General features: G+C 43.2%; 11 protein-coding genes and 3 long non-coding RNA genes across 25 annotated transcripts; 9 read left to right on the top strand and 5 right to left on the bottom strand.

Moving 5' to 3' along the window:
• Nucleotides 1-24,866: 24,866 nt before the first annotated feature.
• On the bottom strand, nucleotides 24,867-35,219 carry TMEM100 (transmembrane protein 100). Of its 2 annotated transcripts, XM_039390234.1 has the most exons (4): nucleotides 35,025-35,219; nucleotides 32,123-32,309; nucleotides 28,503-29,008; nucleotides 24,867-25,979 (listed from the first exon to the last, which is right to left on the bottom strand). In XM_039390234.1, exon 3 carries the CDS (start codon nucleotides 28,944-28,946, stop codon nucleotides 28,542-28,544), a length of 405 nt encoding a protein of 134 aa, XP_039246168.1. In that variant the 5' UTR covers nucleotides 28,947-29,008; nucleotides 32,123-32,309; nucleotides 35,025-35,219; the 3' UTR covers nucleotides 24,867-25,979; nucleotides 28,503-28,541. The 2 variants fall into 2 exon arrangements, with proteins under 2 accessions (XP_039246168.1, XP_027605697.1); XM_027749896.2 differs by lacking the exon at nucleotides 24,867-25,979 and having other exon boundaries at nucleotides 27,753-29,008.
• An 8,203-nt stretch (nucleotides 35,220-43,422) lies between these two features.
• LOC114003169 (phosphatidylcholine transfer protein) lies at nucleotides 43,423-52,653 on the top strand. Its single transcript, XM_027749855.2, has 6 exons — nucleotides 43,423-43,589; nucleotides 45,507-45,624; nucleotides 48,821-48,900; nucleotides 49,235-49,406; nucleotides 50,054-50,121; nucleotides 50,616-52,653. Exons 1-6 carry the CDS (start codon nucleotides 43,425-43,427, stop codon nucleotides 50,679-50,681), a joined length of 669 nt encoding a protein of 222 aa, XP_027605656.2. The 5' UTR covers nucleotides 43,423-43,424; the 3' UTR covers nucleotides 50,682-52,653.
• A 4,089-nt stretch (nucleotides 52,654-56,742) lies between these two features.
• On the bottom strand, nucleotides 56,743-75,969 carry LOC114003043. The gene is made up of 3 exons (XR_003546091.2): nucleotides 75,787-75,969; nucleotides 72,919-73,001; nucleotides 56,743-56,959 (listed from the first exon to the last, which is right to left on the bottom strand). It is a non-coding gene; the product is annotated as an uncharacterized LOC114003043 (long non-coding RNA).
• ANKFN1 (ankyrin repeat and fibronectin type III domain containing 1) lies at nucleotides 75,836-207,921 on the top strand. Of its 4 annotated transcripts, XM_039390182.1 has the most exons (22): nucleotides 75,836-75,860; nucleotides 81,224-81,281; nucleotides 82,178-82,413; nucleotides 136,629-136,726; nucleotides 136,877-137,012; nucleotides 140,186-140,387; nucleotides 147,358-147,568; nucleotides 151,989-152,183; nucleotides 154,042-154,155; nucleotides 167,747-167,844; nucleotides 169,345-169,435; nucleotides 172,479-172,586; nucleotides 179,042-179,141; nucleotides 180,266-180,398; nucleotides 181,013-181,129; nucleotides 184,767-184,982; nucleotides 187,103-187,269; nucleotides 188,700-188,850; nucleotides 190,647-190,815; nucleotides 194,179-194,345; nucleotides 197,516-197,735; nucleotides 199,883-207,921. In XM_039390182.1, exons 6-22 carry the CDS (start codon nucleotides 140,202-140,204, stop codon nucleotides 200,677-200,679), a joined length of 3,240 nt encoding a protein of 1,079 aa, XP_039246116.1. In that variant the 5' UTR covers nucleotides 75,836-75,860; nucleotides 81,224-81,281; nucleotides 82,178-82,413; nucleotides 136,629-136,726; nucleotides 136,877-137,012; nucleotides 140,186-140,201; the 3' UTR covers nucleotides 200,680-207,921. The 4 variants fall into 4 exon arrangements, with proteins under 4 accessions (XP_039246116.1, XP_039246117.1, XP_027605345.1 ...); XM_039390183.1 differs by lacking the exon at nucleotides 136,629-136,726; XM_027749544.2 differs by lacking the exon at nucleotides 136,629-136,726 and having other exon boundaries at nucleotides 82,178-82,417.
• A 2,865-nt stretch (nucleotides 207,922-210,786) lies between these two features.
• On the top strand, nucleotides 210,787-295,473 carry LOC114003042. 2 transcript variants are annotated; one of them, XR_005566838.1, is made up of 3 exons: nucleotides 210,787-210,928; nucleotides 293,016-293,108; nucleotides 295,189-295,473. It is a non-coding gene; the product is annotated as an uncharacterized LOC114003042 (long non-coding RNA). The 2 variants fall into 2 exon arrangements; XR_005566839.1 differs by lacking the exon at nucleotides 210,787-210,928 and adding an exon at nucleotides 276,248-276,349.
• On the top strand, nucleotides 226,843-228,629 carry NOG (noggin). Its single transcript, XM_027749560.2, has one exon. The coding sequence runs from the start codon at nucleotides 227,339-227,341 to the stop codon at nucleotides 228,008-228,010; it is 672 nt and encodes a 223-aa protein (XP_027605361.1). The 5' UTR covers nucleotides 226,843-227,338; the 3' UTR covers nucleotides 228,011-228,629.
• Nucleotides 295,474-296,889: 1,416 nt separating the features above from the next.
• CUNH17orf67 (chromosome unknown C17orf67 homolog) lies at nucleotides 296,890-302,950 on the bottom strand. Its single transcript, XM_027749563.2, has 5 exons — nucleotides 302,356-302,950; nucleotides 301,704-301,954; nucleotides 300,926-301,026; nucleotides 297,759-297,898; nucleotides 296,890-297,110 (listed from the first exon to the last, which is right to left on the bottom strand). The coding sequence occupies exons 2-4, from the start codon at nucleotides 301,756-301,758 to the stop codon at nucleotides 297,782-297,784; spliced, it is 273 nt and encodes a 90-aa protein (XP_027605364.1). The 5' UTR covers nucleotides 301,759-301,954; nucleotides 302,356-302,950; the 3' UTR covers nucleotides 296,890-297,110; nucleotides 297,759-297,781.
• Nucleotides 302,951-303,631: 681 nt separating this feature from the next.
• Nucleotides 303,632-318,590, top strand: DGKE (diacylglycerol kinase epsilon). Its single transcript, XM_027749555.2, has 11 exons — nucleotides 303,632-304,298; nucleotides 305,951-306,110; nucleotides 306,628-306,747; nucleotides 307,669-307,812; nucleotides 309,536-309,693; nucleotides 309,979-310,030; nucleotides 310,178-310,291; nucleotides 310,782-310,853; nucleotides 311,382-311,509; nucleotides 312,520-312,631; nucleotides 312,947-318,590. Exons 1-11 carry the CDS (start codon nucleotides 303,868-303,870, stop codon nucleotides 313,100-313,102), a joined length of 1,647 nt encoding a protein of 548 aa, XP_027605356.1. The 5' UTR covers nucleotides 303,632-303,867; the 3' UTR covers nucleotides 313,103-318,590.
• Nucleotides 318,591-321,219: 2,629 nt separating this feature from the next.
• Nucleotides 321,220-327,688, top strand: LOC114003038 (meteorin-like protein). 2 transcript variants are annotated; one of them, XM_039390316.1, is made up of 4 exons: nucleotides 321,220-321,315; nucleotides 322,965-323,374; nucleotides 323,734-323,793; nucleotides 326,239-327,688. In XM_039390316.1, the coding sequence occupies exons 2-4, from the start codon at nucleotides 323,041-323,043 to the stop codon at nucleotides 326,553-326,555; spliced, it is 711 nt and encodes a 236-aa protein (XP_039246250.1). In that variant the 5' UTR covers nucleotides 321,220-321,315; nucleotides 322,965-323,040; the 3' UTR covers nucleotides 326,556-327,688. The 2 variants fall into 2 exon arrangements, with proteins under 2 accessions (XP_039246250.1, XP_039246251.1); XM_039390317.1 differs by lacking the exon at nucleotides 321,220-321,315 and adding an exon at nucleotides 321,409-322,105.
• A 1,179-nt stretch (nucleotides 327,689-328,867) lies between these two features.
• TRIM25 (tripartite motif containing 25) lies at nucleotides 328,868-338,554 on the bottom strand. Its single transcript, XM_027749549.2, has 9 exons — nucleotides 337,765-338,554; nucleotides 336,562-336,657; nucleotides 335,926-336,159; nucleotides 335,305-335,464; nucleotides 334,617-334,694; nucleotides 334,162-334,242; nucleotides 333,452-333,478; nucleotides 333,015-333,113; nucleotides 328,868-332,313 (listed from the first exon to the last, which is right to left on the bottom strand). Exons 1-9 carry the CDS (start codon nucleotides 338,389-338,391, stop codon nucleotides 331,793-331,795), a joined length of 1,923 nt encoding a protein of 640 aa, XP_027605350.2. The 5' UTR covers nucleotides 338,392-338,554; the 3' UTR covers nucleotides 328,868-331,792.
• Nucleotides 338,555-341,136: 2,582 nt separating this feature from the next.
• On the bottom strand, nucleotides 341,137-347,628 carry COIL (coilin). Its single transcript, XM_027749554.2, has 7 exons — nucleotides 347,340-347,628; nucleotides 344,966-346,142; nucleotides 344,553-344,639; nucleotides 344,154-344,201; nucleotides 343,476-343,551; nucleotides 342,687-342,775; nucleotides 341,137-342,189 (listed from the first exon to the last, which is right to left on the bottom strand). Exons 1-7 carry the CDS (start codon nucleotides 347,591-347,593, stop codon nucleotides 342,100-342,102), a joined length of 1,821 nt encoding a protein of 606 aa, XP_027605355.1. The 5' UTR covers nucleotides 347,594-347,628; the 3' UTR covers nucleotides 341,137-342,099.
• Nucleotides 347,629-347,694: 66 nt separating this feature from the next.
• On the top strand, nucleotides 347,695-357,931 carry SCPEP1 (serine carboxypeptidase 1). Its single transcript, XM_027749556.2, has 13 exons — nucleotides 347,695-347,764; nucleotides 348,731-348,876; nucleotides 349,754-349,843; nucleotides 350,764-350,919; nucleotides 351,288-351,362; nucleotides 351,569-351,641; nucleotides 351,976-352,013; nucleotides 352,190-352,318; nucleotides 353,794-353,878; nucleotides 354,663-354,776; nucleotides 355,421-355,558; nucleotides 356,878-357,041; nucleotides 357,164-357,931. Exons 1-13 carry the CDS (start codon nucleotides 347,695-347,697, stop codon nucleotides 357,227-357,229), a joined length of 1,344 nt encoding a protein of 447 aa, XP_027605357.1. The 3' UTR covers nucleotides 357,230-357,931.
• A 4,217-nt stretch (nucleotides 357,932-362,148) lies between these two features.
• LOC120325051 lies at nucleotides 362,149-365,311 on the top strand. Of its 2 annotated transcripts, none has more exons than XR_005566856.1 (2): nucleotides 362,149-362,420; nucleotides 364,561-365,311. It is a non-coding gene; the product is annotated as an uncharacterized LOC120325051 (long non-coding RNA). The 2 variants fall into 2 exon arrangements; XR_005566855.1 differs by having other exon boundaries at nucleotides 364,084-365,311.
• A 1,070-nt stretch (nucleotides 365,312-366,381) lies between these two features.
• On the top strand, nucleotides 366,382-483,033 carry RAB11FIP4 (RAB11 family interacting protein 4). Of its 5 annotated transcripts, XM_027749550.2 has the most exons (15): nucleotides 366,541-366,684; nucleotides 403,547-403,634; nucleotides 412,839-412,927; nucleotides 462,898-463,115; nucleotides 466,212-466,403; nucleotides 467,872-468,006; nucleotides 469,475-469,510; nucleotides 470,411-470,510; nucleotides 470,924-471,027; nucleotides 471,577-471,717; nucleotides 472,248-472,329; nucleotides 472,585-472,722; nucleotides 473,208-473,366; nucleotides 473,711-473,854; nucleotides 475,093-483,033. In XM_027749550.2, exons 1-15 carry the CDS (start codon nucleotides 366,541-366,543, stop codon nucleotides 475,207-475,209), a joined length of 1,887 nt encoding a protein of 628 aa, XP_027605351.1. In that variant the 3' UTR covers nucleotides 475,210-483,033. The 5 variants fall into 5 exon arrangements, with proteins under 5 accessions (XP_027605352.1, XP_027605351.1, XP_027605354.1 ...); XM_027749551.2 differs by lacking the exon at nucleotides 466,212-466,403 and having other exon boundaries at nucleotides 366,382-366,684; nucleotides 475,093-475,355; XM_027749553.2 differs by lacking the exons at nucleotides 366,541-366,684; nucleotides 403,547-403,634; nucleotides 412,839-412,927 and adding an exon at nucleotides 419,995-420,059 and having other exon boundaries at nucleotides 475,093-475,355.
• The last annotated feature ends 678 nt before the right edge of the window (nucleotides 483,034-483,711 follow it).

Genomic DNA, 483,711 nt, shown 5'->3' with positions numbered 1-483,711 from the left:
AAAAAAAAAAAAAAAAAAAGAAAGAAACAAGAAAAAAAAAAGGAGCAAGGGAGGGGAAACCTGGCTACAAAAATTCATTAAAATCCATCTCAGGGGCTCCTACAAATATTTATAAGCACAGATCACCTCCTGACAATGGACAGTAACAACATTTTGAGAGCACAAATGGAAGATGTGAGTGCTGCCATCTGTTCCACCCTCAGTGAACTGAGAACCATAAACATCTCCAAGGTTGGGAAATTCATCATTACAAGAAATTATACAAAGAGGCAGGAGTTGAAGTAAAAGGAGGTTATATCGTGGGAAGCAATCTGATTGTAAAGGTACACCAACATATCTTCTAACGTATCAGCTCTCCTACTAGCTTGCAATGGCTTGTACATCCAGTCCTGCTTAAATTCATTTAAACCTGCCTGTTTATAATTGCTTGTTTACTTGTGATATTATCAGTATAGATAGTTGGGTAACCTTATTATAGTTATGCTGCTACAGCACATTCAGAGAAACTATGAATTTTAATAGAAATTTCAAAGATGTTGTTAGGATAAGGAAGAAGAAAACCTCAGTTGTTTAGGATGGAGCAGAGAGGTTTTTGGGGTGAAAATCAAGGGGTTTACCTTAAGAGGCAGACCTTTTAGTTTCAATATCCTCTGTTCTACACCATTTATCCACCCTATCTTAAAGCAGATACCTCCTAAAACTGAGATGAGAAGTGATAATTTAAGACTAAGGGAAACTCCTCCCAATTATAAGAATAAGAATTGCCATCCAGGGAAAGGGAAAAAGCAGCTGTGAGCAGGTTGAAAGGGTGATCCACAGGCACACAGTTGTGCCTTTAGGATGCAACAAAGGATTCAAAGGAGCCAAACATCTTGAGGAAAGAAAACAAAAGAATTGGCCTCACACAAACTTTAATTTTGTCCAGAAATTCCACTCTGGATCAAAGAGCTCCAGTGAAAGTTTAGTTGGAAACAGCATTTTCCTGCACAGAAGTTCAGCTTCAGCAAATGGAAAACTTTTGCCCTCTGCATGAAAGGTCACTTTTGTCAAATTCCTGATGTGTTCTAGACTAAGTGAAGTCCAAAGGCATCTTTAGGAGGAAAATCATGTCAGGACTGTTACCTGGCCTGACAGGGCAAGGCACAGAGGGGACATTGGGACACCCCTTTAGCAATAAGCCTGCCAAAAGCCTGGAAGCAAACTGGGGGGTGCAAAGAACCAGGAAAGGAGGTGGCTGGTTCACAGGGAGGTGTGGACCCATCCTGAACAGGAGGATGCCACGTTCAAGATGAACCAGAGACACCCAGTCAAGAGCTTCTGAGTTTGGTCCTGTTCCTGGGGGAAAAGGAGATCCTGGATGATGCTGAGAGAAGCTCCTGCAAACACCAAGGATGTAGAGGAGCAGACAGGGTACAGTGTGTCCCCTGGTGAGTCATTGCAATGCAGAGGCCACAGACACACCTTTGAGTTGTGTCCCATCACATGACAAAATTTCACATTTCAGGAAAGGCAGAGGCATAGCAGCTCTGAGTATAAACCACACTTGCTGCCCTCTGATGAGGATTTCATAATTTGGTTTGTAGAGATGAGACACAATAGATTTACTACCTTCTCCCTGCAGTTTATTATCTATGGACATGATTTTCTTTGCAAATTCCAGTTTCCAGTGCCTTGCTGGCTTTAGCACTGGGAAAGCAAAATGCAGAATGATGCCAGTCATTCTGTTAGCTGTGCTGCACATCACTCCCTCACTGCTGCTCTCTGTTCTCTTGAATAGACTCAAAAAATCTTTGGAAATCCAAAGTCTTTTGTTCAAAGCTGGAATTACTATCACTTGTGTTTTCAAGAAACTGCACAGGAGGTCCTTCTTTACAAAAATTAACTGAAGTGGGGTGACAAAAAATCTGCCTTTATCCTTTGAAATAAGAGCACAGGTCAGGAAGGGATCCTCAGAACTGCAGACAGGTAATTGTTCATATACACCTACTAAACTTCATCCTGGGTGGGGGGAACCAACCAATTGTTTGTCTCCCACACTCCTTGAAGTGAAAGAAATACTTTCTGATGGTTAGAGACCTTCTTCCAAATTCCACCAAGTGTATTTATGGCCAGCCCACATTCATTTGTTCTTGTGCCATCATTGACTTTTTAAATAGCTCTTCTTCCTCCCTGGTCCTGCACATATTACCCTCATGATATAGTTCAGTGAGAATGGCTTGTGTTCAGAAGCTTTTACACCTTTGCTGTTGTTTTCTTTCTTACTCTCAGAGATTGTAAGTGCCTGTCCCAGGGCTCACTGCACCTGGTGGCTTACCCCAAGCTGACAGCTTGGCAAGAACTGGCTACTCAGGATCAACTGACCACAAAGAGAGTTATTAAACAGCTTCTTTTAGTGTCCTGTTCAATCACCATTAAATTCTCTGAAAATGGACGCAGGAAGAAGAATCTGACTTTTAATCATTAAGTTAGTGACAGCCTGGCTGTTGGAAGTCAGGGCAGTGAGACACCAGCACTTCCTTAACAACTGTGCCATCCTAGAAACAGTCCCTGGACATGTGTGTATGAATGCACAGCTTCAGCCAAACATCCTTAAAATCAGTCTTATACCTTCCTGCCAGTGACCACGACTGGAGACAGGAGCTGATGGATCAGCATCACAGCCCACAACACCCTTCCTGAGGTGCTGCAGGTCCTCAGCTCGGACACACACGTGTGATGGCAGACAGTGATGGGTCATCCTTGCAAAAATTAGGATACAAACAGAGAGAAAGGCCATAAAAAGTGGCACCACACAGACCTGGATATTGGTTCTGTGCACCTCGGGATCTGAGGGTGTTCACTCCTGACTGTTTTTGCTCAAGCTGAGGTTGGAAAGGAATTAGCTTGGCACGTTCACACTTGGTGTCTTTCTTTTGCAGTGATCCCATTGTTCTGAAACATAATGGGGCAGAGTTTTCTATAGTCCCACTGGGACTGTATCAAAATTGAAATCAGCAATGAAAAGCGTGCTGTGTAATTTTGCTGCCTGCTCTTAACACCACGATTTCAGCCAAGAAACACTAAGTTATTCACATTTACTCCCAGTGAACTGGAAGGTCTTTTATTCAGGGTCTACATTAAATTTCAGCTGCCCAAAATGGTCTCATTCTTATTCAGGTCAGTAGTTTTGACTTCTTAGGCTTTTACAGTTCCCAGGGCAGCTCAGGCTTGCAGCAGCTCTGAGGAGCTCTGTTCTCTCTGGTGTTGTTACTTGACAACATGTTGATTTAAGGCACTGTTTTTCTTCAGTCCTTCAATCAATATCCAGTAAAGGAAAATGGAAAACAGGCTAGTCAAAGACATTGTATTCTCCCCAAATTCTGAATTCTTTTTTGACATCCTCACCTTTAACATTAGATCTGCACTTGAAGCTAGAGCTGATTAAAAAGTAGTTTGTATTTTTGGCCTTGCACCAAGACTTCTGTTGAAGTGAAGACTGCAGGAAGTCAGGCTGACAAATAGCCACTCTTCAGTACCACATGCTGTCAAGTATAAACCCTCACAGTGTCCTCACAGTGTCTAATTTTGCAGATTACATTTCTTTAGAAAAGCCACTGAGGAATTTTTTTTTCCTGCCATTTACATTGGTTACATCCCTGTGCTGAACTCAGACTGAATTGTTGCTGAGGGAAAGAGGAGCATCAGGAGCCTGGAGAGGATGCTGTGGAAGAGATGGAATTCAGGGCTCTTACCCTGATGAGAAAGGGCTGACAAACCTGCAGGTGCTGTGGATCTACAGGGACTTAAAAAAATTTTTTTAAAAAAATAATAAAAAGTAGGTCCATGAGAATCATGGTAAAAACCAAAAAATTATCAGACTGCTTGCCCCTGAGATGATGATGCTCCTTCTCACTCAGTGATAAAGGGTAAGGTTCAGGGATATCTGATAGCCCCAGTTTCCTCTTCCTTCAATCAGGTAGGGACTGAAAGCACTGAGAAAAAAGAAACTAAGTTTAATTGTAACCATTCAGTAAAAGCTGCCTGATTCCCACCAGCAGTGACAGCCCCTGTGAGCCCTGAGCCATGTGAGCTGCATGGGAGAGTGCTGTGGTTTGCACCAAGCTCTCTGAAAAGGAGTTCTGTTTGTTTTTCATTTTCCCTTTCCACAGAAGTTGTGCCAGCACAAAGCTGGGGAAATCGAGTATTTTCTTTGGAAATGCCTCAGAGATAAACACACTCTCAGAAAGGTCTGCAGATACAGCACCATCCACACACATCTCAGCAGCAGGGGAGGTCTGAGCGAGCTGAATGTCCCTAAGCACCACCCTGCTCCTGCTCCATCCTGGAGCAAAGCCTCAGCACCCCGAGCACAGCTGAAACAGTCTTTATCTGAGAAGGCATCCCAACCCTCAGGGGTGCTGACTCCCTCACTCCTGGCACAAAAATCTCAGGGGGGACCAATGGACTCCTGTGAGTCTGTACTAGAAGATTCCCTGCTCCTGGACCTGCCTCTTCATGGTAAAAGCCATTTCAGTGTCCTTTCTCCATCCCCCAGGCTCTGCTGTGAGCTGTGCTGCTGCAACCAGCACAATTCTCTGCTGGGTCAAGCCCCAGGGTACACTGGGCTTTGCCTCCTTCTAAAAGGCCAGCCAAGGTGGCACTTCAAACCAAACCCAATGACGTGTGACACACCTGCATACATGGCAAAGGGTGGAACACCAACCGACCTGAGCTCACTGCCCTCCACAGGTTTGAGTGTTGGAAACCCTAAAGAGACACACTGAGGAATTTTGGGACCTGTGGACGTGTCAACACCTGTCTGTAAACGCAGCTAATCCAAAATTAGCCAGGAGAAGTGGAAGAATCATTTGTCAGCTCGTGGTCTCCTCAGCCATCTTGAAAAAAATGTCACAGATACATTGACACTTCTGCTGTCGATTTAAATAGCAGCCACCGGCCAGGATCGGCTGCTGGGCGAGGGGGCAACGTGGAGCTCCTGTCTCAGACTCCTCCTGTATCAGATGACTCACCAACATGCCTGAGAAACTCCCTTATACCACAGACTCCAGTAGCAACCCCACAACAAACACTGTCCAGGGCTTGCAGTCACCCTCCGGGGTTTAGGACGTAATCCTGCCAGCGCTCAGGGAGTGGAAGGGAGATGGCACCTCTTCACTGCTCCCTCCTCCCACTGCCTCGTGGCCACATTGCTGCACTGGGGTGCAGGTGACACAGAAACACCCACTTGGCCATAATAACCTTTGCCCTCTGATAGGTTGTTCAGTCTCTTGGTCCTGGTTTTTCACTTGTGACAGCAAAACCTTCTCCCCAACCTTTTCAGCTGACCTCCAAACTCCTCGAACAAGAGGGTGTTCACAGTCACATTTAGCAGGGTGTTGCTCACTGTGGTGGCTGGGCCATTGTGCTGCCCTGTCTCTGGATTGTTGCTGTTTCTGTGGGGCTCCACTGATGCACAAAGGCCTCCTCAAAACACTGGATTTGTAAAGCAGAAAAAGTCACACCCCAAAGCAGCCACTGCAGCCGCCCAGTACCTCCTGTCTGCACAACAGGCTAAGGAGGGGTTTCTATCCCAACCCACGCTCTGGCAGCGTGACCTGCCAAGCCTGCCTTTTCAGCATGGAAATACAGAGCTCCTAGGAGTGATTTGGAAAGTCATTTCCCCTCCACCTCTCCTATCACGCTGAGGGCAGGAGCCTTGATTGCAATGCTCCCACCCTTACCCCAGGAGAGCTGTAGCTCTACCTCCAAAATGCAAGTTAAGCCTCACAACTCCGCTGCTCCCCAGCTCTGGGGAGGACACTCCTAAACAAACACTTCTCATGCGGACCAAGAGAAACTACAGAGCTTCCTATTAGCTCATTGTGATCCACACTGTGACCCTCTGCAGCTGCACCAGACACACCTTCCTCCTTTTCCAAAAGCAACACTTGTGCCCAACTCTGCACAGCTTTACTCACAGGAGTCATTTCTCGGTGTAAGTTCACACTGTTTCACCAGGATTAGTGGAGCTGCACGTGGTGAAGGGCAGTGCTTTAATACGGGTTCCCAGGAGCAGGCACTTAATGGTTTAAGCCACTCCAGCAAGATCTTAGCACACCATTTTCTCTACATCTGTCAAGAGAACTTGACCAATATCCAGAGATTTCTCAGCAACACTGGGAAAAAAAGCCCTGAGCTACAGATGATGTATAATTTACAGTATGAGAGTGAAACTATTACATAAAGGATTTCAGAGCCAATACAAGCCAACACGCTACAAGGTTCTCATATATCCTCCAAGTGAGATTCTGCTCTGGCCATGCCAGTTCCAGTTTTGGGTTTCTTTCCTTTTAAGATAATCGTTTCAGCAAAGGATTATCTACATCTTAATGAGAAACAAATAGTTGTAGCAGAAAGCCAATTGCTGAAATAAACATCTACAAGTCCTAGAATATAACCACCAGTCTAAGTACCAGGATCCTTCTTAAGAAGACAAAAATGGGTAATTTTTCATGGATAACATCAATTTTATATTTAACTTTAATATTGAACTTTTCCTGCTGTAACGTCACTTTAGCCACCTTTCCTCCACTGATTTTTAGTTTCTAAACACACAGTAACCCAAGCTATGAGAGTTAGAAATTTACTTTGTGGAAATTTTAATGCTTTGAAGATAATGCGTGTTTATAGCCGAAATCATGTCTTTATTTAGAACCCATCTCTTCAAGCACATAATTATGTAAGTAGTTCTTGGCCAGGCAGGAGAAATTGTCTTCAGGATTTGTAAGCTCTGAGCCAAGACTCCCGGTCTGTCGGGGCTCTGTGAGCCTGCACAGGCAACAAGGCAAAAAACACACACAAGACCCAGCTTGGACTGGGGATGTGTGTGCCTGTAGTTATTTCTCATTCAGGGTTCTTTTCACACAGTTAAGGAGTCTCTGGTGGACAGTTGGCCACAGCAATTAACGTCACTGTATCACCTAATGAGCAGGAACTTGTGTCCTCGCTGTCCCAGGTCAGATGTGGGTGCTGCCAGCCCAGTACCTGTCCCCAACAGCCACTGGTACCCGTGGCTTTGGGAGAGCACATCAGCAGCCCAGGAACCAGCCCTGCAGCTCATGATATATAATTCATTGTTCTCACGAGCCCAAGAGAGACCGTGGTCTGTGTATACATCCAGATGGAACCACAACCCTTCCCTGCCGCTATCTACTGCACAGTGTTTATCAGGGCTTACAGACCACTTCCTTTCTAAAACCCTTATTGAAATTTGCACAATAAACAATTTACCCAATTGGTTTTAGGAAGCCCTCAGCCCTTTTCCTTTCAAGGCAAAAGAAAACAGATTTATTTATTATATAGAAGCAGGCTGGGCTCTGGAGGGGCCGGGGGAGGCAAGAGAGAGGGTTTGAGGCTCTGGATGTGAGCATGGACACCAAGAGGGGACATACCTGCCTGAGGAGGCTGTCAGATCTGAAGAGACAAAGGTATAGCATCTACCCTCCAATCTAGACACCAAAAGTCATCCAGGTCACAGGAGCAGCACGGGTTTCCTGCAGGTACCAGTGTTAGGAGTCACACACAGCCTTGGCTGTTCCCCTCGTGCAGCGCTGTCTGCCCACCAGTAAAGTCTCTGAGCTCCTGGAGATCCCTGGGCTCAGGTTTGCAGTAGCCAAAAACAGCTCTGCCCTCTGTGGAAGACATCCTCAGGGACACAGGAGCTGCCAACAAACAGTTCTGTACCAGATATGGGTGGCACAGCAGGGAACACCGACATTTTCCTCTTATTGGGTCTGACTTACAATTATATTCTACATTCTATACTCCTATGTGCATGCTGCATCCCACAGGAATTGGACTGCCCCATGCATTAAGGAATTGAAGACCAGGTGCTACAAGCCAAGCATGCAGTTCTGTGTTCAGGGCACCACATGGGGGGCTGAGAGAGGAAGGAAGCAGAAGAACCTTTCTGAACAGAGCAGGCACATCTGTAACACCATTCCTACAGAAAGAGGGGATAAGAGAAGCAAGACAGCACTTGGTCCTTAGGAGAAGGTGCTCATTCAAACAAAGTTTTCCAAAAACCACATGGTTATAAGGAGGACTGAGGAATTCTGCTTCCAGCTGAGAGCTGCCAAAACCAAATCCCTGCCCAGGTGAGCTGTTATGGGGCAGTGATGCAAGTGCAGTACCAGGGGAAGTTTTGAGCCTACAGCAATTCCCAGGTACACAGGACTCCCAAAGGGGAGCAACAGCTGCTCTTATTCTTTTGATAAACAAAGGATTTCTACCAGCCTGAAGCCTGAACAGTTTCCTCTCCCTTTTTTAACATGAAAAACCCTCTGAGAACCCTGTGCTGGGTTTTTGGTGAGATTTTTAATTTTTTGGTTCTGAAGCTGCTTGTATTACAGGGCACAGAGGGAAAAAGACAGTTAGCACCCAGGAGCAGAAGAAATATAGAATGATAGAAATAATGTACTTTGTTTTTCTCTTTGAACTGTCATCTGCAAAGAGGCAGAAGAGCCAGAATCCCCTTCCCACCCTGGGAAGGGCAGGAAGGCAGGAGAGCTCCCACTCTGCCTGGAGATTTTGACCCTTTGCCCACCCAAGCAGTGGGGACACATTTGCTGGGGAAGTGCTGACCTTTCTGCAGGGCAGGAATTCATGGCAATGCTTTGAATATGAGAAGTGCAGCAGCACTTGGTAGGAGATGCCACATTAATGATACACCTAACACTGACAGAGAGACTTTCCTGTTAAAGAGCTCCATGCTTTTTTAAGGAACTTCACACCACTTGCAGACCTGGCATGAAATGCAGCCCCACCTGGAGGGGAAGGAGTTAACCAGCCAGCACCAGACAGACCGCAGGCAGAGGAGAGAAGTCAGGGATGGATACAGTGGCACCAGGCATCTATCAAATGCAAAATCATTAGTGCTTTCATAATGTGCTTTCAAAAAAAAAAAAAAAAAGGGGGTAGAACAGATTTTTGCTGCAGTCCTGGGGTAGGAAGCATCACAGCTGGAGCTGGGATAGTTCAGCCTTGCAAAATTCTGTTTGTATTCTCTCAAGGCAATGAATACTTGTTGGGCAAGCCAAGTGCAATTAATTCATGGTAAAAGCTGGCAAGTACAACTCCAAGACCAGATTTCCACCCTTCCCCTCCATCCTGACACGCACATTCAGCCTCCAAAAAATATATTCTCATCAGGAAAGAAAGTGAGGAGGAGTGCTGTGTTCTGGGCTCCAGCTCTGCCTCCAACACTGAGCTCCAATATTCAGCATTCCCAGGGCCAGTCATTTATTCTCTCTGCTTTGGCTGTGATAGCTTCCTTTGGGGAGGGGGCAGAAATTAAACTCACAATTAATCACAATTTTAAAGCACTTCACTACTTTTTAGAAGAGAGATGTTACAGACGAGGAAGTGCTAGAAGTGAGAGCAGTAAAATGCTGTGATTAAGCACCTGAAGGTCATGGATGGCCTCTACATGAAGGAGGAAAATCTTCCTTCCCTGCTACCCCCATCCCTTCTTGATAGCACAGATTAAAAACAAAGGCAGCTGTTCAGTCGGGAGTGACTTCAGTTTAAATCTTTCTGTTTCTTGCTCAATAACCCTTTCATTATAAGCTTCCTGCTGGGAAAGTTTGTGAGCCAAGCCCTGCTACTGAATGCACAGCACTCAGGGCTGCTGAACACCAGTGCCCAGAGAGTCCATGTCCACACCTTCCTGAATCACTGCAATGCCTAGATCTGATGAGGCAAATCAGAGGGTGTTGGTCCACAATTAAAAAAAAAAAAATAAATATTAAGATACAAACTGTTCTCTGAGAAATTAATCCCGTGCTGGAAAGTTTTCTAGCAGCTCGAAGAAGAGGCAAGAAGACAGAAGGAAGCAGCTCAGGGATTTGTGTGCAGCAGGCTGTTCCCTGCCCTGCACAGATTACATTCATAACATAACCTCTCTAATTGAAACAGTTTGATCACTTATAAGCTAGCTCCAAAGTCCTTTGAGCTCTGTAGGAAATTCCCAGGATCCTGGATGGGCTTTTGCTCAAGTTCTCTATTGTTTGCATGAGGGGAAAAAATCTGAATATTGATACAAGACCTGCAACTTGGAGGCCTTGCTAACAAACACTGAATCTGGACAAGGGAGGACAGAGAGATATAAAGTAGGACCAGAAAACTGGCACGGTCCACTGAAAGAGTGTTTACAACTGCTATCTATGGCTCTGGTCTAAGCCTGCAGCACTTCAGTTGCTTATATTTGGTATGTAAATTGTAAATCAAAGAGCACCCCACATTATCTCCAAAATGCCTTCTGAGGCACCGTCCTCAGAAGTGACGTTATCAAAGTCACTCAAGCAGTGGCTGTAAATTTAGTGGACAGTGTTATTTTCTGTGTTACCTACCTACCCATATAACTCCAGGAAAAGGTGTTATCCTGGTACACAGAGCCCAGACTTACCAGTGTGGGCTGTGTTCTGATGGACACTGCATGCAGGGAAAGCTGCAGAATCCAAATATCCACCCAGGCTGGGAGCATCCCGCTTTCCACCTTTCAAATACCTCTAGCTCAGATTTTACTTCTGCTGAACCATGATTTAAAGTCAATCACCTCCTGTGAGCTTCAGGTCCATCCATGCCAGCTTTGTTTATCCAGACCTGTCAGCAGTTTAAGAAACCAGACTTAATTGGGCTGACTCCATTCCCACGAGAACACTATGGTCATTCTTTTCAAACACTTCCCAACCCAACATGTTACTGAAACCAGAGAGCCCACACCAGTCCTCCTCCCCCAGCCACTGGGGTGTACATTACATTCAAGCAGGTTCACCACCTTCACCAAGGCTGTCACCTTCTCTCACTGGGTTATTCATTTTTGGTGTATTTATTTGCCCAGTGCTGGAATATCCCATGTCTGCTGACACCGGGGATTGCACGGCAGCCGGGGCTCCTCTCCCACACACAGAGTGTGTTTGGGCTCTTTTGGGGTTTCTCAGACCTCACAGGCAGCTGGGCTCGGTTCTCTCAGCCACTGATCAATCTTTCAGAGCAGCAGCTGACAAATTTGTTTTAACCCAAGTTTCTAAACAAAAAAATCCTATTGCTCTTTTACTGCAAGAGTTAAGGGGGGAAACTTGTTTTTCCTACGGTGAAACCCGACTAGCAGGCCTGCTTCAAATGGTAGAAAACATAAATGTTATGATTAGAGAATTTAGCGTGGAAGAGGACAGTGCTTTCTACCTCAGACTGAGATTCCACTGTGCAGCTACAAAAACATGCTGGGGAAGGTAAAGTCAATGCCAAGCCCTAATGACTTGCAGTCAGTGCTGAAGTACACACAGATACAGCAGTGATCTCTGGGGAGGGCATCACACCCCTCTGAGCCTGAGCAAAACACCATTCCCAGGGTTTCCTCCAGTAATTTCTTTAATTTGCTTAAACTAGAACATAAAACTTCTCTAGATTTGATTTCTCTTAAAAGTTTAGAGCAACAGGCCACTTGCTTAATCTCACGCATGAGAGGCAGAGCATTCATTAAACGAGCTCGTAATGTGCTAATTCGGGGGAATATCTTTCCTAAAGGCTAGCATTACAAAATAGTGTCACTAAACACTACCAGGAAAACAATCCAGTCGTCTCTAAAGTTCAGCAGTGTTCATGACGACATTCCTGTCCTGAGACTGCCACCAAGATGTTCTCATACAGCCCAGTCATATGGAAATCATAGCTCTCACAGAGCAGCTGTGTTTTTTGGAAGTGACTTCATATTTTTGGATGTTGTCTACCACATGGAATCTAACATCTTCAACAGCAAATTAAGCTCTTCCTTTCATCCTGTGCCCTGTTTCCTCCATGTAATAAAGGTGGTAAATGATTTTTAACTCTACAGTGACTGCCACCATTCCTTAAAACTCAGGGACTCTGTGGATATCTTCACAAGTTTCTGGTATTTCTAATACAAATTGAGCTGAGATTTTACACAAAACTGGAAGGATTCTTATTCCTTTTACCTCATATCTGGGCTGACTTGGATATACTGACTCACTCCCAAATAGTCACTCTTGCAAGTGAGTTCCTTTCCCAAAATTACATGTTTCATAATGACATTTCTACTATATGTATGTCCAGCAAGCCACAGGAATTGTTGGCTACCATCTTGAGGAGAGGTCCAGACTGTGTGGGACATGCCAAAACACACCTCTGGACCCTTCCCTGGGGCTGTGTGAACCAGCAGCTCAGAAGGCTCAGGGGTTGGCGATGGCCAACACCTCCACAGCCTCTGTTGTTAAAGGGATGTTGACAAGTCTTGTAAGAGGGTAATGAGAGAGGACATGGCAAGACAAAGGGCTGGGGTTCACCTTGTTCACAGGGGAAAGCTGGAGAGAACTTTGCTTTTGACCAGCCCCTCACCTTCCCCAGCCACCCCCCACACGTCCACGCAGAGGAAGCAACACTGCTCCCCACACACTGAGGCAGATGGGCATAGGTACAACAGCAGCCTGTGGAGTCTCAGCACAGTTCCAGAAATACCAGTAAAGGTGAAAACTAACACTGCAGTCACTCCTCCCGCCCTCCTCTATGTGATAACCAATTCCACTCTCAGCCTTCCTTCAGCAAACAGTGCTCAAGCCTCACTGCAAACAGCAACGGAGAGCTGTCCTTTTGTCTGCTTGGGAACATACTTGGCAAATAAAAAACAAACATTTCCATCTGCAAGAATAACCATCTGCACATGCTGCTGTAGTGTATTTGCCACTCTGTCTCACCAGTCAGCTGCTCACCCCTGGAGAGCAGCTGGATCTCCACAGGCACCAAACACACGGCTAAAGAAGCCCAGGGAATGCTGCTCCCTGAGCCTGCACTCAGGATCTGCCCCAGATTTTTTGATTTGAGAAGTTGCGACAGTGACTCCCAAATCCATTGACTCTTATCTGTTCAGGTCCTGTAGGTTCAGGTGACCATATTTACTCCCTGGAGTGCCAGGAATTGATAAAAGAACAGTTGATTTCAGCATTTTGGAGTAAACTCCAGACATACACCAGGATGTTCAGCTGTTCCAGGCCCAGATCCCTCAGGCGATCTGCAAATTGCAGATTTCACAGAAGTGCTTGAGGATCCAGATGCTCAAAACAGCACCAGGATCCTAAGTGGCTTAAAAAAAAAAAAAATAAATCTTTCTTTGCATTTGTAAATCCTTAAAGACCTTTTATTTTCAGGGACCTTTGAAAGTGGGAGGTATGTTGGTGTAAGCAATTAAGGCACTAAAGGCCTTAGCTTCAAGTGGACAGACCTAAAACATCAACATTCTCCCTCAAGAGCTCCCTCAAATGCTCCAAGAGCATTTGCCTTCCAGTTTCCTTACACTGAGATCAATGTAAACTCAGATTTATTAACCAAGTTCTGTATATAATGGTGGAAAGATCCATATGTGATTATCTATATACATTTAAATAAAAAAAAACAACAACAACACACTCAAACCATTTTTTCTCTTCAGCTTAAAATTAATGGCAACAACACAGTAAATGTCTTATTAAAAGATAATAACTCAACAAGGTACATAAAAGTACCTAATAGAGCCCAGGTGATGGGTCTCAGCCAGTGACTGGGAAGAGCTACACAAAATGGTTCATTTTCTTGGGTAAGACCTGCCTGGAGTTGAGAATTTGCATACATATATAAATATATATGCAAGCTGCTGCTAGCCAGGAGGGAAGCAAACAAGGAAGTAGTCAGGAATTGGGAATAGCAGGGTGTCTTTTAGTTATTTAAGGTATTAGCTGAGCCAATGGGCATGTTTTTCCTGTTTTAAATAGACACAATAAGATAAAGGTCAGCAGGGGAATTGGTTACATTTCTCTTTCCCACGTATAGGTATTGCTGTGGAGGATGTAATCCTGTCAGAACACTTTAAAGATACAGAATAATTTGGAGATTTTAGAAGGATCACACTGGCTTCATCAGCCCAGAGCACAGTGCATTACAGGTACCAATTCCCTGGGAAAGCCAGAAGAATTTGGGCTTTCTGGTACTCAAACAGCAAAACTAAATCCTGTTATGAAAATAAGGGACCCCATAGGAAACATTATGTAGCATCAAAGCTAACTACCCTGTATGCTTTTTATATAAGAAAACATCACACTGTAGGGAAAGCACATTTTCTAATCAGCTTTTCTGTGCTTCAGTAGATAATTGAACTAGAAATCAAGCTCCAAGCACACCAAGAGGCTCAATAAATACCACCAAAATCGATAATTGCTTAGGCCAGGCAAGAAGATATTCAGTGGCTCTGTTCCAGCTCTATTAACATGCAAACTTGATACAGACACCAGGCCACCCACAGAACACACCTTCGTTTTAGTGACTTTCCTTCTTAATTTGTAATGAAACCCATATTTTGTTCAGTACACTAAACAATTATAGAAGTAGTTCTTTCAGAGAAAAAGAAATAAAAGATACCACAATCTTACAAACCTGCATATCCCACTGGGATCAGTAGGAGCTTTCAACTTGCTGGGAGCTCAGGCTGGCTTGCAATTACATTTATAATGCATTGTGGTTCATTAGAAACCAATTAAGAACAGTGGCAGCTGTAGATAATTCAGTTAATCAGTTGCCAGCTCTGAAGTGCAATGAAAGTAATGCTTCTTATTAGAAATTACTTATAAAGATTACATAATTTCTTAAAGGAAGAATATTAGAGGTTGGGGGGTTTATATGTGTATTTACAAACATGTATATAAAAGCCCAAGAGAATTTGTTTCATGGACAATTGTAGAAGGACCTTTACAAGGGGCACAGTGCATGCTCTGAGTGCTGCTTCTGTAGTCCTAAACATGAAATCCAAGACTGACCTTGCAAAATACCCAGCAGTCTGGCTGAGGTCTCAAATATACTGTGTCTTGTATTCAGGTTCTGTTTTACAGTTTCCTCATTGCCTCCAGGATCAATACTCCAGAGAACGTGCTGTTAACTCAGCAAAAGTCAGAACCCTGCTGTCAAGAGCTCAGGGAAAAGCTATTACAGAAGCCAAAGCATAAGGTATGATGTTATTGGAATGTTCCTGAATAAGGAACTCAAAGCAATCAATTTGTTCTACTTATGTTTCGGAAAGAGAGTAACGAAATATTACTCTTAGGGTCCAAAATGAACAAGAGATCCACTCTGTGCCTTTATTGTAAAAAAAGCCCCACATCTTGCAAAATCTGTTTTAATGGCTTAATCCTGGTCCAGGGATTTCAAAATGTATATGGCTACCCTCCAAACTTTCCTTGAAATAAGGCTGTGTTTTGGTTCAACTTAGAAAAAAATATTTTCATTGTATGCAAATTCCTTCCCTGGCCTACGGCAAAAATACGTCAGAGTGAAACCTCCAGTGTACCAACCACGATGTGTGACTTGACACATCACTGCACCTTTCTGCTTGACCCCTTTCAGCTGTCACTGAAGGGCAGAAGTACAAGAAGGCACCCAGGGTTTGGCTCAGGAGTCACAGGCATTAGCTCAGACTTGGTTCAGCAGAGCATTAGAACCCCAGTTTAAACCTTAAGCATCTCTGTATTCTTTGATTCACAACAACAGCAGAGAGTCGTCCCAAAGTGCAGCCCTCGCTGTGACTTTCATCTGAACAAATGTAGCCAGTGGTTTCCAAATAAAATACGTAGGCCAGGGAATAAGGGGATTTGATCCTGAGTTTAACTGCTGTTCTTTGGATGCGTTCAGACACTGGTTTTTGGAAAGGCTGCTTTCACAGCTCGTTGTGATACTACCAAGAACCTCTGGCATGGGAACAAACAAAAGGAGTGCTGAAGAGAAGGGAACTGGCTCTGTGATATGGCAATTTAAAGAATAATGGACCTCTAGTGACAAAGTCTCCATGCTGTGCTGTTCTGTTAGCAATTACTGCAGAGGAAGTTTGTTTAGGATTTAGGCCCAAGGGTCCCCAAGCGAGGCTTGTAAACAGTGTGGAAGTTGATTTTCCTGTTGGTGATAGAAAGATTGACAGCTAAGAGCAACCTTTTGTGTGGCAATGACAACTGTGATTACTGTGCAGTTTCACTGCAACGTGATTAGATTGTAATCAGACTGTGGCTCTGCTGGATTTTTGGATTGCTTAATTGATGGCCCCAAACCAAATGACTTTCACTATGAGAAAACCCCTTGAAACTTGAATTCCCTGACGCTGAATAGGTTTAAAGTATTCTAGTGCTGTTTCATGCTTGTGGCAAATGAACCTTCTTTCCTTATATACTTTGGATAAAACCCACAGAAAGCATGGAAAGATCCACTGACAGATTCTGGACCTCGGTCCAGGTGACATCTGTGACTAAAAAGTTCCTCAAATTTGGTTGAGAGAATTGGTTTTCTAATTTCATTTAGAGATAGTATAAATTTCTTTCCTCGGTTCCATAAAATTCTCATGAAAACAAAACTCCTCTTAGAATGAAAAAGTTGTCGCCAACAGATAGACAACTGTGGGTAAAATCTTTTGGGTTTACAGAAATCTGAAAGTTGGGTTATTATCCCATTTTGGGGATTCAGAATAAAGGAAGTGCTCTAGATTCTTTATATTGTATGACTTTTATAGCTGCATTGCTCAGGGCACATTTCTAAATTTGCAGAATTACTGTTTACTTTAGTGAAAAGATTAAGGCATAACAGGATGATTGTTTTTATGCACAAGGATAATACATTTCTTAATTGAGCAGATGCTAAAGGCAAACAAACAACAAAACAAATAATGTCTGGAAAAAAAAAACAACTTTGAGAAAACCAGATCACAATTATTTTCATCAATTAGGAACGAGTGTCTGATGGAAAGTGTAACTAATGAGCCCATCTTGGAAATTTTTAAATATATCCAGAAACTTGAGCAACAAGCCTGTGTTTGGCAAACACTGTCAAAATGTTCCAACATCGTATGATAAGACTGTGCTATATAAACACAGCACATGCATGAGAAAGTTGCCTCTTTATGCTTCATAGATCAAACAAGATGATGGAAACATGCCAGTATTCAAGAGATGCTGTTAAAACATAAAGACTTCTCTTTCCATTCTCCACAAACTTAAAAGATGGGAGCTGAATTCTCTTCTCGGGCCCACTACCAAGGTCTCCATTCAAAAAACAACACTGCTTTTCATTCTTTCCCCTTTCTGGCATCTAGGTTTGCTCTCTGCTCACAGGGGAGGAGGCCACTTCGTGCATGTACATGTTCATCTACAAATAGGCTTCAAAATCCTCTAAACTGAGCTGTTTTAGCTCACGTCCCTCCTCCATCGGGAGCCTGGAGCGTCTCTCTGCAGCTCAAGGCCATTCATTAGCAGCTGCCCCTCTCTAATCAGTCATTCCATCATCACTTTAGGACACTTGTAATGCTTGACGGGACTTTAATATAAAACTTCCCAAGGCAGTTGTCAGATGGCCCCGAGTTCTGACCATGATATAACTCACATGTCCAGGAATGTAATTTCATGCTGAACTGCAGGATTTTAGTTCTGACTTCACGGTGCTTAATCTCTTCCATGTCAAAAATTGCTTCAATAACATCTTTTCTGTTCAGCTGAACTGCTGCACAAACCCAAAGGGAAAACTTTGTTTCAAGGTGGATTTTAACTCTGCTGGAAAAAAAGAATCTGATTAGACTGTTTAATATAATTTACACTGTTGATCCTTCTGTGTGTGACATGCAGGGGATGCAGAACAGCTCTGCCCACCTCGCCCCTACCAAGGAGCAGCACACAGCCTCTCTGCTGGAAATGAGGGTTGCTTCTCTTCTTCCCATACCCAGGAGCTTTTAGGCCCCCTCAAAAACTTGCTGGTCTGCTGGAGCTGCCCAGGTGTTGGACCACTGGAGAGAGCTGCCCAGTGCTGTGCTGTGCCCTGCACACCCACACGGCACTGACAGCCCTGCTCTGGGGAACCTGCAGTCTCACCAGCAAGGCAGATCAAAAAGCACCATCTGGGGTATGTTCCACACACCCCACAAAGACTGGAAGATCTAGAAACTAAGTACTAATCCCCGAGCACTGTCATACCAATAGGTCAACCCTCCCACTATCACTTTGGAGCTGGAAAGAAAGTGAAGAGTGACTTTTCAGGGTGTCCTTCACATGGCTCCTGCTCAGACTTGTCCCGGTGATTAAATGATCCCTCTGCTCAGCCCATCCCAAAGAAGCTAAAAAGAGTGGCTGAATGAGATGGAAATAGCAGTTGTCCCCCACAGATGGAGTGTTACCATCAGGGCTAACAGTGCTGGAGTCTGAACAGCAGCCCTCTAACACTGGTCAAAACTGGCCGTTTATTGCAACAATCATTTCGCTGTGACTGCAGCTTCTGTCTCAAACATTTCTCTGCTTCTCTTTCTCCAAATTGCTCCTCAGTCTGCTGCCCTGTGTCCAGACTGCAGCTTTCTGCAAAAAACTCCCCAAAACCTGATGTTCATTCAGGGTACAATGCTGGGGAGAGACCAGGGGAGATTTTTCTTCTTTCAAGGCCAGATCTGTGCAGATGAGAACTCTCAAAGTGCTCTGCAGAGCTGATGCCAGTCACATTTTCAGAGTTCCAGCATTTAACAAAGACTTCACTCTGGGGACAAGAGCATTGTCCAGCAAAGGAGGTGACAGAGACACCAAATCTATCTGCCAGATGTCGGTGTCGTAACTCGTACTGAGCCTCCTTTCTCTTTGTACACTTGGCCCCGCCGCCTGCAACGTGCATTTCCCAGCTGGAAAGACCTCGCACACTTCTATTACTGGGAAAAAAGAAAATTGCCCAAAGGGAGAAAGTACAAAAGGTTTGCCTCTGCTACAGGAAACTGGAACTGCCAACAGTCTTGCTGAACTGAGTACGTCGGCAGAATTAGGGTTTAGCAAGGTATCAGCAGCGGGACAGACACAGGGAGAAAGAATTTCCCAAGTCAGGTTATTTTCTCTCAAAACAACATAAAATGGAGAAATAAAAATTCAGGGATCAGAGCTCTTCACAGTCTGGAATTTCATTCCATGAAAACCTCCAGGGTCGTTCTCATTTTGTTGCCTTCCCAAATAAGGATGAAAATCTCAGCCTCAGGAGTTTATCTATGCATGGATTTAGGTACAGAGCTTTCCCACATGTACATATTCCATTTCAGCAAGATGAAAATCTGTCGTGCTATCTTTCCCTTTCTGATTTTTTAAAAACAATGCAGCTGAAAATTAAATGTGGTAATCCAATGATTACGATTTCCTGTAAAAATGAATAAGCAATAAAATTGTTACATTTCTATGAAATGTTTTGACTTAATCAGATCATCATTTTTCGGTGGAAGACTATTCTCTTGGGAGTTTCTGACCAGCTGTAGCTCTCATATTGGGAAATCTGTCACCCTAGGAAATGAAAGACTATCAGAACCACGGGAGCGTGACAAAGTGCTTGTTGTGACGTTGGGAGATGCCTGAGTCACGGAGCACTGTGGTGCTGAAATCTTACTTTCTCGTTCTTCTCAATTTTAAATCCTTCATACCTCTGAACACAGACTATTAGAGACTAAGAATACATAAGCAGCACACCAAGCGTGCAAACAATTAGAAAACAGATAAAACTCCAGTAGATGGCGCTCAAAAATATCCCAAATTTGTGTCCAGAACCTCAGTGCTGTGCAAAGGGCCTGGTGCAGGCAGCTCTGTGCAGCCCTGAGCTTCTCAGGACTCAGGACAAGGTGCTGGGCTGGGCTGGCAATGTCACCGTGATTCTGGGAGACTGAGGATGCTCAGAACTGCAGGACCTGCATGCAAAGCGGGGTTCAGCAGTGACAGGCAGCTGCTGCTCACCCATGCAAAAGGAAGTGGGGTTGTGTGTGTGTCCCAGTTCCCCCAGTTTCCCTCAGCACCCTGCTCTGTCACGCACTGCCATCAGTTGTCCTTACTGGCCGTGGCCTGGCTCGCTGTGAGACTAAACAGAAAATACACCTAAACCAAGTGGATTAAGAGATCTGGGTCCTATAAAAACACAGTGGAGTTTTGGAGAAGTGCTGAGACCCAGGGCAGTTGTAGAACATGACCTGCCAGGCAGGGGAATGTCTGCCTGCCCATTCCTGTGCAGTCCTGTTGTTCAGTAATGGCCACTTCAGGTGGCAGCTTTAAATTTTGTAGTTCTGACTGGAACAAGCTTGTTGTATTCCAAAGGCAATTGAACAGTAATTCTTGCACAGAAGCACAAATGGTTTCACCACCACCAGGGGAATGTTTTTTATTGACCATTTAGGCCAAAAATCCAAGTGAGAGTTGATACTGTCTGATTGAGTCCCCGGTTGGTGGTCCTGGGAAATGATCTAATGGCCAGTTCCCCCGAAGTCCCACAAAGTCACTGCCAGAAGTGCATCAGAAACACCACGCTGTGATTCATCCCCTGCTCCAGGGTGTCCAGCAACACTCTGTGTGGAGCCCAGACCTGGCTGTCATTGCTTTATGCAAAGGAAAACAAAGCCCTTCACCCAGCCAGGGATCAGACACGTCACAGCAGCAGTGGTAAAAGCCTCCCCGAGCTGGTTGCCAACGTGCTTCAGTCCTGCCTGCAGTACTTACCTCTGCTGTAGCATCAGTGTGAGCCAAGCACATGTGGGCACATGGATTCTGCCTTGGGCTTTTTTGTCCCACCCTGAGCTCCAGGCTCCATGCTTTCACTTCTGGTTGCTTTACAGACCAACTGTGCTTTTCCATGTCTGGAATTAAGTTCTTCCAATCCTGCCTGGCACAATCAAGCGGCCCAGGCTACAGTGAGGAAGAGGTGGCTGCTCAGATAAGCCACCTTAGACCTCCTGATGTCAGCACACAGTGGGGCAGAACCTCAGCAAGTCAGTGACTGTGAATACTGTGCCCAGCACTGATGGTTTACATCTTTCACAACACTTGGTGCTGGTGGCAATTGAGGCTGTGACATCTGTCATGTCCCAGCTGCTGTGGTGAGGAGCTGAAATGCTCTGCCAAGGGAAGAACAGCTCGTTCTCTGGCTTGTTGGGGTTTTTATTGTGAAAGACAAATGAAGGTGTTGGTCCTATTACACTTAGTCACTCATCTTGCAAGAGTTAAAACATGAGCAATAACTTGACCATCTCTATGATCTTTTGCAGGAGTTACATTATTGACTTCAGCAGTTTTGCCTTTGGGCAAAAAGGAAAAGGGGTGACAGGAAGCTTTGCTTCAAGCCTGTATTTCATTAAACTTCTGCTGTACCGCTTTGCTCCAGATCAGGCAACAGTTTTGCTCCAGATCCAGTCATTTGACTTTCTTGAGGAAAAAATTTATAGGGAAATGGTTAAGAGATCAGGATGTTTCTTTACAAATTTATTTTACAAGCCAGAGTGAAGGCTGAAAAGCCCTTTGCTTGTGTGATAGCAGAGGTCATTCTTTGAAGCACCATCAGTTGGTAGGCAAAGATGAAATGATCTTTGTCTCTATCTAGCTAAAAGCAAATCAGAAGTGGCAACACAGATGGTCATACATAACATACCCCATGGAGTCCAGAAATAAGCCTGTTCACAGACTGTGTATCTGACCCCAGCTTTCTTAGCCGAGGAGCTCTTGAGTTACATGATGTGAAGTACAGCGGGATTTCAGCTCTTCCATTACATGTAAGATGAGGGGAAAATGGTCATGGTTTGATTTAGAGGAGAAGACATCTCATCACAGGAAGCCAGAGCTTCTTGTGATCAGACATTTCTTAAACCACCAGGCAGTGGGGAGCTGGTGAGCCCTGGCTTGCAAATAAACTTCCATTTCAGCTGCAGTCCCAACGTGCCTGGCCCTTCCAGCAATTATCCTGGCTCTCAGCCATCAGTCCTGGGAAGGAGCTTCCTTTGGGGGAGTGCGTTTTTATGTTGCAAGCACTAGAAATAATTAGAAAATTAGGGGCTATTTACCCCTACGTGTAGTCAAAGAATGTGTGTGTGTGTGTATATGATCTTTTATCTTTTTATATTTATTTTTACCAATACAGAAATTTTTAAGATATAATAAAATGGACTAGTGACTTTGGGTTTAAAAATGGTATGTCCTTGAGGAGAACACAGCTATCTCCTTTACCTTTGAGATGACGAACAAGAGGACTTATATTCCAGATTAATACTCTGAGTACCTCAGAGAATGCTGGCCATACGAGAACCTAAGCAGATTTGTCACATGTGGTCTGGCAGAGGGAAAAATGGGAATAAGAAGTCTTTCTGTCCTCTCTGCATTCTGCCCAATGCCTGTGCAGTATTTGGGAATGCCAACTAACCAGATGGACAAGGGGTGGCTGGGGTGGTCTCAGAGAACACACATTTCAGTGTGCACTGTGTCAGACACTGAGCCTAAGCCTGATTTAAGGGTGATTTGGGCTCCCCTGACTCACCACCTAACATCCCAAGAGTTTGTCCTGCAAAACACCGAACTGAGGTACCGTTCTCAGGCACAAGAGGAGAAAGCCATCTGCAAACCACTTCAGGCTCATAACTCATTTTCCCCCACCAGTGCATTTCCCTCCCGAAGCAGTAAAAGTTGTTCAATGAACCTTTTGTGTTCTTTTGGGGGGGTCTCAGCAAATTCACATACCTGCCTGCTTTGCACTTTTTCACTGTGTGAGGCAGCCCTCGTGCTCTCTGCAGCACAGCGAGCGTGCAGGGCGAGAACAAAGAGCAGCAGGCGGCGAGAATGTGACACCGTCCCTTCCCATGCGGCTCCGGCCGCAGCTCCGCCGGCTGGATGTTATTTTAGTGGCTGTGCATCCCACCCATGCGCTGCCGAGGGCCCGGGAGCCGCTCTGCTGTGACGCCTGGTGAGCTCGGAGCTTATTCATGTTCAGGAATGGGAGGGTCAGGGCCATCGACACACACCAGCATCCTGCTGCCTATTATTTCCTGCCAGCGCTGGCGTCGCACCAAGCCCTAACATGACAGGTGGATGGAGTTCACAAGGAAATAATGTCATGGGCCAGTTTTCCAGGAAAGCTGTTAACTCTATTCACAAACTCGGGCCTTCAGATTGAAAGGGAACGGGGCTGAGAAGGGCTGCCCTGCAGTTATTTACCCTTTTTCATAGATAATTCACTGACATCTCTCGCTGCAGTTCAGAAATCTTTACCTCTACACAGCACCTACCTCTTGAAGAGCAGACTGTGGCTGAATGCCTTATAACTCACAAAACCAGGGGGGCACTGCATTTGCAAATCCCAAATGGCCATTTGATTTCAGTCAGGCTGCAAAAGATGGTAAGAGATTCTGCCTTTTGCTGAGCTAAATGGTTCCTGGGAAACAGAAAATAAACCCGAGGTGAGATCTAAGACTGATGTTAACCTGGGGACTTCAGGCATATTATAAGAATGAGAGTAAGGATATAGCCAAGGATGTTGCAGAAACAAGACTTACATATTTTTTAAAGTCTCTGTCTTTCAACAAGGCACTTATGTAAAGCTTTACTATCCCTCCACGTCTTTATGCATAGTCCAACATCTGCAGTTGTGTGATCTTCACTTGCTTCCCTCCCTTTTGTCCCTGTTTTTAAAGTTTAATACTCTTTTTCTCTTAGTCTAGAAAGCACGGAAGAAGAGTTAAGGAAAAAAGCAATCAAACAAAAAAAAAAGCATTTTTCAAAAATGCCATGTTTGCCACAAATGCAAATTTTAAGACACACAGAATCAGGACAATAGGACTCCAACTGGCTGCTCAGAAGAGGAAGGATTAGGTCCTGTGTCATGTTAATAGTGACATCAACAACCTGAATAAAAGCCAAAAATTCAAGTCGATTCTGCAGTTTAAGACCATTGTTCTCCCATATGGTTTAGCCTGTAAGATTTAGTCTACACACAGATTTCTGCCAGGATTTATATTTTTTTGCATCATACAGTGCAATTCTTGATATGTAATGTAATTTTATATATAGAAGCCCTTAGTAATTGGCAAATATTTATAGTGATATAGCTAAAATGTCCTACAAGCTAAAGGCATCAGAGGTACTGGAAATATAAATGCACAATGACAGCTGCTAATACTTAGAGGTGCTGGAAATATATATGCAAAATGATGGCTCCCAATATTGTTCCGCTCTTCTTATTTTGGAGCCCATTTTAAAAACATTTAAAACATTTAAAAACATTTTAAAAATTAGGTGGAACCTGCTAATAACATACAACAACTTCCATCTCAGATATTAAAGGAGTGGTGGCCCTGGATTTGACTCTGGATAAGCAAAGCTGAGACAAGAATAGGGGATATTCCAGAGGGCTTGTTCCTGGCCTGACCCTTCCGGATCCTGATGAGACTCTCAGGCCTGTCTTGGTTCCACACTCCGAGCCTGGTTCCTGTTCTGAAGAGCTGCAGTAATACTGTACATTCGGTGTTTGGTAACAGGAGCTCTCCCAAGTGTCCCAGGCAGAGAAACTTAATTCTTGACACAAGTCCATGAAACTAACCTTTATCTCTCTCTCTCTCTCTTCTTTTTTTTTTTCTAAACCTGGCAAATTATGGTGTTAGAGCCACAGTCACGTACAAAACACGACACGTGAAGTGACTGGGGAATCGTAAATTGGGCGTTTGGACTTGAGCAAAATCCTTAAGCATTGTCATACCAAACCGATTATTATTTTAAAATACTGTCCCAGGCTATAACTGTCTTTGTGTACAATAGCAATACAGGGTGTAGTTACAGACACAATTTCCTGTGCTTGGGTTTTGAAATTATTATTTAAGATCGCGGCAACGTTTGCCCGGCGCACCAGCGCAATTCCTCCATTAGATAATTTTCTATCCTTGTGAGGGCAATTTTGCTTGCACAGTCCTGCCAGGGCTTTCAGGAAGGGAGAGACAAGCAACTGCGACAATAAAATTTGCATCAGCTCCCACCCAACCTCTCCCAGAAATATCATTTGTCGCATTCAAAGCCTTTTCACACCAGAAGGGAAGGTGTTTCTAAACTGGAAAGTCACTGTGATCTCCCCAGGGCTGCATCCTTCTGCCTCCCAGATTCCCATGGGAAACACCAAACAGCAGTTGTGGAGTTCCAATGGTTTTGTATCAAAGACTTGGTGGACTTGGCACACAGGCATGAAAACCCAAATCAATCCAGATTAGGTCATTAGGGTTGACAATTTGAAGCAGAAATTTTGCTGGTTGTATCCAGTTTGAGGGGGCTGACCCTTGTAAAAGCACTGTAAATGTGCTCCTGTCAAAAAAACTTCTCAGATCTAACAATATCACCAGACTCTAGGAAAAAGGAGGTGCTGAGCCTGCACACTGTACTCACACAGCACCTCCCAGAACGGCTGGGCTTTAAAGGCCAAAAAGGATGTGTTGTTCCTGTGTTGGAACCAGGACAAGGGGTGCTGGGAGAGAGGATAATAATGAAAGTGTCTGAAATATGTAGATTTGCAAGACTTTGTGAGACTTGTGTTGAACTCATCCTTGGCCATTCAGAAAAGATGCTACTACTGCTTCAGGTTGTTCCAAAATCGATGCACACAAATCGTGGTGGAGAAGTCTGTGACAGTTTCTAAGACCATGTGACCATTCAGGTGATGAAACATCTGAAAACATCTTCAACAGCATAAGGTCTCTGACTAAACTATTCACAACCTCTTGCTCCTGCAGGACACCAGAAACAAGTGCTGGGATTCTCCCCAATAAAGTTACTGTTTTGCTTCTCTGAATAAAGGCCAAACAAGATTGAATTCCTGCACAGACTTTCACTCAGTGCTTGATATGAAGATGCCTGTGCATGTACCTTCTCTCTCTGGGATACAGCCAATGCTACTGAGCTCAGCAGTGTGTGCTCTGGCAGCCCCATATCACCTGGAGGCCTCCCAACCTGTCAGTTAAGAGGGTATTACGGGACACCACGTTGTACCTGAAGCTTTGCTGTGCCAGGGGATCATGTCTAGGGTCATGCAATGCTGCCTGTCACTGCTCACATGCTGCTTAGTGCCTGGGTGCCCCACAATTAGCACGGCAGAGGGTGGAGCAGGAACTCTGCTGTGTCCTTGTATGTGCGCTGCAAATATAAAAGAGAGCAGAGATAAGGGAAAGGAAAACTTCTGTAGTAGTAGCAGAGTGACTCTTACTCACTCTTATTTACCCTTCCTGAAAAAACTGCTCCCCAAACCCCATTGTCTCTGTTCCACTGAGTCTGGTTTTATCTTTTGACTTGGAGCTGAGCCTCACCTTTTACCTCTACCTTCCTGCCACAGCAAGCTCAGCTGTATCACAGCAGTGGAGAAGGGAGGTGGGAAAGGCTTGAGAGAGCAATGGGCTGCTCCTGCTCTGGGCTCAGCCTGGGAATTGTGGGCCTGAGCTGCCACACATGTAGTGGAAATCATTGCATCTCTATAGCCCTTGCAATTCTCTCCTCGGCAGCCCCCCAAAATTCCACTGAGGAAAAAAAAGAAACGAGGAAGGGGAAGAAGGAGTCAGAAAAACTATTGTGTTCCCAGGGAGGGGAAAAAAAATAAACAGCCCTATTTAACTTATCCAGCTTTGCTAATGTCAATCACTTTTCTCATTTTAAACAGGAAAGACACCACTTTAGTCCACCTGTTCCATTATTTATCATGCTATGCATTTCCCATGAATTGTCACTCATGCAAAACCTGTACATCGTAAGGGGACACCCTAATATTTTTAATGACCTTAAGCAAAGTGATTGACACTAGACACCGGTGTCAGATGTTCTGGTGACGCAACATGTTCTCCTAGCAGCAGGAAAGCTTCCTGCCGTGATTAAGTTTGGGGCTATGGAAGTGCTAAAATGTGTTGTCAGCTTTCCTCTGATGCAAGTGATTTTATTATAGCGTCTGGTAACCACGGAGTGTGGCAACGCAAATACTGACCCCAAACATCCCCTCCCCGCACATATAGGCCTGCTCTATTTAAAAACACGGAGTGCACTCTGCAAATCCGGGGATAAGTTATGGATGTAACAAGCTTAAAGCGCGGAGGGCAGAGGAAATGGCGGCACCTGAGCCGGGATGCCCGGGTGGTTTCGGCAGGAGGAGCGCGCGGGTCCGGGACGACCTGCAGGAGGAACCCCCTGCGGCACCTGTTTGGCAGGTGTGCTCTGCAGGGGCATCACCACAGCCCTCGTGGCTGCCAGAGCCTCTGGAGGGCAAAGAGGAGGCACGTTAGCACAGGCCTCGCTCACTGTGGCAGTGGAAAGCAAAAATCACATCCAGCCTTTCGGAGTCTGGAGACAGTAAGGGGGAAGAGGACTTCGTGCAGCTCCTCTGGCTTCTGACACCCTCACACAGGCCAGGGTGGAAATCTGTGACTCAGCTCACTTGTCCTTTAAGATATAGACAAAGAAATCATGTTCTGGTTTGCTTCAATTTGGGACCAGCCCCTCAACAATTCATTAACTGAGAAAAGCTGGAAGAGCTCTAGAAACAAGAACTACAGAATCAGCATCTCAGACACACACGAGGGACACCTGGCACCTGCTTTTCATAAAGATTCATAATCCCAAAGCTCAGTCAGCAAACACCACACACGTGGCTTTGCTTCCAAGAGTAATTATTAATAGTTGTGTTTCAAACTGACTGTGCCAATGTCTGCAGAACTGACTGCTATGATTTTTCAACAACCGAGCTGGTATGCAGAGGGATGGGCTATCAAACCAAAGTCCACAGGCTACAGAGATTTTTGGAAGAGATCAGCAGTGCATGTGTTCACAGTTATTGTCACAGGGGTTGTTCTACAAAAATAGAATCATAGAGCAGTCAGAGTTGAAGATACAGGCTATCTTGATAGCAATAAAGATTTTCTAAAGGTCTAGCAGCACTGAATATTATTTTAATGAAATTTACTTTTTAATTTTATAGCAAAATAATCAAAAGTGCTAAACCTGACCACTTTAATTTACAAAAAAAGTCTCATGTTTTAAGCTATAATCATACCTCGTTATTCAGGTTAGACAATATAATTACACATTTCTACTTATTTCTATTCAATAGGAAAACAAAATTAATATTAGTTGGTTTAAAAAAGGGGGAAAGTACCACAGATATTGTAAAGGGAAAGTTACATAACATATAAGAATCAGCTTATTGAGCAAACTGCAGTGTGTTCTTATTGCCTTCTTTTTTTGGTTTTGTTTGTTTGTTTGTTTTCTGAGCTACAGTTTAAGTCCCAGGTACTCTGACCATAAGCTTGTAGTCACTTCAAATGCTGTGACTTCTCCCTTGGTCAAATGTCACAGTGTGTGTTTAAGAAGATCTCTGGCATGTCAAGTCAGTTCAAATTATTTTCTCAGTTCCCACAGGTTCCCTTTCCAACACGATCAGCATGTTGGAGAACGCAGTTAGGATGGTTGCAGTTATGATGACCAAGTTTTCTGTGAAGGAAAAGTGGTTTTTCCTCCGTCTTGGAAAGAATCGCTACCAAGTCTGCAGTAAGAAAATATCAAGAGCACTTGCAGAGTTAAGGGTATTTCTTAATCCATTCCATTTCCATTCCCACTCATTTCCACAGTTAAATTAAAACCTGCAATCTCTCCCACTGATAAATAGCCAAGCTGACTTACAAAGGCTCTGCCTTCTGTCCAGCCTTCCCCTGGTTGTCTTTAACCAAACAAGGTTCGCTGATTTGCCACGAGCGCCGTCTGGCTCTCCCGCCTCTTGGCTTTCTTGTTTTGCTGCCTGATTTTCCAGCACACTGCACTGGAAGCCAGCAAAAGGAGTCCTGATGACAGGAGGACCAACCCAAACACGGAGATGATGGATCCATGGGAGTTGAAGCTGTATGCCACGGCGGTGACCACGATGCCGGCTATGAGGATGACCACTCCGAAGGGCACCGTGCAGCGGTAGCAGGAGAGCTCTGCTCCCCCCGTGGCTGCCGTCAGCTGGCACTCACTGACCAGGGGGATGGTGGTGACCACACAGTCATTGTTGTTGCTCTTCTCCGTGGTTACAGAATCAGGATGCTTTGGGGAGCCCAGGATCTCTTTAATAGGTTCGTTTGTCATCTTGGTTGCCTTGAGTCGGGCAGTTCCTAGGCTAGAGCAGGCTCTGCTGAGCTCGGGCGGCGCTGCGGAGAGAAGAGCACGAGTTCAACCAATAATCACCAATTACTGCTCTGTGACACGTGGGTGATCCCAAGAAGAACTGTGATCCCACCTGGGATCACAAACAACCAGACACTCAGAACCCACAAGGATTTATGCACAAGATCAGCAGTGACACTTCTGGTCGCGGAGGATTAGAATCAAATAGCCATCCATACGTGCCTAAGTTCTAGAAAGAACAGAGTCACAGACCGAGACAGACACCAATCTTGAAGTGTCATGAGCCAAATCCTATTTTAGGTTACATCCTGAAGTCAGCATTTCTGGATGTAATTTAGATTTCAATGGCGTCACATCTTCTCACACAGAGGTGAAGTTCACAGTCTGTTTTGATTTTTGCTCACATGCTTTTTCACACTGTTTCTTTAGATATACACCTAAACACACATTACATAGATTTGCTCCAGTGCACATCACAGTACTGTGGGCAAGCATGGGCCCAGCAAAAACCAGGATGAACAGTGAGCCTTTTCTCAACACAAGTGCTACTTAGGGAAACAATTCAAATGGCCATGACAAAGTGTGGATGTGGGGGGAGTGGGGATGCAGAAAGTTCCGTGCACTGAGCTCAGTTCAAAGCTGGTGAACCTCCCACTACAGCAACTTCAGTGCCAGCCTGACAGCTTGCCATTTACACTGGCTTCATGCAAAAGCAATGAAACCATGAAACCACATCCCTGTAACCGTGTGGGAGGGAGTTTTATATTCATATTCACTCCTCTCAGTTACAACATGTTGTTTTCCTCCTGTCTCCATAGTGTAAACACACTCTCAGTCCTACACACGGCAAGCACAGTTTGACTGCATCTGCATTATGAGGCAAATACCTTCTGGCTCCATGGAGCCAGTGTGTAACTGGAGTCCACCTGATCAGGGGAGGATGAGCCCACAGCTCTGCACTGCTGCAGGCTGCCTTCACAGCCCTTGGCCCTCTCACTGGGGCTCTCGTGGTGTGGGGCCACCCTGGGGGCTGTCAGTGACCTCTGACAATGCCAAGGCTGCCACGGCTGTGCTGCTTTAGAGCAGGCTGTGTGCTCGGTGCACCCCAACATGTGCAACAGAGGCTGGAACACTGAGGAACCACTAATTCTCCTGCTGCAAATAGCTCCCTCCACCACTCTGGTGTGGGCTGTGTAGCTTTTGCTTTCATGACCAGCATGATATGCAGCTCAGAGAACAAGGAAGAGCGTTGGCAATGCCGTAATGCTTTTATCACTTTTATCACCTTCACATCTGTGACTAGGAAGTTAATTGCCAGATACTTGTATTCTCCTTTTCCTTTCCCACCACTCCACCCTTGTTGCTAAGATATATTCGTTCATTGTGGAGAGCCCTTGGTTTTATATCTCAGCACCTCCTATAACTGACCATGGGTTTTGAGAGAAAGAGGATTTCACTGCTTTTAAGCACAGGCACAAACAGGCTTTATGCTGTTTCTACTCAGAAAGTTTGTATCTGAGTGTCAAGCCCTCATGAGAGAAGGACAGTTCAGATCTGGTTTCCAAAGCTGTTCTAGTGTTCTATGGAGGAGTGCTCAGCACACAGCCACACAACCCTGAGCACACACTGACAGCACCAGGGGCCACGGGCACACGCCGGAACACTCGGAACACCAGGAAAGGCTTTTTCAAGTGAGGGTGGTGACTGAGCAGGTGGCCCAGAGAGGTTTTGGAGCCTCCATCCTTGGAAGTATTCCAAAGCCACCTGGACAGTCCTGGGCATCCTTCCTAAGGTGACCCTACTCGAGCAGGACGGGGGTGGACCAGACAGCCTCCAGAGTCCCCTTCCAACCACAACCATTCCATGATTCCGTGAGTTTCTGTCAGAGTACTTGCTGCCTCCAGGGGCAGGAAGGAGACTTGTTCAGTGCTTATCAGAAAAGCAAATATATCTGTGCTGACACCTTAGATATCCTAAATTCTCCCAGGTTCTGTTGCTTTGTTCTTTGAATCACAACATGATTAAGTACCTTTTGTATCAGAGAGGAAGAGCCCAGGAAAGCCATGGGTTTGCTCTAGAGTGCCATTGATCTGTTCCCACAGGGATCTGAGCCCAAGTTCTGCATTTTCAATAATGACTTACGTGGCAGTGGGACTTACACTGGTGCCATCAGGTTGCTGCATTATTTATCTATAAAAAGTTACAGGAGTTCAGCACAATATAAGAATGTGGCCCCCAAATGCCACCTTTTTCTTTGATCTTACCCTTAGCCATAGTCAATTAGTTTAACACGTTATTATTAAAGTTGAGGTAGGAAAAAAATTAACAATTTTCCATATAAAAGATCTACTGGTACCAATACACTGTAATAACTTCAAAAGTTCAGATACTCTAAGAGTCATAGAAATAGGGAAAATTCTTAATAACTTGAAAAGGCTTTGGATTAGGCTCATAATAAACACTATTATTTTAAAAAACTGCAACATTCATTCAAAGTATATTTACTCCTGTCTCTAAACTCATTGTCCCTCTGCTTCAGATACATCCCCAGTGAGCATTTAAATCTCTTAGATGTCTTGTACAGACACTTATGAAGAAAGAAGATATGTTTATACAGTTAAAACTAACAGGAATTAGAAAAAAAATCCTCTAAACTACCAAAATTAAGTCAATGGCAAAATACCTGTTGACTTCTGAGGAGCACAGTTCTTGCATGAAATAGGATGCAAGCAGACGGGCATTCACACAAAACAAACAAACGAGCCTCTATTGAAAGCCTATTAAGTTAAATAAACAACAGAACCTATTCAAAGTGTGAGTAAAGGTATTCAGCCCTAGAAAAAAGGGCACTGGATCCTCATTGCCAGCAAAGTCAGTTCTGACTTACGCCAACAGGTGATTTGGTTCAAGTTTCAGGGTAAGAAATTTAGGCAAAGATAGCCGGCAGCACCAGCATCCTCTCACTAATCATACCACAAGTACTGCCTTAAGGAGCTACTTGGGGCTGAAGGAAGAATGTGCTTCTGTGGCAATCCGTGGCCAACACTGGGTAATGGGGAGAGGAAATTTTTAGCCACTAATAATTCTAAGTTGAGATTTACTGAAAAGACGTGAAATCCATCAGCATGCACACCTACCAGCTCCATGAGAAATCCATGGGAACAAATCCTTGTCTCAAAAGCAGAGGGACACTGCTGAAGATGTCTCTTTGTGTCAGTTGAAGGCAGAGTCAGGCAGCAGAAAGAACTGCTTCAGGCTTTGAAGTGTCAGATGTTGCTGAATGATGAATTGGAGATGACAATATTCTAGCATGGAAGTTTCCTCCTACAAGAAAAGTTGTTGGATATTTGTCAGCTTCTTAAGAACAAGACTCCTGCTTGGAAAAGCTCCCACTGTATGCTGACTCCTGCTCCCAACCTAACGGCAGCAGGAGATGTTCTCCCTCTGGCTCTTCTCTTTTCTTGGCAGCAGCCACCCATGTCTGGCCCTGAGTAACATTTTCCTTTGATGATGTGACGTCTCGATAATGAGTATCATAGCCCAGGCAAGTCCCCCAGAAAGAGCTGGGCAGGAAAAGGTAATGCACATGAACTTCTGCAGATAAAAATCTCATTTAACCTCATTTCTGTTGCTCACTTCCCCTCTGTGAATAACAACTCAGAATACCTGGGGGTTGGTGTCTTCCATGTGTCCAGTTTCTTTGAGCAAATCACTCCATCTCCTGACTCCATGAATTGACCATGACAACACACTTCCCACTAAAAAGAACCCTTTTAAAACTACCCTACTATAACAAAACCTAAGTAATATGATCCCAAAAACTCTTCTCAGAAAAAAAAAGGCAGACTAACAGAGTCCAAGAACCCACTGTAATAAACATAACTCTGTAATATTTATCATTGTTCATTTCTGTTATTATTGGATTTTTTTAAAACAAGATTCATAACTCAAAGAGGGACAAGGTGGAATCTGCAGCAGGGCAGTGTGAGGACTGCAGAGAGCAGAGCGATGGAAATTGTTATCAACTGCAGAAACAGCTGTGAAACCAGCAGGCAGCTGGGCAAAACTGACCAAGCAGCAGAGATTTATGTTGCTAATCTTATTTGACATTCCCTTTCTATATGTGCATGATTATGGAAGATCATTTCCACCCTCAAACAGGAGTTCTAAGTGACAACGAGAGCAAATTCAAGAGAATAAGTCTGTATAATGATAAACTTCAAGGGCTATTCTCTTTTTAAGTTATTTAGACCATACTAACATTTCACTAACACAAACATTTACAGGCACAAACTGCTGCTGTTCTCAGGGGATCCTTGGAATAAACCTGTGACATAGCTAAAGTATATTTAGCTGATTATTGAACTTAGCTAATAATAAGGAAGTCTCCTTGCTTGTCTCCTTGACTATATTCCCGTACACACCACCCAGCAATTAGTTTAACTTTCTGAAAAGTTTGGAGGGCAATGCAGGAAAAAAACCCCACTTTAAATAAAAAATCTAAATTACATTAAAACAAACACACACCTCGGAAATGTACTTGCAGCCAACTTCCACTCGGATCACAGAAAGGTTACAATTGTTTGAAAACCTCTTCCTAGAGCAATTGTGCCCCCTAAGCCACTCTGCCAGCATCTTGCTTTGAAAAGATTAATTGCTCTGTCAGTTCTTTATTTGCATTTATTCTTGACTACAACACAGTTTAGGTAATTTTCTTAAATTAATGTCTTTATCAAAAATCCTGACTGACAGAGCAACTTTTCAGAGATGAGATTTCTTCTATTTCACTTCCCTCCCTCACCACAAAGCTGAGAATCAGAAACACATGAAACCTACACACGAAGCTTCCAATATTTTAACTCAGAATCATTTCAATGTGGTGCTCTCTCAGGAGCTTCCCACATAAGGAATATCTTTGTGCAAGGGCAAAGAGATGACATTGTTCAGCCACTACAACCCTTTCCTCCTTTTTTGCATTTTACTCAGAACCAGCGGGTCACTTTTGAGTTTTCTGCCTCCAGGCTCTGGACCTGATTCTCTCTATTTTGCACAATACTTCAGACACCCTTTTTGCTTATGTAAAATTCCAATAAATTTTTATAATGCTTACACTTCACACTTGGTTATGCATTAAAGTGACTATGGAAAACAGTGTCAGGAGTCCTCCTGTACCGAGAGAAGAGCCAGAGTTCATTTGAAATTCAACAGACTACAGTAACCCTGAACACAATCCCTAAGCTCTTCCCCAGGTGAACATTCCTGGAAACACACAACTAGAATTTGTATTTACCAGACTCGAGGATCAGGCTCTAAGCTACAGGGGCAGGAGGAGAACACACCATCTCCACGCCAGCTGCCTGAGCCGCAGGATGCAGTAAAATTGCCTCACCAAGTTTTTTACGTAAAATAATGACCAGATTTAAGCTCACACCTTTTTCGTCTTTCCGACACAGGTGAAGGGTAGGATGGAAGCCAACCAAACCCCTCCACAAACGGACTTTGTCATCTGCAAACCGCAAAACTTTCAAACGCTCCCATAACACACAACACGCGCACACACCTGGGGTAAAACCCTGCGTGTCACGCCTGTCCCCGAGCACCTCTGCGAGAGTGCAGGGACGGGAACAGGAGGGGAGAGCCTTGTGCACCCTGTCTGCCCGTAACCCCTCCGGGCACGGAGCGGCACCGGGAACCCCCGACCTGCCACTGGGGCAGCGGCTCCGGCTGCGGGGACCCCGAACTGCGAACAACCGGGAGAGCCCTTTGCCACGGCCGGAGCGGGTCCCGCAGTGTCCGAGCAGCCCCAGCTGCCCCGGAGAACCGGGAGCCGGGATCCGGAGCCCCGCGGGCACCGGGAGCCGGCGGGGGCGCGGCCGCCGGGCGAGCGGGTCCAGCGGCTGAGAGCCGAGCCGAGCCGTGCCAAGCCAAGCTGAGCCGTGCCACTCCATGCCATAGTACAGGAGAGCGTGCCACAGTGTGCCGAGCATGCCATGCCTTGCCAAGCCGAGCCTTGCCGAGCCTTGCCGAGCCGTACCTTACCTCCTGGCCGCCGGGCGGGACTGCGGCGGCCGCCAGCCCGCAGGCAGCGTAAGAGGGGATGCAGCTCGCTCGCTGCACAAGGGACTGTAAACAAAGTTCTCGGTGAGAGCGAAACAATTAAGGGACCGGAGCAAACTCAGCCGCGGGCGGGGCGGCAGCGGGACGTTCTCCCGGGTGCGGGGGGGCCGGGAAGGCTGGGGAAGGCTGTCCGGGGCTGGGCAGGGCACGGAGCCGGCCCTCCTCCCTCCTCCGTGCTCGGCTCACACGCCCGGCTCAGGGATGCGCACGGCGGGGACGCGCCTGGCTCCCGCTCGGCACCGCGGGGACGCTCCGCATCGCGACAGGTCACACACGCGGGGCGTGGGACAGCGTTCCCCAGAGCTCCCCAGCCTTCCCCTGCCCTCCCTGTCCTCCCGCACACCCACCACCACGCGGGCTGTGCGGCCACATCCCCGCTGGAGCCGTGCGGGTGAGGGTCACTGCCCGTCCTGAGCCGCGCCGGGTCACTTGAAAGCACAGGCCATAGCGAATTCCAGATGAACTCCCAGTTCGACTGCTCAGGAATTACATGAGGAGGAGCATAGTTTTGGGTTACATTCTTAAGGGATAAAGTTTTGTGTATCATTTAGAAATATTTTAACTGGCTTTTCTAAGCTTTAATCGCTCGTTTCTGCGGCACATCAAATACTGCAGGGGTTTGGAGTTGGATGGATGTGGGTGGGTGTTATTTTTTTTTACCATGATTCCTGTTATTTCAGATAAAAAGCAGACAAATTATGCTTTTAAGTCTTGTAAAGGACGTGTTTGAATTTTGCGGTTAAGCTTACCCGAAGTTTATATTTAAAAGGCACTATTTTATCAATGATTGATAAAAGAGCAGTGCAGCAGATGTATTTAATCAGCCACTCTGTCTCTGAAAGCATGCATGTACTTTTGACTCCCTTTCCAGGGTGAAATCCTGGCCTCACAGAAATTAATAGTGAAACTTCCACCAACTTCACGTGGGCCAGGATTTCACCCTGTGTGTTGTTAAGAACTGCCCAGTGATGGAGATCCTGCCAAGGGTTCATCTGCTCCAGACAAATCAACCAGGAGGTTCTGGAAAAGCTCCACAGCTTTATACGAGAAACTGGCATTTTTTTTCCCCATTTGTTGATGCTCCCTTCAAATACATCAGCATTTGAGCAGAAGTGACAAGCAAACTGGATCTGAGGGGAACTTCATTAGGCCATTAAGTCCAGTCCTTCCTAATGCAGGCAGCAGTGTCAGTAACAGCTTTATTAAACTTGCTGAGTTCCACCTCAAACCAACTGGGTTTCCTGCTCCTCCTGTTGGAATGCTATGAGACTTATTCTGTTGGTATCTAGGACCCTCTGTCTTGTTTCTAGCTGCATGGATTCACAGACAATTATACATGGACAAGTAAGCCTTTGGCTGAAGTAGATGTTCTTTCTTTTGGCAATTAAGTCTCTACTGTCCTAAGAGGGATAAATGAGACTATCTCAGGCTTATTTTCAATAATTTTTTCAGATGTGGCCTTACCAATATTCTGCATGGAAATGCAAGTATTTTCCTGTCCTGCCAGAAATACTAACATTTCATAATTTTCCTCTGATTGTTCAGGATGTCTGGATTTTTCTCCAGTATCAGTTTCATTTTTCACTTTATATCAGAAATTCTTGCTGTTAGCACATGTGTGCATGACCTAAATTTCACCCCATTCCTATTACATCAATTCCTCTCTAGTCCTTCCAGTGCAGTGTTTGGTTCTCCCGTGCTTACACCATCCACAGTTCCACTAGTACATTCTCACTTTTCTATGCCAACTTTATTACTGACAGTATTACATAAAACACTGAAAGTATTACATAAAATAACTCCCAATGCTGATTTTTTGGGGGAACTAATCTGAAGTACACATAAACAAGCACTGAATGCTAAACTGGGCTTAGAATTCACATTTCTGCACAAATAGATGTCCTAACAATAGGCTAGAAAGTCAGACTCTGTCCTAGACTATTGTAACTCCTTACTGTGAAGCATAAAAGCTGCCATGAAAAGTGATGGGAATGAGGCCTCCTCAGTGCTGGGAGATCAGCAGGCTCTCCCCTAGAAGGGTGGGTTTGTAGCACTCAGGCACTGAAGGGTCACACACAACTTAGGCACCACCACTCTGGCCTTTTTTGAAAGGGATGAGTGACTTCCTCTGCCTTTTAAGGTCCTGCTGTGTTCTGAGCACAGCTCTCCAAGGATGTAAGGAAAGAAGGACCAGACATACCCCAAGCAGCACGTTTGGCACCTGTAGAAATTCAGTGCAAACAGCTGAGGAAACTTCAGGGCTGAGCAACAGCTGCAGTGAGGGGTTACAGGTTCACAGTTTTGGACCGCCCTGCTTCCATGATACATAGTTCCCCTTTAGGACCTGCCCTAAATGACAAAATCTCCTCCCTGGGGCCGTAGCACAGCTGCTTAGAGGGAGGTGCAGCCCCAAAGCTGGGATGATAAGCAAGAAGCCTGTGTGATTCTGGAACCCACACAGCCCACTGAGAGAGCAGAGTTCTGCTCCTAAATTGAGCAATGCTGTTGCTCTGCCGACTCAAACACACTTGCAATACTTCATGGCTTCCTTTGAGTTTCTAACAGTCTCCTGGGCCTTGACAGCACAGCAAACAGTGACTCATTAATCTGGCAAAGTACAACCATTGTGGGCTCCCTATTCAATTAGTTTTTCTTGCCTTTTCCCTAACCCTCCACTGAATTTTCCTTTATTTCATTCCTAAGCCCACACACGGACACAACATGCAGTTTACTGCATTTACTGAAACTTTCAGAAAGCGCTCTTTCAACATGTTTAATATGTTGTAAATTATCCTTACCATGTCGTGCAGCGTATGTGTTTTGTGATGAGGAATGGAGTCCAAAAGGAGCCCAAAGCCAGTTAAACCAGAGAACCAGATCATTCCACATGAAAGGCTGTAGCTCCCCTCTCATTAACACAGTTCAACAGCACAAGGGAGTTCAGCCTGGTTGGTTGATGGCTATGCAAACCACCCACTCCGGGGGTAATCAGGCTCATGAAATGGATGTGCTTACAACGACTGTGAGAAACCTTTCTGGTGACCAAGAATATGGAAGGAATTTTCTTTGAACTCCATTAGATCCTACCAGTACTTTGGTCAACATCAGTTATCCTGCCGTGCATGTGAACTTTGTTATTGCCCTGCTCGACTTTCACTTCATCTCCCCGCGGTGCTGAAGAAGACAGGACATCTGGAACTGAAAACAATTATTCTTATCTCCTACTGCTTTCATAATTACATGATGTTCCTATTTGAAGAGCTACGTTCCTTATGTGGACAATGTGCTTTTAATTAGCAGAGGGATACACCACACCACCAGAAGCCAAATCCTCAGTCTTGCAGAAGTTGGTTACAGAACCTCTGAATCTTTAGCCACCGTGGCAGCTTTTTGGCCAAGCCAGGGGGAAGCCTGGGAGCAAACTCCAGGCCCTGTAATTTCACCACAACCAGGATTTGTGTTAGAGGCTATTGCAGCAGGATCCAGCAGATTCAGCTGAGATTTAAGTCAAGAGTGGGAATGATCTCCTCCCCCAGCTCTACAGAGAAGGCTTTTCTTGTTTTGCCACCTGCACTGCGTACCCCAAAGAACTTACAAGGCACAAAGACATGAAGGGAAATGCAGACAAAGAGCTGAAAAAGTGACTTGTCCAAGCTAGAGGATGGTGTCAAGAGACATTTTGTATTTTGCTTCCCTGCTCTGCCAGTAGGTAGGGCATGAAGAGCACACACTGTTCCCTCTGAACATGGTCAGTCTAATGAACATGGAGCATTTCAGCCACTTGTTATGGACTCTCCAGCAGTAGAAAGAAAATTATGAGCTTTAAGCTAACCTACAGGCCATTGGCTGAATTACTGCCTGACTGATGAACCTTTCTCTGTCCTAGTCCAGTACAATTTATGCACAAGATCTATCTAAAATACTGCATATAGGTAAAATACACAGATTTCCTCCTGCATAGTAGATGACTTCTGGGAAATTAACAGTAAGTCAAGTGTCTGACCTAAAGGGTAGTTAAGAAAGAACAAAAAAAAAAGAATTAGTGCAGTAAGACCAGTTCTCACAGTTCTCACAAAAGAGAGCTATTCCTATATATCATCTGCTTTAGCATCACATGCTAAAGGAAATGTTTAGAAGTATTTCTACATCCATGTAAACAAGTTAGGAAAGCAGAGGGTGTGGTGGTGGTGACAACCATTTTCCAAATCAAGTCAAGATTTAAATAGCCTTGCTTATCTTTTGAATGAGTCATTTTAGGTCGTGCAGGTAATGGTGAAATCCCACCTTTCCTACAGCAAAGTTTTAAAACTACCCCTATTTCCTCAAGGCCAGGTAAATAGGTTACACCTCACCACTTCCAGGTTATTTGCACTGGGAGTGCATTACTTTCCAGAAAAACTGTGGCTAAAAGGTCTAAATCAAAATGGAAGAGAGGGGTCCTGACACGAGGAGTCCAGATGATAAACTATCTACCAAAGATAAAAAATATTTAGCATTGACAGGCAGAAAACCAGCAGAACTCCAGTTATTTTCTGAATCCTATTTGGGTGGAATTCTGTTGAAATGAGATACTCAATACAGATACAGTCGTAGTTTGGGGTTCAATTCAACTCTGTGAAGAAGACCATTATAAACCAGTGTTTAATGGCCACTTAAGACACCTTTTGACAGCTCAAGCAGTGCACAATTCTTTGCAAAAGAGGTGATTGTCACTCTGGATGCCCCTTCCTGCCTAAATACTTAGGAATAAAAATATATATAAAATATATAAAGAATTTTGGTGTGGCAGACAGGCTGGGTTTTCTGCACATTCCAAAAATGTTGAAAAAACAGATTTCCCTTTGACTCATAGAAGAGAGGAGAATATAGACTGGCTTCCACATGCATGGCTGTGATGGGAGATGCTGTTGTTACTTCTCAGCTTTCTGGATTTAGAATTTTCTTCTTGAAAATTGCAGAAGTCATGAAACAATTTGTAAGAAAGGCTTTTACATAATGCAGTTGATAAAACAACAGTAGCAGAAGCTTATAATTGCTCTGGCTGTGTATAGTAGAAATATGAACGTGCACACTGTATATAAATGGTGTGTCAGGACTGTTCAGCACTTTTGCAAAGTTTTTGGAAGGCACTGAGTAAAATGGAATGACAACAATATATAAAAGTCTGCACAGCAGCAGAATCCATCAAAATCCCACATCTTTAGTTCATCTTCAAGAATTTCTCAAAGTGCACCAGTGCCACACAGAGACAGATGCAGGAAAAGACAATATAGCACTATTCCATATACCAAACCCATAGGCAAAGCACACACTGAAAATCATCTGGGGCCTGAAACATCAGTGGAGTGTTCATTGCTGTTTTCACTTCTGGCCATGTAGGATTTGCTGATGGGGGAGTTGTCCAGTTTGCTGGTTTGGTTCCCCACCACAGAATTCAATGGATTACTCAGCATTGATTTCAGTAGCAGGAAGGTTAGGTGTTAGGGTAGAATTAATACAGATTGTTTCCATTCTAAAAAACAGGTGGGTGATTTAGGTGCATTAATCCCACTGATAGGCCAGATCAGCAAGTTTCCTTGAGGTATCATTTCCCACTGAGAGCAGCAGCAGCTAAAGAGACTCATAAAATCACAGAATGGTTTGAGCTAGAAGGGACCTTAAAACTCATCTCATTCCAATGCCCTGACATGGGCAGGGACACTTTCTACTAGATCAGGTTGCTCAGAGCCCCATCCAACCTGGCTTTGAACACTTCCAGGGATAAAATCAAAAGCTTCCCATACCAGGAGTTCAACCTGGACCACCTGGATGAAAACCAGGTATCTGAACTCCTAAACCATATGAGAGACTATCCTAAAGCCTGAGAAATACTAAATATGGGGGTCAAATTGTGGGCACTTTTGAAACTCCCACTTCTGGCCCCAGAATAGTAACCCTCTGTTTTCATTCAGTTAGTATTTAAGTCCCTGATTCACGTGTGGGACTGGGTTGTGCTGTATCTTAGGCTGCCTTTGGTAGCTGTGCTGGAGCTTGGGTTTGTGTTCCCAGACCCAGCTGCCCCAAAACAGTTGCTATCCCAATTGTGTTGGGGCAGAGCTCTAGGAAGTCAGTCTCTGAGCTCACCCCAGCCTACAAGCCACACTACCCAGTAATGCAGATACCAAAGGTCTTGGGTTCAAACTTTAGCTTCTGTCCCTGAGTTAAGGGCAACACATGAACATACGAGTGATAAATAACAACACTTACATAAAGGTACGTGAAAATAGAAAAGAAACTCTCTTTTCAGAACTGTTTGTGCTTTCTTAGTAGTCACCACTCCTTATTTACCAAGAAAAAAGGTCACAGAGTAATGCTTTTTTTTGAAAGTTTTGGTCCCTGGAGTAGCCTTGTGAGATAAATCTTTTTTTCCATGAAAGTGCTGGGGGAGGAGGGAGTGGCCAGGCAGCTGTGCCAACTGACTGATGCCATGTTGACAACCACATAATGCAAAACATTGACCCTAAAACAGTCGGCAGTGTTGAGCTGTGATCACTTCAGTCCTTTTGCACAAACAAGGCTCCTTAAGGGATCCTGCAATCTCACAGGCACGTTTCCTTGCTGCATGTTAAATATCAGCTCGACTCACAACTCCTCCTGTTTCACACCGGGTCAAAGTCACCTGTGAGCAAACAAGAGCCCCAAGCTCTTCCAGTTTCACTGAGTCCTTTTGCAGAGCAGGAACGGGATTTAAAAGTGAGACAGCAATCTGATAAAATCTTTGCAAAAATCAAGAAATATTTCTGCAAGATAAACTAAACCAGTCTCACCTACAGGCCATTGTCTCATATTGCATTTTGAAGACCAGCTTCTCAGCTGGGTGGGCAAAGCTCCTTTGAAGGCAACTTAGCCAAGAATTTACTCATAAGGCTTCAGCCATAAGAAATGTATTGCCATGACATTTGGAGGACCAGCTGGGCTGACTGAGAGCAATTGTAATTTACAAAGAGCACAAATAAGCCAAAATATTTATATGTATTATATAAATATTAGTAATAAAAGGTCATAACACATGTAAGCATACTACAAAACATAAAAGAACTGAAATGTTTGCCTAGCAGTTTCACTGGGGAGCTGAGAGCAGATGAGATATGAGCAGATATTTATCACCATTAGTGATATTAATTTATAAAGGTGCTACAGGTCAAGTTCTGGCATCAAATTTACATTCTGGGGGGAAGTTTGATAGATACCATCTTGCATTCTGCCAAAACTCTCTGAAAGTTTTCTGGACTGTGCAGGGATGATGGTCAGCCTGTATGTCCAAAGCAGTCAGCCAGAAATCCCCATGCACTGCTTGCAAACCAATTGACTGGAACTGGAAAGGACAGCTGACATAAGTGAACCCTTTGTCAGAGCTCGGCCCCTTGGCAGGGAAGCTAGAAAACACTACATTATTCCAGCCTTGCACAGAGGTTACCACCAAGTACACTGGGCTAGTGCTGCCAGTCAGTAGGTTTGATGACGTCCCACGCCTCAGAGCTGCCTTCTGTTTTATTCCAAAGACACAGTGTTCAACAGGAAAATCTCACGGGAATTAGAAGAATAAAGCTGTAATGAAAACAGATTTACAGCTCCCAGGAGAAAACCGGCTTTAGCCAGTTACATTTTGAGGGCCTGATGCTTTGTCTGTGTGTGGCAGCCTCACACTGTTATAGGTGGTGTCATACAGCAGGAGCCCAAGCAAGATGTGAAGTGTGTCCCTGTCAGTGGATTCCTCCTGCCAGGGAGCTCAGCCCAGTGGGAGTTTTCTGTCCCCTTCCATCCTGTCCACCCAGTGCATCCCAGATTGCCACAGGGCAGAGCCTGCTGCCCCCTCCTCTTTGCCAGGGTGACTGGGCCTCCTTGGAGTGTGCCAGGGTCACCCCTACCAACCAGCTGTACAGCACTTATGGGTTCTTTATATGTTCTCATTCCTACACTCCATAAGGAGAACTGCTTTTTAGATAGTGAAAACGTATAAAAATACAAAAAAAATTACAAAAATACAAAAAATACACAAAAATACACGTGCCCACAGTGTTCAATCTCTATCCTTAGGGAACACCCGAAAGGAAAGGCCCTGACCATCACCCTCACGGAACCTGTTCCCGTTCCCTCACCAGGCTGTTGAGACGCACGTTTAAAGCCACCACCGAGGGACTGAGACCCCACGAGGACCGGGAGCGCACGGAGCACCCCTGAGGGGCAGCGGTGCTGCAAACCCGCATCCCCCGGCCCCGCGGGCTCTCCGGGGCGGGCGCGGGGCGGGGCGCTCCGGCCGTGGGCTGTGCCCGCCCGCCGGGGATGGAGGGGCCGCCGGGGATGGAGGCGGAGGGGCCGCGGCCCTTCTCGGAGGAGCAGTTCCGTGCCGCCTGCCGGGAGCTGGACCAGCCGGCGCCGGGCGCGGAGGGGCCGTGGCAGCTCCTGGTGGAGACCATGGGCGTGAGGATCTACCGCCTGTACCACGAGGTGCGCGGGCGGGCTCCCGGCCGGGGCGGGGGATGCCCGCGATGGGGGCCCCGGCGCGTCCCCGGTTCCCCGCACAGGCCAGGCTGGCGCTGCCGGCCCGGGCTCGGGTTACGCCGGGCTCCCAGAAAGCAGCTTTATGGGTAATGCCATTAACTGCTGATGGGGAAAGCTGCTCGGCCGCGGTGACCCCTCCGCCCGCGCAGACTGCCGGGGAACCCGAGGCTTTGCAGGGGTGTGAACAGCCGGTGGCTGGAGGAATTCCCGGGGGAAGGTGCTCTGGGCGGTGGGAGCAGCCGTGGGCCTGTCGGGGGGTTTGCTGTGCTCTGCCGAGCCCTCTCGGAGGGGTGTGTGTGGTGAGGGGAGCTCTGTCCCCGCTCGCCTGCTCCGAGCATCTCCCGTGCCAGAGCATCCTCCTGGTCTCCAGGCTTCCGCCTCCCTTCCTGCCTCTCTCCAAAACTCCCTTCACACTGATTTCCCACCATTCTCCCTCTAAAATCGGGAAGTAGTTCAGAAAGGGTTGAAATGAAATTCCACCCCTTTTTGGGGGACTGACTTCTTTAAAGAAGTTCAATAGTTTAGGCTTCTGGGACTGGCTTGTAAGTGGTTGACAGTGAATGTTTGTATTCTGATGCAGATTTATGATTTATCAATGACTTTAAAATCCATATATAAATGGATTAAATAAATTTATAATAATGGATTATATATTATGTATATTATTATATATATTATATATTTTATGTATTATTATATATTCTATTTCTATAATATATAATATATAAGTATATAATATATAATATATACTATATTTATATATAATATTATATTTATAGAATACAGATTATATTTATAGAATATATATTTATAATATATGTATTTTAAATCCATATATAAATACTCTATTTCTTGAGCTCAGTGATCACAGTTTCCTCTCAGCTCCTTTCAAACCTGGATTTCATGCTGTTCTTTGCGTGACAACTTTGTATTTGTATTCTGAAAAATCATTTCAGACATGGTCACGTGTAGCAAAAACAGCAAACATGCAGGTCTGTGTGAAAGGCAAAACGGGGCAGGGAAAGGCTCTTTAAAAACACATCATAGACCTTGGAATTTTTTTGGTGATAAATAGTCCCTGTTTACAGTGTGGATGTGGTAACTGGCAGTAGCAAGACAAGCTTATCACTGAGTGCACACAGCACAGGCAAGGCTGGGGTGCCTGCCAGGTATCCATGCAGGAATTAAATGTGCTCATGGAATTCAGGGTGCTGGGAGTGTTGCTTCTGGAGTGGATGAAGTAGAGGCTTTAGGACTGGAGCTCATCACGGAGCTGTAAATGCATCTTGTGGTGGATGAAGGCAAAGTAACTTTGGGAAGCTGGAGGCTGGATTTAGCCACACAAAAGGGACCAGGCTTGTGCTGGGGTACGTTGTGTTTCTGCAGTGGCTTTGCTGCTGTTGTGTAAATGGCAGCTGGCAAGATGGAAAGTAGCTCAGGCTTCTTCTTGTGCTTTTGTGTAGAAAGACTTGAGCTAAAAAGACTATTTGAAGCTCAGAAACATTTAGAGGTGTCTTTCTTTTTTTTTTTGCCTTTTTTTTAGTTGTTTTTTGAAAAGGGATGTATGTGTATAGAAACATGCTCCCTTTGGAAGTACTGATGAAGTAAAAGGGTACTAGTGTAAGGGAAGGAACAGCCATTGTGCAGGGCAGGTCAGGCTGGCTGGGTTTAAACTTTCATGTATAGATCAAAAAGTCGAGAGGTTAAAGACTGAATCTTGCATTGTTTTTTGAAGATTTGCTTTCACAGCTCTTGAGCATATTTGTAGTTTGTGCCCCACCTAACTTCCTTCAGCTGTTCTCCCTGATGCAGAGTACTTCCCTTTCCTGTGTGACTTTTCCTCTCCCCATTCTGTTTCCACAGCAATCAGGACTTTATGAGTATAAAATCTTCGGTGGTCTTGCTGATTGTCCCCCAAAACTGTGTGCAGATGTCTACATGGACTTAGATTTCAGAAAAGAGTGGGATCAGTATGTTAAAGGTAAGCTCATCTAGGCAGTGTAAAAGCAAGCTTTAGTCCACATGGATTCTTCCCGCTAAAGCTTTCCTCAAAGGTATTTTGAAGTCACTGTATCCAAAGACTTTGGGCCAGACTTAAATATCTCTTTGGGATAAGGTTGCCCTCTGCAAATATACAAGTAAACACTGATATGGAACAGCTAATGTCTCAACAGCATAGGTCTTTCCTCTGGAATGAATTCTTTCCATGTTGGTTAAAGCATATAATTGACATCACTGGTTATGCCGGAGCACCTTGTAGCTTCTAGTTGTTGCAATTCCTGGGTTAAATTTTAGCAGGTGTTCCAGGGAGAAATGGAGATGGTACCTTTTGAGCATTGGAGCGGAGCAGTGAGCACAGAATACCAGGAGGTGGAGAAGGGACCTCTGGGATCATCTGGTCCAACCTTCCTTGGCAAAAGACAAGATGGCCCAGCACCCTGCTCAGCTGAGTCTTAAAAACGTCCAGTTTTGGGGAATCCACCACTTCCCTGGGGTGATTATTTCAATGGCTGATTGTTCTCACTGTGAAAAATTTTCCTCTGGTTTGCATCAGTTTGATGTGTGATGGAATGACTTTCCTGAAAGCACTGGTTGTTCTTGGCACCTTTTACCATCAGGAGTGGGTGTATGAGAGAATAGGTGGTGGCTTTGGCTTTTACAGAGAAAGGAATAACTAATTTAGTTGTGTTTATTTAATGTTGTCTTTGAAAAAGGGCATTGAACCTGGATATCCATATGATGTTAAAACATCTTAAGTCAGCAGTTACAAGGTAAGGATTCAGCTGATGCAAGCATCCAGTAATCCATTTATTTTAAAGATGGGGAGCCTTTCCCTTTTAAGCCTGTTCTTGGAGTCACTTCAAGCCAATAAAACTAAAACATGGTCACAGTGTTTTGCTGAACAAAGAGCGTGCTAAAAACCAAAGGATTGTTAAATGTTTTGCTTGTTAGGTTTAGGACAGTTCCATGGTGAACCCTTAATTGGTAGTGCCTGTGGCTGTATTGATACAGAGAACCACGTTTGACTTGTGCCAGTACTTGGTCAAGTTTAAAGTGTGGTGTCTTCATCAGTAAGTCTTATTTGTCAAAATGATCAGTAGCTTTCTTGTAGCAAACACCTCTTTTGAAGCAAAAAGAGCCAGACTGGGACTCAACATTGTTGTAATGGATGTAAAATATTATGTTGAGTTACTTTAGTAGTCCTTAAGTGCATTTAGGAGAACTGAATCTTTCTTAACCAAACACTTTTTTTTTTTTTTTTAATGCCTTCTTAGAGATAAGAAAGGAAGCTGTTGGGGGAAGCTACACCCTTACACTAAAAACTAAATAGTGTTGCAGAGCTGACATTTATATCCTTGCTGACCATGGTTTGTTCATCTGTGAATTTGTACTTGTGCTGGTGCCTTTAAGTCCAGCGTTTCAAGAGTTAACATCTGTGAAGGGCATAAACATAACAGCAGAACTTTCCTTCCAGCTTCAAAATTGCCACAAGCCCAACTATTCTTTAGCTGTACATATTATGAAATAGTGCCAGCCAACATTTTTAATGTAGCCCATTTAAGCATGTTTTTTCTCCTTTCACATTCAGGGAGAAACCCCAGAAAACTTCCACTGAGAGCCTTCGTGCTCTTTGTGTTACTGTTTGTGTTTCTTGGTGCTCTTACAGCTGTGCAATAGTGGCAGTCCAAAGGAGAGCTCTCTGCTGAACTGCTGGCTGGCGTTGAAATAAAAACCTGACCAGAGTAGAAGAAGCTGCCTCTCTACTGAAAAGGCAACTGCTCCCACGTGGTCCAGAATATCTACAAGATGTGGCCATCCTGAGGTCTGGCTTGTGCTGCAGCTGCCAGTTCAGCAGGGAAGCCATGACTGAACTGCAGAGTTGTGATTGAGGAACCAAATGCTTCTGTGGCATGATACAAAATGGGGGGGGGGGGTGCTGAGCAATACTGAAACTTGCTACTCCTGATTGCAGCACTGTCCTGATTGAGATCATACTTCTCAATAACTGATCAGTAATAACTGGCTGTTGAAGCAGCAAGTGCTGCTGTGCCTGTTAGAATAGAATGGATTTGTGATCTTTTGTAGCGATGCTACAAATCTGGTTATTGATTAAAATGTGCTGTGTTCTGCTTTTATCAGAAGCTGTGCACTAGTACTGACAGACTAAAGTGAGGGCAGGTGGGACTTGGCTTACCTACTCTATGCTTTTCCTGTAATTGTGAAGATACAAAGGTAGATGAGTTAGGTAATAATAGTTGTATCAGGGTCTTTGAAAGTGTTTTAATGCCTTTGAAAAAGGAAAGTTCTGTGGTTAGAAATGAAAGCAAAGTGAATAATCCAATGCTCCAGTGACCTCTGGTGGAAAGCATAATGCTGTGGGTTGTGACAACACCGGGTGCTTCCAGTACTGCTCCAGCCTGGAGGAGAAGGTGTTTTCATGGGTGACAGCTGATTTCAGGACATACTAACAGAAGCTTGGTTTGGAACATGTTATATAGGGAAAGAATTTCCCATCTGTGGCACTGTTCTTGCCTTGGCAATGAGACTATCAGTCTGTTCTGGCCTCGTTTTCAAAGCACTGAAAGGATGTGGCTGGCTGTGGGCGTTTTAGCTCAGGAGGGTATAGAGCCCCTCAGGAGGATATAGAGCCCCTCAGTTGCCTGTATATACTGCTGTGAGATTCCTGATAGCTTTTGGAAACTTCATTAATCCCTCATGTAAGACCTCTTCAGATGTTAGAAAGCTGCACTGATCCTAGTTCCATGTTAACTCAGAATAATTTACAAGGATAATGACATGTGAATTGTGCAGAACTTGCAAGGAAAAAGCTTTGAGATGGCAAAGCTTTGAATGAGCAAACTGTCTGAAAAGGAATTTCACTCTGCCTCTTCCAGAATTGTTCTACTTTTGTCCTTTTGGTTTTGTTTTTTTTTTCCACCAGGGAACCCAGTAGCCACAGGAAAACACACCTCCTATTTATGCATATTTGGTTCCTGAACAACCCTGCTACAGAACTTTTTAATGTCTTCTACTGCTACTTTAAATGCATATCAGTTTTGACTTCAGGGTTGTGTGTAAAATATGCTCATGTCAGAAATCTGAGCAGTTCTTGATGTCATCTATAGTCCTGCAGTAGAAATTAAAAATATCTCACAGTCTTCCTCTTTCAACTGTAGAACTGTGTGAGAAAACATACGATGGTGAAAAAGTAATCTACTGGGAAGTGAAGTACCCTTTCCCTCTCTCAAACAGAGATGTATCCTTTCAAGCTTTTGTTCCTCTGGCAGTTTTTGTCTCCTGGTCATCCAGGAATCCCAGCAATGAACTGACTCCACTGCTCTGCTGCACTTGATCTAAGATCCTGCAGTCCTCACGTTACATGAATATGTACAGCATGAAGGAGAGCGTGGGTGCCTCTTCCCACACACAGCTGGAACTCACATAGCTGAGTTATTACCCTGCAGGATTGAATCCTGTAGAAACATGGGAAGTAACTTGAGGGAGCTGCTGTTTGTAAGGGAATTCACTTGTCAATTTTTCACCCATCAAACTGGCAGTGTTTTGACGTTCCTCCTCAACTCTGAGCACAGTATGTCTATGTTCGGGAACGTCGGGAGATGGATGTGGATGGGAGGAAGATCTGGGTTGTGTTGGCTCAAAGTGTGTCTGTTCCTCAGTGCCCTGAAAAGCCCGGTATTATCAGAGTTAAAAGCTATAAACAAAGTGTGGCAATTGAAAGTGATGGCAAGGCTGGATCTAAAGGTAAGAGGCCAAGAAAATGTGTCACAAGTCATGTAGGCAGAGAATGTGTGGATTAGCAAAATGCATAAAGAGGGGGACTATAAAGAATGCACTGAGCCTTGGGACCACTTTAAAATGAATGAAACTTGAGAATGTCCAGTGCAGTGTGCTACTGTGAAGAATCTTTCATTTAACAGTTGGGCTGGGTAGTTAAGAATAGTTTACTGACCATTCTGCCCCCCATCCCACCCCACCTTCAGCGTGCACTTCTTTTCCTGCCAACCAGTTCAGTAGGAGAAAGTCTGCTGCAATCTGCTTAACTCAGCAATGATTTGAGGATCATGTTTGACAGATGTAGAGATGAAAGGATTTGCCTAGAGTTTGTCTCCTGTCTGAGATTAGTCCTTTAAAGACAACGGTATTTTATAAGACAGGGTGACTAAAATGGTTTGCAGTAATCTAAATTAATGTTATGGCTCTGTCAGCTTCACTGGCAATGCCTACAGTTACTTCACATTCCTCTTCAGGACAAGTTGATTTTTTTGTGAAGAATTAAGAGCAGAACTGTTGTACTTGGTGCCTCAGTCCTTGCACACTGACAGCTTCTGTTGTGGGGTGTTAGAGCTGATACTCAGAGAACTTTCTGGTAACTCCTCTCTCCTCTCCAGTCTATATGTACTACTTTGATAATCCTGGTGGCATGATTCCATCGTGGCTGGTCAACTGGGCTGCCAAGGTAAGGGAAAGTTAACACACAATGATAGATCCATTTCAAACAAGGGATTCACTGCATCCATACCCACCTTCTGCATGCTGGGTAGAGTTATTTTTTCTGAAATGGATGTATCCACCTTTCTGGCTCTTGCACAGTCCTGGTTTTAGAGTCTCATGACAGTAGTACTAATTTATTCTTTTTTTAATTCCTGTCAAATTCCTCTGGTTCATCAACCTGGCAGGTGAATTTCTGCAACCAGCCCCAAAAATCCATGTTCCAGAGCATACATGAATAGCCTAAAGACAAGCAAACTTCAATAATGCAGTCTGTTCCCAAGGTATTAAAGGAATGGTTTGCTGCTTTGTACTAGATCTTAGAATTGTATCTTAGACAATTGTATCTTAGAACTGTATCTGTTTGGAGGCCTTGATCTATACAATGGGAATTCTCATCTTGCTTATAGTTGTTATTGAGTGCATTATGCAAGAATGACTTTTCCACTTTTCTCTTTACAGAGTGGTGTGCCTGCTTTCTTGAAGGATATACAAAAAGCTTGCCTTAATTATTCTAAGAGAACATAGCTCAAAATTGATCTTACTTCTTTAATTCCAAGAGCTCTGCACTTACAGGAGTGGCTGTTATATATTACACTGGATAAAATCTACCTCTAATATTGGAAAGAATTTTATTTTAGCTGAGTTATGCCTTGAGCTTTATTAGAGTCCTTTTCCATCTCCAACTGAAGAGCTGGGCACTGTCAAGGTAACACCAACATCAGCTGCAGCTTTTGAAAGTACTCAAGGATAAGCTTTGCTTATCCTGACTGTCCTGTCAACTGGAGCTCTGTGATGAATATGTTATGTCCTTGCACAAGAGACAAAGATTTAGCTAGGAAAAATGTCTGAACTTGGACTGCAAATTGCATGTTTGTTGCCTTGCAGGGTGGCTTCCTGCTGAAACTCAGTGATGGAACTTGCACTGCGTAGGAGAAACACTTTTGCTACCCAAGTTTGTCATTCTTAAACTGCCTGCCTGCTGTAAACCTAAAAAATGCTGAGGGCATGTGGGTAAATCACAAGAAGTCTGCAGTAGGAACTGGAAGTCTGTGTCACTAAGCTTCCTTGTGATGGTTTTAAGTCCACATGTAAAAAGGACTGGAGCCTAAAGCCTTGCATTCCCAGTTCTGTACCTCTATATGAAACCTAAAACCCACCAAGAAGAAAAAGAAAGAGTTGGCTTCTTCCATGTCTGATTTAAGGGGAACAAGTTTTATCTTCAGAGTCAGTAGCCTTTTCTGTAAAGCAGCTTGGATACCAGCTTGAAATTGGAAGTAATTTTGAACTGGATGCCTGCCACTGAATGTGAATGAATTTGATGTGAAGCTTGGGCTTGCTTGCATTTTTAAATTTCCTGCTGATCTAAAGACTGAAACTGTAATTTTGGATGGTAATCCACTAAAAGCTGAACTGAGCAAAAAATCAAATTTCCAGCACCTTTGTGGGGGGTGGGGCAGGGAGTGCATAAAAGATGAGAGGACCTCAATCTCAGGGATTTAAAATATTCTGCATTGTTCCTAAATCTGATCCTATTTCTGAATAAATCTTGTAATGGGGTAGCTTTGTCTTGTTAAAAAACAAATGATTGAAATGATTGCCTTTTTACTTTGTGTGAATATTTGCTTCCAATAAATCGTTATTTTATCCATGTTCTTGTTCTGTCTCTCATGCTTATGAGTGGCCTTGCTGGGCAGGTCACAAATGACAGGCTGATATCATGGGCTGCTTCTTTTTTTTAAAGGGTTTTGAAAGAATAAGTTGGATTAGAACCAAGCAGGATCTGATGTGTTCTGAAGAGCTTTCTGCCAGCAGTTTAGGCATTTTTCAAGTGTCTTTGACTTGGACACCATTACTGTATTGAGCATTACAGTGTCACACAACAGGATACAACAAAATTTTAAAAGGGGACTGACTAGCTGAGGATGAATCTTCCTGGAACAATGATGCAAACTAATTAATTTCCAGTTCTTTCTGAACAAAACTGACCTCTGTGCCACAGCAGGACAAAACCTGTGGGCTTTCATTGTGAAAAAGGTATGCAGTGACACCAGTTTAAGTCTGGATTACTGCTCCTATCTTGTATTACTAGGGAAGAACAGGAACTTCCAGCTTTGTGTGATGTGGTTTCTTGTCTAAATGGGAGATTGTGACAATCTTTGGATGTAGAGACATTCTTAAAGCATTTGAGAGCTTTTTTAATGACTGATTAAATATTGATCTCTTATAAATTATACATGCATCATGTGAACCTTTCTGGATGGCTTGAACAGGAATTTTCCTGCTGTGAAAGTTTAAAGTCATCATGCATTTCAAGTTCTGGTGCACAGGGTTAAGAAACATGAAACCCCCTTCCCATGCTGTTTGTTATGTAGCACCTGGAAGTCAGCTTTGTTTCACCAACTTGCCTAAAAATGGAGTGCAAAGTTTGTCCTTTTAGAAGGGTCTGTTGTAAACAAAGTGTTGTTGGGTTGTTTGAATAAAGAGAATGAGGTATTTCTGTGGGATGATGATTGAGCCTCTCATCTTCTATATCCTACCCCAATTCACAGATTGGTAGGGATCACACTACAGGCTAATGGGGACTAATGAAGTTTTCTCAGTAGCCCAAAAGAACTAGAAAAATGCTGTAGTTTCTGGCAATAAACAGGCATCTGCTCCAAAGTACAATATCAGAGTTTCCCTAAACCATAATGATATATTCTCATATAGAACTTCTGGTTTTAAATTACCAGCCCGTACAGAAACATGTTTTTGCATGTTGTTCTTCTCAAAAAGAAGTGGTGTTTTTTTGGGTGCCCCATCCCCTATTTCTATAGGGAATGATGTTGTAACAAAGTGAATATAAAACATTCTTCCATGTTGTGTTCTAGTCATTCCAATCCATTCTTTCCCTACGATCTCTCTGTAAAACTAATGTATTTGAGTTGGAAGGTAAGGAAAGGAAAGATTCTCAGTAACCCAAAGTCAACACAGTGAATGATGTCGGGTTCCCAGTCACTGGTGCTGCCCCTCAGAAGATGGTGTGTAAGGGGAAACACGAGTCTTCTTTGCTCAGGAAACATCTGGTTGATGCTTCATTTCTCAAGCAGGTCATTGGCTGTTTTTATAATTTAATGGAACAAAAAATGTGGGAAGACAGGAACATAGACTTCTGATATTAGTGCATAGTAGTAGATGATGTATCTTCCCACCAACACTTTTGTTTCCCAATATGTTAGTTTTCTGTCTATAAAGAACATTTTCAAAAGGGATCTAATGATACTTAAATTTCACTTAGCTGAGAGTAATTCCTTCCTGAGCATAAATAGGAGGATAGTTCATAACCAAATTTACTGTCTCACTGTAGTCCTCTGATCAGAGGAAACTACTCGACTTTCACACAGAAAACTTTGTTTTCACTCATCTCAGTTAAAAGACACTGAAAACTTCCATACAAAAATAGAAAGGAAGGCTTACAGCAGGAGGAGAGTTACTGTAAATCCAGATGGACTGTAAGGAAGATAACTGCTTTTTGAGGAGCAATAAAAAATAACAAATCTTTATAGCAAGATTAGTTTTGCTGATTTTTTTTCCTACCGCTCTGGCTTATAACTGCAGACTTAGGAGGAATCCTGATCAGCAAGATAAATAAAGTTGGTGTTTAAGCATCCTACTAATTATTCTCTGCACCTGCCAGTGAGCATATTAATTGGGATTACATATATGCGCATATAAAGAGAATGTCATCTTTCTCTGTAGTTCAGTATTCCCTGTATGTTGAGAACTTGACCATAAACAATTATTCTCATCTGGAATCTGAATTATAAATGTATCCTGGAATCCTGCTGTGAGACAGGAACATTTTACATGGGAACAACTCTCCACTGGAAACCTTCATTTCCAGAGTAAGAACTGCATCCTGTGAGTGTTTCAGTGGAATCTGTCATAATAACCAATTATGTTGAAAGGCCTTGAATACACGTAATAATTTGAGCCTTGTGAAAAATTTCCTGCCTCCCTGCTGTGCAACATGTTAAACTGAAAGCTGTTCCTGCAGTGTAAACACAAGTACCTGTAATACTCAGATTTAAGTGAGTTTGCCTTTATCTGTCCTCACTAGATTTCATGCATATTTTTGTATTTTTCTAAGGCCTATTTCATCACTGGAGGCACAAGAGGTTCTCTGGTGGACCTTGTGACCCTGGAAGAGTCAGTTTTTGCCCCAAGCTTAATTGTTTTATTATTCTTAATCTATGGAAGAAACGCCTGAGAATTAATCATTTTAATAGATTGTGTTGTTCCTAGAATGACAAGTTTGGGGGTTTGGCAGTTCTGCAATATGGAAGGCCAAGGGTTACTTATGTGCTGCACATACTTTGAATAGATGCCTGCTGGGAAGTCACAAGGCTCATTGCATTTCTGCCTGAGCATGTCTGGAAAGGTTTTAAGTCTTTCCCTGTTTCACTTTGAGCTGTGGGGGGTTTGGCTTTTAATATTCCTAATGCATATACATCTTCCAAAGCAGGATAGAAATTGGGTGTAATTGGCTGGAAATAGATATTTCATATTCAACTGCAACTTGGAGTTATAGTTTAAGAGTAGCTTTTAAATATTTTTATTGAGACCAGGCTACTGCTGTGCATTTTAAAGTTAATGTGTTTTCTCAGCATGGAAGTCATATAATTGATTTGTACATTTGAGTGGATCCTGCAAAAAGCCAAAATTGCCTGGCCAGGCCATTTACCCTGTGAAAGGCTCATGATGCTGTTCAACTATTCAAATTAAACCAAGCAGTAGGAACATTCTTCCAGCAGGAAATTACTGTGACACTGGAAGGGCCTTTTGTCTCAGAGTGTGAGGTGGGTATGTGAAAGAGTACATTGCCTTCCACTCATTTTTTTCTTTTAACATGGGAATAAACTGACCCTTGATAACACTTGAGGTGTGGTTCTAGGAACCATGAAATTCAAAGCTTTATCATTGAATAATGAGCCTGATTAATTCACTACAATGGCAAGCAGACACATCAGTAATTTAGAAAAATCACTTTAAAATCCATTTGGAACAACTTAGAGATTAAGAACAAACAAGTAATCTGAGGATCCTTTAAGGTCTTTCAGCAAAGACAGGCCTAGAAATACCTGGCAGATCATCAAATGCAATTATAGGCATCACATTATAGAAATCATTCCCTTGCATAAAGTGTGTTTCACAATTATGTGTTTAACCCATCTTCTCTTTCAGACTAGTAACTCTGTATGCTCGATATCTTTGCTAGAAAGTTTGTTGTGAAAATATGACCTGAGTAGAGAACTAATATTTTGTTCTTCACCTTTTTTTTATAGTCAGTAGATTTCAGAATATTTTATGCCAATATAAGGGAAGTTTTTTCCAAAGTGATCATTATCAGTAATGAACTAAGTTGCTTTGAGAGACTGTGAAATCTCCAGTTTTGGGGATACTCAAGGCTAAGGGGGACACAAGGCCCTGGGCCATTTATCTGACCTTGAAATTAAAGCCAACTTCAAATTTGGTGCTGAGCCGGGCTGTGAGTTGTACCAGGTCATGAGATGATCCCATATGTCCCTTCCAAGCTGAATTATTATAAGAATTTGAATATTAATAAATCCAGGAGATTATAGTGTGAATCCTTCTGAGAAGGCAGCATTATTTTCTTTCCAAATGCTGTTATTTAACAGATGGACTTGAACTGAGATACAATGAGATGCACAAGTGTATGAAAAACCTATAATCAAGATCTGTATTAGAAACAGGTACATACACATTTCTGGCAAGATGCTTCTTGTGGGCTGCATTATTGCTTTAGTTTATTATTTTAACTAAAATTATTGGTAGGGAATTGGGGAGAAATCCGGGAAATTCAAATTAAATGAAAGCAGACTTTCTGAATTTTTGCTAGTGAAGGTTAGTATCACAATGATTACATTATTGAGTGAAAACATGATGACTGTGTTTGGAAAAGGCCAGCAGTAGCAGGCAAGCTGAGGCTGTGCTGCACACTCACAGAAATGTTGCTGGTGCCAGTTGTTACTGTTCACTTCCTGTTGCATCCAACAGCTGCAGATCAGATCTGAAAGGTTAAAAGCTGGGAAAGGGTCAACCAGGCCAGGCTGAGATGTAATAAAAAGAGAAGATGAAATGCAGGTTTAGGATATCTAAGCATTCCATGGTGATCCTCTGGCTTTACCTGAACTGTCACAGCACAGTATTTTTCAGGCCAGCATGCTGAGCCAAGGGGCACTCACTAAATATTAGCCTTATGCATGGTGGGATTCTCTTTTTGTCAGATGGGAATATATGTTCAGTCACATTTAATTAAAATTAAATTATTATTAAAGGATGTTTAGTAGAGTCTTCTTCACCAGATCTGGTGCTTGTTACCAGCCTAATTCAATATTTAGGGACAGAAGAAGAACCTTTGTGTTGATTCTATAGAGGCCTTTCCTCTCCCAGGTCCAATGATGGATATTTCCAATCAACATTTACTGCTGAATACAATGTCCTTTACTGTCACATGCCTTTCCCTTTCCCTTCCCCCTTCAATACTGTGTCAACATTTGGGATGAGCCCAAATCCTAATGTGTGATCTGACCTTCTGACACCGTAGCCCCGTGAGCTACCAACCTGGCCATGCTTCCTGCTCCAGAGTGGGAGCACAAACATCTCTCCCAAGGATCTCCTTCTGCCCATCAATTCTTTTCATGCCTGTTGCTGCTCGTGCATTTTACCGTGGTGTAAAAGTCTTGCACGTATTCTTGGTCACATCCCCAGAACATGGACGTGGATCTCTTGATACGTATTTTCTGTGGGAATAAGAATTATGTCTTTTGGAATTTGTAACTGTTGAAATAAGATAAATGAGGGGGAAGAATAAAAAACTGGACTGCAAAGACAGTACAAAATATGAAATCATGTTGGTCAGCTTTAAGCAGCATTCTGAAAACAGAATATGATTTTGGTTTAAAATGATGTAATAAAGTATATTCACTATATTTTATAATAAAATCTTTGCTTAAATTTCCATTTAAACAACAGGGCAGAGGTTTTTTCAGGTACATTTGTCTTTCTTTTCATTAAGCAGGGACATATTTTGAAATATGCAAATTGCATATTTTGGTTTGCTGGGCCAACTAATCAATGTTTGACAGAGTCCCAGTAAATGGGACTGTCTCTGACTTGTAGAACTGCAAACCTGTGTTGGTTTAGCACTGTTGCACTGATGGAAACACCAAGTTCTTAGAGAATTCTAGATAAGAAAGCATCAACTTTTGCATGTTTTCTCCTGATATTTTGAAAGGTAAAAAAAACCCAAAAACTGCACTGCTCCAACCTTGCCTTGCACAGAGGCTCCAACTCCAACACTGTTTTCTTTGTGAGTAATTGTAAGTTCATTGCCCTACAGCGGCAAACAAGGAGGGAAACAAAAAAGATTCCTTTTTTTCACCCCTCAGAATGGCAGTTTCAGTAACACCCCATCAGTGGTTTCCACAGCAGAGATCAAAAGAGTGAAAGCCCAGTGACAGTGAGGTCTATTTTTGGTAGTGAAGCATCCACAGAGCTCCTCTGGTTCACTGGGGACATGAGAGGAAACTGCAAATACTGTAGAAGGCTGTTCTGCTGTCATGTGCTTTTCGGTGGGTTAAAAGGACAAATACTGAGCCTTTCACTTTGGATTCCTCCCTGTCAGTTGCTGTTTATCAAGTAAAGTTGTGGTTTTGTCTACATCACCTACATTGTCCCTCAAACAATTTTTTTTCAAGTACTGGTGAAATGTCATGGAGTAAAGTACATAAATAAGCAGAAAATTAGTTTGGATTTTTCACTTGGTTTTCAAACATACATTAAAAATAGTTAATGGATTTGTTTCAAATGCAAACACAAAACATTTAAGCTTTTCCCACCTCATTTTCTTCCCACTTTTCAATTATTAATTATTACAAATATGATGGGCTAGAGAAAGATGCAAAGAAAGGTACAGCAATGAGGAAAATAAATCCTCAGTTTTGGGGGGGAAATGGGGACAATGTTCCAACTGTCGTTGAAAAATAAGGAAAATAGTATTTTTACTTTTGTGAAACGATTTAACATTTTTTCAACAGCATTTTCCACTGCTGGAAAGGAGTTAATACTGTGGACAAAACAGAGACAAAGCATTAAATCTGCAGAAGCAAATAACTCCTTCCTCCACTCACAGCTGGGTGGCACGCTTGATGTTCATCCCCTCTCACGCTATTTAAGAATTTTAACACTGAATTTGCTCCATAGCACTGCTTCCCTATAAGCAGAGCCTTTAGGAGAATCCTGCCTCTTTTCCTCATGGGTCTGGGTTGGTTCTGCCTGTGCTGAAGATTTGCTGCCCAGGACAGCACAGTCCAGGTGCAAAAATGTTCATCTCTTCAAAGCCTGGCAATGGACTAAATCCCCCCTGGAGGCAGCAATCTCAAAGGACCACAGCCCAATCACCAAGATTGCTTCAAGTACTACTTTATCTCATTTGGAACCAAATTTGGGGAATCTTAGAATAGAAATAAATATATTTAGTATTACCCTAACTTTGGCTTCAGCAGAGTTACCTCGAGAGCAAACCACACACCCACAGGAAAGGCGATCGTTGCTTAATGGGCTTGAGGCAGCAGATCCTGATAATTTGAGGATGCTGACAAACAAAACCTCTGTGTTCTGATCCAGGGGATGATGTTGCTAAATTGGCAGCCTCGTTGTCTTACAGCGTGACCTTGTGTCCCCAGCCTGGTGAGTCAGCTGGCAGCAGGATCACCGCCTGGAATGTGGCAGAGGGGAAGAAAAGCACAAATACCTACGCACACAGAGGCATGGTACAGTTACATGGGAAGCAACTGAGGGCAAAGCAGCACCTGGAAAAGGGCAGTAAATAGGGCTTAGGAGTGAGGAAAGACTACAGGAAACTGGATACCCAAACACAGGAGAGCCAGGAAGGAGCATCAAAGCCTTTGGAAAGGGCCACAGGTACCATGGAACAAACAAGGGCACCAGTGGGCACACACCGCTCATGGTCTGTGCAGGGATTTGGGAAACAGGACCAACAGAGACACAGCATCTTTTTTTTTTTTTTAATCTGAGAAGTCACATCAGCATTTGGTTTCCTTTTTCCTGATACTTTCCTGATGTTTCATGCCAGGTTGGAAAAACATCAGAAAAAAAATTGAAAAAACACAATTACTTGGCTTAAGAAAACATAATTATTTTGCTAATTCTTGCCATTCGGAGACTAAAGTACATCTCTAATATTTCTGTGTAGGAAAAAAATGTAGGATGTGGCCATTACTGAAGAAAATACTGAGGCAAATTCTGAGTTGGGAGTATCAGTTCCTAGGAAGGACCCTCAGGTCTATGTGAGAATCACACACAGAGGTCAGTTCTGGAGCAGATATTATACAGGAATCTTACCCTGCAGTTTCACTGTCTCAGTGAATCAGAAACCTCAACACAAATCCTTCAAAATAGCATTAATTCCCTCCTTACTCGAACAGACACGTGCACACACAAAACATGTCCCTCGGGCAGCTTTGAAAGTCTGTTGGCTGGCTTTGTAACCTTGAATACTGCAGAACTGCTTCAAACCCAAGTGCATACTGAGAGCTGGAAACTGGAAGTTTTAAGTCCTCCCCAAATAATGAAACTCAGCAAAATGAGGAGCTGCCAACCTTGTTCTTAGATATATTAATTCCAGTCTGCAACTGCCACTTGGAAACCCAGGGTGAAGTCCTGCACTCATCACTGATTTAAAACAGCCTGTGAAGAGTTCCCGGCTTTGGTTGGTGACACCCAGTGGTGACGATTGTATAAAACAGGCTCCCTGGAAAATGGAAATTCCGGGCTGTGCCATCACCGAGCAGGCTGGGGCCATTCTTCTCCGAATTTAGCAACAGCGTTTGCTTCTTGCTTATAAAATTGCGAGCAAGGCTTGTGTGAGGCTGTGAGACCTCCCACAAATTGTGCACAGTGACAAGTATCCTTCTTGAAAAGTTCTGCAGATATTTTGTTCCTTCTTCAAGAAATTTCCCTGGGTGACAAATAAACTGTTAAATGCCTGACTTTTCCCTGCAGTGCTGCAACAGGTGACATCCTAAAATATTTTTTCTCCCTCCTGAACACTCTGCTTTGCAATCTCCTAACGTGCAGCTGAACATCAGGCAGTTTCAGAGGGGCCCATTCTAAAACAAATTAAGAAAGTGCAAAATCCCCAGCACTGCATCTGCAGTGGCTGCCCTCTGCTTTCATTTACAAAGGCAGATTATAATGTACATTCAACTTGCATATAATTCATTGTGATCTAAGGTTTTTAAATTAAAAATATTTTATTACCATTAAGGCCCAAACCAAATCTGTTTAGGTCATGGACATTTTAATGACAGAAATCTTTCAAAGGGTCTGGACTGCTAGAGACAAATCTTTAAAAGAATAGCAATAGATGGATTAAAAGCCTGGAAATTTTGCTAATCCCATTTAGGGTTAGAAATCCAGCCTTTAGATTCAGCAGGGCTGAATGGGATTATTCACTCAATTCTATTAATAGTTTACTATGTCCATGCCAGGGTCACTTAATATTCGCTTCTTTTTACACCATCTTTCATATGGGTCTAATTCCTGTGCAGAAGATTGATGGTTTCAAGGAACAAACACTGAAATGCCCCATTGGAAAACATTACTGATGTGCATCAAATCAGGAAGAGACATTTGTTCCTGTTTGAGGATATTATTCATAATAATCAATTCATGGAATCAAGGAATGTCCCTGACATTACTCACATTAATCTAATATTCAATGCAGTTGCATGATGGTAGATTTGCCTAAATGTGATATACATAAAGCTGTTTGATTTTACTGGTGTCTGAACTCACAATATCCACAGTTTTCTTGGCAGATCCATAAAATTAGCTGTCCCTTGCAGGGGAGTGTGCTGTGTGCAGCATGAGAAATGGGGCTTGTGGGCAGCTTAGATCAACTTCAGACTGTGGACCAAAACAAACTCAGGGAAGAAATGTGGTTCTATTTTGCACTCAGTTTACATTTCCCAGCCCAGCTGAGCAATGGCAGTGAGGGGATGATTTCCCTGGAAGTGCAATATGGTACTGCCATCTAGTGCCGTCCAGCAGGCTCAGCCTCGGCCACACAACTCAAATATAATGTTTTCATACTACACATGGAAGCATTAGACAAAAAGATCACATTTCCTATCCGTTGATCTGTGAAGTTTAGGATTCTGTTGAGTGACATGAAGACTTTGGGTCAGGCTCTGTGATCTGCCCACTATATATATAGAGTAAAATAAGATTGCAACAGTGAGAAAGCTCCATAGTCAAACAAAAGGCATGATGGAAATTGTGTTAGAAAAGTGAAGACTATTATCTTCAGAGACATCAGACGAGTGGAGTTGCTCAATGAGCCAATAATCCCCAGCCAGGATTGGGTTGTCTCTCCTTCTATTAAATAAAACACCCAGAACTCTCAGGTGGCCTACAGATGGTTTCCCATCAAGGTTTTCCTGAGATCATATGGGAAAAATTTGTCAACATTCAAGAATAAGGCAATTTCTTGGTCAATATTTAGCCCCTTGACTCATAATGAAAAGAATGATAATTAAAGTTTTGGTTTATGAGACCAACTTCTGGATGCTGATAAAACACTGGGAGGGAAATGATGCTGAACCACAAAAAAAGGCTGCCAAAGGAAAAACATATTTTAACTGTAAGGACTCTGAGCACTGTTAGGTAGGATGTGACTAAAATAACTTTGGCTGTCAGCAGAGAGGATCTCATGTTTATTGACAACTGTAATTGTTAGTGGTGCAGTAGGAGGAAAGTTGAAATTCAAAAAAATATTCATCCCAGAATAGTTCAAAACTTGATCCAAAACCTACCAGAGTCCATTAAACTCTTGCTTTGAATTTTGGGCCAGTACTTCAAAATGTGCTAAGAGAACTTCAAGCATGGCTTGTAACCAGAATGAACAGTGCAGTTAAAATATTTGCAGGGCAAGGCTCATGAAAAAGTCTTTTCTGCATTTCTCTCATTTTAAACTCATTATTATTTCTCAGAATAGAGGTGCTGCTCAGGAACTGGAAAGGTCAGGATAATCATTCACTCGCTTCGGACAGTATTGGGAAAAGTCCCTCTTCTTTTTTATAGTATATTCCACAGCAAGATGGAACATAATGAATGTAATATATAAGAATATACATAATAAATAATATATGGAATATATATGAATGCATGCAGTAAATATGAGCTTCATTCAGTATCCACTGAAATCTTCAAAAGTCCTCTTCTTACTTAAGTAACCAACTGATTAAGCCCTAAGAGTAAAATTAGAAGTCTAAATTGAAATTTAAATTTTTTAAAGGATTCAAAGATTGTTCTTTTTCAAACATGGCTCAAGGTAAAAATGAAACACATAACTTTCTCTCTCAGGGCTTTTTTTTTGATCAAACCTGTAAGGTTTTTTTTATGCTTTCCTTTTTACTGAAGCAAGTGAATAGCATCTTCATGGTTTGTCCCACCGAGATTAAGTAGTTTGACAAATTCTATATCATATCAAAATGTGATATTGTAACATTGTTTTTTTGTATTGACAAAGGATGAAATGTCACACCACCTGATGCAGCCATTCATGTTTTCATAAGAAGTTTGTGGCAGCCTCTTAGTATAAAAAACTTTACATAAATTAGGTAGCCACCTCCATTTCCCCATTTGGTCAAAGTACACTATAAGAAGTTATTCTTTTTGTCATTCTTTTCCAGTTAATTGAATCACATAGCTTGCAACTAGAGTAAGAATAATACTTCAGAGTAATTTCTAGGAGAGCACAGAGAAAAGCAACCCATTGTTATAGTTCAAAATGAATCTTTTTCTATTTCTATGCATTTCTTTCTTGCAACGTGCAAGAACCCTACAATAACATCTAGCAAAATACACTTCAGTCCAACTTCACCCTATAGCAAATGGAATGCTAAAAATGGTAAAATCCAAGTCAAATTTGTAACATTTGTTTCTTGAATTTAATAAAAATACCAACCAGGAGTGCTGGTGAGATCTGCAACAGCCCTCTGGTGTTATAAGAAGCAGATTACAGATCAGATCTTCATTTCCTTTTGCCCTGCATTGGACCAACGTTTTATGACCTTTATAAAACAAAGAAACCAGTGGAATGTTGTCATTTTGCACTGTTTTGTATAAGAACAACCCAGAATCAATCCTGTCTTGGATTTACCATTGAACCCGCAAGTCATCCTCAGTGCTGCAGTGATTGCAGGAGCTGATCGTGGCCTCTGTGTTCTCATAAGATGCAGCAGTGATGTTTCTATAAATGACCTCCTCGAGCAAAGGCCTGCAAGGTTGAGCTCTTCCTCCCCTTTCTGGTCCCTTTCCCATCTCCATGTTTATTCAAGTCATCATTCAGGATCTTCTGATACCACACTCTCTACTTCCTAGTACCAGTGTCAGTTCACATCTTCCAGCATCTGCCCGGGATGGATGACCAATAATGTAGGCTTGGAATGAGCTTTTTATTACTGGAATTCCTTGTGCAGTGCAAACCCATGCAGGCAGTAACTCAAACCAGGCACACAAGTCTCCTGGCTGGGCAAAGAATTCATCTCCCCTCAGGCTACTAAAGAGTGAAAAAAAGCACCTAAAAACCTGGCCTTAGGTGGTTGTTTTCTTTGCAATGTACATAAGGCCAGAGCAACAGCAAATGTAGCTATTTCCCACTGAAGAAAAACTATTTGCTTTTTCTAAGTAGCTTCAAAACAAGCTTGGTATGCTTTAGTACAAGAATATTGCTTTCAAGTCAGACATTTTCCTATTGTTGCAACCACAGCAATGGAATAAGAAACTGAGTAACAGAAGTAGCAATCCTGGAAGCTGTTAGTGATGGATCTGGAGCTGGGTTTGTTCTGTGACCTAATGATAGGTATGAGAGACAGGAAGAGAGGCTGCTGAAGCGGGTAGGAAACAGCCCTGTTCACAAATCAGACTTAGTTAAAATCAGCTTCTAGAAGAGATTTAGCCAGACCGTTTCCCAAGATTAAAGGAAAGGCAAGGAAATAGAAAACAAATATTCAATTCCTGAATAAACAGCACTACTGTACTAAATCCATGCAACTCATTCCTACATCCTCTTGGCAAAGACCAACACGTTTCTTCTACAATACAACTGATGTCACATAAACTAAGCAACACAATGGTAACTAAAGAAGCTCATCCAAAAGAACATCAGCAGAATTGAAGACAATTAAGCAAAGACTTAACTACAAAAATGAAATCGCTGGTCTGGAGTGCAAAAACCAGCCAGAAAGATCATAACTGTTGATTCTAAGCTCAGCAAGTCTTACCAACCAAATATGCAGATATGTCCCTGTCTGAGCCTGGAAAAAATGGAGCACATTCTGATGGTAGGATGACTTTTCTTCAGATTATATCAAAAAGAGAGATGGGAATGATTTGTAGCATGGGAAAGTTTGCTCTTGTCACAAGGGAAAGAGCTACTAAAAAGGCAGCCTTGGATTGTCTCAGGGGCAAAGGTTTTCCTGATTGAGATTATTTATAGAGAATTAGCTTTTACGGTGGGCGTTTTATGATTTTCTTTTTCTCTTGAAGATTCCACCCGTTCCCTGTTATTCACTGCTCCACATGAATGAAGCATAGCAAGGTGTCCTTTGTAGAAAAATTCCAGCAGCATCTCACTAAACTCACCATCACTGTAAGTAACTTCAACAATCAGAAAATTACTAATATTTGCCAAGAATGTTTTGTGCTTTCCCTGCTAATCAGCTCGATGTACTGGAATAAATGGGGTACTTTAAAGTGAATCATCCACATCACAGAGTGGATGTATTTGTTATCTACGGTGTAATTAATTTCTCTCCAACCAGATCAGAGCACTCGTGAGCTGTCTGCATATTTAAGATATTTCCTGGGTTGTATCTGCCAGGAAGGATGTTTTTCATGGGAAACTGATTGCTGCTTCTGTTTTATTGTACTTGCAGAACTGGCTTTTTCACAGTGGCTGATTGCCATTACTGTATTTTACCAGGATTAGTGTACCACGCAGTCTTATACACTGTTAGCAGTTCTAATATACTCAGCATGATTATAATACAAGTTTGCATTCTCTGGAGTTTTTTATTCCTCTAGATTTCTCATTAGTGACTCTAAGGAAAATAACACCTTCCTTGTTTGATTAAAATATCCCATGTTCATGCTTTCAGTGATAGAAAAGGCTCTTTTAAATCAACCTTTAAAACCATATCAATCTAAGAATGTCTTTATTTATGAAATCCTAAGCCATTTCAAGATGATGATTAAATGATTTAAAATTCAGATTAAAAAAAAAAAAATCAATCACATACCATTAAAACTTCAGGACACATGCTTAGAGGACTATACTGATAGATCATATCCTTGCCCATCTTCCAAACTGCTCTTCAGATCATGCTGACTCTCCTCTGGATCTCTGATATTCTCCTCCCCAGAGAGAGGTGTTCATCTCCCTGTTGGAGGTGAACTGCTATATCATATCCCACACGTGCTTGTTATCTCCAGCCTCACAGTGTCCCATGTCCACTTTATGAATACAGAGGCTTCTAAAGGTTGTCAGGAGCCAGAAGAGCTGTGGGCAAAGTGTTTTCTGGGCTCAGATCATATGGATGCAGCTTCTGTTACAGTGGGAGTGTGGGAGGATTCGCTTTCGAGTTGTTTCTCAGCCAACTCTGCAAAGTGAGGATGAAATGATGACACTTCCAGTGGCCACAGAAAAGCTGCTCAGTTGTCTTAGAATCTGTGCTGGGTATAAAGTAGAGTTTTGTTTGGGGTTTTTATGCCTATGAATGTTGTTTCTACACGAACCCTCTCACCTTTATGGCTGACTTGGTCTTTATGCTGTTTCTTTTCTCTGGGCACAGAGCACTGCACAAAAACAGGCACAGGAAAAAAAAGAGAATTCTCCCTCTTTCCATCCCTTCACATTTTTAATAATTCCTATTGACCTTTGGCCACTCTGCAGGAACAGATGCAGAGAGTTATGAAACTGTGGACTGTTCAGCACTGAGATTCTAAAATATAATCCTGATGGTACTGAAACAGCTAAATCCCCCCAAAACAATAAAAACAAACAAACCAACTCCCAACATTATAGTCTCTGAGTCCATCCTATGGCTGGTGTAAATCATCACTCCTCCTCTGACTCCCGTGTAATTCTGACCATATCAGCCACCTGAGACTGGTCCTCCTCATGCTGGAATGTGGAGAGTATCCTGCTTAAAAAACAGCTCTAAAAACCAGCAATTCTCATTTTGACCGCCCTGCTCTGTTTTTAAGAGGACAGTGAGGAAGGAATGGACTGTTTCCTTTCTTTTAAATAGGGTTTTTTCTTTCAATTCTCTCTTCCTGTGCAAGAAAAAAAAGGAATTGTAAAGGCAGTTTTAATTTCCATCCTTCTTTTTTTTTTTAATTGAAAGATAATGTTCTTTTTCAATGAAAATAGAAAAAGGTTATTGAAGATGGCCTTCTCTCCAGAGAAAATATATAATTAGAAAGCAATTTCTTCAATGAGGAGTGATTCAATAAATGACATTCATCCATTTGAAGACACAGGATCTTTTAGCATAATTAAAATGGGCTCATTTTACAGCTGAGTACCAGTGTCTCTGCCCTCCCACCTTCAGGTGTTGGCTTTCAACATGCTGAAAACACTGAGGCCAAGTTTGAGACATTGCATGTATCAGTCTTTCCCATTTGAACCATTTGTAGTTTTCTATCTTTGGAAAGAAAGTGCTTTAGATAAGCAAAATTTATTTATGAATCAAATGGACAAATCCTTGCTTAAGAGATTAACATTCTTCCTAGTTCACATTCCCTGCAGATTTGAAATATTGAATAATTTCTGGCTTCAAATTCTAAATACTGAAGTATATAGTTCCTTGTAGAAAACTGCTTGTATATTTTCTTCCAGAGATAACTGGATGCATGAGTTTGGTCTTTATATATTGCATGTGAAGTGTCCCTTTGATGTGTGACATACAAGGGCACTACAGCTAAGGACACCAGAGTTTTGGTTCCTTTCTTCTGATATGAGTTCAGACAAATACTTCCAGATCTTGATTCCTCATCTGTGAAATGGAAAAAAAAAAAAATCTCTGGTTCCCTCAGATGGGAATCGCTGTATGAGCCAGAAATCCTGTCCCCTATTTCAGTAATATGAAGCACTAAATAAGTAACTTGTGCTGCAAGAAGATGGGTTTGTCTGTGTCTTAAGTAGCCTGGAAGCTACTCAGCTCTACTTCATTAATAACAGCAATGATTGACTGTGTTAGAAATTTGAAATGCATTCAGATCTGCTCTCTGCCCCAGGAAGCTTCAAGATTAGGTCTGGCACAAACAAAAGGTCGCTGCCACAATGCACTGAGAGATGCAGGAGCCCTGGCTGGTGGGCATTTATCAGTGTTCACCAGTGAAAGGCTCTTTTTGTCTGCAGCACATTTGAGCAAGTAGGAAAAACTAATAGCTTTGACTTCAGGAGGCCAGACAGTCTGCAGACAAGCACTGTGCAGATCTCCAGACCGCCCTGCGAAGGCTCCTCAGTTCTTGCCCTCAACACTCCTATTATTCCCTTGCAATTGCTGCCAGTTGGCTTGGTAACCAGGGAGTATTTGAACAGCTGAATTCTTCCCTCAGTTACACTTGGCACCGCCATGGACTTCAGGGGAGCTCCAGGGTGGAGCTGAGGGCAGGACTTGGCTCTGGGCACCCACTACAAACCAGGTCAGGGCCACCAAAGGCAATTCTGCCCTTAATGCTTTAGTCCACACCCTCAGCTAAAGGAACCAAAAGCCTTTAACTGTGTCACCAAGAAGGTCCTGCTCCTCCATTTGGGCTCAGGATCGTGTGCATGGAGCTCTGTCCACGTGCCAGGGAGTGTGAAAGCAGCACATTTGTCATCCCTGAAGTGTGGCCTGGGTGCCACTCACGCCGACCCACCGACCACACTGAGCTCAGCCAGATCCCCGAGCTGGGCTTGAAACGCTGCTTTGTTTTAACCACATATTTTTATTTCATGAAACAGAGCTAAGTATCCTGAAACTAAAGGAGTATTTTTTCATGCTGCTATAATTTGTGAAATAATGAGACATTTTGGTCTGTTAACTCCTCTTAAGTCTCACCACAATGTTATGCTTTGACTTCATTTGTGGTTGCAAAATATTTACTTTTCTCTTTAGCAGATTATATGAAGCTGTGTATTTTGTCTTGGGAGATATATACATATATTTATATATATTTAATCTTAGTAGAAGCTGTTAGTAAAGCTACTTTTGTGCTCTGATCTGTTTTTGGATCCTCTTTAAAAATATTTACCAGGATATTGTGGATTTATTTGCTGATGCCATCTTTTCTCAAAAAAAAAAAAAAAAAAAAAAAAAAAGAAAAAGTTAAGACATACTAATAGTGTGGGGTTTTTTCACTATACAGGTCATACACACACAAAAAAAGTCCTCACTTGTATGGGGAATATATTCCCCAAACAATTATTTAGTAATATTAAACTTTCTCCCATTAGTGATTATTAATGGAAGGTGGTATTTCTAAAATGGCCAGAGGGAGTTAGAATCTTAAGCCTTCTAAAAAGTCAGAGTGAGTTTTTACTAGGACAAACTACAGCATAAAGGAGGCTGTACTGTCTACTTAGGATTTAAACAGCAGGACACCCGAGCTTACTTCCCTTCCTTTTCCATCACCAATCAATCATCAAAACCAGATCATCACTCATTTCCCAGCTGAGCTGCTATCCAAGGAAAATTCGGGCAGCGAAGATCCAATCCCAAAGCGAACAGCTGCAGTGTTCAGGACACTTCTGATTCCACATTTGAAGCACCTGTAGTTACACTGCTGCTTATGCAATATGGCTGTGAAGTAATGAACTATTTAATTTAACGTTTGTAAGAGGGGGTGATATTCTTTGGAAAAAACCAGCTGTGTGTCCAGTCATCCTTCTCTCCCCCCACTCCTCCAGTGACAATTCAAATCCAACTCCCTCAATGTCCAGGAATGCCCCCTTACCCAGGTTTTTCATGGTATTTGGAGTCCATCTCAGCTCTACTACCTCTCTCTTCATGCCCTACCAGCTTAATGCTTTGATGTCTCCAACACTGCCATCATCTTGGGGACTTCTGCAGTTTCCCTACAGAATCCCTAAATTTCCACAGGCAGCTTTTCCCACATATATGGTGTTTTACCTGGTTATACTGAAATGCAGTTTAATGTTCTCACCATAGTGAGTGTTGCAGACTCCTCTCAGTGACCTAAATTGTTCCTGACTTGCCAGTCTGTATCTGACCTGCCCTTCCTGTCACTTGGCTTACATCTTCTTTTTGCCTGATATGGAACTCTGGACTTGAGAAAATTAGATTTTCAGAAGTCTTTAGGCACCTAAAGAAAGGCACTTTGTTGCACTAAAAAGGGACTTAAAGAAATAAGGTACCTAATTCCTGTTGACTGGCAGTGGAAAAGTGCTTAAAATATTTAATGAGTCCTAGCAGTTTAATTAGCTGCTCCCAGGTGCTGTAAAGTCCCCAAGACCACTTTCGAAGATAACAACCTTTCCTTTTAGTTTGTGCATTGTTTCCTATTGTGGAAGCAGAGAAAGGATGCAGAAATGAACATAAATTATATACATTATATATATATATATCTGTATTGGAGAAGCAGGATAAAGAAGGTGTTTCTTGTACTTTCTGCTTGTGCTGTTTTTTAACCCCACTTCCAGCTGTATACAAGCTGCAACTGGCAATCTTTCTATTAAATATCTACATTAAGTAAAAGATTCCTCAAAAGATATTAAAGTAATTCAAACTGAGCCTAAAATTCACTCTTTTTTTGTTGATGTTGTTGCTTTATTTGGGTATTTTTTCCAGAACTTAGCAAGAACATAAATGCCTGACCTTTGTTTTCATTCTTATATGGATTTAAAGCAATCTGGGGAGGGTAGGGGGAAGAGGGAGGAGTGAAGGGGAGTTTCTAATTTTTCCACAAGACACATCTTGGAGAAAGATGAACTAATTTAGGAAACAACAGATGCATATGTTTTCCAAATGTCTCAGGGATTTTTGAGCTTGTGAAGAAAAATGATGTGTTTTATTATTGTCTTTGATACCTCCTACTTTCTCCTGGTAGAATCCCAGGACTTCTGATCCTTAGGTTACACAGGAGCCACAGGAGCTGGGTTGAATGAGACAGTCTGACACTGCTCTTGCACCTCTGGATGACACAATTCAGTTTTGCTGAGAAACCTCAGTCTGGGGATTCTAAACCAAACACTGAAATCTACACTGAAGAATTAGAACACAAGCACTGAGGTGATCCTGCAATAATCACTTATATTTTAATCAAACACTTTGGGGTCTAGCCAGGGATGAAATCCTACATAGTAACATATAACCCGTGAAAACATGATACATGCCCAGAACACTCTGGGCTAAGTGAAGTGAAACACTCCATACTCATCCTGCTTTTCAAAGAGCTTCGCCAAGGGTATCCTTTTTCCAGTGATAATTTTCTTGGATGCCATGAGGAAGAGCAGATGCCTATAAAACTTTTACCATGTGGTGCTTTGTCAGTGTACTCCAGAGGGCAGCATGGTAATGCCACTGAGATTGTCTACCAAGTCAGACGAGATGCCTCTGAAATTTCTTGTTAAAAATAAACATTAAATTATTTACTAATATTTTCTACACGCCATCAAATATATGAAAGCACCATCTGAAGAAATGCAGTTCAGACTTCAGAGGTAACGATAAAAAAGTGGTTTATAAGGAGATGAAGTTTAAATTAAAAATAGCAGTCCTCCTCTGCAATATGTTAGTTTTATAAAAGGATTGCAAAATCTCAAGCTAAATTCAAACAGAAAACAAAATTAAACCAGATTTCATCTTCTTTAAAAAATGTTTATTTTCTGATGATTTTCCCACTCAGCCTCAATTTTGGATGAGAAAAATGTTAATATATTAACTTAAAGTATAACATGTTCTGTATTAAGTGCTTTCTTCAAAGTCAAAGTTATATATTAAAGTATATAATTTGCAGTATCTAAGTAAGAGAAGAAAAAAATCAAACTTCGAAATACTTTACTTTAGAAAATGTTCACTGTGCTCTTGTTGCTTCTAGATATTGCAGCCTAAGAAATTACTTGTTTTGGTGATTTATATGTAAGATAGATCTTAATGAAAATCACACCTCTTTACACAAAAAACCCCAACAGTCTGCAAAGAGTTGATTACAATATTTGACTAGATTATATTATTGGACTGAAATGTATCCCCTTTATCATGGTCCTTAATCTGGCAAGTATCCAGTCCCTCATTAAAAATACTCATACACACACACACATATAAATATATATATATATATATACACTAAGTATGCAGGTGCCAGAATGCTGAGCAACTGCAAATCAATTGCCACCATCACAGTAACATTAAAAAAGTAGTTCTCAAGAATATTATTATATAAAATTACAATAGGATCATATTCCAATTGTTTTAATAAAGTGGCTACAATATAGGGCATTGTTTAATCAGGACTGGCCATAAAATGCTGAAATTAAGCCCCAACCTATATGTAGGAGAAGGTTTCTTATAAATAATGCCAGCAAGACGAATGAGAATCCCTTTATATTGCAACCATTAAAAAGCTTATGGAGTGTTGCTTTGCTTATTATGGATTTTATCAGGGTTTTGTTGAGTGAAGTAGCAATTAAACTAAATATGCTGTCCCAAAAACCATTTATTACTGCTCTGTCTGCACAGAGCAGACTATACAAGAGGCCATGGCTTGCATTTCAAAACATGATTTAGGCTTTCTCTTCAATGGCTGTAAAGAACCTGGTATGGGTCTCTCCCAAGCGACCTGATGAAGCCAAAAATCTACTGGGTCAAACTTTTAGAATTTTGAGTCCTATGCCACTTGTCTGACACAGCAGGTACCTTTCCCAAACGGTTCCAAGGTCATTTCTGATGCCTTCAACAATCTAATACAGTGTTCCTAAAGTCAAAGGAAGTCTTTGTGTTTGATGAGCCCTGGAACAAGCCTTGCAGCCCACAGATATTTTTCATTCTGAAAGTTTTTTCTGGAGTAGTCTAGACGTGAGAAAACTTCCCAAGGAATTTTGGAGAAGTTACCTTTTCCTGAATAAGTTTTAAAAAATCAGGATCTTTGGAAGGAATATTTTGCAGAATCACTTTTATACCAGGGCCTTTCCAGTCCTACACAATGCCAGGGTTGTACCAACACAGGACACTTGAAGAGGCTGTAACACTTTGGCCCACAGTCCCCTCCAAAAGAAGGAGGTACTTAAGGAAGGCTCAGTCTGAGAAGATCAGTAATTACAATCTGTAGACAATTAAGCTTAGAGGAAGGTTGGTTAAAGATAGTATCTTGCAAGGGAAAACACATTTTCTGCAGTTTGAAAAGACATAGATGCTATCACAATATATTTTTGACAGTTCATTAACTTTGTCTGCAAGCCCTGACCATGGACACAGGGATTTTGGGCTGAGTTTTGCTTCACTGTTTATCTGTGTCCTGCAGGCCAAGCAAAGCTGCTTTCATTTCCCTTTGTCCACTTGCCTGCTATGAAAATAGATTTTAATAGCCCAACTATTTTAATAAATGTTAATTTGTGCAACTCAAACTGCATGCAGCTTTTGCTACCTGTGTTCAAATGTGCACCAACCTGGGCAGATACAGCATTGCTTTTCCCTGTAGCAATCCATGTCTCATCCTTCCATGGGAATCTACGATGATTACAGTGGACATCTAGACACAGAAAACATGGCAGAGATATATTGTGATAAAAATATATGGTAAATATGTATTTAACTGACCCCTTTAATTAAACTGCAATAAAAATATTCCATTACATAATAAAGTAACAGTGTGGATTGTCACAAAAGTGACCAGCAAAAATACTCTTATAGGTAAAATATTCCCTTCAGACTTGAGATCTGTATTCAGCTCCTCCCAGAAATATTTTCTGTTTCACAGAGAAAAACCTCAGCTTTTTTATGCTGTATTTCTCCATGTGTAAAACTCACCCTTTGTCTGTCACACTAAATCAAGACAGAGACTGTGTAATTACACTTTTTGTAGAACCTTGTAGTAGCATTGGCTGATGGCAGCTAGGGCTGCTGAGTGGTGTACGTTTAAAAAAAAAAGAAAATTCTTGGATTTGGTTTGATTTCACTGCCAGCACTTTAGGTCAGCCCCTAAGCTGCTTTAATTTTTAATTAAAATACATGAATAATACCCTTTGAATGCTTGCTTCTCTGTTGTTTCCAGCTACACGCCAATTTTGTTGTCCTCGTTTACACAACATTTAATTTTCTGGTTGTTATCCGGAGAATTTCCATGGTATTTTTTGTTGTTGTTGCTGCTGTGGTTATGCTGGCTTTCTCCAAAAGACACTTGCTTCAATGGTAAATCAAAATCTTTGCCATCTTACTCACTCCCCATGATTTCCATAGGGTAAGAGCATCAGTCATTGGCCTGTAATTATCTTTAATTCACCAGTACTTTCCTTGGACCAGCTGCATGAGGGACTGAAATTGGTGCAATGAAAAGACTGCAGCAGATTCTCAAGGCAGCAGAAGAGTGAAGCTACACAGTCTAACACATAACTGCATGTGCACCGCTCAGCCACAATACAATTAAGGCTCTGGCTCCAAAGAAATTGTGATCCAAGGCTTTCTGCAAGCTTTAAACAAGGGCTTCGATGCTCACTGTTGTGTCGTCTGTGTTGCCAACTCTCTCAGTTCCTACCAAGAATCTTACAATGATATCTGCCTAAAATCTCATTTCTGAAAGTCATAAATCTGCATGAGAACCTCCAGATTCATTTTGGGGAAAAAAATGGAGTTTCTGTCATTGCAAAGAAAAAGACTGGAAAACATGACACAGATGTTTCCTTAAGGCTCAGCAAACAGAAAGCAAATTAAAAAATACCTTTTTAAAAAGTTCTTTGATTCACAGATCAATCTTTTAAAACTTAAAGACCAGCCTGCTGATGTTTTAGTACTTCAGGTTGACAGAACAATCAGTGAGACTATTCAGAGAGTATAAAGATAAAAATGTGCAAAAGATCTTTGTCAGATCTGGGCCTACAGCCAACCTCTCACTCCCCAAGAGCACGTCATATGGCACTACTTCTAAATTTGGCTCAAATTTGTTTTGGTGAATGCGAAATTTGTCTAGATCCAAAGCTAGTTCTGCATCTACCATTTAAAGCTTTTCCATCACATGCAGAAACCTCCAAATAAATAAAATTTACAAAGAAGCTTTTATCTGGATGTAGATGTGTTTATAAGTAAGAGTGAAAGTAAAACAACATTGGGCAGGGACCCAGAGCCTGATACCTGAGCTATAAACTACCACTGATCACAGTATTGAGTAAATTCACTAAAAATATCTTCCTCAGCTTCACTGCCTAATGCCAGATAGACTCCACAGCCTCCCAGCTCTTCTTGCCTGGACTACAATTTGCCCCCATAAAGCCCCAGGGAACCAAGATAAAAGCAATGGCAGAAACTGAATGGAATAATTTCCTTCCTCTCCAACATTTTCCATGTAATGTTGGCTGCTAAATCTGCAAAGTAACAGTTAGCAAAGGAAATCTTTGACAATGACTGCATGTCTCACATTGCAGCCCCTTCCTCCCCTTTTTTAGCTGTTTATGCTAAATCACTTTTTATTTGCCACGTGGAAAAAGCCAGTGCCCAAGATGACGATACACTGAATGCAGCATCTCCCTTAACCCTTTCCAAACTCCAGAAAACTCAGGGAAAAAAGGTGAAGTTCACTCATCTCTCAACAACAGCACAAAATGTAAAAACCAAAAGAAAATATCTATCAAAGCAGAAAAGGGTACTTTCCCTTGATCTGCTGATACACACAGAATATCACATGAATAACACCCATCTTCTGTCCCTCCCTGAGTGATTCCTTCCTCTGTGAATGTGTTTTGCTCTGAACAAGGGGAAAAATGACAACAAAATAAACAGCAACATGGCAGTAAAATACAATCCAGGTCTCAAAAGAGCTCCTGGACCTGAGACTGGACCAGCACTTTAGCATTAAAGCCCTCAGGAATTTTCTGACCAAGGACCATTGGATCAGTGGGATGGCAAGGAAACGGCCCTCCTCTTCAGCATGATGGCTGAGGGAGATGAAGCAGAAGAGTTTATAATCAAACCTATATATAATCTATATATATCAAACCTGAAGAGTGGGGATTTCTGTCCCATCTCACCTTAGCTCAGCACTGAGGGAAAACTACTGTCACCTGAGGGAAAGCATCTCTCATGACACCTCAGGAAAAGCTTCTCTCCTGCCACCTGAGGGAAAAATGTCGTCACCTGAGGGAAAACTACTGTCACCTGAGGGAAAACTGCTGTCACCTTAGGGAAGACTCCTGTCCTGCCACCTGAGGGAAAACTACTCTCCTGTCACCCAAGGGAAAAATCCTCTCCTCTCATCTGAGGCAAAAGTACTGCTACCTGAGGGAAAGCTGCTCTCCTGTCAGGAGGAAAACCCCTCTCCTGCTCACCTGAGGGGAAGCATCTCTCTCGACACCTCAGGGAAAGCTTCTCTCATCTGAGGGAAAGTTCTCTCCTGCTAAAGGTCAGTGGTGACAGAGCCAGATTTCAGACACCGCTACACTCTTTCCCCACAGCCCCTGGGGCTGGAGGGTGGCAGTGGGATGGGATCCACTGCAGAGCTGGTTTGGTTTTTGGGTGTTGGTGGAAGGTTTGGCGGAGGCCGAGCTGTGTGGGCAGGTGAGCCGGCGGCTCCTGAGGCCTCACGGGCACTCGTTCAGCCCCCACAAAACCTCTGCTTGAATTTCAAGATGCAGTTTTGAACTTCAGCCACGTGATGGCCACGTTTAAAAATTTAGGTTCGGACAATGCCAGCGCTGTAGTCTCGGAGATAACGAGCCCAAAATTTACGTGGTCGGAACATCCTCGAGACGACCCCACACGGGAGTATGTTTGCGCACGTGGCCATTTTGATTGCGTAAATATTTATTTCAATACCTCTCTGAAACAAATATATAACGTAACGTGGGGGAGAGGCAAATGTTTTACAGTTGAAGTGGTATTTCCAATTTAATGCTCCGGTCCCGTGGCCTGGGATGTGGTGGCTCTTTGGCACCTTGGATCCTGGAGCCTCGGCTCACACTGCAGCTGGGGTGTGACTGCCCAGAGGCTTGGAATAAACGTAGCACTGCCTGTTTATGCTTGTACACAGCATAATAACATAAAAACAGAAATATTAATATTATAGAAATATAATAATGTAAATATTGTTTCACACAATCTGCGAAAGAACTAGCTGCGGTTTGAGACAGTGCCCAGCCAATCCCTCCCCTGATTTCAATACTGAAAGAGAACACGTGATGATATATTTTGAGATTTGCTAAGTTTCAGATTTATAAAGAAATGTGGAAACCTAAGGGTGCTTTCAAACTGAAAAAGGTAAGACGCTTCATGTGGAAAGTGGGTGCAAAATTGGCATTCTGATATTTTTCAGATTTAATTTCTTCCTAAAAAAAAATTAGATAAGTCAAAATGATTTTTTTTTTCTGTTGTAAATTTGTGTTTTGAGCCTTTGATTGAACTCTAAGCCATTTTGGCTGAGATCATGGTCTGAGCCTTTCACCTGAGAAATGCAAACCTGCTTTTGACCTTTTATTTATTTTGAAAGTATTAACCTTCAAATGATTCAAGGATATAATCCTAATGGATGCAATATCCTCTTGCAATTTTCTTCTGACATGGCACATTCAGAAGTTGTGGGACTGGCTGTCATTGCTTGTACTAAAATTCTTTTGCTCCTACCATAACCTCAGGATTACGAGGGCTCATTGGCAGGATAATGGCAGTGTTACTTCAAACAGCATGGTTCCTTTTAATTGTCTTGAGAGAATCTGACCATTTTATAAAAGGAAAACAAATAAGCTTATTGTTGCCAAAGGATCTTGGGGGGGAAAAAGAAAAGAGGCTGCAATAGTACTAAATAAAATAAAAATGGTGTATGTTCCTATTGAAATTTGATAAAATCTGCAGAATTTAAAAAGCCATGCTTCTTTGGATTACTTTAAAGATTCTTGGTTATATTTTTAGACATTAGACTGTTTGTTTCAAACTTAATTAAAAAAAAAAGGCATGTTTAATATATTTTCATCATGAAATAGTTTATCAAAGACTTTGGGACAGTCTCATGAAAATTCACCAGGATGTACAAAATGAAAGGCTCGAAGGAAAACTATGAGTTAATTCATGCTGTTTCATAAGTTTGGGTTTGGAACTCTCTTTTATTGAAGGCTGGTTCATTTGGCTGACTGTTTTTCTGTTCAACTGCATGTGTATATGAACTGATGGACAAGAAGAGTATTTATTGTTCATTCTTTATTTTGAATCTGCTTGAAACTTTGATTGATAAAATCTAAAATGACCTGTCTTCACTTTGCCTACCATGGGTTCTAGTGGTTGCTCATATGTAATAATGAAGAAAAAAAATCATGCTGCAATTATTACTAACCTTTGCTTTCTTCTTTCACTCATTTTTGCCTTTCCTCATTTTCCAGTGTGACTGTGGCATTGAGACAGAGCTGGTTCCAACCTCTGGTACTTATTTTTGGTTCATTAATTTTTGGCAAACAAGGGACACTTAATAGGTCTGACGTTCCTGGCTAGGTGGTGATTGATCAAAAGTCAGCACAGTCAATGTTGTTATTTTTTCCAAACTTGTAATAATGTTATTCCCTAAGAGCCCACAAAAACAAAGCAATTAGGCTGGCTTGATAGGAGTGATGGTGGCTAACCTGGCATCAGAAGTGAAGACAGCAGCTTTCTGGATTACCTTTTCCCTATCTTAAGTCTGCTGCAGTCCAATTTATAAAATGAGAAGGTAATGAGTGTTGTATTTAAAGTACATTATCTGCATTATGCCAGCTGTGCTCTTCAGGAATGTGACATTGTGAAATGAGATTTCCACACACCTACAGGAATGAGCAGACACTGTATTTATTAGCCTAGTAAAAATACAATCTTATATCAATAACACCCAGGCTCTCTCTCCATTTCTTCCTGTTTGTGTGGTGTGTCTGTGTCAGCCTTGTTCTGAGCCACTGTTGCCAGGTGCACTCGCCAGAGGCTGCTCAATTGGAGCTGTGAATACCAGCCAAAAATAGCCAGCCCTGAGCAGAAGCCCCAGCCCTCAGAAAGTGCCTGCAGAAGGTACACACAGCTATTGGCTGCTGGGGTTTGAACTTCTCCACTGGAGATGTGGTTGTGACTGGCAGGGGCTGTGGAGCTCTGTCAGCTCTCTGGGCAGGCTGGTTACTGAGGATCTGGGTGGTAACTTCAAATATTCAGGTTCTAATTCAGCCTTTAGCTGTGGAGTACTGGGTACTTTTACTTAGCCAGTACATTTCTTGTGACTTGATTTCCCCGTCTCTGAAGCAGAAGGGTGCTGCTCATGAAATGGGAAGATTGGATATTCCAAGAAAAAGCCATTATTGCTATTATTGATAGGGAAAATATCCCACTTGGATTGATTTGGGATTTCATGATGTCGGTAATACACTTCTGAATAAGGTGGTGCTGCAGGTGTTCAGTGGATGATTTTCACCTTTGCACAAATTAGGTGTATGTGGGACTGTTGAAATTGTTTATATAAATGTGCTTTGTATACATTTCAGTAACTCCCTTTTGAATCTCTGAAAGAATCTCTGTGGGTGTTGATCAGGCCCAGAATATTGGACAGCTGCCAAAACTCTGGCAGAACTTTTTCCTTCATTTGGACATGTATGGCAACTTAGAAAATTGAGAATGTCCGTTTTGGCTTTATCTCAGCAGGTTTAGTGTCCCCCTAATTCTGATAACTCTGTTTTGAGAAAATGAGGTTTTGAGTGAGCCCCTAGAAGCTGTGCTTCCAGGGTTAATGGAAACAATCAATGGGTCTGGTACCCAGTGAAGCAGCTCTGGACTGCCTGCTGCAGCTGGTAGACTTCCAGGAGGGGTCAGAAAAGGGAAAACTCAACTTTGGTTAGGAATACAGTTGGATAACAAGGCATGGCAGCCTGAATTCTCTGTCAGAGTCTTCCTATATAACGACAGACACAGCAGGACATCGCTTTCTTTGGATGGCAATGTCTGACTCATTCTCCTCTGAGCCTTAGTAAAGCTGAACTGTTGGTGCTTCAGAGAACCAGGGGGCTGAAAGATCTCTGCTGAAGTCTGAGCTTGAAAGGAGTAAAAGACTGTTTATGTGTTATTTGAACTTCAGGAAGGAATGAAAAAAATGTTATCTAACTGTAGTGCTGAGTCATCTGAGCCTGGAAAGTGTTAGGAGCTGCTTAGGTCAGCTGAAAGATTGAGGAGGAAAACACTGACTCAAGTATTTTCTCGTGTCAGCAGAGGGTCCCTGCTGCAGTTTGGGCTCAGATTTAGAAGTGGAAATCTGAAAGGGAACATTATAAACAGCAGCTGATTTTAAAATAGCCTCATTCCTTTGCTTCTGACAATTGCTTAAAGTTGTAGGAAATCCTGCAATAGCTGTCCCTGCTAATTTTTCAACAAGCAATATTCACATCTCAGTTATTTTCTAGCCTAGTTACACTACTTGGTGCTTGTTTAAGAAAACCCTGGTTGTACGTTCTTTCCTTAGGTTGGCTTCAGCTCAAGCACAAATTTCAGATGCACCTAAGATGATTTAGAAGCCTGATCTGACTGAATCACTCCTGAAATTTAGACCTGCCATTCATGAAAGTTTTATCTGTGGGCTATTGCTAAAATGAGTCAGGATATATTTTTCGTCTTCTTTGGCTGAAGGCTCAAGAACCTTATAAACTTCTAAATTGATAATTTCATTCTATCTAAGTGTAAAAATACTTATTGACTGTCCCCCCATATGATGACATCAGTATGGCTCCCCCTTGGTTACGGGAACATCTCAGGAATCTTCTGACCAAGACAGTGTGTGGATGGAAAAGGCTTCAACTGGGGCTCTCAAGGCTTCATTTATTGCACTTTCTGCTGTTATTCCTGTGAGCTCTGCAGACCAAGACCTTTATTTTGGGCCTTGAGCACAGTTTGGTGTGAGCCTTAAAACCTTGCTTCTTTCTCCATTGTAAAAGGGTCTCCTCAGGCTCCTCTTTGCTTTTTGCTTTCCACCTGAAATGGAAGAGATACTTCACTCCTCTGCTCCTTCCAGCTACAGCTGCTGCATCTCCAGCGGGGCAAGGTCTGTTAATAGTTGTAAATAGCTCAGCTGTGAGAGACTTTTCTTTACTTAAGTTGTGAAATGGTTTGTCTTCTACCAGTTCTTTGCGTGAGGTAAAAGAAATAAAGATTTACAGCAAAATAGGGAATTTTTGGAGTGCATTGGAAGACCTTTCATTCAAACTATGGGGTACAATGAAATTTCCACCAGATTCCCCTCTCCTCCCTTTTCCTTCAGTTTATTATCTATCCAGGGGACGAGAACAGCCCCTCACTGGCTGGACTTGTCCATAGAGGGTCAATCTTAAACCCTTGTGACTGTGATTATTTTGTCTCCTTGCTGTCCAACACTGCCATGTGAATGAGGTCATGGTGTTAAGGGATTGTGGGCTGGCTCCATAATACCTTCACTTTATGTCCTAAAGGATCTCTGGGATCTGAGCCCTGTATTGGGGGACTATTAGGCAGGAATCTTTCCTTTAGATCTTAATGACATTGTTGGAATTATATCCTTACATGCTTTTGTCTTTAAGTGATTATTTCTTCCCAATAATACAAACACTTTGAATGTCAAGATTCTGATACTGATTCTGCAAGGAGAGTGGGGGGCAGAAATCAAATTGTTGATTTCAATTCCAAAAGGTAATGCCCTCTTATAAAAGTTGTGTTATCTCAGATCCCAATGTGGAAAAATGGATCAAGGCACTTAAACTTTTCTTCTGCCACTGTGTTTAACATTTCTTTCTTTTTTCTCTAAAGTGTCAGGAAGTGGTGCTGAGTTGGCAGCAGTATACACCATCCCAGAGGAGGCTGTAAAGTAAGTGTTAAAAATGTTTAGTCCTGTCTATAAAAATGAGTTTTACTGAACTTTAAAAAATTAGTAACAGAACTGCCTCTTCCAGCAGTTTTTGTGGTTATTGATAGATGTGAGTTAATTATTTGCCAATGGACATATAAATTCTTATCTGAACTATCTATCCAAATTGAATAGTTACCTAACCTTAGCTATCTGGTAAAATTTCTGTGAACCCCTTTATATAGAATCAAAATTAATTAGTAGGCTTGTGGGAATGATTATTGATTCATACAACTGAATCTTGAGAAGTCTTCTCTTTTTGATGGAGAGCTTGCCTTGAAAAGTCATGTCACAATTCATCTGTTCACTTGTTTTGCCACAGAAGGTATCTCACACTACAATAAATTTAGGAAGCTGTGTTAGAAAGATGGCCCTTCAATAGAATATTAGAATTATTTCTTGTTATTCCTTTATTATTTAGACAGTTACACTGTTTCTGATCCTCATTGTCAGCATGATAGTGCTAACATCAATAGTGTAATTTAATTTATTGAAGGGAATATCGTATCTGTCAGGAGTATTTCAGCCTTTGCTGTTCTCTTGGTAAAGAAAAATTGAGGGTTTTGTCCTCTTATTAAAACATATTTTCATTTTAAAGGAACATCTACCTTTTGGACACCATGCTATTCATGACACCGATTATTTGAAAATCCTTTTCCACTGTTGTTGTGCCCTCACAGGCTTATTACCAGTATTTTATAGTTTTTCTGTGGGTTCAAAATGCCACTGGAGGACAGATGCCACGCTGTAGTGTCCCCTTACCATCTAAAGTGTTGCTCTGGGCTCTCAGGTTGCCTTTCCCCAGCAGTTGCTCGCTATCCGCTGTCAGCTGCCCAGCTATTGTTTCTTGCCCGCAGAAGCTCCGGCAGTGGGAGATGACAGAGCAGCCACACTGCCCGTGCTCGGGGAGCAAGAGAACTCCAGTGGTGACATAAATTATTGGAAGAGTGTTCATCCAGGGAATTGCAGGCAGACAAAGCAGCTCTGATGAAATGCATCCCCGTCAAAGACAGTTTGTTTCAGCTGAGGCTTGAATAACAGCACAAGTGAAAAACAAAGTAGCCTGGAGGGGGGAAAGCGAAGTGGAGTCACTGTACGTAAGTATTTTCAAATAATTCCTTACATAGTTCACTTATCTGATGAGCAGATTACTGTCTGTGTTTCTGGACACCATTTTTCATCTTTGAAGAATGAAAATTGCATTTTCTTTGCTGTGATGCACAGGCAGATTATTTCTTTGCTGTTCTCTGAATACTTAAAATATTTTATACGAAGAATGGAATTTGAAATATCTGTAGGGGAGAAAATACTTTTGTTTTGCCTTCCAAGTATATGCTGATATTTTAAACCAAGTATATACTGATACTTTGATGTGTGGTCAATACCTTTTCACAGGACATACTTATAAACAAGTAATGGTCCTATTTAAGACTCAATGTTTATAATTTCCATTTCCAGAACTGTTTATATTTCTGCTGTTTTCTTCAAGAGTCAGTTTAAGGGAGGGTGTTAATAGTGCTAACTTACCTGCATTTACACGTGAGCAAACTCAGTACTAAAAATTGGCAAACTGGAACGAGTATGCAGAGAGTTTTATGACAGTCTGAGACAAACTGTGGTTTTTTAATGAAAAGTTCTTCTTTCCTTTGGTTCTTCCCAAAAAGGTGCGTTTTTGGTTGTGATAACTAAAGAATAAGTAAATTTGGGAGTTACCAAAAGCTTTAGGGGACCAGTTTTGACTGGAACAAATCAACTCCAGCCAATGGAAGATGAAGGAACCTAATTAACATTAGGTAGCATTGTGCTACCAGACTCAGACTGCTATGACACATGGAATAAAAAGGGATCATTTGGATTTTCTGAAACCTGGTTATTAACCTGCAATTATTTCTCAGTGTGTTTTCCAAGCACTACTCATTAGCAATGAATTCAAAGCTCATGTTCCTGCTGTAGCAACAGCCCTTCTGGTTTTTAGAACATTTATGGGGAACTGTGACACTGCAACAGGCTACATTTTTTTCACGTTTCATAAACTGATTATGTCTTTTTGAAGTGAAAAACAGGGATATAACTTAGCCTGAGTCTGTCTTCTCTGGAAGAAGTCGATTTGGCTCTATCTTGTCAGAGGCTCCAGATAAATAGTGAGTCATGTAACTAAATAGTCTCCTGGAGACTGCTCCTTCTGATGGAAGAAACTTGGCCTGCACATGCATGTTACAGTTTAATTGACTGCCTTGGAAGTAGCATGACATTCTTGTCTGTACTCTTTCCACATACTGCATGAAGTGGTACTGATTTCTTTTTTTAAAGACTGTTTAATGGTTTTAAGCTCATGATAAAGAAAGTCTCCAAAGAACTTACCTAAAACTTCATTCTGAGCTCAATACAAGCAATGACAGAAGGGCAGCCAGTAATTCACTGAGGAATTAATACCCATTTCCTTTGTTTTCAGTGTGATGGCATGTCCAATTACTCTGAGTCTTTACTGCTAATCTCAACAGGCCCTCTCTTGCACTTCTTGCCTTTATTGTTCCTACAGCTTCCCTGGTGTGGAGTTAGTGGATGATGCTATTAGATTATAAGTCTAGGCTTTTACAAATTTTACAAATCAGCCAAATTAAATGATGACAGGTCATTCTCCCTGTCATTAGAGCTGACTAGAAATCCTTTCCCCTAAAATCAAATCAGTTTTAGTAAAGTTACTATGAAAACTACAGCTGCTCTTTTTAGGAGGTTTTAGGACAAACTTGGTCTCCCCCCCAAAAGAAGATAGATTTTTGTTTCAATGAAAACTTATTTCCCCAAAGATTTATGACTGAAAAAAACTCCTATATAAAATAGTCTTAATCTTTATCTGTTAGCTGTATTTATGATATTGGAAAAGCAGAGTGAAAGTCACCAATAAGTCAGATGAAAACATTCTGCAGCCTACAGCAGTTTCTGTGCTCCATGGCCTTTGAGTTGCCTGAAGAACAATTGGGGAATTGCTTTAGAGAAGTCATAAATTGTTTGAGGATTTACTCAACAGATTCTAATTTTGGATGAAATATGTGATTATGGAAGCACATAATAAGCATTCTCTCCTACACTCACAAAGAGTTTTATTTTCAAATCACTCTGTGCTACAAATACTCAGATTCTATTGCACTGTATCAGCCCCTTCACATGCTCCAGTCAGGCTCCAAAACAGGCTCCTAAGGAAGAAGTGATTTTTTCCTTCTAAACAACTAAACAAGCAGAATTCCTACCTGTCCTACAAGTACCACTGTCCTTGTGACAACTCCTCTGCAGTGGTGTTGGCTTTGTGTGACATCTTCCATCCTTCCTTAAAGCACAGAAAAAGAGGGAAGAGCACAGTCATTAGGACTTCTCCACAAGAGGTAGAAGCTTTTTCTCATGTTCTGTTGAGGAGTGAGCAGACGAGGCCTGATGGGAGCAGCAGGTGGGGATATTTGGCCAACATTCCACCCAAGCTTCCAGCAGACTGACTGAATTAAGACCTTGGCTATCTTGAGGCCCCAGCCCATAATAAGGACCTTGGTGACAAAATGGGAAGAAATTATATCAAAACATGGCAAGGATGAGAACATTCTAAAAATTTCTGAGCCATTGTAAAACCCACAAGGTGCTCTTTTCTTAGCTAAGGAAGCAGTTAAAAAGTTTATTGCACATAACACTTTTTTTTAAAGCACTTTTACAATCATTAGCAAAACTATGTATCAATTGGCACTGCTCCTTGGTGTCCTTCAGTAATGACAAAGAGGTAAAACAAAAGCATGGAATTAAGTGGAGAGATCCAGAGCACTGATTCATGCCCTTTATATGTAAAAAGTATGCCCTGGAAAGTTCATATTTAAATTTTCTGAAAGCATGAGTGAATTTTCTCCTGCTCTTGTCCTTACCCTTATAGAGTAATTTTCAGTGGCTATAAAATGTGGTTATTAAACCTAGAATGTATCTTCTGCAGTGCTATTTCTTGTCCATATATAGATATCAAGACAGCTACAGATTGCTTCATGACAGCCTTTTGGTCCAATGCATGTGTCAGTAAAGGAAACCAAGCATTTCTCTTAATAAAATGGTTTTCAGCATCCTTGAGGACACATTAAGTGATCTCTTTAGAAGTCATATTCAGTAAGCTAATTAGCATGATCAGAGTGTGCATTCCTTCCTTATGATTAACTTCATGGCTCCGAAAGGAAAGCTCTAGGTAAAAGTCTTACAGTGACACTAAATACATAGATTCTTATATTCTGTATTGGAATGCATGACACACTGGCTACAGTTTTGAATAACTGTTTAAAGTATTTTGAAAGCAGCAAGGACATAATTCAAGTTAAGCTCTCACTTTCCCTCAGCAGAAATACAGAGGGCATTAAACAGCTTGGGCAAACAGTCTGGAAAGTTACATTGCGGTTCATCTTGTTACACTTGGTGCTTTATGTGTAATGGTGGTTTTTACTCCGAGTTCTACTCAGTAAAGCAGGGACTTCAGCTTCTTTGTGAAAACATGAAAATTTGCAATACCTAATCTTCTTTATTGTGATAATCTCCTCGCCCTGAAGCAAAGATGAAGCCTCTGTAAGTGACAAGGATCACTCTCATCACACTCTTAAAAGTTTGATATTTAAGAGGTTAAGAATGATACAATATTAAGCACAGCAAAAATATCACTGATGATTTTTAAATTTTTTTTAAACTGAGATATAAGTGACATGACCTATTGCTGATGCACTTGCATTAAAGTTAATTGGCACAGTGGTGTTTTCCCAGCACCCACATGAACACTGCTCCATAGGATTGTGCTCAGGGTATAAGATCAGCAGTGATGCTCAGTTTTGCTGTTCCCTATAAATTAGTCTAATCTCAGTCTAGCTGACTGAACCACAGGTATATTATTGGAAGACAACAGCCTTTGGTGATATAATTTTGATTGTAGTAAGATGGAAACCCAAATGTTATAATCCTTAGAGTCTGGGACTGAAACAGTTCAGTGAGAGGGTGTCATTTAATACTGCCACAGAGTTTAGGTGAGGAGCTCTTCAGCAGAATTGCACGGCTTAAGCATTCTGTTTTCCTCTGTGTCTGATGTGCTGAACTGCCTGCCTGCTCTTCTTCCTTTGCTTGAACAGATGTCTTCTTTAGCTGTGATGAGATGCATCAGTGCAGCTCCCACTGATACTCTGATTTCCATTTTATTGCTGGCTTGTATCAGTTTATTGATCTGTCTCCATTTGGAGATCTCTCCATGTTTCCCCTTGTCATTGAACCACTTCTAGCTGAAGCCATACACTGAGACAATTCTTTAGATTAAACTCTTTACTGATTTTGAGCCCCCAGGTTCATATGAAAATGAATGGGATTTGGTAATTGAAAGATAAGTTTTGAAACAAAAATAGGAATGTGCTGTATATTGCAATTGATTGTACATTGCAAAATGATAAGCCTTCTAAAATTAGAAGATACTGGTCAAGTAACAGAACAATGATGCTTTATTTGCAAATAATGCTAATTATTAACTACTTAAAAGGACAAAATTGCTTTTTTTCAGTAAAAAATTATATTGATATATCTGGCATGATGGCAATGTAATTAAAAAAATAAGATTTTAATGAAAATACCTATCCATCCAGACTTCTGCTTACTGTGCATGTTCTGCCTGTGGTCATGAACATCTCTTTAAAGGACTAGTACACTTGATGAATGACCACCATTTATGTATTAAAGACGACAAATTTAAAAAAAAACCCCAACCACCAGATCAGTATACCAAGGGTGGGGTTGCTATTAAATTAAATCTGGAATCAGAAGAACTGTCCTGGTTGTTTTCGGCACTTCAGTACTCTCATTTCTTATTTAAAATACTAAACTCTCTTTAAATTTTATCAGAGAATGCTGCTTTATGGGGGTCTGTAGTTACAGATTACTGTCTCTGAAGTTTGTCCCACAGAGCAGAGAAGGGGAGAATGCAGTTATATGTTCCATCTTTACTACTGCATTCCTTGGAAGGTTGCAGATGTTTACCTTTATCTGACTTTAGATTTTGTGCCGTTGTGGTTGCTGGCAAGAGCAGTTGAATTCTTTCATGCCTGTTGCTTTAATAAGGAATGTGAAGCCACATATATAGTAACACGAGAACACAACAGTATGAAGCACAAATAATCCCTGATGAGATGCATATCTTGAGTAGGGATTAGGAATGCTTTGCACCCGATTCTTTATTTGGACTGTTACTCTGAAAAATTCCAAAAGGGGGCAATCTTACCCTCTGCCTGGAAGTCTATAAATATAATTCAACTGAGAAAATACAGCACACTACTTTCTAAGTTCTCATGTACCTTAGAAAACTGAAGGTTAGCACAATGGTAAAAGCAACTTTTAAGGGCTTGGGTTTGTTTCTGAAAAGCAAACTTTAAAAGTGACACTGGATTTTCAAACTGTATTAACTGCAGTAGTATGAATACCTGTGGTCACTTTCAAATTGAGATGGTTAAAATCATCTGATGCCCTTACAGTGAAAAATCATGTTGTTGAGAGGGAGAAATATTAAAAAAAATTATACACTGAAATTCCTCTTGGATATAAGTCAAACATGCTTGTGATAGAAATTTAGGGAAAAATAGAATCTGAGACTCGCCCTTCTTTACCAGCTGATTGATGTTTATTAATTTGAGACAAAAACTGTGTACACACTTGGAGGAATGTAAATATGCCTTTGTAATTTCTTATCTTTCTGTAGTGAAGCAGGAAAAATAACCTGTAGCCATGTGCTTGCCACTAATTTGTAGTAATTTTTAACTATATAGAATGTTTTCCTTAAGGAGAATACCTATTTCCTTTGTACGTGCTTTCCCAGCAATGTGTTGTTGACCCATGTTTTGTAATTCCATGGCAACAATCATTGAACTCTGCAAAATGAAAATATTTCATGTGTATGATATATATGCATCTACTGCACACACACACCCCACCAAATAGTTTTTAAAGATGTTAAAAAGCTGATACTAAGCCAATATCCTTTGGTTGAACCAAATGGATGTTCAAAAGGAAGGCTGCAGGAATGTGATGAGGACCATTCCTGCTCTGGATGTGGCACAGGATGCTGCAGTCACAGCCTCGCACTTTTCTCCAGGGACCAACTCTCTGAGCATCCTGTCTTGCTTTAAGACTGAATATCTGCCACATGTTCATAATTCTGGCATCTCACTGATAACTCTCTGCCTTGGAAATCCCCTAACCTCGACTAGAATAGACCTGGCAGCCGAAGGAGGTGTGGTGTTTGTCACAGGGCAGGTGAGAGCTGAGCTGGGTGGAAGGAGATGGACACGTACAGCTGAGGGGTATCTTGGCTTGATCTTAAATTTATAGAACACTTCGGGTGTTTTAAAGATATTCAAATTTTTGAGAGCCATCTGAATGGTGATATTTATGAACTGAAACATCATTGTTCAGAATTTCTCTTTTTACCTGAGGCTGATCCCCGCAACGCCGGGGCTGCAAATTCCCCCTGATAAGGCCAAATCCTGTAATGAGTCATTCCTGCATGGAGTCTGGCTAAAGCTGGCAGATTACTTGTAGTTAAATGAGTTTCAGTTTGTGATGTTTGGAAGCTTGGGCTCCAGTCCATATAGTATGAATAAAGAGGTACAGACTGTCAACCTGTGTATGCTGCAGTGGCTCTGACCCCTGATTCACAGCCAAGAGTGAGGCTGGTCCAGTCACAGCTCCATAAAGTGTTATGGTTAAATATGTTTTCGTAAGATGTAAATGAAGCTAAAATAAATTATGGCACCACTTTATTTTTATTGTGTTAAGCAGTATACATAATAAATTAATTTTTTTTTTTTTTTTGCCTTGCTTCACATTCATATGATGTGGACTATTTTAAACCCAGCTGAGGTTTTTTCCCCTCTGCAGAAGATGACCATACCAATTGCCTCACTATCTGTTTACATTCTGGAAAGAGTCATTTGGGATTTTCTCTTTCTGAAATAAACGTTTGCTTATGGATTTTTTTTTATTGTCACATCCATGGCATTTTTAAAGTAAATATGAGTACAAGGTTTATATTATTTTAAATGTATATTGTATTTGTCTTCCCAACACTGTGGTTTTTAGTACTGTGAATAACGTAGTATGGAGCCAGCCTATTAAACAGCCTGTTTTTGTAAGGAAACTGTTAGTCCACCTACAATATTCTATTGCTTACTGTGTTCTTCCAATATGCTTAGCATTCCACAACCTAAATGATCATTTGTTGAACAAATTCATGCTTTTATTAGTCAAAATACAGAGAAAACAGAGCCCCCCTGTTTCAAGATATTTGCTAATGCACGGTTAATTATCACATATAGCTTACTATAATTCATTTTACAGGGAGACCTCCTGCAGGTAACATACTAGCAGTTTATGAAGCAAAATAACCTCACTATAGATTAGAACTGTTTCACTACTGGTCAGACAGTTGCTGCTTCTAGGCCTTCTCACTTCACATTGCTAATTTGAACAAGGCTTTATTTTTATATTTGTCAGCAGCAAGACTGTAGCATGGTTGTTAAACCTCTCCCAGGCCTAATTAGAGTAGCAATGCTCGCATTCATAATGAATCTCGTGTCCTGGGTTGGAGGAGGTAGCCGTGGTGCTACAGTAGCTTCCTGGCAGACAGTTGCTGGCAGGTTTAAGGTAGCTTGTGGCTTGCAATATTAAGTGACTGTTGAAATTCATTGACTCCACTGCGGCTTATGTGTCTAGATGACAACAAGTTTACACGGTTCTTTTATAGTTACAGCAAATGGGTCCATTTAAATATTTATTAGGTGATTATGGTGATGTGAAATGGAAAAAAATTGCAAAGTACGGTATTGCATGTATAACTGTTTTAACTGTTTGTACAAAATAGGCCTGTGGTATCATTCGAAATTACAGCATCTTTTTTTCCTCATAAATATTTATAGTGTATCAGTAGCTAGGAATGCTAATTTATTTGCATTTTGTTTCTTATTTAATTTGACAGCCTTTTGGGCAGCCATTAAAGGCACTCACTCTGATTTGAATGAAGGATATTTCAATCAGCAGTTGAGTGGCATTTTGATTGGAGTGGGTGAAGTTCAATTTTAGGAGTTCTTTTCGCTTTATGAGACACAGAAAGGAGTATTACCTGTGTGTGCTCGATGATGGGAGCACCCCCAGAAGACCTACTTCTCTGAAAATCTTACTTCTGAGGAATTATTTGCCATAATTGTTGCATTAAATGCAGTCAGCTTCTTTTATTTGGTAGCTTGTCTGGCTTAATCAAAGTGAAAATAACACAAGATCCAGGTAGATATTTCTGCAAAAGATTAACCAAGAGTTTTTGTAAAATATGAATATGACTTGGATTATAGAACAAGGTATCTCAGGTATATAGATAAAAGGATTAACTGAAGACAGAAAAAAAAATCCAATTCATTGACAGCTTTGTAGCTACTGTTTACTTTTTCCTAGCAACAGAAGAGATGGAAGTGAGTCAATCTCACTCAAGGGCATGAGAGAACATGATGATGATATCCAGAGGTGTCAGAGCAAATATGTACATTGGAAATGCTCTCAGTGGTGGCACAGAAAATAGTTATAGTGAAGAGAAATCAAGCATAGTACAGTAAATTTAGTCTGAATATATGTATGTGTCTATATCTACATGTAAAGCTAAACACAGCTTGAGGGACTTGCTCTTTGTAAAGAGAATAATTATCCTTCAGCAGCCTCACTCACGACGCTGTTTCTGAACTTTGCCATTGTTTAGAAATTTAAATTTGCTGCAAGTGGGTGGCAAAGCTTTCTAAATCTACATCTTATAAAGAACAGCAATCAACAGCAGAGATAAATCTGAATTCAGCTGGTCAGGGGAAGTGTAACATGTCATTGTCAAGTAGAGGAGCGAACACCAGCTGAAGTCATTTGGCTGTTTTGAGATATCGAACAAAGTGTATCCACAGGTCTGACTTGTTCTCTGCTAACTCTCTACAAATACTTTCTTTCATAGTTTCACACCAATTTCAGCAGGCTTGGAAAACTTCCTATTTTCTCCTGTGGAAAAATTATTTCTTTATTGGAGCAAATTTTGTCAATTGTACTTGAGGAAAGTAGTCACACAGCCTAGAAATATTGAAATGGAGATGGAGAAGTTTCATACTCTTGAAAATGAGATGAGTTACTCTTCCAAAGAGAACAAGAATTCTAGGGAGTAAAATGGAGACATGAAGCTGAATCAACTCTGCCACACAGGAATGTCCACAGGTTTCCTTAAGACTTGCTGCAGTATGTCCAGGATTGGGATTTAGTCTACTCTATACAGCTCAAGTTTGGCTGACATTTTGTTACTGCATTAATGCTTATTTCATTACCAAAAGTAAGACAGCAATCCTATAGGCATATGTTTAATGCTGATTTTAGTTCAAATTTGGTGCCCATGCTCAAAGTTGAGAGAGCTGGTGACTGAAGGATAATACTACAGTACCAGTAATGAGAATTCCATATCAGAGCTCAGGTGAGAATGGGTTGTTCAGGTTTTTTTCTCCTATGAGAACTCAAAACCTTAGGGGGTGAATTATTGCATTAATAAAGTGTCTTTGTGATTATAAAGATATTTACCCTCAGGCTTAAGGGTGAATAACTCTGCACTAGTTTTGAGTGAAGTTCTATGATGCCCAAGATGGGAAGTTTAACTTGCAGCTCAGTGTGAAGGCACCTGAGTGTGAAAGGAGGACACTGAAAATGTCTGTACATTGGGCACCCACAACAGCCCTCGGGCCTTGGACTGTCCACCTGATGCTTTTCACAAAGTCTAAATTCATTTAAAAGAAGACAAGGTAGGAGAGAGGAAAGAACATTCCTTAGCTTTTTGAGTCTGGAACTTCTGTCCTCTGTTTTGCTCAGATTTTCCAGTGAGATCACTTCCTGAATGGGGCGTAATGAATGAGTGTTCTGAAGGCAGGTCAAGAGCTAAATGTGCAGGAACGGTCCAGTTTTGCAGTGTCCCATCACTGACAAAGCTGAACTTGGTTCAGGTTTTCCAACAAGCTCAGAACTGTCACATATGCAGCTTGAATAAGATGAGCTAAATTCTATATATTGCATATACATTTTTGTCCTGAAGAATCTGTGGAATCAAATATTTGATGTGTGTGGGGGGGTGTTGTATTTGCATTCAATGTACAGTTGACTATTCACCCAGTGCTGTGCCTTCTCTACCTCAGTTTTGTGCCACAACTTGTGACATCTTTCCTCAAGATAGTGTTAAATCTCTCTTCACTTTTGAGAGATTTATGAAGTTCAGTAGTTGAAGCTGATACGTTTTCTACACTTGTCAGAACTGTTACAGGTCTATTGTTATAATCCATACATATTAATTTTAAAAACACTGCAAGGTGTACTGTTTTCCCTACTGAACTAATACAGTAAGACAGAAATCGAGTTCCAGAGAGAGGTATTAAAATCTGTCTCTGAGTACGAACTAGTGGTCTCACCACTCTGCTGACAGTCCTTGTGACACTGAGGGGTGAGGAGATGCCAAAAAAGCATGGAGGTATGAGACAGCAGCACTTGCTGCAGATGGCAAAATAAAGCTTCTTTTTACAGTGTCAGGAGAAATCATTTTATACAATCAGCAGTACAGTAAACTACCTTCTGTCTCTGTGCATGACACCGGGAAATAAAAATCCGTTCTTCAGCTGAATGAAAAATACGAAGCCCAAGTGTCAAGATCTTAGCACTGGGACAAACTGGAAACTTTCCAGTGGAACATTTTTCCCTCAGCTAACGCCGGTTCACCAAAACCTAACACGTTGCATGAAAATGTCTATTCCAATGAAATTTTTGATGGAAATGTTCTTGGTCTCCAGCCAGCTCGCCCGCTTTTCCCAGCTCTCAGCTCCCCGGCATCTCACGTGGAACGGTGCCAGAAAGTCAAGTTTCTCCACGTTCCTGGCCTGCTTGGCAGACTGCCAGGAGGGATGGGAGTCTGGGCTCCCGAAAGTGGACAAGAAACCTTATACATGCACATACAACCCTACACTTACTCTCACAGGTCATTTAAATCCATGTCAGTTCATTCAAACTAAAGGGCTGGTTTTGTTTTTTTTTTTTTTTACATAGAGGGTCTTTTAAATATGACCCTCCCATGGAAAATTTCTCATGTCGGACTTTTAATTCCAACTCGCGACTGAGAAAGAAAAAAAAAAAAATTGGGGAATATGAAAAATTTTCCTTATAAGGGGAATACTGGTTCCTGTGCAACTGCACGTTGCACTATTGTCACTGAGGCTATCAACAGCTCCATCTGCTTCTCTTTTTCATTGCATAACGAGATCTATATTTGTAACAGGTACGGTGTTTACACATTTAGCCTTAACAAAACAAGATAATATTTTTAGAGCTTTTGTAAATATTTATTTTAAAAATTCCTCTTAAGCCACCTTATATAAGGCAGGTAATCTTTTCTTGGTCACTAAGTGGACTGAGGGGATAGAGAGTTTCAATGTTTTTGGCTGAATAATAAAGAGAAAATAGGCACATATACTGAAATTCTGACTGAGAGGGCCCTGAAGCAGGAGCACTGTAATGTACTTTTCCATAGCCTCACTTCATGCACTGCAAGCTGCTCAGTTGCTTATTATATGTAAGTAAATAAATAAACTTCAATCACACTGTGTTAGGTAGTTTCTGACTGGGGGGATGTGTTCACATCTGGGACAAAAAGTACTTGATTCAAGTAGCCATTAATGAATTCCTTTTCTGACTATTCTTAATACCTTGGATTAGCATAACAAAGACTCTTTAGGACATCAGTAGTTGATGCAGTTTATTTTTAAATTGAGAAGATGGGATTTATAGTAATAGATACAGTTCTTACTATTTCACCAAGGAAAGGTTCCTGAGTAGAATTCCACTTCTGTGTAAAATCACTTTTTCATCATCAAATCTGAGCCTCACTGCCAGTCTGTCGAAGAAGTGTTGCTCTCGTAATAATGGGAAACTGGTAATGTCCTGTATAAGATACTAAAATTTCTATTAAACAGAGAAAATTCCTGTCTTTGTTAAAATAAGGAGAAAAAACATTGATTTTTTTTTTTTCTTTTAAGGGGATAATTGTGTAGCAGTGCAGGAGGCTGCACTTTCACAAATGTGATCTGATGTTGCTCCCTCTGTCTTTTTATTCTGAAGTGATAAAGTGCGAATGATCATCAGAATGTCCCTGAATTAATGATAGCATTACATACCCAAACATTTGTAAAAGGCTTAGATAAAACTCACTTTTAGACTCACTAAACATTAATTTGAGGTGTTGAAGAATTTTATTGTGCTGGGAGTTAACTTTGAATCCTCTAAATGTGCATGGGTTTGCCCTTCTTGTACTTACACTGAAGAAGATTCCATGGCTTGCAAGCAGCAGAAGAAAGTGGGTAAAGAATTTATTGGCAGAAACTTTAGTTTGGTCCTAAAAACTCTTGTCTCCCTGGCTGTGGCTGCCCAGAATCCCAAGATCCTTCCCTGGCATCAGCCTTGGCATCAGTCTATCCATGAGAAGGAGAAAATGGGATGAGTGTGTGTGTACACCCGGCAGGATTAAGCAATTCAGAGCAAACCTCTGAAGGGAAATTAATAAATACAATCACAAACTTTTTAATTGGTTTCCAATTAAATGTTCCTTGCTAGAAATGATGCAATGGCAACCTGTATGTTCCCTTGCTTTCTAATGCCCCTAAACTGAGCTCTCAGTTGCCCTTCTCTAACCTCCTAATCTTTTTGCAAAGGAGAGCAGAAGGACCTCTCCGCAAAGCAATCCTGACTGCTTTATTGGACTCATTGGGGTGAGAGGAAGAAGGGAGGGGGTTGCAGCACGTATCACACTGCAAATACAATTCAACATGTGCAGTGAAGTGACAGCTGAATTCTTCGGGTCTTTATGTCACAGAGTCAGTGCTGAACTATGGTATGTAAGCAAAGACATCTCATATTCATTTCTGACTGGAGTTCTCTAAGAGCAACAGTCTCACTGAGGGGGGGGAAGTCAGCTCAGCTCTCTGGAAAATAGAACACTGGCCCTGACTCCTCTCTACCTTGCAGTAAGTGAAGCTCAGCTCTTTACCACAACACCAAACTGGCCTCCCTCCATTATTCCAGGCTCTCACAGCTGCTCTCTGGCAGAACAAGAAAATTCTGTTTTCCGTATAGAAGTGCATCATCTAAGGTTTGAACTTTTGTCTGTTCATTCAGACATAATGTAACACATTTCTCTGACTGTTCTCTGGATGTGCTAAGAGCCTCAGAGAAGGCTGTGCTTGAAAATTTCTATCTGAATCCAAGTCTTTGACCGTTTCTCTCCCCGTAATATTGAGGTACTGAAACAAGTAAGTCCACAGAAAAAAAATTGCCCTCACAGTATTTCAGGGTGCTGGTTTTGGTGTCAGCTGAGAGAGAGCAAGATACAATTGTGTTGTGCAGTGCATGTTGTGCTATATGTTTGCATAAGGAGGCTGATTTTCTTAATACAAACAAAAAGTTTGAGGTTACACTCAAGGTGTTTCTGTTCCCAGTGTACCAATCTTCCTGACAACTTCTATTAGTTCCTCAAGTTACAGGAGCTCAGACTAGCAGGGAAATCACCCTTATTCAGAAGTACACATCCTGGTGTATTCTTTAAAACCAGGGATGGACAAAGACAAGAAACAGGGACTCCTAACTCCATATACTGAATTGGGCTGAGCCCAATGGGCCTGTGTAGAAGGTAGATTCTCAAATATTTGGGGGTTCAGGAACACAGTCAGTGCTGGGCCTGGGAACTGAGAGGCAGCAGAGCAGAGCAGCTACAGAAATCAGAGCTGTGGATTCAGGCTTGGATTTTTATAGGAGCCTGTGTAAGGGCATCTCTCTTCTAGTCCATCATGGATACCTACTCTAAGTTTTATTTCTTGCTATTGATCTCTCTCCATTCGCTGCCATAAACTGGACCTGATTTCTTGATCTATCTCTCTGTAACCATCTACCTTGACCCCCGAAAGCTGATTGCAATAAGTAAATTAAACTGTGTGCAGTGGTGTATTGTCCCATCAGATGGCACAGATGAGTTCTACAGCCTCCTTGGAGTCACCCAAATCAACTATTAATAGCTGCTTTTCATGTAAGAATTCCAAGGCGGTTCAGTTTTCCTTTGGTTGTCAGATATTCTGGAGGGGTTTTTTTTTCTTTCTTTCCGAAATTGTTGTGCTGTTTTCGGTACTTAAGAGACAGACTCCAAACGAAGCAGCCATTCCTAACCTATGCAGACAAAGGGAGTGGTTCCCTTAGCAACAGGAACCATGTGGAGGTTCTCAGAGAGCTCTCTTTTCCCCCTACTCGTGTTTTCTTTTAACTCAACATTTTGCACAGCATCTTGCATGGAGACTCCGACAGCTGGGCTGGAGGCAAACAGTTCTTCCGGCTCTGGCTAAGCAGTGCTCGGAGGGCAATTGTTCCACGCTCATCAGACAGAAAAAATGATAACCATGGGTAAGTGAACTGGCACACAATCAGAGTTCACGCTGAGGAGGGGGAAAGTTTACTGGCTGGCAACCAGAAGTGGCCAGCACTTCCCAGTAGGGCATGTGTGTTTGAAACAGGGGTGCTGATGTGATGCTTGCCTTGTTTACTGGGAGGGTTGCACGTCTGCGTTTAGCATTTCAGGGGTTTGGAAATATTAGCACAACTGGGTTCTGGTCCTTAGCTTGCTGCTGACTTCTTTTCTAGCCCTGAACATCTCACCTCTCTGTTTTCCTTCCTCATCCACCAAAAGGATATGATATGCCATGAGGACCTGGAAAGGGCTGTAAAGTACTGTGGGAATAGACCAGATTGCTTGTGAAAATCATGTTTGCTTTTGAAGTTGATGGCAAGGTGTGCAGAACCTGAGATAAAGTATTGATCTTCTATTGCAGATTTAACTGAATTAACTTTTCTGTAGATAGATCTCCTTGCTTTTCTTCATAGTGCACAAGAGGTGTGTGCATGTAGTGTTTGTACATGTATGTCTATATGTAGAAAAATTTGTCTATGCTGATGTATAAATAACAGAAATAGAGCAGTTTATTTCCCTCAAAATAGCTACAGCATTGATAAAGTAGTAGCTGTGATTCAGTGAAATCCAGCATACTATAAAATAATAAAATTTAATTTTTGCGTGTATTGAAATAAACACTTCATCTGCTGAACCTAAAGTGTTACGTATTACCAGAGCTCTTGCCAGTCTCAGTTAGAAAAGCCTAATACATAAACTCCCTAAGTTTGTAGTCATTTAATCTAAAAAGAGACATCTGAATTATTCCAATTTTAAGTCAGTTTATTTTGTGGGGGATGAATTAGTCTCTCAGTTCTTCCTACTTTAATGTACAAAGTTCCTCCAGTCACAATTTTTCATCATATTTGAATTAAAATTCGGGCACCCAAGTCCATATTTTGCCAGATGATGCAGCACACTGACCGTTTGGGTGCAGGCTCCCTGTGAGTGCACGCTCACAGACGAGTCTCACAGTGTCGCAGTGGGTGCATTTACCACCACAGGCAACTTCAGTGTTCGTCTTTCAGCTGTGACACTGCAGGAAAAAGGAGCTGTTGGTGCCTGCACGCACAGAGCAGCTGCACAAGTGTCACACACCACCTCTCCTGGTGTGTGCTGTCAATAATAATGTCCTGTCCTTACTTTTCCTATTCCTCACACAACACTAACCTGCAGATCACTTGCTATGTGCTTGTACTGCTGAGCTTTTCCTGGGTGATCAGAGGTTCCAACAGTCACAACACCCCCTTTTGCGTGGGGATTGACAATTTGTCTCTGAGCTCCAATTTAAATTAAGAACAATTGCCACGTTTGCACCTTTATGAATAATATTAGCTTTTGTGCTTGAATAAAGATGAAGGCAATAATGAGTCACTCAAATTGTTTCCCTTTTCTGTCTGTGCTTATATTTCCATCTTTTTATGCCCTACTTCAAACAATATTACTGCTTGAATCAGTGACACCAGCTAAGGTACAGGATTAAAATATTGTACATTTAGTAAACAGTGTTTGAGTTCCTAATTACAATTTGGCATGTACATTTTGCAATATGTGAAGAAAATCCTGGATTTATGGTGTGTGGGGGGTTTAACCAAGGATTTTAAGTCATTGCAGATTGATCTTCTTAATTTCTTCCCCCGTCCCCATTTGGTGTCTAGTTCTGCAGTTCTGCAGTTTTCCCTTGTTTGACATTTACATTTTTGGGTAGAGTTTATTTTCAATTTTCATTCAGATGAACAAAAATGTCAGTACTTTTGCCAGGCCTGCTGTTAGAGATTTTGTATGAATAAACCACTGAGAGCACTTTTAGTTACTTCACATTTACTGAGCCTGTCCTGTTATCAGCATTAGTTATGCCTTTCATCCAAGCATTTGAAGTGCACTGCACACGTAAATGAAGCCTTCCCAGAAATCTGGAGACAAGGAAGTAACACCAAGGGATCACTTCATCCAGAAACTAAGTAAATAACAAGAATTCTAATAATATAAAGTGCTGCATATCTTAGAAAAGGCAGCAAAGATCTAATGTAGAATAAGCAGATCAGATTGATGACAACAGCTATTTCAATTTCTTAATGCTTTACACATAGGACACATACATATACACTAAGCTGAAACAGGAGAAAAAGTGGAAGTTAGTCTTAAAGATTAAAGAAATGAATGATGATTGACCTATAGGAAGAGTTATGAGAAGCTGATTTATGTGGCTGGCAGCCAAGGAGTTGGCAAAGTTTCATGCTTTTAGCAAGAGGGATAATCTCATACAGATCAAATATCAGGATCTTACCATTTTTATATAGTATATGGTTTTTCAACACCAAGTAAAAGACAAGGCTTATAATGTGAGTAATTCTTTGATCAATCTGATTTACTCATTAAAAGATCAGCAGGTATAAGTCCTCCAAGACACCTCTAGATAAAAGACAGATCATATATCAGCTTGTGCATGGCTCATGGCTTTTTATATTGTAGCCCTGAAAAGAGGACTCGTGTGATGGTCTGGTGTGGTGCTGCCCCTTGCAACCTGCTTTCACTTGTCTCATTCCTCCCTAAAGTCCATCACTGTTCCATGAAGGTAGGCAGTGGGCATCCTCTTCTGTGAAAGCTTTCCAGCATCTTTTGCTGGAAGAGCCAGAAAACCTAGGAATTGTGAATGGTCCTTACACAGGCGTTTCCAATCCTAGAACGGGTCTGGCTTTTTCAGAGAGCCTTAAAGGATTTGGGAAGCCAGGACTAGTCACCACCAACAGTGTGTGGCTGGAGCTGCAGGCTTTATGCTCGTGTCAGGTGGGTCCTGACTGGGGACTGTCTACTCTGCAGAGTTTGTGTTGTGGCCAGAGAGATGTGTGTGGATCAAATACTGATTAGTCTGTGGGACTAATGGCCCAGCTAGTTGCTTGTATAGATGGAGGCTCTGAAAGCAGACAAATCACCCCAAATCTTTCATTGCCCCAACATCCCACTCAGTTATGTTGTATCACTGAGCCAGCTACAGTTCCTGCTGCAGCACATGTAAGAGCAGTGTGCTCTGACTGACAGAGGGAACAGCAGCTGTGAAAACACTGCAGCAGTGGGCTTAGCTTGTCCCAGGTTGATGAGAAGGCAAACTCTCCAAAGACCCCCGAGAGCACTCTGGTTTCTAAGGTGTACTAAATCCAGGGCTTTCACATCTTCATTGCTGGTGTCACCCTTGCTATGTCATTTATGACAAAATTTGCTATAATCACATTATGTTGGCTTGATGTGCAGGCACTCAGGCACACTGAAAAAACAGCTGGAAAGTGTTGGAGCCCAAAGATTTATTTTACTGAAAAAAGCATATTCCCCAGCAATTAAGATGTAAAACTAACAATGTGATGTGCTGAAAAACGTAAAGGCAATGAGCAGCACAATTCTGAAGTGCAAGAGTAGGTGGGACACCTGAAAGTGTTCAGGAAGGAGTTTGGGTAAACAAACCTCACCTCAAAGCCTTTTCAAATTCACAAACGTCACACATACAAGAAGCCTTGGATTAATGTTTCTTCTCTCCTCCTGAATGTTTTCAATACAGTTTTAATGGATCACCCTATGGAGAATCAGTATTACTTCCTTATGCCCTGCTTTTATTAATTCTCTAGCCATGGGATTTGTGGAGCTGTTCTCTCTTCTTCCTATGACAAGCTGGTTTTATTTTTCCTTTTACCTGAAACAAGTCCATCATTGATTTTGTAGCCTGCTTTTGTGTCATCTTTGAGCCTGTGCAAAGGATCATCTCATAGATTATTTGGACTGGGATTTTTCTGTACTAGTAAACCTTGAGAGTTTGGAGTGCATTTTGGAGGAAGGTCCTGGAAATTCAGTATGAGCTTGCAGTTGATGTCTAAACTTGCCTTCCCCAGAGACATATCAGAAATGCATCTAGAGCAGCTCTGAGGTCAGGGTTAGTGTCCTGCCTTAAGGCAGAGGGTGCGCTGGGAAAGATGGAAATCTGCAGAGGGATCCTAAAACACTCTTTGCTAAATATTTTAAGGCTAATGTCTCCTTTGCCTTTTGCCTCCTGACAATGTTGAAATTAATGATCTTTGGATTTAAATTTCACATGGAGTCAAGCTGAGATGATGTACCTGAATCCAAGTTCCTTCTAAACACAGAGTTGCTGCAGCTTTTGTTCCGAGCTAATCCTTGTGTGAATCATATGGCAACGCTCAGCAGGCCTGGGCTCCTGAAGATGTTCCTTTGAGGTCAGCAATTGTCTCAAGCAAATATTTGCCACTTCATAAATCTCTGCTTGTATAGGCTGGATTCTATAGCCTCTCTTTTTGGGCAGTGCAAGATTGTACAATAGCCATCATGCATCACCAGGGGAGTAACAAATTCTTTTGGAAAGGGAGAGTGGATACTCAGACTGAAACACAATGTTTTTCGTAGCCAAACTAAGTTTTAGATCAGTCAAACTGTCACTTGAAACAGAAATTTCAGGTCCAACATTTTAATGACCGAAGTTATATGTTGTAGCAGTTGACATGTGCAGCCAGTGCACTTTTGAAAAGCAAAGGGAAAGTTTGAAATATTTTGCTGAATGTATGATTATAGTGCTTGGGGAAGTTTATGTAAGACTATTTAAAATGATGACTGTATTTCAAAAATTGTTATAATGAAGTGTATCAAATTTGTTCAGAAGTTAATGTTGAGTTAGAATTCCCATTTAGCCATTTGTTCCTCTTAAATATATATATATCACTAGGCATTTTATATATGGAAAATTTGATCTATGGTCATTGCAAAAGGATATGGAAAAGAACTGGCCAGTTTTATTGGATTCTGTCTGGTGTGACAATACTTTTTGGCTCACAACTGAAAGTAATCATTCAATTTTTATTTAATATATAGCCAGAAAGTTATTCTTTAAAATAATCAACATAGCATTTTACTTTGTTTGAGTTGGAATTTCAACCAGATGATGGTTGTTAGGGGCTTTGGGGAACTAAATGGGTTAATACAGTATAAAATCCCCCCCATCTAATTAGTTAATGTTGATTATTTTAGAAATTACGTCTATTGTGTAATTCCTTCTGTATAACCTGACTGCTTTCCACTGCTGGAACTGTGTACAAAGAAACCCTAAGACATCACTGGGCACCTGAATGGCTCTATGTTGTTTATTTACAGTGTTCTTCAGATTTCTGACACAATGTTACATGACTTGGACTGATGCTGCCTGAACTTGACCATTGTGCTCAACTTGGGATTAAAAACAAATGTCATAACAGCCATATCTTCTTATATAAAGTATATTTTTTATCATTATCTGCATCTCTTTCGAGCATTTGGGACAGCAAGTGGCTGCCTGAGTGTTTAGAGGGGCAAGGAATGAGCCTCAGCTGTGACATGTTTCAGCACTACCAAATCCAGTTGAACTGCAGTTTATATCAGCTAAGGAATGGTTCTTTGCAGCAGTACATTGTAAAATAACTTGATTTCATTTTGATAACAATAAGAGGCTGAAAATTGCAACACTTGATGTCTTACAGCTAAGCCTGTATTTTTACTTCACGACACGCCACGGACACGGTGTTTTAAGGCATTTTTAAATTCTGTAGGATGATGGGAAGATGAAGCTTTGGAGAGCACACCAGATTCTGAGAAATGTAAGAGAAAAACAGGATGGAGGGAAAGATTGGTGTGAGGAGTTGAAATTTCTTTCATTTTGTCACTGCTTATCTGCAGTTTGGGGACAGCCATTGCTCCAGACAGCTCCCATCCCATCTTGTTATTGTCCCTATCGACCAACAGTAGCTCCTTGCTATTTTCTATTTAAGGGAATGAAACAGGATGGCAAAAGCATTTCTCCAGTTAATATCTGCTGTCGTGTTCATAGGGCTCTTTATTCAAACCCACAGTATGCCTTAGTTAAGCTGTGAAAGGGCTGTTATTTCCACTGAGCACTGTCAGCTCTCACAGCCTGATTATAGTGCCAGTTAGGATTAGACTCAGATTCATCATTCAAGAGGCAAAGAACTGGGATAGAGAGAGGAGAGATGCTATGGGAGGATGGTAATGGGAAAAGTGAAGGCAGAGGGGGCCAAGTGAGAGATAAATGTATGTGGTTTTAAACAAACTTCATAACTTGTAGCTAAACATTAGTTATAGGTATTAATTAGCTCCCTGTCTCTGCTATTTTGTTATGAACCTCTGTCCACTTTCTGGTGCACTTTTCATTAGGTTGACTAATAGTGGATTTTTAAATGAATTAAAAACTCAGTGCCCTGCAGGAACGTGTGGAGAGCAGAGAGGTGACAGCAATGCACTGCTTTAGTGGGAGCCAGAAGCTGCATGTTGAGAGTAACTGTGGTCATTGTTGCAGGGGATTTTATTTCCTTTGAAAAGTTTTACTGAGCTTAATATTGCTGCTGAGAAAGGTGATGTTTTAGACTTCGTATTTCAGTTGTTGACTGAAATATGTTGACTAAATACACACTAAAGTGTATTTAGTTGTAAACTGAGCAAACTCTCTGTAAACCATGTCTCAGTCCTTACTCTTTCAAACACCTACTCACGGGTCTTACCTCATCAAACCCAGCTATTTATGCATACAAATGTGTTGATTGGCTTTCCTTGCTTTCTACCAGTGAGGTAGAAAGACTCCTGCTTTCAGGACACTGATGGATTTATTCATGTTACCAATAAAATACGTAAGGTACCACAGTCCTTTCAAAGTGCCCAGCCAACTTTATTGGGGCTTTTATCCTGCTCACAAACTTTGCCTTACAGGACCAGGTTTCAACACTGATAGACTTCTCAACAAGTGGCTGGATTGTTTAATTCATGTTAGTTAGGCCCTTACATTTCTTAAAGAGGGTTCTTAGATTTATCTTAGAATTTCAAATTAATATTATAAAAGGGTTTTGTTGGGACAGAAAGGGAACATAATCCAAAAGCCTCTAAAATTAATGGAAGTATTTAGCTGATTTCAATGAGCTTTGAATTTAACTGTCAAAGGATTGTTCAGAGAATTAATTAGCTTATTTAAATAGAAACCACATTTATGAAACTGATAATAAGTTTTTCTGTCTTACTAAAAAGCACATGGTCTCTAGAATCAGAATCCTGAAATATTCAGTACTCAGTAATGTAGCTGAAATAGTAGCTCCTACTGCATTTTACTCTTTTTTTTTGGTTCTTAGAGATTGAAATTACATATAAAACCCAAGACACCCAACTGGTCAAACATGGGAATGGGACTAAGCAGGGTCAGCTGCTAATCATGCCTCTAACACTTTGTAACTAAACCCAGAGATAACTATCATCTCTTCATCCTTCTGTTTCCTCTGTGTCTTATTTATTTATAGTGAAAGCTTGAAAGGGCAAGTATTCTCTCTTGCTAAGTGTTTGTAGAGCACGTAGCCCCACTTTCAGCAGGGGCCTCTTGATACTGTAGTAATAAAAATAAACAATTAACACCCAGAATAATTGCTTTAATTAGATGGTTTAGAGCTGACCAACTTCTGATTATGGTAGAAATGTGCCCTGCTGGCTGCTGTACAGGGGACAGAATAACTGGTTTGTGTCCTTAAGCTTGCCAACAATAGTCTTTTGAACTGCAGTTATTAACCTTTATTCCCCCTGAACTGAAATGCAATACCAGTGTGGTAACAAACAGAACAAAAATGCAAGCCATGTGTCCATGCATCACTAAATGGTTTTATTCTGAAAAAAACCCAACAAAATCTATTACATTAGGGATCTCTACAGATCATAATTCAGTCCTGGTTCTCAGCACATTCTCTATCATTTTCTTCATGCTTCCGTATCACAAGATTAAAGAGTAATTTCCTTAAGATCCAGAATTTTTCTCATTTCTGGAAGTTCTGATTTATGCTCATAGTTCTCTGCTTTGTAGAGTTGAGAAAAAACTGTTCACAGCTGGTCATTTGTAAAGTTCTAATTTGGAATGGGTGAAAGTTTTTAGGGTCAGGCTCGATGGAGCTCTGAGCAACCTGATCTAGTGGAAGGTGTCCCTGCACATGGCAGGGGGTTGGAACAAGAGGAGCTTTAAGGTGCCTTCCAACCCAAACCTTTCTAAGGTTCCATGATTTTTACTAAATTTGTGTTGTTAATTTTCAGTAGTTCAGTGCTCCAACACAAAATGTGCCCCATGTTTGGTAAGGGTGGAAGGCTGGAGAGAAACACCTTGGTTTTGTCCAAAGATTGACTGGAATCCTCTGCTGTGCCTTTCTTTCTGCTGAGACCAAGGAAATTCTTGCAGACAATAAAAAAAACAGACTCAGGGTTAGAAGTGTAGAGTAAATCAGATAAATTATTTCCTTCCCTTAATGAAACATGAATAGTTTGTACAAGATTCTACAGGTGAAATTCATCATTAATGGTTTCCTGTTCTTTGGTTAAATCTGAAACAGGAATGCAGAGCTTCCGAAAGTTCTCACTCATAGTGTCTTACTGTGACCACTGAGAAGGGCTTCCACCATCCTTCCTTGTGTGTGAGGCAGCTCAGAAGGCATTTCATAAAATAAGACCCTGTTCTTCTGAACAAAGAGTATTTTAAAACAGTGGCTTTCAGAAATCTGTCTTTCTTGGGAGTCACTTCATTTTTTGATTTAAAGGTTGGACTTTAAAGGTTGGAGATTTGTACAGGAAGAACTGGATTATTAACATGCAAAACTAGGCACCAGCAGACACATAATATACCTGTCTCAAGGTATTTTTGAAATGTCACCTAAAGTAGTTAATAGCTAATAGAAAAACTCTGCAGAGGAAGCGGGGGTGTCAGATTCTTTTTGCTAGCACATGCACAACTCTGTGTGGTCACTTTGAACACTCAGAACCAGACAATTTATTCCACTTTCTAAAGATTTGGGGTATAGTGAGCAGATTAACACAGGGAATTACTTCTGTAACTTTATATCCCAGTGTAATTTGAAGTAACTTCCTGGATAGACAAATGCAACAGAAAATGAAACAGAAGTAAAGAACAGGCAGAAGCCAAGCAAGCCCCAGTTTGCAACCCAGACTGCAAAGCTGGAAGAAAAAAAAAACCAGTTTCCATCTGACTGAACATAAAGGAAACACAACCCATAAAAGGGGATATTGAGATCCCTACAGGTTCAAACGAGGACAGCTCTGCATCCTTAGAGAAGCCAGGACCAAACTTGTATGGGAAGAAATATAAAAATAGCCTGTCAGCAACTTTGTGGTTTTGTTCTCATGTTCTTCAAGACAATCACTGGTGGCAGACAGACCACCCCAGTTTGCATCTGACTAATCTGCATTGGAGGCTTAAAAATGAAATACAGTTTTCCCCTAGTTTCTCCTAGATCTCCCAGTTGATAGTTTGTGGGGAGGGCTTTTATTTGGCATATTTGGTCAGATGTTAGGTTGGTTAGGAAGAAGTGGTAAAAATAAATTATTTGCTAACCACTATGAAAATTAAATGCATCCCCATCTATGAGAAAGGATCTTCTTATATAATTCTCTCTTAGTGTGCTCAACCATTTGTCCCTCACAAAGTGCCGTGGATGTAGGAGTGGGACCTAAAGGTTCCACAGCCACCTTTTCTCCCTTGGTTAAATGCCCCATTGTAGCTAGAAATAAAAACACCAGAAATGGCTCACATAGGCCAGGCACCTGAGCACATCTTTAACTGTTATAATCTGATTTTTTCAGATATTGTTATCTAAAAGAATTCCAAAGGGACATGAAAGGGGAAAACAGTTCATAGGTGGGTCCAGTATCAGCAGGGCCACCAATCCATGGCTCTGCTGCCACACTTACTACTACTAGTAGCTACATAATGTGCCAGCCTGAGCCTTCCTGTGCCATCCCCAGCTCCATCTCCTTGGAAATCTCTTTGCAGCACTTCTTGTGGAAGAGGGGAAGCCAACTTGGAGTTAATTCTGTTTGCCATGAATGGAGTAGTGCCCCTTCATTAGGTCACACAACAAACTCATAAAACAATAAAAATAAATCTGATTTTCATTCCTATTTTGTTCCAGAAAAGTTCTTTTGTGTAAATGAATGTTGTGGTTATTTTTTCCAAGAATGATGTGGCTTCATGGGACAGGGAATGGTGTCTTCTGAGTTTACATGGAAGTTGCCAAGAAAAAGACAAAAGAAAAATTGTATTTTCCCCATTTAGAAGTCACTCCAGGAGGCTGATTTCTCAAGAGCATAAACCTCTGCCACATGATTTTATTTTGTGCTTTTCACAACTGATTAGGGAAGATAAATCTGGAGAATGTTAAAGAAGAAAATGAGAAAAATACAAAGTCATAAACAGGAATAAGAATGGAATCTTAACTATCATCTGTAAATACACTGCCTTGATAAAGGAGCGTGCCTACTGGCATTTTCTCTTTCAGATTGAAAACTAACTCAATATAGATATTTTGCTAGATTTTTCCCTTGAAAAGTTGAGCTCTGAACCTGGCTATTACCACAAAAAACATTTAAAAATCACATTCCTGATGTTGTATTTAAAGCCCTTCCCTTTCCAAGTATCAGCTGACCAAGGTATTTCAGCTTATTCCTAAATATAAGCAGATTATTTAATTGTGCTGAAGTGGCTGTGTGAATTTCTACTCCAAAAAGAAGGGCTCGTGCTTTCAAGTATCTTTTTTAAATGCTTCTAAAATCTTCACCATATTGACTGAGAAGAATTTTAGAAAAGAGACTCGTGCAGTAGGAGATTCCAGTGTTGTGTTACTCGCTGCTGTAGTGATGCTCACCTACTTGATCTAAGAAATCAGGATCTGGGCCAAATCTTGTGAGTGTTTTACGGCCTAGAATTTCACAGTTTGCAAATGGAAATCTGTTGCTCTGAAACTTTTAGCTTGTCTTCAGGCTGTCAAAGCTCAGAGAGAACCCAAAAACTGCCTGAGAACCCAAAAACTGGCTGAGAACCCAAACCCCAAAATTTTCACCAAACTGCAAAATGAGTTGAGGTTTTCTTGTCATGATGCATAATGATACTGATATTTCCAGCAGAAAATACTCCTTTCCTAGCTAGAACTGTAAAGCTTTTAAAATAAGCTTCTTCAACTTAAATATGGTGACATCTATGAACTTCTGCCAATTTTTATCAGCAGAATCATTGGTTCCCTGGAAATAAATCCTACAAGCCTCTTGAGAAAGCGCTTTAGAATTCAGAAATGTCCAAATTCCTAATTGTGATCAATAAAGGATTCTTCAGCTGGCAGAATAACTTCTCTATTTATATGTGCTTTCTCTACACACCAATTTTGTTGACATCAGTGGATTCTGTACATGAACCAGGACTAACAGACAGTGGAGTAATGGCTTGAGCAGCAAGAACAATTTTTCAGTAATTGAGCTTGCATATGGAGTAGTGAAGAATTTACATGGTTACAGATGTTGTAGAAGATTAAATATAAAGGCACTGTTACCTGCAGGAATGAAATCCATCTTGCCAGCCCGTTGGAAGACTCGTGAGAAGGAATTTCCTGTTGTGGCCAATTCCACCTCTCCTCCCTCCGCCCCCATTACGTCTTTGCCGCTCCTGCTCCTCCAGCTCCATCCGAATATATTTTCTCTACGGCACATTTAGTTATCAATCAACAGGAATCTCAGCTGCTGTTGTGCTTGGTGGACAAACTGTTCTTTCTTTACACTAACAAGGAATGCCTGAAATAGTCAGACACACAGCACTGATTGATGCAGCTACGGTTTATACACCTAGATTCAGACAGTCTGCAACTGCCAGAATTAATGGCTTATTATTAGAAAAATACTTCTGCTAGACTTATAATTTAAAGCCATTTAAATGTCTCAGGCATAATCACTGAAGTTCAAGTTTTAGCTCATAAAGTGCTTGATGGTGTGAATTAGACACGTCTGCCTGTCTCAGGTGCATTTGCTCTTAATGTTTTTGCTTTTTAAATGGGGTTTTTGTATTTGTAGAATGTGATATCTGGGGTAATCAAGATTGATGCACAGCTTTCTATAGATTACAGAATGTCCCCACCTTATATCACTGAGCAAAAGAGAAAACTGTTTCTCTTTCACTGAGTCACACCCAGTCCAAGCAGAGTCTGGATCTCCTGGGAATGCAGCTCCCACTTTTCAGTCCTCAAAGGATAGCAGTGTTCTGGTATTAACTTCACAGAGGGAGGAGTAATTAAAAAGTGAAATGCAGACTTTCTCACTCCATAAGCTACAAAGGCAGGGCAGGGAAGGACACAGCAGGCAGCATCAGAGGTGGGAGCTGTGTCTCACTTATCGTGCCAGGGAAAAGCACCTTGAGGGGCTCTTGCAATGAGCACAGTTCTACAGGGCTGAGTACAAAACACCCAGACTTCAAACCAGAATATTAACGGTCTGATTGAGGGGAAAAAATGAGGGGACCTAAAAAGTTTAGGATAGTTTAAGTTGTTGCAGGAAGAGCCAATGACCAGATGTTCTTGCTTACAGCCTTGACCTGCCTGGTTATCTCAGCTCGGTGAGTGCCCACTGCTCAGGGAGAGCACCGAGAGCCCACCCCTGAAGGGATCCTACATTTGCTGTGGTCTTGGCAAAAGCAACAACTGCTGCTTCTCCTGGATTTATTCTCTGACATAATCCAGAATTAAGGGCCCCAAAGAGAACACGTTGGCAATGAACGGTACCAAGTGAAGTGTGACAGGAATAAGATGCTGCACAAACAGGGGCTATGGGACAAGTAGCTCAGTTTTGCCACACACGTGCTTGTTGCCTTTGCCTGGGTCTCTTAACCTAATGGTTGGCCTTTCTGGTTTATATAGGAGAGTTTAAGTTTGTGACTGGCTTTCATCATGAAAATGAAGCATGATTTAAAAGCTCCAGCAGCACAAAACACAGAATATTGAGCTGTGGAAAGCCTGCCCAAAGGCTGCATTAGCCTGAGTGCTCAGAAACAGTGCACGGGCTGCCCAGTTGGGTGAAAACAGAAAAACATGAGGGACTAAAAAAGGGATTGTGGCTCTAACTGAGATTCAAAGCACAAGGCTGTGTGTTGTCTAAGCAACAGTCTGCACCCAGAAAAAGCTGTCAAACAGAGCTGGGTTTGCTCAACTCACCGTGTGTGGTTTGCAATGTTCAGCACAGAGCACCAGGGTGCCCACGCAGGGACAGTCTCTTGCATGGTGTTGAACTGTAAATGGCTGTAGCTTTGACACCTGTGTTAATGCAGCACTTTGAGGTGGTGTTGCTGGGGAAAACTGTAAGAGAGAATTACCAGTGCACTTAAGGAAGCTTTTTAACCGATGGAGTTCTGCTAGCTAACTAAAAGAACTTGTCTGGGAATATCTAACATTTCAAAATATTTATAAAGGCTGGTGGAAATATTTATTTATTTATCAACTACTAGATGTCTTGTTACCTCTCTTCTGTTGTAGCCTGGTCAATCAGCACATCTGCTTGAATCATGTAAAGGTTTTTGTGAATTGATAAGCTGAAAAAAGTGCTGTATGCTGAGAAGCAGATTTTTTTTCTTACAAATTTTATGCTTTAAAACCACAAGTTCTGTTATTTTTCATGGTCCACTATCCCGCTCTCTCTGTCATCAGTAATGAGAATTAAAAGGTCTCAACACTCAGGCATTTTCATCTTGAGCTAAACCTGTGCTATTCATCAGCTTTCAAAGAGAGAGAAAGGACTTAGGGTTGATCTGGGAGGGAATCAGAGGCATCTGGTAACTTTGAGAACATGTGGGGCTGCATCCAGGGCTATCTGTGTACCAGGATGCACAGTGACACTCCTCCAGCTTGGTTGGAAAAACAGATTATATTTGGAAAAACAGATTATTCTGCTGCTCTTGCAGAGAACATCTCTTTCTTCTTTTCTCCATTGGACTCCTGGTAGCTGAGCTGGAAGTGCTGCTCTGCAGGGCACAGCACTGGTGGCTGTGGCAGACCATTGTCCCTTGGTTTGTCAGAGCACTCAGTCACTCTGTGAGTGAGCGGGGGGGGTTCAGTTTATCCCTGTTCTCTTCCCACAGGAGCTGCTTCTGAAAAGGTTCTTTTCACTCGAGCAGTGGCAGGGAAAGCACAGTTAGTATTGATTCCTCAGCTCATCCAAGGCAAAATCTTGTTTCATGTTGTCTAGATAATTCGAGGCATCCTTTATAACCACGACTTTCAGACACCCCTCAGAAAGGAAAGAATTCTGGAGCCTTTTTTTTTAAAGTGAATTCAGATATAAGTCCTTTCCATTTAGCCAGTCTTGCTGAATCTCAATGCATGTGCTGTATTTAAATGAAGCATAACTTTCTTCTCTATTTATTTACATTTCATTTATTTCAGAAATAAATTCCTACTATAGTCAGTGACAATATGCAAGTGTATTTTTTTTAAAATCTGGCTCTGAGTAGTTAATATACTTTTATACAAATTAGGGCTAAATTAATGATATGTTTGCACAAGGAACACTAGGACTGTTTGCACTCTCACAGCACTAGGAAGTTCATGCAAGGACATATTTCTTATTTTTATTTAACATCCCAAATTTTGTTGACTCAGAGTCTTAAGGTTAATAGGCATATTTATAAATATAACCACATCAATCTATATTGTGGCTCTCAGTAAGTGCTAGAGAGGAGTTATTTGCACAGGAAGTTAAGACAAATTAACTAAAGATATGATTTGAAAGTATATTAGTTAAAGTGCATTAAAGCTTGGTGTGAATGTTCTCATTCAGAAATAAAGTGACTGTAGTTCACTTTACCTTAATGCACTTTAAATTCACACCTTTCAGCTAATTTAGCTTAACTTCCTGTGTGGACAAGCCTTAAGATTGTTCCCATTAAATGGCTGCGCTGAGCTTTATTTTCTACTTCTTAAATCCAAACACGTAAAATAGTCTTATGTTCTAAAGAGACTGTTTTAAAAAGAGAATTTGTTATGAGTTTTCCAGGCATGGCATTTGCTCGAGTGGGGTATTAGCTGGTAAATTTTAGGTTATAGTATGTTTTTTAACTTTTATTTTCAATTTCAGGGATGAGGTTAGTGAGAGATGGAATGTATTTATCAAACAAAAATCATAAGGCACTATAGAAAGCACATAAAACTATGACAAATCATACCCAGTGAGTCTGTTTTCACTTGGGAGTCTATTGGAGCAGAGCTTGAACAATTGTTTGAAGGATTTCTGAACTTTAATGCTCTGCAGAGAAGGTGCTGCACATACACAGATCAATGCACCAGCACAGCCACAGTGATTGATGCTCCGAGGATGTGAGACTTGGAGTGGGGACACCCACACACAGAGCTCTGCCCAGGAAACCTTGGCACTAACATGGCAAAGCACAGACATTTTCTGTTTAAAAAGCCCATTTCCTCTCAGTGTTCAGCAGTAATTTTGGTGTAGGTATTCCATCTTCAAGATGGATGTTTCATCATTATTTATTACACTGTAACCCTTTGTGTATTTTGGGGTACTTAAAGTGTATGAACTACTCGCTCTACTTCTCAGCATAGATTTTTCATTAGTTTAGGTTTAGGTTTGTATCCTTTTATTCTCGTGTCTGTTTTCAGATAATTGTTCTTCTCACTTCCATTAAAAGCAGAGTATTTCAAGCAACTGAGCTCTGCTCACAAAAACGTTTGGTTTGCAAATTGTTTAACGTTATTTGACCTGTCAGGCTCTTCTTAATGTTACATATCTATAATATCAGGGATGTAGGCACGACTGACATAACTCTCACTGACTGAAGTTTCACCTCTGTGATGTGAATTTATCCAGTTTCCTCACAGTGACATTATTTCCCCTTCCCAGCACTGGTGCTTCTGCATTCCCTGGATGTTGCTGTCTCAGGAACAAGGATGTGAACCAGTGGTTGGATCTGCAGGGACTGTTGGTCCCGATCCAGGAGCCCACCTGAGCTTCCACTTAATATTTAAGTACTTAAGTGGTCTCCTTGTTTTCAGTGGAACTACTGAGACTTTTGAGGCGTTAAAGAAAATCATGTGCCTATAATGCTTTCCAGGGTTAGGAGCAGAATGCTGAACACATTTTAGGGTTTAGCACTATGCATTTTACTCTGCTGATGACATGAACTTTAACCAGGGAGTGTGTGTTACAGTTGCCAGCTGTTATCCACGGTGCTCCAAGCTTGATCCGAGCTGGCAGGTGGCTCCAAGGAGACTGTGTGGCAGCTGATAGCTGAGTACATGTATAATAAAAATTGTAATTCTGCTCTTCAGATAATGCTAAAAAGGCTCCAGTTTTCTTTAGCATACTCTTTTCACCATTTGTCTCACAGTTCAGATTTTTAGGAAGTGGTAAAACAATCTTTAGAGCAATCTTTATTAACTTTTTCTCACTTCGAACATAACTTCTGTTCCCTCTTTGCATTTTTGATAGAAGTCACAAATCGTTTGAGAAAATGAAACTCCCAAGTAATTCCAGTAAAACCAGTCATTCCTGATGGCCTTTTCCATAAAAATCAAACCCCAGTGAAATAGAAGAATAATATATTAAATTGTACATTTTAAAATGGGTAAACAATAAGCAATAGTAGATATGGTAGTGAGATACATTGCCAAAGATCAGCTTTTTCACACATCTAATAAGTAAGATAAAATACATTAATTGGTGCCTGAAAATGTATTTGTATTTCATATGTACTAGAAGGTTTACAGTGTACAAAGGAAATTAAAAGCCTCTGGCATCACTAATGGCTCACATATTTGCAAGACTGTTTTGCCACTGGGAATTACTATAATAATAATGTTTTCTGTGAGTTTGACAGTAATATGGTGCCATCTCTTGAATCGTAAACACAGAATATCATGGAGCTAATATGCCTTAATAAACAGAGGCAAGAAGCATTGTACAGATATTATTTGTGCTGCAGGATCACCCACAGACCCTATTTTATTAGGTTTTCCCCCCAAGAAGGGGAGCTTGCTGTGCAGACAGATGATGGATGAGGGTGGAAGGGGTCAGAGAAACAGGAAGCGACTTGGTCACAGTCACATAACAGGAATAGAAACGAAGTCTCCTCGCTCCCAAGCCCAGTGTGGTATCCAGTGTGGTATCCAGCATTCCACACTGCTGCTCCCTCGGTGTTATTTCTTAAGCTCAACCACTGCTTGAAATCTGAGCCCACCTCCCCTGGATGTGACAATAAGCACCACCAAAGTTTTCAGTAGGTAAGTTGAATGGGCAGGTTTAGCACATTTTTTAGCAAGTGTAATATCAGGTTTCTAATTTAGTCTGCAGAGACCATCGTTCCTGTTGCATTTTAACACCAAAATAGCACATCGGGCAAAATGAATTTGGCAGAAATAGTGAGTTTATCATCTCTGTGTTTCCTCTGTACATGTGAGAGGTTCAAAGTTGCATTTCTAGTTTCTTCACAGACAAAAGTGTAGTGTGTGGGAAGGCCTGTAAACTAGTGATGTCTGCAGCCAAATTTTTAGATTTAGGGATGGTTGTCAAAGGAAACCTTTTTTTCAAACTGTTTTAGCTTCAAGAGAAATAATTAACTTGTGCCAGCTTTTAAGCTAAAGTCATAAATGCTGCAGACTCTTTTCCCTGGTACACCCTGTTCATCTTAAAATCAGTATTTTGTTAAAAAAAAAAAAAAAAGAAAAAAGAAAAGAAAGAAAGTCAGTCCTGTTGTTCTGAATCAAACACATAATTTTATGGCAAGCTTTTGTAGTGAGAGGTGGAGCAGTGAGATTGCTTCCTTTATGATGCAGTGTGAGTGTAGCAAAGGATTCAGGGAGAGAGATGAAGTGTCCCATAGCTACAAGAAACCTTCTCCATGTTCTATACATGTACATTATCTCACAATTCCAGTAGGGGAATGTTTAGCTGTTATACTTGAGTCATGTTTTAACATTATAGTCATTACAGTGACTCGGGAATTTCTTGGGGAACAATTCTTCCCACTGGCATTTACTGCGAAGGAACACTGGATACCACACCTCCAGATTTTCCTTTCTGGATAAAAACTTTATCTGCCAAGATTTTGACCTATTCATTTATCCAAACTCTCTGGTAGCACGGGAGGCCACCTGGAGCACCAGTGACTGTGTCCACACACAGTTGTAGTGAGATGGTTCTTACAAGAAGCTGGAACTGCACAGGTGTTGCCCAGCAGAGGTGTCAGTATTTCAGTCTGGATTTCCTACAGGAACCCCAAAAGCTGTGGCTTATGTTTGGCTGAAACAGCTGCAATCAGAAAAAGCACCGAGTTGTTACTGTATGGACCGACTGGAGATGAGGGAGAGAAGGAACACCTCAAGTCCAGGGGTTCAGATTTGCACGGGGCAGCCCTGAGGACACACTCAGGCTGCAGCAACATCAAACACAGCCCTGATCCACACACGGGGGATTTGAATGCTTAGGAGAGAGTTGCAACTTGTGCTTCACTTGCAGAGTTTTTTAGGAATTACTTTTTCTCTGAAATACAGAAGAAAATTCGTTCCTGAATTTCCATAGAAGAAGAAAGACAACCTTTATAAGTATGGGGGATTATTTTAATCGCTGATGGAAATAAATTGCATTTATTCACTCCTGTTCACAGTTTATTTGGACTGCGTGTCCTATCAACATACTAAATTCTCTGTTTACTAAAATAATATGGCCAATATATTCAGATGTGGCTGGCTTTTACTTGTTTCAAACTTCATTGTCTGCTCTTCTGAAAATTTATTTGCTTTAGAAATTACACTTGCATGCAAGTTGTTGTCAGATAATAATTACAGCCAAAATACACCAAAGCCGTGGCTCTCATGTTTGCATTCTGTATTCCTTCACTATCCACTAAGGCAAATTAATTACACTGTGTTTCTTTTGCAAGTCAGCAGGAGGTAAATTGGTATGGTAGAAATGAAAGGGAAGAGTTTAAAAGAAAATTGTCAATCAATTTGTTAAGTTTTAATTTCTCTTTGCTGCATCGTTTCGCAGTATCAGAGCCTGAAAATTAAATGCCTGTCACTGCTCTGGGCATTGTCCTGGTGCTGCTGGCACAGGAACTGTTAGTGGTGAGAGAAAATGCCAGATGGCTTTTAGAATGGCAGCTAAAGGGCACCATGAGGACTGAAAAATGTGTTTAATTTCTAATGGGCTTCATCATTCATTATATTTAAGAGATACTGAATAACATGGACTTGATTTACTTTTTTTTTTTTTTTTGAGGCTTCTAGTATCTTGGTCTTTGCACATGGAGGGGGTGGGGAATTCCATCTTAATTTTTTCATGAAAATGGTCTTTAGGCTTGAGTTTATATATATTAAAAAGTGCAATGTTGTAGAGTGTGTGTATTGCTCCTACTCTTTACACCTTGGTTTAGATTAAAGAACTGAAGGATGAGGCAGAAGCTCAATATGTACACACAAAGGGGAGAGACACCTGGGTTGAAAGGAGCAGCAAATATTAGAAAAGCTTTTTTTTTCACTTTATTTTCTTTATTTTGTTTTATATTTATATTTAGGGGCAAGTCTGGGAAGTTCACAAAACTCATATGTAATAATTCTGGTTCCTTCATTGAAGGGGTTAAAGATCTGACTCTGATCTGAACCTTCAATACAAGTGCAAACTGAAAGATGTAAATCTGATCTCACAAGTCTAGACATAACTGCCAACTGCTTTTAGCCATTGGTCTGTATTGATTTTTATGTTCTTAGTTTTATTTAATGAACAGGTTATTTTTCCCTTCCTCTGTAATTCTGACCTTATTCAGTAGAATCTCAATCTGCAACTCCCCTTTAACGTTCAAAAAAATCTCTTCCAAAACAGGTTCAGAAAGCAGTTTCCTGTGTGTTTTTATGAGGATGTTATGAAAATTAGAGTTGCATTTTTGACCCCATTTAATCTCCAAGCATCTGGCTTGCACTGTTCTGTTTGGTGATGTTTCTTTCCCCCAATATGACTTTGATAAATACTTCTGGTAGGCTGCTTCCCCTCTGCAATTCAAAGCATTAGAGTTATTTACTACGCTCCTGCAAACTTTCCTATTGTTTCCACTGTCCTTTGTATCAAATAAGTTGAAGAACTGCACCAGCTTTGCAGGAGATTGATTATGTGGCTGTTGATGGCTGCTTCTTTGGTAGTTTTGAATTTCAGTGCAGAGTAAGAAGAACTGTGCAAGTACTATAAAATTATATCTTTCTTGCTTTTATTTTCCCTTTGCACATGATGCTTTTATTAAGATGATATACTATTTTTATTTGCCATGAAATCTTAGTTCTACAAAACTAATTTAGTTCAGATGGAAATACTTGACATATGAATTTTTAAGAACTTTGATGTCCTACAGGACAAAATTCTTTTCATGCACTTTTAGTCGACGAGCTGTATTTTTACCATCAGTAATATTTACCTTTTTTTTTTTTTTGTGGCATAGTAATACCCCACTGTGAGCAGATAACCCATTGTAGTAGGCACTAAACCAACACTGATTAAGAGAATTCTTGCCCTGAAGAATTTACTGTCTCAAAATGAACATATAGAGGAGAGGAGAGGAAAGGAAGAGTCTTTTATTCTCCTTTTACAGAGGAAAAACTTGAATGACTTAAAGACATTTCACTGCCATTGAAATCAATTAATTGATTCAAAGTCCACAGTCACTCTCTGCATAATTAACAAGAGGGAAGACACCCAAGTTAGAGACACATGTCCAAATAAAAATACTGGGAAAAATTAACATCATATAATCTACCCCCAAATACATAGTAAATCATATGTTAAATCAGGATGTTGGTGGAAAACACTCCTCCAGGATGAATCTTGTCTCAGGTATCTGGTCAGAGAGACCCTGGAGTTCTGTGTTTGTGCTGGAAAGCTGATGGTAGAGACTCCAATGTTCACTGCCCCCCAGTCATCATGGCATGGTGGCTTTGGTTGTTCTGCAGCAGTTAGAAAGACATAGTTTATGATGCTTTTATTTAACAGGGGAAATACCCTTTGGAAGCACAGAAGTTGTTTGATACGTGCAATGTTTTCCTTCAACAGAACCTCTCTCTGACCTGTGGGAGATCTTGGGCTTTGGATCTCTACTCTGGATATCCCCAAAACCAGGAGACAACCTGATAAAACTAAAATTGTCATGTTTTTCTAGGGACTTGTATAAAAAGCCCTTTAGACTGAATAATTTTAGAGGAAGACTAAGAGAAGGCTCCCTTAAACTATGCACTCAAAATGAGAGGAATGTGTCTGGTTATGCCACCCCAAAAAAAACAGATACAATGTTTGAAAACCAAAAATTATATATAAGCTTTGATGCCTGCTTTGCCACTTATTGGCAGCCAAACTGATGTAAACCAGCTCATTCTGTGTAAAACACTAAATTTCAAATGGCATCACTTAACTGAGCAAATGTTCTATTTTTAAGGAAACTAAATGTTTCATAATTTGTGAGAAGCTTAACTTTTGTCCTTCTCTTGACACAGATTATGGCATAAAATAATTAGATAATTAGAAGATCTGTGTAAAATCTCAGAAGTTCATTTTGCCTCAGATCAGTTCACTGGAGCCATATCTCCACAGTTAACTTACAGATTGCTCTGTTTCAAAGTTTGGAGAGGAACTGCTTTTCCATTATCTCACTGGATAACAGAAAATCCCCAATAATTAATGCCAGATCCTCAGCTCTGATAGTTTCATGGAAACCATTAGGTCGATGCCAGTTTACATCATTTGAAGATCTGACCCAGCAGGTATAAAAATGAAAATGGCAAGGCAAAAAAATATGAGCAATTTGATATCAATAAAAATGTGCACGAGGTCAGGGAGGACAGAGCCTTTTCAAGTTTTCCTTTGACTTTTTTATCCTAAAGAAGATTTTTTTTTTTTTTTCAGTCATTGAGCAAGGTAATGTACAGCAAATGATAAATTACAAAAGAAAATAATCTGTTGCAATAAAACCTGGGCAGAGGCCCAAGTATTTGTTCCTAAAATATTTATTTTTCCCCAGCTGTATTTATGCGTGAATACGGTGATGTTTGTAAAACAAGTATTGAAAAAACGTAACATTTTGAGTTATGCACGTTCCCCAAAAAAAAAGCTTTTCATTTTTGAAAATTCAAACTTTGACCTTTCTGAAATTTCCCTATCACAACTGACAAGTTCCAACTGGTTTTGCTGGAAAATGTCTGCAGAAAAAGAAATATCAATTCAGAAGTTTGAATCAAATTTCTGACATAAAAAGTTATTCAGTTGCCCAGAAAAGAAACTGTAATAGATCAGAGAACAAGTTGGTCTCACTTTGAGTAGCAAATACATTGATTAGTTTGTATTGGAATTATTGTCGCTATAACTTATGCCCAGAAAAGATATATTAATAATTATTTCCAAAACAAAGTTGAATCAGAGACAATATAGAATTTGATGTTAACAAGGAGGTGTTTTCATTGTATTTCACTGCAGCACCGGTATAAAACATCAATAAAATAAAAAATAAATGAAAAATATTTTTAAAGAAAAATTACAATTTAAGTAACGAGCTTAGTGGAAAAAAAGAAAGCTCAGGCTTGAGATCTGAACGTAGAAAATGAGAAACTTGAATTTTCCTGAGCCGGGGCGAGCGAACTTTGTCGGAAGGCGTCGGGTGTGCAGCGCCACATGTGATTAATTAGCTGCACCCCGGTGGCGAGATAAAAGAACAACAAGCAGCTTAGCTGAGAGAGCGCGGAGAGCTGCGGGAATAGGGAAGTGCCGGGTCAGGGAAAGGGGCTGCTCTACCCGGGAGATGAAAGGCCGGGCTGGGTCCACCTGCTGCGGGGCCAGAGGCAGCAGCCCCCGGGCACGCAGCGCTGCCGAGACACCCAGGGCAGGCTGGGGGGGCTGTTTGCTTTGCTCTGACCCGGGCGGGAGCAGGAAATCCAGCCCTGAGAGGGGGACGCGGCGACGCTGAGGATGCTTTGCTGTAAAAGTGTGCCTGGCTCGTATCCCGGGGGGGAAACTGAGGCAGGAATGTTGGGAGGGGGGGTTGTTTCTTGTATTGCGCTGTCGGCTCTCCTGAGCCTGGGTCTGAGTCCCTCCTGCAGCTCTGCTTTGCCTTTGGAGCCAGGAGCGGTTCTTCAGCTCTCCCTGAGGGGGAATGGCAGAGATAACTCTGGCTGCTGGAAAGAGCTGCACAGGCAATCTGGGAACAGAGGGGAAAATATATTCTCTTCCACAGGGGATCCTATAGAGGAGCAGTTCCTTGTCTAGAATGGTGTGAGTGTATGGTGGGGCCTAACCTCGTTATAAGGAATGGAATATATGGAATCAAAGTGAAATTCTATATGGGACAAGAAATGGGGTGGTCTTTATAGCAGGGTGGTCTTAAACTGAGGTTTAATGTATGTACAATATACAAACATTTTTGACAGACCATTAACACCTATAATCTTGTAAATATTTGCAATTTTCTAGATCATAAATATAGCTGCATAAGCAGTTCTTTCAGGACATCATTTATACTCCATTAAAGGTTAATTTACAAGTTAGTACCTTATAGAAAGAAGATATGTGTACTTTTATGTTAACTTTCTGTAAAGGGAGACTGGTGTCTCCAACAGCAATTTGTAATTCTCCTGTGACGCTCCCAGTGGCACTATTCAAAGCACTATTTGAATTCTTTTCATCAGCTCATGTTCACAGCAAACTTAATCTTCTGTTTTGAAGACGAGGGAGAAAGAAAAAGAAAAAAAAAAAAAAAAAGAAAAAGAGCAAGATCTTAGGTCTTCTGTCTGTGTTCCCAAGCATCCAACTGTTTGTTTGAACAGTCTCCCCTGACTCACATTCTCATTTGTCACAGTGCTGATGAGACCTGCTGCTGCATCTGAGCCCAACTGAACCGGCCTGGCTGGGCTGGGTCTGGGAAGGGGGGCAGGGAGGGAAGAGGTAAATAGTAGGGGATTGACTCTGTGGGCTATGACTTTATTCACTGTAATGGCATTTGTGCTTTCTAAAGATCAAAGGCCAGGGGGAAAAAAAAGGTGGGGGCAGGGGGGGAGAGAAAGAAAATTGTTCACTGTAGACCCAGTCAGGAGCTTTCAGAAGTGCCTGTGAGAAATTAGGTGCCTCTCTGCACATTTGATCATCTAACTTTGAAATCCTGATGAGAGAGCTTAGAGAAGGATCTGAAGAGAAGGGAGAATAACCACTCCTAAGTTAGGACTATTGGGGAAGAATGAACAAGGAAGGTGCCAAATCTAACGGAATTTTGATTTATTTTCTTTCTCTAAATGCCAACTTTCCTTGTTAAGCTGGTAGTTAAACAAATGAGGGGCTTTAAAGTTGCAGTTAGCTGCAGATTTGCAGGAAAAAAGAAATCTGATGTAAATGCATATACATTGTCAGCTGCTGGGATAAAAGAAAGCTCTCTCAAATGGTAGGGTACGAGTTCCTACAATGGTCTCTATGGGTTTATTCACCTTCCATAGGATTTCCCACGAAGAGAGATGAAAGCTTTATGCTTGTTACTCACCATGTAGTATATGTTTACCTTTGTTACTCATATCTTAATACTGTAAAGATTTCAGCAGCATTCCTTTCCTGCTGCAAACTACTGTGCACACTGCAGAATGTTCCAGGCTTCTGTATTTCATATATTGAGTTTCTTTCAGCTGGTTTCATGCACAAAACAGAGGGTGGTCATTATGATGCGTTCACACCACACTAAATAGGAGCTAATTAGGCTTTCTTACTGTACTGTTTTCACTGGAAAACTCTTTATAAAAATTGAAGCTTTTCTCAAAACGCAATGACATCAACACTTGAATAATTTCCTCAGACTTAGGAATGAATTTCTGACTAAGGGATGCAAGAACCGGAAACTTTGGCCATTTTACATTGGATGTGTGATCTTCCAGTCCATACTTACATTTCTTATCTGCAAAAGGCAGATCAAGGACCAATTAAAAACTCACAGGCTGCAGCCTGGTTGAAGAGGAGAGAATGAGCTTCTCTCTTACCAGGTCAGTGATCTGATTGCAACAGTGTAGAGTCAGTCCAACCTGTCAGAACTGCTCCTTTTGGTTTGAACAATTGCTTATCGACTAAGAGAAGAATTTTCTGAGGTACTGCTTGTAACCTCAAACTAGTTTTTCTCAATAGTTGTAAAAACACATGCTTATAAATCCAGTGTTGAATGGAGTAACTGCTTTCTCGAGGCCTGAACAAACTGGCACATATTTTTGTATGAAATTCAGTGGAAAGTCTGCTCTAGATGTAGCTGGAATTGTACCAAGCTCCAGGACATCTCCAGAACACCAGGGACAGCACTGGGACTCCCAGTGTCATACTCATGCCTGGAAATCACAGCGTTTTGCAGGACCAAAGAGGCATCTTTGATTATTTTGGCAGGCTCGTGGATCTTGATGCCAAGGACCAGCTGTGTGGCACGATGTGGCTGTTTAATGCCACGTGCTGGGTGGCACAAGAACCCCAACAAGAGGTTGGAGAGGAGCACATTCAGGTGGCAGAGCTGCCCAGCTCAGTCCCACGTCAGTCAGAGCCCTCGTGAGGCTCAGAGGTGGTTTGCTCTGTTAACTGGAGCGCTGGGTTTGCACGTGCACATCGAAAATGTGCGTTTAATTCATCTTGTAGTAGTTACCATAAATAGCCTTATTATAGTTGGTGGTGTAAGTGGGTGGGCAAAACGAGAGTAATCCTAAAGGAAAAGTCTAAAATGATTCATTCACCAGGGAAGTCATCAAAGAACAGTTTCTTCCTCCAGCCATTACTGAAGGGGCTGTGGGGAAGGAACGTCAGGTTTAATGGCTGTGGAAGTGCTTTATTACAATTTAGCCTTAGTGAGCCTCAGTGTGTGCAAGGCCCCTCACTATTTTGGTGGTGCTGGGCCTGCTTGTAGCTCTGTGACTTGCCATTGCACACTTGAGGCCGTTTAAAGATATATTAAAGAAGCAGCTTTAATAAAATCCTGAAAATGTAGATTAAAGCTGGATTCATTCTATTAATTTTATTTCCTAGAATGGAAGCTATTTCAGCAACATTAGAAACTTGAAGGAGTGTCTTTTAACTAGTAAATCCACTGTTTAAAAATCTAGCAGACTTGCTTGGAATTGCATTTTTTTTTAAATTTATGTAAAAATAGGTTCAGTTGCCTCGTCTTTGAAGTAGTGCTGTGTCACACACTTACTCAGGGAGCTTTACAGGAGGTTGCTTGAGGACACCATTTATGTGTAACATCTTTCTGATGTGATAACTTTGACTATTTTATCATCAATGTGGCTCTTACATTCATCAAACAAGTATCTTTTCCTTTTTAATTTAAAGAGTGATGAATAGAGACAAGAGAGCAGTTTTCCTTTGCCTCTGTGAGGGAATGGGAATGTACCAGTGCTTATGAAATTACCATGTTATGGTTTGTTCATGACATAATTAAGACATCGATCAGGAAGGGTTTATTCCTGCAGTAGCAAAGTTAATGAGATATTAACCAGCACTTTACAGCTTGATCAAAGCTATCATCCCACTATTTTGCAAGTCCTCCAAATTCCTACTTTTATAGTAGAACGTTAGTGTGAGAGAAGACATTTTAATGTTTTCCTGTAAATTTTAAAAATGCTTTGTTATAATTCCAACTACAAGAAAGCAATTTCACCATTGCAATGAATTTCTGCATATAATGAGTTGCCATTAAATTGTTTTGCAGTAACCAGCTTGTTGCAAATCAATAGTACAACATCTTCCTGGGTAACAGCCAGCTCTGCTGAATAATAGTTTGCATGAGTTGAAGGCACTGACAACTCTTGCTGAATGCACCACGCTTCTGATCTTTCAATATAAAGCACAAATAAATAAATACAACTGCTGTGAGAGCAGTTTATCCCCAATCCCTCTCTGAAGCACTGTATTTCCCTGGATGGTTGTCGTGAAGATGGCCAGTAAAGCAGTGAGAAGATCAAGATCTCAATTTTTGAAGAGTGAAATAATCTCACAGTTATCTAAATATTTGCTCCAGGAAATCCACTGCAACTTTTTAAAAAGAGTCTTCTCTGACCTTATAACCAGACAGCACAGAGGGGCACAACTGGAGCATCTTCAGACTGTAATCAACAGTTGCTGAACTGCAACAGAAAACTGCAAGTTGAGCAGTTGCACAGATTTCTTATTATAAAATACCTTTTTATTACTTAAAAACTGCTACTCTCTTCAATAAGCTTGTATCATTTATATTCCCCTCTGTACAAATGACTGAGATTGTGGAGGCTTCCTAGAAAGACAAAATGCTTGAGAGAGAGAGAGAGAGAGAGAGAGAGAGATGTAGAAATATGTAGAAATATATAGATATAGATAGATATAGATAGATATACTCAAGCAGAGATCTTTAAGTTGTTTGTTTATACTTTCAAGATCCAATAAATTAGGGTGTTGCTTTCATTGTTACATAGGGTCAGTGTAGTGGTGCTTCACTTAGATTTTGGAAAAGGAAATTCCTGTTTCCTCTGGCACAGAATACACCTGATACAGGGGGTGTCTTATTTTTTCAGCTGTTTACAAACTGCTGTTGTAATGGAAGAACTATGATCACAAGTTGCTCTTAGAAGACCCCTGTATATTCTCCTTTCCCAGAGCCTGTCACAATCCCATTCCAAAGAGAAGTCTTAACACATCCTGGACTGTTCCTTTTAAAGTTCTCACGCTGAATGATCCAGAATCGCATCTACTGGGGCTTTCAAAATTATTTAGCAAATAGCAGCTCTTTTCTTCTACCTATTAAAATTGTATCAGTGTAAACAGATAAGAATTATTTCTCTAAGAGTACAACTACTTGTAAGACAAGGGCTTATTCCACCTCTGAAATTAACCTTCAATTTATTTTGGTTTCAGTATAATCTATCCTTTCTTTACCCCTTGGTACTGAACTAATTTTCAGCATGTCTTCCTGCCTTAAACATTATCTTGGAGGAACGTTGTGGAGGCAATGGCAATTTCCTTTGGGATTTCTAGGCCTTTGCAATTTTTAAATAAAATACATTTCAGGACTTTAAAAAAGTCAGTCTCCAAACTAGCAATAGGTGGGTGCTGCACATCTGGATTCCCTGACAGCTGCTGTTGCTGCTGGGATGAAATCAGTGGAAGTTAAAGAAGCTCCTTCTTGGGTGTTCAGAGTCCACACGAGGTGCCAACAAAGAACAAAGACAGATGAGTTGTGGGTAGTAGGAACATGGTGCAGAATGTTCAACCTGTGGTTAAGAAAAGGCTTCCACTTCTTCTGTGCTGCCCATCAAAGAATTCAACAACCAAAACCTTCTCCTGGAGCAATGACCAGCTCAGAGCCTGTTGCAGATAACGTGGTTGGTGACCTTGGATGGTAATTTCTGCTCCTGGTCTGATTGTCTTCATTTCTCATTTGTGGAGGGTTTTTGAAGATATTTTTGCTTCATTCACTGTCAATAGAGTATTATTTTCAGAATAGGACAGATAATTCGAATTTCATCTTTTGACCTTTTTTAATCATGACCTGTCAATCGTAAAGAAAGGCAATTTGGGTTTGAGGGGGTTTTTTCCTTATCCATTTGTTTCTGGATTAAGAAAAGCGTAAAATCCTGTGTTATTTGAAATAGGTGACATTGTGTAACAATATTCTGCTTGTCTTCTCAGAGACAGATGTGAAAATGAGTTTATATTGAACTAATATAAAGTACCCTTTACACAGAGAAAATGGAATAAAATTCCACTGTAATTACTTTCAGACTTTTCTTACTTTTGTATTTCACTCATAAGCCTAATTTTCTTACCCATCTGTGTATGCTAATCAGTTGTATTAATTATTCCACATTGAAAGACACTACTTGATAATTAGTTGGTTGTATAATTTGAAGCAAATGCTGTAGTGAATTTTACCTCTCTTTTTATTTGGAAATCATCAGCAAGCAGTTTTCTCAAAAGTGCTATTTACAGAAAATTATTTACCTGGTAGTTATACTTGAGGAAATGAAATTGCTCTCTAATTATGCCTTAAAAACTCATTATGTGTATCTCATTTTCTTTTTTAATATATTCTAACTCTGTTGGTTGCTTTTTTTTAGATAGACACATATGGATGTATTAATTTTCAGTGCAGTAATTCCTTAATTTTCTGCATTGTTTTTCAAGGAAAGGAAAAGTTCATGAGTTATCTCTGAGAAGACCTCTAGTTTTATGTAATTGTTTGCTTGGAAATACAGTTGAGATGCTGCTTTGTCCAGACAGACAAAGGAAATCAAAAGGAACTTACTCAGCTTGGGAGCAAGCCCTGGAAAAAACACACCTTGCAGGCCCACAGCTTTTCCTGCAAGTTCAAAACTTACCACTACAATCTTATTGGATTTTCCTGTACACTTGTGATCACTCATTTATTTCCCACTTTTAAAAGTATTTCTGGCATGTGAGTGACATTTAATTCTTCCCCTGTCATCTCCTGTGAGCACCATGTGCACGGTTGGAAATCCTGCCTGAACTCAGAACCACTTTGCTGCTGCATTTTGACAACTCATTGACAACACGGAGCAGCAGCAGCTCGGGCCTGCCAAGGTTTGTTAGGGCTGCTGTTTGTGCTGGGATTTGCTGTTTGGGATTGTTGAATTTAGGGTTGAAGAAGCTGAGGAAAGTAAATATTTCTCATGTGCAGCGAGGTTTTGTATTTGTAACCTATGGAGAGATTCTCCCTATCCAAACCTAAGAGCTAAGGAAGCTGAGAAACCAGCAGCTCTTTAGGAGATATCCAAAAGGCAGTAATTTAGAGGAGTGCTTATTATTTGCTAACAAAATAAGAGTCCCCATTATGGAAGGAAGATCACAGAAAATTGGAGAAGATTAATTTCCCTTTAAAGCCTGAAATCTTTATTTTTCATAAGGGCTGTATAAATGATTCTGGCTGAAAGTACCAGTTGTATTATTCTTCTTATTATTCTCAAAAGCCTATTGAACATGATGATGCATATTAGAATAACATTCATGGATAAGTTCGTGGAAAAACTCTGTCCAAAATTTCTGAGTTTAATGGTGTATAACTATGATTGCATTATTTCTTTAAACTCATATTAGAGCTATTTGGAATTCTGTGAATCAGGTTTTTTCTAGTACTTATATTTACAAGCTAAATTCTGGTACAAATAGAGGGAAGTCCAGGCAATCTTTGTGGTGGTGGACTGCTACTATTAAGCTTGTATCTTGTGCTTCTTCCAGAGTTAGAAAACAGAACTGCTTCACTTGCCTTTTTATGTGTCCCCCAATTTTGTGTTCTCCCAGCACAGTTTCTGTGCTGATATATCAAAGCATTCAATTTTTAGATTGCCTGTTTTCAGGAGACTGGTAGTTAGTCTTGGATTTCTCAGCCTTCTAAAAAATCATTCTTTAAAGATTGAATCTGTTTGAACATGCTTTTCTGAGTGTCTGCGTGTCCTTCAGAAAATAAGAACTGTATTATAGCAATATGATATCAGTCTCACAGTTGTACTTAAACTGGGAGACTGTGATATAATAATGAGTTCAGTAATCAAACTTTTTTATGATATTAAAATACCGATAATTTGGCTTTTGCTGAAGTACAGATTCATTTCTTAGTGCTAAACTGATTTTTAAAGTAGCCTCATTTAAATAGCCTCATTTAAAGAAAAATTATGGAATTATTAGTTGACCACTAGCTTTATCCTGTTCTAACTTTATGTAATCTAATCTATGGGTTTTCCTAATACAGTTATCAGTGTAGCATGTCAGCAATGTGAAAATTCAGTTGCATGGTAACTTCTTGAATGGGAGAGTAAAAATCAGGGGAGGGGGGTAAAATCAAAAGATTGGACAGAATCTCAGCATTTCTGTTAAGCCATATAATGAGATTTAAATACTGGAACAATATTAATGTCCAATTCTAGCTCTGCCACAGCTACACTTAGTAACCATTGGACAAACCTCTCTTGCTACTTTCCTTTTCCTGTTCCATCTGTTTGCAATCCCTGGACCTTTCAAGTGTTTGTACTTCCAGCAGTAATTCCCATACAAAACACCCATCTCTGTGCTGAAGACAGTGTGAAAATGTATCTCAGTTTTCTGATAGAATATTGTAAAAGGGATTGCTCTGTCATTGAACCCCTTTGTTAAAATTTTTTTTCGTGGTTGCTCCTTATCTATGATTTAATGCTGAAGTTGTTCGTGCCAGCTTGACTTTTCCCCCCCGTCTGTAGCTCAATATTTCTCTCAAGAACACTCACCTTGTTTGTATTGAACAGCAGGCAACAGAGCCATCTGCACCAGCAATTCTAAGAAAGAGCCCTGTGATTCATGTTTAACACTGAGTCTTCCCAAGTGCAGCTGGAATCACCAAATCGACCTTCTGTTATTCAGCAAATTTATGTAAAAGATGAAGCAAGGCAACAAAGTCATCCTGCATACCGACAGTTGCTAATGCTCAAGTTCTTTCTAATTAGGGCCCCTAATTAAAACCAAACTACATCGTTTTATCAGAAAGTACAGGCAAGAGAAAAGATCAGGTGCTTCCAAAGTATTGCAGCACAAGATTTTCTGTTAAGAGGATTGTGTATAATAAATTATCATCCATGTCATTGCAAATCTGTGGCTTTATTGCTGGCTGAGTAGCAACACTGGATGTTGTCTGGAATCTGTTGCAGTAGTGCCTATTTGGGAAAGGGGACAGAGGCCCAGATGCAGGAATTCTTCCAGAATAGTGCCTTCAAGAGGCAAATTATATTCTCAGTTGCAACCATTCAAAAGACCTGCATTGAGTGAAACTCTGCAGAATATGACCTAAAGCATATTATTTACCAATATAAAAAAGTCACAAAACAGGCATTCAAATTGGTGTGATAAAACTGCACATTTTTGGTTTTGTGCCTTGGGGGGAAGGGGTGATTTTACTATCAAGAAGGGCATCTGAATTACAACCTTGGGAGTCATTTGTTTTTTTCTGTACAAACGCTCAGGTGTCATATTGACCAGCGTTATTTGAAGGATAATTCTCTTGTCACCACTTAATATCTGTAAAACTTCACTTGGGCTCAGTGTTGCCTCTGGGAGAGACTCACTGCATCAGCACATGAGAGAATTCCGTGCAGGTTTGGGGGCACTCATGTACGAGTTATCTCTGACTCACACGCACACAGATCGTGCCCCTTTTTAAAAAAAAATACACAGAGAAAAGCTACTCAGTGAGAGGTTTCACATTGTGTGAATTCAGTTAATTTCTCCTTATAGCACCTCATAATTTTTCAGAACAGGGATCATTAATCATTCCGAAGTGTGTAGAAGTTCTTGTGATAGCTGTAAGACCACCAAACACTGACCCTGAAGGAAATTAATTCCTAAAGGTGAAAAGCAAGTGTTTTCTTAATTAAGCCACCTAAGCAGCCTGGGTTTGCAAATATTTATTAAGGCTATTCAGATGAAGTCAGATTAGCACTTCTAGCTGCAGAGAATGTTGTTTCATTGGACCATGAGTCCTTGTTTTAAAATCAATGTCCCATCTTTTAACACACTGGCAAATTATATTCCCCATCTGTCTCCTGTGACAGCTCTAATGAATGTAATATCTGGCTGATGATGTACAAACACTTTTGAAGTTCTTCATTTATAAGAATATAGGTAGTAGTTATTTATAATATTCTGTTGGGGTGTTGGTTTTTTACACTTTTTGAAGTTAATTTTTAATATTTTCAATGTGCTGCATGTAACTGAAACATAAGTGAACAAGTAGATAACAAAACATTCTTGATACAGGAAACTTTTAGGGTATGTGAGCCTGAGATCTCAAAGGTTTTCCCAGCCAACATCTCTACTCTGGGACTAACAAGTGTTTTAATGTGGTTTGAAGAAGAAAAGGTGATGAGACTGAACCAGCTCAGAGTGTGATTTGGAGCAGGCCAGGAGTTGTCCTGCCCACAGTGGATCCCAGCACTTGCCAGAGTCCTGTTGTGTGCTGGAAGTGCCAAGATTAGCCAGCATTGTTCTTTCTGATGTGAGGATTAGGAGACTGAGTGAAGACATCCCAGTGGGCCTATGAACAGGAGGGAAGTTCATAGACCTCAGGATTTGGCCTTTACCACAACCCCTCCTGAAGAGGGACTGGGTTCCTTTCAGTCCTGAAAGGAATAATAGGTGGCTTGAAGGCTGCATGCCGTGGATTTTGCTGAGTCAGAACCTGAATATGGGAAATAAAACCAAGAATCTCATGGTCTGACTCAGATTCTCTTTGACTTTTTGGAAACCAGAGTAAGGCCTGCTGCAAGCTGCCTTGAAAAGCAGGAGTTTATTTCAGCTTCATTTCTCACCTTTGGAGTTGGTTGATGCATTAGTGAGGATGGGAAGAAGACAGAGGAATGGGAAGAGAAGCTGTGAACCACATCCATCCAAAGAGGATGTGCTGCAGGGAGCAATGATCCCTCCCTGGTCTGATCTCCTTTGTGGTGGTGGAGAGGACTCAGAACACAGGGAGGCTGAGTACTGGGGTTTATTGCTTACTGACATGACTAATTGAAAGGGAACAGATTCATCAGTTTTAGAGCTTAAGGAAAGTGATGAGAAGATATTTTCATGAGCTGCTGTTCTCGCTGCTTCATATTGTAAAAGCCTCCACTGCAATAAAAAAGTAATGATTTTTGGCAAAGTATGTTACAGATCTTTTCTGCTCTACACAGGAAAGATTTGGTTGCATCTCCTGCATTTTAATTTCACTTTTATTGAAATGTTGCACTTGAGGAAAGAAAAATCCCGTATTTTGAGTTTTGCCACTGATTTTGCTGTGCCCCTTGAAAAGTATACACAATGATATGTCCTTGTCTCTGTAAAATACAAAAAGGTTTTAACAAAATTTGTTATGTCCCTGTACATTGCCTCTGCAGTAAACCTTGGATCTTCGTGATTTGAAAGCTCCCATAAATGCTGTGTAACAAATGAAGGTTTAAATGTGCTCTTGAACTCCCTGTGAAATAGAATGGCACTGGAAAATCTGGAATTACTTCACAGCAATTGCTTCTATTCTGTTTAGGTTTTTGTATCGCTCCTGTGAGACACTGGTTTGGAATTCCTCAGAGTTATTTTCATTTTAACTCAAATGTAAATGAACAGCCACATCAGACCAAGTGATTGCAGTATGAATTCCAGCCTGTGGAAAACTCTCACAGCCAGAATCTTGATGCTCCTCTGTAACAGAGATGGCCTACGGGGCTATTCACAAAAGCTGCTCCAGTGAGACAGATCTCCTTTGGTTCTTCCTCTGCTAATGCAGACAAATAGGCTCTGGGTTTGAATTGTTGCTACCTAGAATAATCTATCTCCATCAGGATCTGGACAAATTATTCTCCCCAGGTAAATGTTAGCCTTTGAAAACAGCCCCCCTCTTCCTACTCCTTGTCCTCAGCAGCAAAGTTTTCCTGCAATGGTACCTTCTTCCAGTGTTTTTTGGTTTGGTTTGCATTTTTTTTTTGTTTGTTTGTTGGTTGGTTTTTTGTGTTTCTTTTAAAATACCTGATTTTAATTTGTTAAAGAGAAATCATTGCTTGCAAACAGATCTCTGCTTTTATCAGGGCAAACAAGGTGCTCTTTAAGGAGTATCTGATTAATGAAATAAACTGCTTGGTGTTCACAGAACAGTAGGAAGTTGTTCTTTTGTTATCAAAGTTGTCTCTTTATTCAGTATGAAAAATGATGACACTTGTGTAGTGCTTTGTAACAGATGCTCTTATACAACAAGTTTTGAAGAAAAGGGAGATCAATCTTCAGAAATATGTCTTATATTAGTAAGTACACTGCTAATTGCTGCAATCACACAAAAATTGCAATGACACCTATATATTTATATGTTCTTTTTGGGTTTTTTAATGACTGTGTCACAACCTTAAAAATGTAGCTTAGAAAAAAAATGTGCTTCTCTGGAGTTGTGTGTCTGCCTCTGTTCAGCTTTGTTCCATGCTCAACATTGGTAAATTCTAGTTTTTCTTTATTCTTCCCTAATCTAGAAATTGCCAGCTGTGAAAAGCCTCTTAATTTCTGTTTGTAATATGTTCTGCTGTAACTTGAATTAAATGCAGTGCAGCTGGGAGTAGTCATGGCCAAACAATACATGGCATAAATTATCTCTATCTGGAGCATCTGACTAGATAGCATAATCAACAGGAGGCTGACAAAACATCACAGTTGTGCTGCTGTTGCTGACAACTTCATTATTTCTGTGATGTTCAGCTGGGTAATTTGTTTCTGATGAACAAATTATCTTATAGGAGGATAAGGATCTTGGGGAATGAATATCTTCAGATATGTCCAGTGGTCTTACGTACTTTTACATGCTTTCTGAAGATAGATGTGTTTGCACAAATTTAGGGGGTTTTCCCAGTCTGGAGAACAATTATAGGCACCATCAGCAAAAAGTGAGCTCTGTTGGTTCTGAAGTAGGGCAGCATTCCCATCAAGCAAGGTTGGTGCACATCTCTTGGTTGGTATGTGGATCCCTAAGGGAACAGCAGCTGCTCTTTAATTCCTTGGTTCAAACAGGAAGGTGGTGGACTTATTCTACCAAGGTATTTCTGTCTGCCTTAACATACCCTCCAAATGATCCCACATGACTAAGTGTAGTGTTTTGCAGCTCAGACACTCCAGGCCTGATTCTATTCCACTGCAGCCAGGAATTATTATGTTCAGGAATTTTCCAATTAAAAAGACTGAGGTGGGGAGGGGGGAAGACACTGTGACTGTACCAGAAACCATGCCATCTTTATGGAATTCTGAGCAAACAGCCCCGGTTTTCTGCTGGTTCATCTAAAACCAGACTCAGAGATACAAGCAGCAAGCCCACAGCTCCGAGGCAGCGCTGCCCTCCAGGCTGCCCCAAAGCTGGAGAACTCCCGGCCTGCACAGCCCTTCCTGTGCAAGTGGGAGCCTGCGAGCCCCGAGTGCTGCTGTGTCTGCCACCCTCAGCCCTGCAGCAGAGCCTGGCTGTGCTGAAATCCGGGTTGTGCTGAGAGGAGCACAGGTTGGGAGCCCTGGATCCAGCAGGGAGCCTGGAGGAGCCGGGGCTGCCAAGCTCAGTTCCATTTAGTCACTTTGCATCACGGGCGTCTCAAATATTTCAAAACACTCGGGAAAATTATTTCATTGGGAAATTTTCTAAACTTACTCCAAGCACAATTTTTTTTCTTCACTCACAATTTCAGAATTTCTTAAGTTTGATCACGTCTGTGACTGATGAACTGGGAAATATTTGTCTTTTTTTTTACGAGCACACTGAATACTACTGTGTCTCTGTGGATAATAGGTTATTTGCTGTGGATTTGGATCAAGAACACTGCCTGAAGGAACTAGTGAAATGGTGAGACTCAGATCAATGTCCTTGAGGAAACACAAGAAATCAGGGAATAGGACAGAGAATTAACAAATTGGCAGAGGGGTATGTGTGAAAGATGATAGGTAAACAAGGAGCCAGAGAGGCAGGAATTGCCAAAACCAGAGTTGGAATTTACTGCAGTACCTTATATGTATAAATGCTTGCAAGAAATAATGAGTGGGGGGGCAAAGAAAGATATACTTTTATAGGCTTTAGGGAGTTTTGTTTTTATTTTACCTTTCCCACTGAATACTTTTGACTGTAATAAAAAAACACCCCAATATTTCATTTCAAGGAACAGAGTCACTTTATCCACCTTTCTAGTAAATGGATTTTCAAAATGAGAGAGCATACAAATGCCAGACAGAGCTATCCTGACCATGCTACTTTGGGAGAGGGGCTGGAGATCCCATTCCCAGGTATCCAGTCTGCCTGGCTCCGCTGCCTGATATCAGATCTGACAATTGAGCAATATTTGTTCTTTGAGGGGGATTATGAACAGCCTAAAATACAGCTTTGTCTCTTATGATGATGAGAGCTTTGTTATGGGCTGATTCGGAAGAAAAGTCAGGCTCCATGTGAGATTCTTTGCTCCAAACATCCCACCCGGCTTCCAGACTATTGGTCTACCAAATGTTTTTCCCAAACTCAGTCTATGCGATATAAAACATGGGAATGTTTCTGGGGATGGAGGACGTGGGATGCCATCTGCAAGGAAGAGTTGGACATCGTGTGCTGGGGACAAGGCGGTCCCTGTGTGGCCGCTGCTCCAGGGACCACTCCGGGATTTTGGAGAACTGGGCGAACGCTGCCACCTATCGATGGAGGACGCGAAAACCTGGGACACGGAGCGGCGCTGAGAGCTCCTCATCCCTCGCCTCCCTCATCCCAGAAACGTCCCAGTGAAGAAACAAAACAGAATTTGCTAAATGGAGCTGGCGGCCAATACAACAGCAAAAATATCTGTGGGGTATAAAGCTGAGATCAACAGAGGGGGAACGTTTTGGTGACAGTGTCGGTGAATCAGCCAACTTGGGTGGCCTCTCTAAACGAAATGTCCCATTAAACAAACATCTTCACAAAAATGTGGGGCTCTAGCAATAGTAATAATAACAACAACTTGTGGAATCAGCTCACGGTGTGCACTGCAGGTAGTGAACCTTTGGAGTCATCAGTCATGGAATGAAAATCTCAGTAAGTCAGCAGTGTGAGTATAGCCACCAAAATAGTCTGTTTGACTAGTAAGTGTGGAATATCAGCAAGTGCAGTAATAAATGGCTGACATCTCCAGGTCATCTCATGGGAGCATCAAAGGCTTGAGAACAAACAAATTTCGGTACAAGATCAGACTAACAGATCTGCTTCCCTGTGTTTATCATAAACCCAGGTGTTTGTTTTCTGAAGGTCTTTTAGTCTTCTCCATTTCCACAACTAGATGTAAGTGCCTCTTGCACCCACTTATACACATGCATTAATAATTTTCAGTAATCGATTTCATGACCTTATAATTTGATAAGTTTATTATTACTCACCTTGCTGAGTGCTCTTTTGTGTCTTCTGGCTTTTGAACAGCTTAATAATGAACTTATATTCATAGGCCAGGGAGATCATAAATATGGGGGGGTTTATATTAAAAAAATCCTAGTTGTCTTTCACAGAACTAGCTTGGGCAAGAAAACCTCCTGACTTTTGCTACTGTACCAAATATTGCCTAGGTAGCAATAGAGGAGTAGTAAGCATTATAAAAATTGAAATGGCAACTGTACAAGGGCTACTTTCCACCAGTTTGAAAGGAGAAAGCAAAGGAGAGAAGGAGTGTTGACCCACAATGAGAAACTTCTAGAAAATGGTCCAGAATAGACTAGTTTCAGTAAACTCACTTAAGCTTTATCCCTGAAAGCAGCTGGAAATTGAGAATTCCTTCCCAAGTGAGCTCCATAGGTGGGGTCCATACAGACCAAAAAAACCTTAACCAGGGATTTGGACTCAGAAGAATCATGTCTATTTAGCACAGCACTTAAAATGGATTTTTTAGGCTTACATTTAATTTGAACTGATGTAAACCTCTCAGATTTTCAGCATGCTTTTTTTCCAGATAGTATCTCAGTGTTAGAGAGGTATTTGGTGGTTTTTAAAAGATTTCCAATTTCCTCCTGTTGGCAAGGAGCACTGACCTCAGTCAGCTGTCCTGCTGCCTTCTGACTGATGATCCTTAGGAGGGGCAGAACAAAAGAGGGAACCCTATACACTCTGATTTTCACAGTATAGGAGGAGGAATGTTGTTCATAGTATGTTGTCACAGCACTTTGCAATTCTCTGCTGCAGTAAAACACTAAGTAATTGCATTTGATATTCTTGTTATGTCCTTGAGATATATCCGTGTGCATGTTAACACCCCCACGTGGATATGGATGCATATGTGCATAGAGAAAAACCCTCAGAGAAGGGTTTGGTCCATATCCAGATTGATCTAAAAATACAGACTAAGTTCAAGTTCCATTCTATACAAACATCAGGCCTGGGACTACGTTTTAGGTTCAGCTACTTGGGTGAAAGGCTGCTATTTGGTAGGAGGCACAGCATCCTTAACTGAGTCCTGAAAGGTGGGAGAATCAGGCTGATCACCAGATTTTGGGAGGTTTCCAACATTTTCCAAAAGATCAAGCATCATGTCTGAATAAAACCAGGGGAATTTTTTCAGCAGACTGTAACTCCAGCTCTGATATCCCTTTAAAAACAATAAAAAATACCTTTTCTGTAGATATTATTGATCATTGGCTATGACAGACCCAGGAATTAGTGTGTTCTAGTTCTTTTCTATTGCCAGATGTTACACAGGAGTGTTCTGGTTACACAAATTTAACCCAGTGGGCTGTCCAGAAGGATAACAATTTTCTAGATTGTTGTTTCTCTTTGATTATCACCTACACTATTTTTAGAATTCTAAGTACAGCTATTCCATATTTGACTTAGCAACATTTCTGTGGGTTTCCGTGGGATCCTGCATTTGCATTTTTAGCCCTATAGTAAAAAAAAAAAAAAAATTAGATTTCGAAATACCACCATTCTACTATTTTGGAAGCTGCTAATGCAGACATTACAGGATCTGTTTCAGTAGGGTTTGTTTTTCTTATTCATTTAATAATCTTTTTTTTAAGCATAACCTGCTCAGGCTGGGAGCTTTCCAGTGATCCTGCAGATGTCCCACAGCTATGGCTCTGGTTGCTGCTTTTGTTGCTATGATTGCAGACAGCTGTAGTGGCAGCGTGCTTCAAGAAAGAAGAAACAATACATCACATGCAACAAGCATTACTGCACTGAGTGTAGCACTGTGATTTTTTTCTTCCCCTTTTGATTGTTTTAACACAAAGCCAACTGCTTGAAGATGGCTGCATTAATGTCTTTTTGCTCATATTTCGTGGCAAATTAATTACAATGGCAGTTTGGTTTACTCTGGCAGTAATTCTTTTTTCTCCTTGCACGCTGTGCTGCTGATCAGTTTTGGAGGCTACAACAAGCTAAAAGCACACAGGACCCATGGCATCTTTGACATGGAAACAAGAGCTTCCCATATCAGTCACTCCTGTAGCTGCACAGGTAACTCGAGTACAGTTAAGGCACCAAACATTTTACCTGTGATACAACACTATTTGCTTTCAATACTGTTCTGCTCTGAGATTTTATCAGCAGTCTTGGACTTGTGTAATTACTAGTAATAAGCTTTTCCATATCTGATCATTCATGCAGTATAAGGAAGAGGTTTACTCATTCTGCCCAGAGGCTGAGCCAGCAGAGACAGCAAAGCTAATGTGATCCATTGAAGGAAAACAGTGGACAATTACCAGCAACTTGTTCACGTTTTTGCCTTGGATAGCCTAAGCTGGTAAGTAAAATTTAACTCTTTAATGCATATATTCTTCATTATTAGTTTCAACTATAAGACGGTTTCATAAACATACAGTGTGGAGTGGTTTCTCAGCTGTTGTGTTTTCCTAAAATGTGAAGTTAATGCTTTTACAGCTATGCTGTGCCCTACCAGTGCACCTGTCTGTACAGTTTTGCATATGTGTGCCACAGACAACAGAGAGTCAGCTATAATTTAGGTTTGGGGTTTTTTCTATATATATAATATTTTTTTAAAGGGCATGAACATTTGCTCAGTATTTGGCAATTATAAAAAAAAAAGCTTTTGTAAGGGCAATTGTTTCATATTCATTTGTATTTGAATTTGAATTTAAAGCACCCTGATTTGGGGGAATAAAATGATTACTTTAGTGCTTAGAAGGGCAAGTAGAAATTCTATCACTGAGACCGAGCTACAGGATGTGCAGCATGAAATGTGTGTGGGGAGCCCTCGGTCCCTGGGTTGGTACAGGCAGGGTGACAGTCACACAAACCAGACTGGGCTGCTGGGTGTTCCCGGGGTGGTGCAGTAACTGTTTCCCCAGAGAGCTGCCCTAAGACTTTTGTGGGGTTTCATTCTTGGAAATGCAAAGTGCTGCTAGTTATGAACAGTTACAAGGGGAGCTGCTGTTGTCATTCTATCTAGTTCTGCCTTTCACTGAGAAACCTTGGGCTGTGCTGTTTGCTGCAGTTCTCCACTTGCTGTGGGAATGCAAGTTGGATCACACATCTCCAAACCATAAGGAAATGTCTTTATTTCATCCTGACCTGTGTCATCTTTGTGCAGAGGCTTCCATAGGTGAAAAATCAAATGGATCAGTTCTGGACATCTCCTGTTTCTAAATTAGTCTTTGATGTGCTGTAACAATTTTCATTGTGACAATGATTTATCCTGAGGCTAAGTGCATTTCAGCTGGGGGATGTGTTATTTTAGTCAAGACAATGCACATTTCAGGACTTCACCTGATTGTTGAGGCAAGGATTTGGTTGTAAAAAAATACAAAATTAGTAACTTTAAATGGAGCCTAAAACTGCTCTCATGAAATAGTTTATGTCTGTAAAAACAAAGTGACAACATCTAAAACCCCCCTCTGCTTACCATTGTGAATCATGTGAATCAAGCTGTTTGTTTCCTTATTTCTTATTATGTTTTTACCCATGATTTTGCCCTATCTCATTCACATTGCTCTCCTGGGAGTTGTTTCTACAGCATAATAAGACCACATTTCCAGAAAGTTTTCCAGAATATGCAACTTACCTTTCTTCTTTCATTTCATACCTTGTATGTGACTAGAAAACATGCTCAGTATGATAATGTGCAGCAGCATTTCGCATCTTACTGTTTCAGTACAGTGGTGAAAAAATGCAGTTCATTTGCATTATGTTATTCCAACTATTGCTCTATTGTTCTGTGTTTATTCCCTGCACTAGTCCAGGATATTGATGGTGAGTATACAGGGAACATTTCTGTGTTTCAAGTCATTTTTGATGCCTCAATTCTGTGTGGATAGCAAAGGTGTCACCCATTTTATTGGTGAATAGCTGCCATTTTTAAGGTGCAGACTCACCTGCTCTAGATTTAATAGAAACTTTGATGAGATTATAAGTGATTCCATTATCTTCTTCCATGTGTTTCAGGCTTGGGGGTCTGCTCTGGCCATCTACTGACAAAGCTTCCATGTGTAACATGGACAGTCCTGAGGGTGTTTAGGTTTGCACAGTGAATGCAAACTGTTCTGTCTCTCCTGAGTTTACTACTGACTGTGTGGTATTTGGTATTCAATGACTGTACTCTTGAAATCAAATGGGTTTGGGAAATTGAAACTTCCTTTGCAAACATGCCTATGGCAATTATTGGCCTATTTTTGTCCACAGTTTGGGACTGTGTCTCGACCCACACTCCACTGTTAGTAGGGAGAAATTCTTGAAAACAGATGTTAAGAGGAGAAATTTATGTGGGATAATCTGTAGCACTATATAAAAATAGAAACTGGATGTGTTACTCTAAGTAACTGAGAATTACATTATTAAATTTGATAAATTGCTGAGTTTCTTTAAAATATTAATAACAGAGAAAAGTGGAAGGCGGATAATCATTTTATTCCATAAGCTCAGAGAAAATCAGTCTAAAATCTTTGCAGTATTGAGTCTCAGAGAGCTTGTTTCTCATCATATCCACACTTGCACATTAGTTTCAGGGATGCAGCTCACATAATTCCCTTCTGATTGCACATGCTGTTGTTCTAATTTAACAAAGTCCTCTCATCACATATGACAATTGTGTTGACTCTGTCTCTCCTCATTCAGAGACCTGGTCTCCCTTCAATACCCTGTGCGTGTGGAGAATATGTGAGATTACACAGAATCAGATACTTTTGTGCTCAGGGTGTCTGCTCACCACAGTGTACAAGTGAGAAAGAAAGATGTAGACAGGAAAGAAGGGAATGTGAAGAAATGGTGCATCTTTGTCACCTTTGACTTCGAGGGGATAGTTTCCTATGCTTGAAGTTGGGTCAAATCTGATTCTTAGGCAAAATTATTCCCACGTAAAGTAATTCCAGAGTTAAATATTAACTCAATTTTTCCTAATATGGAAAAATTACTGAAATCATAGAACATAGAAAGTATTGTTTAATTATGAGATAATATGGAAATCTCATCAGGGTAGGCAGTCAGAGGCTGCAGTTCCTCTTGGAAGGGCTTGTGGTCTGAATGGACAGGACAAACACAGAGCAGGATAAAGTGATATACAGACAAAACCAGTGCCTGTCCACTAACTGAGGAAGAAACCACTCAGTATGAAACTGTAAACAGCAACATTTAGTTTGGGTGTCATTTTTTCTGACACCTGCACACCAGAACTCACTCTGTCAAAAGGCTGTTTTCCTCACTCATTGAAACCCCTTCTTAGACAAATTAGCAAATAATTTTGAAGTGGTCTGTTTTATTTTTGCCATCCTTCATTCCCCCTCCCTGTACATATTCTATAAAGAGCAACTTGCCATTGGAAAAGCCCAAAAAAGTGGGTTCTAAGTGTTCCCAGACTGTGGGTGAGCTCTCAGCCCCAGCAGCCTTGTGGTGAGCCTGTCACTGGTACACTCCCGACCGACGGTGCGGCAAAACCTCGTTAAACAGCTGCTGCTTCTCTTCTAGAAACTTCCAGCTGAAAATGACCCAACAAATGCACAACCTGAGTCTCCTCCAGACCAAGAAGCACAGCATGCCCTCCTCTCCCAACGCTGCCAAGCGGCTCTATCGGAACCTGTCGGAGAAGCTGAAGGGCAGCCACACGTCCTTCGACGAGGCCTATTTCCGAGCGCGCTCCGACCGCCTCAGCCTCCGTAAGACCTCCATGGTAATTACTTGATCTCTATCAACTTACCAGTTTACTGTCCTATTAATCTCCTCAATCAGTTTGCTTTTAATCTGTGCAGTTTTCATCAACTGGCTTTTGTTCCCTGACCAGCGCTGTGTGTTCCTCACAGCCTTACCCTTTGGGAGTCTTTGTAAGTCATTTGTAAGACTTTTATTTGAAAATAAAAGTCTGCCCTTCTTGAAGGCTAAAGACAGGCTGCCTTATGCAAGTGATGATGCTTTATTTTAGGAGTAAGGTTTTAACTTGGCATTAGTGTGACCAAATGTGAATTAAATCTATACATGCAACAGCTTCTCTTACAAGAAATAAATAAAAAAGTATTTTGAGAAAACTGAAGGTGGCTTAAATAGAAGTGGAAGTGGAACTTGCAGGCCTGACAGATAAATGCAAGGTTGTTCAGAGACTGTGGTGATGGTCACTAGGTAAGACCACGGAAGAAGGAGATCACACATGGAGCAGTCTGGCCTGAGTACCCCATCCAAATCACAGCCAAGCACTCTGCTGCCAGCACTGTACAGCACATGCTGGACTTAACCCTCACAAGGGCTCCTGTTTCTGCCAGTGCTGGTGAAGTCACACAACCCCCAGTGCACAAATTTTGAAGAATGGCCTGTGTCCCTGAAATAACACCACAATGGAAGTTCAGTGCACAGCAGAATTTTTTGCTGGAGGAAGATAAACCTGCTGTTGATATTGCCAAAACAAAATAAATTCCCCTTTTCCATAAGTAGGAAGAACATCCCTCAACTTCTCCTCTGAATTATTTTGAAGGAGAGAGCTCCTCTCCTCTTCTGAAGAGCAGTGACTAATGGAGTGTCTGTGAATACACCAGCAGACACCTCTTGGAACCACTTCTGTGCTGCACTAGAGCAGATGCTCAACACAATGCAGGAGTAAACTCTGAGTGTGTCTGGGCCAGACAACAAAACTTGTCAGAAGGAAAAAGCCCACTCTAGACTCCTTTAACACTCACAAATCTTTGTTATGTATGAGACAAATTGTATGAATCAATGCAGGAATTGAAAATGATTTTAAAATCAAGTGGTAGATGCTATCCCCTAGGATCCTGCCTTTCTTGAAGTTAGAGGACCCATGGAGACTGTTGTCTGTCTCCTGTGAAGAAAGACCAGGACCTGAAGGAAGCAGGGGATCATCACTGCCTCCCTCAGCTCTGCCAGAGCCAATAGATTCTTGTTTTACAGGAGAAGCCTGAAACTCAAACAGGGCTTGAGAGCTGGAAAGCAGCCTTTGCATGGGAGCCAACAGCTGTGCTTTTGAGGCCATGGGTTTCCAGATGCTTTTCAGTTTGTAGGGATGATTTGAATTGGGGTCTCAAAGTATGAACTGTGGGAAAAGATTCTTTAGATGAATTTTTTTAGCCACTATCTTTTCCTGCCTTTTTTTTTTCTAATTGCAAGCTTAAGTGTGACTAAGTGAGTGAAAGAGGAGGATAAAGTAGAGCTGGGGACCGTGCCAGAGCAGAGTGACATGCAGACTGAATGAATGCCAGTCTGTCAGCATATCATCTGACCAGTGTTTCTCCAAATACACACTTCAAATTACATATTCCTTCAAATATGGGATCTTCTGTCATACTTAACTAATGAGAAGAGAAATTGCCAATGAGCCCAGCCAGAAGATTGAGGAGCAGGGCACTGCTGCTGAGGGTTGAGTCCTCTGCCAACCAAGCCAACTACTCACAGTCTCACTTCTGTCCCTCCTCGCTCCGGATCTGTCACGTGCTGGGAGTGCCTGTTCAGTCAGTCCTAGCTGTGACACTCCATCTCACCTGCTGAGGTGGGTGGTGTTTAATGGGACACAGACTTACTTGTGCTCACTTTGTTTCCCCAGCCCACCCCACTGTCCTGGGGGTGTCACAGCTTTTATCACTGCTGACCCACAGCGAGCAGAGGTACCTGTGGGTCCTGCCAGTCCGGGGGCTGAGCTGGTGTCCACAACACTCAGTGAACACATTCCCACTCGACTCAAGAGGTTTGGGATCCCATTCTATCCATCCTACTTGTTGTTTTCCCAATTTTCCCTAGAAATAAATAGCGAGGGGTGGAAATATTCCAGGTCAAGTTGCTGACTGATGTATTTTCTGATCACTGAGTTTCTGTGCCCCAGAGCAAAGTCGATGAGTAAAATCATGTCTCCAGACAAGTGAACAACATTTGTTAGAATTTGTTTTCTTTCAGCTTTGGCTAGTGAAGAGTTTTCTTTCCAGTCTCTCTTGCTGTGCAACACTTTCCATTCAGTAAATTGTTGTCTTGCTGCAGACATAGCAATGTCCCAAAATAGCTTTATTCTTGAACTCATGTTTATCAAAACAAGTCTTTGCAGAAACTACTTTACCACTTTTTCCAACTCCAGTAGCACATAGTGGACTTTTTCAGTCAAACCTAGAGCAAATAGCTTGAAAGGGGCACTTCATTTTAATTAAGCTACATAAGATTGCATTTCTAAACACTCTGGCACTGAATCACTTACTGGAACATGGTTATTACTTACTGCAAAGCAATACTGTAGTTCTTTTCAGTATATACATTTGTGCATCAGAGTAACACCTAAATAAATTAATCACATAGCACAGCTGTCCAGCTAATGATTAGAGGCTGCAGGGCTGAGTCAAGGAAAAAGCAATGTAAAAACTGCTCCTAAATTTCTCCCAATCACTTGTAAATGTGATTCAGTTTCTCTTTGAATTCAGTGGTTTTGTCCTTTCAGAGCAGAAGAAAGTTATCTAGTAAATGTAAATGAAGGCAGAAATCAGAAGGCTTTTGTTGGTATTTGTGACAATACCAGCTGGACTGAAATTGAGCTCTTGGGTTTGAAGATATTGCTCCTTACCCCTGTTTGGATTTCTTATCCTTGGACTGCAGAAGTCTGAAAAACACTGCAACACTGGAGAGCCTTTTACATGGAATATGCTCAGCTTTTTGCAGAAAACTATATAATCTTCAAATACATTTCTGTTTTCTGTGTGAAAGCAAATAGTTGGGAGAAAGTTGGTCAGGTGTGTAGAGTATTTTTCTGGACTTAGTGGATGCAAACTTCCAAATGGGGCAGTTCCCTGGCAGGGCTGAAGATGTAGCAGATATTTTGCTGCCTCTCCAGGATGTTTTTGAGTGAAAAAGCTCCAGCATGGTTGGATGGGCACTGCTCTGAGCGTGAGGGGTGCACACAGGGGCTAGAAAGGCCATCTCACAGTTCCCAAGTTTTTACACTCTTTGGAGTCACAAGACTTGCCAACATATTTCAGCCTATTGCTTGTGTCTGAATTGTTCATTTGGAAAAGCTGATATTTGCAATTTGGTCTCATAATTGTTTGAACTGGATGAAGTAGCTTATAATATTCATGTTCTGCTTCTCATTTAAATCAGGGCAGCTTTTTCAATCAGATTTCTAATGAAATGAAGAAATAGAAATTTGCTTTTATTTTTTTCTCTTTTGGTGAAACAGTCTTGCCAACAGGTTAGTTGGCAACAGTGTTTATGACAAATTAACTTAAACACGTGCTTAGATTCTGTTCAGCAACTTACTTAGGGCCAAAATTTCACAAATACTTCAAGTATTTCACTTGGCAAGCAAAAATCCAAAGATGCATTTTGAAAGGCATCTAGGCAGGTCTAAATCTTGATAACTGAATAAAAACAAAAAAAAAAAAAAAAAAAAAAAAAAAAAAAAACAAAAAACAAAACAATTTAAATCAAAGTTTTTAAAATAATTCTACAATAATCAGTCAGATAGGTAATATCTGTTGTTAAAGTGGGTGTATATATATTTGAAAAGGACCAAATGCCTTTGCAAGCCATAATTTGGGTTAATGTCAGCTGTAATACCAAAGTTAACCATCTCTTTTTTTTTTATTATGTAGCAGGGAATTTTTGTTTTATATAATGCAAGAAACTCCTGAGATGTAGCACAAGATTTTCTGAGTTTCACACAAAGTTGGAATTAAAGCCAAATAATGGTATTGAGCACTTAGGGTAGCACTCCACAAAATGTTAACTCATTTAACTTTTGTGCACATATGTAAAGCCAATTAAAAGAGAATTACTATTCTGGTTTAAAAAAAAAAAAAAAGGGAAAACCATGTGTGTACCCATTGCCACAGAAAGGAAAATGTGAACAGAGGAGTAACTCCTTTCCTGTCACTCAGTAATATCACCAGCTTTACCTTTTTGCTCTGCTCTCCAACGGTTTCCAAAAATGAACTTAACTAAAAGAAATGCAGACTGATGTAGTAATTTAGTTTCCTTCAACAAATTCCCTTTGTAATAAGCTCTTGATTAATTTACTGCTAAATAAGTAGATTTTCCTTGCTGGGATCAGTTACAAGAGCAATATGATTTTGCTGGTTTTCTGATTGGATAAAAATGCAAATGACTCTGAAGCAAAATTATCCTGTATTTCCGTAAACAACAGTAGAGAAGAACTTCCAATATCAGTAGTAGGAGCTGATGATATACAGCAAGTATCAGAATCATACCATTAATTAAAATATTTTTTAATTACAATTAAAATTACTTAAAATTCTTTTAACCTCTAGCCAGATCACTTCATGTTTCAGAGTAGGGGCAAAACACCAGAACAAGAGGAAGGTCTCTGATATCAAGATTATAAGGTGTTATATAAGCAAGACAACAGATGTGTGGAGCTACTGGAAGGCAAAGAAATATTGCTGCATTGCAGTAAAAAGTTCTGTCATTTTTTAAGTTTCACTTTATAATAAAAGAGAGATGTGCTGTCTTCTTTGCTAACATTTTCTGGACATGTGCTCTCACTAATGACAGTGCGTGTCCTCAGAGACAATTTTTTTTCTTGAACAGTGGTGGATGAAGAATGATGAATCGAGCTGCTCACCATCTAGCTCCCCCTTTTTCTGAGGTTTTTATCTTACACCTAACACTGAAATGTGGTCTAAGTATTTCATAATAAAATTAAATCAGAATCTTACAATGCAGAGAAGAATCTCAACCCAAGAATTTGACAGAGCCCTGGGATTAGCACTGATGTTTTAGGCAGCATCTCATTCTGTGTGGAAATCCCCCTTTTTCTGAAAAAATATTTCTCCAGCACCTAACACTGAAATGTGGTCTAAGTATTTCATAATAAAATTAAATCAGAATCTTACAATGCAGAGAAGAATCTCAACCCAAGAATTTGACAGAGCCCTGGGATTAGCACTGATGTTTTAGGCAGCATCTTTTTATTCTGCGTGGAAATCTACAGAAAAAATATTTCTCCAGCATGAGCTGTCTTGTACTTCAGTGTCTAAAAGGGAGATTCCCAAGTCAGCACTACTGTCCTAGAATTGCTTTATTGCTGCATTGTTCCATTTCACATGGGAATCTCATTTCTCTATACTGGCAATTTTGGGTAAAGGTCATTTAATGTACGTCTGTCCTCCTGTTCTGCTGATCCCTAAAATCCTGCACAGGTGGGGTCCATATTAAAACTTTTCGATAACGTGATCTTTGCAATTTCTGAGTGTGGCACCAACACTTCACATGCCAAACAGTTGACCAGATCTCTGTCAGGCCTGGGAACTTCTGAAGACACTTTTAACTTCAAGCACAACTGAAAAAAAACGCTCTAGAACCATCAAATTCCAGGGTGTAGCTGTGGACTCTAGTTCCCAGAACTGCTTGCAAACCATTAACCCATGAATTTTAGGAGACAAAAGATGTTCCAGCAGGTCAGTGCTCTTTTAAAAAGTGCCATTTCACTGAGAGCAAAACTCAGACAGGGATCTGCCAAACAAAACTACACCAATTTAAAAAAGAAAACAAAATTTTGATGTGGTTGAAATGTTAATTTCTAATCACACTAGAAGATGGTTTCTATTTAATATTTATTTTCTAGAATAAAGAATACATTCTCTGATAAGGATTTTCTCCGTGGTCCCTCCATGTGGTTTCAGGACACAGGGAGCTGGTTCACATCACATATCTGGATGAGTTGCTCTCTGAATTCTTGCATTTCTTTAGCTTTGCCCACGAGCACAACACACCTACAGAGATCTCAGTTCCTCTGCATGCTGAGCCCTCCTTGCCAGGCTGGGCCTCTTGCTCCTACTAATTCATTCCAAAGAGGGGAAAAACCCTATTGGCTAATTATGGCAATGGGACACTGGGAGAGAATGTAAAGAATCTTGGCAAATAACATGTCATTACTGTAGCTCCAGAAGGATGTTCTCATAACAGAAACCTGCAGGCCATGCTACTCTCCTGCACCTGCTTCTCCCCAGCTCAATTAAGGAACAACAGGTGCCTTTGTGTTACACCATTCTTTTATCTCCTTGATGTTGCTAAGGAAAAGGTTCAGTGGTTCTCCCTGCTTGAGGGGCAGTCATTTTTTTTCAGTCTCATTTCTACATCCTTTTATGTATTTCAAAGCTGCTTCTGGTTACAACTTAAACACAATAATATGAACACCTATAAATGACTGAAGTGGTAAAATGGTCAATACCTATTACTGGCTCACACTGGAACTGGGAGGGTTTTCCTCCAGAATAGCTTGTTTGATTCAGATTTTGATCACCTGAGTTTGTAGATTTTTACTTTAAATTTTGAGTTTGAAAACTCAGTAGTCCAAGACTTTGCCAAAATCACAGTGTCTGTTTTCACACGAAATCCTGTTTTCACACTGAAAACATATGATGTTGCTCATATAATTTGATTACAGGACAGATGTCTAAACAAGCATAGGTTTGTTTCCTATGGGTTTGAAACTCACTTGAATCTTCACATAGACCTGAAGCAAGGTCAGGCAGACCAAGCCCAATTCTGCAGCAAACAATTGCCATTCTTCTAGCTGAACCTAAGTTGGGGCTGGAGGATCAATATTTTATAGCAATCTCACAAAACACAAATCTTCTCCATTTATTTTTAAGGCACTAACAACTGAAAAATTTTACTGAATTTCTGTTCTCATTGCTACACAGAATTTCCAGTGCAATGAAGCAATGTTTGAGGCCGTGGAACAGCAGGATCTGGATGCTGTTCAGATTCTTCTTTATCAATACACACTGGAGGAACTGGACCTGAACACACCAAACAGTGAGGGACTAACTCCTCTGGATATTGCCATTTTGACAAATAATGTCCCTATTGCTAAGACCCTTCTGCACGTTGGGGCAAAGGAAAGCCCACACTGTAAGTAAAGAACACAAACTGACTTAGATAATTGCCTGTAAGAGATCAAGTTTGCTGTGGTTTGGGGAAAGTTTTTGACACACCAAAATTGCCTGGTTTTATGATAAGGGTGGTTATACCAGCACAGTACCACAGTTCTGGGGGATGTTTACAGCAATAACTGCTTGTTGAATGCATGCTCAGGAGATATTGTTGTTCTCTATCTCAGATACACCAAGTGATGAATCAGGTTGAGCTTCTAATATGATTAACACTGGCCAGCTGAGTTAATACCAACACTGAGAAAAAAATCTTTAAAAGTACAGAAATAGGGACTGAGTGACTCAAAGATCATGGGCTGCAATGAAGAGTTTGTTATCAAAAACGAAAGGACGATGGGTTGTCTAGACTTTAGTTTATTTTGATTATCCTTTTGATTTTGGCTCTGCTGCCTTCAGGAGACCGGTTGTGTTGAAATCTGTCATTTCCATTACCCAAAGAATCCTCACTCCTCGTCTTCAAATGGCCTAAAATCCCACTTAAAAGAGACTCTCAAAGTTCTACCGAACCAGGGAAAACCTAAACACAAACCAAACCTTCTCACTCCCCTGGAATACCGATATTGCTCATAACTACATATTGTAGTTATAAAACTTCTTTGTATTCCTTCGTGGGCCCTTTTCTGCCCAATGTGCGGGTTGGAGGGTGACTTACCAACCCAATTAATCAACCCTATACCATGACACAAACTCTGACGCCTTACTTGGGTCTAAAAATACCCCGATGTATGAGAATTTGTTTTAAACTGTCAATGCCTATATTTAGGACATTCCCAGCAAGGCTATAATGAGACTGTGTTTGAGGGGTTCGGCCACTGCAGACTCTGCCATTAATTTGAAGTTAGTTAAATTAACAACATTTAGTGCTGGCATGTCAATCTCAGTGCTCCAGGAAATTGCACCTTGAGGCTACTAACATTGCCAGTTTTTTCACTGCAGAGTGTGTGTGCATGTGCATGTTGAGTTTTTTTGCCAGACCCTCAGTGTTGGTACACCTTTATTGCTTTTCTATATCCACAGCACTTATATTATCATTTATTCTGGCCTCCTTTAACCTTCCCTGGAGATTTTTGCATAGTGTAGCTGCTCAGTGAAAAGAGTTTTTTAGTTTTATATTTATTTGTTTATTTTTCTGTCATGGTTCATGACTGAGGCTTTAAAAAAAAGTGTGACAGCATTTAGAGTACATGATTGACTGCTGAAGCAACATTCATTAACCATGACAAATCTAGAGGAAAACACAGTCTTGAGTGTTCTAAACAGCAGTAAAAAAGACTAAACTAATTTTTCATTGACCTCATCTGTAAATAAATGCAGTCTGATGGCGAGCAGGGGCAATCATAAATTAGTATTCATTTCCTGTAATTAATGCAAACATGCCTATGAACACAGAGAATATGAATATATAACCACCTCATTTCCATTTCAAAATATACCCACCAAATTTCCACTTCACTTATCTTGATTTTTAGTTTTTCTGATTGAAATAATGGATGAAGCATTCTCAATAAAAAGCAAACGATTGTTTGGTTTGGGTTTCTTACCTCAAGGGTTTGCAGTTGCTTCTTGAGAGCAAAATGCACAAAGTTATTTTCAGCCCTCAAAACAAGGGGTCACAGCACCTTTGTAGGTGGCTTCATTCTTGTGGAACTGATACCAGTCACTTTGTATCTGCTTTCTGTACTTAACCAACCCTGCTCAAATGAAATCTGTTCTGTTTGTGTCATCTCAGGGCTGCAAGAACGTGACCCAGCACCCAGCAGGAGCATTTCCATTTCTCTGTGGTGGGCAGTTGAGCTCAATGGGAGGGTAAAATCCTGACTCACCCAATTTTGGGACCGCACACAAGCATCTCTTGATCTGATTAGAACTGTACAGGACAGATGCACAGAGCTGGGAGGCTGCAAGATAGAGGAATTCCCCATTCCAAGTGCTTCCTATGGAGAAAACTCTTGCTCTGCCACTATATTAGGTGTAGTGATCCAGCTGAAATCTCATTATAGCCCCCAGCCTAATGCTGTAGAAAAGAGGATCTGGAGGACAGATAACTTCCATCTGTATCCCCTGGATTTCTGCCTGGAACAGGAACAGCAGCAGATAAAGCAATAGAAAGTAAAACTGTGATCTTCATCTCCACATGGATCTCAGATTGTATAAATCTTAACAGGAACCCAGCATCTTTTAAATACAAAGTAGCTAAAGTCAGAGAGTACAGCATTTAAAACACTAATTTAGCTGGGGAGGAGGCAAAGTCCACTGTGTTATCTTTTCAGTTACTCTTATTCATCATATACTCATGGTTTGGCTTGTTCATGTGAACCCAAATAAAAAATAAGATTAAAATTCCCACTGGCTGATTGGACACGTTTCCAAGACCTGACAAATGTGAATGTGAATCTTGATTAAACAGATAGAGCCAGATCCTTGGTGAGAACTTGAGCCAATGCCAATTCTCAATCACCTGAAGTTCTGGCACATAAAATCTCCTTCCCCGGTCCTGTTGTGCTGTCAGATGTGTTGCACACTTATTGTAGGCATGGATCCAGGAAATCCTATCACCTTTGGCCTCCCAGTAAACCAGCAGTTCTGAGGATAGCAGCAGATTCCAGGGAGCCTGCCCATATGTCCCTGATGTCCATATGAAGAATGATCCAACTTAAGAAGGATGGCTGCAAGCCAGCTTCTGAAAGCAAAGTCTTAGAGACAAACATTCTTCAAAAGCAGCCCTTTGGATGTCAGAGGTGTCGAGTAATTCTTTGCTCTCCTCCTGTGGCTTTAGAGATCCCAGGGCAGTTTTCACAGCAGTCCATAGAGTTATTCTCAGACTCTGCTAAACTTTGACTGTCAGTTATGAGAGACGGAGGGAAAAGTTAAAATAAGAAGCTTAGATTGGATAAAACAAACACTCTTTTCACCATCAGGACAGGGAAGCACTGGAACAGGTTGCCTAGAGTTGATGTAAAGCCTTCATCCATCCTGGAAAGTTTTCAAGACCAGCCTGGATAATGCCTTCAGTAACTTGGTCTGACCTCTTGGCTGAGCCTATTTCGAACAAGGTGGTTGGACTAGAGGAGGTCCTTTCCAATCTGATTTGTCCCATATGATCCCAGTTTGGAAAATAGCACATTCATATCTGCAGACATATTTGCTCCTGTGGTGTTTTGATGTCAAAAACCCGTCAGAGCCTCGGTGCTTCATCTGGTACAATTTGATGTTTTCAGAAATGTCTGGCTTGTGCGAGTGCTCGGTGCAGCCTGTGCAAGATTCCTGCTGTTCCTGTGAAATCCTTGGGGAAACAAGAGCTGTCCCTACATAGCAAGCCCCCACCACTGCTAAGAGAAGCTGCATGTGGTAGGGCACTGGTTTTGGTAAACAGAGGCCTTTTAAATTAAGACTATCTCAGAGCTCTTCTGCAAAAACACCAATTACTTCCCGTGATTTCAGCATTTCTTCTCCTGTACACAGTTTCCTGCATATTGAACATCTGATCAGTACTTGCATTTCTTTTGAGATTAAACAATGTTACAAGTCCTATTTTCCAAACTGCAAATTGTTTGAACAATTTTAGGCAAAGAGCAACTCTGAAAATATGACTTGATTCACCACACTTCACTGTATAATCAGGGAGATTTTATAATCTGGTTTAGGGCAGTCTTGTGGACTTGGGATAAAATCAATCCTATTTTATTTTGTATCCTATATGATCTTCATTTTCACCTTTATGTAGCCCACAGTAGTTCATACAGGCAATCTGAACTGCTAAACATTAAATTAAAATTACCCTGAGCACTGGAGAAAAGAAAATCTCCGTGTCTCAAGCTGCTCACTGCCTGTTCAGAGAACTAATTAGGTATTACATAGGCAAAACTGGCACAACAAAAACCTGGAAAGGGATCCATTCTCTACCATCCGTGGCCCTCAGGCACAAAACTTTCATTCTTAATTTTGTCAGTTAGCTCTCTGTTTGTAGAGGTTTATATATTGTATGTGTTTATAACCAGTTTTTTTTTTTTTTTTTTTTTTTTTTTTTTTTGTGAAAGCTTATGATCTTATGGCAAAGCAGGGGTTGGAGAGAGAGAGGTTATTGCTTTAGTTTGGTTTTCATATCCCACTAACTTAAAACACAAATGCAATTTCAGTCTAATTAAGACATTTTTAAGCATATGAGAAATACCAGCAGAAAAAAAAATGTGCTAAATTTATTCATGTTGCTAATCCCACTTAAGGGACCAGATCTTTAAGTGGTATAAATTGGCTCTAATCCACTTGATGACAAGATAACTACTGGAAAGCAGAGCATTCAAGGATTTGACCTTATATGTGCTTTGCAGAATTTTGTCGCCACCAAGAAAATACTTTTCCCCCCCCCCTTTTCTTGGCAGTTGTTGACATGGAAAGCAGGTCGGTGCATTTGAGCACGTTGGTCCAGGAGGCCCAGCAGAGAGTGACTGAACTGTCTGCACAGGTGGGGAGCGAAGGGCTGGGCACCGACACGGCGGAGAGGGAGAAGCAGCTGAAGGCCTGGGAGTGGAGGGCCAGGCTCTACCAGCGCATGAAGGCCGGCTACGAACACGCCCGTGAGTGAGAGAGGGGGCCAAAATTCTCCACAGAAACCCTACAGCTGAGAACATCCTGCAAAGGTGCTCTCACTGACTGACCCTCCCAAAGGTGCTCTCACTGACCCTCCCAAAGGTGCTCTCACCAACTGACCCTCCCAAAGGTGCTCTCACTGACTGACCCTCCCAAAGGTGCTCTCACCGACTGACCCTCCCAAAGGTGCTCTCACTGACCCTCCCAAAGGTGCTCTCACTGACCCTCCCAAAGGTGCTCTCACTGACTGACCCTCCCAAAGGTGCTCTCACTGACTGACCCTCCCAAAGGTGCTCTCACCAACTGACCCTCCCAAAGGTGCTCTCACCAACTGACCCTCCCAAAGGTGCTCTGACTGACCCTCCCAAAGGTGCTCTCACTGACTGACCCTCCCAAAGGTGCTCTCACCGACTGACCCTCCCAAAGGTGCTCTCACCGACTGACCCTCCCAAAGGTGCTCTCACTGACTGACCCTCACAGCGCTGAGAATGTCAGAGAGGGAAAACTGAGGCCTTTCCAAGAGTGGGAAGGGAATTGATGTTAGAACAATAAAGGACCAAATATCTGAGGGCAACAAGCACTTATCTCCTCAAGAGTGGGCTGCATAAACTGATGAGACCTCCAAACTCCTGGTTTGGGGTGTAATGATTCTGTCCTTACTTCACATTTACTCCTGGATCTCATTTAACATGTTCAGAGTTTAAAACCAGACGACTATAAAAGGACACATGAATAGGCACGAAGAGGGATGGGGATGTTGCCTTTTTCTCAGCTGTAATTTGATTATTTTTCACAAAAACTTTTTCTGTTTTGGAACAGAATTGTTCTAAACGTTTGGTCAAACAATGAAATTTCATTTTGCATATAAATATTGCAAAAATTTAATCTTCATTTTGGTAACCACTTGGTATCCATTTCATCAGCACAGTTACAAACAGAGTCACTTTAAACAGTCGTACAAGTGAGTGTTACCCCAAGTAAATGGAAATTTGGGCCCATGGGAAGGAGTAAACAGGACTGAATTGTTTCACATGCAGATCTTTTAGCTGTATCCTATTTGATGAAATACAATCATTGCCATTAACATTTTTACAACCATCTTTATATAAATGTACTTACAAATAATTTCCCCAAATTTATTGTATTCTAAGGTTACTTCCTCAAGACAGATGTAGTGCTCCCTCTATTAGATACTAAATACAGGAAATGCAGCAGTAGTGAAAGGTAATATACTGATTTTTTAAATCAATCCCAGCAGTAAGTCATGACATTATGTGTTTGATTTCTGAATTGAGTCTGATTGATATTCTGTGAATTAAGCTTTTTTTTTTTCTTTTTTTTAAATCGAAATGTTAGGCCTCAATTGACAACAGTATTTTGGAACTATTACACAGAAACACTTGTGGAATTTGCAATTTTTGAATCACAATAATGTAAAAATGTTTTCTGCTATTTGATAAATTTGAATTTGCTAGTGAAACCATAAAGGTTTAATTAGCTCTTTGTGGTTTTGTCCTTTCTCTCTCCTCCTATCCACCCCAAGAGATTTATAGGGGCTTTTCATTGACATAATTAGCATGAATCTGTTTTATTGGGTTACATATATGCAGGAAGATATTTTTAACTGAAAGGAGCCAAAAAACCCATGATAGAAACAAATGGTGTCTGCAGGATATTGTTAGCAGGGGCACTAATTAAAATGCTCAAAAGGCAGAGAACACAAACACCTACAACCCGAAGCTCACAATTGCAGGGTGATTTTCAGTGGGTTCTTTGAAGACCCAGAAACATTGTTTGAATAGGATTTGTTGTGCTGAAGAGCTGATGTTTTCTCTTCTCTCCCAGGAGCCCCTGAGGCGCCAACCAATGTCTGTCTCATGGTAACAAGCAGTACATCACTCACTGTCACCTTCCAAGAACCTCTGAGTGTCAACTCAGCTGTGGTGACCAAGTATAAAGGTACTGGATTTAGACATCTTTCATTTGCCTTAACAATGTACAAAAATTGGAGGGTTAAGTATTTATCTACAAGGGATTATGTTACAATGCAAGTGATGCTTGAATTTATTTTCCCAGTAAATAGCCATAGAAGTGGAATTTTCTTACAAGATTCCCCAAAGACAAGATTTGTTATTAAGAAAAAAAAAAAAAAAAGCAAAATAAATTAACCAAAAGCTTTCTCCAGGAGTGCTTTGAAGGAGTTTGCTTGACTCACTGTGGTTAGGACATCAGCTCAATGACTGGGTTGAGATGAGCAGTTACAAAACACAAACTAACTTTTGGTGCCTGTGGGCTCCTGAAACCATGTGTATCCTTGCAAAAGCCAAACCCACACCACCATTCCTTAAAGGAATGCCTCTGGAAGCTGAAACTTTTGGCAGAGGCTTCATACAGCCCAGCTAATTAGCTATTCCAGGGCTGCCACATCATTCTTGGAAGAGCAATACATTTGGGGTGGCACCAGTTAGTTGCAAAGTGGAATGAATAAGAAAATGCTTCCATCTGAATAGCCCTGTTGAATAGAAATGGTTTTAAAACAGAATTTCTGTTCCACAGGAAATTCCAACATTAAGGAAAAAAAAAAGTCTCATTGAAGATTAGAACAAAAATGAGAAATTTTAAAATTTCCTGTTTAAAGGAACTTCCAGGTTTTCTCAAATGTTTGGAACAGTGAGTTCTTCAGTGCTAAGCAAAGTAACCCACAGCCTCCATCTTCCAAGTGGGAGCTCGAGTCAAGGGGCTGAGGATCTGAGGCCTTCATTGCCCTGCCCAGGGGAGTCAGGAATGAGGCCCCTGAAAGTCCTCTTAGTTATTTCCCCCCAGTTTCTCTCTTAATGCTTCCTGTTGTGTTTGTTTCTTCATATTAATCATGAAAAACTCATTTCAGAGGTACTTGAACCCCAGATTTCCACAGCCACAGCAAGAACCCTCCTTGGCTGTGTGGTGGGTGTGGTGGGGGAGTCTGTTCCGTGTTTCCATGGGGGGATGTCCCAGGGACTGTTTCAGCAGGAGAGATTCAGAAAGACCCAGTGCATCGAGGTCCAAAAGCTCCTGGAGCTCTTCCAAAGGTGGGACATGCCAGTGCACAGGCTCCTCTGGCATCAAACACAAAGCACCTTTTCCTTATCCTGGAAAAGGCATATTCTCTTTCTTTCCTCCTCCTCTTTCTGGTCAGCAATTCCAGTCATCCCTGCCTATGCCCAGCAAAATAATTTTCTACATTCTGTGAAACAAACCCAACCACCCAGACACCACTGAAGCCATCAAAGTGATTCTATTCTTCAGTAGAAGGTAAATTACTGTATTACACCTAGTCAGCTGGGCAATGCTGCAGGAAGTGTGATTTTCAAAAACATCAAAGCCCTTTAAAAGCCTAAATCTAATTTTCAGCAATGGCTTGGGTTGCCAGGAAACTAAATTTCATTTAAGGGCTTCCTACTGCCTGATTTACTTGTGAAAACAATACTTGGGCTCCTGAAACACCAAAGTTCTCTTGAAAATATCAGTCTGCTTTTTGTAATACATGTATTGTAAACAACCTTGAAATACTGCCCACCCTCCATTTATAGTGATTGTTGATATTTTCACAGGAAAGCAAATTTCCAAATAGAGCTAATTTTTAAAAATAACTGTCTAAGGGCTGTAGTATTTTTCTCTTGGTTATTCATTTGAGTTGAGTCTGGTTTGTACCATGTCAGTGCTGACCTCTTTTTGGTCAGCACCACATTCAGAGAAATTTAATCCAACTTGACCTAACTTTCTAATCAGACCAGGTAGCACTGCCCTGGATTTTGAATTACCCTCACTGGTGATCATTTTATGCTTTATCAGGTTGACAGTTAGTCTTGCCAGAATGTTCTTTTTAAATCCATTATCCCAGGAGACTCGCATATTTATGGTTAGATAAAAAGGAAAGATCATTAATAGCTCCTTTTGGTGACTTTCGGGAATTAATTAAGCATTGGTTGTGGAATTGTTTATTACATTATGGAGTGAGATTCTTTGTGCTTAGTTTGAGGGGTCATAAAATGAACCTTTCAAATGATCATTTGCAAGAATGATTAGAACCAGCTAGCAATTACTAGCCCTGAAAGGAGAGCTTGATAACATTGTGTGAGGATCTTTTTAGTCAGATATATAAACCTCCTGTCCAGAAAACCATCGAAGCATTTTGCTAATTCAGGGTAAAAAAAAAAAAAAAAGGCTTTTAAGGGTTTTTTTCTCTCAATACTTTACCATTTCTTTTTCTAAGCAAATTAAGATTCAGGAGCATTTGCAGCAGCGTTTAGGGAATACCTGCTCATTAACAGAAGCTAATAATGTTCTTTTCTCTGGACCTGAACTATAGGGGATAAAAACTGACATCAATTCTGTTCAGTTTAGTTTAGTTCACTGAAAACAATGAGAAACTGCCAATTCCGGTTTTTTTCTGTGTCATCTTTTTTTTTTTTTTAATATATTTTTTCCAAAGCTGTATTTGCCCAAATGTCATTTAGAAACTGGGCTTGGAACGTTATCTAACTGTCTGCTGTTTTCCTGTGTGTGATCTTTTCCCTTGTTAGCTGTATAACTTACAAATAATAATACAGGAGAATAATACTTTGCACTCACTCTCTAACCACTAAAACCATCTCACTTCATTAGGAGATTTAATTTTAACCACACACGGTGAATGGGTATTGACTTTGGTGTCCCAGCTGGATGGCAGCTCAGTGACTGCATTCTGCTCAGCCATTGCTTTAAGGAGCCAGAATATTCTTTACTTCCTCTCCTGGATTGTTGTTTAATGTTGCAGGCACCATCCTAATGGCTCCCTTCAGCTTCCCTCAGGAGAAAGCTCCAGCGTGGTGGTGGCTGATGTGAAATGATTCCTAAGTATATTGTAACTCAGTAAAGTGTTTTGAGGCTGGAAGCAGACAGGCCCGACATAAATCAATAATAACAGTAATAATCTGCTCCGTGCTGGAGAAAGACTCAAAGCCAGGGACACCTCAGCCCAGCCAGTTTTAGAGAGGATGTGAAGCATCACTGTAACACTGAGAAGAAAAACCCCTGCCCTTGGCTAATGGTGCCCTGGAGCCAAACTTCACATCCCATCCTGGAGGTACTTACGGCCGGCTTTGGTTTTACATCTTTGAAAACACAATCAAAACGTCCCAGGCCAACATACAAAAGAACTTTGCCACAGTTTGAAGCTTTCTGTGAGCTTTCTGTTTACATCATCATATGGTTACTGCAGGAGCTGTTGTTATCCCAGAGCTACACCACTGGAACCAGCTCCATGAAAAAACAATCCCACAGCAACATAATCCAGACAGACATCACTCTACTCCTGGGAACAGTCCCACTCGAGCCCAGTGGCAAGTGCTTGTAGGGCTTTTAAGAACTCTTGTCTTTCACTAATCAGCCTTTCTAGGGTTCACATGTTCCACACAAAGCAGCACCTCTTTTTAGAGAGCAAAATTATAAATAATTTTAAGCAATTTTGTTGCACTTATTTTCTGTGCATTTTAAACAAGGTTATTATTTTGCTTTTGTGGTGAATAAGCACAGATAAACCTCCCCTTATTGCATAAATTTTTTTCATCCACTTCCCATTAGAAGTAGTCATAATAATGCTGTGATCCCAAAGTATAAGATAAGGGAGAAAAATGGACAGAGTGCTGATCATTACCTACTGGAAAGGATCACTATGAAATGGAAAAATCTCTGTTTATATTTTATTTACAATTTTTAAACAAACATCTATATTCCCCTTTGGAGAAAAAAATGAAACAGCTTGTATAACCCAAGTTGAGCTAATTTATTTAAGAGCCTGGAACTATTTATGTTTGAAGAGAGAGGAAGAGACACATGTTTGATGTAGCAAACAGAGCTAATCTTCTCTCTGTTTGGATGTAGCTGCGGACTTGGATGCCAAGGTTTTTTCCAGATAATGATGCTAAGCTGTCTAGGCCAATTTAGCCCATGTTACCTTTTTGTTTAGTTTGGTATTTTAGCAGAATATTTCATGTTTGTCAAGACTGCCCAGCTTCCCTCTAGGATTGCTTTTGGATGGAGAGAAGATTTTTTATTTTCAGTCAGTGTAGCTCCTAGAAAAAAAATGACACTGGCTTAGGTCAGGAAAGAAGGAGTTATGTCTTGCTTAAATTTTGAGAAAAGGTCATTCTCTGCCTTCATTCTTCCAGGGCAATTTGTGGTTCACTTCAGATTTTTTTTGCAGGAGAATAATTTAGATTGTCTTTAAATTACTAGTTTAGTCCTGGCTAGCTGTGCAGTAGCCAAAGGATGTTGCTCTCACGTGGATGCATGTAATGGGTTGGTTATAGTGCAGAACAGGCTGGTGCAATTCAGTGTTGTCAGTGGAATTCTCAGCTAAAGGAGCTGCCTTTGCACTCAGGATCAGCACCGGGGACCAGGGGTGAGGGAGCCTGACCAGGCTGGGCCTGTTTGAGATCTGCTCTGTAGCTCAAAACAAACCTGTATTCGAGATTCTCAGTTGACTTCTCACCCTGTAAATGGAAAATTTCCATTGAAAATTTCAGGGTGAAAAACCTCGAAGATTTTACAAAACCTATCTACAAATTTTGTGTGATTCTGCATGTTTTGTTCTCAGGGGTAATCCTTTCCCAACCAAAGAATCTCATCATTTTCCATGGGCTTCTGCTTGTCCCCGTGAGCACCTAGAAACAGCACCTACCACGTGTTTTGTAATTATGCATTTGATTTATCCATCAAAAGCTGACATTTCATGTTTGGAAAACATGGTGGGGGTTTTTCTGTGTCTCTCTAAGCAGATGCTGTGTCACTGCCTGATCCTGTTCCAGTCTGTGGTGGAACTGAGCATCATTCTGCACTCAACTTAGTCTTCAAACCCTTCTCACTTATTATTCAAAGTTTCTTTGTATATTTTGAAACTCATTCTTTCTTTCCTCAAAACAGTTCTTGCTCCATAAAAAGAGAAGAGAATACATTTCTTTGTAAGACATTTGAATTTATCCTGCTGAATAGGTGTGGTCTGATATTTTTTACAGTAGTTCATTTATGGCATTTTATTAGGTCTCCTGGGCACTTTATTTGCACGTTACATTTTGGTAGCTAACAGGACTGTGCAATTTGACTTCTATTTTTATGCCTAGCAAGTACAGAAATGTATAAAAGTTAAAACAAACCTTTCTATTTCTAGCTCCTCTCAATGTCTGTAGTATGTGCTGGACTTAACATAAAACTTAAAAACTTCTATTTCTTGAGTTTGCTACGTATTTAAAATCACCTTTGGACACAGATCACATATTAAATGACGGTGTAATTAACTAATGTACTTAATCAGACACTGGTTACTCGGTTGAATCATTCTTTCCTCCTGCTTTGTGTTTTATAAGGATTTTGAACAGCAGCTCAGGATAAATGACCCTGAGAAAACCCAGACATACAGGCTCTGCTTTTGTCTGCCTTGGTGTCTAAGGAAAAAGGCTCATAACCTAATGTTTTTGAATTTTAGACATTGCTTTGCCTTTTACATTTGCTTTGACTTACCAAAATTAATAAGTATTTATTAAAATTGTTTGCACGTGGCTGAGTGTTACAGCTCCCAGTCCATAGGTACAGCACAGGAGAGGGGAATTCCTTATGGTCCCTGGCAGGACTGGCACTCAAGACCTTCAGCTTCTGTCTTGAAGGAGGTTCCTGATTTAGCAGGTCTTTTGATTCATGGATTTGGGAATGTTTCCTCACTGAAGACTTAAACAAAACCAGAATCTCTTCAAAGGGTTTGAGGCAGTTTCCCTACTCACTGCTTTGTCTTAAGTCTTCTCTGGTCCATCATGGACTTTTCTGGACCATTTACAAGCATAAAATGTCTAAATCTTAGTCAGCTTGCCTCCACAACCTGATACTGTTCTAGTAACTAGATCTGACCCACAGAGCTGATACATGAATGTAAATTTGGAATCAGGCCTTTGGATCTGCTTCAAGCTCTTACTTGTGTATTGAGCATAAATTGCAGGGTTTCTTGCTTTCCTGCACGAGTGCCCAGTGAGTTCATGCATGAGCACCCAATCAGCCCCTGCATGAGCACCCATTTAATTGACTAATGAACACCCAGCTGGTTCACACACGAGCTCCCTCCCAGCTCATGTCTGAGCACACGATGAGTTCACGCCTGAGCACCCACTTGGCTCACTCCTGAGCTCTGGGCATATATGGCAGCTTCCAGCAGGCAGGGGCCACAGGGCTGGGAGGAGGTCAGGAGATTCCAGGTGCTGGTCACGACTGGCCTGGCTACATCTAAATGGGATGGAAAACTCCATCACTGAGTGTAACCCCAATGTGGAGACAAGGGAGGCTGACGGCAGAAAAGGAGGAGGAGAGGTGTTTGGCTTCAGTTTAGCCTGGGGAAGGTGGTGGAAAGGTGTTCACTTGAATGTTTGTTTAATTATGTTTTCTTTCTTCTCACTCTGAATGAGTGATTAGAAGTTTGTGTTAATTGGCACTAAATTAAATTAAGTAAAATATCCCCAGATCACAACTGTTTTGCCTGCAACAACTGGCTGCATTGCTAGGGAAAGGTGAAAGCTCTTTAAGTTACTGCAGGGATTCGTTTATAAAGAAATAAAAGCCTTAAATATGATTAATTAACATCCATGCAGCAAAGTCCCTCTTTCTGTCACAGGAGAACTAGAGGAAAAGGAGTGGAATCCCATTACACAGATTACTTGAATTAGTGTCTGTGTTTCCTTCCTCTGCTCCCCGTGCTGTGCACTGCTCTGCTTTGCCTCCTACATTGTGATCGATTACTTTTTTTGTTTGCATTTTCCCAACTGCTCACTATTAATTAGATTTTAATGTTATGTTTTGGGAAGAAGCTGGGCCTAACCCATGCGAGCCTCTCACAAACAAGTAGCCCTCAGGTCCATAAACTTCCCCACTGGCTTTGGCTGCCCAGATTACGGGAGTCAAATGCACCCACTGGGAGGGGAAATTTGCAGAATCCAAGCCAAGCTTTTCTAGGATGTGAAGCCTTTGCATAAGAACCTCATTTATTCTCCAATCCCTCTTCTAAAACATATTTTCTCCCACTTTCCTCTCCACAGCCAGAGTGGGATATGTTTGTCATTGCAGGGCTGAGAAACAAATCTTGGCTGTTATGATAATCCATTGTAGCTTTTTAACCACTGGCCCACATTGGAAGGCAATGTGCACCCACATGGCACATTTTCTTAGTTATTTATAAAATGCTAGGAAGAAATGTCATTTTCACTAGCAGAGAGGAAAAAAAAGTTCCTTCTTTTTGTACTGGAATAGCTGACCTTATTGCAAACAGATAAAGAATTGCTAGGATTTAGAAAACACTGATCAAATACTTGAGAAAAAAAGGTCAATAATTCTTTTTAATTTTCTCTTGGTGAGAATTTTATTAAAAAGCAATAAAAATAGTATCTTATAAATCATTTATATAATGTAGATTTGCTCTAAGATGAACTAGTGAAACTGTGATCAAGCAAAGATGTGTCTTTGGCACCCAGCCTGCTGTCAGAATGGTTCCCATAAACGTCAAGACATAAAATAGAGTGTTCTGGCCCAGGTCAAAGGAACATCCAGAAACAGGGCCACAAGAAAGGTTATTTAACATCAGGGGTTATTATTAGCGGGCGTAAAACCTAAAGGAGCCCACAGCTGTTGGGAAGAAGATTTACTGCAAATAAAGTATTTGATTATTAAAAAAAAAAAAAATAAAATCTCTGAAACAAGTCTCGTGAAGATTTATAGCCATGGAAGTTTCAAATGAAGATGTGCTCTCTAGGAATAGTCTAGGAATGCTTTTCTTGGTGCTCTGCCTGGCACTGCTCTGACTGTTGTTCTGATGAGAGGCCCTTAAACCCACCCGTAGCTCTTTCCCACTACACCCCAGCAGTGCTTTGTTACCTCAGGTGGGCACAGACCTGTTTGTTTGCATCTTTTTTCACTCCTCTTCAACCTTACTGATGCTTCTACTGATCCAGTACAAAGAGCCTCGAATAAGTGTACAGGAATAAGTGTATCGAATAATAGATAAACTCCAAAATAATGAACACTAGTATTGAAAGCAGTTAGAAGCTCAGGTTTTAATTTAAACGGTACCTAGAAATCCGAGTCCCAGGCCATGACTACTCTCTTTTAACTTCTGTGTTTGCACAAACTCCTCAGTGCCAAACATTTGTTTTTTCCTAATGGAAGCATTGTGCTGGGATCCCTGTCACTTCTGCCTGGTATGACTTGTCTTTCTCTTGTCATTCTTTGGAGGATTTCCAAACATGAGAGAGGCATGAACAGAGCCTGAACTCAAGTCTGAAAAAACTGGACTCCTTTCTGAAATCAGGCTGGAAAGAACAGTTGAAGGCACCAGGGAGGAGCTGACCAAATACTGCAGTGTTCTCCATCTGAGCTGCTGATACTCTACACCAACAAGTTCTGCTCTTCACTGGTGTTCAATTCTCTTCACTTGTTCTATACTTCTAAATATCTGTTTAGGTTCCTTCACTCTGACTTTATTCACACAAATGCCAGTGTTTAAATGTCCTTAAATCCAGATGCTAAGACATCATGGGTGTAAACTTTTAAAATTATTTCTTAAAGATCAGCAGGCAGAAAAAGTTGGTGTGAAGCAGTTTCTGGTGGTACCTTCTTTCAGTTTTACATTTCAAAGGCAGCTAATAAACAACAGGATTATGCTTGGAGGCCCTTGGAAACACAAGCCAAGATCACCTTATCCTTCAGCCCAGGTCCTGGATATGGGGAGGAGAGGAAGGAGCCAGAATCTTTGCTGCTTTAGCCTCTGTTAAAAGCCACAGTGGCATAATTCTTTGCTCAAGGTCACACAGCAAGTCAGAATGCAAGAATAAAATCCAGAATCCCAGCTCCATACACTGTTCTGTACACCCCCAACAAGCAGCAACAGAGCTCATGTCCCCTGGTCTAATTAATCTACTCAGCAATTCAATGAGTGATTTAAGTGCAAGCAAAAACAAACATCAAGAGAAGTGACAAATTCTACTGTGGCTCAGGCTGTTTACTTGACTCAGGAGAAGGTGCTTTCCTGAATAAATCTACAATAGGGTCAGGAGGTGTTTTGTGCCTTCCCTTTGCCTTTTGTCTGCCCGTCCATCCCTCTGTTAAGCTGTTTACGACGTGCTCAGCACAGCAGAAAGGTAGTGAGTGGGAAAGAAACAGGTGAAAATAAACTTCTCCCTTTATTTTAAAGAGCTAGAATTGAGTATTAAGAAAAAAAAAAAAAGAAAAAAAAAAAAACTTGGCCACAAGTAAGTTACATAACTTAAGCCAGTCTAAAATTATGTGCCAGCAATTTACATGAGTTTTATGTAACTGTTTATACTGCTGTTTATTTAAAAATTACTACTTATCTTGGCGACCGCAGCAACACATCGTGCATTCGCTAGCTCTGGAATACAGGGCACCTTCATTAAAACACATAGTCACCAATATATTAAACACACAAAAAACCCCTGCTCTGACATAACATGAAGTGTCAGATGGAAAGCCGCAACAGCAAAGACATTCAGCGTTCACAACAAAGCAGCCCTTTGGGGTGTTCAGAACAGGACTGGAACATGCTCCATCCTTAATTCACCCAACAGCTTTCAGGGCCTTTACAGCACAGTCGGTGCAGTCTACAAGACCAGCTCCTGTTCCTGGGCTCTTATAAAGGACCCTCTTCATCCTCGGGTTTCTATACTCGAGCGTGTTTATATTCAGCATTTACGTGCTGAGGTGAGGCAGCCTTTTGTTCTCTCTTAAAGTCCCAAGTACTTCAGCGTGACACAAATGGTTGGTAATTTCTGTTTACTGCCAGAGCTGTCTCCCAGCACTCCCACAAAGAGGGCAAAGAAGCAGCTAAATCTTCCTGATGGGTTGCTGTGCTCAAATTACCTAATTTTTAGATGCAGGTTAATCACAAGGGTAAGACCATTTATGTGTAGCTGTGTATTGGTACCAGGAAGATCTGTACAGAGCCAGAGTGGGAGCAGGGGCAACACTGGCCTAAAAAGTGTAACAGAGCTCATGGGATTTTGCCCCTTGTTTTGGGGCCTACAAGATGCTCTACCTCTCCTTCCTTCATTTTCCCATCTAGGAAATAGGAACACTGGTATCCACATCCTTCTAAGAGGTTTATAACCCAGTGAACGAGTACAGCAGAATATTATGTATTATTTTTAGGTGACCATTATGGTAGAAAGCTGAAATCTGTCAGTGTATAGCAGGAGACATAAACTTAAGTGATAAATTACTTCAGTTGATTTGCATTTCTTTAAAGCTAAAGCATGTCATCTTCTTCTCACTTGAATCATTAAAAATCACAGGGGGGAAAAAAGTTTGTTAAAATCAAAAGTAAGCAAAAAAATTCCAGAATTTGTTATGAGTTTCTTTACAACAGATATACTTTGAAACGAGGGGGAAAAAGAAGGCACTATTCCAACACAGCTGTTGAAAAAATATTTATTTTTCAGTTATGGAAATTTTTATTGAAACTGGGGGACGGTTTTTTTTCCAAAAGTGAGGTTTTTAAATAAATATATTTAAAAATTAAGTTTTGAGTAACTTTGGACACACCATCTTGTTGGGTAAATATCCTTTAAAAGGGGGGGGTGGTTCTCAGTCATAACGATAACCATAACCTGATCCACAGGCTAATATCGTACTCCTACGTTTTCAATTCCATGGGTCTCAGCCACCACAGGGCAAGCTAAAATAAAGTGAGTGCAAAATGCTGGCAGTCCTGGCTGTGTAATGAGAAGCACAGCTGGGCAGCCAGGGAAGGCTGGGCTGGGTGAGGGGGTCGGGGGGCACCCACAGGGGTGGCACCTCAGCACCTGGCACAGGACAAGCAGGGAGTAGTTTTCCTTCAAGGGATGGGAGATCGGTGTCACCCAGCAAGGGGAGGAGGGCCCTGCACGTGGGGGTTCACCGACAACAGGAGCTGGGGCAGCAGTTTGGCTTAGAACATGAGAGCAGAGCTGGGATTTACTGTCACAAAACCCATTCCCTGCTGTTCCTGAGAGGGCTTTAAAGGCCGAGTCTGCCTGTTCTCCCCTTGGAAACTCAGCTTCTCTCTCTGAACTCAGTGGTCCTTGATTATTTCTGAGAACAAGCTGCCATGCTGTTGGTAGTCCCAACACCAGTATCCTGGTGTTCCTGCTGGTCACATGCCTGCAATCCTGTGATATAACTTAGAGAAGATAACTTATCCTAGATAAGTTAACTCCTCTTCAGGCAGCGTGTCAGGATCTCAAACATTGGAGCCCTCTGTTAAATGCCTAATACAAGAGGAAGGGTTGAGAAGGAGACCCACATCAAGAACAGGGCTGCAATGCTTATCTGTGAAAGCCACCCAAATTTAAATATGCCTCTTGAACTACCAGCTTATGCTTGGGAAGTCTCCAGTCCAGAGAACAGTTAAAAATTTGGGAAGCTCAGAAGCGGCTTAAAGCCACTTCTTCCACCCTTGGCTTTTGTTTTGTGCTGCCTGAAGTGTGACCCTCCCACTGCCCCTCACATGGAGTGGGACACTCAGGTGTGCCTGGAGATTCCAGTGAGGGCAGAATTTGCTGGCAGAACCTGTCTCAAGTGACTCTGTCTTGCTCAACGTGAATCTTTGATAATAAAAACGGTGAGGGAAGTGACTCCAAGCTGTTGACAACATGTTCAGCAGTCTGAACAGGATTTCTCCTTCTGGTTTCTCCTGGAAAACAGAAAACATGTCTAAGTTTGCAGCATGTGTAGAGTGTCTGCAATGATTTAATGCAAGTGGAGTTAGAAACCTCGAAAATCACGGTTTACAATGGAAACTCTGACAGGCCATCAAGTTCAGTGTTACTTATAAGTATTCCTATAATTAGGTTGTCAACAAAACCCTAGAGTATGGTACCGTAACAGTCTCTGTATTTTCATACTAATGTACAGAGATAGCTGCCATTAAAGGTGGCAGCAATTAGCTATTTAAAACCTGTGGAAAACTAAAGAAACACGTAGTGAAAAAAGTTGAAAGACAATAGACAAAACCAATATTCTTTTCATTGCAGCAAACACAAAAATGTTGCAGATCATGCTGGGCATTCACAAACTGCAATCATAGACAAGGAGCTACTGGGGAGAAGGGGAAAATGAGTTGTGCTATTGATACTTGGCTATTTTGGAAAGAATGTGTTGGCAGTTAAATGTTGTATATGCTGAGCAGAAAATTCTCTGAAGCAGTTTTCTTTTAATATGAAAATACCAGTATGACACTGTCAGAAGATGAAAATTTCCCATGCTGAAATTAGAACACCTATATCCTCTTATCTATTCTAAATTATTGACTCCAGCACTAATGAATATGCAAATAGAGTATCTAAGAACTATTCTGTAAATTTAAAAGGAAAGCTTTGTGTTGAAATCTCTGCTTTGGTGTAAATCCAGGATATTAATGAGCTCTCCCAATTCCCACTGTAGAATAATTCAACAGATTCATTTCATAATGGTTTTGATAGGTTTTCCTGGAAGTTTGGGTCCAAAGGTACAAGTCACTAAATCCCAGAGGTATCACTGCAGGATCAGCCTTACCTCTAATCATGGCATCTGTCATTAATAAAGAATAATTTAAGAAAAAAGGCTAGTTTTCTACCTGCAGCCATCAGTTCCCCACTTGCATATATTCTTTCTTTCTTCAAATCACCCAGTAATTTCTCATGGTCTGATACTGTTTTATGTGCACATTAATTTTTGCAAGTACTGAGGAAGAGCACAGACAGCAGGACCACTAATTCCACAAGCCCTGAAGCAGGAATATGAGTGACAGGGGCACTTTGGTGAAGGTGCCCATTGTACTTCAGGCTGCAGGGCAGATGAGAGGGATCTGTCAGCCCAGCACCTCTTCATTCCCTCCAAAAGTGGACACAGCTTAATAGGTCCTTGTGGAGCTGTGTCATTTCAGTGACCACAGGAACATCAGGCCTGGACAGCAGAGCCAGAACCCACTGAAACCAATGCTGAGGCTCCACTGAGTGTCAGGTCTAGTCCAAGGAGGATATTTCTATCCAAATTAGCCAAGGGTAGGTGATGAAAGTTTTGTGGACCTGTGGAGCAAAAAGAATTCTCTGCCCATGCAGATCCAATGCAAACCAGTGCTTTTTGTTGGTTTGGGTGTAAAAACTGCCAAATGGCATTAACAGGCCCAATTCCTCTACCTTCTCTTTTCCACTACTTCTCTTTCTTTAAAAGGAAATTGTTTAAACGAGGGCAAATGTTGGCTGAAGGTAATTTGTATTGCAGTTTATTTCTAAGCATTCTTTCCTGAAAAGCTTTTGAACAATATTTTGCTTTTGTCTCCCATACACAGAGATATAATTTAATTACTGTGTAAAGCTTTCCAAAACATTACTGTTTAACATGACTTTTAGTATCCACACGGACTGGGAAAGTGCTAGGAGAAAAGCTAACCTGGGAGTGACTCAAGTACTTTGACATCTTTGCTTGGACTGGTATCTGATTTGATTTTCTCCTGCCATTTGTTTCCTAGTGGAATGGAGCTCTTCAGAAGACTTTTCTCCTTTGGCTGGTGAAATAATTATGGATAATCTTCAGTCTTTGAGGTGCTCCATCACGGGTCTCAGAACAGTAAGTGCCAGAGGACTCTTTAGACCTTGATGACCCCCGTGATACAAAGATGGATAATTTGCACCCCGGCCTGTTGGTAATCACTGCAGTGCCTTTCTTGGAGCAACATGTTCCAGTGATTGAGCACAATATGTCTGGTATCCATAATCCAAAAGTGACAAAGGAATAGACAATTCAGCACGAACCATTCCATGAGTTATCATTCAGAGGGGAGACTGGAAAAGACCGGAGTGAAAGGTGCTGTTTTCTGGATATGGGATAACCTTAGAGCAGATCAAAAGCTCTTGAGAGATCTAGTCCTGACTCTGATGACCAATACCTAAAATAACAACTCTTTCTCTTCTCCCTTTCAGGGAACACACATATTGGTGGAAATCATTTTAATTTTTGTTATTTATCTTTGTCTATCTGTTTTACACCGATCAGACCTGGGTCAGCAATGGAGAAAATTGATGAATATTGATACAGATTCTTAAGCAGAATCATTTTGACCATGTGTCTGAAAGTCTTTCTCCTACATTCAGTGCCATTGGTACAAATGAATTTTGATTCGCAAAATACTTGATGAAAACAAAGCCTCTCAAAATACAAGTATTCCCACCAGAAACAGCATCAGAGGGGCCAACTCAGCAGCCACTGAGCTGGAGCCTTTCCACTGAATCCACTGCACACTGACTCAGGCCTACAAAGTCAGAGTAGGGGGAGGTGTGGGTGTGGCCCTTGGGCAATGTCCCAAAATAGAGGCTCTCAAAATGAGAGAATAGAATAGAATAGAATAGAATAGAATAGAATAGAATAGAATAGAAAGGAAAAGAAAAGAAGAAAACCCTTTTTTGATACTTTTTTCTAGCCTTTTATCTGAAGAAATCTGTGATTTGAAGCACGCTCTTCCAGGGAGCTGAGCCACAATATGCATTTACTCTCTGTTTCTCATTTCCTAGCAAAAAAAACAGAGTAATTGTACTTAAAATGAAGCCAGCCAGCACAGCCACTTCCACAGGTACATGTTAAGATCAGTGCTTACCATGTGCTTGTCTATACTCTCCAAAGTATGTAACATATTTAAATTAAAAGTTAAGCCTCCAGAAGTGCTCTCTGCTGGCATAGATTTATGCATCAAAATCAGTGATAAAGGTCTGACTGATTTTAGTGGCAGCCAAATGAAGCTTCTCCCATTGCTGTGCTGGTAAAGAGGCTCTGTTAAATACAAGAGGGAAAAGGGGAGTTCCTGCTCTGCAGTCTGATTGTCAGAGTTCCCAAATTGTCAGATTTGGCAGAAGAGGCTGTGGTTTGTCAGCTGGAATGGGCGTGTTCTGATAACCCTGAGGAGCTCATCTGCCCTCGGATCTTTGCTGGTTCAATCTGTCACGGTGCATTTAAATTACTAAAGCTATTTAAGCCTCTCAAAGCAAACACCTTTGTGATGGGCTGCTCTGCACTTATTACAGCCAAGATTTTGAATGCAGTGATAGTTTTGACTCCAGCTGTTTCCATCTGCAGGGCCGGAGGTATTATGTCCATGTTTCAGCGTACAACATGAGAGGATGGGGACCTCCAAGGAAATCTACTCCTGAATATGCTTCTCCTTCAAGTAGGTTGAGTTTGTCTGCCCTCCTAGTTTGATTGGTGATGGTGCTTTGTAAGAACTCCTTCCTCTTCAAAGAACAGAAAAAGAAAAATATCCCGGAGTTCATGATGTAGTTGTCATGTCCTCTAGGAGTGAAATAAATAAATAAAAACTCCCCCAAAAATGAGCAAAATAATAATATATTTATGTGATATTTATGTCTTAGCTTGTATTCTTCTCCAGTCCTTTGACAGAACATTGTTGTCTAGTCATTAACACTTTAAAAAAATGAGAAATATTTTGACCTTTACTTCTCTTAACAGAGTTCTGATATATGGAATTTCATTTTTCAGTACAGGAATGGATCAAGAACTGAATCTGAGCTGCTGAAAGCAAAACACTTACATGTATCTCATGTAATTTTGTATTCTGCCTTATAGCATTACAGATCCCATTCACTGGACCATTCTTACAGCATCCTGTATGTCAAATACTCTAATGTGGACACACATGTTGACAGGATCTAGCCTGTAAGCACTGAAATGTTCCAGAAATGTCCAAAAGCCTTTTTTCCCCTTCCAACCTCTGACAGGTTTTCTCAGACTCCATTAGGACTGTGATTTGTCATTTGTAGTTTTTTAATCTATTATAATCACATTGTATTGTTAGTTGCTTTTGCAGACTTAGTGTTCCCTGCCAAACTGGCTCAGTGGATTACAGCTCCCCTTGTATTGATTAATGCAGTAAAGTGAGACTTTTCCTTTTATTGCATTAACACTAGCATTTATTAGGCTAATGTAGCAATTTAATAACCTTGCATGCTAATGTGAGAAAATACAGCAAGCTGTACCTACTCTCAGTAGTCCTAATGGAGAGGGTTGGATAGACAAGGCTCTTGCAGTACCATTGGCCCATTTTGCTTCAAGTTTGCTCTTGTTTGCTGCAGAATAATACCAGAATTAGGCTAAAGAAATGCTCTGCTGGAGAACAAAAATGTGCCGCAATCATGGGACAAGTCTCTATGTGGACAACTGAACAACTCAGTGATGTGCAATTACCTTGATTATAGCCAGGTATAACCACTCAGGACTGGCCCCAAAAGCCACAGACTTACATCAGCTGGGGGACAGACTCTTTTACAGTAGCTGCAAGTTATCCAGCTAAATATTCCCAAAGAAGGGACACTCCTGCTGCATTTAGGCTGCATTTAGGACTGCAGCTTTGTATGATGTGAATTCTGCATCAGAGAGACAAGATGTTATTTACCACTGGAGTTACTGGAGTAACTTCAGAACTTCTTTACCCATGTGACTGCCTCCACCACTGGTTTTGAAAACCAGCAGATTTGTGCTTGGCAAGAAGGCAGCAATCTGACATTATGCCACTGTTGAATAACAAAATATGGCCCTAAGCTAAAATTAAAATGTGAATACATTAATACTCTGCAGAGTTGTCTGTAACAGCAGCCAGAAGTTTGTGCAAGGGAAATGAAAGCTTCAGGGCCTAATGCTGATCCATCCCAGAGCATCAGAGGTTTGTGACATCCTTGGAGATGTGTCTGTGTATCAGTGAACACTTGCCACTGTCCTCCTGGTTTTCCCCACACACAGGAGCAGCCTGGAAGGTGGTGGCCAATGTTGTGCAGCTGCTCTATGAAATGTTAGCAGATTTCTAGGCTTATTCATTAGCAGGTGAGAGATAGACAATGAGGGAAATTGGTTTCCATGTCATTTTTAAGGTAGTCAGCAATCTGGAGGTTCAAAAAGCACTGGGATAGAGAAATCATAAGAAATCTCAGTTTGGTGACACCAAAGCACTTTGAGCTTGGTGAGTTCCAGTTGGTCCCTCTTAGCTGCTCACAGGAGATCCAAGGACATTATCCCCACACAGAGCAATAAATGCAGCTGGCCCTGGATCTCTGCAATAGCCCCCAACACAGGGGACAGCCCCTCTGCAGCTGTCACACTGCCCACAGGCTATCGGGATACCAAATGTCTTCTCTTTCCAGCCTTTCAGGGGCTTACTCTAGCTGCTACTAAATGTAAATAAATAGGTATTTATATCCCTGGCATAGTGAGCCCATTGGAAGGAATGTTTGACTCCAAACTTGCACTAGAAACTAGATCTGTATATTTAGTGAGTGAGCAAACTGTTGGTGGCTGTGAGTACGCACGTGGCCTCTGTGCCAGCAAGATGGAAGCGTGTCTCCTGTGCAGACAGATCTCTTAATACCCTGATTCACCATTACTTTGGGTCAGGAAATGAGTGCAATACTCTTATCTCTTTACAATCAAAGTATGAAAACAGCCAAGTCTGGAATTAAAAAGCACCTCTCTGACACACACAATTTTTTCCTCCTATTCATGATAAGTTCGGTTTTTAAAATCAAGATTGAAACTGTCACTAGCAGCAAAGGAGTGAAAACAAAGTCTGTTTGAGGTGGAGGTTTGTGGGACAGAAACCGCAGCTTTTTGCCTCAGGAGTGCAGTGCTGAGCAGCCCGAGGGCTCCAGGGCAGGAATTGCCAGCGTTCCTTCAGCCACTGCCGGGAGCAGATCTCCTGAAGTGATTTTACATGGAACATGTGTCTCTGGCTATAGAGCAAGCTCTGGGTGTGGGAAGATGTTCATTCCCCGCTTTGCAGATTCCTATAAACTGGAGTCGAGTGTCTGAAGCCTCCCAGTGTCTGAAAAAGAGGCAGAAGGAGCAGAAGTGTGATCTTAGTGAGGGGCTGAGTGTCGGGACAGGCTGGGAGCAGCTCTGGCTGCAGCAACAGGGCCCATTCATGTACTGAAGAGAAATAGTCATTGTCTAGTCAGGCACTACAGGAGCTTCTCAGAGCTGGTTGGGAGCTCTTTGTTAATAATCATTATGATTAATTACCCAGCTGGCACAAGGCAAAGAAAACTCGGTGTACAAGTAACAACAGCAGAGTCGAAAACAACTCCTCCTGCCTGCCGAGATGTAAAACTCCTCAAAAGCCAAGGAGGACCAGAGGCAAGAAAATATTTTTAGACCTTCTCCCGCACCTTTGTGTTTCATTTCTGTTTATTTCCTTTGTTCAACAGACTGGAAAGACTGCAGTGGAAGAGAACCTCGGCACAGGGGACACACTGAGGCCCTGGAACGCCTCCTTCAGCAGGTTCGAGCAGCTCATCAGCACTATAATTGCAGAGGTAAGGATAAATATCTCTGTGGTAGGGCACCAGCTGAAGCCTCTGTGGCGCCTGTAATTTTAGCAGTTTTCTAACTAGGTCATACCTTCTCATTCATCAGGAAAAGAAAGATATTAATATTGGCCCATCTGGAATCACTTTAGCACACTATCTTGCTCTTAACCCTTGAAATTAGTTGGATGAAAACATCTGAAAGCTCGAATGCACACACACAGGCACACCCTTTCCCCCTCTGTACCCTACACACCTATGGATTTGTTTTTCCCTACAAATTAGTTTCACGCAGGATTCCACTAAAATGTTTCAAGGATGTCTCTTTTATTTTTTTCTATAAGGAAATACTTTAGAAAGTTAACAACTGGTTTGGATCAAAAGAGGGGAATTGGCTGCCTCCAAATGGAAGACACTAAGTACTCCAGTGGATGCCATTGCCAATCCATAATGAAAAATACTTGCACAATGCAGTGGGAAGATAAGATTGCTACATTTCAAAATAGAATGGATCAAAACTAGGGGAGAGTTCGAATCTCAGCCAAACTTCATTCATGAGAAACAGACTGTGCCTTTAATAGCTTAAGAGCCAAGGCAACAGCTTGGCATTCTTTTTAAAGCATATATAAAAACTCCTGTTCTATACGGGTTGTTGAAAAGTACTATTTATTTTCTTAAAATAAACTTCTAACTGGAATAATGCTTCATTGCAAAGGGAACTTATTTCAAACTGAAAAGTTAAACTACCATGAAGTTTTCATTTTTCTTCACCTAGTATGACTGCTATGTCAAGCTGCATCAATTGATTTAAAATCATAGAAATACTTAGGGCTAAAATCATCTGGCTGAAATGAAAAGATGCAGCCTTTGTTCTTTACGTGCAAATATGTCACCATCACAATGATCCACAGTCTGCCACAACCCATTGTAACCATAGCAACTTAACCTATTCATCTATGGTGCTTGGAAAGGGAAAGAAGATATTGCAAGAAAATGTTGTTTCCCTAATTAAAATTCATGCAAGCATTATCACTTGCAGGTGGTCCTGGTACTGAAAATACAGATGATGTATTCTATCTCTTACCTAGCTTTTTCAGGCTATTAAAGAGTATAATGTATGTACCATTTTTCCACAGTACAGCTTTTCCTTTCTGGAGTTAGTGCCTATCTCAGGTCTTTCCTGCCACCTTCCAAGTGAACAGGGAGTAAGTGATGGACCATCTGAAACTATTCTCAGTATAGATTGTTTTACTGACATACCAGTCTGGAACAGGAGCAGGTATAAACAACATGCAGAAAATCCCTCCTTTTGAGAATCTGACACCAGAGCCTGGTTCTTATAAAATTCCACCACTCCAGAAATTAACCTCAGCCTCAAAGCAGAGCACAGACAACTCTGTTGTTGATTTCCTAACTCCTTTTCCTTAAATAATAAATAACAACAATGCAAAAAATCTGTTTTGCTCCAAACAGTTTCTTCTGTGCCTAAAAGGCTGCGGGAGCTCCCATGGGGCAGCACCACATGTGGAGTCAGTCTGAGCAACACCCATGCCTACAACCAAATAAAAATCTCATAATTGCTTCTAATGCTAGCATTACACAGTAGTGTGTTTTGGATAAATCAGGATGGCAACATCATAGGAGAACTTTTGGAACTTGCTTTAAATATATGACTGATGTCAATCCCCTGTATTTCACTGATTTGGTAAGGCATCAAGACAAAGTTTGCAGGAAAAGTAAGAATTATGCCATCACTTTGACTCTGAAATTTGATTCTGGTATTTATCAGCCTCAGTGGAATCTGAAGAGTTTGGTCAAGGATCTGAGATAAGCTGCTGTGCAAGACTGACAAGCCCAAATAATGGCTTTCACTTCATATAATACAGAGGCCTGATCTAGATTCTTAATTAATGTACATTTGCATGGTTCAACCAACAGGGACAGAAATCAGCATGGCCATGCTGTTACACATAGGCTGAGGACCTGCCCAGGCATTTATCCTTTATCTTTACCCTGCTTCCCTCTACTAACTCCTTCATCTAACTCTGGTTGGATGTCAATACTGGGATCTCTGTTTGCCCCATTTGGTTTAGAGCTGTCAGTGAACAGCTGGACATTGTTTGAGGAGTATCCCTGGATCTGCCAACAACCACTGATTTGTCTGTGGTTTATTAATGAGAGCAGAATCAAACTCTGTGTGAATTAAAGCTCTATGAGGATGGATGGAACTCAAACTTGGTGTCCAGGCACCTTGGCTGTTCCTGGGGTGATTCCTGTTGGGATATCCCATTCATGCTGCTCGGGCTGGCTGGAGGAGAGTGGAGGATGAGTGCAAGGGAGGTGGAAAAACTGAAGGTAATCAATCTAGAAGGTCTGAGATTAATTGGATAGCACAGGCAAAAGCCTCAGAAGACAGAGGAGCTGGAAGGGCCAGGCTGTGTGCTGGTGCTCCGGTGGGATCTGGGAGGGGACATTGCCCAGATTCCAGGCAGATCCTTTGCCCAGGTCTGTTCATTCAGGCTCTGCCTTTTGCCCTGTGCTTTGCATTGCAGGGGCTGGAGAAAACAAGCTTACAAAAATACCAGGAAGAATACATTGGAATGTACAGTGAGTTTAAGGGCTTTTGGAATTAGATCAGCTGTTGCTTTTGAACCTGCTCTGTGATATGATGAAATCTCCTTGGGAATTACTTAGGAAGCTTTGCTTTCATATGTTTAATCTTCTGGAAAACCCTGATGATTACAAACAACAGTCATCCATTTGTCTTCATAATACCATGCTAGAGACTATCATAACTGAGTTACTACAATTGTATGTCCTGGCAACACTTCAAATATATTTTTAAGTATTTTTTTTCTCGTAGCTCATTTTTTCCAAACAATTCTGAGTGGATTAAGCAATTGTGTGATGCTTCATTAAGAAAGGAACCCAACTCTTCAGTAAAATTCTTACCAGATATTTTCTTTCTGAAGTTTAATTGAAATGTATTTTACTGGACAAGTCAGAAGAGAAATAAGTATGTTCTAATTGTAACTTGATTCACAAGCAGAGCACATAGTTTTAATTGCCTTTAACAAAGAGAAGGATCTCTGATTCCCCAGGACATTTAAAATGTTTAGATTATAACTGTTTGTGAGAATATACATAAGCAGACTTGAGAACCAAGCCATAAACTGAGTTTAGGTAGGGAATTTAAGAAGTTACAGTTTTAGCTTTTGAGCCTGACTTTGTCATCCAAAACATACCATACAGTGGTAGAAGACTGTCAGGCTTCTTTATGAGATACAGAATTTTCTTTTGAAAGGCACCCCACCTTGAGGTGAGGTAATACAGGATCTGTCATGGTCTCAAGCTATTGAGGTGTCTGGCCACTTTAATTTCTATGTGGAATGATGTCTCCATGCACATTATCCCAGTGCCAGCTGTCTGCACTGCTAAAAATGTGCAACTTTGCATTGAGTTTGAATTCATCTGGAAGTTTCCAGCCATTCAATGTATTTTCATAAGGTTATACAGTAAGTGAAAACTCTAAACCCCATTTTATGCCCTCCACTAGGATTTCAGTGGGATCTAGCTCATCTTGTGCTACTTTGCTTCCCTATCCAGGGTCACTCCAACAGATATTTAGCTGTTCCACAGACTGCCTGGCTTGTGGGGCCAAGATCTCAGATAATTTTGCACTGAGGTAATTCCATTTACTTCACGCCTGCCCCACTTGAGAAGAGGCACCCACTTGTCTGGTGACAGGACAAAGAATTCCAGATGATCTTCCTCCTCAGGAACATGGCACAGCATAACACACATTCCTTAGAGACCCCAGATACACACAAGCATGAGTGGGCATTGTTCCTGCTCTTCCATGAGGTTGCTCTTAAGCATTAGTTGTATTTACATAAAAAACTGCAAAGAAACATTTGCACATCCTACCTTTGAAGAGAAAAGCTGCCAATGTCATAAATACATCTTTTTATTTAATTGCCCATTTCAATCCAGGTTTGAATGCTTCTGATCTAAATCTAATCACTGGGAATTCTCTCATCTCATCTATGTGTTCATTCCTAGGCTTCTATTAAAAGAGCTCACAGCTCTATTGCTGTATCATTTATTGATATAAACTTACTGTGTTGCTACTGGTGCTTTTCTATGGAGTTACTCTATGTTATTTATTAGTTAATTAAGTAACGGCCAAGGTTCCATTTCCTGCAGATCCAAATTATCCTCTAATCTCAGCTCCATGTTTTCTGGCTCCTACACACATGTTACTGTAAAACAAAAGCAAACAGCAACATAGGAGACTTTACAGTCTCCATCTAGTTTCACATTATTTCTTTTGCTGTTGGCGTCTGCAAAGCTGTGGACTAAACCCAAACCACTGAATAGCCCAATAACATATATTTCACTTGTAATGTGCCCTCTCATTTCAATGCTGCAGTCTCTGGGAGTTTTATACAGAATTATGTTGCTTTGCCTTCAGCAATTTCCTCCTCCACTCCCTCTGTATAGATGGAGGGAATATAGAAGAAAATAATTAAAATGAAATTTATATTCCTAAATTGGTCTTAACCTTGGAAGAAGGAAACAGGAAGACAGGAGTTTTCATGTAGCATTTGGTTTACATTACTGCAATACACTGCAAATGTTCCCAGTAAAATAACAGTTATCTGAGGAGCTATGGTAGAAATGCAAATTAGTATTTTTAAAAGGAAAGGAAAACAAAGGTCAGTTGCTTCAAAGGAGCAGTCATGGATTTGGATGAGTCTGTTAAGACTAAGCTGAAGAGTGCACTGGAGAATATGCCATGGAGAACAAGTTTGCACTGGAAAGACAAGGGATTTGATGATCTAATAAGTCTCATACATCTGAATTATATGATTTCACCCCCAACAGAACCTTGCTCTCTTTGTACTCGCTGTTCCACAGAGCAGTAATTATTGCTAACAGTGTGTCTGCTTTCTGGGGTTTTCAACATGCGAATTATGGTGCAAATTTATTCAGCATTTAAAAATACGCTGAGCGCTTCCACAGATGGGGTTGTGACAGCAGCAAATTTAGATGTTCTTTAAATGTTCAAACTTAGAACTCAGCAGGGAGACACAGACAGACACCTCCCATTCTGGAGGTAAGTGGCAAACAAGTTCCTCTGAGAACACCTAAGCAGATGATCAGCAGCTCTCAGCAAATGCTTCTTCATGAGTCATGTTTTTTTCCCACTGGAGAAGGGTGTCCCTCAAAATGTTTCACGCTCCCATCTGGATGGGGATCCATGATTCATCCAAATAAACAAGTCAGATCCTGGAAAACTGAGATGCACTTTCACAGCTGCGTTTTTCTTTTTGCCTTTCTTTTTGCCTTTCTTTTCCCGTCGCAGTAAATAGCTGAAGAATGAACTCTTTTTTTTTTATTATTATTAAATATTCCTGATGTTTCTCTTATAACAGCATTAAACAGGAAAGACATTGCAAAAGACAATGCAAAAAAAAAAAATCAAACAGTGTTTAGTGCCTTTAAAATGCCATGTGTGGACAACTGACAGTGCATTATACAACGCTGCATGTCCCTGACTGCCATCTATTGGCATCCCCTCCAACCCTGCTCACAGGTACACAGGTGTTCTCAGCTTGTGAGGGTCCACCCCCATGGGAATGTACTTCTTTGGCTTACAAGGCCATGCATGAGAGAAGGAAAGACATTAGGTCGAATTCACCAAAGTGAAAAAGAACACAGTGCTATAAAAATTTAACAACATTTTTTTTTTAGAATACTGGGACAATATATGAATTTATAAAATCCTTCTAATTGAGAAAGCTGGTCTGGAGGTCCTGGCAGGCACACAGCAGGTCTCAGCTTCCTTGGATTCCAGATTAGTAGGGAGCAAAGGTAACTGTGAAAGCTCTGAGGCAATTCAGGTGAGTGGAAGTTGTGATGGGGAAAAAAAAAAAAACAAGCAAAACCAGATGCATTTAATGTGATACAGAGAAAGATGAAGGTCGACCTCATTGTCTCCTTAAAGCTCTTCCTGAGGTTAGACTGGTGATGCTGTGATATTAGTGACTGCCAGGTCAGCTCTTAGAAGCTTAAGCTATAAGTGGAGAGAAACTGAAGAATTACAACACCTAAAATGTTGACTGATGGTTCAAATCTCTTCTTGGGTTTTTGAGCTCCCTTGCAAAATTCACACCATTAAGAGTAGTACATAGTGCTGGTTCAAGCTATGCTTTGCCTAGGAGCAAAACATTTTTATCTAGTCTGAGTTTGCTGCAAGTAAGGAAATTGTTTGCTGGTATCACTGAGTTAATGAAAACACAGTCAAAGGGTTTGAGCAATTTCTAAATGTTGCTTTTTGAAAGGAATAAAGAGGACACTGACTGAAATTTAGTATTGTGGTTCAAGAAACAAAGGTTCTTTACGAGGCACTAACCGAAGTTTAAGAGCTGGGCTTGGTTTACTTCTTTTTTCCATTTCAGAAAGTTCTAAATTACAAAATGCTGGTCGCAAGCAATCGGTTTCCAGGAGCCTGAAGCACCTTTTCCATTCATCAAACAAGTTTGTGAAGACCCTGAAACGGTTTGTCATTCATTTCATCTCCCAGACATTCCGAGTTTTAGCTGTTGTTGTAATAGCAAAAAGCACCTCAGAAATCTGTGTGAAGGTGCCACTACCAATGCAAGAGCAATCAGACAGAATGAACCTGATAAAATCACACCCGTGTGAGACTGACAGGGAAATAAAGCTCCAGCCCCGACTGAAACAACAGAACCTGTTCCCTGTTACTCTTGGAAATGGAGTCAAACTGGAACAGAGGGAAATATTCTGTGCAAAGTGCAGCTGCTGAGGTATTTGGGAAGCACTGCCTCTGTTGCTGCTCAGTAATGAAATTGTGACATTTATTTCATTCATAACATAAAGTGCAGAGCTCAGATAACACGTTTGAATAGTCCACTGGCAACAAGCTACACATGCAGAATTCTCTAACAGGTTTGCAGTCCAGTGTGACCCAACCCTCAGCCGTGATAATTTAGCAACTGGAAGTTGCTTATCCTGGAATTATTTCTTCTTTCATTGCCAGGAGTGCTCAGTTTGCTTTTTCTCCTTTGTATTTTGATAAGAGTTTGATTCTTTCAGAAGAGCTCTCCAGAGTCTTTAAATTCCCTACGGCCACTACTTAACCTATGTAACTAATTGCAAGGGTAAATATTGAGGGGAATGATCTCTATAAACAGTTTTGAAGATATGTTGGCCAAATTACACTCAATTACACTAATGTAAATCCATAATAACCCACCTGATCTCAATTGAGTTACCTCAGATTTGCTCTGAAGTAAACACGGGCAGAACTAAGCACATTAATGATAAGTTTTAGTAAAATTTCTGATTTCCAAAGGGCATAAAGCCTCCATTATGTACTGTGTACTCTGGCAAAATTCTCACTGAAACTAAATATCAATGGCTTGCACAGATTCATAATTTCTTAGATTCACATAGTCTCACATCATCTAAAGTGATAAGCTTCCCAAATATTATTTAGAATTCACTAGCTGAAGTTGCATGATCTATAATACAACACAGAATTTAAGACCAGATGATTCAATCTCTCTCCTCAGAACTTAACATCTATGATTCTTTGACTAAATTTGGCATGGATGTGATAGACATGAAAGGTGTTTGATAGTGTTTCCTTCTCTCTTTAGGGGACTCTACTTATGTGTTATACTTTTTTACAAAGACAATTTGTTAGTAACCAATGAAGATCAAATCCCAATTGTGGAAATCGATGACTCTCACAGTAGTTCAGTTATGCAGGATTTCCTGTGGTTCACAAAGGTAATGGGAGTCTAATTTCATATATTGCTTCTGCAAATCTGTTGCTAGCAGTGCCTAGGCCTCAGCTCATCATTCTGAATACATGAAATGATATAATTAACAAGCGAAATGATGAAGTGCTTTATCGCTCATGTTAAATGCAATTTTCACAAACCATTTATGTGGACTAAATTCTGACTGGGTCACTGACAGCAGCACAATTAACTCTCCAATGTACAATCCTACATGAGTGATTGCTATGTGGGTACATAGAGGTTTTATGAACGTTTAGAGAAAAAGCCTAAAGAAATAACTAGAAGCTTTAAATTCGCTATTGTGGCTGTGCCATCACTCAAGTTGTCTTCATGCTATTCTTTCTATACCCCAAAAACAGTAAATCAATTTTGTGCAATAGTCCAAAATCAATTGAAACAGGTGCCTGACACTTACAGAACACCTTCTGTGTCTGAGTCCATATCTGTGTCATGTTTATCCAGGCAGATCTTTGCCAGCCACAGAAACTCAAAACGAGTGATACCCACTGATTTTTCCAAGTCCAAAATGCTGTTTAGCTTCATTTCTGCTTTTGTAAGTGCTGAGAACAAAAACTGATTGAACTGGATATGTTTTTGCAGTTGTCTTGCATGTGGGATGACATCAGGTGGCTGAGGCAGAACATGGCTGTGTCTGTGTCCTCATCCACAGCCCTTCAGGCCAGGCAGAAGATGCTTTCAGCAGCAGCACAGCTACAGGTGGGTTCCCTGGCATATTCTTGGCTATTAACTCAGTGACTTTCTGATCTCCAAGGCACAGTGCTGCCAGCTGTCCCTCCAGCCTGTTTTTTGGAGCAGCATTATCATCTATAGAGAAATGAAGCACTGAGCCCCTCCTGCCAGCTGGGAGCAAAGAGTGACATTAAAAGTGAGGAGGAGGAAACACAAAGAAAAGAAACAGCAGTGGCAGATGAAGAAACAAACAGATATCAACCCTTAAATAATGACCACAGACAAGCCTGTGAGTTTGCAGGTTGGGAATTCAAGAGTTATAATCCTAATATTTGCTGCGCTTAAGCCTCTTATAGGCCTATTCATTATTAATTATTAATCTATTAATGAAGCATTTAAACTCTGGGTAAGATTCAGCACTCCCTTGTGCTGTATGAGGACCTGCAGTAGTAGGCAGCTTCTGTCCCTGACAGGAAGGACAAACACACTGCTGAAGTTGCCAAAATATGCTCTTTATTCACCCATGGCTCACAAACTACTCAAGTACAGCTTCTAGGGCAGAGTTACACTGTCTGACAAACAGGATGGCCCTGGTGGTGTGGATTGTCAGAGGGGAAATAAAAACAAATCTTTCATTAAGTTCTCCATTGAGCTGCCAAAATTTTTAGGTTCAAATGTCCCTTTGTGCACAGAACAAGTCAGATACCTATTTAGACCCTTAAAAACAGAGCCTAAGAGAGATTAAGTGGTGCACAGATCTTGCCAGTGGTAAGGACAGCAGCACTACGTGTACAATTCATGCCATGTGTTAAAGGCATAGCAGTGACTCTCAGGATTGTTCTAGTCCAACCTCTGCTACAGATACAACCTGAGTCACTTAAACCTTCTGTGTCTGTGTCCACTACTCGTTATGCAAATAGAAATTATCTCCAGAAGAACATTTTGACATTTATTGTAAAGCTTTGAAGGTGCTTTCATGATACCATAAAATCTCTAGCTGGAAGGCAGATATTTTCATTAAAATATTTGCTTTTATGGGAAAATACATTTTCAAAAAACTGTGTGCACAACCCTTACAGGAAAAAAGTATATCCAGGCCTCACTTTCTGCTACCTTTTGCTCGAGTGGAGGCACCAAAGCTTCCCAGAAGTCTGTGGCACAGCCATGGAGTTAATGAAGATCCTCATCGCTGGGCACGTGTTGGCCACACGTCATCCTGCAATAACCTGCTTTACAGCAGCTCTGAGAGCCACACACTTTGGGGCCAGTATTAGGAATATCCATGTGGGGTTTTGTTTTACATCTTTTGGCAAGGCACGCTGCACAGGAGAGCAACCTTCCTGGGCAACCACCTGTCTTGACTGATTTCCCCAAAGTGCCCCGAAATATATGGAATGCCAGCCTGCTGCACCTTTATTGGAGGACCACCTGTGTGAAGCAGCAGCTGCCTGTCAGTCCTTGGAGCTGTCACCAGAGAAAGTTTTAACTATATCTGCCGAATATTCCCTCTGGTGTGGTTGGCTCAGCTCAGGTAGCACATATTCCTGGGGTTAGCTCAGCTCCATTCCCTCTGTGCAGATTCCCTTTAGCAGAGCACTGCCAGCCTGCATGGACTGCACTCAGGGATAACCAGCATTCCCAGTACATCGTGTTATTATTTGTTACCAGGGATGCAAAGCCCTGAGATACAGCAAATGTGCCCATGTGGTGTATTGCTCTGCTGAATTTCTGGGAAATTTATTGCCCTTAATGTCTGTTCTTTTAGCTTGGTCCCCTGATGAACACAGGGATTGTCACCAATCTGCCAACCTCGAACGGTGTGTGGCCTAATGGGATCCACCAGCGGAAGGATCTCAATAAAGTTTATATGGTTGAATACATTTTATTGAGGAAGTTAATAGACTGACTCCACAGGAATTTAGGACAGAATGGAAAAGATCAGTGACAACACAGCTGCTAAGGGACCAGATTGGGAGATTCAGAGACAACAGGGACTGCAACTTTGCCTGTTGTTACTGCCAGACAACTAAAGCAAACAAAACACAAGTGATGGGGTGCCAAGCTGAGCAGACACAAAACTTTTTTAGTATATTAATCAGTCCCACATTGATATTAGTAGATCCCCTGTTCTCTGTGCTGGAATCCATTCACAACACACACTCAGTGACAGTAAAGAGCTGTTTGTTTTCATCTCGGCACATTCACGTGTTGCAGTGATTAATATGACAACTAGATGGCTACGTCTGCTGCAGTGACTTGTCCTAGCTGGAGACACAGGGATTAATACAAAATGTACACTCAAGACAGCCAGTGTTAATCAGAGATGGAGGCAAACCTCAAAAGGCACAACAGTTAAAAAAAGCAGAGGGGAGGTGCTGTATAGACACCAACAGTCTGCCCTGGAGAGGGATGGATAAAGCTAAAATTATTATGCCACATAAAGGGCAGTCACTGTGCTGACTACCTAGAGCTTATAAACAATTTAATAATACAGTTTATAAGTACATATTGCCTGCTAAGTACAGATAAATAATTTCAGGGTAATCTCCCAGTGTACAATGTCATGATTAATGTACAGCACTTCCCTAAGCATACAAAGTGCTTCATTGTGAATTCGAGTTCTCATTTTAAACTATCCCTCTCCCTTATCCAGCTTACTGTAGATCTCTTGAAAAATCACAAAGTAATGAGCATATTTTAAATGTTAGGCATTTTTCTTTAAGACATCTGGGAATCTCTTCAGTGGCTGGTCACTGGATTGAGTGTGTTTGCACCTATAAGCAGATGCCTTACTGTGTGAGGAAAGGGATTTTGACCAAAATATGTATTTTATGTGGAGCCTTTTAAAATTACTTTTCTTTAATCCTCACATATTTTCCTGGAGAGCTTTGCCCTGGTAGTTTTGTTAGTTTCTGCCTGTTTTGTCTAGCACATTCTTGGTATCTGAAGTAAAAGCAAAAGGGTCCGTGTCTTTTCGAATCCTGTGTTTCTTCACAAACACACTCCACAGTTAAGCTACAGAATTATTTACATTCAACACAAATATCTCTTGCTTTTGTTCCTGAAAATAGTCTGAATAATTTTAAAACAGGGAACAGAAAATAGAGATTACAGTTAATTGAGAAAACATTTGAAGTGTCCATTATGAGTGATTTGGGGAAAGAGGAAGAATTTTATATAATCTCTGACATTTGGTTCTGGGGAGGTTCAGATAAACACCAAGCTCCTCAGTAAGTTCAAATTAAAGGAGTCACCACTGGACTAACATTGAGTACTTCTGAAAATTGCATCCTTCATCTTTACACGACTGAGCAAAAATAGGAAGTTCAGCCCAAATAAGTGAATTACTTTGCAGCATTTCCTTTACAAAGGCATTGGGTTGTAATAGTCTCTCTGCTGTTCTCCATTAAACATTGGACTAAACCCTGCTGGACCAAATACACTGGAGGACCCACAACTCAATCCACAAACACAACCTAGGGAAAAACTTTTCCTTTTGCCACTAAATGATCCGACTGCAGGGCAAGAGTTTGAGAAACACTGCGTGTCCAGTTTTTATTGAAGTCAACGGGACTGATGTCAGCGAGCACAAAGCTAAGATTAAAAAAATACTCGCCTACTATGTGATAAATAACTTCTATTTTATAATTTGCTTGTTTTCTAGAACTTGCTGGGAACTCACAACTTAGGCAGAGTTTTTTATGAACCAATCAAGGATCGACATGGCAATATGCTGATAGTTACTGTAAGAGAAGTGGAGAGTCTGTATTCATTTTTTAATGGCAAATGGATGCAGGTATCCAAACTACAAAGCCAGAGGAAATCCCTTTCAACTCCAGAGGAGCCAACAGCATTAGACATCTTGCTTATAACAATCCAGGTAGTGCTTTGCTTCTCTTACTGTATGTTATTTGCTTTTGTAAAGCCTGTGCCAGAGCCCTGACTTTTGGAAGCATCTTGTAGAATTTTAGGCCAAAGTCCAGTGCCCAATAAAATTAATGGCAAGGCTCCCACTGAAAGCAAAGACTTATATTACTTCCAGTGGGTCTGGGATCAGATCCTTAATATGCAAAATATCCAAGAGATTCAAAAGAAATTATTTCAAAGTCCTAGCAGAGAATAGCAGTTTCTATCAGTTTCGGGAAACCACGCTATGGAATTCTGTAGCAAGGGATATAAAAAGCTTTAAAATTCTCTGGGATGTTCTTAAGCACCTATACAGACACTTAGAATTTCTACACTCCATAAGATTTTTCCATCCAACCTTGAAAACCAAATCTAGGTTTTAAACTTTACTGTTCTACTTAATAAACTTGTTCTGTGGGGTTCAGGGTTCCTTGGAGCCTGGTATAGTTGCTAAAGAATTCTTTACTAACCATAACCCACCTTTAATTTCTGCATAACGTGCTCCTAGACTTACAATTAGGAAAATACCAAGGTAAGGACTGATCTTGGAAGTTGCTTGGCATAGTCAGTTCAGTTACCAAGACTGAGAGACAGGGGGGTTCAGCCCTTCAAGAATTGGAGTATCTGTAAATTCAAATTAAACAGTTTATGTTAAGATTAATACATGTTTTCTGTAGGTAGCAGCGACCTACTTCTCATAACATATCAGTAGCCAATCTCCCTAAAAATCAGTTGCACAGTTACCCAAAATACAAGACAAATTGTCATCTTAGTCCCTTCTCTAGCACCCTCAAGAAGAAGATGACTTGCTGTGGTTAATTTTTGAATTAGAGGCACTTTCTCAGGCAGAGACTCTGCTTTTCATACTGGGAAGTGACAGGCAATCAAAATACATGTTACCAGGTTTTAGGAACATTAAAAAATTTCCAAAAGACAATAAAACTTACCTGATCTATGTTAGATTTAATGTATTAAAGTGCGTTAAAGGTGTAGAAAAATGTCAATCTGGGCAAAAGTTTTATATTAGGAAAAGCAAAATACAGGCCCGATCAGATTTCCACAGAGATCCTAGTGGAAAAAATGTTCCCCTAATGGTTTACACATTCCTATCTAATGCCCACCCTTTCTTCTATTACTTGTTTAATCATCGAATGGGTATTTTGTTCATGAAGTGCTTGTGAAAATGAGGGTCTAATTGCACCGGTCAGAGCCAAGCATAGCACTGGCAGATAATTTGATGGTTCCAAGAGCAAAGGCATAAGGCCAGGTGTCTTAATCCTCACCCACTGCAGAAGCACACATTTCTCAGGATGGCAGCAGACATCACTTTTTGGGTAGTTCTGGGGGACTGCTATACCTAGCCTTAAAAATGTCTCCTGGCCTCAGCAAATACACCATCAATACTCATTTCTCCTATGCTCCATTTGTTGGTAAGGATATTTGCTCAGAAAACGTTGCCACTAATTAAATTCTGTAAAAAAACCAAGCCCCAGGCTCGCAGGGAACTTCCTGGTGACAGCAGGTGATACAGAACAGGTTTTGGAGAGCTGTAGGCTGGGATTTCTCTGGGGACAGTCCTGGCTCGAGCAGCCGCTCTCTCCCACCTGCCCCAGGTGACAGCTTTTCCCCAGTGCTCTGTCTGTGCAGCCTTGCACCAAAGCTGAACCAGGGAACTGCTCTGCCTGAAAAACAACTGCTCCTCTTCCCAAGCTGTTTTTCAGAGGAATCAGTTCCCTGACCCAGCTCACTGCTGAAATGATCAGACAGGAGGCAGAGGTGGGGGTTATTTAAGCCAGTTTAAACACCACAGTTGTAAAAGATTGAAAGCCCGGGTTGTTAGAGCCAATTCCTGCATGACATGGAGAGCTTAGGGATCCTGTGTATGGCTTTAAGTAAGAAGTTGTCCAAGTGCATCCAAGCTACCAGGGATTATTCTTATGCTTAAGCATGTGCTTAAATGCTTTGCGAATTGGGAACACACTTGAAACAAAAAGACGGCTGTAAAAACATTTGTTGCTTTTTGATCTCAAACTCTTCTGCTTATGTGGAAAAAAAATATGAGATTTTTATGTAGGACTGTTTCCCTTAAAACAGGACATACTTTCCTATCACAAACGAAGTCAGCAACGCCTCCCTCCCGGCCTGTATCTGGGTTACCTTAAACTCTGCAGTTCTGTGGATCAAATCAAAGTGCTGGTGCTGCAGAAGTTGCCCAATGTCCTGTGTCATGTTAAAATCCGGGACAACAGCAATGTCTCCAAGTAAGTAAATAGATATATGTATTTACACACACACACACACACAGAAGAGAGAAAGCAAATTTGTTTTTAAGTTTGAAACAACTGATCAAATGTAAACACCAAGGCAATTCTGCCATTGCAGAGTTGTGGGTGGCACAAAGGTTTGGCTCCTGTGTGGGCCATCCCAGAGATTGGCTCTGAGCTAAACAGGTGCACCTGTGTTTTCCCAGCAGTCTGAAGGCCAGCCCAGTACATGTGCACATGATCCTATTGGTTTCTAAGGATGGCATTCCATGGTCATTCAAATTCTGCACAGGGGTAATGACCTGTTCATAAGATCACAGCCTGCAGCCCCGATTTGGCCTCCAGTGGATTCAGTGCCACCCTTCCTGTGGATTTTCACTGACCACAGACTGCTGTGGGTGATTTTCCTGTTTATTCTCTTGTGTCATACCTGGTTTGTCACTCTAAACCACAGCAAACACACAGTAACTGAAAACCATATTTACAAATGTGACCACCCAATGAACTGCTGTGCTCTGGGAAAGCCATTTTCCCTTTGTCCACACCTTCCCTTATCCACTGGCAAGTGCACTGTTTGTACTGCCTGGTCCTTGCCTAGTGGGCAACATATTTAAGTGGCCTTTTTTTTCTGGAGCTTTTTAATCCCATGTAATTTCAGAAACCAGCTGAGAATTTTGCGTGAGGAAAAAGGAACTGGATATCTACATGGATAACAAGGATATCCAGAATGTAGTAGTTAATACTAACAACAATGTTGGAAGGAATATAAAGCCTAATGCTTCAGAGTTTATAACAATCCCTGACTCTTGAAGTTTAAGACCAGATCTTTATTTAGGAGCAGACTGTACCACATCTATTACTTGTCTTGTAGTGGGATTTCCTGTACAGTTTTTTTTCCTTGAATGTCTGATTCTGGCTGCTTTTCAAGACTGAATACTGGGCAGGGTGAATTAAGGATTTGATCCAGAGAGATGATTCCAATGTTTATCAGGTCTCAAATGGATATATGTTGAGCAAAGCAGGAAGTTCTTTGGCTGCAGTGAGTAGAAGAGAGAGCATCACAGAGATTAAACTGTCCACTAATTGCTGTCATTTCCAAAGCATGTTTTTTAAACGCACTGTAGTAAATAGGGAACAAAGAATATGAAAGAGAAAACCTGGAGTGAGAAGACTTAGTGAAATATTTCAAAGGCAGTTGGACTTTCAGAGGCTTGCAAGGCATGTTCAGCCTGGTGTACATGTGCTAGAAAAATTAAACTTTTCAAAGTTAGATTTTTAGCCCCAAACAGTTGAGATTGCACAGGTTTAGAACGTTTGGGTATATGAGGATTAAACGATCAACAGATCCCAAATGCACATACACTGAATTCCTGCTTGTGCACTGAACTTTTGTTATATTTCTAATTTTAACTTGACTCAACATACAGAGATGAGTGGGAATGGATCCAAACACTTTCTGGCTCAGAATCTGTGGAAAGTATGGATCATACTTCAGACTGCCCTACTCAATTGTTCTTGTATGAGCTCCAGACGGCAGTGAAAGCTCTCCTCAAACAGATCAATCTACCTCTGCATCAGGTATTTGCCTTTGTGGTATTTATCACCTTTTTAAAAACTGATTCTTAAGAACACAACTAAGAGCTACAAACTGTGTAACTTGCAATTAGGGATTCAGTGTCAGGGCTACAAGGCAAGCAAAGCAGAGCAGTTTTGTATTCTGTTATTTTAAGTGTGTGGAGGGGGGGACATCTCTGACAAACAGCTTCCTGGATATTTGAACATATAAGGATTAAGAGACAAACTTCAATTAGCTCCTATTTTTGCATCTTTTAGCATATTTGTGGCACTTCAGGCAGGTGCAAATAAGCACTCCTGCATGAAACTGGTAGTTCTGAGCACCTTTACCCAGCTGACAAAGAAAAATATAGTTATTTTTCCAGGCAAGCAGGGCAACTGACTGTTGTTTGGGAGCTTCAGAGTGAGGCTGCATGAAAGGCCTGCTAATGACACAGCATCTTGCTGTTCTTTTACACCCAGATAAACGTAGCACTTCTAAAACACATCTCTCCAGACCTCCAGATTGCTGTGGGTGAGGAGAGGTATCTGGCTTCTGGCTTTACATTTAGGTACAAGAAATGCATACGTGAATAAATAAAGTCAGGGAGGAGAATCTATGATGTGAAAGATCTGTGAAAAAAATAAGTTTGCTTCTTGTTTACATGAAGTCCATTTTATTTTGGTCTACAAGGGTAAAGAGGTCTTAAAGTAGAAGTAAATCATCTTTATCTTCACTTCGAGGTCTGTCTGTGCAGCTAGAAAGATGTGGCCTTAAAATAAATTAATCTAGTTCTACATTTCTTGATTTTGAAAGGTTTAGGCTTTGCTTTTAAAAAGGAATCCATCAGTGCTGTACCTTCTAGCCTGGGAAGAGCCAAGTGAGACTCAAGTAAATCCAAAATTAAGACAGATGGTGTGCTGCCTTGTGGTCAGTCACTCTAATTCAATAGGGCTCTGTACAGGTCTCTATGTTACTGTATTTGCTGGGAGGTTATAGCTTTTGTGCATCTTTTTTCTTTTTCTTTCAGAGTTAGGGACTAAAATATTTAAATCACTGTGCAATATGTTCCTGAGGCTGCAGCTCAGCCAAGCATTTGAGCTCATCTATCGTGCATGAGAGACAGACATCAACATGACCTTGCAGTTCAACACAGTTGCAAATGGTTTGATGGCTCAGGACCAAACTTTTATGTGAATGAATTGAATTTTTAATTCAACAGATTTGCTGATGTGTTTTTATTATTTTTGTGGTGAACAGGAGCAGGGGCAGTGACACTGGTGCACACCCAGGGTGCAAAGCAGTGCTGCACACAGTGGCTCTGAGCAGCCTCAGCCCAGCTCCTGCCTGTGCCATTTTCTCCTGCTGCAGCACTTGTTAAACCTTTTCAGTGCTGTGTTGAGGGAGAGCTGCATATTTCTCTTAACCAACCCTAAATTGAATCTTAAAGGTTTTTAATTGAATCCATTTTCATGTTTTCACATAATTATGCAATCATAATCTTGAAAAGCACATGGCATGTGATCATTTTCTGCCTAATAAGAAACATAAATGTTGTTTTCAGGGGGGTTGTGCCTGCGTGTGTTGTTTTAATGTGGAACATTGCAGCTTTAAATCTTTATTTTATGTAGTGACATGAACCCACATTTAGACCCGACTCCCCCCTCACCCCCGCCCCAAATATTTATGTTTTATAAAAATTCCGAGCTTGATGTTGTGCAAATTTTCTTTAATGTTTTATATCATTTGGGGTGTTGTTTATATAAGTGCCATGTTGTAATTCTCTCCTATTTCTTCCCCCGCGCGTGTCCCTGTACAGGCAAAGCACTTCCGTCTGTACACACAGGAGGTGTTGGAACTGGGTCACAATGTCTCCTTTCTTCTCCTGCTCCCCGCCTCAGACGACGTCTGCACTGCCCCAGGACAGAATAATCCTTACACCCCACACTCAGGATTTCTTAACCTCCCTCTTCAGATGTTTGAACTCGGTATAGTAGCTTGCTTCACCCAGAAATATTAACCCAGTCTCCTTATAATAAAATCACAAAGTTGTATCTGTTTTCCCCCTTGTCCCAGTGGAGAGTCAATAAATCACATGATGGCTTTGGCAACAACACTACCTATAACTGTGTACAAGTTACAGAGGGAGCAGAGCGGTTAAAGCATATACTGTAGCCATCGTTATTGAAATGCAAAGCAGAGAGCAAAGCCCACAGTTATCCACTATGTGTCTATAAGCTTATTTGGAAGATGATGTTCTTTAAAAAACAGAACCACACAACACAGCAAGGTTGGAGCCTGAAAGGAGATGCAAAAAACATCCCTCTGAGTTGCCAAGGGGATAACCACCGGTTCTGTAATGAGAATATTTGCAGCTCCCGATTGCCGATGGTCCCACTCAAGGTCTGACTCCCTCACAACACCGTGAAAGGTCTGAATAGGTTTTCCCATGTGAGGGTCATCTTCTTCCTTTTGATTCCTGGAAAAATGCAGGAGACTGTCCTATTGCTGTGGTGAAAGAAAAGCTTGGTGTGAAAAATGCCAAAGCTCTGGATTTGAATCTCTTTCTTTAGGGAGCACATCCTGCACTGTAGCAGATTCAACCCTCTTGTTCCACTGTCTTGCTGACTGGGTAAGAATTCTCCAAAACAGAGTTTTCCAGCTGTTTCACAGAAGGCATAAGATGCTTTAGCTTCAAGGTCCTCTATTTCTCATTTCTTCTTCTTTGGTCCACAGAGAAAAGAAAGGTTCCACATAAAAGCAGCTCATAAAGACTTAATAGTTCTTTTTAGAAAGAATATTATATTTAAGTATGGGGACTGCTGAGCCTTTCACATCAGTCTGCTCTGTTTCTTTCTGGCCTGTAAAACTGGGTATCTTTCCTTTGTTTGCCTTCGAGAAGAAAGATATGAGCCAAAAGTGATGGAGTTGGTACCCCAGGAGCCACTACCCAACAGGCCTCTTGCAGCAACTGTGTCCTCAGTGATGTCTCTCTCAGGTGTTATGTGACACCATCACCTTCCTGTCTCTGTATATCAGTGCTATATTTAGATATTAATGGAGGGTCTTACCATGCCTATGTTTCTGCAGTCACAACAGATCCATGACCCACCATCACCCAGCAACACAAATTTCATTTGGATCAGGCAGGAATGCACGACTGTATTCATGCCACATCAACCACAGCACACAAAGTGGTGCCTGTGACAACCCTGGGGTTTTGTGGTGCCTGTGGGAGGACAGATGCCAGCTGAGCTGCCATAAAATTCTGAGGGGTACAGCCACACAATACATGGTGTAGTCTGCCAAGTTACTCCTTCAAAGGAAAACTAATGTAATTGAACATGAAGGGTTAGTTCAGTGCTTTGGGTCACGTCCCATGGCTGCAGTGCCCTAAAGCCAGACTTTTGTCTCCTGCCCTGCCACCCTGAGGCCTGTTGCCTCTGTGTTTGGAGCACATCATTTCTCCTGGTGAGAGGGGACGGCTGTGTCACTGTGCAAATTAATGCATGAAGCATATTAATCTCTGATGAAATTAATCTCCACTCTAGAGGTTGTGCAGACTATTTAACTCTCGTTATGAGGCACAGAGGCCACAGGCAGGAGCCACTCTCAATTCTGGAGCACAGTCTGCATCGGGCTGGCAAAGCAACAGGTACTGCCTGGGGTGATGTGGTGCAGGTAAACACGCAACAGAGACATCTCTCAAAAGGAATTCCAGGTGCAGCCCTCTCTGTTCAGCAGTGTTGCTACAGTGGGAAAGCAGTTCATGGTGGAGAAAACAGTATGGAAATCTGAATTTTACTTTTGAGTGGTTTTTTTCAGTAAGCAATCCTCTGGCCAAAGGCAGACGATATTTCTATATGACTTATTATATATGTATCCCTGATGTTCTATAAAGTGACTGTGATTCACATCTCAAATATTAGAAGCTTCCATTCCCCATTAGCTGGTGGCTACCAACTATATAATTGCATAACCACAAAAGACTATGTTGAAGTAACATTTGTTAAAGTAACATTAAAGGGTCTGACTTAAAACCACAAAGGCTCGAAACTTCAGCACTGGAGCCGAAACCGCGGCTGTAATTCACTCAAGAGTCCACCACATATGGCACATGCACTGTAAGACCACACACTATTCAGACTGGATCCCTGCTATATCTAGGCATGGCTGAAACCAGAAGGTAGAATTCTTCCTTTCACTCTTTTTTTGTGAGATTTCTGTGTTCAGATTAGGCCTTTATTGTCACAGTGTTCGTGACTGGATTTCTTCGTTTGAGAAATTCTTCTCAATTATTCTTATCATGTTGTTTGCAAGGGATAAGTAGACATGTGACACTGGTTTCGTTTCTCTTTTTAATATTTATGATAAGAATGTATGCAATTTACACTTGAAACACCCTGAAAAATACCATGCCCCAATCCAGAATCCAGTAAACGGACAGGCATTCGCTGCTCTAACAAGATCATGCTGTATGTTTGCATTTACTGAAGCACCAGTGAATGGGGAAGTATTTCTGAAAACTTGTTCTCCCTCAGAAGTTCCAGTAAGTCTGCACTGCCATTTGTAGAGGTAACTGCTAAGTTTTGCCTGAGCAGTTACAGGTTCTGGAACAATAAGCTTTAAGAAAGCAGGTAAATCAGCATTTGAGAAGCTCCGTGGCACTGAAGCTGTTCTGTCTCTGCTACCTCTGATGGAGCTCCAAGAGCTCTGTGCTGCTCCTAAGTCAAATCACACAAAGCAAAGGGTCATGTCTGAACTTTCTGTGTCACCCTTCTGCAGGAGAGTTCGGAGGATGATGTGTGGCAACACCTAAAAGGGTTTTGTTTCCCCCAAACTGTGCTATCACTGCAATGCTTTTCCTGCTGAGTCATTTACCCTGAAGTTCCTGATTTAAGCCAGCACAGCCCAACAGAAAGTTACTAGCCTTCAAAATGATCCTTTCTTTCTGAAACACTCAATTAAAAGAAATAAAAGATGAGTTTAATTTTCCACTCATGTCACTACTTTCTTGATAAAAGAAATGATGAGCTATAAAAGCCTCAGAAACAGCCTTTCTGATTGAAGCTATCAAGGGCAAGATAGCCTCTGGAGCTGCATACTAAGGGCCCGATTATCCCTGCACTTAGATATAAATTAGAAATGACTCTTTTGAAATCAGTGAAGTTACAGAGTAAATCCAGTGTAAACGAGAAGAGAATTAGAGCCTGTATTATTTATTTCTAGCTTAAAGTAACCCATCCAGAGCCGGTTACTATATTTAATAAAATTTGTGTTCTGAAACCTAAGGATTTCATATTTCATAACCAGAATATAACAATTTTCCTTTGCGCTTGGTCTTTTCACAGTTCATTTTTGCTGTTACAAGGAAAAATTTATAAGCCTGTATTGCCGCCTTTCTGCTGTCATAGAGCTGGACTCTCTGAAAACCCAGCAATCCCTGAGGGAAGCAATTTCAGACAGTGAAGTCGCTGCAGCCAAACAAAGACACCAGCAAGTTATAGACTACATACAGGTAACAGTCTGTTTCTGACTATTCCAAGGAGATTTTAAGGTGGCTTTCTTAAAAATTGCATAGGGCTGTAACTTGAAATCTAAATGGAGAATTATTCACAGACATCATAAAAAGAGCAGTTGTATCAAAAGTGCAATTCTGTTTTTATGAAATTCAAACCCAGAACATGCTTTCCTTAGTTGTTGCTTTTATAGAAGGATTTTTATGGGCAAAATCAAATGACAGTTATACTAGACTGTTATAAAGAAATGTGTCAGTCTGCTTGTAAAACTCCCTCCCATCTAACGTGAGGTAAGTTAGCACCATGTCTGGGCATTCAGTTGTGTAAGAGTTTTTCTTTGTCTGGATGAATTGAAGACATTTTCCACCACGATAAGGTGGCAATTAAAAAGATTAAAATGAATATTCAGACTGGGTTGTGGAGACAATCTGCATCAACAATATCACACTCAAGAATGCAGCTCTGCATTTCAGATGGCAAGCTGGCCCCAGAAAGGTCTGTGAGTCTGGCCAGCACCATGCAGTGGCACTGCTTCAGTCTCCCAGTGCAGAAGGACCACTGATGTTACCATCCTTATCTAGTTTGCTTATTCTCTGTCTCTCACACTGATTTTCCTGGACTGTTCCCAAATCAAGACTTTACCAACTCAACTCAGGGCTCTTTGAACTACACCCCATTGTTCAGAATAGCAAAGCCTGTCCTTTTGTAAACCACTTCTAGACAAAGCTCATGACCTTTGCAGAGTGTGTCTGTGGACATGGATGAGCTGCCTTTCTACAAGAGAGGTGCAGATAAGTTTTCAGCTCTCTACTCTTAATATTCAAGGAATCTTCTGCTGGAACAGAGGCCGAGACAAGCATCTGTCCCATTGACAATATGTTTGGCCCTCCATAATTATGAACAAGATGATAATATTCCTATTCCTTTGTTCTGCATTCAGACCCCCTTTGCCTTATTCACTTGGTGCTTTTGGCAACCTCCAGAGGGGCAGAGAGGAATGTTCCATTGTACTTTCACCTCTCAATCATCTCCCTCTTTTTCACCTTTCCATTCTCACACTCAGAAAATCTAGCTTTTTCCCAGTATGCAGGAGAATTTGGAAGATTTTTATCCTTCACATCAAAAATGACCATATGTACATTAATATGCATGTACTGTATAGACGGCTCTGTGTCCCTCTTCTCCAAAGTGTCTGAGTCACATCTATAGGCTGGGAAAAACGTGGGAGAACATTTTAAACTTCAGTGCTTCGTGCTGAATTATTGTGACAGTGTATTGGGCTTGTCAGGTTTCCTCTCAAAAAATGAAAACCAGCTGTATTCCACCTATTGGCAAAAATCTCTCAGCCCACCACATACCGCAATCTTCAGGGGTGACCACGAAACCGCAAGAGCATTTGTGTGATCCGAGATCTAAGACAGTGTTGAAGTCACTACACAAACCAAACATTGTAAAGAGCAAGGGAGTCCATATAAATGCAGGTCTGAAAAGGAGTCAGAGGGCAACTGAAAAGTAAAAATTATTAAAAATGAAAAAGAAAAACCAAACCCAAAGCCAACCAGCAGATAAGGTGCTTGAAGTCTTTACGGGAATGTTACACAGCAAGGAAAGAAATCTACGGACACTGAGACTAAAACTGAAGTTAAACTGTAATTTATATCCTGTAATGCTTCTAATGTTACTAAATTTTAAAAGAACCACAGTTCATTAAAATGACCTGCAGAATGGCATCAGGGGGAAAACCAACGGGATTTGCATTTTACTAAACTGCATGCAGTATGATTCTTGATTGGGGCTGAGGGAGGATCACAGAAAGGAAGTATAAAATCTCTACAATCAAATAGGTGAGATGTTTGCTAACTGGCATTCTCTTCATGGAGCTGCACTGAAGTCTTGAAATGATGCAGGATTATGAATTAATCCCTGAACCATTTGCTATTCTTATCAGTGTATATTCTTAGCTCAAATTAACTCAGTGGCAAGGCTTGCACTGACATCATTGGAGTCGGGATTTCACCTTTACATAAAAATGGCCATACTAGGTCAAAACAAAGATCCATCTCGCCAGCTATCCTGTCTCCAACACGGCTAATCTGGCATCCACAATATCCCTTGGGAATAAATTCCACACTTTGAATATGCATTTTGTGAAGTATCTCCTGCTAAGAGTAATTGCTGGAGAACTCAGAACATCAGTCTCAGTCTCCTTCTCCCTCTGTCACTCCCCTGTTTGACAATTCCCACTGCACAAAGTGCCCCTCACTTTTGCCTCTCCATTTACTGACCCAGGGCTCTCTGCATTCTTGCAGAATGTTTCTTGTGTAACTACAAAGCAGTTTCCCTCAAACACTGCAATATTAATATGAAGGCTCACTTTAAATGAACTTGTAGAAGTACAGGGGATGTTCTAGAAGGACACTGCAGCAGGAGGATTTTATACCCACAGCTACTGTCATTTCATGGTTGCAACAACATTTGCCCAGTCATCAATGATCCTGAATGGCCTGAAGATGTTAAAAGTGTTCCATTATCAAAAGACTTCAGACCCAAATTAAACAGCACCTTTCCTCTCTGCAGAGATGCTTAAAGCTACATCCTGCTATTGATTTAGGCACTTGTGTCTTTTTATCTCTCAGGCATGTGTTAGAACTGGTTTTGTGTAGATTTATACTTTTAAAATGTATGCAGACCAAAATGGTGATAAGGGAGAAACCTGCAGTTTGACTCATAGCTGTGCCTCAGCCCTCCACACAGGTATATTCTTCCACACCTGTGTGTGTTCTTTATCTGTTAAAAACTACATTTAAACTGAGCTAGTTTTGACACCCTGGGTTTGCAATGGTGAAGTCTCACTTTCACTCCAGTACAGAATGAAAGCACATTTCAAGTGTGCTACAAATCGATCAAAAGACAATTTTCATTTTCTTTCCATGTCCGATTTTAGGCCTGAAGTACATAACTTGAAAGTCTGGTGGCCCCTGCAGTGGTGGAAGAGAACAAGCACTTAATCAAAATCACTTCAGACCACCTCAACCTGAAGAGTCCTGTCAGGGGATTCTGCTGCTCTCTGTTGGCAGTGACCACACACCTACTCGGGCACTTGAAGAAAGCACACTCTTAGGCAGAATTAATACTCAACTGTATTTTTTCACCATTTTTTTCCCCACAGCAAATCGATGAGATCTGGAGGGAAATGAGATGGATCACAGAGGCACTGCAGTATGCAAGGTACAAGCAGCCAGCAGCTGGCCTGCCCATAAAGAAGTTTGTGGATCTTTCAGAAGAACACCCTCAAAAGAAAATGAGCTCCACCTCTTCACACCTAGACTGTCTTCCTTCACCTCCCCCTTCCCCTGAGCCCAGAATCCAGAGGAGAAAAGCTGTGAGTGGTAAGAGAATTTTCCTGTGTTCACCAAGTGCAATCTTTGAACTCACTTTTAATTATAACAGTTCTTGCACGTCTTTTGATAAAAGGAGTAAATTTTTTCCCATACCTGCCAAGGTCTTCTAACAATCATTTCACCAATCATTTGCCACTCAATATCCTGAGATCCTCATACAAGCTTTACAATCATTTTTTGCTTTCAACTGCTCAGAATTAACTGCTCATCAGCAGCCAACTTTGTCACCTTCCTGTTCCAGATCATTTAATGAACAGGCTGGAAGTGACAGGTACTACCACTGGCTTCTCCATGATGTCCAGAATTCCAGCAAAATCCAGCCATGGTGAAAGATGACTGCTTCATTTCTTGCCTACACCAAAAATCTGCTATTATTATATGGAGGGAGCTTTCTCTTCATCCTAATTACAGCTTCCTTGCTGCAGAACCTGTGGTAAAGAACCTTGTCAAAAGCTCTTCAGAGCTCTGAGGATGGCTGTGTATTAACTGAGCACATGTTCAGAGTTTTATTACACTGATGAGGCATGAGTTGCTAAGCAAAAGCTACTGACCCTTTCTCATCACTCATGTATCTATTATTCTTCCCCACAGTTTCTATTAATTTGACAGAATCTCAGATTTTTCCATAGTTCCCATTTGCCACCTTCTGTTTCTCTGATATTACAGCCATTTTCTTTCCAGACTTTGACTGTTCCTCTGCTTTGCAGCAATTGTTTCTTATGCCCTTGTTTTGTTTTGATAGAGCAAATTTTAGTGCCAATAGTCCAATTTAATAGCTGTTTTCACACACCTCAGTGTTCTCAGTGGTTTAGACAAGCATTTTAAAACACAGAATTACACAAATAAGTACCCACCTCACTGACAATTATTGCTTCTCTGTATAGCCAGAAAATTAAACTGATGAAAGAAAGGGATCACAGCAAATAAAGATGAAGCAAATGAAACAGTAACACCCATTTTGCTAACAGAATTAGGACTTTGGAGAAAAAAAATAAACCATCATTCTGCTGAGCAACAAGTAAATGAAACAGCAGAAACAAAAGCAACAGAAACTGCATTAAACAACTGCCATAACCATTTTGGTAATTACAATTTGGGGTGTTTTTTTCATTTTGGCAGTTTTATACAGTTAAGAAAAATGAATCAATCTATTCTGATTAGATTTCATTAGGTTAAAAGCAAAGAAACCTGAAGAGGCTGCTGCTTTGATCTGCTCCATTACACAGTGGTGTTCATTCTCAGCCCCCCTCCCTGAGCTATTTTTCCCCTGTATTACAGACCATGAATGCAGAATAATCCTCAGCTCTGGCACCATGCAAACTGGAGCATTATCTTGTCCTGCATGTGCTGGATTCATTATTGCTGGGCTGTGTCAACTTACACCAGCTCCAAGGGAACAGTCAATATAAAATCTATGTTTTATTCCTTGGATCTACCATAAACTATCCAGGGCAATGGAACATCAATCCATTCTGTCACACGTGCCACTACTTATTACATTATTGATCCTTCTGAAGCCAAAAGACAGCAACGATTTCAGTGCCAGTGTGAGATTTTCTCTAAAAATTCACATTTGAACTATTTGTGTCTGCTTTGGATTTGAACACACATCATGCACCTGATGGACAAAAGTGTGGTTTTTGTTCAGCAGCCTCCACGTTGTGCCTTGAGCCTCTCAGCACACGTGCAGTCACACCCTGCTCACAGTCACAGAGGTATAAATCCAGATAACTCAGCTGATATCTTTAATAAAAACAGAACCTGGATTAGAGATTTTCATTCTCCCAAATCTCCATCTCTATGAAATTTAGTGAAAGTAAGAAAAAAGACAGATCCTTTCAGAACTGAGTCCCAATTCAAATTCAAACTTTTTCCCTGTACCTAATATAAATTAATCCTTTCTGCCTTTCCTAATTCTACAGCACCACTATAACACATCTGTAAATCCTCCCTGATAAATCCTCCCTGACTCCTTTCTTTGCTGTCACCTCAGCCCACGGCAATTCCACAGAGGCAACACACGCACATTTTCAGAATTCTAGATTTGATTCTAAATTAAGACCAAAAAACCCCATAAACAGCTCAGCAGCTTCTCTCCCATGCTCGTCCTTAGTGTTAACCAGTTCTCCCTGCAGACTCCCAGCCCTGCTCAGACGAGGAAGGCTGCTCTGAAGTGTTCCTGCCCACCGACAGCGACTACGACTCCAGCGACGCGCTGAGCCCCAGGGAGCTGGACCTGATTTACTCCTCGTCCCAGGACATCTCCCAGCAGGCCAGCAGTGGCCTGGGAGGGAGCGCTCCCGACGTCCTCCAAGCCCACGACATGAAGCCCTGCCTGACTCTCCAGGAAGGCCTGACAGAGTGTGGTGCCTTCGACCCTCACGCTGAATGTTGCACAGAGTCCATGAGCAGTCTGACCCTGTCGGGGCTCACATCGAAAAGCACAGACAAGTCCTCCAGCTCCAAGCAGCCCCTGGGCTTTTTAGGGAAAAGAAAGCTCGGGAAGCACCAACATTACAACTACTTCGGCCGGCAGCACCGCTGGCTGCGCGTGCACAGCGAGACACAGGCGGGCTCCCTGTCCGAGGGGGTCTACACCCAGCATCTCATGAGAGCTCCAGATCTGTCCCAAGAACCTACCTCCAGCGAGCAGTTAAAGAGCCCCAGCAATGGCTCTCGGAGCACTTTCGTACCTCACGCATCCAGCCTCCCAGAAGATGAGCAAGGCAAGTATGAGGAACCAAGGCAGAATGTCCACAGGATACATGTGGAGCCTTATGAAACGACATTTGGGGATGAGGAGGGCAAGCCCTGGGCAGTGAGCACGCGGTCTGCAGGACACACAGATGTGCACAATGCTATGCAACAGACCACGGGTCCAGATGAGCAGCTGGGTTCTGCTGTCCCAGAAGTCTTCAGCAGCACCCTTTAGCCCCAGAATCCTGCACGGCTTCCCATGAGATATGAGCATTATGCACATAAGGCCATACTTTCAAAACCACTTGTAAAATTCCAGCTCCTGAAACAGCAACTCACGCCACCCAGAAGAATCCTGATCTTTTGACTTCCTCAGCAGGTTTCTGGTCTCACAGAGGTATCATCTGTCAGGGTGTGAGCATTATTGTTATTATTGGCATCTGCAGGTTTGCAGGTAGAGTCGCAACAATCACCACATAATAGAACAATCTGTGGCTGCAAATCCAGTAACAGCAGGTCTCTTGATCTCCATGTTTCTCTGAGCATGCAAAATTTTAAGCATGAGTGGTTCTGCCTGCAAGTTAGCAGCAACTTGGTGTCCTCATGTTAGGGCTGTGTCCTAAACTTCTATTTACCTGTTTTCCACTGTTTCCTGTAAATTTTTCTACTTCTCAGCCTTCTCGAGTGGATTTAGGTTGGATATAACTGGAGTGCTAACTGGTCTAGTAACACAAATAACCCAGAGTTTCTAGGCATTTAAAGAAATGAAAATTCTTTCAATATCTACAAAATGCAGTCAACACCATCTCTGACTGCCATCAGAGCCTGACATAATTAGCACAATGGGGTTTTTTCAGGAGCTTAGATTTCAAATTATTTATGTAGCAAGTTATTTTAAAACCTTAGGAGGTGAACCTTTGAGGTCAAGAGCAGGCAGAGTGAGGCCAGGTTCTGGAGGAAAAATAGGCAGGGTCTGCATGAGATTGAAGCAGAGTTTGATCTGTCTTCTGCCACCACACAAGAGCACATTTCATTATGTTGGAGTAACTCTTAGACATCCCTTGGAAAGAAATGCCCCTATTTTTGTTCCTGAATATTCACTGTAATTTGATCACCACATTTGAAATTGGGATATTCTGGCAATTCAGGTGAAGGAAATCTGGGGTGCAGTTTGAATCTAAGATTTTATCTTTGGGCTCCCAATAAATACTCATATCATAAGGAGGGTAGGAGGTGGTGAGTTATCATCTTGTATTGTTTAAAGGCAGATCACACTGAGTCAGGATTTTGTCCTTTGCAACCACAGTAAGACTTAAGAGAACTACAGAAGATGATCTCAAAAATGAAATCTGTATTAATGAGAACCATAACACTGGAGTCACTAAGAAACGAACTAATGTGGAGAGAAACCCCAGCTGTTGCACAAGCTTTAATTTTTCTTAAACAGTTCTTGAAGTTTAATTTTATAGGCCACATTCCTGCTGGTTAAATTCCCTCACTCCGTGTTTGCGCAGCCTTCTACCTTTCGGTTTTCCAGCCTCCAGGTGGATACATTCTAAGGCCCCCAATAAAGAGATTTGAGTTAAATAGTTGAGTTTACAAGTCCTTGAGGTAAAGGTAAGGATTTGGGCCCATGATCTGTGGTCCTTATTAAAATAGCACTTCCATAACCCCAGTGCTATTAAAATCCCTGTGAACTCAATCCATAAATTCAAAAATAAATGTTATTCACTATTTTATGCTTGGTCAGTCTGTGGAAGCCAAGAAGAGTCTTTGCAGTGATAGGAAAGGCAAAAACTTTCTCACAAGGGATTTACATTTGTAACTCCTCTTTTTGGGAGCGGGAAGTTAACTTTTTTGCACCAAAAATATTCATTCATTACCTGATCCAAAGCCCAGTGAGGATGGAAAGACTTCCATTCACTCCCACAGGGTTTGGATGAGACCCACACTGAAAATTCCTGTGGGTGAGAGCACACGGGGGGAGCAGAAGTGTCAGTGCCCATTTGCAGTTAGAAGGACACACATTGTGTGGAGCTGGGACTGGGGAAGGCCCCACTCACCCTCAGAGCCAAGCAGAGATGTCTGACTGTCACTGAAGGCACTCACAGCTGGTTGCTTTAGATTCTGTTCGTTAGCAGAAGGCTTTGCACCAGGGAGACAAACAATGTGATGCTCATATGCAGAGCCAAAATAATTTACATGGTTTTCTAGCGCCCAGCCCCTCGCCCAGGCTCCCCTAATCTGTCTCACCTCAAGGTAAAACTGCCATAAAACTGTCTATTAAAGAATAAAAATAACAATGCACTGAGGCCATATGTTTTTGCAGGAAGTGACAAGATAAAACAAGATGTTTCTAAATGAAACCCACCTCACTGTGCTCTGGATCATCAGGAACAGCGAGGGCGAGAAGTAGCAAAATATTCAGCAGACAGGCACACACTGCTGGTGAGATAAGGATGGAAAAATCTGTTCCCTGCTCCTGCTGCTGGACATTTCCAGAAGCAGCCATGTAGCTAATAAAGACTAGGTTCTTTACTGGTAGGAAGGGCTTGACTTCATCATAATCTTCTGTGCTGAGATGGAATTTGGGAGTGCAATGCCAGCCACAATCTACCCTGTCTTGATTTTAACCCTCCTATGTTGAAGGAATGTTTAGGTCATGGCCAATGGGACATGCTTCCTTGATCCTGTAACCACTGGATTGAGGTTATTCCACATACTTCAATAGTCAAAATAGTAATTAATAGTTCTGGTTTTAAATACTTCTGGTTATAAATATGTGCTCTTTGTTCAAAATTGCTATCCCTACCTATTCTGAGTCTCGTTAAAAGAATAGTAATGAACACCCAGAGATAAATAAATAGTAGATAGTGCTGCCTTTCGAGTACTGCCATAATATAATCATAATAGTTCTGCAGTTCTCTTAGGAAGATCACTCACACATTTCACAAGTAACTACAGCAATTCAGAAGGATCCTGCAAAATGCAAAATCCAGCACTGTCATCCCCAGTCCCCAGAGGCACAAGGGACTCTGAGCAGAGCTGAGTAAAGGCTCACAGTCAGGAATCGAATTAAAATTAGGAACTCAGACCTTTGCTTCAATTCCTGGGAACCCTTTCTCCATGATGAGCTCGAGTGCCCCTCCAAGGACTCTTGCCCAGAGCTGGGCAGTGCTGTGGCTCAGAGCCCACAGCACACCAGAGTTTCCTCAGCCAGCAGACACTTAATTCAACCTGTGCCCACTTGGTATCAGCTGAAGCTCTGCTCTCAAGAGGGTACTTGGGCTTGTAACTTCTGGATCTCTCTCTCTTACTCATCTATCTTGCCACAAAACCTTTGTCCTGCATTTCCAGGGAGTGTATTTCTCTCCTGGGCTGAACCCAGTCCCTGCTATTTCTAGACATGACATTGACTGGCTAGAAAAGTGTATGATGCTTTAATATTATGACTCCACAGAAAGGAAAAAAATGTGGACCAAATCTCCCCATTTAGTGGTCTAAAACTTTCCTGTTTCTGCTGGTAGGAAGTGAGACAAACTGCAAAGGTTTACACTCAAAATTTCTTGCACTCACAAGAAGGCTGTCTGCCCATGGACAGTTTGCCTGAAGACACCTGTGGCTCAAGCATTTCCCATGCTTCTTGTTTGTGGTTTTTTTTTTGCTTTAAATACTAATTAACAATTGGATTTTCTACGCTGTAAGACACAGAGAATTCTATAAAATAATGTTTTTAAATATAGACTTTAAAGGGGGAAAGGGGAGACAGAATATTTTATCCTGAGAATTTAAAGTGTTCTGGAAAGAGATGGTGCATCTTCAAATTCTCTATGGTATAAAGAAATGCATTAAGTTGCTGGTCAACTCTTCCAAGGTGATTAAATGCATGGCTCATGACTGTTATGTAAAACTTCAATACAGCCTTACAAACAACAAGGGTATAGTGTATCTGAAAATAAGATATACAGCTTGGAAACTTACTCTGAATTTCTCTGAGGTGTTGAACTTTGCCATCAGCAAAAAGTGCTTTTAGGAAACAGGCCTCTAATTTTCAGACAACAGAGATTTCATCAGGTTGGGTCTCTCATTTTTCCACTACAGAAACACATTAAATAACTAGAATACTTTATTTGTAAGTATAATTTATCCTCTGACTCCACGAAGTAGAATTCACAAGGCTAAATCACTCCCAGAAGTGAGAGGCAGAGCTTTTGGCCCTGTATATTCTTTGCAAAAAGCAAGGGCAGCGTTCCCCGAGGTGGGCTGCACGTTGTACCCCGGCAGCACGGACTGGTCACCCACCCAGCCACCCTCCTGAGTGCAGGCACCCCCAGAGCCTCCCTCCGGCTGAGGAAGGGTCTGCAAAGCCATCGGGAGTTCTTTTGTTGATCTGACTGGGCTCTGGAGCAGCCCCATCATTGTTGGACACCCTACAGATCCCACCAGCTCAGAGATCACCTCTCCTCGCTCCGGGTGTCTGTGAGCTCTGACCCTGCCAGCTGGTTCTCAGTCTGGAATTTTGGGGTGAATAAGAGCCAGACTGGAACACCTTCCTCAGTTGTTTCATACCACAGCACCTTGCTCAAGATTCAGCCTTTAAATCAGTCATCCCATAACAAGGCAATGTGTTACTAAGCTTGGCTGTCACCAGGCTACGGAAACCCCTCTATTTGGCTTGTCAAATAATAACAACAGATTTTTTATGTTTATTGTTATTTAATTTTCTTTCTTGGAAAAGCTACGTGAAACTGAGCTGACGCTGGAGGAAAGGATTGGTGTAGCACTAATCTACCTTATTACTGTGAATTGTAGTAACTTATTAAGCAGATTTTAAGCTAAAAGCACAGACTTTATGCGTTTTATAAAGGTCTGTTTGGGCCCAATCCTGCTGTCCTTGGACCTCACTCCAGGTTCTTTTTCACCAGTGTAGATCCAGAGTAGTTCCACCCGAGCTGAGTCAGGTGTTCCCCTGTACAGGTCAGCACAGCCTGACTCGCTCCCAGGGCTGGCTCGGGGTCAGCTGAGGCCCCGCACCAGTGGAGTCACCATGAGAACAGCACATTCATGCTGGTGTAAAAAATGATACGTGTAAGGAAGATAGAAGGGTCTTATCTCATGGAATATCACCCTGGATATTCCAGGGACCGCTGGATCCGGATGGGGAGAGCGAGCCCAGCAGCTGCTGCGTTACCAGCGGGGGAAGCCCACCCTGCCTGAAACGCTGCTCCTCCTCAGAACAGGGCCCAAACCCTCTCCCGTGCTATGCAAATGAATGCAATGGGAGCCCCAGTTATTTTGCCGATAAAAACGAAGACTTAACAGGGTTATTGGGGACTTGGGGGAGGGGAAGAGGGGCTGTTTGTTTTTCCCCCTCAGAGAAAAAGTAATTTAAGTGAAATGTGCGAGGCGGTGTTTAATTGCTTCCTGCCTTGTTTGTACATAGCAATTTGGCTGTTTATTGGTTGTCTTTGTTCAGATTTTTATTGTAACTTGTTGCTATATACGCAACCCAGCGTATGCTAAAGTTTAAACTTTGCCACACAATAATGCACAATTTTATGTGCTTTAAAACTTTGTAAACATCTCGATGAACGATGTCTGCTGTGCTAACTGTGAGCCTGGGACTTGACACAACAATATTTTCATGCGTATGTACCTGCAAATGGTTTGAAAATAGCAAAATATATATTGAGGATGGCCACGAGCCAAGAGTAAATGAGTGCCGTATGACTCATGCTTCTTTAATAATTCCTGAAAGAGGCATGTATAGTACATAAAATAGACAATAAAAATAATTTTCAAGACTACAAATATTTTTTATAACTTCAGATATTAAATACTATTTTAGAAAAAAAAAAAAAGTTGGTTGGTAAAAGAAATCTTAAGTTTATTCGAGTGAATCATTGTCATAAAAACGTTCTTAACATAGATTTTTTTGTTTGATCTAATATCATAGAAACTCAGCTCTTTTAAGATTTAGAAGACTTGAATTGCTCTTGCATTCTTACAACTCCTGTGATCTTCTAAAATTATGGACTTCAAGTCTTCTCCTTCATTAACAAAAAAATACTGGTGTGTACACTCACATGATCCCAAATACCACGTGTACTCGTGCACAATCTTTAAATGGTGTTTTTTGAAACATGTTTTATTTTACCATCATCAAGTTCCCCTGTATGTGAGCTTTACAATCCATGCAAATCTGACCATGGTTTGTGTTTTTCCCTGAATTCCCTTTATTTTATTAGAAAGTTACTTTTTCTAAGGCCAAGCTTTCAAATCTGGTCTCTAAATTTTGATTTTAATTCAGACACCTGAATGAAATAGGCATGGCTTCCAGTGTTTGTGGGTGAAAATACCCTCCCACCAAAGGCAACAGAAATTTAAATTTTGTCACATATTCTTGTACAAAGAAAAGCAAAGCAAGGTAATACTTCTCATGGAGTACAGGATTGGGTTACTGTGTGCAACCAAGAGAAATAAGAACAACTCCTTTTGAATGCTGAATTGAAACTGGAAGGGTTCTGCTCTGGGTCACTGTTTACCTGTTTCAAAGACAGACAGGTTGCTAAATGTATTTTAACAATGAGATGATGCCATAACTGGAATAAGTGACATTCCAAGGTCACAGAGAGCTTGTGGCAGAGCAGGGACATAATTCCCTGGTCAGCATCCATTATCAGGTGATTATCCATGGCTTGTGCATGGGTACACACGGTAAAGGACACGCTGACCAATGTCTGCATTCCAGCCAGGACATGCCAACTCAATGCAAGCTTCAAAACAACAGCATCTTACTGGAGTATCTGTGAATATTTTCACACATGGAGAACGTTTTAGCCAAAACACAGCCAAAGTGGAGTTAATCAGCAGAGCAAAACAAGTCTTAAAATACAAGATAAAACGTGACTGTCATTTCTGCTTCCTCGATTTTTAATTTCAGAACATGAAAACTGTCACAACATTTACTAAGTTAGTACAAGAAAAAAAAAATGCAAATAATTAGTCATGGACAGTAACCTAAGAAATTACCTGGGAAAAACAACCCAAGACAAAGCAGGATTTTTGTGTGCATGTACTTCAGTCACTCTGGTGCACTTTGCATGTCCCATGCATTTTTAGAGCCTGCTTGTTTGTATGTTTTGCTTGCCCCAAGCTGAGATTTCTTCTCTCTCTAAGAAGAGCAGTAAGAGAGCAGTGCAATTCTTACAGACCTTTCTCACACGTCTGCCATGAAGGACAGTGCTGTTCTCTACCTGCCTCTGTGTTCTCCGCTGTTTTACTGAAATGCTTTTAAACCAATTGGAAAAAAGTTGCAAACTCTTCTAGGCATGTTTCTGACTTGCTCTTCTGACAGTAAAAGATACCCATTTCACTGTTCCACCCCAATATATTGACCTAGAGAAACTCTCATCTCTCTGAGAAAACTATTAACTTATTTTTTAATTATGTCTTTAAATAAAAGCTTTGGGTTTGATTTGGGTTTTTTGTTTGTTTTTGCAAACACACAAAAAATCTCTATTCATAAGCTTTGCTGTTCTCTTCCCCAGGCTGCTGTTTTCAATCTCTCTTTTCAAACAACTATATGTTCATTTAGAAAAGAATTATTAAAATGTTTCTATTTTCTTCAAGTTTGCAATTCACAAATATTAATGAATTGGTCCTAATTAATCAGAAGGACTTCTGCTCCTTACTTGTGTGAATAACATCTAATTATTCTAATTATCCAATTCATCTTTATTATACCAAAAAAAACCAGGTAGAATCCTCTGCTTTCTGCTCACAAACACAGTTACAAAAACAAAATAATAAACTGAACAGCAGCTTTCAAGCCTTACAAACTAATATTAAAGTCAATTTAAAGACAAAAGAGCCTTTTATACCAGTAAATATCAATGCTGTCTTTTGGAAATAGCAAAATAAAATCACCATATTTGGTGATCTTTTTTTTTTGACTGAATCAAGGTGATATTTCAAAATAGATAATTTTGAAATTTCAACTAAATTTGATTTTTCAGGGGGGAAAAGCCAATGCCAAAATGTTTTGTCTGGAGCTATTTGTAATCACTTTGTGAAAATCCTGAAGCAAAACATTACAAGTGTGGATACTTTCATTAAGTGAAGATAAACAATTCTGTAAGAGTTGAAACGCCTTCAGAAAGAAACACCAACATCTGCCACTGCTGCTGATTTTAGTGGTACTGGGAGTGCTCGTCACTTCTGAAAATTGGGCGTTTTGTTGAAGCCCTTTGTCACACAGGTATGAGAACGTGGCTCTGGTTCCCCTCAGCTGTGAGCATTTCTGGAGCACAGTAAGATTTTTCCACCTACATGGGGGTTCTTCACAAGAACCTGCATGGCCTTTGCCTTTTCCCATATTGCTTCGTAAAATTTCTGAGAAAGAAAAGTGTTGCTTTTTTTTTTTGTTTGTCTCCTCTTCTCCTGAAACGGTCACAGAAAGGAGCTAAATCAGAACTCGGGCTCGGACAGTGTAACGCCCCATTCTCATGGCTACACGTGCTTTGGGCCCCATCCCAGCAGAACAAGGATTTTTTCAGGCTTTCTTCTGGGGCACACTTGCTCCTTCCCCCTTCTGTGCCTTGTGGGTTGGTCCTGATCCCCTGCTCTCTCGTGGCTCCGTCCTGATCCCTCTTTTCCTCGAGTCTGAGTCACAAGAGCAACAACCCTGCCTGCTCCGACCTACTCAGTGCCTCAGCTGTTAGGGTAAAGCCCACGCTCCCGGGGGACTCACGTTTGAGTACAACCCCAGGATTGTCAGGGCTCTGGCTGGCAGTGCTGCCGAGGGGACAGTCTAAGGCTCTATTTTAATCTTCTGGAGCCCGGCCAAACACTGGAACGGAGCTGCCAGCACGAGGGGGGCCCTCCTGCTCACTGCGCCTGACCTCCCATCAGGAGAGGTGCTGGTGTGTTCCTTCTCTAACTACTAGGGCTCTTTCATTGCGCCTGACCTCCCATCACGAGTGCTACCAGGGATCCAGCTCCGACTACTGGGGGCTTAACCCTGGCACGGGTCCAGCACACGAGCCGCACGCTGCCTGTCTCCAGATGTAAGATGCTCCCAGTGTAAATTCTCGCGCCGCAGGCTCAGCTGGAGGGGCTGTTTCAGGTACGTTGTTAAGCAGCCATGAAGCGACATCGACTCCTCGTTCCAGTCTTACAGAGCTGGATGCACCCCCCCCAAGGTTTTTAACCGCTTCTTATCTTTTTAATTTGGGGAAGTGTGTTTAACCAGCATTTCAGGTGCGTTTGTGGTTCTGGCCTGAATCTGTGCCCTGCAGCTCAGCTTCAGATCCACGCTCCTGTCCTGAGTGGCATCGGCTCCACAGCCCGTCCCCATGGGCAGTAATGAGGTGAGACCTGGCTGTGCCGTGGGCCTCAGGGAGAAACCCAAACACAGCAGTGAAGCAGAGCATGTCTTACCCACTCCTGGGTACTCAGAGAGGTGACTTTTACAGAAAGCTCTCACAGAGGCGAGCGGTTCAGCTCAATCATGCCCGTTTTTGCTGCTCAGCTCTGCAGAGCTCTCCTCCAACACAGGCAGCAAGCACAGCAGTGTCCTCCTGACTTACTCCTGGTTTGCTCAGTGTCCTCCCGACTCATTCGTAAGTTTGCTCAAAGCCCTGGGACACCAGTGCGAGCCCATCCGGGCATGACATAAACCACTCCATGCTACACTCCATGCCATCCTGACACCCCTTGAAACGCTGTTCTTTTTCATTGAAAGGGAAATGTATTTTTGCCAGCCCATGTCAGTCTGTCCCTATTAACTTCCCTGACGCCCGGCGGGTCAGTGCCAGAGTTACACAGAGCTTTACACCAGATTTACACCTCGGCCGCGCGGAGCCTCTGGTGCTGCAGCGGTGACCGAGCCCGGGACAGCGGGATAAAGCTTCGTCCTGAGGAGGCTCATGTTGAGCTCGGCACCAGACACGGGCTAAGGCTGCCCGTGCCCAGTGTGGGACAGCCTGTGGCCGGTGCGGGGACAGCTCGGGGTGTGCTCTGCGACCGGCGCGAGGACAGCCCGGGGGTCGCTGCCTGTGCCAAACCCGGTGCGGGGACAGCCCGGGGGTCGCTGCCTGTGCCAAACCCGGTATGGGGACAGCCCGGGGGTCGCTGCCCGGCTGCCCCAGTACCGCGGGCTCGCTGCCACCCGTCCCCCTCACGCCCGCCCAACATGGCGTCCCGCGGGCGCCGCCGCGCCCCCTCCTGGCAGCCCGCGGCAACGGCGGCCGCCGGGCGGGACGATGTAACGCCCTCCTGTGCGCCCGGGCTTCGGCGAAGCCATCCAAAAACCATAAAAAAGTGAGTTCCCTGGGTGTTTCCCGCAGCCCTGGACAAGGTATGGCAGGTGTGGCATCCGCTTTGCTGAAGCTCATCCCACATGGATCATGCCCGTCGATGGCGACCGACACCACCCGGGTGACGAACGTGCTCAGAGCTCTGAGGTGACACAGATGACACAGGTAATACTTTTCCTTAAGGTAAATCTGTGAACTCCCACAATATCAGAAAAAGGGGCAGCTCAGAAGGAAATTCTCTCATGCACTGGTCTCCCACATTCTGGGGTGGGGCGGGCAGCCTTTGGCTCCACATGGCGTCAAACACGACCCGAACCTTCCAGAACCTGCAGCCACCACGACCAGCCTTTAACTCACCGTGCAGGGCTCTGTATCGTGCCTTTGGAAAACCTTTACAGCTTTTCAATCAAAAGAGGTTGGAAAGCACCGCGCTAAGTCATTGGGAAACACCTGATATGGGAAAACTTCCAGGCGTTGGTCTCCATGGAGGAGGCATTTCGGCAGCTGTGTCGCCCAGGGCTCAGGAGCCTCGGGAAGACAGTTTGCACAGGGATTCTTGGCAAAGCTAAACTCATAAAGATCACTCTGTTTGAGTGATTGCATCACCGCAGGTTTCTGAGTGACTCCAAACTTGAGATGCATATTTTAAATCTCCCCTGCTGTTGCTGATAATTTGTTCCATATTTACCATATTACTTAGGACTTGCAAATGGGGGGGAGTTTTTTTAGAACGTAAATGTTAATTGAATTAGATAGCCACGGCCACAGCAAGCCAAGCTCATCTCTGGCCCTTAGTGCCATTGCAATCCATGGTTTTAACATTCAGGGTGAATTTAGTGCTATTGACTTTCCCCCAACATTAATCCATGGTGCTTGAAAAGAGATGGGACTTTCTCTGCTATTTAAGCTCAGATGGTAACGATTTCTCTTTGAGCTTCGTGCTGGCTTTGGGTCCCAAGGTTTTCAAAGGATGAGGCTACTGAAACTGTATTGCTTGTTCAAATATAAATATGGGATCAATATATACAGTTCTGGACTTACTCAAAGACCACAGTTCTTAGATCTGCATCTGTCAAGGTAGGATTTGGGTAACAATGGAGGTAGAATAAAAGGCTTAATGCAACAAGCTTTTAAAAGCACAGTTACTCAGCGGGAGTTTTTATGGTAATATTTTTCCTTAAAGTAAATCCGCAAACTCCCATAATGTCAGAAAAAGGGGCAACTCAGGAGGAAATTATCTCATGCACTGGTCTCGTACATTCTGCAGAGATCGCATCCAGTGTCCAGTACTGCATTGTTAAAACCCACTGAATGCAATTGTATTTAAGGGGCCACAGTTACCATTTATGAATAGAATATCCTTTACACACATGATGATAGCCTTCACTTTGGAGGGATGGAGTAAATGACATCTGTGCCGTTGGGCACATTAATGTGCAGGCTGGCGAGAGAGCCACTGTTTCTGTCACAGACAGCTTGATTATTCCATTTTCCACATGTTCTACATTATTTGCTAAATCAATTTGCAGAAAAATCACTTTTAGTTTCAGCAATTAATTTTAAAAGCAAACTGAAGGTTCATTTCAGTGAGAGTGTGCAGCTGTACTGGGCCTCAGCTACCTGATCACAGTCCAAGTAGACAATAATCTAGTTTTCAGCTTTTATGTTAAAAATCTCATTTGAAGTGAGAAACTAATGTCTTTTGCTGGTATTCTTGCTAAATGTCTCCTCTAATTGTGGTTTTACCAATTATTTTAACTTTAATTCTTTGCCAAATGACCAGATTTACCACATACAGGTCCATATTAATGCATATTAATGCAAGCAGTAAAGTATTTCATCCTGCTCTGGAAGTCAGACTTCAGAAAGGTTCAGAAGGATCAGTAGAGATTTATAAGAATGATTCAGGGATTGGAAAACATACCTTAGAGCAAGATACCAAGGCAACTCTTTCTACTTCATTTAACCAAGAGGTGACTAAGAGCTATTAGTTCACATCCTGTTCGTTTTGTGTGTTCATGAGAAGGAGGTTTTGGATCATAAAGGTGTCCTAACATGGGCAAGAAACTGCCTTGTGAGACCCAGTGTCAGGGCACTGGAGCAGTTTGGGGTAGAAATAAGGAGTACAATTAACTTTTGGAGAAACTTGCTGGAGATTGATTTACCCTTTGCATTGAAGTGTTTCTCTAAATTCATATTATTGGATGTGAAAAAAAAAATACTATACCACAGCATGTATTCCCATGAACAATATTAGGAGGAGCTGTGCTCCCAAAAGAGTTTGTCTCTGGCCCTGTGTATGCATTATTCATGGACACACATAATTTCTGTGAGAGGTGAAGGAAATAAATGAAGACATTAAAAGTAAAATCAATTCAGGTGGTCACACTTCATCCCAATTTGTGTGCCTAAGGTCTCTTTTGGCTTCAGAGTTTTTTAAGGCTATTTGCAAAGTTGTAAGACAAAAATGAAGAAAGGGTTGAACTTTGCTTCTGGAACGTATTTCTTGTATTGGGGCATTCTTTAATTTTTAAAAAAATGTTTTGAACAGTTTTTCATACTGGATGGCATACAAGATAGCAATAGTTTTCATACAAGATAGCAATTCCCCTCTTTAATGTGAGATTTGTGTGAAAAGAACCAACTGTCCCTATTCCCTGCAAAACTTCACCATGTGCATTGAACGTATTTTCAGCATAAAATAGCTGGTCCTGCTGGTGTAACAGTTAATGTCTCCTGTGCTTTAATTCATACAGGAATTATTTTGGTCTACGTTGTTAACTAGCCTAAACAGCCTGCATGTTAGCAACCACTGAAGTGAGGCATAGCTTCAGCCTCCATGTGATGCTTAGCAGTTTATTATTAGCTTTGTATTTTGTGGACTTTCATAACACACAGTCACTGCCCTTTTGTAATAAAAATCAACAGCTGTGGAAAAAATGGTGCAGTCGGGCTGTACCTCTTCCTCTGTGGCCTTTCTGTCCCTGTGCTGACCCCTGAGCCCTGCTGGAGGATGCAGAGAGCCCGGAGCTGTGCTGCACCAGTCCCTTTGTGCTGCTTCCCCAGTTTGGGGCAGGAGCAGGTTGTTGGATGGGGGGGGGTTGTCGTTGCTCAGCAGGAAATGTTGTCTGTGCAGTGCCCACCCAAGTGTGGGAGCATCTCCCCCAGCCCTCAGTGCTGACTGCCCCAGTCCACAGCCAGAGGATTTATCAATACACCCAGACCTCTGGAAAGGACATTGCAAAGCTATTGGCAGTGTGAGTGATCTTGACTTAATTCTTCCAGCCTGGCACATAAACAGCTCTGGTTCTACCCTGTGCCCTCTAGGCTGGCAAGAAGGCACAGATTGAAAGTGCAAATGAGCACACTTTGCAGGTTGTTTTGGTGTGAAGTGATGGGGGGGGGCAGGTAAAAACACGCGGTAGGAACACTGAGGCTACAGAATAAATAAATTTGGACTTTGTGCACCCAGTTTTACTGGGGTGAGACAGAACTTCACTTTCTGAAAGAAGTGAAGGATACTGAAAATTGAATGGCCCCGATAAGAGCGTTGGTTCTGGGAGATGAGCACAGGTAAGACCTGCATTTTTGGATGCAATTTGGCAGGAGTGAACGTTGGCAGAGCTGAGCCAACAGCGAGTCCTTTAAAAATCCCATCCTTGCCCTTTTAGTTCCCTGGGTAATCCATCCCCTCGGGCTGTGTGACTGTACACAGCAACACACCTTTAAGTACTTCCGTGCTGGGCTGGAGTATTGGCTCGTGCTCTTCTCCACTTGCCTGTGGGCAGGTTTATAAATTATCTGCTGAGGCTCATTTTGCTTATGTGGTTTCTTGAAACATGCTTAAACTTAGGAGATACTTAGTCAGTACCTTTGCCTCTTTCAAGACATTCTGCTATAATATGTTGCTCTTATATTAGTTTTTTGGCTTCACAGACACTCTTAAAGCCTCTTGACCAGCAGATCTACAGTAAAGCCCAACCTCCTGCTCTCTAACCGTGACCTGCTTGTCAAGGTGCCTCTTCTTCCCCCCCCCGGTTCATCAACTGAACCTTGTTGGCAACAGTGAGCATTTAAGTAGCTAAATGTCTATTCAAAGACTGGTCTGCCAAGTTACCAGTGCAGGCATATTTTTGTAAAGAAATATGCAGCTCAACTTGTGGTGGCCATTGAGAAGCTGAGCTGCAAAAACATCAACACCACAAGGACACAATATTTTTCTCCTGATTACAACACGCTCATTTATTTTGGAATTCTTATGCCAGCAGAGGACTACAGGGCAGTGACAGTAGAAGAGTTGTCCAGATGCCAAGGAAAAGAGAGAACTGTATATGTACTCCTGTCCTGAAATGGTAGAGGGTAGGGAGAAAGGCTAGGTAGTGATTTGAAAGGATACATTTCCATAAACTTTCCAAGGGAATCCACAGATTGCTTCCACAACAGATACCTGCAATACTTTGAAAATATGTATAAAATCCAGCTGATTGCCAGATTCTCAGGTCTGCCTGTTCCCTTTGCAGAGATCTGCAGATTCAGAACAACCTTTCTTTTAAGACTAAGATAAATGATTACCTTTCAAATTAGCTGGGAAAGCCATCACATAATAAAGTACTTGTGGTGAGAGGAATCCCTGTGCCTTGGGCCAGAGAGATAGTGGGCTCTAACATCTGACTGGGGTGGCCAGGCAGCAGTACAAAGAATAAACAAATAACTATAATAGTGACTTTGTTTTGGTTTATGTGGAAAACTCAAATCACTGTGTCTTTCTCTAATATATGTAGACAGTTTTTTTAGCTCTTACTATGTGATCATTTCTACATGGAGACAACCTCTCCAGCACTCAGCTTTATTTAAAACTTTTAGATTCCCTGGCAGTTCACAGCACTGACTTTTTGAAAGAGACTGTGTTCATCAAAATGTAGGGAGCACAGGCTGTATAACCTCATGCAGAGGCTGTGCAGAAGTTTTTTTCTGGGTCATACCACAGTATCTTAAGTTTTCTAAGCCTTTTTTAAAAGCCTTTTTTTCTGTTTTATCTGATTTTTTAAAAAATGAGCACAGGTGTGCTGAGGCAAACCAGCAGACAGTTCTGTTTCATTCTCTGTCTTCTGTCCTACCATCTGTTACCTCCTGGGTTTAACTTAGGCTATAAACTTTTGAGGGAGCAAAGATGCCTTTTTTTTTTTTACACATTTATACAATACCAAAAATGGTCGGTCCACCTCCAAGCTTTTAGGTACTGTGATAAAATAAACAATAAATCTTTGAAAGGATATATATTTTTTTTTTTATATTTCTATTATCATCATGGGTGTGATGTCATTTTATGGCTGGAAAACCAAGACATGGATGGTCTACAGTCAAAGTTATCGAGTATCCCCTAATTGTGGCTGTGCTTATTCAAACCACCTAAGAGCTGCTATTTCATACCAGGACTTTATGTGTTCAAAGCCCAGTTCCAGTTGGCTTGAATTGCAGCTGTTGTGAATGCACGCCCTGCTATGAAAGGAGCCCAAGTGAGGCTGCATAGCTTGAGTGTTGTTGAAAATGAGACATAGACATTAAGTGGCCACCTGTGAAAAGTTTTCAGTTGCTTACGTGCTACTGCACTGGGATTCCTGGCAGAACCCAGGGAGAGAATTCATTTTTCTGGGATGATGTTCAGTTCCTGCAGGCATTGCCCTGTCTTCCTGCAATCTTCTGCTTGGGTCAGGAATTACTGTAACAAATCAGGGAGTCCTGTTTCTGCAACATTTTCCTTTCACTGTATATCCATTGTCAGGTGCACCAGCAGCCAGCTCAGAGGTCAAAAAGGAAGTCCACACGCTGACTATAGAAAGAAGTACAGGGAACAAATGGCATTTGCTCGAATATAAAGTGTGAGAGCAATTCAGGGCTGTTTCTCAGACACTGGTGGCACATGACAGAACATGGTGCATTATTAAAAATGTGCTTCCTCCACACCAAGGCACTTCAGCTTCATTCCTTTGTATATCACACTCTTGACTGAAGGTGGTGGAAGATCCTCTATCCCCAGGGTGGGAATTTGCAAAACAATTCAGATAAAGCACTACAGAATTAACAACTATGTTTCTAATTGATGAGTAACTTCCACTGTAATGAAATCAGAACATGCTATAAAATCCATGAGGCTCTGTGGTCTATCCTTGCCAACAAGATACTCTATTAAAGATAGGAACCAGTCCTGAGCAAGGAAAACGGAAACTTCTTCTCAGTTTTGCCGGTTTGTGAGCTTGGGCAAGCTGGTCTGCACTTCATGTGCTCTTATCTTCTCAACTTTTGTCTTTGATTATCTGTTGAGATGATCAAGAATTCAGCCCCTGACCTGCCATTCAACACATGCCCAATGCCCACTGCAAAGGGATCCTGAGTACAGTGCACTGACATCTACCTGATACACTTCACTGGAAAACCAAAGTGACATAGGGACCTGAAGGACATGAACCCAATAGAATAATCACTGAGCAAGTGCTGAGTACCCACAGCATGGTGCAGAAAACACACTGGTTTGTATGAAATCTGTTGGATTCTCTTAGCAATGTCTCTGATAAATCTCTTTACAACCCCACGGCTGTCCTTGTGTGCTACTGCATACGTGTTCTTGATGGTTTGAAAATTTTCAAAGCAGCCTTTCAACAAGGAGCCATTATTTTCCAACATTCTCAGTCCATGATACAACAGTCTTGTACGAATCTCCTTGTACGAAAAGGCTTCTTTGCCCAGTGAATGATGTAATTTAAGCCAATCAAATCAAAGTCAACTTTCATTATAAGCAGCGTCAAGTGGCACAGCAGGATTTTAAAGCACTAACTGGGGTTTCAGAGCTCAGTTTTCAGTTCTGTCACAGATTTGTGCAACCATCTCTGTTCTGGTGGTGGTGACTGGCTGTACCTGTATGAGGAATGAGCCATGCAGCCCACATGGGGAACAGTCAGGCTGCTCTGGGACAGAGGGTGAGATGGGGTCCTCTAGCAAACCAAACCTGGCTCTTCCCACTGTAGTTTCGCCACTGGTTTGAGCAAGTCCAGGTCCTACTGACTCAATAAACGTGGCTTATTCAGCAGCTAAGCCAGCAGGGATCTAAGGGCATCAAGGGACTCGATTGCTCTTTGTTGCTGTCTTTTGGAAGGCTCTGTTGCCCATTAAAATGCATGTGAGGTTTTTCTGTCACTCCACGGGCTTCTTGAATTAAAGCCTTTCCAATGGCAGGATCTAAGCTGCAGGATCAGGCTCTTACCTTGAAAATCTATGCATCAAATGCCTTGTATCTTATCTATATAGCTATTGAACTAATCAATAAACCCTCTACTAGTTACATTTATCCTCCCAAGCTGAGGGACCATGCACCACTGGCATTGAAAAGGCTGAATGATTTGCCCCAGTTCATGCTTCTGAATAAAATTGACAGCTATGAGATGGAAATGTTCAGCTCATGTTTTAATTTGCTGCAGGAAAGATTTATCAGGCAGAGGTGAAGTCTTTGACCCAGTTTTGTCCTACTGGGGTCTCTCTGTACAAGCTGCAGAGGGAAAGGAGGGGTCCCAAGCACTGATATTTTCAGGTATCTCTTACTCTCCCAGCTCCAGCCAGTGGGGTTTTAGGGTAACTCGTGGCTCTGTGCTGCAGGCTGAGCTGAGGTGCTGCAGGGCTGGTCAGGGATTGCTGCAGAGCAGGGCTTGGGGCAAGGGGAGCCAAATCCACTTACAAGAAGCAGTTGGGGCAGAGGACTCTCAGGATGCTGCTGCCTGAACGACTCCATCGGCTCCAGGGGCAGCTCTCAGGGACCCTCGCTGAGGGAACAGCAGGGTGGGCTGGGAGCTGAGCTGGGCTCGGCCCAGGGCTGAGCTCCACGCAGGGTGGGCCGGGGGCTGAGCTGGGCTCGGCCCAGGGCTGAGCTCCACGCAGGGTGCCGGCGGCCCGCGGGCCTGGGGGCAGGGCGGCTGTCTATTTTTAGTGAGGGTTTTATAGAGTGGATCCCTGCGGTCTGGCTCCACACTGAAATATTGTCCTAGTCTCAATGACATAAACACAGGGCCAGCCTGTGATCCTGGCGCCAGCTTCAGCTTAGGGAATGTGAATGAAAGTACCAGTGGGGTCCAGGCAAGAAGGAGAAGAAAAAAATCCCGACTGTAATTACAAATAAATCCCAAACCCTTTCGCTCTCATGGCTCACTTAGTACAGCAAATAGCCTCTGATTCTCTACAAATAAGTCCCAGCTTAGTTACTGACAGATCTACCAAGAGGCAGTTAATGGAATAATGACTAAGGGAAGCTTAGGGTAATTTCCAAACAGTTCCCAGTGTTGGAGGGTGATTGCCCCCACCTCGGCCCCCGCCCTGCTCCCTTCGGGTCCTGCAGCAGTGAGCACCGGGCAAGAGCCGAGCCTAGGGACACCAGGGCCCTCTTCAGCTCGTGGGGGAAGGCTGCTATTTATTTATTTATTTATTTGTTCATTTATTTAAGACATCTCACACAAGAATAGTGACAGGCAGACTCTGGTGTCTGGATCTGAACTGTCCCCCCAGGGAGAGCTTAGGTGAGGGTCTGCAGAGCGAGGTTATTCCTATCTTCTTTTTTGATAAGAAAACTGGGGAGATTTTAAATGGAAGTGGCATAAAAAGCCATCCCTGCCATGAGACACTTTAAATGCAGCACTCTTCCTCTTGTTTCTTTTTCTGTTACAAAGGCATCTCTTTTCTTTGAATCCCTTGTCTGAGCTTGTTCCAATACCTCATATTTGAGTTGAAATGCTCAGTTTGCTTACAAAAGTTAAACTTCATGTTCAAAGTATAGAGAACTCTTGTGGCACTTCCAGAGTGGCCAGGGCAGTGCTCTTTTATGTTTGGTTTTGATCTTTCTTTAAATCAGAACAGGATCATGTGTCTTTGGAACACTATTTCATCAAGAATGAGAGTAATGGAAAGGCTGTTCCTACATAGGAACAATTGTAAATGCATACACACAGAGAGAGAGAGAAAACAAATCCAAATAATAGTTGACATATATGCCATTGTGGCTGGCATCTTATTGAACTGCTGTTGTGTTTATTATGACAATAAGTACTTCAAAAGGTGATGAGGCTTCAGGGGAAGCCTTGCTAGGCAGCAAGGATACTCAGTTGAAATGTTGCTCCAAAGAAAATGATGCTGACCAAGGTCTATGCTGGAAAGTCTAGCTGATTGTTAGTCCTGTGATGGCTTGTTTCTTCTTACCATTCCATCTTAGACTTTCCAGATATCTCTGTTAAAAGGAGGAGAATAGTCACTTGTTATTATATAAAAGAAAACCTCAAAGTCCTTACTTATCAGAGGAAGTGGACTGCACATAAGCAATGCTGTGCTGAGAGCAAAGTAGTAATTTGTGCCCACTTCTTTCAGTGCTGTTTGTCTCATATTCCTGCTGTAACCCCCGTACCCTGTGTCAATTCTCTTTTAGAGACCATGGCATTGTGGGATCTTACTCTATACCCCAGAATGGCTCCAAAAGCTTTTAACTCTATCCTGTAATTGATGTTTAGTGTAAACTGCAATAAAGGAAGGATATTTAAAAAAAAAAAAAAAGGAGGTGGGGGGAACAACATATTTAATGAGGATGAGTAAACACACCCAAGATGTAACTGTAGATATAAGAAAAATAAAAGCAGCTGGGGGGCTTCTGAGACATTGTTTGTCTTGAAAGTGATGAGAAGAGGCACCATCAAAAGACTTGTTTTACTACAGTCATGCTTCATTATGGGGAAGGAGAGTGTGGGGAAGGGGAGGGGTGGGGGTTCCCTACGTGACCAGGTTGCCAGAAGAGAGAACCTAACTCGTTTGCATGGCCTAATTAATCCCTGAACCCAGTCAAAGCCTGAGTCAGAGGGAGAGAGCAAATGTCAGATCTGTGTCTGGGAAGCCTAGATTCATTATTTTACTCGCCTGGGTCCCTTTGCCTTCAGAGGCAAAGACTTGAAACTCCCAAGTCAAAGAAACACATCCCAGAGATTCCTACGGAACATGAGCAGGTTTGGAATCAGTCTCCTTTGTGTCTGTTTCTATATCTGAATTAATCCCATACCCCCATGAGTGTGCCTGTTTCATCATTTGTGAGAGAAAGGGGAAATCGTTCCATGTGCCACTAAAGGTACAAGTTTCTTTGAAAAGTATCCTATTGAACATCCAGCTTTTCACAGCCAGCCCAGTCACTGGGAGTGTGTATCTCGTGACAGTTCGTAGTGGCTGCAGAGATAATGCTATGCACACAACTCTGGCTGATCATTGTGATCCACTTCTTTTTGAAGAGATCAAATTTCCTAAAGGGATAAAGCATAAGAAGCTGGAAAGAAGTGATAATTCAAAATGCAGGGGAACGATGCATACTTTAATCTTTTTCTAGTTATTAAAGCTCCTTCATCCTTGCACATTTTCTGGCTAGAGCAAATTTAAAGAATGTCTAATAACGCAGCAGTTCTGAATTTGTGGGACCTTCCTCTGCTGCTCTAATTCTTGAGGCAAAATTATAGCCAGGAGTTGTTTTATATAATGGGCTAAATTCTGCTCTTTTATTATACTGTAGGCAAGATATTTCTTCTGAGCATAAAGTGCACCCCTTCTAGATTTAGTTCAGGATTTCTGAGTTGTATATATTTGTGATCCAGTTCCTGGCTCTCTGATCAGGATTAGAAGCTGCCTCTGGGACTTTGTACTTCCACAAAACCCGTGAGTCTCTTGGAACATTTTACACGAGAATCTGAGGCCGCATTTACTGAGTGCAGGGGACCGGGGGGCTCAGGACTTAGTTGATAGAAGTACTTTTAAAATAAGTTGCATTTTCCTTCATTCATAACCAATAGGCTAAGTATGATGTAATCGGATTTATTTTTTCCTCTTTCACCCCCACTGGAGCCAGGCAAATGAAGTAGTTGAGAGAAAAGGGGTTGTCATTTTCAGCGAGGCAGCCATTCATCACGGAGCATTAGACAATTAGCAATAAAACATGTGAAGGGCTCCATTGGTGCTAAAAGGGCGAGGGGGTCCTTTTAAATATCAGAGGTGAGAAATGTTATGTATCAGGGTTATTCAGTAGCTGGCACCAATGAATCACTCCCAGGCACACAGGGCTTGATTGGGGGGGTTGCTGTATTTTTCGCTTCATTGAATCTCTGTCACTCAGTTGTCTTTAGTGTTTTATGAAAAAGGAATAGTAAAAACTTGGTTTATCTCAATAGATGTTTATCTTAATCACCAGGCTGGCTAAAAAGGATAAATACATTCCTACTTGTCATGTGTGTATATATGTAATATATGCTGCCACAGGGAGTTTGTTTGGATAAACAATGTTGCCTGTGTGGAAATTCAAATCCCCATCAGGAGCCACTGCTTGTAAATGTAAGTGTCATTTTTTAACATAAAAAATGCCTTGGTTTCTGTTTCATCTTTGCCAATTCTCCCACTGGCCTCTCTCTCCATAATGAATTGGTCTGCGCGCTGTGAGACGCTGGAATCTTCTCTCATCTGCTGGGATGTGAATATTTGGCACAAAAAGTGGGATGGTTAGGTGGGGTAGAGGAGGGGAAGGATTTAGAAGAACTTTGGGTTTCCTCTGTTGCAAAGCTTTCCCGTAAATAAATAAATAAAACTAATTCCTCCAAGTGGGGCTGCAGCCAAGAAAACTGTTCTGAGAGGTTCAGATTTACGGCAGAAGACACTGCTGAGAGAAAGAGCGAGAAACAGAGACAGTGGAGTTCCACCTCCCATGATATATAGAGCCAAGGGAGGTATAAATACCCGTCACTTCCCGGACCCTCTTTTAAAAAAAAAGACAAACACCCAGGATCCTGTCTCTGGCTGCCTTGCAGCAAGGCGCCCTCATAAAAGCTAAGATAAACAGTTTATCAGCAGATGAATGCACAAGCTCTGTTCTAAAGACAAAAGTCTATACCTTAGGAAAAATGCAGAGGCAAGAGGAGAGTGGGCTGAGAATCAAGCACAGTATTTCAGGAGGAAGAATGACATGAAATGAGAAAAATAGAGCAATTCTATAAGGAGTCTTTTAAGGCAATGGGTACATCTCCACGTATAGATGTACTTAAAGACTAAGAAATAACTTGTTTTATTTCTAGGGTCTTATTTTTTTTGTGGTTTTATTCTTCATTGCTTTAATGCACTAGTCATTTTAGGATTTACTCCACTATAAAACATTCATCCCATAGCTGAGTTTCAAAATATATTATTTATACATCGTTTATCACTGCAGATAAAGATTCTTGGCCAAATGTATCCTTCCCTGTCTCCATTCTGTTGTGATTTCAAGGTAGAACTTTTCTCTGTCAAAACATGTTTTACCTTCCAAAGTATGTGATTCATAACTGTTTTCCTTCAGAGCAGCTGATCACCTGCTGACACTGGGTCATCCTTAACACAGTCTTCATTCTGTGGCCCCTTCTGTGCATCAGGAAGGGGGCAGGGAAAGGGATGAGCTACCTTGAGACACAGCACCACATTTCAAAGGTCCAGCAAGATCTCCCTGAGTCTTTCCAGACTAAAGAATATAGCTTGAAAGTTGTAGAAAAGTGATTTCCTACCGGTGCTGTGTGAATTCCTGGTCAAGGTCATACATGACCAGTGATAGCTCATAATATAGATTGTCACCTGGTACATTTGAGTGATGTAAAATGGCTGACAGCTGTGCATCTCCTTTAGAATTGTTTTAGGGATTCACAGTTAAAAAAAAAAGGTAGAAAATTAATCTGTAAGGAGTTCTTTACCAAATTTATAAGGCTATGACCAAGGAAGAGGGAATGGGTCTAGCAGAGGGAACTGGTCTAGCAGCTTGCTAAGACCTAAGACTAAAATTAAGTGATTTTTAATTCAGTTGTTTCCTCTATAATTTTTGTAAAACACTTGACTCTTCCCTCTGCATTGATACATTGATACTGGTAACATCTAATCAAACTCTCCAACATCTCCATGGAAGAGGCAAGGATTAACATTCGTGCTCTACAAATAAGGAAAGGCAGAGCTGTGAAATGTGTTGCCTAAAGCCATATGAGAAATTTGCATGAGAGTTGGGCAGAGGACTCATTTGGTTATGGTTTTGGTTTTCTTTCCTTAACAAACTATCATTGTTTCGTGCCAATGGATTTTTAAAAACAAGAAGGAAAAGGCAATGAGATCATGATTTAAATAATCCATAAGTTTAAGGGAAGCAGGAATAGTTTCAAGGAAGCCTCCACTCCTAAGGAAGGCACATCTTTTCCAAGCACACCTGGCATGGTTCTTCCTCCCAATTCTATAGTGGTTTATTACTTTCTGGGAGATTCCCTCCATGTTTCAGAGGTTCATGCATCGTGCCTGAGACCATTGCTCCTGGAGCAGACTGATTCCACACCATGGACTGAATTCAGAGGGATGTCCCTGAGCACTGGTTTGGGTGAAGTAGGTCAAGCCATTTTCTCTTAGTAGATGTAATGGGAAACAAATCTATCCTGAGTTCTTGCTGTGCATCCTCACTGCTGTGGCCTGAAGTCAGCTGCTTACATAATGTGTTTGCAGCGCTGTGCCTGTGGAGCCGTCAGCAGGGCCGTGCAGGCTGCATACCTCTCCTCTCCTCATCAGCGATGTGACCCTGCACAAGTGGCATCTTACTCTTGCCCACACTGGCTTCCTGTGTGCCTTGAAGGTTGTATTTGCTTTGTCTACTGAAAAAACACATTTTTACTACTGACAGCACTCCAGAACCAATAAAGCTGAGGCGAAGGGAGTTGTTTTCTACTCTGCTTCATGCACCATTGCCAGTAGAACGACCAGCTAAGGCCTCTGTGAGCTACTGGCCTGTCTCCCTATCCCAGGAAGGGCTGGCATTCATACACAGTGCCTGGATCACACCCTTTTACCTCCAGGTTTCATTTACTGCTGTTTTCAGCAAACCCTGAAATAAACCAGTTTCTTTTCCGTCTGATCCGGAGGCCTCTGGCAGGGTCACTGGCAGCTCTTCCCCAGTCCTGCTATCAAGCCATTCCACCAAGAAATTCTTGGGCCACAAGTGACTTCTGTCACTTCTGCATCCCTCGAGCTTTCCCGGCCTCGCCAGGAGCCCAGTGCACCCGAGGTCAGGTGGACACACGTGTTTGAGGAACTATTGACCTTCAGCCTGCTCTGCTCACGACAGACTTGTACCTTAATGAGGCTTGAAGAGCCTCATTCCAGAAACTTCCTCCTACAGGTAACTCAGTTCAGGAGGGAAAGGTCTTCCAGTCCTAGCTTATAGTCGCAGTTTTGAACGTAGAATCTGTAACACACATTTGGCTTGAAACAGTGGAACTCAGTCCTTATAGGCTTTGCTTTTCAGACTTAGGGACTGGTAGTTGAAGAATTGGTTTCAAACACCAGCTGAGAAAAACTGAATTTATTATTAAAGGAAAAATACAAGCCATTAGGTGTAACTTCCAACTTTTTGCTTTCTGTTCTGTTTCTGAGGTGTGGCTTCTCACTTGTATCCAGGGACAACTTTTATACAATGAAAGTTTATGAGGTTCTTGATGAACGTAGAGACCTCAACTTCCAGATCTAAAAAACTCTAATAACGCTCCAGTAGATCTTTGACTGACATTGTAGCAGCAAGTGTCACTGTGAGGCTTTTACAGTGTCGAGTTGGGGTCAGTTTTCCATCTTTTTCATGTAATTTTTTTTATTATTTATTTTTATTATTTATTTTTTTTATTATTTATAAAATACCCTATATGCTCAGGAATAAAGCAAAATAAGAGTTGTTTTAAATTGAAAATTAGGAGTGAAAACACTTGAAAAAATATAATTTTTATAAAAAACACACAACCTTGGTAATACAATCTATTTTATTACTTTCATAATGAACCTAAATATGAAAGTTAAGATTTAAACAAATGCATAAATAATTTAGGTGAAATGGCTAAGCTTCAGTCCCATTAAAGTTAGGCTCCTAAGTGCCTAAATAGCCTGCAGGAATGGGATTCAAGCACTTGAGGAAATTTTACCCAAACGGTAATAGACCCTTACAGCAAACTGTCCACAGTGCCCAGTAAGTGCTCTCTGCGAGACAGTAACTCTGCCACGGAACAGCGTTTACTATCAATTTTTAAATTGTTTTATGTATTTGCCATTGAGGTACTTTCCATCTTTTCCTGTATGGACTGGGGGCATAACTGGAAATTGCGTTTCTGATGGAGAAGTCTTGGAGAACTCCCTAGAAAATCGCTGAGCAAGTGTTCCGAGGAGGGCTCCGAGCGGGGCCGCGCAGGCTGCCGGAGCATCCGCCGTGGGACCGCGGGTCCGTACCGGGGTCCCGCCGGTGCCAGCCCGCGTCCTCCCTCCCGCAGCAGCGCGGGGGCCGTGCCCGCCGCCGCCCCCGCCCGCGCTCACCCGGGGGTCCCTGCGCTCACCCGGGGGTCCCTGCGCTCACCCGGGGGTCCCTCGCTCCGCGCTGCCCCGCGGGCACCCCCGGCCCGGCGCGGCGCCGCCAGCAGAGGGCCCGCTCGGCCCGGGCACCGCGGGCACCGCGTCCGCAGCGGCGCCGCGGGCGGGCAGCGCACCCCGCGCCATGTGCGGGGCCGGCCGGGCGGCCCCCGCGGCCGCGCAGCGCGGGGAGGGCGCGGGGAGTCCGCGGGGCCCCCGGCGCGGATCCCCCTCCGCGGGCCGGGCCGGGCCGCGCCGGGCGGGCGGGCGGGAGGGGCCGCGCCCCCCGCTCCGCGCCCGCGGGGTGAGAGCGGCGGGGCCGCGCCCGGAGCCGCCGGCGGAGCGGGCGCCGGGCCGGGCGGTGCCCCGGGCAGAGCAGCATCTCCCTCCCGGGGCGCGGCGGCCGCTCGCGTGAGCGGCGGCGTGCGGAGGGCGGGGGGAGGCGGCGGCTCCCGCCTCAGCCTTCCCCAGCAGAGGGTGCCTGCCGGTGGGAAGGGGGAAGCCGCGCTCTCCTGGACTTTTGTGGGAGTGGGGGTTGTGTTGTGTGTGTGGTGGTGTGGTGTGGTTTTTTTTTTTTTTTTTTAAGGGGGGTGGGGTGGGTTAGGAGAGAGTCTGTGGTTTCCATGGAGATGAAGCTGAAAGTGCAGGAAATTTAAAGGCTTTGGGTCCTTGCAAAGCAGACAAACTGGTGCCAACGTGCGTGGCTGCTGTTGCTGCTGAGGAGGCTGCTTTGCAAACGGCGGAGAGAAGCGGGGAGGAAGAATCGGCAGCAACTTCTTCCACACGCACGGGCAGACAACGAGGAGCGGCAGCAGCAAGCAGAATTCGCAACAAAAAGAGGCATCTCCCGTTCCCGGGAAGGGCGAGAAGAAGCAGCAACAGCAGCAGAATTTTGGAGCGGCTCCACCAGGAGAAATTTTTATAGAGAAGGCTACAAGAGAGTGTTTGCAGGGGGCTTGTTCTCCGGGCTTATCAGGGGGCTGTCTTTGCTGGTGGTGCGGCGAGTGGAGGTGATCCCCCTCAAAGACGAGTTATTTTGGATATCCCCGTACAAGTTTTCTGATGTATTTGCTTGCACCTTCTTCCCCTGCTGTTTGGTGAACCCAGCCCCCCTTTCCCCCCCCCCCCACCGGTCTCCCAAGGATGGATCATTCCCAGTGCCTTGTGACTATATACGCCTTGGTGGTTCTGCTGGGTCTCCGGCTAGAGCAGGGCGCCTGCCAGCACTATCTGCACATCCGACCGGCTCCCAGCGACAACTTGCCCTTGGTGGATCTAATCGAGCACCCGGACCCTATCTTTGACCCCAAGGAGAAGGATCTTAACGAGACCTTGCTAAGGAACCTCATGGGCGGTCACTTCGACCCTAACTTTATGGCTGTTTCCTTGCCCGAGGACCGGCTCGGAGTGGACGATCTAGCTGAGCTGGACTTGCTGCTCAGGCAGAGACCCTCGGGAGCGATGCCCAGCGAAATCAAAGGGCTGGAGTTCTACGACGGGCTGCAGCCGGGCAAGAAGCACAGGCTGAGCAAGAAGCTGCGCAGGAAGCTGCAGATGTGGCTTTGGTCCCAGACCTTCTGCCCGGTCCTATACACGTGGAACGATCTCGGCAGCCGCTTTTGGCCCCGGTATGTCAAAGTGGGCAGCTGCTACAGTAAAAGGTCTTGTTCAGTCCCCGAAGGCATGGTTTGCAAACCTGCCAAGTCCGTGCATTTAACGATCCTGAGGTGGAGGTGCCAGCGCCGGGGAGGGCAGAGGTGCACATGGATACCCATCCAGTACCCCATCATTTCGGAGTGCAAGTGCTCCTGCTAGGGCTGGCACTTACCTTCTCGCCCCTTCTCCAGCGGACTCACGTGGACCTTTGCTGCAACAGAAATAAAAGACATTTGCTTTCTGGTTAACGTTGTAATGCACTGTAACGTGTAGGAGAATGTATATTGTGTGTATATATGGCACCGGTTTAATATACTATTAAAAGGTCAGTATTATACGTGAAATAATCAGCGTCTACTGTATTTTTAAGACTATTACCCTGATCGTTGCTAATGTATCTTTTTTTTTTTTTTTTGGTATTTATATTCCAGAGAGAAGTTGCTTCGCTTTGGCGAAGTAGTTTTTTGTTGGGTGTGTTGTTTTTTTTTAATAAAAGGATTAAAAAATACAAACCAAACTTTTTGATAAGAAAACGGTTAAAGCTATTTTCCATTATTCGGAAAGCGTGTGTGTGAGTTTTTTGGTTTTTTTTCTTTTTCCTTACGGACTTTAGATTTAAAATAAAAGTGAATAAACGCCTAGAGCACAATGTTATTGTAAATAGAGAGAACAGTTTGAATGACTTAATCCTATGTAAATGAAGAGTATCTGCTATTTATTCTTTATATCCTTGTAGTAAAAGTGCAGTGCAGAATTAAAGTCAACCACTAAAACACGAGCCGTTTGGATTCTGTTTGCTTTTTGGTTTGGCCGCCGTCGGGGGGGCTTTCTTCTCTCTCCTCCTCGTTCTCCACGCTCAGCAGGACGTTTCGTGGTGGCAGGGGGAGGTGGGAACCTGCTCACGACTCTGTTAGGAGGGACTGTGCGGTACCTACCCGGCCGGGGTGCCGGAGGGTCCGGCCCCGGGGGGGGGGTCCCGGCGCTGCGCTGTCCCCCCGCGGAGCCGCGGCCGCGCAGCCCCGGCGCGCTCGGCGGCAGCTGCTCGGGGACTTCTTTTTTTTTTTTTTTTTTTCCCTCTCTCTCCGCTTTTTTTTTTTTTTTTTTAACTGCTTGACATTTCATTTACAACGGGACACGTGTCTTTCACACCTACCATTGTGGTGGGACACTGCTGAAACTTGACCCCTGGGCTTTGGGGGTTTTCAGCGCAGACACGTTATTAGGCTGATCCTGTGACAGCCCCGCACACCGCCCGGCCCGGCCCGCTTTTAACTCTTTGGGCTCCCGCCAGCGCCGGGCGATCGCTCCCCTGCCGGGCTGCCCCCCCTTCCCCGGGGAGCGCCGGGCTGTGCCGCCGCGGGGTGCGGGTGCCCCGCTCCCGTCCCGCCTCCCGGGGCCGCCCCCGCCCGCCCCCGCAGCGCTGGGACCGGCCCGGCCCGCGGGGCTCCGCGGGGACCCGGCCCAGTTCCCCGAGTGTTTGACTTCTACGTGCCCGGAGACCCGACGGTTCGTATCTCATAGATACCAACTGCGAAAACAAACTCTCCACGTGCTCTTCAAAGGCTCCCTGACAGTGCAAAAAGCCTTTTCCTTATTTATCTTGGAATCAAAAAACTTTTTTTTCTCCTTCCCCAAAACTCGGAGGGAAAACTCGGAGGGAATCAGTGCTAATCATTTTAAACCCGTGGGTCTTTCATTGAGGCAACCCAGCCCTGCTTTTCTGTGACGCTTAGTTCGGTATCTCCGAATGCATATTCATTCCCTCTCTCCCTCTTTCGGTGCGTTTTACCGCCCGTCTCTTTGCTTCTAATTTCAATAGTTTGAGGGGAGGGGGGGAAAAATCAGATCTTGGGACATTTAGGGTATTCATTAACCTAGTGAAGAGGAACAGAGGCATTATTACTCACATAGAAGGCACCCTGCCCCCATGTCTATCTAAGGGTTCATTGTAAAAGGATTAAAAGTTAAAGACCTTCATCTTATGATTCTTTCATTTAATCTTCGTGGCGCCTGAAAGACATGCTGGATGGATGATCACATTTAAAATATTCCTAATGTCGGCTACCTTAGGACTCCAGGCAGGGCAAACAAACGTAATTTATTTCCAGAAGAAAGGGTATATTGAGATGTTTAAGTTTATGAACCACCATTACCATGTATATTTGTTAGGTTCTGACAAATACCCAAATAACATTAAAATCAGCCATTCATCACATATGAATTTATGCAAAACCTTGTATGCCTGGGGCCAATATTTTTTTAGACAGAGTTTCACTTGCAAAAAAAAAAAAAAGTTTATTTAAAAAAAAAAAGGCAAGAGTTTTTCATGACTGGTAAACACGAGAATTATGTGAACAGAAACTATTTCATGCTGGGATGGCAGCCAGGGACTCGGGAATGTCAACAAAAGTTCTCCGAAGGTTGAAAATGTCACTGGATTACAATACAAGGTCCTTTGCCCCATTAGCAAACTTTACTAAAGTAATATTCCCACTACTTAGTGAGGGGGCTCACCCAGTGATTTATCTGTCGGTGATCCCAGCAATGGGGCAAACAGAGACTTCATCTGGAAACCACCTCTGACTGCTTGCTTCAGATTTAAAATGTTCCTGTGTGCAGAGCTGGGGGTGTGTTGGTGAGTGTTGTGTGAGTGCAAAAGAAGTGTGCTGGTAATGTAGTCTGAGTATCTATCACCGGATCTGCCTTAGTTTTCATCCCAGAGTCATTGTAATCAGAGAGTCATGTGTACACGTGTGCTTTCTCAACCAATAACACCCCGTTAATAATAAATTTACAAGAATATTTTGGGTTTTAAAAAAAGTCAAGTTTCACCATCCACAAGGCCCATGATTTTTTCATTTAAATAAATAGCTAAATTTTGTCAGCTGGTGGAGCAAAAATAAACTAGTAGTTTTCACTGTTGTTTCTGGTCAGGTCCACTTTCTGGTCCTCTTGCCCTGGTGTTGAAATATTTGGCTTGTAGTGGAAGTGTTTCAAGCCAAACAAATAAAATATCTTTCTGATGAATGTTTCTATGCAAATCTGTTTAATATTGGATTTTGTAATATGTTTTTAAAGCAAAATTGAATTATAGCTCTTTTAAATAGAAATCAATTCATAACACAGACAATTTCTGTTTGCTGATCTTTGTAGTGGCATCGTAAGACCTCACAGAGATCACTGTGGGGAAGAAATAAGAAGGGAAAGGTTGAAAGTTTGCTTTTAGTTAATCTTCAGTTTCTTCTTTTGCAATTTTAGGGTCTTAAAGCGGAATACTGGGAATTTAAATTAATTTCTGCTTCAGCCATAGCCTGTGCAACCTCACTTGGGTATTTAACCTATGTGCTGTAGTTCCTGATGAGGACTGCAGGATGTCATCATTTTCATCACTGTAGTTAGTCTTTATCCAGAATAATTCGTTCTCTCACACCATGTGTTTATTCAAAATCCACTAAAGTTAAGGCCTAAGAGTAACACAGTTGATAAATGCATAAAAGAGTAGACTAGAGGAAGTTGGCCATTCAAAATTAGTGCAGGTAGTGTGATGAAAATGAACCATCTAGAAAATATTAGACACACCATTAGAGCGCTGTGTCCTCACATATGTACTTAACTGAAAAAATATACTTGATTCATTTTATCATTTTCAAAATACTGCCACAAAGATGAATTCTTGAGATTGCATGAGTGCACGATGGAGTCATCACCAAAACAACCACAGCCAGAAATTACAGCAGTAAGATTTGTATAAATACCGGACAAGTTTTTGCTCTCTCATAGTTTTAACAGAGAAGTAATCTTAATTTAGTAACATCAACACTTCACCTTGCTTGGGCTGTGTTGTGTAAATGTAATCTGCACACCACGTTGGCTGGATCTTGGACCCGTTAAAAAGAAGATATTCCAGCTCGGAGATTTGCCAGGAATCTTCAATGAAAGTTGAAATAAATATAATGACGTCATCATATATTATAACATCACAGCCTTCAAGGTAAGCCAAACCAAAGGTATGTTGGCAGGGGAGTGCTGCCACCTGGTAGATCCATGCTAGGAATAGATATGATACTCCCATCCAGAGGGGAGGAGAACAGCCACGCTCTTCCTGGAGTGCCCACACGGATCGGGCAGTCTCTCTGTGCCTGCAGGTCCTGCGGGAGCCTCGCTGCACCAGAGAGCTGCAGAACCTGTGTCAATGCTCTCTTTTAAGAGAGCAGCTACAGCAAATTTGAAGAGACCCTTTCATTCCCTCTTCCCTGCTCCCAGACCAAGCGAGAAGCTCCAATGGTTAAAAGGAAGGGAATGAATACATTCGCTTGAAACAACTGTTGGAATGGTTCAGAGGGGAGCAGAAATATTCAGCAATCAACATTAAAGACTCTAAATCCTCGGAGGTGTTATTGCAGGATCAGCAGCTTACAGCCCTCTTCGTGAAGGCTGGGTACCAGTGTATTACTGTTAAGTCCCCTGCAGCTTGTTCCCTGTGGGGAAAGCAGCTGCTCTGTGTGATGTGCTTTTGAAGAGTCTGGGAGAAAAGCTGCTGGAAGAGAAATCTGCACGGGTATAACGTCACAGTGAGTCACTTCTCCCTGCTGAACTGGAGGACAGGAGTGCAGAGATGGCACAGTTTAGCCTCTGACTCTGTTGGGGGATAGCTCAGATGGGGACCAGCTGAGAACAGATGCTCTGGGGCTCACTGGTTGTACGTTCTGCCCTCTCCAGGGGTGTATTTATGCTGCCATGGAGCATCATTCTGTGTCAGCACTCAAGGCCAGACCAACCTGCATGTGCACTCAGGCCTGGTCAGCCCGTGGATGTCCTGGAATGCTTTGGAGCCATCCCTGTGAGGAGCTCTGGCAGTGGGTGGGTGCTGCTGTCCAAGAGCTGCCGCCCAAGTGAAGGCAGCAGCACACACATCCCAGCACTGACCAGCCTGGAGCCTTCCTTCACCTAAGGCAGGCATTCCCCAGGACTCAGGTCTCTCCCTTGGAGAATCCCAGAGTAGTCACTGCATCAGATAATCATAACACAGTTTGAAAATAAGTTTCACACTCCCTCCTCGTTGTTTTTTTTCCCTCATGAGAGGGGGAGTGGCAAGACTGCCATCACAAAGAACGTTACTCAGAACCAGAACAGATCTTAAGGCACAACACTAAAAACCTGTATGCAATGGAGAAGGACTGGGTGGCTCGAGGGATTGGTAATGGTATAAAGAGCTTTTCACCACTAGGCTTCTGGCTCTGATCCAGAGGTAGTAACTGAAAGCCACAGTCATCTGATGCCTGCAGAGTGGGCTCTGTAGAATGAGTTGTTGGTCTCTGCATAGATCCTACCAAGCAGGATCCAGATCACAAAGCCACCACCAGAACTGACATGCTTGCAAGGATTCTCAATCCAAAGTGCAGAATGAAACAGGCATGGGGACGTTTGATCTGTGTTTGTGATTTAGTAGCAATAAGAGGACGTTGTTGTTGGGGTTTTTTTTGTTTGTTTTGTGGGGGAGGGATTAATATAGGAGAATATAACCAGCATAGTGCCTTGTATTGATACAACCCTTATGCTGTTTTCCTTCTGGCATAGTAATATCTTTATTTTTGGCGTACAACTGGCAACTTACTACCTGGCTTGGATGCACAACCATGGTCCAGAGGAAGATGCAGCAAACACAAGAGCCAGGCTCTGCCATATTAATTGAAGTTCCTGCTGCACTGGATGGTGCAAATAACCACACAGTAAATGCATCTTATGCCTACCAGTACAAATACCTTGGTTACAGCAGAGCAACTTTCCAGGGCTCAGGTTAGAGTTTACCCTTCCATGGGATCCCCAGTCAGGCAGCTCTGAACACGCATTTCTCTGAACAGAGGATGAACGGGCTGTGATTCAGAATATTCTTGCCAAGCTGCTGCATTGTACCTGTGCAATAAAAAATCCATCCCTTTTTCTGAGCTATAAATAAGCTGAGTTGAACTGAGGAAAAAGAAGTACATAAAACCAATACGTATTTATATAAGGGCAACTGTAAACATCACTCCTCTGTTTCAAAATGAACCTTCTGGTGTTCCAAGCACTTCATAATACTGTCTGTGAGTAAAGAATGGGCAGAAAATAGTTTTTCCTCTCACCATCTCCTAGTTTGCGTGGCCATTTAGAGATACTGCATATCTAGGCAGGTTTAATTTGCCCTTTGCATGGATTGTTCCTCCAAGAGCACTCCATTTCTCTCATGCAGCAACAGAATGTTGAGAAATACTGCATAAATATTATTGTAAATGTACATAAATTAGTAGAGAGACTTTATAACCTGGTGAGACAAGCTGAAATACTGTCTTTTAAAACTGAGTGAACTTCAAGGTTCATCATGTCCTTTTGGAATAAGTGGATAAAATTTTGTTTTGTAGGTAATACTTGCACAATAAATGAGGTCATTGACTTGAACCTTGAAGCTCTTGTAAATAAGCCTCAGCTAAAATCACTTCCCAAATTAAGTCTCAGTGCTACATTAGAAGTCTTTCTCATGGCCTTAGAAACACCCAGGTGTCTCTGTCTCGTTGTGTCTGCTGTTGGCTCCAGGAGGGTGTGAAGAGCCCCTTTTCACCAAGCAGTTGCTGGGTCTGGGTCTTATGTTGTTGTGGTGGGTTGACCTTGGCTGGACGCCAGTGCCCACCAGAGCTGCTCCATCACTCCTCTCCTCAGCCAGAGCGGGGGAGAAAATATGATAAGAGGCTCTTGGGCAGGGAGGGATCACTCACCAATTACCATAACAAGCAAAACAGACTCAACCTGGGGAAATTCATTTATTGCCAATCAAGTCAGAGTAGGGTACTGAGAAATAAAATCAAATCTTAAAACACCTCCCTCCCACTCCTCCCTTCTTTCCAGGCATAAATGCACTCCTGATTTTCTCTACCTCCTCCCCACCAGCAGCACAGGGGGGTGGGAGTGGGATTGGAGTCAGTTCATCACACATTGTCTCTGCTGCTCCTTCCACCTCAGCCACAGCATTCTCACACTCTTCCCTTCTCCAGTGTGGGTTCCTCTCACCATGGGACCACAGGTACTGCCAGGACCCTGCTCCAGCATGGGTTTCCCATGGGGTCACAGCCTCCTTTGGACACACCTGCCCTGGCGTGGGTTCCTCCAGGGGCTGCAGGTGGATCTCTGCCCCACCGTGTTCCCTGGGACAGCCACTTCACCGTGGGCTGCAGGGCAATCTCTGCTCCCAGAGGTGCCCAGAGCACCTTCTCCCCTCCTTCTGCCCCGACCTGGATGTCTGCAGAGCTGTTCCTCTCACATGTTCTCACTCTTCTCTCTGGCTGAAGTAGCTGGGGGGTTTTGTTTCCCATTCTTATCCCAGAGGTGCTCCCGTTATCACTGATGGGCTCAGCCTTGGCCAGTGGCAGGTCCATCTTGGAGCTGGCTGGAATTGGCCCTGTTGGACAGGGGGGAAGCTTCCCACAGAAGCCACCCCGTAGCCCCCCCAGTCCCCAAACCTCGCCACACACCCCCAGCACCATTGTGTGTATACACAGTGGAGTATTCCAGTTAACTGGAAAGTCTAATAAAGTTCCCTGAGCACTACATGAAGAAGGCATTAAGGCTGGACCACCAGGTCAGGGGTAGTTACGCTGCACTTAAGCTGCCTCCAAAAGTGCAGAACATTCTGGGCTGAGCCAACACAGTTTCAAGCACACACTCAACCCAGGCTTCACGAGCACCTCCCCAGAAGGACTGACTGCTCATCCCACATGCCTGTAGGTTCTCCCTTGGACCAAAACGCTCAGCACCCTGTCCCAGAGTCCCGAGGGAACCAAGAGCAGCTTGGGTGTTCAGGGGAGGGCTGTTCTACCTAACCAGGAACAGCTGAGTGTTGTGGTTTGTATAAACTGTTTGCCATGTATGTGTGGCATGTGGCAGTAAATGAAACACTTACTTTAAAACTTATTGAAGTTCTTTCAGCAAAAAAATTAATGTGGGGTTGGCTTTTATGCGTTGTTTCAAATGAAGCAGAGATTTATACACCTTATTATCCTAATTTTTTTCCAGACACTGCCTTGAATATCTCTCATATCTTATGGGAAATCAAATATCAGAGATCATTTTTAATTTCCCATCCATGGTACGAACAAAAAAAATGAGTAAATCTAATGAAGTGGCATGTAGTCAAATGTTCAGACTGTAATCATCCACCAAATATTTAAAGCAATCTGAATGAAACTTTTCAGACAGCCAGACTAGGTTCCTCTTACTCCTAAGCTTCTGAGAGATGCCAACAGATTTTAAGGTTAACATTTTCAGTCCTGGGTGCCTGAGATTAGGCATCTTGTTCAACAAGCAGACACCTGTGGGGGAACAAAACCTATGGTTTGAGTTTTTGGATGCAGAAATTCACAGTAGGAGACAATGATAATACACGACACTGTGAAAACAGCAGATGTAGCTTTACTGCTACATACAAGTTCTGTCTGATATGGTGCATTTTGTAACTGGTTATAGTAAGGTTTGGAGTTTTTTTCCAAAAAGAGCTAATAGATGTACATTTAAAAAAAAAATCTGGGATTTAGGTTTATAACTTTCCTATGAGCTGCAGAAAATCCCATTTCCAAATCTCACTCTGAAGTAGTGAGAAAAAGAAAAGACTTAAAGTTTCTCACAGAGAAGAGAAATCCTAAAGCAAAACAATTGGATTCTAAGCCATATCTCCTGCTAGGCTGGATTTGTAGGGGAGAAGGGAGAACGGGGAGGAAGAGCTGTGGCAACGTTGCCCTCTCTTCACTTTTTTCCCTCCTCCTGCCTCCCCTCAGGATGGTTGTTGTTGTCACACGCTGAAGGAGTCCCCTCCCTCCTTCCTTTCAGTTCTACATCAGCCCCTGCAGATGTGATGGAGAAACATATTGACGTCAATACAGTTATTTTATGCCACTCGAAGATCTTAATCTGCTTTTAAAAATATGAAGTATTTTCAGAAGTCTCTTTTTCTGTTTCCTGTTGCCTAAAATCTTCCTGCCTTTGGCACAGTAATTACCTGTCACCAAAGTTTCTCTTTGCCTGTTATATTTTCCCTGAAGGTGGTCATAATATTTTGATTAAAATATTTTTTGACCAAACAGTAGATGTTCGGTGAAATTACACACTTTGTCTCGCAAGTTTAGCTTTGTGAAATTTCCGCAGCATTCCATAAAAACAAAACAAACCCTGGACTTCTTTATCACCCCTTTTCTATTCTGTAAAATATATGGATTCTAGAGCTGTGCTGCCAAATCTTGAGGAGCTCATGAGTAACTTCCAGTATAGCCTTTACCATTTTGCTACAGTTAGGGTGAAAATCTGCAATTAAAGTGACCTTGGTCACTTTATAGTGTGAAGAAGTACTGTTGAGGGGCTGAGCAAAAATATTATTTCCCTTTTAGGCAGAATATCTGGTATAATAATCCCTGTCAGTGTATTGCAGGATCTTTGGTGTCTGTGCAGACTTACCTTCAGAAAAGAACACAATCTCTGTGTTTCCCAAGAGTGCAGGGATATTCTGTGCTCAAGGTGGGGACAGCTACTACTGTCACCTCCAGTGACCCTCCCATTTCTGGGGAGCAGTGTTGTGCCTCTGCACTGCAGCTCAGGTGACATCAGCTCAAATATGTTATTTATTTCAGAGTATTTTGCTGCCTTCCAGCCTTACTGAGCAATTCCATGATTTGTTCTGTATTGACCTTGTATTTTGGATTAGTTTCATAGTACAGTAAATGAAATACGATTGAAAGTTTCTTTGACTCCCTGTTTCTATATTTCTGGTGTAAATTGCTCAGAATGCTTTCTGTTAAAACAGTAAATTTAATGCCCCTGGCCCTACTTGTGAAAATTGTCTTCTTAAGGTCAATCGATTTGTCTACTGGTACAGCTGAGAAAAATATTTTAGCAGCTTTTCTGGGGCAAAAATGGTGACTCAGTGGCAGTGTAACATTTTACAGATTCACATCAGCTGAAAAAATGTGGCCAATTTCCAGCTTTGAAAACATTAAATAATTTTTTCAAATAAAGTATTTTGTTCTGATGTTTTCAGAGTAATACCTGTTGATTTCTTTAACTTAAAACAGTGGGGTTTTTTCCTTTTGAAAGTCCTCACTCAATTCTGAGACAAAAATTCATTCCTTTTTAACCTGCATAAGCCAAAATCCCATTTCAATCAAAATTACACTCCGTAAGATTGAACAGAGCATTTTGTGTAATTCTGAGCCAGCATTTCTTATTTTTCAGCTCACTAAAAATTTTGAAAATGTGTTATTTTTGGTGAGCTCAGAGCATATATTTAAATTATTCACCAGAGCTGTGAGGAATGGAAAAATTAGATTGTCTCTGAGCTCAAATCAGCCACCAGATCCACGGCTGCAGTAAATCAGCACAGCTCTGCTGCTGTCGGACGAGCTGTTCAGTTTTATGCAAGCAAGGAATCCAGCTGCATTTCGGTATTTGGTTCAGTGGGAAGGTGTGGATGGGCCCTCCAGGTGACTATGGCTTGGAGCTGAGATCCTTGAGAGGAAGGACTTGTAAGACAAAAGTATTACCTGACTTATCCACGGCATTAAGGTGTGATGCCTGTGTTTGAGTGCTAAGTGTCAGTGTAAAGCCTGTGTGCATGGCCACTACTACATGAATTCACTTCTCCACTCCTTCTCTAGGAATATTAAAAGTTGCATGACTTCCAAGTCTTTCTATGTGCTGTTGATTAGCATTCCACCAGGATCACTAACCTATTAGAGTGTCTGTCACTATTGGTGGAAAAGAGTCTTTTATTTCCTTCTCAAATGATTTTGCTTTTCTTCAATGGTGTCCATAGCAACACATGCTGGTAGTGATGAGTCCCTGATTCTGTTGCAGCCTTTCCACAGCAGTGTCTTGCCAGTAACAACAGTTGACCCGACATTGGGAGGCTGCTGGGAGGCACGTAGCTGGTTCTCCTCAGGAAAGAGAGGTGTCTTTCCATACGTGGCAGGTCAGTTCTGGTAAATGCCATGGCTGATTTCTGAGCAGAGCAGCATCCTCCTTATTCTGAACATATGTGTAGTGTTGGGAATCTAACTCTGGAAGGTCTTTTGCCTGAAATGCCTTTCCTGAGTGTGTCTGCGCACGTGTTCCTCTGCTTGTGTGTGACTGTTTCTACCAGTTTGCTGCTCTAAGCTGAAAGATAGTTCTGATAGCAAAGAGTGTGTGGAAGAGATTGTCCAGAATGTAGCCAGAGGACAAGGGAAGCCACTTGTCCCTTATCTTCTCAATCAGCATCCCTGCTTTAACCCTTTGTCTAAGTAAAAGATGTCTCAAGAAATGAGTAATCTGCATGGACTCTGCAGACTTTAGATCAGAACCAACAATTTAACATCAAGTTCAAATAAGAATGACTTCATTACCTAGACTGAAGCTGGCAAGGCAGACAAAGTGCTCTCCTGTGCCTTAACCTAGTATTCACAACTAATGGGAACAAGTCTTGGACTTAGTAAGAGTTGGCTTTCTGTCACAACGTGCATAAAGCAGGGACCAGATCCAGTGACCTTTCTTCATGCGAGCAATTCTTGCCTACATATGTAATCAATGGGATGGTTTGCTTAGGTAGAGTTTCTCTGCATGTGTAAAAGTGGAAAGGACCTGGACAAAATTCCAGAGTTTTTCTTTCTGTGACTCATACTTGTCTCTGGATTTGCTTTGTGTATGTATTGGCACTGTCATTGCGTCCAAGCCCCAAGTACATCTCTGCAGTTCTTTAGGTTGTGTTTTGAGTGCCAGACAGTCATCCTGCATTTCTCATGCACCCATCGAAGAATCTGCGTTTTGGGAGCAAGAAATCTTCGCCAAATGTCTATCACATGAAATGAAAATGATTCGTGCTGACTGCAGCACCCTTGCCACGTTCATTTGTGCTGCTGGTGGTGTGTCATTTCTGCTTTTCAGTGTCTCTCTTCCAGGGACAGCTTCCCCCTGAAGTCTTGGTGTGAGGGTCCCACCTGAGCTGGGGCCAAGCACAATGAAGGTTGTGTTAACAGATGGACATGCCTGCAGTCAACAGACCGTGCCTGAGTGTGAGTGCTGAGAGCAGAACTCACAGGTGGGAATGGCCAAATGTCTGTCTGTGCTGTGGTTAGGGGGACATACCATTGCTAATTCTGCTCTGGGCTGACTTAACTGAAAAAAGAAATTCTTCCCTCACCACATAAGGAGAGGTTTTGGCCTGTTGGAATTGCCTGGGTGGTGCAAAGGAAGGTGGGGTGTAGAGAGACATTCTAATTAAGTCTCTATCCCCTTTTGTTCATATCTTTTTAGGAAAGCCCCCATGGAATAGACCAAAATAAGCTCCTACCCCTAGCTGAATAAGTTGTCAGGGTGCAGAACTATATTCTGCAGACTTATGCATGTGTAAGGGGTGTGTAACATTTTTGTCTGAATGGAGCCCTATGTTCTCATAATTTATAGTAAGTAATCTTATTTGCAAAGCATGCCCTTACAGTTTTAAAAAACAAGTTAATTGACTTGCATAAAAATCAAACATGTCAAAGTTTTCCATCTCGACACAAACACCACATTGAGCAGCACATTGCTACAATAGCCATGATGCAGTCTGGGCTACCTATTGAGATATTTCATAAACCAAAATGGAATCTTAAAAAGTTTGTCAGTTTTGCATACCTCTGAGTTGCTGAATTTAGGAGTCCATTGCTCGACTAATTATACAATGTTTTATTTTTTTCCTTGTGTAAATAAACAAACTTGTGTCTGAATTTTGGCAAGGGGCACTAGAAGCCAATTAGAAGGTGTTCCCAATGTATTACAGTATTACAAACAAGATGCCTTTTCTTAGAAAGGCGAACACACCGTGTTTCTTTTAATGAGTGTGAAAATATACCAGTTGCTTAATCACTAGCAACTTATAGTTATAAGCATAAGTGAGTCCTTTCTCAGGAATGAAAAACATAGCTTAGTTTCTTTACTAACAGATGACATTTTAATTTAAAGCTCCAGTTTTTGTCTGGAAGGGCTAAAACATCTGAATTATTTGAGAGAGAAATAAGGGGCAGAGGGGAGGTGTGAGGGAGCAGGAGGGATTTTCTTCTCTGAGGAAACTTCGCCCCCTGTTCCTTTGAGTGGTGAAGGTGGTGTGTGTCCCCTCAGTGTGTGTCTGCAGTGCCATCTGAGATACTGTGCCGTGGTTCAGTCTCTCAGTCTTGCCTCACTTGAGCACAAAACTGGATCCAAAACTAGAGCACTGTGAGTTATTTAAAAGTAGATTATTCTTTCTGCATGTTTTAGGTATGGTTTGGAGCACAGCAGCATCCCTGGCAGAGCGAGCCCAAGGAAGGGTGGTGTCTCAGCTGTAGTTTCTTCCCCTGATCCTCTTCTGGGGGAAAAACAGGGATACAGCCTTGAGTTACTTTGAAAGGGTAAAGCATCCTCCCATGGAGTCTAGACAAATCACAATATGCTCATTGTGAAGCAATAAAAATACTAAGCTGGGTAAGAGGCTGGATAGAACAAATAGCTCTATATAGAGATCCTTTATCCTTGTTTTTCTTGAAATGTTTGTCTAGAAACATAAAGATCGCTTGATTTATGACTTGTTCAGCAAGCTCCAAATCAGATGGTGTTGCATTCAGAGCAGTGAATCTGTCAGCCTGGCATTACTCCACTGCAGCCAGTGGAGTGCTGCAAATTCCACAGGACACATCCCCAGCTGCTGCTCACTGGGGTTATGGCAGGAATATGTTACTTGTCAGCAGATAGAAGAAGTGTGGAAGAATCTGGACCATCACGATTTTTAATCCTTCTCGTAAAAATAAAATAAGCCTTGGGAAAGCTCTCCAGTGTTATTTAAAAATAGAAGAATGAGTGTTAGTGGTTTTATATGGATTACATAAATTACTAGTTTATTAGAAAAAGGGATAATTTTAAAAAGAGAGAATTTCCCTCGAAGGGAACGTTTAACTTCTTTGCGTTACTTTATGGATATTTTATTTTACATTTAGAAATAATTAAATCTTTTAAAGCAGAAATTTTCTCTTTTTGATTCTTTTTTTTTTTTCTTGATCAAATAATGCCTTTCCTGCTTCAGAGCTCCACAGCCCCATGTGAGCCATCCTTGGTGCTGTTCAGCCCTGAGGCCTGAGCTCGTGCAGCCAGTTCCCGTGCACGGCTTTGTGCAGGATCTGTGCAGACACTTCATTCAAGGCAAGGTAATGCTGACTAGCCAGAAAACCAAACACAGGAGGTTTAATCCAAAGCCAGCTGCACTGCCCAGCTTTAGTTGTGTCAGGTACACACATTGGATTCCTAAGTTGGGAGCTTAGTGTCCCTGGTTCCAGCGGAGCGTTCGGAGAGGCAGAGCACGGTTCTCAGCCTCTTTACTGCCTTATTGCTCTAAATCGTGATCAGAATTTTCACACAGGCATTATAATAACAGCAAAAGCAGTTCAGGACTCCGTGAAAGACAAAGGAGTGCCAACTGCCCACTAAACCCACCCCCTAACCCTTCTGAGGTGCAGGGAGTAAGGGCCTGGGTCCTGCCTGGAGCAGACTCTCCATCTCCAGTGCATGGGCACTGTCCCTGTGGGACAAGTGGTGGGGAAGTGCTAAGGGTGGGAAAGCCATGGCTGGCGAGGTCCTGGAGTGCAGGACATTTTCATGCAGGTGTAGATCAAGAGCAATTTCTGCTCCCTGCTCTGTACAAGGAGAGGACTGGGGCTGTGACTAGTGCTGAGTCTACAGGACTGCCTCCCACAGCTGGTCCTAGAGTGGTGCTGCTGGGAGACAGCCCTTTACTTCCTTCCTTCCCACCACTCACAATTTTGATGAAGAAGAGAAAGAAAATGGAGAAAATTGCCCCTTGAGCTGTGATTTTTAAGGGAAAGTCGATCTTGTCCAAAAAATTGCCATTTTTTTTCTTTTACGAATGCATCTGAAAATGTCCAAGTTCGGGTTCTGAAAAAAATGTAGCAAAGTTTCTGTTAAAACGAAGGAAAAATCAGGTTTGCTTGTAAAAATTCTTTGGATTTCAGTCCCCAAAAGCGGAGGGGAAGAACTTTGTTCAAAACTAAAACATTTCAGCTTTCTGTCGCTGAAAACCAAAAAGTTGTCATTGAATTTTTTGTGGTGGAAGTAATAGTTTCTAATCTAGTTCTGAGATTTTCCAGGACATTTAGGGAATAGGCTGTGCTCTGGATGGGGACACAGGACGCCAGTTCTCACTTTGTTAGAGTTTTTTGACAAGATACATGATTTCATTGGGTATGTCTTCATGCCTTGATAGAGGTGGCCCAGGGCTCTGCTGGAGTCAGTTCTGTCTGGTTTGGTAGAAAATAGTCAGTTAATGCTTTTCTGTCTCAGTTTTTCTTCTTTAAAACTGGAATAATATCCTTGACCTGTTTTCTCTCTTCAGTTTGTCGGTGCTCTCTGACAGGGTCTGTGTCTCTTGGCAAATGAGGTCCCGTTTGTAGCTGCAGAGACATGGCTGTTAAAGGTTCCTGGTACTACTGCTGAGGAAAGAATATATGTCTAAATACTCCCTTTTATTCAGCTTTTTATGAGCATTTTGCTTTACTGGGAAAGATCCTCAACTATTGTAAATTTGGCAGGCATCCACCAGAGTGAGAGCAGCTCTACCAACTTCCACCAACTGAAGAGCTTGGACTCAAAGTGTGCTTGGGGGGGGAAAAAGAAAGCTTGGTGTAGGAATCCTTTTGTTAATACAATTAACATATTCTGTGTTTACAGCATTTTTAAAAGTTCTGTTAAAAATAAATTCCTGAAGCCCTGGATAAATAAATAGTTGTACAGAAGAGTCCTCTGTAGCCACGAAGTTGCCAAAAATTATCAGTAATCCTCAGTCAGATGGAATGTACAGTTGGCAAGGGGATGGCAGGAAAAAGTCCTCACCAGTTCTGCCTCATATTCCCATACAATGAGAGATGCCAAGTTTTTCTGTTAGTGTCTGTGATGCAGTTGAAGATGGGAGTGTTTGTCATTACAGAGACCTTGTTTTAGTTAAATAACCAGTGAAGGGCTCAGTTCAGTTGCATATTTTTCCATCACTAGGCGTTGATTTCACACAAGCTGCCTTATTTTGTTAATGAAATCTGACCCTCATTTCTTCTCCCTCTGCATCTAACTCAGTTTAGGTCAAAACATAATATGCAAATGAAGAACCACAAGTCCAGCCCACTAGTGATGTGGTTTTAAAGTCATGAATAAAAATAAAAATTATTTACAGACTAGTCTGGGGCAATATATGCCTTCAAAACTGACATCCAGGATCCCGGCAGCTGACGTATGTATTTATTTAGGCTTTGACACTGCTAGGATTCATAATTTGGGGTGGGTTGGTTTTTTTGGAAAGCGGCTGGTGATTTTAAGGGCCTTTATTCTGAGTGACGAAATTCAGACAAATGAAACTGGCGTGTGCTCCCCGCTGTCTGAAACACTGCTTTATTTGAGCCCTGTGGAGTAAAGCTTCAAGCTCTTGAGGAACCCCCAATCACTTGTCAATTCTGTGTATCTTGGCCCCTGGGCACAGTGCATGTAAGTGGATAATGGGCCAAGAGCTGTTTTTATTTAAAACTCTGGAATTCCCGCTTGGTTCGACAGGAATTACACCTGTTCAGCCAAAGGCAAACTTTGGCCCAGGGACTGAAATCTAAAGATGCTGCTGCATCAGAGCACAGTCACACCGAGCAATCACAGCCTCAACACAGGCTTGTCCCAGAAGTGCTACACCTACACCAGGCACAGCATGAAGGTGAAATAACAGAGTAGTAAAAAAATGGGAAATCTGCTCAATCTGAGGTTCTCCCATCAGTTTGCCTGGATCCAGCCCTAATAAATATACCCACGAAACGTTCCACCATTAGATCTGTGTGATGGCATTGCTCTGTGCCAACAGAGAAGTTATAAACACTCTGCTGCTTAGAAAAAACATCTGCTGAAAAGTTTAGTAGCTTAATTGCAAAGTGTGTAGAAATGTTTAATGGAAGAGTAGGAGGGACTGTGTCTGTGTAGCACTCAAGTCTGTTCAATTAGCCCTGAAGGAAGACGTCTGAGAACAGAAAAATTGAGAGACTGAAAAGATTTGCCATCATTGCCATGATTAAGCCCCATTCATACTCAATTTTTCAGCGTTTTCCAGACCACCAGAACATACAGGCAACATCTGAACTGGTTAAGGACTGATGCAGCTCCAGATTAAATTAATATCTACGTTACAGCAGCTACTTACTGTGACTGTCAAAAGTTAGTTTTACCCCAGGGAGAAGGTACAAAGGAAACAATGGAAGGTCTTCTGTGTGAAACCCTGAAATCAGATCCTAACAGGCACGCAGAGTGGTGCAGATGTAACACAATCTAACCTTTTCATGTTTAGACTAAAGCATTTTCATTTAACGTTACACTTAGCGGAACAGCTTTAAACCAGCCGCAAAGGAGTGACCTGGCATGTTTTGACTATAATAAGCATTGATTCCATGCCTATAAATTTTATAGTTGAATCAATTATACTCTTTCTTTATAGGATTAAGGAAAACGTTCCATTTCAAATGGAATTTTTTTTTTATTCTCATGACAGAGAGGAGTTGAAGGGAGAAAAAAGAAAAATGACTGAGCAATGCTAAAATTATTAAGAAAATGCCTAGAGTATTTTCTGCTAGAATAAAAACTGTCTAGTTAGAATATCTCAGCCTGTGGAAAGATCCACAAGCACTGAAAATATTTCTTATTTCTCATAAATTAGAAAGTCACCAGCTGTGGTCTATCAGTTCCCAGAGCAGTTAGGAGCTGACACTCAGGTCTCACTGCAGATGGGCCTGTGCCATCAGACTCGGCACTGGCGGGAAGGCACGTGGTTTTCCATCAGAAACAGTAGACTGGGCTTTGGGGAGGGCTCAGTTAAATTTTCATCTCTGCCACAAGCTTCTCCTTTCATCTGGCAGTATGAAATGGTCAGGCCTGGTGCTGTGTTTTCATAAAGTGCTCGGTCAAGTGGGACTGTCAAGTCTTTGGTGGGGCTGAACACAAATCCTGATGATCTCAAACTGATAGGATTAAATGATGTGCATGGAATGCAGTGTTCTCAATGCTTTTTGCCTGTTGAGTGGTAGAGTTGCAAAATCAAGTAGTAGGGAAAAGCTCCGGAAATCTTTGGTTGAAGCTGAGTGGAGGTTTTGAAGTACTTTTTAAACTCTTTATAAACCAGACATGGTTCTAGACATTTGCAGAGGACTCACTAAGATGCCAAAGGCCATTGTTAGTCAGTGGTCACAGAGCAAGGAACAGAAGCCAGAATAGAAGCTCTTCCCATTGAGGCACATCTCACTCGGGAGTGAAACATCCCCTCGCCGTGCTGAAGGGGGTTGGGAAGTAGCTGTGACAGGTACCAACAACACAAACCAGAACTCTTCACAGTCTCTGAAACTGAGACGAGCTTGTGTACTGCTGCAGTCTTTATTTACAAGTGCTCTGAGTGAGGTGCCAGTCCAGAAGTGCTGAAGATTAAATCATGCATAAGGGTTGAAATCATGTCCTTGTTTTACTCGAAAGCAACCAGGACACAATTTACAGGGGTGCACTCACACCCCGCTGTCAGAGCAGTGCCCACCGGGGTGGAGGTGGGGACCGTCGTGGTTCCTGTGCCGTTGTCACCATGTCACACCTCATGCCCATGCCTGCACAAGCATCACTGTAGGTGCACAGACCCTGCAGAGCAGTGCCAGGTCAGAGGACAGCAAAGCATCGTGGCCCAGAGCAGCTCACTCCACCCTCCATCAATAAAGAGAAGAGAGAAAAGGAAGAGAAGAGAGAAAAGGAGCTGTTGGCTACTCCTTTGCACTCCCTGAAGGTCAAGGCCTGGGGCAAATGCAATCATTTCAAGTCATGAAGTGCAGTAGCTGATCAAGGTGTGCTAATTTATGATGTTTGATTTTATAGTTCTAGATTATTTATTATATCTTTTTTCCCCTCCTTGACGAAACAGTGCCCAAGCAAATTTCCACAGAATGAGGGGTGTGAGCAGCTTCTGTTGAAGGATACACCTGAAGTTTTGCATCAGAAACAGTAAAATATCCTTGAAGCTGCTACAAGCTGCTGCTAATGCCTTTTGAGTTATTTGGACTGTGGTTTAAAGTAGATGAGATTTTAAAAACTCCTCTGGCCTAAAAATCTGGAAAAAAAATACTGATCTCTCTTTGTTTCCTTTGTTGGAAACAGTTTAGTGCAGGCATCATTGTAAGCATCATCCAATCAGCAGATAACCCATTTAGTCACTGAATTTCTTTAAATGCATAACCTTTAAGACCTGTTGATGCTACCATTAAAGATGCCCTTCAAAGGTATTCCTGGTTCCTAGGGCTGGAAGCTGTGGTAAGGTAGTTCTGAGCAGGTGAAGATGGATTCTTTTTGTAAGGAGTTTTATTTCACCCACAAGTAGCATGCCCTGGTTTGCCTTCAGTAGTAGCCTAAGATGGGGAGTGATAACGTAACATTTCCCTGATTGTTTTTTTATTTTTAGAATAGTAGCATTTATATAACAGTCTTGGTAGAGATTTAGGGTACAAAAACCCCCTAACTGAGGCTGCAGCTATTAACCTCATGTGTTGTGTTTATAAAAAGCCACTTTAATACAGTGCTGTATAAAGTACGTATAAAAAGAAAAACCCATTACAACCAAGGGGATTTTCAATGAAGTATTAGCCTGGTAAGAGGGTTAACAAGGTTGGTGCTTTGCTTCCCTTCCTTTCTTTTTTTTTAAATCAAGGCACAACTTAGTATAAGCAGTTAATGTGCAATTTTGGTGCCATAGATTAAATTGTGCAGGCAAAAGTACTACAAGGGTTTTGTAAAGACATATATTCAGTACATTGATACATATAAATAAGATTATGCCCTTTCTCATGTATTTGCATTAGCCAAGACAAGTATTAGACATCATAATACAGAATGCTTATTCAGAGTTCACTAATTATGGCTTCGTATCTTTAAATGAGATTATAATATGGCCAGCTCTGGATCCTGGTACGGGCTGACTGAGTTATGCTGTGACACTTGGAGGCAGCAGAAAAATAGCCCGGCAAAAAAGTTCACAAAATATTTCATATCAAGTTGGTGAAAGAGAGAGAGAGTGTGTGTGTGTGTGTGGGCAGGAGAGAAAATGGACTTTATCCCGCTGCCCCAGAGCTGGGATTCCTGGTGCTGGCAGCTGTCTGTGCAGGTGCTGAAGGTAAATAATAGCAGCCTGCACTAAACCTGCCATGAGAAATGGAGGTGGCTGCCTCCCAAACACTCCCACACTGCTCCCGTAGCAGCAGAGTTTGTCCCTGCTGGAATGCTTTCAAGGACTATCCCAGAGATTTCCGATTCAGCTGAAGATGTGGCTGTGCAGTTGTTATATTGGCTCTGGGCTCAGCAGACCTTTCCCAGTTCTGGCCTTCAGATGTTTGAGCAAAGCTGTGTGTGAAAAAGGAGAATGCAGGCTGGGTGAATTTTTATTTTGTATGGGACTTTTATGGGAATGATATCCACATTTCATCCTTTTCCTTGGGAGCCCTTTGAGTGTCTGCTGCTCTCCCCCTCTTCCACCTTTTAGTTTTTGAACACAGTCACATCCCTGGCTCTCTGGGTGGCAAAGGGAGCAGGACACTGCAGTGGAGGTGGCTGAGTTTTCCTTCCTTTCCCTGTGGAGCTACAGCCTGGCATGTTTAACATCATGTGTAAATCACAAATAACAGCACAGAATTCCATGTAGCTGCAGTAAGATATGGAAGAAGAGATTCAGGCACTGCATGCTCCCTACTGGAAGCTGCTCTATCATATTGCTCTGGGCTGCTGCCTCTGAACACGCTTCACCCCAGGGCTGGCTGCATTTCAGTGATGAATGAAGCCACCCTGTGTCCAACATGTCTGTTTTGTTTTAATTCTGCAGAGCTCTTTGGAATCTTCTAGGATGAAAGGCGCTGTGTAAGTGTGAGATTGTTGTTTTTATTTGAATTTGGAAATAGCCTTTCTGAAAATAGTAACTAGTAGATTAAATGCCAAACCGGGATGAGGCAATACCGCTTTGTACACAGAGAGGATTATTAGAAATATTTCTTTAGAATGATACCCAGAATGCGAATTACTCAACTTGCCAGGTTACTTATGAAACAGAAAAAGTTACAGAAGCGCTTATGTAACATTGGTTTTTTCCAGAAAAAAATAGGTGGTGATTTTTCTCCGCAGTTCCGTCTGCTAAATGGACTCACATCTTGCAAAACCCCCTCACTGCCTTCCCTCCCAGAACTCCTGCAAGGGGACACACACAAAAGCATAGCCATGCGTTGCAAAGAGCAATCTCAGATGGTTCAAGTAGGCAATCGGATACAAGGACAAGCTTGGACTATTTGGTGGGTGAGAAAGGTCAGTTTGTTTTTAACTTCTCTGCATATAAATCATCTATGAAAAAGTTTATTTTGCAAACGTCTTGAGCAGCACAAACAAGCAACACAAAGTTCAGTGATTTGGGGGTGGGGGGCAAGTTGGCCAAAAAGGTCTCTTGACGTGCTTCATCCTTGTCACGCCAACAGCCCATTACACCACTCAGACACAATCCCAAATTACCTCCTTTCTGCCCAGCAGGGAGGTGCAGAGGGTCGGTGTCAATGCAGAGTCACTCTTGCAACACTCACCTCTCCCCTGGATGCAGCATTTATAGGTTATATTATAGATTAACAATTGCTCCCTCTGCCTTTGGAAAGACTGGCTAGAATGCTTAATATTTGAGGCTGAATTCTTCTAGAAATATAATTCTTGTTTAACACAGAAGGAAAAAGGCTTTGTCAACAGGCAAATATATGGGAGGTCTCCAGTGATACAGAGTTGTGTTGTGCTGCTGTTTAGTCTGCTAATAGCATGTGCAGTTTTGGGTACTGGGCTGACAGAGATCCCTTTCAGAGGGTGTATAATTTACCCCTTCAAAACAATGCTTCTTGATGCTTATTTTTTTATAGTATTTTAAAACATACTACAGAACAACAACAGAGAAACCCTCCTTGGCTCCCCAGTAAAGCTCTGAGTGGGTGTTTCTGTCACTCCTTTAATGGGCATTTCTATTTTATGCTTTATTTTTAAAAATGCATTTACAGATTTCTTTCTAATTAAACTTTATGGGGGAATTTACTGCTCATGAAAGCGAATGATTAATAATACTGGCTAGGGTCAGAAGTGGTGGGGTGGGCATTATGCAAACTTCCCTGTGTGGCTCTGCCAGAGCATCTCAGTCTTGACCAATTTTCCCCTGGAGAGAGGGCTGCCCAGTCGTGTGACAGTCGTGGCACATGGCATGACTTTTGCATCACATGCCACCAAGGAAGAATTTCCCCTTGGGATATCAGTGGCTGGCATGGTTCTGTTGTTTCTGCTGCTGACATCCGTGGTGCTGGCACCAGGAACAGCAGGGAAACCTGACTGGGAGCTCTGCACTTGGCTCCCATGGAAGCAAAGAGCAGGACTAACATTCCTGTCCCTTGGAGAGGGGCTGAAACTTCAGTACCTGAATGACTTCAAGGATGTAAATAATCTTACTGCCTTTAAGAGGAGAGTCATCTTCTTCAAGTCAAGTATGTGCTGAAGTCATTTCTTGCCTGTGAAAATCCGAAACCAGCAGGAGCAGTGAGACAGGGGAGGTGAGAAAGACAAAGGCTTGAAATAAGTCATTATAAACTAGAAATCAGCATATCACTGATCTATCTGTATCAAAGCATACCTTAGGCAAGTAATAAACAAGATCCCCTCGTTAGTACTTACCTGCTGTTCCTTGAGAATCCCATATTTTTTGCAACTCATGGCAAACACTAGGCCATTCATGACAATGGGACCTGAAGTAACTGTAGGAATAGCTCCATTTCCAAAAGTTTGTAATGCCCAGTGTGTCTCCCAGTGAATCCTTCCCAGTCCTGAAATGTGCATCGATTTTCAAGGCTGTAATACAGTTCTGAGTTGACACTTTGGCATCTTCAGAAATCTTTTTGATACCAAATATATGAAGTTATACCAGCTCTGGAAGGTACAGTTCTGAGCTTTACTCAGGGTGATTTTTGAAAACATAATCTTGAGTATCACTTGTTCTTTGACACTTTCTCTCTCACAGCAATCCTTTTATTTATCTGGAAAGGAATCTTATCTTTACAATGACTTTCACAATAGAGCATTTCTAGAAAGCAGAATTCCCTGTGACAGCTGTTCCAGTCCTTCTCTTCCTTCCTATATTTAGACAGTGGGCACATCCCTCAGCTGATACAATCACAAGTAGCACTGTTAGTAAAGGTAAATTTTCAGCAGCAAGAGTTTAGCCCCAACACTTTAAACATGTTTTTCAAATACACCTTAAACTGTGACAATCTTTAGCTTATTTCCTTTACATGCCTGTTACATTTTTATAGAATAGGCCCTCTCTTCACCACATACTTTCTATTAACAGTGTTTCCAGCCCTCTTACTACTCACTGTTTATACATAAAGGCTTGGCTTTGGGATCTGCATGAAGACATTAGAATAGTAATTTTCAAGTTTTGTACCTAAAAATACATTTCTCAGTACTGTGGTTATGAAGTTTGGACACGTTTCTCAGAACAAGAAGGCAAACAGAGGTCAACAAATATTTACAAACTGTCATAAGACTTTATTTGTTTTCTAAAAAAACGTAATTCTGAGTCTGCTACATCATTTCTTCAAACACTTTGTAATGTTGTAATAGATATAAATTACCATCAGGAGGCAAAAAGGGCTCTGGACAGAATGAAATGATGCTACAGTTATATGAAGAGTAATTAACTGCAGTGTGTAAATAATGCCTGTGCTGCTTGACCAGAATTAGCCAAGCCTCACACAACTCATCTGATAATGCTATTTGTGGGTTTAATTTTTCTCCCAGAGAGAGTTCTGGTGCTCCAGAAGAGTCTAATGAAAAGTCTAATGTGAAGACTAATGACAGTCAATAGATTATTTAATGTAAGGCTGGTTAATACTGTGGGGTGAGGCCAAGGACGGTCGCTGAGAGGTTTTTAGCAAACAGCAGCTGATCCAATAACATTGGAATAATGGATAAGGTGTTCCTGGACACCAGAGTCAGTGCTGGTACAGCTGTAGGTTGGACATGGAATCAGCTTCTGCAGGGTGATAGTCTGCAATGGGATTTGAAGTATGGACCACACCTGCACTGCTAAAACTGAACAGAGACCCTTGCAGGACATCATCGGACCCCTGGCACATTCTGGGATGTATTTACTGCATTATTTTCAGCACAGATTTTAGGCCACTTCATAGGGAAGTGGCTACTTCCATGTGGAAAATGCAGCAATGTCTTCCTGACCACAAACAGAATTTCCAGGGAATATTTAATGTTAGGCAAAGTAGACATCTACAGTAACCAGCAAAGTGGCTGCCATAAGTGCATACTTTACAAATAAGTAAATAAATAAATAAATGTTGCACCCACATTTTCTTTCCGCTTTTAAAAATTTAGCCTTGTAATCCCATGTTACCAGATAGGATTTTTATTTCTATGGCCTTATATAAATTACTTTCCCATACTGCTTGAAATGTATCTCTCTCATACCAATGAAACTATAACCCACTTTATCACACATTGTCTATAATTTCTTTATACCATGTTCTGCAAGACTGTCATAGTGGAAACTGCTTATGAAGAACGTTCCACCAGGCAGATGAAATGACAATTGAATGTGTTATGGAAAACTGATTAAGTAAAAAAACCTGATTGATAAGGTAATAGGTTTTGTTTCCTGGTGAAAATCATGCTGTCTGCATTGAATTGCAAGTACACTTGTTGCAGAACTCCATAAAGAAGCTTCCATCCCTCCTCCTCCTGGCTTTCACTGCTGTAAATCCACTCTAAAACCTGATAAATGAAGAAGAATCTTCACAAAAGGATTTAACATTCGCTCCTTGGGAAAGCGTAAAGAGCAATCATCAGATAGGACTTGGCAGAGAAAATATTTACCTGCACCAGCACTGATGTCTCAGTAACTGTGAAGAGCATTTTCCAATGAATAGTCAATGTTTGGCTTAAACTCAAGTGGCCCAACACCTGATTCAAGTCGGCAGGTTTTGTTGACCCGCAGACCTAATTATTTACACTCTCCAAGTATTGTGACCTTTAAGAAGCATATTTCAGATTGAAGTAAATGGATATATGCCAATTTACACCAGCCGTGGAACCTCCCCTTAGCTTTACACCCTGTTCTTAAACATTCCGAGTCAAAACCAAAAGTACAAGGATTCACTGAATTTAAATAATTTCTGGGTGCGCTTTTGCATCCATATTCAAGGTAGCTTGTCCCCTTCCCCGCTCTATGAGCATCAGAAGATGTCTTCAGCACAACAGTTCGTGCCTCAGAAAGGCAGTCATTGCTGTTTCAGTAATTCCTGTCTACACACAGCATTTTTTGTCAAGGCCTGCTCTGCTGCTGGTTAACACAGGTGAAAATCAGGAGGAGTGTCACACACCTGGCTGGGAAAAAAAGAGTCTTTTCTAAAGACCTCACCTAAGGAAGAAAGAGGAGGGAGCGAGGAATACATCAGCACAGAGCAAGTAAACTATAAAGCCAGAAATAGCACTTGAGTTTTCTGACATTCTCTGAGTACCCTGCCCACTGGACTACACAAGTGTGATTAGGGGGCTGAATTAAGTTGTAAACTAAATCCATGGGAACTCAGTAGAGAAGAGCTAGCCAGAATATCAGGAACAAAACTTGGTTGTTGGAATTTGAAGGGCTCTTTTGCCAAGTTCACAGAGCACTTCTGGAGTACTCTGCATGTAGAGCACTTGACTGGGAGGCTGGCTCCAACCTCTAGACACTAACAGACAATTCCTTTTCATCCCTTGAGCAATCCTACACCTACAGGGAAAAACTCCAGAGAAATACATGGATATTAGTGCAAAGAACTGCAGCTGTCCAACACACAGCAACTGGAAGTGTCAGAGAGCACTGCATTGGTGACCTTGTTGCAGAAAGTCATCAGATTCTGGTCAGGAGAATTTAATGTGTTTTCTTACAAGTAATCACAGTAGAGAGTGTTCCAAATCTACTTCTTTTAAAAATGGAACCAAATTTCAAGAGTTCCACTCTTAATTTTGCCCATATTGCTATTAGAAGAATCTCTAGCTGCATCTAAGGCCATCAGTTTGCACTGTGTGGGTTTAAAAAAGGGCACGTCACAGGGTGATCTGCAGTCAGTGAAAGATTTCAGGGGTTCCTGACTCAGCATGTGACTCAGGTGCTTTGAGAAAAGACAATGACCAGCACTAACTGCAACTGTGCTGTTATTTTTTCATAGAAAAAAAATGCCATTTTGAATTTTAATTCAATATTCTGACGCTTAGGAAGGAACTTTGGGTCAAAATCAGAGGGGAAAAAAAAGAGTGAAAGAAACTGTTCCCTCCACCCATTTCAAAATAGTCAGTAAGGTGGTAACTGAGACAGTTACTTGGAACATGAGATAACTGGCTTCTAATCCCTCTGATTCAGAGATTTAAAGCCTATCCAGCAGCTTTATGCTAATTGTTACTCTGGAATCGTTACCTTTTTGGTTTCTTCTCTTATTTTTGTGGACGAAAATTCAGACAGACTTATTTTTGTTCTTCAAAGAAAGGCTTGAGAGCAAGTGCTAATATTTAGTAACTCCTACAAAGTCCAGTTCTTATTTCCTAGCCTGGATTTCTCTCTGAAGCTGTCACATAGCTGTCAGGAAGAGTTTCTGCCTTATTCCATCCCAGTTTCAGCTTTGAGTACACGTAAGGCCAGGGAACTCCAATGCACTGAGATTTCTCAGCAAACAGACATTACACTGTACAGGAAAGACTAGACAATATATAAACATTCTTATTCTTTCAAAGTCATATTTTTATCTGTTGGCTTTAAACTCACAACCATGTGTATGAGGAATTGGGTGTGCCAATCCCATTAACAATAATGGGAGCAGAGGGCTTAATTCTCCACATACTATGCTGAAAATGTCCCCCCTTCAGAATATTGTGTGTGTAATTGATTTGGGCTATTTGTTTGAACTTGCCAAATGGATTTCTTGAATATTTGTAGCTAGTTCTGAAAGCACTCCCATCCTCAACCAGACACACACGTTATTAAAGGATTTGATTTGACATTTAACAATTTTGTATATTAATATTCCCCACTTTTCCCTAGATCGACATAATCCTCCTAAATCCCAGCATCAACAGTCATTACACCAGAAGAACAAGATGTTGCTGGTGTCTCTGGGTTCCAGTACTGAATTTTGTAGGAGCTTGGCTGATTTGGACAGATTTATATTCTGCTATTTCCTGAGCTGCGAGCAGGACCTTGCAGGTTCAGCTCTTTGAAAACATTCACAGAAACAATCTCACTTCATTACTTTGAAGGAAGTAGATTCAGTGGCATCTGCTTGAGTGGTGATATTCTGTGACACAGAAAGATATTTTTTCATTCTTAGTCCTGGCTAAATAAGACTAAACCCTGGGTACCAAGAGACTGGTGCAGGATGGAGATCTGATCTCGGGTATAATGAGGATTCATGTAATTTGGAGCTACTCTGGATTTCAGCTGTTTCAGGAAGGAATGACAGCAAGCAGCTTAGTTTCAATTGATGTAATGCTTGATAGTTCTTCCCATAGCCAATGTGAGTTGCAAACCAAGGAGTTCAGTGTTTTATTCCCCAGCTTTTCATAGGACTTTTTCTATGATAGGTTTCATTCTGTCTCACAACACTGAAGTGCTTTTCCTGTCATCTCATCCTACGATCTCAAGCTATAAACTGTGTTTCACCGTCCTGCCTCAGACCGAGTATTGCATCACTCAGCAGATAATTCCATTGCAATGAATTGGGCTACTCAGAAAATTTACCCTTCAGCTTCAGAACTGGGTGTGATGGAGTGAAGAGGATTCACTCATCAAGTGATTTCCTTATTCCAGTAGGTAAAGTGAAGAAGGAATGTTGGCTCCACGTTTAGAGTCAGTAGCCAAAAAAGCAAGGTCAGCATAGCAGGAAGATGCTGTAATTTGCTGCTGGTGTAAACCAACAGTAAGTTTCTACCCCAGAGGACCAAGAGTAAGTAATGAAAGAAGAGTGACTCAGAGGTGTGTCTGTGAGTCACAGAAACCCTGGGGATTATCTTCAAGACATCCCCTTGTTGGAGGCTGTGCCTGAAGGTGCAATATGTGATGAACATTGATCTGAGTTGGGACTGCTGTTGTATTGAGTAATGTAAATGCTAATCCCAAAGTCTGGAAGTTGTACAAGTCAGCCTCCAGCAGAGGATGCTTTCGAGAAATGAGAATACCTGAAACTTTCTGTGGAAGAGGCTTAACTCATATTTTTTTTAACTCTTGTCAGACACACTTCAAACCCAGGCTGAGGAGCTTGGAATAGGTTAATCTGGATACAGCTGAGTGTTGGTTATAGCAGAAACACCCAATGTGTGAATGAAGAACTCTGTTTAGTGCCATCCATTTATCAGCAGTGGTTTGTTCAGTGTATCAGCCTCACACGGACACTGTAGTGCTTTCCAGGCCTGAGTGCATCTCTCCAGCCTGTATGTATGGAAAATGGGAGAGAACAGTTGTAGTCTAGAGAAAGGCCTGTCTGGCCATCCCTGCCCTCGGTCCTACTGCTCCATGCACCACACTGAGCACCTCGGGAGCTCTTTCTGACCCCTTTTGCCTTTAGGAGTTAGTCCTGACTTGAGACATCTGGGACCTTCTACAGCTTGCTCATCATATAAACCAGCAGTAACTAAGAATATACCTCTTCTTTTATATACCTCTTTTTTTTTTCACTATGCTATACCACTCTTCACATTTCTGTTATGATTCATGGAAAGACCTCGAGTCTGTGATTCACGTATTTTAAAAATCACCAGTGTTATGACCTTTATTTCCTAATGTGCTGACAGAAGTTGTGGTCTTGGTTGTGTTTTGTAGTTTTCCCCTATTAAAATGTCTTGAGAGAAAGTTGTGATTGGTGTTGTTATGTAAAAAAGGATTCTCACAGTTAAGATGATGAAGAGTGTAGCTAATTTGCTGGACTCAGCAGGACCGATGGGCTGCATTAGCAACACAAGCATTGGCTTTTCTAAGGCTACTTAGGACAAGCAATCCAAGTCTCAGTAGTATCTCCTCAACCTTTTTTAGTGCTTGCAAAGCAAATTAATTAAGTATCAGAGAGTAATGGGGTGAGAGCTTAAACTCTTCTCTAGCTGATCAACATCATGTTGTACTTTGATCAACAAGATGTTGTATTTTTTTTAAAAAAGAGAGTTTTTTTAGTCAAAATACTGTGTTCTTGCTGATAGTCCTGGGTTCTAGCTCTTAGTGTTGGAGCCTCAGGGATCCCTAAAGGAATGGAAGTGGCAATCTGGCCATGGACCATGGTAACATAGCTGACTTGCCCGTGGTGTAGGAGCTGAATTGGTGCAGCTGGAGCTGCTTGCCTCCAGCCTTCACCTTCATGGCACAGTTACCTAACACATTCTCTGACCTCAGCAGCTACAGCTCAGCATAAAAGTTGCATTAGCAACTTCAGGAGGAAGCCAGATACTGGCTCCAGTGTTGTGTTCATGTAGGTCCCTGGCCCTGCCTCTGTCAGCTGCCACTGGCTGCAGAGAAAAAGGATTTCCCTGAAAGCTGCTTCTCCCAAGGCCAAAACATTTTTGTGACACTGCTGGTATGTGAAAGACAGACACACAGCAAATAGTATTTGGGCATTGCTGAGAAGACCATGTAGGGGTTCCTGTACTATAAATGTTGAAGGGACGGTACTTCTGGGGAGGTGACATTCGGTGATATTGTCATATTCCACTCCACCCTCTCCAGGTTAAGATGCAGAATTGCAGTCTGGAAGGAAATTATTTCCCCTCCACAGTCTTAAACTTTTCATCTGGGCTTGCATGTTTGACTTAAAAAAAACCTGAATTAGGCAGGAAAAGAAAGAACTCTGAATAAAGGGAGCTCATAGGAGAAAAGAAACTCTTTGAGCTAATCTTAATTACTCTGTTAACAGCCAATCTTTCCCAGCAGCACTAAAGACCTGTCCAGCTCTTGGGGAGAACAGGAACTCACCCACCCAAACCCACCTCATCTCCAGCACTTGCTGCACGGTCCTGCAGCACCACATCCAGCCTGGGCCCAGCTCCTGGAGCAGGAGCTGTGCACAGGGAGGGGTTCCAGCCCTCACACCTCCACCCCCTGTCCCTGCAGGGCTGCTCCTGGTGCCCCAACACCGAACACAAAGCACAGTCCCACCCTGGGAAGGACAAACACCTTGCCTGGAGTGCTGGAGGAGAGCTCAGGCCCACTGTGTGAAAAGGGGGTGAGTAGAGCAGCAACACTGATCTTTGTGCTTTTGATCAATGGGGTTATTTTAAGATTTTCATGTCCCTAAAACCAGTACATAGTCCTTTATTTTATGTCAACAGCCTGCAGCTTAACTCTGTCAGCTCCACTGAGTTCTGTGCATGTTCCATAAATATGAATCATATAGTGCACTTAAAAAAAAAAAAAGGAGGGCTGATTTATGCTTATTTATTCTGTACAACTACAAACATCTGTGTAGAAAATAAATATGGACACTGAAGGAAAAAAACACTTCACCCTTTTTCCTCCAGCCCCCCCTTATTTTGAAACCTTACAAAGGCAGGCCATGTGGTCAACATCTGGAATGTATGTGGGAATTATTCAAATGAGCCTTAGTGGTAGTTGCCTTGTGCCAGGCTCCTGAAGTGGTAAGGAGGAGTGACAGCCACCACACTGTGTACATGCCACAGTCTTGTGCACCACATCCACATTCCAGTCTTGCTGGGTTTGCCAGTGGTGGCCAACAGGCCTGGTGGAACGAAACTCCACCTATTTCATGTCAAGTATATTTTGCATGTGTATGGACTCGTCTATTCCAGGATCTCAGTGCTTCACAGTGCCCCATCTTTGGGAGGGAGGGAGGCAAGGGATGTTGTTGCTGGGTTGAGTTTGGCAGGATAATGTTGAGCTACCGGAGCAATATGCCATTTGCCAGGCAAGGGGAGGTCAGTCACATCCATTCTTACAACTACTGAGCCCCCCATCCAGCCTAGGGGGAAACAGGCACTTCCTGGCCAACTGAAGCCTGTGCTGGAGCTTTCACTGTGTTACTTCCAGTGAAGCAAATCAATGCTGTTATAAATTGAATTTTGTGGATCAGCACTAAGACAGAACATGGGCCACTGCAGAGACACAGTCCAGCTCCCTGGGAGGTTGTGGCACTGAAGGTGAATGGTCATCAGGTAAAGTCTCTGGGCTCTGTGCTTGGGCTGGGGGCTCAGGCTCTGCTTGCCTGAAGTGCACAGCCCAGGCTCCAGCTTGGCATTCACCTGTGCAGCCAAGGTTGGAACACCCCACCATGCTCTGGTTGGCTTCCCTGAACTTGAATATGCATTTGTGAATATATGTATCTAAAACACTGCATTTAGTATCAGATAGTTTGGGGTTTGTTTTTCTTTTCCCATGGCTATCAGCTAAGAGTCAATGTCCATACTTAGGGAAGACTTCAGCAAAATCTTTATCTTCATAGCTAGTCCATGAAGAATTGCAGGAAACATCCTGGAACTAAGCAGACCTTCTCTCCTGACCTGACAAATCTTATTCCTTTTCTTCCCAAGTAGCCAAGCATCTTATAATTCAAAGCTGGATCGTGAATGCCTTATTCACATCAGCGGCACATTACCTCAGTCATCCCACTTACGTTGGTGCCGGGCTAATACTCTCCCTGTTAACTTCGGTGGGAATCGGCGTGTGTGAGTAACCAGGGCGAGCCAGCCCGAGTGTGCCGCGATTCCTTCTGAGCTCAACAGTGACCCAAGCACTGCGCTTTCATCAGCGGAGCTCACAGGCTTGGAAGGAGGAGCTGGGACCGTGCCGGCGTCCCGACCGCAGCGGGAGCTGAGCCGGGAGCGGGGCGGGAGAAAGACGCTCGGTGTTCCCGCAGCTCCGTGGGCTCCAATCCCCGGAGCATCGGGAAACCCTCTGACGGGGGTGTCCAGGCTCCGCGGGAGGGAGGGGATGGGGCGGCGGCGGCGGCCCCGGGTCCGAGACGGGCCGTGCCGAGCCCAGCTGGGTCGAGCCGAACTGGGCCGAGCTCAGCCGAGCCGAGCTTATCTGAGCCGAGCCGAGCCGAACTGAGCCGAGCTCAGCCGAGCCGAGCTTATCTGAGCCGAGCCGAGCCGAGCCGAACTGAGCCGAGCTCAGCCGAGCCGAGCTTATCTGAGCCGAGCCGCCGCCGTGGGCCGGGCCGCCGGTGCCCTCTAGCGGTGCCGGCCCCGCGCACCCGCTCCCGGCTGGGGCGGAGCCGCTCCCGGTGCCTCCAGCCGAGGATCTGCGCACGCTGTGGCCCCGGCTGTTCACTCAGTGGCCCTGTTTGTTCACACAGTGGCCCCGGCTGTTCGCTCAGCGGCCCCGATGCACCAGCCGCGAGTGCCGGGGCTGTCCGTGGGGATCGCTGGGCAATGTGCGAGCGCAGCTCTTTGGAAGGGCAGAATGGCTCGTTATTGGTAGACGTGGTTACAAACGTTTTGCCAAAACTCTTTTTCAGTGGGAAACTGAATTGCTGAAAGCCCCCCATCCTTTTCACAGTGGAGATGTGGTTTTGCAGAAAAAATGTGTTTCCCTTGAGCACAATTCAATCAAAATTTTAAACTTCTCTCTACTCTTAGTTTCTGTTAAAATTATTAATATTTTAACTTTTTTTAAAATACAAAGTTTGCACTTCTGCAGCAGAGGAGGAGTCATTTTCCATACAGGTCTATGAATTAACTCTCATAAAACCCCAGCCAGCAGCTCGAGCATAGTTTTCTTTTTATGGATGAGAAGCCGAGAAGCAAAGAGGTTAAGTGATTTGGCTCCAATCCCTACAGGCACCATTAAAAGCTCCTGGCTCCCAGTTCTGTGCTCAGAATGTTAGATCGCATGACATATCTTTGTGAGGCTGTTAAATGCTTTCAGACTCCCTTGGATTTCAGCGGGAGAATCAGCCAGTCTATGGAGAACAAAAAGAGTGATGGAGTGGCCTTGCCTCAGCTCACACAGCGTGTCCTCAGCAGAACTGAGTGAGGCCTGTTGGCTCCTGGTCCTGTGCAGGACACATCACACAACGTGGCTCATCAAAGGGAAAACTGGCATTTTCTTCTGACCCACCTGGACAAATCTTATGTCCTAAGATGGAACAGTGTGGCTGTTCCATGGACAATGGTATTTGTCCTGGATCTGAAATCTAGTTGATATCCAGAATTGAAAACTGGAACTGTTGAGTCTCACTGAATGATGATACCACAGCATTACACCATCAGCCCCAAAATGTGATGGTCAGCCACTGGGAGGAAATTAAAGACTTGAGTAGGTTGACAAGGTGACTGAAGGTGTCATGTCAGTCTTTTCTTGGTTAGAGCCCATGAGCTGAAGTGCCTAAGCTGTATTTCCAGTTTTGGTACTCTCATAATGTCTAAAAACAGTTAAATCATAGCATTCCAACCCAAACCATCTATGTTTTCCTTATACCTCAGTTTTCGTATGTGCTTATACAGTGTTTCCAAACCTTAGGAGGGAGCAAGATCTTGCTAAAAGGAATGGTATTTAGCTGGGCAGAAGCTTAGATCAACCATGCTGGGGTTTATGTGTGTTCTCCATAATTAGGAGAGGTGAGATTGCCTCCCACCTGTGCTCTTAAGTGTGCACATGTAGCTCCAGAGCCTGACACCTAAAGTGAGGTTCCCACTGTGGTGAGGCATCATAATCTGAAGTGGCTTGGGTTTTAGTGATTTCCACTAACATGTGTCTCTTCTCAGATATTTTGAAAACTGAATCACTTTGTATATTGACTGAGTGTTTCACTGAGAAGAGCTAAGATGGAAAATCTTACTTAGATTCTTTTGTACGCTGGAAAACACCACATTTGTTCCTGGGCGGTTCAGATCTTCTCACTCAGGGAGCTGTGTGTGTGTTAATATTTTTACATTGAAGTTTTATTACCTTCATTCACAATTTCTCTCTTTTAGGTCTTGTTACTTCTTCCCTTGGCATTTTTCTTTTATTTTGAACCAGTGTCATGATGAACCAGGTCAAGGAACTTGACTATAAGTTCAGGAGAATTCACAATCTTGCAGGAGCTGCTCAAGAAGCCCCATATCCAGTTCAGAGACCACTGACCAGAGCATTCCTTTTATCACAGGATCCAGAACGATTCTTCTCCTTTTCCACTTCAAAAATGATTGTTTTAGAAATCCAGTTCCAGAAATGTTAGTGATTTATTTTTAATGCAGAATAATTGATTAAGGAGCCCTTAGAACCTAAACACCAGCAGTTTTTTATGAGTACCTTCCGATTTTATTTTTTTTTTGCTGTTCCTTGGCCAGTTGTGGAGTTGATAATATCGCTGAATATTCTAAATTTTAGGAGGAAAAAAAAAAGTATCTTTTTTTCCCCTCACAAAACTTCCAATCTTGCTTTTCTTTGAACTCTAATTTCTGTTTCTTCACCACCAAAAAATGAGGAGTGTTCCTTGTTTTGGGGCCCTGTGGGCACTAAAGAGTCTTAACGTCCCTCACCTGTGGCCTCCCCACACTCCGCCCATGGCTCCAGGAGCCCTATTTAAGCTCAGCTCTGGGCTCTGAGCTCTTCTGTGCTGCTGTTGAAGCACCTTTTTGCAGCCCTATCTTGGCTCTGTTTGACTGTGGCTCCCGGAAATCCTGGCTTGCCTTGCAGACTGTTTTCCCTTTTTTAATATGCGTTCACCTCACTTGGAAGAGGGAGCTTTGAGTAATTCAGTTTTTGTGGCCCTCCTCTACTCTGTTAAGGAGTAGCCAGATAAATTGGCTCCTCTTAGCCCTTGGTCTTTCTGCTGTTTTGAATCAGAGAACTCATGTTGGTGACAGTTTGCCCTTCGTGTGAGAGGTTAGTGTGATTCTACTGAAATTACTTTTATTATCAAGTCAGTTCAGATTTTATAAACTCCAGTTAAAGTTTATCTCTTTTGCTACTCAGACAGCAGGTGAACATTTTCATCTGGATACACCTGTAGATGAACCTGGGACTGGCCTCAAACTAAGGAAACAGAGACACTTGGAGTCACAGCAGTGTGAAGTGGTGAGTTGGTGGCTCTTAGGGGGAAAATAGCATGTCATGTACTGGTGTCCATCACTGAAATACTCCACAAATATTAGTCCTCATAATCCCTCTTTCAAAGACACACAGAGACAGAATTAGTTTAAAATAGCCTATGCTGTGCTGTGTCCAAGAGCCTGTATTAAGTCACTGGCAGATGCAATATGAACCCAGGGTCTTCAGTCCTGTTACTGTGCACCCAGTTCCCCCTCTGGCACATTGACTCTGTCCTGTGCTGCCAGCTTGAGCTGGGAACCTCCATACTGGGGGGAACTGGGAAAAAGACCTAACTTGTGAACTGGTGACCTAGATTGTTTCCATTTTTGACATATGATTTCTTCAATCCCTGAAAAAAATGGGTCTTGCCATCTCACACCACCACAAATGGAAGGAAAATGATATTTGGTGTATTTGAGGGAGAGGGCAATGAGGAGCACTGCCCCAAAACATTGCTTCAAAAGTTTTGTGAGGGTTGGAGCTCCAGAGTTGGGAAAAGGCAGTTCATCCAGGTTTTCAATGTCTTTTTTTTTAAGCATGCTTTATCATAATTTATTATTGCTGAGGTCTAAAAGGGAGCTACGGAAGTGGCCAGAACTGTTTTCTGGTTAAAACTGCTGAAATTCCCTGGAACTTGAGCAGTGTCACATTGATTGGCACAGCCTAGGCATGGTCTCTCTGGAATTCAGTGGAGCTCCACTCGCATCAAAAGCAGTGTTAGTTGGAGATGCACTCTGATTTGTGTTTGAGGTGCCTGGCAACATGGTAATGAGTAGCTTTATAAACAACTCTGCATTATTATCTTTACGTCTTAGTACTGGTATTGTTATTTTTATGGTACTGTAATGTTTATTATGGCTATTTTATGGTGTAATTTGATTAGTGTGTTACCCTAATATCACATAGAAAAGGGGAGGGCATTCCTGTCATACTTCTGAACACTACCCCTTCTGTTTTCATCTGAGGAACCCAAAGCCCTTTGGTGATCATTAATTGTCCCACACCATATAAGTAAACTCAAGCACAGAGAACTTAAATGATTCCCCCATGCCCACACAACAAGTCAGTGGCAAAGCTGAGAGCTGGACCTCGAGATTCCCAACTCCCTGATGTCTGTGTTAACCACTAGAAAGCATTCCCATCACAGGAACAGCAGGTATAATAGAAATTAAGATTGCCATACTGCAGTTCTTTTAGGTCAGTTGTAATGAGAACACTCAATGTTTTATAAATCCTTTAGGTTTCCTGTTTAGGACTTGATCAAACCATAAACTGCTCGTTTAAATAAGCTCCAAAAACAAAATGTGCTAGAAAGCTGAGGAGCAAGGAGACAACATCTAACAGCAAACTTATGTTTATTGCTCATTTGCTTTCCTTGCTGGGATGATGCAGTTTACTTAGATTAAATATGCAGAGCCAAATTTATCCCTAGGGTGTAGTTTTTTTGGACTCTGAATGACACCAGGGTGAATTTGGCACATTTACACTCAAAATTATTACGGGTTTTACAAATATTTGGAATGGTGTCAAAATGTTGTGGGTTAAATTCTGTTCTCAGTTCCACCAGTGCTAACACAGGTTAACACCGTTCTGATCTCGCACTGGATTTACAGCAATGTAATTCCACTGGCCCAGCCTTCAGCTGGTGTGAATTAGTTTATCTGCACTGGAATGCAGGCAGCTCAGCTGCTTTACACCAGCTAAGAATCTGACCCATATTTAAATAGAATTACTCCTAAAACACACAATAGCAAATGCAATGTGAATTAGGTCCACTGTGCCCCTAATTTGCTCAGGGGAAGCAAAGCCGTGCAACAACCCAAACTGGTGTCACAAACCTGAACCTGACCCCCATTCGCTCTCCTGATGCTTTATAAGTTTTAAACTAACACTGCAGTGTTACACATGCTGCATGTGTGTAAATCATCCCAAACTGCTGCAAGTCATCGCCCACTCTCTTGTTTCAAAGCAGAGATTGGGAAGTGCCTGGTGATATTTGGGCTCAGCTCAGATATTCCAAAGCTTGGATGGATGGATTGTTTTGATTCTTTCTTTGAACTCCTTTCCCACCCCTGCTAAAAGAAACAGGCAGATCCCCTCAGTTCAGCCACAGACAAGTTGGAGACAACGCGCCACTGCCCTCCCGGTACCACCCCCCACATGCCAAATTTGCAGACATCTGCGAGCTGGAGCCCAGCGCTGCGGCAGTAAAGAAGGGCTGGTATTCCCGGGATGTACTGCCTTTAGCAGGCACAAATGACTGGAATTAACCCCTCTTCTATGGGCCTTAACTTGGTTTACGACTGGGGGTCTTTTGTTTTATACCACCATACAGAGGTGCCTTTGCCATGCTAAAGATTTAACTAAATTATAATGAATGATCCTCACCAGCGCTGTGCCCCTAATTAGAACAAGTCGCACAGACATATTGTCTCCTTGATTTCCTCTGTTACATTTCTCTCACTCTCTTTCTCTGCCTGGGACACATGGGTCCCATTAAACATTTTAGCATTTAATGTGGTTCCCTTAAATGACTTCTCAAGTTTTCAAGTTCCATTTAGAATTGTATGTTACTCTCCTGACTGTGGTTTTGATTTTGTTGTTTCATGCATTTAGCCAAAGCAACTGCTCTTCTCCCCCCTCTAGTGGGGAGCAGCTTGGATCTGTGGAAGTAGTGTCTACCTGTACATTTTGTAGACATCCTTACAAATCTTTACATTTATATATAAAATAAGGAGATTGGGAAAAAATAGCTCCTAATGATTAATTAATGCAAGCATGGTGGGTTTGTGATGTTCTTTCAGTGCAGTTGATTTGTTGATGAAAACAAAGCATCTGTTAGTTTACTATCACTATATTTCTATCAAGATCTCTTTGTAAGTGGTTCTGCAATACAAAGAGATTCCTATTAATCTTTATGTATTTCCAACCTAAATAGAAATGACTGTCAAGAAGCTTTTATAACGTGGGGATATGTACAATGTGTATTATCCCCATTGAGGATCCTGTTGTACAGCTGGAGTGCTGAAGGACAGAGATTTGGTTGTTGACTGCATTGTCTGTAATGTACTTCCTCAGTAATTGCTACAATGAGAATTCCAAATTGTCTTTTCCAAGAGTATCAAGTCAAGTTCAAGGTCTGGACCCTAATCCTCGAGGTATTTTGTGGCCTGGGCCCAAGGTGTCTCGTAAAGCTCGTCTGTGATTGTCTTAAAGCTTGTCTGTACCACTGTTATCCTGTTTCAGATCTGTGCCTGGATAATTATTTTGGAATAAGAATGCCTTATTTCCCCCACTCTTTCCCTGTTTAGCTTATGCTGCTCTGAAAATGGTACATACCTATTTGAAGGAAAAGGGCATTCTTAATCCAAGATAAGCATCGCTTTCCAAATAGCGTCATTAACAGTAAAGAATACTGTAACAGCATAACTTTGCAATGTACTTATCAGAGGTAAGATTTATTTAAAAGAAAAGGCCTTTCCGTAGTCAGAAAGGAAATCTGTTACCAAAGTGAGCAGTAAATCTGGATTTCTGTGCTCCTGGTTACGTAAGTGGCATTATATTAAGGACCCGTGTCTGTAAAGCTGTTGACTTTCTCAGCACCAGACTGACATTGTGTTCGGGTACTGTTAGGATGGTGAATCCAGAAGCTTATTCCTTCCTGTTAAAGGCCTTAATTCCCTGATTCTCATCCTGTTGTTTTAGTATTTTAATGGTGTATCTTGACGTGCTGTAACAGAAACGTACAACATCATTTCAACGACGTCGTCTTGCTGCTCAGATCCCTCAGATGTGAAATCAGCAGAGATTTAATTATGGCGACTTCCCAACAGTGCTTGTTCTCTAGATAATTCTGAAAAGTTTCCGTGCTGTGCTGCCTTCCAGGGTTAAGCCACAAGAAGCTTGAAATTTATCTCTGGCGCTGAGATTTAGGTTTCATTAAGAGTTAAGCCTTCGTCTGGAGTGCTGATGTGTTCTGCAACGGGGAACTTGGCTTGTTAGTAACATTAGCAGATTTGTGAGCCCTCAAACACGTCCATGGATAATTGTGTTTCAACCTTGTGTTCTTTATTATAATCCGCTGTCTGATAATGGGTGACAGGGGAGATAAGGGAAGGAAACGTGCCAGGAAGGTTTCATTCAGTCTTGTACACTCTGCCCACAGCTGCTGCTTCCTCTGAGGTGATGCCTGACTTGGCATCTTCTGCTTTAAAGCAGAGGAGGCCGGGATTGATGGCAGGCTCTTTAGTGCCTCTCTCACGGTGACTTTAACATTCCTGCAGAGATATCACAGGTCTGGGAGCCCCTTCCTGGAATCAATCTTCTTGCAGTAGTGCAAATGGGCAGCTTTTGTTTCTATCACAGCAATGATCACTGTTTAAATTAAATAGAGCTCTTTGATTTTTTTTTATTTTTTTTTTTTTTTGGACAGAGCAGTTTTCTATTGATAAATGCAATTTCACTAAAATTAAAATGCTTCTTCAGGGAGAGTATCAACTTTGGCAACATTTTCCGTGGGAAAATTAAAAAGGATCTTGGCTTTGTGGAGAGGAATTTTATGAAGTTGAAGTATTTTGGTTTGACTCCATAATTTTAATTGTTTAGATTTTAATTTTGTACTAATGTTACGAAGATAGATATTGGATACCATACAATTGCATTAGTACATTTCATTATTTCTACGTGACTGTAATAAAAATTGTTTAGCTAATTCCAAATCCTGGAAAGTGTTAGAAGTCCTGATTTGGGGGGAAAATCTGACATTTCAATTGAGAATGAAAACAAATTTTTAATACTGAAATTTCCTATTAGAAGAAATTCTGGTTTCTGAATAATTCCTGTAGTAAATGCAGACATTAATTTCTCTGGCTGATCTTTTAGTTCTTCATAGCTCTGCAGCCTTCTGAAAAAAAATGTATTGCATGAGAGCAGTTCCCTAGAAAAGGTTGTGATAAACCTTTCTAAACCATAGAGTAGCATTTCTTCATCTTCCCAGAAAGGTAGCCCTGTTTCCTACTGGCCTTTTCTCACAATACTGATTATTTCACTTATATTTAATACCTCATGACTGCTACTGCTGTCTTTGCAACATATTATAATTAATTTTATTTTATGAATTAAAAAAGGTGACAGAGACACTAATATTCAGGTTCTTATACTGCTTTGGCTCTGAATGATTCATTCCATCAAAGTGCTCCTCTATGATCTTAGGTGGGGAATTAACAGTCCTAATTTCCCTGAGCACTCTGTGGTGACTTTCTAGCAGCAGCTCTGTGCCTCCCACCAGTGACAGCCTGTGCTGAAAAATCCTGACTCATGTAATCTAAAGGGTTAAAAATCAAGAAGGCAAAGCACCACCAACAAAATGCCATGCCTTTGATTTAATAAAGAGATAATCCTCTTTCTATTAGCTACGATAATAATGACTCACCAGTAGTAAATGAAGGAATACACACAGAATGACATCATGTGAACAGCACAGTGTCTGTGGGACTTAAAACGAAGAGGATTATTCCAATATATCAGTTCTGAGTCTAAAACTGGCAAGGATGGATCTGGAGTAAAATTTAACATAAGAAATGTTTATTGAAGCACTGACATGAGAAAGGAATTATATAACTGAAGTTATTAAAAACAATAAGCTCCTATTTCAAAAGCTTTAATTTCAGTAGAATAATATACACCCAGCTCGACAGAAGGCTGTAATTCTATTGAGTCATTCCAATGACATCAGGAACCACAAGAGGGGACGTGCCGTGGCTTATTGATGTCTGCAAACCACACCCCATCCCCTGGATGGAATTACAGCCTCCATCTTTCCATCTTACGCTGGAGACCAGAGTCTCATCTGGTTCTTCATGCAGAGGGAACTGCCCTGAAGTCAGTGGAGTTGGTCTGGGCTGACACTGGTGAAGAGTTACAGCACTGATGGCTCACAGTTCTCAATTTCCAGGCCTCCTGCTTTTGTGCTTTATCACAGCAAGAGTTTCCAAGTCCTTTCCGTGGATCAGAGATTATTTCAAACAAATTATAAACTGTAGCAAATTAACACTTCGTTTTTAAGGTCTTCACCTGATTTTTACAGATAAAAGACTTGCTTATGCTGATTTTGTGGGTTGGGATTGTCCCTGATCACCACAAGGACTACGTTGCTTGCGTGGAGTGGGAGCTGGGGAGTGGCTGGAAGTAACCACTTTGTCTAATTCTAGGGTTTAAATGGTTATTTTACTGTACTGTGAGCAGAGAGAGGCTCCTAAAGAGAAAGATTCAGAGCAAAAGTTGAGTAAAATACAGATGAGATGCTCAGGCTGTACAATTGCATACTGGGAACAGGTGATACCACTGACTCCTGTGTCCCTGGTGCAGGCTTGGAGAGGTTTCTCTGCAGCTCTGGTGGCCCCATCAGGGGTGTAGCTGTGTAGGATGCACACCTGAACATGGTCCCACAAAATGCTTCTAAAAAATCGTACAGCCCACCTATTTCTGTACCAGACAGTGCAGATGATATCACTTGTGTGTTCTGTAGATAACTGGGCTAGGTACCAGTTCATCTTTATCATACTAGCCTTAGATTTAATGTTTTACTATAACAAGTAAGGAAACACCGTTTAGATCTAACAGGCCAAAGCTCCTTCTGTTTACTATTCTTATATTTGGATACTAAATCCTGAATATCTATTTCTGGTAAACTGAATTCCAGTGTGGAGTAGAAGAAGAATAACTCAGAGGTCAGTGAGATTCACAGTGGTGCCACGAAGGGACAGGTCCTGGTGTCAACAGCAGTGCCGGGGGGAGGAACCGCCCTGCTCCATTACTCACAGGGTGCTGACAGGGTATCTTTTATGAGGAGTTTGAAATATTCTGGAATCTGCTCCCTACCCTAGTCCAAAGGAGCCCAGATTTGGTGACTTTCCAGGCACGTTGCAGAAGACATCCATTGTCAGATATGTGGAGAAAGCGAGGACAGGGCTCTGCTCCTCTGCCCTGGGAGGGGGGTTGAAGTGCTGATGTCTGGTTATTTTATATATATTTATGCTGAAACACTAGCAACTTCATTACCTGACAGCTAAATAGAAAATATATACAGATTTGATTAGGGAAACTAGGCAATAGGGAATTCTACCTGCAGTTTGGGGTAGGAACAATTCTTACACTTGGGAAAAAGGAATTGTTTATAAAAGGACCATCACGGTTTCTTTGCCCTGTGTTTCTCTTCCTCACCCATCTCTTCTCATTGAATGTAGAAATATTTTATCATTCAATGCTTTCTTGTTTTGGATGTTGTTTTTTGTTAACAAGTTTCTAAGTGCCTGATTAAATTTACTCCACCCTGCTGCTGCACATTGCATTGGGAAGGCGATTACTAGATGAAACTGCATCAGTAAAAAGTGGATAAATAAATGAGCAGGAAAGATGATGTTTTGGAGCAGAGCTGTAAAACTTCTAAGGGTCATTTTTCTAATTATAGGATGGTGAGGCTGAAGACTCCAGTGCCCAGGCAAAGGATGAAAAAAGTATCCAACTGAATAAATAAATCTCTTAAAGAAAAAGATAGTTGTCTGCCAAGAAACCTAATATGAAATGTTGAGAGTGCAGTTCTGAAAAAGATTTAATTGGAGATATACTCCTAAGAATATGTAAATAGTCTTTCCGTTTCTTAACTAAAAGGAGAAACAGATGCCAGTTCTAAGATCTGAGATGAAATATGAAAAGTACTGAGACCTCTAAATGTCACTTTAAAAAGTATATAATTACATTCTTATCTTGCTAAGAGGTTGGCCAGTAGTTTTTCAGTGAAAGGTATAAACTCTTTGGGTATATTTTACAGCGAATGGTTCAATTGTCTACTTTAAGTGCAGTAAAATTCAAACATCTAGATTTTAAAATGTAATTTAAAAATTTAAGTGGCCTTAAGACAAAACAGTGATATGTCAGTTTTGACTAGCCAGTGTTCTGGCATTCCTTAGTTTGGAATTACTGATCAGGGATCCAGTATCTTTTTAGTGCTTGGGTGCCCCACCAGTAAAAATTTCAGTGATCGTGTGTGGACTTGATTATAATGTGAGCTACAGAGAGATCAATGAATTTGAGTAAAATAAGTAAATCTATTTTTATTCACTTAAGGCCCTGCTAGTCAACAGAATGTCAGTCATTACAAATGGAGGACAACAGTTCCATGGTGTTGGAGGTCAGTCACTAAATTCCATCTGGTTTTCCCCTCCCTGGCTTCAGTAGGGACCATCAAGGAAAACGCTGACCCATAGAGTAGAAATTAATGTTGACAGAGGGGATGGCTCAGTCACTGCCTGCCATTGCAGTTTCTCATTTGCATGGGGACATTAGATAATTCAACAAAAATTAGTATACTCCACTCTGCCTTCATCAGCAGCCAACAGACTGAGACCCAGGAGTTTATTTTGTTTGTCTGGGGCAACTGCTCTGACTGCAGTTCTACCAAAAGCCAAGACATAAAATGATTGTGACATTTCTGATCCAGTAGGAATTTGTAAGTACCAGAAAATTCAAGCAACTTTCATTCCACAAGTCACAGGTTCAGGTAGGAGGCTTGGTCTTGGGCTGATTTCGTTCAGTTTTGATTACTGCAATAAATCTGAAATTAAACCGAGCTTTCCAACACTGAGTTTCCAGTGATGCCAGGCTAGATTTATGGTTCTGGGAACAAACCATACAGTTTTGCAGAGATTGTGGTGTTGCCATAGAATCATAGACCTAAAGAGTCTAGTTCAGTCCCTCTGCCTGCTCTATACAGAATGAACTCCACCTAAATGCCTTCTGATCAGATGCGTGTCTGGCCTGTTTTAGAGACCAGTAATGGTGATTCTCCCTAGATGTTCATAGAAAAACACCCAAAATTAAAATTCCACAGGCCAGCTCCTTTGGTACACCCAGATGTATCTCAGTGGCAGTCAGAGTTACGTGGCTGTGGCCCATGCACAGTGAAACCAGATCTTTCTTGTGTTAAATGTTTCCATTTCACTGTTCAAAAACACTTCAGTGACAAGGTTTATGCAAAACGATGGGGGTAAAAAATGATTGCAATGAGCCCATTTCCCTTATCTTGGGAAAAATCTTGATTTAAACCTTAGAAAAATCAGTGCTTTCTTGCTTTTCCAAAGAAATGTCCCACTGTTACGAAATTGTGACAAAATGTGAAATTCCTCAAAACTGAAGTTTTCCAAGCATTCCTAGCAGAAGGTCAGCATGGTGCTAGAAATGGAATTTTTACTCTTTCCCTGCCCAGCCCTGTCCTGTTGGATGTGCTTCTCTTTCATGCTTCAGAGCTACTTTAGAAGGATAAGGAAAGAAACGATGAGTGAGTGTCATTGTCTGTGAAGCCATCAGGAAACTTTCCCTTTGCCTTCTGTTGGCTCTGTAGCAGACCTCAACAGAAAACCTGAGAAGGATTAGGGCTGCCTAATTCTCCTGGGTTCTCCTGTGTGGCCTTGTTATCCCCACACACAGACTGCAGCCTGAGCCAGAGGCACTGTTGCCTCCACTCATCATCCTCTGTCCCAAACTACTGTAAATCCCACCATAATCCCAGCCTGCCGCTCCACTGCTGTCCTGTCCTCTTTGGGACCGACAACAAGTGTTTAGCCTGGCCAGGAGAGCATCTGGGAGGGGTTTTTATTTTTGTGAGGACAGTAGCCGTGACCCTGGTGCGGGCGGCGCCGGGGCCAGCGCAGACGGGTTGGCACTTCTGCAAAAGCATCACCTTTGCCTTTGCCGTCTGCCTCTGCTCTCAGATCTCCCACACGGTCCTGGAATGTGCCTCTTGTCTGCTACCCGGCTGGCTTGGGAGGTTCTGAAAAGGTTTAATTTAGCTCTCATTTGAGTCCCTTTGCGCTGCCAAAAAATCTGAACTTTGGTTCCAAGCAGAGCTTAGGAATCCCTGTTCCCAGGAGAAAAGAGGAGGGGAGGACAGGGGAGAAGAAGCTGGGCATTTTAAAAGAGAGAGAAAGAGATGATACCAGATAACTAATTTTTTTTTCTTTTCCTATTTAAAGAGGCAGTTGTTTTGTGTTCTCATCTGCATCGTGCTGTAACTGAAGGTGAGTGACCAGCTCCAAAATTTGGGGTAACAGCGACACTCTGTGGCCAGCTATGGCTGCCTGGCTGCCCTTGGCCCCGGTGGCTTTTGTAGGGGGTAGGTGACAGTTCTCTGGCTTGTACCTATTTGAGATGTAGAGATGTGCCGGGCCAGCCTGTGCTCTGAGGAGAGCAGGATGCCATGAATCACACCAACCTCTGATTCATGGCATCCCCAAGAGCTCCTGCTGTGCCTGGGACAGAGGATTCCCAAGTTATTGTGAAGTGCCAGTGTCTCAGTTACACTGCAGCCTTGCACCTCGGAGCACGGGGCTGTGTGTGATGGGGGGGATCACCAAGCTGGCACAGGTGGGATGCCCAAGGCTCAGGTGGGCACTGAGGGCCTGAGGGGGTCAGGAGAGTGAGTCTCAAGCACTGTGCCACAACAGAGACTGAGGGGAGACCTCACTGCAGTTCCAGCTTCCTCGTGAGGGAAGAGGAGGGGCAGGCACTGAGCTCTGCTCTGTGGGGACAGGGACAGGACCCCAGGGAATGGACTGGACCTGTGTCAGGGGAGGGTCAGGTTGGATATTAGAAAAAGCTTTTTCCCCCAGAGGTGGTTGGGCACTGACCAGGCTCCCCAGGGCAGTGGGCACAGCACCAAGGCTGCCAGAGCTCCAGGAGGGTTTGGGTGATACTCTCAGGCACAGGGTGTGACTCTTGGGGATGGGTCTGTGCAGGGCTCAGTTGGAATCAATGATCTTTGTGGGTCCCTTCCAACTCAACATATTCTGTGATGCTGTGAGCATGTTTATATAGTGCAGCTGTGAACAGGGTCTGCCCTGCAGAGGTGCAGAGCAGAATCAAATTTAAGGCTTCATGGACAAAGCAGGGACCACTGTCTGGCCTGGTGTAAATCACCATCACTCAGGTGAAATCAATACAGTGTTGGTAAATCTTGTCATGCTCTTGGAAGTCTGGCAATGTTCGGTGCATTGCTTAGAGCCCCAAGCCCTGTCTCACATGGATGCATAAGAATCTCAGCTTTCATTTTCAAAAGGCCTTGTGCTGTGGGGAGGGAAAGCTTGATAATGTGACCCAAGCGCTCCGTAAGGACTTAAATATCTGGAGGCAGATGGAAAATAAAGAAAAAAAAATAATTAAAAAAGGGTGGGGGGGAATCCAACATGAGTTCTCTGCTACACTTTCAAACTTTCAAAATAGCCTCATTATTCTGAAGACCCTTGTGGCTCCTCTGCTGGATTGTAATGAAATTAAACAATTTGCAGTGTCTTAGGATTTGACCTAAATTTCCTTAATATAATAGTATGGGTGTGGCAATAAATTCTTCTTTCTTATTAGAGAAGAACATTGTATTAAAAGCTGCATGTGCTATCTTACTAATCTTCCTTTTTCAGACCATTTTCCCCCTTCTCAGTGATGTTTGTATATCCAACTAATTATGTAAAACACAGCAGCTTTGGTCTCATTAGCTCAGAGAGAGTCCAGGTCTGTGAATTCATAGCTATTGATAGTTATTGGTGCCATCCCAATAATTAGACAACCAAAACATTTCATGTGTGCATGTAAGGAGCAATTACACGAAGTAGCAGCCCCAGGGATTGCATTCTCAGGAAGATATTTCTCTCCTCTCTGGTGCATCTGGGGTGGGCAGTTGAGCAGCTGTCAGGGAGAGACTCTGGGGCTCCTCAGAAGATCAGCAATGGGACATGTCCAGTGATCTTGTTGACCTCAGATGTCAAACATAATCAGGTTAACACAGCAAGCACTGAGCTGCACAGAGCTGTCAGCTTATTCCAAAACCAGCACCCAAAGGGTGCAGTTCTGCAGCCTGTTCACCAGCCAGCAGGACTCGAGGCAGGAGTGGCCCCTTGGAAGTGAGCACAGGAGGATTTCTCCCAAAAAAATTCCGTAGGAGGATATTGATGATCAGTAAATACTGATGATATTTACTAATAGCTGCAGGCTAAGTCATGACAGAAAGAGCAAGAATAAAGGGATTTATGTCTAGAGAGGAGGTTTCACTCTGAAAGTTATTCATGCACTGTGGCAAGGGACACCAGTGGCCAAAAGCTGTCAGGTTTTCAAGCTGACTGCAGTGTAGGATGTGGAGATGCCACTTGTGCTTATGCTGGAGATGTCAAAAAATCTCAGGGACTTGGGCACCTAAATTCCAGGCACATCTGAATGGTAGTTAAGTGGAAAATACAAAAATCTGAACTTGCCCCATAGAGGTGTTAAATATCATGAAGTCCTCTACCACCATGGAATGTAGATTGCAAGGATCCAATTCACAGATGAATGTTGGAACTAGATTTCAAACTTTTATGCTATATGCTATAAACTGTGCTATACAAAATTTAAGTTTATACTTTGCTAAGAATTGTATGCCTTGCTACTGACCGTTTCCAGATGTGAGAAATGTTACTGCTTTTTTTGAAAGTGGTATAAACTCAGAGTAAGTAGAAGCCTGACATACACTGTGGGAAGGTGAACTGTTGCAATAATCTGCTGCTGGATGGAAAAGGGAGCAGAGCAAAAATATGGGAAGGAAGGGAAATGGGGTGGGTGTGTGGAATAACCAGCTGGGGAAACACCCTCGATGTTTGAGCTAAAATTGCACTACCTTCATAAAGATCTTCAGTTGGTTCTGAAATGAGGAGAGCTCAGCTTGAATCTGTTCTATTACAACAATGTAAATAATTACTTTGGAGACTTGTAGTGATATAAAGTGGAGGTAATTAAAAGGAGGATTGGACCTGCTTGATGAGTAATGAAGAGCCCCAAAGTTTCAAAGGAACAGGCAACAATACTTTGTTTCCATGTCAGTCTTCATTTGAAGTTCTTGTATGCTTCACAAATAGTAATTAAGCTTCAGAATAGCTACTTTACAGATTACCAGAATGAGGTGTAAGGAGATTAAACAATTTGTCTAGATTGACAGCGTGAGTGAAAGCAGAAGGAAAAGCAGGAATACATCCTGCTTTCCTTTGCAGGAATGCAGTGACCACAGTACTGCCAAACACTGAAAATCCATTACTTGTGGAAGCAGCATCCCATGTGATTGATAGACTGATGCTATTTCTGTGTATACCTTGTGCATAAAGTTAGTTATAATTTTCATCTTCCAGGATTGTATTAAGACTGGCAAACCAGACAGGCCATAAGAGACCTGAAATGGCTGTATTGGTAAAGTAATCCACTGCACACCAGCAGCAGCTCTCAACAGCACCCAGGGCCTCCAGGTAGGTGAGCTCAACTAATGTTTTATAAAGAGGAGACTGGAAAGGAGCTTTCTGAGAAGGGGTGCCAAGGTATCACAGTTGTAGCTCAATATAGCCCAGATGCTGCACAAACACCACTCACATCTCACGCTTCATTAACTTCTTTTGTAGATTAATCCATGTTTGCACAGAATGCCCTAAGCCTATCTGCACTGATCCCCTGGATTCACCACATGCCTTGCAGCTGAGGGCTGGATGATCCCACTCCTCTAGCAGTTCTGGGAGGCATAGGATGTGCTCTGGCCAGTGGGTACATTCACGTGGGTCTGGGCAAGGGACAGTGGTGTGACTTCTCTGATGCCTCATTTCTGAGAGCTCCGTTTCTGCAAAGTCATTGTAAATCACCATCATTCTGCTCTGGCTTGATTTCCCATTTCATCCACTCTGCCCTGGACACCCTGACTTGGAATGCTGTCACACCCAATTACAACTAGGTGGGGAAAAAAAGATTTGGGTTCAAGTGCAGCTAAACATCTTAAATTCATGCTGGGGGATAGATCTTGAGCTGCTGTATTTCAGCAAGGATGTTATTCTATATCTGCTGAAGACATAGCTTCTGGTTTTTGATTAGCCAGAAAATAGCTTCTAAAAAGCCTGGGAATATAATATGCTGGGAATTCTTCACAGACTGTTTTTCCATTAGAACTGGCTGCCAGCCTGCTTATGAGGCTGTCTGACATCAGGTATATCTTTCCTAGGAAGTCTCTATTATCGGATACTTGTATTATTTTTGTGCCAATGATTGAATTAAACTGTTCTGTTCTTATTTCAAAATGAAACCATTCTAATGTGAAAGCCATGGACGGATCATATCCTTTAATTCAAGCGTCCAAAGGCACTTCCTTTTGTTTTAAACAAATCAACCCAAAAATTGAAACGAAAGTTTGACAGTCGAGAAACTGTAGTCCAGAACAGCTCACAGGTTACAGAGAGCTAATCAGACAGATGTCTGAGACAGTGGAAGTAAATACTGATCTTATTCACACTGATCTAAACTGAGTTACATGATAAAAGCCATAGGAAGCTCAGCTCCAGGCTGAGATCATAATCAGCTGTGGAACAGCAGCATTTGGCCACGGCTGCAAATGAAATCTCACATCTCTGTGAGAAGCCCCCTGTCCAACTGCAGCAGGGACTTCAGGAGCAAGGAGTGTTTGGGGATTTTTTTTTTTTGTCACTGACTAGAGTTGAGCAGAGACTGATGAGGTGTTATTCTGAGACACCTCAAAGGAACTGATTTTTGGAAATCCTCAAACTATCAGGCTGTTCTCAGGGCTGGCTCAAGTTAGGCACCCCAGAACAGGCATGCAAAATCACTAGTCCCTTTTAAAACACATCAGTCTTCATCTGCCCAGCAGGCAGATTGGAAAATCAGGCTAATGTAGAAATATTAACTGTGAAAAGCCTTGAAAGTTCTACAGATCTAAAAAAGGTACTTATTAGTGCCTGTAAAATCTGTGTGCATAGTGCAGGATTTCTTCTTCCACCAAGCAGTAGAACATGCTGTACTTAGCCCTCATCCCCACGAAACTGCTCCTATGCTGTATTTATGAATAGTCATTAGAGAAAGCGAACTGTCTTTGCAGCTTTGGTACTCAGCCAGCCAGCCCACTTGCCCTTATTCTACTAGAAGTGCTGCTGACTGTGCTGTGTTGCTCTTGAGGATGAATTAAGGCAGAGAGGGGAAATATTTCTGATAATGATGCAAACTGAAAAGGGCTTGGTTCGCTTTAGAACTGTGCTCTAGGTTGGTTGGGAACCAGCCCAAATGGGCTCGAGCCACTCGCACAGATCAGTTTACACAGATTGCTCCCAGTGTCACCTCCTAACAGTACTAATTAACATCAGAGAGATAATTTATTAAACATTTGACTCCACTTTGCAGTTAGAGACCACGTAAATAAGAGTTACCCTGGAAACGTTAAGAACGACTGTGGCACACGTTATTACGACCCCACTGTACTTTCAGATGGATTCTAGGAACATGTAAAAAGGTGTTGGAAAATCCACTGCTGGAACTGAATACACTGTGATACATTTACTCAGGAGCTGGATTTTTTTCATTTCTGTCTCTTTTACCTCCTCCCACTCGTCCTACCTGTGACTCTCATCCTGGCACTCTGATGAGGACTGTAAAAATTCACGTGTTGGCTTTGAGAGGCAAAACGATTCTACCCATCTGTGATGATATTAACATCTACTAAAAACTAATGAAATGGGTGGCATTATGATGTCAGGAGGATCAGAGCCAAAGGTGGTTTTCTGAACGAAGACTCTGCCTGAATCTCCCCAGACTGCCCAGCAGTCAAGGAGATTATATTCTCAACTGTTAAAGCTGTTTACACATACCAACCAGCACTGACTGCCTCTTTGTGGCAAGTTGTTTACATGAATTTATTTTGGGAAAATTCCATTAGACGGGACCAAGATTTCTTCATAAATCATTGAATTTAGCTTGTGTACTGATAAAATCTGGTTAGTCATTTATTCTTCTGAGCAGCGTTTAGTTATGAGTGTTCATTATTTGTAAGGAGCAACTTGCATGGGCAATATGAAAAGAATGGATTGCCTATGGCTGTTTTCAGGGGTGGGTGTTTTACTCTGCTGGGAAAGATGTATTAGAAAATGACCCTCCTTACTAATTCGTCTAATAAAACAAAGGACTCATTAACTGGAGTCACAGAGCTAATGTATGCTCTGAATTTTGCTAATTTAGCCAGCAAAAATCTCCCAGCGAGACACTGAAACCGCTTTGAAAGTGGTCCTGCAGGTCTGTTTGCTGTAGTCTGTGTGGCTGTGTCCTCTGGAGCAGTGGGGATCTGGCTGAGATCTTGCTGCTGCTGCTGCAATGCTCAGTGCTTTCTTAATCAAAGGAGTTGGTGCTGTTGGACTGGGCTGCAGAGCCCGAATTTCATGCACTAGCAGAGAGTTTTCACAAAGTACCATTTACCACATCACGGGAGGGATACACAGAGTCTGAGAGGGCATAAAATTCATTCCTTAGTTTTGAACAGAAACTTATTCTTGCTCTGAACTAGCATATATATGTGCTCACTCTGCAATTTCAGGTGAACGTACAACATGCCTGAAAAAAAAATCTCAACATTCTTGAATTTGTAAAGCATCTTTCTGCTGATTTGTGACTTCTTTACATTTGCTGCAGCGCATTCATATAGCAATAGATCATCACTGTGCAATAAAAAAAGGCCCAGAAAGCAAAGCCAGGATCTAGACATCGGTTTTAGTACAAAATTCTGGCAGGACCAAGATTTTGGTTGCTTCATTTCAAGCAAATGGACCAAGGTCAGATTCTTTGTCAGTACAACTGGAATAACTTTTTTTATAACTGTCTGCATCAGTTTACACGAACGTGGAATTTGACACCTTGCCATCAAATGGAAGGTGGCTTTTCATCCTCTAAATTCACACAGACATATTAATCCAACGCTGAGGTTTGGCATAATCTCTAATTTTATATAGCACATTTCTTCTCCAAGTGCCTCACAAATATCACTCAAACGCAGCCATGTCTGGTAGGGAACTTAGAAACATTCCTCAGTGCTCACCAAAGAAGGCAACTTAACGCCTCCTTTTATTAAAAATAACATTAATTCAGGGAACCACAGTTTCAATTGTGTTGGAAACATTCAGTCACTCAGACTGAACGGCATGAAGCTCAGTTAATGAGGTGTTTAGCTGCTCCTTCCAGAGCAGCTCCTTTACACCTCTGCTTCAGGCAGTCTCTGTGTCTTTTGGAGGATTCTAGATCTTTACCTTGAATTAATAATTTGCACGTAACAGGTCATCTTCAGGTGTCTCCTTGTTGTAATGACCAGTTTCCATAAGGACAAACAAGGTTATACCTCCTGCAAATAAGGCTGTTTCCATGGAAGTTAAATGGTAGGAAACAGTTGGCAGGAATGCTCGAGAGCAAGCAATATTCTGTTATAGAAGAAACATTTCTGATATTTGACATATCTGGTGATGTCGGATTTCTTGTTCCACAAGGTTGTATCTTCACCTTCACCAGGAAAACTAATATGCAAGTTACTGTGTCTGCTTGTATGTCTCAGTCAGCAGCTCCTCTGAATAAAGTCTGTGTGCAAATAACTCAGATGAAAACTCAGGCTGTCCTCCTGAGAGAGAGGAAGAAACACAAAATCCCACTTTCTGGACAATAGGAGAAGGCTAGGATGACACGGGTGCCTTATAAATTAGTCTCTGGATTAATTCAGTAAGATAAGAGGATTTAGACAGACTAGGACAACTGGAGTCAGGATGTTTGTTGTCTGTGCAGGCAAGGGAGAAATGCAGGATGAGCAACCCTCGAGCTCCCATAAACTTCTTCCTCACACATGAGGCTGTGGATGCTGATTTAGGACTGAGTTTACCTCTGCAGAGGCAGTGGCAGCAGTGGATACTAGGAACTGGAAAGCACATTCCACACATGCAGGTCCTTGCTGGACCTGCCAGCTGTCACACACTGCTGAAGTTTAAAAGGACTTTCCTACGTGAGCAAGAGCTTTATTTCCTACCTTGGCTTCCAGAAGGGCTTTCTTATCAACCTTTCCCTGAGAAATGCACAGAACCAGCCTATCTCCCAGCCCTGAACTCTTCTTGTTTGGCCCAACCAACTTTAGGAGCTCACCTAAAGCCACATCTAAGCATTGGAGCATCTCTTGAAGAACAGATGTGGCTGAGGCCAAGCTTGGGTGTGAAGTGGACTCCAAAAGAGAACACTTCCCACTTTCACTCCTCACAGTGTGGAAAGTCCTTGAGTAGCAACAAGCTTCAGGCCAAGCAGTTGCTTCATTTTTTTTCTCCCCTTATTGATTGTTTGCTTTTAAAGTAAGATTCCCAAATCCGGTCATCATGAAAGCACTGGATGGATCCAGCTGTAGCGAGGGCAGGATTTGTGTGAGTGCCTCCACAGAGTTCTGCCAATGCACTTTTGTCCTGGCCAATTCCTTCTCTTCCAAACCTTGGCCTGTCCAACACAGACACTACCAAGTCAGGAGGAACTGAGACGTATTATTAGGTGGTTTTGAGCTGTGGATCTTTGCCTATGAAAATGCTGTGCTTGCTTTCTCCCCGACCCAACACAGCACTTGCACTGGGCTTCCAGAGGCAGAAAGTGGAGCAAGGCTAAGTGTGACTAATAGGGAAAGGAAATGGGGAAGAAGGGCCATGTTCACACCACTCTCAAAATACACCCTGTGGCGAGGGCCCTGCCTGGGTGTTCCAGGGCATGTTCTGCTTTCTAGAGCATTAGGCAATGATGTGGCTCCAGTCTGTCTTGGGGATTGGATTCCCCTCGCTGGCTGAATGTGGAGACCTCTGTCTTTATTTCAGTTGCTGTGCTGTGCCTATCTCCACGGTGTCCAAACCCATCCCAAAGAACAAGGAGGGCCATTGTGGCCTCCCCCAGCACAGGGCTGGGAGGTCGAGGAGATCCTGGCTGTTCTTCCCCTGAGGATTCCCATCCACGTGTGCTGGGGTTTGCTCTACCCAGGTGCCAGGCAGGGGTTGAGAGGCAGCATGTCCAGTGACATGGAAATACAGAGAACTGATTTCCTGTGTGACTTTTGGGAAAACTCCTTGGCATTTCTGTTTCTCTTCACCTTTTTTGCCTTTTACACAATCCTCAGGGTAGGGCACTGGCACAGAATTGCTTGTATTAGAGAGAGGGCTGCTGTGTTAGGAATGATGAGGCATTAAAGGTCGTGTTCTTCATGCTGGAAAATCTCACACTGAAATGAGTAAATGCAGAAGCTGGGAGGGTCTGATGTTTCGCCCAATAGATAACTTTTAACTGATTAAAATTAAAAGATTAGGGAAAACTTTACCTTCCTAAAAAGCAACCAAAGTAAAGATAAGTAATTAGAAGGAAAAAAATACAGAACTCACAGAAAACAGTTTCCCTTATGGCTAAAGGCACAGGCTATAAAATAGAAATTTTTTTTCCCTTCACAAATCATTTAAACATAAGTAAGAAATCAGTAGCTCCCTCTTCAGAAGCACCCTAAGGAATAAAAATGCAGTGAATCATGGGTATTTTATTACTAGTTTGTGTGTCTATCTGATGGCAAGCATCAATGGCTTCCCTTACACAGGGTGCCCAGGGGGATAGAAGAATGCAGGGAATAGCTTACTAGTTTCTGTGTCTGTCTGGTGGCAGAAATCCATGTTTTCTTATAGAAGACACTGTGGTACTGCAGGGGCAGCGTTTCAGAGCGTGTGCCTGGCTTTCTGGTGGCAAAGCACAAAGTGGGATTGAAATGTTGCCGCTCAGCCACGCCTGCTGTGCCAGCAGGGCACAATCCCTGGGCTCAGCCCCTCGCAGGGGAGGCAGGAATGTTTGCCAGGCAGGTCTGTGAGGGGAGCCAAGGACAAGCGTTAGGAACTGGGAGTGCTGGGGGGGGATTCCAGGGTTTAATAATAGAAACAGATACTGATGGAGGAGTTGGTTCTGACATGTGGGGCGGGACTACAGGTAGAAAGAATCTTCTCATGGTGGTTGCTGCTCTGGTTCGGATGGAAGGGCAATAAGGCATCAAGTGCTGGTGTTGCTGCATCTCACTGTTTCCAAGCTGCTTCTGGGGGAACGTCGACAACAGTGCAAACCAGGCAGGTACAATACTCGACTCCCCACGTAGCCCAAGCTTCACAAACAAGAACAGGGAGTCAGAGGGGGCCAGAGCCAGACAATCCCAGAGGAAGAAATACGTTATCCATAATGCTGGGTGATCTGTTAAAGGGATTATCTCTGGAAGTGGTTTTATTTTATCTGCATAGGCTTCAGAAAGGGACTGTCTAGCTGGCCATGAGCATCATCCAGTGATCTCTCCATGGACTCCATAAATTCTGCCTGAGCTTTAGCACCTTGTATAACAGTTAACCACATTATATCTACACCACAGGGTAAAGATACATAGGGTAATTTTAAATAAGCTGGTGGGGACAGAGAGCAGTCTAGCTGAACTCAGAATGGAATCATTTGCCCTTCCAGCACTACTCTGCATCTCTCCTGCTGGATTCCTGTTGCTCCATGAGCACGGTGGTTTCCAAACAGGGCTCCTGTCTCTGCTTTACATCCCAGTGTGACACACAGACATATCCCAAGTCTTGATTTAAAGACTGTAAGTAACAGGAATCTTGTTCGTCCCTAGATAAGATACCAGAGTGATTAAGTGCCCTCATTGTTAAATTTGTGCACGTTATTTATTGGTATAGACACAGTCTCTAATGTTGACATTCTGATCTTAAAGGAAAAGGGTTTCTAAAGACTGTGGCTGATGCTCTTAAACCTCTTGGCTGCTTCTGAAGATTGCTGATTTTTTCTGATAATAACAGTGCTCCAAGGTCTAGGCAAGAATAACTTTTTTCTCCTTAGTTTGGTTCATGCTTCTATTCATCATTTCCTTATGGCAAAACATAATTTAAAAAACAAGCCATATAAAATTTTGTTCCTGTAGTGATTTATTTTATTTTCACGGTGTCTGGAGACATGATGTACTCCCATCCTCTCAGAGTGGTTATTAGCATTTGGCCTGGCTGTTTCTTGTGGAAAATCATAAAAATATTTGGTGAGCAGAAGAGATGCTAAGTGCTTTGGTGGTCTGATCAGGGAGGGTATTTAGGAAGACTGCATGTTTTGTTTTGAATGAAATGATTAGCTGTATCCTTTTCTTATGGCAGAGACAGAAGACTTGCAGCAGAGTTCTGCACTTTTCTTTTAAATCATTATTTTCATTTAGAATGTTTGAATGTTTTGCGTGAAACTCCCAACTGGAATGTTTTCGGTTTTTAAACTACTTCTGGTGTTTTGGTGAAGGGTAAATAAGCATCCTGACAAGGCAACCATTGGAGCAGGCCAGGAGCCAAGGCCAGCTGAAATTTCATAAGACAGAGGGGGAATAATTTCCAGTGTCACAGAAGATCAGGAGACAGGGATAGTGGGTCTGAGTCAAAGGGCTGGAAATCAACCTCAGCAGGCTCTGGATCAGGCAAGGAAGAGAAGAACTGGCCAGCTGGGAGAGGACAGCTTCCCAGAGGATGTTGGGAATGTTTCAGATGTAATTGCTTGGGTGAAAACCAGCTGTAATCAAACCCTATGAGCACCAGAAATGTCCCTTTTCCCGATGTCATAATAACCATTGAGCTTATAGGGAATTAGAGGTACCACTTCAGTGAAAACATGCTCCCTTAATTCAGTTTTAATAAGGAAACCAAATTTTTTCTAGTTTTTTCAGTGCTTTTGGTTTTTGCTATTTTTGAAAGAAAAACAGTTCAGAGCATTCATAAATGTATTGAAATCAGTAAATGTGAAAGAACAAACTCAAGAAGAGTTATTACTGAAATTATACTGGTAGGACAACAAATTAACGCCTACAAAATTAAAACCAGAAATTACAGCAGATTATTGGAAAAGCTAAATCATTTCATTAAACTTGCAGATAAACTATACAAATCCTAATAAAATATTTAAGAAAATGGTAGAAAGTAATGTTCACTGTAAACATTCTGGGACAGGGCCACTTTCATAATGGCACATGGGGGGTAATTTTATAAATAGCCCTGAGTCACCTGAGGACCAGACATGGAATTACCATCACTAGCACTGGAATTGCTGTCATTATTGCAGTGACCTAAAATAACATTATGCTGCTCCTTGGCCACCTGTAGGAGACCTTGGATCTCAACATATCCTGATTTATTCTGCTTTTATGATTTCTGCTAAGATATTTTCTGCATTGTGAGAGCAGAAGATTGGGAGAGCTCGACTCTTCCCTTGGGCCTTTCATTGCAGGCTCTCAGCTGCTTCAGGGCAGCATTGGCCCACAATTTCATGCCTCTTTCCATAGTGGGAATTGCTAAAGGAAGCTGAAATTCCAAGTTGGAAGCTCAGACCTTTAGTTCCAACCCAGAAAGAAGATACCTTAGGGAAAGTAGAAAACTTGCAACACACAGTCAATATTTTGTCCGTATTCTGTATCAGTCCATATTCCATATCAACCCCTTTGCACTGCAGTCCCTGTTTTCTATCTGTAACTAATGTATATGCATACACATGCATGTTTTGATTTGCCACTTCATTTAAACTCCTCTGTGCTAAGAGAAATACTAATATTTATTTCAGAACACTGTAAAGCTTTTCTGCTGCAGTGTCTGCTTTCTGATTCCAGGAGAACACTATCATGTGAAAGAACCTATTCAAAATCCATTGCATTCCCGTCCTTTTAATTTATGCAGCCAGATTTATACTCTAACTTCACATATCAGTTCTTGTCTGCTCTTGAGTTCATTTGCTTTCATAGCAGACAGAGCTGCTAAAGTAGCTGCACACATACCAGCCTTCTTACACTGGAATGATATTGTCCCTAGGTGGGTTTCCCTATAATTGCCACAGATCCTCCCAGAAATTCTGGCAGAGCACAGAGCACATCATAAGTTCAGCAAATGTGAGATGATGGGATGATAAAAGCCTGTTTGTGCTGCTCTTAACTCAGTAGGAGTAATAGCTGATTCTTCACATGCCCAAAATGAAATTAAGGGGGCTCCTCAAAGAGGTTGTGGTTACACGGTCACTTTAATCTGGCATAAATCTGGCTGCTGCTGAAAGGGGTTGTTCCACTCCTCTCCCCCCTCTTCCTCTGCACCCAGTCACTTTTTTCACCCACTCTTGTCTGGCACCAGAGTCTCTCTGGCTGTGCAACACACTGGACCACAGAATGATCCAGTTGAATATCAAATCAATTAGTTGTATGCTTTTTTTTTAATTTAAATCAGTTTCTTAGGGTAGCACAGTCACATGAATGCTTGTGCTGGCGTAAGAAATGGGTGTCTGGGGGAAGAGGGAATGGAAGAACCACTTCTTCAGTAGCAGCCATTGAATGATGGCCTGATTAGCCTGGCAGCATCCAACCCACACAACTGAAACTATCCAGGCCAGGCTGTGAACTTCTCGCATTCCTTGGCAACTCCTCTTCTTCTTTCTCATAAGCCCCTTCCCATTTCTCAGTAGCCACTGGGCACTGAGGTTTGCAGGCACTCTCTGTCCTGGCAGTCTATCTCTTTAGCAGTAAACACAGTTATCTGTCTTGCCTTCTTTTTCTGTTTGTAATTTCTACAATCCCTCAGCAGCCCTACTCCCAGCATGTCAAATTAATTCAAATTTCTTGTTTGTTCTCTTTTTTTTTTTCCTTTTTACCACAATGTGCATGCCATCCTAAACTTTTCCAGAGGCCAGTCAACCAAAGGAAAACAAGGTATTTTTTCCAAATTATCTAAACAATGAACATTTCAGTTCTGAGACACAGCCCAAAGATCATTCCCCAGTTCAGTGAAATATTGTCCTAGTTCTGTTGGGCTTAGGGGCAAACACACAGCATACAGTTGAGTTATCCCAAGAGCAAAGCAGTGCTTCAGTTGTGGCTCCTGGGTTTCCTCCCTTCCAAAAGAAGCAATCCGTGTTACATTGTGCTTGGCTCCGGCTGCGTTCCCGCCTGGCTGCCTCGGCGAGCGAGGGGTGCCAAACCAGAATTCCTCAGCTCCCCTTCCCAGCCCACCCCTTCCCCACCCGTCTGTGTGGGAATGGGGAGGCCACTGCTGGGACCTGCCACACCAGCAGCCAAGGTAAGAGAAGAAAGGGAAAACTCCTAACTCCCAAACTCTTCCACGAGAGAGAAATTCCGTGCCCGCTGCTCAGGCTGGGCAGGTTCAAACCCACGGCAAAGGGAACTTCTGTGGCATCTCTGCCTTTTGCTTCACTGTGCTGTGAAAATCCCATGTGTGCAGCACACTTGCACAAGACTTGACACCAGAATGCACTAGCAAAGGGAAGCATCAAAACAAGAAAAAATGGAGGATCACCCTGGAAAGACACAAAATCTCCCAGGTCAGTGTTCTGCATTCGTCCATCCTCGTTTCAGTTTTATCCCAGAGCTGATGGTAATTAGTGCTGGTTGGTGGCACCTTAATCCAGTTGTCTGGTGCAAAACAGCTTAAACTCCACAAGCCTCATCCTTTACCACTGTTTAAATCATAATTGGTGAGGGCCTGTGATATTTTATCCCCAGAATCAGCCCATTCCAAAGGGTAGAAGGATCTGGGGGTAAACACAGATGTGTTATAGTTTTTCCCCTGCCACAGTGGAGGCCCATACATGGAATATCCATGAAGTCACTGACTGTCCAGGCTTGTAACAAATGAGGGTCTGACCATTCAACTTAAAATCCCTTCTTGGAGAAAAACATTATCCTGAAACAAGGATTTATTTTTACGTGGAATCTCCAAAATCAGCTTGGTAGGACTTGCCATCTTTTGCCATTCTAGTAAAATCTGGTCTGATGAGAAATACTTGCACTGTTGGAGTAAAACTGAAGATGACAATAAGACTTCCAGCTTTATGTAACTGTGGTCTCAGATAAATCATACATCATTTAACAAGGGACTCTACAAAACAAACTGAAGTTTTTTGCAGAGAACTGTCTTCATGGTTTTAGTCAAAACACAAGGGAAAGATTTTTAGCTTCCTTTTTATTTTACAATTTTTCAGGAAAAAAGTGCTCTTCCTCACATTTTCTTTTTTTTTAGTTTTTTTTTGTTGGTAGCTTGAAATGATTTCTGATTCTCTGAATTGCTCTAGTCTGTTTTATTTCCTCTCTGCTCTTGGAGCTAATTTCTATTTCTTTGTCTCACAAACTGATTGTATTTGTATCATCTCCAGACAGGTCACAGGAGGTACATTGAGTGCACACTGGATACTTTGCACATCTGGTTTATATCCTCCTCCACTGAGCCACTTCCCACCCCACAATGCAATATTTCTGTATCGTTGCCATATATCAAAGCAAAAGAAGGATGCACAGACAGTGGAGCTAAGTGGACACAGTACATGAGACACAGCTAAAAATTCAATTAGTTTAAAGTAGCCACTTTTCTTTTAAGCACAGTTCCCAGTTCCTGCAGTAGAATCATACTGAAGAACACAACATACACTTCTCCACTAGGCAAAAAAGGCCAACAGACTCAGTGTTCTGGGTTTTCTTTGCAGCAGCCTTCTGGCATTTGTGTATAATCCTGAGAGACTCAATTTAGGGACAGGAAAAAGCAATTTCTATTTAGACAGAATCTGTGTTGGGGTCTCATTTTTCATGATGTGGACTAAAGCAGTGATTGCCATACTATCCATTTTTGTAGGTCTTTTCTTGGGGACTCTTGGACCACAGTTCAGGGGCTTCAGCAGAGGGGTAACGTCCTGTTGGTGACCAAAGGCAGTGGGAAGGCACACCCTTGGTGTCTTCAGTCTCCCTCTTGGGAGATGGGAAGAATCCTTCTCAGCCAGCACAGGACAATAGCTCCAGATCAGTGTGAGAGGACTGAGCCAACTGTAATCCCTCAGACACCACCACTGCGGGCCAGGGGATCCTCAGAGCACGGCAGAAAGAAGCACTTTGTGCTGCCCTGGGCTGCTCTGGGTCTGGCACAGTCTTGCTGTGGAAGTGTTTGTCCCATGGGCAGGTTTGGGTTGGCTTGTTATCAGCAGCAGAAACTTGCCTTGGGTTCATCTGTAGGTTTGAGCAGATCTTTGCTCAGACCTGCTCAGTGTTTCAGCTCCTGCAGTGACACGAGCCAGGCAGGGCTGCAGCCATCCCGTGATGTGATGGCTTCACACTGTTCTGAGGTGAGCAGGCAATGCTGCTGGACTGACAGACTGACTGACAGCCCGACTGACAGCCTGGGGGATGTGCTGCCTGACTGCCAGTGCTGGGCAGCCCCAGAGCAAGCAGGTCCATGGGTGACTGCAGCGTGCAGCCCCTGGTAACCAGCTCGTGAGTCTGCAACATCACAGGGGAATCAGGCATCCCAAAGAGCAGTTCTTGTAACTGAAACCTCTGCTTCCATAAGCACTTGGGTTTGATAAAAAAGTCCCTCTGATTGTCAGACCTGGGCCCTGGGAAGGTGTGCCAGGAGTGGGAGCTGGCTCGGGGATGTTACGTGCTGGGAAGAGGGACAGCACCAATTGCCCATTGTCTCCTTCCCTCCATCCCCCCAATATACGTGCACACCTGCACCTCCACACACCCAGTTTCACTCTGATTTGCCCCTGGATTGAATTAAGCTGAAGGATCAAAGAGCAAAGCTGGGACAGTTTCCACACAGAGCATAGATGGGGCTCTCTGCTCTCAGAAACCAGCCCAGTGTTTGTCCCTGCTGGCCTCACCTGATTCAATCAAAACACAGCCCAAGGTCTGCTGTTCCAGCCCCAGCTCCCTCCCATCACACCCCCCTCAGCTTTCTTCCCACTTGGACTCCTTCCAGCTTTGCCCCATGTGCTAAAAAATGCCAGAAAGTGCAATTCCTTTTTTTAATTTTCCCTGGAGTTGGCATTAGAGCTGGAAGCAAAGACATTTCTGTCTGGTCAGAGAGGGAATATCTGTTCCAAATGCTTTTGAAATAGGCACATCAAACTTTATGATACTCCTTTTAGAATAGTGGATTCTATTTTCCTCATATAAAATTTGGAGACATTTTCCATGCCCACATCCATGCAGACTGCCTTATTCCTGGGTTTGAGGAGGCTGAGCAGTGCACAGTTTCTTAAGGTGAGCTTGCATTTCTGGAAACATTAAATCTTCAATTTTAGCGTGAGCTTCTATTGAAAGTGTGGCTCTTAATAAAGAATAATATATAGTTATACAGCTTTTTAGCTAAATGCAAGCTCTAGAAAGAATTAAGCTACTTTATTTACTGGTTTCCTCAGGGAGTGCAGCTCATTATTCCACCTTAATAATTTTAGGACAGTCAAGGTGATGTATTTACAGTTCCTAAGTACCCCAGCCTAATACCAATCAGTGTGGGCAGTGGCATGCATTGTCTGTGTGATAGCAGCTGAGACCAGGAGGGGAGCTTTGGAGGTAGTAAACTCTGCTCAGGAGGCAAATGAAGTGAACAATGTCTGAATGATAATGTTATGGTAAATGCTGATCTCCCTGATTTTCAGTAACCACTACAACTGCTTGCAACATCTCATCAACTCTGTCCCCAGCAGCCTTTGCAGCCCAGAGTTAGTGAGTTTGGCTACATAAAACACAGCAGCATTAGGTGGGGAGATGTTTGCACACTGTGTGCTGTAACAGGAGTTGAGTTTTAACAGGGGACATTAGGCACTTTTGTAACTGAATTCCAAAAATACAAGGAAGCTACCAAAAAGTGCAGAAGGTAATAAAAGCCTACCGTCTTTTGTAGTCCTTCTCCACTGATAATGTCCTGTATCCATCCCTTGCAGGATAGAGGTAGCAGAAGAGCATGGTTGAAAATAAATGAGGCACATGTGTGGGCTTTAACTGGAACTTAAACTGGTCCTTAACTAAGGACCTTGCTGTCATTTCATATATTTTCCTATCTTGTTTAAGGACTCATGTTCTAAAAAAGCACGTTTTGGTATTTCTGATGTCCCTGTACTTCCCTCTCTGTGCTGGTGATTTACTGTGTGTAGCCCAGAGCTGGAATCCATTTCTCCTTCTGCTCAGCTAGGTTGTTCTGGGCACGTGTGTGTCCTGCTGTTCACCTCAGACCTGCTCAGGACAGAATGTGGCTTGTGGCTTCAGCAGCAAAGAGGTCGATGCACATGGAGCAGAATGAAAAGCTTGGGAATAAACTCACTAAGTGGCTTGAACATTTGTCATCCCTGCTAAATAGGAAATAGATGGGCAAGTGAACTGATGGAAGTAGCATCCTTCTACCCCTGGGCAGCCATGAATTTCAGACCAGGTGGGATGACTCCTTTCCAAAGCAGAACTGAAGATGCATCAGCAGTCTGAGGGTGTAAATGATGCTGCAGCCCTTAGCCAAGTCAGTACATGATCCATGCCAGAACCAATCTCCTCAGGATAGATCCCAGCCAAAGTTAAAGCACTGCCCTCTGTTCAGGGCTCTCTTTGAAATCCACCATCAGACTGGTTTGTTTGAGGGAATTCCTTTTTGTTTGCTGGGTGGGATGAAACTCTGTGAGTCCCTTTGGGGTGAGTCAGCTCCAGTGCAGCTGGAATGATGAGGACACGGGCTGGTCCACGGCAGAGCCACATGAGACAACCACAATATACACCCTTGGACACAGTGGTAGTGCTGGGTAAGAAAGCTTGGACCTCCCTGGGCAGTTGAAGCACAGCTCTGGGGGAGGCTGTGCAGCTGCTGGAAGCCCCCTAAACTGCACAGAGCTCCCCTCAGCTCACTGAAGCTGGTGTGGAGGAGACCTGAGACAGTCCAGGTCACACTGAGATTTGGGGTGAGAAAAGGAAGATTTGCCTGGCTCCAGAGGTCATGATCTGTGGCATCCATGAGCAATTCTTTCCTGAGGCTGGACTAGAAATTGCCACAATCACACATAAGGAGTTCTGTAGGCCTGTACCAATAAATAAATAAATTGCCTTTCTATCGGCTGGAGGGATTTTGGTCTTTGACTCTATTTTTGTGATTGTTCACTTGGCTGAAACTCGTTGCATTGAAGTGTCTCTTAAGAAATGCTTTTGGCCCCAAAGCCATATTAATATTTGAACAGTTTTTCTCGAGCAGTGCAACAGCTGTGCAATGTGAAATAAAGGCATTTTTCTCTCTTTCCTTGAGCACCTCTAAAGCATCAATTGGTAAATGGAGAAGAAGGGGAATTTTTTTTCTGCAGACCCTTATGTAAAATACCAAATATTAACAATCCACCACCCAAGCCTCCTCTGGTGCTATAGATTTGATCTTAGCAAAACTTTGTGTATCACTGAAATGCACTCGAATATTGAGTACCTAAATATAAATTACTCTGGGCAATCTCCTGTACTGAAGGTTGGCTCGCTCAGTTCAATAAATGTATGTGCATGATGCTTCTGTTACATAGAGAGATACCCAAGTGGATCCTTAGACCCAAATGCCCACAAACTGGAAAAGAAATACACTTCAGCTGATGATCTCTTAAAAAAAAAAACAGACAGGAAGTACCAAGATCAGCTTGAGATTTGGAATAATCACAGGGCTCCAAACTTTTGGTTTCATGTTGACCTTACACTGGGCTGGCCATGCTGCTTTGATAGAATAAGGATAGTTTTATTAGCTCAGAGTTCATTGAACCTTTTTTACTGTTTTTCATTTTGGTACACAGCTTTGCCCCCAGACCTGAAAAAGGATTAAAATGTCAGATAGGAGACAGATCACTCAGCATTTCTAATCACATACCAGAAATCTCAAGACACACAGTTCTCACAGGGTTTTCTACTCTTTGTAGACCATAAAAGGCTCAGATAACCTTCTAAAGTCCACTCTGATCTCTTTAGTCATTAAAAAATAAGTTTTTACTGAGAAACTAAACTAAGTTCCTGCTGCAGTGATCACATTCAATCCATCCAGTTTCACTCCACTGCTTCAGAAGTTACTTATGCATTCATTCACTGACAATAACAGAAGTCTTCATTCAAAACAACATTCTGACAGTTGAAACAAGGCTGGAACTATTGGGGAAAAAAAAAAAAAAAGCCCTGGAGTACTGCAGGGAAACATTTCCATATATATTATTCCATCATTTCATTTCAGATGGTTATAGGCATTTGCTTTCTAATTATATTTCATGTTCATGTTTCAGAAATGCCCCAGCTGTTGTGGGTGGAAGAATAGGCTCACCTGCTCAGCCTCCCTGAGAAGCAGGCAAACACTGAATCACCTAAACTGCAAACTGGTAAGTTTAGTCTTGCATTTTCCATTACCTTCACCACTACGAAAGTGAATTTCAAATGAACCAAGTGATTGACCTTCTTTCAGTGAGCTTCCTGGAAATTCCAATCTTAGTAAATTAGTACTTCTTGTGCATGTTCTTCTGCAAGGTAAGGCAGTCTGGTAGAAACAGCCAATTATTTGAGCTGCCAAAGTGCTTAGTGGCATCAGTGTAACTACTTTGTGTCCTATTTATCTGTCTGTGATAAAACCTTTCGGTCTTGGCCTTGCTGAAGAAGTTGATGCTTTCAAAAATTCCAGCCTTTGTGTTTTTTCATTGAATTGTTGCGTGTTTAAATTAGAGTTGATATTATTTATTTGCTCTTTATTGAGAGGCACTGCATTTCAGGCTCTGGGCACAGTCTGCTTTTTCAGTACAGGTTTGTGCAACACCTAAATCACAGTCCCTCACGCTGGTAAAGATAATAAATGTAGGAAGATAACGCCATGCCTTGAAGAGTGATGCTTCTCCCCATGTGTTAATCTGCAGCTTACGTTTGGGGTAGCTGAAAATAGATCAGATGGAACCTGCTCTGAGAGGGAAGAGCTTCTGCAAACACACAAAATCCTTTCTTAGGATCTGTATTTGACTGGCAAACAGTAAAAAGTCACAAGCCACTACAGTGTGCTGTGCAGGAGCTCTCTCCATTTCTTTCTATGGCATAATTAAACCCAAGCAGGTAGCCAAGCAGACACCACACTCACACCCACGTTCACGGCAGCCTGTGATCCAAAAGGGGAAAAAATATCAGCCATTTGCTCAGGGTCTTTTTTTTTATGGTTTAGAGGTGACTTTGCATTTCAATCGTCTGAGCTGAACATTTTAAGAAAAGGAGTAAAATAGCGAGGGGGAGAAGGAGGGATGAGGTGTTTTGAGTCACTGGGGGCTGTGATGCCGAATATGTGCAGAAACAGTGGCATCTAGTGGGCAGGTCCTCAGCTGAGGGAAGGCAGCAGGCCCTGGATATGGAGCAAGTCAGCAATTGCAGCTAAGGGTTATCTTTCTCACTTCCGTGGATGAAAGGTTTTCCCAAGCCTTTTGTAATCCTTTCCTTTAAAAGCGTTTGGAAATCAACTATTTTTCCAGCTTTCCCACCTTCAGTATACAACTGTCAGGACACTTCTGTTCCTATTTCATTTATATTAAGCTCTCTCGTGGCTTCCACAGGCAAATTCTAATTATGAATTATTACATCTTAATATGATATAGATTATCATAAATCTTCACCCAATAGGAAAACTAATGGTTTGCATGCATGTATAAAAGTTATCCCCCAAGATTTTAGGCATGGACAAAAATAAACCTCCAACTAATCCTTGAACACACTCAATCTAGTTCAACTTCAGATGATTTCCAGCACAGCCTTGAAGGAAAGATCTGAGAGAATAAAATCACACTGAAGGACTCTGAAACAAAGCTTCATTACACCATTTCTGTAGCTATAACTAAGTATAATATTTATGCAGTGTTTACTTTTTATGCTAATCATGTATAAGTTTCTTCACTGCTGAGTCATAATAAATGAGCTAATTTATTTATACCTGATCCTATGATCCTGTTCTCTTATTAGTCCACTGAATTATGTGTAAAACACTCTGTGTGTGTTATGGACATGCAGAAGTGTATAATAAGCAGGATGAGGGGTTGCCACATCCATGGCAACAGCCTAAAGCAGACACACTCACACCTTCACTCTCTCTTTAGCCTTCAGAGTTTGCCAGTGCTGAGCAAACTTAGGAAAGTCTTCTGGGCTGGGCTGGGCTGGGCTGGGCTGGCCTCCTCCTCTTCTTTGGCTGCCTCTCAGGGAGGCTGAAGGGTGTTTCTGTGTTTACTTGCAAGGCCCAAATTAATTTGTATGAATGGAAGACTTGGCTTCTTAAATCTGTCAGAAAAGCTGGATGTCTTAAAAAGCAATATCTTGGCTATGTTCTTAGTGATCACAGGATTCCAGAGAATCCAGTCTAGGGATTTTTTATTTTTAATTTCAAAATTTTCTGTTCTCTCTCTTTTTCTTTACACTTTTTTTTTTCCCCCTGTGTTTCAGACTTTCCTATATGGTGTCTGCTGATTTTCTTGCCTTGATGGACCAGGAGGTTCTTCAATGGTCAGTTCTAAAGTAGAAGGGAAGTGTAGATACATTCAAGAGAGACTCTGCTTTTGTAAAGAAGCTTAAATTCTGGAATTCTAGAAACACTGGTAATGGTTTTGATTTGAACCTGAATGCAAATATGAGTTGCCTCTTTTGCCCATTGACTAGATGAGTGGGCTAAAGACTATTAACACTATACCATAATATCGTCCCTTATGAAGTGGGAGAGAACATGGATCATTGACCTGGAAGTGCTTCACCTTTCTATGTTTTTAGTTTTCTCCTTGTTCATTAGATTTAATAATACTTAACTTTTCTTTTGAGCTGCCTATATGAGATCTTTCAGCCCTAGTGTGAAAAAGCAAATTTTAAAACAATAAACAGTCTCCATTCCACATGTTTGTTTTAGGATTAGCTCAGTGTTACTTGAGGTTGGCCTAGAAGCTCCTATTTAACCTTACCAGTTATCTAACAAATGATTGAATATATAACTAGATGGGAGTTCTTTTATTTCAAAGAAGTAATTGAAAATCGACTTTCACAGGGTGAAAGTTGGCATAATTGGCATCAGCATGAATTTTTCATTGTGCAAGTAAAAACAGAGCCAGGATTTTACCTAATGACTTTAACTCAAAGAGATATGCAAATTTAGATCTGTGTATTGTGAGTAGTATGAATGAAACCCACAATAGCAGCCTGATTATGCTTTTTTACACTCCCAGATTTAATCTAAGATTTATCTTGGCAGTAGGGGAAAGCAAGTCTTTGATGCTTTGAGATTTAAATTATTTCCTTGGAGTCATCTAAGGGAGTTCTCTTACTGGAAGAAAGTATAGTGGAAGGACTGTTGATCCATTCCAGCCTATCAAAAGCTCTGTAGCAGTAATTACCTTATATATCTTCATAAAAATGTGTTTTATTTTGCTACCAGTCCTCAGGCTCTTTGAGTGACTGCAATGAGGAGCTCTGAAAGTTACTTTGGTCCATTCATAACTAATTCTCTTGCCTTTACAGATCATAAGAGTCATGTAAGAGCCATCAAGAAACTTTTCATGTTGTTTTGCAGATATCATATGTTTGCCATCTGACTGTACAAGACATTCTGTTCCAGGGCACAGGTTATAGAGGCACACAGGCAGGAAAGGGTTGGCTGGATACATGTAACCCCTCCTGGCAGAATTCTAGAGGAAAGGGATAGTTATGCAGAGAAATACAAAATTGTTAGACTGCACTGTAGTGCTTCCCAGCTGCTGATCCTAAAAAGTCCTCTGATGTTTCCTTAGTACCTCACAATACTGAGCCTCACTTCCAGTGATTTTTGTCAGCAAATAGTATGGAAGACTAAGGTAACAAAATCATTTGAATATGGAATTGAGCCAAGCTTTTATTATGAAACAATACATGAAATACTCATCAGGCAATTAAACACAGTGTTGTGTAAATGTTATGTCTTCATGCAAATTGTTATTTAACCTAGAAAACTGTAATTAAGGATTCCTCTAAAGTCCAGAAAGCTGGCTGCCTCTTCATGTTGATATTCTCCCATTTTCAATGGACCTCTCCCTCTAAGTTCCTCTTGCTTCAGACAGTCTAAAGCTGTGCCCTTTAAAGGGCTAATCAGGGATTTATTCTTGCCCATAACTCAGAAACTGGGGGAAACCCTTGGTTCATTTATTCATGTATGCAATCATTACTGGTAGAAAATATATGGTGGTCTATAACATATGTAACCACTTGTAGCTGGAAGTTTTGCTCTATCACTAGGATTGCACTGTATTGCAAAGAGGTTCAGCTCTACAATGAGCACGTAGCCAATGCAGGAATAATCTCTTCCTCCCTAACACAGTCATAGTATAAATCCATGTGCCCATGGAGATCTGCAGAAAAAAACAAAATATAATTAAAAGCCATTCTGACATTGGCCATACTAATAACATCTAAAGGACTTGAAATCATTTAAGCACTTTTCTAACATGAATTCTTCCCAGTGGCCTGTGAGAAGCTGCTGTGCAGAATTCCTGTAGCTAAGTGAGCCAGCTCTCAACTGTGCCTCAGCTGGAAGATTTTTTGAAAACTGCCAGCTTACCTCCTAAGGGTGAGGTTTGAGAATTTTATGTTTTTGTTTTTAAATAAGTTTCAGACCTTTGGCTTGTTGTGGATTAGCATAACTCCACTGAAGTCTACCACAACACCCAGATTTTTAAAGGTATTTAGGTATGTACAAATAGTAGAATTTTAAGCAGACGAACTTTCTGTCTCTTGAAACAGATCAGCCCTGACAGACACCATCTCTGCATTCTCCTGCTTAAAAGCTTTTGAAAACACGGAGCTAAATCTGCAACTTTTATGTTAAAAAGTTAACTGGGAGTGATATAGAATCACTGTTGTGGCGGTGATTCAAATTTATGCCAGTTGACAAATTTTAAAGAACGCAGGAAGGCTTATCCTGTCATAGAAATGTCCAAATATATGTTATATATATATATATATAAAATAAGTATGCACTGTAGAAGAAATATATATACCAATTGCAGGGTAGGCAAAAGCATTAGACTGGATGCACTAGATCCCTGTTGCAGTGGGGGAGACAATGTGGATTCAGCCAGTGTTCAAGGAATTGTTCTTCTGATCTCTGCTCCAAGCGCTGGAGATAAAGCATATACTCCTATTTAAAGAAAAGAAGAAGTAATTTCGTTATGTAATCACTCCATTCTAATGTCAGGCCAACGAACCAGCAGAATTTTACAGCTTATGTAAGAGCAATTCATTTACCTCTTAAAATAATCAAATATAGTGAAATAGTCTTGCTAGTCAGCTTGCCCCAACCTAGCAATATTTAATGAATGACATCATCATCCAGATCAGTAAAGGTGGCAAGCAAGAATTTTACAACAATATTCATAAATTTTGAAGTCTACATACACATTTCTCATTTGCATATTAACACAGAAGCCTCTGTTGGTCCTGAGGGCACAGAGGATTCTCACAGATAGGTCTGTTGTAGCCTCTTTTGAAAATTGATTCCTGCTGATTAAAGAACATTAACCCCTTGTAGGATCATGTGGCAGAACTCTGAAGGGTTCTAGGAGGGTAGCACACATCGGTGCTGACTGGTCTTTCTGGGATAAATAAAATAATGTGAATTTCCCATACCAATTTATAAGGAGAAGGTTTGGTCTAAGCAACAAATTACCAAAGTGAAGTGGTCTGTGTATCAAAAACTTGACCTCCTTCAGGAACAAAATTTACTTTTAAAAAGCCCCAGTCCCAGTGCATGTGGGCTCATAAGCTTTGTGAACAGTAGATACATTTATTCCAAATACACCCCATTGCTTTGCACAGCAGGCACTGTTGGAATGGAAGCTGTAGCCTAAACCCTTTGCACTGGCCAAGTATTCCTGCTGTCATCCAGCTCCCTGCTCTTTGTGCTGAGCAGAGGGTGGGTACCCTGGGTGCCAGCAGGCAGCATTAGATTCCTGCCTTTTACTGGGCTTTCTCTCCTCACAGCACAGGGAGACTTGGCTCAAGTCCCTGGTGAGAGACTGCATTAGGAACTGGCAGAGAACAGAACTGTATGACTGAGAAGAGGCCACCTTATAAAAAGCAGGATCTCAGTCAAAGTAAGATTAAAACATGCTGACAACATAAATTACATTTTTGTAATAAACAAAGGGGGCAGATCTTGCTGTCTGTAACTGAACAGGTTTTTGACTCCAGCAGCACTGTGGAAGTCAAAGAGTGTCACAAAGAATTGCAAATTACATTCCCCAGCTCAGCATGATCTGGCCTAGTACAAACAGCTTTTGCTTAAAATAGATGAACAGAGGTGGGTTCATCCCAGAAATCATTTCATTCTGCTACAAAGCATCCATACAAAATCAGTTTTTCTCCTTGAGCCAGTGGTAGAACTGTGCACAGGGATGCAGCAGCCTTGCACCTTCACTCACAAGGGACAATCTCCATTTTCCACATGGCAGCAAGGGTTGGCTTTTTACCAGAAGATGTTTCCTTTGCTACTGAAAACCTCGACAATTAGTGAGCAAAACAAACACTCTTATGTTTGGGTTTTCTTACAGAAGGTCAACTTTGCTGTCTGGAAAAAAAAAATAAAAAGAAGGTTGGAATTCCTCAACAAGTGTTTGCTCCTAATTGAGTAGGATGGAGAGTGGCAAGGACAGAACAGCTGAGTCAGTGATACAACATTTCTCTAGCCCTGGCTCCCTTCTGTCCCCACACAATGTCATAGACTCATAGAGTGTCTGGAGTGGGAAGGAACCCATAGGGATCATCAAGTCCAACTCCCTGCTCCTCACAGGACTCCCTAAAACTAAACCATAGACTAAATGCTGCATGTCTGCTTGTAACTTCTTGCAATACAGGATTTACCTCAACCCAACTGTTCTACTGCTTTATTTACTTTGTATTCAATATGTGCTATATTTACTATATAACATTAATCCTGGTGGTATATTAAGCATGAGCACAGATGGGAGCTGTATTCCTGCTAATTTGCAAAAACTGCAGGGCTCATTTAACAACAGCTTAGAAACCAACCCCTTCCTGAGTGTTGTGGGCAGCAGTGAAGCCTTGTGAGTTTTGGCTCTGTTGTGCAATCCTCAGTGTACAAGGTTGTTAACAAGTGTGGAGCAACATCCTTGTGACAGCTTTGATTTGTCGTGGTGTCACACCTGACAAACAGTGTCCATCCAGAGTGGTGCAGGCCAGGTGGATTCTTTTTGGCTGGTGTACAATACCCACTGGAAAGGGAAAACCAGGAGCTGTCTCCACAGTCCTGGCACAGTCTCAGCTCAATCCTCAAGGTCTCTAGTGCTCCTCATGTCTTACAGAGTTCAGAGATGTTCAGTACCTCGCCAAACTGAGCCCCTTGCACTCGTCACACACTCACAGTCCGTTGGTGCTTCTGGCTTCTGTGGGGTTTGCCTCTTCAGAACCATGTAATTTTAGCTCAGCTTATTTACTTTGGAAAGGAGCAAGCAGTAATTTTAAAATACCTTAAGTACCCTTGAGAAGTGCAGAATTATATGTTACATCTTGTCAAAGCAAGTAAAACAGAAGGCCTTTTAATTCTTTTACTTTTTCTTTTGTTGTAATGGGGTTTAGAAATAAATATGTGTAGATATCACACGCAAACCCAATGCTGTTGCATTAAGCTAGCAACTAAAAACTCCTACAATATCATAAAAAAAATCCTATCTGTAGCACTCATAAATAAGTGAATGAAAGTGATTTTAAAAGCTAGTTGAGAACTACCTCAATCTCCACACTGACCACTGACACCTGCATCTCCTCTCTGCCCACAGTGCAGAATGTACCTCAAGCAGAAGACATTTCCTGTTATTTAGTTTTTCAGGAACAACCTGATGAAATCCACATTTCTGTAAATGAAAAGCCACTTTCTTCTCGATAATTCAATTGGTGTTTTTGAGCCGTGATAAATAATCTGCACGTTCTGGGAGTGAACATTTCCTGAGCAATACTCAGCACTTACCGAGAGAGTGCAAAGGGGATTTTTAACATTTCGTGGGAGAACTCAGCAGCTGAAAAGGGTGACACTCATAACACATTGCTTGGAATTAAATCTGTAGAAACTTAATGCTAAGCACAAACGTTTTGGGGGTTTTGGTGTTGGGTTTTTTTAGTTAATGTAGTTTAATAGTAAATGTCAAATCACCCTCATTGGCTCGTCAGGGAAACCAGCTTTTCTCGGTCTGCTTTCACGACGAGTTCTCAGAAGCTGTTTGGCCTCTTTTTCAGACAAAATTGGTGAAGTGTCTAAAGACAGAAAAGCAGAAATTAGTTCTGAAATTATTAAAAAGTTAATATTTTACCTGTCACTTGCAAAATGAAGTGTCTCCAAACCTGATTTTTGTCTATATACAAAGTGTTCTTTCTTTACAGCCCCTTCCTAGGGGATATTGCATTCCAGGAGATAGGAATGGAATTTTAAACTATTTTTATACTTGTGTTTTCTCTAGTTCTACTAGTATGAAGCAAAGTCTACATATTCATGTTACTATAAAATGAGGAACTATAACAGCACCATCTAACCACTGGCATTAGTGACTCTTCCAACTCTTTGTTCTTTTCTGTGTTGCTTTATAAGATTCTTTTTCAAAGTAATGAGTTAGATGTTGAAAAGGAGAGATTGCAATGAACATTCCACTTGCAGGACCTTGGTAAAATAAGATTAAAATAGTAAGCTACTAAAATTAAACTTTTTGGGTTTACAACAAATTACTACAGTGTGGTGATGCAGAGAGTTAAACACCAAATACAACAGCATGACTGTTAAAAATCGAATAGTAGAAACCCTGCAGTATAAAAAGTTAAGTACTAAAAGGGAAAGATATGAAAATATATGAATAATGAAAACTAAAATAGAAGGTTGAACTAATGCTACTTATATGCTCTTCAGCTCTACACACGTACACAGGTTTGTTGACTCCTACCTGTAACAGTGGTCATCAGGACCAAAAAGGAGACAAACACAAGAAACTTCTTCATTTTGATTCTGCTTTCTCTCGGTCTGTTCCAAAATGAGTAACACTGACCAAGGCATCCTCTTATTTGAAGCAGCTACGTCGGTCACAAATGTTTGTTTATGCTTTAATTTGGGCGACAGTATGATTTTGAGAACAGCTGGTCTGAAGGTTTGAATTAGTCTATTATCTGCACACACATTCTCAGCATAACTCTGTTCCTGGGGGAAAGAAAATAGAAGACCTTTTTTCCGCTTCAGGCTTCGGAGTTACACTGGGTATTTTAGATTTGTGAAAATAAAGCACATCACCTTACATTTGGCACAGCAAGCGAAGGTTTTGGGTGCCTAAAGTATATTAGGGTTTTTTAAAGAAACAATTGCCTATTACAGAATGTTAATCTCAAAGGCAGCTGCAAATCTGTTTCAAAGATTGTCTCTAACTTTACTCCAGCAGAGAAGTACATAGTAAAGGGGTTTAACTCTAGCAAAGCCAAATTATCACTGCTGAGAAACACAGCAGAGTTTTTTACCAAATTAATAGAATCATACAAGTGAAAATTCACATAATTCCTCTCATTGCAGGGCAAGCTAGTAGAAAATAGGATTATAAATGTCCTTACTAGTAAACACAGTGTGAAGTAAGGATGAAGGTTAACAAATGTCATTGCGAACAGGTAGTTTCAGCCTTGAGAAATGTGACTGTCTGGAGCTCTCCTGGGCAGTGCCATGTTGGACATAAAAATCTAAAAGCTAAAAATGTGAGTGCTGTGGGCACAAGGGCTTGACCAGAGTGAAGCATGAGGTGGGGATGGGGCAGTTCAGGGGTCAGGCTGTTCTGATGTGCTTTTCTGATAGGACTTTTCTTGGAAACCTCGGTATTGGCCACTCGTGGAGCATTTGCATTTTTCAGACCCTAAAATCCCAAGAAATTTTTTATATATTGTATGGATTTATGTCGTCGCTCAAGATACTGTTTTGAAAGCGCAAAAACCTGTAGGTTCTAGTAGCAGTCACTGTTCTTAGAACTGCTGCAGGGGAAACAGCCGAACACATGAGGGCAGAATGAAATTATGGGGGGAAACATTTATGTTGGGCAATAAAGGCACAACTCGGGGGGACCTCATTGCTCTCCACAACCACCTCAAAGGAGGGGGTAGTGAGGTGGGGGCCCATCTCTTCTGCCGTGCCTGCAGTGAGAGGACCAGAAATGGCCTTAAGCTGAGACAGGGGAGATTCAGATTAGATATTAGAAAAATTTTTCACTGTTTGTGTGGTCAGGCATTGGAACAGGTTGCCCGGGGAGGTGGTGGAGTCACCATCCCTGGAGGTGTTTACGAGGAGCTGGGTGATGTGGTTTGGTGGTTTAGGGGTTACAGTGGCAGTGCTGCTGGACGGTGTGACAGGATGATCTTAAAGGTCTCTTCCAGCCTTGATGATTCCGTGATTCTACGACAGAACGAAATTATGGGGAAGAGCATTTATGGTTGGGCAAGCAAGGCACAAACAGGGCGGTGATCCGGCCTTCGCCTCGGGCCCGGGCCAGGCGGAGCCGGAGCCGAACCGCTCCGTCACGCACTGTGGCGGGTGCTGGAGGCCCCCCTGGCGACATCCCCGATGTCGCGACAGGCCGGGGCGGGCGGCGCCCGTCTCCTGGCAACCGCCCTCGGCCGCTTCTTCCGCTTCCGCCGCCCGCGCGTCCCGCGGCGCCGCTCGGTCCGCGCCGTGTCCTGCGGGCCCGGCACTGCCCCGGCACTGCCCCGGCACTGCCCCGCCGGCGGGGACCTCCGCGGGCCGAGGGAGCGGCGCGGGGGGCGAAGGGCCGCGGGCGGGGCCGCGCCGTGCCCCCCGCGGAGGGAAGGGCGAGGGGCGGCCGGGGCCGAGCGGCCGCTCCCCCGCGGGAGCAGCCCCGGGGGCGGCCCGGCCCCGCGCCCGGCCCGGGCGGGCGGCGGAGGAGCCCCCGCAGGAAGCCTCTCGCCCGCCCCATGTGGCGCAGGTCGGTGCCGAGCCGCGGGCAGGGATTAGAGGATGGTTCATGAAGCTGCGCGCTGGCTCCCTGAGCGAAGGGGCCGTGCCGGAGCTCGCCCCGCCGCCCGCCCGAGCGGAGCGAGGGGTTAGTGCGGGGAGCCGCGGGGATGGAGGGCCCGGGCGGGGCCGACTGGCGCCTGGCGCTCTGGACGCTGTTCTCCGTGCTGCTGCCCGTGCTCATCACCGCGTGGTGCAGCTTCCAGCGGTCGCGGCGGCAGCTGCTGATACGGGACATCTTCCGCAAGAGCAAGCACGACTGGCACTACACGGACCTGTTCGGGCAGCCCTCGTACTGCTGCGTGTGCGCCCAGCACATGCTGCGCGGAGCCTTCTGCGGCTGCTGCGGGCTGCGCGCCAGCGAGCGCTGCCTCAAGAAGGCGGACCAGCGCTTCCTCTGCAAGGAGATCATGACGAGAGGCGCCGGGGCAGCCCAAAGCTCCATCCCACACCACTGGGTCAGGGGCAACGTCCCCCTCTGCAGCTGCTGCGTGGTGTGCAAGCAGCAGTGCGGCACCCAGCCCAAGCTCTGCGACTACAGGTACTGCTGGGGGCTTAGACTCTCTAACACAGCGTACGGTGCCCTGTCGGTGTTGTATTTTCTGCGGGGTTAATGGTAGACATCACCCCCAAGGAGGTCCTGCAGTAGTCAGATAAGAAATCGTTAAAAAACAACAACCTCAAAGAGCCTAAAATTAAGATGGATGCTTGTGGGTAATTTGAGTCATAGATTAAGATTAATGTGGCATTGCATCTCATGTCCACTGGTTCTCTTAATTGCATTACTCCAGCACGATGGGCAAGCTGCTGTGGAGTTACATAGAAGAGACTCTGTGTCCAAGAGAGTTTGTGTTTTAGGGGGTGACATTAAGGAGGTTCTGATACATTTGTCATTTGTACAGTGGGTAGCCTCAGCAATGGGGGGCACAGCTCACAGTTCAGGACACCAGAGTGTGTTTGCACATCTCAAAATTGGCATCTGCTCAGTGCAAATAGAACAAACATCTGTCCTATAGAGGTTTCAGTTTTATTTTTAAGGATGCACTAAAAAAGCTAATGGGAAGTTTTATAACCTACTGTAATTCAATCTGTTGTTAAAAGTTTCTGCTAAGAGTGTTTAAGAATTGAAGGAACCATTAAATGGGCTTTCACTGTCATTAGTAAGGCTACTTGCAAACTTGTCTGTGGCATGTTGTGCCAAAATACAGTGATAGTGCCCTAGGTCCTGGATACAGTGTGTTCAGACTTCCCAAAGGATGTCCTCTTTTAAGCATATATTCTACCAGCTTTTGCTTTGCTTCTGTGTGATACCAGCAAACTGCTTGGTAAGTAAGCAGAATTACAGTATAAGAGTATTACTTTCAGAAACAGAACCTTGAGAGTGTGTGTAGAAGAAGAAAGGGGAGGAATTTGGAGGCAAAGGGGAAAGGAAGGAAGAAGAGGAAAAGAAAGTCACGGTATAGGGCAAGTATCATTGGTACTCGTGTGTTGGATTAGTCAGGGGAACTCCAAAAATAGCTTTCCCAGCTGCTTAAATCAAGGCTTTGGATGTACCAAATGAGGATTAACATTCTGCAGAGGCTGGTAGTGGATATTGCAGTATTTCCTCTTGTTCCAGTCCGTTTTCCAGGGCAGCTTTTAGAAGAGGTCAAAAAACACAGCAGTTTTGCATAACAAAATCCCATCAGCATTGCACTGTGCCTTTTAGGTTTCAGATTTAAAGGGGTATTAGCAATATTAAGAAATGCATCAATTAATATTACCAGTAGTACTTTATTGAATTGAACTCGAATGTTTTATCTGTGCTCTTTAAGGATGGAGAGGAGTTCAGGTTCTCATACAGGCTTTCAGTGCAACTGTTAATATCACAAACAATGCAGGAGGATATTTATAGCACCTATATTTTACTGAGAACAAAATTAATTTACAACTCTCGGGGGTTTTTTCCCCACAGAATTCAAATGCTTTCCTAGACTTGAAAGCACATGAGCAATTTATGTAATTTTCTGTAGCCAATACATAGTTTTCCAGGGAATGCAGGGTTTTCCCTGTAATGTGCTTTAAATATTACTTATAATGGTGTGTGCCAACATAAGTACTTTGCTGAAAGTTAGTCTGTCTAAAATAATTGAGCAGAATCAACATGCCTGTTGTTTGAGGGTTGTTTTCATGTTCTTTGGTCTTTTATTCCAGATGTGCATGGTGTCAGTACACTGTGCATGATGAATGCATGGTGGATTGTTTAAGGACTGAGGAGTGTACATTTGGAGAATTCAAAGACTTAATTATCCCACCCTACTATTTGTCTACAATCAACCAGATGCGAAAGGACAAAAAAACCAGTTATGAAAAGGTAATGGCCTCCTGCTTCTTGGACCAAATAAACCCACAAACACACAATGAAACTTGAACTCAGTGCATTGTCAGGTTAATAACTATCAGGTAAATGTTCCAAGGTATAATAAATACTTGCTGTGCTAATTCAGAGGTGTTTGTCATTTTACTAACATGGTTGTTGAAGCACAAGTGTACAGGTGAGCTTTTTTATTCCAAAATACTGAGCTTTGGGTACCTTACTTTCTTGAATGTTTTGTGATTTTTTTTTTTTATTTTTTTTTTTTTTACTGCTGTGTTTTTTTTTTTTTTTTTTTTTTACTGCTGTGTTCATAACATTGTAGTGGTTTTTTTCCTGGGGACTGCAGAATCTTCAGCCTTGGTGTGTCAGAAATATTTGTTTCTGTTTTGACTGCTTCAGACTAATTGGTGACTTCCTCCTTTCAGCACTTACAGGGGATGGGTTTTGGAGCAAGGCTGAAAACACTTTCAAAGGTGCAGTATTTGTGTGACTGACTGACTTTCACCCTTTGCAGGTGGTACCTTACTGCAGAAAACACTGGATGCCAGTGATCATACTGGCAAATACTCGCAGTGGGAACAACATGGGTGAAACTTTACTTGGAGAATTTAAAATGCTGCTGAACCCCGTTCAGGTACTTGCTGTGAAAAGCCACTATCCTAAAATGAAGGTTTAAATTAGAATAAACATCACTTCGCTTACACAATGGCACCAGGGCCTTGTGGAAGATCAGTAGGAAACAAATTCATGCAGTTTGTTGCTTTAGAAAGAACAGCTTCATAAAGAGTGTAGAGACTCCTCCCACCCCCAAGTGTAGAGACTCCTCCCACCCCCAAGTTTGTTTGTGATTCTAATATCAGTCCAGATTTTTTTATTTACAGTAATAATGCAGTCATTAAGTTAATGAGAAGTATCTGACTCTTGAAACAGGATACACTTTTTGGAAAATGAAGTATTTAGATATTCTTAATTTGAAACCTGTATTTTAAATCCTCACTTGTGGAAATGTCAGCATTTACAGTTTCTGCTGTGTGTAGTTGCTTTCTCTTAAAATCCCTGTGGGATGGCACAGGATGTTGATGTAAGGCAGGCAGTTGTTCCCTGGATTTCCTGGCTGCACCTTAATACTCTTCCTTTGAAGTTCAAAACCCAGCCATGGAATACAGCCTAAGAGAAATCACTGTGCATTTGTTTTAAATGCATCAAAGAATGAACCTCTTTGTGTGCTGGGTGTTTTAAAATTACTTTTATCTGAAGTCTTTCATCTTTACAGAATTCATCATCATGCTTCTACATACAGACTTTTCTGAGGACTCTCTCAGCTCAGTTTAATAAAGTCCATTTAATCCTAGTGAAAGAGCTGGAGCTCTGTTGTGAATTTGGGAAACCAAATCCTGCTCATAAAAGTCAGGACAGCTCATTTGCCAATGTGATATTGTAAATGGAGGATCTTTGTTTTGCATTGGAATGAGCTTCTCAAAGTTGTTTATCCATGAGGCAAATTCTGAGCCACGTTGTGTGAACTTATGGAATTCCTTATTTCCCTCTCTTCCAGGTTTTTGATCTGAGCAAAATTGCACCTGCTAAAGCCCTCCAGCTCTGTACCTTGCTGCCTTGCAACGCTGTCAGGGTTCTTGTCTGTGGTGGGGATGGCACAGTGGGCTGGGTCCTGGATGCCATTGATGAAATGAAGATAAAGGTATTGTGGTTTTAATTTTAAAAATGTCTTACCGATGAAATGAGTTTTGTTGCTGTTGTTGCTACCCCTTATCTCTTGCCTGTATTTATTGCCTTCATCTTCCTGAATAGGCCTGCAGAGAAATGTTTGCAGAATTGCTTATTCATATTGGGGGAGGGCTGGGGGAAGTGCATCTTGTAGTTCAGGAAAAATATGACAGCTTTTTAAAGTTGTTCTCTTCTGTAAAACAAGACAAGAACAAGCTGCAGGATATTTTATGCATTGTTATTTCCTCTTTGTCTAAACAGATTTATTTTGTCATAAACAGCGTGGCTGACACTGGCTAATGTGCTCTGACTGCTTGCTTCTCCCAGCACTCTCAATCTTTTATAATAACCTCATAATTTTGCCAGCTGTACTGGTTATATTGCCAGTGCATGAATGAGAGCAGTAATTTGCTTCTGCTCCTTATCATATATTCTGAAGAGTCTGTCTGCCTGCACCCTCACCTATTAACAGCAAGTAGAGAAGGAAAAAATAAGCTGTTTACTGCTGATTTGAAATGGAAGATAATTCCAGTTTATGGGGTATTACTAAGAACTCCTGAGAAGATTAAGAATGAAGAATAATTACAGGGGCTTTAGTGCTTTACCTAATAAACTTTCTTCTAGTGCTAAAAGGAAGTTACTCTTCTTATATCAATGTCTTTTTTTTTTTTACTACAGCTTTCTTGTTAATACATGAAATATTGTAGTTGAAGGCCATTATTACAACTTCATGCATAATCAAACTCATCTTGAGAATTATTGTGTGCTGATAAAGTAGAAATAAAGTAACTATAAAGGTTAATGAATATGAGGGTATGGTTACATGGTCTTGGACACTTGATATATTGTCCCTCAGAGCCAATAGAGTTCATGAAATCTGGGTTTTTCTTTGCTCAAATCGAGTCACTGGTGTTAGGTAAATACTGTTGAGGTTATTATCAGCAGGAGGTTATTTGCTCCCTTCATTTATCATGACTCTCAAATACAGGTTACCTGGCTGATAACTCTGCTTGAAAAAATAGTAACCACGGTGCCAATTCACTGCAAGTGCTTTTCACAGCTGAATTTCCAAGGCCATAGTACATGTGAAATAACTACTCACCCTGCTGTGGTGAGGAGAGCCAAGCCCTTTGCTAAGGCAGCTGTTCTGAGTGTCTGCTTCTGTCACTGTGCTCTGCAGAGGTGTTTAGCACCTGCTCCATCTGTGGGTGACAGTCTGAAAGCGAGACACTGCCTCTCCTCCCGTACGTGTGTGTGTCTCTCTGTGTGGTTGAACACTGGCATTATGTGCATGTGTTGTTTAGACCCATCCTCACCTCAGCCTGTAAGAGCATTTTGGTGTCTTGTTGTTCACAGTCTGCTGTGTTACATCTCTCAGTTCATATCACTTCCCAGATCCAAAGCATCATTGCTTTGAAGGAGTACTCTGTTCAGTGTTCCTAATGCACTGTTTCCATATTGTCTTTGTATTGTCTTTCCTTCCCACAGCAGTTTAACATTTCCTTCCTGTACATTATCCCTGTGGTAAGCAGTTCAATGTGCCACCTGCTGTGCCGACAGTGCCAGCCCAGTGCCCTGCTCTGTGTCACAGGCTGCTGTCAGGATTTATGGTATTTACCTAATCTGAGCTTTTGGGGCTGAAATGGAGACAATGAGTGCTGGAGCAGGAGCTGACACGCAGTGGTTTTGTGTCCTAGGGGCAAGAACGATATATCCCACAAGTTGCAATTTTACCTCTGGGAACAGGGAATGACCTGTCCAACACACTGGGCTGGGGGGCAGGTTATGCTGGAGAAGTCCCTGTGGAACAGATCTTACGGAATGTCATGGAGGCAGATGGAATCAAACTAGACAGGTAAGGAACAGTGAAAAGGTAAAATGTGTAGGACCCAGCACTGCTGTAGCTCTGCTGATGTAGCTCTGCAGCACTTTATGTAAAGAAACACAAGTGTTGCTGGAAGGAACTACAAAAACTGAGGTCCAAATTTGGTCTTTATGAAATTGTTCTGCAGGGCTTAACTCTTCCATAATTTAACTAAATTTAGTCTTTTGACTTGATCCCAGTATAGATATAGGATTCCTAACTGCAGCCTTATACTGAGAACTGTCACGAGTCTAAGTAACAACTGTTGTTTTTCAGATGGAAGGTTCAAGTAACAAACAAAGGATACTACAACTTAAGGAAACCAAAGGTATGGCTTGCAAGTATAAACATGAATTCTGTGGAATACCTGTATAGGTGTTTTTCTGTTTACCAACTTCCCACTAAACACTCTGAATTTTAAACCCTAATAATAATAATATTTAATAAGGCCATAACTGGAAGTTCTGTCTTACAGGTATTCACAATGAACAACTACTTTTCTATAGGACCTGATGCTCTCATGGCTTTAAATTTCCATGCTCATCGTGAGAAGACTCCCTCTCTGTTTTCCAGCAGAATTATCAATAAGGTGGGTTTGGTAAAGTGGGATTTCCTCCTTGTAGTTGTGGATTTGACTTAAGGCTATTTTCTGCTTTACATTGCTTCACTCCCCTACTTCCTTTCATGCAGTTTTAAGAGTTTGAATCCATTTTTCTTGGTGAGGGGATTCCATGGGTAAAAAAACATTTCCAGCCCACTCCCAAGTGTTACAGCCTTGGCTCTGCTTACAGAATTTGCTGTTTGTTCAGTTTTTACTCAGAATTTCTCATTTGCTTTGAAACTTAGTGGGTTAAAGACATTGCCTATTTCCTTTTCAAGTGGAAAGTAACTTTCTGATTCAAGTTGTAGCCCATCTCATTTGGAAACTTAAGTTTGATGTGGAAATATATTACGTATGAGGTTTAGATAAGGTTTGCAAAGCCATAACTGTACATGAATATTTAAAATAGTCTCCATATGTTATCTTTTTCTAACAGTGTTTTCTTTTCTCCCTGTTTTGTTTTGGGTTTTTTTTGTAGGCTGTTTATTTTTTTTATGGAACCAAAGACTGCTTAGTACAAGAATGTAAAGACCTTAACAAAAAGGTTGAGGTAAGTTTTTTTAGCTTGCTTATTCTCTGGATAGTCAGTGGAGTGTAAAAACTTATGGGGAAAAAAAAAGGGAAGAAGCTTTGCACTTTACATCTATCTGTGTGATATTTGTGTAAGGGTGGGTCTGGCCTTGGAGTGTTTTTGATGTTCCTTTTGCTATCTGCAGCTTCCTTCATGGAGTTTGTGTCTTTGAGCTTACTGAAAATTCCTAATTTTTTGTCTGGCCTTGACTCAGTTCTATGAGTTCAAGCACTGATATTCAGATAAAATTTGCCTTAGCACCAGAGGCATACACAAGTGAGAGTTCTTTCTCTTTTCTTTACTAACAGAAATTTAGTACAACTCAGGATATCTTGGGAAATCAGAAGTAATTTTTTTTTAAAGTATTGAAAGAAAACACATTCTATTTGTACAGGGCCAATTTTCCTTCGAATGGAAGCTTATTAAAAGAGCATAAAGAGAATAACTAGCTTATACTGAAGTACTGAATTTGATCCACAGTAATTAACTTCTGTTTGTCTTTTAAAGCTAGAGTTGGATGGTGAGAGGATCGAGTTGCCCAATTTGGAAGGCATCATTGTGCTGAATATTGGATACTGGGGAGGTGGCTGCAGGCTCTGGGAAGGAATGGGGGATGAACCTTACCCCTTGGCAAGGTACACAGTGCATTTTTGGCTTTGCTTTTTTCCTTTAACTGTCCTTGTAGTGTAGGGAATTCCCTCCAGCAGACTGTGCTTACTGCAGATCAGAAGGATGCCTAGGCTGTCTCACATTTATTTTCCTCTTATTAGAGACTTGGACTAAATGCATCCCACACATCAAGGGGTTTTTTAAAGACTTTTTCAAAATGTCTGGCATGACAGACAGCAGTAGCATTGAAGAGGCTGTTACAAATTAAGGTAACACCTTCAAAAGTATGGATCTATTTCAGAATCTTAAAGAACACATCTCAATGGAGGTTAAAATAGAAAGTAAAAACAAAACATGTCCAAATTTTAACTCCTATGCTTGAGTAAACTGGAGCAATACTAAGGAGAAAAATGTATGGGAACATTAGTTATTCCCTCCTGTGACTTCCTTCTTCAGAAGCCATATATATAAATATACTTTGTAGTTCTGTTACAAGGCTTGTGATCCTGAAAGATTTCTGAAAGATTTCTGAAAGATTTCTGAAAGATTTCTGAAAGATTTCTGAAAGATTTCTGAAAGATTTCTGAAAGATTTCTGAAAGATTTCTGAAAGATTTCTGAAAGATTTCTGAAAGATTTCTGAAAGATACTTGGGCAAGGTCCTTTACCCAAATCTGAAAAAAATTAAGCCATTAAAAGATTTTCCTGTAGGTTAATATCTGAGTGAAAAGAAAGAAAATTTTACAAGTTCATTGAAGAGAAGTCCACTGTGAGCTTTAAGTAAACACAATGAGCCTTGGGAAGTCACGTATCCATAATTTCCAGAAGCCAGCTGGTGTGTTCCTCCGTAATTGCAGGGTTTGATGGTTTTATTTGCTGTTCAGTGTGCTTTGTTTTCCAGCACAAATAGATAACCCTATTTGTAGAACATTTGTCCTCTCTGTGTGGAAGCCATAAAAGGACTGTGCAATATTTGGACAGGTATGCTATGAGCTCATGAGCATCACTAAGAAGAGTCTCCTGTTTTTGTTTCACAGACATGATGATGGACTTCTGGAAGTTGTTGGTGTTCATGGTTCTTTCCACTGTGCCCAGATCCAGGTTAAACTGGCCAACCCTGTTCGCCTGGGGCAGGCACACACAGTGAGGGTAAGTGCTCCTTGGGAACCTGCTTCCCTAAATTTTTTTTTTTAATACACAGTACAGAATCTCAACCACTCAGCTGTCAGATCTGAAGTTGCAGTTTGCAGTTGAGGTAGATGTTTCTCTTGCTTAGTAAAAATTAATTATGTCCTAATTCATGGCCTTGGAGTGATCAGTGGCCTGTGAGTGCAGCTCGTTCTGTGCTGGTTTCTCCCTGTCCAGGCTGGAAACATGCCTGGCATCAGCACACTGGACCTGGAAAAGGTGTTTTCAGGGCTCCTTTGAGCTGCTGTGATTGTGTGTTGTTCTGTTTGATCCCAGCTGATCCTGAAGAGCTCCAAGATGCCGATGCAGGTGGATGGAGAGCCCTGGGCCCAGGGGCCCTGCACGGTCACCATCACCCACAAGACTCACGCTCTGATGTTGTACCACTCGGGGGAACAGACGGACGACGACGCTTCCAGCCTGTCTGAGTAGGACCTTGGGACAGAGCAGATGGATGAGGACACGGAGATTTTATGGAATTCAACGTGAGACAGCGAGGAACTTCAGCTGGTTAAAACACACCTAATCTAGAGTGAGGTTTATGTCGTAAAGTTCATACTTGGGAATGAACTAGAGCTGAGGAAAAAGCCATGCTTTGACACTTCTGAAAACTTTCACAGCTGAATTACCACAACTAATTTGCCTTTTACACTGGTGGTGATGCCCTCCAGCCTTTCTAGCAGGAGTGAGTTACTCTAACGCCTCAAAAAGACAGATGCTGCAGCCCTTCCTTGCTGTGGAATCAGACCTTCTGCACAAACACAGTACAGTAGGTGGATGTTTCATACCCTTGGAAAGGGGAACAGCTGGGAGTCTGACCTGCTGCCACCTACCCTCTTTCTGAGAACAGAAAACCAGGCCAAGTAGGATGTGGGCTGATTTCCTGACAGCAGCCTGCTCCTGGCTGCCACCTCTGCTTGGGAGCAAGAGAAATAACTGTCTGCACAGTGCATTTCTAATCTGTTCTCTGAGAGAGTGGAGCATCTGGAAGCTCTTGGGAAGGTGGTCAGCAAGAAAAAGATGCTTTTGGACCAAAGGTTTCTGGAAATGTTCTGTCAGTGAATGACCTTTTTCAGTGGCTTTGTAAGCCATAAAGTACCCCTGACATCCTGAGTATCCAAGATACAACTCAAAGTAATTGTACCATGACTTGCACTGAATGATCCTGTAACTTGACTCTGCTTCAGTTCAGTGAGAGACTAAAGCTAGTTTTTGTAAATAACAGCATCACAGTTCTTGGGGAGGCTTTTTGGAGGCAAACGTGGACAAAGAGCAGCCTTTTTCAGCTGTTCAGAGGGAAAGGTTTTAAAGAAATAATGATGATTGACAAATGTGGGGTATTTTTTAAAGACTTGTTAAAGTTCTTGGCTCGTAATTACCTGAGAATGGTCAGTAGTAAATCAGTCTGTTAGCTGTGTCCATTTTAAGTGTGGAGGTTGAGAGCTGAGTTTGCAGAGGTTGGCAGGTTCTTGCATTCCTGTGTATAATTGGATTGTGAAAAAAGCATGAAGGCATTTGTTTTCTGACTGGCTGTTAGGGAGTCAAAGACACCTTGTTGGTACCTACATTTCCCTTATGAATATAAGGTGAGAAAAAGATGAAGGGTTGAAGGTTCAGAACATGTAAACAGTACACAGGGACTGTCAGTTTGGCCTATCTGAAGCTTCTCAGGTTAAAGCTTCTCAGGTGAAAACATCTTCATGGTTAACAAAAGCAAAAACCTGCTTCCTTTTCCCTCTTTTGTTGTAGGCATTTTAAGCCTGCAGTGGGTGAGAGATGAATTGGGGTTTAAAATGTCAGTTTAGTCCAGTTCAGTTACTGAAGGTGCTCTTCCAAGTAGGAAGAGAATTTATGCTGCATAAGCCAGGATTGTAAGAGAGGTTGAGAGCTCTGGTCTGAACTTTAAATGTTGCTGCTTTTGTCATTAGTCCCCCATGTTTGTTTGTTTTTTCTTTGTGCTTACAGGAAGTGAAACCCACTGGGTAAGGTAGGCTGTGTTTCTAGGTTTTCTAAAATGAAACCATTTTTTCAGCAATCTGTAAAATGATGTTTTCATTAACAGTGAACGAACTATTTATATTTTAAAATAATTTATTGAAAACTTGGCAAAGTCAGTATTTTTAAAACCTTGAATTGTAATCCTCTTTGGAGAGTGTTTTTAACTTGATGGTATTCCTTGTAGAACGTGTATGTACTAGAACTTCAATACTACTGATTCTCGGTGAATTTATAGCTGTCTGAAAATGTGATTAGAGTGGAATGAGCTGTAAACAGAAGCCATTTGTAAATTCCATATTCATTAGCCTTATACACCTCATTTTAATTATTTTATTGTATGTAAATATAGATAAAAAATAGTTAAATCTATGTAAAAAGTGTTTAAAATACCCTAAGTATGATATGTTAGATGAATCCACTACCTTTTTTTTTTTCAGTTACAAGGTTCAGTTTGTATTAGCAAAAATCCTACCAGTTAAGTTATTTTATATTTTTTTTTTATAACTTGTTACCATCAGCATCCTAAAAATATTTAAGTTCTATGCTCTGGTTCTTATCTAACTGTTGTTTACAAACAAATGACAAGTCTCTGGAAAAGCAGGGTGTGTGCTCTGAAAGGCAGTTTTTGCTCAAGAGAAATGACACCACTGGCTACTTTAAATGATGCAGTTTAAAGAGTTACCTGAAGTTGATGAGGTGATCAAATTGATTCAAATTGGTTTATAGCCTGAGAACTTTTAACTGTTCAAAAACTTCAGTCTTTGGGCTCCTGACATCTAAAAGAGAAATAAGTGATGCCCAGGCTTTGAAGGCTCCTTGTGTTGCTGTAGGTGAGCAGTGAGTTGGTTTCTCTGCCCCAATGGGTGTTTGTGCATCCTGCCACTTACTGCAGCTCCCTGGGAGTCCAGAAACCCTCTGGGAAATGTAAATCCATCATTGCTACTGGAGAAACCAAGTGAAAGCATCTCATTGGGTGCTTGTTTGGCAAAACCCCCTGGTAAATGGCCGTGTTTGTGGAGGTGAAGTTTGTGTCTCAGATGGTGATGGCAGCAAATGTAGCCGTGGTGAGCACGAGGAAGCCTCTTGTGAAATGGTATTGATGGTTCTTTAAGGTTGAAATGTCCAGTTCCCAGTGGGCCGTGGGCTCACCCTTGCACTGTAACTGTGTAGCTGTCATACCGTGACACAGAATGTTCTTGTGAGACACACATTGTTAGCACTGGCATCTGTTGGGAAGTCTTGCTGCTTCCAACTGTCCTTTGGTTTCAGTGTATCCTCCTTCCCTCTTGTTGCCAACTGGGTTAACACCTGTTTTCAGTTCCCTTGCTGGAACTGGTTTTGGTCCAACTGCAGATGGTTGGTGTCAGCAGTGGGCTCCCAGAGTCTAACACAGCACGAATGCTCTTGGCTGATCTGTAACAGAGCTGTAGCTGCCTGATACCCTGTGCATTGTGACTGTAAACTGTTCCATGCTTTTTTAATGTTGTAGTGCATAAAGCACCAGTTCAATCAGCTACAAGAAGGGGATACTCCTCCTGTAGCTTGGAATCCTGAAAACCACACAGAGAGAGCCTGTCTCTGTCTGGGAGAGGGGACTCTGCAGCTGGAGCTCCTGTCCTGCGTGGAAGAATTTTCCCTTATCCTATTAATCATTAACATTGGAAAAATAGTGAAAGCAATGTTTCAAAAAGACAAGTAATGAATTGTTTTTTCTGTCAGTCTTCATACAGCAAACAATAACATCAGTGGTCAAGCACTTAAAAGCAAATTCACAATGTTTAAGTCTTATTGCTGCATTTATCAGCTTAACTGAAGTTCGGTCTGATAACTTAACTTTACTGTGGTTTCTCAGTCCTGTGACATGAAATACAAAAAGTTTGCATGGGAAGCCTTTCAGTGGGTCAGCTCCCTGCCTGGCTCACACCGGGCTTGTTTGCAGGTGTTGAGAAGGTGTGGTGGGTGTTTCCCTGTGCACAGAACCTCCTGTCATAGGCTTTGTTTGACTTTGTGTTTTCACTTCAGCAATTCGTAGCAGGGTTAAGCTGTTTCAAATGCCAGCTGGATCTTTCTTCCCGTCTGGACTTCACAAAAAGTCGAAACCTGCATTTTTTGTCTTCAAAAACAGCTGAGGTAAATGGCATTCATTTATGCTTCGGCGTTTTTTTGGTATGTCTGTTGTTCTTGGTATTTAAAGCAGGTCAGGGTAGTGTTTAGAGCATACCTTTAACAGCATTTTAGAATTTTTGCAGTTATTGAAGAACACAGTCTTGTGTTTTCTTTCCCTGCAATAGTAATATATTGGTTTCAAATTAATTTGGGATTCTGTTCAAATTTGAACATTTTTCTCAGCACTGTTACGAATTGCATTTCATGTTTATAATGTAAAAACTATAGCATAATTTATGTATTTGATACTTTTTATATGTTCACTTCCAGTGTTTCTCCATATGGTTTTTTCCCCCCGGGCTTGCTTTTCTTTGTCACTGAGGAACTTGAAACACCACTGTCTTTAGTTAGAAGTGTTAAGTACTTGCTGTCACAAAACAGACTGGAGTTTCTCCTGGTGGCAAAAAACATGTTACCATGTTGAACACACTTGGAGACAATAATCTTGAGGCAGTGCTTACAGCAAGAGTGAGGTAAAGGTTTATTCTGTGCAACCTCAGCTGATTCAGATTGAGAATTTATTCCCCCTCTTACTGGTGTTTACAACTGTTCCGTAAGCACTTCTGTCCCTCAGTCATTTAATTACTCATTTTGTGCTGGCTTAACTTCAGCTAAAAACGTCATTTGGGACAGTATCAGAAGCTCTGCTGAAGCCAGGACAGTGAGCTGCTGTGCAGTTTATGCTCATGCCAGCCAGCCTGTCAGCAAAGGAAGCTGGAATGGCTCCACACAGCTGTTGTGAGCCCAGTGAGCCACCTGCTTGGCTTTTCCAGTCACCATCACCCCCTGGGAGGTGTCAGGACTCCAGAGGATCCCAGACCCCCTGGCCTGTTCTGAAAGGACAGTTTTTGTTCCTTGCTGCTGGGGAGGAACCTCCTCGTTCTCCACCTTCTGAGAACTGAGTGTTAAAGGGTTTGGTTTCAGTTTGGCCCCTTCCTTCTGGTTCTGTCTTATGTTGCACTGAAGCTCAGAGCTTTTATATAGTGTGTTATTGTATCTCACTGGCTAAATAAAAGCCTAAAGCACTGCACCTTTAGCTGTGAGCAGCACTATGGTACCACTGTTATAGTAGTTACTCTTTTTTTACTTGGCAACAAATGCTTTTGGTAGAGCAGCACTGGAACCCAGTTAGTCTAAGGGTAGGTCATTTAGGAATCTTTGCATGTGCTCTAACAGAAAATCCTTTCAAGACTGCTAGCAGTTTTCTTCCTTTTGGAAAAGAAAAAATTGAATATTCAGTTAGGAGTAGATTAGGATTAAAAATACCAGTATATAACTGATTCTGTTGAATGTGAACTACTTAATTAAAAAATTCCTTTTTTTCTGAGAAATCAGAGTTACTGCTTGAACACAGGGATGAGACAGCAGAGACCACTTGTTCATTGGTAATTAAACATACTGAGAGAATTTACATGTTCTCTCTTGTTGAGGCCACAGTTCTAAAGGCACGACATGATCACAATTTTGTTTTCTTGCTAAGAGTGCTGAATATTCAATTCAGGTTTTGGGCATCTCAGGGAGATAATTCCAGCTGGATAAAGCCACATGCCTTGACTAAACCTAGTGATGTTGTGCAGACTTTTCTTAGCTGAGGATCTGGCCCTTCACACTATGAATGTATTCAGAATTGTACTTTGTTAATGCTGCCCTGTTTCCTGTGTACCCCTACTGCTGTATGTAATTAATTTTTTGCATGATTTAATTTGCAGCTTGTTTGTAGATTTCAGCATAAAAATAATTTTCTTTTTAAGATTAAGTGGGAACTTATGTTGTGAGTTTATTGCATTCTGTAACTTAAAGGTTTACATCCCTCAAAAGCCATTTTGTCTGCTACCAACTGCTGTAATCCTTCGAGTACCTCCAGCCATCTTCTCTTTCTAGGATTTTTATAGTTAAACAGAATGGATTTTTATTTTTGTAGCTTGTAACTTCAAATATGTATAGCAGTTGTTTAGTAATCAGTGATCAGAATACTGTAAAAACATTACCTTTAAGAGCTGTAACTTTAAATTAGTAATAACTACTTACAAGAAAATACCAGCATGTTAGCAGTTAAAAAATAGAAGTTATTCTTTAGCTTCACATACTGTGATGCTGCAACTTGGGATTTGCATTGAATGTGTTTATCCATATATTCTGCCATTGCACTAAACAGGAAAAATATGAGCTTAGAGTGCAATAGGTCAAAAAATAGAATTTATAACATCTTAGATTTTTTTCATCTGATAAAAGTAACATTTGGGATTCAGTATTTTTTTGTTTCCCACCAAGCAGTAAGGGAGGAGTGATCAGTGGACTCTTGACAGATCAGTTGTATCCTTATGGTGCAGCTTGAGATCTGTATTTAGTGCTCAAACATAAACAGACACCGTCTGCATCATTCCTGCCTCTCTCCTCAGAGAACAGAAACTCAGAGCAAACCCCACTGCTGACAGCTGTACAGTATGTGAGATCTTACTTGCAAGGAAAGAACCGGCCACCATAATCTTGAACCTCCAAAATAAACGTTTAAATCAAACTTTTCCAGTTTTTCCTTGACATCAACTGACATTTTCAAATCCCAGACTGGTTTTCCTTTGGTTTTTAAAAGGAGGCAGGCTGAAATGGGAGGATGAGGAAGTATTGCTGTAAAAAGCCTTTGTCATAAAAGCTGGGAGGGCTGTTCTTTATTTGCTGCAGAGGCACAGTGACTGTGTCTCATAAACATTTGTGACGTGTGCTCCAGTGTGTGCTCCAGTCATGACACGGGCTGATGTGAGGTTAGAGAGCTTGGGTCAGGTTCTGTCTGTGAGAAGCTGCAGCTTCAGCAAAGCCACAGAACTGCCCCATTCTGTGGACACAAGGGAGACTGAAAACCTCAGTGAGTTGTACCATGGCCTGTCCCTGTGACATACACTCCCAGAAGGCTCTTTTGAGAAACATCTGCTCCATATTCGTCATAGAAGTTTGTAAATACAGGTTTCTCACAGCACTGACTCTGTTACTGAATTTCCTGTTGCATCTTTTTTGTTGTCTTGTTGTTTGTACTGTATTTCTCTGTAGATTTAAGTGTGTGGATTAAAGTATTTAAAATCGGATTCTTTTATTCCTCACTATGCGTAAAAGCAAATTTGATTTTTCAACTCTGTGACAACCCCTGTGACTGCCTGGCTTTGCAAGGGCTGCAGCAGGATGAGACCAGGGATTTTAAAAACAAGATTGCATTTTGTTGAACTCTATGGCTGTGTTCCTGCTGGAAAGTCGAGGTGTTTCAAACCCCGATGCATGGGAAAAATTCTAGACAGCGTGGTAATGTCATTGGGAAGTAAATCTAACACTGGTAACATGCAGAGATTTGTCTCAGCAGCTGCTGGTTCATCCTTCACCCCGGGGAGAAGGTGAGTTTGTGTGGCTTTAGAATAGATGTGGTTAAAGTGGTGTAGCCCCCCAGGCTTCAGCAGGGAAGTGAAATGTCCAGATTGTTCCTTCTCACCTCTGTTGTCAGTGATTTGGGATCTTAAAAACAGCTTGTGACCCTGCCCACTCTTTATTTAGTGTAAGGGGGAAAAGTCCTACAGATATCCTACCTGTAATGAGCAATTTCAAGTAAGAGTTTTAACAGGAGATGTTTTGGTGTCATGTGGTGGTAATAGAAACTGGAGATGGGGTGGGAAGGCTGCTGACACTAAGGCAGGAAAACCCACCGGGCTTTCCCCAGACAGGGGAAATGCTGCTGCTGGAAGAAGTTCAGGGATCAAGTGGCTCAATGCTTTCTCCTGATGGCAGCAGATGGGTTAGTTTGGGCTTTTGGAAGTGAATAAATTCTCCTGTGGGGCCACTTTATCATAGTGTCAGTTCCCTCCCCAAGTCCACTCTGTTCCCCGGTCTCATTTGCACAAAAGAGAGAAGGGCTCTGGCCTCTCAGCTCCTGTATTATGTCACGATCAAACCTTTTAAAGAGTATTTGTGTGCTGTTTTCCATTCAAGATGGGGTCAGAGCATAGAGATTTAGCAGGTTTGTTTTTTTTCTTAGATGGGTAAGACAATCCTTTCACAGAGCTTTCAGGATCGCTGGCACTAATGTATTTAAGCATCGAGGTTTAACACATTTTAAATGTTTTTAGAACTGCTGGAGTGAGCCGTGCACAGCACCAGCTTGAGCCACACTTTAGCCCAAGGTTGTGTGAGGAGTCAGAACACAGGTACGTGTGGGGAAGAACACGGGTCCTTAGCAAAGAGCAAATCAAGGCTGAAATTCTTTCTTGATAATAAAAGTAAAAATGTAAAGTATTTGGTGAATGAACAGAAAAGTGGTGGTGTGTGGGTTCAAGTATGATTCAAGGAGTCTAGTGTTAGACAGCTGAGGGTCTAACAGGATATCTCCTCTGACAAATCTCTTTTCCTCTTCAGGAAAATCCCTCACTGCAGAAAGGCAGCGGCCAAACTCTGCCTCTTCCCCTGTGCATCTGTGGGCAATGTGAGAACACGCTGGTAACCGCAAGGTAACAGATGGCCGGAGGGTCCCGGTGACCGCGGGCGCTGCGGCGCTGAGCGGGAACAAAGCCCCGCGGATCTGGGGATGTGCCACCCAGCCGTGCCCAGGGCCATTGTCCCCGCCCGGCCGCGAAATCCCGATTCCACGCTTAGGAGCTGCTTGAAAGAGCCTCGCTCTCCCAGACCTGCAAAAGAGCAGCTCCCCATGTCGTTCATTGAAAATATGGAAAGGGCAATGCATATAGAAATCTAATTATTGGCAGGCACAGCCCGGCTTTTAGCATGATAATCGTGGGCCCCGGAGCTTTCTTGTGCACGGACCCCGAAAGATAATCATGAAAACAAAAGTTAAAACTATTGAATTTCCATCACTCACTCAAAAGTTCGCTTTGATTATGTTGACACGATTTTTGTTTGTCCCTACGCGGCGACGAGAAACTGTTATTAATCACTTCTAAATATTTCAAAGACAAAGGGGGCTGCCCGGCCCGGGGGACGGAGAGGGGATGATGATGGGATGAAGGCTGATGGCGGGGTGTCCCCCGCCTGTGCTGGGGGGTTCTCCCCGAGCTGGCGGGGCGGGGGGAAGGGGGTCGGTGACGGGCTCGGCCGACACCCCCAGCCCACCCCCTTCCCTCCCGCCGCCCTTATAGCCCGGCCCGCGCCCGGGCGCTGCCGGCAGCCCATGGCCACGGTGCGGGGCTCGCCCGGGCTCCCGGCCCTGCTGCGGCTGCTGCTGCTGCTCGGGGCGGGCGGGTCGCGGCCGGGCACCGCCGATCGCTGCAGCTGGAGGGGCAGGTACGGGGGTACCGGGGTACGAGGGGCTGCGGGCACCGGGCGGACCCGCCCCGCGATCCGGGGGCTCCCGGGGAGGGAACGACCCGTTCCAGCACCCGCGGGCGCGGCGCTGGCGCGTTTGCTTCGGTCGCTGACAGGAAAATCGGCGACAAATATTCTCAGTATTCTCAGGTGTTACATCCTTTCCCTCGACGTTTTGTTGGCTGTTTTACTTTTCCTTTAATTAATTCCGCTATTGCGGATTTGATCCTCGTAAGCTGACTTCAGCAAAAGTAACTGTTCTGAAAGCGAGAGCTCGGGAGCAGGGCCAGCACGACGCTTTTCCATCGAAAATTATAAATATTAGAAATTATTTTGGAAATCTAGCTCTTTGAACCAAATTCTTTCAGGCTGCTCGTTGAGCAGCTCCCGCTGCGGGTCGGCGGCTCTCACCCCCATCCGCTCACCGGTGGGATTTTCCGGACATCCGAGCACTGGCCAGCCCTGCCTCACGGAAAGGTTTGGAGCTGTTTAGCAGAGAGAAGTTGCCCTCTGACATTTCCCTGGATGCTGCAGGCATCCAAGCATGGATTTGCAGGCGGGCAAAAGGGGCTGAGCTCCTTCCCGTGCCCTCAGGTGCAGCCCCAGGTGTGAGCAATCCGTGTCTCCCCATCCCTCCCGCACGGTGCTGCAGCTGTGACCCGAGGGAAGAGAGGAAGGAATGCAATGCAGCCGGAGGAAGCCAATTTAAGAGTCATTAGAAGCGAGTCGGTTGGCAGTAGGGTTTGTCTCTCTGGGCAGAGTGTGGTAGCGTTTTCCGGGATGTTTTGGCTGTGCTGTGGGCACGGTTAGTGATGGAGCGATGGTGTTGCCCTGGCAGCGGTTTGAGCCGGGAGCCGCGTTCCCGCGCCGTGGAGCAGGTCCATCTGCGCTGCACCGAGGGCTCCCTGGAATGGATGTACCCGACGCGAGCCCTGCGAGTGGTCCTGGAGCCCAACCTGTCCAGTGCCCAGCACACCACCGTCTGCATCAAGCCCGCCAGCGACTTCCAGGGCGCCAACATCTACGTGGAGCGCGCTGGGCAGCTGCACCTGGTGCTGAGCGAGGCCGAAGGGGCTCGGCCCCACCACGTGTCCTGTTTCAGTGCCCACAGGCCGCAGCGAGTGGCCCTGTTCCTGCAGGCCAGCCCGCAGAGGGACATCAGCCGCCGCACCGCCAGCTTCCAGTACGAGCTGCTGAGCAACCAGAGCACGGCCGGCCCCGACTTCAAAAAGATGGCCCTGGTGGAAGGTAAGAGCAGGGGCAGCCCCGGGGCTCCACTGCCAGGGCAGATCTAGGATAGCATTTGGTATTCACTGGTGCATCCCTTGTGACAGAAGCTGTTTTGGGTTGAGGGGTTTGTTGCTGCAAGGGGGGGTCCTGGTGGTGCCATCCCTGAGAACATCCCCTGTGCTTATTTCTTTGCTGTGGTTGTATTTGCACAAGAGACTTGGTTTGCATCTGATCATAATTCTCTTTAACCTGGTAGTTCTGCCTCATTTCCTTTCCTAATTCACCAGTCCTATATTATCTAATGTACGTATTATTGTATAATAATGTATGTATATTATAGTGTTATGAATAACTAACTGGTCTGGGGTTTTTTCTAGCTATGTGCCGTCCTTGTGACAACGTGGAACTTCTTATGGCCATTTGCAGCAGTGATTTCGGTAAGCTGACTAAAGGAGAGTCATTCTGCCTTTCATTTATATTGATTATTTGGATTTGTTTGCTACTTTTCTTCAAATAATGTCATGACTGTGCTCCCTGATCTGGGAAAGAAAATAGCTGTGTGAAAAGGAATTTGAAGGGGGGGGCAGGAGTGAAACCTGGAAGGGAGAAACTGGCTTGTTTCCTGCAAGCAGAAAGTTAAGATCTAAAACTGAACTGTGAGTAATTCTCACAGGTGTGAGCTGCTGGCTCTTAGGTGTAGACACTCATACACACAGGTTGTACATGCTTGGTGTGGTCATTTTTATTCCCTTTGTCTATGTTTCTCTTTATCCCAACTATGAATATGCTCTCTCTTCCCTCACAATTCACACACTTCTAGTTCTTTTTCTGCAAAGGCAGTGAGTTGTTTGTAGCTTAGTTAAAGACTTCAGGTGGTTTAAACTTCCTTCAGTGATGTCCTGGTTAGGTTTCATGCCTTATGAGAAAACAGAGCACTTATAGTCCATAAGAAAAGAAATAATAAGAAATACTAATTTGATGATACCTTAAAAGTTTTTTCCTTTTTCTCTACTTGATAGTGCAATAGGATTTTTTTTTTCTTCTGAGTGGTTTGTCCATTTTATTCCCCTGTTTTTCCACACTCACATTTGTACCTCTTCGATTGGGTCAAACAGCTAAAGCTGTAGAGCTGCCTCTCCACGTGGCCACAATTCCATTGCTATAAATGCACCTACGTGAAAATAAAACTACAAATTCTGTTCAATGTTTACAAAACCCCACCAAATCCCTGCTTCCCTACCCCGGGGTTGCCACACTACAAAGCTGATAAAACCAGACACCAACATCACTGTGCAAATACAAACCCAGTGCAGAGCAGGCTTCCCTTGGGGTGCTCCTTAGCTGGTAATTTTTATTCTTCCTCTAAATTAATCGGTGCAATCCAGCCCGTTGTTTTTCCTTGATGAAGTCCCTGGTTCCCATGCGGGTGCTCTCCCTCGGAACAACCGGAGACTGACAGATGTGGAGGCCCAGGCACACAATGGGGGCACTTACACTCACAGCAGCAGCAGACCAGAAGAAATGGCCCTTTGAACTGACTCTATTTATGGCCTGACTTCCTTGCCCCGAGCCCACAAATCGCTATCATCGACTTTTTTGATTAGAGAAAATAGCTGCTAATGAAAGTGTAAATGACTGGGAGTGAATGGGGGCTTTATAGTCACCCTTGGGATGGGGGTCTTCAGTCACTGGGCCCTGAGCGGTGCAGGAGCAACTTGGAGCACCAGGAACAAGTGCATTATAGCTTGTCAATAGACTTGACTGCATCTGATTAAAAATGATCACACAAAGAGGGAGAGAGAGCAGAGACATCTGTTACACAAAATTCTGCATTCCCTTGGAAAACCTAATTAAATGAGGAAGTTCTTGGAGGCTTCGGAAATAAGTTTATTCTGCATCTTGGGTTGTTGAGTTTTCTGTACCCAAACGAGTGAGTTCTGTGGCAGGAGGGTGGTGATGTACCCATTGCTTTGCAAACCTCTCATTTGCTGAAGAGCTCGTGGCTCAAATGGTGGCCTGTTTCTGAGCCTTCTATGGATGTGGGATTGAAACTAACTTAATTAGTAGAAGCATAATTGATTGCTGTGAAAAATGGGGGCAGTGACATTGAGAAAGATGGATTCAGGACAGCAAACACCTGTCAGATGGAATGTTTTATTCTCCATGTGGTTGATGCAAAGGATGCTTTCAGTCAGAGACTGTGGCTTCTTGTGCTTCCCTTCCAGCTAGGATTCTTCTGGGAGAAGAAGGTACATGTATGCTATGTGATTTTTGAAATAAGGCTTCAAATAAAGTCGCTTTAGGAGTTCTGAATGTTGTTCATCATCTCCCAAAGTGTCTTTTGGAGGATGGATGACATTTTCTTTTGAGTGGAAAAAAACACCAAACCTTTAAATGAAAAAAAAAAAAAATTAAAAGCTCTCATTTCCTTCAACCAAGTCATATTCTGATTTTTCTCGGATTAACCTCTGTTAGTGGTGTGAAAGAAAAAGCTCCAGAGTCCCTTGGAGTCAGTAAGGAAGGCAGCCTGTGATAGTCATTGTCTTGGAACACAGACCGGAAAAAGCGAATCCCTGAACCAACCTCTTTTCATGTGCTTTTTAATCCTTCACTACTTTGCATTATCAAGCAAGATAGATGCTTTGTCCTCAATGTAGCTGGTTTGAGTAGTCATAAAGCACAATTCCAAGGGCATAGCACTGTCTGTGTAGGGATCCCCTGGGCAAAGGATGCAATACAAGCTCAGAAATGTGTCCACGTGTAGGTGGGAGGTGTAGAAACTGCACCACTCCTGCTCTCCAGTTATTTCATTCAGTGAGCTCCTGGTACCTGAGCTGCTTGCCTGCTGCTCCATAACCAACTCCTGTCTTCCTCACATCCAGTGGTGAAGGGATCCATCCGAAACGTTTCCCACGACTCAGAGAACCACATGTCCCGGGTGGATGTCAGTGTCCAGAGAGTCTACAGGCAGAAGAACAGGATTTTCCAGCAGGATGAAGGGAGTGGGGAGTGGAGAGGCCCAATCCGAACCCTGCTGCAGTGCAAGGTGAAGAAGGGAGGTGGAGATTTCCTCTTCACTGGGAATGAACACTTTGGGGAAGCCTGGCTGGGCTGTGCCCCTCGCTTTAAGGATTTCATGTTTGTTTATCGAGCTGCCAGAGAAAGAGGAGCCAACCCCTGCGAGTTTGAGCTCAACTGACAAACAGAGACACTGTTGTTGAGAGCTCAGTTTTCAGATACTGAACCTGCAGCAGAGCTAAGACCCAGGACTGAAGCTGACAATTCCACCCAAACTGGGAGCTGGAGAATTCCCTGAGGATAATGGCTCTGTGAGCCCTGTGAACTCTTTTAATGCTCATTAGTTTCTCCTTCTTCAAATTGTCATTGTCTCACAAAATAACTGTGAATTTTGAAAAGATTGTCTTTTTGGGGGATTAGAAAGCAGCTTGTGCCCAGGATTACAAAATTCTAAAATGTTTCGCTCTGTCTACATGCAATGTGCTTTTCCTCCAGATATTTTTCTCCTCCCCAATCTCTACTTGATTTCTTTTCCTTTACAGGCAAATGTGGAAACTCTCTCTAAGCTGGGGGAGTAGGAAACTACCCTTGAGGGAAAAAAAAAAAGAAAAAATCCCCAAGAACTACTTCCTTTTTAAAATGGAACATAGGTGCTGTAAAAAGTAGGTTTTCTTTTCTTACACTGAAAGACACTAAGGAGCTTAATATAAGCACAGACAAAATACAACTAACTTGACTTCTGAAAGTTCTGTTGAACTGATTTAGAATCAAGAATTGCTCATGATGGTGTTTTCACCTAAATTATCTGCCTCTTTTCAATTAGCTTTCATTATTTGAACCGTGGCTCCTCCCACCCTCCCTCAGTGCTTTGGCCAGGCTCCCATAATTGCCTGTATTTTATGTAAATGGAATTGCTACACCGTAAAATGATATACAAATGTGTCTACCACATAGAGCCCAATAAATGGTGTGAATAAACCCATTATTTCCCGTGTAACAGCATCTGATTGCAGCCTGGGAAACATGGGGCTGACAGATGTGAGCCCCTGACAAGGCCTGCAAAAATCTGAATGAGGAGCCCTCTGACAGGCCACAATTAATTGACTTTTGAAATGACTCCTTTTTTTTTTTTTTCCACAGTTCTACTTGGCTGAGCAAGATTCACAAATTGCTGTCTTGAACTTTTTAATGGGACAAAATAGCTGCCAATGAAAGTCTAAATGACATGAACTTTGAATGGGAGTCGTACAATGGCCACGCCGTGACATGTTTTTAACTGACATATTGATTATTTGAGAAGTAGCAGCCACTTAATTGGGAGGGAATGGGGAAGGGGGGAACAAATGGGAGGGAGTCAGAGGACTGGGTGTAGAAATACAGAGGACTGGGTGTAGAAATACAGGGTGTAAAACAGTAGCCAAATATAGTTTTATTAAAATAGGGAGCATCCTGATAAACACTTTCACGTGTTTTCCCAGAGAGTACAATTTGGAGTCCAAGTCAGTTTTTCTTTTTGCTGTGAAAAAGTGTTCACAAAGCTAAATCCAGAGGAAATGTCATTAGCAAGGAAGAAAGTAGACCTTGTACGAGCAATGAGCCTGCTGACTTCTTGAGGATCTCAGTACTTGCTCAAGACCCAGGCTGTAGTCACAGTCAAGTTTATATGGGCTTAAAATATCTATTTGTCTGGCTTTGGAAACTGAGACCAAGCTCTGACAGACCTGATTGACCTCCTAATCCCAGGGCCATCATGGTTAGTGAAGATGAGGATTTTGCCTCCCCTAGTTTTTGCTGGTTTGGTGTTTTGTGTTATGCTGATCAAGAAATACTGTTTGAATCTCTGGGAACTCTTTGGAGAGTTTCTTCTCCAAAACCTTCATCAGCCCAACTGACTTGGAGAACTTTAAGTGGAAAAGGAAATGCTGAACTTGTTTCGTGGATGTCTTTGTTTGGGCTGATTTTTCAACATATTGAGCCACCAGAACAGCTCCCTCCTGAGCTGTTTTCCACTGGCCACGTGGGGAGGCAGCAGCCTGCAAACCACCCTCCCTTTAGTTTGATTTCACTGGGTAACGTTAGGAATCATCACCCATTGCTGCTTCTGGGTGTACCTTAAGCGGGCAGATGCTGGACATCACCTGAGGGTTTTTTAAGCAATCCCACACTGAGTCCTTAGTTGTTCCTCTTCCTCCAGCTGATGACCACGTTTTTGTTTACTTGAAAGGGTTCCAGTTTTGTTTACTGGTCAGGATGTTCCCCTTGTCATCAGCTGGTAATGGGTGTGTAGCTCAGGGGAAGGAGATCTAGGACAGCATTAGACAGCCCAGAGGACACCACAGCCCCTGCAACTCTCCTTTCCTCTCTTACCCACTTCTTGTATAACTCAGGGAATTATGCAGTAAAAGACCTGTTATTTGTACTCTGCTGTGTCTTCCCTTCTGCCTCCCTCACTGCTTTGCTTCAACTCTGAGCACAGAACAAAACATTGAGAGCTGGGGTTTACTGTCAGTATTTATTGAATTCAAACTATCACAATTCACCAGTCAGCTCCTGCAGCAGTTACAGGCCAGGGATCAGATGGCATAAAATCCATGTTGGTGGCCCTGGTGGGGACACCTGGGTGACACAACTACATGGAATAACACACCATACACATACTGAAGTAGCTGGCTGATACATCACTGCAACCAACAGAAAACTACATAAGCGTTTCTTTTTCTAAATACAGTGTTTTTCTGATGTGTTTCATTGAAGAAAAGATTAAATTTAAACAGATTAGTTTATTTTTCAGTGAGCAACTGTTTCTTGATTTACTCTTACTTGTACATTAAAATGCCAATCAATCCACATCCTCATGGTGTTATTGACACCAGAATTAGTTTTATATCTAGACTGGGTAAGTTGGGTTCTTCATAGTATTAACAAGAGAAGTACAATTAAAATATATGCTTCTACAGATGTTTTGTTTAAAACCAGTATAGCTTTGATAGTTACTGCCTAAGTACAACCACTTCAGTTGTGTTGAAAAGGTTTTTGAATCATCACTTATTATGCTGTAACTAATATTTTTCTTAATATTATATCACCCTAATGTTTCAATATATCCAAGATATCTGAAGCTTACCAAAACAAGACTTTTCAGAAATCCAGCGATTCCATTACATATTTCTGATTTCATTCCAAACTAACAGAATTTCCTTCTATGATTTCTAGTCATTCATAGCACTAGAGAAAGCAAGAAATAGGACCAGGAGTACAGTGGCAGGCTTGTTTCACTGCCTCGTAATCCAGGACACCTTCTGTCTTCCATATTGTTGGTCATTCACCCAATGTCACATTTCAAGAATTCCCACCTTGTCCAGAATAAAAGCTGCTCTTGACTTTGGGTGTCACTCCAGACTGTGGCTACAGAAGCCCAAAGACTTAGAGGTCAGTACTGACACCCCTTTTAAGTCAAGAGGCAACAGAGAATGAGGACCTTCTCCACTGCACAAACCTTTGTCCCAAGGGGACAGAGTATCTTTCAGCACCTACAAGTGGATCTGCAGCCCCGTGGCACTGCCAAGCAGATAAAGGATTTCTCAGAGGAAACTGCTCTTGTCCCTCAATGCTGACAAACTGGAAGGGCAGAAAACCCAGTCTGTCATTCATTGTTGGCTCCCAGCAGGACATATCCTCCCTCCACACCTTTTAAAGACTTCTGCTTAGGTTGGTAGTTTCAGTGCTGACTGTGCTTTGGAGAGTGGAGACCCTTGAAATAGTACAACTGCTCCAGAGACAGCTGTGGCACTTTTAGATCCACCATCAATTCCATATCCTATCTTGGCCAAAGAAATGGAAGAAATCAAACTTATGCTATCCTTGACAAAGTACCAAGAGTTTACAAGCCAAGTGAAAACAGAGACACCAAGCCCTGAAAGTCTCTCTCCAAAGCACTTTGGCTAATGTGGAATGTATCATAGAGGGTCTTTTAAGCCTTCTAACAATTCCCTGCCAAACTGCCAGCAGTGGCTTTGTGTTCTTTTTCACCAAGTCTCACAAGGGGAGTTTTACAAATCAAAGTCCAGGAAGTCTCTCATGTGAGCTTCCCTGTTCTTCATGGGATTCAAGAAATAGGAGCTACCACAGTAAGCCCAGAGGCATCAATAAGATACAGACCCAATAACTATGAGATCCAAGTACCTTGATTGCCTACAGATTGTAAGTAGGAAGTACAGATTCCTCTGTACACAGAACTTCTGAAGACATATCACAACCCAAAGCAAAGAACACCAGGAAAATTAAAAATCCATCCCAGTAGGAATGGATGTATATTCTCCTTTGTGCTAATTCCCTGCATGTTTCAAAGGACTCACCTGTCTGCCCACAGGCTTCATGCAGAGAAGAAACAGCATTTTCTAGGTCCTGTGCACATGTCTTGAGACTCCTCAAATCAGAGTCCCAAAACCATACAAGAAATCCAGCTTCTACCACCTGAACAACTAAAGATACACCAGCAGAGAATATCCCACCTCACAAAGAGGAAAAGCTTTATGACAGAAGACCCTGCTTTAAGCAAACAGCAGATTTATGCTCCATATGCAAGCCAAAAATGCACCCCCTGAACTCCTCAGCACACAAAAAAACCCCAACACTAAAGAGCCTTCAGTGTGAAGATGTGAAGCATGTTCTGGGTCAGCAGATGAGACAGAATACTTCATCCCCCAGACTGTGTTATCACAGGACACACATCACTGCTCTGCAGGATGTCTTCCTGAAGACTCTCTGGTGTATTCCCAGAGTCAATGTCATTTATTCCTTGGTGATTTTAACACCATTTCTTTCCCATCAACTCTAACAGTCTCTGCATTTCCATTCTGATGAGATCTGTCATATTGGCTTTTACAACTTTGTGCCACAAGACCTGGACTTACTGATTTCAGTAGCTCTTTCTGTAGCATCTCATGGAGTCATACACTGAGAACCTGAGTATGAAGAACAGTCTGTGTAAAGACAAAAAGGCAACACTGAGAGCTCCCTCAAAGCCTGGAACCTGAATTTGTCAAGGAATTCTTCCTGTTTCTTTCTCAAAGGGGTTATGGTTACCTGTGGAACACATTAATTCTGGGGCTCCTTTACAGGCAACCACAGAAGCCACAGCAGCTACTGAAGACATTTAACAATGGTTCATACCATGACTTTGATTTTAGGGCAATCAAAGTCTTTGCAAAACCTTTCATTGTAGTTTTTACTATCATCAGCATTTTGCTAAATCACTCTCTAAAGGCTTCAGACCAAAGAATCGGCAGATTTCCCAAACTCCTTAAAAGAGCTAATAATTTTTGCCTCAAACAATCAATCTTTGAGACTTTGGGTTTGATTACGTGCATATAAGTACTTAGGTGAACTAAACTAAGATAGGAGACCTTACTGTTTCATTTAAAGGAGAGAGAGCACAGTGCCACTGGAGAACAGCCAGAAGGCAGGGTACAAGGCCTCGGTGAACTGGGCTTTGAATTTATAGATCAAGTTGTGCTTCTCCCCCACCGCCATGAAGATCACGAAGCCCCCCTCACAGTGGAGCAGCACGCCAATCCTGGTGGCCTTTGTGCTGGGTAAGCACTTTTCAACGTCATCGTGCCAGGATGATATTTTGTTGTTGAGCCACTCGATGCACCAGGAGCTGCCGTTCCTGCCCAGGCGGCTCTCGGGGCCGTGCCGGGCCATGCTGCCGTAGCACACCCCGATGCCACAGAAGCTGTTCTGCTGCAGCTCCACCTCCCAGTAGTGGATCCCCCTCTTGAAGCACTGGAACCCCAGGACCTGGCGGAAGTCGGTGAAGCGCTGAGGGTGGGGGTTGTAACCCCTGAAGTTGTCTGAGACGGACATCCTGGTGTAGTTCTCAGACAGCATCACGTTGTTATGAGCTGTGTTGTAATCCAGGGTGATTTGAGCAGTATCTGCAACGACATGAATCATGTGAAGGTACTGAAGAGCAAAGCACTTTCATTTATTTATCCTGTCCTGCCCAAGCACTTGTTCCCATGCATGTTCATCTCCCAGCTCTGCTCTTCTCCTCAGTGCAGGCAGTTCTGAGGGCCTCAGTAAAACCTTCTGGGTTTAACTGCAGCTCCATGTTACACAGCAGGCAAATGGAGGGCGAGTCTCCTTCCTTCCTGCATCCCCATGGCATTCTTTCACCACCCAAATAAATGCTGGAAAAAGAAGGGGATCTTTCATCTGGCAGCGAAAGGTATACCCATGTCGTACAGCATCTTAACAAGGCATCCTGAGCTCACATAAAAGCCTCCATTTCATTAAAAAAAAAAAAAAATTCAGTGCATTACACCATATTTCTAGGCTACCCTGATGCTATCATTTTGGAGGAAACCAAAGCCATTACTTAGAAAACTTCATTTATCTTCATAAAGATACACAAATACTGGAGACAAATTGGATTCATCTGGCAAAAGAACTATTTAGAAAACTCCTGCCCCTTTTTCCTCCAAAAATTTCCTTCATTTGTAACAACTAGCTGATGGCCTATTAAGCTAACAAAACCTCCTCAGAAGTATTTCTGTTAGGTAGCTACAGAGGACACATAACACCAGCGCAATAAAAGCAGAAAGTTCTTTAAGTAGTGTAATATTGAGTGTCTTACACTGCAGAAGCTCCTCTCTGGATTTCTTCAGAAAGCTGACAATAAGCTCTTTAGTTGCAGCAGCAGCAGCAGTTGCAGTTTTTGGTGCTGTGGTTGGTGCTGTGTGGACAGAAGAAAAGAGAGTTTGGCCAGTTGGGAAAGAAACCCTGCATGTTTAACACACCACCACAGACACACTCAGGTTGGAGCATGTCTGGTTTAGTCTCCTGCTCCACACCAGGTTAACTTCAATATTAGCTCAGGTTATTCCCCATCCTGTCAGGTTTTTAAAATCCCACTGTCTCTGTACAACCTCTATCAGTGTTTGATCACTCTGGTGATCATTACACCAACACTATTGACCAACACTCAATTTACCAAAACTAATGACCATCTGCTTATCATTTTAAGAGCTGTCAATGCAAATTAGAATAAGCATGCTGAAAGTTTGGACTTACCAACTTTAGCAGGTTTGTTTTTCTCCTCTGGAGGGGGAAAAAGAAAAAGTAGACTGTGAGTTCTACTGAGAATGAAAAGCCCCTGATAAGATTGTGTCAGCTGTAACACCATTGTCACAGCTCCTCTGAAGCTGCAGCAGTGGATGGAGCTGACAGCCCAGCATGTTGAAGCCAGGTACAAATACACCCACACCGAAAAGCTGCACGGGAAACACAACCTGCTATTTGCCTCCTATTTCCAGAGTCATAGGAAATATGACCCTGGAATATTTCTCTCCTCCAGGATGCTGCATGTTCAGGCAAGTGGCAACACACCTGTTCCCATGAGGCACAGACTATTCCTTTTCTTTTTACAACAGAACTTCAGTGCAGCAACAGGAGCTACAAGTCTATTAAACTCTACCTTCCCCAACAGACCCCCCTGAGTGCTCCACACCCAGGACTTGTGAATGGAAAGGACCTTTTGTCAAGAGCTCTGTGGGAGTAACAGAAGTGGTTTCTTAACACTTGGGTTTATTTCCAAAGGAAAATATGAAAGATCTTCCAAACAGACTACAGTGCCCATTAATGCTGGTATCTGGAATAAAACAGCACTGAAAGGCCCCAGTATAACCTGCCACAAAGACTTCTCTCCATCACCCCAGCCCTACACTGTAGGCAAGATGTGGCCAGCAAAATGTTTGAGTAAGGCTCCTTTAATCACCACTTACTGGTATTAGCCTTCTCCTGCGGAGTGGCTGGAGTGTGGGAAAGGGTTCTCTCTTTGTGGGAACGATCTTGTGAGGGAGCACCTAAAACAACAGAACATGAACAGCCCATAAGCAGAATTCAATATGTACAAATCCATCAAACAAGCCAAGAGGTGTTTGGTACAAATTAAAAAACCCTGAAAGAACCAGAGGGTGGGGAAGCTCTGCTTTGCTTTACAGCCCACACTGACACCACTACAGGCTGATGCACCACTGTACCTGTGCAGTTCACTGCTTTCCAGCTCACAAGGCATCCATCACTAAACATCCCAAAGCACCCTCCCTTTCCTGTGCCAAGGTGCTCATAGAGATAATCTCTGCATCACCACTACAGCAAACAGCTCTGGGGTAACTGCTTGAACTCTTATTTATTTGTAAAACCATAGTTAGGAGAGGATGATTTCTTTAGTACTTACGTAGTTGATGAGGCCTTCTTCCAACAGGGGTTTTGTCTCTAGGAGCCACTGGAGGGGCCATAGTTTTCCCAGGTGTGGCTGCAATGGCAATATTTTACATTATGGTTGGTATTGCCAGTACACAGAAATGCAAAGAAAGGCATTAGTGAGGACATTTTTCAGTCTTATTTATCCGTTATGTGAATAGAACTGAAGGGACACTCAGCAGAGATGGAAAGTGCATCCCCATGCCCCAGTCCAAAAGACAGTTTTGCTTAACCCAGTAAGTAGGACTTACACAATCAGCACCTTGACAGTTGGGTAACCCAAGTCCTGTCACTCTAAAGAGTTTCACATCTCCCCTCAAATCTATGTCCTAACCACATCCAAGCCTGCTACATAATGACACCATAAATTACTCTAGGGAAGAAAGGCTGAGCTGTGCCAGAAGGGTGTAGGATCATGATACTCATCAACTTATCCAATTACAGATAACAGTGAAGAGGCATGTTTTGTCTCCTAATTTAGCCCATACTGTGATGGTTTTGTGTGGAAATGGAGGGAGGACTGCAGAGGTTGGAAGACATAATTTACATTAACCAACTGTATTTGTTGCACTTTTTATTTCAATTATATTTGGAGAGGGAAGATCCCTCATTTGAGCTCACAGCCAAAGCAGAAAATGCCAGTTTTCTCAGTGATACAGTACCTTCTGCTTTTCTCTCCTTATACTGAACCGCTGCTGCAAGTTTCAGTGTTTCTCTGAGGCTAACGGCAAACTTATAAGTGGAATTCATCACATTTTGGTCCATTTCAACCACAGGAACGAAAGCCTCTTTTGGTGATGTTCGTTGCAGTGCTACTGCTCTCTGAAATGACAGATGGAAGATTTGGGCAGACCGCCTTGCGTAGCACATACGTTAAAATTTAACCAGGTTGTTTTAAATGGCACAAAGGCTACAGCTGGACACAACCCAGGGCAAAATTTCAGAAGCAGCCCACATGCCTTAATTCCCAACTGATATCTGAAACAATGAGAAGGATCTGGACAGAACTGCAGCACCTCCTGGAGATGAGTTCTCTCGCCCGCTGGCCCCTCTGTTTGTGGCAGAGGTAGTGGCTGAACTGGGGGAGTTTCAGACACCATTCCAGTGTTCTTTCACTGGTATCTGTGTACTCATTGGTACATCCTTTCATAGCAGGTTCTTGCACACAACTGCAATACCGTTTGACTGAAAGTGTCTGGAGAGCGGGATGACCACAGCAGGTTTTTGTGATTCTGCATTCTAGAAACATGAAGAATTGGATTCACATTTAAAGGACATGATACCTTCATAAACAGAACGTCATCGCTTTCAGTCAGTGCCGTCTCAATCTGATCTCTGAGAGACTGAATTTCATTCTTCTTTTTTCCCAGAACACCGTAAATATAATCAAACTTGTTCCAGACTCTCTTTTCTTCATCTGCAATTGCTTTCATGACCTCATTTTCTCTTTCTTCAATTATAGCTTTAATTTCAGAAAACTCACTTCTGATCAAGTCCTTCTTTCTGGAAGCTGTCTCCTGGAGCAGACAAGAGCAAACCGACACTGGTTTCAAAAGAACAGTTTGTGAACAAAGTACTCTTACTGTTACTGCACAAAAACCTTTCAGGAACATTTAGGCTTCTCTTACTTGAAACAGGAAATAAAAGAGCTGAGTATTTCTATGTAGTTTGTAAAGAAAACTGCTTCACTCGCAAGGAATGGGGGCATTAAACACATAGTGCCTGGTTTCCTCCCATATCCCACAGAGCTGCCTGGCCCTGCCAAAATGCCTCTTTTCTGTTCCTTCCTAATAACATCTTCTCCTGCCAGTTCAACCTCAGTACTACAGCCGTTGTCACAAGGGCACAATCACCAACACCACACAGTGGCCAGCATGTGCCAAGCAACCCGACAGCACTTTGAACAGTTACCCACTTACAGCAGATTGGCTTTGGTTGGTTTTCACAGTGCTCATTGCCTGAGCAGCTCTTTCACTCTGATTATTCAGCATCATGAGTTTCTTCTTCAGCATCACCTGCAATAGGAGAGATCAGAAATTATGTCAGAGAAGCAGTTGCATTGGGTCACACTCACTGAATAAGAATCATGTTCACAGAAAGTTTTAAATAACCTTTGTAAGCATTTAGTACCAGCAGTTTAAAACCTATTTCTCCTGAAACCTTCCAGGATGTAGTACTGTCCTGCATACATGTGCCTTGTGGCACCCACACCCTCCCTGCAGCTCCACCTCTCCCAGAAGCAAGATGCACACTGTTGACTCACTCTTGATAAGGACTGAGTGCTTTCAGCAGTTCACATGCTAAGAATAAATGTTAGCTCTCAGGCTGGGCTTTGGGCACAAAGTTAATGCTACTGTTCACCCCTCTCATTTTGAGAATTTTATCACTCAGATGTGAGTTACCTGTTCCTTTAGCTCAAGATGCTGCTAAGCTCAGTCAGGGGTGAGTTCTGCAGGAAAGCTGTACACTCACTCACCAAACAGATGGGAGTTTGGCCACCTGAACTTTTCAGGCATGCTTTACTCAACTACCCTCCAATTTTCAGCTGCACTGTAAGATATGAAGGCCAGGCTTCCACTCTGTGAATCTCCTTCTGGCTGGAGAAGAGCACTTCCTATGTGCTGGAGATCTCCCTAGGCTACTTTTATAATTCTTTGAGTCTTGAAAACATACACATGGCAATGTCTGTCCACAACCCCTCGGGTCAGCCTGTGAGAAGGCCATGCAGTGAGCCCTGGCACCAGAGGAGGCTTGGAGTTCTGGATGACACCGGGATTGTGGGAGACCTCACTGGTCAACCCAGCCCAGCCCAGCCCAGGAGCTGGCAATCAGCCCCATGACAGCACCTTCCCAGAACCCTGGCCCTTGAGCAACATCTTGGAGAAAGGAGGAAAATGCAAGGAATGACTCTCTCCTTGGAGAGAGGAGGAAAACACAAGGAATCAATCTGAAGATGTGCCTGGGAGGGAGATAACAGTCTGCCAAGGCCAGATGCAAGATTTACAGTCCAAGTCTTGGTCTAGCCTCCCCCTCGCTCTCCCTGAAGGAGAGAAGGGAGGCTCCAGGGTGTCCCTGGGAGGATGTTCCAGCCCCGGAGGGCACCAGACCCCGCAGCTGCTCACCTGGGCATTGGCTTTAGCCTCCTCCAAGGGGCTGGTGTGGCACACCTTGTGCCCGAGCAGGCACAGGGAGCAGATGCAGCTGCCGTGATTGCTGCAGAAGAACTCGAAGAGCCGGTTGTGCGAGGGGCACTTGCGGTACTGGAGGTCTCTCAGGGGCGGGCAGAGCTGGTGGTCGCGGAAGGCGGGGCTGTCGCGGTGCGGCCGCAGGTGCTCGGCGCAGAAGGACGCGGTGCAGGTCAGGCAGGTCTGCACGGCCGGCGCCTCCCGGCAGCTGTCGCAGTACACGGGGGGCTCCTCCGCCTCGCACTTCGCCGCCCCTCCATCCTCCTCCTCCTCCTCCTCCTCCTCCTGCTCCTCACCCCCGGCCCCAGCGCGGCCCTGGAGCTGCTCCACCACCCGGCACAGCACCGTGTTCTTCTGCAGCTTCGGGCGGACCGCGAAGGTGGCGCGGCACTGGGGGCAGCTGAACCCCTCCGACAGCCCGGCCCAGCTGAGCTCCAGGCAGGCGGCGCAGAAGTTGTGGCCGCAGGGCACCGTCACGGGGCTGCTGAAGAGGCAGAGGCAGATGCAGCAGGTCAGTTCCTCCTCCAGCCCCGCCAGGCTCAGCTCCGGCTCCAGCGTCGCCATCGCCGCGTCCGCCGCTGCTCCGAACAGCCAGAAATGAAACTGGGGATGGAGAAACGAAACCGGGTCTGGAAAATCGAAACTGGGGCCGGGGCTTTCCGGAAAATAGCGTGTCCCGTCCCCGCCCGATGGGAGGGACGGCAGCCCTGTGACAGCCCCGGCAGCACCCGCCCGTCCCCCGGACCGGGCAGCCCGAGGTACTGCGGACTCTGCCCCGGGATGGGCACGGGGGAGCACCGGGACCGGCCGCCCGCGACCCCCGGGCTGAACTCACACCCCTCCACGCACCGGGGCCGCGGGTGGACCGGGTCGAGGGGCTCCGGGGCGGGGGGTCGGGGCAGCGTCACTCACCGCCCCCAGAGACCTCGAGTTTGGTTTCTAAACCGCAGCGGGTGATGTCGGGTGCGGTGCCCACCCGGGCTGCCGGCCCTGCAGCCCCCCATAGCCCCCCGCAGCCCCCCATAGCTCCCTGCAGCCCCCCATAGCCCCCCGCAGCCCCCCATAGCTCACTGCAGCCCCCCATAGCCCCCCGCAGCCCCCCATAGCCCCCCGCAGCCCCCCATAGCTCACTGCAGCCCCCCATAGCCCCCCGCAGCCCCCCATAGCCCCCCGCAGCCCCGCTTGCAGCCCCCCATAGCCCCCCGCAGCCCCCCATAGCCCCCCGCAGCAACCCGCACAGAGGGAACTCGGGACACCCCAGCGCAGTCCGGCAGCTGCCGCGGTCACAACCCGCGAGCTCCTCCCGTCCGGAACCCGCACAGAGGGAACTCGGGACACCCCAGCGCAGTCCGGCAGCTGCCGCGGTCACAGCCCGCGAGCTCCTGCTTGGGGCTCAGGGAAGGGATGACCCCCAAATCCCGGCTGCTCTGCGCTATGGGTAACCTGGCTGTTGAAGATCAAATAGACTCGTAGAGTGGTTTCGGTTGGAAAGGACCTTAAACATCGCCTGGTTCCAACAGCTGATGTCAATCCAGCATTTTTAAAGCACGGGTTACTGTGCTGTGAACGTGGAAACCATCACAACAGAAGGTATTTCCTCGAATTTTTTTTTCTTTTCCTCAGTCTAACTGTTGAATAATCTCTGTTTCTAACAGGAACATTGATGCTGAATAGCAACAGGTGCAACTACTCCCGTTTTAACTAACCTGATTCCAAATTCTTACTCCTCCTTCTTCTGCCCTGTCTGTTGGTATCCCAGGGACTTGCTCAGGGCTCTCTGTACTTCTCCACCCACACTGGCAGCATGGATGAAACAGAGCACCCTGGCACAAATTCTGTGGGCCCCCAGTAATTTAAACAGAGCCTGGTGGTCTGTAGCACAAGGAGCTGTCTGCTCTCTACTCTTGTCCAGTGGGCAAAGGACACCTTGTATGGAGAACTGCTGAGGTTCCTTTTAATGTCATTAAAAAGTACTAGCACGCAATCGTGTAGTCATTAGTCCTTAGGGGCTCCTAAAAATGTTCAGGAATTGTATAAAGCACTCAAAAGAGGCAGTGGTGGGTCATCTGTTACAGTTGAAATGAACTCCTAGTCATTTCTTTTGTAAGACTGAATTAAATCTGGATGGTCGTTGCAAACCTACATTATAGAGATTAACGTGGACCCCTACCCACATCAGTTATCACTCCAGTCTTGCAGTACTGCTTCGGGATAAGCTGCCCAGGGCTCTGAGTCACTGCTTAGTGACAGATACAGGTGCAGAAAGGACAAGAGGAGGCATTTGGAGCTGCAAGGCTGTGACAGGAGGAAACCTTCAGGGACAGAGTCTCTCATCTGCCGGAGGGTGGAGGAGTTTCAGTTTCGAGATGGGCACGGTGCCATGCACTTACAGCACGGTTGGGATGGGCTGATCAGGACTTTGTAACTGCTGTCAGAGGAAATGCAAACACCCGGGGGAGCCTGAGAGGTGGTGGCTGACAGGGACTGCAAAGGAACATTCTTAGAGAGCTGTGCTGTGCATGTGTTACCGGTGACTGGACCAAGGAGCAGCTCTTAATGTTTACATTTTTTATTTTTCTATAGTGAATGAACTCCTTGGGCTTATCTGGACCAAGCCATTGTCATCTTTCAAAGGCTCAGTACCTTCTGCAGCACTCATCTGGTATCTACTGATACAAAGGTATGTAAATAAAAAAGGGTAAATATACACCCTGGCAACTGTAGCTTTTGCTTCTGGAGCAGAGCACAGGATGTTTAGAGCTCAGATGAGCAATTTAAGTTCCCCATTGTCAAAGAGGGCTTGAAATTCTGGTTTTGAGGAAGCCAAATCACTCTTTTTGTCTAAAAGACAATAACGTTGTAACATTAAAAATTAATTACCATTTACATAGCTAATGAAGTTACTGCTCTCTTTGCTTCCTTGAAATTACTTGAGAACTTCCTGTGGTCCTGAACTACATGGCCAAAATACAGTGTAGGCAGTGGAACAAGAGGCCAGTCCTGCTCTAACAGTGCTGTGAAATACTTGCACTTAGCTTTTACAATTTCTTAAGAATTAAAAATGAACAATTTCCCTTAGAAAAACAATCTTTCCATTAATCCCCACTGTCTCAGCATCACTGTGCTAGTGTCTGGCATCTTCTTCTTGTCCAGTTTGCAAGAACAGCCACACGTGAATCTAACTGTCCATTTCTCTAAAAAAACCAAATTCTAGCATGAAATAATGCCAACTAAAGAGAACCACAATACACAAATCAGTTTTACTTGTATAAAAATGATTCCTTCACAAACAAGACATTTTAATAGGGCTAATGGAAAGATGTGCAGTATTTTAATGTAATCATGCACTGGTCAGAGCACATATTAGCAAACCACCATGTACAGTTTTTCAGGTGTTTGTTTGTATCTAGAGTTTTTGGGTTTTTTCCATGTCTTCTCTGTAAGAGTCGACTACCCAGGACAGGGATTATCTGGAAGTGTAAGACTTGCCAGGTGTACAGAGGTACAAGTTGTCCCCTCAGTGTTAATAATTATCAGAGCTGTCAGGGCAGCACGTTGCCAGCACCCAGTGACCCACTGTGCTGCTGGGAAGGAAAGAAGAAAGGTAGCACAGCTCTTACAGAGCAAAAGGGTTTGATGTAAAACAAACAAACAAAAGGGTTTTCAGAGCCTACACAGATTAACACAATGGGGCACAATTTTGCTGGGGATTTGTGTTATTTTCCGCTGGTTCTAAGCAAGGTTGAGTTACCACTACTATTTATATGCCTCAAAATTACAGAAGCTTGAAATCCACATGGATTTCTGGGACATGTTCAGATGAACTCTGTAAGTAACTGCAAACTCATGGCATTTGTATGATGCTCAGCAGCAGCAGAGGAGGAGGTGTGCATATCAACAGTATTTAATTTTTAAATAAAAACGACCTCTGTAGGACAGTTATATGGTTTTAGCCAAACCCAGACATTTCAATAAGTTACTGACAGTACAAGGTTGTATTTTATCTTTTGATCAAACCATTCCAGTTCTGCAGCTCACAGCAGTAGGATATAAATATTAAGAAAAAACCCCAACAGACCTGTGTTAGACTAAACAAAGTCTTCCTGTACAGTGTAAAAACACACCCTAAGGAAAAAAAAGTGTTTTTCTTTTGGCATACTTGTTTTTAAAACAATTTATTAACAACATCCACCAGTGCACCTGCCACCCTCAGAACCAGAAGGCAGCATTTCACAAAACAAGTCTGTACAGTTATGTACTTTTTTTCACACTTTAGATGGTTCCATTTTCAACGCTGGATCCATTGACTGGAGGCTCAACAATCAGTCTTGGCTCTATCAGGGCGTCCCAGCTTTCAGTTATCTGAAAACATAGCACAGACAACACTTAGCAGGTACCAGCTACACCAACAGATGCAGTTTCTCTGTCATTACTCTTTGTCTAGGCCTGAACAAAGACTCATTCCTGTGATTCCCTGATCCTCTTGACGAACCTCAACCTGCCTGACATCCTGGGCAAGGGAAGATGCAGGTAAGAACAACAGTGCATGAAATCAATAAGCCTGAAAGAATGGATACTCTGTGAGACATGATGTTGTTTATTTTATTAGCCAAAATGAAAAGTTACAGTTTGATGCTGGCTTTGACCCCAGTTAATTGAGTAATATGCAAGAAGTGATTCTTACCTTGTGATCATGCACATTCTTGCTAGGAAGGAACATTTATTTTTGCTTCCATTTATTTTAATCAGATTACTCCCATTATTGTAAAGGGAATCTCCCTGAGATGCACAGAGCCATAAAGCAGGGCAGGTATCAGCTATGCAAACTGGTAACGGGATTCAAAGCAGGACTCACGTACCTTGGTGTCCTGAGGGACAGCATACTCAATCAGCTCTGCTCCATCTGCAGACTGGTAAACCAGATCGAATTTCCCCGGCTCCTTAGCAACTTAAAAACAAACAAACAACTCGATTAACTGTAAACAACAGCAAAAAAAGTTTAAACATTTACCTCCAACCCCAGTTTTGTTCTGTTTGGTTTACAGTTGTGTGTCTGGGCTTGTAATTCCAACAAAAAAAAATGTGAGGTAGAGCTGAATACTGCACACCAAAATTAAGGTGACTCATATGACTACATGTACAAAAAAGGTAACAATATGTTGCTTAAGTCTGAGAAAAATATCCATATGACAATTCATTAATTCTGGCTTCAATGGCAACTGCAGGACACCCCCTCAGTTTCAGAAACATTCCTTGTTTCAGGTCTCAGGAACTGCACCTTGTCACTGCAGGGACTCACTTCCACATCCACTGAAGGCAGTGGCTTCACTGATGGTGCAAAGAATGGCATTATGGTCTCACATCTTCTCTGTAATTCCACATATTGATTTCAGCTTTCTTCAGAAAATGAAGCCACACTAGAGGTGAGTTACTGAGCACTCATACTGACTGAAGAAATTCACTTTTCTAAATGCCCACGAGCATCTTCAGTTCAACTAGCAAGGGTTAGAACTCCTCCATTTAAAGAGACTTTTTGGGGAGGGAATGAGGAGGGAAGGGGTGTGTTGAGAATGAACCCAAGGAAATTGGGAATACTCCTGAAACATGAGCTGTTTGCCAAGTGATGCACATGACAACGAGGTACGTACTTTGTCCTGCTGGTGCTGAAAGGATCTCGAGCTCGATCTGTTTTTTATCAGCATTCCAACTGATTATTTTTGCCTCCTTCATAAAGCAACGAGAAAAGAATGAGGTAAGATACACTTCAGCACTGGATAACTATCCCATATCTACAACCACTGTGCTACTTGATCAATTCTAGAGGAAATTTGGCTATCAGTTTTTCCTATCTCTGTGTAGAAAATGTGCAGAGAATTAAAGCTCAGCAATCTGTAGCTACTGGCAACCAAAGTTTACTTACTGTCACTGACTTTTTAGTTTAACTCAGTACTTCTCCAGAAACCAAGTTCTCTCAAGTAGCTACGAAATTTTACTTGCACCAGTTTCAAGAACTTGCCCTGACTTCAAACCACAGCAGACTCAAATACATCTACATTTTTCTAGTTGAAGGTCTGTGTTTTTTGTCATCTCCAAAATCATTAATAATACCTGCAGTTGGGTTTGGCTTTTTTTTTTAAAATAACTTTTTTTATTTTTATTCACCTTTCAAATTTTCAATTAGTTTTCATTTTTACTGCTGCACCAGGAATGGCCTCTGGAGCCAACTGGATGCAAAGGAAAACAGTGCACAACCTCAAAATATTTAAAGTCATACCTCACCTATAATAGTTCTGTGAGTGAATTAAGGGAGGAAAGAAAATCAGTACCTTATAGTCTGAAACTTCAGGACTGTAATTTTCAGTTAGTTCCAAGCGCTGTTGAAAGAAATACAAATAACAAATTGTAAGTTTTTGCAGTGAAGTGTAATTATTTGTATGGTAAGATTGGCAATAATATTGTAGAAAAGGTATCTAGAGAAATAACAATATGTGCATGGAAATTCACACTGAAATGACAGCAGACACAACATTTCTTTGTGTTACACAAATACAGAAAGTCTAAAGAAATGCATTTAACTTATGCACAGGCTCCAAACCTTTGTAAAAATCTAAGTCAGACTTTACAATGAGAGAATTTTTTAGAGAAATTATTAGGTCAGAAGCTTAGAGTAGCCCAAATGAAGCAATTTTAGCCCACTAACATTCGGTATTTCCAGAGTTCTTTACCTTAAAGGCAATCTTTTCTCCCACTTGGGGTGGAGCAGCTAGAAGAGGTAACACACTATAGTCTCTCTTGGGAACTTCCACGGGATTCTGTGGAAAAAAACAGTATCCCATTGACTTAATTACTGTATTAGTAAAACCAGAAGATAATGTTTATGCTGTATGGGTTGTGAGAAGCTCTGAGAAGGGTAAGGTACCCATGTGAGTGCTTTGTTTTGAGATGTGTAGGACAATCACTTAAATACAAACACTTCCTCAGGCTGACAAATGGAGATATGATAAATAACAGATTTACTAAGATCAGCCTTTATCCCATTAAGCTATTTCTGCTTTCATGAATTACTCTCATCCTACAGACTTTTTGTATAGTTAAAGCTGCAAGAGAAAGGTGACCCCTGACTGTGCAAGTCACTCACCTGGACAACAACAGAAGTGTTTGTCGCAGATTCATTTAACTGCCTCTGTTTCTGGCCTTCACTGCTGTAGTTATAGAAGAAGCCAGGGTTTGCTCCTCTCCCATGGCCTTGGCCCCTCATCATCCCACGAAACCCACGGCCCCTGGGTCCTCTCCAGAAACAATCCTCTCCCGATCCACGCCCCCTTCCACGGCCTGGGCTGGCAAATGGTCCCTGAATATTGGTTGGCAACTGTTTAATACAGTTTCTTCCTATGGAATTACTCAGTCCAGCATCTGCTGCGGGTTTTTTAGTAACAGGTGTGTCTGAATCTGAACTGTCAGACTCTGAGGAGGAGCTCTTTGCTTTGGGAGCCTTGGTACTGGCTTTTACAGCCCCCGTGTTGGTGGGCAGAGACTTTTCCTTGGCAGTGCTGTCTTGTGCTGGTGTCGCCTTCTCATCCTCGGTGCTCGAGTCAGAATCTGAACTAGAGGACTGGGGTTTTTTAGCATTTTTACTAACTGCAGTCTTAGTCTTTTCACTGTTAGACTTTACAGTCACTTTATTCGTTTTTGCATCAGAATTTGCAGCAGCTTGGGATTTGTCTTTGGGAAGTGTCACCGCTACGGGTTTATGGGAAGATTTGTTTTGCTTTATGTTTAGTTCACTGCTGTCACTGTCAGACGATGTGCTGGAGGAATCTGAAGTTTCCACCTTCTTTTTTCTGGACTGTGTTGTGATCTTTTTGGTGCTATTTTTACCAGAATTTAGAGAAAAGTTCTCATTTTCCCGTTCTAAAGCCATCTTTGCTGCAGCAGCCTTTGTCTGCTTTTCATCCTTCTTTTTTGTTGCCAACTGTTTCTCCCTCTCAGCTTTTTTAAGCTTTTTAGAATGGGCAGTAGAGCTCTCTTCCTTATCTTCTGCAAGTCTATTTCTTCCACTAACTTCTTCCTTCCTTTTTCTTTTCGTGTACCTTTTTTGAGAGTCCCAAATATCTACAGAGCTCTCTTCCCTGCAAGAGGAATATTCGAGATTATGCTTGTCCTTTTTCTTTTTTCTTTTATGCCTGTCTTCATTCCTAGAGAATTCTTCCTTGTCCTGCTTGTGTCTGTGCCTTTTTTTGTCTTCTTTTGCTGTGTAAGTAAAGCCACCATCTGTCTCTTCATAATCATCTGCAACTATGTCGTCCAATTTTACTCTGTCAAAAAAAATCCAAACAAAAGTCACTGTTGAGCAAAACGAACACTTTTTCCTACATGTCAGCACCTCAGGTAAGTTATTCTGGAGCAGGGATGCTCCACCTGTGCATGGGACAGTCAGGAGCCTCCCCCATGAGCACAGGCTGTGACAGGCAGGTGCTGGGGCAGGGCCCAGGCAACGCTCCCCTTCCATCCTCAGGGACATTCCCAACCCCTTGGCTCCCTCCCAAGGAGGTCCCATCCCTGTCTTGCCATGTTCCAACCCTGAGGGGACTCAGAATCCCAGAATGGGTTAGGCTGGAAGGGACCACAGTGAGGCATCTGGACCGGGCAGAGCCTGCTCCGTGCTCTGACACCCCCTTTGGATACTGATGGGCATGGATGGGGTTTATATGTAGGATTGACTCCCCGCTCCCGCTCCCGCTGTCCTGATCTCAGTCCTGTTCCTGCTGTCCCGATCCCATGGTCCCAGTCCCGATCCCAGTCCAATCCCACTGTCCCTGTCCTGGTCCCCCTGTCCCTATCCTGGTCCCCCTGTCCCTATCCCCTTCGCATTCCCACTGTACCAGTCCCCGTCCCTATCCCTGTCCTGATCTCATCCCGCTGTCCCTATCCCATTCCCCCTATCCCATTCCCGCTATCCCATTCCCGCTATCCCATTCCCATCCCATTCCCCTATCCCATTCCCATCCCATTCCCATCCCATTCCCATCTCATTCCCCCTATCCCATTCCCATCCCATTCCTGCTATCCCATTCCCCTATCCCATTCCCATCCCATTCCCTATCCCATTCCCTATCCCATTCCCATCCCATTCCCTATCCCATTCCCCTATCCCATTCCCCTATCCCATTCCCCTATCCCATTCCCTATCCCATTCCCCTATCCCATTCCCTATCCCTATCCCATTCCCTATCCCATTCCCCTATCCCATTCCCTATCCCTATCCCATTCCCTATCCCATTCCCTATCCCATTCCCTATCCCATTCCCCTATCCCATTCCCCTATCCCATTCCCCTATCCCATTCCCCTATCCCATTCCCCTATCCCATTCCCCTATCCCATTCCCCTATCCCATTCCCATCCCATTCCCTATCCCTATCCCATTCCCTATCCCATTCCCTATCCCTATCCCATTCCCTATCCCATTCCCTATCCCATTCCCATCCCATTCCCATCCCATTCCCGCCCGTACCGCAGCGAGTCGTTGTCGCGCACCAGGCGCGCGCTCTCGGCGGGCGGCAGCAGCGCCCCCTGCAGGAAGAGGCTGAGGCGGGCGCGGCGGCTGAAGCCGAAGCGGTGCCGGATGAGGCTGAGCAGGTCGGTGACGAGGCGCGCCTGGCCCGGCTCCAGCAGGAGCCAGCACAGCGCGCAGCCCGGGCTGGCCGGCGGAGGGTGGTCGAACTGCAGCCGCAGCCGCACGGGGCCGCCGCCGGCAGCCGCCATCATGGCCGGGGAGGGGCGGGAGGAGGAGGCGGGGCGGGCGCGGGGGGCGGGGCCGCGGGCGGGGCGGGGCCGCGCGCGCGTGACCCGCGGGAGCTGAGGGAGCGATGGGGCCGCGCCGGGCCGGGAGCGCGCTGGGTGCGCTGTGTGTGCTGCTGCTGGCGGCGGGGACGGCAGGTACGGGGCGGGATGGGACGGGACGGGATAGGATAGGAACGACAGCCTCCGGGCACAGCGTGTCCAGCGGCCGCTGCCGCGCAGGCCCCGGGCTGAGCCCCGGGCGGTGCCGCTGCCCTGCCGGGGGTGGCGGCCGGGAGGGACGGGGAGAAGGAGGCAGCGGGAGCAGCAGAGCCCGGGCACTGCGGCGGGGGAGAGCCGTGTTGCTGCTTCTCCAGTGCGCTGCTGTCTTCTGCCCTGACCCAGGAGATAAGGGGTGGAGTTTCAAAGGTCTGTGCTGGGAGAGTGCCTGTCCTTCGTGGGCAATAGAGTGATTGCTTAAGGGGACCAAACTATACTGATTTCATTAACTCTAGGATTAGATCTTGGAGTCATTTAAAAGTGGCCGTCTGTTTGTCCTGCATTGGCTGTCCTTGGGGACTGCAGAGTGACTTGGTCTCTCCCGGCACTCAGATCACAGTGTTGGAGGTGGCTCAGCTGGTCAGAACACGGTGCTGATAACGCCAAGGTCTCACGGGCCACTCACTTCAGAGTCGGACTCCATGGTCCCTGGGGGTCCCTCCCAGCTCCGAATATTCTGTGAGCCCTGGGGACCCTGAAGCTGGTGTGAGTTATTCCATCGTGTCCAGTGGGGCTGTGCGTTCAGCTCAGGCCTTGGAAAGACTTTAAGTGTTTCCTGATAGTACAAATTATCCCAGTGATTGGGCTGTTGTTCCGGCGGCAGCTCTAAGGGCTCTGATAAGGAAGCACTTAATTACACACTTAGCTTCATTCATTGATGATAACTCAGCTGTGGGTGGGGGTGTAAGTATAAGTAGGTTTCTTATAGTAATTTTTTTTTTTTAATGGAAGCGCTTCTACTTACCACACCCAAGACTGAAATGTAATGATTTGGAACAAGTGTAATGGAAAGCCCAAAGCTGAGCCTTTTTACCTGGCTGATTTTCATTTTTATTTCCCCCCAAGGTGTAGTTCTGAGGCAGTCCCAAGAGCCCAAAGAGCTGTGGGGATATGTGCAGGTTCGGAGTAAGGCCCACATGTTCTGGTGGCTCTACTATGCAAATAACCCAACCAAAGACTTCACAGAACTACCTCTCGTCTTGTGGCTTCAGGTAAGGTTTGCTGAAAGACACCTCAGTGACAATTCTTTCCATCTGTGGTTCAGTTTGATTGGTATCTTGCAGCCCTACAGAAATAGGGTTGAAAATTTTAAATGACTCACCTTGTGAATGAGGTGTTCAGGTTGGGAAGAAACAATGATGATGACTCCTGCAGTTGTGGGGTGTCCCCAGCTGCTCACCTTCCATCAAGTTCAATTACAGAAACAGAGGTTTTTCTTGTCTTTCACCCAACAGTAGTGATTTTAGTGCATTGTAATGTCACAGCTCCTTTCCTGGAGAGCTTGCAGTCTAAACAATGTTCAGAGAGAGAGAGAGTAGATAAAATAATCAGAGATTTAAAATGGAAACAAGAGAGACTGTTTATAGATTGGTCCCATACTATCCCAGTCTGATAAAGGCAGTGGCATGTTCTCCACAGTCACCTCTAGCAGTACATTTCAGAAGTTAATGTTGAATATAATCACTTTGAGGATTTGGTCTTTTTCTTTCTGGGTTGTTTCATCAGGGTGAAATGCACAGGCTGTACATGCTGGTTAAACTAATGACTTGCAAACCCCTGCAGATCACTGACTTCTGCATTCGTTATTCAGGGAACAAGGTTCTGAAACTGCCCACTTAGCATGCAGCTCATCAGGTGATCTCCCAAGTGACTGCTTCTCTGTTTAATTCTTGCTTTCAGAAATGGGATGTGTGCACATAATGAAAGATGAGGAACAGAGCCTGCTCTGCAAATTAATGTGTAGTGCAAAAGCCATTTTTCAAAATTTACAATCTGTCGTTCTACTTACTGGCTCACTTTTACTTTTCTCCTATCTGTTGTGTGCAATGCTGCCTTTTAACTTCTTTGTCATTTGGTTTTTCCCCACAGGGAGGTCCAGGATCTTCAGGTTGTGGATTTGGGAACTTCGAAGAGATCGGTCCATTAGACAAAGAAATGAAACCAAGAAATACAACCTGGGTACAGTAGAGAGTTAAGCTTCTCATTATTGATTGCAAATGTTTGTTTGCTTGTGTAAGCAGATGATTGCTATGCAAAAACACACAGAACAGTTTTCATGTGAAGTTCAGTAGAACTATAATATTTCATCTTAAAATAGTGTGGTTAATAAATTGGCTCATAGGAGTAACCTTGTTTAGAGCTGAAGACTTCACCTATTAATTTGATTTGCTGGAATATGTCTGGGCTTCCATGAATTTGTGAAGTGCCGTTATCTGGGAAGCAGAGAGCAGGGAAATTGTAGAAAGTGTTATTTCAGATCACAGCTTCATTGTGGGCAGTCATAGAGCTTTTTCTGGATGGATGGCAGTGTAAAATGTATGGCTTGTAATTACAGGTCCAGTGTGGCCTTGAAGGGAAAACAAATTACAGCTGCCTATGAAGGTGGAAGTTCAATTAATGAAATGTATTTGTGCTCTGAGCTACAAACAGTCTGTAGTACTTCGGAGTTCCCCACATCATGTGGGTGACCTGCCCCTGGATCAATGGGTTTTTTTGGGTGCATTTCTTGTTGCAGATTGGGCAGTTTGAAAGACCTTATGTTATACTTCTGTATTGGTGAGCTTTGCTGCTATGAGCCATGAGAGCTCTCTGTGCTGATCTGATTTTATTTTTACAGTTGTAACTATACAACGATATTATTTACTACAACAATCTCACAAAATCCCAGGAACCCAAAAGAGAAGACTTTTCTGTAGAAGGAAACCTTTTTCTTTGTTTTACATTCTGACAGACAAGTGTCACCTGTACCATTTCTCTCTTTTGGTCTTTCACCTAATCTTTCTGCAAGTTCTTTCAGCCTCAGTTTGTGCCATCAAAACTTAAGTTTTTTGCTGGGGCTGAGCTGTGGTTTCATACAAACCTTCTTTCTGCTTGTACAGTTGCAGGCAGCCAGTATCTTGTTTGTGGACAATCCTGTGGGCACTGGATTCAGCTATGTGGATGATTGTAGCTTGTTTGCCAGAAACCTTTCCATGGTAGTTTCTGATATGATGGTTTTCCTTGAGGAATTCTTCTCATGTAGAACAGAATTCCAGGTCAGTGAATTGAATTCTTGTTTAGCATTTGCTTTTTCTTTGCTTTTAAATAGAACTCAAAAAGAATTAATGAACATATTTCCAGATGGGCAGTGTTTGCTGCTAGGTAGGGGTTGGTAGGACTCAGTGCAAGTATAATCACTGCCTCTTATTCCCCACAATTCAGAAGTTGTATCTTGAATTTGGGGTTAGTTAGATAAGCATTGGGGTGGATTGTTGTCTGTTGAATGATCTGAGAAGCACAAGAAAAATACTGAGTGTTTGGTAGTGAGAGGTGAATAGCCAGTGCCTGGCTTCTGTGGGCTGTGGTTGCAGGTATCTTCTGCCCTCTGCCCAACGAGTTCCTTGTGTGGCTTTTCTCTCCCCAGACCATCCCATTCTATATATTTTCTGAATCTTATGGAGGTAAAATGGCTGCTGGCATTGCTTTAGAGCTGCACAGGGTAAGTAGTTGGAGGATGTAGTTTGCTTCTCGCTTTAAAATGTAGTCTTCTACAAGTTCTTGTATTTTCTGGAATACACTGTCCCTGTTGCCCAATTCACAGTGGTACTTATCTTTTTCACTTAAAGAAAACTGACTCTGGAGTCATGAATCTATAACTAAAAGTCGTGGGTTTGTTTGGTTTTGTTTTTCCTGTTATTTACCCAGGCTGTTCAAAAAGGGACCATAAAGTGCAATTTTATGGGGACTGCTCTTGGAGACTCGTGGATTTCTCCCTTGGGTATGTTTAAAATCCTCAGACTGTGGGTGATTTGTTGTTGTTTTGTTGATTCCTTTAATCATTCCACAAGTACCTAAAGTCAAAAATGCCATCCCTGCCTTAAGTGAATAGATTTCACTGATTAATGCTTTGGGGGGTTAATGATGTTGCAGGATTTGTAAAGAACCTGCTCTGTGGTAATAACCTTAGGGCTAAACTGAGCTGACAGTACTTTTTTACTGATTAATTCATCTCCATAGGCTTTTGTCATGGTCAGTGTTGCCACAATAAAAGGAAAGTAAGTTAAATTGTAGATCAGAAAGTTCCATGTTTGAAATCTGTTCTGTTTCTTTAGACTCTGTGCTGTCTTGGGGGCCCTACCTTTACAGCACTGTAAGTACCTTCTTAAACTCTTGGTCCTCACCTGATCACTTGTGCTGCCATACAGTGTAAATGAATTTGAAGGTTACCTCTTACTCAGAAGAGAACCTCGAAAGCGTGGAGGCTGTTGGCAATAAATGAATGTGAAATCACAATTAAAGCTGTCCTCCTTTGTGTTTGCTTTCCAGTCTCTCCTTGATGATAACGGCCTAGCAGAGGTGACTGCTGTTGCCAAAGAAATAATGGATGCAATAAATAAAAATCAGTATGGGCTGGCCACTGAGCTCTGGGGCAAGGCTGAAAGTGTCATTGAAGAGGTGAGAGCTTTGACCAACATGAGTAACTAACTGCTGCCTGGGGAGGCACATGATTTCAGGTTATCCTTTCTATGAGCTCTGGGTTGGCAGGAATTCTCCTGCCCAGTCGTTTTTGCCAGTATTTATTTTATCCCAGTGCTGATGTAAAGGAGTTGTTTGTTTGCTGTGCACCACTGTGTGGTTGAGAGGCAGTGGGTAGGGCAGCTCTCAGGAGTTTGTATTGCATCAAGGTTTCAACCTGGCAATGACTTAAATAGATGCTTAATATTTAGCATGCAAGTGGTCCTGTTGAATTCCAGAGAATCCAGTTTCAAATTAAATGAGCTATATCTCCTTGAAAACTTTGAATATTGAAAGCTGCATCCAGCAAGACACAAATTTCAAGTTAAGCACAGATCTCTATTTGAAGAACTACAATAGGTACACAGGATGCAAAGGAACTTCAAGTTATGTCCTGTTACTGTGAGTCACATCTTGTTACTTAGCAAGTTCCAGCTTAAAAGATTGGTAAAGTTTTGCTCTTGTCTCTCCTGTTGAAAGGTTGCTCCAAAATCTCATTCTTTGTATTCTTTAGTACAGGTAGCACTCTGGCTGCTTCAAACAGAAAGGCTGATCTGGAGCCAATTCCTTTTCTTGCTCTTTTTTGGGGTTGGGTTTTTTTGTGGTTGTTTCATAACTGACAGTGCCTTGCACATAGGTGGTTTCACTTCTTGCTGTTTGGAAGGAACTTGTGGTTCCTGTTTTACCTTTCTCTTCAAGTCTGCTTGTGTCCCCTCCTCCCAGTTGGGATGGTGCTGGCAGGTGAAGGCACTGCAGTTCTCCTGGGGTTGCTGTTGTGAGCTGATTTCTGACCTTATGCACCAGAAGTATAAAAATAAAAACAATTGAGTAAAGCAGGGCTTTAAGAATCTCGAGTAACTTCTTTAATGGCAGCACTGATCACACCTGTCCCCTGGATACAGGCAGCCATTCTGTAATCCTTGGACACATCCAGATCCCAGCAGTTCCAAAAGAGGGGTGGCTCATACCTACCACCACGTTCTTGAGGAAGCATTTTAGATTTTGCAGGGTGGTAGCTTGGAAGGATGTTGAGGCAGCACCAGGCCAGACTAGATGTGGCAGCAGAGCCCATCTGAAAGCATCACCTGGCACTGCAGCTTTCTGTAATGAGTAATGAGAATCCACAGTCATTTGTGGGGTGTAAGGCTTCCTGTAGCTTCCCATCTGTTTTGGAGGAGTAAATAGTATCTCTGGCACAACCCATGAGAGAGCAACACAGGCCTGAGGAATCCCTTCCTCACTTCTCAAAGCAAATGTAGGACCTGAGTTTTTCCATAAGTATCTTCCTGAAGTGCTGGTAAAGTGGCAGGTCACAGGGTCCTTTATTTAGGATTCACTTATCTCTTTTTTTCAGAATAGTCTGTTCCTCATATCTGAGAAATGGTTTTGTTACTGAAATTATCTTGTGTTTTCAGAACACAGACAATGTGAACTTCTATAACATCATGACTAAGGATGTTCCAGAAATGAAATCAGATGAACAAGAAAATCTCTATCTCAGTAAGTTGTATTTAAATACTTGAGCTTCTGAGGCCCTATGTTTGCATTCATACCTTCAGCTCTGATAGTGGAAAGAGCCTCAATTTAGCACATCCTTAAAATGGATGTTGATATTCTCCTGAGCAGAACTTGTTTGCTCTTGCATAAATAGAGACAGATAGGAATGTGGAACAACCCTGTGGATTACACCTCCACCTGTACATCCTGCACAAATTACAGCAAGGAAGCACTCAGTATAATTGCAACACATTTTATGACCTTTAAGTTACTTCCTCCTGTTGTCTTTCGTTTCTGTCTTCAAGCTAGGACACAGAAATGTCTCATCAGTATAAATAGTCTGATTAGACTCTTTTGCTCCATGATGTTTGAGCATCAGTGTGAAAAACACACGTGTAGAGTTTCTTTCAGGCTCATTACTTCTTTCTCTTGGCTTCATCAGGGAAGGTGAAATTAACTCCCAAAAGTAAAACACTGCAGCTCAAAAATAACTGGTCATTTGAGAAGCCTTGTCTGTACCAAGTGGCTAAAGCAGAAGCTGAGCTCCTGAAAAAATGCTGTGTTAGCCAAAAGTAGACATGGATGGTTGGGTTCCTCCCACATCATCCCCTGACCTACATAAGGGTAGAGTTCAGTGGTTTCTACTAAAAGGAAGCAAATCTCTCTCTGTGGTGTTGCATTTTCATTAGAGCAGAGTTTGTTGGCCATGTCTGTGGCACTGAAAATCATCTGTGCAGGGTGACTGTCTCAGACGTGCCACTGATCAAAGGGTTCTCTCTTTTTCCAGCGCGACTTTACCAGCGCCATGTCAGAAACATGCACCAGGGCAGCCTGGATGAACTGATGAATGGCCCCGTCAGAAAGAAGCTGAAGATTATTCCTGACTGTGTGAAATGGGGAGGTACATTCCTGTGCACCTCATGAGTCCATCACTGCTGTTCAGAGCACTGCAGCCTGTAGGAAGATGCTCTGGCAATTGCTCACATTCCATTGTCATTATCCTTGGGGGCTAAGAAGGGGACTTATTCTCAGAAATGAAAATGTCATAGGGCAGATGTGGTTCTGGTTCCAATTCTGCTGCTTGTATCTGTCTTTAGCCAAGTAATTAAAAGTACAAGGGGAGGGAGGCAGAAGATCCTCTGTATCTCAGCAGTTGGTTTCTGTCTTTCATGCAATCTTGCTGAAATTGCCATCAGTTTTTCTCTGCCAAAAGTCTGGTATCATGTAATGATGCATTGTGTGGAGGAGAGGGTGTAAAACAGAAAGGAAGGCTGAAAGGACTGATGGATGCCAGCACCTCGTGTGTGTAAATAGGAGCCAGGAGTTACAGGGCTGTCTGTGAGCTCCAGTGGGTGGGAGACTGGCTGCTTTCTGGTCCCCTTTGGTTCCTCAGACTGATAAATCACTGGCTGCCACTTTGGGCTAGGACTGGTTTTTATGCTGCTGTGAACTGCATTTCAGAACCTTTAGCCCATGCTTCTCTACCAGCTTGGGGATGACATCCTTTGAGGATCAGTTAAAATTTGTCTTTCCCGTTCCAACCAGGTCAGTCCAGACAGGTCTTTGAGAACATGGCTGAGGACTTCATGAAACCTGTCATTGATGTTGTTGATCAGCTTTTGGCAGCCAATGTTAATGTCACAGTCTATAATGGGCAGCTGGATCTCATTGTTGACACCATGGGTAAGGAACTTCTTGGCTGGGGCTGGGAACAGAAGTATGAGTGATGAGTAGAATGTGAAGTTGCCAGGATATTGGTACCTGGATTTCTCCAGTCTCCTATGCAAATCTTCTAACTGGCAGAGCTTAAATACTGCAGTCATAAACGAGCAGCTTTTAGTATGTTTTGCTTATGTCCCTCTGAGAGAGGCAAATCCTTTACCTCCATTATGCTGTTGAGAAATGCATCTGAAACTTTAGTAATTGCTTGTTTCAGTGAAGCCAATAATTCACTTAACTCTTCTGATAGATGCATATATCTGTGTGTTTGTGTGTGTGCTTGTTCATAAATGAAGAATGTTGTAATTAATGAGGGAGGTGCAGTTGAAGAGTGATCACATCTGCCCTCAGTAACATGTAGGCTCCTGTACATCTTGGGCTTTGTTTGTCCCTCACTGCTTGCAAGATGCAGATTTGGTCCAGTGGCAGTTTGGGAGGGAGGCCAAGTACTCCTGCAGTGCTTCCTGCTACAAGACTGCCCTGCTCCCTTCCACTCACCTTTTCTTTTGAGTTAAATAATCTGCAATCACAGACCACCCAACACCTTCCTGTGTTGTGAAAGGCTTTACTCTTTGTCTGTCTCTGCCCACTTAGGTATTCAGATGCCCTTCATGAACAATACAGCAATCAATAAATCCAGGAAACAGTATTTAGGCCATCAAAACAGATTAGCAGTTAGTGGTGCTCCAGTTTATCGTATTTTGAGCTAAAATGGAGCTGCAGTTAAGATGTAAATTCTTCCAGTAGTTCAGAGGTGGGCTAAAGGTTTGGCACCCTTGGTGTCCTGGAATTGGTCTTTTTTCTGTCTTGTCACCTTCTCTAGCAGCACCTGAAAACAACCTTTCCAGGCTCTTCTCAGTGAGTGTCTAACAAACAGAGACACAGTGTTTCTTGATTTCTGAGACGGGGGCTTGGTGTGGCTGATCCTTCTCCACGGCAGGACATTCAGGTGTTTGAGGAGTAAAACAAAATAACATTGGAATTTCTGGGGCAGCAGAGCCTCCAAGAGGCAGATGTTTAACTGGTGCAATCATAAGTCCACTTCAGATACACCTTCAGTGTTTGCTTTCCCCTTCTCCCTCCGCTGATTGGTTTCAGCCTGTCCTGAACCAGCCTGGATTATTTTCCCAGGCATAGCAAAATTGTTTTTAGAACCTGAGCACACAGAGACTTTGTGCTCACTCTGCTGTATTGGTACCTTGTGCAGTGGGCATCCAGCTGAACTAGACTCCCAAGTTGTTGTGTCAGTATCTGTAATCAAACATCTCTCTCATCTCCCGCAGGCCAGGAAGCGTGGATCCGGAAACTGAAATGGCCCTGTTTGGACCAGTTCAGCCAGAAAAGGTGGAAGGCACTGTATGTGTCTCCAGATTCCACCCAAACAGCTGCTTTCCACAAGGCCTATGAGAACTTTGCTTTCTTCTGGATTCTCAAGGCTGGGCACATGGTAAATAATGACCTTCTTGGGGCGGGGGGGGCACCATTATCAGCAAGGAAACTGCAGAAGGTTTGTGCCTGCTGTCTGCTTCCTTAGAGCAGCTGCTTATTGTGTGCTTACCTCTGTGCCAGGTACCTTCTGACCAAGGGGAGATGGCACTGAAAATGCTCAAGATGGTGACCCAGCAGCAGCTGTAGGGAAGGGGAGCCCAGCTGGCCTGGCTTCCTGCCCAGCCCCAGGGCTCCTGCGGAGTGAGTCCAGAATCCGGAGCCGAAGGAGGAGCAATGGCTGTTTGGACACACAGCCTCTCTGATCTCGTGATAAAGTGCACAAGCACTCATGGAAAGGCATTTTTTTCCTTGAATGAGTTGTTGCTTTTGAATTTTTAAGCTGTGATTTGCTGCCTTAATACTGTTCAAAAATGACACTCAGAGGAAAGTCCACTGTCATAAAGAACTAACTCTGATCCTTTGACTTGGAAGGATTTTGTGCTCTTGCCCTTCCCTGAATGCTCCCTTCTCTGTTCACACACCAAGACTAAAACTGATTTGACCCCTGATAGATTTGCTTTGTGTTCCTCTCTGAGAGCTGATCTGCTTCATGAGGCCGTGGAATGTTCCTTCCTTTGTCCTGAGGCCTCTGCTTGAGTCACCTGGCTGGATTACAAGCTGAACATATGGAGACAACAGGATAGAGGACCTGCCCCAGAGGAATCACAGTCCATCTCATCTTGCTGGGGGGCCTGAATTAGGATCCAGGATTGTTCAGGTTTCCTGTGTTACGGAGATAGAAAAACACCCCCCAGAGGAGGATTTGACCTTTTTCATGTGGCCATTTGTTTCTTGTTTTCATTCTCTTTAATAACTATTACTCAAACTTTGCCTTTAGCCTTAACACCTAAAGCAGGAATTCCTGCTTTCCTGGAAGCAGGAGCCCTGTTAATACCCTCTTCTTGTACAGGAAAGAGTCCTAATGGACAGAAGCCACTTAAACCTTCTGGCTTTAGCCTGGAGAGTGGAAAGGAGCATTATATGAACAATAATAGCATAGTTCTGAGAGATAATAGCAGTGTTTAAAAGAAGGGTATATAAAATCTTGATCTATATTTTTTAAAGATTTTTTTTTTTTTTAAGTCTTGCAGAGACCTATTATTTTGAAACAACTTTTTTTTTATATACTAGTTAAGAAGAGACTCGGTCAGACATCATTTGACTTCTGCTACGGAGCTCAGAGCCGCTGCTGTTTATTGGTGTCTGATAGGAGGCACAACAGCTCATTCCAGCTGTCAGAATCCTAAATAAATAGCAGCCCTACAATTACTTCAGCAACTGAAACTGCCATGAAATGCCTGAGAGCACTGGCTCAGCAAGGACTGAGGCATAATGCTGTGTAAACACATATGCAGTCACCCAGCAGCTGCAGTATTGGCACCTAATAAGTGCTTTCCTTTTTTGTGTTCTCTCCTTGAACTGTATTCTAGAGAACTTTAGCAATGCAAATCCAGATTTATTTTTTTAAACATTTGTTGGAATAAATAGGTCTAATTGATCTCTCTTCAGCATCACACTGATGTCACTGCTTGAGAATCATACCTTTTCTGTTTTGGCTTTTAGATGAACAAGAGGAGAGTGCTGGAAGTGTGTAAGTGTGAATATCTGCATTTTTGAAATATTTTTAAGTAACTTGCCAAGCAAATCAGCATGTTTGAGCCTGGGCAGTGTGCTGGTTTGGGCTGGGATAGAGTTCCTTTTCCTCATAGTAGATATTCTGGGCTGTGTTTGGATTTGTGCTGGGGACAGTGTTGATAACACAGGGGTGTTTTAGCTGTCACTGAGCAGTGTTGTCACAGCATCAAGGCCTGTTCTGCTCCTCACCCAGCAGGAAGGCTGAGGGGCACAAAGAGCTGGGAGGGGGCACAGCCAGGACAGCTGACCCCAGCTGACCCAGGGGATATCCCAGACCATGTGGTGCCAGGCTCAGCAGGGAAAGCTGGGGGAAGAAGAAGGAAGGGGGGACATTTGGAATGATGGTGTTTCTTCCCAAGTAACTGCTACATGTGATGGAGCCCTGCTGTCCTGGGATGGATGAACACCTGCCTGCCCATGGGAAGTGCTGAATGAATTCCTTGTTTTGACTGGCTTGTGTGTGCAGCATTTGCTTTCCTATTAAACTGCCTTTATCTCAACACATGTGTTTTCTCACTTTTCCCCTTCAGATTCTCTCAGGAACAGCTTTGTGGTGCTTGTTTGCTGGCTGGGATTAAACCATGGCAGCAGTTTGGATTGGCTTGTAGTCCTCAATCCTGTTATATACAATATTTTGCATTATGCCTAAACAAGTAATACTATAGGGCTTGCTAAAGGAAAAGAATTGAGGTGGTCTCTCCAGAAAGCACAACTGAGTGCTGTTCTTACACTTCTTTATCAAGTGGGACATTGATTCACGTTGCCTAGAGCTTGTGCTCAGTCATAGGCCTGAGACATCTGTTTCTTGTCCTGCTTTGTTTCAGCTTCTGCAGGTTTTTCAGTTGGCAGAGATGGGTTATGAGGAGAAAGGATGGTTTCTACAAGGCTGGTGTTAGCGATTTGTTGATTTTAGGGGCTATGCCAGATCTAAACTTGTTAGAATAAAAATACTTGCCCATGGAGACAGGCCTTTAAATAGTGTCCATTCAAATGCAAACAGCAAAAAGCAGATATCCTTTAATATCAAGGAGGATTCCTTTTATCTCACCAGAGGCTTTGTCACTGGTGTGTCACAGCTCTAGATCATCACAAAGGTAGGTCACCTGTCCAGCAGATGCTGTAAGAAATGAGTTGCTTTGAAAGGAGTTCAAGTCCTGCTGTGTGTATCTGATTAGCAGTGACATACTTTGTCCATTTGGATTTCATGCAGTGTGTCATTTCCAGATAAGGGAAATGTCACTTGGCAAATCCATTAGAGTGAGTCGTTCTAAATATTAATAAGATTTTTTACAGATGCTGGGTCAGTCAAGAGAAAACAGCCCAACACTTGTATTTCATCCTCTGCAGCTGCAGGCTTGCCTGACAGCCACTGACTTATTTTGCTCACCATCAGTTGAAGATAATTTTCATAGAAACAAATCTGCATTAAAAATCAATAATTCACCACTGCTGCTTCAGCAAGAGCAGTTTTGGCTTCCTATAACAATCTGCCTTTTCTAAGCCAGAGAAAGAAATCTAGAAGTTTCTTTCAAAGCCACAACAGAAGGAGAATGTCTGTGTACAGAGGCAAGATGGAAATCTCAGAGCACTTCTTCATGGTCATGTTGTGTCTCTTATCCTGTAAATATTCTGATGTATGGCAGCACAGTCTGTATGTGTCATTTCTGAAGCCTGGGATATATTAATGGTTTTTCCAGGAGGGATTCAGGAAAGGAATAATTTATCTGGCCCACAGCAATGAAGGAACAGTAAGAATTTGAATAGAGCAGAGTTCACCCTCACAAGCTTTCTCTGAACCTGTTTTTGGCATTTGCTGTATAATACATTTGGTAGTTAAAGAGCAGTTTCAGCTCTTATGGAGGAACAAATGTCATTTGGTCACTGCTTGGGGGGGATTTTTTTTCTTTGTGATTGGTGATTGAGGTAGGCAGAACTATGTTGGATATACCTGCAGGACTAGAGGTGTGTTAGTATGAATGGCCTAATGCAGTGGGTTTATAGGTAGATACTGTTCTGACTAGGGCTGTGGCTGTTTGAAAATGCTGTGAATCATCCAAGCCTAAGAGACAGCTGGAATAATTCCATCTGCAAGCTGCAGTCAGTAGATTTGATAATGCCTACCACAGTCATTTTCAAAGGCAATTATAAAGGCTGCTAGAACCAGCCTGGTTAAGGTGCTTTTCTAATTGCTTCTCTGTTCCTAAAGTGTCCTTTTCAGGGCTGTTTCTCTACAACCTGGTTGCAGTGTGTCTTTGAAACAGCCTGTTCAGCACCATTAGCCCCACAGCCAACTTGGTCCATGGATGGTCACAGTGACAGTGATGCTGCACTTACATTCTCCTGTATAAATATTTTTGTTCTGTCCTTTATCTTCCACTACTCAGCCAGTTGGGACTCATCTCACACAGTCTGGAGACACAACAAGTGATCACTCTTTGGCATTAGCATCAGTGTGGTATATCATGTTCTAATTTGATTTTTCTGTCCCACTTCTCCTTGCTAAGTACAGCAGTATCTGGGAATTACATTCTTGTAGTCAGCTGTAGTAAAACTACAGATGGAATGTGTTTATTCAGATGTTGTGTAGTCCATCTCGGATAGGACAAAATAAATGAAACTTGTAGAAACTTTATTTGAAGCAGTAAGAGAGAACTTTGAACAGTTCATATGCTGTGTTATGGGTGAGTTAGGCTAAAGAAAATACACTGGCTGGTGCATCCTCAGTCTGTTACAGCTGCTAGGTGATTTTCTAGATGAATCATTTATTTTTTAATAAATTGAGGGAGGGAAGGGAGGCAAAAATGGTCTCCAAGAATTTGTGGCTTAGGTCTGTTAATGTGGTTTGCTTAGATCCAGAGATCTGTGTGTCACTCGACAGTTCTTTTGGGGGTAGAAGTTGAAAATAGCTTGGCTGTAGCTACTACACTGGCTTTTGGAGTTTTAAACATCCCATTGCTTTCAAGAGGTAGACAGATGCCCTTGCATGTTGTAATCTGAGGGCAGTGTAATTCTGCCCAACTGCTCAGAGCTCGTCAAGAGAAAAGTGGACAGGTGCTGTCCCTTCCCTAAGGCAGCAGGGAGGCTTCTGGGATGTGCCAAAGAGAGGTTCGGCCCCAGGGCATTCGGAGGGCTGTGGGACTCGTTGGAAGAGGGAGAAAGCAGGCTTTATCCCATACTATTCGTTCATCTCTGCTTTGTGTATTGCTTTTCTTGCTTCACGTCGCCAGCCGTGGATTCCCTGGGCTGGGACAGGCGTGCAGTGGGATGACCGGCCACTCGGTGGAGTAAGGAGACCTCAAATGCCATGGGAACACGCTGGCCTTGGCATCGGAGCTCCTGGTGCCGTCCCTGGAAGCACCAGGGCAGCACTTGGAAACGCGCGTTCGATCCTGTGAATTCACAGTGAGTCGGTTCTATGTGAACCAATGCAGGGGATTATTTAATTTTGGCAATAAGTTCGGGAGAACGGATACTTTGGTCTCTGTGAGCACAGTCCTGACTACAACAAGGCTTTATAGTTGCAAGTAACAGCTGAATTTGGCTGCTTTCACCTGCACACACCATTTGAGGTTGTGATTTGTACCAAGGGATACTGTTTTTCAAGTGGAGTATTCCTTGCCTGTCCTTAAAACCTCATGACCAATGTCTCTGAGGGTGGTACGTGTGTTGTAAATGAAACAAATAAGGCATTAATGTGTTTGAGGTAAGTGCAGTTTGGTTCATCTGGCAGAGTTATGGCCATGCCTAATTCATAATCTGGTAGGAGTTCTGTTGAAGTAGAGCAAGAGCGTTCAGACTGTGTAAAATTAAACCACTAAAACTTTTATGAGGTGAGGTCCTTTAGCACCTAGAAAATTTGAAAGGAAGATCCTTGCTTATAGAAACATTTCCCCAAAATTTCTGAGGTTTGTTTTGTTGTTTAACTTTTTATCACAGAAAAAAAAAAGATTAGCGAAAAGGCACTAAAAAAAAAATCAGGTATCTGCTGTGCCATACCTAATTAAGCTAGTCTGAGAAAACTCCATTGCCTCTAATTTTTAAGTAATACTTTCAAGTTCTCAGGGGCAAGAGTGTTAATAAGCTAATTCTTGCTGCCTGTTACCTGTTGTTTGTGACACTTAAAGAGAATACCCAGCTGATAAAGCACATCTGTTATGTTGTTAATCAATCAATGGGGGAAACAAGATTTGATTCAAAAACAGTAAGACCGTTAGAAGTCAAATATTCAACGAGGGCTGTATTGTGTATACTATAAAGAGAAATTGTTCTGAGAGGCTGGATCTCAAAATGTTGCTGTGATATTCTGGTACACAACCAGAATTGTAGATAAGGTCATCAGCCCTGGGGAATGCACTCTTTAGACATTGTTTCTGACACCAGATTACAATTTTCTCTGTAAATGGAAGCGACATTGATGGAAAAGCAGCTAATTGTAAAGAAATCCTGCAAATGACAGCCATGGCCTGTGGTATTCAATGAAATATTTCCTCTTGAACTATTTATTCTTAACAGGCAAATATGGAATCACCTCTGCTGTCATATTTCAAATTCAGGAAACTAGATTGGCAGGATGTAAAATATTTACTTCACATAGTGCATGAGTCAAATGGAGAAGTTGCCAAACATTTCTGATTAAACATTTTGATACACCAGTAGGGAAAAACAGCCCACTGGTACCAGCAGACAGGTCCTACCTAGGCCTGGAGAAGCAGAGATCAGCAAGGAGTAATGCCAGCTCCATCCACTGGCAATAAAAACTGACCTCCTTGATCCAGCCTTACAGAAACTCTACCTTGGCAGTGCAGTTGCCCAGCAAGTGGGTGGCACATGTTTGTCTCCCTGTCCTGACTTTAGCACCCATGGGGCACCCCCAGCTTTCAGATCCCAGACCTTTACTGACAACACCTCGCATCCCAATTCTCCCATATTCAGTGCTGTCAAATCATCTCCCAGCTGTCAGATATTTGCTCAAAATATTCAGCTACCTACAATGACAGCTTCTACAGCCTCTTCAGCTCTCTTATCAGCTTGATTCCAGTGCTTGCTGGCACTCAGCCTGTCTGTGGCAGTTCTCAGACTTCAGTGCTAACTCCCCAAACTGCAGTGTCTCAACCTGGAGCTTTGTTCTTCCACCTCCCCACCAAATTAATGCAAGAATGACACAGATTTTAATACTGACAGTTTGGGTCTAAATCTGTGTTGCTCCTTACTTGCATATCTAGCCTAAGTTCCTTCTCCAGGAAGAGAGAGAATCAGTGGAAATTAACTGGATTTCATGAAAGTGAGTGCAACCCCTCCAAGGTGTGGGAATTCCTCCCATGGTCAAGGCAAACAGGAATAAGTATTCCTTTCTTTTTCCACCATAGCACTTAGTGTAACTCCACTTCCCAGTCTGGAACTGCACAGCTGCCCACCTGCACACAGAGAAGTGAGTCAGATGGTGCAAGGAGTCACTCTGAGACATCTCAGCAAACAAAGTGGGACAGTGACACAGATGTGCTCTGAGGCTTTGAAGAGGCTGAACTCCACTTCAGAGCAGACAGACTGACAGTAACTGATTCCACAACTCCAAGGGGCACCAGCTCACAGATTTTTGAATAGGTGCCCCCAAGGGGTGTGCTGAGCTCAGTCCCCACGTAACCTGAAGATGAGTTCGAGGGTTCCTTTTTTCTGAGATAAAAGCTGAACATCCCCACATCTTAAGAATCCTGCTCTAACTAGACAGCTTCAGAGAAGTTTGCTGATCAAATATTTTGCTTCCCTTTTCTTTTTCAGATCTCTTCACATCTCTCCATAAATTCTCATATCTGATCTCTGCACTTTGATTTTTTTTTTTTCCCCAGTCTGAGAAGACCCTTTAGCACATCAGTGAGGGAAAGGAGAACTCTTCAGTATTTTTTGTAAAACTAAAGGAAGGTAAAGGTGGCAGAGGCTCTGGAACCAGCTCTATATGTCTGTGCCAAAGGGTGAATACGTGGGGAGCTGTATTGCTACTGCAGTGTGTGCTGTCACTGTGTTGTGACTGACAGCTGACTTACAGTCAAGCCAGCCTCTTCCCTAACCCTGAATTTGTACATAAAAGGAATGAGAGACTCATGTTCAAAGAAATACAACTTCCTGAGAACACTCCTATTGGTTCCTAGAAAAGAGATTAATTTGACCAGCTTGCTCTAATCATGGGATTTTCAGGGTTGCTAAGGGCCATATGGACCTCTCTTACTGAAGGAAGCAAATGAATGGATACTGTCTGGATTCAAAACCTGCTGCACTTACATGGTCATTTTAGTTGGACAGCTTCATCAATCACCTCCAGAACGTCACTCAGTGATGGATGGTCACCTGTGCTCAGCAACCACAGCGGGAAAGAAGTGCTGGCAGAGGCAATAAGTACCTGAGTCTCACTGAGCCAGTGCTCCTTCCTACCCAGAGGCCGACCCATCATTCCTTGTCTGAGGCACAATGCAGAAACCAGAACCGTTCCTGGTCTCCCCTCTGGCAGCTCACAGCTGTGGGCCTAAAAAGCAGTCCAAAAATCTGCACGGGAGAAAAGGGACAGAGCAGAGAGATCAAATTAAAACGCAGCCATGGAGTACAGCAGTTGCAGGAGGCTTTAATGAGGACTCTTGTAAAGGCAGGGACATCCCTTTGTTAGCAGCTCTGTCTTGTTAAAGTGTGGGTGGACAGTGGCTGTTCCCAGCCATGCCCTGCCACGAGGAGTTCCTTTGCCTGGCTCTGCCTTCTCGCTTGAGCGCAGCAGAGCGTGGGAACCTCTGCCCGTCCTGCTTTTCCTTAATTGCCCCTTAACTCTCTACACTCCGCTTTTCTCCCCCCGGCCTGGGCCTGTTCAGAACAGGATCAATGGCTTTTCATCAGAAAAAGTACTGTAGTGTGACCAGTGTTTTATTTGGGATGTCAGACGTGTGGAGCAGTGAAGGGGCTGTGAACAGGTCTGCCATAGAATCATAGAATGTAAACGGGTTGGAATGGACTTTAATTATCATCTACTCCCAACACCTGCTGCCACAGGCATCTCCCACTAGCCCAGGTTGCTCAAGGCCTTATCCAGCCTGGCTTCCAACACTGCCAGGGTTGGAGCATCCACAACCTCCCTGTGCAACCTGTGCCAGTATCTCACCACCCTCACAGTAAAGAATTTCTTCCGTATAGCCAACCTAAATCTCCCTTCTTTCAATTTGTACCCGTTCCCCCTTGTCCTGTCACTGGTGCGCAGTCTGCAGCTTCCTTTGTTACTGGCAGGGCTGTGTGGTCTCCACGGAACCTTCGCTTCTCCAGGCTGAACAGCCCCAACCTTCTCAGCCTGGGGAAGAGAAGGAGGCACGAAGCCTGGCGGGGAGCCGGGGGGTGCCGAGCCTGCCGGCGGTCCGTGCCCACCCCGCCGGCGGTCCGTGCCCACCCCGCCGGCGGTCCGTGCCCACCCCGCCGGCGGTCCGTGCCCACCCCGCCGGCGGTCCGTGCCCACCCTGCCCCCTCTGTCCCTGCCCATTCCCAGGATTTCCCTTCCCCGCTCCCGCCGGCTCCTCTCCGCCCCCTGGCGGCGCCCGCCGAGCGCGGCCCCCCCTCCCTCCCTCGCTCTCCATCCTCCGGCTCTGCCCCATTGTTCTCCCGTCCCTCGCTCCCTCCCTCCCTCCGCCGGCTCTCGCGTCCTCCCTCCGCTCTCCTCCATCCCTCCCTCTCTCTCTCCATCCCTTCCTCCTCCTCGCCGTCCCTCCCGCCCCGCTCCCCGCCGCTGATGTCACGCACCCGCTGAAGGCGCGGGCGATCATGGCTGCTGCGGCCGCGGCCGCGCCGCCCGCCTCCCGCTGATGCCCGCGATGGAGCCGGCCAGCCTGCTGCGGTTCCTGCGGAAGCTCAAGGAGGTTTTCGACGTGTGCGACGAGGATGCGGACGGGTTCATCCGCGTGGAGCACTTCGTCGCCCTGGGGCTGCAGTTCGGCCAAGGGGATGAGGTGAGCGGGGCGACCCCCCCGAACCCCCCGCAACTTTCACCTGCTGTGCGCGGTCGGACCCCGCCCGGACCCACCTGCCCGCACCGCCCTTCCCAGGGCAGCCCAGACCCGCTCCTCTCGGGGACCCGTCCCTCGGGGGGTCCCACAGCCCTCCCCAGGGCAGCCTGGACCCCCTTTCTCCCCGGCCGCCCTCCGCCTTTCCCGCGGAGTCCTCCCTAAAGACATCGCGGCTCCCTCCATCCCACAGGGGGTCCCGGAGCATTCCCGGTCCCTCGGGGCGGCCCAGCCCCCCGGGCTGACTCGGTCGCGGTCCCCTGGGGTGGAGGGACCTGTCCCGGTGCTGGGAGGTCGCGGTGCCTTTCGCGGGGGCGTTTATTGTGTTTTTCCTCCGTCCTGGCTGAGCTGAGCCCGCACCGGGGTGCCCGGCTCCGTTGGGGTACTGGGAGCAGAGCCAGGTCTGGACAGGCAGGGAAGCACTGTCCGGGCACCCCAAAAGCTGCAGGTGATGGGTTGGAAGCGAGGGCTCCATCCAGCCCTCCCTCCAGTGACACAGCGTAAAACTGGAGTCGCGCCACTGGTCTCGGAGCGGTTGCGTCAGTGGGACCACTGTACATCGTGACATCAGTGTAAAATGGGAGTGGGATTCGGGCCAGAGTCAACGAGGGCAACGACGTGCGCTTGGTTTGAAACGGTTCCCGTCAGTGGTTCCATCCAGGGCTGCAGCTCCAGCGAAATTAAACAACAAGAAATGCTTTCCCGTGGAGAACTCTCGGGATACTGCACTTAACTCTTCAATACACCCCAGCAATTTTGGGTGCCAGGAAGGAGGAGTGGAGTTGGGACTGGGATAGGGTTCAGAAAACCAGTATCAAACAACCTTTTAAACTATAGTAAAACAAATTAGTGTGAGGAGCCCATGAAACAGTGGTTTATAAAGGGATGCCAAAGAGGCAGCAAAACCAGAGTGAATGCATAGTAATTGTTGGAGCAAATTACTTATTTCTGGCTTACCACTCTTAATGAAACACAGCTTGTGAATTAAATCAGGAAACCAGGAGACAGAAGGCTTATTGCTTACAGATAGTCACAGGTCTGTTAAACATTTTCTTAATGAGAAGATGGAGTTTCTTGTTTTAACCAGCAAAATAAGGAGAAATGAGCAACAGTAACGAGTTCTTTGATTTCTGGTTTTATTTGTCTCTTGGTAAGTTGTATAATTTTATATAAAGTAATAGAAATATTTTTAAATCCTTACTACTGCCAGATACACTGCATCCAAATTGCTTTTTGCACTGCTGTGTTTATCTGGAGGCAGACCAGTGGCTTTCTCATGCAGCACTGAGGAAGACTGATGAAATTCCACTGGCTGTTTTGCAGCAGGATGACACTGACGATCATAACAATCCTTTTTGGCCTTAAAAATCTTTAAAGTTGTGACAGGGGAGCGGGTTCTGTGAGATGCAAGAAGGATTCAGGTGGTGATCTCGTAAGCTTTGAGTGATTTGGAGTATATTAGCTGGAAAATGTTTAAATGGAGAGAAAAAGGAAACTGGAAATGTCAGTACAGACAGCACTAGAGAAGTACCAGTTGTCAGTGGTTGTGTGTGGGTTTCAGGACAGGCTGACTTGCTGGGCAGGCACAGGAGAGATTGCCAGGGATGAGAAATGCATCCCTTGTATTTTGGTCAGTTGTAACTGGCAGTGTTTGATAAGATATTTGCAAATCTGGGACAGAAAAGTCTTATCTCTGCATCTTATCTATTTATCTGTCAGGGTTATAATATAACTTGTTCTGGTTTACTTCCCCGTGTCTGGTGTAGTCAGGGGTGGGAGCACGTGTCAGTTGAGTAAATGGGATTTGTAAATCACCAGAAGAGGTTTGCTAGAGAAATGCAGAATCAATTTTGCAAGTGCAGATTTACTGTAGAACAGCCACTGCAGATGACCTAGTCTGGTTTTAAGGCTTATTAAAAATGGGCTTTCTGTGTGATGAATCACAGTTGATGTTTGGAGATGGCAAGAATCTACTCTTTCAACCTTGCATCTGCAGGAGCCTAATAAGTTCTGTGTGGGAATACATCTCATGAAATTAAACTGAGGAGACACTGTTAGGGAGCAGTTCCCTTTAACACATTAGAACATATTTACTGTCAATGAAAATTAATTATATTTTTGAATATGCTACAATTCTTGGGCTTGATCTACCTCAGCTCCCTTTACATTCAGAAGAGATCTTTCCATTCTCATCAGTGAAAGATGAGTTTGCCCTCATGTGTCAGTTATTTGCTCCTTCTGTTGACATAGTTCATGTGGTGACAGGAAGGATCCTATTTGGTAGCACTGTGGACTGAGTAATTATGACTCTTACCAACAGTAGCCCTGGGTTATGTTTATGAACTGAGAGAGTATTTGTCCCTTCAGTTGTGCCAGCTGGGCACAAGCAGCTTTCCAGCTCTTCTCTACTTCTCCAAACCACTGCCATCCAAAGTTTGGAGTCTATAAATTCTTAATATTGACTTCAGTGGGGCTTGTGGCTTGGACTGTGTAGGGCATTTAGCCTTTTCTGGTTGTTTCTGTTTCTTTCTCCTTCCTTTTTCTTTCTTCTTTGCTTGTTTTTGTGTGGCATGTAGTAAACATGCTGAATGTTACCATTCCTGAAAGATAACAACTCTCTGAAAACTGCCCCAAGGCAAGATGTTGCAGCAAGGCAGCAGCTTTCTGTTGAAGCAAAGCAATCCTTACCTGCACAGGGAAAATAATAAACTCTAACCTTTCTGGTTAACTTTTTTACTGTTTTATTTTTAGCAGGCTTTTGAGGCCTCTGTTTCTAATAGCTTGGTGCTTTTCTTTTCCTAAGGCTGCACCATCACTACTGTACCTCATTCCATTCTGCCTTGCACATGCACACCAAAATGCTCTTCTTGCCATGCAGTTTGATGCCCACTTACAGCAATGCCAGTGGCCTCAGAGTGGCTGTTTAGGTGAGGTATTTTGGCTGTGGAAGCACTTTTAGCAAGTTTGCTTTCAAGCTTTTGCTTTGCCCTAGAAAACATGTGGTTTAACTAAAGGAAGAAATGATTTGGCCGTGTAAATTTGACACAGCCAGGAGCAGAGTCATGTCTCTAAATTCCTGAATTTAGAGCAGATTAGCTGTCAAGTACTGCTTGCCCTTACAAATGGTTGTGGAACTTGTGCTTTTAGGCAGTTTGGTTTTCTGGCCTCTGTTCATCCCATCTGGCTGTGGGCATTTAACTGAGTTGTTTAAATTAATCTTTCTCCATGGACATTGGTGAGCAATTGAAAGCTCAGAGGCTCTAACAGGACCAGAGGACGAAATAAATCCTTCAGAGGTGCTTCTTTATCTCCAGGACAACAGAAACTCCGAGCCGAGACTTGTGGTTCAGTGCTGAAAGCCGGCAGGGTTGGGCCTGGCCTTTCCTCTTGAATGGGGTGTTTGCTGTTTGTGTGGAAATCTGAAGAAAGACATGAAGGGCTGTTTCCAAAGCGACTTGACGGGATGGCATGTGCTCACCAGCTACAGAAACACTTCACATTACACTGAGAAATGCCAGGAGTCGCTCGCCATCTGGTTCCCTTTCACTGGGGAGGGAGCTTCACTACCAGCCAAGTGTCTGGGAGCACCGTGAGTGACATGTTCAGCAAGCCCCAGTTCTGGCAGGGGATTGTGTGAATGTGTATTTCAGGATAGTGCCAGTTGATGTTTTATTATGCCAGATTCTACTTCAACTCCACGTTGAGTTTTCAGCAACAAGTGAAATAGGCTGAGCACGTTTACGACTTCTTTCTGAGACAGTTAATCACATTTTGGAGGTGTGCAGACCGTGCAGGTGCTTACACAGTGATCTGGCATGGTAAGATCAACTGCTGCTCATCAACCTGAAGCAGTGTCACACCTGAAAGGGAAATGGTAAAATATATGGGCCAGTATCAATTATTCCTGTGAGTGGCCAGTAATTCATTTGAAGTCAGTGGTTTTTTGCTGGTGTAGAACAGAAGTAGCTGAAAACAAGTTCGCATATTTCACATGAACAAATGAAAGTTTCTGACCAAAAGAAACTATTACAATAGTTTGTTGCTAATTTGACTCGCCTCCATTTATCCCCATTCTGGGCTGAAGTTAAAGGCATCAACCTCAAGTGCTGCCCAGGCAGTAGATGCTCCATTTTGACTTGCTCTCAGATGTGTCCCAGGAGCTGATGTTGTCATGCTCTCAACTCAGCCCTTCTGTTGTAACCACTCCAGAAGCAGCTTCTCCTGTGAGGAGCAGGGCTGTAGTTTCACCACCTGACAACTCAGAGTCTTCCTGGGGGGTCTGGGTGAAGTTCAGGCTCCTGGCTGTGTTGTTGCAGTTTAGTTGCACCCAGAAATTAATTAAATCACTGCAAATTTACATCAGTGTGCATGATGACAGAGCTCACACCTTGACATCGGGCACTATGCTCTGGACTTACCTGCAGCCATGAGAAAAAGAAATTTTGGCACTGAGACGTTGAAAGGAAAGTATCAGGGTGTTACCAAGTGATACTGCCATTCTCATAATGGAGGGAGAAAAATGTTACGACTTCCTTCTTCTCTGCTTTTCCTGGAAATAATTAAAGAGAAAATAAAATATTTGCCTGGATGTAACAAGGATACAAAGAGCACTCCCAAGTGACAGTGTTTTCTGGGTAGCAGCAAGGCTGCCGCACATTCAGATTCCTTAAAACTGCATTTGCTAATGACCCAGATATTTCATATAATTTACTGTGGCTGGGAAAAAAACCAGTTCTGAAATGGCACAGTGGGGTACTTATTTTATGGATTAGTCGAGGCAGAGCCACTGTAGCCTTCCTAATTCAATGTTTAAGATAGCCTTTTGGAATATCCTGAAAGTAAGCATGTATTTCCAAACAGCTGACATAAAGGGAGCTTAGTACTCACTGTTAATCAAACGTTTTCCAAGGCACTGTGGTGAGGAGGGGAGCTGTAGGTTTGCTGTGCACTCATGAGTTTAATTCCTTATGTAACGTTTGCATTTCAAAGGTTAAGAGCTCTGGGGGGGGTTACAATACACAGTTAAGAATTGATTGTTTTGATTGTTGCTGTGTTTTGCAATACAAGTCAGTGATCTGAAACAGTAAATTCTTAATCCCTGAAGGAAAGGCCATCAACTTGGATAGCAATTCTTGGTATTTAAATGACTGTTTTTTATGGCTATTTCAGTGTTTGCATTTACTGCAGGTACAGTGAAATTGTGTTTTCTTGTCACTAAATGCAAAAGTTAAAAAAGCACATAGATGAAGCATAGAAGACAGTACAGTATTGAAGGTGACATATGTAGCCGGTGAAGTAAAAACATGCAGCTGCCAGGCAAGACCAGCTATTTTCTATGCAAATTTTTCTCCCTCCATGCCTGATTCAGTCCATGCTGTTAAGTTGTAAAATTGGTGTTCTTTGTCTGTGACATGCCTGCATGTTGTGCAGAAATTTGCTCTTGCAAATCCTAGGGAGGATTTCAAATTTCTCTCACGTATTGATTTTATTCCTCTAACATGATTAAGCTTTGAAAAGTGACTTAAACAAAATTGCTGCAAGGGAGGGTAAGTCTTGGAGGGAGAACAAGCCACTGCCATCTAGTATTTGAGGGTGTGATCCCCAATACAGATTTTTCTTGGATCCTAAATTGCATTGTTACCTACAATTTAGCACAATTGACTCATACTCAGCAACAGTGCTTTTCCAGCAACAAAGTGGGAAAAATCAATTGCCTTCTAATGTGTAATGTTTTTTATTCTCTGTGTAGTGGACAACATAGTTTCCTATTAATTCTATCTGATTTTAATGCTGATATTCACAAACATTTTAAAATCCCTGATCTGATTTTTGCATCAACTGTCTGCTTAGGAGTTCTAACAGGTCTTAAAATATGCAATATTTGGGGACACATGTGATCTCAGACCTAGATACTCACATAGGCTGCTGAGTAAACCCCCATCCTGTGCAGTTAACTCAGTGCAGGGTGTGATTAAGCACAGGAATGATAAAAGAGAGCATCAGACACAGTCACTAGTAGTCTAACATATGGTTTTACAGCAGCAGTGTGAGTGTAAACAAAGCACTGTGTAATACCTCTCAGTTCCTTTTTACTCAAGATATAATTGAAGGGCCTCTCTTGGAGAGAATGCGAGTGTTTCTGTAGGGCTGTGAACGCTGTTTTCACATTTTGTGTGCAGTTAAAACCCAAAATAGCAGGGCTCCTTCCTAAGCCTGGCATCCAGTTCAGTCCTGTGGGATGTTCAGCCCCAGAGTGAGTGACAGGAGTGACCTGCGGGGTCAAAATAGTGCAAGGGAGGCAAGGCCAGTGCACGGGGATCTGGAAAAATTGCAGTGTACTCCTCAGATTTTAAAGCTGCTCTGACAGTTTAGTTTGAGTGTAGTGTTATGGTTTTAGGGGGTCAAGTGAAAAGCTTAGAAACAGTAGAGACTTTTGTCTGTTAGCATTCCTGAAATTAGAAGGAAAGGCACCGAAATGGTCTGTTCTGGAGTGGAAGGGCTGTTGGCCTGGCGGAATGAGAGGTGTCAGCCAAACCAATTTCTTCCTCCAGAGTGGTGTCAGTTTTAAAATTGCCTACATTTCGATGCTCACAGGTGGGTTTTCTCAAGTGTTCTAACATCCCACATACACCTGCATCGTCAAACTGCGGGGTTTTTTCCACTTTTGGGGACATTCTGGTGGTGTTCCATCACCTCCAGGTGAACTGACCCTCCCCAGTGGGATCCAGATGGCTTTTGGAACATGGGATATTATTTTCCAGTGACACTTCTGTTGCTATGATAAAAAACCCAAACAAATGTGCAGATGCAAACAGCTTTGTCCATATGCTTGCAAGGTATAAATAGATTTGAGAAACTGTCCTAAAATATTGGTGATTTCACTGTTTTTGTAGCAAGTGACTATAGGATCAGTTTTAAACCTAACATGTGTGATGTATATGTTAGGGTACAGTAGGTAATAGCAATTCAGAAAGTGAAATGCCACAGAGATGTCAACATTTGTCATTGTTGGCCCTTACCCTTTTGTCCTGTGCAGTAGCATATTCTATCACCCTAAAGTAGGACAAAATCCTCTGGTAATAGCACTTTCTCAGTGTTGTTAACTACTGGGAACAGGAGAAAGCTGTAGGATTCTCATTAGGAGAATTTTGTTGCAGGATTCTCTTGTGTGCTGGACTGGTGTGGTATTGTGTCAAAATACAATAGTCTGCTCAGGAGGGGTTTAAAGGCAGCCATGGAACTCATAGGGATAGGGGTGCTAATGAAAGGGAAAGGAATGTAGTAAAGAGAGGGGTTCTGCTGTTCTTTCTCACTGGGATTACAAGCAGCATCCATGGAGCAGATTTGGCATTCTGACCCCAGGAATCCTGGTGCTGTCGCATTCAGTGATGTGACCCTTGTGTGTTGTAAGAGAATAAGGTCTGCAAATAGGATTTGCAGCCTTGTGGTAAAGACTGGCTCTGGTTTTGGTTCTTTATTTAGTTTTGATGTTCATCATGCAGCAGCCCAAGCAGCAGCTCGTGGCCAGTGGGACAGACCCCCTTTGCATCCAGCCTGGAGAGGGTGGGAGCCTGTAGTTACCTTGTCTCAGTATTGTGGCTGCTTTAATTCAGGTTTTGAGACCATTTTGCTCTTGAGGGCCCTGGTTGACTTGCTGGCAGTTGCTGTGTTCAGTGATGTGGCCATGAACCTTGTCAGGCTGGGATGGCCCCACATTGGCTGCTGGGCCCCCCTGGTAGAACTGTGAGGGTCATGAGGGCAGCTGTGTTGGAAGGGCAGCAAAACCATCTCATGCCACAGAAACATATTTCACGGGAGTGTAGTTTTTACAGCACTATTTCAGGCTTTATGCAGCCTCCATAACAACTGTTATGTGAGTTTGGCATGTTATTTTTGCCTAAAAGAGGTAGGAGTGTAATTAACCTCACCTTTTGGGTTTTTTTTATAAGTATGATATCTTGACTGATTTCATTTGAAGCTAGCTTTTTATTGACAAAACTTAAGTTGAAATATTTGGCAAACAACAAGTGAAGATGCTCCAAAACATAAGATTTTGCTCAACACAGAGCATTTTTCCTGTTTCCTTCTGAGAAACGTGAAAAAGAAAACATGATTTTGATTTTTCTCTACTTGGCGAGAAAGCTGAAAAATCAAGTTTTTGCAGGAAGCAGGAACAGCTTTAAAGAGTGGTACAAGAGAAGGTAGGATTTTGGCTCATGAAGATTTGTATTTTTGGCTATTGGTTTTCACAGCTTGTGACCACAGTTACCTTACCAGGCCCTGGTCTTGAGCAAATGAAGCCTGACTTCATTTACTGCAGCCACACATTGGTGAAACTTGGAAATTTCAGCCTCCAGCGTGAAGAGTGAATTGTGTGTTCCATTCCTCGGTTCTCTTTGGTCTTGCTTGAAAATAAAGAATTGAGGGGAGTGCTTTGGGACACACCTTCAAAGGAGCTTTGATAATGTCAGTTTTGCTTTTCTTGCTGGGCAATTACAAGCCATGGAAGTTTCCGCTGAGGAAAAAGCTGCATCTTGCCTTCTCACCTGGGAATTCTGTGCCCTTTGCCAAATGCAAACTCCCCTGCACGGTCTGATGCGTTCACTGGAAAGTGCAGTGATATTTTGCTTCCAGTCAGACAGTCCAAGGTGTCTTGTTTAGAGAATGAAATTGGTCTGAACAGTCTGCTGTTGACGACTGTCACTTGGGAAGGTTTAAATTTGAAGGTCAGTCCGTCTCTAAGAGCCGGTGCGACTTTGGGGGTGGCAGGTCCTTACCAATAACCTGCCACCTCACCAGTGTCCTAGTAGTGACCTTGCCTGATGACTCTGCTGGTGCTCCAGAGGATTTCTGGGTATCTGTCAGCCAGATTGGAAGCTTTGGCTCTAACCAAGCTCATGATGTCTTTCCAGTGGGTGAAAAGATAATTTGCTGTGTGCAGTGAATTTGGCACGGGTCAAGTTACTGTCCTGGTGCCAGTGCTGGCAGATGCAGGTCATTTGTTTCTTGATTTAGATAGTCACCCAGGTAACCTCAGGAAAAGGTAAAATATTCACAAGTTGCTTGCATTTTGCCAGAGGTCCACGGCACAGACTGCTTTTTCTGTGTGCATAGCCCCGTGTGATTTCTCTTACCGTATTTTTTCTTGTAAACCTGGTCTGGTTGTTGTGAACTACATTTCTTTTCCCAGCAAATATTTTCTTTCCCCCGTGGCATTCTAAATAACATTTTTAGAAACCTGACAGCCCTGGTGCGTGGAAGCATCATCTTGGCTCAGTGTGAATGAACCCTGCTGCTCCCTGAGGTGGTGGAGGCTGGTGGAGGCTGGTGTTCCTCTGCATCAGCCCTTTCTTTGGGGTGGGCACTGAATATTCTGCTCATTCAGGGCCAAATTGCTGCTCTCATTCTGCTGCCTGGGGCCACAAGATGGTAGGAGGAGGAGGAGGGAACAGTGCAGGGATATTTAATGTGTGAGGATTGATGATGCCTCAAGGGTCTCATCCTGAACAGACTGTAATTCCTACTGTCATTCCACAGCTCTGCCTGGGTGCTTTTTTTTTGCTGGAGACTATTTGAAGTAGTGCACGATGTTCTGGCCTCATAGTGTTGTTCTCCCAGTTTATTCCTTCCTTCTTCAGGGGCAGCTTCAGTTTTGGACTCACCATTGCTGGTGTTTTTTGCTGGGTGGCTCCTGTTTAAATGGTGGTGGTCAGTCAGCTCTAGTTATGTTACAGCAGATTAGCACCTGTTGGGAAAGGAAATGGAGCTTTGGAGGAGTTGGGCTAAGTGTTTATAAACACAAATGATTTACACAACATTTCAGGTGAAAAGCTCGCTTGATTGAGTTGGTGGAATAATGTGGCTATAAATTACCTTTGGGTTTATTGCAGTTGGCTGCCTCAGCGGCTCTTTAGCAATATGTTCTGTTCAGTGGCACTTCTCCTAATTCAGTGCCTGACATTGCTTGCATTTTGTAGATGTTGCACTATTCTGCAGAGCTGATTCCCTGGATTTATGGTACAGGGTGAAGAGAGTAGGAGGGTAGACTCTTCTCATAGCAAGAAATTGCTGCTGTCTCTATTTTGGGGAAGAAGTGTGAAGAGGCACATTTCAAATACCTTTTTTACGGGAGGAAGTGTTGCCATGGATAACAGTTGTGAAACATTAGGTCTGATTTAACACACCCACACACCCCACTCCTTTTTACTTTGTTCTGTGATGAGGTCAGGTTCATCTTTCCAGACTTCTGGATAGCACAGGGTGGCTGAGGGGACACTGGTATTTACTGTTGTTGACTTCCAGAGATGGTTCCTGAGCCCACGAGGACACCAGGCTGAGCACCCTCTGCAGAGCAAAGATGCAGAACTGGCCTTTTGTTTTGGGGATTTTGTATGGAGAAGGGTGTTCTTGGAGTCCTTTGAAGGTGCCTGTGTGATGGGACCTCATTGAGCTGGTACACTGGGACCTTCCTTTCCCTTTTCACACTCTATAACCACTTTACAGCTCACACTGTCTTTATTCACAGAATAACAGGTGTGCCAGTCACAGAGGGTATTTCTCTGATTAACCAAAAACTATTTGAACTTTAACTTCTCATTTTTGTCCCCCTGTGTTTTCTCTCCCCCTCTTGCTGCTGATAGAACCTTACCCATTTTACAACCAGTCTGTTAGTCATTATGCCAGCTTAACTTAGGTGAGCTGCTGCCAATAACACTGACTGTGTGTCAGCAGCAGCACCAACCTGTGTTCTTTCTAAATGAGTTGGACAGAAGGATCCCAATGGGGAGGAGGAAGAAGGATGTTCTCTTCAAATGGGTTGTAAACAGATGGACAGCATTGAAGGAACACAAAGGAAATAGTGGTGAAGTGCTCGAGTGTGTGGAACAGTATCAGTGTTGAGTATCTCTGAGTATCTTAATACCCACGTGCAATAACTGATTTCTAGGAGTAAACTGCCAGCCTGGAATGGGAATTGATTTTAAGACCCATAGTATGTGCTGAGAGCACACTGTAATTAGATTGTGATTGCAATTTCAGCACAGGACTGAACTTCAACCTTTTAAAAACTTAATCTTTCTTCAGGAGCTCACGGGGCTATTTATGATATCAGCAATGAACTCGGGGAATGTCACAGGCTATCAGATGGGGAGGAAAGGAGAAGCTATCAAAAGATTAAATTTTGATGGCATTTTAAATGTAAGCTTCCACACTGTATTTAATGATTCTCTAGTTCTGCTGAAAGTCAGTGGCTCTGAAATGCTCCAGTCATTATTGAAAATGTGATTTTATTTCCCCAAGTACAGCAGAGACTTAGTAAAATTTTACCTTGGCCCTAGGAAAAGACTCAGGAGGTGTTAGACCCAATATTGCATTGCTCTCCACAGAGCAATTTTCCCCGCTGTCAGAACTGGCTGTTGTACTTTCTGTTATTAATGAGGGAGTTATAGTTCTCTTTAGGTGAGGTTTCCGTGAGATCTGCTGCTTGGCACTTCAGAGACTCTTGTTAAAGGGCTGATGGGATTCCCATGAAGATTCTGTGAAGCCTCTGTTAAATGGGTCAGCCCATGCCAGAGAACATGAGCAATGTCTGCAGCACTCTTTGGGACCAGCAAGGAAGGCAGGCTCAGAACAGTGCTGAGCTGTGTGTCAGCACTGCTGGAAAGAAACCAGCACCCCACAGAATTTTAAAATATTCATCTTTGTTCAAATAATATTACCAAAATAATAAAATAAACTGTTGTGGGGTTTTTTTTTGGTGCTAGATTAATAGATTTAGGTCACAGACTGTAAATGAGTGTGACTCAGCTGTGCGAATAAATCAGTTCACTTGATTGTGGGATGAATTTACACTTTCAAAGCTTTTAATAGGTAATGAATATTCAGGGTCTACCACATGGTGGGAGATCTAAAATGAGGGCTTAGTTTCCTACAGCCTTGGCTCTCAGTTGGCATGTGTTGTTACAAAGGAGTGTCCTGGAGTGGTAGACAGCAGTGCTGCTCTCATCCCTCTTGTTTTCCCTCTTTGCTGTTCCTAGCAGGAATGCAACAATGCAATACACTAACTGGTGGCTTTAGAAGACAGGTTTTACCATGCTCAGAGCTTGTTGTCCTCTTAGCACTGTTTGCAGACATCAAGTGGGGTTGAATGGGTGTCAGAGAAGGGGATTTGAAATCCCTCAGTGGCTTGCAGAAGAATCTGGGAGCAACACCCGTCCTGAAACTCAGTTCTCTTAAATTTCTTGTTCAGCATATCCAGAACTGGAAAGGACTCCTGAGAAATTCAGGATTTTGTCTCCTCTTGGGTATGGTCTTTCAGTGTCTGAATTGGGTTGTTGGGTTCTTAAGGGTGAGGGGAGTTTTGTTCTGCCTTTGTACATGCTGGGGTGGACTGTCCTCTAGAACCTCTTGCTATAAACACAGGCAAATAATAAACAATAAGTCCACTTGGTTTCTGGGGAAACTGTCTCCGACACACATTTTTGTGCTGTCTTGCAAAAAGAGATGATCTTTGATTCCGATCATTTGCAAGGTGGTTCCCCAGTGCAAAAATCTGTAACAAGCAGTAACAAGAAGTATTCAGTGAAACAGGTATCAGCTAAGTTCATGCTGAAGAAGACAGCTCCCCTGGGTTTTTATGATGGGATACAAGCTTTGAGGTGGTAAAAAAACTGCTTCAGTGAGAGTCAGGACATGGATTTGAACAGTAGAGCCCTTGCTCTTGCAGGAAGCAGACAAGATATGCATCAGACTTCCCTGGGCCCTGTGGAGTGACTCAGCATCCTATAGGAATTCCTAATTTGTTACTTTTTGAAATACTATTCACAAGAGTAGTAGGGAAGGGAAATAAAGATGCTGGTGCAAAGTTTTGCAAGTTAAGAATAGCTTACAGCATGACTATGAAGTGTTCTAAGTTTGATATTTTTGCTTGCAGTAGAGATTTCTTGCCAAAGCTCTCTGTGGAATTAGTTTGAAAATCTTGAGTTCGAGGCAGCTGAATAAGAAAAAAGGATTTGGCAGTTCTGTGAAAATCTTTAATCAGAAAGGGTCTGTAGAGCACTTTAGCTGAGTTCTGGGTACAGCCTTTCACTGCCTTGCATGTGCCAAGAGTGAATCACAGCTGATGATGAAGAGGAGGAGGTGACAGGGCCCATCTGGAATGTGTCAGGTTTAGGTGTAGCTTGTACTAACCTGCCATGGCAACACTGTGTAGTCCCAGCAGCCCTGGGAATGCTGCTGATGGTCAGCACTTCCTCAAGTAGGGAAAAATGAGAGACACATTTGTTGAGAAAGCTGAGCTGATGATCCATGTGCAACCAGGAGCTTCAGGAGTTTCACTGATACTCCAGTGTGCACTTGCAGAGTTCGTGATGCCAACGGGATGGGTGAGCTCCATTACTTCTGCTGAAAATCCATCAGTTCCAACAAACAGAAATAAAACAAAATAGAAGGTGTTAGGTTTCTGAAAGGCAGGGGGAGATCTCAACAACAGCACTGTTGCTTGGAAGTTTGGTCCAGCCTGCACAACTGCTCCTCCTCTGCGTGAGGACAGCCAGGCACTGATGGATGGTCTGATACGTGGGGCAGAATTTATACCATTGATAAAGGCCATGGATGAGGGGCCTCAACTGTGCCAAGCACTAAGGCAGGGATGTCAGTAGGGTCTGGGTGTATGAAGATAAAAGCATTGGTGGTTCCTGTTGAACAGGAGTGGAATTGAATAAAAGTTTCAAGTTGAATACATATAGCAGTGATTTGTTGAACTTAAGCCTTATTTTTTTTCCCCTCAGGAAGTCCTATATGATTTGGGGCATCCTTTTTAACAGGATTCTTTGAAAATTAATCTGAAAGCATGAGGCATGTAAAAACTGTCAGCTTTCTAAGGTTTTAATCGTGCTGTAGAAGTCTGAGCAAAAGTACATTTCATTCTTAAATTCTACAAGCAGAGTAGAAATCTGTTATTTCCATTCACTGCTACAGTTTTTTTCAGTAAGGGGGTTAATTTATTGTTTGATTCTATTATCTGTGAGGGGAGCTAAGTGCTGAATTGGGGCTAAACTGCTCGGCATTCCTGCAAGGTGAGAGTCTGAATAGCAGAGCAGGGCTGGGGAGGAAATGAGTTTGCTGATCAAGATGTTCCGAAGTGTATCTTCAAGGCAGGTCTGAGTCAACACTTTGAGATAATGCTGTCAGACTAAATGATAACACAAAATATTCTGACAACCTACTTGGTCTGGAAACAAACACTGTCTGTTCCTTGGCAGGGATTTCGGATTAAACTGAGGGCTCTAGTTGCCAACAGCCCAGAGTTAGCCACTGTGACTCAAGCCATTGACTCCTCCTGTTTGGCATAAAACATTCAAATATTAAAATTAATTCAAGTGAAAGACAGGAATCATCTTTTTGTTTGGAAAACTAAAGTGCTTTGTAGCTTTATTAAGGATCTCTGAGCTCCACCTGAATCACAGACAGCAGTAAGGAAGCTCACATACACATGCCATGAAATCAGATATGCAAGACAAGATTTTTGATGCAGGTACCCTCCATTTACACTTTGCAATTAGATCTGACCTTTTAAAATAACCCAGATGCAGAAAACGTGCTTGAACACATCACACCTATGATGAGCTTCATATATACGTCAGGTTTCCTGAGAGCCCTGCTCTTGGCAGTGAAGAGCAATCAGGTGAGTCAAAATAACTGAGAAAAAGGAAATTCTATGCAGGAAAATCTCTGCTGGCTCACCCAGCTATACAGATTTTGTGTCCTACCTGGGTAGTAAAGTCTTGCTGACTTTAGGGCAGAGTCCTGAGACACTGAGCAGTCTTCCTGGTGTGTGTGCAGCTGTTCATACACAGAGTAAAAAAATATGCTAAACATGTTGCTGATACTTTCCTTCATTTTTTGTTTCCTCTCCTGTCTGTTTTCTATTTCTGTGTCAGTCTCTTCTTTTTCTTTTGCTGCCTATAGCCCTGCTTTGAGGCCCATGGCAGGATTTGTGCTCTTTCCTGCAGGCACAGCAGCCTTTCCAGTGAATGTTGTCATACACCTTGCTGCCCTTAAATCTTCCCTAGCTAATGTTGGTTCAGAACACTTAGTGGAATTTCTGTCTTCTGTGGAATTTCAGATGGAGCTCAGATGCTGGGGCTCCAAAGTATGAACAGCTTTGTTTCTCTGGACCTGAGAAAACACCTCCACCACCTAGACAGCATCCTTCAACTGGGGCCTGTCTGGATGTTGGGTAATCTGTGCATTGGGAACAAAAGGCCATGTGCAATTCCATGCAGCTGATTTACAGCGGGAAGATTAACAATAAAATAAACAGGTTCCTGTTCCCTGGTGAAGGGCTGTCACTGTGATGTGACAGTTTGTTGCAGTGATGCATCAAGTCAGCACAGCAGCATGTCATGGGAAAATGTTAGATCTGTATCTGGCAGGAAATTGGCCAAATTACCTGTAACTCCCAGGACTCCTGCTGTCTTTAAATGGCTTTTTCTTATATCCATTTTCCCCATCCCATCTTCTTCCTAAATCAAAGATGGGGTGTTGTCAGAAGCTGCAGCCTGAAACGTGGCATCCTGTTCTGAAAGGACTGAGTGGACATTGCTGAAGTGAACATGAGTTGCTTTTCCATTTCACTCTTTGCCCTGAGTGTTCATGAACAGAGCTTGACCAACTGCCTGGAAACCAACCTGTGAAGTTAGAGAAAGATGGTGTGGTCATCTGCCACAGCCTTTGTGTGGCTTTAGGAGGGCTCCCTGTGTCCTCAGAGGATGCCAGAGCAGAGCCTCACTTATTTGCTCCAAGTAAGAGCAGGGGAAGAGGATCAGCCATGTATTAGAAGAACATCCCTTATTGAGGGCCATGGTGGTTAGAACAGAGCTGAAAATAGGTGCAGAGAAAATTAATAAGCCTCGGGATCATTGGGACAGAATAGAGGAGAACAAGGTACCTTTCTTGGTGCCTGTTCAGTGTGTTTAAATTGTACTTGTACTTTAAAATTATGAGACAGACTCAGCAAACAATCAGACCTGACACTTTCAAATCAACTAAAGGGCACTCAGTAGAAATGTTAATGGATGAGTTGTAGTGAACACAGAAGGGAGAAGGATGGAAATTGCCTCAAAGGCTATCAGCAGATTTCTCTGCAGCACTAAATGCAGAAGACTAATGAGCTGAACACTGTGACCACTGCATCTATGGTACATGTCTTCCTGCAGTGTTCACTTTTTCCTACCAGTGACAACTCTGATTTGTAACCTCTACCGACTGCTTAAAGACAGATCTTCTTGTTCCTGATTTAATTTCTTGCTCAGGAAGAACAAAAACTTACCCCTAGCTCAAGTCTGCATTTTTACAGACAGGGTCTCTGTGGCAGTGAGGGAAGGGACAGGTCTGATTGTATGAAAGATTCACCATTTTGCCTGAGCTGGGCTCAGCCAAACCTGGACCAAAATGCCTGTGAGTTCTGAATTAAAACTTTTAAATGCAAACAGAGTACTCATTTAAATCTTCTCCATCTCTGCCCTTGTGGTAAGATTGCAGTGATCTTTTCAAACAAAAGCAAAGATGTTTCATCTTAGACTGACTATCTTTGGTCTTTACTGCTGAAAATCCCAGAAGCCTCATATTCTGTTTTTCATTGGCATGAAAGAGATAACAAGAGGGAGAACCTGTCTGTCCTCTAGCACTCTAAAGAACGCTGAAACATGAACAAAAGAAAACAGAGGCTTTAGTGACCTCGTGGAAAACCACCTGGAAAAAAATTAGAATTTCTCTTTGCATGTTAATATAGATGAGTGAGTTCTGTTTAGGATTTTTTATCCCCTTAGATTGAAGGACATTTCAAGGGTCTGACTCTGTTTTCCATTACTCTTGCATTGGTGTAACTGAGCGTTAATGAATTGCTGATTGATGGAATCAGAGCTGTAATGGTTCTGTTAGAGTAAAAGCAGCTGTACCAGTTTATGCTTAAAACTCAGGAGCCCTATTCCCAAAGCAGTTATGTAACATTTATACAGAAGAAACAAGGAAGTGATTAATAAATGCTGTTTTAAACACTTACATGTCTCTTTATCTTTCTTCTTAGAGATGCAGGTATGAACAGCTGTTGTGGAAAAACTGCCCCATCTCTCTGCCTGGCCAGGAGTTTCCCTCTTTTTGTACACAGGAGACAGAGAAAGGGGTGGATGTTAGCCCAGCTGAGAGCTGCTGTGCTGTGCTGGAGTCCTTAAGCATCTTTCTGCAGCCCCCCAGCCCTGCACAGGAGAAAGCAGTGTGTGTGTGTGTCAGAAATCCTTCAGAAACCTTCAGTAATCACTGTTGTTTTGGTCAAATCCTGGGCTGCCTCCTCCCTAACTGGGGGTCCTGAGCTTTGCTTCGTTCACACTCCTGCTTTCCTGGCTATGTATGAAAACAGCAGCTCCAGGAACATTTTCCCAGGTGTGCTCAGAGTGCTTCCTCCCATTCTTTGTGATCTCTACTAAACATGGAATTTGGGCTCCAGTGCCAAGGGTGGAAGGAGGATGAACTGCCATTCTAGCATCACTTCTGGGAGAGGTTTTCCATGCATATTGCAGCTCCCTGGCTCTTCACAGACATCTAGACCCAATAATCATAACCTGTTTCTCGGCACTGCAGTGGGGAGTGGGAGCACTGGTGGGATCAGCTCTGCTGGTGGGTGAGCAGAGCAGAGGGGCAGGGACAGAGGTGTGCTCTGCCCTTGCTCCCCCAATATTCAGATTACATCAGCTGTCCTGTGCTTTAGAAATATACGCTACTTTTAAAGCTCTATTTGGCATTTTTTCCCCACTTCTAAGAGTAAATATTTTACATTAGTTGCAGGATTTTAGTGTCACTGATCCCTGTTTGTGCTCACCTTCAGTAGCTCATGCTTAAAGTCTTTTCCCTCGTTCCAAATCATTATTGGTGAGTTTTTTGCACAGGATTTGCTGCTATCTCTTTTCTGCTGTTGGAATTTGAGCTTGCTGGCTGTATACTCTGTGCTGGGTGGTGATTTCTTTGGCATATTTCCTTTATCCTTTTGGCAGGTCCTGAATTTGTTCCATTCTCTTTATGAAGTGAAGTGAAAAATGCTAAGCAAAATTTTCTGTGGCTTTCACTTTTATTTAATTAGTGCTTTATCTTGACACTGTCTAGTGTGTAAATCTTGTCCTCTTGAAGACCAGGAGCAGGTGATGTATGGTAGCTCTTGCACTGGCTGTAGATACCTCTCTGCTCAGCACTTGGTATGTGACACAAGTTTATTTCTGAGGTGGGGAGGTGGAACCAGCATTACCAGTACCTAGTGAATTGTTCTGTTCAATAGTCATGCAGAATGTGATGTTTTGTTGCTGCCATCTGACCCTCTGGATATTCCATTCTCCTTGGTTTCTCACACTTCACCCTTCATTACGTGCCTTAAACAGTCCATGAGTTTGCAATATGCTGTGCCTCTGCTTCCCTGTCTCAATTCCAAAAGCTGTACAGGGCAGACTCCCCATCAGTGCTGAGCCCATATGCAGGGTTTGCACTGGGCAGTCCAGGTGCTGGATGTGGATGTTGGTCTGATGTCTTGGACAGGTATGGGGCATTAATCTGCCGTGCAGTGGGATACTCTGGAGAGCCACCGTGGAGCACTCAGTGGCCTCTAAGCCCACAGGGACTTTTTAGGAGCCTGTGAAATGGCAGCACTGACAGATCAGCTGCAGGGGCAGTATGGTGTTTGCTACATCGTATAAGTCAAATTATGTTCATTGTGTGCCATGGTGAGGTGGGATTGAACCAAATTATGTAATGCCAGCATTTCTGACTGTATGATTTGAAGTTTCTGTGTGTGCTTGAACGTGTTTTCTTGTGAGTGGAGGACTGCAGAGACCTGTGAGTCCCAGTGGGGCATCCACACACTGGATATGGGGAGAAGCACAGCTCAGTTTACCCTGCACAGTCTGCCTGAGGCTGGGGCTGAGGTGTGTGTAAATGCCATCCACAGAGCAGGACACAGAGCTGCAGCACTAACCAGAGCCTAAGGCTGTAGGATAGCAACTGATTTTCCTTCCAAATCAGTGACAGTAACACTGAAGGACTGAGATTAGGTAAAAACAGTTGGAGCTGTTCCCAGGTTTGAACTGAGAGCACAGTTTTGTCATGTGTTTATTGGGAGAAAGAAAAGCCTCCAAACCCTCTCACTCATTCAGTGCCCTTGCTAGAGAAGAACAAGTTAATTGTACATCTGACACAGCAGGAGCCTTTCTGGATGTCTTTCAGATGAGTTGACAACTGATAATTATATGAGAGCTACAGGCTGGCTGTCCTCTATTACTCCAGCATAGCTCTGAATGCTTTCACTAGGGGAAAAACAACACAAGGAGTATGAGAAAATCTTTAATTACAGGGAAGGAAGTAAAATTTGTTGTTCTTGTTGTTGTTGCTTGCTGTCATCCTGTCTGGTCAATGTTAAATCTTACATCTGGTGTAATTGCACGGTGTTGGGAGTGTTGCTGTTGTGTTTCAGGGTGGCTGGAGAAGATCTGCACATCAAGCCAGACTTCTCTCTGTGGTTTTAGCTCCATCAGGACTTGCTCAATTTGCAAGGGCAGAATTTGGGATGCAGCACATCTTGTGCCAGCTTGGGTGGTATCTTGTGCCTGATCTCGTGCTCTCTCCATATCTGCCCATCTCTCAGCAGTGACTTGAAGTCAATGTTAATGGTAGAACAAAAGGCACTGGAAAATGTCAGATGAAATCTGGGTGCTGTGTCTGCTTGCAGATTGTTCCCAGGTGTTGTGATTTATCTCTGTGATTTCCTATGGACTGTGCTGTGTCCATATGAATTAATCTCCACAGATCAATTACATTGCTTTCATCATTGTCCCTAGGACTTTACAGAAAGCCTTTTTCACTTGTGCAGCACTAGTTGTGCAAGAATTGGAATATGCTGTAGTCAAAGTGAGAATGGGATTGGGAAGTGGAGAAGAACAGTATTTTTCCAAGCATGCCATGAAACTTATGACCCAGACTCAGGTTGGAGCCCTGGAATAGCAGTCCAGGAGGAGAGGAAAGCTTGCACACAAGAATATATTTGATTGGGTTTTTTTTAAATCCAGTTTTACAGCTCATATAAGAGACCTCTAGCTAAACAGGCTGGGGACTAGATTGCTGTGACTGAATTAGCAGCTATGTATATTTGACTTAGCATCAGGGTGATGTCCTGCATCAGTTCTCTGACAGCTTGATTTTGTCTTGTGTCAGAGCTCTCTTTTGTGACAGTTTCTGGCCTGTCCTCAGACTGAAAAAATCCCTTCTTGCATGTCTTATATATGTATTTAGGCCATGTTAAGTTTCCATAAATGGTCTGCCACCAAGACATTAGGGAGTGCAGGGTTTCTAACAGAGCAGGACTGGAACCAAGTGTTCCTTGGGCACTGTGAGCTGCTGCCTGATCCACAGCCACGCCAAAGAACCATTTTCTTCCTCATGCTTCTCTCCCTTTCCCTGCAGTGGTTATTTTTAGAATCTCTCCACCTCTGCATGTCAGTTGTGTTGCAGAAGATGAGAGTAAAGGCCAAATAGGTTCAAACCAGCCAAGCTCAGTGTTTCTAATGGTTTTTATATAACCCTTCATAAGGCATTTGTTCCTTTTCACATGCCCATGGTATATGTCAGCTACCCACTGTGGTATTGTTGCACTGCCTGAAGTGGAATAACATTTTATTTTTCAGTAATGAGATTCCTTCACACAGGACTTATTTTAAGAATAGATCTAGGGACAGAGAAGCATTTGCTTGACCTCTGAGAGTTCTTGGAGTGCTGTAATTGCCCCAAGTACTTACTGTATTATATACAAACCTATGTATGCTCACAGATTTGGCTTCACTGCTGTGGTGTCTGAGTGTCTCAGTTGGTGTGTGCTTATTATCACTGTTCTGGGGGTTTGGGGAGTGGACATGCAATGGAACTAATGACCTGTCCATGATGAGAACACCAAGTCTGTGGCAGAGTCGTCATTTAACACTGATCTGCTCAAAGCTGAGCTGCTCTTTCAAGAACTGAGACACATTTTGTATGGAAGGAGGTGCTGGGGTGAGTGTGTGTGTGTGTGCCATCCAGACCATTTCAGCACAGAATTAGCCTTACTAATTACTTGCCCTCCTTCCTTAATTGAGTATTTACTTAACATTTGACCTCCTTAAATATATTCAAACAGTCTGAGTTGGCTTTCCTGAGGAGTTCAATCTTCAGCTCTTTAGTCAGACAGAATTCCCTTTATACCAGTTATGCTCACTCTGGAGCAGGGCCAGCAGCTCCTGCCCAGGCTAAACCATGGTCTTTCAGACAAGGCACAGACTTTTTCCATTCTTGATGTTAGAGGTTTTATAAGCACTTGGAGAGTTTTGCCTCAGTGAGGACAACAGCAGCATCCCAGAAAAAAAGAAAAAAAATTCTGTTTCTGTTAAAGGCAGAGGTTTGTTCTAAGTTCAGCAAGGACTAGAGAAAAACACATAAGGAGTTGTGTAGAAAAACTCTTATTCTCTGAAGGTATTTTTCTAGTGTCACAGGGTGCTTGGAGCACCCTGCTGAATGGGTGCAGAGTGAGCACAGATGAGATCTGACTGCATTTTGTGTCACTCTGTCTTTTAGAAAGAGAACTCCCTCTCCTCTTCCCACTTTTATTTTCCATCCCTTTGCTCTTAAAGCTTCAGAGTCTCACCCTCCCTCCAGGGGCAGCTTCCTGGCATTATGGACTTGAGTGATGTTTCTTGTCTCTTCTGTAAGAAGTTGTTGGTGTTAGAGTGGTTTTGAATGATAAAGGCAGACCCTGGGGCAGTAAATGCCTCAGCTGTGTTTGCAAACTTCCACAGATGAGCAGTCAGTGGATGCAGCTTAAAACTACCCTGAAAGGACAACAGGAAAGGAGAGTGATTTTTTGAGAATATCATCATATTATATTCTTCTCTGAGCAGATAATTTATTCAAGGAGTGACAGATTGTCTTGTCTGTCTGAGGCACTACCCTGCAACTTGGATTTAGCTGTGGTTGCCACAGATTCCCTTTGCTGTCAATGTGTAGGGTATCCAAGCATAAAATGAACCATCAGACCACGTCTCAGAGGTGCTGTCTTAGGTTTGAATGGCCAGGATGAGAAACTTTGAAAAGCTGTTGCCTGCACCTGATTCACAGGTGCTCTTAAGGCTTTGGTCTGCAAGGCTTTAATTCAGCACTGAATTTATGTCTATATTGTATGTCCAGTAAGATATTACTAGCTCAAAAAGCAAGTGTCTTTTGGAGCAAGTGTAGCCTTTCCTGTTGGAATTGGCCAAGTAATTGATCCTGGAATATGGGCACAGGAAAATGCTTGAAAACCAGATGAGAAAGGCTAGAGTTTAATCTGAAAGGTCAAGTATACATGAATGCAAAATTTACTTAGAGATCTAGCGCAGGAAGGAAATGTCCAAGAAACAGAGTATCCCTTGTGATAGGGAAAGTGCCAAGAGAAGCAACAGAAAATCATGAACAGAGAAGTGGTTTTTCAGGAGTCTGACACTTGCAGTTTGCAGCTTCTTCCTGATACACTTCAGGCAGAGCTCCATAGAGCTGCTGATCTCTGTCAGACCCCTTGGTAAGTCTCGCTTCTGCTGAGTGCTGCTGCTTGAGAGGAGTTTGACCAAGGGTGGAAAGGACCTGCTGTTAATTGACTTATCCTGGTTCCCAGTTCTTCACCCTGAGCAGGAGGTGTTGGTGTCCATGGGAAGGCTCCTGTTCACTTCTCTGTGCAGGGTCCTGTGCAGGGTGACACCTGTGTCACTGTGCAGCTGGCCTGGCTGTTTCCTCCCAGGCTGTCCCTGCAGTGTGCCCTGTCTGTGTGATGCCCTCAGCAGGGCACTCAAGGCTTGGTGGGGATCTCTTGACCCAAAGGAGGTTTGCCCACCTTCCCCTGGTGCTGACACTGAAGGCACTGGTGACCTGGGCAGCACTTGCTTTGTTCCCAACCCATCGACCTCCCCAGTGAGCTTTTGAGTTTGTGCAGCTTCAGGCTGAGGCTGTTGGTAAAACTGTCAGTAAAACTCTGCAGCTTCCCTGAGCTCAGCACTTGCCATTCATCTTCCTGAGTCCTTTGTTCACCTGCATTCCATAAGATTGACAGTAACAAGGACACAAACATTACCTCCTAATATTTCTTCCCTTTTTATGAATGTTGCCTGCTGTTTCTTTGGCACAGAGACTGAGCTCTGGCTGGTGTTGGTGCTGCCATTCCAAGGTGCACCATTCAGTGGGCACTATGCTCTTCGATTCTTCTTTTGTTTAATTATTATTATTTCTTCATTTTTATCCCAGACAAAGCACGTGCCAGGGCAGCAGCCTTTATAAGGCCTTGCCATCATTATCTGCAAGTGCAGCACTAATTCAGTTATTGCAGCTTTCTGTAATTCTCACCAGTGCAGCAGTGTAAATAAACAGGGAGCAGTGAGACACATGATGGGAGCCAGAAGCAATTTAGCCACAAGAGTTTATCATCAAGATCCAAAGCACCCTGGAGCAGGGAAACTGCCTCCTTTGCCAGCTCATTGCTCTGACTGTTGGCCGGATAGATGGTGCCCTTTTTTTTTTTCACTGAGAAAATATTCCTTTTTGTGGAGCCTTGGTACTTCCCCTGACCTCATTGCTGGCTGCAAACTACATGAAAGAGCTGTGCTGATGCTGTTCAAAGAGATGTGGAACCTCCCTGTATGCAGGGAGGGTTCAGCAGGAGACCAGGGATATCTGCACAGAGTTGTATTGGACAGGCTCTGGTTTGGTTGCTCTGTTTAGAGGCATTTGCAAGGCTTTCCTGTGGTCCCTTTCCAGAGATAATTCCTATTATAGTGAAGAGAAAAAACATTTGTAAACTCTGGGAAAGAAGTAGTGTGTCCTGTTTTATGGCTTCTCATCCCATCTAAGTCTGCAAAGCAGTGGAGGTGATGAATTCCTGTTTCTTGAGATGTGTGGAAAGATACCCTTCACATGCAGCTTCAGAACAACAGTGTGGACCAGCATTTCTGAACTCTGGGATGACAGACAGTCCAAACCCAAGAGTGCCCTGGGCAGAAACACACAGCTGCTGAGACCAGCAGGTATGAAGGTTCAAATCAGGTTCCTATTTGTAATTCTCAACACTTCATACCTGTACTCGCCCTGCCTAATGAGGCTTTGACAGACCTGGCTATAAAGAGGTTTGTTCTGGACCAGTGGAGGTGGGGTATGTCCTGTGGCATAGGGAGTCCTGACTGCTGGATCATACCTGGAGGATGGTGGGCCACTGGAAAGTGGCATCCATCTGGAGAAGGTCAAAGTCCTGGTATGAGACAAGTCTGATTTAAGTCCCACATCATAATGATGCCTTCCAGCATCTCTCAAATAAGGGGATAAGTGTTTGCCAAGGTTTAGAAATTTATTGCAAAAGCACTTTTTAGAGTGAAAAAGCTCCCTGTGGTTTTGGTGATTTATAGATTTTATGGCCATTAAGTTCTCCTAGCATGACTTTCATTGTATAATACAGTACAAGTGGTTCCTGCATCACATTCTTCCTTCTGGCTTTGTTCAAGGTCAGGTTCAGTATGAGTTGTTTCCCCCTCCTGTCTACTTCCCTCCCCTTGTTAACCCTGTCCTGTGAGCATTTAATGATGTGGTGGTTCTATGGCTGCCTCACCACCTCTGTATCCTCCTTGCTGTTTCCCTGCCTGGGCAGCACTTGGTCATTTAATATAAATGCATCCATCTTTATTTATGAGAAACGTGAGCTCACACCTAGAAAAAGCAGCAAGGCTGAGCTGTTGTCAGGTGCAGTGATTCTCTGTGACTCAGTTTAGACATTTGTACTTGAGTGGCAATCACTTTGTTCTAGATCACCTTCATCCAGACTGCTCCCAGAGCACCACGAACTGTCTCCAAGACCACTTCCACCTTTCCCACGTTTGGCAGGCCGTGCAGCTCCAGCCCACCACAGACCTGCAGAGAGCTGTCCAGCTGAGGGGAGACACGGTGCAATCTGTCCAGCACGTTGTGTTTGTCTCTGGTGCCTCCAAGAGCCAGCACTGGCGGGGTGCCCATCTCTGTAAGAGCTGTACAAGAGGTTGTTACTCCTAATCTTATGGGAAGTGCATGGATCCCATCCAAACCAGCACCATTAAGAGATATGGGAGCTCCTGGCTCTTCAGCAGGTGAAGTTTGCAGTGGGGTTGAAGTGCCTTCCTGCTCTTACTGGGGCACCAACGCTGTGTTTTGGCCCCAGCTCATTCTTCCTTCAGCATTTCCCCTCATACACTGCTGAAGCTGCAGCCCTGAGGTTGATCACCTCCTGCAGTCAGACTCTTCAGAGAGGGATTTTAAGAAAATATGTACAAAAAGGCACCCAGTCCATGAACATGTTAGGCAGACTTAGCCCATCAGCCCTCTCTGTGGGGAGCCCTCCATGCTCCCACAGTGCAGACAAACATGTGAAAATGTCTATGTTTAACTTAGGATGGTTACAAACCACAAAACTGCTCCACTCCATGCCCAGTATGGATTTGTTTATTGAACTGGTCCAGTGAAAGGTGTTCCAGAAGGTTCCTTTGGTTCTTTCAGGCTCTCAGCACCCCACCTCATGTTTCATACATAGTCTTTGCTTTGCCTTATCACTGAAGGGTGAATTGCAGCCTTGTTGCTGTACCAGGTATCTCCTGAGCACCTGCAGATAAAGCACATCAGAGACTGGCAATGCACGAGCAGTAACCTTTGCTTTCCTGGCCCTGGTACACGTCCAGGAACTAGTGAATTGGCTTCTCACACCCAGCACTGCAGTGAAATGCAGCTGGGTGAGGGCCTTGCAGTATAAATCTATTGTGATTTCTGCATTCTCTCACCTCTTGGTCGTAACTCCTACAAGGCATCTTTATGTTGGAGGAAAATAGATGCAAGCACGGTTTTGGCAGGTTGAGAGAAGGCAGCAGCAGCAGAAGCTCTGGGTGTTTGAGAGAAACTGCACTGTGGAAGGTCTGGCAAATACACAATAATCAGTTTTTAGCCATTAGGGATTTCACAGGGGATCAATAAATTTGTCAAGAGTGTTTAAAGTGGTAACTGTGAAGCAAAGAAGAGCCTGTGAACTGAAAGGCCAAGATGGGGGTGTGAGTGCCTTCTCTGATTTTTAAAGGGGCTCAGCTGCTTTAGAAATAATGTTTCACTGTATGTGTTATGCCTGAAATTGGGGTGAGGTACAGGGAAAAGGATAAACTAGTCCACTCACCTCTTGTGTAGGTGCTCCAAAGCAGAACTGCACATACACTGACTGGCAGTAGGGGATGTTCTACACCAGAGATAATATTTTGAGATCCAGTGACCAATTCTTACCTTATTTCTGGGGTTTCTTTTAGGAGAACCTCTCCTGATTCCCTTGAACAGGACCTGTTCTGTTTTGACAGTGAAAGGGTTGGTTGGTTTTGCTTTCCAAGCAATTCATTTTCACTGTCTGTGGCCCTGTGGTGACATGTTGTCATAATAACTACAGGGGACTTCTATTAGCTGGAAAAATCAAAATGACTACGTTTTTGGTCAGGCTGTTTGGTTTGATTTTAATGTGGGGAAAAGTGAATTCACATAGTGATACACAAAGCATCAACAGATATCAAAAATAAATCAGCATAAACCACAGAGAGATGATAAATATACACAAGTTGACAGAAAAGGCGAGCTACATTCCTACTAAAAGGCACTGAAAAAGGCAGCAGTAGAAATGAGCTAGATCAAAACAGTAACTTCTTAAAAAGGCTTTAGGAGGAAACACTCACACAACAGGAGCAGCCATGTGGACTTCTGTGCCACACATACAGGCATGAACAGTCACACTCCCACATACAGCTGGACAGAAATGCCTCTCTGGTGACTATTATCTTGATTAACAGCTGGACTGGGAACAGTGACCTGCTTACCTGAGCCTGTGAGAGGTGATTTTTCAGCTGATTTTCACATCATTACCCAAATCTCTTTTCCAAAATCTGCCTTTCCTACTTAGTCCCTGGGCCCAGCACACCTTGCAGTCCATCTGTTTCTGGATAAAAAGAGAAGGTAAAATCACATGTCAGTAGAGAAAATTACCTTTGCAATAGTGTGTACAGTGAGCTGAGAATAGTGGCTCCAGTCCCTCACTGAGATTCTTACAACACCAACACTAAATGATAGCAGATGAATTGGGCACACTTTTTAAACACAAAAGTACAATCCCATTGTAGCTGCGCACCTTTATTTTGTTTCTTTTTGTATTGGGCTTTGGATCTGTCTTCCATTCAGCCTTGTAACCATTAAGAAGTACTAATGTTGACCAGGCTAATAAGGATGCAGGCACAGTGCAGGCAGCCCTGTAACGGGGAGCTCTCTTGTACAGCTTCTGAGGCTGTGAAGAGCATTCATTTTCTGTGCACGCAGGCTTTGTATTTCATCTGTCCCTTCCTACACAAAAATGCCAGCTAATTATCATTCCTTCTAAAGTCTTTCCCAGTGGAGATCAAAGAGCAATGTGGATTTCTACGTGTGGTTTTACACAGTGAAAATCTCCGCTGCGGTTTGAATGACACATTTCTCCAGGGGGGGAATTGCTCATGACACAGGGAACGGGAGGTATGAGGGGGCTTCTGGGCTGCTGCATTGCCTGGAGCTGCCAGCTGAAGCAAGGCACAGGGGAATTACAAAAGATGAACACCGTGTGAGTGCTCTGGTCAGGAACAGCAAGGACTCCCTCCTTCCCTCAGCCCCTGGTAGCTCTTGGTCGGGGCTTCCTTGCTGCCCCCTCTCAGCATTAACAGTCCCAATTCATCCACTGCTGTCACATCCTTCTTATCTGAGCTTCCCTTGGCTTGACGTCAGAGGAGTCAGCTGCTGTTCAAACCTGTCAGCCTCATTCCAGACTTGGTAATTATCCCACCACAGTGAGTGGTACTTACTGCTCATTTCCTCCTCTGTTCTTTGGGGAAGGACGTTATCTCCCAGCCACACTTTTCTAAAGGTTAAGATCTTTCTCTTCAGCTAAAAGCAAGATTGTTCTTTTAATCATACCTTTCTGCCTGATGTTTGTCATCTTAACTAATGTGTGTCTCCCTGAGCTGGATTCATCCCATACTCATTCCTCCCAGGATTTGTGTCACGGCATTAATTTGCCGTGAAATGTCTTTCATTCAGTTTAATTTCAGGACTGCTGCTCAGGCTTTTGCATTTGAGATCGGATCTCAAGACCTACATTTCACGCTCTGTATCTGTGAGAATGCCAAAAGCCACATTCCCTTTTAACAGCTGGGTTCAAAACTGCTTTCAGGAGACCAGGCTGAGAGAGCTGAGGATGCCCAAATCACGCTGCCCTGGGCAGGTCTCTGGCTGGCTCTCAGGCCACTAAATTGGTTTTGGGTGTAGATGTTGTGTGCGAGACACAGCGCTGTGTGCTGGCTGCATATTGTTGGGTTGGTTTTATGCATTAAGGAGAGAATGTAACAATAAAGCACATAGTCAAGAGAAGTGACTGTCTGAAGTGTAACACTTGCCTTGTATCTTTGAGGCTGGAAATCCAACCTGTTTGGATTTGCTGGCAAAGTTGGGTGATACGGTATCTCGTGAGTCTGCTGCTGCACTTAGAGGTGGTTTTGACCAGTGAATCAGAAATGAACAAGTGAAGTGCTGGCAGAAAATGCCTTGTTGTGGTTTTGTGTCAGCCTTGCAGTCTGCAGGCACTGCCTGGATTTCAGCACAAGCCTTGTGCTTTCAGGACCACGCTTGTAGCAGTGGCTCTGGCTTTAGGCTCTGGTTTGGTGCATTTCCTGCAGGTTCCATTTGGCTCTGGGCACTGTGTTTTCCCTGGTATATCCCTGGACATCCCCTGATGTCTGAGCTGCACGCTGTGACCTACCTACCACTCATGGTTCACAGTTGCTCTGTTCTCCCCACCCTCTTCATCTCCTTCCTGCTGGTCTTTGGAATTTTGCTTGTTCTTTGCATATGATAACACCTCAATTAAAATGTGACTGCAGATGTGTCAGCAGGGAAGGCGACAAGGAAGTGTTTTCTGGCACTGTGTGCCCCACCTCTCTCCCCAGTTTTACTTCAAAAAATGATAATTATTCCAAGAGTAGATCCCATCTGGCTGGTGTCTCACAACTGAAAGCCATGAAAAACATCATTCTGTGTCCCTTTATGCTTTGATGAGAACAATCACACACACCACAAACTGCAGAGAGGAAGAATATTGTCACTGGAAAGGAATCCTTGCTGCAGCACTTGTAGATAAGCCTGATGTTATCCAAACATTTTCCTCCTTGTTTAAAGGCAAACGGGCTGCACCCACATGACCACCTGCCTCATGTGCCTCTTGAGATCTGGCTATTTTGTGTTTCATTTGACTTATGCTAATGGCGATGATGGGCTGTGCCTCATTTTGCTTGTCACAGTTTTTCCTAACAGCCTTGTTTTCCAGGAAGCCTTGGTTGCAGTTCTGGGAGCTGTGGAGGAGAAGGTGTTAATGCAGCCCTGCTTATTTTAGCAAGTGGGTGAATCAGTGGTTTTAGGAAAACAGTTCAACGTGTTAACCCTTTGTTTCCAGAGCGACACAAAAAAAATCACTGTAGAGTGAACAGATGGCCTGGCATATTTTTAGCCTTGCTCTCTGTTCCCATGGTATTCCAGACTGTGTGGGATTCCCCATAGACTGTTGTAAGATTGGTGGGCCCAGCCAAATGTCTTGTTTTGCAACACAGCATCAGAGGGAAGGAGGGAAACGGAATCCTGTTCAAATCAGCTCTGTTCAAGTAGCTAAATGAGAGGCTCTCACATAATCATAGATGATGGGGGAGACTGTAGAGAGATCCTGGTCTTGTGATTGTGGTGCTTGCTCATTGTCAGCTGCTATATTAAGTCAGGAAGGACAAAATAAATGTGAAATGCTGTTCTAATGGTATTGCCTGTATAAACAATTGATGCATCCAAAGGTTTAGATGGCAGAGGAAAAACTCACCAGGATTTTGGTGGTCTCTGGCTTGCAGATAGGATGGGGAAAAGTAGTTTCTGAGGCTGTGAGCTGTGTGCTCTGAGGAAGTTCTGAATACATAATTCCAGGCAATGATCCTTTCTTGAGTGAGGTCAGATTCAGAGCTGTTCACAGGCACTCTGTATAAGAGTTTATTGGTGATTCTCTGTGGTCATAAACCATTTTGTTCTGTAAGCAGAGGGGTATAACCAGTGAGGTATATGGTGTGAGAGAAGGGGTTCCTCAGGTGTAATGACTTTTGGATCTCAGCTGTGGTTAGAAATTCTAACTGTAAGATATGTAATATGGCAAGAATTGTATTTGTGGTTATCTCAAATTAGGTTTGTGTCATCGTGTGTATTAAACACTGCAAGTGATTTCTCAACAGGGAACAGAAATCATAGCATCAATTTTCCTAGCAATGCCTGGATTTCTGTTTTGCACAAATATTCATTGAAGTTCATGGAGTATTATGTTCTCCTAATAGCTCATTTAGCATATTAGAATGTTTTAAACAAATTCATCCCTCATGTGTTCTCTCTGTGCAGTACCATGAGGCTCAGTCTTTTTCCAGAAGATAATAAAATGATGATGAAAAGGGTCTGCCCGGTGGGGCAAGTTTCACTGCAGCACAGCACAGGTTACTAATACACCATTCCTGATCCAGCAGTTCAGCTGCACTCACCATCTGTTGCCCACCTGAGCCCAGGTGATGCTTACACAGAGCATTAATAACACATGAACAGCAGAAGCTTTCCTTTTTCCTCTGAATGCCCTCAGCCACCTGCAAAGCCTCTGGAACCACCTCTTTCCTTCTGTGCCTTTGTAATTCACTGATACACTTCACACACTCCTCAAAACGCCACACTGTGGATGTTTTCTCCATCTGGGTAACTGGTGGATATTTTTCTCCTGCTGGACCAAGGCCCCAAGGACACAGTTCATATTTGGAAGATGATGCAATTCCATGTGTTGATGCTAAACCCAGGAGAGACAGTGAATGGGCCCCCTTGAATTTGATGAGATTTTTGTTATTGCGGCCATTAGTAAATGATGAATTTGACAGATTTGGGAATTTGCTCAAAGTCAAGGCCAAGATTATTCAGCAAATTTGCTGATGTCATTTAGGATACAGCCCCAAAATCTGCCCTCTGGCTGGTGAATTGGGTGTGCACAGTTAAAGCAGAAAGCGAAGCAGTCATTTCTGTTTACAGAAAGCTTACAGAGAAGCCAACTTTCAGGCTTGAAGGCTGCAGATAAAGGGGCAATGACTGATGCTTCAAATCAAAATTCAAAGCCATTGTTTCCAGCAATGATGTATGTCCCTGCATGCTTTGAGATCAGACAGCAGCTGATGGAAATTCATGACTCCATTTGCCGGGGTGTGAATTATTCACGTACACAGTCTGCCAGATCCCAGTGGCAAGGGCAGGCAGTTTGTTGGACTCCTGATCCCTAAATGCTGCTCTTCCACTCCTTACACATGTGACTGGGAACATGGTCCTTTGTGTGCTTGAGGGTCAGGTTAGGGAGAGCATCAGGTTATTTAGTGTGATGTCCTGAAATGGTGACAGCACAGCTTTTAACCCACTTCCCCTGGGCTGGTAAATCTTCCAGGTGTATCTCACTGTCTTCTCAGAAAGCCTCAGATGAGGAACTCCATTTCCTTTTTATAGTCCCAGACCCCTCTTGTTTTATAGTTCTGATGGGTAAACAGTCACGCTGATATAAAAACTGTGCTTTGCTTTTAATTGTAATTTGTTCAGTTTCATTTTGCAGATAATGGTTCTTTATGGCTCTCCTCTGCTAGACTAGAGAGTCTTTTAGAACCTGCAATTCCCTGCTTTCAGAAGTCTTTATACCTAGTAACAAATCACCACTTGGTTTCCCTTTTGCCAAATTAAACAGAAAAAACTCTCTTTGTTTGGTTGCATAAGGTGTTTCCACAGCATGTGAATTGTATGTCAGTTCTCTGCGACCTGTCTGGGTTTTCAGCATCTCTTATGACAGTGGGTACCACAGCTGTGGGAGTGTTAGTTTCTCCACTGCAACGTAAAATAATTTCCCTCATCTTGCACTGCTTCCCTGAAATGCCAGAATATCACAAAGAAGTCTTGTTCTTTTCCCCTCCCTCTGTAAATCCCAGCTCATCAAAAGATAGCTCTTGTGTCTGAAGAGCTCCAGCATCCGGGACCACATCGATGCTTAGGACACTCAGGGATGTTTAAAGAGCCAGGGGTGGCTCTTGGCACACGTGGTGGCTGCACTGCCTGGCCCTGCTCAGCTGGAACAGATCCTGCCTCTGCATTTTTGTTCCATGAAGATGTAAAATGACACCCCTTCCCCAGATTTCTGTTAAAATCAGAGCAAGTGCAATTCCTGCTCCCTGTATAAATCATGTGGGAAGCTCACTTAATTCCACCCTGCAGCATTTACATGTTTAATCTCCTTTTGCTGTCTTTTGAGGTTTCTCACCAATGCTCCTGCCTCAGGAGATCCTGCCCAAATGTCGCTGCCGCAGCACAGCCTGACCTTTCCTGCAAGTGCTTGTCTTGCCATTGTCACAGCTCCCAGGTGCTCCCTGCTTGCACTTCAGGGTGAGACGTGCTCACAGGCTCCTGCAGCATGAAGGCAGACTGCTGAGACGAGGTGTTTATTTCAAATGGCATCTTCTGGCTGTGATTTGGATCCTGCTGCAGGATTTCAGTGGATAGAGTCAGCATGGGGTCCCTCTGAACTCAGTTACATCTAAATCTTACAGATTTCTGTGTGTTAACAAAATCTCTTCTGTGCTGGTCGGTTTTGGAAGCAAATTAAGTGAGGTCAGTAGAGGTCTGAGTTTCTTCTTGCCTGGAAATGGAAGCAGGATTTAGTTCCAGTCAGAAAATCTTTGCTGGAAGAAGTGCCTGGCTGCTTTGGCAGCATCAGTACGAGAGCTGGCCAGGAGTCCTGGGAGGGTTCCTTGGCCATTCAATACCTGTATTGAGCTCCCTTGCAGGAAAAGATCAGTTCCAGTAAATCTCTTCTGAGGTCTGTCACTGACTTCTCCTCCTCTCTCCCCTTCCTCCACTCCCTCTGCTACGAACATCCCTTCTGTTCTTCTCTTTAAAGTGTTCCCAGCTTCCTTTGATGTGTCAGAAGGCAGCATGGGGCAAACACCCCTTCCCGGGGCAGTCAGGATAGCTGGGAAACCCAGCAGAGATGAGGAAAATGCTTTGGCTGAAGTGAGCTGTTATTACAATGGAGAAACATGTTTGCATTGAAAGGATAATCACCATTCATCCAGGCAAGTTAAACAATACAGACAGAGGTTTGGTTTTCTCCAGTTGTTTCCCAAAGCAAAAATGATTTATGTCTTCTCTCTGAGACTATTGGATGTCTACTGAGGGGTTCATTAGAGAGACCTTCGCAGCTGCCAAAAGAACCAGCTGGATTATTGAGCCTGCAGCTCATTTTTTCTGTCCTTGTCTGCTTCCTACAATGCAGAACTAGTTTGCAATCCAGACCTTGTTTGTGGTGTGCAAACCACATGGTGGGGGACTGCTCTGTGCAGTGTCTGTCCCCAGCCCAAAGCACTACCTCTAGCTCATCCCGATGGCTTATGATGTTAAGCTCTGGAGCACATGGTATGTTCCCTGTGCTGCCTGGAGATATCACAAGAATCACACAGTCATTTCAGCTCTGGATTTTGGCAGCAGTTGGTTTTGCAGTCCTGTGTCCCCTGCAATGACATCAGCAGTTTATTTGGCCACAGATTGAAACTTGAGATTAATTTTAAGTAACGCCTTCAGTCTGGAATTAACTAGGAGGAGCTTCTTGCCTTGTCCCAGAAAGCTACTGGTAAAAAGGCATGATCAAGTGCACTGCAGGCTCAAAACTCAAATATGCAGGGATTTATACATGTGTGTATATTAATGCACAAACTCTCTGCAAGTATCCACCTAAATGTAGGCCCAGTTGATCAAAATCTTATAGCCCCTGACCTGTGCTGGGAGCTGTGGTGATCAGGCCTGGCTGAAGATCTGAGCACTGCTGGCATTAATTCCATCAGCCTGTTCTGTAAATTCTTCTTCATCTCCAGCACTGATGTCAGTTATTTGCATTATAAAATCTAATTGAAAAACTGCAAATTAGATTTAAGGGAAACTGGAGACTGAAGCACTTTGCTCAGGTGATAATTTCATTTACTGTTAAGACATTGCTTAGACCTAAACGTGAACGTATTCTCTGTTCCTCCATAAGACACACTCCCAGGCATATAACATCTTATTTAATTTGGTTTTAAAAGTGTAATTGTATATGTCTGAGCAACAAGGTAGACTAAAATCATTGGATCAACTTTGAGAAATAAACTTAATGTGCCAGATTCACTGGGAACACCCAGTGACATGCTGTGTTATAGCACAATATGAAATAGTGTAGAGGCTTCCCAGCTGGCTGCAGGAATCTGTACATTAAAACCTACGACACAATTTGTTGCCTCTTAGCAAAAGACCTACAGGAAATAAAAATCTCTAAAGCAACCCTGCAAGCATCTGAAATGGTATTTACTGACATTACAGTGAGGGGAGCTTGCCGTGTGTCAGAGAGTTAGAGGCTGACCCTGTAACCCAGAAGGCTGGTGTCTGATTAGATGCTGTTGCTGGATCTCTGAGGGAACAGATGCTCAGCTGGTGGCCACACCAGGGTCTTCATCAAAGCCTGAGTTACACCAGGTGACACATCTGCCACGTATTTAAGCTGCTGCAGCGATCAGGAAGATTTTCAGCTGCAAAATCATGCTGCTCCCAGCCTCAGCAGCCTGCTTGATCCTACTGCTTTGAATGCACTCCCAAATTGCCTGAAGGAGGACATTTCTGCCACTGCTTCATCGATCTATAGCATCGATGTTGGTGGTGAAGGTGAGCAGGGATAACACTGACCCGGCTTTTCCGTGTCAAGTGTGTCTCCACTGGTTTCAGTCAGGATTTCCAGCCAGCCTGGGGTGCATTAACCACACATTGCAGTTTCTGGTGAAGTGGCTGCGTTTTGGGAAAAGAGACATGTCTTCTCCTGCTATAAATTAATGAGGTTACAGTAATTTCTTGTGATACCAGGGATAGGAATTTGGTCGTGAGTCACACAAGAACATCTGGGCTCTGCTGCCTGGCTGGCAGGGCTGCAGTTCTTGAAGTCTTCTGCAGTATGCAAGTTTTAAGAAGATTTCTAACTTGTCCTAGGCTCTGAGCTCATCATGTAGCTCCTTATTTGCCCTGCCTACATGAGCTGATTTTTTTTATTTTCCCTAAGAAAAGGAGAGGCAAAAGGATTCAGTGTAAAGGATCAGATCGTGCCTTTCTCATTCAACAGAGAATTTTGCATATGAGTAAAAACTTTGTCATTTTCTCATCCAGATTTGCTTGTTCTAAATGAGCCCTTTGGCTTATCATGGCATTTACTGGCACAGAGGGAATTTATAAGCACTGAGAGAATCTGAGGGAAGAAGTGTCATGCGCACACATTAGTGCATTATCTGCAGGGCTTTGAGAAACTGCTGGGTTTTAGAGCATGTGGGGAAAAAAAAAAAACCACACCAGAAAACTGAGAAACTGGGTCATCTGGATTCGTTTGCTGCATCTTTCCAGCTGGGCTTTTGTTGCTGCTCAGGCTGACATATCTGAGCTCACATGGATTGTGCTGCACCAGGATTGTACAGGGTCCTGCGTGCCTACTCTCCCTGCCTCCTGCACTCGTCCTGTTCCTTCTCCTGGGGGTCTGCAGGGCCCAGACCAAGGTCAGGGTTGTGCTGCAGCTGGTTGTGAGCTCTTAGAGCAGCCAGAGGGTCCCTGCTGGGTACTACAGGCAAAGCCACAGGCACACGAGGGGACTGGGTTATCACAGAGAGAAAGCCAGCTGGGGGGTCAGCACTGCCCCACCTCCCTGCACTGTTTTGCCTCTCACTTCTTCTTTTTCAGCTACTTGTTTGCCCATTCCTTTTTTTCCAGACAGCACAGCACACAGCAGCCTCTCCAGTCTAGGCTGCTTTTCTCCCTCTATCCCAAAACCCTCTTGAAAAATCTTCCAGACAGACCTTTGCTGGGGCAAATGCCACTTTTGTGGCTGCGTTTAAGTTCAGTATAATCTCATTTTATGGTGAGTAGTGATCAGAAAGGATAAACTGTGAAGCTGAGATTGTAAGCAATAAGTACATTGCTTATTTGCATAGTGTACTGAACACAGCCCTTCTCTGTCTCATCACATGAATATATTTTTGGACTGCTAATTTTCCTATACAAAAATTGTATTCTCTGCTGCGTCAAGGAAGTTTTGTTTTATCCCAAATGCCCAATGAGTTTTCTCTCCTGTAATCTGGATTTTTCAGGGAATGAGACTGCTATGGGTTGTGCACGTTTTTGTCTGTCCTTTCTCCCTCCCCAAGAACTTCTGATAAGAGGGATGGGAGTCACTGAGGTTTTAAGTTCTTAGGAGCTCCATGCACAGCAAGAGCTTGCAGGGAAGGAGATTCTGTTGGCACCCTGCTTTGAGATGAGAGGGTAGGTCACAGATTCACCACTTATTAAGCTCTTGAGATCCACATAGGAGAGTATTGAGTCCCAGCTGAAGAAGGTTTGGTCAGAGCACACCTTACCCAAACAAAGACATTATTTCTCCTTGCTGAACGATTTGTTGGCTTATTCAAGTGAAAACTACTGATATTCTCCCAGTTGTGGTCTTCTGTAGAAGATACAGATTCTGTCTGAGCAACAGATGATATACCAAGCTCAACACATATTTTCTGATCTTTTCTTCTAGGTGGAAAAACTGGCAAAGTACTTGGACCCAAATGATTTGGGAAGAATCAATTTTAAGGACTTCTGTCACGGAGTTTTTGCTATCAAAGGTATGTGCATATTTCTTAAAAATAATCCCCTTCAGTTCCACTAATGTTTCTGTGGTTGCAGAAAATGTAATGATCAAAGACACCCTCTCTTTTGACTGTGGTTATTTGTAGTGACAGTAGAGCAGCTCTGGGAACAGAGCCAGGATATTTTTCCTTTTTGTGCGTCTCGTGTATTAATGGTGAGCAGTGCTGGAGTTCCTGCATCCACTGGTGCTTGTGCATTGGTTTACTGTTAATTTTTGTCAAAATAAATGTGATGTGGTTTAAAGACAAATACAGCAGAAGAAAGAGTAGCTTTGTGGTTGGCAGGCAGTGCCCAGGTCTGATACTTCCAGGTTCTGCTGTTGATTTACCTCAGGAAGTTAGAGACCCCTCAGGCTTTAGTTTCTCTTCCAGGAAATGTAAGACTATTATACTCTTCTTGAGGTGTCTATAGTTAATTAATGTTTTCAGAGTACTTGTGATCATATATTGTGGAATGAAAAGGGTTAATTACAGGTTGGCCATGCAAGCCCTGAGGATAGAGACCAGGTGGACCAAATCACCACCTTTGCAAGGAAACACAGTCCTGGACAGAAGACACAGACATTGCTGTGCTTTATAGCTTGGCCAAAGGGCAGCAAAGAAACCAGTGAAGAGGCACTTTGGCTGCTGATTAGTTTTCTGACTTCCCATAGCGAAATAATCCACCCTGTCCTCTTCCAGGCTCATGGGATGTCCTTTGTAAAGTGCTGGAGTGCTGTCACAGCCCAGAGGCTGCACTTCAGGGACAGGGTGAATGTCACAGTGATCGTGGTGTGACTCTGGGAGAAGCCTCTGGAGAGTCTGCTATGATGAGATTATTATGAAGCCATAACGATGCAAGACCATAACACCACAGCAATTTTAATTAAAGTTTATGGCAGCCAAAGACAGTGTGTAATTAGGTAAAATTACAGTGGGAAGCTGCTCTCGTCCATGTTCTTGGAGACACCATCCAAGGTGACACTGATGTGTTTGAAGAGAAGGCAAGAGAAAGCCCAGAAGGAAAGTTAATACCTTAGTGCATAGACACTAAAATCTGTGCTGGAGGTTTTCCTTGAGCAGGAAATACTGTGGCCAACTGAGTTCTAGGTTAAGGAAGACACAGGCTCTGTAAATCATCTGGTAGTCGTCTGTAATTCACAGTCTAAAGACATGCACAAATGCACAAAATATGATCAGGAAGGATTAGAAGTGACCCAGAACATCTCTTCTGTAATAACTGTACCCTTGTCCATGGTGGGCAGTTCCCTCAGTGATGGAGTGGGCAGCTGTGTTTCCTTTACTGGGAGGGACAGTGTGTCATATTAACAGGTACCATGGTGCCCTGGGAGTTTTCATCCTTGCTCATCTTGTGGGAACCGATCCCTGTATTCATATCCTAAGGTCTAGTCCTGCAAAGATGTGACTGAACCAAACTGTCTGGAATACCTTGTACTCCAAGTTTATGAATAGCCTAAAGCTCTTACACTGAGCAAATCATCAGTAGGGTCCAGATAATTTGTGTGATGGTTATTGGACGGGGGGGGGGGTGTGAACAGATGCAGAGAAACCACCCAATCCTGCAGCACCACCCAGAGCTCCCTTTGCACATCATTAACGTCTCAACACTCACCCAGTGTCAGTGATAAGTGAGTATCATCACAGCAGCAGCTCTATCTCTTGCTGATAAGACACTGTGCTCCGTGTTTTCACAGCATCTCTTTGGAACAGCTGGTTCTATTGCTCACCTCACAGCATGGAAATTTTATTGGTCTTTGGCTACCAGCCATATTTTCCTTAAAAATGAAATTGCTCATGTTAAAGTTCAGGAAGGGTACGTCAGCCTTTCAGAATGGAAAGCTTCCACTGTGTTGTTACCTCTCATTTTGCAGTGCAGCCACATCTCAGGGGTAGCATCAGGCTTGTTATCAAACAAAAGCAATTTGTCTTGGCAGCAACAGATTATAAATATGATTCTTTGACATCTCAGCCTATTACAATGGCTTGGGGCAATCAGATTAATAGACCAAAATGAGATGCTACTGTAAATCCAGTGGGTTTTTCAGTAATGGAGTATGAAGCTGTGCTATTCTTAGCACTGGAAGCCAAATATTGAAATTCAAGTTCTGCTATCCTAATGCCTTGCTGTATTTCTTATTTATGAGACTTCAAATTAATTTGTCTCATAGATGCTTTCCTTTATAGTGTGCTGAAGAAATTGTTTGCTGGCCAGAGGTGATACAGTGTCAAGGTTTTTGTGGTAGTTCGGTGCCTTGAATTTATTTAAATTGTGAGGGTTTAGGCATCTAGAACAACAGATTCAGATCAGAGTTGACCTCTGATGATGTTGGTTTGAGCATTTCATATCCAGGGATGGATCTGAGCAAAAAGCTAAATGTTGGAACCTGAAAAAATCCCAAACATCAGAGTGTTTAATGCCTGCTCTGTAACTGGTTGGTAGCAGCTCCTGCTGCAAAGGAGAAACTCCCATGCCTGGATCTAAAATCTGCAGCTTGGCCTCTCTCCTCCACAAACCAGGACACTGTTCACTCTTGCATGGTGCAAACAAAAAGTGTTGTGTTCCTCTGCAAGTGGACATCAAGCCTTGCCCCCTCCTTAGTACTTCAGGGCTGGGTAAACCTCATGACATAGGAGTAGGGCACCTTCACAGCAGCTGATGGGACCATCAGGTGTAAAAAGGAGTTAATTTTCTTCAGCTGCTGAGTAGCAGGAACTGTGGGGAAGGATGGGCTGAGGAGTCTCACTCATGGTAGGGACCCTTGGAAGTGATGGAGAGGACTTTTTCAAGTGGAGGTAAATATGCTGGAGAGGAGAAGTGTGTTGGAGGAGCTCATTCCCACTGTGTCTCTGGGGGTGGAATACTGGACAGGCATGGTGCTTGCTATTTATGGAAAGCTTTGCTTCTTTTTGCTGGTCTTTTGTGGATTAAAGGACTTTGCCTCAGCATCTGTGCTGAGCCCCTGCTGTCTAGGCTGCTTTCCCCGAGCAATTAGGCTCTGCCAGAGCCAGGGACAGACTTGCCATCAAATTTAAAGCTTTGCAGCAATTTCATTGGAATGCCAGAATATGAAGGTTTTACTCCTGCTGAAGCTGCCCTCTTTATCTGCTCACTGCAGGGCTTTATTTCTAATAACTGTGTCTGTCTGGAGAGCAATTGCCATGAAATAACACCTGTAACCTCTTACCAGTGTGTGTCAAATCCAGGACAGCCTAAGGAGTGGGTCTGCTCATAGGCACCAGAGCAGCCAGAACATCACTCAAAGGCTGAATTCCCATTAATTCCAGCAGGGTCAGCATGGGATCCATTCCTGTTTGCTCAGCAGAGCCAATGGCTGGTTTTGCTGTGCTGAATTTATTGTACTGATCCAGTAAATATTTTCTGCCACTTGTAATACTTAAAGGCTTGAGTGGAGCTGTTAATTCTAAAGTGCTGTGTGGGCTGTTGGGTTCTACACTCAAACGTTTGCAGGACCAGGCTCTTGCTATGATTTCTGTTGTCTTTCCAATTGTCTCTTTGCTTTTTCAGCTTAAAAACACCCAGACCTTGACAAATAAAGGGGGAGCTCCCCCTGCTGCCCTTGGTGTTGCAGCTCACAGAGATGAGAGGGTATGGAACAAGCACAAACTAAAACAGAATTAAAATTTAAAGGTAGATGTATTGTGACTCTATAGTTTATTTTAACCATGAAAACAGCACTGACTGTGTAGCAATTGGGGGGTCATGGGTTTTGTAACAGGAGAGACTGAGCCATGGTAGCACAGAGCACTTCTGCAATAATGAATTGTGCTTTAGCACAATCTCTGGTTTTTCACATGAAACCATACAGACTGTTTTTCTCCTGGAGCGAGAGAGTCTTTCCTTCATCTTGTAGAAGTTTTAATGGCATTTAAGTTTTGCTCTGTCACGGTATTTGAAAATGGAGAATTGTAGGAGCTCCTTCATATTCATGAACAGGGTGGAAGAAGCACAGCTGTGAATTTATACACTTCCCCACCTGCAGCAATAGCAACCCTTGAATCTTCAAAATAGTAACACAGACCATTATGTGCCTGCAAAAATCCATCTCTGTGCCTCCCTAGATCCTTAGGCAGCTAATTACTGCAGCTGGCTGGAAAGCTTCTAGAAGCAGGCTTTGTGTGAGCAGATAAAAAGTAGATGTTTCTCTGTGAGTTCCTAGCAATTTTGATGAAAATTCCGAGGATACAGATTTGCCCAAAGTTTTAAAGAACTGTTCCAGAAGGGATGTTGGCTGTTCTGGCAGCTCAGACTGTCACAGGTTATTTGGACTGTAAAAGAAAATAGTAAATATGAAATTTGATGGTTTTTTTTCAAAATAAAGTTTTCCAGAGTATTTCTGCCCTTCTGTTTCCTTGGAGATTTTTTTTTTAAATATGCTTTTATGGTTTCCTTCAGATGCTCTAAACAAACATATTTCTCACAAAACCACTGCCAAGCTCTGACCATCTTTTTCAACTAAAATGAAAACGTAATTTGCAGTCCCATAGCTGAGAAAAGTATTGTACCAGCTTTACCCTGAAGATCCAGCATGGAGTAAGAGGTGGATGTGTTGCAGTTATATAAAAGGGAGTTTATTTGCCAGACAGCAGTATTTGTATTATGGACAGGGCAGCTGCACTGGGAATTTCAGTAAAGCGCTGCAGAAACCCCCAAAGTCCTGATGAACCCATTTAGGCTCGTGCTGTAGATCTCAAACTTCACAGTAGGCCATCACTGGAGATGATCTGATGGTTCTATCCATTTTATTAAGAATAACTTACTGACAGGAGAGGTGCTTGGGGTGGCTCCAGGGAGGAGGACTGTCAGCAGATGTGAAGAGCTGAGCTCTCCTGTTGTAAATTAAGCCATAGCTGTTCAATGAACTGAAGTTGGTTACTCCTAAAAGTACTTGAGAGTTTTAAACTAAATTTTACTAAGTACAGCCTGAAACCATAAATGAGTCTAATACACCGTTAAAGATCCAAGGGTAGATAAGGTAAAAAGCCATTGCTGTTAGGAAAAATGCCAGAAACCAACTACATTCAATTAGGTAACCAATTTGATTTCCTATAGTATTAAAATTGCCTAATTGCCTGTGAAAATTGCTTGATGTAGTATGGGTTAAATCTCCTTCTTGGAGCATTTGCAGGAAACAGCTTTGCTAAAATCGAGTTTATTTGTGGCCAGAATGTCTGTTTGCAAATTGACTGGTTGTTAGGATGTGAAAACCATTTTTTTTTAAATGAAAGCGAATGTAAATTTGAAAAATTATCTCATGAGATAATCATGTCTAGCAACCTGAGTGAACTGACAAAGTTAAAGGTTCATGCCTTCCCCTTCAGTGACTTGTAAAATGCTTTCATCATCTTTGCTTAGGGCTAAAGATGACCCTGTTCTGGCTAAATGAATTGTGTTTGTTTATGCATTTGTGGTATTAGGATAAATAGGGTTTAGCTCAGATAATTTTGACAGCCCAAATGCTGCCCAAAAATGTTTGGGGGGGAATTTTCCCAACCATAGCAAAGGAGAGAGAACATCAAGCACATGAATATCTCATGATACAGGTAGACACCCAAATGAACTGTCCCTAATCAGCCATGTAAGTGGCTTTCAGTTCTGCCTTTTTCTGGGAAATGAAGTTATAGAAATAATGGGGCAACTCAGTGCAGGATTCCTTTCCTCCTTTGCAGTGGGTTATTTTTGGACAGATTCTAGCCTTGGGTGCCCAGTGCTGCACAGCTTGACATACCCACCGTGGCAGCTCTGCAGCCTCAGCACCTCCTCTGCTCGGGAGTGGTTCTGGTAGCAGAGAGCACTCTGTGTTCCAGGCCAGGCTGCTCCCTCTGCAAATCTCTGTCCAGTTTTTGTCCATATTTCCACACTGGGATTTGCCAGAGTAAACCTTGATTCATTGTTGTTTTCTGTCTGGACTGTGACACACTAATTCAGCTCCCTGGCATTTCCCAGTAAGCCAAAATGTATTCTGGTGGTAAGAATATGCACAGTATTTGAGGCACTCCAGTGTTCCCTCTTTGTGTGATGCCCCTTGTGTAAACCTCTCAGAGTACCTGGAAAATTCAAACTGTATTTAGGTTAGGGAAGCAAAAGGTGAGGTGTATTGGCATTGTTGCAGAAAAACACTGAATAAGAAAGCTGATATATTGTCCAACTGTGCCCAAACCCACCTCCTTGGTGATAAGGAGTGGCCCAAGGAAAACACCAGCACCACAGTCCTGCAGAGGGAAGAGATTCCTATTTGTGTCTTCACAGGGAAGAAGAGCAACAGAGAAATTATTCTTTAAAGTCAGTTCTTAACAGGAGTAAAACCAGTGCACAGCCCTAAGATTCTTGAAGCCCATGGCCATTTTTCCATTGATCTGATGGATGTTGGGACAGGTTCAGATGTCTGCAGGGTAGCAACGATGTGGTTTGGTAATCTCAGGGAAAAATGGCCTCTCAGTGTTTCCTTCTCTTCTTCCCTTTTTTATGGAGTATAATGACATGCAGACCTTCCCTGGAGGATGAGGAGATCCAAGCTGTCATGCCAGCTTCCATGCCAAGCAGTACCCAGGGGACACTGCCTGCTGCACACTGAGGCATCTCCCCACCAAAAAGTCACCTTTGCAGGAGGAGATAGTCTCAGATGAACTTACATCCCGAGTCTGTCAGTGCCAAGAGAAACTTGGCCTGAGCAAGATTTGGCTTCTTTTGCCATTTTCAGCTGTGCAGCAAGGTAAACAAATTGGATTAAATGCCTGTTGATGTTCTGGAAATGGGTCAAAGGCTTGATCATTATTGTGGTTCTGGATCAGGCTGTAAAAGCCTGTGCCAAGGAGGCTCTTGTGAAGAAGTGGTGAGGGGGTGAGGGCTTCCTCTGAGCTGGTTGGGTATAAAGGAGGCAATGCTTTTCTCCCCTGAATAAATGACAGGCTTGAATTTAAATGGCCAAGGGCTATCATGAAGTGATCCACCCTGATGGATAAGGAAGATGAAAGAGTGTGATCAGGAGTAATGTTAGGTAAGAACTGAACAGCAGAGAGGGGACACAGGAGACCTTGCAGCTAAACTCTAGATTTGGGACCCTGGAGGTCTGGGATCTGTTTGTGACTGTCTCTAACAGACCAGTCTGGCTGGCCTCTTGAAAGGAGGCAAAGGAGAAACATCTCACACCTATTGCTTTGGGTAGTTAAATCCTTCTTTGAAGACCCACAGCCTTCATGACTTTTCTCCACCAAAACCAAAAAGGTTGGGAAGGTGCTCACCTAACAGGCTCAAATGAAGATTGACTGCTTAGAGCTCTTTAACTAGAAGCACTGTTGTGAACACAACTGCATGAGGAAAATGAAGCTTGGAATTATGGCTGAAGATACTGTTGTTGAGAAATTTTAGAACGGTGTAAACATATTTCCTTCATTACACTAATCTACACCCATTACTGTGCAGCACTTGGCATTTATTTTCTTTTTTTTGCTGGGGATAGCTCACTTTAATGAGTAGCTGCTCCATATCATGCAGAGACCTTTTAGCAAAGCAGTTCATACATGTAATGACTCTCACAGTGGGTGCTGGCACAAGGCATTTTGATGAGTAATAAGCTTTGGTTATTAATGTCAAAAGGTACAAACCGTAAATTGAATTCTCCTCTGTGAGAGGACTAGAGAATAACCTCAGCCAGGCACAGGCTGAACACTTAATGCTAAAGCCAAGGGAAAGAAAAGGGTCGTGGCTGGGTGGGAAATGCAAGAGTCACAGGCAGGGCAGGTTATGTAGAAAGATGCCCTCTCTAGGCAAACCAGGTTAACATCTGGTGTCTGTCAGCCAGGAGGTTGTTAGTCCCAGATGAGCTCCTCTTTGGGAAGTGACCCTGTCATGCCATTTTTGTCCATGAACTTCTCCAGCAAAGTGTGCATTTAACAGCTTCATTTTTTTCTCTGTTCAGTACCTCGGCAGAATCTCACTTTGCTGCAGAAGCTGGAAAAGGGAAAAAGTCCTTCTGCCTCTTGTCCAAGTGTCACTCCTGAGATCTCAGGAGTGGCTTCATTCCCCAGGTGCTGCCTCCAACGAGACAGGGACAACATAGTGGTCCCCCATTTTAGGCTTCCTGCATCTCTGCTCACCTTTTCTGGTTTTTCAAGTGCTTCTTGCCTTTGTAAAGGACTCTTCTCCTTAACCCCAACATATCTTCATCCCTACAGATGTTACTGCTGTATTTAAAACCAAGAGAGAAGATCAGCTAACAGTATAAACCTTTGCAGTTCACTTTCTTACACTGCCCTGTTTCCTCTGGCTCACCTGCCTCCTGAGAGGGTATTGGTGTGTAACGTCCCAGCCAAATGTATTGCATTGGTGATGGGATGGAAGGGAGGGATAACTGCTGGATAATTGCAGCTTCCAAGTAGAATAGTGTACAACACATGCTGAGAAGGTTTCACACAGTCTGAAATAACCTGGCCTGACATTCCTGCCTTGTGCTGCTCACCGTGCCAAGTGCAGCCACTGGTAATTAATGGGGAACGAGGCATTTGGTGATTTCAGTGTTTCTATATTTGTCTCTGGATGCCAGATGAGGGAAGGACTGAGGGAAACACAGACATTGATTTTTCCAGCTCTTAATGTGGTTGTTAACAAAAGCAAACACGGAAGCTGGAAATCTCCAGTCGCAGGGCATAGATACTTGCTTGCCAAACACTGAACTCTCGGTGACAGAGCTTTTTATGAAGGGGAATTTGTGACACTTAGGTATTGCCCCATTGTCATTTTGACCAGAGAAAATTAGAAGCAGCTGCACTGACACTAATGTGCAACAGTCACTAGCTCATGCCAAGCCTGCAAATCCAGGGTTTGACTTCAGAGTTTGGGTTGGTCAGGGCTGGGTTTCTGTTCTGCAGGATGGTTCACCAAGCCAAGCAATGTCCAGCTCCCAGTTTCATTGCTGTGTAGTGTATCTGTGCTGAGAGTTGGCATTAATGGAATTGCACTTCTCTAAGTGCTACACACTGAGTATGTGCTGGACAGAACTCTAAAGGCAGAGCTTTGTTACAGCTGTTTAAATATATGCCAAAGCTGGCTTCCAAGTGCATACAGACTGGCTACAAACCTGTGTTTCTTCCTCCATTGTCCGTGCAATGTCTGGGAAGATGAACTCTCAGCCTTGACCATTTGCTCTCATTTCTCTTTGCCAGGCTGTGAAGACTTACTGAAAGATGTCCTGTCTCCTGAGAACTCTGAGCCTCAACACTATGAGCCACAGTATGTTGATTACTATTACCAGGTAAGAGAAGCACTAATTCTGTCTCATGTTAGTGGGCTGAGGAAGCCTCTGGAGTGATGTGTAGTTGTGTAGTTGTAAATGCTGTTGTTTTACTTGGCCTATTAACTCTTCCTTCCCAGATTCACGACTGTTAGCAAACCATCCATTCTGGTTTATCTGCATTTAACACGGGGTAGCTGTCAGCTGGTGTGAGAGTATTTAGCATTTGGATTGTGATACTCCTGCAGGCCTCTTGGCTGTGAAGGCAGATACCAGTAGCAGCTCGCTGGCACCTCACAAGTGCAAAACACTGATCTGTGTCTAATTAGATCAGTCAAACTTTGTAGGTGAACAAGGCCTCAGGGACCTTCTGCAGATAATAAACAGGGACTCAAGAGCTGTTGGGAGGCACAAACAATACACCTTTGGAAATTTTGGTAGTATTTTGGCAGGTGGGTGTAGCATATTCTCAAACCATTAGATGTCTTCATTGCTATCCCTAGTTTGACAGTGTCTGTGCAGTCTAACAAGAAAAGCAGTCTGAAATTTTCCATTAAGCATCTCTTTGTCTCTCCTTCACTTTGCTTTGGTTTTAATCTCCTCCACCCATGTAAATTGTGAAGATTTAAAGTGCAGTTAGCATTGTACATTCAAACAAGGATTGTGTGTCAGTGGTGTTATGAGACTACAAGTGATCCTGAAGTCAGTAGGGAAAGCATTTTACCTTCACAGGTGGTGAAGTGTGAGAACAACACTCATGCGTTGTGGAAGGACGTGTGATGAGCATGCTGGTGTTTCACCACTCCTTGGTGTTATACAGAATGGTTTCCAGTGTTCATACAAAAAGCACAGAGACATTTCCTTCTCCTCAGCGTCCATCACCACTCTCTGCTTGTTTGTAAACCCCTGGTTCTTTGTAACTGATGACATAGATACCCACCGTGCTGTTGCTTGGTTACCTTAATAGATACCATAAACCAAACTCCCTGTTCTGCAGTAGCTGATAGAGGCTATAAAATTAAACTGGGCTCTCTGCACACTCCTGATGTTCCCCTGTTGCTGTGTAGACATTGCAGGCTGGATCTGACACTCGTTGAAGGCTGCTGATATGGGCACTGAGTCTTTATTCCTCAGGGATTTCACATCTGCTGTCACCCAAAGATGTGCTGAGGAGAGACAGTTCTTGAAGACAAACTTGAGATTGGCTGCAAACTGCACCTCTCCTGCCAGCTGTCCTCCAGGAGAGCCTGAGGGTGGGAATTGAGGTTGCTAATCCTGATAGCAGCTGATGAGTTTGATGAGTGCTGGATATTTGATTCTAGGAGAGGCAGTGGGCAGAGGGTGACCCTCCCTGGTCAGAAAGAGCTGCTGTGGCAGTGCTGTGGTGGAAGCCTTGCTGATCCCTCCTTCTGATGTCCACCAGCCCCCTGTATGGTCCCTGCAGTGAGGGCACCACTGCAGTGGAGTCAATGCGGTGTTTGCCCACTTTAATTTGGGAAAAGCAGGATTTGTGCAGACTGGGAGCGGAACCAGGTCCTTCCCCACCTTCCCACAGGGTGATCTGTCGCAGAGGGGAGAGGACAGGGAGCAGTGCACGTTGTTGTACAGCCCGTGCTTATCCCACAGCTCTGCACCGCCGCCCGCCAAGGGGCTCGGTCCGTCTCCCATCTCCAGGTCCTCCAGGTGCAGTTTGGAAAATGTTCGCTAGATGTCAGCTGAAGACTGGGAAGAGGCCGTGAACAGGCTCGGTGCGTGCCTTTGAGGATCCTCTGCTATGGCAGGAGGTTGGAGTGTTCAGTCTGATGAAACAGGAGAATCGAGGGGCAGGTGGATTTGAGATTATCACCATTCCTGGCAGTTGTTCCCCCTTCTGAAGGAAACACGGACTGCAAATATACGAGCTGCCCTTGCACCTCCCAGCCCTTATTGAGTGTGAATTCCTGGTGCTGTAGTCAAATTTATGGACAGCTCCCAATGGCACAAATGGTAGTTGCCTGTCTAATCTGATTTCCATCCCATTATACCCTTTGCATGGCTGTCTGATTCTCAGGTGAGGTCAAATTCTCAGGCAGCAGAAGGATACAACTGCTGCGATGGCACAAATAGATACTTTAAAAGGGAATGCATCCCTTTTTTATTCCTCTCAGGGGGTTGTGCTTACACAAAGGCAGGTACTGAGCTGGTTCATTGTTATGCTGTCTCTGTATTCACACGGTGATTTGTGAGGAAGAAGGGGAGATTTATCCTTGTCCTGTATTACTCCCTCTGTCCCCTGCTTTCATTTTTCCTTCCCCTCCCAAATGCCCACTCCCTCTGTTGTAGCTTTCTGAAGCCCACAGGCAGCAAACTGAAGAGGTGAAGGTAATTCCAAGAAGTGGGATGAGGTGGCAGGAGCCACAGTAAGGGGCTGCACTGATCTGGCTGTTTATATATGTTGAGTCAAATGGGGAAGAAGAAACTACCAAGTCTCCAGCCTTTAATTGCAACCAACTGGGTACAATTTATTTAAATCGATATATAAAATCCCCTGATACCAAGAACTTGGGGCATTTCATTTGACATTTTCTAAATTATCCGATTTTACTTTTTGGGTTTTTTTCAGTGTAAACGAGAGCAAAAGCTACCAAACTTTTAATGTCTGAAAACTTGGTCTAAAAAAGGAGAAAAAAAGTTACTATCGTATCTGCACTTCAAAATGCAAAGACCATTCCATGGAAGGTTCCTAAGGGTCTATATTGAGAGGCTGTGTGAGTGACATCTCAGGTAAATGGAGAGCTCTTCCTTTGAGCTTAGGTCTCTTAGGGTGTGATATGCAAATGCAAAGAGCAGCACTTACATGACTACATTCAGTGAGACCTCTCCCACTGATTTCCATCAGCATTGATTCAGCCTGCAAACAGTGTGTTTTCCTTTTGGACAGAGAAAGCTGGTCCACAGGAACTTAGGAGGCTGAGGTTGCAGTTAAGAGCCAGCAGTTGTAGAGCCCCTCAGCTCCAGAATCTACAAATAAACTTACCCCGTCTGCCTGTGAATTCAGAGTCTGTTGATTTGGTTAAGGTCTGGACTGTGCTCCATTTGAGGCACTGCTTCAGTTGAGTGTTGTTTATTAGTATAATTTCTGCCTCTCACAGCCTTTAGAGAGATAATAGAAATGCTCTGAATTTGCCAGAAGCCAATTTATCACTCCTGAATTCCTTTCACAGTGTTTGCTGCTACAGCCCCAACTCTTGTTTTGGCTTCAGTTTGAAGGGAGACAAAAGTCTCCCTAGTCCAGTTTGCTTTGTGGCAAACATCTGGTAGCACTTCAGAGCCCTTGGATAGCCTTTTGGAGATGGTAACCCACACGAAGTCCAGAGCTGAAGTATGTGTGTGAAAGCCCAGACCCAGATTCAGCCAGCTCAAACAAAGCAGGGTGCCTGTGTCTAGGATTTCCAAATGGCTGGCTCCAGGCCTTCCTGGGCACCTGGCCAGCTGGGAGCACTAGCCACAGGACTCAGGGAATGAGGCTGGCTGCAGCTGCAGCTCCCTGGCCAAGGTTTGCATGGCAGAGAAGCAGAGACCTGGGTCTAGGTGCTCATCTGTCTGAGCATCCCTTAGGGAAAAGGGAATCAGCAACAGGAGCTCCTTGTTCAGCTCTTCACCTGATGTATTTTGTCTGTTCAGACTTAAAGGGAGCCTGACTCTAGAGCATCCCAAAGATGACAAAAGAGAGGGTTAAATGACAGGTCTTGGAGCCTCTCACCACCAGCTGGCAGGGTCCCTACCTGAGCAGCTGCTTGTGAAGGGACAGACCATATATTTTTAGGTGTGAGTAGTTGCCTTTTCATCTGAAATCAATGCCCAAAAGCCACACATGCAAACCCAGTGGAAGAGCAAGTTGTGAGGTACAATAACGGCAGGGCCCTTGTTTTTAACAAAGCTGTTTGTTCCTTATTCATTGTTGCTGTATTGAGTTGCCACTTACCTTTTTTTTTTTTTCCTACTCTCACCTGTAAATAAGAGAGTGAATCTGCCTCTTAACAAAGTACAGGACGATTGCTGCATGTCAAAGAATGAGCTGCCTTTTCAGTCCTCTGTGTGTGTTCTCCTGCCTGCCAAGTGATTAATTACACTGTATGAGCAGCAGAAAAATTGTTGAAACATGACAAATGAGTTGTGTTTGCCTCTGGGATGGAGCTGGGGCTGCTAGCTGATCTGCTGCTTTGGAAATATTTCCAGTAGCAATTAGGAGGCCCCCACCAGCTTCTGAAAAAAGTTTTCCTTCCTCGCTGGCTGCACGAGGATCTCTGCTAGCACCTGTGTCAGAGCAGAGCTGGGGGAGCCCTTCTGCACTGGGAAAAGACTGATCCAAATGGGTTTTTCATTAGGCTGTGGAAGGAGGTGGCAGTCTGAGACACAGCTGCACTGAGGAGAGGTTTGCACAGGTCTTCCTTGGCAGTCTGGGATTGCAGTTGTTATCTCTGATCGTGCCATCTCTTGCTATTTATTGAAAAGCTAAGTACAGGAAAGCATTGACTGTTTTATTGAACTCAGACCTGCTGTTCTCTTCTTGTTTATCTCTTAAATAAAGCTGTCCTTTTTCTTCCCCACTGAGGACATCCCTTTCACCAGGCACACCAGCAGCTGCAGCAGTGCCGGTTTGCTGGTGAACAAACCCCTCTGGGTCACTTCAGTAGAAAGGAGCCAGCAAAGACATCAAATCTTACCTGAGCCCAAGAAAACCTGACTTATCACTTCTGGTTTCCCAGCAGCCTGTTCTGCCCAGTTTGGGGTGGTGTCCACCACCAAAGCAATGACAGTCAAGCCATAGTACTAACCTGACACCACAAGCTAATGCAGCTCTTCAGTACAGGTAGCACCACTCATCCTTCAGAGCTGCTGATGTATTTTTATTTTTGGTGCAGGCTTGGCAGTGCTGAGCCCCTGACAAAGTGTCTTCCCACACAGTTTGCTCTGGGTCTGTGCACTCTTGCTGTACTGAGCCCACTCGTTCTTCTGGAAGCTGAGGCAAAGTTTGAGTGAAGAGTATCAGATCTAGTGGGGAAACCAGAATATTTTTAATTTTCACCTCATACATGCTGTGTTTTGAAGCAAAGACTCCACCTCGACCATTGAGTTGACAGTGTTCTCAGGCAGAATAATTGACCTCATTTGTCAGGAGGGTTTTCTTGATACTGTTTTTCCTAACATTAATCCCAGGTGTTGCCTATCTGTTAATGTGAAATACATCTTTCCTCCTGCCCTCTGTGGCAGCATTAGCTGAGACACTCCTGCCTTAGCAGAGTAACTAAGAAGTGGTTAAAGTGGAAATACCTTTTCAACCCATAGCCAAGAGAAAAAACAGCCTGTGCAGTTAGAAGCAGCAATATTAAACACAGCAAATTGAAGGCTTTTTTTTCTTCTTCTTATCAGCCTCCAGTTTTCTTCACCACCCACATGCTCTCAGTCATTCTTGGCTCCCATTGTGTTTTCAGCCCTGCAGATGCTCCCTGTCTGTTGTGTGTGAAGACTCCCCTCCCTGTGCTTGACACTCTCGGGGTGTTGATGCCACTCGGTGATCACACGGTGCATGTTTGCAAATTGGAATGTTCTGCCTCTCTTGGATAGGCCAAGGGAAGCAGGAGGTTTTCCCTGGGTTTCCTGGTCTAATCTAGAAGTCTATTTTATATTTGGTGCTCCTAAATTTGACAGGTTCTCCTTCCCTTCAGCTTCTGCTGCATGCCCTGGGAAATAACTATGTTCAGTGTAAACCTTTTGGGAGGTCCAGCCTAAGGACTGATCCCAGCTCCTGCTGGAATCAGTAGAAAGAGTTCTTAGACCCTGGCAGATGTTGGATGAACACCTTGGGTTGTTCCTGAGGTGATTGTTGCCTGAATCCCTCGCTGGAGGGGGAAGGTGGGAGAAAAGCTTGATAAAGCACAGTCATACAGTTAGAGAGAGAAAAAAGTCCCTGTTCCTGGGTAGGACTAGGCAAATTTTACACAGGCAAGGCACTGTCCACAATGCTGAGAAGTTTACAATAAACTCTACAGGCAACACTCTCAGTAATTCACTTTTTCCTATTTTATTCTTATATGTTTTTTCCTATTTTTATTCCCATATATGCTTGGAAGCATCAAAAAGCAACATTAACTACAACTGCTGAGAAACCCCCAGTGAGCAATTACCAAGAGCAATGAAGAGCACAGTGTGCCCCCATTTGGGACTCATTTACATGGAAATTGCCTGATTTCACCTGGCAATATTCTGAATTGTATTTTTTATGTTTGTGCATACATGCAAAAATAAGTGTCCTTGGTACAAAACACCTGCATAAAAATAAACTGCCTCTCTGGCTGCTCAAGCTGATTCCAAAATGCTGCCCTGAGAATGAGCAGTTCTGCACTCAGGGCCAGGTAGGCATCTTCCAACAAAATAAATGCCAACTCCTCCAAAAACAGCCATGAGAGAGATTGAGGACCATTTTCTTTTCTAAAACCAGGTTGAATTTTTGAGTTGGTGGAACATCACACACACTGGCATTTTTAAAGGGAAAATTACTTTTCCCTGACTTGTTTTCGCTCAACTGTTGTATAAAACACACGTTAAAATAACACAAAAAAGTCAAAATTTACCATTTCTTAGGGCTGTATTTGGCTGGGTGGTTTGAAACGGGGAGGTTTGACTGCCTGGTTCAGCCATCCTTGCTGTGACTCAGCAGCAGAGATGAAGTTCCAAGAGGATTGTCCTTCCAGACATCCATAGGAAAGTAATTTTGTGCATTTATTGTTATCTGTGGCTCTTTTTTTTTGAGTATTTCTTTCTTTTCTGTGGCCCAGGTGGGGTTTTGTGAAGCATTCAGAAGCTTTATTTTAAAGCCTGTCACCCATCTCTTTGGCAGAACTGCTGTTTAATAGACATTTTCTGTCTCATCCCAAGTTTTTATTTCCAAGGCGTTATCTTCAAGCTTCTAATCTGCTGATTTTCTTACAGAGCACAGTTTTGGGGGTGTTTTTTTCTGAAATTGTCAGTTGCCATGGCAAAATATTCCTCTCCCTGGATAAACCAATTTTGGCTGTGGCTCGGTGTTTAGGTAGAAACTGTGAAAGGACTGAAAGCAAAAGTTGGGCTCTTTTATCGAGGAAGTCACATCCCTATTGATTTAATCCTTCAGGTAAGTATGGCTTTGTGGTTTAGTGTTTTTTGCCTTTTGTTTGACGTACTGAAAATCTGTCCATGCTTATTTGTGGTGTTTGGAATGCAGCATTCTTAACAACATAAGCAAAAGGAATATTATGAAAGCACTCGCCTTGCACTGTGTTCCTGTCAAAGAAATGCAACTGCTCGGTCAGAGGGTGGTGAAGGAATCCTGACTCTGATATTCAGCCTTTGGGGAATACCAAAATATCTGTAATACATGTAGCTGCATAAGGGCAGGGCACACACAGTGGGTTTCTTGACACTTGTGTGACTGGGCAATCTGTGCCCTCCAGTTCATAAACTGACACTGGCTCTTTCTTTCTTGATTTTTATTTTTTTTTTTAAATTCTTATTCTGTTTCATATCTTTTCTCCTCGCTGCTTGGGGAAATTTGTGCTCCATTTATGGTAGACTGTGGGACACAGAGTATTGTTGGATTATTTTCAGGGGGAAGGCTGTGAAACTGAAATATAAGGAATTCTTTCTTTTTCAGTAATAGCACTGGTTTTAATAGGTTGTTTTCTTTTTATTTGTTTGTGGGTTTGCTTTGTTTTTTCAGAAGCAGAAAGTTCTGTGTAAATGTGTGAAAGCTGGTTTATAAAACCAAGATTCCAGGTTGTAATGAAGCTGTAAAGAGAAAGTCAACCACAAAGGGATGTTCTAGCTAATAAAACCGGTGAAATCCCTCATTGCACAAGCAAACAAAAAGGATTTGACTGCTTCTTTTCTGCCTTCTACTCTCTGACCAAACTGAGAGCAGTGTAGTTTTTTGGAGGCAGCTTCTCTCGTTTTTTCAGAACAGAAGAGCTGCACATAGCGCTAAAAATTTTCCCATTATGTAAAACCATTCCTCCATAGGTGAAATCTTACAGGAGTCATTTCTGCCACGCAGCTGCTGCTGTACTGGCACAGTATTTTAGTGTTAAATGCATTATTTCAGTAGCCTCCAGAACTGCCACCCAAATGACCCGTGCAACTCATGGCATTGCCTGAAGCTTTTCCTAGTTATGGAAGCTCTGGGACACCTCTCCCCTGTCCTTCATCTCTCAGGTCACACCCAGCTCTTGCCATGCCCAAAGTCCCACAAAACCACGTGGTCTTTGTCCTGCCTGCTCAGGTGTCTCCCCCCTGGTTCTCCTGGCCAGGATTCAGCCCCAGTCAGGTGTCATGGGGGATTGTGGCACTGTCCTCTATCAGAGGCAACAGAACTGTTTAAAATTAACCATCCTACTCAGCTGGGCTCACAGAGCTAAAAATGAGATCTCCATTATCTTGTCTATTTTTAGAAACTGGAGAAAAATCAAAATGTGACTTTTTTTTTTAATTTTTTTTTTTTACATGCTGCAGTGGAGAATTTATTTGTCTGGGAGGAGGCAGCTTTGCCAGCACTGCCACACATCTGGGCTATGAGAAGCAATTTGTAACTGAACAGAAGGAAAAAGTAGGCCAGCCTACAAGAGAGTATCTAGGAATTACTCCTGGGGGATTTGTGCTACACTGCCTCCAGCAGCTGAAATAACAGCATGAAATTGCGATTAAAAATTAAGAAGAGATATGGGCTATTTGACCTTCTTTCAGTCAGGGACACAGAGGCCCTGCCTGGAATGGGGATGCAGAGAAATGCAGCTTCTGTTGAGTGATTACGTGCCAGCAAGAGGCTGCTGAAGTTCATCCTGAGCTCAGTGGATCAGAGGAATCGTTTCCTTGCATTTGACGTGGTCCAGACTGGTTTTGGTGCTGGTGGCACAGTGACACCAGGTACAGGGACAGGTTATAGTAGAGTCAAACGGTCCATGCTCCGACAGCTGCAGTCTAAACAGATGAGAAACAGGAAATAAACTGTCAGTTGTCACCTTTCCTAAGTCTACAGAAATCCAGGAAAGATTAATTAGTCCCCTGAGAGGCCTTGTTAATTAGGAGTTAATTTGCCAGGTTTGCTCCTCGGCTCACCTTTTTTCCCAGGCTGTTATTGCTGTAATCACCCAGTTGACTCCAGCATCACTTGGGGAACGGCCGTGAGACAGAGCAGCCTGTTTGGGTGGATGTGAACGCTGGACCCCGGGCTTGTTTTGGTACTCAGTGTTATGATAAGCTCCTAGGAAGGTTCAGTTGGAACAATAATATAACCATGGCAGTGTTGATACAGGGCTGACGCAAATGCTGATGAGGGTTTTGGTCTGACAGTGTGAACCTGGCAGCCCAGGCTCCATCCACCACGCCTGGGAAGGCTTTGGAGAGGGAATGCATAAAGCAGAAAAAGGCATATCCAAAAGGGTGATTCCTTGGAGCTCGTGCCAGCCCGTGTAAATAGGGCTGTGATAACAAACTGTTGGACTTTGCAAGAGGCTTTGATTTGTCCTGAGCTGTGGAGCCCGAGAGTCTGCAGGAGACAGCCCCGGTGGGAATCCTGCTGGTTTGTTACCTTTGTACAGAAGTCTCTGGTCATTCAGGATATTGTTTGGGGAAAAGGCTTTCTCAGTGTGTGTTTGTGCAGCACCACTTAGAGCCAAGCAGGATGATGACTGGAGGAGAGAAAATTTGCAGGTTCTTCACACTTTTATAGATCCATCAAATACATAAATATGGTGTAAATACAGTAGAGCTTTGGCCATCTGTTTTTATAGAATAGTGCAATACTCAGGTAAACTTTCTTGCCCTTGGTAGGAATTTATTCATAGCACTGTATACAAAACCTGACCTAGTTTAAAATGGGAGGAATGTCTTAACTTACACATACTGAATCTGCTGCCACCTGCTTCCAGCAGCAGAGAGGATGTTTGGCTTGTTTTGGTAACAGACAGAACCTCGAGTATTTTTATATATTCTCCACGAGAAGTTTCCTATATCTGTAACAGTTCTGCCTTTATTACTGGCATGTGTATGTTGAAAAAATTATGGGTGTTTGTGGCTTCAATGAGTTTTTAATTTCTGTGTCCTTGAAGGTTAATGTCATTGAGGAACATTTGTGGGGGGAACTGGGCCATGTGTCTTCCATCAAGAGGTGGACCATATGGTTACAATGCCCTAAGGCACACTCATGGAAAAGTCTAGAGCATGGAAGATGGGAGCCTGTCCAGAATGGGGAGGGATGTTGAGCTAAGAACTCAACATGATGAAAATCAACTTAAGAACATGAGAAAAGCAAGCCTATGTTCCACCTGGGTTGGTTGGGGCTTTTTTCCCACCTTGTAAGCTTTTGAGACTGTTACAGTAGGAGCTTTTCCCATATTTATCCCTCCTTCCAGCTCTTACAGCTTCACCTTTGCCAAGGTTCTCTTTTGTGTTTCAGAGTTTCAGAATTTTAAATAGCCTGTCATAGTTAGAACTCTAAAAGGTCTCTGCCATAAAACTGTACATTTTGGACTAATGTATTTCTTGGGATCTTTGCTCCACTGGATTCTCGTTACGCTCCTCAGAATATTTCATAGTCTAGTTATTGTGAAAAAGGGAGGAGGGGGACCTGAATAATGAACGAAGGCAGTATTTCACTGCACCTCTGAGATCTGATTTTTATGGAAATCAGTAATGCACAGTATTTTGTGAGACAAATGGATAAATATTGCCTTTCATACCTCTGAACTCTTCAGCACAAGGATCAACAACCATCCCATTATGAATCACACTTTGCAGGGTTGTGTAGCTGCGAGAGCTGACACAGGTTTCTCACCTGGGAACCTGTCAGTTAAGTGAAAGAGTAAATCACCAGCTTTCTCCTTCTGCTGTGTTTTGAAGCTGCACTTAAAATCTTTGTTTGTCTCATTGCCAAGCCAATGGTGAGATATTACAGGGGAATTATAAAAGGGAGTTTTGTACAGTAAATTCAGATTTCAACTGTTGTCAGGTACAATTCCTTGCCTGTTAAGAAACTCGAGTAAGACTTCTCAGATTACTGCACCATGACAAAACATTGCAATCAGGAGACATCCCGTGTCGTGTTGTGGTTCTCAAATCAAAGGGAAAGAGTTTGTACTCGGATATCACTGAAGATGCCCTGCCAAGAGTCACTGATCTCCTGCTGGCCTACAAAGAAGAGTTTTAGCAGTGAAATGTGCTGGATAACACTGACCCACGTGCTTCACGAAGGAGAGTCCTGGGGCTGGGGAAGGTCCTGGAGCACTTTCTCTCCAGTTATTGGAGGTTACTAATTTTTCCCCGTAAACAAATTGTCAGATGTTTCCTGACTTAGGGCCAGGGCATTACTTGCTGTGCTGCTGAGGGAAATGCTTTTCCTCTTTTCCTCTAGCTCGTGTGTAGTCTTACTAGATCAAAAACCTTTACAGGAGGAGACAGTCTCTCTCAACTGTATTTTTATAGTGCCTGTCATGTAGGGCCCTTTCTTTGCCTCTCCCCTGTGAGGACAGGGCCACTTCATTTTAGAAGGAAGAGACTGGAAAGTGAAGAAACCAGCACTAGTAGGAGTATATCAATATTTAGTGAACGAAATGGTAAGATTTAGTTTGACTTAGATACTTGCATTCTGTATGGACTCACCTTCACCTGCAATGTCTTCTCTCTTATGAAGGAACCGATACTCAAGGGAGGAAGGACTTTCCTGAATAAGCTCCCAGGAGCTCAGACTGTGTTAGGATATCCCCTGTGACCTGCTCTGGGCTCACCTCTGTTAGCACAGCTCCCTGGGACTGGCATGTGCCACCTGGGGAGGCACAACATCCTTTCCCCAGCTCCCACTTTCCGGGAGGCCGGGGCTGCCTTCGCGCTCCTGCCGCTTCCACAAGAGCCAGTGGGTAACAAGAACCACATGGACCACACGGGTTTCTGCTTCCTGAGGTAATTCTCCATCTGTAACTGCTTCGGAGATGACGTGGGGTCTCAAAGCTTCCCCCCTGCTGGCAACTCTGTGCCTCACAGGACCTCTTTTCTCATGGCATCTGAACATTTCCATATTGAACGTGATTAATTAGAATGGAGAGGGGAGTGTCAAGGGCAGGAATCAGTGTTTAAGAGTAGTTCAGTGTTTTAATCTGAACAGATTATGGAAATAGAATGTGAAAGGTAACTGGAGGTAGTTTGCTTCCTGCTGAAAGCCAGGTCATGTTTATCACGGGGAGAGCCCCTCCCATGACCTGTTCTTGACAGGACATGGGGCACTGCAGGCCCCTGGGCTGTTTTGGTTTTCAGTGGATGTTTCCAGCCTGAGCTGCTGCTCTTGGTGCAGCTGCTGGGTGGGAATCTTCTTCATTGGCTTCATTTCCCTCTAATATTGTATATTCAGAAGTATCTGTGCAGCACCAGAGTAATTGACAATGCTTCTGATTACTTCACATCACTATTTAATTAGGATGAAAGACCGGGAATGAGCAAGTGGAGATGTTACCCTTGGGAAAGGAATTGATTTGTGGAACAATCAGTCTCCCAGCTCCAGTGGGCTTTTCTTTACAAAGCAAGAAAAGTATTCTTGTCGCTTTTGGGTTGGTCTAAATCAAGGATTTCGTGCAAAATTATTCTTCTGAGTCTGTGATTGCAGAGATGTAACAATGGGGCAGAAATGGGTCCTCTTTTACATTCTGTGGTGTACCTCAGGAGTGAGGAGGAGCTCCAGCCTCTACAACCTGCAGTTTGCAATGCCTTAGGAGGGTTCCAGCCTTGCCTGGGCTGTACCATTTCAGTCACAGTGCTCTGCCCTTGCCATAGCAAGGAATTTCTTTCCTTTTGCCAGAGTAGGATTGCTTGGGAATTAAAACTGACCTTACTTTAAAGGTAACTGTGGGATGAATATACGTGCTGCCCTCCCCCATGACTTATGTAAATGTGAACATCACCCCAAAGCAGTAGGAAATCAATGTGATGGTGTCTCAGAAAGGTCTGGATGGTGCTAATACTGCCACAGCTTTGCCCACACTGGTGAGCTTTGTTGGCCAGCTCTGTTTCTCCTGAAGACGGGAGTTTTCCCTGCGGCGTTCTGACAAAATGCCGGAGCAGTTGAAGGTGTCTTGCCTCCTACAGCAGATCTGCACCTGCTGTTCCCTGCTCCGTGTCTAGGGCCCAGTATCACCCAGTCTGTCGTCATCACACCCGGCTTTTGCCAGGCTGCCAACAGCCCATATGCAAGGGCTGGTCCCTGCTGTCTGACACGAAGTGTCTTTCAGATCCTCCTCACAAGTGAAGCTGAACCAGAGGTTATGTTTTTCCTGGTATGTTTGCATTTGTTATATTTATAGTCTTAGCCATGAAGGGACTGTGACAGAAACAAAAGGCTTTTTTTATGTGATTCTCTGAGGCTGCAACAATACTTGTTGCCCCAGAGTTCCTCTCTAGCTATAGGTGAGTTGCCTTCTCTTCCAGTTTCTGTAGCTAGGAAGGGACACATTTCTGTGACCAGGATGGAGAGGCTGATGAACATTTGTCAGCTAAGAAAAATTAATTCCGGCTTCCCTGTTAATGAAAGGTGTACATGTAGGGACTATAATGCTAAATGCAGGACCAGGAGAGAAAACAGCTGAATTCATTTTCTTAGTGCTACAAACCTGCAGTGATTTTTGGGAAGGGCAGCTGAACCATGACCTCCATCGTACTGTGTTGTCCTCCCTATCGGTAAAATAAGGATAAAACTATTAGTTCTGGCTCTCTGGATGGTAAACTGACTGGCAGGGCACATTCCCCTGACTGTATGTGCCAGCTGTACTGAGCAGAGCATCCCTCTCCTCTTATCTCTTGGCCAGCTCCAGAGAATTGTCATGGAATTAACATGTCCTGCCCCACAGTCTTGAGAACAGCAGCCACATCCCTCAGCAAACAACTCCAAAAGTCCTTGACAGTTCAATAATTGCCTCTGCTGTCTGGCTTTTAAGAAATGAAGTGAAACTTAAATGGGAGTTCTGCAAAGTTTGATAGCCCTTGCACTCTGCTGGAATCATTCATGGTGGGTGTTCAAGCTTCCAGCCTAATGGGGATTTGTGAGAAGGCATCAACTCAGAAAAAAGTGTCAACAGCACCACAGGTCAGACAAGGACATATTATTATGTACCTTTGAAAACACAGCCAGACTTCACATCTCAGCCCAGCATGCAGCAATCATTAGTCACCCTGCATAATCCTCTTGACCTGTTTTTTTTTCCTTTCACAGTGGTCACATTTGAAAATATTGTCTAGAGCTGGTTGGGCCCACACAAAGTTGTTAATTGGGAGCTGTCTAGTTAAGGGGTAACAGAGAGGCAAAGTTCAACACAGTGCTCGGTGCCCCAGGCTGCACTGCTGAGCATTCCCAGGGAGGTGGTGACCAGGAGACCCAGGAGGCACCAGTATGCACAGAAACTTTATTCCTGTTGCTTCCAAAGGGACTGGTCACCTGAGTGCTTTGGCTTATCTGGAATTAAGGGTCTGGCCCAGCGGGAGGGTTGGAATGTGAGAAGCACTAATGACATTCACATACAGGAGTAGGAAGACACCAGTTGGAGCAATGGGCCAGCCAAGGAAAGCCTGCCTGTACACCTCCATCCCAGAGAGCTGGGTGGGCATGGCCTTTGTCACTAGGGGATTTTTAAAGGGTTTTCACCCCCGTGGTTTCCCCCTGAGGCTGATCCCAAAGATGTGTGAAGCAGCACAGCTCCCACGCTCTGTGCACTGGGGCTCTCACTCAGCATCATCTCACAGCAGGCTGCTCTCCTGTCCTGGAGGGACAAGTGTAGGGTGGCCCCCTGCACGGGTGGGGAGATGTGGAAATGATCTGCAAACTTGGTACCTCAGAGGCTTGTAACTTCTGAGATTTATTCCATATATCTGTTAAATTCCTGGAGGCTGTGGCCACAGTTATGTAGATGAAGGAATTAGCATAAAAACTATTTACAATACTTATTCCATTATTATACTACCAAAGCGCTTCACAGGCTCTAATGAATTCCTGTTGCAGCTTCTCTGGGAGCTAGAAAATTGTTATTCATCCAAGTCTGAAGAAGATAAATTGAGCTGTTCAGTGATAAGGCCCAGGTTGGTGGCAGAGTCAGACTGGTTTCCAGAGGAGCCAGGTGACTGCATACCACTGAGGTCACAGATGTCCATCATCCAGTGGGAACGGGTACCTGTGTCTCAGCTGGTGCCCTGTCTGCTGACCCAGCTTTTATATCTGAGCATCTGTAACATTCAGCAGTCCTTTTTTGCATGTAGGTAGAATTTGATACTAAATTTCACAGGCTTATAGTTTTCCAGAGTGCTTTTCCTTGTTCCTCTGTCTGCAGAATCCACCCAAATGAAAGGCAGAGCAGAGCAGGGCTCCCTTGCTTCAGCCAGGGAAAGGATCAAAGGTCTGGTTGTGATGGTGCTGAAGGCATGTGCCTCTCTTGCTTACCTGCACTGGGTTATGAAGCTGCTGGACTGGCAAGGTTGGTAGGTGTCAAATTTACTTTATAAAAACAGGGTGGCATTGCTGCACCCTTGTACAAAAGGCATGTTCTAACTGATTATGTCAGGCTGTGTTCTGCCAGAAGGAGCTGGTGGTGGAAGTTTTGCCTCTCCCTATCACATCAGCCCTTCTGCCTTTTCCTGGTGTCTTAGGAGCCAGAGGTGCATGTGCTGTTACCCTCCAGTCCCTGGAGGCATCTGTAAAATTGCAAGGCTTGATTTGGAGCTGATGGTCCCAAAGTGTGGTGCCTGCACTGCCAAACAGAGGGGTCAGAGAGTGCTTCTCTCCCACTGTAAGGCTGCTTGTCATCAGGAGTGGTGCATTGAGTGTATTTGAGGGATTTGCAGGTAGGGTCTAACATGTTTCTTGCTCTTTATAAAGCTGTTTCCTTGTCTATTCTTGACCTGCTGTGACAGGACAGGGCTGTCAGTCTGTCCTGCATATTTCTATCTTCATTAAATCCCTGGGTACTGAGAGTGCTACTGTCTGTGCTCTTTTACCATTCTTTCAGGGATTTAAGGCGGAAGTGCTTTATGCTGCCATCATCATCTTGTAAGAGGCAAAGAACAAATGCAATGTATTCCCTAGATCCAGGATAATCATATCTTGACAGGATACTAATTAATCATCTCCTAATCAGGTAATTCTTTCCCATGTAGCTGCCTAATTACTATTTAGTAGCTCAGACTTCAGTATGCAAATAACTAATATTCTCAAGCAATGGTTTTAAGGAGTGGAACACAGTGGGCTGTGACTCCTGGTGTAACTCCTCTGTCTTCCTTGAATTACTCCTGGGATTAATTTGGTCCCCCAGTTCCTTTAATCTACAGAGCCACATAGCAGCCCTAATTATTGCCATATTGGCAATGAGGAAAGAGTGTGCCCAACTCCACTGCTCAGTGCCACAGGCTGAGCTGCTGCACTGCAGCTGATAATGTGCTCAGAAGCACATCCATATGTTGGCTCCCCATGAGCTCTTCCTAACCCAGCAGATTATAAGATAATGAGCTTGAGCCATTATTATTTGGGGACCAATATACAAGATGCTCTTGAAAGATGGGGTTGTGTATTAGAGTGTGCTGAATGTCTCTGTGGTAGAGATTTACTTGTAAACCAGGGAAGACAGCAAAGATAAAAAATTACAGTTGCTTAACATTCATACCTTGAGATTGTTTTCACCTCTGCCTCCAGCTGATTCCCTTCTGGATTAGTTAGGTTTCCCAATGTTTGTGGGGTGTCCTGACTGTATGTGTGTGCATGCATGTGTGAGTCCCAGTTCTATCCAGCCAAAAATTTACACTCTTTCAAAAACTTTAAATACATTTGGAAAAGCAGCAGGAACATCTCCATATTAGTCTCCGATGTTTCATAAAAATAGGCTTTTGTATGGGAATCGTTAAAGCAAGACAGGCCTTCATTTGTGTGGCTTTACCAGTGTAAAAATGATTTAGTACTTCGACACTATTCTCATATGAGAAAGAAATGAGTGAAAGCTGATGTAAGGCACTTTCCCACTTGCAGAGCTGCCGCTTGGGCTGGAAACATTATTTAGGTGCATGTGTTTTGGGTTGTTGTTAGCTGTATCCCATAATATCTGTGTCAAAGCTATAAAACTAATCCTCAAGACATCAGTGTGCAGCTCAGACAGCACATGTACACCTACCACGATGCTGGCTGTGGACACACTGGTAATTTAATATCTCCCATTTTTTTAAAGCTGTGTGACCCTCACAAAGAGGTGACTTCATGTCTTGGTGTCAGGTTTACCTTCAACAAATTGCAGCAGTTCTCTCATGCCTTTTACTGCTCACTTGTACCCAGCTGCCTCTGGATGTATTTGCTGCATGATTACACCTTCAGTGTCCAGATCACCAGACCTTTGCCCAAACCAGCCTGAGAGTGGCCTTTCAAACACTGTGAGGAACTGGAGTGTGTTTGATTTTCCTTGGCTTGTTTGCTTTCCATTATCTGTCTTCATGGTGATAAAGAGTGCTGCTGTTGACCTCAGAAATTCCCTGGCTTTGCTGTGTGGAAGACACAAAAGGAGGAACGATGCTCCCAGTAGATGCCTCGTGGAGCTTCTCCCCAGAGAAGCCAAGAGGAGGGAAGTGTGGACCCCATAAATAGCAGGGACTCTCCAAGAACATGTGCTGAAATAAAAGCAGCTAAAAATAGTCTCTGGGGCTAAATGTCAATCATCTGGAGAGCAACTAGCAAAAGTTTCTGCAAGAAAATCCTGAAAGGAGGAGGCCGAGCCCTCAGAAGCAATCATGGAAGCTGGAAGCAAATAGTCTTCCTATGAAAAACTGCCACTTCCAGCATGTGCTGTTGGGGGCTCCACACCCTTCCCTGGCTCTGCCTTCTCCGGTTATGCTGAGGCTCAGTCCCATTCTTACTGGTGCAGTTTTTGGCTAAGTCTCCCTCGGGATGGGATTTTTCTCCCAGATTTTGACAATGTTTCAAGAACTGGAACTCCGGCAAGTGGACTCAGGCTTTGTTAGAACAGCCAGTCCACAGAATTTCTCCCTTTCTCCATGGTCAGGCAGTTCCCAGAAACACGGCAAGGCGGTAAAACTTTTTTAAAAATGGTGATTTGCCTTTGCACCCCTTCTTCCAGTGCAAATGCTTATCCCCTCCCATCTTCCCTCAGCCATTCATTCTTCCCTCCTTGCCAGCTATAATCTGCTCCTGGGGGTTATGAGCTCTTTCCAATGCAACATGTTTAATCCCAAATTGAAAAGTCTTTGTGAGCCGAGGCCTCGGTGTCATGCGGTGAATGTCTGAGATGCAGGGAGGGATCAAGGTGGCTTCTTAGTTACCAGTAGTTAACACAACCTATTGTGGTTGATTTAATTGCCATTTATACGTGTCTTTGTGCCTCCTACTCGGAAGAAGCCGAGCTGGAAATGAGATGGCGCATAAAGAGCTGCGGTTTTTGCCGTGGCACCAGGCGAGGCTTCAGCTATAGTGCAGCCATAGTGTGCTCTGACAGGCATTGAGGAGCAGCCGAAGCCTTTCTGCTGGACAATGCTGGGCCACAAAAGCAGCATTAGGGCCAGCAGCCCCGGCTAGGCGGGAGTAGCTGATCCCAGATGAATCCCGAGGCTCTCGCACCAGTTGGGAACAGGACACACCATCCCAGGGCCCCACTGCTGTGCCAGGAGCAGGGACTGACCTGTCACAGGGCTGTGGAGCAACCCTGGAGCTCACCTCTGCTCTCCACCTGGGCGTGCTTTCCCTCAGGGTGTCTTTCAGCTTCTAGTTTTGTGATGGCATTTCTAGCTGAGACACTCCTACAACAGAGTGCCAAATTCAGCGGTGAAGCTGTTTTCTGTCAAACTGGAAATGTCCATAAAAATGCTGATTTTTGACAACTTGGCTCAGGGAAAAGGAAATTATGTGTAAATTTCAGAGCATCTCGCTTTGATGCCTTTCAAGAGTAGAAAGCTTCAGTTTCGTTTTGACCGGATTTTTAACAGGTATATTTAATCACAACATAAATGTTTAAGAAACATTTAAAGAAACTGATCGGCCCCGGCTTTTAAAAAAATTCTTTTAGTGCTAACTTTCACATTTTCCTTTAATTGTTTTCGAGAGTATCAAAATTTCTCTTTCAGAATTCCCGTTTGCAGCCCGAGGCTGCTGAAAGACAGGGCAGGGCAGCTACCCAACAAAGCAGTCTAGGAATATATGGGAACTATATTTCATCAGAAATTGTTCTTTTCCATTCAGAAGAGGGATGACTAATGTGTGGTGCTTTTCCACTGGCTGTTAACAATGCATTTAGTTTTTCCTGACATGTTTAGAAGAATGCCACAGGAGCCCCGAGGCATCTTCTAACAAAGGAACGGATCACTTGGCGTTTTCACGGCGAACTGAGGCTTTTCTGGGTTACACACGTCAAAACGAAGCAGTGGGTGTAACCTCCATTCCCCACCAGAAAGGAAACAGGAGGAAACAGTCTGATAAAACCGTGGTGTTTTATTAAGCACATGTTCCCATGTAAGGCCAAGAGATTGCTGCCTGCTGAATTTATTCCAGACTTCTGGCCTGCTTTTTTAAAAGTGTAAAGCGTGAGCAGATAAGGAGTTAATTTACCTTCTCGGATTTAGGCCTTCTGAAAGATTCATGGAAATTGTGAATGGGAGAGATACATTTTTAGTCGTGCTCAGCTTATTTAATTGTAATCTCTGCCAGTCTTTGTGTGGAGCCCTTCCCTCTGGGTTCACACCCAGGCACATCCCATCCTAACTCTGGGGGAGAACTGGCTTCACCCCTGCCCTGGCCTAGGGGACACTCTGTGCCAGCCTTGCTGCGGAGCTGAGCAACATCCTCTGTCTCAGCCTGCTGAGGAATCAGAAATAACATTTCTTTGGGTTTGGATCTCTCCAGGCAGGCTCCAAATGCAGAGCTGCTGAATTAAGAAGCTGTACACGCTGCTGTATTCCTAAATTTTATGGAGAGACAGATGATCATCTTTTTGGCAGAACTCTTTGTGCTTAATCTCTCATGGGCTGAGTGATGAAGCTGGTTGAAGGCTGCACACCCCAGGGCTCAATGCAAATGCACTGCCAGGGGCAGGCAGAGGAGCAGTTTATTCTCCTTTCAAACTGTGTTTCTGGGAGTACAAAGAAGTGTGAAAACTCAGATGCAAAACCAGAGTTGTCTTCCCTCACTAATTCTGTGACCTCATTGTCTCCTCTTGCTTCCCAGTCTCCCTTACAACACTACTATTTGAAGTCAGGAACTGAGGCCCTACTGGGAAGTTGTATTTAATTGGTTTACTCCAGCCACACTACACGTGGTCTTGGAGGAGGAGTTCATTTTAAATTACTTCCACACCCATAATGGTAACTGTAGGAGGAAAGAAGAGGATTAAAAGTATATCCTCCCTGAAAACTCTAATCTTTTAAATGTTTCCCCCTTCCCACTTTGAGCAACCCTCATCAGCAAAACTAAGGGTTCATAAATTTCCATTGTCGCAGAAATCTGAATGTTAGGAGTTCGTCTAGTTTATAATTAACTAATAGAAAAGGGCAGGAAGTGTTGTTATTATACCATTAAAAATGGAAAGATACTGAAAAAAATGTTGCCTGCCCTAACTCAAGAAGTCATTTTCAGAACCGCTTGTGAGCTATAGGAAAAAAGGAAAAAAAAATCTGCCAGATGAGTCATACTGAGAATTTTAAAATGCTTTGATCTGACTTCTGTAATGTAAACATTTTTATTGAAAGCAACTTACCTGTAGAAGCAAAGATTAATGTTGAACAAGGAAGTTGGAGTGCATTTAGCTGTAACAGAGGAGCAATGGAAAATAGGATTTTTAAATGCCTGTTCATCTCTTCTGGTTTTGCACAGGCTTGTGTGAGCTCTGGGAACCTTTTCCATCTTAACACCTCTAAGAAATGGAATAGCCATTAGCACAATTAACGTGTTATGAAAGGGACAACAAATTCAAAAGGGTGAGAGCCCGAAATGACACTGGTTGTACTGGTTTGAGAGGTAGCACAGAGGTGGTATGTTTTCAGATAGGCACTTTGGCTTCTGCTGCACTTGAGACTTCTGTTTTCCTCCTATTTCTTGCTCTCTGCAACTGCACAAATCTTGTATTTTAGACTGAGACCTCTGGGATAGGCCTTGGCATCACGAGACCTGACTGTCCAGGACCTGTTGCCGTAATGCAAAAGTTTAGTCACGTGTGTTGCTGCAGCAGCTGATTGTTTGAATTCCCTGTGTTTCCATCAACTACAGATGATAAAATTTTGGCATAGCAGATTGTTACAGTCGCTCAGAAATAACTGATTCCACTGCAGGCTTCAATCCTGCCACTGTTTCTGTGATATCTGAGCAGCTTAAAGCAGAGGGGTGAGGCAGAAAACTCATTTATTTCAAAAAAATTAACATAGAGAGCTGGTAACAATTCCAGATAGAAAATGTTTTGTTAATAAGCAGTATTCCAGACTGATGGGAGCACTTCATGGGGGTTTACCTTTACCTGACCCAAAGAAACTGGTGCTGTTCGCAGCTCTGTGTGATGCCCGTGGCCGTGCTGAAAGGAGCATTTGATTAGGAATGCCTTGGCCAGGGCGAGATCTGGAGGCTTTGGAGTCTGCCCCGGGTGTCTTGGCAACGATACACAGTTGAGAGCCCTCATCAGCACAGACACAGCGTGTCCCAGGTCTGGCTTCACATCCCACTCGTGCGCGGCAAGAGGGAAAACTTTGCTGCTACCGAGACGGGCTTTGGAGACACTGCAGCTCCCTCAGAGAACTCCACAGCCGTTCTCAGTAAGTACAATTTTAAATGAAGGGACGATAAGTTTTCTTCCCTCAGAAGTCATCCTTTGTTTAAGCGTGGCTGCAGGTCAGGGATGAAAATCAGGCTGAAAGTTAAAATATTCAGAAGTCTGCTTTCGGTTAGTGCGAAGCTGCTCTAACCAGCCATTAGTTAAGTGATGTGGGATTGAAGGAGATGAGTTTTAGAAAACGTTATAGGCTGGGAAAGCAGAGGCTGAGCCTTCCCCCTTTGTCAGCATTGTGTGTGCAGTGCTACCTACAGCAGAGCGGGGCCAGCGCTGCGGGCTCGGCAGCAATCCCTGCACGGCTGATGCAACAGGGAGCCCTTCCCACTGCTTGTGCTCCGAAGGCAGAGCCTGCGATAAAGCAGGTTTGAAGATGAGAACTTGAGCTGTTCTGTTTTTTTCTAAGATGTCTGTTTTCTTATGCAGAAGTGGGGTATGCTGTGAGGTCTTGTTCCCTCTGAGGTTTTCCGCTTTCTGAAGTGTTTGTGTTTCGCTTTTAGTGGAGTAAAACGTGACTGTGGAATACCTGGAGAGGTATTGCAAGCCAGAGGAGAGGGTACATTGTGGTTGTATGGCTGGTTTAGGAAAGGGGTGTCTGGGTCCATCTCCAGCCTCTGTCACAGCCTCTCGGTGTGGCCTCAGGGAAGGAGCTGATGTGGCTGTGCACTGCTAGAGGAGCCCACACAGAGCCTTCTCTCCCTGGCATGTGACGTCCTGGCGTGGGCTGGCCTGGCGTGGGTGGGCATGACTGGCTGGTCTGGTGCTCATGGCAACCTCTCCCCGTGCCTGTGATGCAAACAGCAGCTACTGCAGGTATTGCTGCACTCCTGGGGGAGGCGTTTCAGGGCACACACAGGGGCACAGCCTGCAAAGAAGCAAATTCCTGTGAAGGACGTGTTAGCACCCAGAACGTGTTTCCAGGCATGTTCAAACACCTGGAACATACATGAAACACACCTGGAATGCCTTGAACATGCCTGGAACACCACTGGAACGTAACAGAAACACATCTACAACACACCTAGAACACACCTAAAACCTGCCTGGAATGCAGCTGGAACATAGGAACACATGTACCTGGAACACAGGTGAAACACACCTGGAACCTACCCAGACTGGAACGTGTTTCCAGGCGTGTTCAAGCACATGTGGACCTGGAACATGTGTGGAACACACCTGGAACACACCTGGAACCTACCTAGACCAGAACACATTTCATTGCCCAAGTATTTCACTGTGATACTTGTTTCCTACAAGGCTGCTTTGGGATTCCTAACCCAGTTTTTCACCTAAGAGAAAAATGGGATATTTTAGTAACAGAAAGCAGCATGGATATTACTTGTTCATTCCAGGTCCCTACAAATTGTGGTGTTGCCTGTCTGATTCCCTCATTTATCTCAGCAATTGTGCTCCATGAGGAGACTGTGCACAAGCAGGAAGCAAGTCCCCTTCCCTCTGCTCCTCCCTCATGAAAGGTGCTTGTGTGTGTTAAATAAAGCCTCAGTGTTGGGCAGCTCCACCTTGGACTCATCTGATGAGTATTTGGGCCTCCCTGTCTCCCTCTCCTTTATCTTCCCCCTCTTTTCTTTCTGTTCCTTCCTCTATTCTCCAGTAACAGTGGCACCCAATTAGGTCATGGATTGTTTCCCACTCAGAACCTTTCAGGAGATTTTGTAGTAGCTGTGGGGTTTGTTACTCAAGGCACTTGTTCTGCTTGCCCAGCTTTCCTGCTTTGTGCCTCTTAACTGCTCCAGTACTGAAATACTTCTTACAGGGCTGTGGCAGTAAAAGCCATGTTAGTTCCATAACAAGCTGCTACTGACTGCTCGGGGAGCTCCCAAAGAAACATTTTACTCTGAGATGAATCTGCTTTTCTGCATTCCCTGCTGTTTTATTAATAAGACTATTTTCATGAGAAGAAGATTCTCACATGAAGCCGCCTGCAGCTTCAGCTGCTGCTCCTCCCTGGGGCCCAAGCATGGCCTCCTACTTGCACAAACTGTTGGGATCCACATCTGGGCAACAACACACACGGTGCTGCTTTCAGGGCAGGGCTGGCAGAATTGGATTTTTTTGTGTCTCTAACTAAAATCTAGGAAACACCAGATACACCCAATTCAGTCTGCAGCCAGGAGTCTGTGACAGGGTGGGCTGGGACTAGATGCAGACCTTGCAGTGGGTATTTGTAGGAGATTCCTACCTCCTTCCCTCAAAAATACCAATTGTCTCCTGTTCTCTAATCCTACCTTTGAAACAAGCAGTTTATTATATGGTCCTAAATTACAGTTGTGAATATTCTTAATAGCTGTATAAATACCCAGACACTGGAAAAAAAAGCACAGATGAAAGAAGGGCTGATAATTCAGAATGATTAAAAAGATTTCAACTTTTCTTCAGAGTTAATTGAGAGCAAAGGCTGTTGCCCCCTTACTGCACAAATTTCAATTAGGCTCACGGCAGAGCTGGTCACAGTGGCTGAATCTTTCCTGTAACAATTTGTTAAGGGAAATCTTTCCTGTTTCAATCATTGAACCTTGTTAAATGAATTTCATACAATGTTTTAGTCATTGCCTTTCCTTCATGCCCAACTAAAGCTTTTTCGTAGCAATCAGTGGCAGCAGAATTTGCACTCTGGGAATGACAGGACTGGCTTTGCCTGGTCGTGTCCTGCATAAGAGACTGTCCAGAAATCTTCATTCTGTGCTCTGCTGTGTAAAAGAGGGGCAGGTGGTACTTCCAGCTTCTTCAAGCAAGGTACCAGTCATCCAGGTGAGATGGTGGTGCCTGAGTCCTTAGCCTGAGTAGATGTTTCACCTGGAATGTTTTGGAACACTTTTCAAAGTGAAGGTCACACATGGCTGTGGAGGGACCACCTCGGCTGGCTTTTTTCCTGTGACTTTTTAGCCATTGCTTGCTAAATGTGGCTTAGCAAGAGTGGAGAGATGCTGGAAGATGGGAAATGGGTGAGGGAGACAAGAAAGCTGCATAGAAAGTAAAAGGAGATAAATCTAAATTGAGGGGCAGTTTCTCAGGGCACTTAGGATGTCCCAGGTCTGAGCATCAATGCTGTCTCCAGAAATCTCACAAGGCAGGTTATTCAGTAAACTTCGTGGACTAGTAGATAACATCTCTTTTGTGGTGCATTTTTGCTCACATTTATATCCAAGGTTTGTTGAGTCACCTCTGATTTTTTTTGAGATTCACTTCTCCTTCCTTAATCAGCTCAAGCACTTAAAGCCAGTGGGTGTTTGGAGTAAGTCAAGAGTTTTGAACTCAGCCTCTCCTTCTGTCTGAAGTTGAAATGGTCCAGCTTCAGGAACTTCTTGAGATACCCTTTTTGAGCAGGACATACTGTCAGGTTTACATGGAAATAACAACTGTCTTGATAGTTTTAATTTCTTTTTGCCTTGTATCCCTGTCCAATCTGCCAGCAGCACACGAGAAATCAGGGATGCAGGCTGACCTCCTGGAGGAAAAGGCATGCTGCCAGGGAAGTAGATCTCAGGTCTTTGTAGAAGGAAGTGTCACATTACCAGCTGATTAAACAGGTCTGACAGAGCCTAAAGCATAAAGCGTTGAGCCCGAAGCAGTAATCCAATAACTGTCCTGAGAGGAGCTGCATGGCCTTTGGGGTGTTCCCAGGTGAGTTCCTGCAGTGTCTGCAGCCTCAAAGGAGAGTCCCCTGGGTCTTGTGCATTCCTCTGGGTTTGGGGTGGAGAAACACAGTTGTTGCCTTTTCCAGAAGGGACCGAGGGGAGAACTGGCCACAGCTCAGAGCCTGCTCAGGTCACTAAAAGGCTCTGACTGGGGTACCTTTGGCTCCAGCAGCTCAGGCAGCCTGAGGAGCCCAGCAAACTGCAGCTGGGTGGGGAGCTGGTGTTCACAGCTCACACGGGGCAGTGGAGCCGAGTGCCAGGAGGGCCCCTGTGCTGCAGCCCCCATGAAGGATGTGTCTCTCCTCACCTGCAGCCCCTGGCTCCTGGGTGCCTGTTCCCATGTGGTGCTGCTGTGTGGAAATGCTCTCCTGGAGGGGCTGTGCCACATCCCTGTGATTGCCTCGAGCATGTTGGATTTTTAGAGTGGCATTAAATGTCTGTGTTCAGGCAGCTGAAGCCATTCAGTCCTGCTGGACACCAGGTGGGAGTGACTGATGACTGATCCATCCTTGGGCTGTCAGTGCTGCCTCTGCCTGCCTGGGGCTGTGCCACCGGGAAGGAAACAGGGAGCAGACACCCCACATCAGGGATAATTGACAGCAGGGGCCCTATATGGACACTGCAATTATTTCCTTCATTTTCCTTTTGTCTAATTGTAAGATGTGTGATTGCCGTGGGGGGGACCACCTACTGTTTTACTGTGATTTGAGAAAGCCTTTGAACTCGTTTCTTTTGTGCTCTGGTCACCCAAATGTAAAACAGAAGCAATTAAAACATGGGAGAATTGAAAAGGTCTGGAAGATGGACATGAAAGGCTGGTCTGAGCATCCTTGGGACCAGCTCTGCAAGGGGGGTGGAGGACAGGTTTATCTTTGGAGTGAAGGTGCTCTCTGTATAAAAATGAGCTCCTGTTGGAGTAAAGTCATGGTGTGTAGAAACTGTTGCATCGATCCCAGAAGAAACCACAAACCCCAGACATGACACTCTGCTTCCAGTTAGAGACACACACACAGTAGGTTCGTTTTACGTCAGCTGGCATTTGTCAAACCTGTCACAGTTTATGTTTGCCACAGTGTTCTTTTGGGAACCATTAAGATTGGATGTGTAACCTGGGGAAAAGGCCACGGGAGTCAGATTCAAAATATTTGTGTTGCTTGCAGCCAAGTTTCACAGCATGGCAAGGGCGTTTCACTGCCTTGGGCTGTTGGAGGTGTTGGTGTAGGGAATTAGGTGTGGAAATTAAAGACATGGCAAAGACAGAGGGTCACTGGGACCCCCTGCACGTGTTGATCTGTGCTCCTGAGGCTTAGATTGCTTACAGCCACCCCTTCCCTCCTCACTGCTGCCTGGTTTTTACTATGAAAAATAACAACGAAAGATTTGACTTTATTAAAGACATTTGCATTTGTGATGTTTACAGTACAGAGCCAGGGCCTCCTACTTAACTGTATCATGACTTAATGCAGTCATTTCAGTAGCAAAACCTGATTCTGAGTTGATTTACACTGGAGTAATTCCAGGTTAACTAAGATATAACCATGGAGCAATCACAGTTACAAAAATATTGTTGAGTGCTGGGAGAGAAATAAAGGAAGGTGGAAGGACAGGCCCCCCTGGCAGGTAGTCAGACCAGTGTGAGTGTTTACAGACCTTACTCTGAAACAGGAATATGGGGCTGAAAGAACTGGTGATTGTGTATCTGCACACTCAGCCTCTCAACTGGAGTATTGTGGGTTTGTGTCAAAGCGGGAAGTTTGACAGAAAGTGCTGATTAAGACCAGGCTACTATCCCAGAGCAGACTAAAAATACATTGCATTTGTCATTGTGAACATTTGCACTTATTAATAGACAATACTAAAAAAGCCCTCCGATTCCATCTGTTGCAGTTTCTGATTCAGGCACTGTATGTTCAAGGGATTTGGCAGGTTTTTAAAAATCTCTGCCTTGGGAAAGATTTTTTTGCTGATTTTAAAATGACGACAGCGTTTTTCTGAAAGTTGTTAAAAACACTTCACTGGTTCAGGTCGATAAATCAGGACCAAATGCTCACTGTAACACCCCTGAGCAGTGGCTGAGGAGTACTGAGATCAGAACTGGACATGAGTGATGAATCCAGCCTCACATTGGCATGGTCAGGAATTTAGCCTCCCCTTATCAAGGAGTTGAATAAAACAGAGAGATCGTGCACGAGGTGAATGATTAATAATGGTCATTTTTGATAAGACAAGGAATACAAGATTTATGTGCTGGGGAAATCTATAAGAAAAAAGACCCTTAAATTTTTCAGCCTGATCACAGGACATGGCTGTTGTGAGACATGAATCTAAAAGGCAGTGTGTGCATCTGGTTCTTAAATAATTATCTTCATAGGAGTGCTAGCTCGGTGTGGAATGGAAGGGGCTGTAAACTGCAGCCCTGCAGTGTGTCACAGAGCCAAAGGGAATCTCTGCATGTGACCCTCCCAGCCCCTTGCAGGGGAGGGACAGGACACTGCCACCGTGGCTCTCAGGAGCCTATGGTGGTATTAAAGCTGTGTTGTTCCAGGCAGGGAATGTGTTGGAGGGTGAGCATCTCCTGTCAGTAGTTCCCATGCTGGTGACTGGTTTGTGCTGGTGACTGACAGCTGTGATAATGAGGTTATTGTGAGGAGGCAATCAGTGCACAGAAATGTTTTTATGTCTTATGGTCTGGGATCTTGGGCTTTTTTGTGTCCCGAGAGGCTCTGTCTCTAGTTGGCTGGGCCGGAGCAAAGGGCAGAACATCAAATGACTGTACAAGAAAAATCCCTGTTGCTTTCTCATCTGCATTAGGTGGTTGGTTTGTCATAGCCCTTGTGGAGCTGTTTGCTGTAGCATCAAGACAAGAGTTTTGTAAGCGTTTTTATGTTCCTTTGAAGTGAAAACACCTGGGGAGCAAAGTGAGTCCAATAGTTCCTGTGGACAACTGGGGGTTCATAGATGCTCCATTTTTAGGTGAATCCCCTTTGCTGCCCACTCTGTCAATGTTCCCTGAACTCTGTGGACTGAACTCCAGGTTTTCATGCTGGTTAATCTCAGTAAAGTGCTTTGCCCCCGGGAGCCTCGAATCTGGATCTTGGCTTATATCAGAACAGAATCCTGGGAGAAGGATCTGATGGCTGGGCAAGGGTGGCATGGGGGAAGCAGGCATAATTCTGGTTGCAAGGTTTGATAAAAAAGCTTTCTGCATGTGTCTTCTCTCTCTGTTTTTGTCTCACTGGAGATTCGGAAGGTGGTTTTCCAAAGCACCACTATCACCATGGAAAAAATCTTGTTTTCTTTCTCTCTTCCCACTGACCTTCTCCTTATTACGCATCTGTGAGTTGCAAAAAAAAAACCCCAAACCAGAAATGGCTGTCAGCTCCTGTCTCTCAGGGACAAGATTAAAATCCACCAAAATGAAATGTCATGGAAAGCATTGAGTTGTCATTCTGATGCCACAGAAAATTGACTTGCTGTCTCTTCCTGCTGCAGTGCAGAGCTGATGGAAGTACCTGACTTGCTAGATTTCAGTAGGAATGGGGATGGGTGATGAATAGGAACCACAAATCACAAAGCTAAAAGAATGTGCTAGGGATGGTCCAGGTTGGAAATTGGATCGTTTTGATGTCTGTACTGAGTCGTTAAGGATAGAATTCATGTTTCAGATGATAAGACTGTCCATGTGTGACTTTTAAATTACAATCTGTATGTTTCTTACTGAGATTGGACTTCCCTCTGTAATATCCAACCACGGCTCTGAAATGCTTTGTAGGCATTACTTGTAGAAAGTAGTGAGGGTTTTCCATCCATATGTTAATATTTTAGTGGTTACTATTTTTTTTTTAGCCATATCCCAGAATGAGAATCGTGTTTCTGGATAGAACTGATGATTGAGCCCATTCCTGACAATCTGCATGATCCAAGAAACTCAAAAATAATCCTGAACCAGGCATATACAAATGTGCAGCAGCTGCAACTCGGACTGAAATGATTTTATTAATATTAGTTACTGAAAGGTGCTTACCCTGACAAGGCAGCTCCTCTGCTCACAACTGGAGCAGTGACTCTTGGTCAGAAGGAAGTGGAAACATCTGGTTCCTCATTTGGTGGAGCAAAGAGCCAGGAGTCTGCCCAAAAGTGAAAGATCAGGGATGCAGCAGCTGAGTGAACTGCAGAGTCACAGGAACCAGACCAGTTCACATCTCTCTTGTATCCATGGAGACCCAGGGACTGCAGGGGCTGGGATGCTGGGGTCTGTCACCAGGTGATGGGGGAGGATGGAGCTCAGCTGGCAGGGAGGGCCCTGCAGTGCTCAGTGCTGACACTGCCAGATCCCTGTGAGAAATCAGAGCCCAGGCAGAGCTGCACCTTAACCTGGTGGAAATGGTCACACACTGCAAACAGTTCAGCTCCTGCACTTTGCAACCTGCTCATCCTTCTGTCAAACAGCTCCCCGCTCAGCCTGCATGGAGAGACCATAGCTGGCAGTGCCAGGGGCTGAGTCAAGGCCACCTTGTTCCCCGGGGGGGTTTTCCCTGGTGACAGCCAGTTCCTGGTGTTGGTGGCACTGGGCTGGAGGACCAGCTCTGCTTAAGGAGTCCCACTAGGTATGTGCTACAGGAAGATGGCACTGGATTGATAAGACAGAAAAGGTGAATGGCCTCAGCTGCAATTTTCCAAGCAAATAAAACTTTGATCTGCAATGTAATTTAAATGATATAAATCATATACAGTCTGGGGCCTGAGATGTATCCGGGTTCTCAACTAAAAAGCATTTCCCATGGCACGGTTTGGTGTCTTTAAGGAATAGCAAATGAAAAAGGCTTTCTCTAAACTTCTATATCACTCCTCTCCCCAGGTTTTGTTGTCTTTCCTTACTGTTCACACCTACCTCATCTGTGTCTAAAAACTGGGGCTGGAGACAGGAGCTTGTGTTGGGCAGACCTGTGTGCTGAGCCAGGAGGGCACTTCTGAGGCCTTGTGTGAAAGAGATCATGAGATGAAGCAGAAAATAACATCTGTATTGCACTGAAAGTCAACATTTTGACAGAGGAGTTTTCTTTTGAGGTAGAAAAGTGTCCATTTTAGGATAGAAGAGGGAGGATCAAACATATCCTGGAAGCTGTGATCCATGATCATATATTGCATGGTCATGTTATCAGTCTAAACACTGTCCTGGATTTGCACATCTCCCTAAGCACAGATGTGCTTTGGGCACAGTGGGCTCATTGTCCAAATAAAAGTTGGAGGGAGGTCTGGAGTGATGTCTTGTCATATAGATGTGGCTGCTAAAAGCAAATTCTCCCAGCAAGGAAGTGCAGATTGTTTCTGTTATTGATTGCCACGGTCTCTGCTTCATTGGGACCACATGGCCCACGTTGTTTTTGTAGCTGTCCTTTATTAAAACTGACAAAGAAGTATCAGCGTTTGAAAAGATGAGTCTTGAGAGTCCCCTGGGCGGCGTTTTCATGCTGTAAAGTGATACTGGCACATTTGATCCACAGATGCTTTTAGCACAGTGATAAAACAAAAGCTTCCCTTCCCAGGGTGGTCTTCTACACTACAAAGCTTTCTGGGTTTTTTCCGTGCTTAATGGGCCAGACCCCAAGAAGTGGAGAGAACCTGCAGTTCTCCCTGCCTTAAACTGTGCTCTCAGCATTTGGTCCCATGTTGTAAAGGCAGAGAAGGTCCCTTTGTGTATAGTTTTTTAAGGTATACTTTGCTGCTTCATCAAAGGCTCTAATAATGTGTTTTACATTCACATGGGTTATCTGTGTTGGTTTTCAGTATTCCAGAGACTGGTGGTTGGAAAACTTTCATCCTTTCTGGTGACCAGGTCCCTAATCCTCCCCTGTTCTTGTGCCTGACTTTGTAAGAAGCCAGTCAAAGCTCTATTTGAACACACAAACCAGAAGATTTTTGTTTTGGCGTTATATTTGAAGATACCTAAAAAAATTTAGATCTGAGACATTTCAGACTAGGACCTATCATGAGTGGAAATGTGTGACCTCAATCTGTCTGTGCAACAGCTCCTGATCTGTAAAATGGGAATACCATCTTCCCTCATTTTGCAGAGACTCTATGAAGATAAATTAATCGTTGCAGAGCACTCAGATGTCAGAGTGATGAACACCACAGAAAAGCTTGGGGGGAAATAAATAGTTCTGTCTGCAGAGCAGGCTGTTAGTAGTAGCCATAAATAAGACATGAAGCTGCACTTTGATCAAGAGACTAAAGCAGATATTGAATAGTGGCTGATAAACTGAGCACCATCCAGCCTGTGTCCTGGACACATCCAGACCAGTGGGAAGTAGTGTGTGATTGTGTGATTAAAGAGATGTGTTGATGCAAACAAGCCATAGGACCAAAATGTTGCACCCGTGAGCTCAGTACAACCTTTCAGTTGCTTTAGGATGTTCTGTTCTGCAGCCTTGCTCTTAGCATGTGTTATGAGAGGAGTATTAGCCACTGGTCAGCATGAATTATTCTTGTCCTGGACAGCTGATTCTTTTTCTTTTCCTTTCTTCTGCTAACAAGGTGTGTTATATGGAGTAGAGGCTAAAAGCTTAAAAACATCATGAAAGTGTGCTCAGAGCTGAAACTACCAAAAGGTGTGTTCTCCAGGCAGCAGCCTGTCTTCTGCACACCATGCAAAGCAGAATCCAGCAGAATCCAACATATGTGTCAGAGGGGCTGTCAGAACCCCCAGCTCCATCCACAGCTCCAGGCTCACCTGAGTCCTGGCCAGTTGCTTGCTCAGGTAGGGCAGTAACTCCTGGAGCCATGGAGGAGCAGAGTCAATTTGCCAGAGCAGAGACAGCTGAGTAAATGTGATTCCATCTTTCTGCTTGGCTCCCCCTTGGTTTAAGCTCTGGGGGTGGCTCAGGGATGCTCACACTTTCCTTGCCATCTTCTGTGCTCTTACCTGCACAGTGAACGTGTCCATGCCCTCAGTCTGCAGAGCCCTCCCAGCCCATTTCTAAAGGACAGGCTGTGTATTTTTTGCTTGAAATTGCTCATATAGCCTATTGTTTATTTTATTCCTTATTATTGGGCATTTTGACAAAGGCTAAACAGAGCAGATTTTGTGTCTGGCATATTTTTGTAACGCTTTTGACAGAGGTGCTTTAATCGTGGATTCACAGCTACCATTATGAAGCACCTTCAGGGCTTGATACAAAAAATGCCAGTGGTACAGTTGCGGTGATGAACAAAAAATAAACTGCTTTTCAGAGGGAAAGGCATATCCTGTTCCATTATCTGGCCTTTGGACTCACAGTTCTTGACTACTTGTCCCTTGTGAGGGGTTTTGGAGAGGAACACAGAAAATCTCTCCAAACGCAGCCTCATTAAGCAACTAAAGTGTAACCTACGGAAGGCAAAAAGGTTACAAGTAGCTCCTCTCTAGAGAGAGCAGTGGGTAAGGCCCCCAAAATGTCTTTGTGCCGTAATTGGGTGTCACAGAGTCAGGTCCAGCTTCATTAGAGGCCCAAGGAATTGATGCTAATGGGCCCTCAGCCAGCCCCGTCCTGCCTTCGGTGCTCTCGTCTTGCACAGAGACCTTCTCCTGTGAGCCCTGTTTGACCCGAGCTGTTTGATGTGCCTGGCTGCCTGCCCTGCTCCTGAGGGTAGGACACAAGCAGGAGCTCTGCTCTCACTGATGTTAAAGGTCGTGGGGAGAGCAGACCCCCCTGGTCTACCCCATGGTGTGGAGTCTGAAGAGCTGCTTCCTTACTTACTAAAATAAGCCTCTCTGCAGACACTTGGGGTCTTGGTTTTTTGGGAGTGGGAGCAGGGGTTGAGCTGAGCCTGCTTCACTCAGAGCAATGTTCCTGTGCAGCTGTAGTTTGGAGCTGACCTCCTCACCCCATCCAGGGGTGAAGGGATGGGGAGGGCAGGGAGGAAACTGCAGAAAGTTCTGGATAGGCTCTGTTGGCTGTAAGTGCAGCCTGCTTCTTCCCCCTCTACAGTCTTCATCTCACCAGCTCCACACTTCTCCCGTGTTCATCCTATCTCAGCCTTCTCCCAGCCTCCCCTTCAAGCAAGTCATGGGAACAAATTGTAGTCTGGAGTGAGCTCATTCTGCATTCCCTCTGTCCCCTTTTCCCTACCTCAGAGTCTGTCTTTGCCTATCCTAATTGTAAGGTCTTTGGGGCAGGGACTGTACTCTCCCTGTGTTTCTGCAGAAACTTCTTAGCTTAATTAGGGATCATTCTTGGTTTGTTCTGTCATAATAAAAGGGATTCATAATAATACTGCAGTAATTCACACCAGTCTTGCTGCATTTCCTTCAAAGGAAGCACTCCAAAATAAGATATGAGTAGATGAGATGAAGATCAGGCCAGCTGTAATTACAAGTCTGCAATATCTCATTTTGAAGCAGAGCAGTTACACGCAGTAGTAACTTGGCTGGCTCTTATTGTAGGGGAAAAACCCTATACAAAAGGTATTTTTACATATGTCTCTGTGAAATAGCCACCAATATTCATCAGAGAGAGCACGATTAAAGGCTCTTGAAGCATGATTGGAGTTGCCAGTTTTCATGAGATAATTAAGATGCAGGTTTGGTATATACATTCCAGTGATCTCATTATCTTCATTATTAATTAGTCTCTGTTCTTCGCATTTCAGCTCCAGTTTCTTGTCATTAGGGTGACTGGCCTGTGAGTGATGAGTTAGTGAGATTCAGAGGAAGCGTTCTACCCCTGGAACAGCAGAGGAGGTGCCAGCCTTTGTTCAGAATTGCTCCAGAGAAATTGCGGTGCTTTGCACCAGATCAGCAGGTTGTCCTGCCATAAACCCTTTCAGCAACACACCCTGCCCAGCATTTCCTGGCCAGGAGCCTCTGGTTTCAGCAGGGACTCTGGGTGCTACTGGAAATCATCGGATCCTGGGATCATAGAATGGTTTGGGTTGGAAGGGACCTTAAACATCATCTCATTCCAACCCCCTGCCACGCCTCTCCCCCTTCACAGGGAGGGAGTCAGCAGTGATTGTAACTTAGGCAGTTGTGTATTCAGCAATCTTCCTCTTAAGCACCCAAATAGGAATATTTTTCCCAAATTTCCTCTGGCATGCTTCTCCATAGCATTATCTGTGGGATCTGGCAGTACCAAGGGTCCTTTTGCCAGTGTAACCATCTCTTTCCTTTCCTGTGGTAATGAGGATAAAAGTTTACTCTCCATTAAGAGGTAGTTGTCAGTGAACCCCACCTCAAATCCTGGACAGGAGTCAAGAGTGCACAAAGTGTATTTCAAACACCTCTTTGTAGAAGTAGGAACGTGGCAGGTGGGATTTAGGGAAAAACAAGATGAATTAAGATGGAAACCGGGTGTGAAGGAACGCCCTGCCGTTTTCAGGGGCCAGCTATTAAGACACTGGATGAGCACATCTGCCACCGTAGGGCTTTCCTTTGAAAAGCAGCAATTCTGCTGCTGATGGAGTCACAGAATACCCAAATAACCACGCTCAAGAGGGTCTCCATGTGCAGATCCTATTCATGCAAACTACACGTGAAGCCTGGAGCGAATTTCAGTGTCTGTGGTCATCTGAGCAATTACAAACCTGCACAAATCCCTCAGCTGCCTGAAATCATGACAAGAGAACAGACTCCAGCCTCAGATGGGAAAAATGTTATCACGCAACATCTCCTCCTGTGGCGCTGACTCAGGGGAGTCGCAGCTGCCGGTGGTACCAGGCTGCTGCCCTGGGCAGATGTGCACCCCCTCTGCTCCTGGGCATGAAGCACTTGAAGGCCTGGGTCACTCCCAAAATTAGTCCTCGTCCCTCCAAGAGAAGCCAGTGATGGCCACCTGCCCTCCCTCAGCCGTGACAGCGTGCTCAGCATTTCCCTTTGTAGGAAACGAATCGTAAGTCATATCAAAGAGAAAATTGTCACTTCACCATGAAATATGTAAAAATAAGGTTTGTGTCTCAATGGAGATCAAAGACAGTTTATAACAATCTCCACTTAATCAGGCTTAGCTTTAATGAGGTGAGAAATGGACCTGTATTATTGCTAGGGTTATTACTAAATAAAGATTTTATACAGTCATTGTTTAATAAGCAGTGATTGTCTAAACCCTGTAGGTTTTCTAGGACCTTTATGAGAAACACTTCTCTCAGTGAGAGATTTGTGCCTTCTCAGTTATTACTGTGTAATAAATGGCAAGGCCCTGGGTAGCAAAGTGAGTAGTACATTCAGCTGGTGTACCACACAGTTGTGCTTATGTCCTTAACATCTCTATTATAATATTCATTTTAACTGTTGCTGCTTTATCTGTTTAATGATTATTTTACGTTTTACTCATCACAAGCTATTGGAAGTAGGGCTGTGTTGGTTAATGGTTCTGTAAGTGTCAGGAACCATTTCACAATATCTGTAATGCTGCCTAATCCCTGTAACAATACAAACACTTCTGACTTGCATCTTTCAGGAAACCATTACAAGATGTACTGTGCAGGTAATTATTTCATTTAAGGCTGTTGTTTATTCTGCAGTGAACCCCTGACATACAACTGTCTCTTTCAAATTGAATACTGAAAGGAAAAGCGGATTTTAGGAGTGCCCTATTTAATAAGCAGTGCAGTTTTCTGTCCCTAGATCTGTCTTGTAGAAAAGTGCTTTCCCGTGCATTTAGATTAATGAATAGAAGGATGTCTGGGAGGTGTTTTTGATCGCTGTTACACCGTTCATTATCAGCTTATCAGCTTCCCAGGAGAGCTTCCAAACAGGAAGGGTCTGGAGCCACCGCAGGGAGCTGGGGGTCTGCTGGGTCCTGCTGGGTGTGCAGGGACCCACCCCGAGCTGAGCCCTGCTGGCCCCCAGTGACCTCCCTGGACACGTGGGGACAGAGCCTGTGCTGGCTGAAGCTGCACTTCGCTTTCATCTGTTGCTGTTACACCAAACCTAAGGCATCCCCCACCCTTCCAATGCTTCCCTGCTCAGCAGAGAGGGAATTCTTTTTCCTTCAGTGAACTGCGTAAAGGGTCAAGTTCAGTGCTTGCTTTAAGCGTTGCATGTGAGAATCGAGGCTAATGAATTTCTCTCCCTTCTTTCACTTTTTGAACGGCAATATTTCACACTTAGGAGTGAAATATTTCGAATATTTCGAAATATTTCGAACACTTATTTCGTCACTGGCTGTGACGAAAACGAGGGAAGGCTCAGGCAGTACCTGGGACATGAGATATTAAGCTGGTAGATGGGTTTGTCTGGTGGGCTGTGTCTGCCTGCTTTGGTCTGTTTGTGAGAATTTCCTTGTCCCCTGCTTCAAGTAACTCTTGGGCCTCTCTGGAAAATGCCCTGTCTTTGGACACAGCGAAGTCCGAAAGATTTGAGGACAGAAGTATGAAGTACTTCAATGATCTTTCAATGATTTACATTTACAGCATCTCTGTAACTCTGTACATGAGCACTGTTTCTAAAGTACAACCTGAAGAGCTTTGCCTCTTTTGAAACACCTGTAGGTAACTTTAAAAACAGGTTTTGGAATATGGCCGGATCCAATGGCCGGGTAATGACTGGGAATTCTTTCCTTTTCCAAGTCTTTCAGTACCTTAAGGTTGGGAGGGAGGTGCTTGTCTGCACGTGTGATACAGCAGTGAAAACTGTCACAGTCAGTGAGGGCAGGGTTAGGTCCTTGGACAGGGGAAGTAATTTCTGTGGAAATAATACCCCCTTCTTCCTCAGAGTCCTCTGCTGCAAAGCCACAGAAACAGATTTTCTTTATTTATTTTTTTCTTCATTGGCACAGACAGCACAGCAAACACAGTTGTTTCGAGGTGTTGCGAAAAAGGAAATTACACAACTTCTAAGTGAAGTGAATGTAAAATAGCGAAGTCAGTGTGACTATTCTCAGCCTTTCTGTTTTGCTTCTCTTTATCTTGTAACTAAAGGGATTAAAATCAAGGACAAAACAGACATCACTTCCTAACAGGATCTGTTTTGCTTTGCAGCACACTGAGGGTGCTTTAGCCTGGCACCACCATAACGAGAAGGCCATAGATTTTTGTTTTATCATCACTCTGTTGTAGGATTGAGGGAACACCAGGCAGGTGAGGTGATCCCCAGTGAACTCTGATGTTCCCAGAGACTGTCCCTGCCTGGGGACCTGACAGCCATGTCTGCCAGGCAGGCCCTTCGCTTACTAGGTGTCAGAAAACCAGAACTGGTTCTTAAAAATTCCTCTGTTGGTGTTTCAGACATGTTCCTGCAGACTCACCACCTGCAGGAAAGTTGTCCATGACCCTGGGGTGGGGAGGCTGGTGGGTGCAGTGCCTGGAGTGAGGCAATGCTTTACCTGCCCTCACCCAGATCTGCTCTGGGACCTTCTCATTGCAACCTCCTCCCCACAGAGAACAGGTCTCTGCCCACCATAGGCTTGAGCACTGATATAGATATATAAAGATATATAGATATATATGTATATATACACACATAGAATCATAGAATGGTTTGGGTTGGACAGGACCTTAAAGATCATCTCCTTAAAATCCCCGTGCCATGGGCAGGGACACCTTCCACTAAACCAGGTTGCTCAGAGCCCTGTCCAACCTGGCCTTGAACACTTCCAGGGATGGGGCAGCCACAGCTTCTCTGGGCGACTTGTGTCATGTACACACACATAATTATATAAAACCTTAGAAATTTCATATAAATATATAATTAATATATATTTTATAAACACAGTTGCATATAAACATTATATGTAATATATATATGTGTGTATATATATAAATGTAAATTATATAATTTATAGAGAATTACTAAGGTTTTAAGCCGCACTTCATTTCTCAGGAATCCCAAGCAGCTTTCCCCTCTCACTAGTAATCACAGCTGATTTTAATTACGAATAATTCTCAGCGACATCGAATTATTTTTGAGCAAAACCGGAGTGCAGCTAAACCCACCAGCGAGGTCGGGCACGCACCGCTCCCACCCACCCACCCGAGCACAACACCCAACCGCGGGCGACCCGCGGGGGACGGGGACCGACGGACGGACCCCGCGCTCCGATGTCTGTCGCGGGTCCGCGGGTACCAAACGCCTCTGCCCGGACCCTCCGCGTCGCTTGGCAACGGCGGGGCGGGGATGCTCCAAGTGTTGCCCGCCCCGCCGCCCCCCGCACTCCGCCCGCCCCCTCTGCGGGGCGGGGACGGGGCGTGGGCACCGCACCGACCTCCCGGCGCCGCGCCAGGTACGGGCAGCGCAGAGGCGGCGAGGAGGAGGAGGAAGGAGGAGCGGCGGTCGGTGTCTCCGTGCGGGGTGAGGAGGAAGTTCTCGGCGGTGTTTTTGGGGTGGGGTGGGGGTTTCCACGCCGCAGCCTCTGCCCGTCCGGAGCTGCGGCGTCAGGACGGGAGGATTCCTGATGGAAAGGGGGGATCCGCGAGGCCGCGCGGCGCCGGTGGGGAGCGAGGAGCCGGGGGGGAGAAGCGTCTCTGGGCTTTTGGCTGCGGTGTCCGCGTTTTCGTGAAATGCGGGGAATGCAGGTAGAGCGAAGCGGAACCCCGCTGGGGGTTTTTCTTCTTGTTTGCCAAAGGAGGGGTTTTTCGCTCCGGAGTTGTGTGTGCTGGAAGGTTGGGCTCGCTGTGGAAGTGAGCAGGTCCTGGGGATACTATTATATGGGAAAACGCCAAACCATACGTGGCTGTCAGCAGCCATGTGGGGTGAAATGGGGGTGTTGGGGAGGAAGGGGTGTCTTCCCGTGTAGCTGAGCCTCATATAGCACTCTGCTCTATCACCTGGAGATGCCCAAAAATCTGGGATTTAACCCTTTACAAGGCGAAGAGGAGGAAAAAACTACTTTTTTAGGATGAACACAAGCAGGGGGGCTCGTTCTGTAATTATTTTCAGTGGCACTGGCAACGTGTTTGGATTGCCATTACTTATTGTTGAATGTTTTTAATACCCACTTGTGGTTCTGAATGCGTTTGCTGGCTCTGGGATGCCGGTGACATAGGCAGGAAAAAATGATTTGCGGCTGGTGTGTGGCTGTCGCGACAGTCTGTGCTGGAACTGCAGACGCTGCCTGTAGCCCTCGTGTGGGAGCCGTGTTGCCCTGATGGGCCTGGGTTAGATGTGCCTGGCACCATAGGAAAGCAGCTCGCAGCAGAGATGTTCCTCTGAAGCTTTCAGTGGTGGGAGTGTGTAGACTTTGTGAACAGTTCCTGGCCTGCAGTTGTTTGTCGTGTCTCTGAAATGGAGAAGAGCAATTGTGCTTTCCTGTTATGCAGAAGTGATCTGGGGCAGTCCTTGCTCTGTGTATTGTGCTACTGCTGATTTTGGAGTGGCAGTTCAATGTTGTTGCTTTGGTTGGTAGCAATAGCTTCATTACTTGTGGCAGATCTGTGAGGTTATTTGTGGCTTTGGGGACACAGGTAACAATTTATCCTCGTGTTATTTGGCTGATTTATCAACTTGTGTTGAGGAGGAGGCACAGAGGAGAGAAAACTTCTGAAATGGGTTCAGAATAGGCTCCCTTGAAGGTGGACTCTGTGGTACCTGTATCCAGGCCTTTATACCAGTGATAATTTGTGATCATTTTGCTCCCTTTTTACATGCTGTCATAACTGCTTCTGTTGAAAACAGTCTTACTGCACTCAGATGACACACTGAATGTGGGGTTGCTCCAGTGTTGGGATCAGATTGCCCTGTCCTAACTGTGATTTTTCTGCCTGTGGACCTTCTGATTTTTGGGGAGGTGGGGAATAACATGGAGTCACCAACAGATATCTGCAGCACTGGGGAATATTATTCATGCAACTGGGTACAGAAGGACAGACTGGAATTTCCACTGGCTGTTTGGCAGCATCTGCCCAAACTGAGAGGAGCTTGAGCTGTACCCAACACTAGATGTGGCAGCCTTCAGGCAGTTTTAAATACTCTTTTAATGGGCTTCTTTTAAGTTTGTTATTTGAAGAATTACTGCAAACAGCAGCAGGTCTCCCAGAAGCCACCTGATGTGCAGATGTTTCTCAGCTGTGGTTGCCTTGTCAGGGGGCTCTTACCACCAGCATGGTTGGGGAATCTCTGCCATGTGCAAAGCCTGCAAAACAAAACACTTCCCATGCCAAAATAGCACGGGGAATGGAATCACTTTGCTCCAGTTATTGATTAACCAGTGCTGTTGCATGTGTTGAGCATGGCTTGATCTTAACTCTCAGTCTTTTGAATAGTGTCCTAGTGAAATGTTTTAAATGGTTATAAAACTAATGGTGAGTTTCTGCTGAATTAACCATTATCCAAACATTAATATTCTCAAATGCTCACCATGTCTGGGTAGCTGACCCCTTAAATTCTGAATTGCAGCATGATAGTGTCATTCCTTTTGTTCTTCCTTTAGTCATGTAGGTTGATTGCTACACTGAACATAAGACAGGCTCTGTGAGTCCTTCCTGACAACATAAAATAGTGCTTTGGGCACTGTGTTGCAGCAAATACTGCTGGTTAGTAGTAGGGGGTCTCTGCATATGGCTCTGCTTTGAATCGAGTTTTCAGTGTGCAAATTAACGTTCTTATAAATGATTTCTATTTGGTCCCCATCTGCTTTGTCTGTGCAGGTCCAAGGGTAGAAATATCTCCTGCCTTATGTGTATTTTACTGTATTAAGTGAAAAAACACAGCTTGTTGACTGAGCCAGAGTTTATGATCAGTGGGTTCTTAATTCATGTCTGTCACGTGTGGAGCTCAGTGATGTGCTTGGCAGCCCTTCTGCAATTAATGCATTCACTTCACTGTAAGAAAGTAGAAGAGCAGGTATGTGAGAGGTTGTCTTCAAAAAGAAATAAAATGTCTTTTATAAATAGACGGGGAGACGAAAATTTTTTTTAAAAATCAGTGCTTACGATCTTTGCTGGATAAAGGCTGCAGTTCCAGTTATTCCTGCAGCAGAGACACTTTCACCTGTGGTTTGCCCAGCCACCAGCTGAAGAGCAGCCAAGGTCCTGCAGCTCCTTCCTCCTCCTAATGAGGAGCTCTTCAGAGCTACTTCAGTATTTCTTAAATGTGAAGTAAATTACCTTTTAGGCTTGTCTGCATTCAGTGACCAATGAGCTCTGGGAAGTGTTTCTGTATAAACTAGAGCAAAGCCACATCCTTAATGCTTTCCCTCTGCTTGCCAACATAAACCACTCATTATCAGGCATGGCTGGATTTCTTACTGTGCTGAAGAAACTCGAGATGTTTCTCTACCTCTTGGGGTCTGAAATTGCTCCCATTCCCCAAGCATCCCTCCCCTCTGGAGTTTGCAGTGTAATCTAATCTGGGTGGGTGGCAAGACAGAAATATCATTTGTGAGGCAAACATCTCTTTTTTTCTTTGTTTTTCTTTAAATGGCTTTATTTCCCTGTGTTTGCTGGAGGCCAGACTTGCAGTGGTATAGAAAAGAAACGTGAATATTATAATTGCCAAGTTCTTTGGGGGGATGGGAATTTGACCAGCGTTCCTGTAAATAATTAGCTCAGACACGGGCAGAACTGTTCCTGCCTGGGACGGCCTCTTCCTGTTCTTCACGCTGTTTGTGCCTAATGGTGCTCTGGAGGTGCCAGGAATACCCTCCTTCTCCTCACCCAGCCACGGGGCTGGTCGGCACTAAGTCAGCTCAAGGAACTCTTCACCCATTGCCTGCAGCACCCCCGGGCAAAGATGATGCAAGTTTTTTTTGTTATTTACTGAGCACCCAACTGGGTGACCTTGAGGCCTGTCAAGGAAAACACGTTGGTGTGTGAGCTGAGTTGTCTCCTGAGCAGCAAACACCAGTTACAAAGAGCATCTTGTAACTACAGAGTTGCTTAATTAGGGAACTGAACTGAGAGGCGAGTGCTGGACTCTGCTTTAGGCTTAGAATAAAGACATTTCTTTGGAAGTAGCCTCCAGCTCTCCCTGTCATGGTATGGGTGTTCACTTGTAGCATTGCTTCAAAATAATGTAATCTGGCCATAACTCTGACCCTTGGTCTTAAGACTGGTCTGTACTGGGGGTCTTTGGGGTGCCTTGAACCTTCAGCTGCAGCTCTGTGTTTGCTGTGTGAGTGATGTTGTGACACCTGGCACCCAGGGCACAGCGGCCTCCCTAATTTTGCTGCCGAGTGTCCATGCCAAAGGAGTGGTAAATGCTGCTGCCCACACTGTGCCAGAGCTGCCTTCACTGGCCCTGAAGGGGCAGGTTCAACAGGGACAGGTTCAACAAGGTCAAGTCTGAGCATCAGTCCCAGGCAGCCAACCCTGGTGAGAGTTTGATGTTTTCCATCCCCCCTCCCTGTTCCTGCTGTTCTGACTTTTTAAAAATAGAATGAGATTGTCTCATCTGAAGGCAAAGGCTTCTCAAGAGGGTTAATTATGTCACATTTATTATCTGCTGCGCAGATCTTTTTAAGCAAACATGAATAATTTTTTTAGTTGCATACCAGCTTTTATAAGCCAAGGTCTGCAGCACCCCCACACACGCTGCAGAGGCAATGCTGAGTTGCTCACAGCTCATTTCAACACAAGAGCTGCCAGACCGGGGTGTCCTGTCCCAGGGCAGGGGGTGGCAGGGGGGTACCTGCTGTGGGCTGTCCCAGCAGTTCACTGTGTGGGAAGGACCCTGGGATCAGTCTGCAGAGGGCTGGCAGAGTGCACAGTCACAAGCATTTCAGTCTAGAAGTGGTACCAGAGACTTTTTAGGTAATTAGGTCTCGTCTCTGCTCCTGCTGGAGTGGACACCTTAGGAGTTTCCTGAGTGGTGTTTGTGACATGCTCATGGTGTACCAGCATGGGGACACTTTGCACCATTGGGGATGTGAAAGAGAAGGCAAACTCTTGCAGCTCGGAGCTAAATGTGCCCTAAACAACGTTGGAACAAGGTGCCAAACGATGTGGTGGGTTCCATTCTGAACTCTGTGGTTGATGTGCTGGCCCTGTTCGTGCTGAAGGTAATGTACTCTTTTTCCTAACGCTGCAGATTAGGATGTTTTTTTCATCTGCAAAGGGATGCTCCTTGCTTTGATGAGCCTCCAGTGATGGCTGACAAGTGTATGACAGTCCAGCAGTGGGAAGCAGCCTGGGGAGTGATGGGACACAACTTCAAAGTAAAGGGAAGAGCTTTTTGGTTTTTTTTTTAACTTTCTTTAGAGGATCAAATTAGCAGTCTGCTAAAGTCTTTTAATGTTAAAACTTTCAGAGCATAAACAATGACCTGTGAAAAGGAGTGCTTGGATCTGGACCCTGTGCATGATGAGGTCTGGCATCTCTATTACGGCCAATTAAAGTGACAGGTAGCAGAGTGTAACCACTCCTGACTCCTGCCGTTCCCTGGCTGGCTCCGGGCTGCACACGCCCTTTCTCCCTTGCCTTGGAAAAGGCACGTCAGTTTGAACTCCCCAGCCAGAGCACAAAGCAGCCTTTGAGAACCCCTGTGCCCTCTGCTCGTGTGCTTCAGCAGGAACAGCCCAGAAGCTGAAGCTCGGTCTTTCAGTCAGAACCTGCTGTCCTTGAATTGCACAATTGTGTGAGATACAGATGTTATCCTGCAGAGGCTGGCAGTGCACTGCAGCACAGGCAGAGCTTGCCCTGTGTCTGGGGACTGCACTGGCTTTCCAGGATTCTGTCCAGCACTCGATCCTGGATTTGGATCTTAGGAATAAACTTGCCCCTTCCAATACCCACAGCAGGAGTGTGTGAAGGTTTGCTATAAACTGAACTTCAAATATTAGATTTGAGTAACAAAACAGTCAGAGGAAGCTACTGCATTGAGCAAACTAACCCATGGCCCTAAAATAGCTTCTTATTTGAACAGCTTGGTAAAATAACCATGCTCTGCACACCGATGCTGATACTCTGAGAGATTTTATGTGGGGAGACTTGGTGTTCTTCCGTGCTGGAGGAGGAGATGGAAGCAGTTTCTGTGGCTTCCTGCCTCCCCAGCAGCCTACCTGCGAGAAGTCCCTGCTGTGCCCTGTGCACGGCCACAGCTGCGTGGAGGAGAGCGAGCCAGAGGTGGGGGAGAGCGAGCCAGAGGTGGGGGAGAGCGAGCCAGAGGTGGGGGAGAGCGAGCCAGAGGTGGGGGAGAGCGAGCCAGAGGTGGGGGAGAGCGAGCCAGTCGTGGGTGAGAGCTCGCTCACATCACGGCTGCAGATGCCCACGTGTGGTCTCGCTCAGTGCTGCTACATTTTCCTCTTCCGCGGTTTCTCCTGTTCCCGTGAGATCAAAGGGTAGATCAGCACCTCCCCACCTCTGCCTGACGATTGAAAAGGGAAGGGAAATATGCCGGGGAGAACCTGGGCGTTAAAAAAAGTTCACGGCCCACTTGGTGTAAATATGCAAATGTTTGTAGAGGAGTGGCTGTTTCTAAAGCACATTAGCGAGAAACGCTTCACACCCTTCTTTGTCACCCAGTAATTAAGAGAATATTTGCCTTCCAATGCAGTGGCTGCTTAAATAAAGATGAGAGAGCCTGGATTTTCTCTTATGATGGATGTGCAACAGTAAGTAACAATCATCCGAGACCACCAAGCCTGGCACACCTCCACGTGGCACCTCTTCCCTTCCAGTTGTGGTGAAGTGACTTTTCCTGCGTTTTTGCTGGGAAGAAAGTGAATGAGGAGAGTGCAGGGACTCAGTCTGGCATCTGCCCCATACCCAGCAGGTTCAGGTTGTCAGTGCAGGTTGGGGGCACGATCCTGGCGAGGGAAGTGCCATGGCTGATGTGCATGTGGCATTGCTTGTTTCTGGTCGTGTGTGGTGGGTCCAGCTCTTACCAATCAAATTGCACGGTGGTGGGATACTTGGATGCTCTTTTCTTCCCTGTCTCCTCTGTCATACTGTGAAGCTGTCTAAATGTCAGGGGTGCTGGTGATTTGGCTGTGATGGGAGTGAATTTTAACGAGGCTTGCTCTTCAGCATGAATGTATTGATGTAGGCATGTCATGTAGGCCTGTCTGTCAGCCAAGTTACTAGCTTTCAGCTGTATTATATGCATATTTTAGGGATTGCTTCCAACCTGGGAAAGCCCAGTCAGGTCACTGCAGGGCAAGGCAGAGCTGTATTCCCATACCCACCTAATGCTGATGCCGCTTTCCTGACCCACAAGGATCAGAAGGAATCCATGGGAATCGCTGTCTTCTGGCTCCTGCTTCTCTTTGGGGTTGCTGTTGCAAAGGCAGGCTGGGCTTACTCATCTGCCTTCAATGCAGCCACACAATCGCCTCTTTCGAGGAAGGGAATTCATTAGTTTCTGTGAAGTGGCCTTGGATCTCTGGGCAGCAGGTGCTTCTATAGAGCAAACTGTTGCTGAATATTCAACAGTTGCTATACAAGCAGTCGGGCTGGCTGCCTGTGAAGCACTTGGAGTTATCTTGAGCATCCCATTAGATAAAGTGCAAAGCACTTGCAGGTTTAAACCTACCCGCAGCTATGTTGTGTTGGTGGTATTTTAGCGTTCGGGGCTGGGTTTTTGTTGGTTTGTTTTTTTTTTAAATGTGAATCTTCCAAGATCATAAGCAGCAACTTATCTCTTTTGACTCAGCCAACAAAGGGAACTGCCTAGCAGAATGACAACCGCAGTGATTCATATTCAAGGCATCATTCTCGTACTGGTTTGGGCTAATGACATGTGCACTGGAAACAAATGACTCAGGCTGGAAGTGTCTCTTCATAGTTAAACTTTTTAAACTCTCCTTAAACTCGAGTTAGCTCTTTCAAGGCTACCCGAATAACACTTGTTCTTGCCAGCCTCTAATTTGGTACCTGCAGTACTGAAGATATCTAAGCTGTGAAGGAATAATTTGAGGGGTTAAGGTGTGCAATCAACCTTTTCTTTCTCTTTTCTCTTTTTTTTTTTTTTTGTTTTTTTTAGCAGCTTAGGTGTGGTCTGTAAGCAGCTTGTGGTACATGGCATCGTTGAAAGTAGGGTTCTGTGAGAAACCATGGTCACTGAACAATTAGAGCTTCAAATAACGTACAGCTTTAGTCAGGAAGGCGTGGATGCCTGTATATTGTTTACTAGTGACATACCCTGATCCTCTTGTCTTGTAGTGGCTTATTGAACCTGTATCAGTTGTTTTAAAGGTGCTTTGTCTGTGTTCTCCTGCTGGTTATTTAGGCCACAGAAGGAAAACCTGTAATTCAATGTGTAATTGTGACAGTTGCACTGAAGGCTGGTTTCACCGAGGAGCTGAAGAGACACCTCAGTGGTGTTATCCTTGTTCCGTGCTTTACAGGTATCCTTGTGCCTGGAACACTGCATTGTTAGGGGTGTAGTGACTCCACACCCCTAAGCTCTTAAAACTTAATAGCAAAGCACGTAGTTCCTGCTCACAGAGAACAGGTTTCAGCACAGGGGCTGGTCCTGGTTGCTGTACTTCTTGCTGAAATGGCGTTGGCACGGATTGGAAGGTGGACCTCGAGCACTTAAAAGCATGGAAAAGCAGCTGATGCAGCTGCTGGAGCTGAGCCTTCCTGGCAGGGTTGTTTGTTGGTGCTGCTTGCTTTGAAAGGGCCGGGGGTCCTCAGGGTGTGATTTGGCTGCCGGGTGCTCAGAAAGCAGCTGAGCACTCTGTTTGTGCGGGGTGTGGGGTCGGTGCCAGGTTTGAGGAGGGCTGGCAGCCTGGGATGTGGGATCTGCTTCCCCCTCTTCGAGGAAGCAGCTGAGGGGGAGCTCCTCCAAGGAGCTTGGCTGGCCCATGTTCTTCATTTATCCAGTCCCCATCAGTCCCTGAGCTCCCCTCAGCTCAAGGGTGGGATCAGCAGAAGGGAGGATCTCCTTCCAGAAGGGGTTCCAAGTCTTACAATGGGTCATCGCTTCCAAAAACTCAAAAGCTCATTTCTTTTCTCCTTTTTTTTTTTTTTTTTTTTCACGGGACTTAAAAGTGTAGGAACAGAACAATTGCACTTGGGAAGGAATCCCTGGTACTGAGCAGGCTGGGAACAGTGCAGCCTGTGCTGGAGCTGTGGATGAACACTCTCAGAGAAGTAAATGTGTAAAGGTTAAGTTGCCACAAAGTGACAGGGAAGAGAAATGAGCCCTCAGCCTGTACAGATGACACTGCACATTTAATTGCTAATGGACTCTTTTTAAAGAGCAACTCGGCAGCTATTGTTAGAAAAAGCAAATGTGTGGTGTTACCTACAGAGAGCAAAAAGGGAGTCTTTCCTGATCTTCTTGACCTTTACTTTCTTGTGTTAATTTGTTTAATACCAGTGAGATTTTCCTGCTATAAAAACTTGCTTAAGCAGAGACTTCTCCAAAACCTCTGAAAAAGACGTGCTAATTGGGAACTTCAGGGATCCATTGTGTGCTCTGTACTACTCTCTTTCCCTCCTGGATCAGACTTTTACCAGCTGGTGCAATTCCATAACAGCAGTCAAGGGCTTTATTGCATTAAATTTGTTAGGAGAAATGGGACCTCTGTGCCTGTGGGGCTCAGCGTGGGGGAGGAAACTTCGGGGAAATGTTAGATAAACAAACACTCCGGGGTACTTCTGAAACATTTTAATTCCTCTTAACAATATTTGCTTTTTCAGCACCTACTAAAAAGGTCTTACTGCTTGTGCTGTTTGTAGATCCCAAGGTACTTTGCAAAGAGCAACAGTGGCATTGTCCCTGCTTGCTTGTGATGGTGCAAGGTGCAGGTGAGATGTGCTGGAGAACCTGGGGCTAAGGCAGGGCCGGGACAGGCTCTAGGGCTGGGGTCTGACCTGCCAAACCACCCTGTGGATGAGGGGCTGTGGCTCAGAGCTATAAATCCGACTGCATGAGTCAGCATGGCTTCAGTAGAGACTACATGGCAGAAACCAAGGCTGAATATCATCTCTGAGTGATACCTAAGGAAAGTTTCAGGTGTAGCAAGGTTGACACAGAGCAGTGGGAAAAGGCATCTGCACATGTGGTTATTATTGTATAAGTGTCTCACTGACATTCCTTGTTCATCTGGAAGACCTGTTGAAAGCTCAGCTAGAAAAGCACCCAGTGTCTGCTCTCAGTGTGTACCTGGAGGTTCAAACACAGCAGGCAGTGCTGTGCTTTTCCCTGCTCGGGTGTTCATTAGTTAATGAGGTTTGAGCAGGTGGGGTTGTTTTGAATTTTTTCAGCCTCCATATGCTGGGAGATTTCGCAGTTATATAAACTGGTGTTTCAGGGGAAAAAATGGACGGCGAGACCTGCATTTCTAATAGGAGTTTTTGCAAATCTTCAGAAGCTGCAGCTTCTGCCTGACTCTTGTCATGATGAAGTGAAAAAGACGCTGAGAACAGTTTGTGTCATCAGCACAGAACATCTCTGGTTCTGCAAGAGGGGCTTTAAGGCTCCTTCGTTCCAGCAGAGGAGTGTCCAGAGGCTGAAGCAGAGCTGTAGCAAGTGGTGCCACTGTGGCAGTGTCCCAGTGAAGGTGCTCAGCAGAAGGGCAGGGGATGCTGGCAGTGGTGCCAGGCTACCAGTGCCTTGGGATTCCTTGGGGAGGAGCTGGGCAGGATGACAGTTATGCCTAAACATGAGGTATATCTGTGAATGAAATATTCCATTCCTTGTGCCAGTGAACTGAGCTCTAAATGCCTGATTGTCTTCACTTCCTGACAGCAGCTCAATAGTCAGGCTGCCTGTGGAGCTCCCAGGTGAGCTTTGGAGTGGAGCTCTGAGTCAGAGCATTTGCAGGACTCGCTCTGGACCTTTGAGTTATTTGTGTCATGCTGGATGGGAATTGTCAAAGCAGCCCTGTGTTGCTGCTTATCAAAGGACAGAGTGAAATCTTCGCCTTTATTTTTTCAATTAAGAATTTTTATTTGTCCCTCAGGGCCAAGCAAATAGAACCCAGCTTGTCTTGGCTGTTGTGAGTGTTCACGGGGCAAGAAGGGGAGGGAGAGGACGAACAGCAAGAGCAAAGAGTTGCATTAATGAGAATGATGTCTTATTTTAGTTGATACATGATCAAGACGTGGTTCCAGGAAGCAGGAACAGATGATTTCAGTCTTTTTTTTTTTCTGCTCTCTTAAATCTTTATCACCATGACTTACCATAAACATTTTAACACCTGCCAACTCTTTTTTCACCTTATATATTTTTGTGCATCCTCAAAGACAGAGTAAACTGTTAGGCTTATCTGGTTTGCTTTTGTTTAATCTATAATATTAATCACAGGACTAACTCTCAGTGACTCATGTATTATCTTCTTTCAAAGGACGCCTCATTTTGTTATAAAACTTTGAGGATATTTGTTACTTCAAGTGCATTTTTTTAGTAAATTAGGGCAAAATTGATTGCATTTCATGCCTGAGTGTTGTGTCCTCTGACCCTTACTCCCATGTAAGAGTCAGAGACAGTATTTGAGCCCCTCTGGAAGGTACAAGCTACCTCAGGGGCCTGCAGGAACTGGCTTTGTAAAAGCAGGTCAGCTTGTTGGTTTATGGCTTTTATTCAGTATCACTGTTGCTTACCAGGGCAGCCAGAGAGCGGGTTATTGCTTCTCCTGTATCTGCTTGACTGCCTTAAGGGGCGATCTGAACTGACTCCCAACTCTTCTCTTTCCAGGGGGGTGAACTCCAGGACTGTGCCTACTTGGACAGCGAGAGCGCCTACAGCGAGTCGGAGCTGTTCCCTGATGAGGACGGGATGACTCTGGCCCAGCAGGAGGTTCACCATGAGTCTGACATGGACAGTGCCATCGAGAGTGCCCAGAGCTCGGAGGCCTCTGACGTCTGCCAGGACAAGGACGGTGTCCTGGGGGGCCTCTTCCTGCCCGGGGACAAGTGAGTGCTGGTTTTGCCCCGTGGCAGCAGCTCTGTTCTGTTCCAAGGCGTGTGCCAGGGAGGAAGGAGCCTTTGTGTGACTAATCCCTGCTGTGGGAGGCTGAGGATGTCTGGTGGATTGAGAGACTAAACATCCATTTGCAGTGTGAGGGAGATGGATGTCCAGGTTTGCCCATTCCTGGCTCCTTCTGGCGTGTTCTGTGAGCACTCACAGGACTTGTGTGTTGAAGTGAAAGCATTGTTGGGTCTCTCCAGGATGGATCACTGTGTTAGCATCCCTCAAAACTTAGGATCTTCTGTGTTCCCTTAAGCTTTACATGCTGGAATTAAATACTTCCTGCAAAGCAGTTCAGTATGAGGAATGCTGCTTTAGTCTTTTGTGCATCTAGTTACCTGGCAGTGTGGGCTCCTCAGATTTGCTTTGCAACTTCATGTACCAAGTTAATTCTTTGTGTTTCTAATTTCCATAACCTTTAGTGTTCAGCAGTAAATGGTGTTTAACACGGGGTGTGCTGGCATGTGTGTGTGTAACCATAGTTTGCTGTTAACACCAGTGTCTCTGTAATCCTAACTTGACTCTTCCCAGGTGTGTCCCTGGGGGTGTTGGTTAAAGATGACTGGGGTGGGAAAAGGACCCAACTTGATTTAATCCTGCTTTGAACTGAGTTAATGCAGTACCACAGGACAGAGCTCAGCTGGGCTTGCTTTGTAAGCCTCTGCCTTGTCTTCCCTATTTTTGGCTTGCCATCTCGACTTGTGTGTCCTGAGCTTTGTTCATTGCTAAGGCAGTCTTCCTTCACTCTCCTGGGCCTCCTCAGGTGCTCCCTGTGCAGCCTCATTCCTGCCCTCCTCCTGAATTTCTCAGCTACCTGTTCTGACCTTTTCCCACTTGCCCAAGCAATCTCAGAGATTTATCAAGATAATTACAGTTTTCATCAGCTCTTTATCAAACTTGTCTCCTTTGCTTGCCATTCCCAGTTCTCCAAAGCCCCATCCTTGCAGTGACTTTCACCTGTACTGGGTTTGAAATGAGTGTCTTTCCTTCCAGCTGTGCCAGTCAGGCTCTTGTGAAGGGGGTGGGAAAGGCATTGTGCATCCTGTACCCTCCTTCTAGGGCAGGCAGGAACTACTAAGAGCTACTGTGCTACTACTGATAGACCTTGGTTTATCCTCTGAAGCCTCCTCAGCCTTGGTAAATCTGTGGGAAAACACTTGTGAAGCTTCATGCAGATCAGGAGATAGCTTTAAAAGAGAAGCAAACAAAAAACACCAAACACATGAAAGTTTCCTTCAGAAAGCGTTAGAATGAGGGAAATCATCTGCTTTTAGCAACTCTTTTGCAAATGGCTTTGCAATTCCTAGACCTCCAGTCCTGCTGGAGGTGTTACAAGGAGCTTCTTCCCAAACTGACTCGGTGTAACTATGTTGAGATGCAAACAGCAGTTGCAGTTACACAGATCATGAGATCCCCCAAAAACTAATCAATACATGGCACAGCAGTTCTTCATGAATAGATGTTGAGCTTCTCACTAATGCCCCAGCCAAGGAGCCTTGTTAGATAAGTTTGATCTATTTCTAGTGTGAGTATTCCTATCTTCATCCTTTAATAGTGTGCCAGGCTTGACTTGCCCTAATTTCTGTTAATGTGAGTTAGATAAATGAGTTGCAGGTTATAAATGGATCTCATCAAAACGGGAGAAACAAAAGAGCATACATCTGAAATGTTGGCAGGCTTCCTCTTCTGCTAATTGCTTTTGGAGGGAAGGGATATGCAGATAGTGCTTGCCAAAGGAACACTGGTGCATCTCTTGTTTACAGCTCACCAGTGTAGTATTACAGGAAAAAGAATCTCCCTGTGGAGAGGTTGGGAGGTTCAAGGCAGACTCAAAAAAAACATAGGAGGAAATATTGCTGAGCTGCTGTAGAACCATCAACTGGGAGTTACTGTCCCGTGGCTCAGCTGGTGGAGTTGAAGGTGCAGGCACTGTGCACTGAGGCAGAGGGAGTGGAAAACTTGAACCAATCTGCACAAAGTGCCAGCAGATTCCATCAGTGCCTGTCTGTATTCCAGAGGCCCTGGATTCTGCTCTGTAGTGGGAAGAGCAATGTGTTGGGCAAAGCCAGGGTTCCACAAGTGAATCATCTTACTTCAGGCCTTCCAGGTGGGTTTTCTGTAGGGAGAAGTTTGTTTGTAAGAACTTGTATGTGAATTTAGTGGCTTCTCTCTGAATGCCTGACTGAGGTGGGAGCTGAGCAAACCTGTGTGGAATCCCTGCCTCGGCAGGTGCACTCTGGGGCTGCAGGGCAGTCTGGACTCTGGGCAGGAGAACACTGTGCCCTCTCTGCAGCCAACTTGCTCTGTTTTATTAGATGTGATGTGCTCAAAACTGCTCTGCCAGCTGCTTTCCTGTGGTGCCTGGCTCTGCTGATCTATTTACCTCTGTGCCCTCTCTCTCTGAGGTCACAGGGTCCTGCCATTCCTGCCTGTTGGGCATTATTTGAAGTGCTTCTCTGGTAGTTAGGCAGCCTCTCCTTATGGTCCTTATCTGCTCTGAAAGACACAATTTGTCATGATGGAAGGAAGGTCACATCAGTAGCTTTAGTGACTCTCAGGTGTTGTGGTGAGTTCAAGTTTGTTTCTGACCACACAGAAGAGAGTGGCTGGAACTCATGGGGTGTGGGAGAGGGTTTATTGGGATTACTGGAAAACTCTCTGATTATGGAATACAGCAACAGCCTCTGTCTTGCACGTGTTCCTCTCACTACCCCATGCATTTTGGAGTTGTCTGCATTCAGAGCAGAAGTCCCCACGAGGAAATGGTGACTGAGGATCATCAGGGTGTGCTCTTTAAAGTGAAATGGTTTGTGTTGATCCAAACCTGTCTCACAAGCAGCTTGTTTGTACATTCCCGTGCTCGTGCCTTTCAAGGCACCGTGTCCATTGCACATCAGATGCATTTAGCACTTCAGGGTTTTGGCACAAAGTAAGTGGGGTACAACTTCCAGTGAGGGGACAGGCTGTGAAGGTGGCAGATTCCGTGTGAGGTGAGGTGCTATCAAAGTCGGCCTTCGAGATGTTTTGACCTCTTGTTTCAGGTCAAGTCCTCACAACCCTTCTGCAACATCTGACCTCTCCACTTACTCTACCGCCTCTCTGATCAGTAATGAAGAACAGTTTGAAGATTATGGGGAAGGAGATGATGTGGATTTTACTCCCAGTAGCCCATGCCCTGATGATGAGACCAGAACCAACGCCTACTCTGACCTTGGCTCATCTGTATCTTCCAGGTTGCTCCTTATTCGTTAACAAACAATTTTTAATTTTTATTCTTCTCTGACCATACCAGAGTTTACACTGGTTACACAGACTCACCTTAAAATGTTATCACTTCATTTTCTGCCCTCCAGTTGACAGACTGCATTTAATAAGAGCTGAGCAAATATATTGTTTCTGATAACCTCTGTTGGGTTCTGTTGAAATAACTGGGCTGTTTTGCTTCCAGAGATTGCATTGTATTGCAGACAATATATTTCACAGTTCAGGGCTAGTACTGGAAGGGATCTGCTGCAATGGAAACCAGCTTAGCACTGTGCACCAGCCCTGATGCAGTGGAGAGAAGATTTACAGGAGAGCTGTTTCTCTTTGGTGTTCTGATACTGCAAATCCTCAGCACTGAGCTGTGAGGGGAAGTGCTGCCCACAGACAGGGGGTTGTCATGAGCAAGTAGCTGCTCTCTGTTGGGAGCTAGAAATGCCACAGCAGTGCACTGGTTTCCTGCATGTGACCTCAGTCTCTGCAGCTCTTACGTCCTGTGACCAAGTCAGTTCCAGATTTTACAGTCCTTCCCCAGGCAGGGGAATAGGGCAGCAGGGTTGGGAAGAGCTGAGCATGGAGATTCTCTAGGATTTGCCTGCTTGGATCAACAGCACACGAAGGTCTTGTGCTTCATGGCTAACACAGGACAAGCTCACTGCATCCTTCTGTTCTGCATGCAGCCCCCACGTGCTCCCCTCTGTTTCCAGCACTTCTGCAGTCCAGCCTTGCCACCTCTGTCCTGCATGCAGAGCCAGCACCCTTCTCCTCTGCCCTTTCACGAGGATGGCTTGTATCCTTCATCCCCTCCTTCCTTGGGTTTGTGCAGCCCTTTCCATTCTCATTCCTGGGGCTCAGTGCACTTCATGCCATGATTGCTCTTTTTTATTTGAATTTATTTTCTCTTTATCATGCCAAGAGCTACTGTTATCTCCTCTGTGTCCACTTCTCCCTTCCTCCTCATTCCAGGGTTCCTTTCATCCTACCATCTGAGGGGCTTTGTGTGACTTCTTACCCAGCCACTCTGTTTTTCATCTTCCTGTCTTTCTCTTGGAGAAGAGACTCTTTGGTTTGCATGCCAGGCTCTAATGGGAAGATGGGCAGGATGAGAGGAGGGCATTGCTGAGGTGGAACATACTGATCTAGCTGCCTTTGCTACGTGCATCCCAGTGGACTCTGTATACCTTTTGCTATTCTGGTCACCCAGACTGGTTCTTTGCACTGACACCCAGACCATGTCCTCTGGAAAGGCTCAGCTCAGACAGGTAGACTTGCCCTAAGGCCAGAACGCTCCATCATCAGCTCTGAATTAGATGGCTGTGGTTAGAGGTGATTCTTCAAGTCCCTCATCTGTGATTCTGACACACAGACACACAGTCAAGAGGAAAGCCAGTTGTGAGTTGGTCACTACAGCCAGTAACATCTCTCCTTTCCTGCAAACAGCGCTGGCCAAACCCCCCGAAAAATGAGGCATGTTTATAACAGCGAGTTACTGGATGTTTACTGCTCACAGTGCTGCAAAAAGATAAATCTCCTCAACGATTTGGAAGCCAGGCTGAAAAACTTGAAAGCAAACAGGTAAGCAGCCTATTGCACTGCTTTTGGCAATGCCCCCTGGAAATGGCACCAGTTAGAAGCAGGAGGAGAGGGAGAGAGAACCCTCTCCTTTCCTGTATCCCATTCTGTCTTACACGTGTGTTGTCCTTAGAAAACAGTAAGAAATTTAGAGTTTGACATCTAGCCTGAACCAAAATGCTGTTCCTCATTAGCTAGTAATTATTTTTCTGACTTAAGGTGCAGACAGCATTAGTAAACTCAAATATTTTAACCAATGAGCTCTTTGATTGCAGAGTGAGAGTGATATTTCCAGGAATTTTTCCCAGGAAGTGAGATCTGTTGTGCTGCTTAGTGCAGATCTACAGTTAACTACTGCTTTCTCCAGGTGGGAAGGAGGGATCTGCAGATCCTTAGCTAATGCATATAACCTTACATACACCTCTCCTAAAGCTACTAGTCAGCAGAGGTACTTTGTTCCTATGGGATTTTTTTTTTTTTTTAATCCTCAAGGGAACTTGGAAAAATGATAAATTCCTATGGCAGAAGTTACTTTTGGGGTTCTTTGAAATTTCAGCTCTTTCCTTACATTTCTGTAAGGAAATTTCCTTACATCTCTGCCACTCCACCCCCTTCTGAGCTGTGCTGAGCACTTGGAAAGTGCTTGCAACAATCACCCGGGGTTTTTGAAGGGAATTGTTTGGTGGGATTCTGGCTCCCCCTAGAAACTGAACGTGAGTCCTGCCTGTTGGCCCAATCCCTGGGACAGAGCACACTGCCCTGTCCATGGCACAGCAGTGGAGCACTTGACATGAACAGTGTTCCTGCCCTAGCGAGGCTCTGCCAACACCCAGAGCATGACCCACCAGGGCTCTGGGAATTTTGTGAGGGAGGCTGTGAATGCCTGGCTGGAAGAGAGCAATGCCCTGGCAGAGAGCTGTGCCTGTGCACACTGAGATGTGACATCCTCTCCTGGAGAGGTGCAGCAGGATATTTTGATCTGGTTCTGGTGCTGTTGTCTGCAGTGTGGCCCTTTGTTTGGATAATTCCAGTCCCTGGCTTGCAGAAGGGAGCTGTGAAAATGGGAAGCACCTCAGTTCCTATGCTGAACTGGGAAGCATTATGGGGAAGAACAAACTAACTGTTTATAAAATCATCTAAAAACTGGGAATCCAGAATCACTAGTTCATCACTAACTTAGTGTCCCTTTGTGGTGTTTCTAATGTTAGTTTTGCTTTGATTTACACTGACAAATCTCTGCTAAACATAACAGTATTTGCAAATTGACTTATTAATGATCACAGTAATTTGTGGCTTCACTCATCTTTGCATTTGTTAGTAACTGCAGCTTTTGGTTAAGTTGTTAAAGAATATTGTTCACAGAATCATGTTTCGACTTTGCTAAAATAGTCAATATTCTATTTCATTATGCAATTAAAATTGGATCAAATCAGTATTTAATTCCTATATCATTCCTTCTGTATCCATATAGCCCTAACAGGAAAATATCAAGCACAGCTTTTGGAAGGTAAGAGTCTTCAACTTTTCCATGAATACTTGTGGAATCAGTCATAACAATTCCATAAGTGGGAGTGGGAGAAGAGATTAAGAATAAGTTTGGAAAACAAAAATTTGCCAAGATAAGTTTTCAAGGAAAGGGGCCTGTGTTTGGGTAGGGATGTTAAAGAATATAGAAGCCATTACTTGGCTTGGAGCAGGCTCCTGAACTGGAAAGAGCTCTTAAAAACATAGATAGTTGCTTCCTTGTCTGCCAGCTTTCTTCCTTTATACTGCTATTCCATCAGTCCAGGTATTGCTTCTTTAACCCTCATAATGTGGGCCTTGTTGTTGTTGCCAAAATGCAAAGGAAAACAAGAGCACCCCTTTAAGGAGGACAAACAGCATTGTCATCTTCCTTTGACTGAATGAACCAGCCCTGGGCTGGGGAGGCCTGTAAGGGTTGGGAATATTTTCCATAATCTCCAGTGTTACATATTTCTGACACTATTCAGCAGTGGGAACTGCTTGGGATTTCTTTTTTTATATTTTTTTAAATTCTTACTCTATGAAATTTTCTAGGTTAACTGCACCAACCAGTGTGCAGTGGTGACCTTTTTAAAATTTCTAATAAGGCAAGTACAATTCAGTACATAGTGTGAATAAGACTTAAGTATTTTTTAAACTATGTTAATGCTGGTGGCAGATCCTATCAAAAGCAACAAAGAACTCACTCCCTAGAACTAATGTCATTGACTGTGCTCAATGTGACTTCATTTAGCTACCAGTCTCTTGTAAGACTTGTGTTTAAACAGTTGTAATTGTCACTGAAATGATTGCACGGATTTTAGCATCGGATGTTCAAAGTCTCAACCAGACTCTTTGTCCTCTCTCCTCATCAAGCAAAGTAATTATCCTTCTGATCTTTCAGACAACTCTTCCACAACAGTAACTTCAGCAGCAGCAATGGCAGCACAGAAGACTTGTTCAGAGACAGTATAGACTCCTGTGACAATGATATCACTGAAAAGGTGAGAAGCTGTGTGCCTTGGGATTAATGGACCCAACCAAATCCTGCTGCAGACCTGCACCAATGGATGGAACTCCTTGCTCACAGTGACCCCTGATCTGAAGTACCTCATTCAGAATTTCCTTGATGCTCCATTGATATTACAACTTTGTTTCCCAGTATTGTAAGAGCTGTGCGAGCACAGATCCAGGCATTGTGTTAGTACTTCATTGGGGTGTATTTGCATTGATCACCTTCAAGGAAGATGCTGGGTCTGGGGAACCCAGAATTTCAGAGCTTAATTTCACTGCTGGCTTTGCAGAGAAATATGCCACCTTTAAAAAAGAGTAGAATAGCTAAATGCCAGTTAGGAGCAGTGAAGGAGCGTTTGAAGAGAGATTCAAACTCTTCCATTTTTTCCACTTCCCCTTCCAGGTAACGTACCTAGAGAAGAAGGTGACAGAACTGGAGAATGACAGCCTGACAAATGGTGACCTGAAGAGCAAACTGAAACAAGAGAACACACAGCTAGTTCACAGGTAACAGGGCACAGAGCCAGGTCTCCTTACCATGTCAGAGCAAAGCCAGAACACAATTGTGGGGAAGGAACATCTCTACCTGCAGAGTATGACCAAGTCTCCTTCCTTAATGCTGACAGATGAAATAAGGCTTCATCTGAGAAGTCAAGTGCAATAGGGATGAATTTTGAGCAAGCAGATGCCTTCCAAACTGGTGTCTTTAACAGAGATGTTACTGACTTGCACAGAGCAAGCTCTTCTGCTGTGAGAAAGGTTACTGTGGTGGTTGGATTTGGTTTTTTTTCTTGCATGTAGCAAGAGCATAAGGCTGGGTTGTAGTCCTAGCTTCTTGAGATTGAAAGAATAATAGATGAACCAGTACTACTTAATTCTGTGCTTATTGGGTAGATTAAATACCAGGAGAGATACTGGGAGAGATTAAATGCCAAGAGAGAGGGTGAAGTAGAATGAAATAAAGGAATGGACCAGAAAGACGGAGGCGGTGAAGTTGCACACTTATTTTTTAAGTACTTGTGAAGCTCTTACTGAAGTGAGATCTGGTTTCCTTAGAGTTCATGAACTAGAGGAACTATTGAAAGACCAAGAAACATCAGCAGAACAGACCCTGGAAGACGAGATAAAGAGACATAGAGAAGCTTACAGCAAGTATGAAAAAGAGAAAGGCACTGAAATCGAACTGCTGAATACAAGGTAACAAACACCTTGGTGCCACCCAGAACAGAGCACAAGGTTCTCTTGTCTTCATTTTTACTTTGCATGTAAATGTAGGCTGTTTACCACCAGACAGTGCACAGATGGTGGCAGGTTGGCAGGTCAGTAGAGTGGCTGTGCAGTTGTGTGTCTTAAAGCCCAAAAGCTGGGAGGATGCCTTACATTAATGCTTTAATCCACGTGGCCCATGTAGGCAGCTTAGCTGGATATTTGGCATGGATTCAAGGAGGGAATTGTGACCAGCTGTGGCAAACATTTGTTTCTTCCGACTTGATTTATTTTTTTAGGTACCTGTTTTTAGGAGCACAAGAATCTGAGGGTCAGTGTGGCGTTTTGGGCCCTAAAAACAAACTGTCAAAAAGCTCACGTTAAAAAGTGCTAAGATTAGAAAGATTTTCGTGTTTGGTCTTTCTGTCAAGTGCAAGTGAAATGGCTTTTTAGAGCACGCTATTTTGCACGTCTGCAGTCTTGAAGAGATATCTGCTGTAAGGTTTTTGTTATTAACACAGGGTTCAGCAGCTGGAAGAAGAAAATGGTGATTTGAAAAGCACCGTCACACGGCTGAAATCCCAAACGGAGAGATTAGATGAGGTAACGAAACCCCCCTGAGTGCTTGAGCAATTTAACAGCAATTTCATTTGTGTAAGAGCAAAACTCATACGGTGCTTGGCCCGGCTTCTTAAATTTTTCTTCCTTAAACTATTAATGGAATTGGAACATTTAGAGGCAGGAATGCCCCAGGACACAAGCCAGCTTATGACCCGCTGTGTCTGTAGGTTCATGTTGTAAAACTCAGGGTTTCTCCTGCACTTGCAAGCTGGTTATGGAGTTCCCCGTTTATTGTAGGAAAGGCAACGCATGTCAGACAGGTTGGAGGACACGAGTCTGCGACTGAAGGATGAGATGGATTTGTACAAGAGAATGATGGACAAGCTGCGGCAGAACAGGCTGGAGTTCAACAAGGAGAGGGAAGCCACACAGGAGGTAGGTGTGAAGAGGGATGTAAGGCCAGGCAGTCTCTTCTCACCTGCATGGAAACCCATCTGAAAAAGAATGGGCAGACAGGATGAGCACTGAGAATAGCACAGCCAGGGAATGTCCTGCTGGATTGTGTTTCTGTGGGAGGGGTGCCCACAGGGCGATGAACGCTGCAAGAATATAAATGGCGATCCCTGACCCAAAGGGTTTACAACTCTTTGAGTACTTGCAGCTTCAAATGTGTGCCCTAACACTTCCTGTACTAGGGCAATTATGCTTAGGGACATGAAGCTTAGCAGTCAGAGCCACTTCCACCTCTGCAGTGGTGTAAGTGAGCTGTGCTTCCACAGAAGAGCAGGTGGCTGTGCTGTAGGACTCTGGCCTCGGCCAGACTCACAGGGTGCTTGTCTGAGCACAGAGGTGGCTGTTTGCAGGGGGGATGGTTGTGCAGGGTTGTGCTGGAGATACACGACCTCCTTGCGTGCCCACAGCTCATCGAAGACCTGCGGAAGGAACTGGAGCACCTGCAGCTGTACAAGCTGGAATGTGAACGCCCTGGGCGTGGGAGAAGCTCCTCATCCAGCGTGAGCGAGTTCAACGCCAAAACCAGGGAGGTGGAGATGGAGCACGAAATAAAGCGGCTGAAGCAGGTGAGCAGAAAAGGCCTCTTGGCCCACATGAAATGTGTGGGGCTGCCTTGGAAAATGCCTACAGCTGCAACCCCAGCACACTGCCTTTAGGTTTTGTCCCCCCTTTATCACAAGCATGAGACACACATTGCGTCTGTGTAGGACTTCTTTGCATCAGTAATGTGAATTGTGCCCTGTGATCCAGGCAGGGAGGACTTGTCACTGGAGGTAAGAGAGTTGCTGTTAACTTGCCGCCTCACCACGTGTCTCCCAGATTACCTGTGATGTTAAAATATTACTTATTTTTAATGAAACCTTGTAGGAAGAACTTAAAAGTGATTTGTCTTTTTATCCTCCTGAAACAGGAGAATCAGAAACTTCGTGACCAAAACGATGACCTTAATGGACAGATCCTAAGCCTCAGTCTTTATGAAGCTAAAAATCTCTTTGCAACGCAAACAAAAGCCCAGTCACTGGCTGCTGAAATTGATTCTGCATCAAGAGATGAGGTAATGTGCTCTTTTAATCAGGTACCACATCCAAGAATAAGCGTTTTGCAGTGTAATTAACTGTCAAGGTTGAACTATATGAAGTTGACAAATGAACAACAGAAATTCTGCTTTGATAGGAGTTCAGGAGTGTTGGAAGATTGCCTTAAGTCTAACAGTGTTTTGGGATGCTCCTTGTAATATAACTCTCCCATTTCTCTCTCTCAAAAAAAAAGGAATTATGAGACTTTCAGTGAACTGGTTTACAGTTTTAGGGTATTGTGATAGTATGACATAAGTTTCATTCAGAAATGACCATAGGTAGTTATTATCTAAATTTGAGCTATATATTGCCTATATTCCCTGTAGCAGAGCTGAATTCTTGAAGAAAGTAAGTAGTTTGCAATTAATAATCTGATAATGCTTTGGAAGATATTATGGGAGGCCTATTTGTCTGTGGGCTGAGTCCAGCTCATGTAGCTTCCTCTGAGCTCCAGGACAGATTGTGAGATCAGGCCCATGGATACGTAAGAGCTCCCAGGGAAGAAGACAGGTTAGTGGTGAAGGAGATTAGAAGGAATTGTTTGCCTTTTATGCTCTGTTTCTTCCAGACAGAATTCCCCATTTCTTCATCAAGAAGAGTCCTGAGACAGGCCTTTTACCCAGTGTGTACTGGAATGACCTGCCAGCCTTTTAACTCCTGGGCAGGCCCTTGAAGTGAAGTGCATACTTGAGTTTCTTGCCGAACCAGAGCTCTGTGAAGGAAGGTGTTTAATTGTTGATCTCTAATTAGGTAAAAGCAAATTGGGCTTTTGCTATTGTCAAGAAAAGTCTGACTTTCTCCCTGTGTATCTCATGACTCTGGCTCATGCAAGGGATGCCCAGCACTCCCCCTTCAAAGGAGGGAAGTGCCTGACAGCTGTGGCCCAGGCTCAGTAAAACCTCACAGCCTGCATAAACTGTTCCCATTTGTGCCATTTTTCCTGTCTAATAAAACAAAGGTAAAAAACTGCAGATTCAGGGTAGTACTTACGTGAAGGCAAATGAAAATGGACACCCAAATAACATGGGCTTTAGGAGGATCTGGGGCTCTGTCACTCCTTGGCAGCTCTGCCGGTTTGGCATTGAACGTGCGACGTAAAAAGCCAAAGCAGTCTTCATCTTTGGAGAGGTTGAGGGGCCTTTCACAGCTCAAAAATCTAACTATTGGTAAACTAGTGAGAATATTTCAAGAGTAACTTGGGAATGTTGTGTTTCAGCTCATGGAAGCCCTCAAAGAGCAGGAAGAGATAAACTACAGATTGCGACAGTATATGGACAAGATCATTCTGGCAATCCTGGACCACAACCCGTCCATCTTGGAAATAAAGAATTGAAGAGAATAGGAGAAGGAAAAGCAGCAACTGCCTGATATTTCTGCACATGCCACTGGATCTAAACAACACTCTGATACTGTAAATTAATCTATAAATATATATATATACACTACGTGTGAGTGTGGGTGCGCGGGTGTGTTTATATGATGTTTGGTACTCTGTTATTTGTCATTGAATTGGCTTGGTTAGACTTTTTCCATGCACTTTCAATACCTGTGATAAGATGGATACTGTATATTAATGTAATAACAATATAACTGGATCATGCTGTTTTAGATACTGGACAAAATGACTCTACCTCTAGTTGTAAAGGTAAAAAAGACAATGGAAACATATGGATGTGGCCCTAACTTTAGGAGCAAGAATTTTTTCTTCGTTCTTCCAGGAATTTGGGTACCACAAACCAATTGACATACCCAGGTTCAGTTCCTGACTGGTGCTGACTGTGTAATTTACTATTTGATTAAGTTTTAGTACTTCAACCACGCATCGGGTTAAAAAAAAAAACAACAAAAAACCAAACACACAACAAAAAAACAAACTTTGGGAAAAGACAAGACACAAAGTAAACGGGAAGAAGAGGAAGATACTGCAAAATTGTTTGCTATTTGTGAAAAAGAAATCACCATCCACTTGTTTGCCACTGTCAGCACAAAGTGCTTTTGATGTAAGATCACTTTGGAGCCTGCTTTGGGGTGCTCTGAGCCAGCTGCTCCTCGGCGTGTGCGTGTGTGTTTGTTGTGCCGGGAGGGGGGTCCCTGTAGCATTGAGGCGAAGAGCTCTTCCAATCTGTTCCCCTATTTTCAGGGGTATATCACGGGCCATTAAGATGAATTCTGGGATCCTGCCCCTTCCCCTCACCCTGAGTTTAAAGATTTCACTGAAGGAACGCATTCCAGTTCTTACCAAAAAAAAAAATTTTTGCATGACATATCTTCACTTCAGGGGAGGAGGAGGAGGAACAGCCCTTGACATCACGTGCTGAGTTGCTTTTCCAGCCCATATAGCTGCACTCCTTTGACTTTTTTTGGGCAGGCTGTGGAGAGGATCCACTGGTTGCTGACACAGCCATGGAGAGCAGTCTGGTGTGGAGTGGATTTTACCTATAGGGCAGGAAAAAGAAGGAGCTTGGTCTTGCAGGAGTTACCAGTCCAGACTGAGCACACACGTGCATATCTAAAGCTCTAAATAGGGAACACATCCTCGCTTAGATGAGCAGTTGTGCAGGTGCTTAACTTTTAAGTGTGTACTGAGACTGCTCAGAGAAGTCAGTGCGACAGAATATAAGCTTTAAAGTTGAGTTTATGCTTAAATGCTGCCTTAAATAGGGATGACTTCAACATGTGCCTGTGTTCTCCAGAGCTGGATCTGTGTACTGTAGGGCTAGGACCTTTTTAATTAATAATGTTGCTTATATAAGGAGGTTATGGAATCATTTGGGTAGTTGAATGCTAAGAAGGAATTTTATTCCATGCACTTTTTTTAAAGTAAAAGTTTCACACTTTTGATTCACACCAACTGGCACAGAAAAATAGGCCCGAGTATCTGGCTTTCCCCAGTGCATAGAGATGTTTCCTCTCTTGAATACACTCCCCAGAAGAACGTTACAGTAGCAATGACTGTGCTTTTCTGTGTATTTCTTGCTGTTGGCAGTGTCTTGCCCTTAGTATTCTCTCGATGTATCTTGGTGTGTATATGTGATGCATTTTCCCTGAATTTGAATACATAAAACTGTATTCAGTTATGGATGTAAATATATATATATTTTTCTGCAATCTCTGTGCTCTTGCCTTCAGTGATGTGTTACTGGAGCGATGGGAAGCAGGGGATGTGCTGGAATCAGGCTTTCTTGAAGGCAAGAAAATAAAAACAGTTTGTTTCTATGTATCTGCATTAGGCAGGTGTAAAGTAACTGGAAAGAGAGAAGGGACCGGAGGAATGACTGGGGGACACAACACCCCACACAAAGGTGTCTGCAGGAGAAATGGTGCAGTGTGGTTTAAACAGTTATGTCTCAGGGCTGGGTTCCTGGGACTCTAGGGTAATCTGGAGGAAGGGATTTTAAAACCACTCCTTTGCCACCTGGGAATGGTGTAAAATGTCCTGTGCTACATTGCAGCAGCTTCTGTTTGTGGAGAAGCTGGTGGAACACCATGGAAACCCCACACAGCCACCCTTCTGCTGCTGCTTCTGGATGTGCCACCCAGAAGGTAGGAGAGGAACAGTTAAGCCACTTGGTGCTACCTGCCTGCAGGACTCCTCACCTGCACTTTAGTGATGCCATTTCCCTCTGCCTGGTGCTATCTGTGGCTTGTGCCAGGGACTTTGCTCTCTGTATAGGCCACAGAGGACTCTTCCACATGGTCAGGTGGCTATTGCTCACCTGCTGTGACAAGCAGGGCTGGGTGACCAGCAGCCTGCTTCTGGAGCTGGCTGTGTTTGGGAAGTTACACTGCTGTCCTGCTCTCGTGAGGTGGATTTAAATGTGAGTGAAACTGTTGCAGCTTAGACTCGTGACTGAATGTTTTTCCCTAATTACTTTTTAAGTAAACTAGACTTGGCTTCAAAATTTTAATAATCTAAAACCCGTCCCCACTAGGGTGGAACATCAGCAAATGTTGAGGACTGTTTCACTGAAAGCAGAGCCTGGCTTACTTCACTGAGACCACAGAGCCCATGGACGCCAACAGAAGACATGACTGTAGTGGTAGCCAAGTTCCTGTGAAGGTAATTATATGTAAGAGGTGAATAGTCACTACTAGTGACAAATAGTCACCGAATCTGGCCAAAATCCTGAAAGGGATATTCCCAGCAGTGGATTTTCTAAAATCTTGGAGGACTTCTTCCTCAGCTCTGTACCCAAGTGTGTCAGCATTTAGAAGCTCTTACTTGCTCCACTGTTTGCATTTGAAGAGTTGTCTTACCACCATGTTGGTGGTGTTTGTAGCTTTGGTTTATTGTGTAAAGGAGTTACCCTTCTGCTCCTGTGGGGCCCTTGGTGTGGTACTGCTGTCTGGTACTGTTGAAATACGTATCCAGATACTTGCTATGTTTGACAGATAATGTGAGTTGGAGGTGGGAGAGGCATTTCACTGGCAGATTTTCCTCTAAGGTATCCACTTCTAAAAATAATAATTAGCAATTGCATTCTTAGACTGAGTAACTGCAGATATTAGACCAGTCTGTCTTGCAGTTCAAGCCCTGGAAAGCCCTTCTATCCCAGAAAAGAAGTGATCACATTTTATGACAAGCAGGTAACTTGGTAATAAGGGATCACTTGATGGGTCATTGGGGCAGGGAGGAATCTGATGCTGAAGATGCAGAGAGTGCACACTTTGATCAGGTGCCAGACACTTTGGCGGAACAGACGGGAGACGTGGCGATAGGGAGGCACCAGTTTGGGTGTCTGTTCTCTGATAAGTTTTACTTCTTTGCTGTGCTGCCTTTGTGCTCTCAGGAGAGCTGGGGAAGTACAGCCTGCCTCTGTCAGTGTTACTCTTGCTGGAACAAGGGCCTCGCTTCCCTGGGTAAATAACTTCAAACACAGAAATGTAGTATCACCCTGTTGTAGCAATGCACAAATGCAGCAAACATTCCTGTGTCAGACCCCTGCTTCTCACTTAACCCTTGGGGACGTGAACACAATCCCAGGTTCTGTATCTTGATCTGTTCCTTAGTTCATTCAACCTTAGACTCTCAAAAGCAAAGTGATATTCTGGTCAAACCAGTTGCAAACCACTGCAGGTATTTTCGTACCAGTGGCTTTTGGCTGAAAGCTGCCCTTGGTCAGGGCAGTCCTACACACAGAAAAATTACCTCTTTCAAAACTTGCACTTGAGAGTACCTGAAATTAGTCTCTCAAGATTTTTCTGGTATTGGTTGCTTCCCTCCGGACTTCAGTCTTCAGCTGTTGCCTAGTATTGATTTCAGAGTGATGCTGATTCAAAACTGCTTTGACATCAAAAGAAGATTTTTTCAGCTTTCTTAATAACTTCTGTTAAAGACTCAACTCTTTAAGAATTTATTTTGAAGCGCAACAGTGACAAACTGTAACTATCTCAACTATTTTTATGGAATTTTTAATATGCAAATTTGTAGCAAGTCTCAAAAAAAACCCCAAACCATCCCATGCACTTTTGCTGCCAACTTTCCTTTCATGGTCTTTGGGAGAAATTCAGATGTTTCTCAGCCAGCTCTGTAGGGAGTTGAACACAGCATTATTAATTCTCAAAGATATGTGTATCAACAAATATTTTGCTGTCTGAGTGCAGCAATGCTCCATTTACTTGGGTAGAACTGCCTTGCTCTCCAGAGAGGATCTAGAGCTACAGTGTTTAGGCTCCCTAATCTGGTTTGTAAATGAGGGCTTGGAAGCTGATACATAAACACACACTTTGGGCTGTTACACCAGGCTCAGCGGTCTCTGCATCATAGTGCTGGTGACATGTGATGAGTCTAAGAACTAGAATTTACAAATAAAAGATCAGTTTTTTTCCTTCTTTGATGACAGTGAATATACAGTGGTTTTCTCTTAAAACAAATACTGTATGGTGTGGTCTGAGGGATTTTTTCCAAGGAAGGAAGGAAGGAAGGAAGTAGCAGCTGATCAAACGCTTGCCAAATCAGTGGCTTGGCTTATATTGATTTAAGTGAAAACTTGACTCAAACTTTAACTGAGCAGTTCCTGGTGTAAGTAGCAATGCTCATATTCTCATCAAGTCATTTGTTTCTCGAGAAACATTGTCAAGAAGTCATGACAGGTGATGTAACACAGCTGCTTCTTTTTAAAGGATATAGTTCCACAGTTGCTGACATTTTTTTCCTCTGCATCATCCCCGGGGCTTTTTCTCAGTATTTTTGAATTCAAAGTATTGATTCTAGGAGCAGTTTGCTGTTGAAGCATGTGTGGGTTTCTGTTTAATGAAACTCTGCATGCACCTTTAGATACTGAGAAGGATTGCAGAAGGTGTCGGGTCTGAATCCTGTCATCCTGCATAATGCACTGGGAGTTGCTCCTATCCATGTGCAAGAGAGTTGTTTCTTTCTGGTATTCTTCCCCAGTATTTGTTCTGTTGACATTTATACCCTCTGTCTTGTCCCCAGCCACTGTGCCCACTGTCAGGCTGTGTGCCTTGGGGCAGCACTAGGAGCAGATGGAAGAGACAAATTCAACATTCTTGGCTTCAGTATGGCTTTAGCTACCGAGACAAGAATTTCAGCCTTGTCTTTATACCAGGCCAGTCCTGTCCTTGCCTTTTGTGTGGTCATGAAAACTGGTTGTGTTCCATGTACAAAACGCTGAAGCTGATTCTCACAGCATGCAAGCAGGTAGGGTAAGTTTGAAGGTGATCCAGGTGTGGGATCACTGGGATGTGCCACAAGTTTTGCCTGGATTCTGTACAGGTGTCCCACTGCACTCTGTACTCACAGCCTGTGAGAGGCACAGCCCTGCAGCTGAGCCTGGCAGGCACACCTCGAAGGGAACAGGGAACGGCAGCAGCCCTTAAAGACACAAACATCTGCAGCCAGGGCCACGGTACCAGGGTTTGCCACAGTGTGGAGCCAGCTGACAGTGCTACGTGGTGTTCTGGATACGATGGGTTTTAGCTCACTGGCTTAAGTCTGAAGGTTTTGTTTCAGCTCAAGAGTTCAAACAGACACAGAGGGATTACTTTTGACTGAAACTTTAAACCTCATGAAAACATAACAGTAACAAACATGGGCTTCTGTGGTGTAATTTGGACACCTACCCCTCAAATCCGTATTTCTGGTCGGTGTAGGTGTTGTTAGTGGTGCAGCTGTGACATGTGAGCTGTAGCTTTCACACCCCTGTTGTCAGCAGTGACACTGGCCCTGGCAAACCCCTCAGAGCTGCTGTGCCCCATCGAGGGGCAGGGACTCTCCTGGGAGAGTGTGCAGAGGGTAAGGGGGGCAGGAGGGCTGCAGTTACTCCTCCACCCAGGGATCTTACACTACCCAACACCAGCCCTATTTTATATAATACCTTATCTGTAGCTAAATTATTCTGGCTTTGGAGAAAGGACGCCAGAAGGGGAACTGAGAATTTCGTGTCTTGTGAACCTGCTACAGGGCAGTAAATGTTGCACTGATGTTATGTTTAAATACTGAAACATTTTGAGAATTACTGTAAAATCGGTTGTGAGAGCCATTTGTTTTTCTTTGTTGCACAGACTACCCACGTTTTTTGCATGGTTACGTATTTTAGTACTTGTGCCTTTTACTTCTCTGCTGTGAGGATACATTTTATTTTTGCATTTTATCATCTGTTTCGGGCACTTTTTATATACACTTCTTTCATTTGATCATCTGGTTTCTTGTACATGTGTATATATAAACTAGATCAGATTTGTATTCATGTGCCTCTGAGATGTAAAAAATACTCATTTTGTACAGGTTTTTTTAGAAGCACTAGATCATGGTCTAAATTACGTAGCAAATGAAAATTAACATAATTAGCAGTTCTTTGTCTTCTTTTAGAAATGTTGTGTCAGATGGCTGGTCTCTTTTGTAAGGCAATGTTTCACACACACACTCGCAGATTTATTGTTCTAGTATCGTTATGAGACCAATTCTATCCACTTGTTGGCTTCAGTTAATTCAAAATAATAAAACACTTAACTAAATGTTATTGTCCTGACTTGGCAATTATAGTTGTTATTTCCATTAAAGCCAATTTGCTTCTTTTTATACTTGAAATGGACACCAGACCAAAACCTCATTTGAACACATTGCCCATTTCAGGTTAACTGCAGTTCTGGGATTATTTTTGTGGGATTGGGCAAGTGATTTACTTTGCCCATTGAAATGGAAAGAGAAATAGTATTACCAATTCATAGACTCGCCATCTTAGAGTGCCTCAGATGCTTTAAATTATTCCTTCTCTTTCCTCCCTGGCTTCTGTGGCAGCGTTTCCAAGGACAGACCCTGGATCTGCATGACTGGAGATCTTCCTCTTGCAGATGTGAGAAACTGGCTGTCTCGCTTTTCACATTTTGGCAAATGCTGAATAAACTCCTTCCCATGGGGTTTGTAGCACAGCACTCTCCTGCAGCATTTGGGAAGCTGAATAGATGCAATGTGAGACTGGACATCTGTAACTGGCAATCAGGGATCTGGTCCTAGAAGTGTCCTTCCCTCCCACCAGCCTCTTCTCGAGCTGGTGGTTTCATTTCTGGAGTGTTGACCCCCTCATCTGGTGAGATCCTCAAATTGTTCCCTCCACTCACACCTTGTGGTTTATCAGTACCCCACTCACCAGCCCCCAGACACAGTGAGATAATAAACTCTGCTAAGTCACAAGGAAGAAATCATCAGTATCCCCTAAATCTTACAAAACAACATCCCCTAAATCTTACAAAATCTTACCAAAAAAATTATTTATCCCCTAAATCTTACAAAAATCTATAAAATAGTATGTTCTGCTCTCACAGAGCAGAAGTTTTTTGACTGAATTCGGCACCCATTTGACAGAATATAAAGCTGCCTTAGAAGCAATGAGGTGGTTTTATTCTTTTACTTTAAAGGCTGCTTAGTATGAAAATGAGAAAAGTCCACTTGTTCCATTGTTACTGGAAAAAAAGCAGCCAGCAGAAGTGGCATTTTTAATCTCTTTCTGTAATTTACACCACCCGTGAAGTGATGTCAGTACTGTTGCAATGTGCCATTTACACTATTTTCTTTGTATTTTCTTGAAATACTTTCTAGGGACAATAAAGCTGTCCTTGCTGATGTGGATCCTTCAGGTAGCTGTAATGTACAATCAGACATGTAAATAAATTGTTTGCTTTTCCTGCATGACTGAAACGTTGTCTGTGGTGGATGACTGATTTGATGTCCCTCCTTACCTTCCTTCCTGGTCCACCTCTATTTCTGTGCTTCATTTAAAGGAGGACTGCCCAGCTCTGCTCTGCCCTGCCCAAACACCGGCTTCCTTATCTTTGGCTGAGTTATGAGGGAACTCCAGGATGGCAGGGAAGGAGTTTGCTCAGCACGTGCCTTACCTGACAGCCACAACCGTGTAAAACATCCAAGAGCTGTGTGGGATATGTAAGGCCAAAGCTTTGTATGGGACCGACCCATTAATCTCTCCGCTTGTGTGTTGATGGGCACTGCAGCTGTGAGCTGTTTGCAGGATTTGGAGCCAGCTTTTTAATCTGACCTGTATTTACTGACCCGTGGTGCTGCTGAGCAGTGCTGTGACTCCTGCCCTGAGGGGCAGTGAGCTGCTCCCGGGAAGGCACAGCCCGGAGCCGTGTCCTGGGGGAATCTGGTCTGGCCTCACATGGCCAGCAGTGACCACCCCAGGGCGTGTGCTGGGGGAGATGTTCACTGGTAACCTGGAGGCACCTGTGCCAGGAGAAGCCTGAGGGAAGACTCTGTTCCTGGGAGAGGCTGAGGCTCCCGGGAGTGCCTGGAGGGGCCGTCCTGGGAGCAGGACAGCAAGGATTGTCCATGAGGGGCCAGGGTGGTGCTAGGACAGCT

Source organism: Pipra filicauda, unplaced genomic scaffold (genome assembly GCF_003945595.2).
Source record: "Pipra filicauda isolate LSUMZ 115617 unplaced genomic scaffold, ASM394559v2 scaffold80_size11013439_pilon, whole genome shotgun sequence".
Lineage (NCBI taxonomy): Eukaryota > Metazoa > Chordata > Aves > Passeriformes > Pipridae > Pipra > Pipra filicauda.
The sequence above is the reverse complement of the archived record's forward strand: the minus strand, read 5'-3'. Positions and strand labels throughout refer to the sequence as shown.

Bases quoted from the DNA above. Each gene is read 5' to 3' on its own strand.
- TMEM100 (XM_039390234.1), bottom strand. From the start codon at position 28,946: ATGACAAACGAACCTATTAAAGAGATCCTGGGCTCCCCAAAGCATCCT.
- LOC114003169 (XM_027749855.2), top strand. From the start codon at position 43,425: ATGGAGGGGCCGCCGGGGATGGAGGCGGAGGGGCCGCGGCCCTTCTCG. The intron at 48,901-49,234 runs GTATCCTTTCAA...CTCTGAGCACAG, and splicing joins TCCCTCTCTCAAACAGAGAT to TATGTCTATGTTCGGGAACG. The intron at 49,407-50,053 runs GTAAGAGGCCAA...TCTCCTCTCCAG, and splicing joins TGGCAAGGCTGGATCTAAAG to TCTATATGTACTACTTTGAT.
- ANKFN1 (XM_039390183.1), top strand. From the start codon at position 140,202: ATGACCCAACAAATGCACAACCTGAGTCTCCTCCAGACCAAGAAGCAC. The intron at 167,845-169,344 runs GTAAGTGCCAGA...TTCCATCTGCAG, and splicing joins CCATCACGGGTCTCAGAACA to GGCCGGAGGTATTATGTCCA. The intron at 179,142-180,265 runs GTTTGTCATTCA...TTCTCTCTTTAG, and splicing joins TTTGTGAAGACCCTGAAACG to GGGACTCTACTTATGTGTTA.
- NOG (XM_027749560.2), top strand. From the start codon at position 227,339: ATGGATCATTCCCAGTGCCTTGTGACTATATACGCCTTGGTGGTTCTG.
- CUNH17orf67 (XM_027749563.2), bottom strand. From the start codon at position 301,758: ATGAAGAAGTTTCTTGTGTTTGTCTCCTTTTTGGTCCTGATGACCACT. The intron at 301,027-301,703 runs GTAGGAGTCAAC...TTCTGTCTTTAG, and splicing joins CCTGATGACCACTGTTACAG to ACACTTCACCAATTTTGTCT. The intron at 297,899-300,925 runs GTGATTTGACAT...TTCTTTAAATAG, and splicing joins TCCCTGACGAGCCAATGAGG to GAGTATATGCTTTATCTCCA.
- DGKE (XM_027749555.2), top strand. From the start codon at position 303,868: ATGGAGGGCCCGGGCGGGGCCGACTGGCGCCTGGCGCTCTGGACGCTG. The intron at 306,111-306,627 runs GTAATGGCCTCC...CACCCTTTGCAG, and splicing joins AAAAAACCAGTTATGAAAAG to GTGGTACCTTACTGCAGAAA. The intron at 310,031-310,177 runs GTATGGCTTGCA...TCTGTCTTACAG, and splicing joins ACAACTTAAGGAAACCAAAG to GTATTCACAATGAACAACTA.
- LOC114003038 (XM_039390317.1), top strand. From the start codon at position 321,825: ATGAAGGCTGATGGCGGGGTGTCCCCCGCCTGTGCTGGGGGGTTCTCC. The intron at 322,106-322,964 runs GTACGGGGGTAC...TTGCCCTGGCAG, and splicing joins CGCTGCAGCTGGAGGGGCAG to CGGTTTGAGCCGGGAGCCGC. The intron at 323,375-323,733 runs GTAAGAGCAGGG...GGTTTTTTCTAG, and splicing joins AAAGATGGCCCTGGTGGAAG to CTATGTGCCGTCCTTGTGAC.
- TRIM25 (XM_027749549.2), bottom strand. From the start codon at position 338,391: ATGGCGACGCTGGAGCCGGAGCTGAGCCTGGCGGGGCTGGAGGAGGAA. The intron at 336,658-337,764 runs GTGAGCAGCTGC...CTCCTATTGCAG, and splicing joins AGGCTAAAGCCAATGCCCAG to GTGATGCTGAAGAAGAAACT. The intron at 334,243-334,616 runs GTAAGTACTAAA...CTGTTGTTTTAG, and splicing joins AAGAAGGCCTCATCAACTAC to GTGCTCCCTCACAAGATCGT.
- COIL (XM_027749554.2), bottom strand. From the start codon at position 347,593: ATGATGGCGGCTGCCGGCGGCGGCCCCGTGCGGCTGCGGCTGCAGTTC. The intron at 346,143-347,339 runs GTACGGGCGGGA...TTTTTTTGACAG, and splicing joins CGCGACAACGACTCGCTGCG to AGTAAAATTGGACGACATAG. The intron at 344,640-344,965 runs GTGAGTGACTTG...TTTTTTCCACAG, and splicing joins ACACTTCTGTTGTTGTCCAG to AATCCCGTGGAAGTTCCCAA.
- SCPEP1 (XM_027749556.2), top strand. From the start codon at position 347,695: ATGGGGCCGCGCCGGGCCGGGAGCGCGCTGGGTGCGCTGTGTGTGCTG. The intron at 351,642-351,975 runs GTATGTTTAAAA...CTGTTTCTTTAG, and splicing joins CTCGTGGATTTCTCCCTTGG to ACTCTGTGCTGTCTTGGGGG. The intron at 352,014-352,189 runs GTAAGTACCTTC...TTTGCTTTCCAG, and splicing joins GGCCCTACCTTTACAGCACT to TCTCTCCTTGATGATAACGG.
- RAB11FIP4 (XM_027749550.2), top strand. From the start codon at position 366,541: ATGCCCGCGATGGAGCCGGCCAGCCTGCTGCGGTTCCTGCGGAAGCTC. The intron at 466,404-467,871 runs GTTGCTCCTTAT...TCCTGCAAACAG, and splicing joins GGCTCATCTGTATCTTCCAG to CGCTGGCCAAACCCCCCGAA. The intron at 468,007-469,474 runs GTAAGCAGCCTA...GTATCCATATAG, and splicing joins AAAAACTTGAAAGCAAACAG to CCCTAACAGGAAAATATCAA.